This window comes from Chiloscyllium punctatum, chromosome 7 (genome assembly GCF_047496795.1).
Source record: "Chiloscyllium punctatum isolate Juve2018m chromosome 7, sChiPun1.3, whole genome shotgun sequence".
NCBI classification, from domain to species: Eukaryota; Metazoa; Chordata; class Chondrichthyes; order Orectolobiformes; family Hemiscylliidae; genus Chiloscyllium; species Chiloscyllium punctatum.
In genome coordinates, this window is record NC_092745.1 from 56735216 (window position 1) to 57222802 (window position 487587).

At 40.8% G+C, this 487587-nt stretch overlaps 5 protein-coding genes and 1 long non-coding RNA gene across 26 annotated transcripts in view; 3 read left to right on the top strand and 3 right to left on the bottom strand.

The window, feature by feature from the left end:
• lamc1 (laminin, gamma 1) overlaps positions 1–24755 on the bottom strand; it is a 481608-nt gene extending 456853 nt beyond the window's left edge. Inside the window, exon 1 of the mRNA XM_072573611.1 lies at positions 24239–24755. Coding sequence (XP_072429712.1) covers positions 24239–24683 — 445 coding nt within the window. The 5' untranslated portion in view covers positions 24684–24755. The remainder of the gene's footprint in view (positions 1–24238) is intronic.
• Positions 24756–109497: 84742 nt separating this feature from the next.
• LOC140479348 (testicular spindle-associated protein SHCBP1L-like) lies at positions 109498–177769 on the top strand. The gene is made up of 11 exons (XM_072573257.1): positions 109498–109754; positions 116948–116957; positions 124825–124974; positions 128745–128959; positions 129046–129132; positions 140000–140218; positions 142982–143087; positions 147889–148042; positions 163410–163660; positions 169851–169973; positions 177524–177769. Exons 1-11 carry the CDS (start codon positions 109498–109500, stop codon positions 177767–177769), a joined length of 1818 nt encoding a protein of 605 aa, XP_072429358.1.
• An 11586-nt stretch (positions 177770–189355) lies between these two features.
• On the bottom strand, positions 189356–258600 carry dhx9 (DEAH (Asp-Glu-Ala-His) box helicase 9). Of its 4 annotated transcripts, none has more exons than XM_072573612.1 (28): positions 258492–258600; positions 238677–238832; positions 237647–237787; positions 236983–237085; positions 233642–233748; positions 231064–231212; positions 226524–226570; positions 221720–221856; positions 220502–220591; positions 219683–219844; positions 217704–217781; positions 216487–216678; positions 215366–215507; positions 214811–214893; positions 211442–211598; positions 210598–210701; positions 209088–209301; positions 207086–207180; positions 206407–206480; positions 204587–204739; positions 204215–204375; positions 202879–202990; positions 200873–201034; positions 200624–200751; positions 195959–196188; positions 192861–192976; positions 191836–192033; positions 189356–190061 (listed from the first exon to the last, which is right to left on the bottom strand). In XM_072573612.1, the coding sequence occupies exons 2-28, from the start codon at positions 238785–238787 to the stop codon at positions 189686–189688; spliced, it is 3822 nt and encodes a 1273-aa protein (XP_072429713.1). In that variant the 5' UTR covers positions 238788–238832; positions 258492–258600; the 3' UTR covers positions 189356–189685. The 4 variants fall into 4 exon arrangements, with proteins under 4 accessions (XP_072429713.1, XP_072429714.1, XP_072429715.1 ...); XM_072573613.1 differs by lacking the exon at positions 258492–258600 and adding an exon at positions 242775–243253; XM_072573614.1 differs by lacking the exons at positions 231064–231212; positions 233642–233748; positions 236983–237085; ... (1 more) ...; positions 238677–238832; positions 258492–258600 and adding an exon at positions 228853–228990.
• Positions 258601–270698: 12098 nt separating this feature from the next.
• On the bottom strand, positions 270699–334669 carry npl (N-acetylneuraminate pyruvate lyase (dihydrodipicolinate synthase)). Of its 13 annotated transcripts, none has more exons than XM_072573631.1 (14): positions 334514–334669; positions 325780–325818; positions 322371–322401; positions 310207–310274; positions 310037–310110; positions 290003–290090; positions 287625–287682; positions 282758–282833; positions 281893–281985; positions 281667–281812; positions 278911–278957; positions 277558–277642; positions 274945–274984; positions 270699–271317 (listed from the first exon to the last, which is right to left on the bottom strand). In XM_072573631.1, exons 4-14 carry the CDS (start codon positions 310272–310274, stop codon positions 271172–271174), a joined length of 921 nt encoding a protein of 306 aa, XP_072429732.1. In that variant the 5' UTR covers positions 322371–322401; positions 325780–325818; positions 334514–334669; the 3' UTR covers positions 270699–271171. The 13 variants fall into 13 exon arrangements, with proteins under 13 accessions (XP_072429732.1, XP_072429728.1, XP_072429731.1 ...); XM_072573627.1 differs by having other exon boundaries at positions 325770–325818; XM_072573630.1 differs by having other exon boundaries at positions 325770–325818; positions 334524–334644.
• LOC140479672 (uncharacterized) lies at positions 320833–321553 on the top strand. Its single transcript, XR_011961093.1, has 2 exons — positions 320833–320941; positions 321049–321553. It is a non-coding gene; the product is annotated as an uncharacterized lncRNA (long non-coding RNA).
• Positions 334670–334722: 53 nt separating the features above from the next.
• Positions 334723–487379, top strand: LOC140479668 (nucleoprotein TPR-like). 6 transcript variants are annotated; one of them, XM_072573618.1, is made up of 51 exons: positions 334723–334929; positions 342404–342508; positions 342763–342836; positions 345240–345336; positions 346955–347058; positions 350698–350862; positions 351320–351412; positions 353726–353806; positions 357699–357786; positions 357880–358020; positions 358110–358204; positions 358655–358852; positions 361191–361298; positions 361875–362101; positions 362895–363058; positions 368866–369005; positions 374141–374289; positions 374943–375105; positions 375521–375655; positions 378146–378274; positions 379242–379404; positions 380068–380234; positions 384707–384859; positions 389544–389660; positions 392636–392839; positions 394836–395020; positions 397340–397487; positions 397858–397995; positions 399142–399273; positions 399784–399914; positions 407996–408206; positions 409233–409379; positions 415814–416012; positions 421657–421880; positions 423455–423534; positions 423868–424076; positions 424198–424467; positions 426190–426314; positions 428480–428575; positions 433978–434169; positions 453827–453934; positions 461511–461601; positions 463918–464102; positions 470080–470151; positions 471885–471979; positions 473379–473485; positions 476768–476869; positions 483328–483487; positions 483913–484025; positions 484890–484988; positions 487183–487379. In XM_072573618.1, the coding sequence occupies exons 1-51, from the start codon at positions 334776–334778 to the stop codon at positions 487233–487235; spliced, it is 7086 nt and encodes a 2361-aa protein (XP_072429719.1). In that variant the 5' UTR covers positions 334723–334775; the 3' UTR covers positions 487236–487379. The 6 variants fall into 6 exon arrangements, with proteins under 6 accessions (XP_072429719.1, XP_072429721.1, XP_072429720.1 ...); XM_072573620.1 differs by having other exon boundaries at positions 471888–471979; XM_072573619.1 differs by having other exon boundaries at positions 463921–464102.
• The last annotated feature ends 208 nt before the right edge of the window (positions 487380–487587 follow it).

Sequence of the window (487587 nt, forward strand, 5' to 3'; positions counted from 1 at the left end):
AGATGCGGAAGCAGCAGGAGTTTTTATTTAAAACTGCGAATCAAACTTTGAAGTTATGACCAAAATAAAATGTAATAACCTGACAATAACCGGATAACTGCAGTTAGCACCACTGTGAAATAACAGCTTTTAAAGTCCAAACTTTATCAGACCATATTAAGTATGTCTCATGCAATTTGCAACAGCTGGAAAGCAGCAAGGTGTCACAAGTGGCTTCTTTGAAGTATGGTTGGAAAAGGTTGCACCTAACAACTGCCCTTAACACTATCACACAGAAAATGTCTGGTAATTACCACATTAGTGATGTGATATACAGTAAAAGTTCCCACACTCTTGCATCAACTGAGGACAGACAGTAGACATTGTCTGCGAGCTTCCCAAACATGTTAAAAGCTCTCAAATATTTTCAAGCCATATATACACTTTCCAAGTTAGTAATGCAAGAGCTGAAAGTCCCAGTGGTTTTAACAGATTTAAAATAACTAAATTTTTAAACCTAATTTGTAGGTTATGCTTTAGAACGTTTGAATATCAATCATAAACAGATGGAGTTGCATCAGTGGCAGGAAGGAACATCAGTATGCAAATGCCAAATTTTTAACATTAAGTGAATTTTGCACACAAGCATATTTAAGAGGATGACATTATAATTTTGAACATTAGCCAATAATTAGCAAAACATTTATCTACATCACAAACTGGAAATTAATTTTGTGCTCTACCCTTTCAAAAAGACGCAAATTAAAAAAAGCAAACAATCTATAAGTTTACCTGATTATGAAAGCAGAGGACTTCAAATGTTTTTAAATGGATTTTTTTTTTTAAGAAGTACCTTTAGAAGCCCACAAACCTGCAGAGTTTAAATAATTTATGTATGCTGACAAAAAAAAGAGACATATCAAAGCTTTTCATCAGGACATATGCAAGAATGCCAAAATTCAAAGGAAGGAGGAATCAAAACATTTGAGACACTTCATAATATAAATACAAGAAACTATCAACTTTGGATAAAATAAACTAGCTAGCAGGTCATTAAAACAATCAATTAACAAAATACCAGGAAATGATTTAGGTAAATGTGATGAATGGAAGACTGAAAGGATTGGAGTGTATATAAACTATTATACAATTGACACTGTGGGGTCATGAATATGGGTAGTTTATATGTAGAAGGAAGTTCATGGAGCATTATGGCAGAATTAAATTTGATTCTGTTTGATGCCTCTTCCCAAATTGAATAGATACTCATTGTCTATATTAGCATATCAAAGAATAGTTATTTCCACCAGGTCATACTTATCCATTGTTATCCTTCGTGGAATACAGTTCCAGCATAAGCTAGGGCCTTTAGAAGGAAAACAAAAGAAAAATGCATAAAGGGAACAAGTCTGTTGAATGCTTTAACTGAAGGGCTGGATAGAGAAAGTGATTTTTTTCTAAACTATGATGCATTTATTACATTAAATGTTATAGCTTAAAAAGATGAGTTCTGATAAGACAATTTTACCAAGATAAAATGAATAGTTTCCCCCTCCCCATTCCTCCATCCAACTTCCCAACCCATTGACTAAAATCTCAAGTTTGTAACAGGATCAGAAAAGATAACTGAAGAATTTCATAATTCTAGTTTTAAAAACTTCAGCACTAAAGAAAGAAAAGTTTACTGGACAGGGTAGTGCATTTTCCCCAAATACAATACAGTTAACATAAAGTAAGTAAGTGAGCTGCAGTCATATATACCCCCAAATTGCAAATCAAAAATTTAGTTCAAAAATCTTCTTCCCTCCCCACCCAAGCTCAAAATTCTTCTGATGTTGCAGTTCTGAAACTAGAACTCCTGGGGATCACACCCTACACTGAAATTAGCTGAGCACAACCTGCTGCTAAAGTTCTTTGAATTGTCCAATAGAACAGGATAATCATACAACAGCTACCACACAGTAAGTATTCAGAAATAGGTCAAATTAGGATTTATTTTCTTGTCCTGCTTCCTACTGGATACTGACACAATTAAGCCTGTTGTGCAAAAGGGTTGCCTAAAGGCATGCATTCAAAAGCATGCTACAGCAAACTGTCCTTTGTAGAAAACATGAACCATTCCCAGAATATTTCTGATGATGCACTACCAGACTGAAAATATTAACTCTGCTTCCAACTCTGCAGATGCTAACAGACTTGATGAGTTTTTCCAGCACTTTGCTTATATCCCAGATGATTTTTAGAAATAGTATAATGAAGTACAATTTCATCCTGAATTACAAGCACTTCTCTTTATTTGGCTTGCTTTATTATTGTCATATGTACAAGAGACAGTGGAAAGTATTTTATTGCATGCTAACCAAACAAATCATACCTTACATAAAGCACATCAGGGTACAAGAACAGATTATAATGTCATAGCGACAAAGATGGTGCAGAGGAAGATCAACTCTAATTATTAAAGAGGTCTGTTCCTAAGTGTGATAACAGCAGAGAAGCTGTTCTTAAAACTCAAATAGAATTCAGCATATACCTCTCTATTTTGCAGTACTGTCATATAAAGCCTTTTGTATATATTTGGATCAAGTATAGAATTTCAACCACTTGACTTTAGCTATGGCAAAGTATTTTCAGCATAAAGGATTTTTTTGGCTCTCAGGCTACAGTCCACATGTGCACAACGTACTTAGCACAATTCTGTATAACTGAAGAAATAAAACCTCCTTTCAAGGACAATGAAGTGCTCAGGAATTCAATTCATCAACTAAAACACCTTATTTAGCATTCGGAGGCATGCAAGATAAGACCTACTTTGGACATTTCTTTAAAAGCTATGTCTGCTCAACAAAACATGATTTTTCGACAAAAAGAAATTGTAAAAGAATAGAAATACCACACAGAGGAAGAACAACTAACTATGCAAAGTTTACTCATACTAGAAAGAAAATCACCTCAAAAGAGAGGAACATTATTCGGAGAGGATAAAAAAGCTTGCACATACTTTAGTTAAAAATGTCAGAATTTTCACTCAAACAACTAAAAGTAGTCCTGGATGTAAGGATACTGCATTTTCATTCATTCTGATCCTTCTTTTTAAAATTATAATTGTCAGTACAATAGCCTGGATTTATGGTCTAGAAACTATTCCAGAAATAGGTACAATTGTCTCGCAATAAAGAAGTTAGAGAAAATATCTTCAAGCAACAAATCCTAGCTGGACTGTATCCACAAGTAAATAGAGCTTACCCCACCTGTTAATCAAACAAACAGTCTTATCAATTATAGAATTTTGAGTCATACACCAGGTTTATGCCGACCAACAAGTACTAAACTACACTAATCCCATTTACCTGCACTTGGACCACAGCCCACTATACTCATGTATTTTAAAAAGCATCTGGATGAGTACTTAAATGTTGTTAAGTATCTTCCTCAACCACCCTCTCAGGCAATAACACTTCGTCTGAATACCACCCTCTGGGTCAAAAAAAACTCACTCACTCTTATATCTCCTCTAAACAGTTTGCTTCTCACCTTAAACTTATGCCCTCTGTTCTTAGACATATCTGCCAAGGGGAAAATAGATCTTCACTGTCTACTCTATCAATACTTTGTTATTTTCTACACATCAAATTAGATCCTCTTCAGCCTTTTCTGCTCGAAGGAAAATGAACCCAACTGATCCAGTCTTTCCCAGATTTTCCTGCCCAGGCAACATTCTAGTAAATCTCCTTTGCACCCTCTACAAAATTCGCGTATGTGGCAACCAGAATTGCACACATAGTATTCCACTGTAGCCTAACCAATGTTTTATAAAGTTATATCAAGACTTCCTCACTCCTATATTCTATGCTACAGATAATGAAAGCAAGCTTCCCATATGCCTTCTTCACTACTGTATACTCGAGCTGACACCTTCAGGGTTCTACAGATTTGTACGTCAAGGCTGCTTTGTTTCCTAGTATTGTGTTTATCCTTCCCTCATTTAGTTATAGAATCCCCACAGACTGGAAACATGCCATTCAGCCCAACATTCACACCAACCCTCCGAACAATGGCTAATTCATCTATCCTACACATCCCTGAACACTACGGGTAATTTAGTATGGCAAATCAACCTAACCTGCACATCTTTGGACTGTGGGAGGAAACCGGAACACTGGTAAAAACCCACAAACTCCACACGGGCAGTTGCCAAAGTTGGAATTGACCTTGGGTCCCTGGCACTGCTAGCAGTGCTAACCACTGAGCCACCATGGCACCCTGCCAAAATGTATCACCTCACACTTATCGGGATTAAACTCTGCAATTGCTCTGCCCATTTTACCAGCTGATCAATCAGACTGCAGTCTTAGACCATCCTCCTTAGTAGCAACACCAATTTTCACATCATCTGCAAACTTACCAATTTTACCTTCTACATTCACATGCAAGTCATTGATGTAAACAAATAGCAAGGGTCCCAGCACAGATCTGTTACATGTCTGGTCACAGACTTCCAATTACAAAAGCATTCATCCACCATCACCTTTTGGCTCTTTATTGCAAGCAAACTTTGTTTTGAATCCCATGGGCTCTTACCTCTGGACCATCTTTCCATGTGAGACCTTGTCAAAGGTCAGCACGGTGGCTCAGTGGTTGGCACTGCGATTCCAGGTTCGATTCCAGCCTCAGGCGACTATCTGTGTGGAGTTTGCACATTCTCCCAGTGTCGGCACAAGTTTCCTCTGGGCACTCCGGTTTCCTCCCACAGTCCAAAGGAGGTGCAGGTCAGGTGAATTGGCCATGCTAAATTGCCCCTAGCATTAGTCAGAGGGAAATGGGTCTGGGTGGGTTGCTCTTCGGAAAGTTGGCGTGGACTTGTTGGGCCGAAGGGCCTGTTTCCACGCTGTAGGGAATCTAAAGTCCACATAAACCACATCAACTACACCATCTTCAATACAGTCACTGCTTCAAAAAAAAGTAATTAAATTTGTCAGAAGGATCTCCATCTAACAAACAAATGCTGACTACCCCAGGATCAATCCCGGTCTTTCCTCATGTTGATTAATCCGGTCTTTCAGAATTTGTTCCAATAACGTCCTTACCACTGATGCCAAACCAACTGGGTCTGTAATTACCTGGCCTACAGCAATCCTCCAGTCATCTGGCACATCACCTGTGACTGCAAAGTATTACAAACATCCACCACATCACTTCTGAGTTAGGAGTTTAATTGATTTGCCACCTACAACAGATTACCATCCACTTCCTTTTTCTTTCACCCTATAATTCACCAAACCGTCCAAACCTTATAGAGTACAACATATTCGGGGGGGAAAGCAAACAATTTATTTTAAGAAAACAAAATTTACAGCATAAATACACAATATACAATATTCCCAAACAGAGTTAAATTAACTTCACATCCCCAAAGTCATTGAAACATTTGTAGGCAGTTCTTTGTGGGAAACAATCTCAGTTGTTTTCTCTCCCCCCAAGCAACTGCTCGTCTCCAACCTTCTGTCCACTCTAAACCTGAATTTCCAACTTTGCAGTTTCACAACCCATCCTCAAATGCCCTCCTATATGTTCCCAACAGTGTTTCTGTACTTAAAAGTAATTCGCAAACTTAAAGTTGCTGTGGTCTTCAATTTATTTCTGGATTTCTCTTTCCTCAGCCACTCAAATCATTTCCTATTGGTGAAAATGATCAATGATTCCTTCTTATCTGGTTTCTTTTTCCTTCCCAACTTTAAAAGCATTACTATGTTCCCAAAAAACCCTCAATCCATTTTCTCTCTTCAATCTCCCTTCCTTTTCCAAGACAGTTGCTGCCCAACTCAGTATCCACCTCTTCCAGAAAGTCCTTTACAATCCATCCAATATGGCATTCACTTGTATGACTGCACTAGAATATCTCGCAAAATTGCAAATGTCCTTTGACAACAACAGTGCTGTTTATTCACCCTTCATTTCCCTGCAGCGTTGGACACAGTTAACTATACATCCACTATTTCTCCCTTACTATGCAGCTTTATAGCACTACTTTGACTGTAAATCTGAATACAAAAGAGCATCTTAAGCCATGGCTTTTCTTCTTTCTCCTCCTGACACCATACACAGTTCTTCCAGAGAACGCCGCCTTCCCCCCTCCAAAGTGTGGCTGTTGATAGATTATAATCTAAATCCGAAAAAGTTAAGAACCCAAATAGAGGGTCAAAGCTGTGGAGATTGACCATATTGTAGGAGAAAGAATAAGGGAGTGTGCATGGACGGATTTGAAAGCAAGGATGATAATCTTAAAATCTTAAGACCTGCACTCAACTTCTCATCAAAAAAAAAAACCCTCCTTTTCATCATAGCACGATCACTATTATAAATCCTATTCCAGAAATGAAGAGAAACTGGCTCAATTCCATGTTAGGCCATGGCACAGCCAGAAGACCAAGTGTAGTGTCTTACAGCGTAAAGGAAAAGTTGCAATAGTCTTACTAGACCATAAGGCTGTGCTCTCATTAGACAGAGACAACTGATGATGATTGAACAAGAGGGTCATCACACCTCAGGCACAGGGAGAGGATGAGAAAAGATGTTCTTCAGTTGATGCAGGAACTGAACCCACACTGTGGTGTTACTCTGCATCACCATCAGCTGCCCAAGCGACTGACTACATAATGTTAGGAAAGAAGTGTGTGTGTTTTTTTTTAATCTTTATTCACAAAGCAAAGAGATATGTGCTCAGTTTTCCCCAAAAAACTGTGCTTAGCACAAAGTCAAAATGATTGTGAATTCAAATCTTCTCTATTAAATGGAAAGCAAATATTAAATGTAAGATTTATTCATGATATATGAATTACATCAGGAACAAATCATTGAACATTTCCTGAAAAAGTCTTCCTGTCTTTCGGAAGTGCTGTGGTATGCTGATAAAAATCCTAAAACAATGTGACATTAATCCAGAAAACATGACATCATACTCAACCCCTAGAATGCAAATCTTTCCTACCATTCACAGCATTTAGATGTCACACAGACATCCTGTACTTCCACAACACAAAATTTCCGGTGTTAATAAGCAGAAAAATGTTTCTGGCTGGGAAACAACCAAACATATTCTCAACAGAGAAAACTAGAGTAATAGTCTAAAGTTACTCAGCAAAGAATGATTAAAGCAAAACTGTGTCAATGTAAATTATTTCTTTTTGCTTTTTTTGGAAACAAAAAAGTGGGCTGGAAGAGAACTGGGTCTCCCAATTCCCCAAGTAAATTCAGAGAATCAAAATCAACAGTTAAAACATTTGTCTTTGAATACTGAAAGAATTAACTGATAATTATTTACATAATTCATAACGATTACTTTTTTGTGACTCATCACTTTGAGTTAACCCTGTTTGTTACATAGTTTGTTTCTGCAATAAAGAGTGTAAATGAAGAATCTATACTGTTATTCTGACTCCATCCAGCACTTTCCCATTGCAATGATAAGAGTGAACAGTCAAAGGGGAACTTCAAACCAGCATCTACAGGAAACTACACAGGACCAAATACTGAACTACAGAAACAACCATCCCAATACCCACAAACTAAGCTGCATTAAAATATTATTTCAACGAACCACCACACACTGCAGCACTGAGGAACTACGAAGCACAGAAGAAAACCACCCATACAGCATATTCAAAAAGAACCCAATGAATACAGTCTGCCGATTTCTCAGCAACAAACCCAAACAAGCAGACAAAAATGTGCTCAGAAACCCTAGCCACTCTGCCCTACAGCAAAGACATCTCAGAAATGACTGCCAGACTACTCAGACCTCTTGGAGAAAGTGAGGACTGCAGATGCTGGAGATCAGAGCTGAAAATATGAGCCCTTCTTCAGGATTCCTGAAGGGCTCATTCCTGAAACGTCAATTCTCCTGCTCTTTGAATGCTGCCTGACCTGCTGCACTTTTCCAGCAACACATTTTCTACTCAGACCTCTTAGCATCATGGTAGCCCACAAACCCATCAACACATTAAAACAGCAGCTAGTGAACTTAAAAGATCCTATACAGACAACAAGCAAAACAAACGTCATTTACAAAATACCTTGCAAAAACTGTAGCAAACAGGCAGAAAACTAGCCACCAAGATACATGAACATCAACTAGCCACAAAACTAGCCACATCACTATCCTCACTACAGACAAGGAAGGACACCAGGGACAACCTTAAAAAATTTGGGAAAAGAATGTCAAAATGGTGATGGCACATAACTCTGTCTTCACTCCACGCCTAAAAAGGAATGAAAGGTGAAAATTCTCTACAGCAATGGGCATATTTTCATCATTACACATCTTAATTTAAACCAAGTCTTTTTGAGGAGAAGTCCAAACTGCATAACCCTTGCTTTATAAGATGATTATAAATGTTACGTGCACTTAGGACTTGATTTATGGCAACCAAATAAGAATTTTCAAACTTGTTCAAGTATTGACTGTTTCAGTTTTTAATTGGCTTATAGGAAACATTGACTTAGTCAGTGGAAAAATTATTAAACTAATCTTAAAAGATCTCTATGTATCAAAGTAAGGAATGGAATATATAATCTTGCAACCTCCTACACTAATTTATGCTATCCCTGGTCATTAGGTTGGTGAAACAGATCACTCCCGTTGGAACTTCAAATTTCTAAACCAAAGCTTTAGTCTATGCTTTACGTTATATATACACACCACTACTCAGTTAATTTACATTCTTACCTTATCCCCTATCGTTGCAGTATCTGCAAATTGGGTCTAAACATAAATATGTCAGAGGAGAAACATTGCTGCCCCACTTCCAGAAATGTTTAAGTAAATTAGCAGCAATTCAACTGGAGACAAAAAAAAAAGTGCCCCAGCTCTCAAATTCACAACTTGTTTTTACCACTTAGGATTTAGTTTCAATGGATTCCTCCCAACTCAAATCACCACTCGCTCACAATACCAGAGCAAATTACTGCAAATGCTGGAATCCGTATCGAAAACAAATGCTGGGTCAATGTTTCTCAAACAGCATCCATGGAGAGAGAGCAACCTAACGTCAAGTTACGATGACTCTTCTTACAAAACCATGGTTTCCCACCCACTGTGGTTGGCAAGGCCCTCAACTGCATCCAACCTATCATCTGTGCTTCTGTCCTTGTTCCTTCCCATCACTCAACAGCGTGACTAGGTCCCCCTTGTCCTCACTTTTCATCCCACCAGCCTCCACATTCAAAAGGTTCAATCTCTGACATTTCAGACAATCCAAACAGAATGCCACCAAACATCCCCTCACTCCCAGTCTACATAAATCTCTCCAGGACACCCTAGTCCATTCTATGACCACTAACACCATTCCCTTTCGCACGTAACCACAGAAGATGCAACAGCTGCCCCTTCATCTCTTCTGTGCTCATCAAAGGGCCTAAACAGTCTTTCTAGGTGAAGCAGCATTTCACCTGCACCCCCTCCAATCCTGTGAATTATATTCACGGCACCCAATGTGGCCAACTCTACAGTGGAGAAACCAAATGTAGACAGGGTGACAGCTCTGTGCAAGCATGACCCTGACCCTCTCGTAGCTGGTCAATTTGAACACAGCATCCTGCTAGCATGCCCACTGATCTGTGCTCTGCATGTTGCAGTGCTTTAATGAATCACTGCCCAAACTGGAAGAACATCCCATCTTTCAGACTAGGCACTTTACAGCCTTCTGAACTTATATTGAGTGCAACTACTTGAAATTGTGAACTAACTCCTGTTTTTTTTCCCTTTCATTTAGCTTTATTTGTTACATTCTCTGTCACCATGCCCAGTTTCCCTTCCTCCCACCCCAGTGGGACTGCATTCTCTTTCAAGTCTGGCAGTTAGACACACCATCATTCTGCCATTCCTACATTCTGACCACTTAATTTGAACTATCAACATCTTTTCTCCATTAGCAACCTAAACCAACCCCCCATCAACTCCACCAGTCCAAAAGCTGCAGCATAAGTGCTGTTTCCTCCACACTTCACTTCTGATGAAGAATCAAGGACTCAAAATGCTAGCTTTCTCACTCTCCATGTCTGACCCACTGATCTCCAGCATTTGTTGTTTTCACTTACATTACTTATTTGCTCTGGAAACAAAGAGGAAAAAAAATTGATGTGAACTCATGACTGCAGACGCAAAAGGGGAAAAAAAACTGGAGACTTTGCAAGCTTAGTCAAAAATATGGAGTTGTGAAATAAAAATAATTAGGAAGTACAATGCCAACCTGTTAAACTTAAAAATCTAATACTTCTTGTTAAACATGTCTTTCTCCCTTCAATCGAACATCTTGAAGGAAGAATAGTTTGCATTGTTATAAAGCAACTTGCTATGTACACTTAAATTTATTGAAGTTACTGCAATAATGTGAGAGGACTGGAGCACAAATGAGGGATTATTGGCCTTTCAAAAAGTTGTCTTCAACAAGATATTAAACCAAGGCCCTTCTGCTGGAATACCTGCTGTACTACAACAATGACAAGTAGGAAGTTATCCCAGAGGTTATGGCCAACATTTATCCCTCAATCAAATTTCACACTTACTCCGTTGTTGCTTATGGGAACTCAATTAGCATATATGAACTATGTTTCCTGTTTTACAATAACTACACTTGCAAAAATATGTAAACTACTGTAAAGTGCATTGAGACATCTGGTGGTCACAAAACGCAGTGTAAAAATGGAAATTTGTCTTTTTATAGCTTGGAATTTTTTAGATTAGATTTGTTACAGTAGGGAAACCGGTCCTTCGGCCCAACAAGTCCACACCGATCCTCCAAAAAGCAAACTATCCAGACCTATCCCCCTACATTTACCCATGACTAATATACCTAACACTATGGGCAATTCAGCATGGCCAATTCACCTTACCTGCACATCTTTGTATTGTGGGAGGAAACTGGAGCACCCGGAGAAAACCCACGCAGACACTGGGAGAATGTGCAAACTCCACAGAGGTGGCAATTGAACCCAGGTCCCTGGCGCTGTAGGGCAGCAGTGCTAACCACTGAGCCACCGTGCCGCCCATAGAACAATCACAGATGACAGTAAAACTCTGAATTCAGGATTTAAAATGTTTCCTCATCCACTGATTTAAAAATATATAGTTCCAAAATGCTTTCTCATTCTGGAGATGTGGTGTAAAGTTTCTTACTTACCCTTTGGCTTCTTTGACTGGTCATTGGAGCTTGGAAATAGGAGACACTCAACATCTTGAACATACTATGCTATTCAACTGGATCACAGCTATCTTCTACCTCAAAGTCATTTTGCTCTATTACCATTCTGTTTGACGCATTTAATATCCATAAAAAAAACGATCAATCTCTGTCTTGACCATACTCAATAACAGCCTCCACAGCCTCTGGGGTAGAGAGTTCCAAGGATTCACCACTTAACGAGTAAAGAAATTCTAAATAGCCTACACTTATTTTAAAATTATGTCCGTTATAACCCCCAACCAGGGGGGAAACCCTTGCCTGCATCTGACTAGTACACCTCAACAAAAATCACCCATTCTAAATTATAGAGAATACGGATCCAGTTTAATCATAGGACAATCACACTATCCCAGGGACCAGTTCTGGTGAACACCCAACGCGCACTCGCTATGCCAAGGATGTCAATCCTTAAGTAAGATGACCAAACTGTGCACAACTCTCAACTGCCAGTCTCAGCAAGGTATTATACAAATGATTTTCTAATTGTCACTCTTATATTCAAGATTTATAAAGTCACCACCCCCTTATTTTCATCCTCCCATTAACTAACTTACCCTACTCTCTACAATTGAATCACATGCTCTATCAGCCACTGAAATCTGGCATTTTTCTCCCTTTTCAATGCAATTACTTTTCTTCATGACAACCCTAGCTCAATGCCAATCTCCAAGTCAAGCTGAAGCTCTCCCTTATTGCATCCTAAAAAAAGCACTTCAACTTCATTTTGTATCATTCTACTGTTACGAAGCTTAATATTTGATATTGCTTGAAGTACCAGTGTTTTGTACAGCAGTGCAAAGAAATTTATTTCAAAGTTTTATAGAATAGCTTCAACTAAGTCATTGAAAATTCACTGTAGATACTGGCCAACTGATCACTCCAATTTTACAGTTCAGGATAAAACATATTTGTTCTTTTCAAAAAGGGTGTGAGTGAAAGAACATTTCAATATTTTATCCATAATGCTTCAGAAACGACCATGACCAAACACACCAGAATATCAAAGCAGATTTTGGAATAAACTATGATTCTTTTGCCTTGAAGAATAACCTATATGCTCGTTTTTTTTTCAGATAGCCAATCTCAGCACCCCCCCCGCCACCCCAACCCCCAATATATAAAAAAAAAGAGGTGGGGGGGGGGGTTGGAGAAAAGAGACAGAACATGCGCACACATGTGTTTTGGAGATATATGAAGGAATAACATTACTGACTGGGCACATAAGCCAATTATTGCATCATTATTGATCAAGCTTTGTTTTGAATACAAACTCACTAGTGTTTAAGAAACCTGTTAAGTAGATTACAGGCCAAGATAGATAATTAATTGGTCATCTTGCTACTGAATTTAAAAAAGTCTAGAATGACAGATAACTCTTCCAACCTCTGTTGTAACACCTAAGCCGGAGTGGTTGAAGTTATCAAAGTTTGCAGTTGAAGAAATGCTGGAAGTAGATTTTCCCCTGTAAGCTTCCAAACCCAGACATCATGCTCAAGATAGAGGTCAAAACCTGCACTCATCCGGGAAACTGTTACAACATGGTTTACCCCGAAGTAAACAATTAAATGACCAGAGGAAAAGTTCTGTTATGGATAGCAAGCTCAATCTCAAAGCGTGAATGATTTTGGAAGGACCTCTAGAGTTCAAAACAAGAGATAGTAGATGCTTTTTCCTCAGACAATAGCCTCCAAAAACTCAATGACAAGGGTGAAACATTGAAGGATCTCATTTATTTTGATTTGAAGCAGCAGTGGGTGCAGAAGATGGAATCAAAGTGGAACTGTTCCTACTTGCACAGATTCTGTCTCAAAAAAAAAAACCCCAAAAGAACTGCAGATGTTGGAAATCAGAAACAACAGCAGAATTTGCTGGAAACAGAAACTTGCAGGTCAGGCAGTTCTCAAGAAGGGTCACTGAACCTAAAACGTTAACTGATTTCTCTCCACAGTTGCTGCCATACCAGAGAGTTTTTCCAACAGACCCGGTCACTCCTATTACTTATCCATCTTCCAAAATCACAAGTCCCCTCTGCCCCACATTTCTTTTTAAGATGGTCTGAGCATTTAATCTTGTAGAGGGATGTCCAGTTTTCTTGGCAACAACACAACCCACATTACATTCTGAACAGTTACGTGAACTCATCACCATTACAGATAAGGGACTCTAGTGGGTGTGGTGCAAGTGATCTTCCTGCCTGAGGTGGCAACGCAGGCCAGCTCCAGAACCTTAAAAATTAGTCAAGGCTTTCAGCTTCAAGAGTATTAGCATAGAAACCTTCAGACATTGCACAGAAGCCAGGAGTATGTTACCAAGAGTATTTGGGAGTCCAGCTATGTAGGAATGAGTCTTGGCTTTGGCTTTGGCTTGCGCAGGTGCCAACCACTGGGGCGGCTGCCTGCCAGGAGGAACTTGCTGAGATGTTTGTATCATTGACAGGCACAGGTAGCAGAAAAATGGAGGTTGGCAAACTATACACCAGTGAGACTGCTGTCAGTGATAGGTAAGCTGTTTTTAGGTGGGCGGGGGGGGTGGGGGGGTGAAAAACAAGACTTATAATGCATTTGGAAAGGCAAAGACTTTGGAAAGGGAGTGTTGCCGAGCAGAGATCTAGGGGTGCAGGTGTGTAGTTCCTTGAAAGGAGTCACAGGTTGACAGAATAGCGAAAAAGACATTTGCCTTCATTGGTCAGTGCATTGAGTAAAGGCATTGGGAGGTCATGTTGTGGCTATACAGGACATTGGTTCGGTGACTCTTGAAATACTGCATTCAATTCTGGTCTCCTGACTAAAAATAATTCGAGTAAGTTTTAGAAGTGGAGCCAAAACAAAAACCCAAGTCATATTGCTTTTTGTCCAAGAACAGTCTTATCTGTGCTCCCCTAATTCTGATAGCAAGCATCTTCAATTATTGATGTGTGTGTTCAAGTGCTCCGGGATCCCATTTTTGTATATTCCTCTCTTTACTAGTGTCTCTCTCGGTCTCTGACTAAGACAATCCATTAAGTATCGCTCTTTGATGGGAGACGGTGGTTCAATGCACCAAGATGTCATGTGGCTCTGTACATTGTTTTACATTGGCCAGTTATATGCTTTAGATAGATGAGTTTTTGTTCAGTGTGCAGGAGGGTTTCCTGACAGTATGTAGACAGGCTAACTAGGCCACATTAGATTTGGTACTGGGTAATGAACCCTGACAGGCATTAGATTTGAAGGTAGGTGAGCACTTTGGTGATAATGACCACAATTCGATTATGTTTACTTCAGTGATTGCAAGAGATAGGTATTTATACTGACTGGCAAAATTTATAGCTGGGGTTAGGCAATTAATGTTATTAGGCAAGACTTAGGACGCACAGGATAGGGAAGGAAACTACTGAAATGTGGAGCTTATTCAAGGACCAGCTACTGCGGGTCCTTGATAGGTACATACCAGTCAGCGCAGGAGCCGTGGTTTATTAAAGAAGTTGAATCTCTTGTCAAGAGGAAGATTGCAGCTTGTTAGCTTCAGACATGATGGTTCAGTCAAGGCACTTGAGAGTTACAAATTAGCCAGGAAAGACCTAAAGAAAGAGCTAAGAAGAACCAGGAGGAGTCATGAGAAGTCGTTGGCGGATAGGATCAAGGAAAACCCCAGGGTTTCTAATAGTTATATCACGAATAAAAGAATGACTAGAATAAGATTAGGGCCAATCAATCATAGTAGTGGGAAATTGTGCATGGAGTCCATGGAGATAGGGGAAAAAGCTAAATGAGTACTTTTCATATGTATTCACACTAGAAAAAGACAAAGACAATGTGGTCAAATGGAATACAGAGTTACAGACTACTGGACTAGATGGGATTAAGGTACATAAGGAGGTGGTGTTAGCAATTCTGGGAGCGTGAAAATAAATAAATTCCCTGAGATGGATAGGATTTATCCTAGAATTCTGTGCGAAGCCAGGGAAGAGATCACCAAGTCTTTGGCTTTGATCTTTACGTCGCCATTGTCTACAGGAACAGTGCCAGAAGACTGGAGGATAGCAAATATTGGTTCCTTGTTCAAGAAGGGGAGTAGAGACAACCCTGGAAATTTTAAACCTGTGAGCCTTACTTCAGTTGTGGGTAAAAAGTATTGGAAAGGGTTAGAAGAGATAGTATTTATCATCTAGAGAGGAATAAATTGATCAGGAATAGTTAACACAGTGGTGAAGAGTAGGTCGTGCCTCACAAACCTTGAATTCTTTGAGAAGGTGACCAAACAGGTGAATGAGGGTAAAGCAGTTGATGAAATTGGCTAGCTGAAAGACAGAGGGTGGTGGTTGATGGGAAGTATTCATCCTGGAGTTGATATAGAGGGGTACCGCAAGGATCTGTTTTGGGTCCATTTGTTTGTCATTTATATAAATGACCTGGAGGAGGGTATAGAAGGATGGGTTGGTAAATTTGTGGATGACACTAAGGTCGATAGAGTTGTGGATAATGAAGGAGAGTGTTGTAGGTTACAGAGAGATATAGGTAAGCTGCAGAGCTGGGCTGAGAGTTGGCAAACGAAGACTAATGTGGGAAAATGTGAGGTGATTCACTTTGGAAGGAGTAACAGAAATGCAGAGTACTGGGCTAATGCACTAAAGATGCTTGAAAGTTACCACCCAAGTTGATAAGGTGTTTAAGACGACATAAGGTTTGTTAGCTTTTATTAGTAGAGGAATTGAGTTGAGTTTCGGAACCACGAGACCATGCTGCAGCTGTACAAAACTCTGGTGTGGCCACATTTGGAGAATTGCACACAGTTCTGGTCACCACATTATAAGAAGGGTTCAGAGGAGATTTACTTGGATGTTTCCTGGTACAGAGGGAAGGACATACGAGGAAAGGCTGAGGGACTTGAGGCTATTTTCATTAGAGAGAAGAAGGAGAGATGCAAATTAATTGAGACATAAGATAATCAGAGGGTTAGATAGGATGGACAGTGAGAGTCTTTTTGCTCAGATGGTGATGGCTAGCAAGAGGGAACATTGCTTTAAATTGAGGGATGATAGATATAGGACAGATGTCAGAGGCAGTTTCTTTACTTAGTTGGGGCGTGGAATGCACTGCCTGCCACATTAGTAGACTCGCCAAAGGGCATTTTAATGGTCATTGGATAAGCATATGGACGTGAGTAGAATAGTGTAGGTTAGACAGGCTTCAGATAGATTCCACAGGTTAGCACAACATTGAGGGCCAAAGGGTCTGTACTGCACTGTAATGCATCTGCAAAGTGAATTTTATTGTTAATAGGCACTACATAAAAACCTAGACCAAAAATGTGACATTGCTCCAATCAAAGAAAAAACAGCCTATGAAACTAATATATCAAACTGGAATTAAACTCAAACTTTTCTATTCCAGCTCTAGTTCAATAGAATTAGTACAATGATCTGGGCAAAATACTGTCTATTGACTCAGTAGCAATTAGTTAACCAATTCCCACAAACAATAACCCAACAGCCTGCCAAAAGGGCAGCAACACTAACATACTTGTATGTTAGGAGAAATTATTACTTTAAAATCCCTATGTAAAACAGGGATTCATCTAGGTTGTATCTACTTAATAGGCGATGAGTCGAAGATGAAGGGTCTTTGGTTGTCCTCAGTATTCACAATATGTTACAACACTGAATGCAATCTGCTGAAGAATATAAGGAATAACAGCATGCCTTTCCTTCTCTCCCCTAATGCAACTGTTGCCAAAGTAGAGCCAACTTGTTTACCATGCATAACTGACTCCATGAAGGAAGATTCTGTTTTTCCTGTTAATTTTCTTATCAGCGAGTTGAGATTATGAATACATGAATAGGAAGCTACTACTGAAAGGCAATCAAGCAATATTTTGGCTCAAAATTAAATCAGTTGGAGATATATGGATTAAAGAATGCCAAAGACTTAAGTTAGCTAAACACAATTGGCCCTCAAGTTCTTTTTAAAAAAAAAGAGTAACCAAGAGGGTTACTGAGAGACAAGAGACTGATGTGGTGTAAATGGAGTTTCAAAAGGCATTTGATAAAGTATCACATAACAAATGTATCAGCAAAGCTGAGCCCCACAGAATGGGTAGGTTAAAGCTTGATTAGGAAGTTAGCCCTGCGAACAGCAAGCAGCAGTGAATGAGCGTTTTTCAGATTGATAGCAACAGTTTCTTATGAGTTGATACTAGAACTATTGGTTTTCTTGATCAATATTGTTGACCTAGACTTGTTTATGTAGGGCACAATTTCAAAACTTGCATATCATCACAAAACTTGGAAGTATTGTAAATAATGTTGAGGATTGTCATAGACTTCAAGGGGATGCAGTCAGTCTGGTGAAATGACAGTTGAAATTTAATGCAGAGAAGTTTCATGCAATCAGTTTGATCAGAAGAGGCAACATAAAATAGGGCGGGGGGGGTGAAATTACATTAGCAATTCTCCAGTTCTCTGGGATCCTCCCTAACTCCAATGATACCCAAATGATCACTACTAACGTCTTCATTATCTCTTCAGCTACCTCCTTCAGAATTTTAGGCTGTCGCCCATCTGATCCAGGTCATTTATCCACTTTCAGATCTTTCAGTTTTTCCTCACACCTGCTGGTGATGGCAACCATACTCATCTGTGGCCCCCAACTCTTTAAATTTTTGGGAGGTTACTCATGTCTTCCATTGGTGAAGACAGATACAAATGTACTTATTCAGTTCCTTAGCCATTTCTTTGTCCACCATTACTACTTCCCCAGCATCATTTCCAGCAGCCCAGTAGCCACTTCTGCCCTTTATAAATTTAAAGAAACTCCTGCAATTTTTCCTAATATTGCTGGTAAGCTTACCCCCACATTTACTTTTCTCCCTCCTTATTTCTTTCTTTGTTGTCCTCTATTGGTCTTTGTAGTCCTCCAAATCCTCTGGCTTCCCACAGCCCTTTGCCACATTATATGCTTTCTCTTTTGCTCTTATCCTGTTCTCCAATCCTCATGAGTTAACTTGGACACTGCATTGGTCCTTGGACGTTAAGATGGGCTTCAATCCTCAAGAATTGGGACATTATCCTGGCAATGATGGCGGCTAGAATATGGGTGGAAATGAGATTGCAGAGGCAGCATTCCAAGCCCAGACCGCCATGGTAGGGACTGCTTCAGTGTGCTGTTGTGGCCTGAGGGACAGCTTTGGTGGCTGTGGAATAAGGTGACGCCCCATAGCCACTTATGAAATCAAGAAGCCATGATTGGAACAAAAAGTGTATTTTCCTAAATATATGTAACAATAAAGTACTAAGTGACTCTGGAATGCAGTACCTGTTAGTGTGATATAGGAGTCGATACAATTGTGACTATCAAAAAGAAATTGCACAACTATCTGAAGAGTAATGATTTGCATATGTACATAGAAAAAGTAGGCATTGAACTAGCTGGGCTGTTCTCAGAGATAATAAGCCAAATGGTCTCTTTCAGTGCTGTAACCATTCCATGATCCATAGCTCTTTGCCTTTAAGCCAACCCTTAAAGCCTATATCTTTGACTAAGTTTTTGGTCATCTGATCAAATCTTTCAAAGTGTCATTTACTTTATAACACTCACATAAAAAGGACCTTAATATGTCAAATTTTTCTTCTTGGGCAGTCCATTGGAATTGAAGATGAATTTATTCCATTCCAGTTTAAATCGGTTCCAAGATGGCTAGCATGTCCAATGAGTCACCTGCAGATCATCCCACATGTGAATTTGAAGCAGCATTAAAAAGCTTTAGTAGGTGAGTTGTATGGGGAAAATGTACGCTCTCATGTCTTCGAACCTCTGTACATTTCCCACATGCCTCTCTATGCTTCCTCTATTTTTTTTCAGGGAGTCCCATGAGTTAGTGGGATCTTTAAGGATATTCCTGAAGCATTTCCACTGTCCATATCATATTTTTTACTTTGATGGCTTTTAAATAGGTTGTTGTTACTTCACAAATTGTACTGGATAATCATACTTTCAGCAAGAAAACTTTAACTAGGACTCAATAGTAGAGTACACTTGTAATTTTCAGTATACTGCTTGTACTGAATGAACTGAGATTAGATTCCCTACAATGTGGAAACAGGCCCTTCAACCCAACAAGTCCACAATGACCCTCCGCAGAGTAACCCACCCAGGCTCAATTCTCAATGTCTACCCCTGACTAATGCACCTAACATTATGGGCAATTTAGCTTGACCTATTCACCTGACCTGCACATCATTTGGAACGTAGGAGGAAACCAGAGCACTCGAAGGAAACTCATGCAGACACGGGGAGAAAATGCAAACTCCACAGAGACAGTTGCCCAAGGCTGGAATTGAACCCAGGTCCCTGGCACTGTGGCAGCAGTGCTAACCACTGAGCCATTGTGCCACCCTACAGGGACATTAAAAATCTGTCTATCTCAAATTTTCTCAATTAGTGATGAGTTGTAGGGTTATGGAGAGTAGACTGGAAAGTGGAGGCAGAGGTGAGATCAGCCATGATGCACTGAATGGCAGAGTAGGCTCCAGGGGCTTAAATCAATTCCTAGTCTTATGTTCTAAAACAGCAATCCACCATTTTCAGTTATTATTGTCCTAGCCAGTACAAATATGTTGCATATAAATTGGTTGCCATGTTCAAAGTTTGGTAGAAGATTTGTAGCTCGGGTGCTCGTTGTTGTGGTTCTGTTCGCCGAGCTGGGAATTTGTCTTGCAGATGTTTCGTCCCCTGTCTAGGTGACATCCTCAGTGCTTGGAGCCTCCTGTGAAGCGCTTCTGTGCTGTTTTCTCCGGTATTTATAGCGGCCTGTCTCTGCCGCTTCCGGTTGTCAGTTCGAGCTGTCCACTGTAGTGGCCGGTATATTGGGTCCAGGTCGATGTGTTTATTGATAGAGTCTGTGGATGAGTGCCATGCCTCTAGGAATTCCCTGGCTGTTCTCTGTTTGGCTTGCCCTATAATGGTAGTGTTGTCCCAGTCGAATTCATGTTGCTTGTCGTCGGTGTGTGTGGCTACTAAGGATAGCTGGTCATGTCGTTTCGTGGCTAGTTGGTGTTCGTGTATACAGATCGTTAACTGTCTTCCTGTTTGTCCGATGTAGTGTTTTCTGCAGTCCTTGCATGGGATTTTGTACACTACATTAGTTTTGCTCATGTTGGGTATTGGGTCCTTTGTTCTGGTGAGTTGTCGTCTGAGCGTGGCTGTTGGTTTGTGTGCTGTTATGAGTCCAAGTGGTCGCAGTAGTCTGGCTGTCAGTTCAGAAATGCTCCCGCTGTATGTAGTGTGGCTAGTTCTTTGGGTTGCCATGTTTCCAGCATTACAACAGTGACTTCAAAAGTACTTAACTTGTTTTGATTTTCATTAAAAAAAAGTTACACAATTGTTAATCTCTTTCTTACTTTTAACTGTATTCCTATAAATCCAGCTTTTTGTGCATCCCCAATTTTAATTTGCTCCAACATTGATGATCACATGTTCAGATGTCTATTTAACCTAGTTAAAAAAAAGTCCTTTATATAGAAAGAAAACAAAGTTATTTGCCAATTTCTAGAGGTGTTCTCTGTGCTTCCAGCAATGAAGATGTCTATTTTTTGTTTAAGAGTAAATGCTTACAAATGAAATTCCATTTTTTTAAAACCAAACAATTACTTCTGATCATAACCATAATAAGTGCATAAATTTAAATCAAATGCTACAGAACCACATCAAGGAATAAATCAACTTTCAAATAGTCATGAATTTGACTAAACAACCCAGATTCCTACCAGAACTGCAAACAAAAAAGATCCACACACAGTCAGACAACACAGGAACAGACTCTTCGGTCCAACTTGTCCATGCTGAACATAATAATGTAATGGTGCATAATATGCTGTCCAAAATGGCTTGAATTAAAAGACAGTGACTTCTTAGTACTGTATTTCCCTAATATAAACTTCTGCTAAACATTATTATACCTACAGATAAACACAGCACTTAAAATTCACCAACTGCAACATCTGAAATGCTTCAAAAAGAATCCTGACTTGTGCAGTCACTGCTGGAATAAAACAAAACTGAATAAAGCACATTTATGGAACCTGAAAGAGTTTTTGAATTTCCATGACCTGTTTTGTCTGACTGTACCTTTAGTAACTTGTACTACAACAGATATATTTTATACACATAGCTCATTTGTCAAACAAACATCAGTCACCCAGTAAATCTGTTGTTACTTAACTAACCAGAAAATAGTTTAGAAATTTTAGAATCACTGCTATCTACCAACTGCAGAGCTAAGTTTGGCAGAGTGTGTGGGAGGAGGAATCAAGAAAGATTTGGCAGGAAGGGTACTGAGCTGATAACTGGGGAATGCTGACTTTCCCAAGAGCTGCAATATTTGCAAGTCCAATATGGAGGCAAAGAACTTGAGAGAATCTAGCAAATGAAATGAAGATGGTCCTCCAAAACTACAGTAACTGACCTCAAAGTAATTTAGCATCAAGGCCATTCATTTCTTGCTTACAACAGAGCAAACTAGTCAAAACATTGCAAGTAGTCAATACAGCCAATATAAATATCTAAGTTAAAGTTAAACCCCATAATCAGGCTTAATTTTCAACTGTTCATGTATAATTTTCACATTTATTAAAGCTAGTTTTTAAGCAAGAGGGTTTCTTAAGCCTCAATACTAATCATTTTTCTTAGCAAGTTTTACTCCCATCTGAATCTTAACATTATTTTCCTGCATGTTAAAAATCAGAGAGATGCCCAATTGATTCTATTCCCAATTCTCTTCAAGAATTAGGGTGGCATAGTGGCTCAGTGGTTATCACCATTGCCTCACAGCACCAGGGTCCCAGGTTCAATTCCAGCCTTGGACAACTGTGTGTGGAGTTTGCACATTCTCTTCATGTCTGCGTGGGTTTCCTCCGGAAGCTCTGGTTTTCTTCCACATTCCAAAAGATGTGCAGGTCAGGTGATTTGGCCATGCTAAATTGCCTGTAGTGTTAGGTGCATTAGTCAAAGGGAAATGGGTCTGGGTGGGTTACTCTTCAAAGGGTCAGTGTGGACTAGTTATTTCCGCACTGTAGGAAATCTTATTGAATCATGCTCTTGGGTACCCTAGCCATTACTCTTACTGTACAGTTTGCCTCACACATACCAAATTATTTCCTTCATTCCAGGTATTCATTGTCTATTTCTATATAATAAGAATCACCGTTTGCTTTCAAAGAAAACGCCAGACAAAAGATTGGAGTGGCAAATTTTTAAAATCCAGAAGCTGAAGGTACATGAAACAGGGTGGTGTGATACATGAAGCAAATCAGTCCACTTTTTAAAAAATGTGCACTAGTCACAGTATGATTACAAAGGTCAAAGTGAAATGCAACGTCTGCTTAGCAGAGCTTAATTACACAATTTTGTAATTAGTGAATTAGCTGAATTACACGATCCCTATCACCACCCCCATCAATATAGTGTATATTTAATTCTCCTAAAACATTGCACGATTGCTCATTTATCCACTATTGAACATCTTAAATTTATCCCATTTGTTTAAAGTGTTAGTTGTTTCACCACAGGAATTAAAAGTTAATTGCAAACGGTACAATAAAACCACTGCCTGAATGCAGACAGCTTCCTGTGAGCCCACTCACTGTGTTCTTAACAAGTAATTATCTCCTTTAACACATCCCACCTACTCCAGTCAGGTTAGACTGCAAACAGAACATTTTCCATTTCTCCATTTTTAAATTGCGAAATGTAAAATTATATGTTTCCGTAACAGATGTCTGCACATAAACTCAATTTAGTCCTTGTTGTAAAACTGCGAGGAAAGCGAGAAAACAAATTCACAGCTTGCGCATTTCGCAGAAATCAAATCCATGCAAAAGGAACAATCTGTCAAATCGAACTTAAGTTTGGAGTAAAGGGAGACGACTCCTGGGAAAGTGCACGACCACCAGCAAGAGGCTGGAAACTTAGCGACTGTGCTCATCTCCTGTTCAACCATACCAAGTCAAACTTCAGATATTGCGGTGCTCGCATTTACCCAAATGCAAATGCATCGCTCACTCTTCTCGGAAGGTAAAATCCCCCTCCCCTCTCGTTGCAACTTCCTCTGATCAATGCCATTCTCATTAAAATGCAAAGCGCAATCAATTGGCACTCCCATGAATAAAATGCCAGCGACCTCTCCCGTGTGTCCTGTCCCGGCTCGTCCTATCGGACGGGCTTGTGCTCCCTTCTTCCCATCCACATCCGACTACGGCTAAAACTCGCTGCCTAATGGAGTTCACGAAACTGCGCCATCTTGGAGCAGTAAAGGAATAAAAAAAACCACACAGAACCAGCATTTTTTTTCCTTGGCCACCTCATGTAGGTGTTAACCAACCCCCAAGCCACTTCTTTGCAACTGAAGACGACTGAAATTGCGAGGTTGATTAAAATGTATCCTGGGGGCACTAACTCCACTTGCTCAACTGGTCGGGAAGATAGCTCGGCCCATCGCACAGAATTGTCATTTACGGGATCTGGGAAAACGGTGTCAGCCTCAAATCACTTCGGACGTTCCAAACTAAACGTATTATACATTAATTCCTTCCGATCTTCTCATTCACTTCCAACTTCAACCCCGATCAATTAGCCACTTCACGCTACAACATTTTTTCCAAGAAAAAGCAAAAACAATATCTTAGCTTCTTTTAAAAAAGAAAACCAAAACTGGTCTAAAACGTAACGTTTAAATACCACTTCCTTGCCATTACAACGCGAAATGGACTTAAGACTTGGACGGGTGGGGAATCCAAACGTTGCCAATGATCGTTGTCGTCTGTATAGAAACTACGCTATACAGTATATTTACCGAACATTTTTAAGGTATCATCCAATCGACTGCTTAAAAAATGTAATCGACAGCTTTAAAGGAAACTGCTACAAGTTTTGTAACAAAAAAAAAATCAGCTCCAGGAGTTTAATTCACCTTTCGCCTAAGATGCAATGGAACTAAAAACTGTTGGCTACGTGAAAGATTAGGGGAAACTTTGAAGACTCACTCACCCAAGTGCAAAGTCAGGCTGATAGAATTAGGGTACTGGATCCCAGAAAGCATCGTCTGACTTTGCCACCAAGTGGTATCGGCTTGGTTATTGTAATCGGTCAGATAAACGGCGTCGTGGTGCAGCCGAGGGTCACTAGAGTCGCAAATGTGGCAAGATTTGGTGACCCCTGTCACCCCGGTTTGAACGCAGTATTCTTCTGGGGGTGAGCCACAAGTGTTGCTGGCCACCACGGTCACGTTGAAAGCGGCATTGACGAACTCGGGCATGCAGCGCTGAGCCCGTGAAGTTTCATCGTAGCATTCGTCCATGGCTGCCCGGCATTGCAGGAGCAGGCAAATAAGCAAAGCGAGCCGCAAGCTCCAGCGCATGGTGCCCGGACACGGGAAACGCTTCGATTCACTCGGCACACCTTTCTTCCGAGTTCCAGAATCTCCCAGCGCCATCAGAACTCACACATACAACACACACACAAAAAGCAAAGGGTCCACACCCTCGCAGTGCAATCTGGGACCAAGGAGTGGATCTGTAAAACCACACTCACTAAATGTGACCACTTCCGCCAATAGAGGGGGAGACTGATAGGAGCACGGGAGTTTGGAATGATACGAAACTGTCAGTAAACTGACCAAAGCTATCCCGAAAAACTTCCTGTCTCCGCTTCAACCATCCCCGCCACAGATATACACATACATATATATTCCACTGATTTATAACTTTCCTGCCTTAAATCAAGCGACTGTGCCCATCTCCTGTAAACCTATCAAGTCAAACTTCAGATATTACACTTGTGCGTTGATTTGTTCTTTTAAGATGCGCAAGCTACTTCTAAAAAAGATGTTCTATTCGTTTTATAAAAGTGTCGGGTTTTGATTAATCCTATCTGTTTGTCGTTTGGGTTATTGCAATTACTTCTTTTAGCAATTGAAGGATCGGCGTTGATGTGTTTTGCAGGAGAGTTTATAGTTAGATGCCCTATCGTCCTGTTTAATGTTACCCAACTATGAAATCAATCTGCAAGATCTTTCAGCTCCACCTACCCTGAATTTGTCTCGGTTTACAGACGGATTGTAAATTGAATAATCGCCAGCAATAAATAACTGAAAGTATGAAATTATGTTTTAGTGAGATTGAATTTTTTTAACTGCTTTTCGGAGGCCACCAACGACAATATGCAGGCGTAAAGTGCCTGGATTGGAGAAACACCCCCAGGCAATTCGCACATAAACGTCATTGGACAAACAAGATACTGGTCGAGTTGATCGAAAGCTTGAGCATATATTTAGGGAACGCCTTTAATGAAAAGAAGTGAGTGGAGGGATCGAAAGCTTGAGCACATATTTAGGGAACGCCTTAAATGAAGTGAGTGGAGGGAATTCAGGAGCGAAATCAGAATTTAAGAACACAGCCGCTAGTGTTGGAACAAAAAGAAATGGGCAAAATTGGAAGTAAAGATGATTTTGGGAGGGGTTGAAGATTTCGAGACTCCAAAAATAGGGTGTGGTCTTGAGTCTTGGACAAGAGGAGCTCAAAGAATCCATGAGGTGTGATAAGGAACTAAAAAATGACCTAATTGCATTGGAGGAAGGAGGGACTTGACAGGAATTTTGGCTGGGTGGGCAAAGGTAAGTGAGAGATGTGGCAGAGGCAATTAATTGGATGGTCTCAATGTCAAAAAATCCAGGAACTCCTCACATTAGTTGCTGAGAAGTGAAATTGGAAATTAACTGCATCAATTAACTTTAGTTCTTAACAGATTGTGTGTATAAAGCATTATATAACAGGTCAATGTGGTGTCTAGAAGACAGTTTGGTGCCAAAAGGGAATGCACTGAGTAACTAGAGCCTGGCCTTAATAGGATCAGCTGTGTGTTTGCTAGTTTTAAAATGATACCATGATGTATATGATAGTAATGTCTATTGGAAATAATATCATATTTTATGTAAATAAACTGATTTGCATGAAACAAATGGAAATTGTTGACCAGAATTAATGCTGGATTCTGGATCCAGATCAGCAATAACATCTCTACTACTTTTCTACAAGGAGATCTTGCAGCAGAAGCTTTCCAAACATTTTGGTTAAGTGTATAATTGAATCATGCTAATTATTGTACCTGACACAAAGATCTTGGAGCTCTCAGTGCATGTCAACAGCAGGGTAATGAGCGAGCGAGTGAGTGAGTGAGCGAGAAGTGACTGATGATGGTTTAACCGGAGGATCACTGCATCTCAGACCAACGGGACAAGGGGAGAGTCTTTCATGGTAATCTCAGCTGGTACAGCAATTGAACCCATGTTGTTAGTATCACTCTGCATTACTAACCAGCTGTCCAGCCAATTAAGGTAATGTACTTAAGTCAGCAATCAAAACTAAAGAAACAGTATAAATATAGATCTGGAACATTAGGCCCATTTCTGACCTAGCCAATGTGACCATCAATTGTTCCAGGCAGCATGCTGTGATTGTAACATCTGATTGTCTGCTTCTCTTCCATGGTTACGTCTGTACTCAGGTGTTCATAGAGAGAACAAAGAGTTCACTGGCACAGTACAGATCTTTAGTAATCAGTTCGCAGACGCTGGAGTGTATCACCACCCCTGCGAAATTACTTTTTAGGTACCATAGGCTTTTGTTGTCATCAGTAAGTTTCTTTTAATATTTTGGTTTCTTTTTATGGTGCCCCACTTGGGGCTGTCTAAATCATTATTTTTCAATTTAAAAGAGCTTACAGTATCTGGAATGGCAACTCCTAGTGGCCAGTTCAAGAATAGCTCCATATTTGAATTACCACAATTCATATCCTGTCTCAACCCTCTCAGAAAATAAGAAATGACATGCTGTGTGGCTGCAACTTTGTTGCTTGTCCCAAATGGACCACATAAAGCAGTATTAAATGCTGTCCTTACCTGCCAAAATGAGTTAGAATCATCTTGGAATGTAAACATAACCCTGGCACTTTTCAGCAGGTGAGAGCAGCCCCAACCAGCTGGAAGATAGTGGAGAGTCATTGGAGAAGGATGGTGTGGTCAATGTATTAACATAGATCTACCAGATTGTTCATACTTTCTCAATAAAGTGGTATATGTACATTGAAAAATAACAAGTTTACATCATAGGAGACCATTCAGTCCATTGTGGCCATGCTGGCTGATGCAAAGCAATCCAGTCTTATTCTGTTCTCCACTCCTGGTATGTAGCCTTCTTGATTAGGGCACTTCAAGCTCATATCTTTTAAGTGCAAATGGTCTATGATTCCAAAATACTTTCAAGTTGTGATAACGCATACAAGGCCCATGAGGAGTCACTGATTAAACTCCTCACGGAACTTGTTGAGTATGACATCTCTTAGTAACACGCAATGCCAAACTCTAGCTATTCACAATGATGTCTTCATTTATCCACCTCACTTTAATGTAAGAACATAACCATGGGTAATTTGGGGAAAAAGAGAACAAAAACAGAAAAAGGGAAAGAGGAGCCTCTTCTTGTGATAGTGTCCCTACCCCTGGTCTGAGAGGCCTAGGTTCAAGTCCCACCTGCTCCAGAGTTGTGTAGTAACATTTCTCAAAGAAAAAAATTAGACCCAAACTGTCTGCCCTGTGCCCAAATGTCACTAAAGATGGAGCATATAGTGTCCATTAATACCCTCAATGCCTTTACAGAGGGGTGGGCACTGCAGAGATACAGTTCTAAATTCATTTTGATTTAGCGCTTTTTGCTTTCCCGTGACCCCTTCACTTTCGATGGGCTTTGCATGCAGATTTCTAAATTTCTGCATTGGTGATTTGCTGGGGTTAGTGAATCATAGAATTGTACAGTGTGGAAGCAGGCCATTCAACCCATTGAATGGACAATGATCCTCCGAAAAGCATCCCACACAGACCCAACATCCCCACCCTATCCCTGTAATTCTGCATTTCCCATGGCTAATTCATCTAGGCTACACATCCCTGGGCACTATGGGCAATTTAGCATAGCCAATCCACCTAACCTGCACACCTTTGAACAATGGGAGGAAACTTACACGGACATGGGGAGAATGTGTAAACTCCACACACACAGTTGCCAGAGGCTGGAATCAACCTGAGTTCCTGGTGCTAATCACTAGCCACCAAGCCACCCCCTATAGTTAATAGTGACAATTAAAAAGTTATGGTAAAAGGGTGATGGGAAAACCATTGGTTCTGTGTGATAACATTTCTTGGTAGATTAATAAAAAACAAATGCAAAAGAAAAGCAGACGCCAGAGGGGTTCTTATGGTGCAGTGTTATGAGTCCCAACCCTTGCCAGGAGATCCAGGTTAAGTCCTATCTGGTCCAGGGGTGTGTGATAGCTGGACAACTTGTTTAGAAAATAATAAAACACACCCAGTGATAATTAAAACACAAAATAACTAATGCAGATTCAAACTGCCTCTCTTCTGCAGTTACATTCATGCCTAGGTATTATCAGAGAAGGAGCACACAGTGCCCACCAATGCTCTCGAAGCCTTTAGAGAGAGAAAAATAGACATTGTTAGAAAAGCTCAGCAGGTCTGGCAGGATCTGTGGAGAGAAATCAGAGTTAGCATTTCAGGTCACGTGACCCTTCCTCAGAACTGGAGATGCCTTTAGAGAGAGGTGTGTACCATTGGGGATACAGTGTTTTATTTCCCCCTCCAACACCATTTTGTTTTAAGCCCTTCTGCTCTCATTACCAACCCCCCTCCCCCCATTTTTGATGGGTCGCATTGCCCACATTGAGCTTCGCATGTAAACCTCTAATTGGCTGCAAGGATGATTACTGGTGGTGTGTTAATGTTGGAAATGAAAAGCAAATCAGGTGATTTGGTGGTGGGAATGTAATTCAGTTGCATGCAATAACACTTTCAGATATTAAAAAAGCAGACTCGGTTGCATTGCCTTCATTGCGCTTTGCATGTAAACTTCTAATTGGCTGGTTAGTGTGGTGGTTATTAGATTTTAAAAATGTGATAACATTTCTGGATACAGTAAAAAAACAAAAAGGGCACACATTCAAGTTCCACCTGCCTTAACGGTGTGTAATAAAATCTTTGAGCAGGTTGAATATGAAAATATTTAAAGCAGTCCCAAAGGGCTCTTGTAACACAGTGATAATGTCCTACCTCTGGGCCAGAAGGTGGTTTTTCAATTCCAACTTGTTCCAGAAGCGTGTCATACTATCTCTGAACAGTTTTATAAGAAAATATGAAGTATTGAGTCAAAGAGATGTATAGGACAGAAACAGATCCTTCAGTCCAACTCATCCATGCTAACCAGATATCCTAAATTAATCCAGTGGCATTTGCCAGCACTTGGCCCATCTATATTCCTCTAAACCCTTCCTATTCATATAGTCATTCAGATGCCTTTTAAATGTTGTAATTGTTCCAGCTTCCACCATTCCTCTGGCAGCTCATGCCATACACACACCACCCTTTGTATGAAAAAGTTGCTGCTTAGGTCCCTTTTAAATCTTTCCCCTCTCACCTTAAACTTATGCCCTTTAGTTCTGGACTCTCCCAACCCAGGGAAAATACCTTGTCTGTTTACCCTGTCCAATCCTCTCATGATTTTATAAACCTCTATAAGGTCACCCCTCAGCCTCCGACACTCCAGGGAAAACAGCCCCAGCCTATTCAGCCTCTCCCATAGCTCAAACCCTCCAACCCTGGCAACATCCTTTTAATTTTGTTTCTGAACCCTTTCAAGGTTCACAACATCCTTCTATAGGAGGGAGACCAGAATTGCACACAATATTCCAAAAGTGGCCTAGCCAATGTCATGTACAGCGGCAACATGACCTCCCAACTCCTATACCCAATGCACTGTCCAATTAAGGAAAGCATACTAAATACTTTCTTCACTATCCTATCTGCCCGAGACACCATTTTTAATGAACTATGAACATATACTCCAAGGTCTCTTTGTTCAGCAACACTCCACAGGACCGTACCATTAAGTGTATATTTCCTGCCCTGACTGCCTTTTTAAAATGCAGCATCTCACACTTATCTAAATTAAACTCCATCTGCCACTCCTCAGCCCACTGGTCTATCTGATCAAGATCCCATTATCACAGGCCTCCAGTCTGAAAAGCAACCTTCCACCACCACCCTCTGACTTCTACCTTCGAGCCAGTTCTGTATCAAAATGGCTAGTTCTTGTGATCTAACCTTGCTAACCAGTCTACCATGAGGACCTTGTTGAACACCTTACTGAAGTCTATATAGATCATGTCCACCCCTCTGCCCTCATCAATCCTCTTTGTTACTTCTTCAAAAAACTCAATCAAGTTAATGAGACATGATTTCCCATGCATAAAGCCATGTTGACTATCAATAATCAGTACTTACCTACCCAAATACATATAAATCGTGTCCCTCAGGATTCCATCCAACAATTTGTCCACCACCAATATCAGGCTTACCATTCTATAGTTCCCTGGCTTTTTGTGACCATCTTTCATTTCATTTTTATTTAGCCCTTCCTGCTCTCCTTACCCTCCCTCACTTCGATGGTTTGTGTTGCCAGCAATGAGCTTTGCATGTTAAATCAAATTGGCTGCACGAGTGTTTTAGTGGTGGCGGCTGATAGTCAAAAATAGAAAAAAAATGTCATGGTGATTTGGCAGTGGGAAAACTATTCAGTTGTGTGGAAGAGAACTTCTGGATATTAATATTTTAAAAAAGCAGATCCATCCCATTATAATTTAGCCCCTTCCCTCTTTCCCTATACCTCCCTGACCTTGATGGTTTGCATTGCCCATAACGGGCTTTGCATGTAAATTTCTGATTGGCTACACAGGTGATTCACTGGTGGTGGCGAATAGTTGAAAACAAAAAAAAATTAAAAAGCAGACTAATTAAAGGGTCTGATGATGTATCAGTAGTGTCTTTACCTTTCGAGCAAAGGGCTTGGGTTCAAACCCCACATGTCCTGGAGCTATATTGTAACATGTCTCATCAGGTTGTTTAAAATTAATTACAATGATAGTGAAGTGGTAGCTTAACCATAACTCAGACCCATTGTCCACCAATGCTCTCTATCTCTTTAGAGGGTAGTGGGTACCAAAGTGGGGTGTAATGCTTTATTTCTCCCTAAATCCATTTTGATTCAACCCCTTCCCCCTCCCTACTCCTTTCTTACTTTTGATCACTACCATAAAGACAGGCTTTGCATGTAAATATCCAGTTGGCTACACTGGTGATTTATTGATTGTAATTAATAATTAAAAACAAAAATGAGTCACTGTGATTTGGTAATGGGGAGAGAAAAACCCTTTCAATTGTGTGCAATATCACTTTCAGATATAAAATGTAGAACACAGGCCCATAAGGTACTTGTGGTGCAGTGGTAGCATCTCTACTTCTGAGCCTGGAGGCCTGTTTAAATCTCATGTACTCTCTGAACAGGTTGATTAGAAAATATCTAAAGGGGACTCATATTAAAAAAAGAAAGCAGATCCTTTGGTGCCTCAGGGTATGGAATACTCTATTTCTCCTTCCAATTCCATTTTGGTTTAGCCCCTTCCCCTCTCCCTACCTAACTTTGAGCAAAAATAAAGAAATAAAGCACATCCAGGAATGGGTCTGCAGAACTGACTGGCCTGGGACTAACCTTTGTATGCCTATGAATAGTGATTCTATTTTGGTGTTCAACAACAAACAATGTTCCTTTCCAGTCGTGCTCTTGAGATTTACATAAGTGGCGATTTCTAAAACGTTACCATCCCATAGGTAAAAAGAAAATCTGGAATGCTCTCCTAATCTTTCCAGCAATTATTTTAAATCTATGCCTGTAGTAATTGACCCTTCTGCTAACGGAAACTGGTCCTTTCCATCCACTCTCTCCAGGCCTTTCGTAATTCTATGCATCTCAATTAAATCTCCTTTCAGCTTTCGATGCAAAACAGCACTAACCCATCCAATCTTTCCTCTTAGCCAAAATTCTCCAATCCCCGTACCATCCTTCTGAATTTTCTTAGTATCCCCTCTGGTGTGATTCCATCCTGCCGAAAGTGCAGTGGTCTAAACTGTACACAGTAGTCTAGTTGCAGTTAAACTAATTTTTTTTAAACTATTCTGGCAAGCCTAGTTAAATTCTGTGCTTTATATAATAAAGGTATGCATTTTGCATGCCTTCTTAAAACCTTATTTACTTGCCCTGCTTTCTTCAGGGACTTGTGGACTTGTACTCTAGGATCCTTGTGTTTCTGTATACCACTTAGTATCTTATCTCAGACCTGGCCTTGTTTGTTACCCTCCATGAATTCAATACCTCACACTTATCCAGATTGAATTCCATTTGCCATTTTTCTGTCCACCAAACTAGCTCACTGACATGTTCCTACAGTCTCCAGCACTTTTCTTCATTTTTAACCACTTGACCAATTTTTACATTCGCTGCAAACTTCTTAATCATGCCCCTACTTTTAAGCCTGGTTGGCAACCTTTCACCTCTGAGAGATTACGTGAATGTAGCCTCAGAACCTTTTGTGAGTTCAGATCTCTTGATCACTGAATACAATGATTGTGGAAAAGTTGCCTGTTGTGTGGGATGACCTCTGCATATTAAATTTATTTTACCTTGTTTGGAGCATCAGTTTTTGTTTTGGAGCTTGTGAAACCACACCATCGTAATGGCAAACGTCTGCCCACAGTTCATTTTAATGGCTGCCTTTTCAATGCATATGCTGAACACTTCATCAAGGGTCTGGTTTTCTGCCAATGTAGATCCAAGGTAGTAGCATTTTCTAAAGACTTCCAGTAGTGTGTTATTGTGTCTGAATACAGGCATAGGAATATTGCCCAGTCCCATAACTATTGTTTCCTTGACATTGATGGTGAGGGAGAACATGGTATATGCATGGGCCAAACAGTCCAATAGCCTTTGAAGCTGGTCTTGTGCCCGGGCAATTACTGGAGTATGAGCAAAAAAACAGAAGTTTTCTTATTAGAATATATCATACTATTCAAAAAGTGTCATGCTAGAAAAGCACATCCGGTCAGGCAACATCTAAGGAACATCTGATGAAGAGCTTATTCTCGAAACATCACCTCTCCTGCTCTTAGGATGTTGCCTGACCGGCTGTGCTTTGCCAGCACCACACTTTTTGACTCTGATCTCCAGCATCTGCAGTTCTCACTTTCTCCTTAATCACACTATTATCTTGGTTTTCAGTCATGATATATTGAGGAACTTCACATCTGATCATGTTTGGAGGTACACTCCTTCCATGTTGGCAGGGAAAGTATAGGTCTATGGGAAAGATGAAAAGATATCCAGCAGAGGTGTTTCACCATATTCTTGATTTCAGAACTGTCCAAAGGAGATCCATTGAAGTGAATGATGCCATGCATATTATAATAGAAAGGTCATAAAATACTATGAAACTTGGCAAGATGACCAATTTTTCTAGTATACAATACAGGGCTATCCTGCACACAGAGTTAAATGTGAGATCCACAGTATGAAAAATCATCCTAGTGAATAGATTAGATTAGATTACCTACAATGTGGAAACAGGCCATTTGGCCCAACAAGTCCATACTGATCCTCTGAAGAGCAACCCACCCAAACCCATTCACCTATCCTATATTTACCCCTGACTACTGCACCTAACCTATGGGCAATTTAGCATGGCCAATTCACTGAATGTACACATCTTTGGATTGTGAGAGGAAACTGGAGTACCCAGAGGAAACCCATTTAGACACGAGGAGAATGTGCAAATTCCACACAGACAGTCACCCGAGGTGGGAATCAAACCCGGGTCCCTGGAGCTGTGAGGCAACACTGCTAACCACAGAGCCATCGTGCCACCCCTTTTCACTGAGGAATACGACATCTTCATAATTTTTGCAACCATGCTATAATCATCATTGTCATTCGATTAAATAGTAATGTTTTTGTCATGCATATCTTGTGGGATAGAGCCTTCTATCTAGCAGAAGAGGTGAAGGAGGTCGTGAAGGTAAGGCAGCAAGTGGGATTTTCCATACTTGAGAAGTTTGCATGGAATTCTGTCCCTTCTAGCTGCTTTCCTTGTTGCTGGCAAGTCAATAGCCTTTTTGAGCTCAAGTAATGAGGGGTCTGTACCAAGTCTGGCATGAAAGGTAAGCTGCAGAAGATCATCAATGACAGGTACAGATAGCCATCTCACATCAGTATAGTTTCATGTTCTATCCAGTGCATGTTCCCCTCAGCAAATACATTACTATGGATTTCAAAGGAGCAAATTGTCACTCTCAATTGTATTTCTTTGCATCAATTGTTGGCTCAGCACCTTGTCATCTTCTGCACAAATGCCTTGGTGAGTATGGGATTGCCATATGCTTTAAGATTAGAAAATTAGTTATAATCTAGGTGAGCTGTAGTCTTCACTTCAATGAGAAGAGTCACCTCTACAAGATGGGGCTCAAGTTGAATTTTGATCCAGTTTCTTCCTTTGCCAAATGTATTTAACGCAGTTCCACAGATGATTGATTGATTGATTATTCAAATTTTCATGCTTCATCAGCATTATCAGGTGAACCCCTTATGGAGAAAGGACTGTCCAAGAGGTTATGAGAACTTGAGGTTTATCTACTGTTTGTGGACTTGTGTAACTTCAGTAGTTGCATCTTCACCCTGCTAATAATAAGCAAATGATCAGTTTTGCAATCTGCACTGTGATAGTTGCAGATGTGAAGAACGCTGAACATATTAGATCTTCTTGTGGCTATTAAGAAGATTAAGCTAGTATCAAAGGCCAGATTGCAGATGGCATCATGACATTTTCCATTAATGTCTGTAACAGAATCAGGTTTTTGTATAAAAGTCCCAAACTATGCACGAAGTACGAGTAGCCAGTGTCCATTTTATCATTTTGCTAACACCACGGTGACCGAAGCATGTTTGTCATGAAATTCATGCATTAAAATCCCCGGAGGAGAAACAACTTTTCTCTATTAGCAGTCACATTCAGGGTTTCATAAAAATGATCTTTGTCTTCAGTTCTGACATACAATCTTGGTTCAAAAGCAGACTATGGTGACAATTTCTCCATCTGTTGGTAGATAAGAAAGGAAACACATGGAACCATAACAGGCATCTCATGAATTTACATCAATATGTTGGAAAAGTCCACTTCATGTTCATAGTGGTCATATGCACTTTTACCTGACAGTAGAAGATATAATGTGCCTCGCATATTGATCCAATGTCAGCAAGTCTAGTCCCTTGAAGAGTGACATTATTGATGTCGAATTTGTGTAGGTTCCAGTTGATGAATTGTTTATTGACTGCAAATTTTCATGCACGCCAGGACATGTAATCCCAATTAGCAAGTTTTGAGAACATTTGTAGCTCAGGTTGAGGTTCTGTATGTAGGTTTGCTCGCTGAGCTGAAAGGTTCATTTTCAGACCTTTCATCACCATACTAGGCTTTACCCGGAGGCTCACTGAAGATATTACCTAGTATGGTGACAAAGCATTTGAAAGTGAACCTTCCAGCTCAGCGAGCAAACCTATTTCCAATGTAATCCTAATGTTCCAGCTGCTAAGCCCAGACAATCTTCAATTTTAGTCCCTTAGGTAGCCTTTGTCAGGATCAGATCCCTAAGCTTTACGCACCTACACAGAAAGGCAGGTAACAGTGGACAGTCCCTAATTGGCTGAGGAATTTCCAGTTGAGACTGACCAATAGAATGCTGATTCTTCCCACCACTGAAAGCAACTCATGGTGTTCTGCCCTTATACCAATTCAACTGGGCTTATAACATTTCAACTACTACTTCCCATACTAGTTCCTCATGAGCTCCCTCTCTATATGTTATTATTGAGTGAACTTGAGGGGGAGGCAATAGCCCAATGGTATTATCGTGAGATTATTAATCCAAAATGTCAGCTAATTTTCTGGGGACCCATTTAAATTTGACCGCAGCAGATGATCAAATTTGACTTCAAACAAAAATCTCAAAATAAGAATCTACAGATGATGATAAAACTATTGTTGATTGTTAGAAAAATCTATCTGGCTCACTAATGTCCTTCAGGGAAGGAAATGTGCCATCCTCACCTGGTCTGGCCTTCAAGTGACTCCAAAGCCAAAGCAATGTAGTTGACTCTCAACTGCCTAGCAAGCCATTCAGCTGTATCAATCACTATGAAATCTCAACAAGAGGAGGAAACCGGATGGACCATTTGGTATCAACCTAGGAATTGGAAATGATAGAGTCAAAAATAGGCCCTATCAATCCTGCAAAGTCCTCCTAACTAACATCTGGGGGTTAGTACCAAAGTTAGGAGAGCTATCTCATGATCTAGTCAAGCTACAACGTAGCAGTCACACTCATAGACTCACACCTTACAGACAATATTCCACATCACCAACACCTGGATGCATCATGTCCCACTGTCAGACAGAATCAGCAGAGGTGGCAAAACAGTGGTACAGTCGGGAGGAGTTGTCTCAGGAGTCCTCAACACTGATTCAGGAAGTCTCATGGCTTCAGGTTAAACACGGGCAAGGAAACCTCCTGTAGATTACCATATACCATCCTTCCTTAGCTGATCAGTCAGTACTCCATGCTGAACAATACTTAGAGGATGCACTGAGGGTTGCAAGGGTGCAAAATATATTCTGGGTGGGGGCTTTCATGTCCACCACCAAGAGTATCTCAGTAGCTTCTGACTGAGCAGGTAATCTTCTAAAGGACTGCTAGACTGGGTCTGTAGCAGGTGGCAAGGTAACCAATAAGAGGGAAAAACATACTTGACCTCAACCTTATCAAGTTGCCAGTTGCAGATGCATCTGTCTTGGACAGTATCAGTCAGAGTGACCACTGCATTGCATAGTCGTGTGGAGACAAAGTCTCACCTTTACATTGAGAGTCATTGTGTGTTGAGGTACTATCATCAGGTTGAATGTGCCAAATTTTGAACTATTACGAGATGTGTATTTAAGAAGGATTTGTTCTGACATATTTCTTTTGAAAGCAAGTGTTGTAAACTCAGAACCGAGCTGTCTACTCTAAGCCCAGCAATGCTCTCGAGCCTAGCTTTGTTTATTTTAAGAGTTGGAACAATAGAAGCAGTATGAAAGGATGGGATCAAACTTCCACAGAACCAAGGTTTTAGTTTAACTTTCAGTAGTTGCTGGAGTCTTGGAGTTGGATGTGGAAGCTGTTATTCATCTCCCTGCTATAGCAGAACACTTGAGTTCTCTCTCTCTCTTCTCTGAGTTTTGTCTTGATGTTCTTTCCTCCTGGACTGGAGAACTACATGTGAGACAATCTATTTTACTGAATTTGCCTCTGCCAAGTGTGTGGTTATGAGATGTTACAATCTTGGTACAGCTAACCAGTGGCAGCTAACATATATTTTAGCTTATTAAGTATTTTGATTGAGCTACAGTTAAGCTACTTGTTAAAATTCTTATTTTGTCTGTATTTTAACTGGAGTGTGAAAATAAAGTATGTTTTGCTTTGAGCCTGTTAGTTTGACGAATCAAATTGTATACAGAATACAATGCTTTATAAGCCCCTTAAAATGAGAAGAAGTTGGAGTTTAGGCAATCTTCATAATATATTATGAGAGGGTTTGGTCAAATTGATATCAGAACAGCTCTAGCATCTCAAGACTGGGCATGCATGTGGTGATGTGGGTCATCAACAGCAGAACTGTACTCCAACATATACCCTCCACTCAACCATTATCACCAAGCCTGGGAATCAAACCTGGTTCGTGGAGAATGCAGGAGCGTATGTCAGGAGCAGCACCATGTATGCCTAAATATGAGGGGGTCAACCTGATGAAGCTACCAAACAGGACTACTCTTGTGCCAAACAGCATGAGCAGAAAGTGATACTCAGAGCTAAGCAATCCCACAACCATGGATCAGATCTAACCGTGAAGATCTGCCACATCCAATCATGAATGGTGGTGGACAATTCAACAATTCACCAGAGGAGGAGGCTCCGCAAATATTCCCATCCTCAATGTTGGAAGAACCCAACACATTGTTGCAAAATAGAAGGCTGAAGCACATTCAGCAATCTTCAGCCAGAGAAGCTGAATGGATGAACCATCTCGGCCTCCTCCAATGGTCCCCAGGATCACAGATGCCAGTCTTCAGCCAACTCGATTCACTCCACATGATATCAAGAAATGTTTGGAAGCACAGGATATGCAAAATCAATGGGCTCTGACAACATTCTGGCAATAGTATGAAGACCTGTGTTCCAGAACTTGTTGACCACTCGCCAGCTGTTCCAGTACAGTTACAACACTGGTATCTACCTGATAATGTGGAAAATTGCTCACCTATGTGCTGAACACTAAAAAATACAGGGCAAATCCAATATGGCCAATTAGTGTCCCATCAGTCTACTCTTGAGCATCAGTAAAATGGTGGAAGGCATCATCAACACTGCTATCAAGCAGCATGTATTCAGCCAAAACCTGCTCACTGATGCCCAGTTTGGGTTCCAGCAGGGCCATTCAGTCCCTGATCTCATTACAGCCTTGGTTCAAACATGGAAAAAAGAGCTGAATTGCAGGGGTGAGAGTGACAGCCCTTGACATCAAGGATGCATTTGACTGAGTATGGCATCAAGGAGCCTGAGGAAAATTGAACTAATGGGAATCGAGGGCAAAGTCTGTACTGATTGCAGTCACATCTGACACATAGGAAGATGGTTCTGGTTATTGGAGGTCAATCATCTCCGCTCCATGACATATCTGCAGAAGTTCCTCAGTGTACTGTCTGAGGCCCAACCATCTTCAGCTACTTCATCAATTAGCTTCTCTCCATCATAAGGTCAGAAGTGGGGATGTTCACCGATGATTGCACAATGTTCAGCACCATTCACAACTCCTCAGATACTGAAGCAGTCCATGTTTAAATGCAACAAGATCTGGACAATATCTTACTGTCAACATCCTGGGCATTACCATTGACCAGAAATTCAACTGGACTCACCATATAGATACAGTGGCCACAACAGCAACACAGAGGCTAGGCATGGTGTGGCAAGTAACTCACTCCTCACTCCCCAAAGCCTGTCCACCAACTACAATGTAAAAGTCAGGAGTGTTATGGAATATTCCTCAATAGCCTGGATGAGTGCAGCTTCATCAACATTCAAGAAGCTTGACTCAATCCAGGACAAATCCACTTTCATCTAGAAGAATAAGGGCTGCAGATAAATGGAAACATAACCAAGATCCTCATCAAGATACTGTGCATCCTTCACAGGTGCTGGGTCAAAATCCTGAAATTCCCTCCCGAAGGACATTGTGGGTCAACTTATAAAACACAGATTGCAGCAGTTTAAGAAGGTAGCTCGTAACCACCTTCTTAAGGGCAAGTAGAGACTGACAATAAAAATGACTAGCCAGAAATGTTCACATCGCACAACAAAATGTTTAAAAATTGTCTTTTGCATTTGAGTTTTGGCTGCACAGACTATGTCGGATTTGGACACCAAGACTTGCCCAGTATCTGCATCTACTTTTGTGCCTTATACATTAAATCTAGCAAGAGTGCAGGAGCCTCCATATCTGTGGCCTACTCAGTTGCAGAAGTTGCTGGAAGGTATTTGTTCAAAGGGGTTACCAACTATCCAGTGTTTTTGACTTTTCTGAGCTGAACTCAAAAAGCCAGAGTGCTCTATTTGACTGATTGTTACAACCTGGCTGCAGAAATGCCAGAGCATATCATACATCAATGGGCTAAGGCCTGCATATGACATTCCTGGAGGTCAGAGTTTTGCTGGCATTCCAACAGAAATGCTACTATTGTTATAGTCCTGGATGATCCAATTTACTGCTGTTTCTTCTGTTTGTGTACTCTGCACCTTTCTATCCCACTCCAGATACCATTCTCCAAATAACAGTTAACTCCTCTTGCTTTGTTAGACTTAATTTCTCCTGTCTAAAATAGCTCCCAGCCAATTGGTTTAAAGCCTGTCTATCGCCCTAGTTATTCGGTTTGCCAGGAGACTGATCCCAGGCATTGCCCCAGAGGACCATCGTGTTGCTCTCTCAATAGAAAGAGAGACTTGTACCCTGTATTGAGTTCAACCTAAGGGTCAAAATCCTGGAATTCTCTCCCTGAGGATCACATTACCTCATGCGAGGGGCAAGGTTAGTAAGGCAGGACCTACACAATAAACTCAGCCAGTGTGAGGATTGAACCCTCACTGTTGGGGTCTCTTGCACTGCAAACCAGCCATCCAGCCAACTGAGCAGCAGCACAATTTAAGTCAAAACAGCTCCCTTCTCCCTCAGTATAGCAACAACGGCCCATGAACTGAAGCCCATTCCAACCCCATCAAAGTTTGAGCCATGCATTTAACTCCTTGATTTTTCTTACCCTATGCCAGTTTGCCTATGGCTCAGGTAGTAATCCAGAGATTATTACTTTGGAGGCTCTGCTTTCTAATTTAGCTCGTAACTGTTCAAATTATTTCAGCAGAACCTCCTTTCTTGGCTGATCAATGTCATTTGTAACAACATGAATAATGATAATTAGATTCCTCCTGTACCACTCCAAATTCTTCTCCAACCCCAAGGAGATGTCTTTAACCCAGGTACTGAGTAGGCATCAAAGCAGAGAAAAGTATCTATCCCCTAATTATAATGTCCACTACCACTACTGTATTCCCATTTCCTCCTCCCACTTGAATCGCTTCCTGTACTGCCAATGGTCAGTTTGCTGAAGCCCCCTACAGTCCCTATTCTCATCTGCACAGCTTGCTAGAACCTCATAACTGTTGGACAATTGGAGGGACTGTGGCTCTTCAATTTAAACAACCTGGGTCTTTGTACCTGCCTAACGTGCAGTTATACTCACCTGTCCCTGATCATAGTCCAATTTTGTATTACCTAATCTGAGAGGTGTAACAGTTTTTAAAAAATGAAGAATTCCAAAATATTTACTGAAAGAATGTTGATTTCACAGTTTAAAACATTTTTTTTTACCATACAAGAGTCAAACAAAGCAAATAGTAAATACTATCCTAGGTAACCACCCATACTTTAAAATCCAGAATCAACATACGTTAAACATGAATTAACAGGCAAATTGTAGCTAATTATAAACCTTACACTGTGCATGAAATGACATTTTCAACTAAGATAAATCTTAGGAATTTGATCAGCAGTTCTTTCAGCACATATATATCACCTCAGTCATAAAGTCCTCCAGAACACTTTGCTCACAAAGAATTTCAAAATTTTAGAATTTAGCCAGATGAGCAGCAGCACAAAACCAACTTGAGTTCCACAGATATGGTCTTCACCAAGAATGACACATATTTGCAGAATCGCCTCAACTTTGGTTCCAATGATCTGGATAGTGCAGATCCACCGATATTATGTTCAAATAACAAAAACAGCTGTAGCTGAGTTGAGTGATGCTTCTCTGAATTGCTTTTAATGTAATCCTATTTTTTAAAATGAGGAGCTTAAAAGTGTACACAGTACTCCAGATGTGGTGTCAAAAAAGTCTGTAGTAAACTGGAACTGTAGTAAAACTTCCATATTTTTAGATCCCATTCCTGTATCAATAAACAGAAACACGCCATTTCCTTCCTAATCACTTAGCATACCTGAAAATTAACTTTGTGAGTCAGTACTAGGACGATCAGATTACTCTTTTTCAATCAGTTCTGACAAGAAAGAAAATTCTACTGAAATAATTTAAGCAGTTAGGAGCTAAATTAGAAAGCAGAACCTCCAAGGTAATAGTTACTACCTAAGCCACAGGCAAAGTGGCATAGAGTAAATAAAGTCAAGGAGTTAAATGCATGGCTCAAAGTTTGTTGTGGGTGGAATGGGCTTCAGTTCATGGGGCACTGAAGGAACTGTAGAATGGAGCTGCTGTTTTGATGGGACAGGCTTCACTGTGCTGCTCAGTTGGTGGGATGGCTGGTTGTAATACAAGTGTTGTTAACAGCAGGGGTTCAATTCCCACACTGGCTGAGTTTACCATAAAAGTCCTGACTTCCCAACCTCACTCCTCACATGTGGCATCATGATCTTTTGGTTAAACTAAATATCAGTCTCTCTCTCTCTCTCTCTATATACTATGACAGCAGCCATATGGTCATAAGGGAATAAATGGTAAAAGGTGATAGTAATGGTTTTCTACATGAATGCACATAGTATTTGGAACATAATAAATGAATTAACAACACATGCTGGTTGATGGACATTGTCTTACCAATATGGAGACACGGTTGCAAGATCAAAACTGGGAACTAAATATTAAGATGACTTTTCAAAAGGACAGACAGGAAGGAAAGAAGGGTAGGATAGCATTGTTTAATACTGAATGAAATAAATATGATAGCAAGAAATAACTAACTTTACAACCTGGGTCCTTATCTTCTGGTACACGCATAAGTTTGTACTCTCTGTTCCTTCCTGCCACTCTTGATTATCATTGCTCAAATCATTTACTTCTCCATTGCTCATTGCTTTGCTTTAATTTACCACATCTCTCACGTCACTCCTTCCTCCCATCAACTATTATAAAGTCCTCTCTACTGCCATAGCTTTACAATTCTTCAGAGCACTGGTCCCAGTATGCTTTGTGTGTGAACCCTGTTCCAGTGGCATACCTCCAATGTTCCAAATACTGGCAGCAGTGCCCCATGAATTAAAATACATTTCTCCCTCAGTCTTTGAGATAAGCATTCCCACACCTATGTGCTTATGACTCGCAATATTCTAGAGATTATCATCTTTGAGGTTCTGTTTTTTTTTAGTTTGGCCCCTAAATTCCCATACTGCCCAAGAAATACTTGTCTTCCTAATTCTACAGACATTGTTTATGCTCACATGAACCTTGACAGCTATATCTTTCCCTTCCCACTGCAAGATTATCTCAAACCTAGAGCAGGTGTCTTTACTCATGCACATTGCAAACAAAACAGCCTTCTGCCCTCATGCTCCCAGTTGCAGAGAACAATGTTCATCACCCTGACTATCTTGTTCCTCTTAGCCGGTGTAGACATAACGGGCCAAATGGCCTCTTTTTGCAATATAACAAATCTGTAGCTCCCACTATATTCCTAGTAATTTCCCCATTCAAAAGGTGTACTGTGCCAGGGTTAGTTCACTGATTCATCTTGCAGCCTCCTCTCTCAGAGAAACTGCAAGAACCTCAAACTTGTTAAGTAATTGCAACGGTTGAGGTACCTCCACTTGTAACTTCGCAGTCCCCTTACCTACTTTAATCACAGTCATACTCTTCCATCCCTGCCCTAGACCCAAATTAGAAGGGTGTGAATGCCTTCAACAACAAAATATCCAGATAATCTTTCCCTTCTCTGATGCAGCTTCAGTGTGTTCATAAGCAATTTCAACAACAGTCTTTAATTAGGAAAAGAAAATGAACAGCCTTTACCCTCAACAACTACTCACCTATCTGTGCACCCAATTAATGCTTCTAAACTTGAATGCTCATGCCCTGCACTTAAGAGGCCAGTCAATTCTCTAAAATCTCAGAAATGCATTTTCTCCTTCGCTATACTCTATTTCTTTACTCAGCAAATTCCCGAGCTGCACTCAGAAATGAGCAGCACTTTGTGTTTGTTTATTTTGTGCACTTAGCAAGACTCCTATTTTTACCTTGTGAATTTCTACAGATGTGAATGAGTATCTTACTTATTGTATTTAGAAGAATGAGAGGAGTCTTAAGGAAATATGAATAAACTTGAGGGGGCATAATTTGGTGGATGCTTGGGAGGATGCTCCTTCTTGTGAAGAAGACAAGATCTAGTGAACACAATTTAAGAATTAACTGGCTACCTCTTAAGAAAAAGTTGAGGAAAATTTTTGTTTCTTTCAGGGGGTTATTAATAATTGGAATTCTCTTCCCCAGAGAGCAATGGAGGCTGGGTCATTTGGTTTTATTTGAATAAGTTTAGTCAAAAAGAAAAATGAGGCAAATGTAAAGTTTAGGAAATTGAAGACAGAGCCTTTGAAGAATATCTTGGGGAGATGATGGCATAGTAATATTATTGCTGGATTGTTAATCCAGAAACCTAAATAATGTCCTCGAGACCTGGCTTTGAATCTTGCCATGGCAGATGGTGGAATTTGAATTCTTGAAACAACGGGAATTAAGAGTCTAATGATGACCATGAAACCATGGTCAATTGCCAGGAAAATCCCATTTGGTTCACTAAAGTTGTATGGGAAGGAAATTGCCATCCTTATCAGGTCTGGCCTACATGGAACTTCAGAACCACAGCAATGTGGTTGACTCTTAACTGCAACTGGAACTGTCAATCATATCCTGTTGGCTTGTAGCATCCAATACACTGTCATACACGAGGAGAGGTTCTTCATTCCCAATGTCCTCATTTTCCACCTCAAAAGACTCCAGCTCCCCCAGTTCATCAGCAACATTGCCTTGTTGCCTGTTCCAATCCAATCCACAGCATGCCACAATGATAGGCACAGTCTGACCGGACTATACTCTCGTCAAACTGTTCCAAGCAGTGGAACCACATCTTCATCGGTTGTCTCATTTTCTCCACCATGACCTGGTTGAACAAGAGCACCATAGTATCTGGGTGTTGAATCACTTCTGGGGGTTACACAGAGACATTAGTAATTAACCCTGTAAGGCATTAAAGCAAATTGCTGCAGATGCTGGAATTCTGAAATAAAGCGGAAAGTGCTGGAGAAATTCAGCAGCTTTGTCATGATTTATGAAGAGAGAAACAGAGTTCAGTTTGACTCTTCAGAACTGGGATGGACTGGAAAGTGACGTTTTATGCTGTTGACAAAGTGGAATGGGGGATAGTGGAATGAGTGGAACAGTTGGCGAGGGTTCACAGAAAAAAAGACAAATGGCTGATGGTAAAGGAGTTATTGAGACATAAAATAGGTGCAAAAAATAAATGTGGAAAGGAGAAAATGAGTCGACTCTGCTGAGAGCAATGCCAACATGTCACAAACAAGACATAGCTACAGGTTGATACTTGTAATTAAAATGGAAGATACAAGCTCTGAAGTTTTTGATATTAATAACTTTACAGCCTGTAAAATGCCGAAGCATAAAATGAGGTGTTGTTCCTCCAGCTTGCATTCAGTTTCACTGGAACACTGTAGCAGACCCAGGATAAAAATGTTGGCATGGGAGCAAGGTGGTTTATTGAAATGGCAAACAAATGGAAGCTGGGTCAGGCTTACAGATGGAGCATAGGTGTTCTGGAAAGCAATCTACTAGTCTGGAGTTGGACTAGACAATATAAAGGAGGCTAATTGTGATCAGCAAATGGACTAGATTGAAACAAGTACAAGTAGTTTCACCTGGAAGGTGTGGGTGCATTTGGGACCTTAGACAGTGAGAAAGGAAAAGGTGAAATGGCATCTGTTGTGCCTTCTGTGATTGCACGAGAAGGTGCTATGTTGGGGTGAGGGAGTGTTAGGAATAATGGAGGATGTAATATAGTCAATAAATGCTAACATTTTGACAGCCTATTTCCACCCAACTCCCACATGTGGTGACCCCTATATTGAACTGTGCCTCTAACTGTCTTCCCTATCCCCAAACCTTGACATTACACCTTAATGATGCCTCAATATGCTCCCTCTGTGGAGGCCACAATAGTGGTCACTACCAATAACCCATCTTTCCATATTCTACTTTCCAATGCTATTGTGCCTACCCTCCCCTCATACCTTGGATTTCCACATGACTGTCCTTGTCCTCACCTCAAATGACTCTTCTGCTTCTCCCCACACCAGCCTCAAGTGCCCACACCCTTTTGGGTTAGGCTAAGTGTCTTTAGGCTTTGCCTGAAATGCCAATGTGCCAACAGATATGGCAAGGCATTACATGGACACTGCAAGCATGCAAGTGGGTAATTTTAGCTCCAGAAGGATATTTTACTTGGTAAGACAACACAAATGTTACCCCTTATCAGAAATTATTTGTGTATATTATGGTATTGAAGAATCCAACAGATGTTTATTGCAGCTAATTATTATACACAAACATTAGAATGCAATTGAGCAGCAGAGTTTAAGTGATTCCCTTTAAAATGGACGATGAGAATTTATACTATCAGGTCACATACTATAATGCAGGAGTTATGTCATGAATATGATGCTTAAAGGTATACTGACAGACTGACCATGAAACAAAACACAATATTTAAAATTGCTTATTTTCTTTAATTATTTTTAATATACATTGAAGTTGTTTCAGTTTTAAAATGAGAAATCCTGTTGTATAGTTCTGCTGGTTAATTGCTGGCTGTTTGGATTCTTCTTTTAAATATTCGTGGTCTCTAACAGGATTGTAACGCTATCTGTACTCACAACTATCACATGATCTTATCATATAGTGGTCGCACTCATTGCACCCTAACCCTTTTAGCTTTATCACTGTAGGAGTAATATCAAGGTTGCCACCCTCGAAGAGCCTGAAGAAGAGAAAGAGCCATTTCAGCTTCCAGCAGAAGAGAAGAAAACAAGCAAGGAAGATATCAATGGATCAATCACTACCACACTTGCTGAACAAGCACATGGTGGCTCAATGGTTAGCACTGCTGCCTCACAGTACCAGGGTCCCAGGTTCGATTTCAGCCTCAGGTGACTGTCTGTGTGGAGTTTGCACATTCTCCGGGTGCTTTGGTTTCCTCCCACAGTCTAAAGATGTGCAGGTCAGGTGAATTGGCCATGCTAAATTGCCATAGTGTTAGGTGCATTAGTCAGAGGGAAATGGGTCTGGGTGGGTTACTCTTCGGACGGTCGGTGTGGACTGGTTGGGCTGTTTTCACACTGTAGGGAATCTAATCTAATCTAATCATAAACACTAGCATCCATGTAACTGAAGGGGATCCGGATAGGTGGAAAGGATGTATATTAGTTCTGCTGGAAAAGAGTCCACTCAGGATCTGGCCAAGCTTTGTTTCAGATGATTGATGCTTCACATTAGATTGATGCAACTTCTAGATGTAATTCACAGCCTACCTGAAAGCTTAAAGTTCTTGGCTCGGAGAAGCACCACTTTCCACCACGTCACAGAGATTCACATAGAGCCTGATTCTCATCTTGTAAAGTCTGACAAGGATGACCAACCCAAGCTAAAGACTTGAGAGATACAATATCATATGACACCTGATTATTGAGGTCATAGCTTCCATTATACCAAACAGCTTATGTGAAATCATAAATGCAGCAATTGAAGCTCAAGGAACTGCAACTGTTGCTGTGGGTTTCCTCAGATGAAAGGACTTGCAAGTGTCCTCAGGTACAGATGTGAAATGGAGCAGTTTCTCTCCAGCTAACATCATTTTATTGTAGTTGAATATTAGCCAGATGGCCCAGTTTGCTCAAGCAAATACTGTGATGTTGCAATCTATGGTGAAGCCATCTTGACTAACAGCCTCTTCAGAAAAGTAGAACAGGATATCTCAATCTGCTCTCCTGACTCTCATCAGTCTTTCACACTGTTACTACTCAGGATGGATTTCATACAAGCAAACTAGGAAAGAACACTTATAGCATTGCCAGTAACTGGTAAGCACCAAGGTCAATAGTTTAGTATTTTTAAGTTCCGTTGATTGAGTATTTTTTTTTGTTTTTGCTATGATAATTGGGTGGTGGTGGAATTGCTGGACTCTTTTACTGTGTTGTTTATGGAGAAGAGGTAGAAAGAATTTCTTAATGAATGTTATTCATCGAAGATCAGGCATATGATAACAGTTTTTCAAATTATATTAGTGCAGAATGTCTTGGAAAGATGGTCTTCAGCTAGACTGTGGTGAATCCAGGTGCAGGCTATTTATTTAAAAATCTCGTGATCCACCTTCTCAACCTTCACATTTCCATTTCCATCTCTTACATCATTTGAGATTATGATCATATGGCCCCAAACACCTTTCCACCATCATGCTCTGCTTCTTGCTATCAAGGATATGAGACAAATACAAGAAATTGGGATTTGCATACTTTTAGTGGTAGTTATGTAGATGCCAACTTGATCTACCAAAGGGCCGTTTCTATGCTGTATGAATTGAATTGAATTTATTGTCACATGTACTGAGGCACAATGAAAAGCTTTGTCTTGCAAGCATAATAGGCAGGTCACATAGTTAAGAAGCGTAGATAGTAAATAATAGGTAAACAGCAGCAAAAACAAAATATAGGTACAGGCGAATGTTCAGAGTTTGTGAGTCCATTCAGTATTCTAACAACAGTAGGGTAGAAACTGTTTTGAAGCTGGCTGGTGCGTATGTTCAGGCTTCTGTACCTTCTCCCCAATGGTAGAGGTTGTCGAAAAACATTGCCAGGGTGGGATGGATCTTTGAGAATGCTGGCGGCCTTTCCTTGACAGTGGGCCTGGTAGATGGATTCTATAGATGGGAGTTGGCCTTTGTGATTGTACAGGCTGAGTTCACCACTCTCTGTAACCATGTCCATACTAGGTAGTGATACATTCAGCAGAATGCTCTCGATGGCGCACCTATAAAAATTGACAAGGGTATTCATCGTCTTGCCAAATTTCCTCAGCTGCCTGAGGAAGAAGAGACCTTTGTAACCAGTGCATCCACATGAAGAGTCCAAGAAAGCTTGTTGTGGATGACTACTCCCAGGAGCTTGACACTCTCCACTTGTTCCACCTTTGTGCTGTAAATGTACAGGGGGCATGAATAACATCGCCCTGAAAGTCAATAATGGGTTCCTTGGTTTTGCTAGCATTGAGAGCTAGGATGTTCTCAGTGCACCATTTTTCCAGGTCTTCCACCTCCCATCTGTAGTCAGTTTCGTCGCCATCTGAGATTCGACTGACTGTGGTGGTATCATCAGCGAACTTTTAAATGGCATTAGTCTGGTAATTGACGACACAGTCATGGGTATACAGTGAGTACAGAAGGGAGCTGAGTACGCACCCCTGGGGGGCTCCAGTTTTGAATGTTGGTGAGGATGAAATATTGTCCCCAGTCTTCACTGATTGTGGCTTGTGGGTCAGGAAACTGAGGATCTAGTTGCAGAGAGTGGGGCTGAGTCCAAAATCACTAAATTTAGTATTTAGTCTTGAGGTAATAATAGTGTTGAAGATTGAATGAGTAGGATTCCTACGTAGCTGTTCTTAGTGTCAGATGTTCTAGGGAGAAGTGAAGGGCAAGTGATTTGGCATCTGACGAATCTATGAATTAAGCCAATTTGGATCAATTTGCCAAATTCCCCTAGATTCCATAGGTTCTCAGCTTCTTAACCAGTCTGCCATGTAAGACCTTGTCAAAAGCCTTACTGAAATTCATGTAGACTATATCAACCATACTATCCTCAGCTTCACACCTTCCTGGAAAAAAATCAATCAAATTTATTAGACATGATCTCCCCCTTATAAAGCAATACCAACTATCCTTGAATAGACCCTACCTCTCAAATTGGACATTAATTTAGCCCTTCACATTTTTTTCCAGTAGTCTCTCTACCTTTTAGACTAACTGATCTGGCTGATCACATTTTTGGAAGTATAATGTTACTCCCAATACTAAAATCATCACAACGCAGCCCGCAATCTTTTATGTTTATTTCACACAATACCACAATATCCATCAATTTCTTCCACTGCACAAAGATATCAGCTTCAGCACTAGTGTCTAGACAGTGTAATGCACTCAAGCACACAATACAAAAGGCAAAGCTACATAGTTTACACCTTTCCCATGTCAATACTTGTTAGTAAGTTTGAGCGGTAAATGCTTTCTAACAAGTACATCAAGATTGTGTTTATAGTTTTATATTTAATCTACTATATTTACTACAGAACTTAGTAAACATGTTATCAAATGCGCAAGTTTTCCATCAGACATGTTAATTCTTTGCACTATACATGAACAAATAAAGCCACGTATTAATAATATGCTAAAATTTGGTATACACTACTATAAATCAAGAAAAGATACTCTATGGCAGTATGGTATAATAGAACTTAAATGTGCAAAAATCACTAAACACAGAAAATCTTTTTTCTATTTTCTTTCTCATCTCTATCAAAGGTACTGACTCCTGCTGATGCTTGGTTCTTTGGGCATTAGCAGCTCTACTGTATCTTACCCACATGACTGATATTTTGACTGGACAGAAAGCTGACTGGATAATAATGGATAGGAATCTCAGAACCAAGCATTCATCCATAATTTTCAGCAGAAGGCACTAACAGGAATCAGTAGCAGGAATGCTTGATGATTCTTTGTTCCTTCCTAAACCAGAGGACTAAGGCCAATTTCAGCACCATAATGCTATTCTGCAAGGCTTTGGAGAAATACTGGTTTGGAGATATATTAAAAAGAAATAGGTTTCACTCACACAAATCATGGCCTTCAGTTCAGAACAGTTGGTAGCAACATGAAAACTATTGCTCATAGTTTCAGGCGATGTTTCTTCAAATGAAGCCTGTGAGGCACAACAAAATGAAAGTTGAACAAAAGCAAGAAGTATTTGTTGAAGAAACTCACATAGAAATGACTAACTACTTTTTAAATAAATATTTTTATTGAAAAAAACATTTTTGAGATTTTTTACAAAATTACAATATTAGTACAAAATAGTGTATTCCACTTTACAATATAATAACACCCATATAAAATTTAAAAACTAACTACTAATCTATAGACTACCAAAACACCAAAAAAAGAAAAAAGAAAATAAATAAGTAAATAAATAACTAGATACACATTCAAAATAAATTTATATCAAGTCATAACAAAATCCATATTTATATAGGATTCTTTCTCCCGGGAGCCCCCAAACCAGCCAACACCATCTCCACGGCTAAGCGAAGGCCGTAAACAATTTGGCCGATATATCTGCGTCAATGTAGTTCAAAAAGAGCTGCCATGTTCTATAAAATAATTCCGCTTTTTGGTGCACCACATACGTAAGGAAGTCAAGGGGAATATATTCCATAACTATCCTATGCCAATTCGAAAATCCTGGGGGACTCTCGGATACCCAATTTACTAAGATGCTTGTCTAACTACTTTTTAGTAACCAAATGAAATGTTGAATTGATGAAACTGAACAATTCTTGAAGTATTAAGACTAACGTTAGTGTTACATCATACAATTGATAAAGCACCGAAGGAAGACATTCAGCCCATTAAGACCTTGCTGGCTCTCTGGAGGTATATGTATGGTTAATAAGGTCTGTGTTTGCCCAGCAGGGGCACTGAAGAAGGGCCACTGGATCTGATATGTTAATTCTGCTTTTTGTCCACAGTCGCTACCAGACCCGCTGAGGTTTGCCAGCAATTTCTGTTTTTGTTTCTGATTTTCAGCATCTACAGTTCTTTCAGTGTTTTGTTTAATAGTCCTTCACTGTTAAGTAACCTGTTAATATTCAACATCTAGGCTCACACATACCTCAGATACTGAAAGGATGCTGGGATCAATGAAAATAAAGTGAGAAAAGTGATGGAGTGGTGGATTGGGTGCAATACCAGTATGTTTTGCAGCTTGATTTAAATCCATCTCATGAAATGAAAGTTTGTTTTATCTTGATGATTGAGGTTTACATTAATTAAAAATCTCAATTTAGCGCCCAGGAAGCACAAATCTACAGTTCAAAATCACCCATAATTCATGCCAGTTATCACTAATAGGTTTTTGTGAAAGACCAGAAGGAAGAAAAATGTGGAACATGTTACACAGATTGGTGCTGGAGGTATGCTTTGCTGAAGTTGTGCATAAAAGCATGTCATTAGATAGCTTAGTCTGTTTTCCTCCCCTCGAAAGTCTTTCAAATATCTTCCACTTCCACCATGCTGGAATGCCTAGAGTTGGATATGTGTTCCTCAACAACATTCAGCTGTATCCAAAACAATGCTTGAATGCCCAGCTACATTCATGTTATGCTTTTTTTTATCAACTGTTTTTCAAAGGTAATCATTTGTTACTCCAGGCATACAATTTCCACTGGTGCCTTTATCATATGACGAATTTGATATGATCACACTGATCATGCTGTATGTACCACCGTCCACAGTTGTGTTTGAATGAAGTATGGACCGTAAGTGCAGCACTTGGCTTGCTTGCTGACTTCCTGCCAACCATCCCCCATTTCACAGGTGTCAGTGAAACATAAAGTGGACCACTCATTTTTGGGCTCATTGATGCCCTTAAGTGCTGAAATGTCTTATTCTGACCCTGCTGATGGTCCCCATCAAGTGGGTAGCCCAGCAGGTTTGGTGTGTAAACTGGTAGCACACAAAGGATGGGGCCTCCTTTGGGCGAGATTCCCCTGTGTCCATAGTAAACATTCCCCACAAGGTCATATTTCCTTTTAACACTCCATGACTACCTACAAGCCCACCATCCCACCACCTCTCAAACCCAGCTCCCTATCTTCCTCATTCTCCCTTTTGTTGTGGGTGACCAGCCAGGTTCCCCTAATACTTCAAGCTTACCTCCAGTCCAGCATCCATGACTGTGCTACATACAATCATAAAACGAAGGAGGATTAGGCCATCGTACCACACAAATCTGCTCTGCAAACTGTCTTTCAAAGATAGTGCTAATGCAAGATGCAAGGGATTGAGTCTTTCAGTAGATATCCACTGAGAGGTATGTTGTTCTGCAAACGGCACATGATAAAGTAGAGCTAGGATCGGACACGAGTAATGCCATGGGTTAAGGTAAGTAGTTAATGAGGCAAATCTGGTAAAATACAATGAGAAATCTAACTAGGCGTTGTGATGACAATCCCTCCAAAAACTTCAATGCAACTCGTACTTAGCCAAAAAAAGTAAGATTCAGCTTAAAGTTTCTGTTCTTGTTTGTTATCTAATGATCCTCTCTAGGAAATATATATATGCTTATGTCCCATTAAAACAGGATTGAACTCTACTGTAATGCCCATCACAATTAAATAACCTCAGACTACTAACGGAATAAACTTATAAAAGTAAAAATGACATGACAGATTTTGATTTCCCGGGGAGACAGATATCTGTGAGACCCATGCAATGTTTTTCAATGATATCACAGTTATCTGTACCTCATTTTCAAAGGTTATAAATGGACAATTTGGGTGAAATTGTAGTTTGGCCACTACATAAGGAACTACATATCACATGAATCGGCATCTCCAGAAAAGCACAAAAAAGGAGATAATTAAGTCATGACAGAAACTGCAAAAATAGCCTGCCATGAATGCTGTTGTTATTATGTCACCATTGAACGTTCTGTTCAAAATTGCAGAAGTACTAAAACTCGCAAATGACTCAAGTTACTGCATTGTTATCATTGCAGAATGGTCATCCCTTCTCTTTATCAGGCACATATAAATAGAACAGTATTTCTCTTAGGTTTAATTCAAGTTCAGTGTGTGGAGAATATCTAAGGCACTATGTCATGTTTACTATTAATATTGTATCCACTGGATAAATTGCATGAGTTATTTTAAAAACAGGTATTTGCACGGTCCCTAATCCACATAATAGAAATGTTTTTCTTAAACGGGAAATCATATTCAATTGAATTGCCATATAATCCTAAAATTAGAAAGATCTAGATACCTAGACATGTTTTGCATTGCTCATTCATATCCTAAAATTGCTTATTACATTTAACTGGTGAACAATACTTATTTTAACTTTACCTCAGATCATGACAGCAAAACTTCATAGTGTGAGACAGAAAATTTTAACAGCTAGGGCCTCAACTTCAAAGGCTCCATCAGTCTTTCCCCAAGTCCAGTAAGAAGCAGTAGCTGGATGGTGGAGGGAAAAGGATATATTTAATGTTCCTGGGAAAATAAAGAAAGCAGCGCACAGATATAAGTAACTGAAAAGATAGAAGTCCAGAAATGAGATGTGAAACCTGGGCGGGGAAAGCTCACAATACAAGTATAGAAGTTTCACGTTACAACGTAGGAGGGAATATTGATGAATCTCCAGGAACTAAATGGTGCAATGGACTCAATGGGTTAGAGGTGGGACAGGTAGCTCTTTCCACTTCAGAGCATTGGGAATCTGTCCAAAGTTAATGAAATAAAATCATGCAAGTATCTATAGCAAATGGATACAGAGGTTTGAGAAAGCATAAGCAATTATGGTGAGGAATAATTGCTGACCCAACCAGCAAAGCCCACACCCACTGAATGAATTTTTTAAAATGTGGTCTCAACATACACAGAGTCATAGAGATAAACGGCACAGAAACAAACCCTTTGGTCCAACTGCCAACCAGATATCCTAAATTAATCTTCTCCCATTTGCCAGCATTTGGCCCATATCCCTCTAAACCCATACATCCATCCAGATGCCTTTTAAATTTTGTAACTGTGCCAGCCTCCACCACTTCCTCTGGCAGCTCATTTCATACACGCACCACCCTCTGCGTGAATAAGTTGCCCCTCAGATCCCTTTTAAATCTTTCCCCTCTCAGCCTAAATCTCTAGTTTTAGACTGCCCTGTCCCTGGGGAAAAAAAAACTCTTGGCTATTTAGCCTATCCAAGCCCTTCATGATTCTATAAACCTCTGTAAGGTCACCCCGCAGCTTCTGACACTCCATGGAAGAAAGCCTATACAGCCTCTCTCTATAGCTCAAACACTCCAACCCTCGTAACATCCTTGTAAATCTTTTCTGAACCCTTTCAAGTTTCACAACATCTTCCATCACAGAAAGACCACAATTGCACACAGTCTTCTAATAGTGGCCTAACCAATGTCCTGTAAAGTTGCAACATGATCTCCCAACCACTACACTGAATGCACTGACCAGTAAAGGCCAGCATATCAAATGCCTTCATCACGATTGTATCTACATGCGACTTCACTTTCAAGGAACTATGAACCTGCATTCCAAAGTCTCTTTGTTCAGCAACACTCTGCAGGACCTTATCATTAAGTGTGTAAGTCCTGCCCTGATTTGCCTTTCCAAAATGCAGCACCTCTCATTTATCTAAATTAAACTCCATCAGCCACTCCTCGGACTATTTGCCCATTTGATCAAGATCCTGTTGTACTCTGAGGTAACCTTCTTCACTGTCCACTACACATCCAATTTTAGTATCATCTGCAAACTTACTAACCATACCTCCTATGTTCACATCCAGATCATTTATATAAATGATGTAAAGCAGTGGATCCAGCCACTGTTCCTTGTGGCACACCGCTGGTCACAGGCCTCCAATATGAAAAGCAACCCTCCACCACATCCTTCTATCTTCTACTTTTGAGCCACTTCTGTATCCAAATAGCTAGTTCTCCCTTTATTTCATGTGACCTAACCTTGCTAACTAGTCTACCATGATTCTCCACTTGGAGTCATAGTCTTGTCTACCATGAGGAACATTGTCGAACACCATACAGAAGTCCACATAGATCATATCCACTGCTCTGCCCTTATCAATCCTCTTCTTTACTTCTGCAAAAAACTCAATCAAGTTAGTGAAACATGATTTCCCACGCACAAAGTCATGTTGACTAATCAGTCATTGCCTTCCCAAATACATATAAACCCTGTCCCTCATGATCCCCTCCAACAACATGTCCATTACCGATGTCAGGTTCAATGGTCTATTACTCCTTGGCTTTTCCTTACTACCGAATTTTGAGAAGATTTGCTCAGATTGAGGTTACGGATGTAGGTTTGCTCACTGAGCCAGAATATTCGTTTTCAGACATTTCGTCACCATACTAAGTAACATCTTCAGTGAGACTCAGAATGAAGCACTGGTGGTGTAGCAAGCTTTCAATGATATGTTTGAGTTTCCTTGGGTTGGTGATGCAATTTCCTGCGGTGATATCATTTCCTATGGTGATGTCATTTCCTGCTCTTTTTTTCAGGGGGTGGTAAATGGGATCCTTACTACCTTTCTTAAATAGTGGCACCATGGTAGCCAACTTGCAGTCTTCTGGCACTTCTGTAGCTATCATTGATACAAATATCTCAACAAGGGGCTGAACAATCACTTCCCTAGTTCTCCACAGAGTTCTTAGGTACACCTGATCGGGTCCCAGGGTTTTATCCACACTGATGTGTTTTAAGATGTTCAGTACCACCTCCTCTGGAACATGCACATTTTTCAAGATGTTGCTATTTATTCCCCCAAGTTCTTTAGTTTCCATATCCTTCTCCACAGTAAACATTGATGCAAAGTACTCATTTAACATCTCCCCCATCTCCTGCGGTTCTACACCTGGGTGGCCTTGCTGATCTTTCAGGAGCCTTATTCTCTCTTCAGTTACTCTTTTGTCCTTATTCTTAAAAGGTGAAGAACTCTGAAGAAGTCACACCAGATTTGAAATGCTAACTCTTTTTCTCTCCCCAGAGATGTTGCCAGTCCTGCTGAATTTCTTCAGTGTTCTCTGTGGTCGTTTGGTAGTTCTGCAGCTGATCTATTCTATTTTATTTCCCACTAGAATTATCTTCTTCAAAGTCAAAAATTATTTCTTTTCCTCAAATATTCATTGCAGCTTTTAAGATGCATTTTCATCACATGTAGGTGATACTACTCCCCAAACGTATAATTATAGATAATAATTGATGCATTGCTGAGCTAAAGAGGTCACATGGCAGAAGGTTTGATTCCTGGTGTGATGATTTAGCAGGGCTCTGCTCTGGCAATGGGTGGCAAACATTGATTGGCCTCAGTAGCTCTGCGATCAGGAAGAGTGAAAATCAGAATTAAAGCATCCAACAGTTAGTTATTGACTCTGTTAATGATCAATATTCGTTTGGTGGTTGAGGACAGGACCCATGGTGCTCCCGAAAAGCTTGTTAATACCAATGATTAGATTCATGCATGCAAAATGATGAGTTGCATAAGCTATCAAAGGAGTGCTACAAGTCATGAAAGCATTCGTCAGCAATATGTCTATAAGACAGAATTATTGGGAAAAATAAACAATCAAATTGGTCAACTGAAAACAATACTGAAAACGTGCAGACACTTTACTATATTTAGAATAAATCTATCCACTAAATGCCATAGTATGGAAATTCATTACCAGATTAATGTCCTCAGAACAAGTAAAACTTTATTTGAACATATTCCACTGTAACTTCCAATTCTTTCAATTAGAAAAGAAATACTATATGAGCAATTTAATAAAACTTGAACAGGACAATTCCTTAAAATGCCTGTCTGCTATTTGAATGATTTGAATCTGAAGTTTTCAGTGATATTTACTTTTCATCATTTATTAACAGGTTTCACGCAGCAATGCTTTTGTAAGTTAAAACAAACCAGTCTTCAATTTTTATCTGCCAAATTCATAAACAAATTTCAGACTACAGATATAATAGGACACGTCCCATAGCTTTATCCATTATTGCATATGTGAAGAGAACAGTTTTTATCTCAATTTACTCTTAAGTTTTTTAAATAGTTTTTTTATACTGTCATTTTCTTCAAGAAGGTCGTCATTTATTTCAGGTTTCCACTCACAGGCTTATGATAGGATAAATAGGCAGTCATTTCCCTGGGGTCGGGGAGTCCAGAACTAGAGGGCATAAGTTTAAGGGGAGAGGGGACAGATATAAAAGACACCTAAGGGGGCAACCTTTTCACGCAGAGGAAGTGGTGGATGCATGGAATGAGCTGCTAGAGGAAGTGGTGGAGGCTGATACAATTGCAACATTTAAGAGGCATTTGGATGGGTAAATGAATAGGAAGGGGTTGGAGGGAAGTGGGCTGTGTGCTGACAGGTGGGACTAGAATGGGTTGGGATATCTCGTCGGCATGGACGGGTTGCACCGAAGGGTCTGTTTCCGTGCTGTACATCTCTATGACTCTATGACTCATTGCAATAAGCAGCTATTCTGCATGAATGAGCTTGCACAGTGGGCATCGAGATAAAGATAGGACCATACTTATCTGTGAAAAGCCTACCATTGATTAGGTTGTTATATGTATTACACGTATATCGTCCTGGAGGATAATCAGTGAGCAGGGAACCATGCCTCATGTTGGATTTTGTTATCATCCATCTTGTGTGTATGCACCCTGTCAGTAGTCATTGAATAGCAATTAGGCAAAAGTGAGGACTGCAGATGCTGGAAATCAGAGTCTAAATTAGAGTGGTGCTGGAATAGCACAGCAGCTCAGGCAGCATCCGAGGAGCAGGAAAATTGATGTTTTGGGCAAAAGCCCTTCATCAGGACTCACTGAAACATCGATTTTCAAGCTCCTTGGATGCTGCCTGACCTGCTGTGCTTTTCCAGTATGACTCTAATCTAGACATTGAATAGTAATTACCAAGCACTTACAAATAACTGTTCTTTGTGAAAGAAACAAGTTCTATTTTACACATGGCTCACTGTTAAATCTACTGCTATTAGTAACCCTAAGGATCATGAGCCCAAGTGCATCATCCACTGGAACTCCAGTTCTATAGGCCAAACACCAAGAATGCTGGAGAAATTCAGCAGGTCTCGCAGCATCTGCAGAGAGAAATAGAGTTAACATTTCAAGTCCAGTGTGACTCTTCCTCAGAACTGAAGTTCTGCTCCAATGTAGACAACATCATGGTTAATCTCCCAGTGCAATCACATCTTTCCTATCATGTGGCAACTAGAACTGCCCACAGTAGTATAGCTTTGGCCTAACCAAATTTTATATAGCTCCAACGTAACCTCCTGTTTTATAATCTATGTCATGACTGATAAAGCCAAATGTCCTGTATGTCTTCTTAACTACCATATTAGCCTGTCCTGCCACTTCCAGGGCTCTGTGGACTCTCACTTCGTGCTCTGTCTGTTCCTCTGAGCTTCTTAGTGTCCTACCATTCATTCAGCACTCCTTTATATTGTTGCTTCTCCAAAAGTGCATTACTTCACACTTTCCAGGGTTGAATTTCACCTGCCACTGATCTGTCCATCTGTCTGATTTGTTATCCACAAACTTACTTATTATCTCGTTCTGACCCCACATTCTCATCTATATTGTTTCCATATATACCACACACGATAAGGGACTCAATACTGATCCCTGTGGTTTGCCATAGAACACCAACCACCAGTCACACAAACAGACTATTTACTTCTCTACCATTAGGATGACTTTAGATTCATCTTGCTAAGTTATCCTGGATCCCATGTGCTTTCACCTTCTTTACCAGTGGCCAAGTGGGGGCTTTGTTGAAATCTATATAAACCACCTCAAATACACTACCCTCATCTACACATCTGATCACTTCCTCGAAAAATTCAATCACATTTGTTAGGTATGACCTCCCTCTGACAATCCCTGATCAAACTTTGCCTCTACAAGTGGAAATTAATTCTCTCCTTCAGACTTTGTTGGCACATTCAGAATGAATGTATTATTTTTTGCAGGTAAATGACATTGCAGCAGATAAAGCAACGAGTAATTCTCCTGACAGCTTGTAGATCCACAGCTTTTCCAATTATTAGGAGCGGAACTTTTCCTGAGGCACCAAATACTAAAACCTTCCAAATGTTAACAGATTTATTTAAGGAATATTACGACCTAAATTCACCTCTAATTCTGAGATGCTAATGGTTTTACTCAGAAATTTGAGAACCGAGGGAAGTTCTCCAATACCTTTGAGGATGTGAATTTAGAATAATAACGGACGACAAACCCTGGTAGGTCTACTTAAAGAGGTCAAGGCAGTGCTGCTCATAGCTTCAGGACAAATTCAGCGGTCTGCTCCAATACAAAGTGTGGATACTTACAAGTTGGAACATTGATCAAATGGCCAAGTAGCAAATGCTGACGCATTGAGCCAACTCCTGCCGGCAGATACATTACAGACTCTTCCAGTGGTAATGCTATAGGTAATGGTATTAAATTTTGTGGACAGTAACAGCTGACAATATCAGACTTTGGACACAGAAAGACCTCATCCTGGCAAAACTAAAACAGTTGGTGGTGATGGAGGAAAACAAAGAGCCATCGCAACCAGAATTGAAACCTTTTTGGATCCAAAGAGACCAGATCACAGTAGAGGCAGCATATTATTATTGGGGACAACAGCAATTGCTGAGCAAAAGGTAACCACCAGGTGCTGGCTGAACTCTACCAGGGTGATCAAGAGCTATATAAAATTTGGTTAGGCCAAAGCTATACTACTGTGGGCAGTTCTAGTTGCCACATGATAGGAAAGATGTGATTGCACTGGGAGATTAACCATGATGTTGTCTACATTGGAGCAAAACTTCAGTTCTGAGGAAGAGTCACACTGGACTTGAAATGTTAACTCTATTTCTCTCTGCAGATGCTGCGAGACCTGCTGAATTTCTCCAGCATTCTTGGTGTTTGGCCTATAGAACTGGAGTTCCAGTGGATGATGCACTTGGGCTCATGATCCTTAGGGTTACTAATAGCAGTAGATTTAACAGTGAGCCATGTGTAAAATAGAACTTGTTTCTTTCACAAAGAACAGTTATTTGTAAGTGCTTGGTAATTACTATTCAATGTCTAGATTAGAGTCATACTGGAAAAGCACAGCAGGTCAGGCAGCATCCAAGGAGCTTGAAAATCGATGTTTCAGTGAGTCCTGATGAAGGGCTTTTGCCCAAAACATCAATTTTCCTGCTCCTCGGATGCTGCCTGAGCTGCTGTGCTATTCCAGCACCACTCTAATTTAGACTCTGATTTCCAGCATCTGCAGTCCTCACTTTTGCCTAATTGCTATTCAATGACTACTGACAGGGTGCATACACACAAGATGGATGATAACAAAATCCAACATGAGGCATGGTTCCCTGCTCACTGATTATCCTCCAGGACAATATACGTGTAATACATATAACAACCTAGGCTTTTCACAGATAAGTATGGTCCTATCTTTATCTCGATGCCCACTGTGCAAGCTCATTCATGCAGAATAACTGCTTATTGCAATGAGTCATAGAGATGTACAGCATGGAAACAGACCCTTCAGTCCAACCTGTCCATGCCGACCAGATATCCCAACCCAATCTAGTCCCACCTGTCAGCACAAGGCCCACATCCCTCCAACCCCTTCCTATTCATTTACCCATCCAAATGCTTCTTAAATGTTGCAATTGTATCAGCCTCCACCACTTCCTCTGGCAGCTCATTCCATGCATCCACCACTTCCTCTGTGTTAAAAAGTTGCCCCTTAGTGTCTTTTATATCTTTCCCCTCTCCCCCTAAACTTATGCCCTCTAGTTCTGGACTCCCCGACCCCAGGACTCCAGACTTCTGGATTGGCTCACATGTGCAGCTTAGAGGATATATTGCTCACTGCAGAATTGCTAGTTTCTGATCTGCTAAACCTCTTCTCATCTCTATAGTTTTCTGGCTGTTCCAAAGCAACTTCTAAAAGATGTTGAGAGGCTTAGAGGAGAACTTACAGGTAGATGTGTTCCTATGTATCTGCCACTTCTGTCCTTCTAGATGGAAGTGGTCATGAGTTTGGAAGATGCTTTCTAACAGATCTTTGGTAAATTTCTGGATGAAGTTTGTAGACAGTACACACTACTGATGCTGAGTGTTGGCGGTGGAGGCAGAGGATGCTTTGGATATGTGCCAATCAAGTGAGCTACTTGTCTTCAATGGTGTCATGATTCTTGAGAAGTATTTTCATAACTGCCATAAAACAAGGAATTCAATGAAACAATCTGGAGTTATTATATACTATTAAAATTACAAGAAAGCTAATTGAAAATTAAGAAACTGAAACATGGCATATACATCAGAATTTCTGCCAAGTATGCACACCACAATTGTCAGATCCACTTACCACATCAACAGATTTAAAAGCAGATCATCATTAATTAGATGGAAAGGCCAAAATAAATTCAGCAGATTGAGCTCTATTTCCACAAGTAGCTTGCATTGATCAGTGTTGGAGGAGATCCTTTTCCATCACCACAGGGTCATCCATAGGGAAACTTGATGAAGTTCCACTTAATGGTATTATCGAAGGGTCATTTCCCTTTTGGCTGTTTCCTCATCCATTTCCATTAAGGGTCAGCATGATACTCATTGACGTCAATTTTGCTGGACATGCCAAACTTCAGATTGTAAATATCTGCAAATTCTTGAATTTGTTTCACATCTCCAGGTTCCTGCTTACCATACTGGTTGTCGGGGAAAGCCAAAATATGTAAAAATCTTTCAACATACTTGCTATCCAGTTCAGAAAGTTGAGTATGGTTTTTGGAAGTCTTTCCTCATTTGGAGGCTACATTTATAACAATGCAGATAAGTCTCTTTATTCTTCGAAAGAAACGTTTTTGCCACCTCTGCCCTCTTCACTGTAGTGATTGGAACCAGGTGGACCTCGTTGACTCCCGAGTTGGGTTGGGTTGTTAACCTGGGCAAATCAGGAGGTACTGGCTGACCAACATTAGCAGAAGAATTAGAATCTCCTCAGTTCAGGGCACTGACTCCAGGCTGGCTTGCTGGACTCTCAGTCAGTATACTATGCACAAGTAAATAAAGGGTGAATTTGGTGATGGGATAGTGGCCTCTGTGCAATTATTTCTGTGGCATTGTGAGAAATCAGTACATGCCTGAAGAACATTCGCTCGTGACAGTCATCTTGGAGTTGGGGTAAGTATTTCTGGCATTGTGCCTTTGTTTGGAAAGCTTGACTCGATTGGATCTGCCGCTGACGTCTGGGCCCAGTATGTGGAAAGAATGCAATACTTTTTCCAGGCTAATGACATTGAGGCAGATGAAAAACAACAAGTAATCCTTCTGATGTGCAAACCGACAGTATTTTCTGTTATAAGGGGCTTAACTTTCCCAGAGGTACCAGACACTAAAACCTTCCAAAAGAGAACAGTGTTGGTTCAGGAGTATTACAACCCAAAACATCCTCTATTCCTTAGATGCTATTGGTTTTATATGGCTGTTAGAGAACCAGGGAATGCGTGTCGGGATTTTTGATGAGGTTAAGACGACTGATAGAGGTGTGTGATTTTGGGTTAACCATGAATAAGATGCTGAGAGACCATTTGGTACATGGGATTAATAATGTAACTATGGAGAAGCATCTACTATTGTACTGAAGTCCAAATGGACTTCAAACAGGCACTGCAAACGGCTTTGTCATTGGAAAATGCAGCAAGTAGAGCACGGGAACTACAGGGCATCCCAATGGAAGTTGATACCCTCTCCTGCCCAACTCAACTCAACTCACTTCAGAGTAGGTACTCGCAGAGCCTCATGGAGAGCTCACCCTGAGCAGAAAATCCTCTGATAGGCCACAGCAGAACTCCATAACAAAGCTGAGCCTCGGCCAAGTGACGGAAAAGTTCTTCAGGATCTGGGCCAGCAAGCCATTGTAATTGCTGCCAGTATATAGATTCAAGACAGCAAAGGAATCCTACAAGGCCTCACTTGAATAAGAAAATGCACAGGCCAGTACCCAGGAGAATGTTCACCCTGGAAAGTCCTCTGAAATGTGAATTGAAATAATTAAATTGCTTAGCGACCCCCACATCCAAATCGGAGCTGATTAAAATGAATGTTTGAGGAAATGGTGACCCATTTCCAATGGAGGACAATACAAGGGCAGCTGTATCGGTGGTTGAAAAATCTGCATTTAACAAGATTCACTTGTGTCTCTTATGTTCGCAGAAGACCTCAGCCAGGCTGGGAACATATACTGAGGAACCATTGCAAATTAAGGGTACGACTTCATTTCTGGTTTCCTATGAGAAATAGTTGGTGCAGGTTACCACTGATGGTAGTAAGGGGCTGGGGCCTAAGCCTATTACGGCAGAATAGGTTGAAAAAGATTCACTTAGATTGACTCAACATGTTTTGATTAGAAAGTGGCTGCCTCAGTAAAGTCCTAATGAAATACACAGGAGCTTTTCAGGAATGGCTTGTCAATATCAGAGAGGCCAAAGTCACTATTCATGCTGACAAGGAAGCAATTCCATAATTTTGCAAGGCCCACCTGGTGCCACCTGCCTTCTAGACAAAAGTAAAGGTGGAAATCAGAAGGCTGGAGAGTGTAAGAATCATCAAACCAGTGCATTTTGCGGAATGGTCAGCACCAGTTGTACCAATTATGAAGCCTAATAGTTTAGTTCGGCTTTGTAGGGATTTTAAGATAATGGTAAACCACTTCTCATAGCTGGATAGATACCCAATCCCCCACATAGAGGACTTATAGACAAAGTTGGCAGGCAAGCCTTTCTTTACAAAGCTGGAAATGAGCTATCCCTACCTTCAATTGTGACTGGATGAGGTGTCTCAGAAGTACGCCAAAATTAACACCCACAAGAGTCAATACCAATATAGAAGACTGCCATTTGGGGTATCATCAGCCTTTACCCTGCTCCTGCAGACCATGGAGAATATTTTACCTGGTCGCCTTTTACCTGGGTGACATGGTAATAACAGCGGAGAATAATACAGAGCACTTAGAGAAGTTGAACATCGTCCTTAAATGTTTCACCCAAGTGGGCATACACCTTAGAAGAGAAAAATTGTGTGTTCCAGGCACCCCAAGTAACCTACTTGAGTTACAGAGTGGAAGGTAAAGTGATGGCAATCAAAGGAGCCCTTGCTCCCAAGTCTGTACCAGAACTTTGGTCTTTCCTTGGGTTGGTAACTTATTATGGAAAATTCATATGTAATGTGGCCTCCATCTTGACACCTTTAACCTGCTATTGGAAAAGGGTCAGCCTTGGAAATGCTTATAAAGGCAAGAAGTAGCCTTCAGGGAAATGAAAAAGCAGTTATCGTCATCTAAGGTGTTGTCCCACTGTGATTTGAAGGAAGAGGTGGTGTTGACATGTGATACCTCCCTGCACATTATCAAGATAGTGGTGTCTCATCGGTGGCCTAACGATGAGGAATGTCCAGTCGCAAATGCTTCCTGCATTTTGGTTGATGTTGAACGCAAATATGCCCAGATGGAAAAAGAAGGTCTGACAGTTATCTTTAGTGTGAGGAAATTCCAACAGTACCTTTAAGGATGGGCATTTGTCATGATAACAGATCACAAATTCCTGCTCGGGCTACTGAAGGAAGACAAGGCAGTGCCACCTATAGTTTCCATTAGAATTCAATGGTGGGCATTTATTCTCAACATGTACAAGTACAAGCCAGAACACCATCCAGGAAGCCAAGTGGCTAATCCGGATGCCCTGAGACACCTCCTTCTGGCAGAGTCTGTTCTGGTTTTAAACTTCCTGGACATCCTTCCGGTCACCACTGACAATATCCAACTGTGGGCACAAGAAGATCCTGTCCCAGCAAAACTAAAACAGCTGGTGATAAAGGGGGAGACAAAAAGGCTCTAGCAACTAGAACTGACACTTTTCTGGACCTGAGGAGCCAGATCATCATAGAGGACAGCATATTACTTTGGGGAGCACTATTAATTGTCCTGAGAGAAGGCTGCCATTAGATATTGGTCGAATGCCACCAGGGTCATCCAGTGATTTCCAAGATGAAAATGCTAACAAGGAGCTATGTCTGATGGTCAGGGTTGGATCTCAACATAGTCACATTGGTGAGACAGTGTCCAGTGTGCCAACAAGGACAAACATTGCCACCAGTGGCGACCCCACGTTCATGGGAATAGACGGGTAAACCCAGGGTCGGTTACATATTGACTATGCCAGTCCTTTCCTGGGATCATTGTTCCTGGTCATTGTGGGGTGCCCAAAGTGTTGGGCATGCATAAAGTCCGTGCAACAAACTCAGGAATGACAATTGAGAAGGTGTGAGCATCTTTCGCAATATATAGACTCCCGGAAGTACTGGTCACGGACAATGGAACGTCATTTATCTGCAGGGAATTCAATATTTCTGGAAGTCAAATGGCATTTGTCACAAAAGGACAGCTCCATACCATCCATCATCCAATGGGCTGGCGGAAGGAGCGATCCAAATGTTGAAGGCAGGTTTAAAGAAGCAGCCTACAACGTCATTTGATACCAAGCTGTCCCGGTTCCAGTTCGGTTATGGAACCACCTCCAATGCAACAACAGGAATAGCTCCTGTAGAGTTGCTGATGGGGAGAAGATTCTGCTCCAGGATAAAGCTTATATTCCCAGTCCTGGAGGTGGGGGTGTGTGTGTTGCTGGCCGTATCATTCCTCTAAGTGAGGGAGACAATTTAATTCTGGGGTCGAAGATTGGTGCCGGAGCCATGGAAATGGCCTTGTATGGGTATGAAGCACGTTTGATATGAAGTCAGGTCCCATGACTTCCAAAGGTAGATTAGATTAGATTCCCTACAGAGTGGAAACAGGCCCTTTGGCCCAACAAGTCCACACCGACCCTCTGAAGAGTAACCCACCGAGATCCATTTCCTGCTGACTAATGCACCTAACACTATGGACAATTTAGCATGGCCAATTCACTTGGCCTGCCCATCTTTGGATTGTGGGAGGAAACCAGGGCACCCAGAGGAAACCCACGCAGACGCTGGGAGAATGTGCAAACTCCACACAGACAGTCGCCCAAGGCTGGAATCGAACCCAGGTACCTGACGCTATGAGGCAGCAATGCTAACCACTGAGCCACTATGCTGCCCTTGTTTGGGTAAGTGAGGCGGTGGATCACCTGAAAGCTGTCGCTTGGCAAACGGGGCAGAAGCAAAACATATATGACCCCTCAGAAAAGCTAGAAAGCCTGTCAGAAACCGTAGATTCACCCTCTTCATCCAGTGTTGAGAAAACTTTGGAGTCTGAGATGGATGCAGCTTGATACCATTTCTGCCAGAAGAAAAGGAGGTCTTGTACACACAGCGTGTGCCAAACTCCGAATCAGAGGAACCAAATCTGTGTGAAAACATTGCGGGAAAAGCTACAAGAGAATGACTGGGCCTATATCCCTGTTCTTAGGAGGGGGAGGGATGTAGTAATTGGAACCAGGTGTACCCAGAGAGCTGGACCAGTGTCGAGGAAGACGAGGAGGAGAAAGAGGAAGACGAGGAGGACGATGAGGAGGAGGAGGAGGAGAAGGACAACAAGGAGGAAGAGGACGTCGACTAGGAGGAAGAGGACGAGGAAGAGGACGACTCGGAGGAGGACGACGACTAGGAGGAGGAGAACGATGTCCTGGGCCTGCTTTCTGTGCTGCAGCCGGGGCCTTGCCCACAGCTGTCCTGCTGCTGCTGCTGTTGCCTGGGGCCTATCTCCACTGCCGCTGCCAGAGCCTCACTCAGGTCAAGGGAGTGTTGCTGCTGCCTGGGGCCCACTCCCATTGCGGGCCCCTGGGACCTCACCTGGACCGGCCGCTACTGCGACCCGAGGCCTGCCTCCCCAACACCCAGCAGCATAGCATAGCGAGCCCCAAAATAGCAGGCCCCAGCCCCTTAGGCTCAGCTGCTCCAGCCCCAGCTGCAACCCTGACCCCCTTCAGGCACCTGATTAAACGCCTGGGGGTCAAGGCCTACCCCCATCCGAACATGACCATAGAGGCCTGCAGTAAGGCCATGGCTAGTGTGGTCAGCCCACAGGCCATCGTCGCTGCAGCCAGAATGTAGGGGAAGGCTGTATTTTTCCTCAGGCGGTCCATCTGGCCGTGGAGAGGGGGCTCACTGTGGGCAGGACACATCTGCCCATTGACCCTATGGAGGTCACAGCGCAGAGGGTCGTGATTTCCAACTTCATTGCCAGTGAGCTCCTTCTCCCCCACCTTCAAACTCTGGGGGAAATCCAGTCAGGTGTCCAACCGCTCCTGCTCAGTCTGAAGGACCCTGCCCTCCGGCATATATACTCCTTCCGACGCCAGGTGTTCATTTGCCTGGTCCAGGAGGATGTCACAGAGGGCTCATTTACCCTCCTCCACGAGGGTGCAGCCTACTACACCTTCTGGACGGCGTACAATGTCACCTGTGCCACAAGGTGGGGCATATAAAGAATGCCAACGGCAGAGGATGGCGCCACTGGCCACACCCCCTGCCTTCCCCCAGCCAATAGTATCCTGGGAGAAGCTGGGGGGGGGTGGAAAGGAAACTCGGGCTCCATGACCACCGAGGGCGGGGAAGGGAAGGCCCATAAATTCCCCTGTCACCCTGGGGAAGAGGCACTGGCCTTTGGAGGAGAGGGATTTCCTGGTGGCACGCTGGTGGTGCTGTCTCTCCCCAGGGAATGAGCCCACAGCATCTCCTGCCTGTCCTGCACTGTGGTCTAACCTGCCCGAATCCCCAGAGGCTGCAAGCAGGACCTTCTGCTGCCTTCGTTCCACTAGCCCCTGGGGATGACTGTAAAACCCATATGGGCCGCGATGTGGGCTGAAATATTGAAGTGACTACTCAGTTGTTGAGTGGGGGAGGGGAGAAAGGTGTTATCCTCACTCCTGACGGTTTGGCTGGGGGAGTGCGGTGCTTCACTTAGTGAACTTCTACACTCCCCTGGCTGGGCTGAGGCAAGCGACCTTCTACAGAGAAGTGTCTGCTCATCTCGCCTCTATTGATGAGAGCCAGTGCATCCTTAAGACAGGGGCCACAGTGGTGCCTGGACCAGTTAGGCGTCAGGGAGGCAGTTAGGGGATTTGGTCAAGTCCTTCGAGCTGGTGGACGTCTGGCAGAATCTCCATCCTGACTCCATTGCCTTCACCTTCGTGAGGCCTGGAGTCAGTGTCCAGAATCGACCACCTGTACGTTTTGTGGGCATACACCTCCTGTTTTCCGACGGCCTCCATGCGGCAGATGTCGTGCACGGACCATCACCCGGTGTGGGCGGAACTCCTTCCGTTCGGCGCCTGGCTTGGGTCCGCGTACTGGAACAACCTGCTGCTGGAGGACAAGCGGTTCCGGGACTTGTTTTGTTGCTTCTGGGCCGGCTGGTGAAGGAAGCAGGGAAGCTTCCCCTCCCTGAGGCTATGGTGGGACGTGGGCAAGGCTCATGTCTGCATTTTCTTTCAGGAGTACGCGAGGGAGTCGACAAAGAGGTGGAAATCCAGGATCAAGAAGTTGGAGAAGGAGATGCTTGACCTGGAGTCACATCTCGGTCAGCCCGACACGTACCTGGTCCTGCGTGGGGTTTAGATAAAGAACAAGGCCGTGCTCCGGGACCTGCAGCTTGTTGGGTCCCAGGGCGCGTATGTGAAGTCATGGATCCAACTCCTCCAGGACCTGAATCGCGGCTCCTCCTTCTACTCGCTAGAAAAAAGGCGTGGCACCCATCAGCAGCTCCTTGTGCTACTGGCCGACGATGGGTCCCTCATCTCTAATCCGGAGGGTATCAGGGCCCACGTTCGCTGCTACAACACGGCTGTGTTCTCTCTGTATCTGTCCAGAGAGGATGCTCGCAGAGTTCTGTGGGAGGACATGCCGCAGCTCAGCCTGGAGTACACCGGAAGGCTCGACGCTCCCGTCACCTTAGAGGAGCTGACCGGCGCCCTCGACCGGCTCTCGTGGGGCAAGTCCCCGGGACTGGACGGGCTGACTGTGGAGTTTTTCCAGGGCGTTCTGAGGAGCGACTGGGGGAGTGTCTAAATGCTGGAGAGCTGCCCCTTTCTTGGCGCAGGGCGGTCATTGTCCTGCTGCCAAAGAAGGGGACCTTTGTTCTTTAAAGAACTGGCGTCCGGTCTCCCTCCTCAGCACGGACTACAAAATTTTCGCCAGGGTGATGTCTTCTTGCCTGGCTTCTGTGGTGGCCCACATGATTCACCTAGACCAGTTCTACACGGTCCCGGGGCAGAGGATACATGACAACGTCCACCTGGTCCGGGACCTGATACATTTTTGTCATGCTGAGCGACTTCCTGTCTCTAGACCAGGAGAAGGCGTTTGACAGGGTCGATCACTAGTATCTGCTCGGGACTCTGAGGGCATTCGGGTTCGGGACGCAGTTCGTCGCCCAGATCCGACTTTTGTACGCAGTCTCCGAGTGTCTGGTTAAAGTTAACGGGTCCCTGACGGCACACCTTCGCTTTGGGTGAGGGGTACGTCAAAGCTGCCCCCTGTCCAGCCAGCTTTATTCCCTGTGCGTGGAGCCTTTCCTGTGCCTCTTGCGGAGGAGGTTGTCGGGGCTGGTTCTGCGCGGCGTGGGCATAGGGGTGGTCGTCTCGGCTTGCACCGATGTCGTGTTCCTCACTTTCACCGACAAGGCTGACCTGTGGAGGATGCACGAGTGCCAGGTGGTGTACTCAGCAGCGTCTTCTGCCAGGATCAACTGGGCCAAATGTTCTGGACTACTGGTCGGTCCGTGGCGGGCAGACTCTCTGCCGGAGGAGTTACAGGGATTCAGCTGGAGTACCACCCATCTCCTCTACCTGGGGGCCTACCTCTGCCTGGCTGGCGAACTGGCAGGAGCTGGAGACCAAAGTCTCGGCTCGCCTCAGCCGCTGGACAGGACTGCGCCAAGTGCTTACAGGAGTCAAGTGCTCTTCATAAACCAACTGGTAGCCGCCATGCTGTGGTACTGGCTGGTCACTTTGGTCCCTTCTTCTGGTTTTGTCGCTGACATCCAGAGAAAGTTGGTTGACTTCTTCTGGGACAGAAAAATGTACTGGGTCACTGCGCAGATTCTGAGTCTCCCTATTGAGGAGGGCAGTCAGTCGCTGGTGTGCGTTTGCACCCAGGTCGTGATGTTTTGCCTTCAGACCTTGCAGTGATACCTTTACGTTCAGCCTCCTCTTAGGTGATGCACCCTGGCGATGTATTTTTTCCGCCAGGTGCGTAACCTCAACTACGACACGCAGCTCTTGTTCCCCGACCGTGATGGTTTAGAGGTCACCCTCAGGACGCTGCCTGTCTTTTACCAGGACCTGATCACTGTCTGGAACATGGTCGAATCTTGTTGCGCCTACCCTCCTGCAGGAGTAGCGGCTGTCGTCAGGGAGCCGTTGCTCAGGAACCTTCACCTCCGTACTCATGGGTTCGAGTGGCTGTCGGTGGGGAGGGCCATGGCTGTGAGGGTGACCAGGGTCAGGGACGTGCTGGGTGGTGGGGTCGGGGCTGGACCATGTCGTAGGACATAACAAGCCGGGCAGCGGTAGACGTCCAGTACATGGCTGCTTCAAACGATGGTGCTCAGACCCAACGTAGTGCACCAGGTGGAGGATGCTCAGGTGTGCGGTGGAATTCCGCCCATGCCTACTCCTGCCCGGTCAGAATTTCACACTGGCTCCAAGGTGCCGTACTTACCCTGGGAACCTGTGCCCCGTCACCTAAGCCACCTCCGGAATATTAGCTTTGTCCCTTTTAAGGACATAAAAAGGCGGCCCCTGTATCGACTGCTGCTGCACACTGTCCACCTCTTCTCCCTCATCCACCTTGGCGTGCCCATTTGACATTGGGCGGTGGAGATCCCCAGTGGAGGGCTCTCTACGCGGGAGTCCTCCCCCTTTCTCTCAGGGATCTGTGGTGGAGGGTGCTGCACACAGCGGTCCCCTGCAACCGCAGATTGTGGTGGTTCACAGACTCCCAGCCCAACTGCTAGTTCTGTGGTGCTGTGGCGTCTGTAGACCACGTGTATATTGGGTGTGGGTATTTGCACTCCCTTTTTTGCTTTTCTTAAAAACCTCCTTCTCTGTTTTTGGTTGCAATTCAGTCCCACATTCCTGATCTTTGGGCACCCGGTACAGAGGGGGAGGGCAGGTCTGTAGATTTGCTCCTAGAACTGGCGAAACTGGCCATAAACATTTACAGACAACAGCCCATGGAGGGGTTCGTTAGGGCCGACTGTCTGCCCCTCATCCGCGGTTACGGTAGAGCCCGGATGTCTCTGGAAAAGGAGCATACAGTGTCCACCAACGCCCTTGAGATGTTCAGGGAGAGATGGACGCTGCAGGGAGTGGAGTGCATTATTTCCCCCTCCAACTCTATTTTGATTCAATCCCTGCCCTCCCCTTCACTGTTTGATCACACATCGTTGCCCTTTGATGTGAAGGGCACTGCTTGTCCCTGGCCACTTGGGTGTTTCTTTTCTTCCTGGTGGTGGGAATTGAATAAAGATTCATGCACCTGTCTTTCACTGTGTATTCATATTTATGGTAGTGTAATTGATCATTTTCTTAGAAGACCATCAATGTTGACTTTAAAACCGTAAAATCAGAAACACTTTTCAACATTCATCTTCCATGTAAGTTTGAAGAAGCTAAGTTAAAAAATCACACAACATCAGATTATAGTCCGACAGTTTTCTTTTGGAATCACTAGCTTTTGGAGGGCTGCTCTTTCTTCAGGTGACTGTGGAGTAGGACCAAAAGAGACAGAATTTACAGCTGTGTTTTATGGTCCTACCCCACAACCACCTGAAGAAGGAGCAGCACTCCAAAATCTAGTGCTTCCAAATAAACCTGTTGAACTGTAGCCTGGTGCTGTGTGATTTTTAACTTTGTTCACCCCAGTCCAACAGAGGCTCCTCCGCATCATGAAGAAGCAAAGATTGAATCGTGTAGTTTGGCTGTGATGTAAGCAGCGTTATCTAGAGGCAACTGTATGTGCACAATTTATCAGTGTTCCACTTAGAATAAATCGCATCACATTAAGAGAATACACAGCACAGAAATAAGCCACTTTATCCGTGAATACATCCATATTATTTGCCTTAATCACTCAATGGTAGAGTCTTCTATATTCTCAATATTGTTTCTGCCGAATTCCCTGTTTGATTGTCTTAGTGACTTTTCTATCTTATATTGATGGCTTCTACTTTTGGTCTTCTATACTTGATCAAAATCTTTTATAATTTTAAAGATCTCATCATCAGCCTTCTCTTTTAAAGAAACCCCAATCTTCTTCTCCCAGATAAAACCTTGCAATTCTGGTATGATCCTTGGAAAACCATTTGGCATGCCACTGATGACTGTCTGTTGTATAAAATGCTAGCCAGAACTCAAGTGTGGTCAAAGGTTTGATATACCTTTAGCATAAATTATATTGATTTATAAAGCAAAAATAATTTCAAACTCCTATCCAGATTTACATTTTATTTAAATAAAATGACTGTGGCGGGGGGTAAATTAGAATAGATATAAGGTGTTTTGCCATTGTGGTTTGCATTTTGCATAATTCAGTCTGGTTTCCATGCTATAGATTTGAAAAAATATTTCTTTGACACTGGGATATATCCACAATGCAAAACGGTCACATGCTCTCTTCTTAATCCTTGTATCATTTTGTCAGTGGTAATATCAAAAGGTGCTCCAGCTTCCTCCCACAATCCAAAGCTGTGCAGGACAGGTGGACTGGCTATGCTAAATTGCCCAGAGTGTTAGGTGCATTAGTCAGAGGGAAATGGGTCTGGGTGGGTTAGTCTTCGGAGGGTCAGTGTAGACTTGTTGGGCCAAATGGCCTGTTTCTACACTGTAGGGAATCTAATCTAAATTTGCTACAATATCAAGTGTGCTCTGTCATAACTGAATGAGTTGTACCATCACAGAAGAATATTCAATAACAGTTCTGAGGAAGAGTCACTGGACCCAAACATTAACTCTGATTTCTCTCCCCATTTGCTGCCAGACCCGGTGAGCTTTTCCTGCAATGTTTTTGTTTCTGACTTCCAATGTCAATAGACCTTCCAGTTTTTATTCAATAACATAGCTGAAATCTGTTCTTACATATTGTGTGGTTTAGTCTAGTAATAAAGTATAATTAATTGGGCTCTTGTGGTGCACTGGTAGCATTCCTACTCTCTGCAGGATCAAGTCCCACATGCTCCAGTGCTGTGATAACAAGCCTGGATGGGTTGCTTAAAATATATATTTGGACTAGCTTTTGCAATGTCTTTCAAAGGGCCTCTTTTGGCATTGTGGTAGTATCCCAACTCTGGACCAGAAGGCCTAGAATTTAGTCCCAAATGGTCCAGAGTTATGTCGTAACATGAACAGGTTGATTAAAGTATCTATCAAAGCAGCTCTGCTGAAGGTCAATCAGTGTTTGAGTTCTTGTGGTCCACAGCAGTTCAGGCAGCATCCGAGGAGCAGGAAAAGCCCTTCATCAGGAATCTAAACAGACCCTTTGGCCCAACAAGTCCACACTGACCCTTCGAAGAGTAACCCACCCCGACCTATTCCCCTACCCTATATTTACCCCAACTAATACACCTATCACTATGGGTAATTTAGCATAGCCAATTCACCTGACCTGCACATCTTTGGATTGTGGGAGGAAACCCACGCTGACACGGGAAGAATGTGCAAACACCACACAGTCAGTCACCCGAGGAGGGAATCGAACCCGGTTCCTGGTGCTGTGGGACAGCAGTGCTAGCCACTGAGCCGCCCTAAAAAGTCCATCTTATTAAACTGGAATTTGAACATCTGCTGTGGGTAGGATTTGAACCTATGTTCCCAGAACATTAACCTGAGGATCTGGATTACTAGCCCAGTGCTATTACCACTATATCACCATCTCTCCACAAAGCAACGACCAGCCGAGACACAGCACTGCAAATATCACACCCTTGCCAACCACAGCACACTTTGTCAGTGTAGGGACTGAACCCACGATCTTGGCAATATTAGCACCACACCCTAACATTCTGAGCTAACCACTCATCACCTTACTCAGCAGCCTTTCCATGATGCACCTTATCAAAGGCCTTTTGGAAGTCTAGATAGATGACATCCACTGGGTTTCTCTGCTCTAACCTACTTGTTACCTCTTCAAAGAATTCTAACAGATTTGTCAGGCATTATCTCCCCTTACTAAATCCATGCTGATTTATTCTAATCCGACACTGCACTTTCAAGAATTTAGAAATCTCATCCTTAATGATGGAATCTAGAATTTTACCTACAACCAAGGTTAAGCTAATTGGCCTATAATTTTCCATCTTTGTCTTGATCCTTTCTTGAACAAGGGAGTTACAACAGTGATTTTCCAATTGTCTGGAACTTTCCCTGACTCCAGTGATTTTTGAAAGATCACAATCAACGCCTTCGCTATTTCCTCAGCCATCTCTCTCAGAACTCTAGGATATAGTCCACCAGGGCCAGGAGATTTATCGATTTTTAGACCTTTTTAGCTTTTCTAGCACTTTCTCTTTTGTAATGACTACCATACTCAACTCTGTCCCCAACTCTCCTTAATTGTTGGGATATTACTCATGTCTTCCACTGTGAAGACTGACACAAAGTATTTATTAAGCTCTTCAGCTATTTCCTTATCTCTCAGCACTAGCCTTCCAGCATCAGTTTGGAGCAGACCAATGTCTACTTTTGCCTCTTGTTTGTTTCTTATGAATTGAAAGAAACTTTTACTATAATTTCTATTATTACTGGCTAGCTTTACTTTCATATTTGATCCTCTCCTTCTGTATTTCTCTCTTTGTCATCTTCTTTTGTTTTTGTAGTCTTCCCAATCTTCTGATTTCCCAGTGCTCTTGGCCACTTTATACGCTCTCTCTTTTTCTTTGATACATTTCCTGACTTCTTTTGTCAGCCATGGCTGTCTAATCTTTTTTTTTCTTTGGGATGAACCTCTGCACTGTGTCCACAATTACACAGAAACTCCTGTCATTGTTGCTCTACTGTCTTCCCCACTAGGCTCTGCTTCCAGTCAATTTTCATCAGTTCCTCTCTCATGCCCATGTAATTACCTTTATTTAACCATAACACGATTACATCTTGTTTTGCCTTCTCTCTTTCAAACTGCAGACTGAACTCTACCATATTATGATTGCTGTCTCTTAAGAGTTCCCTTACTGTAAGATCTTTTATAAAGTCTGGCTCATCACATTGAACTAAGTCCAGAATAGCCTGTCCCTTCTGAGCTCTAGAAGCTGTTCCAAAAAACCACCCTGTAAGCATTCCATGAATTCTCCTTCTCTGGATCCACTGACAACATTATTCACCCAGTCCACCTGCATGTTGAAGACCCCAAGATCACCGTGACCTTGCTTTTCTAACATGCCCTATCTATTTCTGGTACATCTCGGGTCCCTGGCCCTGACCACTCATGGGGGGGTCTATACATAAGTCCCATTATGGTTTTTTTGCCTTTGTGCTTCCTCAACTCCATCCACACAGACTCCACATCATCTGACCCTATGTCATTCAGTGCCATAGATATAATCTCATTCTTAACTAACAAGGCAACCTTGCTCCCTCTGCCCATCTCCCTGAATTTTCAATAAATTGTAAATCCTTGAATGTTTAACTGCCAGTCCTGAAGCCCCTGCAACCACATCATAATCATTCATGATGATTTATGCTATTAGTTCAGCTGCTTTGTTACGAATCCTATGAGCATTCAGGTAAAGCATCTTAATGCTAATTTTCTTATCCTCACAATTTCCATCATCTCTAGTAATATGTCCTAAGTTATCCTTCCTTTCTGCTTCATTCCTTGCCTGCCTTGAACTTAAACTGTACACACATGCTAACCTGCTGCTTATCTTTCTACTTGACTCCATACCCCCTGTTGGTTTCCCTTTCCCTTCCCCCCAACTCGCAAGTTTAAAGCCCTAGTGACCACCCTATTTATCCTTCTCGCCAGAACACTGGTTCCAGTTTGGTTCAGGTGGAGACCGTCCCATCGGTACAGATCCCTCTGGCTCCAAAACCGATGCCAATGTCCCATGAAATGGAATCCCTCTTTCCCCCATACCAGTCTCTTAGCCACGTAGTTACTTCCCTAATTTCCTTATCCCTATGCCAATTAGCATGTGGCCTGGGCAGTAATCCACAGATTATGACCCTTGAGGACCTGTTCTTCAATTTCCTTCCTAGTGCTTGATAATCCCCAAGCAGGTCCTCCTTCCTAGCCTTGCCTATGTTGTTAGTGCCAACATGGACCACAACAACTGGATCCTCCCCCTCCCTTTCCAATATCCTTTCAAGCCAGTTGGAGATGTCCAGCACCCTGGCACCAGGCAGGCAACACACCATGTGGGACTTCTGATCCGCGCACAAAGGATGCTATCTGTCCGCCTAATTATAGAATCCCCTAGAACAAGTACTTGTCTTTTTGCTTTCCACTCTTGAATGGCTTTGTGCACCATGATGCCATGGTCAGCAGGCTCATCCTGTCCACAACCCTTTTCCTCATTCATACAGGGAGCAAGAATCTCATACCTGTCGGACAAGGTCAAGGGCTGAGGCTCCTCCACTCTTGAACTCAGAATTCCCTGCTATCTGCCTCACTTACAGTCACACCCTGTTGTCCCTGATCATTAACTGAGTTTTAATTACTTTATCTACTGGTGTAACTGCCTCCTGAAACAAAGCATCCAGGTAACTTTCCCCTTCCCAGATATGCCACAATGTTTGAAGCTCAGATTCCAGATCATCAATTCTGATCTGGAGTTCTTCCAGCAACCAACATTTGTTGAAGAAATGGTCACTGCCATTCACAATGTGCCGCTCCCACATCATACAGCTACAGCACATCAATATCAGATTAAAAGCACAGGTGCATGCTACATTTCATCATGAAAGACTGATCAGTCACTCTATATGCTATTCAAAACCATTATACATATTTCCTTTATTAGGCTAAAAGGTCAAATATATCCTTACTTCAAAATTAACTACTCAACATGTTACTATGAAACAGCCCCTTTGCACAACAGATTGCACAGAACTAGAGTTTGAGTATGTATGCAAGGTTGCAGTAGCTATGCCCTCTTCCTGAGCCCTTTAAATGGTTAATAAAAATATAAAAACACAAGATATTGGAGTATAGTTAGGCTATTGAGCCCTTGGCACCTACTCCACCATTTAATGAGATAATGGTTGATCTTCTATGTCAACACCATTTTATTGCCCTACCTAAGTATTTCTTGATATTTTTAAACTGTAAAAATCTATCAATATTGATCATGCTCAACAATTAAGCTTCCCCACACCGTGCACCCTCTTAATTAAGAAACTTGGCCTTCTCTTAGTCCAAAATGAACAACCCCTTATTCTGAGTCTTGTTAGTCTCAGTGGGATCACCTCTAGGACAACACTCCATGGAATAAAAACCCAGTCTAACCCTTTCATCAAAGGCAAACAATCCATTGCACAAAGTAACTTGGTGTACATTTGTTGCACTTTCTCTATGGCAAGTATACACTTTGTTAGATATGTGAAATAACTGCACAGAGGCTGGTATCCTGTCACCAAGGCACCCTTTATTTATATGTGTACTGTACATGGACTGTGGCCAGCCATCTCAAAACCAGTCCCTAGATGGAGGAGGTCTTCTGGATCTCCTGTTTATTTTTTTGTCTTTTAACATGGGGAGAGCCCTTGACACTGACCCAGCTCCGTCAGAGCTAGCTCTCAGAGTGAACAGGATGTTCAACACTCTTGTTTATTTTCTTTTTTTTTCTTCTTTCTTGCTTAATCTCCTGTTTAATTTTTTTTCTTTCTTTTTTTTCTCGTGTTTATATATTTTTTTTCTTTTTTTTTAACCCCACACTACCGCCTAACTGCGGTAGTGCTTATTTTTCCCCAGCACCCATGGTGTGTGTGTGCAGGTGTGAGACACAGTGAGAAACACAAAATGCCCGAATCTTTATTCAATTGCCACCACCAGGAAGATATGAAAAACACCCGAGTGGCCAGTGACAAGCACTGCACTTCACATCAAAGGGCAATGCTGTGTGATCAAAACAGTGAAGGGGAGAGTAGGGACTAAATCAAAATAGAGTTGGAGGGAGAAATGATGCACTCCACTCCCTGCGGCGCCCACCTCTCCCTGAACGACTCCAGGGTGTTGGTGGACACCACGTGCTCCTTCTCCAAGGACACCCAGGCTCTAACGTAACCCCGGAAGAGGGGCAGGCAGTCGGCCCTAACGACCCCCTCCACGGCTCGCTGCCTGGACCTGTTGATGGCCAGTTTGGCCAGGCCCAGGAGCAGACCCACGAGGAGGTCTTCGGACCTGCCCTCCCTCCTCCGTACCGGGTGCCCGAAGATCAGGAGCATGGGAGTGAAGTGCAGCCAAAAGCAGAGGAGAAGGTTTTTGAGAAAATCAAAAAGGGAGTGCAGACGCCCACACCCAATATATACATGGTCCACGGACTCCACAGCGCCACAGAACAAGCAGTTGGGCTGGGAGTCCGTGAACCACCGCAATCTGCGGTTGCAGGGGACTGCTGCGCACAACACCCTCCACCCCAGATCCCTGAGAGAAAGGGGGAGGACTCCCGCGTAGAGAGCCCTCCACTGGGGATCCCCACCGCCTGGTGGCAAATGGGCACGCCAAGGCGTGTCCGGGCGGTGGATGAGGGAGAAGAGGTGGACGGTGTGCAGCAGCAGACTATACAGGGTCTTTCTTTTCACATCTTTGAAGGGAACAAAATTAAAATTTCGGAGGCGGCTCAGGTTGTGGGGCACAGGCTCCCGCAGGAAGTACAGGACCTTGGGGCCAATGTGAAATTCCGTCCGGGCTGGGGTCAGCGTGGACGGGATCCCACCGCACACCTGAGCGTCCTCCAACTGGTGCACTACGTCGGGTCCGAGCACCGCCGTTTTAAGGCGTCGGATGGCGGTGGCCACGTACCGGACGTCTACCGCTGCCCTGCTCGCTATGTCCTGCGGCAGCGTCCATCCCAGGCCCCCGGCACCCAGCACATCCCCGACCCTGGTCACCCTCGCTGCCACGGCCCTCCCCTCCGACAGCCACTCGAACCCACGAATACACAGGTGCGGATTCCTGAGCAATGGCTCCCTGACGACAGTCGCTACTCCTGCCGGAGGGTAGGCGCGACGCGATTCGACCATGTTCCAGACAGTGATCAGGTCCTGGTAAAAGACAGGCAGCATCTTGAGGGTGACCTCCAAACCGTCACGGTCGACGAACAGGAGCTGCGTGTCGTAGTTGAGGTTACGCACCTGGCAGAAAAAATGTCACCAGGGCGCACCATCTAGGAGGAGGCTCAACGTAAAGGTATCGCTGCAAGGTCTGAAGGCGCAATGTCGCAACCTTGGTTCGGACGCACACCAGCGACTGACTGCCCTCCTCAATAGGGAGACACAGAACCTGCGCAGCGACCCAGTGCATCTTTTTGTCCCAGAAGAAGTCAACCAATGTTCTCTGGATGTCAGTGACAAAGCCAGGACGAGGGACCAAAGTGACCAGCCAGTACCACAGCATAGCGGCCACCAGCTGGCTTATGACCAGCGCTCGATTCCTGCAAGATAGCACTCGGAGCAGTCCTGTCCTGCGACCTAGGTGAGCAGAGACTTTGGCCTCCAGCTCCTGCCAGTTTGCCGGCCAGGATTCCTCAGCCAGGCTGAGGTAGACCCCCAGATAGAGGTGATGGGTGATACTCCAGCTGAAACACTAACTCCTCCGGCAGAGAGTCCACCCGCCATGGACCAACCAGTAGTCCAGAACACTCGGCCCAGTTGATCCTGGCAGAAGACACTGACGCGTACACTGCCTGGCACTCGCGCATCCTCCCCAGGTCAGCCAGGTCGGTGATAGTGAAGAGCACGTCGTCGGTGTAGGCCGAGAGGACCACCCCCATGCCCATGCCGCGCAGAACCAGCCCCGACAACCTCCTCCGCAAGATGTGCAGGAAAGGCTCCACGCACAGGGAATACAGCTGGCCGGACAGGGGGCAGCCTTGAGGCACTCCTCTCCCAAAGCGAAGGTGCGCCGTCAGGGACCAGTTAGCTTTAACCAGAAACATTCTGCGGCGGCATACAAAAGTCTAATCCGGGCAACGAACTGCATTCTGAACCCGAATTCCCGCAGAGTCCCGAGCAGATACTTGTGATCGACCCTGTCGAACGCCTTCCCCTGGTCAAGAGACAGGAAAGCGCTCGGTAAACCAGTCAGTCGACAGAAATGGAATAGGTCCCGGACCAGGTGGAACGTTGTCGTGTATCCTCCGGCCCGGGACCGTGTAGGACTGGTCCGGGTGAATCATGTGATTTAGCACGGAAGCCAGGTGAGAAGACAACACCCTGGTAAAGATTTTGTAGTCCGTGCTGAGGAGGGAGACCGAATGCCAGTTCTCCAAAGAACGAAGGTCCCCCTTCTTTGGCAGGAGGATGATGACCGCCCTGTGCCAAGAAAGGGGCAGCTCTCCGGCATTTAGACACTCTCCCAGGACCTGTGCGCAGTCGCTCCCCAGGATGTCCCAGAATGCCCTGAAGAACTCCACAATCAGCCCGCCCAGCCCCGGGGGACTTGTCCCTCGAGAGCCGGTCAAGGGCACAGGTCAGCTCCTCTAAGGTGACGGGAGCTTCGAGCCTTCTGGCGTCCTCTGGGCCGAGCTGCGGCAGGTCCTCCCACAGAACTCTGCGAGCATCCTCACTGGACGGATCCGGAGAGAATAGAGCCGTGTAATAGTTCCGGACGTGGGCCCTGATACCCTCCGGATCCGAGAAGAGGGACCCATCGTCGGCCAGCAGAACAAGGAGCTGCTTACCCTGGAGGAGCTGGATTCGCGACCTCACGTACGCGCCCCGACGAGCTGCAGGTCCCGGAGCGCGGCCTTCTTCTCGACAAATTCCCGAGTTCCTTGAGGGGGATGAGGGGGAGATCGGTGGGGGGCACCTGGGACTCAAAAATGTCTCTGCAGACAGAGTCCGCGTCGTCCCCGGTATCCGCCACCGATCCTGAACCCCCCCTCGGTCACCGACCCCTCCCCCACAGAGAGGATGGGGGCTGGTCCAGCACCGCCAACTGACCTCAAACCCCCGGCGACCCCACCCTCAGGGTCACCGGCGGTGCCTTCCTCGGCGCACCCCTTCTCGGAATGCCCCGGGTTCGGGTCGTTGGGCGGCAGAGGCTCGGGGCCTCTCCCGACACTGGGACGCCTGGCTCCTCAGGGAAAAGGTCCTCCCCCAGTCTGGGAGGGAGGAGCGAGGATAATACCTTCCTCCCCTCCACCGCCCCACGACCCAGCAGAGGGTCCTCCGTCATCGCCCACACCATGGCCTGTGTAGTTAGTTAAAGTCCTCCCCAGGGGCCAGAGGAGTTGAGGCAGCAGGAGGCCTTGCGGTAGCCCCGGGGGTTTGGGTAGGTCGGGCCACGGTGCAGGACAGTCGAGAGGCACCATTGGCTCGTCCCATGGAGAGGGGTCGCGCCGCCAGCACGCTGCTGGAATGTCTCTCCCCTCCAAGGGCTGGCGCCTCTTCCCCAGAGGGGCAGGGGGGAATTAATGGGCCTTCCCCTCCCCGGTTGCCTTGGTGGTCATGGGGCCCGAGGTTCCTCCCACCAGCCTTTCCCGGAATACTATTGGCTGGGGGAAGACAGGGGGTGTGGCGAGGGTCAGCCGTGTCACTTCCTGTCCCACCCCTGGTCTTCATAAGCGCCTTCTGGCCGGCTGGATGATCTCCCCCCTCCCTGCCAGAGGTTAGAGCAATGGAAGCCTCCAGTGCCGGGGCTTGTGGTGTTGACTTCGGGGGAGCGCCACCGCCACCGCCACCGCCACCATCAGCTGTTGGCATGGGCTGGGCAGCCTTCTGGGTGGGGCAGGTTTTTCTTATGTGCCCCACCTCGCGGCACAGGTAGCACTGCACGCCGTCCGCCGTCCAGAAGGCATGGTAGGCTGCGCCCTCATGGAGGAGGGTGAAAGAGCCCTCGGTGACCTCCTCCCCGGCCAGGCAAATGAACACCTGACGTCGGAAGGAGTATATGTGCCAGAGGACAGGGTCCTTAAGACTGAGCAGGAGCAGTTGGACACCTGACCGGATCTTCCCCCAAGGTGTTGAGGTGGGGAAGAAGGAGCTCACTGGCAATGAAGGGTGGGATGTTGGAGGTCACGACCCTCTGGGCCGTAACCTCCAAAGGGTCGACGGGCAGATGTGTCCCATCCACAGTGAGCCCCCTCTCCATGGCCAGGTGGACCGCCTGCTCGGTGTTCAGGAAAAAGATGGCCTACATGTACATCCGGGCCGCAGCGGCGATATCCAGTGGGCCGACCACACTAGCCATGGCCTTACTGTAGGCCTCGATGAACATGTTGGGGTGGGGATAGGCCTTTACCCCCAGGCGTTTAGTCAGGTGCCTGAAGGGGGTTGCGGTTGCAGCCGGGGTTGGGACAGCCGAGCTTAATGCAGCGGCTACCCCGGCGTAGGTGCGGCTAGGCCCTGCGACCTTCGGGCTTGCCATACTCTGCTGCTGAATGTTAGTAGGCCTCAGGCAGCAGCGGCAGAGGTAGGCCTCTGGCAGCAGCAGTGGCGGAAGTCCTGGGGAGGTGCCCAAGGCAAGGTGCCCAAGGCGAGTCCCAGGGCAGCAACGGTGGAGATCAGCCTCAGGCAACAGCAGCGGTGGAAGCAGGCCTCTGGCGAGTCCCAGGTAGGCCCACAGTCGCAGTGGTGGGGGCAGACCTATTGGGGAGGGTCCCCAAGGCAAGTCCCAGGCAGCCCCAAAAATTGAGTCCCAGGCAGCAGCAGTGGAGATGGGCCTCCAGCAGTGGTGGAGGTCCTGGGGAGGGGACAAGGTGAGTCCCAGGCAGTAGCGTTGGAGGCAGGTCTCAGGCAAGTCCTAGGCAGGCCCTTGATTGCAGCGGCAGGGGCAGGCCTGTTGGAGAGGGTCCCCAAGGCAAGTCCCAGGCAGCAGTAGTGGTGGAGGTTGTGGGGAGGGGCCCGAGGCGAGTCTCAGGCAGCGATGGTGGAGACCGGCATCAGGCAACAGCAGCAGTGGAGGCAGGCCTCGAGCGAGTCCCAGGTAGGCCCTTGGTCGCAGCTGTTGGGGGCAGACCTGTGGGGGAGGATCCCCAAGGAGAGTCCCAGGCAGCAGCAGTGGAGGTGGGCCTCTAATAACGGCGGCAGTGGTGGAGGTCCTGGGAGGGACCCCAAAGCAAATCCCAGGCAGCAGCAGTGAGGCAGGCCCCAAGCAGCAACAGCTGAGGCAGGTCACGGTGGGGTCCCAGACAGCAACAGTGGGAGTGGGCCCCAGGTCAGCAGCGACACTTCCTTGACCTGGGTGAGGCCCAGGTTGCAGCTCCAAAAGCAGGCCCAGGATTCAAAGCTCCCACCTCCTTCTGCCTCCTCTTCTTTCTTTCTCCTTCTTTCTTCTGTCTTCTCAGCTCTCTGGATGTGGGGCAGCTGGTCCAGGGACAGTCCCCTCCCCCTCTGACACCTTCAAGGAGGAGAGTCCTTGCATACATGCACACTGATGCAGCTCCCTCAGAGTGAGCAGGATGTTCAACACTCTTTGTTTTTTTTCTTTTTTTCTTCTTACCCCCCCCCCCGCCTAGTTGCAGTAGTGCTTATATTTTTCCCAGCACCCAAATCTCCTGTGAGCCGGGGCTCCCTGATTGACCCATGTTAACAACCCCAATCAAGAATCTCATAGTCAACGTGATCCACCTGGCCATGGTTCCAAGCACCACAGCCTGGGTACCAAAACTGAATACAATAATCCATCTGTACTCACGCTCTATATAATTGCAATCAGACACTTTTACTCAATAGAGGCAAAATACCATTTGTCTTCTTGACTACTTGTTGCATCTGTATGTTAACTTCAGTGATTTCTGAACAAAGGCATTCAAGTTTATTTGAAGCTACACAGTTTGCAGCCCTCTCATCATTTAAATGCTTTATATTTCTGTTCTTCCAACTGAAATGGATCTCACATTTCTCCACATTGTATTCCAAATACTAAATTTCAGCCCACTCATTTATGTAAATAAAACTTGTGTAGGCTACAGGTTTTTATACAACAAGTCAAATCTAAGCTTCTCAGTCTTGCCAAATTCAACTGTGAATATTGGTAAACAGTAAACAATTATCAGGAGGCAGCAGCTCCACAAAGAGCCCTGTCTTCAAAGATAGAAGAGCCTAGTGTATCAGTGTGAAAGCTGTAGCATTTACTGTTTTAAAAGCAGAGGATGTTATTGAGCCAAGGATCAGGATGACACCTCATCAGCAGCAGCACGGTAGTCTAAGGATGCGTACATAAGTTGTTTTGTAACAAGTTATCAGTCTGTCTGTTAAAAAAGCTATTAGACATTTTCAAGTAAATTGAGTCTAAGCTACTTGCCAGTATGCAAGAGTGGTAATTCTGTGTTAAGGAAAACAGCACAAGAATGTGGCATGGTGATTATTTTTAAGAAAAGCAAAGGCAGGGATGCAAACTTGCAATTTACAGGAAAAGGATTCAAACAAGATTTGAAGCATTGTAGAAGTTACACCGTGCCCCCAGAAGAAAGAATTACTGCATAAAAAGTTAGCTGAACAGGAAGTACTTAATTTTTGAACTGGAAATTATTGGCGCTCTGCATGGGTAGCAAGTCAGTTGCAAATTGGGATGTAAAAGCCACAGGGCTGGTGAGACAACCTTCAATGCGAGAAACAAAAACTATTATGTATGCAGTTGACTAGAACCATAAATAAAACATAAGGTTGACAGACAGTAAACTATTGAACAGGGAATACATTATTCTGCATCTTCTCAGCTTCACGGTTACGGTTACTGCCTCTCCTGCCTCCACGATGATCTGATACACACTCTTAAAAGGGCAACACACACCCAGTTGCATACAGTCAGTTCTAATATAATGCTATTGTTCCGTTCTTGGGCAATCTCGCATAAAAAGAAAATTGCATAATGGCCGTGCCATTTAAACTAACGGGACCAGAATAGTGTTACAGCCAATACTGTTTGTGTTCTACAAATAATGGTCTAAATTCTTCAATCGCATTAAAGCCAATTCGCACTGAACATGTTATAGCAGAACTGACTGTACATAACAGTTCTCTCCCTATATTTCAATACTCCCCTAAACAGTACATACACAGCCAACATTTACCAATATTGTACAGTCATTGTAGTTAACATATGTACATTAAGAATATTTACAAAACAAAAATGCAAAAATAAAACAACCTGTCCATAGTCTACACTGACATGATCAGTTTCTCGGGAGGTTGGTAAGTCTTAGAAGAATATCTCTTCACCTCAGGAAACTTTTCTAGTGTACTCTCACCCTTCCAGAAGTTCTGCAGATATGTTCCTCTCTGATTAGCTGTTGTTGCAATGTGGCAGTGCTGTTGTCATCTGATTATGGCTGATGCTGGCTTGAAGGCACATGAGTCTGTTGATCCCACTACCTCCATCTGGACCAGCTCAATATTCTGAAGTACATTCATCTGTTGGTGAGGTACAGTGACTAGCTAGTCCATGTGTCTCCTACAGTCCAGTTCATCCCTAGTCTGCACCGTATATGACAACAGACCAGTTTGTGCCACCACTGCTGTGATCTATAATCCCCAGACATCTAATTCTGGGTCAACATAGTGTCTCCTGTTTGGAATACATTGTAGCTTGAGGCTCCCACCCTTCTGACAGTTTGTCCTTCTTGATTTCACTCTACCATTTCTCTGGTCTCTTCCAGCCACAGTAATCAACAGTAGAGAAAGAGGCCATTTGGCCAATCAAATGTCCATTGATCCTTTGAAAAGCATCCCACCCAGACTCTCACATTTATCATAGCTAATCTGCCTAATCTACACATATATGAACACTATGGGGCAATTCAGCGCGGCCAATCCACCTAATCTGCACATTTTCAGAGTGAGGGAGGAAACCGGTGCATTCGATGGAAACTCATGCATATACAGTGAGAACGTGCAAACTTCACACCGTCAATCACCCAAGGCTGGAATCAAACCTAGGTTCTGGCATTGTGAGGCAGCAGTGCTGACCACTGAGCCATATGGTTCTTAGTTGGTGGCTGTACATTAATGATACCAGAGAGCACCAGGTCATCAAGTGTGACATGTTCCTGTACTTGTTGAGTTGCCTCCCTTTGTGAGGCCTTTAAGGCCTGCTTTGAAGTTTTACAAATGTTTCTGTCTGGACCTCTGTTGCAGGGTGATACAGAGCCATTCTCACATGCCCGAGTCCGTGATTTTCCAGGTACTCCTCAAACTCTTGCACAATAAACTGTGGACCATTGTCATTCAATAGTTGTGCGAGGTGCCCAAACATGGCAAATATTTCTTCCAATTGCTCTATTGTTGCTTTTGCCAATACAGACTTCATGACCACCACCTTAGGCTACTTGGAGTGGACATCCACGATCACTAGCAACATCTGTCTCTTTGCTGGTCCCAATAAAATCAATGTGAATCTATTGTCACGGTGATTGACGCCATTCCCATGGGCGAAGGACTAACAACACTGGTGCCTTCCTTGTAAATGCACAGGATTCGCCTGATCCCACTTTTTCTCCTCAATCTGGGAGTCCACCCTCAGCCACTAAAAGTAGCTCCTGACTACTTCTTTCATTTACACATGTTGGGTGCCCTTCGTACACTTACTCCAGCACCTTTCCCCTTAATGGGGAAGGGATAACAACTTTCACTCCCCGCGTTAAACACCCATCTGATACAGACAACTCCCACCTTCTGGACAGGTAAAGGCATTATTCTGGGTGTTTTTTCTCTCAGGACTAGGTCCACTATTAGGATCAAGACACGGTATCTTGTCTTCATGGGAAACCTACATACTTTTCAGGTTTCAGTTGTGAACACCCTATTTCTCAGTAGTGGTAACATTGACATAGCATTCACACTGTCATGCTTCTTCGATTGTCAGTATCTGATTTCATATGAGAAGGCTGCAAACGTGCCCATCTCTGCAAACGTGCTACCACCATTGATACGTTCCAAGAGTGGAGGTTAGTGATCTATGGCCTGTCAGCAGCACAAGTTGCCTCCTGTAAAAGAAATGGGTGAACTTTTTAACACTGAAAGCAATGCTCAATCTTTCTCTATTCACTTAGGATACTTCTCCTTTTATGTACATTGAAATTGGTCGTATACGTTGACAGTGAAGATTACCTAAGAGTATAAAGGGATCTTGATCAATTGGACTAATAGGCTGAGGAGTGGTAGATGGAGTTTAATTTCTATAAATGGAAGGTATTGTATTTTGGTAAAACAAACAATGGAAGGACTTGTACAGTTAATGGTGGGGCCCTGAGTGGTGTTGTCAAAAAGAGAGTCCTACGGGTTCAGGTAGATAGTTCTTTGAAAGTTGTCTCTCAGGTAGACAGTGGTTAAGAAGGCATTTAGCATGCTTGTCTTTATTGCTTAGACCGCTGAGTCAGGTTGAGGTTGCACAGGACACAGTTCGTGAGGCAAGTTGTTGGAGGGAATTCTGAGGGACAAGATTTACACGTATTTGGGAAGGCAAGGACTGATTAGGGATGAGTTGAAAAATGTGGTGCTGGAAAAACACAGCAGGCCAGGCAGCATCCAAGGAGCAGGAAAATCGATGTTTCGGGCATAAGCCCTTCTTCAGGAATGAGGCTGGTGTGCCAAGCAGGCTGAGATAAAAGGTAGGGGGAAGGGAATACGATAGGTGGAAGGAGGTGAGGGTGAGGGTGAGGGTGATAGGCTGGAGAGGGGGTGGGGGCAGAGAGGTCGGGAAGAAGATTGCAGGTCAAGAGGGCGGTGCTGAATCAGAGGGTTGGGACTGAGATAAGGTGGGGGGAGGGGAAATGAGGAAGCTGGAGAAGTCTACATTCATCCCGTGTGGTTGGAGGGTTCCTAGGCGGAAGATGAGGCCCTCTTCTTCCAGACGTCGTGTGGCCAGGGTCTGGCGATGGAGGAGTCCAAGGACCTGCATGTCATTGGCAGAGTGGGAGAGGGAGCTAAAGTGTTCAGCCACGGGGCGGTTGGGTTGGTTGGTGCGGGTGTCCCAGAAGTATTCCCTGAAATGTTCCGCAAGGCCACCTACTTGCGGAACGTTTCAGGGAACACCTCTGGGACACCTACACCAACCAACGCAACCGCCCCGTGGCTGAACACTTTAGCTCCCTCTCCCACTCTGCCAATGACATGCAGGTCCTTGGACTCCTCCATCGCCAGACCCTGGCCACACGACGTCTGGAGGAAGAGTGCCTCATCTTCCGCCTAGGAACCCTCCAACCACACGGGATGAATGTAGTTTCTCCAGCTTCCTCATTTCCCCTCCCCCTGCCTTATCTCAGTCCCAACCCTCAGATTCAGCACCGCCCTCTTGACCTGCAATCTTTTTCCCGACCTCTCTGCCCCCACCCCGTCTCTGGCCTATCACCCTCACCCTCACCTCCTTCCACCTATCGTATTCCCAGCGCCCCTCCCCCAAATTCCCTCCCCCCCACCTTTTATCTCATCCCGCTTGACACACCAGCCTCATTCTGAAGAAGGGCTTATGCCCGAAACGTAGATTCTCCTGCTCCTTGGATGCTGCCTGGCCTGCTGTGTTTTTCCAGCACACATTTTTCAACTCTGGTACTCCAGCGTCTGCAGTCCTCACTTTCTCCTAACTGATTAGGGATGGTCAACATGGCTTTGTATGCAGGAAATCATATCTCACAAACTTGATTGAGTTTTTGAGTAAGTAACAAAGAGGATTGATGAGGGCAGAGTGGTAGGCGTGTTCTATATGGACTTAAGTAAGGCATTTGACCAGATTCCCCATGGGAGACTGGTTAGCAAGGTTAGATCTCATGGAATACATAAACAACTAGAACTAGCCATTTGAATACAGAACTGGCTCAAAGATAGAAGACAGAGGGTGTTGGTGGAGGTTTACCTTTCAGGCTGGAGGCATGTGACCAATGCAGTGCCACAAGGATTGGTCATTTTTCGTCATTTTATATAAATGATTTGGATGTGAACATAGGAGGTATAGTTAATAAGTTTGCAGATGACACCAGAATTGGAGGTGTAGTGGACAGTGAAGAAGGTTACCTCAGATTACAAAGTGATCTTGATCAGATTGGCCAATGGGTTGAGGAGTGGCAAATGGAGTTTAATTTAGATAAATGCAAGGTGCTGTAACTTGAGAAAGCAAATCTTAACAAGACTTATACACTTAATGGTAAGGTCCTAGGGAGTGTTGCTGAAAAATAAGACCTTGGAGTGCACGTTCATAGCTCCTTGAAAGTAGAGTCGAAGGTAGATAGGATAGTGAAGAAGGTGTTTGGTATGCTTTCCTTTATTGGTCAGAGCATTGAGTGTAGGAATTAGGAGATCATGTTGTGGCTGTACAGGATGTTGGTTAGGCCAAGTTTGGAAATTTGCGGTCTCCTTCCTATCGGAAAGATGTTGTGAAACTTGAAAGGGTTCAGAAAAGATTTACAAGGATGTTGCCAGGGTTGGAGGATTTGAGCTATAGAGACAGGGTGAATAGCTAGGGCTGTTTTCCGTCAAGTGTCAAAGGCTGAGAGGTGACTTTATAGAGGTTTATAATAAAATCATAAAGGCCATGGATAGGATAAATAGACAAAGTCTTTTCCCTGGGGTGGGAGAGTCCAGAACTAGAGGGCATAGGTTTAGGGTGAGAGGGGAAAGATATAAAAGGAACCCAAAGGGCAACATTTACATGCAAAGGGCAGTGCATGTATGGAATGAGCTGCCAGAGGAAGTGGTGGAGGCTGGTACAATTGCAACATTTAAAAGGCATCTGGATGGGTATATGAATAGGAAGGGTTTGGAGGGATATGGTCTGGATGCAGGCAAGTGGGACTAGATTGGGTTGGGATATCTGGTCGGCATGGACGAGTTGGACGAAGGGTCTGTTTCTGTGTTGTACATGTCTATGACTATGACCTGTTCAAAATCTGTTGCAAACTCATTTGAGAGTCTACCAGCCTAATAACCACAGTCCAATTTAATTTTAATTACTATAATCAGGATTATCCAAATAATGCAGGGTAGTCACCTCTCATGATATACAGAGGCAATTTGGCACACTTGTTCCCTAGCTGTATGTTTACCCACACATAGCCCTCCAGTGGCACCACTTTTTCCATGTATGTCTATAGTGTAATTGTGACATGTTTCAATGTTAGTGCCTCTCAACTTTCCCTATATATTGATTTGGGAATCAGAGACCATGCTGCACCTGTATCCACTTCCATCATTACTGTTTTCCTCTATAATTTGCTAAGAACCCACAAAAGATCAGCTTCAACCCGTACCAACAGGATGTTTAACCAAACCTCTAGCTCTGGGCCTTTTGCTTTTCCTGCAGATTCAGCTGACTCCCATTTACTCTCTGGCTGATGACATGTTCCTTATGGGAGAAAGTGAGGACTGCAGATGCTGGAGATCAGAGCTGAAAATGTGTTGCTGGAAAATCGCAGTAGGTCAGGCAGCATTCAAGGACCAGGAGAATCGACGTTTCCTGAAGAAGGAATATTCCTGAAGAAGGGCTCATGCCCTTGGATGCTGCCTGACCTGCTGCACTTTTCCAGCAACACATTTTCAGACATGTTCCTTATGCCTTGTTGTCTAAACTATCTCTTAGATACCCCATCTCTTGCTTGAATTGTACAAGGTAATTTCAGGCAATATGGCCCACTTGCTTTTACCTGTGGCCCTGTGCTTCTCAAGTCCAACATGTTGTCCCCTTGAAACCACTCCTGCCACATCAGCAGTATTCTACAGTTTGAAGGTTCTATCACTTTATGCACCTGGGCATCACCATTCAATCATGTTGCTTTGCTGATGGCCAACTCCAACGAGGTAGCGGTTTTGAAAGCTGCCTTGAAATCAAGGTCTCTTCTTATTAGTAGCCTCCATTCGATGCCTTTGTGTCAGAAGCCACAAACCAAATAATCACGCAAGTTATCTTAGAAGAACCTCTGAACTTGCAATGTTCTCCTAACTTTTTTAAGGCAGCCACAAATTAGGTGATACTCCCTCATTCGTGCTGTACCTATTTATAAAAACGGAAACGTTCCACAATCATCAGTGGCTTTGATGCAAAATAACTTCTGAACACTCTGCATGTTCCTGGTATGTCTTCTTCATGGATTTTTCTGGGTGCAACAGACTCTTTAGAACTGCAAAGATCTTGGTCCCATTGGTACTCGAGAAAACCGGGACCATATGTCCTCAGCCACTTTGTTCGCCTTTCAGTAGGCATTAAAATGTTGAATGTACAGAATCCAACTTTCTGGCTCTTCATCAAACGGTCCCATTACTTCAAATTAACCTGTCATTTTATTACCTGCCATTCGAGTCTCGTATTCTTTCAGTCCGTATCACCTCGATGAACGTTCTCCACATCCACCCCTCCCTCACCAACTGTGCTAGCACACTGTTCTTCCCTGAGGTCAATCACAACCCACGTCCCCTCTCGATAGTTTTTGGTAAACTCTCAGGTGAATACTTCCCTCTTCAGCTGTCAGTTGTGCCCAGAGGCCCCTCACAACCATTGCTCTTAATCCGCCCTCCCAGTGCATACAGTTTTTTCCTGGCATTGACCATAGCCCAAATGTCTTGCAACTGCTCCCCTCGACGTTACCTCCTCCATCCTGTGCTATTTTTAAAGTCCAGGCAACATCTTTCCTACCAACAAAAATAAAAACAGTATTTGCACACGGGCTGTGGACTGGATCCCAATCTTGTCACCAGTTATTATGTTTGTGCTTCACTAGAACCACAAGTAGAACACAAGGTAGATGGTGGGTAAAAGTAATTGGGAAATACCTCATTGAGCACCACCTCAGTTTCACAGTCGAGTTTAAACTGCCTCCCCTAGTTCCTGCCTTCAGGTCACCTGACTCACAAAGGGCCAGCGCACAGCCAATTCCATTTATATATAACAAAAATACTTGAGTCACAATTGGAAATAGCACAGAGAATATGATTAAAGTCAAAAGAATACCAATTGTATCTCTGAACTTCCATGCAGAGTAGCTTTGTAATCATTCTACTATGAAATATTTACAAAAGATACAGAACATCAGAAAGGCTATCAAATTCCCTTGTGTGAATTAGAAGGCCACAACTTACTATGATAGTAAGTGTCCTGTTTCAATTTACATTTTTAAACAAAGAATGAAGCGATGCTTTTTATATTTAGCCATTGCAGAATCAGACAAGCTTGTGATAAAAACAATAGCATTTGGAAACAAGTGGTTGCACAGAGTCAAAGCTGTAGATTTGTCTGTATAGAAATCTCTCTGAGAGAAAAAAAAATCACAATATTGACACAATTCCTAAAGATGGCAGAAATTATGAAGCCTCCAATCTCCAAGTTCAGTAAGAAATTAAAGATTTGAGGTAAGAATGATATATCTCTGAGAATGAGTATCTATAAAGGATATTGTTGGGGAATAGCAGAATAAAATATTGTGTTTATGTGAAAATATTTTGAAACTATACATGTATTAGATTTGGTTTTTTGTGTAATAAGCTTAGGTTCTTTTGTCAAAGAAAATTTGTAATCTTGTGTGTGTATGTTCAGAGACTGTAACTAACTCCAAAATAAACTTGTTCAGTGGTGCCATCAGATCAGATCACATCACCACGTGTCAATCTAGAAAACGTCTCTGAATCACCTTCAATGCAATTAATCATTCAAATATTATACACCGTATTTGAGATGTGATCTAACCAATCATTGCTTCCTTACTTGGTACTTTCAAAACATTACTTTTATGTTCAATTCTACTTGTAATAAAGTATAACATCTTATTAGCCTTCTTGATTATATGCTGTAATTGCATACTAGCTATTCGCGAGTCATGCCATAGAACACCTATTTATCTCTGTACGTCAAAATTCAGCAATTATTCACTATTTAATGTACTATTTTTGTTTTTTACCTGCTAAACTGCACACTTTCCCACTTTGTATTCCATCTGCCAGATATCTGCCCACTTATTTAATCCATCCATGTCAGTTTGCAAATTGTCTTCCTTCTTTACAACATACTTCTTAAAAATAAATTTAGCTACCATGTCATTGCTCCCCACATCTACATTACTGATGTAAAATAAACATGTTTGTGACCCCAGCACAGACCTTTGCTGGATTACATTCACCATATCTTGCCAATCAGACAGAGACTCAATATATACATTCTGTTTTTTATCAGCTAACCAACTTCTATCCATTGCAAAACTTATTCTATACACCAGGGAATTTTATTTTCTAGAATAACATTTGACATAGAAGCTTATCAAATGCTTCTCAAAAATCAAAGTAAAGTACATCTAGGGGCTTCCTATCCCCTGCATTGGTACATTTACAATAAAACGAAGATATGGCAATACTTCATGGAAATCACAGGTATGCCATCTGGTAGACACATATGGACCGATATTAGCAGAACCACCATTCTGAACGGAATTCAATATTCCGACCATGTGTGAAATCACCTTGATACCAATCACAGCAGAACACATCAAGAATACTTGCATTATATTGAGCTAAACTGAGACAAATAAATATAACGACAGAATTTATGCCGGAGGAAATTTCAAAGGTGATGCTGTATTGCATGCAGAGAAAACACAATTCTGCCAATCATCCCTCCCAGAAAGTGCATTATTCACAGAGAATAGCAAACTGGAGAATATAGAATGAAATGTCATTATCTGTAATTGACATCAACACGCAGACTACTGCAGTTTATTAACGTGAATGGTAAGGAAAGGTGACACAAATGAGGTATGTGTGGATCTAAGATGTTCAATTTTTGCTGTAAAGAGAGACTAACACAAAATTGGGACAAAAGAAGAACTGAATTCTAAGTTCAGAAGAACTATGCCAAGCATGGATATTGGTTGATTCACATAGCAAAAAAATCTCAAGAACACAATTTGGAAGATATTGCCTCCAGACACTTTCTTTTGGTCTATTTGACAATTCTAGAACAGAATTCTAGAAATTATTCCAGCATGCGTGCATATGAATAATATTGCTTTGATGGACAAAACCAAAGATGAGCACAGACAAAAGCTACCACTAATGGAGCCAGTTTATCATGAAAGACTTGCCTTCAACAGCAGGAAGCTCCATGTGAATGTAGGACAGATTAACTGTTTTTGGTTCAAGGAATTCAGGTCAAAGGAAGATATACAACACATGCTAATCCCCCAAGAGAAAGAAGACATACTGATCTTTCTCCAATTTTTAGTGAACACCATACATAATAAACATTCAATGAATCACTATTATTAAGAGAGCTTTTAAGGGAAAAACATTCCGTATTTATGGTAGGAGGACCATCAGCATATGCTCCAGTAACTCAAACAAGCACTGTCAGTAGAGGCTTATTCCTACAGCACTACCATCCAAGGAAGAAGACAATCCTAGAAGTGAATGTATCTGAAAGTATCAGAAGCAAACCAATTGCATCCAAATATCTCTTGCAAGGAAATTCAATTATTTTAACCTACAATGGGAAGCACTTACTGTAGTAATGGTATCAAGATTCCATATACAGTGATGCCTCGGAATCCGACTTTAATTTGTTCCAGGAGGCTGTTCCAATTGCGAACAGTTCAGATTCCGAAACTATTTTCCCCATAAGAAATAATGGAAAGTGAATTAATCCGTTTCTGGACCCAAAAAAGAAACATTTTCAAGACACTTTTAACTGCAAATACACATGGTTAAGGTAAAATAAGATGAGTAAATGCCCTAAATATCAAGTAATAATAATAAAAACAAGAAATAAATGTACTAACATGAAAAATAACTTTATTTACGTTAGTGAGGAGTGTTAATGGTGCATGTGGAAGCTGGAGAGGAGGAAGGAGGGAGAGGGTTTACTGCTTGGAAGGTGAGTTACCTTCCATAATAACATCAGGTAACTGTGCTTCTGGTGTTTGCTCTCTTTGTCTCTTCACTCTCGTAACACTAAGACCACTTGTAGAGGGCTGGGGCTCACTGGACTGGCTTTCTTTAGAGAACCACCTTTCCAAAGTTGTCTGGTGTTGGCGACTTTTCTGAAGTGGTCAATCACATTGTCATTGAACATGTTTATGCTCCTGTTGACCACTGCCTTGTTAGAATGCCACTTTTCAACAATGACCTGTGTTTTAGACCACAGGAAGCACAGTTCCTTAATTTCAGCACTGGAAATGTTTCCACTAGCTTCCTCTTCCTCCTCTGAAGAAATTTCCTCTGCCACTTCTTGCTGCATCTTGTGGAAGTGCTGAAGTTCTTCTGTGATGTGTTCATTCTTGTGATCCTCCACTAACTCCTCCACATCCTCTTCACTCACTCCAAGCCCATGGACTTGCCCAGAGACACAATAACAGGCACAACAGGCGGTTCTTCGAAGCCTTCAAAGTCTCTCACTGCAACACATTCAGGCCAGAGTTTCTTCCAGGCAGGGTTCATTGTCCTCAGAGACATTTCCCTCCATGCTTTGTCTATGATTCTTAAGCAATGGAGGATATTATAATGATCTTTCCAAAACTCTCTGAGGGTCAGTTCGGTCTCGTTTGTCACCTCAAAGCATCTCTGGAACATAGCCTTGGTGTACAGTTTTTTGAAATTTGAGATAACTTGCTGGTCCATGGGCTGGATGAGAGGAGTGGTATTGGGGGGCAAGAACTTTACCTTGATGAAGCTTTATTTGCCCACCAAATCATCTTCCAAGCCTGGAGGATGAGCAGGAGCGTTGCCCATCACAAGATGAGCCTTCAGAGGTAGATTCTTTTCCTCAAGATAAGCCTTCACAGAAGGCACAAACTCCTCATGAATCCACTCAGTAAAGAACTGCCTGGCAACCCATGCTTTCATGTTTGCACTCCACATAACATTAAGCTTGCTCTTCATAACATTGTTCTTTTTGAACACACGTGGATTCTCTGAGTGGTACACAAGCAAAGGCTTTATCTTGCAGTCTCCACTAGCATTACCACACAACAAGAGAGTAAGCCTGTCTTTCATTGGCATATGGCCTGGTAAAGACTTCTCTTCCTTAGTTATATAGGTCCTCCTTGCATTCTTTTTCCAGAAGAGGCCTGTCTCATCACAATCGAACACCTCAATGTTCACAAACTCACTAAATTTCTTCACAAACTTTGCCACTGCATCCAAATTTGAACTAGCAGCCTCTCCATGCATAACAACACTGTGGATCCCAGTTCTTTTCTTAAAGTTTCCAAATGACCTCCTACTAGCCTTAAACTCATCACTATCAGCACTACTTCCAGGCATGTCTTTTTTAAGGTCAGCATACAGGAGCCTGGCTTTCTTTCAAATTATGCCCTCAGAGATGGGATCACCAACCAACTGTTTTTCATTTATCCACACTAAGAGGAGTTTTTCCACCTCTTCTATAAACTTCGATCTCTTAGAGGTCAGAGTCGTAATACCTTTTGCACATCGAGTCATAGAGATGTACAGCATGGAAACAGACCCTTCTGTCCAACCCGTCCATGTCGACCAGATATGCCAACCCAATCTAGTCCCACCTGCCAGCACCCGGCCCATATCCCTTTAAACTCTTCCTATTCATATACCCATCCAAATGCCTCTTAAATGTTGCAATTGTACCAGCCTCCACCACTTCCTCTGGCAGCTCATTCCATACACGTAGCACCCTCTGCATGAAAAGGTTGCCCCTTAGGTCCCTTTTATATCTTTCCCCTCTCACCCTAAACCTATGCCCTCTAGTTCTGGACTCCCTGACCCCAGGGAAAAGACTTTGTCTATTTATGCTATCCATTTCCCTCATAATTTTGTAAACCTCTATAAGGTCACCCCTCAGCCTCTGACGTTCCAGGGAAAACAGCCCCAGCCTATTTCAACCTCTCCCTTTAGCTCAAATCCTCCAACCCTGGCAACATCCTTATAAATCTTTTCTGAACCCTTTCAAGTTTCACAACATCTTTCCGATAGGAAGGAGACTAGAATTGCACACAATATTCCAACAGTGGCCTAACCAATGTCCTGTACAGCAGCAACATGACCTCCCAACTCCTGTATTCAATACTCTGACCAATAAAGGAAAGCATACCAAACGCCTTTTTCACTATCCTATCTACCTGCGACTCCACTTTCAAGGAGCTATGAACCTGCACTCCAAAGTCTCTTTGTTCAGCAACACTGAATTAAACTCCAGCTGCCACTTCTCAGCCCATTGGCCCATCTGGTCCAGATCCTGTTGTAATCTGAGGTAACCCTCTTCCCTGTCCACTACACCTCCAATTTTGGTGTCATCTGCACATCAGCTGCTTTTATCACTTCTTTATTTTTCAGAATCGTACACATGGTTGATTTCAGCATCGCAAACATGGCAGCGAGATCAGACACACGCGTACCGCTCTCATGCTTAGTGATAAGTTCTTTCTTCAACTCAATTGTCGTTCTCATGGACTTCCTCTTACTCTTATTTGTTTCACTGCTCCTCTTGGGTGCCATGGTGAATGCACAAGGGTGATAATTTTAAAACGAGGTAAAAGCTTATCTCTCCACGCTTCAGGCTCACTGCCTATATTCCTGATGAAGGGCTTTTGCCCGAAACGTCGATTTCGAAGCTACTTGGATGCTGCCTGAACTGCTGTGCTCTTCCAGCACCACTAATCCAGAAAATGATAATTTAAAAAAACCAGCACAAATCAAGGTGAAAATACGAGGTAAACTAGTGATGGACATACGAGAGATGCTTTCACGACTACTTCCCAGGACGAACTGAACAAACAAAGTGCGACCTGAATGGTACGGGGTGTTCAGATTCTGAAAAGGTGTTCGGATTTTAGGGCAAAATTTTCTCGAAGTGATTGTTCGGATTCCAATTATTTCAAACAATAGGGCGTTCAGATTCTGGGATCATCACTGTATATCTGTTTAGTAAGCAGTTCAGTGTGAAAATGAATCACAAACCACTGGAAACAGCTTGGCGCAAACCAAGTGAGTGCATCAACTAGACTACAACAAATATTAGTAAAAATACAGGATCTAAATTTGATGTCTTCTCCAAGTCTGTTGAAAGAATACCTTAGGTATATACAGCAGATTACTAAATCCAATTAAGAATACAAGAAATTCCATCTGGCTTACAAATTGATGACATAGTTGATCTGATGAATTATGGTCAACACAAATTCAAGCCACTTCAGGGAAAAAAGCAAATTATCCAAGACAGAAGGCATTAGGGAAAGATCGGTGCTTGGACCACAACTGTTTATAATTTATAGAAATTATTATTCAACAGATGTGGGCATCACTAGCGAGATCAGCATTTACTGCCCATCTCTAATTGCCAAGAGGGCAATTAAGAGTGAACCACATTGCTGGAGTCACATATAGACCAGACCAGGCAAGGAAGGAAGTTTCTGATGTGAACCAGATGGATTTTTCTGACAATAGATTCATGATAGATATTAGACTCTTAATTCCAGACTTTTATTGAATTCAAATTTCATCATTGGCACAGTGGGATTTGAACTCACGTCCTCAGAATATTACCTGGGTCTCTAGTCCACTATGCCTTCACCTCCATTTAGATGAAGGAATGGATGGTGTAGATAGGTAAGAAAGTAAAATGAAGGACTGTGGATGCTAATGATCTGAAACATACAAAAACAGAAATTGCTGGAGAAACTCAGTGTGTCTGGTGGCATCTGTGAAAAGAAAATACAGTTAATATTTTAAGTCCAATGACCCTTCCTCAGAACTGAAATTCTGGCTAGTTTTAAAGGTTTGTATTAGAGACCCAAGTTCTGCTAAGAGTGCCAACTTTTATCTCCTTGTAGACACCACCATTCATTTCTCCCACATCTTCCATCAGTGCCCACACTGTGGATTACCATTTACCATTCTTCTGGATGCATTTACACGGGCATCGTATTTGCACTCTGAAGTGGCTCCTGGCTTACAGTATCAACACAGTCACCGTCCTGCCATTCATCACACACATCATTGTTTACTCACTTTATATGTCCATTTTGCGAAAGTACTACATTTTCTTATTGTGTGCTTCTAGCATCTGATTCTGGTTTCAATTTGTTGCAGATACAGGTTTGGTATAATAATTGTAGCCTGATTAGCTTTATCACCTGCTGCCTTTTCCAACAATCCTTAGATTGTTGTAGTGGGTCACCAGGCGGCCAAATTTTTATTTTATCAATCAGGTTCCTATTCATGTTATTTCAACTGATCCCATTCCTCAGCTGCGGGACATCTAGCACAAACTTCTTCAGCTGCTTCATCAAAGACCTTCCCTCATGCCAGATGACTTGAAAAATGACGACAGGGTGGCATGGTGACTCAGTGGTTAGCACTGCTTCCTCACAACACAAGGTATCAGCGTCTGATTTCAATGTCTGTGTGGCGTTTGGACATTCGTCTCCTGTCTGGGGGATTTCCCCAGGATGCTCTGGTTTCCTTCTATAGTCCAAAGATATGCAGGTTAGGTGAATTGGCCATGCTAAACTACCCATATCATCCAAGGATGTGCAGGATAGGTGAATTAGCCATGGAAAATGCAGAGTTACAGGGATATGGTGGGGTGGAGTGGGGTCAGTCTTGGTGGGATCCTGTTGACCTGTTAGGCTGAATGGCATGTTTCCATGCTGTGGGGCTTCCACGATTCTTAAAGCAGAAGTGGAGATGCTCACTGACAATTGCACAATGTTCAGTACCATTCACAACTTATACTTTCGGTAAGATGGCAGTGGAGTTGGGCCTGTGAGCCTGGGGATCATCGGCTCTGTCTGGTTTCATTTTTTATTTCTTTTCTTTCTCTTTTGATTTACATACCTCTTGTTGAAGAGCTCGGTGCTGGGGATAGCATTGGTGGCGGCAAGTGAGCCCAACGCGGACTGTTGCAGCAGCATCAGAGGAGAGTTTGGGTTCCTGGTGGTTTCTGCATTAGCAAGGTGGTCCTAGCACCGACTCAGGACTGCTGTGGTGGAGGTGAGTTTGGATTCCCAGCAGCAACTGTGTCCAGCACAGATTCATGGAGGCAGTGACAGAGGCATGTTTGGGCCCAGTACGAGGTCCAGCGGCGTCGGCAGCAGCTGCATCGTCGAGGGCAGACCGAAGTGAACTAATGACGACAGTGAGGTCGATTTAAGGTCGATGCAATACCCAGTGGAATCAGTGGTTTCTGCATTGGAGAGATCCAGTGTGGACTCACAATGGCAAGGGCTTTGGGAGGCAAGATGGCACCAAACACTGGTGACTTTCATTCCACCAGCAGTGGCGCTATGGGACTCTTTTTGAAGGAGACTCGTGCCTCGCCACCAGGCCCATGGCCTATGGTGGTGCACCTAACAAGAAGGATTGTAAGGTTGAATACTTTTTCATAACCTTTCTTTTTGCCTTTATAGTCTTTGTTTTTGGTTTGTTTTTGTTTTGGGTTGGCGCCAGAGAAACATGACACTATACAACTTATATCATCATACTTTCTCACACCTTCCAATCACATAACCACCTACAAGAATAAAGGCAACAGATACATGGGAACACTACCACGTGCAAGTTCCCCACCAAGCTTCTCACATTCCTGGCCGGGAAATATATCAACGTTCCTTCATTGTCATTGTGTCAAAATTCTGAAATTCGCTCCTCAAGGACGTTGTGGGTCTACATACACCCCCTGGACTGCAACAGTACAAGAAGGCAGCTCATCACTACCTTTTCAGGGCAAGTAGCTACGGGCAATAAATGCTTGCCAGCCAGGTACAGTCACATCCCACAAAATACATTAAAAAACCCTCAAGTTCTGCATTATCAACTGCCTTTAACTTATTGTAAGGTATTTCATATCAAAACCATATTCTAGGGACCCTCCCAAACAAGGATGCCTATGTCCCGAACTTATTTCATTCACTTGCTCTACACCAAATTATAATTTGAGAAGTCTTTTCCTCCTCTGGAATTCATTTAAACTTAGTCCCTGAATTAAAATAGACTGCACCTGCACGCCCAAATCTTCCTGATGCAACTTGGATTTCTCGAATTGCTTTAAATATACTACTGTTGGCTTTTAACCTAGTACCATTGCACCTGGGGCTTACCTGATTTGGCTTTTACCTTGCTTCCAAAATCAAGCAGGGTCTTGGGTCTAAGATTAGAGTCTACCCTACTGAACTTCCATTCCAGCAAGTGCAACAATCTGTGAGGAAAAGTAGAAAAATATTCACTAGATTGATGCTTGTTTTCACAGAGATCTGGGGAACCCTTCTGGCTATGCCACTGAATAGGAAAAATTTTAACTCTTTGATCCTTTAAAGTCCAAACAAAACTTAGGTTGTTTAAGCATTTATTCATGCATGCATGGGATATGTATCCTTCAAAAATAGCATCCAACTATCTGATTTTTTTACAAAACAATGATTTTATACTAATTTTACAGATAATAGTTTGCCTTTAAAAAGGTTACATGAACTCACGTCTATTCAATAGTACATGTTCTGCTCTAAATTACATTTAGTACCCATAATTAAGTTATCCAATCAAATTCAAATCTGTATACATGATAATATCCAATCAAATTTTACACGTTCATGAATATATTAATCAAATTGTTACCTATTCACAAGGATATTATCCAATCGAGTCCACTCAGACAAGATTTCCAAGGATGTTACCAGGGTTGGAGGGTTTGAATAGAGAGAGGCTGAATAGGCTGGGGCTGTTTTCCCTGGAGTGTCGGAGGCTGAGAGGTGAACTCATAGAGCTTTATAAAATCATGAGGGGAATGGATAGGGTAAATAGGTAAATGTGTTGGGAGAGTCCAGAACTAGAGGGTATAGGTTTAAGGTGAGAAGGGAAAGATTTAAAAGGGACCTAAGGGGTAACTTTTTCACGCAAAACGTGGTGCGTGTATGAAATGAGCTGCCAGAGGAAGTGGTGAAGGCTGGTACAATTACAACATTTAAAAGGCATCTGGATGGGTATATGAACAGGAAGATCTGAGAGAGATATGCGTAAAGTGCTGGCAAATTGGACTAGATTCATTTAGGATATCTGGTTGGCATAGACGATATGTACTTCTCTATGACTCAATTACACGTTCAAATGTTCGAGCTGTACATACATAATTTGGGGTTATCAAAACTCTTTGTTGTCCTTTTACCCCTTAAGGTGATAAGCTCAGAGGGATCATATTATTCAAGAATGCTTTTGCTGGTAGATAAACTATTCTTGAGACTGAAAAATACATCGGTGATCTTCCTTCTTATGTGTGGAGCATTTCAAGGAAATACATTTCAATTAGAGTCATAGAGATGTTCAGCACGGAAACAGACTTCTTGGTCCAACTCGTCCATACAGACCAGATATCACAAACCAATCTAGTCCCACCTGCCAGCACCTGGCCCATATCCCTCCAAACCCTTCCTATTCATATACCCATCCAGATGCCTTTTAAATGTTGCAATTGTACTAGCCTCCACCACTTCCTCTGGCAGCTCATTCCATACACATTCCATCCTCTGAGTGAAAACGTTGCCTCATATGTCTCTATTATATCTTTCAATGCTCACCCTAAACCTATGCATTCTTCTGGACTCCCCCACCCCAGGGAAAAGACTTTGTCTATTTATCCTATCCATGCCCCTCATAATTTTGTAAACCAATATAAGGTCACCCCTTTGCCTCTGACGGTCCAGGGAAAACAGTCCTAGCCTATTCAACCTTTCTCTATAGCTCAAACCCATCAACCCTGGCAACATCCTTGTAAATCTTTTCAGAACCCTTTAAAGTTTCACAACATCTTTCTGATAGGGAGACCAGAATTGCACACAATATTCCAACAGTGGCCCTAACCAATGTCCTGTACAGCTGCAACATGACCTCCCAACTCCTATACTCAATACTTTGACCAATAAAAGAAATCATACCAAACACCTTCTTCACTATACTATCTACCTGCGACTCCATTTTCAAGGAGCTAAGAACCTGCACTCCAAGGTCTTTTTGTTCAGCAACACTTCTTAGGACCTTACCATTAAGTGTATAAGTCCTGCTAAGATTTGCTTACCCAAAATGCAGCACCTCACATTCATCCGAATTAAATTCCATCCGCCACTTCTCAGCTTATTGGTGCATCTGATCAAGATCCCATTGTAATTTGAGGTAACCTTCTTCTCTGTCCACTAGACCTCCCATTTTGGTGTCATCTGCAAACTTACTAACTATACCTCTTATGCTCACATCCAAATCATTTCTATAAATGATTAAAAGCAGTGAACCCAGCACCAATCCTTGTGACACACCGCTCGTCACTGACCTCCAGTCTGAAAAGCACCCCTCTACCACCACCCTTTTTCTACCTTTGAGCCAGTTCGGTATCCAAATGGCGAGTTTTCCCTGTATTCCGTGAGATTTAACCTTGCTCACCAGTCTCCCGTGGGGAACCTTGTCAAACCCCTTACTGAAGTCCATATAGATCACATCTACCAATCTGCCCTCATCAATCCTCTTTGTTACTTCTTCAAAAAACTTAATTAAATGTGTGAGACATGACTTCCCACGCATAAAGCCATGCTGACGATCCCTAATCAGTCCTTGCCTTTCCAAATACATTTACATCCTGTCCCTCAAGATTCCCTCCAATAACTTGCCCACCACAGACGTCAGGCTCACTGGTCTATAGTTCCCTGGCTTGTCCTTACCACCCTTTTTAAACAGTGGCATCTCGTTAGCCAACCTCCAGTCTTCCGGCACCTCACCTGTGACTATCGATGATACAAATATCTGACTAAGAGGCCCAGCAATTCCTTCTCTAGCTTCCCACAGAGTTCTAAGGTACACCTGATCAGGTCCTGGGGATTTATGCACTTTCGTGCGTTTCAAGACATTCAGCATTTCCTCCTCTGTGATATGGACATTTTTAAAGATATCACCATCGAGTTCACTACATTCTATATCTTCTATGTCCTTTTCCACAGTAAATGCTGATGCAAAAGACTCAGAATGTTCAGACAGAAGTTGAAACCAAGACACCTTTGTAAGTCATGTTTGTCATGTGGTACAGACATCTTTTGTACACCAGTTTTACTTAGATCAGAACTAATACCGTTTGAAGAATATACAGACCCAGAGAAGTTGATTCGACTCAAGTTGATTTGATATTTTTTGCTGTTGAAAATGAGAATGTTTTCTTGCCACTAATGAAGGTTTGTGTCATGGCGATATTTAGTTTCCCTGAGAACTGCAAAGTCATCTAAAAAACAGAAAGGACCAATGAGATTCTCCATAATACGATCTATATGTTGTTGGAACACATCTTCACTAACCGACAATTCAAATGGCAATCTTAGAAAATGGTACGAACTAAAAGAGGTTCCGAAAAGGTTCCTTGATGAAAAATTTATGGACCAAACACCATTCTAGGCACTAAGGTTAGAAAAATGCTGTGCCTAAAAATTTAGGATTATGTTCTTCCAGAATACAAATCTTATGAAGTCATCATTTTAGTGCAATGTTCAGTCACCTTGGATCCAAACATATGGAGACTGCCATCTTTCTTCAAATCACAAGTAATGGAACTGCACCAGTGCTTAACTTTACGAATCATGTCATTTAGTAGCATAAAATTCAACACAAGATGGGCTTACCTGAATGTAAATACTATGCGTATAAGTATAGCTGGTGTTCGGTTTGGTATCATCCTTCAGAAAATACAGACAGAATCAAACTGGTCTAGTCTGATGTTAGTTAGAACTTAGATAAATTTGGTATTGAGATCTAGAATCTTTGGTGTTGCAATTAATACACTGGCTCCGTTGAACATCTTGATATGTAGATCCATGCGTATTGGTTGACCAGAGATAGAAGGTTCACTAAATCAACAATAAGAAATGTTTGAGACGTCCATCAAAGGGATATATTGACATTTAAGATAGATAATGCCAAAGCATGGGATTTCAGGCCTGTTATAAGCAGATAGCTCATGTGTGTACCTCACTGGACTACATTCGGGCATTTTGTGTAAAATGCATAAAGGGCTGATATTTGCATGGCTGGTAGTAATCTTGGCATATATCGCATATTGGCCATTCTTTTTGAAGCATATTATTTGGATGGATATAAATGCTTCAGCTTTTTTGATGGTGTCCATGTGGTGTGTCAAATTGTATTATCTGACTGAAGACTGCAAGTTGTAACCTCTGCAGTTACCGACTTTGCTCCTTGGTCGTTCTTTCTTTCTTCACATGCAGCTGGGGAGAATTTTGAGCTGCACTTTGGGTTCCTCAGAACACTTGGACATATTGTAACTTAATTCTCTCTCATAGAACATAACTTTCAGATGCCATAAAATGTCAGACAGTGTTTTGATGGAAAAGAAAATTCACATCTTGCACAAGATTTGAATGTTTGCTGACCTTGTAATAGCCTGAAATAGTTGTTGTAGTGTAAGCACTTGCAGATCCTATTACAACTGTTTTGAAATTGTGTCCCTCGTCTGCTACTAAGTCAATAATATAGTCTTCCTGCTTGTCTGAAGTGTTTCTCAGAAAGATTTGGTTTGTATAGAGGCAATAACCATGGGCACCTATCTTATATTATATCTCCTGGTTCCCTTATATCAACTGTTACCTCCTTAAAAAGATGTAATAAGTTTGTCAGACCTGATTTCCCCTTTTATGAAGCCATGTTAACTTTTGTTTTTATTATGTATTTCTAAATACTCTATCATTATACCCTTTATAATAGACTCTAACATTTTCCTAATTACAGATGTTGAGCTAACTGGCCTATTGTATAGTTATTTATTTATCGAACATAGAACATTACACAGCAGTACAGGCCCTTCGGCCCTCGATGTTGCGCCGACCTGTCATACCAATCTGAAGCCCATCTAACCCACACTATTCCACGTACATCCATATGCTTGTCCAATGACAACTTAAATGTACTTAAAGTTGGCGAATCTACTACCATTACAGGCAAAACATTCCATACCCTTACTACTCTCTGAGTAAAGACCTCTGACATCTGTCCTATATCTATCACCCCTCAGTTTAAAGCTATACCCCTTTGTGCTTGCCGTCACCATACTTGGAAAAAGACTCTCCCTGTTCACCCTATCTAACCTTCTGATTGGTTTCATTGGTCTATAATTACCTGGGTCATCTCTGCTGTCCTTCTTGAACAAGGGCACAACATTTGCAATCCTCCAGTTCTCAGGTACTAAACCTGTAGACAATCACGACTCAAATATCAAAGCCAAAGGCTCTGCTATCTCCTCCCTAGCTTCCCAGAGAATCATTGGATAAATCCCATCCGGCCCAAGGGACTTGTCTACTTTCACTCCTTCCAGACTTGATAATACCTTCTCCTTACTAACCTCTATCCTTTTTTCTAGTCTAATCTCCCTCCCTTTTTGAATAAGGGCATTACATTGAAAGCGTTCCAATTTTTGGGGACTTTTCCAGAATCTACAGCTTCTTGGAATACTTCAACCAATACATCCACTATCTCTGTAGCAACTTCCTTTAAATTCCTAAGATGCAACTCATGAGGTCCAGGGGACTTATTGGCATTTTGTTCTGTTAGCTTTCCTTTTACGTTTTCTCTAGTGATAGTTATTGTGCTTATTACGTTCTGCCTATAGCACCTTGATTATTTAGCATTTTTGGATTGCTATTAACATCCTCTATCATTAAGACTGGTGTAAAGTATTTATTTACTTTTCTGCCACTCCATTACTCCCCCATTATTATTTCCAGCCTTGCTCTCTAAATATGTATATTTTAGCCTATTACTTTTTAAAATATATTTAAAGAAGCTCTTACTATCTGTTTTTACATGACTAGTCAGTTTGTCCACATTTATTTTCCCCCTCTATTTCAATTTGGTCATTTTTTGTTGTGTTTTAGAAGCACTTTCTTGATTCTCTGGTTTACCGCTAACCTTTAGCACACTGTATAATTTTTTTCTTTCATTTTGATATATTCATAAATTTCCTTGATTAGCCATGGTCACTTTATCCCTTTTCTGAAATCTTTCTTCCTCACACAGATATATTTTTGCACTTATCCCTACGTAATTGCCATTATTTAAATGTAGCATTGTTCTCACTCTCAAACTGAATGCTAAAATCATGGATATTGTTTCCTAGCAAATCTTTTACTGTGTGAAAATTTGATAACCCTGCTTGATTACACATGACCTGATTTACTGTCAATTTATTGTCCAATAAATGTCCCAAATACGCTCTGAATTATTCTGTATGGCTACCTTTGCCAATTTATTTTTCCTCATCTATATAAAGACTAAAGTCACTCATGATTAATCTCCTGCATTTTCTATATGCCCTCAAGCTGTTGTTCGGAGGTCGAGAGGCAACTCCCAACAATGTCTTCCTCTTGTACTCTGTACCTCCATCATATGTATTCGATAACATCCAAACCAAGATAATTTCTTGCAATTGTATTTAGTCCATTTCGTACTAACAAAGATACCTCACTGTGGATTTTTTACTCTAGTAAACTCTATAGTAATATAAGCTTCAGTAAATAAAGGATTAGAAAATGCAATCCAAGTCTGCAGAACATTTACAATCAAAATATTCTTTCCATTGTGTCCGAGAAGAAACATGGCAAAAAGTTACAATGCAGAGTCTAATATTTGTTGGATTCAAACGACCTTAGGTCGAATATAGTTAACTGAGTGGAGTAAAAGCGTCGGACGTTGGGTTGTTGATCATTGGTTGGCTCAATGTGGAGATGCCGGTGTTGGACTGGGGTGGACAAAGTTAAAAATCACAGAACACCAGGTTATAGTCCAACAGGTGGATGTCGAAGTATAAGCTTTCGGAGCGCTGCTCCTTCGTCAGGCAGCGCTCGGAAAGCGTGTACGTCCAAATAAACCTGTTGGACTATAACCTGGTGTGTGAATTTTAACATTGGTTAGCTCAGCATTGATTGGCAAGCAACAAAGACAGACACCAAGATGAAGAATACACCTGAAATAAAATCACTCGACACTCTTGAAAATCTCATAACCCCTATGTATCATAACATGAATGAGTAAGTAATACATAAATTGAATAATAATATTTAAAACTATCATCGCCTATTTCTCTTATAGTCGTCGTGAAGTCCAATGTTTCCTGCTACGTATACAGTACTCCTTTATCAAGGGTTTAAGTTGCAGCAGAATTACTTTGGTTCTGATGAGAAAGTCTGCTGACGTAGTTTAAAACAGAAAGTTCCACTGCAGTCACTGCTCGTCAGCCATATCAATAAAATACCTACCACAATTCAGCGTTGTTCTAAAATTGAATGGTTGCAAGCCGATTAACCATCAGATGAACAGAACACAAAATATTCGCACATCCAAAGTTCCCCTCAAGACGTTATATGTTATATTGTCTTGCCGTGTGTTAGGGCAGCTGAATGAACATCTCCTCGCCAAAGGATGGCAGATAAACGTTCGACAACTGAACATCTGTGCGATGAGGAAAAAAAATCAAAGAATTGAAACGCAAAGCAAAAATGCAATGCAGCAAACAGCGGACATTCACCGCTCCAAACAAGACAAAAATCATCTTCTTTGCCCACTGCCGTTTCTGGCGGTGCACGCGCCAATTGAAAACCAGCGCCAATGTTCTGGTGCAAGGCTATGTTCGCGTGGTTGGCCGTTGGTCGTGAAACGCCTCATCGGTGTTTTGCCTGTTTCAGAAGATGATCTCGCGCTGTTGCGCCCCTGTCCCCGCCCCTTTCTCCACTGTTCCCCTCCGCACATGGTCTTCGCTTGAGGTCGGATCTGCCGCGTGCTCGTGTGGGCGGTTGGAGCAACGGGTGAGCGCGGTAATGGCGTCGTGCTCTTCCGACAAGGATATCGCCTGCGAGGCCCAAGTAAGTCACTCAGAGGAGATTGAGCTGGATGATAAGAGCTCTGGAGAAAACAGCTCTGTTCGACCCCTGACTTCGTCCCCTCGGCCGGTGAGAACTGCTCAGCGGGAGATGAAGCACAAGCCGGCAGACTCAGAGGAATTGGAAGAAGCGAATGTTCTGCCGCAGGTCTACGTGTCAACTGTCAAATTCACGCCGGAGAGCAGGGTGAACCTGTACTGTGATCAGATTTTATCTTCTTGCAAGGTACAAAGTGGAGGGAAAAATGATTCAGCAACTAGGCGGTTGATGATTAGCGTTAAGACATAGGGAAGAAGTGGGCTGCCAAGATGACCAAAGACGAGGAGCAAAAGCTGCGGCCAGAATATGATACTGTTGGGATGGCGGAATAAATATAACTTTTTTTTTAATTCTAGGCTCCCATTTGTTGTGCACGCCAACCTGGAAACTTGCAAAACTTAGCGAGTTATTCTAAACACATGACAGCTATAAAACGACTTAGTCGTGCAATTTAGCCCAGCCTACTGAAGCATTGTTGTAATGCATATGAATTACACCCAAATTCTGTCACCTGTAGAAATGATTATGACATATTTTGTCGAGGTTTTATTGTAAAGCAGTTATGAATAATTTGACGATGTATTGGCACCCCCCATTGCTGCAGTGAAAAATGGGATGGAGGCACTTCACACATCATTCCCCTCCTTAATTCACACTTGTTCTCTCTTCCTGTAAAATTTCCAGTCACCCTACGTCTTCTACTGGGATGACAGTCTTGTTTACCACTTTGTCCCCGCATGTTTCAAATCACGCTGGTATTCTTTGCAACCCCAGTAGTTGTACAAGGATTTATCCTTGCTCTCTGTCTGCAATTATGGTGCAGATCTTCTAGTCAGCATTGGAGAGGATGCGTTCTAGCACAGTCAATATATCAACAATACCTTTAGATGACATATCCACGATACCATCACTGTAGCATAGTATATGATCTGAGGGTATAAAGGTCTCATTTGCCATCTCACTTGGGGATCATTTGAAGCATGAGATGCTATGAGAAGCTTGCTCTCAGCTGTAATCAAATAACTTGACTTTAGGACAGACAATGCTGTCTCTGTGAATGTAACATAACTACATAGCTAATTGTAATAAATGTTGGATTCTTCAATACCACAACTTCCGCACCTTGTTTCTTATGTCAGGATGATATCATAATTATTGCAACATCAGATAAAATACCCCACTAGAGGCAAAACCATGAGTGTCCAAAGCTAACTATGATTTAATCAGTCCACATGCCTTTGCATATTCTGACACCAGATCCAGCACAGATTCGGGGGTGAACACAGATTGAGGCTAAATGTCAAGTGTAATTCCTATGCATCTGTGCCTGCTTTTCTTAAGAATAGTTCATTATTACATTGTTTTGAATGGAGCTGTCAACCCTGACACTGCATTCTCCCCTCGTTGACAGTGCTGTCACAACCTATTGCCAACATTTAAAAATGCTCCAATCTTTCCTCATCCCCAATAACGTTTACCCACTTCCCTCAACTCTTAACAATGTTCAGTCCTGTCCTTCATCCTGAAAGTATTCACCCCTTCCTTGTCCCTGACAATATTCAGCCCATTAACCTCTCTTTACCTCATAAAAAAAACTGAAGCCACCATCCCGTATTTCCTGATTACACTGAAATTTTGGAAGTTGAGTGGCATGGGCTGACTACTCTTTGATGGGGTAGGAGGGTGAACGATGTTTGGGATATTGGACTACTATCATGTGCTAGTTGATTTACTTATGGATAAAACAAGCGTATTTCTATGAAGGTAAATCCATTTAAAAATCAAGATAAATATAATGAAAACTGCCAAAGTCTGTATGGCTCTGGCCATCTGATTCCCTGTCATTAGAATTATGAATCCTGAACAAATACCACTGATGTCTATGCTCTTTTTCAGGATTCCAGTGTGCATTAGCAATGTAATTGGAATTGGAGGCCTCTCCCATATTAGAAAATTTGAGTCTACATTCTGTACAAAATTATCCTGAAATCACAAATTCCAATTCATATCAGCTTACCCACCCGAACAGCAAGAGTAGCAGATGTGGATGAGATGAGAAACAGAGGGCAACATAATGAACAGGAAACTAAGAGAGGAATGTAAATAAGGTACAGGAATTGGACACTATGGGACCAATATTCATGCCCAAGCCCATCTGCTAAGATTCAAACTGGGATTGAATTTCTCTAGATGTTCTCCTGCTTCTCTGCTATAACTTGAGCGTATGAGTCATGCGACCACGCAACTATTGAGTAAATGTTATTTGTGTTGTGTTCTTGGTTTTTTACTGAATTACAGAGGATGAATCGGAGAACCCCACAGAAATTCAATCTGTCAAATTCGTCTTTAATCAAAACCATCTTCCAATTAAAAATAATCGAAGTATTCTCTTCCCATAATTACATGGATTATTAATTGAAAATGAAATGCATTATGTGATAGTCATTATTCCTTTGAAAATTTAAAGTCACCAATTACATGAACCATGATGGCTGCCCACCCAATAAAATAAAATTACAGATGCTGGAAATGTGAGAAAAGTCTATTCATGTTAGAAATAAACAGATCAGTCAGGAGCTGCAGAGAAGAGAATTGAAATAATTCACCAGACTCTGTGAAGGTACCTGCCATCAGATTGGAAAATAGTTTATGTAATACTATTTCACATAACATTTGAGACAGAGGTAAGGAGAATCGTTTTCCTCAGAGGGTTTTGAGCCTTTAGAACTCTTGCTCAACAAGTGGTGAAAACATAGTTCTTGGTTATTTTAAGGCAGAGGTAGATAGATTCTAGACAAGGCAATGAAAGGTTATTGGGAGTAGGTGATAATGTGGATTAATCAGATTAGCTGTGATCTTGAATGGTCCAGCAGGCTCAAAGGCACTATTGGCCTAATGCTGCTCCTATATTTATAACTCCTCCTTTATTCAAGAAAGGAGGGAGACATAAAGAAGAAAACTACTGGTCAATAAGCCTAAAATTTATCATAGGGAAATGCTGGAATCAGTTATTTAAAAAGTTATTGGAGGGCCTTGAGAAAAATTTAGGGAAAAATGGGGCTTGATTTCCAGTGCGCTATCCCAATGAATCATGACACTAACAATTCACATTGTAGTAAAAGGATCGAGAAATCGTGATGCCACACTTGGATTAAAGACTAACTAGTTGAAGAGAAGGCAAAGTTAGGAAACTGAAGTTTTATACATTAATACTAAATATATGATAAACATAAATTTACCGGGCCCTGATCTTATAGTTACACTCAATAAGTGATAATTTGTCTTTGTGTTTCTATCTGTATGCTCTCAAGACTGTCTAATTTTTGAGTTTAGTATCTAATATTAAATCTTTTAATTAGTTGTCATATGTAATGTGATCTGCTGTGGTTTAGTGTAGTGTGGTCTAACTCCACCCACACTTATTTATGTTCAGTGATTTCCAGCTCCATGACATCATCACAAGGTTTTTTTCAGGTACTGGAGCCCTTATTCAACATCCCTCCTCACACATTTCTTTCAAATAAATATTGATGAACAGTTACATATCTACTTAAATAAATAATGTTGATTGCTTACAACGTTTACTCATCATTTTCTTCCTCAGCTCTCTTAGTCGGTCAAAAAGGTCTATAACCTGGTGTAGAAATACCAGGTGTGGTAATAGTAGCGATCTTGCATTTATTCGGCTAACTTGCATTAGATTGTTCTAGCACCCTGATGACAGACCTTGCAAGGGTAGTATGATCCAAGGCATATGTCTGAGGTACTGTTGCTTTGTGGCACATCATTGGTGGGTTTCATTTTGTTCCAGTTCAGCAGGTGGGTCCCATATTAAGTTTGGAAAATGGCAAAGCAGGAACAATGAGATGAGCTGATATCATTGCAATGGATGACTTTTTCATTTGCTTCTGAAAGATCACATTGATGTTGCCCAGGCAGTTGCATTCTAACCCTTCCTTTGAAGTCCCCTTGTCCAAACTGGTTGTCCATGACGCAGTGTTGTTAACATTTTGGTGTGGTAAAATTTATTATGTGCTCAGGGGAGGATAAGACAACAATGGCTGCCAGTGGAAGTCAGGAACAGCACAAAAATGAAAGAAAGCATACAATATGGAAAAAAGTAGAGGAAGCCAGAGGATTGGGAAGCCTTTAAAAAACAGCAGAAGATAACTAAAAAGACAAAAGTAGGGAGAAGATGAAATATGAGAGTAAGCTAGCTAGAAATATAAAAGAAGAATGCAAGAGTGTTTTTAGATATCAAAAAGGTAAGAGTCAGGCAAGAGTGAACGTTGGACTGCTGGAAAATAAGTCTAGAGAAGTTGCATAGGGAACAAAGAAATGGCTGAGGAACTGAACAGGTATTTTGCATCAGTTTTCAAGTAGGAAGACACCAGCAGCATGTCAGAACTTCAACAGGGGGTTGAGATGAATGTAGTGGCCATCACTAAGGAGAAAGCTGAAAGATCTGAAGGTGGATAAATCAACTATACCTGCTGGACTACACTCTACAGTTCTAAAGGAGAAAATCAAAGCAATTATAGAGGCCATGGTGGTCATTCTTCAGGAATCACTGGAGTCAGGGAGGCTGCAAGAGGACTGGAAAATGGCTAATGTATCAACCTTGTTTAAGAAGTAAGATAGGCAGAAGATAGGAAACAATAGGTCAGTTAGCCCGACCTCAGTCGTTCACAAGACTTTAGAATCCATTATTAAGAATGAGAATGCGGAGTACTTGGAAGTGCACGGTAAAGCAAACTGAGTCAGCACGGTTACTCCTAGGGGAGACCATACCTGTCAAATCTGTTAGAAGTCTTTAATGAGGTAATGGCAAAGAAGAAACAGTGGACATGACTTACTTGGATTTCCAGACGGCCCTTATCAATGTGCCACACAAGAGGCTATTGAATATTTAAGAATCCACATGTTAGGGGCAAGGTACTGGCATGGATTGAGGTTTGGCTGACTGGCAGAGGCAGAGAGTGGGGATAAAGGGGTCTTTTTCAGGATTAGATTACTTACAGTGTGGAAACAGGCCCTTCGGCCCAACAAGTCCACACCGACCCGCTGAAGCGCACCCACCCAGACCCATTCCCCTATGTTTACCCCTGCACCTAACACTAGGGGCAATTCACCTGACCTGCACATTTTTGGATTGTGGGAGGAAACCAGAGCACCCGGAGGAAACACATGCAGACGTGGGGAGAATGCGCAAATTCCACACAGTCAGTCGCCTGAGGCGGGAATTGAACCCGGGTCTCTGGTGCTGTAAGGCAGCAGTGCTAACTACTGTGCCGCCCACAATGGATGGTAGTGGCAAAGTGGAATTCCACAGGGGTCCATGCTGGGACCACAGCTACTCATAGATTAATGTTCTGGACGAAGGAACTGAGAGCATTGTTAAGTTTGCTGAATATACAAAGACAGGTAGAGGGACAGGTGGTATTGAGGAAGCAGGCATGCTGCAGAAGGACCTGGACAGGCTGGGAGAGTGGGCAAAGAGATGGCAGATGGAATGCAGTGTGGCAAAGTGTGAGATAATGTATTTTGAATTGAATTTATTGTCACGTGTACCGACGCACAGTGAAAAGCTTTGTCTTGCGAGCAATACAGGCAGATCACATAGTTAAGTAGCATAGATAGTAAATAATAGGTAAACAGCGGCAAAAACAAAAACACAAGTACAGGTGAATGTTAAGAGTTTGTGAGTCCATTCAGTATGCTAACAATAGTAGGGTACAAACTGTTTCGAAACCTGCTGGTGCATGTGTTTAGGCTTCTGTACCTTCTCCCTGATGATAGAGGTTGTAGAAAAAACATTGCCAAGGTGGGATGGATCTTTAAGAATGCTGGCGGCCTTTCCTTGACAGCGGGCCAGGTAGATGGATTCTATAGATGGAAAGTTGGCCTTTGTGATTGTCCAGGCCGATTTCACTACTCTCTGTAACCATCTCCGATCTTGAATAGTACAGTTGCCATACCAGGTAGTGATACATTCAGACAGAATGCTCTCGATGACACACCTATAAAAGTTGGCAAATGCCAAATTTCCTCAGCTGCCTGAGGAAGAAGATACGTTATTGGGCCTTTTGTAACTAGTGCATCCACATGAAGAGTCCAAGAAAGCTTGTTGTGGATGACCACTCCCAGGACCTTGACGCTGTCCACTCATTCCACCTCTATGCTTTTAATGTGTAAGGGGGCATGAGTAACATCCCCCTGAAAGTTAATAATAAGTTCCTTGGTTTTGCTGGCATTGAGAGCTAGGATGTTCTCAGTGCACCATTTTTCCAGATCTTTTATCTCCCATCTGGAGTCTGTTTTGTCGTCATCTGAGATTCAACCGACTATGGTGGTGTCATTAGCGAGCTTGTCAATGACATTAGTCTGGTATTTGGTGATGCAGTTGTGAGTATATAGTGTGTACAATAGGGGGCTGAGTACGCATCCCTGGGGTGCTCCAGTGTTGAATGTTAGTGAAGATGAAATATTGTCCCCACTCTTCACTGATTGTGGCCTATGGGTAAGGAAACTGAGGATCCAGTTGCAGAGAGTTGGGCTTAGTCCGAGATCACAAAGTTTAGTAATCAGTCTAGAGGGGATAATAGTGTTGAAGGCTGAACTGTAGTCAATGAGTACTATTCTTATGTAGCTGTTCTTGGTATCAAGATATTTTAGGGAGGAGTGTAGGGCAAGTGATATGGCATCTGACGTGGATCTGTTGGTCCAATAGTCAAATTGGAGTGGGTCAAGAGTAGTGGAAAAGCTGGAGTTGATTTTCGTAGGAAGACTAAAAGCACAGGCTATTTTCTAAATGGGGAAAAGCTTCTGAAATCTGAAGCACAAAGGGACTTGGGAACTCTGGTTCAGGATTCTGTTAGGATTAACATGCAGATTCATTTGGCAGTTATGAAGGTAAATGGTATTCATTTCAAGAGGGCTAGAATACAACAGCTGAAATGTACTGCTGAGGCTAATATAAGGCTTTGACCGCATTTAGAATGTTGTGAGCAGTTTTGGGCCCTGTACCGAAGCAAAGATGTGCTGGCATTGGAGGGGATCCAGAGGAAGTTTATATGATCCCAGGGATGAAAGGTTTGTCATATGAGAATTGGTTGAGGGCTCTCGGTCAGTATTCAGTGACTTGGAGAAGATGTTTCTCCAAGTAGGAGAGACTGGGACCAGAGAGCACAGCCTGAGATTTATAAGACAACCCTTTAGAACTGAAATGAGCAAGGATTTTTTCAGTCACAGGGTAGTTAATCTGTGGAAATCATTTCTACAGAGGGCTGTGGAGGCCAAGTCATTTAGTACATTTAAAACAGACACAGATAGGTTCTTGATTGGTAAGAGGATCAAGGGTTAAGGGGAGAAGGCAGGAGAATGGGGTTGAGAAACATATCAGAAACACATTAGTTGGGCCATTTTTGGAATATTGTGTGCAATTCTGGTCTCCCTCCTATCGGAAGGATGTTGGTGAAACTTGAAGTAGTTCAAAAAAGATTTATAAAGATGTTGCCAGGGCTGGAGGATTTGAGCAATAGGGAGAGGCTGAATAGGCTGGGGCTGTTTTTCCTGTAGTGTCAGAGGCTGAGGGGTGATATTCTAAAGGTTTATAAAATCATGAGGAGCATGGATGGGGTAAATAGACAAGGGTGGGGGACTCCAGAGCTAGAGGGCATAGGTTCAGGGTGAGAGGGAAAAGATTTAAAAGGGACCTAAGGGGCAACTTTTTCATGCAAAGGGTTGTGCGTGTATGGAATGAGCTGCCAGAGAAAGTGGTGGAGGCTGGTATAATTACAACATCTAAAAGGTATCTGGATGGGTACATGAATATGAAGGGTTTAGAGGGATATGGGCCAAGTGCTGGCAAATGGGACTAGATTACGTTAGGATATCTGGTCAGCATGGGTGAGTTGGACCGAAGGGTCTGTTTCGATCTCTAAGGCTCTATATCAACATACCAAATGAGGAGCAGACTTGAGAGGCCAAATGGCCTAATTCTGTGCCATATTGTCTTATTTTGTGCTAGTCCACTCTGGAACTGGCATTCCTTGTGGGACGCAATCTGTATTGCCTACCATATTATTGTCCATCAGAACCAAGTTACTTCGAATGTAGAGTTGAGCTTTTAGTCTGCATCCCATCATCATCAAGTCATTGGAATGTACCACCTGGAAACAAACCCTCCAACCCTGACAACATCCTTGTAAATCTTTTCTGAACCTTTCCAAGTTTCGATTAACAATCAATTCTGAGGAGAGTGGGCTGGAGCAGCAAATGAATAAAGCAGTCAGAAAATCTGGACTTGTCTCAGATTTTTCACTGTTCTACTCATTTTATCTTCCACTGGACTCAGAATATCCAAGACAAATTTATGACATGTTGAAAGCTCAGTGTCTTTCTGATTACTTTAAACACCTCCCTCTCAAACTATGGACCATTGTCAGAAACAACAACACCTGGATACCATGAATGAAAAGTATCTCCGTCAGGGCTCTCTCAACCATTTAAGCAATCATTGATATCAGTTTTTTAATCTCAAACCATCTTGAGTAGTAATTGACCACAGTGATGTGGAAATTACCTTCACAAATGAATAGGTCTGTGCTGAAACAGATCCAGGGTCAGTCAGGCTATTCTGCAAGTATTAAAGGTTTCCATTATTCATTACTGTATATAACGCATGTATTACAATTGTTGATGAGATCTTCTGTTTTGTAATTCCTGGCTACTAAACAGCTTCATAAGCTCTTATTCTGCAATTAATTATGCCTAAGTAAATCCTCTGAAGAAAATTAAAAGTTACACAACACCAGGTTATAGTCCAACAGGTTTATTTGGAAGTATTAACTTTCTGAGCACTGCTCCTTTGTTAGGTAGCTAGTGGGGCAGGATCATATGACACAGAATCTATAGCACATATTTTTAAGGTGAAAGTAGAAAAATCTTCTAAAAAGACTTGAGGGCAGTTTTTTTTTAACAAGGAGAGTGATTCGTGTGTAGAATGACCTGCGAGAGGATGTAGTGAATGTGGGTACAGTTACAACATTTAAAAGACATTTAGGTAAGTAATGAATAAGAAATGTTTAGACGGATATGAGTCAAGTGCAGGCGGGGAGACTAGTTTAGTTTGGGATTATGGTCATCATGGACAGGTTGGACTGAAGGGCCTGTTTCTGTGCTGTATGACTATGACTGTACAGAAAAGTGCTATGTGTTCAAAGTAGACTTGGTGATGTGGTCTGCAAACCAAGCTCCAAGCCATTCTTGAATGCAATACCTGTACACATTAGTGCACTCGTGTTCCTTCTTTTGTACTTTCCTAATGACATCAAGTTTGTTTCAAGAGGCTGGCCAAGATAATATGGTTGTTTGAGTGTAAGAGTGTACTTCAGCCCCAAAAACATCATCGTCATAAGTGAGTATTTCAACCATTGTTTTGGAAAGAACATCTTCTAACAATTGATACATGCCTTGGACATATTGAGTTTCATATAAGAATTTTATAAATCTGGGCTGAAAGGCATTGTACATGAGATATTTTTGCTTACACTTTTTCATTCAATAAGGTCATGGCTGATCTTTTCAAGGACTCAGCTCCACTTACCCACCTGCCCACTATAACCCTTAATCCCTTTACTGTTAAAAATCTATCTCTCTTTGCCTTAAAGTCATTCAACGAGGTAGCCTCAACTGCTTCACTGGGTAGGAAATTCCACAGATTCACAACCCTTCCAGTGAAGAAGTTCTCCTCAACTCAGTCCTAAATCTGCTCCCTCTTATTTTGAAGCAATGCCCCCTTGTTGGAGTTTCACTCGCCAGGAGAAACAACTTCTCTGCTTGTATCTTGTCTATTCCTTTCATAATTTTATATATTTCTGTAAAATCCCTCCTCATTCTTCTAAGCTCAAATGAGTGTAGTCCCAATCTATTCTATCTGTCCTATAAGCCAACTCTCTCAAATCCGGACTCAACTTAGTGAATTTCCTGTGCAGCGCCTCCAGTGACAGTACATCCTTTCTCAAGTAAGGAGACCAAAACTGTACAGTTTTCTGAAAGGCTATCTGTTGCTGTGCAACTGAATAACATTTATAATGTTTTCAAGAGATTTTTACAAGCATTCCATAGCAAATATGATATGGTAAAAATTCAGTAAATTGATACTTGATACCCAGAAACCATCGTATATTGTGCACTGACTTAGGAGTTGGGAACTCCTTCACCAACTTGGTCTTCTGGGGATCACCTTCTGAGCTGTTGATTCGTACAAGCAATATGGCTAGGGAACAATCGGAATACTTAGAAAATTCCCATTCATCATTCACCATAAGGCCTGCTGCTTATAAATATCTAGGACATCATATTCTCCTATTATGAAGCTAGGTAGTTTCAGCATGTAGTCCAGTACACAATTTCAGATCCTGTTGCTGAAAGACATTTTCCATAGTGTGCTAGTTCATGTATCCTTGGCAGGAGGTTGAGGGCAAAACATGCTCCCGTGCTTATTAGGGAAGATTCCCAGTTATTGATAATGCACGTTTTCTCCACATAATATGTGATCTTTGACTGTCTGTTTGACACTCAATTTCACTTTAATCGTACAACATCTCTGCAAACGTCTTTAATTCAGGTGGTAAAATGTTAATCTCTGCTGATCAAGTGGGATTCATTAGAAACTTTCTTGAAGTAGTTTCGCTCAATAAGATTCAATAATTTTTTTTGACCGCAGCAAAGATGTCTACTGTGGTGTCATTCGTAATCATTATCACATCAAATTTGACAATACATGATCAGATTTGTTTCCATTGCTTTTAACCAAATTTTGGTATTTTAACTGTAAAATTAATGAAACTTTTTAGCTGTCCAAGTAAAACTTTGAATTTGTAATTCAATCTGAAGTTTACATCTAAAAACAGCACTTAGAGCAACAGAAACTTTAACAGCTTTCAGTATTCGTATTACAATATCATCTTTTTTGTTCCTTCCCTGAAGGTGTTGAAGCTGCTTACATGTTGAGTAGTCATTCACTTTTCATGGGTACTCAGCTCAGATTTTTTCCCTTAGCTGCTATTGGGTCTTTCTTGCTCTCACTGTTTCCTTAAAACTTCATTTTCCCTATTATTGATTGTGAAGGGCTTTTTGAGACTTAGTGTTTGGGGCTTACTCTGGAGGAACTTTCTGCTCTGAGGTTACCTTGACAGCAGCTGTCAAGCTCTGTGGCTTTTCTGGCTGCTGGCAGCTCTTAAAAGCTGTACCAATGGTTACATTTATAAAAATGTTTTAAGAACTTTTTTTCTTCTCCAGCCAATCTTAGGTCTGTTTCTTGATCTTCACTGCTGCTAAGATTTGCGACGTAGCAAATCCCACTAATGCTACCCTCTTTTATTGTCTGGTTTGATGCTACGTTGTGAGTTTGGGTTCAAAGAGAAGGCAAAGTCAAAAACTGTCCTCAGGCTTACAGTTCAAAGTAACACTATTTATTATACATTAATACTAAATTATGCTATACATGGTGGTCGTAGATATCAGGCTCTAAACTTGTTGTTACAGTAAAAACTAAACCACCCTTTGTAGAATAGAATTCCTACAGTGTGGAAGCAGGCCATTTAGCCCATCAAGTCCATATCAACCTACTAAAGAGCATCCTACACACACCCAAACCACTACCGTATCCCTCTCACTCTGCATTTGCCATAGATAACCTACCTAGCCTGCACATCCCTGGACAGTATGGGCAATTTAGCATTGCCAATCCACCTAACCTGCACATCTTTGGACTGTGGGAGGAAACCGGACCACCAGGAGGGGAACCATGCAGACTCGGGAAGAATATGCAAACTCCAAACAGTCGCCAAGAATAAAATCAAACTTGGGTCCCTGGCATTGTGAGGCAGCAGTGCTAACCACTGTGCTGCCTCTATTTGTATCTATGGCCATATTCTCTCAGGACACTCTGGCATTGTAGATTGTGTATTATAGTTTGTTTTAGTTTAATGTAATGTCGTCTAACTCTAATTTATGTTCAGTGTTCAGCTCCATAATATCATCACAAAGTTGCTCCAAGGTCATAGAGTCATAGAGATGGGCAGCACGGAAACAAACCCTTTGGTTTAATTTGTCCACGCTGACCAGATGTCCTAACCTAATCTAGTTCCATTTGCCAGCACTTGGCCCATATCCCTCTAAACCCTTGCGATTTATATACTCATCCAGATGCCTTTTAAATGCTGTAACTATACCAGCCTCCTACCACATCCTCTGGCAGCTCATTCCATCCACACATCACCCTCTGTGTGAAAAAGTTACCCCTTAGGTCCCTTTTATATCTTTCCCCTCTCACTTTAAACCTTTGCCCTCTAGTTCTGGACATCCCAACCCAGGGGAAAGACCTTATCTATTTATCCTATCCATGACTCTCATGATTTTGTAAACCTCTATAAGGTCATTCCTCAGCCTCCGACACTCCAGGGAAAATAGCCCCAGCCTACTCAGCCTCTCCTTTTAGCTCAAATCCTCCAACCCTGGCAACATCTTTGTAAATCTTTTCTGAACCCTTGCAAGTTTCACAACATCCTTCTGAAATGAAGGAGACCAGAATTGCACGCAATATTCAAAAAGTGGCCTAACTAATGTTGTGTACAGCCACAACTTGACGTCCCAACTCCTATACTCAATGCTCTGACCAATAAAAGAAAGTATACTAAATACCTTCACTAATCTACCTACCTGAGACTCTACTTTCCAGGAACTATGAACCTGCACTCCAAGGTCTCTTTGTTCAGTAACGCTCCCCAGGACCTAAAAAAAAGGGCGGTACAGTGGCTCACCGAACCAGGGTCCCAGGTTCGATTCCAGCCTCGGGTGACTGTCTGTGTGGAGTTTGCATATTCTCCCCTTGTCTGTGTGGGTTTCCTCCAGGTGCTCTGGTTTCCTCCCACAGTCCAAAGCTGTGCAGGTCAGGTGAATTAGCCATGCTAAATTGCCCACACTGATAGGTTCATTAGTCAGAGGGAAATGTGTCTGGGCAGGTTACTCTTCGGAGGGTCGGTGTGGACTGGTTGGGCCAAAGGGCCTCTTCCACACTGTAGGGAATCTAATCAAAATTAACAAAAAGCGTGGCTCAGTGGTTAGCACTGTTGTCTCACAGTGCCAGCGATCTGGGTTCAATTCCTGTCTCTGGCGACTATCTGTGTGGAGTTTGCACATTCTCCCTGTGTCTGCGTGGGTTTCCTTCAGGTGCTCCGGTTTCCTCCCTCAATCCAAAGATGTGCAGGTCAGGTGAATTGACCATGCTAAATTGCCCATAGTGTAAGGTGCATTAATTAGGGGTAAATAAAGGGTAGGGGAATGGGTCTGGGTGGGTTAGTGTTCGGAGGGTCAATTGGACTTCGAGTCATAGAGGTATACAGCATGGAAACAGACCCTTTGGTCCAACCTGTCCATGCCGACCAAATATCCCACCCAATCTAGTCCCACCTGCCAGCACCCGGCCCATATCCGTCCAAACTCTTCCTACTCATATACCCATCCAAATGTCTTTTAAATGTTGCAATTGTACCTCCACCACTTCCTTTGGAAGCTCATTCCATACCCGTACCACCCTCTGCATGAAAAAGTTGCCCCTTAGGTCTCTTTTACATCTTTCCCCTCTCACCCTAAACTTATGCCCACTAGTTCTGGACTCCCTGACCCCAGGGAAAAGACTTTGTCTATTTATCCTATCCATGTCCCTCATGATTTTGTAAATCTCTATAAGGTCAGCCTCCAACACTCCAGGAAAACAGCCCCAGCCTGTTCAGCCTCTCCCAATAGCTCAAATCCTCTAACCCTGGCAACATCCTTGTAAATCGTTTCTGAACCCTTTCAAGTTTCACAACATCTTTCCGATAGGTAGGAGACCAGAATTGCACGCGATATTCCAACGGTGGCCTAACCAATGTCCTGTACAGCCGCAAAATGACCTCTCAACTTCTGTACTCAGTACTCTGACCAATGAAAGAAAGCATACCAAACACTTTCCTCACTATCCTATCTACCTGCGACTCCACTTTCAAGGAGCTATGAACCTGCACTCCAAGGTGTCTTTGTTCAGTAGCACTCCCTAGGACCTTACCATTAAGTGTATACGTCCTGCTAAGATTTGCTTTCCCAAAATGCAGCACCTCACATTTATCTGAATTAAACTCCATCTGCCACGCCTCAGCCCATTGACCCATCTATTCAAGATCCTGTTGTAATCTGAGGTAACCTTCTTCTCTGTCCTCTATACCTCCAATTTTGGTGTCATCTGCAAACTACTAACTGTACCTCTTATGCTCGCAACCAAATCATTTATGTAAATGACAAAACGCGGTGGACCCAGAACCGATCCTTGTGGCACTCCACTGGTCACAGGCCTCCAGTCTGAAAAACAACCCTTCACTACCACCCTCTGTCTTCTACCTTTGAGTCAGTTTGGTATCCAAATGGCTAGTTCACCCTGTATTCCTTGAGATCTAACCTGACGAATCAATCTCCCATGGGGAACCTCATCGAATGCCTTACTGAAGTCCATATAGATCACATCTACCACTCTGCCCTCATCAATCCTCTTTGTTACTTCTTCAAAAAACTCAATCAAGTTTGTGAGACATGATTTCCCACACACAAAGCGTTGTTGACTATCCCTAATCAGTCCTTGCCTTTCGAAATACATGTCCCTCAGAATTCCCTCCAACAACATACCCACCACCAACGTCAGGCTCACCATTCTATAGTTCCCTGGCTTGTCCTTACCACCCTTCGTAAACAGTGGCACTACTTTAGCCAACCTCCAGTCTTCCGGCAACTCACCTGTGACTATCGATGATACAAATATCTCAGCAAGAGGCCCAGCACCCGGCCCATATCCCTCCAAACCTTTCCTATTCATATACCCTTCTCTAGCTTCCCGTAGGGATCCTTGTCGAGTGCCTTACTGAAGTCCATGTAGATCACGTCTACCGGTCCTGAAATCCTTGCACACAGTGTGGCACAAAAGAACTGAAGAATGCTAATATTTTAGGCTATCGAGAGCCATTGGATAAGAAAACTAGAAAGATAACATTTTGCTTTAAAGATTGTTTGGTTTGACATTTCTGTTCAATTGCAGGACTTATTTGTTGAATGATTGAATTTATTACTTGCCTGTGTGATCAATTGCATGGAAATAAACCTAAAATATTCAATTGTTTTATTCTTACAAAGGCAGAAGAAGCAGATGAAGCAATGAGCAAGTATCTCACTGAAAAGCTTCGTGCAAGAACTACATGGTTAGGCGTATGGAAAACAAATCCAGAGCTGTTCTTTGTAAAGTATGATGAAGGATCTATACCCTATGTTGGTGTCTTGGTTGAGGTAGGCTACATTATGCAAACTGACAATTTTTGTTTGCTACAAATTATAATGAAGTCTAAAGTTATTTTTGTAAACATTTTGCAATATTTTAATGAAGTTGCCTAAGAGTAAATGAGGATATATTATTGCATGCTTACCTTGCGATAAATCTCACTGACATTTCGTATTGAGAAAACCTATTAATACTTAGCAAGGAAAACAAACTAAGGACAATCACAGTTTTCCCTCTTCAACGTTCTTATGAAATTGCAAATTTTTTTTCCGTTTTACAGCTTTACTATTTTATAGTACTTGATAGTACTTTCCTGGGCAAGAAATGTGCCGAGGGTTATCAATCAATTGCCACATGATGGGATATCTCACTACGGCTGTATTTTGTCACCATTTGAGAAACAGACAAACAAACTTAGGAGAGGGGCAACTGGATAAGCAGAATTCAAGCTGTTATCACTGATTGATGTAATGGAAACTTTCTCGGTCTATGTGACTTGGTACTGGTCACTAATCTTTAGGAATCTCTGTAGTATCAAACAACTTTAACTGTCAGAGATACAATATGTAGGGAGAAAGGTGGAAACTTCTTATTTTTCCATGGAATGTGAACATCACTGACAAGAAGAGTGTTTGTTGCTGTTCACTTATTGCTTTTGAAAAGTGACTGTGAGCCACTTTCTAGAAGTACAGTCCATCTAGTGTAGGTATACCCATAATGTTGTTATGAATGGAGTTCCAGGTTTCTGATCAAGAATGGCAAATAATTCCTAGTTAAGATGGCATGCTTCTTGAAGGGGATCTTGCAGGTGGTGATGCTTCCATGTACCTTCTATATTTCTGGTTTTGAAAGGTTTTGTCAAACTAGATTTGTTGAATTGTATGTTCTTTATGATAGTCATTGCTGTCATGTGCACCAGCAATGGAAGGAGTGTTTAAGGTGTGATGAATGCCAATTGCTTCTTGAATAATTCTGGAGCTGTGCTTATCCAGGGCAAGTGAAGATTATTCTGTTCTTGTCTTTTTATTCTTGACTTTTGTGCCTCATAAATGGGGAGCATGCATTGAGCGTCAGGAGTTAAATTATGTGCTATCGAATTCTCTGTCTCTGACCTGCTCTTGTTACCACAGCATCAGTGTCAGTTAAGTTTCTGGTAACTAGTAACTATCAGAATGTTGATGATAGGGCAATTCTGCTCGTTGGATGCTGCCTGAACTGCTGTGCTCTTCCAGCACCACTAATCCAGTATTTGGTTTTCAGCATCTGCAGTCATTGTTTTTACCCAATTCAGCAATAGTCGTATTGTTGAACATCAAGGGAAATTCTTTCTTGTTAGAGATGGTCATATTTGGCATGTTACTTTTCCCTAACTGATCCATGACAAAATACCAAGTCCACATTAAGGACACCCTCCACTGTTTTGTATGGCACTACCACCATAACAAAAATTAGGTACCAGTGAAGTGACAACATAAATGAATACTAAACAGTGAAACCGAAAAGTCATCAATCTCTACTCTTCGTTCCTCCACTGATGTTGTGAGATATGCTGAGTATTACCAACATGATTTGTTTATATTGCGATATCCACAGAACTATGTGCACAGAATTAAGCAATTAAACAAATCAGATCTAAGCTTTGCAGTCACGCCACATTGAGCCATGAATGTTTGATTGACATTTAATCAACTAATATTAAGGTGAGGCGATATAAACTTCTCCATTCCCGTAAAGGCAGAATCCAGCATACCAGTAGAAAAGAAGAGGTGAAAACATCAGTTGTCTTCACTAAGAATTGCCAAATGGATGAATCATTGTGGCCATCTAAAGTCCTCAGCACCATGAATAGTTGCTGTTAACCAATTCATTCACTTGTTGAAACATCAAGAAATTGCTTGAATACACTGGGGCAACAAAAGCCATGTTCCTAATAACATTGCAGCTGTAGAACTGAAATCATGTACTTCAGAACAAGCTGTGTCAATAATCAAGCTATTCCAGTATCTGCAATCCTGGCACCATTAAGCACAGTATAAAAGTGCTGGTATGAGTCTACAAAAAAGAAAAATCTAATCTGGTCAATTGCCGCCACATCAGTCTTCTCTCAATCACCAGGATTGTGCTTGAGGGTCTTTTTGATAGTGCTGCAAGGAAGTATTTACTTACCCATGACATGACCCTCCAGGTTCAGGTTAAATTCTAGCAGAACCCTAGCTCCAAGTATCATTGCAGAGTTTAAATACTGACATAAGAGCTAAATTCAATACGTGTTTATGTTGAATGCACTTGAAACTTTTTTTATTGTACTTGAGACATTTGCACTCTGGCAAGACCATCTTAATTACCGTCACTAATTGCCTTTGAGCAGTTGATACTGGGCCATTTCCTAAATCTCTATAGTCCTTGTGATATGGATCAACTCAGTGTGTTAAGGTAGTTCAGGCCTCTAGTTCAGCAGGAATGAAGGAATGGCAATGTAGTGTTAAGTCATGATGGTATGTGACTTGGGAGGAAACTTAGAGATAGTTATGTCTAATGCATCTGTTGCCTTTGTTTTTCTAGGTAATATAGTTCATGGTTTTGAATTGTGTTGTCAAAGTAGTCTTGGCACATTGTTGCAGTGAATCTTATTGATGGTACACAGTGCTACGGCTGTGCATTGGCGATGAAAGAAATGAATATTTCAGGTGGGAACATTGAAAGCCAATCAAATGGACTGCAGTATCCTGAATGATATTGAGTTTTGTGAATGAAGGTGAAGCTGCACTTATCTGCAGTGAATGTAGAATACGTCATCATATTTCTGACTTGTACAGACAGACTTTGGGAATTCATGAATTTGTCAGAGGATCCCAGCCTTAACGATTGGAATCTTCTGCTTAGGCTGAGAGTATGAGCCTGGACCTATTCTGGGGCAAGTCTTTCCTCTGAGTGGACAATGAAAGGGCCACTCAGACTTTATCATACGCTTAAAATAACTATGATTCATTGATGCTGCAGGCCACATTAAAGACCTGCAGTTTTGGCAGGATCCTAGCTGCACCATCAAAGTCAGTCACATCCACTATCAAATGGAGAAGGTAAGGTAATGGAGAAGTGTTATGTTCTTGTGGCATTTTCTGAAGAGTTTTGAGCTTTAGTGAAGGAATGAGTGACTACAGTTATGAGGTCACACCTGTAGAGGGGAATGTTTTGAGTATTACAAATGGATTATAAACTATGACTTTTGGATATTATGGCAGTCAGTCAGTCTGATTTGTACTGGGTACTGTCAAACACGTGGGGAGAATTCCATTGCACAATTAATCTGTTTCTTGTAGTTGGTGGACAGGCCTTTGGGAGTCAGGGAGTGAATTACTTGCTGCAGATTCTGGCATGCTGTTGAAGTATTTATGTGGCGAGCCAGTTTCTGGTCAATGGTAACACCCAAGATATTGATGGTGGAGCATTCTGTGCTGGTAATAGCATTGAATGTTGAAGGTTGGATTCTATCCAGCTGCAGATGGTCATTGTCTAGAAAATGTTATTTTCCACCGAGCTTTAATGCTATCCAGGTCTTGCTGTATTTATGTTCATGTCAAAGCATTACAGACAGGAGAGGATATTATCTGATCATGCAGAATTAAAAATCTTGAAGCAATAATGTTCACTGGTATTTTACTTGTGGGCTAATGTCATATCATTTTTTTAATATATGGGGCTTGTATGTTTTAAGTTAATGATGAAGGTCCTAGTAATTGTGGGCGATTTTTTTTGTCTTCCCTTTAATGTTTTGCAGGTCAATTGTAGACCTCGACAAAGCCAATCTTCTCATTTGCGAGCTACAGTATCAATCATAGAACCATATTCTTCGAATATTGCTAATCTGCCAAGAGAACTTGTTGAGGAAGTTTTGGATGAGTTAGATCACTGTGTTCCATTGTTGGAAGTTTATCCAATAGATGATCAGGATTCAGCTGTACGTGGTATTGCTCAAGCTCTGGAAAATGTTAGGTAAACACAAAAATAAACTTTTCCAAATTTAATGATCATGTCAATTTCTACAGATTGTTAACTCCATTTTATTATGAATTTTTCAGATTCTTTTATGACTTTCTGTGGAGAGACTGGGATGATGAGGAAGGCTGTGAAAATTACACTGCACTTATAGAAGAACGTATACGTTTGTAAGCCAGTTCTATAAAACTGTTTCAAAAACTATAGCAACTAACAATGGTGTAAAATGCAAAAAAATGAGAAAAGCTCAATGTTTTATTGTTCATGCATATACAAGAATGAAGAAATTGAACTATTTTTGAAATAATTCCTGTCATGTGGTCTTATATGCAGAGAGGGCAGAAGTACTAATGTAGTTTTGCCAGGTAAACTGGTTCCTGCTGCAGTGAAGAGCCTAGCTTTGACTTTAGAAGCTGTGTTGAAGAGCATTGGAGCTGGCTTGGAAGCATCTTTATAACAGCTTGCCACAATTTTTTGGCTGTTTGTGAGGAGTGTATGAGAAACCCAACTGCCATTTAGTCAGAATACCTAGTTATGGATCAGCCAGTGTCACTTTCCCTTTCTCGTGTTTTTTTTCGCTGTCAAGGTATAGGATCAATTTCCCTTCTTGGATTGCTCAATTCTACTGGTGGAAGTAGAGTAGAATCTGAAGCTCAAACAGTCAAGATTTTTGATGAAGTGGGAACATATGCTTATTATTTTCAGCCTTGTGGAAGTGTTTTCAACTGCTGTCAGTACAAAGAAATGCATTCCAAGTCCACCAGCTATCTATTCCTTGTCTGATTTTATAATTTTTGGCACCATCAACTAATTGAGGGTTTGATTAAGAAAAAGAAAGAAGCATATGTCAGGTATAGACAGGATAGATTGAGTAAATCCTTAGAAGGTACAAAGGCAGTAGTGGTACACTTTAAGGAAATCAGGAAGGCAAAAAGGGGACATGAGATAGCTTTGGCAAATAGTGTTAAGGAGGATCCAAAGGGTTTTTATAAATACGTTAAGGACAAAAGGGTAACTAGGGAGAAAATAGGACCCCTCAAAGATCAGCAAGGCGGCCATTATATGGAGCCGCAGGAGATGGGGGAGATACTAAATGAGTATTTTGCATCAGTGCTTACTGTGGAGAAGGACATGGAAGATTAGAATATGGGAAAATAGATAGTGACATCTTGAAAATGCCCATATTACAGAAGGACATGGAATTTATAGAATATGGGAAAATAGATAGTGACATCTTGAAAATGCCCATATTACAGAGGAGGAAGTGCTGGACGTCTTGAAATATATAAAGGTGGATAATTCCCCAGAAATCTGAGAGAAGCTAGAGAAGTGATTGCTGAGATATTTGTATCATTGATAGTCGCAGGTGAGGTGCCAGATGACTGGAGGTTGGCTAATGTGGTACCACTATTTAAAAACGGTAGTAAGGACAAGCCAGGGAACTCTTGATCAGTGAGCCTGACATCAGTGGTGGTCAAGTTGTTGGAGGGAGTCCTGAGGGACAAGATTTACATGTATTTGGAAAGGCAAGGACTGATTAGGGATAGTTGACATGGCTTTTTGTGTAGAAAATCATGTCTCACGAACTTGATTAAGTTTTTTGAAGAAGTAACAAAGAGGATCGATGAGGGCAGAGTGGTGAATGTGATCTATATGGACTTCAGTAAGGCGTTCTACAAGGTTCCCATGGGAAACTGGTTAGCAAGGTTAGATCTCATGGAATACAGGGACAACTAGCCATTTGGATACTGAACTGGCTCGAAGATAGAAGACAAGAGGTGGTAGTGGAGGGTTGTCTTTCAGATTGGAGGCCTGTGACCAGTGGAGTGCCACAAGGATCGGTGCTGGGTCCACTATTTTTCGTCATTTCTAGAAATGATTTGGATATGAGCATAAGAGGCACAGTTAGTAAATTTGCAGATGACACCAAAATTGGAGGTGTAGTAGATAGCGAAGAAGGTTACCTCAGATTACAACAGGATGTTGATCAGCTGGGCCAATAGGCTGAGGAGTGGCAGATTGAGTTTAATTTAGATAAGTGCGAGGTGTTACATTTTCAGAAAGCAAATCTTAGCAGCACATATACACTTAATGGTAAGGTCCTAGGGAGTGTTGCTGAACAAAGACCTTGGAGTGCAGGTTTAAAGGTCCTTGAAAGTGGAGCCACAGATAGATAGAATAATGAAGAAGGTGTTTGATATGCTTTCCTTTATTTGGTCAGAGCATTGAGTATAGGAGTTGGGAGGTCATGTTGTGGCTGCACAGGATGTTGGGTAGGCCCCTTTTGGATTATTGCATGCAGTTCTGGTCTCCTTCCTATCGGGAGGATGTTGTGAAGTTGAAAGAGTTCAGAAACGATTTATAAGGATGTTGCCAGGGTTGGAGGATTTGAGCTATAGGGAGAGGTTGAATAGGCTGGGGCTGTTTTCCCTGGAGCATTGGATGCTGAGGAGTGACCTAATAGAGGTTTATAAAGTCATAAAGGGCATGAATAGGGTAAATAGACAAGGTGTTTTCCCTGGGGTGGGGGAGTCCATAACTAGAGGGCATAGATTTAGGATGAGAGGGGAAGGATATAAAAGAGACCTTAGGGGCAACTTTTTCACACAGAGAGTGGTGTATGTATGGACTGAGCTGCCAGAGGGAGTTGTAAAGGCTGGTACCATTACAACATTTAAAAGGTATCTGGTATATGAATATTGTATATGTATAAAAAAGGTTTGGAGGGATATGGGCCGGGTGCTGGCACGCGGGACTAGATTAGATTGGGAATATCTGGTCGGCGTGGACGAGTTGGACTGAAGGGTTTGTTTCCATGCTGTACATCTCTCTGACTCTATGTCAAGATCAAGTGAACAGTGTAGATCTTGTAACAGCTCCTGAAATTGCAGGCTTACTTACATGGTTATTATAGTTTTGTTATAGTTATTATATTTCACAAATATAAAACTTTTTTTATTTTGTTTCTTTAATATTAAAAAAACAAAAACAAGCACATTTTTTTCTCCAACAAACATCTTTCTACAAGCTTTCTGAGGCCTTCAGTGAACTGCTGAAGTTTTTTTTCCCAAATTTAGAAGCTTAAGAAAAGACTATACGTGTTTTAAAGAGAGTTTATTTTCTACATTGCAAGAAATTCTTTTGATTAGCTGAGGAATTTTTTTTTAAAACAGAGTTATGTTTTCATTTTGGGGAGTCAGCTCTGGATATTTTTTAATCTGAGGAATTTATTGAAAAGAAGTTTTTTAATTCAATAAATCAACTAAGTGTTGATTTTATTTAAGAATTTTATGCTTAATTATTAATTTTTCCGCATTTTAACATTACTTTCTCTTGGTAATGAAAGGTAGTTTATTTTATGTATAAGGTGTTGTTGAAAGTTGTTTTTTTTTAGGCTTAACGACATTGAGGGTGTATAAGAGGCACAGAGTGAGATGGCTAGTAGATGTAGAAAAGTAATTACAGCAGGATCAGTCAGATAGACGGGTGACTGTCAAGAAAGTTAAGAAGTTAGTTCAAAAGTCTCCAGTGGCTATTCCTTTTCCGAATAGATATTTAGCTTTGGGTACTCTTGAAATGGATAGTGTCTCTGAGGAAAGTAGAAGGGACAGTCAGTTATTGGATACCAGTAATGATTATTATGTTAGGCAGGGTTTGACAAAATTTAGAAGAATGCTTGTTATCGGGACTTTCATGTCAGGGGCACAGGCAAAAGATTCTGAGGCAGTGAGCATAAGTTTAGGATGGTATGCTGCTTTCCTGGTGCTAGGATTAAGGATGTCTCTAAATGTTTCATGCATATTGTTAAAGGAGATATTGAGAAGCCAGAAATTATTTTACACATTGGTAGGAATGACATTTTTAGGGAAAAGATTAAAGCTTTACTGAGTGAATATATAAGAGGTTAGTTAGAAGATTAAAAAATGGAACCTTAAAAGTAGTAATATCTGGTTTATGCTAAAGTCAAATGAGGGAAGGATCAAAGGGATAAAGGAGATGAGTCAGTGGCTGAAGACGTCCTGTTTTGTTGAGGAATTTGGGTTTTAGGACAATTGGGATCTCTTCTGAGACAGAAAAGACCAGTTCAAAAAGGATGGATTTAACCTGAACTGGACAGGGACCAATATCTTAGTGGAGAGATTTGAGTTTGATTTTACTGTCATGTGTACTTTGCAGTAAGAGTACAATAAAATACAGTGGAAAAACTTTCATTGTCGCCATGATATCGTGCCATTTTGAATAATTTAAGAACAAGGGGGAAAAAAGAAAGGTATAACTTAACAAGATTCAATCAGTCCTGAGCCAGCTTGTCATCATCAACAAAGCCTGTGCTGCCATCCCTCCCCCACTGCACCATTGCCATCTATACCAGACCCAACCAACATCAAAGTCACTGATCCTCATCATAGCCACTGGGCTGATACTCCTCCACCACTGCATTGCCACTGCCTGCACTGGACCAACCAATGTCAGAATTGTACCTCTCATCACTGAGCCTACCTGATAGAGGTTACTGTGATGCCCTTCTGCCATTGGTTCGCTACCACCTGTGCTGGATCCAGCCAACAACAAAGTCACTTATCCTCAAGTGCCATCTTTTGCTGCTGGACTTATCTCATCAACGTTACCTCTGCTGATGTAACAGCCACTGATTCTAGGTCTTGTGCCTGCTTTGGAAAAGTAGGTAGGGACCTGCTCGAAATCCAGGCCCTGGGCCCACTCACATTCAGTGGGAGGTCCACCCAAGGGCCTGCCTGAGGTCCACACCCTGGGCCTGGCTTGAGACCCCTTGAGATGTATGGTAGGCCTCCTCAAGTACATGCACTGGGTCCATTCGTGATCTCTTCACTGGGCTCTCACTGTCGCCAGTGCCATCCAAGCTCAGGACAAGGTAAGTAAGTGAAAAAAGAAGTTTCGAGGGATATGGGCCAGTACTAGGAAGGTTGGACTAGTCCAATTTGGGTTTATGTTTGGCATGAACTGATTGGACCAAAGAATCTCTTTCTGTGCTCTATGACACTATGAGTCTATGAGTTTATCAATCAATCATAGGGCTGACTCTTACCTTCCTTTGGCTAGTTTTATCTAGTTTTTTTTGGGAGGTTTTTTTGACACAAGGCCCAGTGAAATCTCTCTCAAAGCATAATTCAATACCATGCCCTTTTGGCACCCATTTTGCCCAATACTAGCCTATCTTACCATGCAGATTTCTGGAAAAAGTCTCCATTCTCCAGACATCTGTATTGCTGGTATCCGCACCAGATTTAAAAGGCTGATATGCATCTGTACAAGTACATGTATTCTGAACTTGCCTGCTTGTGACAGGCATACATCCAGAAGATGTCAGAGAAGGGTTAAATGATGCCATGTACTGGTGGGCAGGGTGGTGCAGAGGGCCAGCAGAGGAGGCCACGTTTTCTGATGGGTTTGGACACTTGTGTGAAATCCCTAAGTCATCATTAAATCTTCATGTGCTAACAGATATTTAGTTTTAAGTAGCTCATAAATGAGTAGAATTATTTCCTTCCTGTCACTTAACAAAAGTGGGACAGTTTTCCCATCACCAGGAGTCAGAGGAGCAGTACCTTGTGCAGCTGTCCTGGTCTGCACACCATCCTGCCCACTCCACCAGGCTCCATTAATTTCTGCCTGAGGTGTAACTGGATGGAAAGAGGCTGCAAGAGTATATGAACAGTTTAAGTGAGTGGAAGGAATGTGTCATGTTTAGTGTAATGTAAAATTATCCACCATGCTAGGCAGAATAAAAATAAGATTTTTTTAAAAAAGGTCGCAGATTGCTACATGTTAATATGCAGGAAATTTTGGGGTGTCCTAGCATACGAATCACATAAAGTTAACAGAAGAGCACAGCAAGCAATTAAAAATAATATGTTAGCCTACATCATAAAAGTTAGAACAAAAAGAACTGCAGATGCTGGAATCCAAAGTAGACAAGCAGGTGGCTGATAGAATACAGCTAGCCAGACAGCATCAGGAGGTGGAGAAGTCTGATGTTTCGGATATAACCGTTCTTCAGGAATGGAGATGGGGGTAGGGGGATTTTCAGATTATGAGGCGGAGGGAGGAAGGGTTATGGTTGGGGAGAGAGGCGGAATAGTGAGGTGGTGATAGGTGAATACAGGTGGCAGATAGGTCGATGAGAGGAATGAATCCAGTTGGTAGCTGAAAGGAAAGGTCTCTTGGAAGGATGAAAGGGAAGAGGCGGGACTAGAAAGTGAATTGGGGGATGGGTGGGAAGATTATTTGAAACTGGAGAACTCAATGTTGAGTCCTCTGGTCTGTAGGCTGCCCAGGCGAAAAATGAGGTGTTATTCCTCCAATTTGCAGTCTCATTCACTGTGGCAATGGAGGAGACCAAGGATGGACATGTTGGAGAGAGAGTGGGAAGAGGAATTGAAATGGACGGTGACCAGGAGGTCGAGCTTGCCATTGTGAGCCTGGCTGAGATGCTTTGCGAAATGTGCTCTTAGTTTACGTTTGATCTCACCAATGTAGAAAAGACCACATTGGGACCACTGGATATAGTAAACTAGGTTGGAGGAGATACAGATGAACCTCTGTCTCACCTGGAAGGACTGTTTAGGGCCCTGGATGGAGGTAAGGGAGGTGGTGTGCCAGCAGTTTTTGCGTCTTTTATGGTTGCAGGGGAAGATACCTGGTGTTTGTGGGGTTTGGTTGGGAGGGTGGTGCGAACCAAGGAGTGGTGAAGCGATCGGACCTTGCAGAAAGCAGAAAGGGGAAGATGTTATTGGTGGCCCTGTCTAATTGAAGTGTTTGAGAATGATACATTGGATGCATAATCAGGTGGGGTGGAAAGTGAGGACAAGGGGCACCCTGTCTTTATTATGTTTGGACAGGGCAGGGTTTACCCCAGTGGAGCAGGGAATGGAGGAGTGCATTGGAGGGCTGTCTGGATAACAGAGGTGGGAAAAGCACATTGTTTAAAATAGGGATGCTTGGAACGTCTCCCAGTCAGAGCAGATGTGACGGAGATGGAGGAATTGGGAAGACAGGATGGAGTTTTTGCAGGATACACGTTGGCAGGAGATGTAGTTCAGGTAGTTATGGGAGTCTGTGCGTATGTAGTAAATGTCAGTTCGTAAACTGATGCCGGTGATGGAAACTGAGAGGTCAAGGAAGGGGAGGGTGGTGTCCAAGATGGACCAAGTGAATTTGAGGGCAGGGTAGAAATTGTTGGCAAAGTCGATAAACTGCTCCAATTTAGCCTGGGTGCAGGATGCAACAGCGATGCAGTCATCGATGTAACTGTGGGAAGAGTTGGGCACCAGTGTCCGTTTGTGTACTGAAGAGGAACTATTTGACTTGGCCAACAAAGAGGCTCCTGCAACCATAAAAGGTGCAAAACCCAACGGCACACCACCTCCCTCACCTCCATCCAGGGTCTGGAAAGGTCCTTCCAGGTGAGACAGTGGTTCACCTACCTCTCGTCCAAGCTAATTTACTGTATCTGGTGCGCCCAATGTGGTCTTCTCTACATCGGTGAGACTAAATGTAAACTAAGGGATGTTTTGCAGAGCATCTCAGCCTGACTCGCAAGGGCAAGCCTGACCTCCTGGTCACCGCCCATTTCAATTCCTTTTTCAATTCCCTCTCCAACATGCCCATCTTCGGTTTCCTCCACTGCCACAGTGAATGAGACTGCAAATTGGAGAAATAACACCTCATTTTTCGCCTGGACCAGAGGACTCAACATTGAGTTCTCCGATTTCAAATAACTTTACCACTTATCCCCCAACTCACTTTCTAGCCTCACTTCCTCCATTTCATCCCTCCTCCTCCCTTCCACCCTTGTGTCCTACCTTTTCTTTCAGCTACCAACCGGATTCATTTCCCGCCCCCCCCTCCATTGACCTACCAGGTTGAACCTACCACCTGTATTCACCTATCATCAACTCACCATTCTGTCCCTCTCCCCACCCATAAGCATCCACCCCTCTCTTTATCTGAAACTCTCTCTACCCCCACCTCCATTCCTGAAGAAGGCTTATATCTGAAACTTTGGACTTGTCCAATTTCTGATGCTGCCTGGCTTCCTGTACCTTTCTAGCCTCCTCCTTGCATTATTAAGGTGTTAGACTATAAAAGGAAAAAAAATTCTTGTTATGATTATATGTGACTCTGATGAGATCACACCTGGTATACAGTATGTGCTCTGTGTAAATGATAAACTTGCCTTTCACAGGCTGCCATTAAAGTTCACTACATTGTTTCCTAGGTATGAAGGGAAGCTAAATAGAATGGCCTGATGTTATCTGGAATTCATAAGAATGAACAGCAAGGGTTTGATAATGTAGATACTGGGAAGCTGATTTCCTTAGCTGGAGAGTCTAGAATTAGAACAAAGAACACTACAGCACAGGAACCACCCCTTCAGCCCAGGATGTTATGCCGAACATGTCGACAAATGAAATTAATCCCTGCTGCCTGCATCTGTTCCATATTCCTACATTTCTTGCATTTTTATATACTTATTTAAAAGCCCCTTAAACACCCCTTTCTGCCTCCACCACCATCCCTGGCAGCATGTTCCAGACACATACCACTCTCCACGTTAAATAAAACCCTGCCCCTCACATGTCATTTGAACTTTCCCCCTCTCATTTTAAGTGCACGCCCTCTAGTATTAAACATTTCAACTCTAGGAAAGAGATTCTGACTGTCAACCCTACCTACGCATCTCCATTTTATCGACTTCTATAAAGTCTCCCCTCAGCTCTGCTGCTCCAGAGAAAACAACCCTAGCTTTTTTAGCCTCTCTTTAGAGCTGAATTCTTTACTTTTGTGATGGAGCTGGCAATGGTTCAGATGTAGTATGGCTAAGAATCCAGTTTCTCATTTTGTAACTCCATCAATGCTGTTTGCCAAGTATACATAGATTGTATACAGCAATTCAAATTTCAATATGCTGCATATTACCTGGATTCCACAAGCAGGTACCAAGTTGCTTGCACAAAAACTAAAGAAGCATTTAACTTTGAACATAAAGAACAAGAGTTCTTATGATATTGAGCTTAGGTTACCAAAGAACAAAAATATTACTACATACATATCAGAGTCATGCGTAAACCAACAGCTTCAAGTGCTAATTATACTTGTCATAGTGTAGTAAAGACCCAGAGGTACTTCCGTTGCAGAGAAATAGCCTGGCGTTCCATGAACTATTAACATTGCAGGTGGTAATAATTTCCTTTCTCCATAATTTTTCACAAATTGGAAGTTGTCATTTTCTATCTGGAAACAACTAGAACACCATAAGCAGCCAAGAACCGAACAAAAGATTTACTGGGAATGCATCTAACAGCTGGTATCCAAAGCAAACCTTTTTTAAAAAACACAAATGTGTCCACATGCTACTCAGGTCACATTTTCATAAATGGTCCCTTGAGAGAACTTAATTTGACAGAAGCTTACAACAGAGAACGCAACTTCTTTTTAATATTGCACAACTCAAAGAAATTCAAATGTTAAATAAAGTTAAAGCATTGTAAACTAATTAAGATATATTACCAGAACCCTCCATCTCCTTAACACCACACTCCAGCAATGTTCTGGCAACACAGTTGGTTCTGCTATGACGTTCATTTCTTCAGCGTGAATTGGCTATGACACGATTGTTGAATTTAAACCGTTATTTGTAGAATGCAAACTTTCCCTACTTGCATTGATTATAACGTGATTCCAGTCCCATTGGTTTAAATGGTGCCTTTGTTAATACGATTTTGTGGGGTCACGTGGTAACTGAACCGTCATGTCATCAGAATAGACTGTAAAGAGGAGATTTTAAAATGGCCAGCATTGTAAATCAACAAACACAGCTTCTGGGTTAAGAATTGTCAGTAAGTGCAAAACAAGAAATTTATTAAATCACTCAAGAATGCAACTTTGAAATCTTCTGCTTGATTTCCTCAAGGTTCAGGCACTAGGAGTTTTATTTTCACTTGATCATTTCTAAATCTAGGGACCCAAATTTCAGGATCAAGGGTTCAACATTCAGACGAGACAAGTCTTCTCACCAGTGATTGTGAATATTCAGACTTCTCAAGCCCAGAAATCTGTGGGTGCTCAATTCTTAAGTTTCAAGATAGATCACACTGGCATTGTATCAACTATTTCAGAAGATCAGGGAGACCACAGTAGAGTCATAGAGATGTACAACATGGAAACAGACCCTTTGGTCCAACCTGTCCATGCCAACCAGATACCCAATCTAATCTAGTCCCACCTGCCAGCATCCGCCTCATATCCCTCCAAACCCTTCCTATTCATATACCCATCCAAATGTCTCTTAAATGTTGCAATTGTACCAGCCTCCCCCACTTCCTCTGGCAGCTCATTCCATACACATACCAACCTCTGCGTGAAAATGTTGCCCCTTAGGTCTCTTTTATATCTTTCCCCTCTCACCCTAAACCTATGCCCTCTAGTTCTGGATTCCCCGAACCCAGGGAAAAGATTTTGTCTATTTACCCTATCCGTGGCCCTCATGATTTTGTAAACCTCTACAAGGTCACTCCTCAACCTCCAACGCTCCAGGGAAAACAGCCCCAGCTTGTTCTGCCTCTCCCTATAGCTCAAATCCTCCAAACCTGCAACATCCTTGTAAATCTTTTCTGAACCCTTTCAAGTTTCACAGCATCTTTCCGATAGGAAGGAGACCAGAATTGCATGCAATATTCCAACAGTGGCCTAACCAATGTCATGTACAGCCGCAACATGACCTCCCAACTCCTACTCAATACTCTGACCAATAAAAGAAAGCATACCAAACGTCGTCTTCACTATCCTATCTACCAGCGTCTCCACTTTCAAGGAGATGTGAACCTGCACTCCAAGGTCTCTTTATTCAGCTCTAGGACCTAGAAATGAGGTAGAAGTTTATTTAATATTTAGCAGTTGGGAGGAACTTTTCATAATTAAGAAGCAAACTTTACCAACTATTCTTATACTGCAATAATCTTTTTATATTCACTTCTACATGTATTTAATAATTCTCAGATTTTATGATATTCAAGATGGAACAATACCAGGCCCTATAGGTCAGCGTTTCAAAAGAACATTGGAAAAGTATAGAAACAAACGTGTGGAGCTTATTGAGTACCAAAGCAATATAAGAGAGGACCCATCAGCAGCCGAAGCAGTGGAATGTTGGAAAAAGTATTATGAAATTTTAATGATTTGTGGACTACTAAAAATCTGGGAAGATTTGCGTCTTAGGTAACAGCATCAAAGTGGATCTTCATTATGTTAAATTTAATGCAAAGTTATATCATGCAAAGATTTATTTCATTTAATGTTTTTTTCTTCCTGAGGCTTTTCAGTACTTTTAGTACATTTAGCCACCTGAAATCAAATTATCTATATTATATAAGATATCCCAAACAGCTCTCAAAGTATTTACAAGCAACAAATTCAAGTGTATTGACAAGCAACAAATTCAGATTATCTGATTGCAATTCTACGACAGTTATACACTTGAATTTGTTGCTTATAAATAATTTGACAGCTGTTTAGGATATCCTATAGATTATATTGCATTCTTTGTTTGGAATTGACCTCTTCCTGACAGCATGAACAAGAAAACTAATCATGTGGGATATTTGAATCATCAACTTTGTTCTTCAAATCTGTTTCCTGTGGGTATTTCACTCACTTTGAAATATCATTCTACATGCATTAACTCCAACTGAAATTTTAAAATGGTGGATATAAGCAATACTCACTTAGATTTTTTTCCATATCTGTACTTTTAAGGTGTTTTTACGCCAGTTGTGTCATTAATTTCAATCTGTTCTGAACATTCCGAATTTGGTTGAAAGCCCAGATGTTCATTAGAGTACTGAAACAGCCAAGCTCCAGAGAAAATATAGCATTTTTTAAAAAATCATTATTGGAATGTATGCGTTACTGGCTAGGTAGCACTTCTTACGTGTCCCTAATGGGCAATTAAGAGTCAACCACATGGTTGTGTGTCTGGAGCTGGCCAGACGAGGTAAGAGTGAACTAGATTGATTTTTACAACAATCTATAGTGTTGCATGGTCACCATTAAACTAGCTTATAATACAAGTTTTTCATTGTTTTCACATGGTGGAATTTGAATAGATATCTCCAGAGCATTAGCATGGGATTCTGGAGTTGTAGTCCAGTGGCAGTACCACTACATGACTGCCTGATGGATGACTCTCTGATCTCATGTCAATTCATGATGTTTGTTTATACAAGATAAAGATTCCAATATGAAGAGTTTCTGCTGTGTGTTGCTTTTAAAGGGCCTAGGTGATTAACATTTTTTATTGATCTGTTTGACAGGAGTTTTTATTTTAAGGAAATGTAATGTTATGATTGACGTTTTGCAAAAGATATTTTAACGCATACTATTGTATGGGGCTGCATTGCTGGAGATGATGGGCATAACGCCATAAGAAATAGGAACAGATGTAGGCAGTTTGGCCCCTCAAGCCTACTCTGCCATTCAATAGGTTCATGGCTGATCCAAAACTCCTCATGTCTACTTGCCTGCCTGCCTTTACCCCATAAGCTTAGATTCCCCTACAGATCATGAATCTATCTATCTCAGCCTTAAATATACACAAGTACCCTATCCCAGAGCTCTCTGTGGCAAGGAGTTCCAAAGACTTTCAACCCTTTGAGAGAAGAAATTTCTCCTTATCTCACTTTTAAATTGGGACCCCTTAATTCTGAGACTATGCCTTCTGGTCCGAGCCGCTCCCATGAGGGGAAATATCCTCTCAGCATTTACCCTATCCAGCCTCTTAAGAATTATATGTTTCAAAGCAATCACGTCATGGGTGACACCTTTTGAAATTAGTTTGGATAACGGACCCTTTGAAAAGCTATGGTTCAAGATACCTGAGTCCTTTAAAAGTTCAGTCTCCACTATGGAGCTGGCCAGATCAGGAATGCAGAATGCGGTTTGTAACCCAAGCTAGCTTACATCCTTAAATAGTGCTGATGTAAATCAGAAACCCCACAAATGAGGCCTGCAATCCAGAATGAGGTCCTGGTCACCATTTTCATGTGTCCATGAAAATCCAGTGATATACTTAGCAATTTTCAATAGGTTTTTTTGTTTACGCAGTTGAAGATAAACATTTCCTTGAGTAACATTATAATTTCTTCCCTTTCTATTGGACTCATGTTTACTTTCATGAATTTTTTCCTTTTTTACTACTAGCAAAAGTTAATTCCTCTGTTTTAAATTTCTTGCTAATTTATTCTTTAGTTAATTTTCTAACCCGATCAACTTCTTGTCATCCTTTGGTGATTTTAAAAATTCTCAATTCTCAGATTTTGTGGGAATATTGTTAGGAGAAAGTGAGGACTGCAGATGCTGGAGATCAGAGCTGAAAATGTGTTGCTGGAAAAGCGCAGCAGGTCAGGTAGCATCGAAGGAGCAGGAAGATCGAAATTTCGGGCATGAGCCCTTCTTCAGGAAAAGAAGGACTCGACACAATAGACACAAAAGTGGGGAACTAATGCTAAAATTATGTACAGCCTTGGCAAAACTTCAGTTGGAGTACTGCACACAGGTTTAGTCTCCACACTACAAAAATGATATTGAGAAACTAAAGAAGGTGTAAAAAGAGAGCAACAAGAACGTTACCATTTGCAAGGATGCTGCTATCAAGAAGGATTAAACATCATGGAATTCTTTCCTGAAGAAGGGCTCATGTCCGAAGCGTCGATTCTCCTGCTCCTTGGATGCTACCTGACCTGCTGCGCTTTTCCAGCAACACATTTTCAGCTGGGAATATTATTAGCTTATTTTAATCTGACACTCTGTTTAATTTACCTAATTGGCCATTGCAGTACTGCATTTCCAGTAAAGATTTTATTCATCAAGAGAATGTATATTTATTGAGAATAATGAAGTAATTTTTAAAAATATTTGCCATTGCTCACCTACTGTTATATATTGAATTCAGTTCTTTATGTTCATTATTTTCGTCAATGACAGAGCACATGGACCGTTTTTTCCACGAATATTGAGGCGTAGAAAAGGACAACGCTCTTCTGGAAAAATTGTAACACACATTGTGGCAAAAATGTTGACAGCTGACATGGTGAGTTATTCCAGTGAGTTTTATTAAGTTAACTGTTTAAATATATCTGTCCATCACTTTATAGTAATAGCTGCCCTGATTAATGTGTATTGGTAATAATACACTCATGTTATTGTCAAAACCAAAAATTAAAATTACTTGTTGGAGATATCTTAAAGGCTTTATTGTTCTTTATACCATTCTCTGTCAAACTAAGTCATACAGGACAAGCAGCTCAAAGGTTTAATCCTATTCCATAACAGGGCCAGTTAATCCTTGCAAAGTAAGAACCTAAATCATGTAGAAGAAAACATCAGAGAATTCAAACAAAAAAATCACTGAAAGTAATTTCACATGTTGATAAGGTCATTAGGAGTGCAAACACAGTGATAATAAGTTTGGAGCAATAGACACAAAAGTGGGGAACTAGTGCTAAAATTATGTACAGCCTTGGCAAAACTTCAGTTGGAGTACTGCACAGGTTTAGTCTCCACACTACAAAAATGATATTGAGAAACTAAAGAAGGTGTAAAAAGAGAGCAACAAGAACGTTACCATTTGCAAGGATGCAGCTATCATGAAGGATTAAACATCATGGAATTCTTTTCTCTGAAGGGACATCCCACTTCAAACCTCTCACTCCAGGTTACCAAATGAACACGTGCATCCTTCCCCTGATATTTTTGGAAGCACCATGTATCCACAAATTTTCTTCCTCTCCCTATCCTTAATTTGCAGGGATGAAAGTCACCCAGTTTTAGCTTCTTCCCTTTTTCTGCAGATCCACCATAGAAAAAGTGCAGCACAGTAGAAAAAAAAGTGTATAATAATAATGGTGATGATCCAAATGACAAGGACCAAAATTCACAGTTGCTTAATGTTGTGGTCTTTCAAGACAGCAGCATATGTCAGGACTACAACCATCCCTTTTATAGCACTACACCAGGAACAGCCAAGGAGTAAGATAACATGAGGCAACGCCCACCTTAATACCATGACCTTTCTATACAAGGAGCCAATCTGTAGGCCATTGATGTCATGTCACTGTGCCTTAAAATGGCTTCAGAGCTCGATTTAATGCAATAGGAAGTTGGGTGTTCAATTTATAGATGGTGCTCCCAGCCAAGTTTTTTTAGCAGAAAATTTCTATGCACTTTTTACACCATACATAGCATAGAAATGGGGAGGAGCATCAAGTCAGGATTTTCCAAACAATTTTTAATAATTTAGTTTTGTGCAGTTTTGAAGTTAAGTAAACATAGAACAATACACACAGAACAGGCCATTCGGCCCTCAGTGTTGCATCGACTTGTGAACTAATCTAAGCTCATCACCCTACACTATCCCATCATCATCCATATGCTTATCCAAGGATTGTTTAAGTGCCGCTAATGTGGCTGAGTTCACAACATTGGCAGACAGGGCATTCTACGTCTTTAACACTCTGAGTAAAGAACTTGCCTCTGACATCTATCTTAAATCTATCACCTCTCAATTTGCAGCTATGCCCCCTCGTGCAAGCAAACATCATCATCCTAGGAAAAAGACTCTCACTGTCCACCCTATCTAATCCTCTGATCATCTTGTATGTCTCTATTCAACCCCCTCTTAGCCTTCTTCTCTGCAATGAGAACAGATCCAAGTCCTGCAACCTTTCCTCATAAGACCTTCGCTCCAGACCAGGCAACATCCTGGTAAATCTCCTCTGCACCTTTTCCAATGCTTCCACATCCTTCCTGTAATAGGGCGACCAGAGCTGCATACAATACTCCAAGAGAGACCTCAATATTAAGCAACTGTGAATTTTGGTCCTTGTCATTCAGATCATCACCATTATTTGTACAGTTACAGCATGATATCATGGCTTCGGAACTCAATCCCGCTACTAATGAAACCTAACATAGCGTATGCCTTCTTAACAGCACAATCAACTTGGTTGGCAACTTTCAGAGATCTGTGTACATGGACTCCAAAATCCCTCTGCACAATCACACTACCAAGAATCTTTCCACTGACCCAGTATTCTGCCTTCCTGTTTTCTTACCAAAGTGAATCACCTTACATTTATCTGCATTGAACTCCATTTGCATCCTCTCAGCTCAATTCTGCAGTTTATCCAAGTCCCCCTGCAACATTCTTCCACACTGTCCACCACTCCACCAACTTTAGTATCATCTGCATACTTACTAACCCATCCACCTATGCATGCATCCAAGTCGTTTATAAAAATGAGAAACAGCAATGGTCCCAAAACAGATCCTTGTGGCACGCCACTAGTAACCGGGCTCCAGGCTGAATATTTTCCATCAACCACCACTCGTTGCCTTCTTACAGAAAGCCAATTTCTATTCCAAATTGACCAATCACCTTCAATCCGATGCTTCCACATTTTCTCCAATAGCCTACCATGTGTAACCTTATCAAAGGCTTTACTGAAGTCCATGTACACCACATCAACTGCCCTACCTTCATCCACATGCTTGGTCACCTTCTCAAAAAACTCATGAGGTTTGAGAGACATGACCTGCTCTTGACAAATCCATGTTCACAATTTCCAATCAAATTGGTGCTTGCTAGATGATTATAAATCCTATCCCTTATAATCCTTTCCAGAACTTTTCCTACAACAGACATAGAGCTCACTGGTCTATAATTAACTGGGTCATCTCTACTGCCCTTCTTGATCAAGGGCACAACATTTGCAATTCTCCAGTCCTCTGGTACTAAACCTGTAGACAATGACGACTCAAAGATCAAGGCCAAATGCTGTGCCATCTCTTCCCTAGATTCCCAGGGAATTCTTGGAAAAATCCCATCCAGCTCAGGGGACTTACCTACTTTCACATCTTCGAGAATTGATAACACCTCCTCTTTACTAATCTCAATTGTTTCAAGTCTAATAACCCCTATCTCAATCTTCTCCTCTACAATATTCTCCTTTTCCTGAGTGAAAACAGATGAGAAATATTTGTTTAGCACCTTTCCGATCTCCACAGGATTCACAACTTCCTACTTCTGTCTTTGACAGGCCGTATTCCTACCTTAGTGATCCTTTTATTCCTCACATACCAAGAAAGCTTTAGGGTTCTCCTTCATTCCACCTGCTAAAGACTGCTCATGTCCCCTCCTTGCTCTTCTTAACTCTCTCTTTAATTCCTTCCTAGTTGCTGTGTAACTCTCCATTGCCTCATCTGAACCAACTTGCCTCATCAACACATAAGCCTCTTTCTTCCGCTTAACAAGAGATACAATTTCTTTAGTAAACCATGGCTCCCTTACCTTATCATTTCCTCCCTGCCTAACAGGGACATACCTATCAAAGACACGCAATATCTGTTCCTTCAACCAGCTGCACATTTCAATTGTCCCCATCCCCTTCATTTTGCTGCCCCATTCCATGTCTCCGAAGTGTTTCTTAATCACATTATATTTGCCCTTTCCCCATCTGTATTTCTTGCCCTGTGGCATGTACCTATCCCTTTCCATCGCTAAGCTAAACATAACCAAATTATGGTCACTCTCTCCAAAGTGCTCACCTATCACTAAATCAAACACCTGGCCTGGTTCATTACTAAGTACCAGATCCAGTGTGGCCTCCTCTCTTGTCAGCCCTTCGACATAATGTGTCAGGAAACCCTCCTGCACACATTGGACAAAAACTGATCCATCCAATGTACTAGAGTTATAGCATTTCCAGTCAACGTTGGGGGTGTTAAAGTCTTCCATAATGACCCACTGTTCCTTTCACTCCTGCCCAGAATCGATTTGCCAATCCTCTCCTCCACATCCCTGCAACTTTGCGGAGGCTTATAAACAATTCCCAGCTGTGTGACCTTTCCTGTTTCTAACCTCAGCCCATACCACCTCAGTAAACAAGTCCTCGTCAAAAGTTCTTTCAGCCACTGTTATATTGTCCGTGACTAACAAAGTCACACCTTCCCCTCTTTATCACCTTCTCTGATCTTAATGAAAGATCTAAACCCTGGAAACTGCAACATCCATTCCTGACCTTGCTCTATCCACGTCTCAGAAATGGACACAACATCGAAGTCCCAATTAACTATCCATGCTGCAAGCTCACCTACCTATTTCTGGATATTCCTAGTATTGAAGTAGACACACTTGAAGCCAGCTTGCTGTCTGCCAGCACACTCCTGTCACCATGAAATACTGTCTATGTCCTCCCTACTCTCATCCTCCTGTGTACTGGAAGTAAAAAACAAGTTCCCATCCCCCTGCTGAGCTAGTTTAAACACCCAAATCATTGAGCTGTTTAACCATAGTTGAAGTATGCTAGCTCTGGAGGGGTGAAAATCTGCAGTGTTGTATTGTTTTCAGTAAGCATAATTGTCTGGATCTGATTCAAAACAATCAGTGTTTCACTACCACTCTTTGGTAAAAGCTTTCAAAACTGACAATGTTTAATATCACTTTAATTTGCACAAATAAAGCATGGCAAAGGCATGGAACGAGATTATAACATGAATGAGAGTTCAGAAAGTAACCTATCAGCATTATAAATGTTTTTAGAGGAAGTCCATTTGATACCATATCCTATTTATTTTTGAGGCTGATTGTCAATGTATGAGGAAGGTTGTGAACACCAAAACAGAAAATCCAGTTTTTTTTTAACATTCATTCCTCACTCACATAGGCTGCTTTTCATTTGAATTGTAGAATGCATGGAATATGTTTTCATTTAATAACTTACTTTTCCTAAATATGGGCGTGAGAATGTCATGATATTTATCACAGAGGAGCACCATCTTTCTGTTTGAATGCAATTATTTATTTGGGCTACAGTTATACTTGCTTTCTGCAGATTAAGGATTTCTCTGCTAATACACTAATTCAGCAACATGACAACTTAGATGCATCCTTAGACAGTTGCTTCAGTGGAGACACAGTGGTAATTTTTCCAGGAGAATATCATGCCTCAGGATTTGGAATGTTAACAGATGATATCGTTATTAGAGGTAAGTTGTGAAACAATATGTTTATATGCCACCATTATGATCTTTTCTTAACTGCAACTGAAAGTTGATAAATATGGAAGAATATTAGGGGGAATCTCTGAGAAATTTCAACATCTGCGTAGATGTTTTCTACTGCAATTAGTATGGTCCTTTGTTATATTCCCGCTCTAATGTTGGTTCATTTGAATTTTTGGACAATAATCCCCTTCAGTCAATGCTTCCCCTTCAGCCAATGCAAAACCTCAGTTAAGTAAAAACAAACAATAGTGAGATTGCCAGTTCAGTTGTGGAAAGTTCTTAATTGCTACCATAATCCAGATAATTTTGTCACTGAGATGGCAACCACTGTTAACGATAGATCTTGGATGCTTAAATAATTACGCACTGTTATCAGATAAGTACTCTTGTGTTCATATGTGTTCGTATTTTAATAAGTTTTATTTTAACACAAACATTAACTCATTTAAATTAAATATGCTGACATATTTGCTGAAATAATGAAGGATTGTCAGGCCATTTTAAAAACGGAGGAATGAAAACTGCACTTTCTTACTTCATTGCCCTACATTTATTGCACTAAATTATTTCCCAACCACTTGATTACTGAATTCTATTCATCTTGTTCTTAGACGTGAATCTGTTTGTTCCAATTGATCTTACAAAATAAAACAAACCACTTAGACACAATAGGAAGAACTTATTCTTGACATTATTTTGTTATGATTCCTATTTTTCTAAATTTCAGACGTTCAATTTAAATAAAATATACTCTGTGAGTTATAGGGATGACTAAAAGGGCAAAGCGCTGTTACACTAGGACTTGAATGTTACCAATTCAGTTGTGTTGACAGATTGGCAACAGGTCAACATGTCTCAACAGGCAAGCATGGCTGGCAGTGGCAGATGTCACAAGCAGTCAAGGGATCATTGCAGGAAAATGGATCTAGCGCAGGAAGAAATTTAATTATGGTCAGGAAAAATGAGTGATTTTTTAGAGTTGAAAACTCTGAAAACCTTGAATTAAAAGGCATCCATCAGTTGTGAGGTCAGGTGGTAAATCCACATATGATACAACATCAGATACCAGTGTCCACATTCAGGCTTCCACTTCTCATGCACCCAATCCCCATGCTTAGCTCTGAGTGAATGTTGTATTGACATGATGCAACTTCACAAAACTCGCTAATGATGAATGTCAATTCACCTTATCATGTGGCAGTACAGTATTGCGCATTTAAATTATCTAAGCAACATAGTTGCACCATGAAGTGACGTTGCCCATGTCTATACTTAAAAACAAATGTGCTCAGAATGTCAGGGAATGCCAGTACACCAGAGGTGGAATGCCTTTCATTGTCATTACACCAGTGGAACTGGAGGCCATAAAGATTGGGTGGGTCAAACAGAGCAACCTGTCGCTGAAGGCAAGATAGGTGTAAACGCTGGAGAGAGTGAGTAAAACTTTTGGTTGTGTCCAACATTCCCAAGATGATAGCAAAATACTACATATGCTGGAAACTTAAATACAGAACCCTAGAAACATACATCAGACTGGCAGCAGCAATGAAGAGAGAAATGCATTTAATTTTCAAGCTAAGGATTGTCCTGTTCTCGAAAATTCCCAAACCAAAATCTCAGAACTGGTCAGTAACATTTTCAATCTCTCATAAATGTTTAATGATAGACTTGAGTATGTGAGCACTACCGATGCCTTGGTTGCCGCCTCTCTGAAAAGATCACTATTGACAGTGTCACTTCAGACTTCTACAAACTATGCTCCAAGTGTTTGACAACAGATGTCCACATCTCAACAAAAACTTGTGTAGAGAAATTGTCGCCAGACTCCTGCACTGCAGTGAGCCCTGGACAGTGTATTAGCAACACATAGCATTGCGAGAAAAATATTACCAGCAGTGCCTCCACTGTATTCTCCATGTTCAGTGGGAGACTGTGCAACTAACATTAGTCTCCTTCTTGAAGCCAGCTGTATAATCATTCAGGCAAAATTCCTGAAAAGTCAACTATGCTGGATTGGAATTGTGTCTGAGTGGCTAAAAAGCCTCTCCCCGGCCAGTGACTGCTTTTTCAACTCTTAAGTGCCTCATATTCCAGGGAGAACAAAGCAAACACCACAAAGATATTCCAATTCTTTCTTTAAAAAGCAACAGCATTAACATTACAATAGCAATACATAGGACTTAGGAGCATGTTTAGGCCCTTTGGCTGTTTAAGTCATTCAGTAAGGTGGCGGTTGAACTGGCTGTACACTCGACTCTATTTCCTGTCTGAATCCCACAACCCTTGACAGATCTGTCAAAAATTTATCTAGCTCAAACTTGAATGCAATAAAAGACCTTTATCTTTCATTGTCATTATACCAGTGAGTTTCTGAGAATGATAATTCTACACTCAAATTAATCCTTTGAACAAAATGGGGGTGAATTTTCCCATTCTTCAACAAAGTTTTCTTATCCGAGGTTCATGGGTTTGCTTTGCCATGGCTATTGGTGACTCTTGTGCTTTGTTCTGCTCTTCATCTCATTAAATATGTAATCTAGGAATTCATTTTTTCACTGTGATCCTGGACTGTTATTCTGAGGAAGTGATCCAGAAAGGCAAATTGGCTCCTCACTTTGCCAACAGGTAACATGGAGGTGCTTGTGGAGAGTGGGAAAAGGCAATACATTTTCACGCTGATTGGCAAAGATGGCCACATCACTAGACTCAAACAGCCTGTAAGCCTGTACAAAAATAGCGGCTGAGTGCAGTGTCCTCAGTGAAACAGTCCAGGAAGGATAATGATCTCTGTGTTCCACAAGGGTAAGTGCCACCACTTTTTCGCTGCTACCTCACAATTGCAAGGCCACCACACACTCTAAAGCTATCACTGTATGCACTTCTTGTTGAGTGGGCATAATGCATTCCATAAACCTCAACAGCTCTTCACACACATCATTCTTGCAAACTAACTACTCTTTTATTATCCTCAGCACTTGCTGCTAATTCACTGGAGTTAACTCTGTACTTATTCTGTCCCTGCATTACCACTAAGAGCTTTCCTATCTACTTTCATCACACTCAGTCCCTCCTTTTGTATCAATGCAAAAAGAAATGTCTCACAATGGAGTGGAGACCATGAAGACCAGCAGGTACAATGACTCAGCCCATACGAATCCTCAGTCCAAAAGATGTTGGATTTCACCAGGGAAAAATGCAACAGCTTGTGAAGACACAAACACCTCCATTGACAACAACCAAATAAGTTCAGATGTGCTGTGCTGTGTCAGCCTCTGACTACTATTACCACTAAACTATTCTTAACTTGCACAAATTGCAATCCCTCTTTCCCAACTAACTAATTTCACTCTATGCAAGCACTAACAGCACCCCGTGAATCTCTGTTCACAAAAGGTCATTGCCAGAGATCTGAAGATGAAGTCACTCAACCTTCATAGGATGTACAAAGTTAAAAATCACAAAACACCAGGTTATAGTCCAACAGGTTTAATTGGAAGCACACTAGCTTTCGGAGCGACGCTCCTTCATCAGGAGATTGTCACCTGATGACGGAGCGTCGCTCCGAAAGCTAATGTGCTTCCAATTAAACCTGTTGGACCATAACCTGGTGTTGTGTGATTTTTAACTTTGTACACCCCAATCCAACACCGGCATCTCCAATTCATAGGATGTACCAGTAAGCCTTTCACCTGCAACTCCCCTATCAATTCTAAAACATTCACAGCAGGTCTGGGCCCTCGAGGCCCAAACAACTCCAGAGACAACTGCCCAAATCTTCTATACCGACAGGTACAGAGAAAGGTCCGTACACCTCAGCTGTGAATATTGGTATTGCTCTTTGATATATTGGAGTGATGGGAAGAAAATAACTTACTGAGAGTACATAGGTAGCAAAGGTGACACCACATTGTAAAGTTTCTTGCACTTTATACTTGTATATGCACTTACACTCTCGAAGTGTCTGTTCTCAATTATTTTTTCACTATTGAATCTGGTGAAATTGCACCTGTTTGAGAAATGAGTATCCTCTTTTGACCTTTCAAAGAGGAAAGAAATTGTGATGTCCAAGCTCATCTCTTGACAAGCAACTAACTCCTTTGACTGCAGATGTCAAAGATCTTTGAACCATGGTGGCAATGATTGCAGCCAAAGTGTTTCACTTTGAAGTGGATAAAACTGTGAATAAAATCAATGTGCAGGGATTTCTTCTTCTATATTTTTGGGGTGTGGACTTGGCTGCCTAAATCAATGTTTATTGCCCATTTCTAGTTGCCCTTGGGAAGGTGGTGGAAATCTGCCTTCTTGAATCGCATCAGTTTTTTGGTGCAGATAGACTCTCAATGCTTTTCGGGAGGGAGTTCCAAGATTTTAATCCAGTGATAATTAAGGAGTGGCAATATATTTGCAAGGCAAAAGTGAGGACTACAGATGCTGGAAACCAGAGTAGAGATCAGAGTGGTGCTGGAAAAGCACAGCAGGTCAGGCAGCAACCGAGGAGCAGGAAAATCGATGTTTCGGGCAAAAAATCTTCATCTGGAATGTAGGCAGGGAGCCTCCAGGCTGGAGAGATAAATGGAGCAGGGTGTGGGGCTGGGGAGAATGTAGCAAAGAGTACAATAGGTGAATGGGAGTCGGGATGGAGGTGATCGGCCAGAGGGGAGGGTGGAGCAGATAGGTGGGAAGGGAAATTGGCAAGTAGGACAGGTCATGAGGATGGTGCTGAGCTGGAAGGTTGGAACTGGGGTAAGGTAGGGGGAGAGGAAATGAGGAAACTGGTGAAGTCCACATTGATGCCCTCGAGTTGAAGTGTTCCGAGGTGGAAGATTAGGCGCTATTCCTCCAGGTGTCGAGTGGTGAGAGAGTGGCAGTGGAGGAGGCCCAGGACCTGCATGTCCTCGGCAGAGTGGGAGGGGGAGTTGAAATGTTGGGCCACGGGGAGGTGGGGTTGATTGGTGCGGGTGTCCCGGAGTTGTTCCCTGAAGCGCTCTGCGAGAAGGCATCCAGTCTCCCCAATGTAGAGGAGACTGCATCGGGAGCAATGGAGACAATAAATGACATTGGTGGATGTGCAGGTGAAACTTTGATGGATGTGGAAGTTTCCATTGGGGCCTTGGATGGAGGTGAGGGAGGAGGTGTGGGCGCAGATTTTGCAATTCCTGCAGTGGCAGGGCAGGGTGCCAGGACGGGAGGGTGGATTGTTGGGGGACATGGACCTGACCAGGTAGTCACAGAGGGAACGGTCTTTGCGGAAAGCGGAAGGGAGTGGGGAGGGAAATATATCTCTGGTGGTGGGGTCCGTTTGGAGGTGGCAGAAATGTCGGCAGATGATGCGGTTAATGTGAAGGTTACTAGGGTGGAAAGTGAGGACCAGGGGAGTTCTGTCCTTGTTACGGTTGGAGGGGTGGGGTTTGAGGGCTGAGGTGCGGGATGTGGATGAGATGTGTTGGAGGGCATCTTCAACCACGTGGGAAGGGAAATTGTGATCTCTAAAGAAGGACGCCATCTGGTGTGTTCTATGGTGGAACTGGTCCTACTGGGAGCAGATATGGCAGAGGTAGAGGAATTAGGAATATGGGATGGCATTTTTGCAGGAGGTAGGGTGGGAAGAGGTGTAATCCAAGTAGCTGTGAGAGTCAGTGTGACACCTCCCCCCACCCCATTTATTTCTCCACCCTGGAGGCTCCCTGCCTCCATTCCTGATGAAGGGCTTTTGCCCAAAACATCGATTTTCCTGCTCCTCGGATGCTGCCTGACCTGCTGTGCTTTTCCAGCACCACTTTGATCTCTACTAATATATTTGCAAGTCAGATGAGTGGCTTGGAAGGGAACTTGCTGGATATATCTATCGCCCCTTTCCTTCTAGATGGTGGTATTTGTGGATTTGGCAGGTACTGTCTAAGAAGTCTTGGTGAATTTCCACAGTGCATCTTGTACATGATGAGTGTTGCTGCTCCTGAACATTGATAGTGGAGGGAGTGTATATTAATAGATATAGTACCAATCAAGTGGTCAGCTTTGTCTTAAATGTTGTCAAACTTCTTGAGTATTGTTGGAGCTGCATTCTAGGCAAGTGAGGAATTCCTAGCCACTGACCAGCTTTTGTAGCCAATTTAGTTTCTGGTCAATGGTAACTGCCAAAGCATTGATAGTAGGGCACTGATGGTAGTGCCATTGAATGTCCAGAGGCAATGGTTAGATTCTCTCTTATTAGAGATGGCCTTTGCCTGGCACTTGAGTAGTGCACATGTTACTTGCTACTTATCAGCCAAACTCTGGTTATTGTGGAGCAAGTGCTGCTGGATGGAACTATTCATGACCCTTTCCATCACCCATCATTCTATTGATAGATGAGGGCAGACCAACTTGGCAGTAATTGGATGGGTTGGATTTGTCCTGCCTTTTCAGTAAAGGACATTCCTGCTCAATTTTCTGCACTATGGAGTAGATAACATTTTTGGAGCTGTACTATAACAACTTGGCTTGGGATCCATTTGGAGAAGATGTCTTCACTACTATTACCAGAATGTTGTCAGTATTCAGTGCCTCAAGACTTTTCTTGATATCAAATGGAATGGATTGAATTGGTATAAGACTGGCATCTGCAAAGCTGGGGATCTTTAGAGGAGTCCATTCTGGATCATAAACTCGGCAATTCTGGCTGAAGGGTATTGCAAATGCTTCAGCCTTCTCTTTTGTGCTAATATGCTGGATTCTTCAATAATTGAAGATGGAGAAGTTTATGGACCTTTCTGTCCTAGTGAATTGTTTAATTGTCCAGCACCATTCAAAACAGGATGTGGCAGGTGTGTAGAGCTGACCTGTTGTTGTAGAATCACCTCATCCTGTCACTTGATGCATGTGCTTATTGGCAGACAAATAATCTTGTTTTGTAACTTCACCATGTATCCCTGATGCTATTCCTGGCATGCTATTCTGCACTCTTCATCAAACCAAGGTTGATCCCCTGGCATGGTGGTGGTGGTAGAGGACTTTGCTGGTTACGGGTTACAGGTTGTGTTGCAGTACAACTCTGATGCCACCGTTGGCCCACAGGGCTTCATAGGTATCCAGTCATGAAATCTATTTGAAGTCTATCTCATTTAGCACAGTGATGGTGCCATACAACACAATGGAGGGTATGCTGAATGTGAAGACAGGACAATCGGACTTTATTCCTAATTGAACAAATTAAATTGCCATGGTAGGATTCAAACCCAGATCCTTAGAACATTACTTGGGTCTCTGGATTGCTAGTCCAGCAAAGATCTAGGAATAGATGTGCAGGTGTCAATAATGCAAAATGGTAGAATGCTTCAAAGAACTGTATACAGTGTCCAGCAGGTCATCTGTGACAAAAGGACAATTTGAAGACATTGCCAAAGTCAGTGTGTTATACAGTGGTATTTCAACCTTGGAATGTAGTGAGGTAGGTGTTAAGGCACAGATACAAAATTACAATGACTTGATTGACTACAGCACAGAACAAGTGAATAAGCACAATAGTCCAATAAATAAGTATTGCCTGACAATGCTCGCAAAGCTACAATATCATGATGCACTAAACGTTCTGAATTATGTTCTAATTGAACTAGCATCATTGTACTAATTCTTTCAGAGAAGCTGTTTGGCAACAATTGAACCGATGCCATTTGCAAAGGCTAAGATAAAAAAACTGGAAATTCTGTATCTGGGTGAACATCTTGATTGGAGTGATGAAGTTAAGGTTCTGGTTACTCTAGACAGTAATGTTGACACTGCTGCAATCCTACTGTGTGACCAGCTAACAGATTTCCAGAAGAGGAATCAAGAGAATGGCATCCATTGATGAGACTGCAGTAATCAAGGCAAAAGTCAAGACAGGTTCTATTCAAACGTTCAGTGAATTTGTGAACTGTGCTGTAAAAGTTAACCAGTTTTGAGAAATATTCATTTTTCTTAACTTCTGTGCAACATTTCAGACATTAAGTTCTGACTGGTAGTGTCGATTTAGTCTAATTAACTCAATTAAATCTAAACTCAGAAATTCATTAGAAATAGATCACATGGACAACTTAAGTCGCACATTTCATCTGAACAAAATATCAATCTGGATCCTTATAAAATCGTTAAGACACCAAATAAAAATAGGTGTGAAAACTAGCCATGAAGGAGTGAATAAATTATCAGATTCACCTTTTGGTAGTGTATTATGCTTAGTGTATGTAGCACCACTGCTAAACAGGTCACTGGACTTCAGAGCTGAGCAAACAATTTTGTGTACTTTAGCAGGTAGAATATATGTAACTGTGAAATAATACAAATATACACTTTTAATTGTTAACAATCACATTGTGTAAAAAGTTACCTTATGAAATATATCACTCAGACCTATTCCACACACCAGCATAAAAATTAGATGGAACATTGGATGGAAGGCTCAAAACGAGGTGCTTTGGGACTCCTCTCAATCTGCTGCAGATTCTCATCCTCAGAAGATTTCTGTTGATCACCCATTTCGACTACATCTGTGACAATCTCACCATCATTATTTTCAGTTGAGTAGGGCAGAACATACTACAACGGAGCAACTCTTTCTAGGTTATACAGCAATGTTCTGCTGGAGCAGTCCAAGCAGCAATACCTCATCTTCCAGAATACAATGGTCTGAACCAATATGGCCCTGTGGAAATGTTGGCATCATGTATCTTTATTCTGTATCACTTTGAGTGTATCATAAAGATGCCATCAGTCGTGTTTGGCAGAGTTAGTCCTTGCTTTTTTGCAGCCATCCTTGGAAAGAGGTCTGCAGTCTGCGTGCAGCAATAACTGGCAGCAGTGGTCAGAAACAAGTTGAACATTAATAGAGTGAAAGTCTTTTCTGATGATAAATTGGGAAGCTTGGTGAATTAAGCTTGGATCCACTGATTCAGTTATACCACACACCTGGAATCAAGTTGCACCTCATTGGCAAGCCACACATTTTCCAAGAACAAAAACTGTAAATCATGTTTACAAGTAATCTTGACCATTGCATTGTTTATACTTCCTGATGAAGGGCTTTTGCCCGAAACTTCAATTTTCCTGATCCTCAGATGCTGCCTGACCTGCTGTGCTTTTCCAGCACCACTCTAGCCTACCCTCTGTATCATGTCAGCGAAGCACTTGCAAGCAGTATGGTGCAGTCAATAGTGCCCTGCACCTGGAAAAAGCCCGCAGTGATGGATGGGATGTGTCTGGAATGCCTGCCTCTCCTTATCACCAGGGAAGAATATGAACAAGTATGATCTAGAGAAAATGGCTTGAGAATTCATTTTTGAATTAAGGATTAGGAGATGCTGGTGACATAAAATTCAAGGCAGCTGTAACCTTGATGGGTATCAAGATCGAATGCTTACCTAGTACTTCTGAGCGAAGTCCCGTTCCAGCAGCTAACAGTTCATTGAGGATGGTCTGGAATATCTTTTAGTCTGCACTGTATTTGTGAGAGTGGTAGAAAATGACAGCAAGGTCTGTAGATGTGGAGACTGATCATTTTTCTCTGCTTCCTTATTAGATGTTAACCTGCTGCTTCTCTCTTTGGAGACTATACAGCAGCTGTTGGAGGTTGCTGTTCTCACTGGCCTTGCTAAAGAAGTAGTAATTGCTGACTTGCTCTAGTGTATTCACCTGTAAACTAAGGCCAAAATGAGCCAGTGATCTGTGGGAAATGTCACAGAGAGAATGCATAGTGTGCCACAGATGCTAGGGATATAAGTCAATACCATGCCTTGATTAGGTGCTCTGAGGTATGTAACTTTATCCAGATGTATTTTACAGACCCAAAAGTCTCATGCTTCATTGACGGGGTGAAGTCTAGCAGTAAGCCGCTGTGATAGCCAACCCTTCCAAAAAAACCACACTTGAGCATTTCAGACCTTAATCTTGCATACTTAGTTAAATGTGTGAATATGGCAGCTCCAAAATGATGTTTTCCAGTTTTAGCTCTGAATTGCGATTCAGAAATGCAGAGATCTTTGACACTTTTATGTTAGCAGCTGTCAAAATTTAATTAGCTAAATTTAATGGAGGCATTTAGTGCAAAAAATGTAACGGTTAGGCTTAGAGTCACACTCACAGAGATGTACAGCATGGAAATAGACCCTTCAGTCCAACTCTTTCATGCCGACCAGATATCCTAAACTAATTTAGCCCCACTTGCAGCATTTAGCCCATATCCCTCTAAACCCTTCCTAATCATATACCCAGCCAGATGCCTTTTAAATATTGTGATTGTACCAGCCTCCATCACTTCCTCTGGCAGCTTATTCCATACACACACCCCCTCTCTATATGAAGAATTTGACCCTTAGGGCCCTTTTAAATCTTTCCCCACTCACCCTAAACCTATGTCGTCTAGTTCTGGATTCCCCTCACCCCTGGGAAAAGACCTTGTTTATTTGCTCTATCCATGCCCCTCATGATTTTATAAACTTCTACAAGGTCACCCCTCAGCCTCCAACACTGCAGGGAAAACAGCCCCAGCGTATTCAGTCTCTCCCTATAGCTCAAACCCTCCAACCCTGGCAACATGCTTATAAATCTTTTCTGAACCCTTCTAAGTTTCACAACATCCTTCCGATAGGAGGGAGACCAGAATTGCACACATTATTCCAAAAGTGGCCTAACCAACGTCTTAAGATTACTTAAGACCATAATTTGCAATGTCCATCCTTGGAATCTGAATGAAATGATTTGCAATGAAGTGCAATTTAATCCCACATGTGTGGCATTACTGAATCAATGTATGTATTAATAATAAAATTGCCCCTAGTGGGGTCTCAAATGCAAACACTTTTATTCTGCCCCAGAAGAAAAAGTAACTTACACTCCTTATGGTTGAATTTGGATTGTTAATTCATTTATTTTGTTCTAATGACTACATACGTTTAGTCAAAAGTCACACAACACCAGGCTACAGTCCAACAGGTTTACTTCGAAGTACTAGCTTTTGGACTCCTGCTCCTTCGTCAGGTAGCTATGGTGCAGAACCAAAAGACACAGAATTTATAGCAAAAGATGATAGCATCATGCAACTGAAACGATATATTGAACAAATGTAGATTGCTGTTTAAGTACTTCATATTTTAGAATGGGTTCCAGTTTTTGGTTCGTTAATATATGAATCCTAGACCTTTTAAGTCACATTCTTGAGAAAACTTAAGGTTTTATAAAAAAAGGTGACATCTCAGCTCAGACAATGCATTAAAAGTGTGAGGTTAGAGTCTGTCTGTTTCCCAATCTTGAGTCACACTTGATCTGTTTCCAAAGTAGGAATTTATAAAATGTAACGTGGATCGACTGCCTGGAGTTTGCATGCTTTTTGACCAAAATAGGTGTGTGTGTGTGAGAGAGAGGCCGGGGATGGGGCACGGTGCTTATTTGTGTGTGTACGCTTGGTAGAGTGTGACGGAGTATAAGCCTGTGGAGGCTGTGTGCATGGGTGTGAATGTGGGGGCTGTATGTGTGTGTCCGAGAGAGAGTTTGTGTCTGAAAGAAGGTCTTTATGAGTGTGATTATGTAAGAGTATGTGTTTATGTGTGTGTGTGTGTATGAGAGAGAGTGTAGGGTCATCTGTCGTGTGACATGAACCCAAGGTCCTGGTTGAGGCCATCCTCATGGGTACCGCACTTGGCTATCAGCCTCTGCTCAGCTATTCTGTATTATTGCATATCCCGAAGTCCGCCTTGGAGGATGGTCACCCAAAGATCCGAGGACGAATGTCCCTGACCGCTGATGTGTTCACCGACTAGAAGGGAACATCCCTGGCTGGAAATTGTTACATGATGTCCATTCATTCTTTGTAGCATCTGCTTGGTCTCACCAATGTACCATGCCTCGGGGCATTCTTACCTACAACATATGAGGTATACAACATTGAGTCACGAGTACCTGCTGCGCTCATAGACATGCTGTCTCTCATACACACATATACACACCCCAGACACTCTCACCCTCTCACAAGTAAATTCTGTGTCTTATGATCCTGCTCCACAGCTACCTGAAGAAGGAGCAGGGTTCCGAAAGCTAGTACTTCCAAATAAATCTGTTGGCCTGTAACCTGGTGTCGTGTGATTTTTAACTTTGCCCACCCCAGTCCAACATTGGCACCTCTACATCATACGTGCATTTAAATAAAGAGCCATATATTTACTCTTTTCACCATTTTTGACCCTATTTGCTGCTGTTTTATGTTTTTCCATTGAATGCCTTTCTTTCCTACTCTGGGTGTCACAATTAAAGTAATTCTGCAGTGCTGCAGTATCATTTTGCTTTGCAAGCCTATAGATCCCTCTCCTGAATCTGCCTTCCCCAATAAAAATCATATAAAATCTAGTTATTCATCAGGACACTAAGCTCAACAGATAACTTGATTATTAAGCTATTGTCCAGTAAACAACAGTACCTGATTGCTCTGATGGACACTTGATGCCACATGAGTAGTATTAATGACTCACTTGCTCTTTGGGAAATCCAGCCATTGCCTTGGACTTCTCTCTGTGCCTGACTGGCTGTTTGGCTGTGACTTTAATCGACTGGCCAGTCTAATGTACTTTGTGTCTGAGACCTCTATTGTGCAGTAATAGGTTGCTGACTGAAATATGCATATATATTTCCAGATCATCTCTGGAATAATGCACAGATAAAAAGCTTGAGTGCCACATTACCTTAAACGCTACAGTGATTTGGTGCCGATCACTGATCATTAGCATCACCCCTTTCCCCAGCATACTACACAGCTCCACTACCACCTCACTGAGAAGACAAAGTCATGTAGACATTGGGTTCATGTACTTTGATGAAGATGACCCTTTTACAGGATACCCCTTGGATGTCCTTGGGTAGTACCTTCTGGAAACATCAGGCTGCTCTCTTACTTCCACGTGCCCTCCCATTCATGTCCATTGCTTCCTCAGGACACTGGAACACCTGTGGCTGCTTCACAACCCTCCTTATAGCTGCAATCCAATTTCTAGCTAATATCCTCCTCAGTCAAATGTCTGAAAACGTTGGCTGCCATAGCCAGATGAAGCCTACACTCTGATGAGTCTCTCATCAATCTTGTTATGCCTGCAGTGAACTGAAAGATACCTGGCCCCACCCCTTTTATTACCTTAAAACTTGATAGCATCAACTTTTGAAAGCATGACTTCACAAAACAGCTACTATTTCCCTCCACAGCTCTATTGCTACTAAATTCTTGCTCATTTGAGTAGATGAGCGTTTGAACCTCTGTGCATCTATGGGGCTTCAATAAAATCAGACAAAGAGTAGAAAAATACCTGAAAATTGGCACTTTGTTGACAGTAATTACCTGACCACCACCAATCTGTCAATCTTTCCCACTGCCCATCTGATAAAATTACTTGATGACAGGCAGATGTTAAGGAGTCCATCTAAAGCAGCTACATGACATTATTCTTTTTAACCCATGCCATTCTTACCATGATGCTGTCTTCTTTTGTCCCTTCTTATGGTCAGTAAAATTCTTCACTTTTACATTATTCATGAATTTCCATGCTTTCCCTGAAAGGCAATCCATGTGCTTATGCTCTAAGTTGTCAACATCAAAAAGCATAGTGGCTCAGTGGTTAGCACTGCTGCCTCACAGTGGCAGGGACCCAGGTTCAATTCCAGCCTCGTGTGACTGTCTCTGTGGAGTTTGCACGTTCTCCCTATGTCTGCATGGGTTTCTTCTGGGTGCTCAGTTTTCCTCCCACTGTCCAAAGATGTGTAGGCCAGGTGAATTGCCCATGGTGTTAGTTGCATTAGTCAGGGAAATGGGTCTGGGTGGGTTACTTTTCGGAGGGCTGGGGTGGACTTGTTGGGCTAAAGGGCCTGTTTCTACACTAGGGGAATCTAATCAAAAGATCATGCAAATACGGCCAGCTTGCTCTCAGTGATTGGTTGATTGGGCATTTGTTGGAGAACAGCATTATAAAGCAGAATGCAGAGCTCTTGTGACACAGTGGTAGCCTTTAATCCCAGAGGCTTAGATTCAAGTCTCAACTGCTCTAGAGTTGTGTAATAATTTACAGGCTGATTGTAAATGCTGCATTCTACTTTTTATATCTTATAATGAGAGAACCCCATCACTCTCTGATCAGAGTTGTTGAGAGGGGAAGGCAGAAAGCTCTGGTAGCTGTAAAAGATAATGACACTTCTCTCCAGACTCTGAAGACAGGAAGACTTGTATGTACACAGGGTTCCTGATTTATATACATCCAACTTACAAATGCTAATGCTTACAAATGCAGTCCTATACCTGGTTTTAATTTTGAAGATCTGACATACATATAAGTTCCTTTAATTACAGTTGGCTGTTTTCCATTGTCCTGCATTGTACTGCAACTTGGCATGCCAACAGACTCCAGAATGGAACCTGTTTGCAAGCCAGGGACTGCCAGCATATGTTTATTTTATGACCGCAGGTTGTCCCAAAATATTTCACAATCAGTAAAGAACATGTGAATTGTAGACACTGACATAATACAAGAAATGTGACATCCATTTGTGTACAAAACCAGCAATATGGTTATTGCAATTAATTAGTGTTTATTGGGGAACAGATATTAGCTAGAACATACATTTCTGTAAAATAGTGCTTCAGCATTTTTAATGTCCATTTAAAAGGGCATATAGATCGTTTTAATGTCTCATGTGAAAGGTAACACCTCCAACAGTTCAGCGCTGCTTCATAGCTGAACTGGAGTGCCAGCCGAGATTTTGCACTTAACTCCCTGAAGTGGGATTTGAACTCATCAATTCTATCTCAGAGATAAGTGTACACCTACCCACAGCCTAAAATACAAAGGTTTTCAGTGATTGCTAGAAGATCCTGAAGCCATCCTGCCCCTGTTGCAGGTCAAATGGTGATTAAAGAAAGAAAACAGATCACACAGAGACCTCTGCACTATTCACTGTGGATTGAGAAGACAGAAACTAGACCAAATGTTGCTGCTGTCAAATATTTCTGTTATACATTCTTACTACTATTGCAATCATGCAGACATAAATATGATATTAAAATCCCAAATGTAACAAAGTAATTAGGTCAGTGGCAGGAGGTTATAGGATGTCTTGAGTGTTCCTAATTTTTAATTATTTAATTTTCCTGTCTCCAAAATGCGTATAGTTGTGTGATTTAGAGAATTTCAAACAATTTCTTAAACTTGTGAAAAATTGTTAGTTGGAAAACTGTGTTCATAGTGATGTCAAAATTGAGATCTTCATAAAAAACAATGTGATTGCTGTTCTAGTCAAAATTGACGTAAATAATTGCAATAATTAAACTTATAAATTCATGATAAAGATTTGTTTTCTGAATTAACAGGGGCTGGAAGTCGTGAAGAAATCGTAATCTTTTCAGATCCCACACAAGACAATTTTGTGGCTTCGAAATCCCAAAATATTAGCTTAGTTCACCTGACTTTAGTACAGCGTGGAACTACTGATGGCATTGTGGTAGTAGAATCTGGACACATGACTCTTGAAGATTGTCTGTTAAGATGTGAAGGCACTGGCATTTGTGTTCTCACAGGAGCAGCCTTAACAATGAAAAACTGTGAACTGACAGGAGCTCAAGTTAGTATAACATAAGTGCAAATTAGAAATCAATCTGTGCATAATTACTGCATCTATCTTCAAAACTATTAACTTGACTTATGCTTTCACTTTAACATGATTTGGAAAATGTCACTGCATGGTACTGTCAACTCCTGTTAAGTACAATCACTGTTAGAATTTCTTTCACCAATTCATTCAATGAACATGACACTGGAAGCCAAAACACGAGTCATCTACCTCTCTGTCCAGAATGGGTTGGATTGAGCAAGCACCAAATAAACAGGTACCAAATAAAACTTTGAAACTGATGTCCACATTTTAAGGGAGAATTCACCTGTCCTCAGTAGAGAAGATAGTAATCATTGAAATTTTGAATTTTCATGAGCAGTGTTCATTTGCTTAAAAGGCCAGACTTGAACTCAGGGTCATCACATACTCTTTTAATTGCACGTCAAAGGAAACAGGTGCCATGGGAGTATTTTATATATTTGGAGAGTCAATGGCCTAGTGGTATTTTTGCTAGACTGTTAATCTAGAGACCTAGGTAATCTTGGGGACCCTGGTTCGAATCCTGCCACCGTAGTTGGTGAGTTGTTTGAGCTCAGTAAAATCTGAAAGTAAGAGTCTAATGATGACCATGAATTCGTTGTCAATTGCTGGAAAAATCTATCTGGTTCACTAATGTCCTTTGGGGAAGGAATCTGCCATCCTTGGCTGGTCTGGCCTACATGTGACTCCAGACACAGCAGAGTGGTCGACTCTTAACTGCTCTCTGGGCAATTAAGGATGGGCAATAAACGCTGGCTTGGCCAGCAAAGCCCTCATCCCATGAATGAATAAAAAAAATTCCTATGTACAAATAGGAGTAAGGTTCCATCATAACACAAACATGAAGAACATCACATAAGGAATATTGCTCTCCTGTGAATGGCAACAAGACTTCTCAGGATTCTGTCGGAATCTGCGGGTATTCATAACATATGGAGAGGTATTGATTTCAAAATTGGGTTGAATCCATATTTATCCCAGACTGAAACATAACAGTAAAAGAGAATAGTTACAAATATGACAAATATGGTTGTTTAATGAAATACTATTGTCAGGTAGAGAACACCAGAAATAAACAATAGGGTAAAACAGAAAACAAAATGGTGACGTTTTACCAGAATTTGATTTTTAATGCTTTCTTGTGTAATGTCAAGGATTAAAGTATTCCTAAATTCCCTTTCAAGTCAATGATTAGTGACTCCTTGTCAGCACAACTCACCCTCCTTTTTGGAGAGAACTTTTCCACTCGTCTGCTCAAATATACAAGTGGGAACATCTGTTAGTAACCCTTGCACCATACAAAACATATTTTCTGTAATGGCTTTGATGGTGGAAATATTTTTGTTGTATTTTATATTGATAGTTTGTGTGTGCAATTATATCACTTTGTCCAATGATGGCTAGCATCCTAATGACATAGGTGGTGATGGACTCTCAGGGGAATGTAGCGTGAATAGCCAAGTTTCTGGTATCGAGAATGGCCGTAATGTTATGAGGGGTACATCAGGTTCCAAGCGGTTGATTGTGATAGTGGACTCTCGAGTCAGAGGCACAGACGTTTCTGTGGTCAACAGTATGAAATCAAAATGGTGTGTTGCCTCCCTGGTGTCAGGATCAAGGATGCCTCGGACAGAGTGCAGAATAATCTCAAAGGGGTGTGGGTCCAGCATGAGTTCATTGCACACTTTGGAACTTACAATATTGAAAGGAAAAAGGATGAGATTCTGAAGGGACAATACAGGAAGTTGGGTAGGAATTTAAGGAAGTCCCTGAGGGTAGTAATATCTGGATTACTCACAGTGCTATGAGCTAATAAGGATAGGGTTAGGAGGATAGAGCAGATGAATGAAGAACTGGTGCAGGGGAGAAGGGTTCATATTTTTGGATCACTGGAATCTCGTCTGGAGTAGAAGTGACCTGTGTAAGAAGAACGGATTGCACCTGAATTGGAAGGGGACTAATATTCTGGCACGAAGATTTGCTGGAGCTCGGGAGGATTTAAATTAGTAAGGTGTGTGTATGTGTGTGTGGTGGGGGTGGAGGGTGGCTTAGGGGAAGGAGGACCCAGGGCGATAGTGAGAAAAGACATCAGTCTGAGACTGATACGGGTGAGAAAGGGAGCGAGTCAAACAGTCAGGGCAGGCAGGAACAGAGAACAAGGAAAATCAAACAGCATTTATTTCAATGCAAGAGGCCTAACAGGGAAGGCAGATGAACTCAGGGCATGATAGGATCAAGGGACTGGGATATCCAAAGCAGTTACAGAGACATGGGTCAAGGATGAACAGGACTTACAGCCTTATGTTCCAGGATACAAATGCTATAGGAAGGATAGAAAGGGGGGCAAGAGAGGAGGGGGAGTGGTGTTTTTGCTAAGGGATAACGTTATGACTGTACTTAGGGAGGATATTTCTGGGAATACATTCTGGGAAGTTATTTGGGTGAAACTGAGAAATAAGAAAGGGATGATTACCTTATTGGGATTGTACTATAGACGCCCCCAGTAGTCAGCGGGAAATTGAAAATCAAATTTATAAAGAGATCGCAGTTGTCTATAGGAGTAATAGAGTGATAGTGGAAGGGGATTTTAACTTTCCAAACATGGACTGGTACTGCCACAGTGTTAAGGGTTTAGATGGAGAAGAATTTGTTAAATGTGTATAAGAACATTTTCTGATTCAGTAGTGGATGTACCTACTAGAGAAGGTGCAAAACTTGACCTACTTTTGGGAAATAGGGCAGGACAAGTGACTGTCAGTGGGAGAGCACTCTGGGGCCAGTGACCATAATTCAATTAGCTTGAAAATAGTGAAGGAAAAGGATAGACCGGATCTAAAAGTTAAAGTTCTAAATTGGAAGAAGGCCAATTTTGACGGTAGTAGGCAAGAACTTTCAAAAATTGATTGGGTGCAGATGTTCACAGGTAAAAGGACAGCTGGAAAATGGGAAACCTTCAAAAATGAGCTAACAAGAGTCCAGAGACAATATGTCCCTGTTACAGTGAAAGGCAAAACTAGTAGATGTAGGGAATGCTGGATGACTAGAGAAATTGAGGTTTTCGTCAAGAAAATGGAAGCACATGTCAGGTATAGATAGCAGGAATCTAGTGAATCCTTAATAGAATATAAAGGCAGTAAGAGTATACTTAAGAGCGAAATCAGGAGGGCAAAAAGGGCACATGAGATAGGTTTGGCAAATAAGGTTAAGGACAATACAAAGGGATTTTATAATTACATTAAGGACAAAAGGGTAACTAGGGAGAGAACAGGACCCCTCAAAGATCAGCAAGGCAGACAATGTGTGGAACTGCAGGGGATGGAGGGAATACTAAATGAGTATTTTTCATCAGTGTTTACTGTGGAAAAGAATAAGAAAGATACAGAATCGATGGTGACATCTTGAAACATGTCCATATTATAGAGGTGGTGGTGCTGGATCCCTTGAAAGCCATGAAGGTGGATAAAACCCCAGGAACTGATCACATGTATCCTAGAACTCTCTGGGAAGCTAGGGAAGTGATTGCTGGTCACCTTGCTGAGATATTTGGATTATTGATAGTCACAGGTGAGGTGCTGGAAGACTGGAGGTTGGCTAACGTGTTTAAGAAAGATGGTAAGGACAAGCCAGGGAAATATAGACCGGTGAGCCTGATATCGGTGGTGGGCAAGTTGGAGAGAATCCTGAGGGACAGGACGTACATGTGTTTAGAAAGGCAGGGCCTGATGAGGGATAGTCAACATGGCTTTGAGGGTGGTAAATCATGTCTCACTAACTTGATTGAGTTTTTGAAGTAACAAAGAGGTTTGATGAGGGCAGAGTGGTGGACATGATGTATAAGAACTTCAGTAAGGCGTTCGACAAGGTTCCTCATTGTAGACTGACTAGCAAGGTTAGATCTCATGGAATACAGGGAGAACTAGCCATTTAAATATAGGACTTGCTCGAAGGTAGAAGACAGAGGGTGGTGGAGGGTTGCTTTTCAGACTGGAAGCCTATGACCAGTGGTGTGCCACAAGGGTTGATGCTGGGTTCACTACTTTTCATCATTTTTATAAATGAATTGGATGTGAACATAGGAGGTATAAGTTTGCAGATGACACCAAAATTGGAGGCATGATGGACAGTGAAGAAGGTTACGTCTGAGTACAATGGGATCTTGATCAGGTGAGTCAATAGGACGAGGAGCGGCAGATGGAGTTTAATTTAGATAAATGCAAAGTGCTGCATTTCGGAAAGGCAAATCAGGACAGGACTCATACACTTAATGGTAAGATTCTTGGGAGTGTTGCTAAACTATGAGACCTTGGAGTGCAGGTTCATAGTTCTTTGAAAGCCAGTCTCAGATAGATAGGTTAGTGAAGAAAGCGTTTAGTATGCATTCCTTTATTGGTCAGAGCGTTTACTATAGGAGTTGGAAGGTCATGTTGCAGCTGTACAGAACATTGGTTCAACCACTTTTGGAATAGTGTGTGCAATTCTGGTCTCCCTCCTATGATGTTGCCAGGGTTCGAGGGTTGAGCTTTAGGGAGAGGCTGAATAGGCTGGGGCTGCTTCCCCTGGAGCGTCAGATGCTGAGGGGTGACCTTAGAGATTTATAAAACCATGATGGGCATGGGTAAATAGACAATGTCTTTTCCCAAGGGTCAGGGAGTCCAGAATTAGAGGGCATAGGTTTAGAGTGAGAGGGAATATATTTGAAAAGGATCTCAGGGGCAACTTTTTCACACAAAGGATAGTGCGTGTATGTTGTGAGCTGCCAGAGGAAGTGGTGGAGGCTGGTGCAATTACAACACTTAAAGGCATCTGGATGGGTATTTGAGTAGGAAGGTTTTGGAGGGATATGTGCCAAGTGCCAGCAAATGGGACCAGATTAGGCTCGGCCAGCATTGATGAGTTGGACCAAAGGGTCTGTTTCAATGCTGTATCTCTGTATGATGACCCACTGTATCAAAAGAAAATATCATAAAGCATCTGACATTCATCTTCTGGACATTAGACTGCAGTGCACAGGCAGGGTGGTGACTGCAAATTCTATCTTGACTGCTATTTCCTATTATTCTTTGCTAAAGAGCCCACAAAGAGGCATTGAGGTTAGGGAGGGTGATATTTCTACAATTATTCCTGACATATTAACCTTATGAGAGTAATGTTGTTGTTGTTCATCAATTAGTTTGAGAACCAAGTGAATCAAACACTAAATGCTGGGATCAACAGCCAATCCTTTTAGAGACATCATTCCCAGAGAAACAAAATTTTCCCAGAATATTTGTGGAGGGATGGTACAGATGTACCGTAATGAATCTTATCAGTTCAGCATTGGACTAGAGTACAAGAAATGCTTAGTAGCTTTAAGCTCAATTACCTAATTGGAGGTCAGGCTCTTTTGCAGAAATAGTGCTATAAAGGGATAGGCTTTATTTTACAGAACAAAAGGTGATTAACCTTCTATATAAAATAAAGAAACCCTTGAACAGTTTTCCTTTCTTTTTCTGCATTGAATGCCCATGTTCTTTAGTCATGGTGACCAAAGGTGAAAGCAGTACAGCCCAATATTAATTTTGTCTATTCAAAACAATTGAATTATTAAAAGGTAAACTGCACAGCTAAATTGATGTTATGATTTTTGTATATTAACTTAATTTGAATTAACTAGAAATATGACAAGTGGACTGCATCCTAAGTGTTGAACAGCCAGTGCATAACTTCACGAAGCTAGTTTTCAGTTATCTGCCCGTCAATCCTAGCATTTTAATGGAAATTGACTTTTTCACCATTTTCCACATTTAAAGATTATAAATGATAAGGCAGATTTTTGTATTCCTAACTGGGTGTGAAAATAGTGTTTCAAGTAGGAGAGTTTATTATTCAGCCTCCTGATACATCAAGGTAATTTTAAACTAAAAAGTGAATGCAAAGTCTATCCAGTAACGCAGTTGTTAATCCTAGGCAGCATTCTAACCTCCTTATGTTAGTTCACTTTATTGTCAGTCACCACTTTTCATTTAATACTTCCATGCTGCACAATAATTGTTGAAACTTGGTTGCAATAACAAGTTAACCTAATGAGATTTCACCTGAGATGGTAATTTAATCAAAAATATGCTGCACTATAATTTCATATAATGTTACACGGTCAAACTTGGAGTCTCAATTTTAACAGGGACCAGGAGTTGAGCTATACCCAGGAAGTGTTGCTTGTTTGGAAGGAAATGATATTCACAAATGCAGCAATATTAAAAGTTCCGATGTCCTCAAGAGTATGTTGGGAGGTATCAAACTGAAGGTAAGTGTAAAGTATTGATCAATTCACTTGCATGAAAAAATTTAAGAGAAATTTGAGAGCTGATTAAGTTGGAAAAGAAAGGAAAGCTTATGGGATATTTGCCTTTATGAGCTGAGGGATTGTGTGTGCAGTTCTGGAATTTACGTTATAAGAGGAATGTGATTGCACTGGACAGGATACAGAGGAGATTTACCACAATGTTGCCTAGCTGGAGATACACTTATGAAGAGAGGTTGGATCAGCTCGGGTTGTTTCCCTTCAACCAGTGGGGACTGAGGGGCACATAGAGTCATAGTCATAGAGATGTACAGCACGGAAACAGACCCTTCGCTCCAACCGATCCATGCTGACCAGATATCCCAGCCCAATCTAGTCCACCTGCCAGCATCCGGCCCATTTCCCTCTAAACCCTTCCTTTACATATACCCATCCAAATGCCTTTTAACTGTTGCAATTGTACCAATCTCCACCACTTCCTCTGGCAGTTCATTTCATACACGTACCACCCTCTGTGTGAAAAAGTTGCCCCTTAGGTCTCAGGTGTTTTTGGGCACATGATTGAAATGCATAAAATTATGACAGACACAGATTAGGAGGACAGAAAGGACCACATAACATTTTTGTAGGGATCAATGAACTAAAGGTATAGATTTAAAGTGAGGGGCGCAAGTCTCATATGGGATATGTTAAAAAGCTTTTTTACCCAGAGAGTAGTGGGAATCTGAAACTAACTGCTTGAAAGGGTGGTAGAGACAAAAACCCTAATAACTTTCAAGTAGAAGCATATGGTGAGGTCGTTGCAGGAGAGAGAGAGAAAACCTGCACCGTTACTGCCTTTGCTGTTTGAATTCATGTATTGAATGAGCTGCCAGAGGAAGTGGAGGAGGCCGGTACAATTGCACCATTTAAGAGACATTTGGATGGGTATATGAATAGGAAGGGTTTGGAGGGATACGGGCCAGGTGCTGGCAAGTGGGACTAGATTGGGTTGGGATATCTGGTCGGCATGGACAGGTTGGACTGAAGGGTCTGTTTCCGCGCTGTACGTCTCTATGACTGCAGTATTTAGATGTGCATTTGTGACACCAAAACATACAAGCCTTTGGGCTAAATGCTGGAAAATGGGGTTAGAATAGTTAGGTGCTTGTTTTTTTCAACAGCATAGATTTAATGGGACAAAGGGTCTTTTGCAGTGCTGTAAATCTCTGTGATCTTGTAAGCTGTTTAGTAATGGAAACTTTGAAGTGTTTTCTGTGTAATGCATTCAAATGAGCTTGAGAAAAGTATTTTAAAGCTATTACTTTTACCAGTTATCATAAAAATCCTGTAAATTGAGATAACTGCAGGTGAAGAAAGGCTGTTCTTTCTATTAAATAGTTCACTAAAAGATGACCTATATAAACATGTGGTTTTGAATTATTTCTTAATAATATAGTTTAAATTGATTGTAGAATTTACTTGGTTGATACATAAACCTGATGCAGTTATCGATTTTTCATCCCAAATATACTCCTCTTATCTGCATTCTTCTCCTGCAGATGCTCGCTAATGTTGATTCTTAAAAATCACACAACACCAGGTTATAGTCCAACAGATTTAATTGGAAGCACACTAGCTTTCGGAACACCGCTCCTTCAACAGGTGATAGTGGAGGACACAATTCTAAGGCACAGAATATATAGGAAAAATTTACAGTGTGATGTAACTGAAATTATACATTGAAAAATACCTTGATCGTCTGTTAAGTTTTTCATCTGTTCGAATACCATGATAGTTTCACTTCTTTCATGTGTAAATCACAAAATCTTTTTTTAAAAGTTGCGTTCTCAGGTTAGCTGTGACAATGGGTGATAGCTAGACAATATGTTGAAGGTGTTAGCCCCCTGTGTTCTCTGTCTATGACATGATGTTTAGATTGATTCTCATCTAAAAAGTGAGATAACAGAGTTTTACATGAATTCATGCAGTTTTTGAGCAAAGTACAATGTAACTCTGCAAGTACAAAATCACCCCACAAAATATATGTGTGCGTGTGGGTCTTTGTCTGTCTGTGTGTGTGTGTGTCTGTCAGTCTGGGTTGGGAGTTGTGAGTGTGAGAGAGAGTGTATGTGTGTGTGTTTAGTGAGTGTAGAGTGTCTTAAGTCTGTGAGGGGGTGCATGTGTGAATGTGGGAGTGTGTGTCCGCGTGTCTGGGGTGGGGGTTGTGAGTGTCTGTGTGAGAGAGTGTATATGTGTGTGCATGAGTGTAGAGTGGTCTAAGTCTCTGAGAGGATGCATGTGTGAGTGCCTGTGTGCGTCTGTGTATATGTGTGTCCGTGTGTATTTGTGTATAGGAGTGTCTATATGTGTATGTGTGTGTATGTGCGTGTAGGAGTGTCGGTGTGTGAGTATAGTGCAATATCGTCACCTGCAATGTGACATGAACCCAAAGTCTCTGTTGGATACCAAACTTAGCTATCAGCCCCTGCTCGGCCACGTTTCACTGCTGCATGTCCCGAAGTCCGCCTTGGGGGATGGTCACGCGAAGGTCCAAGGTCGAATGTCCTGGACCACTGAAGTGTTCCCCAACTGGGAGGGAACACTCCTGTCTGTTGATTGTTGTGCGGTGCCCATTCATCCGTTGTCATAGTCTTTGCTCAGTTTCCCCAATGTACCATGCCTCAGGGCATCCTTGCCTGCAATGTTTAAGATAGACAACATTGGCTGAGTCACATAAGTACCTGCCATGTACAAGGTGTCCCCACGTGTAGTGGTGGTGTCTGTGTCCACACTCTGACACGTCTTGCAGCACCTACCGTGACAGGGTTGTATAGAGTTGTCCTGAGAGCCAGGGTACGATGTCCAACTCATCGACAGCCAGTTCTGATGTGTGACAGCAAGGAACCGTAATGACCTCCTCAGGAGAGAGACACGGGCTGCACCCGACAGGGTACCCTTTATTGTTCAGTATTTCCCAGGAGCTAAAAAACCTTCGCCATGTTTTTCGTGACCTGCAACACAATATCAATGAGGATGAGCACCTCGTCAAGACCTTCCCCACACCTCCACTACTTGCCTTTAAACAACCGCCAAACCTCAAGCAAATCATTGTTCATAGCAAGCTGCCCAGCTCTCAGGACAATTCCATTCAACCCTGTCATGGTAGGCGCTGCAAGGCGTGTCAGAGTGTGGATATAGATACCACCATTGCACGTGGGGGCACCTCCCACCTTGTACATGGCAGGTACTCATGCGACTCAGCCAGTGTTGTCTATCTTATATGTTGCAGGCAAGTATGCCCTGAGGCATGGTACATTGGGGAAACTGAGCAATGGCTACGACAACAGATGAATGGGCACCGCACAACAATCAACAGACAGGAGGGTTCCCTCCAAGTTGGGGAACACTTCAGTGGTCCGGGACATTCGATCTTGGATTTTCAGGTGACAATCTTCCAAGGCGGACTTCGGGACAGGCAGCAGCGAAAAGTGGCCGAGCAGAGGCTGATAGCTAAGTTCCGTACCCATAGGGAGGGCCTCAACTGTGACCTTGTGTTCATGTTACATTACAGGTAACCACCATTGTACTATACACGCATAGACACTCCTACACACAGGCACTCCTATACACACAGGCACACATATACACAGACACCCACACTCCCACATTCACACAGGCATCCTCTCAGAGACTTAGACCACTCTACACTCATGCACACACATATACAGTCTCTCACAGACACTCACAACCCCCCACCCCAGACACGCACACACACTCCCACACTCATACATGCACTCCTCACAGACTTAAGACACTCTACACTCACTACACACACGCTCTCTCTCTCACACTCACAACTCCCAACCCAGACAGACAGACACACACACACAGACACAGACAAAGACCCACATGCACACATATATTTTGTGGGGTGATTTTGTACTTGCAGAGTTACATTGTACTTTGCTCAAAAACTGCATGAATTTATGTAAAACTCTGTTATCTTTCTTTTTAGATTAGAATCAATCTAAACATCATGGCATAGACAGAGAACACAGGGGGCTAACACCTTCAACATATTGTCTAGCTATCACCCATTGTTACAGCTAACCTAAGCATGCAACTTTTAAAAAAAGGTTTTGTGATTTACACATGAAAGAAGTGAAACTGTCATGGTATTCAAACAGATGAAAGACTCAACAGGCAATCAAGGTATTTTTCAACGTATAATTTCAGTTACATCATACTGTAAATTTTTCCTATATATTCTGTGCCTTAGAATTGTGTCCTCCACTATCACTTGATGAAGGAGCGGCGTTCCAAAAGCTAGTGTGCTTCCAATTAAACCTGTTGGACTATAGCCTGGTGTTGTGTGATTTTTAACTTTGTACACCCCAGTCCAACACCGGCATCTCCAAATGATGTTGATTGGTCTTTCTACAGTCAACAGTGGCCATTGGAGGGCAGCCTTGCCATGCTCAAATCTGTTCTTAGCTGATACACTCTCAAAGTATTCTACTATTGGTCATAAGGTAGTAATCAAGAGTTGGAGACCTGCTTGATTTTTGTTTCCTCCCTCGTTCATAGGCAGTGAGGTCAAGCATCATGTGCTAATTATTGCCCTAACTAAAATTAACTAACTCAACATAAACTGAATCAAACTGGGACTTTAAGTTATAGATAGTTTAGTGCCTTGGTCATCAGTGGAACTGTAACTTGCATGTAAAATATTCATTCTCTGACTTGAACTTCCCACTAGACCATATAAATTTTGCTGCATATTTTGAAGGAACATTGTGAATTTCACACTCTAATTTCCAACTTAACTTTTACCAAAACCTGTAGTTCTTCATTCCCACGAATTAACTGCATTTAATGTAAATCAGAGAGAAAAGTCATACATGCCAGCTGATCTATGCTGGTATCTATGATCTTTGTAAGCCCCTTTCCTTCCCTCTTTATCTAACTTCCTGAACCTTGTACTTTTTGCAAACTCATGAACTCATCTCTGAGGTTTGCCTCAGCTACTCCTCATTCTACATTCTAGTGCTGGCTTGTCCAACATGTGGCACAGGGACCAGAATCTAGCCTGCCACATGGCTCTACCCAGTTTTACCATAGAAATTTAAATAAGAGCAAATGATGATCTGTGAGGAGCTGCTCCTCAAATGATAGGTTGATTCCCTCCTGCAGTTGGTGTGCCTATTAGCACTATTCTGTGATTGAAGGAGCAGGAAACTGTGCAAAGAGGAGTAGCTTCTTCACCCTCAGGCTTAAAATCCAGAGACAAAATAATCAATCAATCTGTGCAGGATAGGAACCACTCCATGTTTCATGGTGTGGAAACAGTCAGCATCCATGTTTCCAGAGGAAAGGTCAAGGTTGTTGCCTTCTCACACAGGTACCAGCTCTCTAAAGAACTGTAATCAAAGTGGTGAATCATTTTGATTACAGGCCAAGAAGTGTCACTGAATGAGTGAAACAGAATGTATCTGAGAAAGAGAGAGGGAATGGCAAAGAGAGAGCAGGAGAAAGGTGTGTGAAGAAGAGAAACAGAATAAGGGAGGAAGTGAGGGAAAGTGTTCCATGAGAAACAAGGGAAGTTTACATGAGGGAGAGAGACTGCAAGTGAACTAGACAGACATCCTTCCTTCCTCCCCAAAAACTGGTCCACATACTGGACTAGATGAGGAAAGCTTAGGTTGAAAGTAAGTATGCTTCTTACTCCCACTCTTGCAGGAATTCTGCCAAGGCCAACTTGGTGTGTGTTGCAGAGGTGAACACAGGTTCAGTTAAAGAGTCACTATCCTTGAAACATTAACTTTGCTTTTGTTTCAACAGATGCTGCCAGACATGCTACATCACTCCAATGCTGTTTTTGTTTCAGGTGTTAATTAAACCCATTTGTTAAGCTAGACCTTTCCCAGTGACCAGTACTTGTCTGTCTCCCTTTCACGTTACTTCAGAAAAAAGTGGCAATAAAAGTTTAATCACTTGGCTCTTCTTGACAGGTTTTATGTTCACCCTTATTAATCCCTCACTATTTTGAAAAATGAACATTTATTGTTTTGATTTTTGCTCAGTATATTGTTTCCTTCATACTGGAACATTTGATTTGGAATTTATGTTAAATGTGCAAACTTCATTCTTTTTTGAAAGTGACTTATCAGCCCCTTGAATGAGTAAAAAATTGTTGCATTGCCTTACCGAATTTATTATTCTTATTACCTCTTGGTATTATTTCAGTGCTCTTCCATTTTTTATCTTAATAAAAAAAGAGATGAGTGAAATATGTAAAATTCCTCAGGGGTTCAACAGAGTAGGCACTGACAGAATGTTTCCCTTTGCAGTGGAATCAAGAACTATCCATCATAGTCTTATAAATGACTAACATCCTTATTCTGGGACTAAGTTGAGTAGAAATGTCTTTGCTCCATGAGAGAGGGTGTTTATAAGTCTCTAAATTCACAGACCAATGGATTCTCAAATTCTGTGTGTATGCAAGCCAGGGATTTGGGAATAGAGAAGATATGAAGAAGATAGAAGATCAACCATGCTGTTATCCAAGGGTGGAATTAGCTCCAGGAGACCAATAGCCTATTGCTGTTTTTTAAAATTTCTTGTTCTATTTACATAAACTCAAGCTCACCCAAAATCCTAATGTATTAACTTGCACTAAGGTCCTTTAACACTTCAAGTCCCAGTGACAAATGGCTCCTTTTTTGGCAGTACCTGTATTTTTAAAATTCTCTTCCTGTTTTCACATATCTCATGGCTTTCCTATCACTGTTACATCCTCCCGTCTCTGAAATTCTTCTTGTGTAGCTCCAATTTTAATCACTGAAACATTGAAGGCTATCCCTGCAGTGGCAAATCCTAAGATTTAAAATTCCTAAAACATTACCAGGATGCTGCCTGGACTGGAGGGCTTATCTTATGAGGAGAGGTTGAATGAGCTCGGACTTTTGTCATTGGAGAAAAGGAGGAGGGGGGGACCTAATTGAGGCATACAAGATAATGAGGGGCATAGATAGAGTTGATAGCCAGAGACTATTTCCCAGGGCAGAAATGACTAACACGAGGGGTCATAGTTTTAAGCTGGTTGGAGGAAAGTATAGAGGGGATGTCAGAGGCGGGTTCTTTACACAGAGAGTTGTGAGAGCATGGAATACGTTGCCAGCAGCAGTTGTGGAGGCAGGGTCATTGGGGACATTTGAGAGACTCCTGGACATGCATATGGTCACAGAAATTTGAGGGTGCATACATGAGGATCAGTGGTCGGCACAACATCGTGGGCTGAAGGGCCTGTTCAGTGCTGTACTGTTCTATGTTCTATCATCTACCTCTTTGGCCAGGTTTTTGATCATCCGTCCTAATACCTCCTTATGTAACATGGTGGCTACATAAATGAAAACTGTTTTTGAGGTGTGTTCTTAGCAGGTAAGGTTCAGATTAGAACACCGCCTGTATAATGCATTCCTATTTAAATTCTTGAATCAAAGCAAGATTGCAACTGAAGGGAATGTTGACTTATGGCTGATAATTCATTATATGAATATCACCTTTTTTAGGTTCTTCCGCCACCAAAACTGAAACTTCATAACAATTATGTTCATTCCAATAATGGCTATGGTGTTACCATAATCCAGCCTGATGACAGACATTGCCATGAAGTAGATGAGGAGGTACTGGAATGTGCTGCAGGAGGTGACAAGAGAGATGATCTTGTTAAGGCAATGCAGAACATGAGCCTTGAAATGAACAACAACAAGTTCGAAAACAATTCAATGGGAGAAATCGGCGTCATTGTTTGTTAATTACTCTGATGTGGAAAAACATTGCAGAGTTAGAAACTCTGTTTAACATTTGTGTTCAATCAAAAACAGGTATATAATTATCTGTTTAGAGATGTTTGTTTGAATTTTTTTATTCTAATAAAAATACTGATGTTTAAGATAGTACAGTGAGATGGAAATACAGACAATAAATCAAAAATAGCTAAGAAGTTATCTGTATAGTACACTATTTAAACTACCTTCTGTCAATTTGTTGGGTAATAATGGTGGTCTTCATTAATGTGCACTATAGCTGGGCTTCAAACTTATATGAGAATGCAGAAATTTGCTTCCAAAACCGATAGGAATCTACATTTAAACAATGATTAAAAACTTGGAACGTTTAAGTTCATAAATTTTCCACAACCTTGTTGAATTTTCTGTATTTAAGAAAACTACAGAAAATCTAAGCATTTTGTAAGTTTTTGACAAACTAAATGGCATGGAATATTCAAAATTCTCAGTATTATTGATTGCAACTGATTTGAAGAAAAGCAATCGTAAAGTGCCATGAGGAAATTTATCCTAAGAGCGCAAACTAAATTCTGAACATAAAAATGACATTATAAATGAGTCCCTGAAACATACAATAAAAATCTTTGAAGTCTAACATCTGAGTGTACTCATACATATGAAATAATATATTTTCACTTCAATATACAGCTATGTATTTAAAGGTGCAATACAGTATGTGCTTAAGTAAATGATGTACAATTTCACAATCAGATGCATGTCTGCAGATACTACATTATGAGCAGTCAGTACAAGTATGTGGGTGTAAAAACCTGTGCAGAATTGCAAAGTTTGTGCAGATTGACTTAAATTCTATAAGCCTTCAACTTTGAACTAAAAGAAAGGAGGATCAGATTTACTGATTTCAAATCAAATTACATCTGTTTTCAGATGTAAAAGTATGAACCAAGAACATATTGACCACTAGCAAAATGATCCTTGGATTTACAGAATATCATTTATGTTCCATCATTACTGATACACTAAGTAAAAAGTGAGTTGAACTACAAGAAAATGGATACTAAATTAAAGAAAGTGGCATATTTGTCATAGCACTTCTATAGTCTTAACCAATTTATTGGCCACATAATTTCTCTCATTCTCCTTCTTTCTGGTAAAGACAGGCTAATGGTTTCCACCAAATTGGCCAAGTAGTGCAAACACAGCTACACCCAATACCCATCAAATGAGGAGCTATTATTATAATGATACACATACTACATTCTTAAAAATGCCAGTTTCAGAAAATGATGCAGTCTCGAGAGGTCTTTCATCATCCACTTGCCCAAAGCAAAAACAAGGTAAGAAGCTTGATGTAACCTAAATTGTATAACAAAAACTGCATCCACTTAGCTTAGGTCAAGTTAGACAATCAAGAAGAGGTAGTCAATAAAACATTTTCCTTCCAATAAGGTCTCAGTTTCAGAAGTCATGGCTATCTCGAATGTCATATTGCACAAAAAAATGCTTGTGACAGAGCTTCACTACTGCCATTCCTGATGGCTCCATGTTCTTGGTGGTCTCCATTCTCTACTCAAATTATGCAAAACCTTGTTCATCCTGTTCCACATTTAATTTCACACATTTCTTATCTCATTCCTTTCAGATCCACATTGACTTGTGGTCCCCCGTTGCAGTAAATTTGAAGTTCTCGTCCATTGCATCCCTTTTCAGCCAGACTTCCCAAAGAATATTTTTATTCTAACTCTTGCTTTTTATAACCACCACCTCCACACTACCATGTCACCCCTTCATTGGCAACTTCATTCTATCAGAGGCTTGGGTTTTATTCTGTGGAATTCCTTCCCTTAACCTCACTGCTTCTTTAGTCTTTGGCTACCTCCCTAACTTTCAACTTCCTGCTTTAGTAGTCATTTTCTTTGAATACATTTGAAGCATTTTGAGTCTTTCTTTACATTAAAGGAACTGCAGGTATTGCATGTTGTTTACTGTAAAAAAAAATCTATTTTTTGACAATGTTAAACCAAGCCTCCATATTCAGAAACAATGTTGGCATCACCCTCCAAAGAAAATCATCTGATGATACTGTGTTTTATAAACTTGCGCTTCTCATACCTTAGGAAATCTTCCTTTGTTTCACTGCAAAGGTATGTTCATATTTTGATTCTGGGAGAATATTACTCAGGGGGCTTGTGGACTTAAATAGAAAACTTTTTATTTTTATCTGTGACCCTTAAGATCTGTATTCTTAGTGAAGATTTACTGTACATGCTATTTTCACAACTTGGAAGACATATACACTTAAGGCATTAAATAGCCATAAGAATGATGCAAATCATGCAATACCTAATTGCATTATTCCAGTTCCATATACACTGCAAATAGGTCTGACAGTGCAGCATCTAATGGCATTTTAAGAGTCTTAAATGCTTAGGTCTTCAATTTTATTAAAGTATTTCTCTTCATAGTAAAGAATAATTTATTGTAGGTTTATCTCAGATGCCTTGATGAAATTATTTAAATCCAAAGTGCCTCCTGTATCATATCCATAATGCTGTGTGTGGAAAAACCAGCATAGTCAAGGAAAAATCTTTATAGTTATTCATTCTGTACCACACTTTTGAGATTAGTGTGTGTCTAAACAAAGACAGAAACAATACAATCCACATGTTATGTAATAGAAAAGCAGGGAAAAAGCTGGAAAGCAGTGTTAATTTGATGCTACCTTAAGTACTGGAATTATAGTCCAAGCAATTTTATGACCAATCTTTAGAACAAAAGTGAGTTGTATTTTTAATACTTCTTTGACCAAGAGCCAATACTGTGCTATACTGCACTATATTGCCTAAAGTTTGTTCATTTATCTCATGTAAATAAAATAATTAGTTCATAAAAATACTGTCTTAATTTTGTAAGAATGTATGACAATTATTGTGATAGAATATTCAATATCCTCAAGTTCAAGTGCTCTATTTTGTAATTTTTCACATGGCAGTATTTTCCATTGACTTGGAAACTTTTGGGAAGACTTCACATTTCAAATGAACTAACTTAGTGAGGCTAAGAAACGAGTCTCCAAAAATAATTTGAATTATTATTCTAACAATTTCACTGGACACAAGATTGAGTATCCTGAAAAAAATAGGCTTTCTATTCACTATAAGGCCATTTTACAACCTCCCCTTTTATTTATTTTAAATCTGCTCAAATTCAATTGCTCCAAAGTGTCTTTAGAATTCTCGCAGTAAAGTTTGGAATCATTTAAAAGAAAAAATGCCCTGATATGGCTATAGTCATACAGTGGTCTACAATACAAACCACTGCTTCCTTTGTCTCCCTTCCCTTTAGCTACTGAACTTTATGCTAGTTTTTTGTATGACATGCATGAGGATTCCCAAAGGCCTCACTTCTACTGCTTTCTGCATTTACATTTACTCTACATTTAAATATTTAGTTCTTTTATTCCTCCTGCCAAAGTACATAACATCACACTTTTCCACATTATATTCCATTTGTTAAGTTTTTGTCCACTCAGCTAAACTCACTACCAGTTGTTTCCAATGATAGAATGGTCCTCTAGGACTATGGTGACTTTACTCTTGCATAGTAACTGATCTCCAAGGCAAACAATAAGAGATAATGGGTGTACTGAGCAAGTTCCAAGCTGAGATCTAACTTGCCTAGTATTATCGTCAGCCAGAATATAATACTGGGATAGGATATTAAGTTCTACAGAAATGCCATATTTTCACATGATCACAACTTAAATACCTGAAAGGCATCAGATGTCCATGAAACTTCACTGCCATGAAAGGTAACAAGTAAGTAGGGCAAAATTGCTAGAGGTGAGCCATATAGAATGTATAATTAGAGGATAATACAGTGGTTAAAGGTACTGTCCTAGTCTCAGGCTGATCACTTATGAATAATTAGATTTGTCGGATTAGAAGTATCAAATAAGTCTGTAGTCGTTGTGACTTGCATATTAACCATTAGCATTTCAGCACTAATTAGTCATCATAGGTTGGACTGGAAAGTGCAAAGATATTTTGCTCTTGGCCAGTTGGTTGGATGTAGATGCAGGAAGTGCCCTGATATATCTAAATACTGGAATAATCTACAATACAAACTACTGCTTAATTCATGTCATATTTGTCCATAATCCATAAATCTTTATAATTTACAACTTCAGCAAATTGCTTCATGTTAGAAAGTCTTTCATATCTGTGGATATCACAAAATGTTTCAAGCTAACAAACTATTTTTGACCTACAATCATTGATGTAAAGACATACATCAGCAAATACATGCACAATATGGTCCCAAAAATTGCAATGAAGGTTGTTGTGAAGGTGTAGGTGCATACTGTACCTTTAAGAGAGAGGAAGCTAACAAGGACTGACCAAAAGTACAGAGAGCTGAAAAAGGTAAAAATGTAACACAAGATTGAAACAAATAGCTGGAGTTGTATAGCCATGGAACAAGCATTCAAATTCGGCCAGTTTAAAGTATGCCCCAGATACCAAAATCCAACAGAGTTTGAATTTTTTTTAAATAGATATTTTTATTAGAAATTTAACATTTTTTACAAGTTTACAAAAATAAACAAACTCTCAAATACACACATTGATATACAATTAGATCAAATATACAATAGCCAAAATTTAACAAAAGAAAAAATACCGAAAAGGAAAAAAAAAACAAAACTCAACTGTCTACTAATCTAACCTACAACTAACCAGAGTGTATATTTAAATCTCTTACATACTCGGAATGTGTTAACATCAGACGTAATAAAACCCGTATTCGTGTGGGATTCCTCTCCTGAGGGGCCCCGGACCAGCCAGGATTGTAATCTCATTTAAATAAAAGCCCTTGTTAGGATAGCCGAAATATCTGTATTTATGTAATTTAAGAAGGGCTGACATATTTTATAAAATAATTCGGTCTTTCGGTGCACCATATTTGTAAGGAAGTCAAGGGGAAATACATTCCATAATTAATCTGTGCCAATTTGAAAGTCTAGGGGGCCCTCAGCCACCCAGTTCACCAAAATATTTTTCCTTGCACAGAAAGAGAGAATAGAAAATACTCTCTTCCCGTACATGTCCAGGGAGGGAAAGTTCAAAAAGCCCAAAAGGAGAGATACAGGGTCCACTTTAATTTCCGTTCCTAAAATTTCTGTCAGGGTACTTGCTACTTTAGTCCAATATCTACGGATCTTATGACTGGTCCATAGGCAATGTACAAGAGTGCCCACCTCTATTTTACATTTGGGACACATTGGAGATGCTACTTAAATTTTGCCAATCGAACCAATGCTATATGGGCCCTATGAAATATCTTTAGCTGGATAGCCTGGGTTCTGTTACAGATAGTGATTCTTCTAGCATTTTCCCAAATATCATGCCATGTTTCCATAGAGATTTCTAGTCCCAAATCCAGATCCCATGTTTTAAGCAGATTATCCATATCTCCCAATACTTCATCATGTAGTAAATGATAAATAGTACTGACAGAAGATGCCCCCACTGGTCGTAGGACACCACATTCTCTATCTGATTTATAAATACTATCTAATAATGTAGTCTTCTTCTGTATATAATCTCGAATTTGGAAGTATCAAAAGAGGTCTCCATTAGGTAATCCGAATTTCTGACGCAGCTGTTCGAAAGACATCAGGACCCCATCTTTAAATAGGTCCCCTAGACATGAGATACCCCTGGATCTCCAGAGTTTAAAAGTGGCATCTGTAAACCCCGGTTGGAATTCCCATGCTCCCACTATTAGTGCATAGGGGGATGTTTTATGTGAATTCCCCTCATTTTGCCTCATTATATTCCAAGCTTTAATGGTGTTTAGTATGATAGGGTTTTTACAGTGATCTGTAATGATTTTCCTCTTGTCTGAAAATAAAAGGTTAATAAGTGGGCATTTTACTTGAGAGGCCTCGATATCCAACCAGATTGATTGTGGATCAGACAAGACCCAATCAGCTATGTAACTTAATAGGGAACTTAACCAATATTTCCTAAAATCTGGGAAGTCCAATCCTCCCCTTGCCTGTGGGAGCTGTAGCTTCTTCAGCTGAATGAGGGGCCGTATATGATTGCAGATAAAGGAACCCAGCCAGCCATATAATCTACGTAGAGCCACCCTTGGCAGCATCACCGGAAGCATTCTCATAGGATATAGGAGACGGGGCAGGACATTCATTTTAATTAGTGCTATTCTACCCAACCAGGAAATTGGAAGGTCTCCCCATCGCTGGAGGTCCTGCCTTATCCTTTCCAGTAAATGCACAAAATTAGCCTTATACAACTGACCAAATACTGGGGTAATAAAAATGCTAAAATATAAGAAACCCTCCAGGGACCACTGAAAGGGAAAGTGGGATCCATCCACTAAGTGGGGTATCATAGCAAGGCCACCCATTGGCATAGCCTCCGATTTTGAGAAATTAATTTTATAGCCTGAGAACACGCTAAATGTATTAATAACTTGGATTAGGCGAGGTATGGACATCAGAGGATTACTGAGGAATAGAAGAACATCATCTGCATGAAGGGTAATTTTATGTTTACCTGTACCAATCCTTGGGGCCATTATATTAGGATCAGCTAGTATAGCTTCTGCTAGTGGTTCAATTATTAGCGTAAATAACAATGGCGAGAGAGGACATCCCTGACAGCAGCCCCTACCCACACTGAAGCTAATCCATTGGTAACCACAACTGCTTTGGGATCACTATACAATGTTGAGACCCATTTGGTAAACACCTGTCCAACGCCAAACCTTTCCAATGTGTATAACAAATATGACCATTCAACCCTATCAAATGTCTTTTCCGCGTCTAATGAAACTACTACTCCTGGTATCTTTCCCTGATGACAGGCTTGAATCATATTCAAAACCCTTCTAATAGTATTGGATGATCTACGGCCCTTAATAAACCCCGTCTGATCCTCCTTTATAATATGTGGCAGTACCCTTTCTAGTCTCAGTGCTAACGTTTTAGAAAGGATTTAGCGAGGATATTGGTCTGTATGACGCACAATCTTCTGGATCCTTTCCTTTTTTAAGGAAAAGAGAGATTTTTGCCTCTTTCAGCAAAAGCAGGAGACAGCCCTGACTATATGCATAGTTATACATGTCCATAAGTGGACCAGCCAATATTGCTGTAAATTCTTTATAGAATTCAGCTTGAAAACCATCTGGGCCCGGTGCCTTACCGCTCGGAAGTTGCCTAATTGCATCAAGTATTTCTTGGACTGTTAGAGAAGCATTTAGGACCAATACCTGTTCCGGAGTTAGGCCCGGAACGGTCAAATTTTTAAAAAATGACTGCATCCTCCTCGTCCTATCTTCACAATCCTGTGATTTATATAACTCAGAATAAAATTCTCTAAAGATCGCATTAATCTTTTTATGATCATGAGTCAAAATACCCGTACTTTCCTTGATAGACGTAATAGTCTGAGGGGCCTTTTTTTCTTTGCAAGAAATGCCAAGTATCTACCCGGTTTGTCGCCATATTCATATAACCTTTGTTTTGCAAATAATATTTCCTTCTTAGCCGTTTGAGTAAGCGTAGTGTTTAGAGCTGTCCTCAGAGCCGTAATCCTTTGCAATTTAATAATAGAAGGTCTATCAGTGTATGCTGTTTCAGCTGCTTTTAAGCGGGCTTCAAGCAGACGCTGTTGTTCTCCCTTCAATTTTTTCTGGGTCGCTGAGTAGGAGATGATCAAACCTCGCGTGTAAGCTTTGATGGTCTCCCACATCATTGATGGGTTGCTAGCCATACCTGAATTAATTTCTAAAAAGGTTTTCAATTCTTGAGAGAAGGACTTTACAAATTTACTATCTTTCATTAGGAAGGGGTCCATACGCCAATGCCGAGGGGATGTCCCATTGTTCCTCGCCTTAGTTTCCATATATACAGCAGCGTGGTCGGAAATTGCTATACTACCTATTTTACAGGATGATATGGAATTTTAAAAAAATCAAGGGGGCAAAAAACATATCAATTCTGGTATGACATTTATGTGGATTGGAGTAGAAAGAAAAGTCTCTGCCCTGTGGATGAAGACATCTCCATACATCTACTAATCCTAATTCTTTGTTCAGATCCACCAATTGTCTAGATCTGGGAGATACTCCTGCAGTACTCTTGGGAATCCTATCTATTTCCGGATCCATAATACAATTAAAGTCTCCCCCTATAATTGTATGACGGGCACCAAAAGCCATCAATTTTGAAAAGGCTTCCGTTATAAATTTAAAGTGGTGTGCCGGGGGGCAGTACAAATTTAAAATCCCATATTCCTCTCCATTTATAAGGGCTTTAATCAGAATATATTATCCAGATTCGTCTTCTTTCTGATTTCGGATTTTGAAAGGGAAATTCTTCCGAACAAGAATAACAACTCCCCTGCTTTTTGAGCTAAAAGAAGAAAAAAAGGCCTGATCAAATCCACCCTGTCGTAATTTCAAGTGTTCTTTATCCGGCGGGTGTGTCTCCTGTAGGAGAGCTATATCAACTCTTTCTTTCTTAAGATTTGATAATATTTTCTTCCTTTTGACTGGCGAATTACTCCCCTTGACATTCCAGGTGCAACACTTAACCGACTGATCAACCATAATCATCCGGGCAAATCAGAGACCCCTCGGGAGGGGAATCCCTATCCAGAACATCCCGAGCATAGAGCATATAAAATTCACAAAAATAAAGGCTCTCTAATACACTCACAACAGTATAATAAAAAACTATTTCTAAATAATAAAAAAAATAAAACGTATTTAAGTGGAGATTTTCCCCCTTGTTCCCAGGGGGTGTCACTTCCTCTCCAAACGTCCATCATATCCTCTCCCAACCAATGCCCCACCCTTGACCCAGGTGCTCCTCAATAAAATGAGGAGAATTCAGATATAATACAAAGCTAGAGTTAACAGTGAGCGCCCTACCCCCACCCATACCAACACCTGGATATATTTGATAATGTTAATACCATATGTAAACATATAACTATAAAATTACAACCTCAACAAATTAAATATAATAATACAAAATAACAAGGGAGAAACAACCCCCCTCCTAAAGACAGAGGTAAAAGAGAGTAAGGTAACCACCTCCCCCCCACCAACACCAACCAAACCCCCCGGCTTTTATATATATACACACACACACACACCCACATATATACATAAAATAATAAAAGAAAACAACCCAAGGGGTGGGGGGAAAGAAAATCAAATCCATCTCCCCACCCCCCATGATAATATTAAACAGTAAAGGTAAGAAAAATAGGGCGTGGGGGGAAAGGCAAACCAACATCCATTATCTCTTACAGTTTATCTAAGAGAGTCCAAGAATTCCTTAGCCTTTTCTGGCGATCCCAAGTTATACACGGATCCTTCATGGTTAAAGCATAGCGTCGCTGGGTAGTGTAAGGAGTACTGAATATTTAAGTCCCTTAAACTATTCTTCGCCTCGTCGAATGCCTTCCTCTTTCGGACCAGAACTGGGGAAAAGTCCTGGAATAACATGATCTTGGATCCTTTATAGATCATAGCTTGGGGGTCTTTTCCAAGATTTCTAGAAGCTTCTAGGAGTATCTGCCTCTCCCAATAGCTCTGCAGCCGGAACAGGACCGGGTGTGGGCGCTGGTTCAAGCCAGGCCCGCGTATTGCGACCCAGTAGGCCCATTCTACCCTTACCTGGCCTGATCCAGCTTCCAGATTTAAAAGCTGTGGCAGCCACTGCTCGAGGAATGCTGTAAGCTGGCCTTCCTCTTCCTGTTCAGGAAGGCCAGCAAACGAATATTTTTTCGACAATCGAGGTCGTCAATGTAATTTTCTAAGGTCCGGACTCGCTGTTCGAGAGTATGGACCTGATCCACGGCCGATTGCACTGTAGTTTCGGAGGTCGCGGCCTTTAACTCTGCCTCCCAACTCGCCGCTCAATTTCCTGGATGTCTCAGTCGTGCTTCTGCAGCGCGGCCAAGAGTGAGTCCCATCGATTTCAGGATTCTTCGATAAAAGCGTCGATCTTCGCATCCAGTTTGGAGATCATCTCTACAAGGCTTGTCACTGTAGGTAAGTCGCCCGGGGCGGTTGTGGACGCCTCTGCTGCAGCTGGAGAGGGTGGGGAAGGGGTTTCTGCTTGGTGAGAGCCACGGGCTCCCTTCCCTTTGGTCATTTTTACTAAATATTAGATTGTTTAAATTTAATACTAAGCAACTAATTAAACAGCTTTTATAGATGATTTGGTGAGTGTGGTGGGGGTGGGTGACCCACTTTACCTAAGTCTTGAGACTCAGACTTGCTGGGTTGTCGCCATCTTGGATCCCCCCCCCCCCCCCCCCGCAAGTTTGAATTTAATGTTCGATGACATCAAACCAATAAAATGATCCGATGTTTTGGGGTATAAAACAGAACATTTTGAACAGTTAGGGGAAGAACTGCCAAGAACACCAAGTATAGACTGCTAGCCAAAGAGCTCTCTGAAAGGTACCTGTCCGTAACAAATTTGTGCAGCAGAACACTGAAGCTGACCCAGACAAAAATGTACAGAGGAAAATCTACAAAGGAGAATCGACAAAGCTGACTGGTTTTGAAACGTGATTTTTGTTTTGTAAATCTTAAATCGGGTTTTTTTTTTAAAATTGGACCACCGTGGGCAGCACGGTGGCACAGTGGTTAGCACTGCTGCCTCACAGCGCCAGAGACCCGGGTTCAATTCCCGCCTCAGGCGACTGACTGTGTGGAGTTTGCACGTTCTCTCAGTGTCTGCGTGGGTTTCCTCTGGGTGCTCCGGTTTCCTCCCACACTCCAAAGATGTGCAGGTCAGGTGAATTGGCCAGGCTAAATTGCCCGTAGTGTTAGGTAAGGGGTAGATGTAGATGTAGGAGTATGGGTGGGTTACGCTTCGGCGGGGCGGTGTGGACTTGTTGGGCCGAAGGGACTGTTTCCACACTGTAAGTAATCTATTGTAGAGTGGGAGGTAAAAGATAGGTTTAAGAAAAAGGAGTTGTAAATAGTTGTTTAATGTTCGCTTTTGGACTTAAAGTAATAAAATTGTTAATTTTTACTTGAAAGAGTGACCTCTGGGACAGTTCTTTCCCTCTCAAAATTTAACATTACAGTGCAAGAGGACTTCTCTGCCTGTCAAGTTTAAATTAACAGAGGGGATTACCCAGTGTCGTAACAATACGAATGAATAAATTGCTTCAACGGTTGCGGAGGAATAGTCAAGGTGCATTGTGATAAGATTTTGGTTGAAATGAACGCAAGTAACATTCCCTCAAAACTATTTGTGGAGGATTCTTCATAAGTGAAGTCATTAACCTTAGTAGTACTAAGGAAAATTTCAACTACCATTCCCTTTGTAGCAATGTACTAAAAAAAAATTAAGATGACTTCTTCAAACAAATCTCAAGCAGACTGACACGGAAGGGGTTTGCTTTCAAAGTTGTCCATTCAATTTTGTCAGTCTTGGTCCTGAATATATCAGTTCAAGTGAACAATTTTTTTTAACTTGAGGCTACCCCATTTCAGTCTATATTTAAAATTGCAATAAAAGGCAAATACAAAATGTTTTCATTTACCAACAGCCCTTTTATTCCTTGTCTCAAACAGAATGAAAATCATATGGCCATTCAAAACTACTAATTTGTTAAGTAAACTTTAATATTCCTGGGGATTCTAAACTGCCATTTAAAATGTGTCACAAGTACATTTCCTTATTCTAAATTTACACTTAAGTATACACCAAGTAAAGAAAATATTTGCATAAAAAGAACTGACAAATTGATTACAACATTTGCAATGCGCATGCACTGTTTCTATTCTGAAAATAATTAAATACAAAACTATTATCAATACATATAAACAGTGCACAAATGCAACGTTTGATGTTCTGCACCTCTAGTAGCCACCTCTACGATCACCATATCCTCCTCCACCACTGCCACTCTGGTAGCTACTGTATCCTCCACTTCCTCCACCACTTTGATAGCCCCCATACCCACCACCACCACCACTTTGGTAACCCCCATATCCTCCACCACCACGACCTCCACTTTGGTAGTTGCGATATCCACCACCTTGGTAGCTTCCTCCACTACCACCTCTTCCCCCATCATAGTATCTGGAATTGAAGCTACCACGTGAGCCACCATAGCCATTGCCTCTTCCGTAACCACCTCCTCCCCTGTAACTAGATCCACGACCACTCCCTCTTCCACCAAAACCTTGGTTGTCATAACGTGCCATTTTTGGAGGACGAGGACCATCACCAAATCTGTAAAAAAATCAAGATTAATAAATGTTATGTATTTAACATGTTAAAAAGTAACCTTATAAAATATAGCTTGTATTGAAAATGAACTGATGTACTAGTAATCCATCCTATGGATTTAAATTATTTTCTAGTCTAAAAAACGTGAAGATTCAATCCAATGGTTAGTGTAAAAACACAGCCTTAAATGCATATCATGAGGCTAACAAGAATAAATTGCAATTACAATGTCTTCGTTAAAGTCAAAGTCAGAATACAAAATACAGAATAAGCGGTTAGCTCTTATTTCCTCGTTTTCAAAGTAAGTTTTCCACAAATTAATTTTCACCAAATAAACAAAATGAACACATTGATTGTGACTTCCTCTAATAAATATGAATTATCAGCAAGCAAAACAAAAGTGTGCTTAAAGTACTCATGAAAAAATGATTCTGCTCTGCTAAATGCAAAGTTAACAAGACAGAAACAGGTACAGACAGGGGACAGTTGTGGTAGTGGTGTGGAAAATGGAAAATGGAGGTCAGAGGTCATACACCAGAGGTCAACTTCAGAGTATTACCTCTTTTGCTCTGAGCATCTTAACAACTTATTCCACTTGCTCTTCCTTTCCCTCTGTCAACAGCATAAAAACACTATTTTCCAGCTCCTTTCAGTTCTGAGGAACAGTACTAACGGAGTCAAACAATTAACTGTTTCTTTGGGATTAGAACTATTAAAACAATTAGAACAAAGAACCGAACCAAGAACTGGGAACAGAACACAGAACAGAGCAGAATACTGAACAGGATAATTAGGTGTTGGTTTTGACCAGAGCAGACTCAATGGGCTTAACGACGTTTTCCTATGCTGGACATCTCTATAATTCTGACTGTCTCCACTGATGCTGCCAGGATTGCTGAACTTTTCTAGTACGTTTTGTTGTTATTTTAATTTCCAACATTGACAATATTTTGTTTTTATTATTTGAACTATCAGTTACTGTGGATCCTGATAAACAAGGGAAGATCATACGGTTTGTCTGACACAGAAAGTGTAACAAATAACAGGCGATCTTCAAATTTTACCTTCGCAGCTGAGGCAGATGCTTACCCATTTTAGTGCCTATTTATACTCCATCACTATTTCCAAGACATTTTGACCTGCGGCATCAGTACCTTCAGTTTAACTATTAATAGTTTCTTTCTCCAATGCAGTCATCCCTTTGCTACGGAAGGAGTCTTTCCTGTACAGATGTCCCTTCCTCCACTCTTCAGAAATCGTACTTCACCCATTTACTTCTCAACCTTTTCACTGGGAATTGCCAGCATTGAGAAATCTCAAAATTTATATATTCTTCTTATTCACTCTAACTTATTTCCCTCAATATATACATTAGCTGCTTGACTACTTTCCACGCTCAATAATTTCAAAACCTTCACACTGAAAAACTACGGCTCTCACTGATGTTTTAGACAGCAAGTACTGCCAATGGCTCAGCTACTTCCATTTACAGCCTGTGAAAGACGCTTTTCAATAACCTTAAAAGTTGTTTTCATGTGGGGAGTGTATAACATTTGCCTCTGTTACTCATCTTTCTCAAAAGCACAGGTTTGGTGACTCAGCAGAAAATATAAAGGTAATGAATAAATAAGGATGCTTGCAAAACTTGCCAAAGCCTCACACACAAGGTACAATAGCTGATGCATGTGAATCATTCTGATAACAGTGTGAAGTCTCTGCTGCTACATTATGACATGAATTGACCTCATTATAATCTAAAATAAAAAGTGCTATTCACCTTGAATTTGCCATAAGATTAATGCCTGCTGCCCCAGGTTTTGAAATCTGCCGGATTACTTTCAACAATCGCTCATGTGTAGGATCCATTTGTCGTATGAATTCTGGATCTTTAGCAACTTCAACAACCAGTGCCTCCATTCCTGCACGCAAAGCGACAACTGCAGCTGCTGTATAGTGAGGCATCTTCAACTTTATCCTAAAATGCATAAATGATATTTAGCGCTCAACATGAGCGATTTCAAACCGATTTGTTGCCTCACCAAGTTATTTGAGATCAAATCAGAACTAAGCTATGTAGCAACAAATAGGTTTTCTCAGATCAAATGAAAAACAATTATGGTTACAGAACACTTCAAACTGCACAATAAAAATCAATACTTGATAGTTTCTTCTAAGATGGCTAAATTACAAAGAGCATTTTTGAGAGAATAAAGTTAATGAGCCACATTATGTCGGGTCATAATTGACAAAATTAAAATTTCATCTTCAGATGTTTCACCAATAAGGTGAAAACTCTACTGCATACTTGGTAAAACTGACCATCTCTAAATTCCAGGAAGAACTGAATTATTTACAGCATTTCTGCATATACAGTTGAATACAGAATTGAATTATAGGGTTGTGGAAGCAGGTTACATGGTCTTTACCAGCTGTAGTTGTAGTTTTAAGTCAAACACAGTGAAATTTGTTACCGGAAATAACAAATTCAATATCACTTTTCTGGAATACATATGCTCCAAAGGGATGAGAAAAGCACACTGGCTTCATCACAAATCCCCGAATGTGCTCTATCACAGATTTAAAATCAAATCAGTTATCATGTTTACAGTACTACATTATTATTTATCACGACCAAATATCTTAAATTTTGTTGAATTATCACAAACGTTATTCATCATTGAGTTCCATCACAATTATTTCACGTATAAGTGACAGATTAAAATTACTTTGAAGCATCAAATATAACTGGACATCAGTATTCAACAGAAACTAAGTAAAAGGATGTTGAAACTTTAAATTTACCAGTCATCCATCAGAATAATGTCTCCATTTGAAGTCACCTTCTTTGAACCATAGAAGAGCAATTGGAGTGGACTAACTAATGTCATTGCCTTTGCAGACACAGCTCGAGTTCGTATCTGAGGAGAAACACTATTTCAGTAAATGGTCAAGTGGATGATCTTTTGCAATCCTTCCTTCAAAAGCAAAATCACAATTTCAGTAGCAAATCTGCTAAATTTAAGAAAAGATTAGGTTGCAAAGTTGATGATACAAAAGTTGAAAGCATTGTAAATGGTGAAGAGGAGACAGGTATGTTGGCGGAGTGAGCGGATAGGTTGCAGATAAAGATCAACACAGAATAGAGTGCTGATACATTTTAGTAGAAAGAACATGAACAGATAATACAAAATGATAGTTACAATTCTAAAGAGGGTGTACTTGAACACCTTTGAAGGTGGAGATATCAGTTAATAAACCATACAGTATCCTGGCTTTACAAGAGCAAGAAGTCATACTGAACTGTCACATACAAAATTTGTCCAGTTGAAGAGCTGCATACAGTTCATGCTGTAGAGGAAGGATATGAATGCATTAGAGAATCTGCAGAAGAGATTAACAAAAATGGTCTCTTTAGTGAAGAGAGACTTCAGTTAATAGCACCAACTGGAGAAAATGGGACAGTGTTCTCCTTGGCAAGAAGGCTAAGACGAGAACTTCCAAAATCATGAGGGAGCAGGATATACAAATGGGGAGAAACAGTTCCTACTCAGAAAAGGAGCAAGAGTGAGAGAAAACAAAGTTAAGGTGATTTGCAAAATAAGTAAGCGTGATGTGGGAAAAAATCTTTTTCACGCAAGTGACTCAGGTATTGACTGAAGTGTGGTGGGGGCAGTTTCAATTGTGACAAGAGAGGATTTGATGATTATTTAAGTAGACACAATGCTCAAAGGGATAAGGGAAAGGCATTATGTCATGAGGCTCATTTGGAAAGCCTCGTGTGGTCACGATGGGCCAAATGGCATCCTTCTCTGCTATAAAACTTCTGAGATTTTAAATTGCAACTTTCTTTAAAGAGTGGCTTTAGGGGTCCTTCTTAGTCCATCTCCTTAGTGACAAACATTAACATTTAGTCTGAAATTTACACCATGCTTTGCTGCAATCTCAGTTTGGTTGAGAGTTAGGACGGTACAACTGAGTTAGTGCTCCAGACAGGGGACCCATCTATTATGTATGGCTCAGTTACAAATCTCTTGCATTCTATTCCGCAAACACAAGAAAATAGATGACTGATTTTAAATCAATTTGAAAACCATCAAAGCCGAGAGTTTGGTGCTGGAAAAGCACAGCAAGTCAGGCAGTATCTAAGGAGCAGGAGAACTGACTTTTTGGGCAAAAGCCCTTCATCAGGAATGAGGTTGTGAGCAGAGGAGGTGGTGAGATAAATTGAGAGGAGAGGGTGGAGGAAGGTCTTGCTGGGGTAAGGTAGCTGAGTGTGCGATAGGAGGATGGAGGTGGGGGTAATGGTGATAGGTCAGAGAGGAAGGTGGAGCAGATAGTTGAGAAGGAAGATGGACAGGTAGGACAGGTCATGAGGGCAGTGCCGAGTTGGGCGATGGCAGAAATGGTGGAGGATGATGCGATGCATACGGAGGTTGGTGGGGTGGTGGTGAGGACCGGGGGGGGGGTTCTGTCTTTGATGCAGTTGGAGGGGTGCGGTTTGAGGGCAGAGGTGCAGGAAGTGCATGAAATGTACTGGAGGGCGTCATCAACCACATGGGAGGGGAAATTGTGGTCTTTAAAGAAGGCCACCTTTTGGTCTGTCCTGTGATGGGACTGGTCCTTCTGAGAGCAGATGCAAAGGAGGCAGAAGAATTGGGAATAAGGATAGCGTTTTTGGGAGGAGATGTAGTCCAGGTAGTCGTGGGAGTTGGTCGGTTTGTAGAAAATGTCAGTGTTGAGTCAGTCACCATTGATGGAGATGGAGGGGTCCAGGAAGGGGAGGGAGGTATCTGAGATCGTCCAGGTGAAAAGGTCAGGGTGGAATGTGTTGGTGAAGTTGATGTACTGTTCAACCTCCTTGTGGGAGACGAGGTGGCGCTGATGCAGTCAATGTAGCAGAGGCAAAGGTGGAAAATGGTGCCGGTGTAACACTTCAACTCCCCCTCCCACTCTACCAAAGACATGCAGGTCCTGGGCCTCCTCCATCACCACTCCCTAACCACCCAATGCCAGGTGAAAGAATGCATCATCTTCCACTTTGGGACCCTCCAACTGGTGGATTTCACCAGTTTCCTCATTTCCCCTCCCCCAACCTTACCCCCAGTTCCAAATTTCCAACTTGGCACCACCTCCATGACGTGTCCTACCTGTCCATCTTCCTTCCCATCTATCAGCTCCACCCTCCTCTCTGACCTATTATCATTACCCCCACCTCCAACCCCTCCATCTCATCACCCCCTCGGCTCCGAAATGTTGATTCTTCTGCTCCTTGGGTGCTTCCTGAGCTGTGTTTTTCCAGCACTACACTCTCTAATCTCCAGCATTTGCAGTTCTCACTTTCGCACAGTTGAAAACCATCAAACTTGACAGTTCAACTGTAACTGTACAACACAATATTTGCACATTTAATTAAAAGGGCAAGTCAGCCAACTATTGTGATCAAAGGGCACAACCAATTTTACCATACAACTGTGCTGGTCTTCTTAAAGGCAATAAACTATTCTGAAAGAAGAGACTGCACAATCTCAGGTTAGACACATTAATTTGTAGTCCTGAATAACAGTTCTTTGCTATAAAATACAATGTGGGGCAAAAGGATATAATAACCGTAAAAATTGTTCACATATTCTACTATGTATTTGAGTGGTTTCAAAGTTTTTGCAGAAGGAATTAGAAGAACAGTAAGCAGAAACATTAAATGGTAATCTATGATCTGCGAGTCAAGATATCCGAAGTAGGATAGTTATTTGAGTTACTGATGAAGAGCTTATGCCGGAAACATCGATTCTCCTGCTCCTTGGATGCTGCCTGACCTGCTGTGCTTTTTCAGTGCCACACATTTTGACTAGTTATTGGATTTGCCCTGAACACGAAGCAATGTGAGGCAGTACATAACTCACCTTTTCCCCAAACACAAAGAATGGGGATGGATACTTTGTATCTTGGTTGCTGAATGGACAATTGACCGAAGACTTATGGATAAGTGCATTGCGCCCCTCTGTAGTTAAGATCTTTCTTTTTTCCTTATGATAGCAGACATTGGGATAAAGTCCAAAGCAAAGCAGTGAGATAACCACATCTAGATTATTATCTGGTCCAGTGTTGTTAAATACTTGGGTCATCAAGCACTCTGTTCAGAAGGCAAAGGAAGAAATATAACTTGATACACAAAACAATTAGAAGCAGCATATATTCTGCATGATTTAGCATCTACTTCAGAAGTCTGCTTAAGACAAGCATTCTTAGTAAACACAGGTTTAAACAAAAAATCTCGCTGTAAACTTTCACAACTATTATGGAGTACATACCTCAATTTTGCAAGATGTTCAACAAGTGCAATGTAAGATCATGTTTTTTTAAACAATTTACCATCATAAATATAGAATCATAAGATCCCTACAGTAGGCAATTCAGCCCACTGAATCTAACCAACCCTCCACAGAGCATCCCATCCAGACTCTTCCCATCCCTGTAACCCTGAATTTCCCAAGGCTAATCGACCCAACTTGCACATCCTTGGACACTATGGGAAATTTAGCGCAGCAAATCCATATAACCTGCACATCTTTGGACTGTAGAGGAATTGAGTACCCAAAAGGGAATCCACGCAAAGATGGGGAGAACATGCAAACTTCATACAGACAGTTGCCCAAGATTGGAATTGAATCCAGGTTCCTGGTCCTGTGAGGCAGCAGTGCTAACCATTGAGCCACTGTGCCGCCCTACATACTCCAGTTCAAATCAAATGTTGCTTTTGTAAAGCATTGGTTAAGACTCATCTGCAGAATAATAATTTTGGGCACCACATGTAGGCAGGATGTCAAGATCTCAGACAGGATAAAGAAGAAATTTAGGAGAATGTCATCAGGGCTGAGTGACTTATGAGGAGGGTTTAAACTAGTATGGCAGGGGGGTGGGAACCTGAGCTATATACCAGTGGTGAGAGTTGATAGAAATGAGGTAATAGCAAGAGGTAGCACAGCCAGTGGGAAGGAATTTTCTGGGAAAGAACCAAGAGATCGTTTAAAGTGTGTTTGATTTAATGCAAGGAGTATCAGGAATAAAAGTGATGAGCTTAGAGCATGGATCAGTACCTGGTGTTATGACATTGTGGCCATAACAGAGATGTGGGTTTCTCAGGGGCAGGAATGGTTGTTGGATGTTCCAGGGTTTAGAACATTTATAAAGAATAGGGAGGGGGGAAAAAGAGGAGGGGGTGTAGCACTGCTGATCAGAGAGGGTATCACAGCTACAGAAGTTATCATTGTCGAGGAGGGTCTGCTTACTGAGTCAGTATGGGTGGAAATTAGGAACAGTAAGGGAGCAGTCACCTCATTAAGGGTTTACTACAGGCCCCCCAATAGCAGCAGGGAGATTGAAGAAAGCATAGGTCGGCAGATTTTGGAAAAGTGTGAATGTAGTAAGGTTGTTGTAATGGGTGACTTTAAGTTTCCCAATATTCACTGGAACCTCCTTTGAGCAGATGGTTTGGAAGGAGCTGTTTTTGTAAGGTGTGTTCAGGAGGGTTTCCTAACTCAGTACGTTGACAGGCCGTCGAGGGGAAAGGCCATTGTGGATTTGGTGCTCGGCAATGAGCCGGGGCAGGTGTCAAATCTTGCAGTGGGAGAGCATTTTGGTGATAGTGACCACAACTGCCTCACATTCTACATTGCTATGGAGAAGGAGAGAAGCAGACACAATGGGAGGATATTTAATTGGGGAAAAGGAAACTATGATGTTATCAGACGTGAGTTGGGAAGCATGGACTGGGAGCAATTGTTCCATGGAAAGGGCACTATAGACATGTGGAGACTGTTTAAGGAACAGTTGTTGCGAATGATGCATAAATGTGTTCCTCTGAGACAGGCAAGAAAGGGTAAGATAAAGGAACCTTGGATGACGAGAGCAGAGGAGTTTCTCGTCAAAGAAGGCCGCTTACGTAACGTGGAGGAAGCAAGGGTCTTGCTCAACTTTAGAGGATTATAGGCAGGCGAGGAAGGAGCTCAAAAATGGTCTGAGGACAGCCAGGAGGAGGCACGAAAAAGGTTTGGCGGGAAGGATTAGGGAGAATCCAAAGGCATTTTACACGTATGTGGGGAATAAGAGAATGATCAAAGAAAGAGTAGGGCCAATCTGGGATAGCATAGGGAACTTGTGTATAGAGTCTGAGGAGGTAGGGGAAGCCCTAAATGAGTTTTTTGCTTCTGTCTTTAGTAAAGAAAAGGACCTTGTAGTGAATGAAACTATTGAGGAGCAGGTAAGCATGCTGGAATGGATAGAGATTGAGAAAGCTGACATGCTGAAAATTTTGACAAACATTAAGATTGACAAGTCACCAGGGCCAGACCAGATTTATCCTCAGCTGCTTTGGGAAGCGAGAAATGTGATTGCTTCGCCGCTTGCGAAGATCTTTGCATCCTCGCTCTCCACCGGAGTCGTACCCGAGGACTGGAGGGAGGCAAATGTAATTCCTCTCGTCAAGAACGGAAATAGGGAAATCCCCAGCAATTATAGTCTAGTCAGTCTCACGTCTGTCGTCTGCAAGGTGTTAGAAAGGATTCTGAGGGATAGGACTTATGACCATCTGGAAGAGCATGGCATGATTAAGTGCAGTCAGCACAGCTTTGAGGGAGGCAGGTCATGCCTCACAAATCTTATTGAGTTCTTTGAGGATGTTACTAGACAAGTTGATGAGGATCGAGCGGTGAATGTGGTGTATATAGACTTCAGCAAGACATTTGATAAGGTTCCCCATGGTAGGCTCATTCAGAAGGTCAGGAGAAATGGGATACAGGGAAATTTAGCTGTCTGGATACAGAACTGACTGGTCGACAGAAGACAGCGAGTGGTAGTGATAGGAAAGCATTCTACCTGGAAGTCAGTGGTGTTCCACAGGGCTCTATTCTTAGTAATTTTTTTTAATGACTTGGAGGAGGAGATTGAAGGATGGGTTAGCAAGTTTGCAGATGACACAAAGGTTGGAGGTGTCGTTGACAGTATAGAGGACTGTTGTAGGCTGCAGCAGGACATTGACAGGATGCAGAGATGGGCTGAGAGGTGGCAGATGGAGTTAAACCTGGATAAATGCGAAGTGATGCATTTTGGACGGTCGACCTTGAAAGTTGAGTACAGGATTCTTGGCAGTGTGGAGGAACAGCAGGATCTTGGTGTGCAGGTACATAGATCCCTTAAAATTGCCACTCAAGTGGACAGGGTTGTTAAGAAAACATATGGTGTTTTGGCTTTCATTAACGGGGGATTGAGTTTAAGAGCTGTGAGATCTTGTTGCAGCTCTATAAAACTTTGGTTAGACCGCACTTGGAATAGTGTGTCCAGTTGTGGTCGCTCTATTATAGGAAAGATGTGGATGCTTTGGAGAGGGTTCAGAGGAGGTTTACCAGGATGCTGCCTGGAATGGAGGGCTTATCTTACGAAGAGAGTTGACTGAGCTCGGACTTTTTTCATTGGAATAAAAAGGAAGTGAGGGGACGTAATTGAGGTGTACAAGATAATGAGAGCCATAGATAGAGTTGATAGCCAGAGACTTTTTCCCAGGGCAGAAATTATTAACACGAGGGGTCATAGTTTTAAGCTGTTTGGTGAAATGTATAGAGGGGATGTCAGAGGCAGGTTCTTTACGCAGAGAGTTGTGGGAGCATGGAATGCGTTGCCAGCAGCAGTTGTGGAAGAGAGGTCATTGGGGATATTTAAGAGACTGCTGGACATGCATATGGTCACAGAAATTTGAGGGTTTGTACATTAGGTTTACCTTACATGAGGATAAATGGTCAGCACAACATCGTGGGCTGAAGGGCTTGTTCTGTGCTGTACTGTTCTATGTTCTATGACCTCATTTTGGAGAAGCTGGATTGTTCTCCTTACATGGAAAACAGGTAATGGGAAATGATAAGAGATTTTAAAATAGGTTTGGTTGAAGTATTTCTGCAGGCACGAATATAGATAACGAAAGGTAGTTGGCTCAAGAAACACAGAAAGGAAATAGGGAATTTCCTTTGAAGGCAATAAATTATGATAATTTAAAATGCACTCCCAGAAAGGAATAAGATTTAGTAATAACATTTAAAAGGGGAAATAAGGTGTACTATGATAAGAAAATAGCAGGAGTTGGGGCAGTTCTTCCAAAGAGAAAAATGGTCCAAACACCGTTCTGTATCATAAATTGAAGATTCATGCAGCAATGAGCATTATGGAAATCTTAACCCAGCTCCTGCCAATAGTGTTCTGTACCTGCTGTGAGCAAGATCAAAATCTAAAGCATGAAAGCGATTCTTACCACATTTGAACAAATTATGTGTCATCAGGGTGATATTTACCAAGTTCTTTTTTTTTTAAAAAAAGGTGTCATTAACAATAGCATTAAGGTAAAAATGAAAAATAAAGATGAAGTGTACACATCACTTGGAATGAAGAAGTACATACTAGATTGCATCTATTTTATTTCAGTTTGTAACATTACCAAAATACTTTTAAAACCAGCAGATTTACATTTTAGACTTCACATTATCAGAACAGCAACAAAAACAATTTCATTCATATAGTTTTACCTTCAGGGAAGCCAGAGTTGATAAGGATGTCCTTTAGCTGAACCTTAGCTTCCCATGTCATGCGCAAAGTTGCCATATTTAACCTTTTATGATCACAAAATCTCAATTCTGCATCCTCTCCTCCCATTCTACAAAAAAGAAACAACAAAATACAAATTCCTATATTTCAGAATTTACAGAATATGCTGCAAAGGAAAATAAATATAACTTGGTAAGGATGTGTTTTCTAACTTGTTACTGGAACAATACCTTGCATCATCCCAGGCCTGGAAAACCGAAAGCAGAGCAACGTGATCTGAAAATCTGGTTCCTGCAAAGTTCCTATGCACATAGCCCAGACGCTTGCCTTCATTAACAAAGGGCTCTGGAAAACAGGTAGCAGCAGATATAGTGCACACTGCGTCGCCAACACTGCAACAGATAAAAATAAAATCAGTAACATTTCCATGAATAGCTTTCCTACTCCCATTATAACTAATTTCCTGAAGTTAAAACCATAGCTGTCAAACTAGAAACAGTTGCGACCATTCAAACTAAATAAGCACTGGAAAGATCTCTTGCTTTTGCATACAACAAGTAACAGAGGAACAAGTTCCATTTCACTTCACATGAGCATTATTAAACATCTGATAGATAACTATGTAAGAACCTATTTGTTAGAAAAGGACAGCTTCGACAGAGTATCTTAAGAGCAAAAGTTGGAGGGGGTATAATCAAAATCACAACACTGGTATGAAAGGAGTAATGTCTGTCCTGGGAGGAAAAGCGTGAGAGAGAGCGCCCGCGTGAGAGAGAGAGAGAGAGAGAGAGAGAGAGAGAGAGAGAGAGAGAGAGAGAGAGAGAGGGAGGGAGAGAGAGAGAGAGAGAGAGAGAGAGAGAGAGAGAGAGAGAAAGAGAGAGAGAGAGAGAGAGAGAGAGAGAGAGAGAGAGAGAGAGAGAGAGAGAGAGAGAGAGAGAGAGAGAGAGAGAGTGTGTGTGTGTGTGTGTGTGTGTGTAATGGAAGCTAGAACTTCAACAAGCAAAGACATTATGTATCGTTACCACCCAATGTACACCATGTACTATTCTGTATGTGCACCTTATAGCATCAAGGTCAATTCATCAGCTGATGCTCTCCATTTCCCAAATCTAACAAATTTTACTGTTCTCTCGTTCAAAACAATTAGAGTCATAGAGACATACAGCATGGAAACAGACCCTTCAGTCCAACCCATCCATGCCGACCAGATATCCCAACCCAATCTAGTCCCCACCTGCCAGCATCTGGCCCATATCCCTCCAAACCCTTCCTATTCATATACCCCATCCAATTGCCTTTTAAATGTTGCAATTGTACCAGCCTCCACCACTTCCTCTGCAGCTCACTCCATACATGTACCACCCTCTCCTTTTTGCCATTCATTAACATCCAAGACTTATTCTCTAGTGTACAGCAGATTAGATTTTGTGCTATTTTCATAAATTTTTTGAATCTATACAAGATTACAACTGGAATTTTAGAGTGTGACCATGTAAAACCAAAAATCAGAAATCAATTCAAGATTTATAGGATGGTTGTAATATATGGAGCAGACTACATTACATTATTGTGTTACATCAGATGTGTACAGTATGATCCTTTCCTCAAATCAGACAAATTACAGCATTACAGAAATAAAAACTAGAGATCATAGAACAACATACAAACACAAGTATGCTTCAAAGTTAAAATGTTTGAGCCTTATATTGATACAACATTTAAATGAGAACACTCCAAGGTGCAATCCTAGTGGTTCATATTTTGCAAACAGAAAGAAGGAAATGTACAGAAAACTGATGTACTCGAACTGAATGAGGATGATTTGCGAGGGAGTGCGAACTTCAGGATCTAGATTAATGAGCTTCCAAAAATAATTCAATCATGCCAATAAATAGAGATGCTAAGAAACCTTCACTGAGGGAGGCACCGTACAGTCTTCACATCACCCTCACACACACAGTAATCAAGTGCCCTCAATGTGGAGAATAATTAAAGCAGTTTAAGGGCATGAAAAATGAGAGGTTTTTAAATGCTCTTAAAACATCTAACAGGTCACTCATTACACATTTCTTCTTCACACTTTAAATGCAACAGGTAAAGAGCATTTAACAAAGCCTACATGCATTTTGTTCCAAATTCAAATTCTGACACCAGCAATATACTACAAACACATCACTTTATTGTACAGGAACCTTTCCCAATAATTCACATTATCATTTGCTCTGCTTTGACTCACTGGAATATACAGCCCATAATCATCATCTTGCCAAGGCGTGGTTCAATAGGAAGTCTGGCCAAAATACGTCCTAAGGGAGTCAGTTCATCATTAGCATCCAAAGCATCAAGTTCTGAGAAGGAACAGAACATGTCTGAATGTCCATAGTTTATGAAACCAGAATATGCACATTATGTTATAAATAACGAAACAGCTTCTTCAGCGTGAGCAAAGCTGTTACGCTTTGAAGAGACTTGTTGTATAACATATTCAAATTAACAACTGACAATTCCAGTTTTTGGTAAACAGATACTTTAGGACCTCAATTCAGCAATTTAGCATCATTTAAACAGCTATAAAATGATTGCTTCAGCTAAATACAGGCATTTATTTATATTATTAAAAGTTAGGACTAGATTAGATTAGATTCCCTACAGTGTGGAAACAGGCCCTTAGACCCAACAAGTTCACACCAATCCTCCAAAGAGTAATGCACCCAAAATCATTTCCCTACATTTACCCCTGACTAATGCACCTAACACTCTGGGCAATTTAGCACGGCCAATCCACCCTAACTTGCACATCTTTGGATTGTGGGAAGAAACTGGAGGAAACGCAAACAGACACGGGGAGAATGTGCGAACTTCCACAGACAGTCGCCCAAGGCCAGAATTGAACCTGGGTCCCTGGCGCTGTGAGGCAGCAGTGTTAACCACTAAGCCACCATGCCGATTATGCTGCAATTAATCAGATGCACCATCTAATTCGGAACTATATTGTAATTTTCTTTAGTCACTCACGGAATGTGGGCATCTCTGGCTAGGCTAGCACTTATTGCCACCCTTAATTGCCCAGAGAGCAGTTAAGAGTGAACCACATTGCTGGAGTCACATGTAAGCCAGATGAGGCAAGGATGGCAGATTCCCTTCTTTAAAAGGCTATTAGTGAACCAGATGGGTTTGTCCAACAAACAACAATGGATTCATGATCATTACTGAATTCAAATTCCACAATCTGCCATGGCAGAATCTGAACCAAGGCTTCCAGAACATTAGCTGGGTTTCTGGATTCATAATTTAACAATAATACCAGTATGCCATTGCCTGCCTGATATCAAGGAAAAAGTATGATGGACATTATTTTAAAAAAAACTCATGGAATATCACAACTTAAACTGAGGGAATACAGAATTAAATGAATTTTTATTAAGTTTTAATCATTTTTTATTCATTATGGTATGGAAAAAAAAGTCAATCTTTTTACATAAAATTAATCAATTTACTGCATGTTTAGTTCTTAGCATTCTTACACTTTTAACTACATAGGACTATAACTAAGTAATTAGGAATCACCTCACCTCTCAAGGTGTGTTCTGCCTCAATAACCGCATCCAGAGGTGGGGGTTCAATAGCTTTGGCCAAAAATGGTCCAATGCCTCCCAGACGAAGTAGTTTGATACTCAGAGCAACTTCATGAAGAGGTGTGCGGAATATCTCTGGAGTCATATGCGTTTCAAGTCTGTGGATGGCAAAGATTTGCTGATGAAATTCAGAATTTTTTGTTTCCTGCCACACAATTTTAAAAGTAAATCTGTGAATTTTAAATCACTTTCAATAACCTTGATCTCAATTACAAAGCTATCTAAAGATGTCAGAGCAGTGACTTGCAATACAAGGAAAACTACTTTAAAACACATTTGTTTCTAAAAAAACTTGAATTGAATTCATACCTCTCAAATCGCGCCCTGCTACAGAGATGGAAGCAGAAGCCAGGAAGGACACGTCCTGCTCTCCCCCGTCGCTGTTCTAAGTTGGTCTTTGAAGCCCATACTGTGGCATAGTTAGTCATATTATTATGAGATGTGAAGAGTTTCATTTTTTGTCTGAAAAGTACATTCAAAAAAGGCATAGTCAATAAGAGTAAAACAGTTACCATCACGAAACATTCAAAGTGCAGCAAAAAAATTATATAATCTTTACTGGTCAAGAAATATAGAAGGCCCCTGATTTACAAGCATCTGACTTATGAACATGATGTCATGCAGGATGGGATTTTAAAGATCCAAAACACAAACATTTCCTGTAGTTACGAATGGCTCCTTTTCATTGACCTGCATGTGTTGCAACCTGCACACAAACTGACTTACAAGCAGACTCCAGAAAAGATCACAGGGATTGCGAACTGTAGAAATGGTAACAAATTATAATTTCTCAAGTTCTATACATTATTCACAAACTGAAAGAAAATTAGCATGATAGTTTGTATATCCTAAATATTAACCTTTAAGTAACATCATATATCAGAATAAGTGGGCCAGAGCTATTGGTGCAGAACGTCTCCTCTACATAGTTGCTTAGTAACATAGAACTTGAATATTGATCAAGAGAGAGATATGCCAAATTTCAAGTAATTTTATGGTACAGGAGAAAAGGGTTGCTGGATAAAGCAAATCTGATTGACAAATTCATTGGAGGAACCATGGTGCAGAAAGAAGTAGGCTTTAGTACTTTAGGAAATTCAAAAAAGGAGCAAGAATGAAGGTATTTATTTTGTTTACAGAGAACTGGCCTCTGCACAGGAATGCAGGCCCCCTGATTTGATCTTGCATGGGGAGAGAGGGTTCTTGAGATTAGGGGGGGTGCAATGGGTGAGAGGGAATACATGCACTTGAGAGAGGGAAGGACAGTGAATGAGAGGCAGAGTGAAGATGTGAGTACACATGAGAGAGATAGAGGGGCAATGGAGACAGAGAAGCCCAGAAATGGGAATTAGCCTGACACACACACACACACACACACACACACACACAGTCTCTTCTGCATTCTTCAGAGGCTAGTGCGAGGCAAATGCAATTATATTAGCCAGTACAATTCCTTAAATTGGCCCTGGTAATCTTACTCCAGTGACCAGGACTTAGGCCTAGTCTATCTCTCACAGCCTAGTTCTGCTAGTCTGGCATGTTTTAAGGATCAAAGTTAGGAAGCTATTGCTTTGACTGTTTTTGGCACAGCCGAATTGTTTGGTTCTCTTCATACCTCAACTGCTAGTTCAACGTTCATCTTCAATTTGTGCCAAATCTTCTTTCCAAAAATTGTTCCTTGTTTATTTGGCTAAAGGGGCCAACGTCATACAGAAAAAATGCCATTACTATGCTGGCTGAATTAACTGGACACATTCTAATCCCACTTATCAGCACTTGGTCTGTGACTGAGAGGGGAAACAAAAAATCAAAATGTGGCTACTCACAGAAAAGGGTGATCATTGTAGTTGGTGCATTAGATTGCATGATGGAGACACTTTCAACCTACACTACCAACAGAGATTGACTGGTCATGACCTCAGTATTGATTGTGGGACATGGTGGTGTAAAGATTGACTGCTTTATTTCCTTGTAAGTGACAGTTATTACATTTTAAAGATGATCCATTGCCTGTGAGACATTTGTATCATCCTCGACATAAGACACCAAACTCATTTAAGCTTATTCTTTTATGAAAAATTAAGATGTATAAACGAAAATTTCTCAAAAATGCAAAGATGATCACTCACTTGCACGAATCAATGACGTAAACTACATCATTAATCGTAATACTTGTTTCTGCAATGTTTGTGGCCAAAATAACCTGGAGGTGGTAAAGTATACTAATTAAAACAAAATGTACTGCACATGACTTCATCAAACTGACTGGATTGTCCTTTTCACAGAACTGCTCTACAGCCCTTAAACCAACATTAAAGCTTCATCTATTTTGTAGATGTCACAGGCTAATCACTGTGTTTTGGCTATACTCAAAACAAAATCTTAACTACAAATAAAGCCTTTCAACCTTCTCTTCTTGCTGTGTTGGGTAGTTAATTTCCACATCTAAAACATTTGCTTCCAAACTTACACATTTAATACCAGGAGTAGGAATATATTCTAACCCCTTATCAAACAGGTCGTAATTTAACACTTTTTAAAAAAAAGATGCATTGCATTTTGTCATTCAATCCATGAAATGTCACCACCCCCAAATTCAACAAATATTATGAAAAAGACTAGCACAACCATATTGCCAGACTAAAATTACAGCCAAATGAGGCTTTATGTTCCTCATCCCTACTATTTACAGATTATAGCATTAGGTTCAGCATACAATACATTTTCAACAAATTTAGAACTTTGAAACGTATTCCTTACACATTGAATACACAGTTGGTTCTGAATTATCATATTTTACTGTCTAACCTTTCTGACTCCTGATGGCACAGGATCAAACACTCTGCGCTGCTCTTCCCTTGGAATCTGCGAATGTAATGGTAGAATTCTGTACTTATGGCTTCCTGTTAAGTAAAAGATGATATTAGTGTACACTGTAAAATACAAATGTATACTAATCCTACAAGAATCTCAAACTATAAATGTGCATCCGTAATACTGAAAACAAATTGGATGATTTTAAGTCTTTCAAATACAGATAAGGTTTCATTGGTCTAAAAATACATTAGCTTGAAAGATCCATTCCAAAACTAAAAGTAAAGCATGAGAAACTTACTTGGTTTCAGGTTTCAATTCATTAAACAGGCATGCTTGTTAGTTATTTAATACTCCAAGTTCCTGGACACATCTTTTACTATCAGATGAAAATCATACATTGAATTGATTTAACTTAAATTTCAGGCTAATGTAACTGGTATAGTTGAATCAGTATACTCAGTGAATAAAGATCAGTAGCCCATCAGAGTGTCTAAACAACTTGGACAAAAAGTATACCACAGAATCCCACCCTATTTCACAACCCTTTAAAGTTTTGTGAACTCTCCAGACTGAACAACATATTGTTTAAATGACTGATGACATAATTTCATCTGTAAAATACAGGTATGAGAACACTGTATTTGAATGTGAAAAATGTTGTAGCTTTCATGATACTGGACTAACAGCCTACATAGGAGAAATGATTTGACTAATTGCCTTTCTACTGTGTAATCCTGTGAGATTCAGTTAAAATCAGGTCATTCATGGATTGACACCACTAAAAAAAGACCAAGCTTGTATACTCCTTCACTCAAAATGACTGGGCCTCCTCCATCACCACTCCCTTAGTACCCGAGCCCTGGAGGAAGAGCACTTCATCTTCTGCCTCGGGACTCTCCAACCCCATGGCATCAATGTGTATTTCACCAGTTTCCTCGTTCCCTTCCCCCTACATTACCCCGGTTCCAACCTTCCAGCTCAGCACTGTCCTCAGGACTGTCCCATTTGTCCTTCTTCCTTCCCACCTACCCACTCCACCCTTCTCTCCAACCTATCACCTTCACTACCACCTCCATCCACCTACTGCACTCTCAGCTACCTTCTCCCTAGCCCCACCCCCTTCCCATTTATCTCTCCACCCCCAAGGCTCCCAGCCCCATTTCTGATGAAGGGCTTTTGCCTGAAAAGTCGATTTTCCTGCTCCTGGGATGCAGCCTGACCGTCTGTGCTTTTCCAGCACTACACTCTTGGCTCTAATCTCCAGCATGTGCAGTACTCACTTTCACCCTGATAAAGATGAGGGATTGGGTGCCAATCTAGATCACAACAGCATTTCAATTCCATAACCATGTATACTTAAAATCGCAAATGTCCTTCAGTCAGACATTTAGAAGTATTTTCAACTCTCTACTAGCTAAGCAAATTTGTAAGTAGTTGAACCTTAAAAGGTTTGCCTCAGGTTTTTGTCATAATTCCTTGAGTTGCAACTGAGTCAGATCTCCTGTAATATGCCAAAGAGGAGTCAAAAATTGGTTGCAATGCTCTTGGTTAGGAAGGTGAAAATTATCCAGGGTTCCCGCTTCTTAACCATCGTAAATCTGGAAGAGTTCATGTGCATCAATGAACAATGGCTGCACAAAGCACGAATTTGGGAGTCCAGACATAAAAGGAGAAAATGGGAAGATATTAACAACTTTAAGGAAAAAAATAAGGGTCAATTGAATTGGGGGAAAAAAAAGCAGAATTCCTGAACCCTTCTCATATACTTCCTTGTGATTCAGTTGGTAGCAATAATTCACAGTCTTTTGCATTTGGATACTGTATGATCCAGGAGGAACAAAAATGGTTAAGCAAATAACCCATTCCTCCCAAGTAGCAAGTTCAAGATTCAATATAAAAAGACTAATGACATTTGATGCAAGGGTCATAGAAGGGAAGAATAATAAAAACATTTATTTCAAGATGTCAACACAGAAACAAAATAGACACATACCAAAGTATGGATTTGTTTCCAAGTGTCTTTGCATAGCAAAAATCAAGTTCCAGCCTGGTAAGAAAACAAGTACTGCCCCATCTACATCCAGTGTTTCAATATACTTGAGCAATGCCTCTATTAGTTCAAAAGGAGTCTCCTTTTCACTCATTTGAGCCATAGCACGTTTGGTTTCTATCCCATAGTCATCACCACAGATATTGTTACAGTTCACCTAGCAAGGCAAAGGTTAATTTTTATTAGTCAACAAACTTGACAGCAACTCCAAACTGACATTATTTCAAACTACAATAATAAAAGATAGAGTTGCTAGTTGCTCAAGTGACCATATGCTTTTTGTGGATTCTATTTGCTATTGCCCATTTTCCTTAATTATCATTAACTATAGCTATTCAGATTTGATTAATCTTTTTAAAATGAAAACTTCAAATTTCTTGAACTTACAATTTCTTAGCATATCCAAGTAACTAAGTGCTACTGATCTGGCTAGGAAGCTCTGTATTTCTGCTGTGGGCCTGTTTGACTGTAACATTAATCTTCAAGAGAAAACCCACACATCCGAGTACATACGAGTACTTCTACTGTTGTTCCAGCTAAAACTAAGTAACACTGAATCTGTGATCAAACAGTCAAATTAACAGATTATGCAAAATGAAGTTCCTTATCTGCATGGAATCTGAGGTGTAATTTGAGTGAAAGATAGTCCAAGTGTACTTTACAGGGAGTTCCACATTACTTGCCTCATTTCTAACTGATAACACCAGGTTTAAATTATGTACCAAAGAAGAAAATGCACTAGACACTACTACTCAATTATTTGCAATTATTCTTGATATTTACTTTTGAATCTGTCTATTCAATTTCAAAACTATGAAAATATGTGCAAACATGTAAATTCTAGTATGGGTGAACTGCCTTCGATTCAAAATGAATGGAGTTAAGTGGTAATTGATCTGGAAGAAATTCAATCATTTGTAAAAAGCCATTTGTTACAACTTGGTTCCATTAGTTTGTATAAATGCACATTGCAGTCTGTTCTGTAGACTGTACCCTACAATGCAAACTCATTTTTTTCAAATAGAATAAAAAAGTCTCGTGCAATTTGAATTTCCATACCTCTAAAGTTACTGGGCTAGTAATTCAATGACAAAAATGTAAGCACAATATAACCTACTCTGTGCATTGGTCACTTTGTTTTATTTTGATTACAATAATTCAATTCAGTTGAAGCACCCTGGTACAATTGCAACATTTAAGAGGCATTTGGATGGGTATATGAATAGGAAGGGTTTGGAGGGATATGGGCCGGGTGCAGGCAGGTGGGACTAGATTGGGTTGGGATATCTGGTCGGCATGGATGGGTTGGACTGAAGGATCTGTTTCCATGCTGTACATCTCTACGACTATGTACTAACTCTTTCAAACCAGTTCATGTTTTAGAGAATGCTGTGGATGAATGATTTTATAATAGTCTAAAGTATCGCCAATCAAAATTCAGATTTTTTTCTACCTCCTCATCATCGCCACCACCATCCTCATCTTTGTCCTTTTTTTTCTTGTCTCTCGGAGGAGGAACAAATCGAGTCATCTGAATACAGTCTTCTAAGAAATATTCTGGAAACATCAATTAAAGTATTTGAAGTACTAAAATTACTTAGTCAGCACAGCAACATTAAACAATGGTTTGGATATGAAAAATAAAAGGACAACTGTGTTCAGCATTGTTGACGTTGTACAGCTAGATTATACGGTCTTAAAAAATTCAGATTCAGAAATTTCTTGAAAATTTTCCAATCTTTTGGAGATAGTGTTCTATACTTCAAAGCTTTTCTGTTTTACAAATCTTGCAATCAAACAAAAAGAGTTAGCTTGAACAGCTATTTCATAAAACATTTCAGCACTCAAGCAACAGTGCACTACAGAGCTTGTTAAATCTACTCAGGCCAAGTGCAGAAATAAACAAACAATTTTGCTCAACAAGCAATCCAGAATGTTTTTTATAGTATACCAAAGTGATTTTTCACTTACTTATTTTGAGCAAACCAGAAAATATTAAAACCACCAAATGCAACACAGTTACTCATGCTAACTTGCCCCTTTCTTAATAAGCAGTTAAACCTTACAAGGTTTCAGATAGCTTGTATAAAGATTAGGTCAGAAGTTAGTAATGTGATGAATATTGCCTGGAAATGACTTGATTACACAACAAAAGTCTTCAGAAAGTAAATTTATCCAAACAGATCCAAACAGTAGTTTAAATTTTATCAAATCTATTATCGTCACAAAAAAGCAGCCCCACAATAATTAATTTTTGAAACAGAGTTAATGTGTATTACTTATTTTTCTTGACGCACCTTGAACAGGAAATGTTCTTCCATATACTTCGATTATTGGACAATTAAAATAATACTCTCTGAACATGGTAGTGTCAATAGTGGCAGACATGAGAATAACACGAATGTCAGGATAAGCTTGGACGACATCTCGCAAAACCACAAGGAGAAAATCAGTCTGAAAGAGAATTATGGAGAATTTTGGCTTTGCCTAAAATCAGTTTTATTTTTTAAAAAACAAAGCAATGACAACCTTAGTAGCATGCTGGTCAACCTTTGGAGCCTTCAAAAGGTCCTGCCAAACGCAGGATCAACTTAGAAGCAGAGTATAAAAAGCAGAGTATAACAGGTGGCCTTCATTTTGAAATCTAAAAAACAGTAATTCATTCTACAGGTTACTGAATTAATGTACAAACTTATCTTTAAGCACAAAGTATTTTCATAATGATTGAATTCATTGTCATTAGTATCAAATGCAAACCATCAAATTCTTTTGAGTCAATTTCACTACAGTTTCATAGCACCTGAAAACAAATAATCTTTTCCATCTGCCAAATCAGATATTTTGCATTTTTGTATGATCAAACAGTACTGGGTCCACTAATGATGTCCCATGATTTAATGACAAAAACCACACAAAATATCAAATAATAGAATACGCAGACTTCCACTCGTGAAGAAAGTTTATTCTTTGTCACCACCCAGCCATTCTATTGAATATGAACATGATCCTTTGAATGGCTTGTTGTACACATCCAAAGATCTACAGACTTTAAAGCTGCTGGTAAAACATCAAATGTGGGTACATCATTTGTTTGCTTACACCTTTTGATCTTGTATGGTTTCTGAATCATGGATGCACACAAAAAAAATTCTTGAAGGGAACTTCATTTTCCAAATAGTTTTATATGTAGAAATTAACACTTTAATTTTAATTAATTTTCTTTCAACAGCTCTGCAGATGAGAATCACAATCTTGTTTTCTTATGTCATACCAATTTTTTTATTATTAGATTCCCTACAGTGTGTAAACAGGCCCTTCGGCCCAACCAGTCCACACCAACCCTCCGAAGTGTAATCCACCCTGCCCCATTCCCCTCTGACTAATGCACCTAACACAATGGGCAATTTAGCATGGCTAATTTTCACTAGATTATTTCCAAATCTTTCACCCAATTTTCTGTTAATGTGACTTACTTTGATTTTTCCACTGACGAACCATTAGAAACCGGAAATGTTGGCATAGGGGTGCTTGCATTTTTTTTTATTTACTCATGACACATGGTGTCAGTAGCTGGACTAGCATTTATTGCCTGTCCCTTGTTACTGTCGAGAAGGTTGCACTGAGCTACATTTTGGAACTGCTGCAGTCCATGCACTGTAGGTATCCCTTCAAATGTTGTTTTGGAGGAAATTCTAAGATATTGAACCAATGGCATTGAATGAGCTGTGGCTTGGAGGGGAACTTTCAGGTGGTGATGTTCCCTTATATCTATTGTTCCTATCCTTCTAAATGGATGTGGGTTTGGAAGGTGCTGTCGAAGGATCTTTGGTAAATTTCTGCCATGCATCTCTGAGATGGTAGACACTACTGCTCCTTGGCATCAGAGACAGTGTAACTAAATGTTTGCAGATATGGTGCCTGAGATTTGTATGATATAAACGTTACTTGCCACTTTTCAGCCCAAGCCTGGATATGGCCCAAGTCTCGTCATATTTGAACATTTACTGTTACTGTCTGAGTAGCCACAAATGTTGATCTGAGCAATCTTGGTCTTCTGCAATAAAACTAGACTCCTTTTCCACTTTAGTTCCACTAAGCAGCTACAGTAACTATCTGCTGGATTCAGAGTTTAATTCATGCAACTTAAGTGAGCACATATGCACTGCAATTCTGGTGATGAAGTAATTCTTCCAAAAAATCTTTGAGACCTTCAAAATTGACAGACAGCATAGACTCAAAGTTAAAATGACCTCCATTTGTGCCATTATGCCTCTGACATATTTTTATTCTACTTCAGAATTCCTTTAGTGTGAAAGCAGGCCCATCGAGTCCACACTGACCCTCCAAAGAGCATGTAGAATTGAACCCAGGTACTGTAAGGCAGCAATGCTTACCACTGAGCCACTCTGCCTTTTCTGGCTATATCTCAAACAAAATTTGTACTTTCCTCACTTTTCCAAAGATCTCTTCTATTATATATAATAGAACATCCACACTAATGGTAGATGATCAGAAGTGATGTATATGGTTGGAAAACCTTCAGGTCACTCAAAGTCACCGTAGCAATTCAATGAATCTCCAGTACCCATTTTTATAACACTTTCTGTAATATTAGTTCATGGCTTATACTGCTGTCATGCATCATATGCTTGCATTTAAACATTGTGTTCTTTTCACCATTTGTGAAAACATAAGTTATGCCTGGCTCATGTCTCCTCTTCCCCTATTTTGTTTACGTGCTCTGACCTTCTCCCCAATTTCCTAACATAAGATGGTGATTTACTGTTAGAAGTTAGTGACATCTTTAATCTATATTAATTTTGTTGTCAGCCAAATTATCCTCCTTAGATCACGGTTTTCACTTTTGCAGTTGCGTTAATGACTGATACCCAATTATCATTGCAATTTCAGTGAAGCTTCTGTCCTATACATCTACAGAATTTGAACATTAACCCCCTATACGGTGTATTAGTGAATGTCTCCATGTTTTGATTGTTTACATACATGCATTAGAAACGTAACAGATTTCATTGTATCCCCTTCTAGTCTGACCACCTATTACCATAACATTACTCTAGAGCTACCGAACTCTCCAAATCCTTTGCAGTTTGTTTTTCTTTTCTACATTCTGGTTCTCAATACTCTTCACAGTTTTAAATCCACTTTTGTAATACTCTAAAATATTTTAAAGCAAAATCTTAAGTCTTAGACTGAAGTCAAGAACAGTACTGAAATGAACTGTATGATAATTTGCCCAAGTTAATTTATATTAAACAGTACCAGATTGATATTAATGTCACGTAATAAAGCAGGATCGCATCCAGGGTCACAGTCAGCTAAGCTTCAGTATTTGAAGCTTTATTTAAAGAGTTGCTTCTGGGGCTTTCTGCAGTTTATAACGATGTGAATGTTTGTAAACATTTTATGTAAATTGGAACTTTGTCAACAAGATGAGCATCAAAAGCAACGTATGCTGAAAGGTGCAAGATGGGACCTTATGAAATTGAATCTGCAGCCAATAAATATGTACTGGTTGAAGGAGCTCCTAAGGCATGTGGAATGCAAAAGAGAAAAAAAAGCCCAAACCTTCATTAAAAAAAAATGCTAAAGTTGAAGATAGTCATATTAGACATCCTGTTAGAAACAAGGTATGAGCAAATACTCACATTAATATCTCTTTCATGGATTTCATCTACTATTACATGGCTAATACCACGAAGACCAGCTTCCAATTTCCTCAGCAGAACACCTAATAGAATACAATCATTATTAGTTTTAACAAATATAAAAACATTTATTTGATATGTCAGGTTTTGAGGTAGATTGCATGAGTTGTATTAGGGTGCTCTCAAACCATGAGAAAAATAGGATTTTATCTTTTGTAACATGCAGAAGCTTTGCTGAGAAATGCTATAACCTACTTACAGGCAGTACTTCATGTATTTCTAATGTACTCATTAAATTTCTATGAACTTAAAAAACTCACCATGGAAACATAAAATAGATACAGCACAGATCACTTGGCCTATCATGACTGTGCTGGTTCTCTCACAGCAACTCAACTAAAGGCACTCCCCTGCCTTTTCCCCATGGCCATGAACACCATCTCTTCAGTCAAACTCCAAAGAGAAAACAAAATCTTTAAAAATGCTAATTTTGGCTTGATTTTTCTGCAAAAAGAATTTTATTACAAGATGGATGATTTGCAATGCAATACTAACCTACAGTACAGAACATTATGCTGCCATGAGGTCGTGGTAATATGGATTCAAAACGAACACTGTAACCACAACTCTTGCCTAGTTCTTCTCCACGTTCGCAACCAACACGCTCTGCAACAGATACAGCGCTAATACGTCGAGGCTGGAAAATAATTCAATAGGAAATTAAACATGTTTGTGTACATAAACATTTCCAGTAGTGAAGGGTTCAATACCCAAAAAATTCGTTCTCAAGAGATGCTATCTAATCCATTTACAGCATTTAAATAATAATTTGAAAACTGAAAATAAAATGTTTTAACAGACAAGAAGAGTAAATTAACACACCTGCCATACAAAGAGAGTTATCAAACCCAAGTTTGAAATGTGGACTGCAATAGTGAATTTTTTTCTAGTTCAGCAAACAGTCAAATATTAATGATGTAAATTCGACACTTATCTGACAAACCCAATATAGCAAAGTGGCATTCATTTGCTTGTGGAGTCAACTTCATTTTTTGTTAACAGGATATTTTAATTATCTTGCTAAAGAACCTCCGAAACCACCAATGGCTATATGCCTGGTACAGAACAAACACTATAGAGATCTACCCAAACCCAGAGGATGTAGGTAAGGTTTTGAACAGTCAAGCCTGAATCTGTAGCGCTAATTACATATGGCATCACAAGCTTTTATGTATTGAACTAGAAATACTTGCCCACAACAGGGATAATCCACAATTGAGTAGACAGGTCCATCCCTTTGGTGATGGATTTGGAGCAGGATAAGTGGCTACATAGAATCATAAGCAGGTTTAAGCCAGGCAGCCCCTTGAGCCTGTCCCACTATTTGATAAGATCACTCCATGGCTGCCAATCAGATACCCTTTCACTCCCCTGCTGATCAAGAATCTGTCGACTGCTGTTTAAAAAACATTCGAAGGTTCTGCTTCTACTGCTTTTTGAGGAAGGGAGCTCCAAAGGCTTAGACCCACAGAGAAAAGTATTTGCTGCATCAGGCCTAATTTGGCAAGCTCATTTTAAAAGAGAGTGATCCCTTAACCTCACCCCCAACCCCAGCTCCTCCCACAAAAGAAAATATTTCTTTTGGATAACATTTTAATTCAGCATTTCTCACGCACCTGTGTGACTACAATATTACACTCAGAACCTCTGCCACTTCTGATGTATTCATCAAGGATGTACTGAGGGACCTGAGTAGTTTTACCACACCCAGTTTGACCTCGAATAATGATCACTGGATTGCAGTTGACTGAGTTAAGTATTTCATCCTCGAAGTTTTTAACTGGTAATTGGCTCCTTTCATTCAGTATCTGTAGTAAAACATATAATGCAGAGTTACTCGTGCCCTACTTTTAACAAAAGTTAAAAAGGGGTTACAATCAGGCTTATAATTGCCCCCACAAATGGTGTATTACGTTAAATGTCTCAATTTACAATTCAAAACCTACTGGTACACAGTAACTTGCATTTATGAGGAGATTCTAAAGTAGCAAAACATCACAATTTTATTGCAGCATTATTAAGCAAATTTAATGCCAGGAGAGGAAAAAAAAATCGGTGGTCAAAGAGAAAACTTAAAAGGAACTTTTAGAATGGAGGCAGGGAGTGAATTTGAGCACTCATGGTCAGGCATCAGATGACACAGCTGCCAAGAATGAAATGGTTAAGTCGAAGACTCAGGAGACGAATGAACACGGACTTCAAGAGTTGTAATGTTGGAGGCAACAGAGGCAGACAGGGAGGAACGTGACAGAGAGATGTGAATTTAAAAATTTCACTTCTGCATTCATCATAACTAGATGCAGTAAACTGCAAAAGCTAATTTAGAAATGGGAATTGACTTCCACTGTTTCTCTCTTTCTGTTAATAATCCAGTGTGGAAAGAGAATTGAGAATTTAAACAGGGCAGTGAGAGGGTTCCATAGTGAATTTCTAATTGGAAAAGGTTGATACAAACACTTAAAAAAGAAAAGGGACAGTCATCCAGATGCAAGACTTTTAAGATACTTTTGGAGAAGCTTAAAGATGTCCTTGAAAGGGGTGATAGCAATTTATGAAGATAATAAAACTCTTATTCAACAGGCTGCGTGCCTGACAATACTGCATTCCACCTTACTATTGCACTGAAGTATCAAGTCTAGATTGCACAAAGATTCCTAATGGGATTTCAACTCAATTAACATCAATACAACTAACTGAGCTGAGCCATGTTACAATACACACATTATGGAAAACCATCAAATGACTCAATAGCAATTAGTACTTTAAAAAATGGCTAAAGTTGCTTTACAAAATATTTACAAAGTACTTATTAAAAAAGGAAATTGGTACCTACATGTTGTAGATTGCTATCATTCTGCATCTGATATTGAAGCTCATTCTTCAAGTCCACACTGATTTGTTCTGGTGTTGCCTATAAGAAGTACAGTTGAGTTACAACAGTCCATGTAACAAAATTTACTTGTTGAGGACAACAACATTGTTAAAGATAAATGATAAAGTCCATAAACCAGTAAAAGGAGCTTCTGTATTCACTTGGAAAATCAATGCCAAAATCCATAAGCCAATTGACAGAATTACTTAATCTAACAGTTTTATTTAGATACCCAACTCTGGCAGTGTGTCTTCAAAGCAATTTTTTTTTTGACAGATTCACTTTGTGGTACCTTGTAGCTGAACTTATGATTAAGTGGCATGAACAGGTAGAGCCAGAAGAAAACTTGATAAAGAATAATTTATTGTTACATGAAGCAAAATGTTGCTGGAGGTGAATGGAGTGAACAGGTGGTAAAAAGGTGACAGACAAACCTTTTAGCGATATACAAGCCACGGTCTCTCTTTCATTATATCAGGTAATAGAAATGTCTATGTAGTCAGAAGATGGATTGTCATTACACCAAAACAACTTTGAATTTTCAAGTACCTAATCATAATCATGACCTTATGACCTCTGTGGATGACTTTTTAAAAATTTGCTTATAAAATTCATCTGCATAACTGAACAATCCTTAGAGAACAAACCGGTGCTCCCTTTCTTACAGTGTCACCGAATTTTAGCACTGTTACAGCCCAGGAGTCCATTTTGCCCATTACGTCAACACCAATAGCATGAAATTCAAAGCGAGAGACTATGACCAGGCTGTCATAGCTTTGCAAGACTTCACTTCACCATAGCCCCACAACAGCTAGATGAACTTTACAGAGATGGAGAATCTGATGGATGTGCTCATAGGTTCAGCGTGCAGGGAATTTAATTGTCTTTTAATACATTTTGAAACAGTAACAGGTACTTCTTCAAGCCTGCAAGACTTCCAGAAGAGGTCTCCAGACTGCTCTCTACCCCAAAGGAATTGTTAATCCCAATACCATGAAGGGAGACGCTCACATCCCCCTCTCTGTGGATATTTTGGCTTCTGAAAACACTACTACAGGGGCCACATTTTAAAGCCGGTGGGATTATGGTTCCCTATATCTATGGAACATCAAGTGTCATTGTCTGCCAGATAAGAGGGAGACTTGAAGGTCTTCCCATTCAACAGTTACTCATGGTCAAAGACTCATGGTGGATAAAAATGTCCCAGAAAGGTCCCCAACATTTAAAAGATCACAAAACTGAGTGGGCATAGCCCATTATGATCGGGCAAATAGTCTAAGGTGAAGTTATAAATGGATTTGATGTTTTCTGATGGGCAGATGTATGACGCAAACCTTTAATGTATCTGTATGCACTAGCAAACCAGTCAACAGTTACCTTTAATGTTTATTCAGCCACATATACCAGTCTGGAAACTGACAAGTTAATCCAAGCTATTTAAACTAATAGATAATGAATGAGAGACCACTCACTTCATTTGAGAAGATGAATTGGTTTTCAAATGTGTATTGATCCAAGTCCAGACATTCAGGTTGTATGCATTCTACCATACTCCCTAAATATTTCATCTATTCTCTTAATTATGAGCTCATTTCAGGCATGGGGACCCAGAAGGGGGACATACAAGGAGGGTTAGAATGGGAACAGCAGGGAAAAGGTAGAATGGGTGAGCAACAATCTGAAAGCTCCTATGCGCTTAAAGACACGGACCACTCCTAAGTTGAAGATCAGTGATTGCTATAATGCAAATTACTCATGGATAAAATAAAACCTGCACAGGAATAGCTCACATAGCACAACCAAAACTTAGATTGAGCGTTGCTCCTCAAACCCAATCCTGTGTTATCAACTCAGTTTCTAAACTTGGAAGATACAAAAGTGTGGATTTTATAATCCACATGCTTACAACAAATTTTACTCTATTTTTTGGTATCACTTACATAAGCAAGAGGCCCTTCATCAATATTGCTACTGGTCCAAGGGTTCCAGTTGACTTGTGGAGGTGACCATGGCACAACTCCTGCAAAGCTCTGCCGAATTGATGGCTCAAATTGGGCAAGCTTCCCAACAGTGAGTGAAATTGGATTATTAGGGTCTTCAGGCTACAAAATCAAACGGCCGCAGTTAACAATTTACATACATATATTTATTAAAGCCTTGAAAACATCATTATGCAAACACTTGTATCAAATCTTCAATAGTACTTTGCACACCAATCACCCTCCTAGATCAATTATAAGTTTTAGATTGTATATTGCTGCTTCTTTTAAGAAATTAATTTCATTCGTGATTTGACTACAAAACAGAATTATTATACAAAATGAAAATAAAAAAAGACTGTGTATTTTTTTATTTCGATATGCATTACATATAGACCCCTCAGATTTCTTTTCAAATGCCTGTAATATAATCTATTTTCAAGTGTCTGGAATAATTGTCTTTGAAATTGGTCAGAAAGAGCTAGCCAAGGGTGATCCAATGTAAGACCACCCTGAGATACCCTCCCCTTGTGAAAAGATGCTGGTTTCCATTTATCACATGGATCTGTCAGACTCAGGAACAAGATTGGATTCCATCATGCAGTGGTCCTACAATACATGGCACGACTTTTCTTTTATTTCACCACATAGATGAAATTTTGACAACAGTGATACAATGCAAAAGACAGTAACAGAAATAGTCAAAGCCAGTCTTGTCTCCCTCATTATTTCCAATAAATTTCAGTTTACACACAATAAATTAAAATTACAAATACTTACTGATGGTACAAGCTGCAATCCAAGATCATTTACAACAGATTCAAGCTGATGTTCCAAGTCACTAGCAATATTTAACTCATATGGTTCCACCTAAGAAATAAATAAAACCGACTGAAAATCTTTATACCATTCAAGCATACTCTTCAAAATTAAAAAGACTGTCTCAGGAAAACAGGTTACAGAATATCATTCTGTAATTAATTCTATCAGAAATAGCTTCCTACTGTTATTTTGCAAGTTCGGAAATTTTGGATGGAACTAGAACCTAAAGTGATGCTCACTGGCCACTCAGATAAATCTCAAGAGCCTGCAACAGACTACTTGAGAATAATGGAGACTAGAACATCCCTCACTCTGTTTAGAAGTTATGAATTTTCAAAAAGCTTAGATTTGGTACGAGAGAAAAGCAATAATTTATATTGAATACATAATTCCACCTCCTGCTTTCCTTCTCCTTGAAGCCACTGAAGGCATATATTTCCCTTATACAGACTCATCGTTCCCTTCTTTTGGCTCTGGAGCTGGTACAATATTCCATGAGAGCTAAACATTCGTCAGTACCATCCCCATGCAGTCATTCCTCATATAACAATGATTATTACAGCTGGTCAAATACACAAGTCATCACAGCTGAATCTTTTCCAAATATCATACGGTATTCACACTTGCAATAGAGACAAGGGGATAACTGCATGAAACAGAATCATGATCCATTTTATTCTCTAATCAGAAGACAAGGAAGCACTCTAACCCAAATGGCTGTGAAAGTTCAATTGTTCAGTACATTCAAGCCAGACATTGAGAGATTTCTAGATATTAAAGAAATCAATATGGGGAGGATGCTACACGAAAAAGACATTAAAAAGGTATATAAGTCGAATGGCAGAGCAGGCTCAAATGGCCTACTTGCTTATTCCTGCTTCCATTCCCAAGTTCCTAAGCTGTGATTCTGCCACTTAGATGAAAGATTAATTTCAAATGACAAAAGAATCAAATTTGTGACCTCCCTAGTCTGTTCAAGTGTTCATTGTTAAATCTATTGAAATGCATGCGGGATAAAATAGCTATTTTGAAGGTCAGCGTATGACATAAAAAGCGGTTTAAACAGGCATTATGAAGGAAGCTACAATACAAGAAAATTTCATAAAACAATGACTTTTCCTTGCACTGCAGTAAAGTGCAGAAGTCACAAAATACTAGACCCATTAAAAGACTCACTTTTTCTGTTTCTTTCTTCTTCGTGTGCCCAGTAAAAGCTTCAAACACCCCCAGATGGTAAAGCTGTCTGACCAAAGACAGTGCACATGATTGCGCAGCCAGTTTTTTATTTGAACCATGCTCACGGGCTGTAATTCCTTAATTGCAAGAGGAAGCAAAAGGAGATCCAATTTATGTTACAGCATGAATTTCACAATGTTACTTTTGCAGCACATGCAGTTTCATGAAGTTCTCAAAATAACAACTCAATAAAGACAAATAAAAGTCACTTCTATTTCTGTAATTCCATGATAATTTCTGGGTTATAAGATTGTACATTAAATGAAAAGCAAACTGCAAACTTCAGCATTATCATTGTGTATGAATGTTCATTTCTGTCATCACCATATTTCTCCATAAACAGAAATCATTCCTGTAAATTATGCAACTTAACTTCCAATGTCAATTAGAAATAAAAACATTTATGTTAAAAGTGCGCTCATTATCCTAAAGATAGTAAACTATACTTGGAACATTACACTCCTCCGTTAACAACTCTAGTTTCTTGCTACTTAATTAAATTCTATCTGAATAAGGTTAGCTGGCTAAAAGGAACTTTTTTTAATTAAGTGAGGTTTAACCAAATTACAATGGCAACTGACCATGAGCTAGTTAGGACTGGAATGGATAATTTTTGACCTGTCACATATTCACACTATTACTACTATTATTCACTTGATTACTACTTTAAGGAGCACTTAAAAATAGTAATCAAGAAAATAATGCATCAGAAAGTTAGCGACCTAAATAGACAATTGCACAGAAACACAAGTTTCAAAATAATCTCAGGAGTGGGCATGAGGGAGAGGAGAATTATTGGAAGTGTATGATACAAATAAGACTCCAATGTGTTTTATTTTCAGTATCTCCACTTCCAAGTGAGACTTCAAATGAACTTGCTTTAATATTTCAGAACAAATTTCAGGTTTCCAAAGGAGGGTCACTGGACTCAAAACATTGTCTGTTTTGTCTTCACAGGTGCTGATAGACCTATTGCGTTTCCTTGAGCAATTTTTGCTTTTGTATATTTTCTCTTTCTTAACCACTGTAATACTCAATGATTCCTCTAAATTTCTGATACCACTTGCTCATTTTGGAAGCGAGAACAAAAGAAGAGAATATTATTTAATTGGAGAAGAACTCCAGCAAGTTGCAACACAAAAGGTATTTAGAGGTACTTGTGCAAATAATGTAGTACACAGGTGTAGTAGGTAACCAGGAAGAATAACAGAATGTTGATCCCAATAACAGATGGTTGGAGTCCAAGAGAGGAAAATCTTAATGCAACTATAAAAAGTGCTGGTGAGACCATATTTGGAATACTGAATGTAGATTTGGTCCCCTTATTTAACAAAATATATCATTTCAATGGAGGTATTCAGAGACGCTTTGCAAAGGTGACCCCTGGTATGAAGAGACTGTTGTATGCTCAACAGGTTGGGATTCTACTCACAAGAGTTTAAGATTGATAGATGATCTCATTCAAACATATAGAATTCTTAAGGGGCTGAGAGGATTTCCCTCATGCGAGAATCTAGGATCAGACAACATAGTCTCAGATAAAAGAGGCACTGACTTCAAGCTGAGATGAGGGTTGAGTCTTTGAAACCCCTTGCCACAGATAGCTGTGAGAGCAGAGTCTGTGCATATATTTAAGGCTGAGATTGATTCTTCATCAGCAGGGGAAATCAATAATTACAGGAAAAGTACAGGAAATGGACATGAGAAATGTCAAATCAGCCAAGAGCCAATCAAAAGGCACAGCTGGCTCGAGGAGTCAAGCAGCCAACTCCTGTTCCTATGTCTTATGGGCTAAAATTAATTTCATTACATTTACCTTGGTGGTATTTTCTAATTTTGCATCAGTTTGGGGAAACTTACCACAGAATTAGAAAAACAGTGGAGGAGGAGAGCAATAATCAATAGATGATAGGAACACATTGGTAGAATACTGTAGATATATTGTATTCATTTGACTTTGGCAACATTGCTTTGTTGAGAGGGAAACCAATCCTGAGAGGATTTGACCCAAGTATACAAAATACTGTCGAAAGAGTGTGGTGCTGGAAAAGCACAGCAGGTCAGGGAGCATCCGAGGAGCAGGAGAAATCGATGTTTTGGGCATAGTCCTTCACCAGGAATGAACCTCACCAAGTATAGAAAATAGTTCACCCTTTTACATTGAAATGAGGCACATAAAATGTTTAATCTTTTACACAGTAGCCAACTTCCAGGATCAAGGATGTCTCAGAGAGGGTACAGAATGTTCTCAAAGGGGAGAGGGGCCAGCAGAAGGTCACTGTACACACTGGAACCAACGACATAGGAATGGAAAAGATTGAGATTCTGAAGGGTAATTACAGAGAATTAGGCAGGCATTTAAAAAGGAGGAGAGAGAGAGAGAGAGAGAGAGAGAGAGAGAGAGAGAGTGTGTTTGTGTGTGTGTGTGTGTGTGTGTGTGGTGAAACCAGGGAGATAGTGAGGAAAGAGATCAATCGGAGACTGGTACATTTGACAACAGGAGCAAGTCAAACAGTCAGGGCAGGCAGGGACAAAGCAGAGAACAAGGTAGGACTGATAAATTAATCTGCACTTATTTCAATGCAAAGTGCTTAACAGGGAAGACAGATGAACTCAGGGCATGGTTAGGAACATGGGACTGGGATATCATAGCAACTACAGAAACATGGCTCGGGGTGGGCAGGACTGGCAGCTTAATGTTCCAGGATACAAATGCTACAGAAAGGATAGAAAGGGAGGCAAGAGAGGAGGGGGAGTGGCATTTTTGATAAGGGATAGCATTACGGCTGTACTGAGGGAGAATATTCACAGAAATACATCCAGGGAAGTTATTTGGGTGGAACTGGGAAATAAGAAAGGGATGATAACCTTATTGGATTGTATTATAGACCCCCTAATAGTCAGAGGGAAATTGAGAAACAAATTTATAAGGAGATCTGTTATCTGTAATAATAGGGTGGTTATGGCAGGGGATTTAATTTTTACAAATATAGACTGGGACTGCCATAGTGTTAAGGTTTTAGATGGAGAGGAATTTGTTAAGTGTGTACAAGAAAATTTTCTGATTCAATATGTGGATGTACCTACGAGAGAAGGTGCAAACCTTGACCTACTCTTGGGAAATAAGGTAGGGCAGGTAACTGAGGTGTCAGTGGGGGCGCAGTTTGACACCAGCGACCATAATTCTATTAATTTTAAAATGGTGATGGAAAAAGACAGACCACATCTAAAGTTGAAGTGCTAAATTAGAGAAGGCCAATTTTGATGGTATTAGGTAAGAACTTACAAAAGCTGACTGGGGGCAGATGTTCACAGGTAAAGGGATGGCTGGAAAATGGGAAGCCTTCAGAAACGAGATAACAAGAGTCCAGGGACAGAATATTCCCGTTAGGGTGAAAAGGCTGTAGGTGTAGGGAATGCTTGATGACTAAAGAGATTCAGGGTTTGGTTAAGAAAAAGAAGCAAGCTTTTGTCAGGTACTAGACAGGATAGATCGAGTGAATCCTTAGAAGAGCATAAAGGCAGTGTGAGTATACTTAAGAGGGGAATCTGGAGACAAAAAGGGGACATGAGATAGCTTTGGCAAATAGAATTAAGGAGAATCCAAAAGAGGTTTTACAAATACAAAAGGGGAACTAGGGAGAGAATAAGGCCTCTCAAAGATGAGCAAGGGGGCCTTTGTGTGGGGCCGCAGGAGATGGGGGAAGATACTAAACAACAGCGAAGAAGACTATCTCAGATTACAATAGAATCTTGATCAGATGGGCCAGTGGGCGGAGGAGTGGCAGATGGAGTTTAATTTAGATAAATGGGAGGTGCTGCGACTTGGGAAAGCAAATCTTTGCAGGACTTATACACTTAATGGTAAGGTCCTAGGGAGTGCTACTGAACAAAGAAACCTTGGAGTGCAGGTTCATAGCTCCTAGAAAAGTGGAGTCGCAGGTAGGTCAGATAGTGAAGGTGGCGTTTGGTATGCTTTCCTTTATTGGGCAGAGTATTGAGTACAGGAGTTGGGAGGTCATGTTGCAGCTGTATAGGACGTTGGTTAGGCCACTGTTGGAATATTGTATGCAATTCTGCTCTTCTTCCTATTGGATAGATGTTGTGAAACTTGAAAGGGCTCAGACAAGATTTACAAGGATGTTGCCATGGTTGGAGGATTTGAGCTATAGAGAGAGGTTGGAATAGGCTGAGGCTGTTTTCCCTGGACTGTCGGAGGCTGAGGGTGACTTTAAAGAGGTTTATAAAATCATGAGGGGCATGGATAGGCAAAATAGACAAAGTCTCTTCCCTGGTGTGGGGGAGTCCAGAACTACAGGGCATAGATTTAAGGCAAGAGGAATAAGATATAAAAGAGATCCAAGGGGTAACTTTTTCATGCAGACGGTGGCGCGTGTAGGGAATGAGCTTCCAAAGGAAGTGGTGAATGCTAGCATGATTGCAACATTTAAAAAGGCATCTGGATGGGTATATGAATAGGAAGGGTTTGGAGGGATATGGGCTGGGTGCTAGCAAGTGTGACTAGCTTGGGTTAGGATATCTGGTTGGCATTGACAAGTTGGACTGAAGGGTCTGTTTCCATGCTGTACATCTCTATGCATCTATGTGTGTGATTTGCTGGGCTGATGTTGATTTAGAGACTCTCACATGGCAGCTGAGCTGTTATTGCAGTTTGTTAAAATAACCTTGTAAGTCCTACGGTCAAGAGTAAGGCTTTCACATCAAATTTTAAGTGGGTACTTACTTCTTCCTAGCTGTCTCACGTGAATAGTCATCTCTGCAATAAAACTCCTGAAATGACATGCACAACATGAAATTAACACTGTCATTTCAGCACTTCTACCAACCCACTGATACTGAAATTTATAATAAATTTCATTAATGCCCAGCACATCGTGAATAATTGAAGAGAGTGTATGGTACTGGAAAAGCACATCCGGTTAGGCAGCATCCGAGAAGCAGGACAGTCGAAGTTTCAAGCATGAGCTTCTGCTGAAGAAGAGATCATGCTTGAAACGTTGATTTTCCTGCTCCTTGGATGCTGCCTGACCAGCTGTTCTTGTCCAGCACCACACTCTTCAACTCTAGGATCCCCAGCATCTGCAGTATTCACTTTCTCCATAGTGCAAATAATAGTAAACAAATTGGATTTGTTTACTATAGTTGTACTTGTTTAAGTGACAATACAGCATTCTGCATTAACTGCAGCAAGCACAGAAGGCAAAACTACAGAAGGCAGTAATCTATTTTAGGACAGTTTAAATGTTACCTGTGTTGAAGCTTCTGAAAGCGTCAGATGTCTAAACTATATACAAACTCATATTTCAAAGAGATTAAGAAACAAATACAACAAGCATCTGTTAAACAATGCCAATTATTATATAACTGGCACAACACTGATGGCTGAGTCATGAGTGGTGGAGGAGTCACGACTGGTGCTGAACAACGTGCAGTCATCAGCGAACAAACCCACCTCTGATCTTATGGCAGGGCAATTGGTGAAGTCGTCCTTGGATCAAGGACACTCCCCTGAGGAACTCCTACAGGTATGTCCAGGAGCTGAATTAACGGTCTTCAACTACCACAACCAGCTTTCATGTCAAATATGACTTCAAACAGCGGAGAGTCTTCCCTGAATCTCATTGACTCCAGTTTTACTAGAGCTCCTTCATGCCATAAATCAGTCAAGTACAGCCTTGATGTCAGGGGCAGTCACTTTCTCCTTACCTCTGAATTGAGCTCTTTCATCCACGTTTGAACCAAGGAGCTAAGTTGCTCTAGTGGAACACAAACTGAGCATCAGCGAGGTTATTACTGAGCAGATGCCGCTTGATAGCACTGTTGATGATACCCTCCACCACCTTACTGTTGATCAATAGGAAATGGATAGAATGATAATTGGTTAGGTTGGATTTATCCTGTTTTTTTTGTGTACAGGATATACCTGGACAATTTTCCATTGTCGGGTAGGTGCCAATGTAGTCTAAATGTTCTGGAACAGCTTGGCTAGGGTCACGGCATGTTCTGAAGCACAGATCTTCAGTACAATTGCCAGAACATTGTCAAGGCCCCTAGCCTTTGCAGTATCCAGTGCCTCCAACTGTTTTCTGATATCACATGGAGTGAATCAAACTGGCTGAAGACTGGCATCTGTGATGCTGGGGACCTCTGGAGGATGCCAAAGGCCATTCCAAAACTGGTAGGGATTACATCGTATGGAATTCATTGTTTCACAAGCCAAATTTAGTTAATTTTCATCATCTGTGTATCACAACTAAGTACAGCAGCTTAGGTGACCCATCATTTGCCATATACCAATTTTGATTTTTTTAAAGAAATATTTGCCATCCATTGGTGTGGTAGTATTTTTAAAAATTCACATTGAAATATGAATCTATTTTTTACCTGTGATACAAACAAAATAAAGGATTGACGTATAAGAAAACAATGTTCAGCAAAAGGCAGTGAATTTCCTGCTCATTAAGAACTTTGTGCTCTAGCTTAAGTATCTAATCTTTTGCATGCAGTCTTTTTAGCTTCTGGTCTTAGTCAATTGACATTAAGCTGACTACTCATCTATGCAGTAAATTCAGAAAGATATTTTCTATTAGAGATAAGCTCTATTACATGCATTGATATAAATGAAAGAAGACAGAACACAATAAAGATTTTAAGACTGCATTATATCTGAAATTTTTAAAAATGTCAGTGAAATATATTTCAGAAAACCATTCTTGCATTTAGCATAAACAAGAGCATTTGTATTCACAGCACTCTATATACATATGTATGGTAATTTTAACCATGCATTGGCATCTGAATGAAAAACTAGTGAGGCGGAACTATCTTCCTGACTGGCTAGTTCCACTTAAGAACATATAAACTCTGGTACTGTCATAGAACTTAATTTTTAAAATTAAGTTCACACATAAATCTACAAACAAGTTTGGTTGTGCATTTTGAAAGATATTGCACAAAATAAGTTACCCTGTATGACTCAGTCCTGGAATGTAGTTCTTGGTAACCAGTCTTTTTTTTCAGAACCATGCATGTTTTGAATCTGTATAACTCACTTCTGATCCTATATTGGGTCAACTGAGATCAAGCACAGCAACTTCACGATTCAGAGAAGCCTGTCAATAGGCCCAATATCCACCACTCTTGGATGCCAGTATGTTTCTCTGCCAAGCTCAGTAAAGTTCCAATCTCCATCAGCCCTAGGTCCCTAGAACACCTATAGGAAAAGTGACACCAGAAATCAACAGCTGTCTATGATTGCTTGAACCATCATTCCTACAATGGAAGGATACCATGTGATAGCTTAGTGCAGCCTAAGCAACATCACATGTTTGCAAGAGAGATTTCTGGTGTCACCTCACCCCATGACAGATTAAAGGAGTGACAAGTTCGTCACTTTTGTTTAGCTTTCTACCTAAATGCCATTCATCTCTGCTGTAAAAATATTTGCCACGCACTTGAAAGTAGACAGGTCAGATCCTTCTGCCCACTGATGTGCATCATTGCCTTTTGTTCTCCAAAGACAATTACTATCTTCTATATTCACAGTTACCATGCAAAGCTGCATAATATTTTAGGAAATAGAATGAAATCTGATAATTTAGTACTTTCCTAAAAGTAGTTTTTGTACAGTAGATTCCTGCTATTTAGCCTAGTTGTCACAAAATTTTCAAATAAACTGAAATCATTTTTGAACAATATATTGCAGCTTGAAGTCTAAAAGAATTATACAAATCCACTTATTTACTTTCCAAAATAGCAGGTGCCTACTATAACACGCTTAAATATTCTTAGCATTCATAGGGGTACTGGACAACTACCCCACAGAAAGCTCTATATAACAAAGAAAGCTGGCTGAGAAACATGCTGGTACCATACCATCACTTATGGAGTAACTCGGCTTTTAATCAAAAGAAAATCATTAGCTGTAACTGTTAAATTTTTTTTAAGAATAAAATTTAAAAACGTTTTTCCTGCAAATATCTTTTTGACAAGCTAGCACATCACGTCATTTCCCTGCTCCTTCAGTGTTGAAAGCGTTTAACAACATTCTGTCACTTCTGAGTGGAAGGATCAGAAAACCACAACTCATGTCTTAATATTGATATATTAAAAAGTAACAAAATATCTTAATGTAAACTGAACAGTAGACTACACCTTTGCTAACCTTTTTATGTTAAACAAAATTTACAATACTACAGATTAAACTTCTTAAACATTTAACAGTTACTGAACAGTTCAAACTGATCAAATGAGGAGAAATGTCTTCACAGGCAATTTAGCATTCAGCATTATAATTACATCCTACAGCATTGTTACCAAGCTCAATAAAAGTATAATGATGTTGCAGCTGGATATTGCAAAAACAATCTCGAAGTGCATTCCTGCTCATCCCCTGAACTCTATCATTTCTGGCTTTTCTTCCCTTACAGATACTAACATTCTTGCCTAAAGCATGGTGGGAGTTCAAATGCACAGAAAACACAAGTTCTTATGCACCCATTGGATTGTTCAGAATGGCACTGCCATAACCTGGAGGATTACTGGTCAGCACTTACAGTTACTGTTGATACAAAAAGGTCCAGGACAGCTAGGTTAAAAACTAGAAAAAAAAAACAAAAATTTACCGTTGAATAATTAACAAATGTTTATTTTGTGCATAATGGACCGTTGCCATCTAGGTTGTCTTATGGCAAGAAGAACTTGAAATGTACTCAACTAGTGCTCAATTCCGTAATAAAAATAATAAATTCAGCTGCTTAAGGAATAAGTAGAATTTACAATGCACCATTTAAGTCCTAAAAAAGATACATGCACTTAATCAATAAAACTGCATTTGATTTGTTAATTATTAATAACATTAACTTCCCAGGAAAAGAGCTCTGTGTGTTAATCAAGGATTAAATATTAGCCAGGATGAGCTACTCCAATGGCAATCTTTGCACTTATGACAGTAAACCAGGACAGAATTGCAAGAATATCTAATCTCAAAAAGTGCACTTACATCTTTAAATGTATGTTATTCTGTATTGTGCAGCCCCTGGAAGAATTACTGCTTTTCTATCCTGCACAGCTGTGCACTCACCACTCATGGGGGAAACCATGAAGCCAACAACTACATTGCTCCCATCACTGAAATTTAGCCTCATTTGACAATTAGGGATTGAAAGGCTACTAAATTACTATCTCAGAATTGCAAGAAATAAAAATCATAGAGTTCATGACTGTAGAATTGTTCAGCTGATTCAAATTAAAATATGCCAAACCTGTTGTGATCGGGTCCAACTTGTGAATACTTATAATCTGCCTGAATCTTCTCTTTTTGGAAAAATTGATTAAGTTGAGCTTTGGCATTTTCAAGTGTCCAGTTGCCATGAAGACCAGCATTCAAATCCAAACCTTCAGATTCCAGAGTCTAGGGAGGGGAGATTTTTTTTCTTACAAAGACATGTATACAAAGCTGTCATGACAAAGTTTTAAAAAACCTTACAGTAGGAAATATCATAAAATAATTACAGGAATAAATGCATTAAGTATCTAAGCAAGCTCAAAATGTGCTGATGCACTTAGAGTTCACCATACACCAAGAGGTACACCTAAATGTCAACCAGTATTAAAACTAGGAAAGGCAGGTGAAAATCGTGGTGGACAGCAACCCTACTCCGACTTGCCAAGGATTCATAGAGTTTTCAAGCATGGTGTACCCTTTCAGGAGTGAGAATCTTAGCTAATCTTGCTCATTACTGAACCTGAAGACATCACTGATTAAAGTACAACCACATTTGGTGAGAAGTCAAAATTCCTTGTGTAACTCAAGATCACGTCACTACGAGACCAAGAAATCTCATGTCCAATTATTTATTCTATTGGTTATGCAGGTTAACTGAAATATATGAAATTAAAAACAGGTACAAACATATTTCTGAGCTGACAATCTGAACAACTTTCTATTCAGAGGTTTCATCTCTTTAAACACTTGAATTTTCTTACATAACTTAGTACATTATCGATTCAAAACTCAAGGGATTTCACACAGAAAATGTTCTGATAAAAAGTTGCGATGATATTTCTTCCACACAGTCATAGAGACGTACAGCATGGAAATAGACGCTTCGGTCCAACTTGTCCATGCCGACCAGGTATCCTAACCTAATTTAATCCCATTTACTAGCACTTGGCCCATAATCCTCGAAACCCCTCCTATTCATATATCCATCCAGATGCCTTTTAAGTGTTGTAATTGTACCAGCCTCTGCCACTTCCTCTGGCAGCTCATTCCGTACAGACACTCTGAAAACGTTGCCCCTTAGGTCTCTATTATATCTTTTCCCTCTCACCCTATACCTATGCCCTCTAGTTCTGGACTCCCCCACCCCAAGGAAAAGACCTTGTGGTCTATTTAGCCTATTCATGCCCCTCATGATTTTATAAACCTCTATAAGGTCATTCCTCAACCTCCACCATTCTAGGGAAAACAGCCCCAGCCTATTCAGCCTCTCCCTATAGCACAAATCCTCCAACCCTGGCAACATCCTTGCAAATCTTGTCTGAGCCTTTTCAAGTTTCACAACATCTTTCCAAAAGGAAGGAGGCCAGAATTGCATGCAATATTCCAACAGTGGCAACATGCTCTCACCAATAAAGGAAAGAATACCAAACGCAGCTTTCACTATCCTATCTACCTGTGACTCCACTTTCTAGGAGCTATGAACCTGCACTCCAAAGTCTATTTGTTCAGCAACACTTCCTAGGATCTTACCATTAAGTGTATGTCCTTCTCTGATTTGCTTGCTAAAATGCAGCACCTCGCATTTATGTAAATTAAATTCCATCTGCCACTCCTCAGCCCACTGGCCCATCTGATCAAGACTCCATTGTACTTGGAGGGAACCTTCTTTGCTGTCCACTATACCTCCAATTTTGGTGTTACCTGCAGACTTACCAAATATACCTCCTATGTTCACATCCAAATCATCTACATAAATGACGAAAAGCAGTGGACTCAGCATTAATCCTTCGGACTTAACACTGGTCACAGGCCTCCAGTCTGAAAACCCTCCACCACCACCCTTGATCTTCTACCTTTGAGCCAGTTCTGTATTCAAATGGCTAGTTTTTCCTGTATTTCATGAGATCTAAACTTGCTAATCAGTCTCCCATGTGGAATCTTGTTGAACACCTTACTGAAGTCCATATGGATCACATCTACCACTCTACTCTCATCAATCCTCTTTGTTACTTTTTCAAAAATCTCAAGTTCACGAGACATGATTTCCCACACACAAAGCCATGCTGAATATCCATGACTTTCCAAATACATGCAAATCCTGTCTCTCATGATTCCCTCCAACAACTTGCCCATCATTGACATCAGGCTCATCAGTCTATAGTTACCTGGATTTTCCTTACTACCTTTCTTAAATAGCAGCACCACATTAGCCAACCTCCAGTCTTCCAGCACCTCACCTGTGTCTAGCGATCATACAAATATCTCAGCAAGTGGCCTAATCATTTCCCTAGCTCCCCACAGAGTTCTAGGGTATACAGGATCAGGCCCTGGAGATTTATCCGCCTTTATACGTTTCATGACATCCAGCACCTCTTCCTCTGTAATATGAACATTTTTCAAGAAGTCACGATCTATTTCCCCACATTGTATATCTTCCAGGTCCTTCTCAGATCTGCTGTGTACTTCCACCATTCTGTTATTATTTTGGTTTTCCAGAATTAGCAGAATCATATTTTTTAAAAGTCTCATTTATTAGCAAGTTTGCACAGAAAATATTCTTTACAAGTTTGAAGACATTTACAATACAGCTCTTAACACCATATAAATTCTCTTACTGCTTGGGCTTCCTGTTCATCTCTCCTCTCATAATATTCCTTTAAATTGGCTCCACGTTCCCAGTAACCACTGAATCCTCCTCCCTTGCCCTCTCCACTGTCAGCATCTGCAAACACAAAAGCATTTAAACAGTAATAGTTAAATAATATTTTGAAAATTCTTTCTACTAAACAGTCAGATCAAATTTAGTAGCACTCTTATAATGCTGTCAAGTTGCTGGTACCTGATATAATCATCACATCATAAACCTGAGATTTGTTTAAGACCAATACAAGAACCATTATGCCTCAGAGGTGGTTATGGCAGCATGACACAAAATAACTTGGTACACTTTTCCAGTTAGGATGTGGTACACAGAAATTCACAAAAACTTACCTAATTTAAATCCTGATCAAAATTAACACAGCTGCCTTAATTGAATCATAAAATGTTACGGCACAAGATGATCCTAGCCCTTAGCTATTTCATTGAGTTAACCAATTTATCCCATTCCCTGTTAAGTTCCTATTTCCCTGTTTTTGCCTTTTTCATCTATTTATTCAATTACCCATTAAAACTGCTTCTACCTTACTTTCATCCAGTGCATTATAGGTCATAACAACTTGCTGGCTGAAGAGAAAAATTTTAAAACTGCGATTTCCAGCTACCAATTCTTCCATCACCAGTTTCTCCTAATTTGCATCATTATCATATGCCCTCTAGACACCTACAGATAGCATCTAATTATATCTCAGAACTGACAGAAATCTGTCCAGCCTTGCCCACCTGACATCCAAGACAAAAGGTAAACAAGTTCCTCAGAATTACTCTACATCGGCGATGTTGCAGTATCATACCATATAGAGGACATCTTCGACAACAAATTGGGAGACTCTCTGCAACAAGTCTGGTTTAACTAGAAAAAGATCATTAAAGCAAGAGCTCTGGAGGATGATCGTGAGTGAACACTGAATAAATTAACAACACGTGACAACTCTGTCATTTTCATCAGTGAATGACAGGTGAATACCCAAAGATCTACCACACAGTGAATTAGCTATCAGGTCACAATCCACTGGACATCTGCATCCCCACTATAAGGATAGCAGCAAGTGAGATACAAGGATGGTGGACACAAACAACTGGGAGATGGTCAACAATGGCCATGACAATGGATGGATGTTTACTGTTTTGAAATGCACTGGAAGATAAAATCAAATCGGAAAGCTCAATTAGCCAAGAAGAAAACTAACAGAAAAGGACATTTTAGCAAAGGTGCATCAACTCAACCCATTGCCTTCATTTTCAGAAAACACAGCAGCGATTGCCATGCCAGAGAGAGGCTTGAACTTCAAAAGCAACGTTTAACAGAGAGTTGAGCATCAAGACAAACAAACATCACAACATGGATGGCTAGAGAAGTGATTGCTGGACTTCTTGCTGAGATATTTGTCTAGTCATAGGTGAGGTGCCGGAAGACTGTAGGTTGGCAAACGTGGTGCCACTGTTTAAGGGGGGGGTAAAGACAAGCCAGGGAACTATAGACCAGTGAGCCTGACCTCAGTGGTGGGCAAGTTGTTGGAGGGAATCCTGAGGGACAGGATGTACATGTATTTGGAAAGGCAAGGACTGATTTGGAAAATTTAGAAGGAATTTTCTTTCCAGCTTTGTGGACCTCCAAAGTCTATGCATGGCAATGACTTTTGGAACCCAAAGTCAATGTTGATGCTGATTGTCATGGATACAATGATGGAGGAGGTTCATATGCAGCTTTGACAGAATGTTGCTTCTAACCTTATACTGTCACTGATGAAGATGGTTGATACTAGTAGACTACCCAAAGGAAGCCCTGCAGTACTATACTGGAGTGGAAAGGATTGGACTCTAAAACAAAGCATCGTCTTATTTTATGCTCAGTCTGGCTCTAGCAGTGTTGAACATTTTTACTGATTCCCACTCTTCAACTTTACTCGGGCTCCAAGACACCAAATGCAGCCATAATGTCAATGGTAGTCATTCTTACTTCATGTTTATTGTCTAAGTACATTCCTGTACTTACAGTACAACTTCTACAAGGCTGCCAAATTTTAATAAAAGTTTTTTTTAAATTTGTTTGAGATGTGGGTGTCATTGGCCAGATCAATATTTACTGCTTATTCCAAATGCCCTAACGATGGTGGTAGTGAGCTGCGCTCATGAACTGCTGCAGTCCTTTGTGTAGGGAACACCGAGAGAGTTGTTAAAAAGGGAATTTGAAAATTTTGACCCAATAACAATGGTGTGGTAATTTAGTTCCAAGTCAGAATGTTGTGTGGCTTGGAGGGGGAGCTTGCTTCTGAGCATGTTTGCATGCATCTGCCTCCTTTGCTTTCTAGGTGGTAAACATCATGGATTTGAAAAGATGCTGTTGCAGAAGAAGGTGAGATACTGTAGCACACCTCTGTCTCCAGTATGCGTCAATGGCGAAGAAGTGAATGTTGAATGTTGTCAAAGGTTCTAATCAAGCCACATACTTTCATCTGGATGATGTCAAGCATCTTGAGTGTTGTTGGAGCTGTACGTATTCTACCACACTCCTCACTTGCACTGTGTAAATGGTGGACAGACTTTGGTGAGTTAACTATTGCAGATTTTTTGCCTCGGACGTGCTCTTATTGCCACAGCATTTATATAGTTTTTGCAATACAGTTCGGGTCAATGGCAATTCCCACAATGTTGACAGAGAGGGATTCAGCTACAGTAATGCCATTTGAATGTCAACAGGCTATGGTTAGATTCTCTCTTGCTGGAGATAGCTGTTGCTTGGCACTAATGTGGTGCGAATGTTACTTGCCCAAGCTTGAACATTGTCCAGATTTGCTACATATATATTTAAGCTGCTTCAGTAACTGATGAGTCACATTTGGTGGTACTCACTATTGTGCTATCATCAGCAAGTATGCCCATTTCAGACCTCTTGATAGAGGGGAGGTCATTGACAAAGCAAGTGAAGATGGGAAGTTTGGCCATATGTTCTCCACAGTTCAAGTGAAACAGACTATACTGTTACGTAAATAACATAAGGCACTAGCACGTAATACATAGTGAGCATTTATGTCCAACAACTACTGAGATGTAGGGAAATACAAAAATAATCCAAGCAGATGGATCATTAATCTCACTACAGACCAGATATTACTGCATGAACTCAGCTTATGTGGCACAAATGGTGAAAACATTAACTTAGGTTTCATAAAATAAAACTAGAACTTCACCATGGAAGACCTTTCATTTGCTGTTGTAACATTTCCCAAACACACAGGAATATGTTCAGAGTCCATTTTAAACATGATACAGTCCTACTTTAAAAACAATGACTTACCTTGTTCTTTTTTCAAAGTTAAGTGAGGAGCACAAGGCCCACCAAATGGCAATTCCTCCGTCACACTACTTTGACCACTATTAACACAATCGGGTTCAATTCCCTATCAAAAGTTAAAGAAAGTAACCATCAACATTTAATTAAATAGTTTACATCCACCAAGTGTATATTCATAGGTGAGTATTATGTCAATAAGTGATCAGATAGATTGCCAAAATCAAGTACATGAAGAAAGGAACTGGTGGAATTAAGCAAGCTTCCTTAATTTTGAAACCAAAAACAAACGTCATAAAATAGAGGTACATACAAGTTTTAGGTTTCTTTAATTCATATTTAAGTTCAAGCTTCTGAACATATAAAACTCCTCTTCTGTAACATTCATCTAATAGTCCACAAGCTTTCACATAAAAAAACAAAAAAGTTTCTGATAAATTCATTAGAACAGGACAGAATGCAGTTTGAAGCATTCTAAAGGTTAAAAGAGTTATTAAAGCATTGTAAGGTCATCTGTATCCGAGGGTACTATGAAACATTCACATAGAATTGATTCAATAGCAAAATATAAACTACAACACAGAAAAGATAAATTTCAAATAAAGCTTCTGTTTCACTGAAAAAAAAAGAATAATGCAAATAATGAAGAAATGATTAAACGTGCAACCACCTTCAAAGTAGGAACCTCATCAGCTTTCATCACTCCAGTCCTAACAAGGTAATTGACAAAATCCCTGGCAGCATTTGTCTGAGCATCCTTTTTGCTGGTGGAGTTTCCCATACCAGTATAATTAAATCCATCTATTCGAACCTAAATAAAACAGTGTCATGGATGAATATTTTCTCAGTTTTCTTCTTTCCAAGTCACATTTCGTTAAGCATTCTGTGCTGTAAAAGCTATGACACTATTTGTTTAAAACACTGATTCAGACACACGTTCTTATCTAAGCAAAGATTATAAGAAAGATCTGCATTTGTAAGAGGATACTTCAGATTGCTTGACCATCCCCTTCTTCTGTAAGGTTGACTCTAATGTTTCCAACAACATCACAGAAGGATACAGTCCCTTCTTACTTAGTTTTCTTTTTCCCAGGAAAGGAAAAAGCAAGAGCTAGGCACAGGTGCTTAACACAAACAATCAAGCGCTGCAGAAACAGAAGAAAATGACAACTTCGATCTGAAAGAAGGGGCCAACATAATGATAAAATGGCATTGTAGGAGGAGAATGCTTAGCTGAAAATGAGAAGGGAGCATAAACTAAACTGCCAGGATACCTTAACGGATGTTGTAGTTGCCTGTTTGGCAGACAGATTGTGTTGGTGAGCAAATATATTTTGTCGTTCTACTACTTTAATGTACATTGAATAAAACAATGACCACTCTTTTTCCTGAATAGCAAGCATTTTAAACTAACTTATTCGTTGGTGTGATTAATTGCATTTGAGCCCAAGGTGAAATCCCTACCCCTCCAAAGTTTCAAACCAGCAATTATCTAAGTCTGACCTTAGCCCCAAAGTAAACAGAACTTCAAACTTGGTCTCAAAGACAGAAAAACTTCAGAGATTTAAAACACTGAAGTCTAAATTCCCTACTCGCTATTTCTGTTGCCACTGTATAGGCAGTTATTAACACATAAGGTCTCAGGCAGTAAATTGAAGAGAGGTCAAAATTGGCAGAACATACAACTACAAATATCATACCTCACAAACAAACTTTTGCCTGTTCTTGTTACCAGCTGCACGGATATCATAACTCGGAGTGACCTTGCGTTTTCCACACCAAGCATACAAGAAGTTCTTTATGTCTGTCATGGTTTAGCTAGATTCCTGACACTTTCAATGCTAATTGTTTGCTCCCTGTGGAAACAAAATAGCAGTAAATGAGAAAAACAAGAACAAAAACATTAAAAGTTCTAGACAAGATTGATATTTAAATGGGACATTTTCTAAGTCTATTCTTGAAAATAGTGGATTTTTGTTTGAGTTTCTTAATAAATTTGCCATCTCCACCATTGTTCAGTTGGTAGCACACACACCTCCAGTCACAACATTCTGGCTTAAAGTTCCATTCCAAGATTTGGATGCAAAAATAGAAGCTGACATATCAAAGCAAAATGAGAAAGGAGAGCATTTAAAAGTGCTGATTTAGAGGCTAGACCTTAAACAATGGTCCCAACTACATCTGAAGAAGGGCCACGTGAGGTTCTGAAACACTAACTCTGCTTTCTCTCCATAGATGCTGCCAGACCCACTGAGTTATCCAGCAATTTCGGTTTTTTGTTTCAGACTTGCAGCGTCTGCAATTATTCTTTTTTTGCCAAAGTCCCATCTACCTGCTCAGCTGGATGAAAAAGATCCCATGGCACTATTCCAGGAAAATTATCTTTGGTCCTGGTCAATGTATAGCTCTCAAACAAACAAATTAACTCGTCTTTATCAATTGCTGCTTGTGGGAGTTTGATGAACACAAATTAGCTACCACATTACCTCCATTACAATGGCCACACTTTAAAATGAATTAGCAAAACACTTTTGAGATGTTGATTTTTTGAAAAATATATATTTTATATATATAAAAATAAAAATGCACACTTTTACTTTCTCTTTTGTTGAGAGCCCCATTTCTTCCTTGTTCCTCAAAAGCTATCAACTGAGCAATACAAAGCAAATTTCTCTATCAAAGTATATTGACCACATGTTACATGTTTTTGCTCTGTGTATAACCAAGTACCGTTGAGATGGAAGTATTGCACTAAATTCACTGCTTAACTAAGTAAAACACCCAATACCACAGATAATTTGTTGAGCGATACTTCTAAGTCTGTTCTGATAAATAAAGCACAACAATGACAGCAGAGCAGGTAATGTGTAGCAACTGCAGTATGAGGTTTCCACAGCAGTCATATTTGCAGCTTGAGCAATTTGGCGCACAGTTGATGAGTTGGAGTCTGAGCTTTCAACAGTGTGATGCATTACGAAAGACAAAATACCTGGACATTATGCGCCGGATGGGGGCCACAACACCTATGAGGCTAGGTACTTGGAATCTGGCTCCTGGCTAAGAATAGGAGTCTAAGAGATAGATATTTGAATCCAGGAGGTGGAGATCTTCAGCCCTTGGAATTTATCCAATAGGTTTAAAAAGGTCCTTGCAGCTCATGTGATGACACAGGGAGGATGAGCAATCTGTGGCATCATGGTGCAGGATGCAAGAAGCTTTAGTATACACCACAATTTGGGGATAGATACTATTCTCTCCCACCCACATTGTGCAGCCTTTTGGACTCAGACTGTCTGATGCTATGGTTCAAAATAGCTCCTCGGGCTGATGAGGAACTTGGGAGTGGGATGGGAAGGATCCAGATGTATTGTCCATGTGGTTACCAATGACATAGGACAAAAAGAGGTTCTGTGAAGGGAGTCTAAGCAGCAAAAGATGCAAATTAAAAACAGAACCACAAAGGTAATGTTAGGATTAATAGCTGAGCTACAAGCAAATTGGCATACAGTAATTAAGATAAAGACATAGGGTCTACTCCGCCATTCAATGAGATCATGGCCAATACATTAATCCCTAACTCTGTTTTCCTGGCTTTTTCCCATATCATTTGATTCTCTTTCTGATTAAAAGTCCATCCACCTCAGCCTTGAATGACCCAGCTTTGACAACTCTCTGCAGTAAAGAATTTGACAGATCAATACCTTCAAAAATCCTTCCTCATTTGTCTTGAAGGTGCATCCCCTGATTCTGACATTACAGCCTCTAATCCTGAATTGTCTCAAGGGGAAACCTTTCTGTATTTATGCTGTCAAGTCCCCAAAGTTGCAAAGAGGTCACTGCTCATTCTTCTAAATTGCAAGTAGTATTTGCGCAACTGATTCAACCTCCTCACAACGCAATCCCTCTATAATTGGTATCAGCCTTGGTATCAGGGACCAAAACTATTCATCTGTGGTCTGATGAGTGCCTTGTATAGTATTATCAAAACTTGCCTACTTTTATACTCCATTTTATTTGAAATAAATGCTAACATACCATTTACCTTCATAATTACCCAGTGAACTTGTGGTAAATCATGGACAATAACTCCCAAATCCCCTGATCTGTAACTTCTGCAGTCTTTTGACATTTGAATAATATTCAGTCATCTATTCTTCCTGCGAAAGTGTATAACATCACATTTTCTCACATTATGTTCCATCTGCTAAGTTTATGCCTGCTTATTTAACCTGTTTCTCTGTGAACACTGTCATCATCATCATCATCACCACTTGCATTCCCATCTATTTTTGTGTTATCCGCAAACTTGACTATCATTTACGTTCTTCATCCAAATCATTAATATATATTGCAAATAATCATGGCTCCAAACTGATCCCTATGACAACCATGAGTTATAGGCTGCTATCCTGAAAATACGCTCTCTTAGCCCAATTCGTTTTGTCTATCAATTAGCAAATCCTCAGTCTGTGTTAAGATACTAACTCTAACAGCATGGGTCTTCTTAAGTAGCCTATGTGTGGTAACTTAGCAAATGACTTCTGAAAACTCATATTAATCTACTGCTTCCCCTTTAGCTATCTTACCTGTTATCTCAAAGAATTCCAGTAAATTTGCCAAACATGATTTCTCTTTCACAAAGCCATACTGACTCTGCTTAATCATGTTATGCATTTTTAAAAGCTTTGGTATCACACGCCTTCTAATACACCCTCACACTTTCCCAATCATTAACATTAAGTGAATTGGCATGAGCTTTTACCTTTTATTGGGTCTCCTTCCCTTTTTAAATGAAATGTATTTCACTGGCAGTTTTCCAATTCTCTGAGACTTATCAGAATCTCAGGATTCCTGGAAGCTTGTTACCAATGCATCCACTATCTCCATAGCTAGTTACTTTAATGTTCCAAGATATATCCCCCATCAGGTTCAGGAGGCTTTAGCTCCATTAGTTTCTCAGCACTTTATAAAATATTTAAGGGGCAAAAGGAATGAAGGAAATAAATACAATAACTATTCTTTAATGTTGAAATGCTATTAGTGTCCTCGACCATGAATTCAAATTCAAATCCTCTATTTCCTAGTTCTCACTATTATTTCCCCAGCCACATAGTACAAGGGGCCTATGATCACTTCGACTTCTCTCTTCCTCTTTCTACTTTTAAAAAAAGGTCTTGCTGTCAGTCTTTATATTATTTACAAGTTAACTTTAAATATTCTCTTTTAATTTGATGTTATTGTTAATATACTTGGTCAACCTTGATTGGCTTTTGTCCTTATTGGACTATGGTCTTTCCTGAGCCATGAACTAATTTCTTAAACATTTGCCATTGTTCCTCAACGGTCTTTGCTGCTAAACATTTTTTCCCCCAGTCCACTCGATCCAGCTCTGCCTCATTCCTTTGTCATTACCATAACCAGATATAGTTGTGCATAGGTCGAATTTTGATGGTGGTTTTTAAAGCCTAAATTAGGGGGCCAACTAATGCATGAAATTGTGTTTTCCAGGGGATGAAATTTATGCTTGGTAGGAGTCAAAAAAAATGGACAAACAAGAGCCAGATCATTATGTAAAATAATGAACAAAAGGAAAAAGCATTTTGGCCATTATTGAATATTTATCTCCAAAATAACTCTCCATTCTGCCTGCTATGGTAGAATGGCACTGCAGTCCCCTTATACATTCCAAAATCTACCGCGGAAGCCAGAAACCGCGGATAGGTGCAAACCCATTCATTTAAATTGGAAACCAGTTCCTGGCTCTGGAACATTGCTTGTAACATGTAAACCACGGGTATCTGAAACCACGGAAACAGACTCTGTGGATAAGTGGTCGCCCTGTACTGTCATACCATTACAGTAATGCTGAAAACCTGGAGTGGAGCGTGGTGGCTGGTGGATTAGAAGACCCTGAATGGACTCATAAATGTTGATCTGTAACAGTCAAGAATTTGGGTCAACTTAAACATGATATATGGAGAATACAAGATTTTTGGCTAAGATACAGGGTCAACCTACACATGAAATCCACCTATAGGAACATATACGGTATTTAAGCTTGTGCAATTGTTTCTGATCCAAGTTCATCACTTTCAACTTAAAGGCTAAATTCAAATCATGTTACGATCACTGTTTCCTCAGACAGAGTCATAGAGATGTACAGCGCAGAAACAGACCCTTCGATCCAACCCGTTCATGCCGACCAGATATCCCAACCCAGTCTAGTTCCACCTGCCAGCACCCGGTCCATATTCCTCCAAACTCTTCCTATTCATATACCCATCCAAATGCCTCTTAAATGTTGCAATTGTACTAGCCTCCGCCACTTCCTCTGGCAGCTCATTCCATACAAGTACCACCCCCTGCGTGAAAATGTTGCCCCTTGGGTCTCTTTTTTTAAAAAATCTTTCCCCTCTCACCCTAAACCTTTGCCCTCTACTTCTGGACACCCTCACCCAGGAAAAAAAAACTTAGTCTACTTATCCTATCCATGCCCCTCATAATTTTGTAAACTTGTATACGATCACCCCTCAGCCTCTGACGCTCCAGGGAAAACAGCCCTATCTTGTTCAGCCTCTCCCTATAGCTCAAACTCTCCAACCGTAGCAACATCCTTGTCAATCTTTCCAATAGGAAGGAGACCAGAATTGCATGCAATATTCCAACAGTGGCCTAACCAATGTCCTGTACAGCCGCAATATGACCTCCCAACTCCTGTACTCAATACTCTGACCAATAAAGGAAAGCATACCAAGTGCTGCCTTCACTATCCTATCTACGTGCGACTCCACTTTCAAGGAGCTATGAACCTGCACTCCAAGGTTTCTTTGTTCAGTAGCACTCCCTAGGACCTTACCATTAAGTGTATAAGTCCTGCAAAGATTTGCTTTCCCAAATTGCAGCACCTCACATTTATCTGAATTAAACTCCGTCTGCCACTTCTCAGCCCACTGGCCCATCTGATCAAGATCCTGTTGTAGTTGGGGGTAACCCTCTTCACTGTCCACTACACCTCCAATTTTGGTGTCATCTCCAAACTTACTAACTATATCTCTTATGCATGCATCCAAATCATTTACATAAATGACAAAAAATAGTGGACATAGCACCAATCCTTGTGGCACTCCACTGGTCGGAAAAACAACCCTCCAACACCACCCTGTCTTCTACCTTTGAGGCCAGTGTATTCCGTGAGATCTAACCTGATGAATCAGTCTCCCATGGGGAACCTTGTCGAATGCCTTACTGAAGTCCATATAGATCACATCTACTGCTCTGCCCTCATCAATCCTCTTTGTTACTTCTTCAAAAAACTCAATCAAGTTTGAGAGACATGATTTCCCATGCACAAAGCCATGTTGTCTAGCCCTAATCAGTCCTTGCCTTTCCAAATACATGTATATCCTGTCCCTTAAGATTCCCTCCAACAACTTGCCCACCACCGACGTCAGGCTCACTGGTCTTTGGTTCTTTGGCTTGTCTTTACTACCCTTAAACAGTGGCACCACCTTAGCCAACCTCCAGTCTTCCAGCACCTCACCTGTGACTACCGATGATACAAATATCTCGGTAAGAGGCCCGGCAATCACTTCCCGAGCTTGCCACAGAGTTCAAGGGTACACCTGATCAGGTCCTAAAGATTTATCCACCTTTATGCATTTCAAGACATCCAGCATGTCCTCCTCTGTAATATGGACATTTTCAAAGATCTATTTCTCTACATTCTATATCTTCCATGTCCTTTTGCACAGTAAATACAGATGCAAAATACTCGCTTAGTATCTCCCCCATTTTCTGCGGTTCCACACAAAGGCCGCTTTGTTGATCTTTGAGGGGCCCTATTCTATCCCTAGTTACCCTTAATGTATTTGGAAAACCCCTTTGGATTTTCCTTAATTCTATTTGCCAAAGCTATCACATGTCCCCGTTTTGCCCTCCTGACTTCCCTCTTAAGTATACTCCTACTGCCTTTATACTCTAAGGATTCACTTCATCTATCCAATCTGGACTGGACATATCCTTCCTTCTGTTTCTTAACCAAACCCTCAATTTCTTTAGCCATCCAGCATTCTCTATATCTACCAGCCTTTCCTTTCATCCTGACAGGAATATACTTTCTCTGGATTCTCATTACCTCATTTCTGAAGGCTTCCCATTTTCCAGCTGCCTCCAGACAACTTTTGGAAGTTCTTGCCTAATACTGTCAAAATTGGCCTTTCTCCAATTTAGAACTTCAACTTTTTATCTGGTCTATCCTTTTCTATCACTATTTTAGAATAGAATTATGATCGCTGGCCCCAAAGTGCTCCCCCACTGACACCTCAGTCATCGACCCTGCCTTATTTGCCAAGAGTAGGTCAAGTTTTGCACCTAGTAGGTACATCCACATACTGAATCAGAAAATTGTCTTGTACGCACTTAAATTCCTCTCCATCTAAATCCTTAACACTATGGCAGTCCCAGTCTATGTTTGGAAAGTTAAAACCCTCTACAACAACCACCCTATTATTCTTACAGATAACAGAGATCGCCTTACAAATTTGTTTCTCAATTTCCCTCTGACTATTAGGAGGTTTACAATACAATCCCAATGAGGTGATCATCCCTTTCTTATTTCTCAGTTCCACCCAAATAACTTCCCTGGATGTATTTCCGTGAATATCCTCCCTCAGTACAGCTATAATTCTATCCCTTATCAAAAACACCATTCTCCCTCCTCTCTTACCTCCCTTTCTATCCTTCTTGTAGCATTTGTATCCTGGAACATTAAGCTGCCAGTCCTGTCTATCCCTGAGCCATGTTTCTGAAATTACTACAATATCCCGTGGGTGGCACGGTGGCACAGTGGTTAGCCCTGCTGCCTCACAGCGCCTGAGACCCGGGTTCAATTCCCGCCTCAGGCGACTGACTGTGTGGAGTTTGCACGTTCTCCCCGTGTCTGCGTGGGTTTCCTCCGGGTGCTCCGGTTTCCTCCCACAGTCCAAAGATGTGCAGGTCAGGTGAATTGGCCATGCTAAATTGCCCGTAGTGTTAGATGTAGGGGTATGGGTGGGTTACGCTTCGGCGGGGCGGTGTGGACTTGTTGGGCCAAAGGGCCTGTTTCCACACTGTAAGTAATCTAATCTAATCTAATCTAATCCCAGTCCCTTGTTCCTAACCATGCCCGGAGTTCATCTGCCTTCCCTGCATTGAAATAAAAGCAGTTTAACTTATTAGTCCTACCTTGTCCCTGCCTGTTTGACTCACTTCTGTTCTCAACTGTACCACCCCCTACCTTACTAGTTTAAATCCTCCCGAGCAGCTCTAGCAAATCTCCCTGCCAGTATATTAGTTCCCTTCCAATTCAGGTGCAATCTGTCCTTCTTGTGCAGGTCACTTCTACCCCAAAAAAGATTCCAATGATCCAAAAATGTGAATCCCTCTCCCATACATCAGCTCCTCCATATTTATCTGCTTGATCCTCCTAATCCTGCCCTCACTAGCTTGTAGCACCAGGAGTAATCCAGATATTACTACTCTCGTGGATCTCCCTTTTTAATTTCCCGCTTAACTCTAATCTCTCTTTAGAATCTCAACCTTTTCCCTTTCTATGTCATTGTCGACATTGGAACCAATGACCTCTTGCTGGACCCTCTTCCCCCCCTTGAGAACATTCTGCACCCTCTCTGAGACATCCTTGATCCTGGCACTCGGGAAGCAACATACCATTCTGATTTTTTGCTGCTCGCCACAGAAACTTCTGCCTGTACCTTGGACTAGAAAGTTCCCTAACACAGGTGATCTCTTGGAACCCAAATGTACCAGTCATTACATTAGAGCCAGGCTCAGTACCAAACCTCTATAAGGTCTGCCCTCAGCCTCTGACGCTCCAGGGAAAACAACCCCAGTCTGTTCAACCTCTCCCTATAGCTCAAATCCTCCAACCCTGGCAACATCCTTATAAATCTTTTCTGAACCCTTTCAGGTTTCACAACATCTTTCCGATAGGAAGACGACCAGAATTGCACACAATATTCCAACGGTGGCCTAACCAATGTCCTATACAGCCGCAAGATGACTTCCCAAGTGCTGTACTCAATAACCTGACCAATATAGGAAAGCATACCAAACGCCGCCTTCACTATCCTACCTACCTGCGACTCCACATTCAAGGAGCTATGAACCTGCACTCCAAGGTCTCTTTGTTCAGCAACACTCCCTAGGACCTTACCATTATGTGTTTAAGTGCTGTTTAGGTTTGCTTTCCCAAAATGCAGCATCTCACACTTATCTAGATTAAACTCCGTCTGCCACTCCTCAGCCCATTGGCCCATCTGATCAAGATCCTGTTGTAATCGGAGGTAACCTTCTTCGCTGTCCACTACACCTCTAATTTTGGTGTCATCTGCAAACTTACTAACTATAAACTTATGCTCACATCCAAATCATTTATATAAATGGGCAGCACGGTGGCACAGTGGCTATCACTGCTGCCTCACAGCACCAGAGACCCGGGTTCAATTCTCACCTCAGGCAACTGACTGTGTGGAGTTTGCACATTCTCCCCATGTTTGCGTGGGTTTCCTCCGGTTTCCTCCCACAGTCCAAAAAAAATGTGCAGGTTAGGTGGATTGGCCATGCTAAATTGCCTGTAATGTTAGGTGAAGGGGTAAAATGTAGGGGAATGGGTTTGGGTGGATTGCACTTCGGAGGGTCAGTGTGGACTTGTTGTGCCAAAGGGCCTGTTTCCACACTGTAAGTAATCTGATCTAATCTAAAAAAATGAAACGTAGTGGACCAAGCACTGATCTTTTAATCTGACATGATTTATTGAACCTGCCTCCTTAAACATTGCCGGATGCAAAACATCTTGATGCCTCTTTCAATCCACAACATATTGGTCGAAGATACAATCCTGAATACTCTGAATTCTTCTGTCAATCTGATTATCCCAATCTGCATGAAAATTCAAGTCACCAATGATTAATATACTGCCTTTATTATATGTTTACAAATTTATTCTGTCCCACTATGCAGCTGCAGTTGTGGGGCCGAAAGACTACTCCTTCCAAGTGCCTTCATTCCCTTTTTCTAAAAAAAAGCCTCCACACATCTTCTAACTCAAAATCATTTGTTATCATACTTATTCCATTCTGTACTTAACAATGCTATTTTTACCTCCTTTTTTTTCTGCCTGTCCTTTCAAAAAATTTCATATCCCTGAATATTCAGTTCCAGTTTTGACCACCTTGCAACCATGCCTCCTAAATGGAGTTAAGATCACAACCATTAACCTATATTTCTGCAGTCAATTCATCTATCTAGTACCAAATACTATGTGCATTCAAGTAAGAAATCATTAAATTTTCCTTTCCTTCTCCCTTTTGATTTTATTTATTCTGTTTCTCTACATTTGTTTACTCTGTTCTGCCTGTCTCTATGATTGATTGATTGGGTCATTGTCACATGTATCTGAGCACAGGGAAAAGCTTTGTTTGTGAACACTACACTAGACCATAGAAAGCAAGACAGATCACAGGATGAAAGAAAACTCAGACAGAGTTAAGACATACAGGATAAACGCACACAATATGCACTAGAGAAGATCAGTATTATTTGAAGTTAGACGGTACACTCATCAGTCTAATAATAGAAAGGAAGAAGCGGTTTTTGAACCTGCTGGTGTGTGTATGTGTGTGTGCGCTCAAGCTTCAGTATCTTCTGCCTCATTAAAGAGGTTGAAAGAGAGCATTGCCAGGTTTGGATGGGTCTTTGATGACGTTGGCAGCCATTCCGGAGCAGCGAGACATGTAATATGGGTATCTAAATAGTTGCCACATTTTGATTTTTAAAATCTACATTTCCCCTCACCCAAATCTTACACCTCTCCCCAAATTAGTTTAAATCTTTCTACAGCCCTACTTATTTGATTCACCAGGACAGTGATTCCAAGTGAATCCTTGGTAATCCAAGGTAGAGGACAGGAAAAATTTCTGGTTGTAACAGGCTGCTCCTTTTGAGGTATTTTAGGATTTGAAGGTGATTTCCTCGAATTCCAGGAGCAGCAATTACTGTTTTATATGCTGTTGCAATTGTTTTGGAATTTTGAAAACAAAAGTCAGAACAACAGCATTTTTCAATGGGAGAAAGACAGACAAAGGCAGCAAGCATATGGTCTCCAAGAAAGACAGAGAAAGAAACCCACACTACTAACTGACACAGCAGTAAATCTGCGCAGTCACTGCCTTTGCTGTTGGAATTCATGTATCGCTGGACATCGTAGTGAGTCTGGAGAAAATTCACAAACAGCGAAATTTGCAACTGATCTTGGAGGAACCTATTTGGGAGAGGTCACAGCACAAAAACAGGTAAGCGAATAGTTTTAAGTATAGCCTTGCTATAAATCTACAATAGTGAGTAGAGTGGGTTCTTTGTTGATTATGTGTTTTTATTGGGATCTATCGCTTGATTAAATTTTAAAAATATTAGGTTAGCCTGGAGCAGTATTTTGTAGAGCAATAAGATTGGAAGGAGCAAAATGGCCTTTAATAGAGTAACATGCTCTTCTTGTCGGATGTGGGATGTTCAGCAAAGTTTAAGGGTTACTGAGGATTATATCTGCAATAAATGTCAATGCTTGCGAATCCTATCAGATCAAATGGATTGGTTGGAGCGATAGTTAGAGGCAATGAAGAATTTACAAGTGTTCAGGGGTATGATGGATGGCAGTTATGGAAAGGGAGAAAAGCCGCAGACGCAGTCAGGTAGATGGGTTAACTCCAAGAAAGGTCGGAGGGGTGTGCGGTCTGTGGCTATCCCCATTTCAAAAAAGTATGCTGTTTTGGAAAATATAGGGGTGATTGACTTTCAAGGGAATGTAGCACAAACAGTTAATTTTCTGGTATCAAGACTGGCTCTCATGTAATGGGGGTACATCAGGTTTCAAGCAATCAATTGTTTTAGGGGAGTCCCTCGTTAAGGGCACAGGCATTTCTGTGGCCAGCAGCAAAAAATCAGAATGGTGTGTTGCCTCCCTGGTGCCAGGATCAAGAGTGCACAATGTTCTCAAGGGGGAGAGGGACCAGCAGGACGTCATTGTACACATTAGTACCAATGACAAAGGAAGGGAGAAGGATGAGATTCTGAAGGGCTAATATAGAAAGTTAGGCAGGAATTTAAAAAGGACGCCCTCGAGGGTAGTAATATCTGGATTATTCCCAGTGCTATGAGCTAATGAGGGTACAAGTAGGATGACAGAGCAGATGAATGTGTGGCTGAAGAGCTAGTGAATGAGAGAAGGAGTCACATTTTTGGATCAATGGAATCTCTTCTGGAATACAAGAACCTGTACAAGAAATATGGATTTCACATGAATTGGAAGGGGACTAATATACTGGCAGGGAGATTTGCTAGAGCTGCTCAGGAGGATTTAAACTAGTAAGGAGGGGGGTGAAGGGGAGACCCAGGGAGACAGTGAAGAAAGAGATCAATCTGAGACTGGTACAGTTGAGAACAGAAGGGAGTTAAAACAAACAGTCAGGGAAGGCAGGGAGAAAGCAGATAATAAGGTAGGATTAATCAATTAAAACTGCATTTATTTCAATGCAAGGGGCCTAATAGGGAAGGCAGATGAACTCGGTCAAGATTAGAGTGGAAAAGCACAGCAGGTCAGGCAGCATCCGAGAAGCAGGAAGATCAATGTTTCGGGCACGAACCCTTCATCAGGAATGAAGCTGGGAGCCTCTGGGGGGGTGGAGAGATAAATGGGAAGGGGGTAGGGCTGGGGAGAAGGCAACGGAGTGCAATAGGTGGATGGAGGTGGGGATGAAGGTGTTAGGTCTGAGAGGAGGGTAGAGTGGATAGGTGGGGAGGAAGATTAGCAGGTAAGACAGGTCATGAGGATGGTGCTGAGCTGGCAGGTTGGAACTGGGGTAAGGTGGGAGGAAGGGAAATGACAAAAGTGGTGAAGTACACATTGATGACCTGGGGGTGAAGTGTTCCCAGATGGGAGATGAGGCGTTCTTTCGCCAGGTGTCAGGTGATGAGGGAGTGTCAGTGAAGGAGGACCAGGACCTGCGTGTTCTCGGCTGGGGGGGTGGGAAAAGAAGAAAAAAAAGAGTTGAAATGTTCAGCCATGGGGCAGTTGGGTTGATTGGTGCAGGTGTCCCAGAGATGTTCCCTAAAGCGCTCTGTGAGAAGGCGTCCAGTGTCCCAAATGTAAAGGGGAACACGCCAGGAGCAACAAATACAATAAATGACATTGGTGGATGTGCAGGTGAAATATTGATGGATGTGGAAGGCTCCTTTGGGGCCTTGGACAGAGGTGATAGGGGAGGCATGGGCACAGGTTTTGCAATTCCTGTGGTGGCAAGGGAAGGTCCCAGGAAGAGAGGGTGGGTTGTTGGGGGGTGTGGACCTGACCAGGTAGTCAGAGGGAATAGTCTTTGCAGAAAGCAGATAGAGGTGGGGAGAGCAATATATCCCTGGTGGTGGGGTCAGTTTGTACGTGGCGGAAATGTTGGCGGATGATGCAGTCTATGCGGAGGTGGGTCGGGTGGAAAGTGAGGCCTGGGGGGGGGGGGGGGGGGGGGGGGGGGTATCTTTGTTTGGAGTTGGAGGGGTGGGGTTTCAGGGCAGAGGTGTGGAACGTGGAAAAGATGCACTGGAGGGCATCTTGAACCATGTGGGAAGGGAAATTAGGGTCTTTAAAGAAGGAGGCCATCTGGTGAGTTCAGCGTGGAACTTGTCGGAGGTGGAGGAATTAGGAATACAGGATAGCATTTTTGCAGGAGGTAGGGCGGGAAGAGGTGTAATCCAGGTAGCTGTGGGAGTCGGTCATCATTGATGGAGATGGAGAGGTCTAAGAAGGGGAGGGAGGTGTTAGAGATGGTCCAGGAGAATTTAAGGCTGGGGTGGAATGTGGTGAAGGTCATGAACTGGGAGAAAGTGAGTACTGCAGATGCTGGAGAACAGAGCTGAAAATGTGTTGTTGGAAAGGCGCAGCAGTTCAGGCAGCATCCAAGGAGCAGGAGAATCAACGTTTCGGGCATGAGCCCTTCTTCAGGAATCTTGAAGAAGGGCTCATGCCCGAAACGTCGGTTCTCCTGCAAGGTGATGAACTGCTCAACTTCCTCGCAGGAGCACGAGGTGGTGCTGATGCAGTCATCAATGTAGCAGAGGAAGAGGTGGGGAGTGGTACTGGTGTAACTATGGAAGATGGACTGTTCTACGTAGCCAACAAAGAGACTGGCATAGCTGGGGCCCATGCGGGTGACCGTGGCTACCCCTTTCGTCTGGAGGAAGTGGGAGGTCTCGAAGAACTTGTTACGGGTGAGTACCAGTTCAGTCAAACGAATGCAAGTGTCAGTGGAAGGGACTGGTGTGGACGTCGGGAGAGGAAGAAACGGAGGGCGTGGTCATGTGGATGGAGATGTAGAGATATTGGATGTCCATGCTGAAGATGAGGCATTGGGGGCCAGGAAAACAAACGTCTTGGAGGAGGTGGAGGGCATGGGTGGTGTCCTGAACGTATGTGGAGAGTTCCTAGATTTGGGGGGGGATAGGACAGTATCGAGGTAGGTGGAGATGAGTTCTGTGGGGTTGGAGCAGGCTGAGACAATGGGTCGGCCAGGGTGGTCAGGCTTGTGGATCTTGGGAAGGAGGTAGAATCGGAAGGTGGGCGGAGCAGGGATCTCGGACTATGAGGTTGGAAGCTGTGGGTAGGAGATCTCCTGAGAATGAGGTTGCGTATGGTCTGGGAGATGATGATTTGCTGATGGGGGTGGGCATGGTTAGGAACATGGGACTGGGATATCATAGCAACTACAGAAACATGGCTCAGGGATGGACAGGACTGACAGCTTAATGTTCCAGGATACAAATGCGACAAGAAGGACAGAAAGGAAGGCAAGAGAGGAGGGAGAGTGGCATTTTTGATAAGGGATGGCATTACTGCTGTACTGAGGGAGGATATTCCCAGAAATACATCCAGGGAAGTTATTTGGGTGGAACTGAGAAATAAGAAAGTGATAATCACCTCATTGTGATTGTATTATAGACCCCCCAACAGTCAGAGGGAAACTGAGAAACAAATTTGTGAGGAGGTTTCAATTATCTCTAAGAATAATAGGGTGGTTATGGTAGGGGATTTTAACTTTCCAAACATGACTGGGACTGCCACAGTGTTAAGGATTCAGATGGAGAGGAATTTGTTAAGTGTGTACAAAAAAATTTTCTGATTCAGTATATGGATGTACCTACTAGAGAAGGTGCAAAACTTGACCTACTCTTGGGAAATTAGGCAGGGCATGTGAATGAGGTGTCACTGGGGGAGCATTTTGGGGTCAGCGACCATAATTCTATTAGTTTTCAAATAGTGATGCAAAAGGATAGACCAGATCTAAAAGTTAAAGTTCTAAATTGAAGGTATTAGGTTAAGAACTTTCAAAAGCTGATTGGGGGCAGATGTTCACAGGTAAACGGATGGCTGGAAAATGGGAAGCCTTCAGAAATGAGATAACGAGAATCCAGAGACAGTGTATTCCTGTTAGGGTGAAAGGAAAGGCTGGTAGGTGTACGGAATGCTGGATGACTAGAGAATTTGAAGGTTTGTATAAGAAAAAGAAGGATTCAAATGTCAGGTATAGACATGGGAGTTCAAGTGATTCCTAAGAAGAGTTTAAAGACAGTAGGAGTATACTTAAGAGGGAAATCAGTAGGGCAAAAAGGGTCATCAGACAGCTTTGGGAAATAGGGTTAAGGAGAATCCAAAGGGTTTTTAAAAAATACATTAAGGACAAGAGGGTAACTAAAGAGAGAGAGAGAATAGAGAGGGGCCCCTCAAAGATCAGCAAGTAAAAAAAGGGTAGTAAAAATAGCATTGTTAAGTACAGAATGGAATACGTACGATAACAAGAAATGATCTTGAGTTAGAAGATGTGTGGAGGTTCTTTTTAGAAAAAGGGAATGAAGGCACTTGGAAGTAGTCGTCTTTCGGCCCCACAACTGCAGCTACATACTAGGACAGAGAATAAATTTGTAAACATATAATAAAGGCAGTATATTAATCATAGGTGACTTGAATCTTTATGCAGATTGGGATAATCAGATTGACAGAAGAATTCACAGTGTATTCAGGATTGTATCTTCAAACAAGATGTTGTGGATTGAAACAGGCATCATGATGTTTTGTTTAATAAGGCAGGTTCAATAAATCATGTCAGATTAAAAGATCAGTGCTGGTTCCACTACTTTTCATCATTTATACAAATGATTTGGGTGCATGTTTGCTGATGACACCAAAATTAGAAGTGCAGTGGACAGCGAAGGAAGTTACCTGAGATTACAAGGGTATCTCGACCAGATGGGCCAATGGACTGAGGAGTGGCAGACGGAGTTTAATTTAGATAAATGAGAGGTGCTGCATTTTGGGAAAGCAATTCTTAGCAGGCCTTATACACTTAATGATAAGATCCTCGGGAGTGTTGCTGAACAAAGAGACCTTGGCATGGAGGTTCATAGGTCCTTGAAAGAAGAATCACATAGATAGGATAGTGAAGGTGGTGTTTGGTATATTTTCCTATACTGGTCAGATTATTGAGTACAGGAGTTGGGAGGTCATGTTGCATCTGTACAGGACATTGGTTAAGCCAGTTTTGGAATATTGCATGCAATTCTGGTCACCTCTCGGAAAGATGTTGTGAAACTTGAAAAGGTTCAGAAAAGATTTACAAGGATGTTGCCAGGGTTGGAGGATTTGAGCTATAGGGAGAGTTGAATAGGCTGAGGCTGTTTTCCCTGGAGCTTCAAAGGCTCAGGGGTGACCTTATAGAGGTTTATAAAATCACGAGGGACATGATAGGATAAACAAACAAAATCTTTTCCCTGGAGTGGGGGAGTCCAAAACTAGAGGGCATAGGTTTAGGGTGAGAGGAGAAAGATATAAAAGGGACCGGAGATGCAACTTTTTCACACACAGGGTGGTGCGTGTATGGAATGAGCTTCCAGAAGAAGTGGTGGAGGCTGGTACAATTGCAACATTTAAAAAGGTATCTGGATGGGTGTATGAATAGGAAGGGTTTAGAAGGATATGGGCTGGGTCTGTTCCCGTGCTGTACGCCTCTATGACACTGGTCCCAGCACCAGTGGTGCCATTGCCCCACAAATTGAAACCCATTCCACTATAGCAACCTTTGAACTATACATTTATCAGATTTGAATGTTTCACTCAAATATCAGTGACAATAATGGTTTTGGATTCAGGCAGCACTAGAACAATACTGGGAAAATTAGGAAGCTGAACAATTGGGACAGCCTTCACCGGACCCACAATATAGTCAGTGACTAGCAAGATTGGGTACATAGAAAATCTTAAACTAAGCAGAAAATACAACTGAACATGTTTGGTCATAACACTAGACAATAGCAGAGAGACTGGGCCAGAACCCTCTTTGAGGCAATGATGGATTTCTGATTTTTTAATATTCATTTATGAGATAAGCCCAGTTCTGGTTGTCCTTGAGAAGGTGGTGGTGTGCTACTTTCTTGGACCACTTCAGTCTACCTGCTGTGGATTGACCCACAATTCCCTTGAGGGAATTCCAGGATTTTAAACCATGCCTGTCATAACTGACCTTATCCATTAGGATGTCATGGAAAGAGATTACATTGCCTTCAGTGAACTGCTAATTTTCTTGGATTTCAAAGTTGTTGGCAAGATTAGATCACATGGAATATAGGAAGAGCTAGCCATCTGGATACAAAACTGGCTCAAGATAGGAGACAGAGTGTGGTGGAGAAGGACTACTTTTCAGACTGGAGGTCTATGACCAGCAGTATGCTGCAAGGATCAGTACTGGGTCCACAGCCTTCTGTCATTTATGTAAATGATTTGGATGTGAATATATGGGATTATAGTTTGTAAGTTTGCAAATGATCCCAAAATTAGTGAAGTAGTGGAAAGCAAAGAAGATTACCTCAGTACAAGGGGACCTTGATCAGAGGGGCAAATGAGCCAAGGTGTGGCAGATAGATAAACTTACATAAATGTGAAGTACTGCATTGTGGTAGGGCAATTCAGGGTAGGACTTATACACTTCATAGTAAGTTCCTGAGGAGCGTTACTGAACAAAGAGACCTTGGCATTCAAGTTCATAATTCCTTAAAAGTAGAGTTGCAGGCTAATAGAGTGGTGAAAGCATTTGGTATGCTTGCCTTCATTAATTGTTGCATTGAGTATCGGAGTTGAGGTCATGGTTCAGCTGTACAAGACACTGGTGAGGCCACTTTTGGAATACTGTCACTTTTGTGCTCCCTGCTGTAGAAAAAATGCTGTGAAATTTGAAAGAGTTCAGATAAGATTGAAAAAGATGTTGCCAGGGTTGGTAAGTTTGAGCTGAGTAGGCTGGGGCTGAGGCTGAAGCTGAAGAGACTGGGGCTATTTTCCTTACAGCATGAAAGGCTGAGGGGTGACCTCATACAAGTTCATAAACTCATGAGGGGCATAGATAGGCGGTGAATAGTCAAGGTCTTTACCCAGGGTTGGGGGTGTCCAAAACTAGAGGACATCGGCTTAAGATGAGAGGTGAAAAATTTAAACAGGACCTAAACCACTTTTTCATACAGAGGGTGGTGATTGTATGGAATGAGCCACCAGAGCTGGTGATAGAAGTTGGTAAAATTACAATATTTAAAAGGCATTTGGATGGGTGGATGAATAGACAGTATTGACAGAAATATAGGCAAATGCCGGCAAATGGGACTAGATTCACTTAGGATTCCTGGTCAGCAAGGACAAATTGAACCAAAAGGTCTGTTTCTGTGTTGTACATCTCTATGACTACTGTAGATCTTTCAGTTCTGAAACCATACTGAGATACAGGGTAGATGCTTTCAGCCAGGATCTGATGTGACAAGGTCAACTTAGCCAAAGTATTTTCCACACGATAGTTAGCATGGAGCTACCTTGATAGTTGTTGAAATTGTTGTAGTCACACTTATTCTTGTATAGGGTCACAATCTTTGCATCGTGCTGATCCTGGACATTACCTTCTCCTTCCATCAGGACAGTTCATGCAGATACTGTAGGAGTACCCTTTTCCTACGTTTGAGGAGCTCCAAGTGGGACACGGCTTGAACTCAAGTGAATCAATAACTTCACTATTTTCCTCCACAGTGAATCACAGAACCCAGACAGTGTAGATCAAGACCCTTCTGCCCATTACATCTGCACTGACATTCTGAAGAGCATTCCACCCTATCACTGTAACTTATCACAACTCACCTATCTAGTCTGCACATCTCTGGACATTATGGGACAATTTAGAATGGCCAATTGAGCTAACCTGCTCATCGATGGGTTGGGAGGAAACCAGAACACCAGGCACAGGGAGAACGTGCAAACTCCAAACAGATAGTTGCCCAAGGTTAGAATTAAACCAGTTCTCTGGCACTGCAAAGCAGCAGTACCTCACGCAGCCACTGTGGCACTTGTTTTCCATCGTGCTGCCCACTGGATGGGAACATGCCCCAAGAAATGCAAATTTTGTTTCATTTTCTTTATATTCGGTACACCTTATTTTCCCACCAAATCACCCAGGGTATTTTTCGTCCATTATCCACCACCAATAATCACCTGTGTTTCCTGTTAATTGTATGCAATACCTGACAAGGTTAATGCAGATAACGAAAGGGGAGGGACAGCAACTTTGTAGTTATTGAAAATACGACGTTGCATGTGAAAAATGTAACAACAAATTTACATGCCTTTCTATAAACCTGCCAATCAATTTCACATTACGTTTCCCTTCGGGAGTAAAGACCAAGCGTCAATAGCACTTCTGGCTATATAAAAAAAAAGCGTCAGCCTAAAGTTAAGCAAAGGCGATGCTCGACAGAATTTCACCAGAAAAAAAATATAAATCCAGACCTAAGTTCCTCTGTACACTTATAATAATAACGACAATGTTTGGTTTAATCACATGGAGATGGGAACGAGCGTGACAAGATCGCAAAAGCAGTTTTCATTACGACCATGGGTACACGAATTTGTAAAGGTGTTTTCAAATTAGAATATTTTTATGTTACACACAGTAAAATAAGTCTTGGTTATTGAAACAAAACACTGTGTATACTGGAAATAAACAGGGAAGGTTAAAGAGGTGGTGGAGGTACTTAGCTCGCGTTTCGAGTCCAATTTGACTTGTTAGGAAAACAAGAGTCGGACATGAACTCGAAAATAAAAACTGATCCTTTCCCTCGAGGCCCAAATCTCAAACTTCAATTTCTGCAGCTGGTGCTGGGAATATAGCAGTTCCCTGAGACCATCACGGTGACAGTATGAACTGGGTAAAAGCTCCAACGACCATTCCCCGCGCAATCTGCAGCGAGGCCGGACACCGCCGCAGCTCCGGCACCAGCAGCTGGGGGGTGGGGAGGGGGGAAAAGAGAGGTATCTGCGGTCAGCAAACCCCATTCTCAGCTATCTCTCACCCATTTCCCAAACACGAGCTCTATGAAGAGCCCCAGGCCCCACTTACTGTAAGCCGCCACCTGCACTCCGCAAACCGCGGTTGGCCTTCGAACCGGGATCCGGGACAACAAAATGGCGTCCCCTTCCCACACCCCTCCTTAACCAAAAGACAGCCGCTTCCACAGGAACAGGGGGGAAATAAGTCTCCATACCTTCCTTACGTTTTACAAAAATACCAATTGTTTTGAAGACCGGAAATGTTTCCCACTTCAGCAAAACAACTCTGCTGTAGTTTTTTAAAAATTCCAATACCAAGCTCTATTAGGTTTCACCTCTTGTTTTGTTCTCCAGTTCACTCCCCCTTCTCCAGTTGGTTTGGTCAAGGACAATGTCTGATAAAAAGGCGTGTGTGAGTTGGTGCTGCATCAACAACTGCTTTTTATTTGTAACGCGCCTTTAGTTAAAGAGAAAATACATCACAACAATATTAGAACAAAATTGTACACAACCATGGAAAGTATTATTAATACAAAAACTTAACGAAGAAAATGGGGTTCTTCCTCCACCATCATCATCCATATATTTTCCACATTCCTGGTCTTGCCCCTTTCTTCTCCGACAGAGGACCACACGGATTTCCCCTTCAATCTTACCCTAATTTTCAGGTTTAACGTGGCTATAACACATCTTCCCCTTTCAATTTCCCTACAAACCATTCCAAAAACCTCCCTTTTCCTAACATTGTTCTACGTAAATACAGAAGATGGAGCCCCTGTCCTTTTACCTAATCTCTCTCCATCATTATTCAAGGCCATCAATTTCGACGAAACAGGATTGCCTGTAACAATTTTAATCTAGCGTACTCCGAAATCGAATGAGGTTAGATAACCACTTTGCAATATGTTTTGTTCAGTTCACAAGCATAAAATCAAATTAGCAATCACCAATCACTTTCAATCTGCATTTTATCAATACGTGGGGTAATTTATATTCCTCCTGCTCCTCCAATGAAGCTCGAGGAACCTTATCTTAGAGGGTTTTGCATATACGAAACGAATTGCTAGAGTGCGTACAATTACAACATTTAAAAAACATTTGGATAGGGTCGTGAATAAGAAAGAGTTGGGGGGGTGCTGTTTAGAGGGATCTAGGTCAAATTCAGGCAATGGGACTAGTTTGGGAAACATAGTCAGTAAGGACAAGTTGGAGTGAAGGATCTGCTTCCAGGCTGTGTAATTCTATGACTTTTTTTCAATTGGGCTTTTTTCCATTTAGCATTTTCTAGTATCAAAATACTTAAGCAATTTCAATCTGTTATTTCAAACTTATTTTTATATTTGTTTTATTTTTCAGTTATCTCTTAGTTGCTTTTGTTATTTTTCTAATTTTCCTGGTTTGATAAAATGTTATTTTTCCCTGGAAACCTGGCAAGTATATTCAACAATTTATTTCAGCAGATTTTCAGCAACTGCAGTAGTTTGCTTTTATATTTCTTTCTAATATGTCCCTCAAAAGAAGGAATAGAGATAGGTCACCCAGTACATTGGAGATGGATGAACAGGACTTGACAAAAGTTAAGCTAGAGCAACAGCACTTCTTGCAGTTAAATTGTGAGACTGTCCAGGAATGCACTAGTAATAACAAAGGCTAAAAGTCTGGAAGACAGTCTCAGAAACAGATGATCTAACGCAGACCACACTCAAGCAATGTTACAGAGGTAATCTTAATAATTATAGTCAATACTGTCAGCTGTGCCTCATTTTGTGGTCTGCCCAACTCTGAAGCATAAAATTCCAAACTTAAAACCAATAGACAAAGGAGGAGGAATTAGGCCATATTTCAACCTATCGAGTCTCACCATTCAATTATGGCTGTTAAGTTTCTCAACCCAATTCCCCACCTTCTACCCTTAACTCTTGATTCCCCTTGATACTCAAGGAACAATATCTATCTACCTATCTATCTCATTCTTAAATACACTTAATGACCAGACATCCACAGCATTTTGTGGTAATGAATTCCATAGATTCACCGCTGTATGGTTGAAGATGTTTCTCTTTATTGCCATTCTAAAAGGTCTTCCCTTTACTCTAAGGCTATGCCCTCTGCTCCTAGTATCTCCTACCAATGGTAACATCTACTCTGTCCAGGCCATTCAGTATTCTGTATGTTTCAATTAGATTTTCCCCTTCATCCTTCTAATCCCAAGTATAAACCAGAGTCCTCAAACATTCTTCATATATTAAGCTTTTCATTCCTGGGACCATTCTCATGAACCTCCTCTGAATATGATACAGGACCCAAAACTGCACACTATACTCCAAATGTGGTCTGATAAGAGCCCTACACAGCGTCAGAAGTACATCCCTGCTTTTATATTCAAGTTCTCTCAAGATAAATGCCATCATTGCATTTGCCTTCTGAACTACTGACTCTAACTGCAAGTTTACCTCAAGAGAATCCTGGACTAGGACTCCCAAGTCCCTTTGCACTTCAGATTTCTAAATTTTCTCCCCATTTAGAAAATAGATCACATAGATCCTACCAAGTGCAAGACCTCACACTTTCCCACATTGTACTCCATCTGCCACTTCTTTGCCCACTCTCCTAAATTGTCCAAATCCTTCTGCAGCCTCCCCATCTCTTCAATGTTACCTATCCCTCCATCTTTTTATCATCTGCAAACTTAGCCAGAATGCCCACAGTTCCTTCATCTAGATTATTAACGTATAAAGTGAAAACTTGTGGTCCCAACACTGACCCTTGTGCAACACTACTTGTTACTGGCCTGCCAGCCCGAGAAGGTTCCTTTTATCCCCACTCTCTGCTTTCTGCCAGACAGCCAAGCTTCTATCCATGATAGCACCTTGCCTCTGACCCCCATGAGCCTTATTCTACTCAGTAGCCTCTTCTGCGGCTTCTTGTCAAAGGCATTCTAATGTCCAGGGAGATATCAACTGTTGGCTCTCCTTGTCTAACCTGCTCATTACTTCCTCAAAGAATTCTAGCAGATTTGTCAGGTATGACCTTCTCTTAATTAATTCATGCTGACTTTGCCCAATCTTACCACACACTTCCAAATTCAGAAATCTCATCCTTCACAATGGATTCTAAGATTTTACCCGCAACCAAAGTCGGGCTAATCGGACTATAATTTTCCATCTTTTGCCTTACTCCCTGTTTGAACAGGGATCTTATGTTAGCAATTTTCCAGTCCTCTGGGACCCTCCCAGAGTCTAGTGATTCCTGAAAGGTCACCACTAGCACCTCCACTATCTCTTCAGCTATGTCCCTTAGAACGCTGGGATGTAGTTCATCTAGGCCAGATAATTTATCCATCTTCACTCCATTCAGTTTTCCTAGCACCTTCTCCTTGGTGATGGCTACCATACTCAGCTCTGCCCCCTAACTCACTTAATTTTTGGGATAATATTCATGTTTTCCTCAGTGAAGACTAGCATGAAGTAATTATTCAGTTCCTTAGCCATTTCCTTATTCCCCACTACTATCTCTCCAATGTCATTTTCTAGTGGTCCAATGTCCACTTGTGCCTCTCTTTTGCCCTCCACACTATATATCTAAAGAAACTCTTACAGTCTTCCTTTATATTACTGGCTAGCTTACCCTCGGATTTTCTGTTGGTTTTTGTAAGCTTCCCAATTCTCTGGTTCCTACTGCCCTTCACCACATTATATGCTTTCACTTTTGCTTTTATGCTATCCTGACTACCCTAATCAGCCATGGTTGCCTTATTCTTCCTGTACTATGTTTCTTTTTCCTTGGGATAAATCCGTGCTGTGTATCTTGAATTACTCCCCAAAATTCCTGCCATTGCTGCCTTTCCTGCTAGGCTTCTCTCCCAGTCAATTCTGGCGAGCTCCTCTCTCATGCCTCTGTAGTTGCCTTTATTCAGCTGTAATACTGTTACCTCTGATTCTATTTTCTCCTTCTCAAATTGCAGAGTAAACTTAATCACATTATGATCACTGCCTCCTAAGGGCTCCTTCACCTTATGCCCCCTTAACAAGTCTGCCTCGTTGCACAACACTAAATCCAGTATTGCCTGTTCCCTAATGGGCTCCATCCCAAGCTGCTCCAAAAAGCCATCTCATTGAACATTTCACAAATTCCTTTTCTTGCAATCCACTATCAAACTGATTTTCCCAGTCCACTCACATATTGAAATCCCCCATGATCACTGTAACTTTGCCTTTCCTACATATCTTTTCTACCTCCTAGTGTAACTTGCACCCCAGCTCCTGACGACTATTTGGATGCCTGTGCATAACTCCAACTATAGTTTTTTTTTAACCTTTGCGGTTCCTCAATTCTACTCATACAGATTCTACACCATATGGCACTACGACGTTTCTTAATATTGATTTAATTTCTTAGTAATAAGGCCACCGCACCCAATCTCCCCACCGGCTTACTTTATCGATAGGATGTATATCCTTGAATATTCGGCTCCCAATCCTGATCCTCTTGTAGCCACTTCTCTGTGATGTCATATGTCATACCTACCAATTTTGATCTGCGCCACAAGCTCATTTGCCTTATTCCTTATACTGTTTACATCCAGATATAACACCTTCAGTTCTGTATTAACAGTCCCTCTTCACATTGTCATTCATTTGTCCAACATGTTTGAAGTTTAATTATTTATTCTGTCATATTAGTGTCTGTGCTGGAGATTTTAATAGCCTCGTCTGAGTTCTGCACTCTTAGCACCTCCTTTAATTTGGGCTTTCTAATTTCCCTCTAACTGAATCCTCCCCCTCCCATTTAGTTTAAAACTATGTTTACAGCCCTAGTTATGCAATTCGCGAGAACTCTGGTCCCACCATGGTTCAGATGAAGACCATCCAATGAGAACAGGTCCCTTCTTCCCCAGTACTGGTGTCAATGTCCCATGAATTCAGACCTATTTCTCCCACACCAATCTTTGAGTATTAATGTGATCAATCTTATTGACCCTGTGCCAATTAGCTCATTGCACAAGTAATATTGCAGAGATTATTACCTTTCTGGTTCCATATTAAGTTCCATTCGAGGGCTTGAGCACAAAAATCAAGGCCAATGCTTCAATAAAAATACTGAGGGAGTGATCAGTATTCCAGGTGCAATCATTGGATGAAATGTTAAACTATTTTTCTGCCTGATCAGATGGAATTTTTAAATTCCTTCATGGTATGTGGGTGTCATTGGCTAGGATAGCATTTTCAGGTAATTCTGGGATAATGCACATTTTGGCAGCACAATTTAGCTATAGTGTTGCTGAAGAATTAGGGAATGCTATTTTGGGGAATGCTTAGCTCAGTTGGTAATGACAGTTCCAGTGAGGATCAATTCATGTGCTTCATTCTGTGCGTGTGAGGACGGCACGTCAGAATCTCTATGCCAATGCTTTTGCTGTTCTATGCATGTGCGCAAAATCGATGCCAGCATTCATGCCGGTCTGTGCATGCTTCCACGTCACTACGCCATTTCTGCGCATGTACAATGTCCACACTGAAGTCACTATGCCATTCTGTGCATGCACAATGTCAGTGCCGTTCTGTGCACTTGTTGACGTCAGCTGCCGACAGAACAGCTTTCCGTGAGAGGTATTGCACAGAGAGCAGCTTTCTTATTTTTAAATGTATTGTGTTATACTTACTTTTGTTTCATTAATAAATATGAATTCAGCCTTCATTCAGGCTGTGTTATACTTGGCATTAGACATTTGGGTCACTTGAGCGATTATATCTTTTGCTGGTCTGTCCATAATCCCACTTTTCCTATAGGGCTCATTATTTATATTAAGCATTTTTAAAAAAATGTGCGGTTTTGCTGGAACACAACTACAGTGTTATATGAGAATTACCTGTATTTCCCATTCCTGATTACCCTAGAGAAAGTGGCGGTGCAGTTGCCTTGAACTTGCTGTTCTTGGCTCTATATACACAGCTGTTAAGAAGGGAGAATCAGTGGGTGACCCAGAGAAAATGAAGGAATGCCACTTATTGCAAGTTAGGATCATGCAAGATTGTTCGAGGGAACCACTAACATTGTGGTATTCCTATTTACTAGCTGGCCTTGGCCTTCACGTTGGTACACGTAATTAGTTTTGAAGGTACTGGTGAAGGAGCCTTGATGAAGTACTGCAATGCATCGTGTAGATAGTACGCACTGCTACCACAGTGCATGAGCAGTGAAGTGGGTAAGGGTTGAACATGGTGTACGGGACAGCAGTGAAGTGGAATGTTTTGTTCTCTAATGGTGTCAAGCTTCTCAAGTGATATTGGAGCTGCAGTGAAGTAGAGAAGAGTATTCTATTACAATCTTGACTTGTAGCTTATGGATGGTGAGATAGGAGGTGAGTTCTTTGTTATGGAATTCTTAGCTTCTGACCTTGGTATCTTGTAGCTACAATATTTATATTGTGTTAGAACCCTCCTCTATTACTCATTTAGTTTTATTTTTGTTCTATTCTCAATTTTGATTTGCAGCTGTGAACTGGGAATTTTGAGCTGAAGATGACTAGTGGACTTTGTGAACCTGCTTGTGGTAAAAGGAAAAGAACAGACCTACCAAGTTTTGATTGTTTGTGAGGTTAGACCTGGAGGCTAATTGAAGGCTGACTTTTGATTTAAAGGGTTCCTACCACCACAAAGATCCAGGAGGAGCATTGTGTTGAAACAGATAGCAAAATTTGGCTAAGAGCAATGTCAGTACCTGGGAATTGATGCTGTATTCAAGCAGATAACAGATGTTGAATGGTAATTCAGGTCTCAGGAAAAGTTAGACATTCTCTCAGGGCGGGTTGAAGTTATGTTTTCTTAAAAAAAATTTCTGAGATGGGTTTTGCTGGTAGTGACACAAAGATTTGAAAGCTCCCTGCCGAGCCCCCCACACCTCATGGAAGCCAAAAGAGTAGAAAATGGAGTTATAAGAATTACTATCTTTACCTGAGTGAACTTAAAAAGGTGGTCATGATCAATGTTCCCAGAAAAGCAGTCAGACAGTCCATATTTATGCAAGTGAAATGAGAACATCAAACATTTTAAGTAATGACCAGTTTTATTATTTTATTTATCCCTTCACGGTGTTTGTTTGTTCATCGATTGTGTGGATGAGGGCTGTAAACGAATGTTTCAGGGTAAAAGCATATACATTAATTAGGTTAACCTGTTTTTTTTTGCAAATGACTGCATATTTAAGAAATTCTTAAATCTTTTGTTTGAGATACAAAACTGGTGTTGGGAATTAATTATTTGCAAAGTCAGAGGTGATTTATTCAGAAGTCTGGTTAGGAACTGTTGCAGTATCCACCAAGGGTCTTTTGAAGGGCTACATTTTACTGTTTGGTGAATTGAGACAGACTTGGTTCAGCTTTGACTCTATGCTGTAACAATCACCTTTTCAGTTCAATTTCTGGCCATTGGTAACCCTCATGATGTTCATAGTGAGACATTCAGTTTTGGTAATTCAGTTGACAAGGGGCAATAGTTTGATTTCTTTTCCTTGTTTGAGATAGTCATAGCTTGGCACTTGCGTGGTACAAATGTTACTTGCCACTTATCAGCCCAAGACTGGATACTGGCCAGATCTTGTTGGATATGGAAACAGACTGCTTCAGGACCTGAGGAAGCATGAATAACACTGATCATTGTGAAGTGGAACTGTTCATTGCTAATGGAAAAAGATGGGAGGATGTAAAATAAACTATTTTGAAAAACAGCAGGAGAGTTATCTTGGTATCTTGGCTAATATTTACACATCTGAGTATTTTTAAAAACTGGTCTGGTCTTTATCAAATTTCGGTTTTGTGCTCATCACTGAGCATATAATCAGCTGCTGCATTTAAGTTATTTCAGAAAGCACTTGAGACATCTGGGGACTGAAAGCATATGTAAATGCAAGTCCTTTTTTAAGATAGTGTCGATTAATTTTAGGGCATTTGTTAGCTTGAAAGCTTTGGAAAAATAGACTCCACCCAATAACTTATAAATGACTCTCTCCGGGAGAAGATAGGCACTTGTTCCAGTTCATAATTAATCAGTCCTACAGTCCATAGCCATGTAACATAGACCCAGTTACTACCTTGTCGGAGATATTATTACTTACTTTGTCACAGTTAACTAGTCTTAACTAATGTAATCTAGTAACCTAGAATGGGCGACACAGTGGTTAGCACTCTTGCCTCACAGCGCCAGAGACCCGAGTTCAATTCCCGCCTCAGGCGACTCTGTGTAGAGTTTGCACATTCTCCCAGTGTCTGCGTGGGTTTCCTCCAGGTGCTCCCGTTTCCTCCCACAATCCAAAAATGTGCAGGTTAGGTAAATTGGCCATGCTAAATTGCCCGTAGTGTTAGGTGAAGGGGTAAATATAGGGGAATGGGTCTGGGTGGGTTATGCTTCGGCGGGTCAGTGTGGACTTGTTAGGCCAAAGGGCCTGTTTCCACACTAAGTAATCTAATATAATCTTATGATTGTGTAATAAACTCTCAATATGTAAGTATGTTGCTCTTCAGATTTGCTCATGGTTGAACTTTAATTACTAACTCTCATAATTCCCATATTTCTGCATTTCAAGGAGGGTTGGTGATAGCAAAATCTATACAGAAAAGATCCAATCAGAACCAAGTGCCAGCTGCAGACATTTCTTCCAAAATCAGAAAGTGCTGGAGAAACTCAGTGGTTGTGGTAGCATCTGGAGTGAGAGAAGTGGAGACAAAGTCTTGAGTTCGATACAATTCTTTATCAGAACTTGACTGGAAACATTGACAAAGATATGTCAGCATGAAATACGGTTAAGGGGAAATCTTGTTGAACTAACTTATTGGAGTTCTTCAAAGAAGCAACCTGTGCTTGTGGATGTACTAGATTTCCAAAACACATTTGATAAGGTGCTATATCAAAGATTATCACATGGACAGAAGATTAGCTGCCTAATAGGAAGCAGAAAGTGGGAACAAATTGATCTTTTTCAGACTGACAGGATGTCATGAGTGATGCGCCACAAGGGTTGGTACTGGGGCCTCAACTTGCAATGTACATAAACGATCTAGTTGAAGTGACTATGGGTATGGTAGCTAAATTCCCTGATAACTCAAAAATGGCTAGGAAAGTGAATTGTGAAGAGAATATAAGGAACTTACAAAGGGATATAGATAGGTTAATAGAATGGACAAATATCTGCACTACAATTTGAGAAAGAGTGAAATTATCCATTTTGCGAGAAAGGGCAGCATTTTACCTAAACGGTGAATGGCTGCAGAGCTCTGTAATGTACAGAGATCTGGGTATCCTAGTGGAAGAATCATGGAAGATTGGCGTGTAGGAAGACAAAAACAGGTTGTTTTTTTGTGAGAGGAGTTGAATGCAAGAGTATGCTCCAGTTTTACTGTGCGTGGGTGAGACTGCAACTGGATTACATGCAGAATTTTGGTCACCATGCTTGTGTAATGACATGGAGATAGACACCTAAATCAAATCTGTTTCCCTATTCCTATATTCATAACACAGTGAAATTAAAAAAACTCAAATGACACTCAATTGACCCAATAGCTCCTAATCAGAACTTTTAAACAACTGAAACCAGACAGCAACTTTATAGTTTAAACAAAAGAATCAACAATTTATTTAGATAATAGCTTTAGCAAAGCAAAGTTAGACAAAGTAATCTAATTAAAGTCTATGATCTAAATCCATGATTTGGAGGTGTTGGTGTTGGACTGGGGTGTACAAAGTTAAAAATCACACAACACCAGGTTATAGTCCAACAGGTTTAATTGGAAGCACACTAGCTTTCACAGCGTCGCTTCTTCATCAAGTGATAATGGATGCAGGAGCGATGCTCCGAAAGCTAGTGTGCTTCCAATTAAACCTGTTGGACTATAACCTGGTGTTGTGTGATTTTTAACTATCTAAATCCAATCTTCTTTGAGACAAGCAGACAGACAGAGGGTGGTGGTGGAGGGTTGTTTTTCAGACTGGAGGCCTGTGACCAGTGGAGTGCCACAAGGATCGGTGCTGGGTCCTCTACTTTTTGTCATTTACATAAATGATTTGGATGTGAGCATAAGAGGTACAGTTAGTAAATTTGCAGATGACACCAAAATTGAAGGTGACAGTGAAGAGGGTTACCTCAGATTACAACAGGATCTGGACCAGATGGGCCAATGGGCTGAAGAGTGGCAGATGGAGTTTAATTCAGATAAATGCGAGGTGCTGCATTTTGGAAAAGCAAATCTTAGCAGGACTTATGCACTTAATGGTAAGGTCCTAGGGAGTGTTGCTGAACAAAAAGATCTGGAAGCACAGGTTCATAGCTCCTTGAAAGTGGAGTCGCAGGTAGAAAGGATAGTGAAGGTGGCGTTTGGTATGCTTTCCTTTATAGGTCAGAGTATTGAGTACAGGAGTTGGGAGGTCATGTTGCAGCTGTACAGGACATTGATTAGGCCACTGTTGAAATATTGCATGGAATTCTGGTCTCTTTCCTATCGGAAAGATGTTGTGAAACTTGAAAGGGTTCTGAAAAGATTTACAAGGATGTTGCCAGGGTTGGAGGATCTGAGCTACAGGGAGAGGCTGAACAGGCTGGGGCTGTTTTCCCTGGAGCGTCGAAGGCTGAGGCGTGACCTTATAGAGGTTTACAAAATTATGAGGGGCATGGATAGGATAAATAGACAAGGTCTTTTCCCTGGGGTTGGGGAGTCCAGAACTAGAGGGCATAGGTTTAGGGTGAAAAGGGAAAGATATAAAAGAGACCTAAGGGGCAATGTTTTCACGCAGAGGGTGGTACGTGTATGGAATGAGCTGCCAGAGGATGTGGTGGAGGCTTGTACAATTGCAACAATAAAAAGGCATTTGGATGAGTATATGAATAGGAAGGGTTTGGAGGGATATAGGCCGGGTGCTGGCAGGTGGGACTAGATTGGGTTGGGATATCTGGTTGGCATGGACGGGTTGGACCGAAGGGTCTGTTTCCATGCTGTACATCTCTATGACTCTATAAAGGATGAGAGAAGTAACTGGCCAGTTCACTTAAGCAGTCTCCATGATCTACAGTATCACAGTATATGGGATTATATCTTGTTCAGTTTCTGAAGCCACCTGTCAATGCAACAGCTTCCTGTAGGCGCTGAGGAATATTCACATAACTCTTATAACTGAGATTCTCTTCCCTATGCTTTCAACGCGTTGATAAATGGAGGATATCCAGTTAGCAGTCAAGCCTCAGTCCTGTAGCTTTGGCAGCCACTTCCTTCTGACAAAACACAGTTGAAAACCAGTGTAAACTTCAGTTTATCCTTCTGTTTTTCCAACATTTCTTTGTTAGACTGACTGGCACCATTACTCACGGTGAGGCCCCAGTTAATATCTAAACATATGCCATTTGTTTGAGCATAGTACATTTCCAGAACTAAAATGTCTACAACCTTCTTTGAATAAGAATCAAGCTGCAATTAACTTCCAGGCCTGGTATGATAAACAAGCAGTTTGTTTGCTCTCCTCCCTTTTAGAAAGAAATATATTCAAAAGTCACATTCAGATCTCAACTTAGAGTCCAGAGCTCCAAACTAAAAATGTTAAAAATAATATGAAGGTCTCCATATATGTAAGGATGTTAAGGAGTTGAAAGCAGTTCAGAGAAGCTTTCCTAGACCAATGCCTGGAATAAGTAGATTGACTTATGTGAAAAGAGTAGACCAAATAGGATTACTTTCTGTAGTTTAGAAGAACTGGAGGTAACCCGATTGAAATATGCAAGGTCCTGAAAGGACTTCATTGTGTGGATGTAAGAGGGATGTTTCCTCTCTGGGAGTACCTGGAACTAGGGATCACAGTTGAAAACTAAGAGAATGTCTATTTAATAGAAGTAAAGAAAAAAATTCTGGGAGTTGAATGTATTTAGAATTTGCAGCCTCAAAAAGCATTGCTGCAGAATCTTTGAATACTTTTAGGGCAGAAGTAGATGGATCCTTGATCATCAGGGATATGCAGTGCAGGTGACATAAAAGGCTGCCAGGAATTTTTAGTTGATATAAGATGGCAGAGAAGATTTGGAGCTGAAACAGTAGCTTGTTTAGTTTAGTATGAAAGACAGACCACAAGTTATGATAATTGTCCCTTTGTAGATAGAATATATCCAAGGTAACAAGATTAAAATAGCACACAAAGACATTTACAGTGAAAACGGAGTCCGATTGCAAGCTGCTGGATAAGGACACCCTTGAGTTAACTGATTTAAAGTCTGAGATCCATCACAAATAGATTTACTTAAGATATCCAGATAATCATAGCTATATATTTTAAATTATAGATGTTGAATAGATACATATAACATTAAAAAATGACAATAAGCATGAAGAGATTCAATTAAAAGTCCTACGGACAAGACAGCTTTAGGCAGTAAATGGGGTGCAGGGGGCACAGCCCACTACTAGCAGGCAGGACTGAATTACAGGTACAGAAGTCAGCGGTATTGGACTGTGCTTAAATACAGCATGCATTGTGAAAGCGACAATGATAGAGATAAAGCTGCCTGCTAAACATCAGACATTGTGGAAGACTGAGGGTTGTCCATCACTGGCCATACAGTCACATGATTAATTTGATTGGGTGTGATTGTAATGAATTAATTACTGATATTTAGATCTATCCTGCATCTAAGCAAAACAAAGAAGAAAAACACATTAGTGTAATAAACAGTAAATTAATCTCCCCAATAGTGAATTCCATCCATTATTACAAGCAGTGTTCATGTCAATATTCTCAACGTTTTCAGTGTGGCCAATATCTTTGCTTGCTTCTCCTCATTGCATTTTAACAATGGCAGGCGAGGGGGACCAAGTGGAATTCCCGATACAAGTGTCATTGTAGCCTTGTTTTCAGCCACTCCAAAACCTGCATAAACAATTGCTCAATGTTATCATTGCATAGTACACCTCTTTCATGCAAAATTGTTGGGTAAATGTTCACAATTATAACTGCATCACTGACCTATGTTACCAGCTGGTCAGTTTTCAGGTAAGTTGGAAGAATCATTAAATGCTCAGTATAAATCAATGGATTTAAGGGAAGTCAGAAAATGCACAGGTCATTTTGGGTATAAAGTGGAAAAATATACATACAAGGATCAGATGGGATTTCTCCAACAGCTTGGCAAAGAATTACCCAGGCAATATTAACCATATCTTTCTCTTTCAGATACTGATAGGCACATTAAGCCATTCCATTATTTTCTATTTGTAACAAAAACAAAGGCTGGAAAAATAGGTGGAATGGTATCATTTAACTTAGAATTCATTATTTACATGCTCTCAAGAATGCACGTAGACTAATTATGAGCAATTAGTTGACATAGGAGAATACACGTCAACGTAATATGTTGTCTACGTCACGCTCAGTATGTCTATCGTGCGCTCATGATGTTGACACTGTAAAGCATGTAATGTGACAGAATAAAAATCTTATGACTCCAACTTACTTCCGACCATTTGCAGCATGATATTCTGCTGGAAGCATGACCCTCTGTTATTAACTGCTAGCTTAAACATTAGCTCAGTCACTTGTGTGCTTCAGATGATGTTTGTACAGTATAAAATTTGTTGAATTCTTTAGTACCATGAAATCCACATTCAGTTTCTTTGGTCATGAGAGATCATTTAACCATTGCCACATCAAGTAAAATCATCCTATTTGGAGGCAAACTCACACTATAATGCAGTAATGTATTTTGTCTACAGGTCACTAGCAGCCAAGCCAAACACTCACATTTGGCAACAAAACTTAAGTAGGAATATTAAACTAACAAAAACTCAGGAAAATTGTTTGAATTGGATATACTGAAATGCAATACAAAACAAAATTTTGTTGACCCAAAAATTTTAAATTTAGAATTTATAGAAATTTAGCTCAACAACTTTTAATATCTTTGATCATCAGGAAAAACCTGTATGTTTGGGAGTTAGTCTCTCAAAACAACAAGTATTCAATCAACACCGTTTTCAAACCTGCCATTCTACAAGTTCCAAAATTTACACCTGACTTTAGTGTGGTTAAAACAAAAGGGCGAGTCGCTCATGTGAATCATCACATCAGGAACAAATAAGTTATCGCATCAGTTTTAGCGTTAACAAATAGTTAAATATAGACATATTTAACAAATTCTTCATCATCCAAACCTTTAACTCTATTGCAGTCCCAGTCAATGTTTGGAAAATTTAAATCACCTACTATTACAATCTTCACTTGGAAGTGCTGGTGTTGGACTGGGATAGGTCTCTTATAATTGCTCATCTTTCTTCATACATCAGTAAATTATGACGTGTCACCCCTTTGCATAATACTGTCTGAGACAAGGACTGTGCATCCATAGACAGTGCTCTCTAATGGGAGCCCATTCTTATTAGATGTCTGTGCTCCTCTGCTTTTATTCAGTTGTTGTGATGTTGCTACTTGAGTTACAGTTATAATTGCAAAGGTTGCCATCTTTTCAACAAAAACCTACATCACCTTGTTTAGGCCTCAACATGCTCTAAAATAAAGCATCAGCTTTGGTCTGCTGCTTGCCTGACATATTACTTTGACACCATTCTTAGAGTTGTATTCTTGAAGGATTGTTTGCTAATTCACTCTAAGGCGGGGAGAATTATCTGTTCTTTGAGTAACAGAGACTGAAGACCAAGAACATAAAATGCAAACTTGTGACATGCTGAAGGAACTTGTAAAGCTCTGCAACTGTCCTGTTTCTAAACATTGAATGGATGGTATACATTGTAAACTAGTTTACCATTTTAAGCTGTACATTTTTGAAACAGTACAGTTCCCAGACAGAGATTGGAGTTAGGTACGGATCACAGAGTGATAAAACATCAGCTGAGAGCAGCACCCCTTTTTTTTTGTCTTCTATTGTGCTCCTTCCCAGAACCACTGCACAACAACTTTCTACTTGGCTTATCATTTTCATGAATCTCTGTTGATCAGACATATTGAAAGGAGCTGGAAATGCCTCGGTTCATCTTGCAACCGAGAAATCAACTTTGATATCAGATGCATCCACAATATGTCCAAGATTCTTGGCAGTCAGCTGTAGAATTTGTTGTGGATCTAAATCCCACTTCCTGTGAGTATTGCAGCACAGCTCGAAGCTTCAAGTCATGTTCTGTCTGAGTAGATCCATGGATCAGGACATTGTCAATATAGATGATTCCATCCACTCCTAGGTTACTTGATATTGTCCTCCAGAAGTTTTCTGTTGCTGATGTGATGCCGAAGAATAAGAGTAGTATGCTGAAACAAAACCCTCCAAACAGAGTAATGAATGTTGTGAAAAATGCATCAAGGGCTTGTTGCCAAAAAACAATTTTCAAACTTGGAGAATTGAAGTCTTTCCCAATTTTGTTAACCAGGCAGCATGAATGAACAACATACAGCTTTGTTTGGTTGTGCAAATTCTGATAGTCAAAAAGTGTGGCACTGGAAAAGTACAGCAGGTCAGGCAGCATCTGAGGTCCAGGAGAGTTGATGTTTCAGGCATGAGCCCTTCATCAGACATTTTGATAGACATCTGTCATGGATGAAAATCTCTTGATTTAATGGAGAGTCAAATCCCCACTTTATCTTTCACAAGACTGGATAAGGAACAATTCTGAGTGAAGAGAGACATAATGGCTTCATTTCAGGGCAAAGGTTGATGTGGTGCTTTCTTCAAACTTTCCAAGTCTAGTGAACAACTATGCAAATTCAGCTCTGAAATTTTTGCCAATCTTTTCAGCATTCCAGTTCCTTAAGTTTAAAGAGCAGATTAAGTTCCTTGGGACAGTGTCCTAAGCCAAGCCATTTTGAAATAATTTCTGATAAGAAAACAAAATCTCTCATTGGCATTCACTAGTATTTCCATTGTTGAATTTCCACAGGACAAAAATTTGGGGATCGTCACTGTTCAGAAAGTCAAATGAAGTCGGTTACAGAAAGTTAAGGGTGACAAAAGCAGGTCAGAAGTTGGCTATTTTGGCAGAAGTGATTCATGTAATTCTCCAAAAATCCTTTTTGAGATGTAAAACAGAAGGTGTGAATGCAACACTTAATATTTGCCAAACAAATGAAGCTCCAACACCACTCAAGAAGCTCAATACTATCCATGACATTGCAGTCCGCTAACTCCCTCCATCACCACAGTGCATAGTATCTTCAACATATGCTGTGGCAACTGGCAATATAATCTTCCATCACACAATCTCTCCCACTTAGAAGGACAAAAGGAGCAAGCGTATGGAAACACTGCTTCCAAATCCAACAGGACTTTCATTTTAAAAGATATTAAATTTTTTTCATTCTCATTGGGTCAGAATCCTGGAAGTCCTTGCAACATGTGGGAATAACTTCTTCACATAGACTGCAGCAGTTTAAGGTGGCAGCTCATCACTCTCTTATGGGAATTTTAGCAAACAATAGTAACTGCTGATTACAGTGACATCCAGGGAATGAAAAGTCATCGGGAATGTTTAGTAACAATGCCATTCTACTCACCAAGTCTACTCATAGAGCCAATAAACTCCTGGATCACAGCCTGAAAAAGACATGAATGAAAGTGTACATGACTATGCAATCATAGATACAAATGCAAGGAAGGATAGGAATCAGAAAATAAAATTAACACTAAAATAATTCTATGCAGCTTTGAATATTCTGTTGCATTTATTCAAACACTTTACTTTCTTTCCTGTCTTAAGTATGCAGACTCTTGCTAGGCTATAAATGTGCTACCAACATAGCTGGATTTAAGTTGGTATTTACCATATGTGATTTGAAATAATAATATTTTATCTATGGGTACAAAGATGAGATCAATTGTGTTCTCATTCAATATTCACAACCCAAACTTTATAGTAAAAGGAATTAGACATAGGTCCAGCTAATTTCACTCCTCTCCCCCATCATTTCTTAAAATATGTATTCTTTGTAAAATATGTGAGCATATGAGGTATAGTTAGTGAGCTTGCAGATTACACAAAAATTGAACGTGTAATGGACAGTGAAGAAAGTTACCTCAGATTACAATGGGATTTTGATCAGATGGGCCACTGGGCTGAAGAATGGCAGATGGGCTTTCGTTTAGATAAATGCAAGGTGCTGAATTTTGGGAAAGCAAATCTTAGCATGACTTATACATTTAATGGTAAGGTCCTGGGAGTGTTGCTGAACAAAGAGACCTTGGAGTGCAGGTTCATAGCTCCCTGAAAGTGGATTCACAGGTAGATAGTATTGTGAAGAAGGTGTTTGGTGTGCTTTCCTTTATTAGTCAGCGTGTTGAGTACAGGTGTTGGGAGGTCATGTTGCAGCTGTACAGGACATTGGTTAGGCCACTGTTGGAATATGCGTGCAATTCTGGTCTCCTTCCTATTTGAAGGATGTTGTGAAACTTGAAAGGGTTCCGAAAAGATTTATAAGGATGTTGCCAGGGTTGGAGGATTTGAGCTATAGGGAGAGACTGAATAGGCTGGGACTGTTTTCCCTGGACGTCAGAGGCTGAGAGGGGACTTTATAGATGTTTAAAAAATCATGAGGGGCATTAATCGGATAAATAGACAAAGTCTTTTTCCTGGTGTGGGTGAGTCCAGAACTAGTGGGCATAGGTTTAGGGTGGCAGGGGTGATTGGGTTGGAGGTGGAGGGGGGTGATGGGGTTGGAGGCGGAGGGGGGTGATGGGGTTGGAGGCGGAGGGGGTGGGGTGGAGGTGGGGGTGGGGAGTTGTTGGACAGAGTTAGGGGTGGGTGGGGGGGCATGGGACTGGAAGGGGCGCAGCATTGGACAGGTTTAGGGGTGGGAGTGGACGGGTTTCGGGGCGGGCAGGGGGTGGGGTGAGGTGGGAGTGGATTGGGGCGGGGCGGGGCAGGGCAGGGTCTCACGCACTGTGTGCTTTTGCCCAGCCTCCTGAATGGGAAGCAGACTTCACGTAAAACTTTGAGCCCCTGAGGAAATCAATTATCCGAATGAAATAGTGTCCGCCCATCTCATTCAGATAATCGAGGTTCCTCTGTATATATTTATGGTGCCTGCAGAATGACAAAAAACATGACCGCTATTCACTGGAATATCATAAAACAAAAAGTTAATGACTGAACTGCATAGGCAATATGAAGACAGATTACAGAAAGCTTACACAAAAACTTAAGACTAGGAAGTGTTGAAAGAAGAAACAACATTGCTTGAAGGAAGATTGGGGCAGAAAAATTTAGGGAGGGAATTCCAGACTTAGTTTAGGAACACATTGGGCAAAGGATCAACTACGTTTGATGAAGACAAAGGAATAATCCAAGATCTTGAGGAGTTCTGGTAGAAAGTAGAAGGTAATTTGTTTTAAGTGGACTTATTCACTGAACTACTTGAATTAAATCTGCAAAACGTGTGGGACAAGTTTTCAGGTTATCCTGTTACAGCTTCTGTGATCACCAAAAGAGATTTTTACAAAGGGGCACTCAAAGAATATTTACATATGTTCAAAACTGGTAAGAAACTTATGCACTGTAATGTTAAAAATTAAGCGCCTTCATTATAGCTATTGTGGTGCATAGTGGTAATGCCACAAGACCAATGTTCTGTCTAAGTTTTGTGCACATACAGCTGCACCAAGGTTCTGCACAGTGATTAACATCAGTACACCAATCATGGCAATGACTTCTGGTTTTGGAAGTCTCTGCTGCATATTGACCCTGGAGACTCGTGTAGCCAGAAAGAAAATTAGAGGGTACGTTACATAACACTGCTAACCCTGAGATCCCAGCTAACATTCTGAGGTCATGGTCTCATATTTTTGGATATAGATTCAAATTCGACCATAGTCGATGTCAAAATCTGGTCATTAAAATGGTGACCTAACGGTGACCACATCAGGATTGTGAATGGCTGTAAAAATTCATCTGCTTCAGAAATATCCTTTTGCGAAGGTAACTGATGCTCCTTACCATGTCTCACTTACATCTAACTCCAGACTCATAGAAATGTGGTTGACTCGTAACTGCCCCCCCTTCCTAACAAGGTACTCAGTTCCAGGGCACCTGGGAACGGGCAATAAGTGCTGACCTTGCCACTGTCATCACAAAGATAGCAAATTGTATTCCTGGAGCTGGAAAACTAATTTACCTGGTGCTCCCTCGCCGAGTCGTAGTCTCCTCTCTCAGCATAAGTCAGCATCTTATTACACAAACTTCCCATGTAATTATATGTACTGAAGGAAAATAGATATTACACAATCATTATGAATGTTAAGAATAAAATCTAAGAGTCAAACTTTTCAATAAATAGCACTAGCTTTCCAGCCTGCATGCAGGAATCGATCTTCACAAAACCCTTTAGAAATATGTATTGCACATACATGATTACTCCCATTTAGCAAAAGAATAATGGTCTCTGGTGCCTGCTATTTTTGGATCCCTGGGCTCTCCTAGCTTACCGTCTTTCAAATACCGACTCTACTTTGTGCTAGATAAGACTTGCTGGAAAGGTTCCTGCTAATCCAGGATTACTTCACTTCTAAAGGCACTCCTTCATACCCCACACAGTCACATTCTGCCTTGGTGTCCAGGCCATCTTTCTATGTTTTTCATCAGAGTCAAGGCGTCTAATCCCAATGACAAATGCAAATTTGAACGGTTGACATGAGAACATCGTCATGATCACACTCACATTTCAGCAAACCAAGGATAAAGAAAGGAAAGAAAATGGAACATAGAAAGATGCCACAAAATGAAATAGAAAAGTAGTGAATAAACACTTCAGATTTTAAAAAAAGACAAGGAAAATAAAGTAAACAGTTGACCAGGAGAGCTCAGAGAACCAACATCATATACTTTTGGAAAAACTGCCCAAACAATTAATCCAAACAATTTAAATGAAAATTACAACAAATTGATGTTTTAATGCTGAACTGCATTTAGAACTCCAAAATAGTTTGCCATAGCAGAGAACGTGTTTCACTCACGTAATAAGAAAAGCAACAGGTTTTCCAACTTTCCAGTTTGGAATGTAGCAGGGGACTGACACAAACATTGTCATTGAAGAGACCACAAGGTAGCAAAGGTAAAGTAAATTCACCATAGTAATACCAGACCTCAGGGCTGCTCTAAGAAAGTACGAGAGTGAGAGCGAAAGACCATCATCTTAACCCCTCAGCCACTATTAAAAAGAATCATAGCAATTGCAGAGGGAAGAAAAAAAATCCCAGATATGTAACACACCTTTGTGACAGCAACAAAGTAAAAACTTCAAGATATTCTCTTCACTACTAAAGGCATGGATTTCTGGTTTTTATACCAACCTAGACAGAAACTGCAAGATTTAATCCCAGAAACATTAGTTAAATTCTCAGAATGTTGCATAATAAACATTTAAACTTACCCAGACACCTAAAACAATAGCCCTCTCAATAATACATCACAAACAATTGATGAAACTTTACATACAGTAAGCAGGAGATAGAAATCACTAAAGATTTACCTGCCAACAGCTCCACTTGCTCCTAGTACAATTGCTGACAAGAGTAGCTGTTGAAGGAAAGCTAAATTCAGAACAAGGCTATCAGCAGTCACCAGCCAATTACAACAAGTGCACAATACCTAGATAATACCGTTAGATTGCGTACTGTCTCTCTTATTCGATAGTTTTTCTTGCTTAAATTTATGGGCCTGGAAGTTTGAAATGGCTATTCTTAATGATATTGCCTTATTGGTTTATAAATGTTCAACCAGACCATCCAAGTGTACATGCGCAAGTTAACACAAACGTAAAATTGAGATCTGTTTCATGCAGTTCAAAGTAGCCCAAAGCTAAGCAGCTTCATCCCACGTTCTACCCATTTGTAATTCATATTGATGAACACTTCAGCTAAAAGATTTTGCTGTAAAATTAGATATTAACAAAGGTATTTATCATCAAGATAAAAATAAAACACAAAATAAGTGAAGATCACAAAACAAAACAACCATCTCTTGCAGGTCAGCTGGGCTATGCTGATGGCACTCTCACCTCTGAGTCAGCAAGTTCTGGATTCATTCCAGATCTTGAGCATAAAAATCAACGCTGACGCTCCAGAGCAATACTGAGAAATCCTGTACTCCTACAAGTTTGCCTTTCAGATGAGATATTAAACTAGACTAAATAGCTTGGTTTGGGTGAATGTAAAAGATACCACAGCACTTACAAGTGTCATTCAGTCCTTGCATGGGAATAGAAATGAACCTCAAGGGCAGCATCTAAATGGTTTGGAACAATTCGATATTGGTAGGTAAAACAAAACAAGCTTATGAAGGCTGAATATATGCAAATACTTACACTAACAGTATGCCAATGGATCAAAGGTATTTTACATTAGTTTGATCTTAATATTTTCAAAACAATTGACTAATGTGCAATATTCAATGTGCTTGATGATACAGAGGATGACTGTGCTGGAAAATGGGGATTAAAATAGTTAGGAGGTGGTTTTTGACTGGTGCAGATGCGATGGGTCAAAGGGCTCCTTCTCTGCTGTTCATCTCTATGATTCTATAACTAATGAAGACAATGCTGCCAAGCTACCAGTACCAATGAAGACAACAAAGAAGATCCATGTGATGTTACTCAACCAAGTTTTGGGACAAATTATTTGATGATTCAATGGTAATCAAAGTAATTTTGAAGGATTTTATTAGTGAAGTATTACAGTTATTTCACAGTGTTGAATGATTTTTCCAAATTACAAACTGAAAACTCCAGAGTAGCCAGTATTCTGTCACCAAGTCACCCGTTATTTACACGTGCATAGTACTTGACAATGGTCTGGCTTCCTCACAGCCAACTCTAAGTGAAGAGAATCTCTGATACTCCTGCTTATTTTATTTTCAAAATCTTTAAAAAAAAATTTTCTCCTGCTTCTCCTACACAGCAATAGTGCTTACTTTTCCCCACATCACCCATAATTTTGTGTGTACTGATTCAATAAAAGAGACACCATTGTGCAAGAACTTTATTCAATATCTCCATTATCAGGAAAATCACTTATTTGGTCAGTGAACACACTCGTGTTTATATCTTAGTCAGGGCTCCCTGATTTGACCAGATTAATATCCCCAGTCAGACCTCATTATAAGTTACTGAACAAACTTAAGAATTATTAGTTATTTTATGGGCACAAATCACGCATGCATAGCAATCCCTCAAAAACATTACTCAGTCAAAAAAAATTAGTCTGGAAAATTTGACTTTTTGACCAAGTATACATGATAAATGCAAGGTTTGTTTTTAAACTTTATAATGGTCAGCAACACGTTTGTACAATTTTAGACTCAAACTAAAACTTGACATAATTAAAGCATCTCATTTGATATGTTCCCAGAAAATTTATACTATATGTTCTCCATTAATTTTGCACTTGAAACTACACACAGTACTTTCATGCCATGTGCCAATTTATTGGACTCTTTATTTAAGTACTCATGACCTCTTTCTATAAAGCCTAAAAGCTATTATAGCTTTAGCTGTGCGCAAGATTACTCTTAAGGAATTACTAACTCAAATCTTTCGGTCCTTCAGTTTATCCACATTTTCAGTGCATTTCCACTGAATCTAAACTAACACTAGGTAAGCATAGAGGATCATCATCATGAAAAAAGGAGGCAATCAAATGAAAATATATGTTGCAGAAGGACATACAGGAATAAATCCAAAGATTGAGAACGTTTCAGGAAGAAAAAAAAGACACCCACATCCCCATCAAGAACACAATCCAAGAAGAACAATTCCAGCTGTATCAAACTAGAATGCTTTTGTATTTGCTCCTGACATCACACTCACTTGGAAAAGATAAAGTTCAGCATGAGCTACAAGATAGGGATCATGCCTAATAATCCATTCACACAGGCAGGTGCAACTTCATACTGAAACAGAGGAATACATTTACATCAAGCTAAAGAAATTATAGCAGATCCTGTTTCTTTTGTTTGCACATACTATATATATATATATATATATATATATATCCCTACCACATCTTTTCATTGTGCAATTTGGAATGGAGTTTCATATACCCATGCCTCTAATATTAATTTATCTTGGAAACAGTATAAATGTAGATTTTGTAACCTCCCTTTTAGAAGCTTTTCATTCCTTCAGCTTCTCAATTGATGTACACAAACCTCACCATTACTCTAATACATGCTAAACTGAAAAGTTTAAAGAATCAAATGTTAATTACACATTATCAAAAACATCCATACCTCATCTTTCCCATACAGCAATGTAAACCTATCCTTGAACTTGTGAACACATTGACCAAAGTCCAACAAGTCACTGCTGGTGAACTTCACTCCCTGGAATGTTGGAATCCTTTTCTCGATCCCATCTAGCAGTTCCACAACATTTACTGCAATGAGTCAAAATTATGTTAGATTTAACAAAGCTCTTGAGATATTTTAAAAGTCTGCTGTATGTTTTTGTACTTACAAGATACTCCAGTAAATTCAGGAATGTGATAATAGTAGAAAGGGATGCTGGGGGCAGCAGATGCGACTTCCTGTAGGCATTCTGTTAAAGCCTCTGTAACAAGAAGTTAATTTCTTTTCAATTATCAAATTTTGGCCTCAAATTTGCTAACATTGTAGGCATTATAATTCAAAAATAACTAATTGAGAGGTACACAGACATTGCAACATCAAAGGTTATGTTACAGTTGTACATTACTGGTGGATCTCCCAAGTTGCAGCTTTAACTTAGATAAAACTTACAATTCAATTGAATCATGTGGTGAAAGTCAGGTTAAGAAATTGTGGGAAATGATTCTCATTAGCTTAAAACTGAATGATATGAAACTGTTTCTGCTCGAGCCCAATGTGCCATTGTGAAAAGAAAAATAGAATAAGGGAGAAAAAGTGTAGAGAACACAAAAAGCAAACCAAAAAAGGCAGACTTGATCATATGCTAATCATAGGCATTATATTATGGAGTTATGTCCACAATTCACAAAAGCTATTTAGAAATGCCTACAGCAAATAGAATGGTGATCTGCATAAAGCAAATAAAGTTCATTCAGTCTCCTCCTCAAAGTTTGAAATAAATTATTTCTATCCTGAATGAGTGATTGAATCATTCAATGGATAAATTGTACCATGTAGTATAGTATAGTACTCATATGCAGTAGGCTTGATTCCTAGTTTATACGGAAGTGGGTACTGAAATTGGTCTCAGATCTACTGTACAAAAAAAGTCTCTAGGTCATAAAGATTAATATGCTTGGTATATTACAGACTCTGACTGCACAACTGTCAGTATTTTGTTTGAAAAACTGTGGCAAGCAACATAAATACACAACCTATACTTTGAGGCTTGAAGAAGAATGGGGAAATGACTGCAATCCCAGAAGCATTGCACTTGGCAGCATGTATTGCCTGAAACAAAATATAAACAAAAATATCTATTAGTCCATATATTCAGTGTTATCCTCACGCAAAATAGCCTCCATCTCCATCCTTATTTTTCAGGGATTGCTAATCATGGTTTATGCAATATCATCATTCTACTGCAAGGCAAGGCAGCAAGTCCAATTTCAGACAGTCCAAGGATTGAACCTTCACTGTTGGTGTTATTCTGTACCATACTGGCAAACTGGCACCTTTATGAAATCATACTACATAACTATATTTGTCAATCATGTGTGCTCTCGGACTCTGTGGGAAGCTAGGGAAGTGATTGCTGGGCCACTCATTGAGATATTTGTATCATCGATAGTCATAGGTGAGATGCCAGAAGACTGGAGGTTGGCAAACATGGTGCCACTGTTTAAGAAAGGTGGTAAGGACAAGCCAGGAAATTATAGACCAGGGAGCCTGACGTCGGTGATGGGCAAGTTGTTGGAGGGAATCCTGAGGGACAGTATGTACATGTATTTGGAAAGGCAAGGACTGATATGGGATAGTCAACATGGCTTTATGCGTGCAAAATTATGTCTCACAAACTTGACTGAGTTTTTTGAAGAAGTAACAAAGAGCTTTGAGATGAGGGCAAAGCGGTAGATATGATCTATATGGACTTCAGTAAGGCGTTTGACAAGGTTGTCCATGGGAGACTGGTTAGCAAGGTTGGATCTCATGGATACAGGAAATACTAGCCATTTGATTACATAACTGGCGCAAAGGTAGAAGACAGAGGGTGGTGGTGGAGGGTTGTTTTTCAGACTCGAGGCCTGTGGCCAGTGGAGTGCCACAAGGATCGATGCTGAGTCCTCTACTTTTATCATTTATATAAATGATTTGGATGTGTGCATAAGAGGTATAGTGAGTAAGTTTGCAGATGACACCAAAATCGGAGGTGTAGTGGACAGTGAAGAAGGTTACCTCATATTACAACAGGATCTGGACCAGATGGACCAATGGGCTGAGGAGTGGCAGATGGAGTATAATTTAGATAAATGCAAGGTGCTGCATTTTGGGAAAGAAAATCTTAGCAGGACTGATACACTTAATGGTAAGGTCCTGGGTAGTGTTGCTTAGCAAAGAGATCTTGGAGTGCAGGTTCACAGCTCCTTGAAAGTGGAGTCGCAGGATAGTGAAGGTGGCATTTGGTATGCTTTCCTTTATTGGTCAGAGTGTTGAATACAGGAGTTGGGAGGTCATGTTGCGGCTGTACAGAACATTGGTTAGGCCACTGTTGGAATACTGTGTACAATTCTAGTCTCCTTTCTATCGGAAAGATGTTGTGAAATTTGAAAGGGTTCAGAAAAGATTTACCAAGGATGTTGCCAGGGTTGGAGGATTTGAGCTATAGGGAGAGGCTGAATAGGCTAGGGCTATTTTCCCTGAAGCGTCAGAGGCTGAGGGGTGACCTTATAGAGGTTTATAAAATCATGAGGGGCATGGATAGGATCAATAGACAAAGTCTTTTCCCTGGGGTAGGGGGAATCCAGAACTAGAGGACATAGGTTTAGGGGAGAGATATAAGAGAGACCTAAGGGGCAACGTTTTCACGCAGAGGATAGTGCGTGTACAGAATGAGCTGCCAGAGGAAGTCGTGGAGGCTAGTACAGTTGCAACATTTAAAAGGCATCTGGAGGGGTATATGAATAGGAAGGGTTTGGAGGGATGTGGGCCAGGTGCTGGCAAGTGGGACTAGATTGGGTTGGGATATCTGATCAGCATGGACGAGTTGGACCGAAGGGTCAGTTTCCATGCTGTACATCTCTATGACTCTAAATAAATAATGGCATCAGTACTGAATGTTCAATCTAAATTAAAGTTAGGTGACACAGGGAAATGACACCCAACATAGTCACCAGGAAAGTATAAGCAATTCAACATTCAAACTCTTCAATTTCAGATCGTATCAAATATAAACACAGGAATCCCTTTCCCAAGTAAACCTTCAGGTTTGGGCAGTTTCGGGGACCTTTAATTATCTATGAAGAACTTAGAAAATTTACCTAATGGTGCCGGAGCAGACCATTTTACCTTTCTCATCACCTCTAACAAAAATATCAAAAAGTCTGTTAAACAAGAAAATCACTATTTCTGGAAATAGTGCTCGTGGATTTCGCCCATTAAGCTTTTGATGCTTGAAATGGATAGGTTGATATCTAAGAAGGATGCAATACATTGTGGTATTGTTAGATTATCTGAAGTTTTATCTCAGTCTAAAAGTATTCAGTTAGAGACTCAGTGCAGAGTTGCAGCATGTAGCTGAGCAGCCAGTGAAATATCGACAGGGTACATGGCCAAATATAGCATCTTTTGTATTAAATGTTAAGTTAGACAAGGCCTTCATGCTTAGTTGGATGTGCAAAATACTGCAGCCAGTTTTCTGAAGAAGAGCTTGGGATTCACTTTCCACTCTGGCTAACATATATCCAACAAAAACACTAACTTATTTCTGTCACTACTGTTCAAGATTGATACATCTAAATGTTACATCAGAACAGCAGTAAACAATTCAGTCCCTCAAATCATGGCTGATCTGTGTAGTAACTCCATATACCTGCCTTTGGCCTATATACCCTAATTCTTCGCTGAACAAAAAAGTTTACCTTCCTCAGATTTAAAATTAATAATTGCACTACTGTCATTTATGAAAGAGTGTTCAAAATATTTAGAACATAGAACATAGAACATAGAAGAATACAGCGCAGTACAGGCCCTTCAGCCCTCGATGTTGCGCCGATCAAAGCCCACCTAACCTACACTAACCCACTATCCTCCATATACCTATCCAATGCCCGCTTAAATACCCATAAAGAGGGAGAGTCCACTACTGCTACTGGCAGTATCTTTGTGTATAAAAGTGCTTCTAAACATATCTCCTAAACTAAACTGGCTGTAATTCTCAGAATATGCCCCTGAGTTCTACAATCCCCAACCAGCAGAAATAGTTAATCTTTACCAAGCCTGTTGTTTTTAACCTGTTCATCTCTTGTAAACTTCCATCAGATCACCATTAAGCTTCTAAATTCTAAAAGAAGCCGAATTGATATAATCTCTCCTCAGAACGTAATGCCTGAAATCCAGATATCACCCTTGTATACCTTCGTTGTTCTCCTTCCAAGGCCAATATATTCTTCCTCAACTGTGGTGCCCGGGCAGCACGGTGGCACAGTGGTTAGCACTGCTGCCTCACAGCACCAGAGACCTGCATTCAATTCTCGCCTCAGGCAACTGTCTGTGTGGAGTTTGCACATTCTCCCCGTTTCTGCGTGGGTTTCCTCAGGGTGCTCCGGTGTCCTCCCATAGTCTAAAGATGTGCAGGTTAGGTGAATTGGCCGTGCTAAATTGCCTGTAGTGTTAGGTGAAGGGGTAAATGTGGGGGAATGGGTCTGGGTGGGTTACTCTTCGGAGGGTCGGTGTGGACTTGCTGGGCCGAAGGGCCTGCTTCCACACTGTAAGTAATCTAATCTAATCAAGATCTGCTCATAGTACTCCAAAGTGGGATCTAAACAGGATTTTGTCTAACTGCAGCATAATTTGCGCATCCTTGTACTCCAGTCCTCTAGATATAAAGGCCAGCATTCCATAAGCTTTCTTGATTTTTTTCTAAAAATGTTCATGGCAATTTAAAGGTCTATGCACCTGAAACCCCAAGTGTCTTAACTTCATGCCATCTAGAAAGTACCCTGATCTACCCTTCTGGTCCAAAATGGATAACTTTGCTTACAGTGAATTCCATCTGCCATAGTTTTGCCTATTCACTTAATACAAAATTACGAAGGAATATTTGAAAGACTATCTAGACTGTCTACAACACTACCCAACTTCTAGATTTCAGCAGTCCATTTTTCTATTAAGTCAAGAACTGTTTAAAGAAGTAGAGATTTGTAATTAAGGTTTACCAGCAGTAAAGCTAAAGTAACTTTGAATACCTAAGAACATCTCTAAAGTTTTAAAATTGTATCAAAAACAAAACATAAGTACCACGGAAGTAGCAGGTGCCACTTGGTGGAGGAATGTTAAGTGTTTCCATAATACTGAAATAGAATTGTGTGCGTGCTTTACAAATACCTGCACAATTACAGCTTCCTATCAATATTGTGCAGAATGAGCAGATAACAGAACTATATTTAATTGCAAATAACTAAAACATATAAAGAAGCTCCATTAACAGGGAAAATCATGATGTTAATAAGAATTGCAGAGCAGTTAAAATTTTATTTTCAACAGTTAAACTTTACAGTAATAAAAGATATATTAGAAATTTGAGAAAAGTTGCAAATTGAAAAATGACATCAGTTAAGAGTCAAGGGTGAAGTATTTATGACTATCTTCAGCTAGAAATGCAGAATGAGTAAACCATCATGTTATTCTCTTGAAATCCCCAATATCACAGATGCCAATCTTTAACCAATCTGATTCACAAAGATACTGGAGTGATGCAACATGCCAACGGTTTGTCATGATGGTGTAAATCCAATATCTTCTCTTACCTAGTTACCATCAGTTCTGAAGGGTCAGTAGACCTGGAATATTAACTCTGCTTTCTCTGTACAGATGCTGCCAGACCTGCTGAGATTTTCCAGAAATGTTTTTCTTTGTGATTTCCAGCATCCAGTTCTTTTGTTTTTTCCTTCATTTTCATCACTCCCATCAGAGTCTCAGCAATCTTCTGTGCATTTGACATTTGCTGTACACATGGCTATGTACAAATAGCAAAATAAACAGCAAACTTCTACACTATGTATGTACATGAAAATTTAAGCTTACCAATTGCTTTGATTCTTCTATACTTAAGGAACCCACATGAATTATCACGTGATTTAACCTGCAGACAAAAGCAGAAAGAAAGCAATACTTTATGTGCCGAACAGAGCATAAAGGTTAACAATATTCAGCTGGTTTTCATGAGAAAGCTCCACTTGGCTAGACTTGTGTAGCAGATGGCTCTGTAAATCTAATATTGAATTAGTACACACTCTGTTAAGAGATCTGTGCATCTCCTTAATCAGTCAGACTGAAGACCTCATAAACATATGAAATAGGGGGAGCAAGCCATTTGGCCCCTCAACCCTACTCCGAAATTCGTAAAATCATGACCAATTTGGTTGTGTTCTAAATTTCACATTCCCACTCACCCTCAGAAACCACTGATTCCCTTGCTGAAGAAAAATCTCTCTCTCTTTGTCTGAAAAATATTCCATTATCCACTTCTACAGCATTTTGAGGCACAAAACCCCAAAGTCACATAACTCTCAAAGTTAATGGCACTCATTAATTTTAAAAACAAGTCTCCTCATTCTGGACTCACCCTCAAGAAAAAACATACTTTCCACATCCACTTTGGCAAGATCATTCCAAATCTTTTACACTTCAATTAGGTCATCCTTCATTCTTGTCAGTTCCAGTAAATACAAGCTCAGTCTGTCCAACCTTTCCTCATAAGACGATCCACTCATTTGAAAATCAATCCAGTAAGCTTCTGAATCTCCACGAACATATTTATATCCTTTCTTAAACATGGTGACCAAAGTTGCATACAGTTTGAGATGTGTCTTCTTAATGCCTGCAGAACTCAAGCATAACTTTTTAACAAGGTAAAAACAATGACTGCAGATGCTGGAAACCAGATTCTGGATTAGTGGTGCTGGAAGAGCACAGCAGTTCAGGCAGCATCCAAGCTACTTGGATGCTGCCTGAACTGCTGTGCTCTTCCAGCACCACTAATCCAGAATCCATAACTTTTTAACATGTATATTCAATTCCTCTTGTAATTAAGGATGCCACGCACTTGCCTTCTTAAATACTTGCTGTAAATGCGTTCTAACCTTTTTGTTACTCATCCACCAGAACACAAAAATCTCTTCAAAACTCGGAATCCCACAGTTATTACCAATTTAAGTAATAGTCTTGTTTTCCATTCTTCCTGCCAACATGAACTTCACATTTTCCCACATTCTACTCCATCTGCCTGATTGTCCCCCCAATCACTCAATTTATCTACATTAATCTACAAACTTTTCATGTTTTCTTCATAGCATTCTATCTTAACTATCCATGAATTTAGCTCCGGTGCCTCCTCTCATCCAAACCAGTGATCTAAATTATCAGTAAAAAAAAACTGAGCGTAGAGATTGAGTGAAGAAAGGCCAGGAAGAGTATTGAATTCAATGCCAATTCAGGGGCAGAAATTAGAACAGGAGAAAAGCAAGACAGGCTTTGAGAAAAAAAATGTAGGAAATAAAATGATAATTAAGAGAAGCTTGATAATACAGCATTTGCATATTGATGAAAGGAAAGCATGATGTGAAGGTTTTTTTTGCATACATCAAGACAGATAAGAATAAAACATTTTTAAAGGAAGCATCAATATATGTTGCATCAGAAAGAATGCCAATTGGCTGCCAATAGGACTTTGGTTGCATGGATCATAGCAAGCCTGCCAATGTAGTATCTACATCAACCATTAGGTTTTTCTCCCCAGTACACTGGTCAATATTTATCCTTTTATTAGTTTAACACAGTTGCCTGGTTATTACTGTTTTGGGAGCTTGTCGTACACAAATTTAAATGTAAGTTTTCCCATTTTTCAACAGTGACTATATTTCAAAAGATATCAATGTTATTTGTAAAGCACTTTGAAATGTGCAAAGATACAAAAGGTACTACAAAAATATTTTCTTTCTTCACTTCGCCATTGCAGGGAGAAGTCATGTGACGTTTCTGATTTTGTATTAAAGAAAACTATTGTCATCTAACAATGGGGTCAAACTGCAATATAAATCTTAAGCACACAGACATACTTAGATCTCTTATTTCATATCTAATCTCTACTGGGGCTTCTTGCAGAAAGTGAGGACTGCAGATGCTGTAGATCAGAATCGAATGTGTTGTGCTGGAAAAGTACAGTAGATTAGACAGCATCTGAGGAGTAGGAGAAATGATGTTTCGAGCATCACCAAGCCTAGTTAATTGAGTGATTTTAAATTTTAAGAAGGCATGGAAGCAATACTTAAAGTAAATTATTACATTGGGAAGAGGAGAGCAAGAGAACAGAACACGATGTTAAAATCAAGTTTGAAAATCAATGTCTTGTATAGATATAATTATTCATTTTATTTAGATTGAATCCAAATGTGAGCACTCACTTGCCCTTTCCTTGTTTAATCCACTCTTCAGCAAGCAATTTTCTTTCTTCAACAGTAAGGGAAATGCCCTCTGCAGTTGTGCCATTCACTAGAAAGCAACAGTTGAAACATTATGCAACTATTGGATGAAAGCAAAGTATTGCAGATGGTGGAAATCTGAAAAAAAAACAGAAAAGCGCAGAGGAACTCAGCCATTCTGTAAGCATCTGTGGAGAGAGAAATAAAATTAACATACTGAGTCTGACATGGCTCTCTTTCAACATTGAGATGGGCTGAAAAATGGTCATTCTTTATGGGGTGGGGTGTGGGTGAGCAAGTAGAACTGGTGGCAAGGGTGTCCACAGCAAAAGAGAAAGGGATGATAAAGGCACTAAAAGGAGAGATTGAGAAGAAAATGGCATGTGAAAAGGAGAAATTCGACCCGGCAAGATGGCAACGGTTCATTAGACCTGCTGTGGATGGCTCTGCCTAACAGCCAAGGCATATTGGTGTTTTTGCCATCCCTGGATGACGTCATTGGAGAGAATTGTTAATTTAAAACATTGAGAACACAAATTTGTTCATATTTTGGAGTGGGAAGGATGCCAAAAGGAAAGGGAGTGAGCAAACAGCAGCAAGGAAGACATTCCACTGCAGCACTGGGCATGCAGGAGGCCACATTAGCGGCCTCTCCCAAACCCCCAAGGGACTTCATGGACCTGCAGGAGTTGGCGGCGTTGATGGCAAGACTTACTGGGAAGGGTGAGGCTGCGTTCGAGGAGATCCGTGCCCAGATACAACCCATCATGTCCATGCTGCAAAAGCATGAACGGGAGCTCCAGGGCCTCAGGCCACAGATGGAGGAAGGTTGAAGGGTGGAGGGTTTACTTATTTATTTTTGCCGAAGGCTGGGGCACAGTCCAGGCTTGAAGGAACTGTGAAGGGGGGATGGATAGGGTGAATGTCACCTATGGGTGGGTGGTGGTGGTGGGGAGGGTAGTCTTTTGTTTAAGGTTTTCGGAAGCAGCGATCGAGTCCTTATCCGGACGGATCCAGGCCCTGGAACAGCAAATGCAAGCCTTGAGCGATCAGGTCGATGACCTCAAAAATCAAGGTCAGAGGTCGAATCCGTGGATTGTCGGGGTCCCAGAGGGTGAAGAAGGTGCGCAGCTAGTCAGCTTCTTTGAAAACCGGCTGCTGCAATTCCTATTCCAAATTGAATCTGGACAGCGGCATATTGAAAGGGGCTATAGGTGGTGGTGCGCAGGTCCGGGCCAGTACAGCGACAGCGCACCGGTCCTAGTGCACTCAAGCAAAGAGTGACAGAAGCCTCCAGATCACCGGGGAAAGATCCGCAGGCACAGCCGCCCAAAGGGCCAAAATTTATGTTCTTTCAAGATTTCTCGGCAGCTGTAATCTGAAAGAGGAAGTCCTTCGATGAAGTTAAGAAGATACAAAGGAACATGGGCATCCAGTACTCCATGAGGTACCTGGCGATGCTTCGTTTCAGCCGCAAGGGTTCCGTTTATATACTTGACTTGGCAGATAAGGCCAAGAACTTTGTGGACACTTTAAATTAGGCTGACTGATCTAAAGAGTATGGTTAATGTTTGTCTTCTTTTTCCTCTTTCCCTAACACGTTTTTTTAAAAAATCTTGGAATATATTGTTCTTTTTATAGTTTTAATAACTGGATTTTATCATAGGAAATTTTATAGGTGCCCTTTGTTGTTTTCCCCTTTTTGTTCTTTTTCTTTTAGTCATAGTTGAGGTTGACGTGAAGCCAGGGATGGGTGGAGTGCTTATCCTGATTTTGTCTTCTTCTGTTAATTTAAGGATCATCTCCTTATTTACTTATTTATTTTTGCCTAAGGCTAGGGCACAGTCTGGGCTTGAAGGAGCTATGAAGGTGGGATGGATAGAGTGAGTGTCCCCAATGGGCAGGTGGGGGTAGGAGTCTCCTGTTTAAGGTTTTACAGCTGGTTTTCTTTGTAGTTTTTTTGGGAGCAATAGTCATTTATAGTTATGTTAGAGTAGTTTTTGTATACGCAATTTTATGATTCTATGAATATCCATTTACTTGTGCTTGACGCATTGCAAGCAGGGTTCTCCCTCCCAGGGGTTCAAGAGTCTCTCAAAGGGGATATGACTAAGTGTCTTGTTAAATGGTACACTTGGAACATCAAAGGAAGTCATTCACCTGGTAAGACGGAAAGGGTTGATATCACCCTGTTGCAGGAAACCCATTTTGACGATGGGGAACACCTGATGTTATGACTGGGGTGGGGGAAGATGACTGGGTATTCTTTTCATTCTTTACTACTAAAAGTAGGGGAGTGGCTGTACTTATCCAGAAAAATCTTCGATTCACATTATTGGAGCAGATGAAAGATGAGCAAGGGTGGTTTGTGATACTTAAGGCCCTGATACATAGAGAGGAATATGGGATCTTAAATGTCTACTGCCCCCGGCACATCCCCTCAAACTTTTGATTAGCGCCTTCTCTAAGCTGAGTGCCTTTGGAACATGGCACATTATTATGGCGAGGGTGGGGATTTCAATTGCCTTTTGGATCTCTCAGTGGACAGAATGCCTAGTGGGCCCCCAACTGTGTCTTCGCAGGCTAAGCAAGTGACTGACTTATTCAAGCAGTTGGGGCTGGTGGATATTCGGCGGTGTCTTCACACTACTAGCAGGGACTTCACTTCTTTCTCTAACCCACATAAATGTCACACGAGGATTGAGCTTTTTCAGGCTCCCTTGACCTTTCTAGATAAGATTATGGGTTGTAAAATTGGGAACATAGCTATTTCTGATCACACGGCAGTATATTTGGAGGTTAAGGCCAAGAGTGAGGGGCGAAATTCATAGCACTGAGATCTGGATCCTTTTCTCCTCAAAGATTCCAAATTTTAACCACCAAACCAGGCATGGTTAGTAGTCCATCTATACTGTGGGTGCCAGAAACGACAGAAGGGGGAACAACAACGTCTACTTGAGATGCGGCTGAAAGCTGATGAGGCAGCACATTTTGCAAGACGTTCGGTGACAAAGCCACAGCAGATCATGGCCCTCCAGGCTGCGCTGAATTCAGTACATACACAAATCGCACAGAAAGAACTTGCTTTTGCTAGACAAAAGCTGTTTGAGTATGGGGATAGGCCGAATTGTATTGGTCTGAAGGTTGTGAGGATAGGTGGGCCAAATTGGAAACCTTTTTTAAGAGCCTAGTCCTCCATGGAACAGGCCTCTTTCCTTAATGCCCCCTTGACAGTTCAGGAAATACAGGAGGCAGTGAGGCAACTTCAAAGTGGGAAAGCGCCTAGCCCAGATGGTCTCCTGGGTAACTTTTACAAGGAATTTATAAGGATTCTGTCAGGGCTGATGCTGGAAATGTACAATCCTACATGCATGAGTGCCTACCACCATTTTTGAGAGAAGCTAATATTTCTCAAGAAGGGGAAGGCTACTGAGGATCGTGCTTCATACAGGCCCATCTCTCTATTAAATTGAGATTTTAAGATTCTGTCGAAGACTTTGGAGAAGGTATTGCCCTATATTGTCAAAGAGAACCAGACAGCTTTTATAAGGAGCCGGAGGTCCTCCAATAAAATTACAAAGTTGCTGATCCAGGGTTTCATGATTTCCTTAGATGCAAAGAAAGCACTTGACCTGGTGGATGGTCGTATCTCTTTTATGTCTTAGAGCAGTTTGTGCTGGGTGGGGTCTTTGCTCGGTGGGCGGAGGTTTTATATCACCACCCTTTGGCCGCGGTCATCAGTAACAGGGCGAAGAATGGGAACTTTAGGATTGGCAGGGGTAGTTGTCAAGGTTGCCTCCTCTCACCATCATTGCTTACGGTGGTGATACAGCCACTGGCAGAGGCCATTCGTTGGAACATCCACATAACTGCTCCGGACATGGGATCGAGGGTACACAAGATTACACTTTTTTTATATCATATATTTTTATTAAGAAAAAAGATTTTTAAATATTACAGCAAATACAAAACAATGCAATTCAAAACAGTACAAAACTAAATCCAAATAATAAAAAAATTCCCCAACCCACCTTCCTATACGAACGTATAAACATATACAGAAAAGTATAAAATAAAAAAAACCTAAACTAGCTATTTAACTAACTAAATAAATACCTAACAACAAACAAATAAATAGTAATAACTCAGCCCAGCCAAACAAAACACTCATACATTCACAGTTCCTCCTCCCTGGATATTGGACTCATGAAACATAATCGTTACAGCTATATAAAAGCCCTTGTTAGTGTGGCAGATAAATCTGTGTCCAGGTATTTCAAAAAGAGCTGCCATGTCTTGTAAAAATTCTCAGTTTTGTGGTGTACCATATTTGAGAGAAAATCTAGGGGAATATGCTCCATAACAATCTTCTGCCAACCCAACAGGCCTGGGGGGGTGGTTTCTGATATCCAACCTAGCAAGATATTCTTCCTTGTAAGAATATTGAAAAGTTTTGCCTTGAAGGTCTGTAGGAAATACAATAGGTAGGCCCAAAAGGAGCAAAATAGGGTCCTTCTCCACCCCTACACCCAAAATCCTCTCCATTGCACCCACCACAGCAGCGCTCCACTTTGTTTGAAGCCTGTCACAAGAACAAAGACAATGGGTAAGAGTACCCATACAGACCTTGCACTTGGGGCATGGTGAAGATACCCCTGGTTTAAATTTTGACAAACGGTCTGGGGCTAAGTGGACCCTATGGAGAATCTTCAACTGTAAAGCATGGGTCCAATTGCAAATTGATATCTTCCTTGCATTCTCCCAAATATCCTCCCATGCCTCTGAAGAAACTTCAACACCAAGCTCTCTTTCCCACATCTTGCAGAGTCAATCAGACTCATCTGAGGTGGCACTCCCCAATTGGTCATATAAAGTACTGACAGAAAGTGTACTCTTAGCCCTTAGTACCCCTCTTTCTATGTAAGATTTGTAGGGATCAGTCAAAAGCGTGGTCCTTTTTTGAATAAAATCCCTAACTTGAAAAAAACGAAAGAAGTCTCTATTAGGTAACTCGTACTTCCGTACTAACTGATCGAAGGACATCATCACATCTCCCTCAAATAAATCACCCGTGCAAGATATACCCTTAGCTGCCCAACATTTAAATCCTGAATATATCATACCTGGTTGAAAACTTGGCATACCCATTAAAGGTGTAAACAAAGATGTTTTGCCAATATTACCTTCCCTCTGCCGAATTGCCCTCCATGCTTTAACAGTATTGATGACTATTGGGTTATGGCAATATTCCCTAACTGTCCTCACCTTGTCCAAAAACAGCACACTGCTAAGGGGGCACCTTGCCTGGGAGACTTTAATATCTAGCCATATTGAAAGAGGATCTCCACAAACCCAATCACTTATGTAGGTCAAAAGTGAGTTTAATTGGTAATTTTTAATGTCCAGAAGGTCTACTCCCCCCCAATCTGTGAGGCAACTGCAGTTTGGCTAATTTAATGAGGGGCCATTTATGGTGCCAGGTAAAGGAGCTGAACCAACTGTTCAGTCTCCTGAGTGTTTGTTAATTGAAAATCAGGGGGAGCATCCGTATAGGGTATAGCAAACGATGGAAAATATTCATCTTAATAAGCGCTATTAAACCCAATCATGAGACTGAAAGTGCCTCCCATCTTTGGAGATCTTGTTTAATTTTTTCAAATTGAGTAAAATTGGCTTTGAACAGCCAATCCAGAACTGGAGTAATGAATATGCCCAAATACACAAACGCCCCTGTGACCACCTAAATGGGAATCTATAGTCACTCTCAAGAAGGTAAAAACAATGACTGCAGATGCTGAAAACCAAATACTGGATTAGTGGTGCTGGAAGAGCACAGCAGTTCAGGCAGCATCCAACGAGCAGCGAAATCAACGTTTTGGGCAAAAGCCCTTCATCAGGAATAAAGGCAGTGAGCCTGAAGCATGGAGAGATAAGCTAATCTCTCCATGCTTCAGGCTCACTGCCTTTATTCCTGATGAAGGGCTTTTGCCCAAAACGTTGATTTCGCTGCTCGTTGGATGCTGCCTGAACTGCTGTGCTCTTCCAGCACCACTAATCCAGTCACTCTCAAGAGCCAACTCTTTCGTAAGACCACCCATAGGCATAGCCTCTGATTTAGCAAAGTTAATCTTATACCCTGAAAAAGCGCCAAACACGTGAATTCACTGTATCAGGCAAGGCACTGAAACTGCTGGATTTGTCAAGAAAATTAGAACATCATCTGCATACAGCAAGATCTTATGTAATTTTGACCCCACTTCTGGAGCCGATATATCGAGATCCCCACAAATGACCTCTGCCAACGGTTCAATCACCAATGTAAAATGTAATGGTGAAAGGGGACAACCCTGCCGGCTGCCCCTAGAAATAGTAAAATTGCTTGATCGTACCCCATTGGTAATGACCGCAGCAAGAGGTACACTGTAGAGAACCTTTACCCATCTTATGGGAACTTCGCCCAGACCAAACCAGTCTAGAGTATAGAAAAGGCACGGCCACTCAACTCAGTCAAATGCCTTCTCTGCATCTAAAGAAATCACCAATCCCTGTATTGACTGCTGTTGGCATGCTTGAATTACGTTAAGCAGCCTCCTAACATTATTGGAGGATCTGCGACTCCTTATGAAGCCCGTCTGATCCTCTTTAATAATAGAAGGTAACACAATCCCCAGCCTTAACACAAGAGCCTTAGAAAGGATCTAAAAGTCCACATTTAAGAGCAAGGTAGGCCTGTATGAAGCACAGTCTTCCGAATCCTTCCCTTTTCTTAGGATAAGTGAAATATTGGCCTCTCTCAGAGATGGTGGGAGACAAACATGACTGTATGAATCATTAAACATATTCAGCATCGGGCCTGACAGTATACTTATAAATTCCTTATAGAATTCACTGGGAAGTCCATCAGGACCGGGCACCTTTCCACTCTGAAGCTGCCTCATAGCTTCCTGCAATTCTTGCTCTGATAATGGGGCATTGAGAAAGGACTGTTGTTCGGGAGTCACACCCATGAGCTTCAGATCCCTAAAAAAAAAAAGGATTCCATTTTGGCCTGCCCCTCCTCACAATTCTCAGACTGATATAATTTAGAGTAGAATCTCTGGAATGCCACATTAATCTTTTTAGAATCACGTTAGGGAAGGGTCTGGGAACCTAACTGCTGTAATGGTTTGTGGGGCACTTCTCTTTCTGGCAAGGTATGCTAAGTATTTGCCTGGCTTGTCACCATGCTCGTATAACCTTTGCTTTGCAAAAGCCAGCTCCTTCTTTGCCATCTGCATGAGCACGGAATTTAGTGCAGACCGCAGTGCCGTAATCCTCTGTAGTTTGACCAACGAGGGTCTGTCAAAATAGGCTTCTCGGCTGCCTTCAACCGTGTTTCAAGGAGACGTTGCTGCTCACCCGTCTGCCGCTTCCTACTTGTGGAATATGAAATAACTAACCCTCTGGCATAAGCTTTGGCAGTTTCCCAGAGAACAGATGAGCTATCAACTGAGCCTATGTTGATGTCTAGGAATGCCCGAAATTCCCTAGAGAAATACTGCACAAACTTGCTGTCCATGAGAATAAAGGGGTCCATTCGCCAGTACCTTGAATCCACTGTAACATCCTTAATTTTAACCATGAGGTACACTGGAGCTTGAGCAGAGATGGCAATATTACCAATCGTATAGGATGCCGCCAGATCCAGGGTTACCGCAGGGGTCATAAAAAAAAAATCAATCCTTGTGTGACATCTGTGTGGATTGGAGAAAAACGTGAAATTCCCTACCTGTAGGGTGGAGACACCTCCAGACGTCCACCAATCCTAATTCCCCACACAAACCCAATAACTGTTTAGTTTGTGCAGAGGGTATCGAGGGACCTTTAGGCAACCTGTCTACTGTGGCGTCCATGAGGCAGTTAAAATCTCCCCCTATAACAATGTGCCGAGATTTGAGACATATCAGTTTAGAAAAAGCATCTACCAAGAATTTAAGAGGATGAGCTGGGGGACAATAAACATTTGATATGCCATATTCTTCCCCATTTATCAAGGCTTTAAGAATTACAAACCTCCCGTATGTGCCTTTAACACATTCCAACAATTTAAATGAGAGATTTTTCCTAACCAATATAGCCACTCCCCTACGTTTGGTATTAAATGATGAAAAATAAACTCTGTCAAAGCCATTCTGCTGTAATTTCAGATGCTCCTTGTCATCCAAATGTGTCTCCTGTAACAAAGCAATATCCACCTTCTCCTTTCCAAGACTCTAGAGCACCTTCTTCCTTTTAATTGGTGAGTGACTTCCCTTGATATTCCAGGTACACCATTTAATCAAATCATTAGCCATAAATCTTATGGAATTACATTTAAATTCCAGAGAGGAGGAACTCGAACCACAAATCGCTGAGCCTTAGTGTCGCATGACCCACCAAATATAAAAACTACATAAACTAAAACCACTACATTTAACAAACATACAAAATTATTAAAAATGAAAAACAACAAAAACCAGAAAACAAACCAACATAAAAAGCGCCAATAGCGCTGAGTAGGGGAACTCACCCCCTGCCCGGAGGGGGAAGCTACCCGTCCCGAACTGCCCATAAATAGGCATCTAACCATCTCAACCACCTTCACTTCTCCCAGCTGGAGCCGCAGCGCAAGCACAAGCTAAAAAAAATAAACACCCCATAGAATATCAATGTGAATAAAAAAAAAACATTCTTTGTTGTGGTTCTGTTCGCCAAGCTGGGAATTTGTGTTGCAGACGTTTCGTCCCCTGTCTAGGTGACATCCTCAGTGCTTGGGAGCCTCCTGTGAAGCGCTTCTGTGATGTTTCCTCCGGCATTTATAGTGGTTTGTCTCTGCCACTTCCGGTTGTCAGTTCCAGCTGTCCGTTGCTGTGGTCAGTATATTGGGTCCAGGTCGATGTGCTTATTGACTGAATCGGTGGATGAGTGCCTTGCCTCTAGGAATTCCCTGGCTGTTCTGTTTGGCTTGTCCTATAATAGTAGTGTTGTCCCAGTCGAACTCATGTTGCTTGTCATCTGAGTGTGTGGCTACTAAGGATAGCTCGTCGTTTTGTGGCTAGTTGGTGTTCATGGATGCGGATTGTTAGCTGTCCTCCGGTTTGTCCTGTGTAGTGTTTTGTGCAGTCCTTGCATGGGATTTTGTACACTACGTTGGTTTTGCTCATGCTGGGTATCGGGTCCTTTGTTCTGGTGAGTTGTTGTCTGAGAGTGGCTGTTGGTTTGTGTGCTGTTATGAGTCCTAGTGGTCGCAGTAGTCTGGCTGTCAGTTCGGAAATGCTCTTGATGTATGGTAGTGTGGCTAGTCCTTTGGATTGCAGCATTTTTTGGCGAACACATTGTATAGGTATTCTTCTTCCTCTTTTTGCAGTTCTGGTGTACTGCAGTGTGTTGTGGCCCTTTTGAGCAGTGTCTCAATGCCACTTCTTTTGTGTGTGTTGGGGTGGTTGCTTTCGTAGTTCAGGACTTGGTCTGTGTGTGGCTTTCCTGTATACCTTTGTGGTGAATTCTCCGTTCGGTGTTCCCTGTACCATCACGTCTACCATCACCATCATGTCCTTTTCTTCCTCTCTAGTGAATCGGATTCCTGTGAATGTGGCGTTGATGATCTGGTGTGTGTTCTCTATTTCTGGGTTTTTAATGATTACAAAGATGTCATCCACATATCTGACCCAGAGTTTGGGTTGAATTTGCGGTAAGACTGTTTGTTCTAACCTTTGCATTACCACTTCTGCTATGAGTCCAGAGATGGGTGACCCGTTGATTTGTTCATATATTTGGTTGTTGAATGTGAAGTGTGTTGTGAGGCACAGGTCCAGTAGTTTGAGTATGCAGTCTTTGTTGATAGGTTTACCGTCCTGTTGTCTGTTCTGTATGTCCAGCAGGTTGGCTATTGTTTCTCTGGCTAGGGTTTTGTCGATAGAGGTGAACAGTGCCAATACATCGAATGAGACCATAGTTTCTTCCTTGTCTGTGTATATTTCTGATGATGTCCAAGAATTCCTGTGTTGACTATATAGAGTGTCTGGACCCGCTGATCAGTGTTTCAGTTTCTGCTGTAGTTCTTTAGGCAGTTTGTGTGATGGTGTCCCTGGTAGTGATACTATTGGTCTGAGTGGGATGTCTGGTTTGTGCACTTTAGGTAGTCCATAGCATCTGGGGGTGTTGTTGCTTTCAGGTTTCATTCTTTGTAGGTCAAACCTGGTTATCTGTCCATTTTTTTTGTAGATTCCTCAGTGTGTTGTTTATGCTATTGGTGAGCTGTGGGATGGAGTCAAACTGCCTTTTTTAGTAGGTGTTGTTATCCGCAAGTAGTTGTTGCGCTTTTTGGATGTACTCTGTTTTGTCTAGGATGACCGTCATTCTGCCTTTGTCTGCTGCTAGTATGATTATGTTCTTATCATTTCTTAGTGATTTTAGTGCTTCCCTCTGCTTGGTGTTGAGGTTATGTGTTTGTCTTTTCCTTGTTATCAGAGGTACGATACTTTGTCTCACTTTGTTGTGTCTCTTCTGTCAGTCCATTATTCCTGAGTATGCATTCTAGTGCTGCTAGGAAGTCTGCTGTCTTGGTGTCCCTGTGGTTGTAGTTGAGTCCCTTGGCCAGGATTGTTTTTTCCGTGTCTGGGAGCTGTCTAACCCAGCTGTGGGTTGTAGTGTCTTCTCTGTTGTGTGTTAGTTTGGCCATTTTTTCTTTTAGTGCTTTTTTTTTGTGGTGTGGTCCTGTTCTGTCCTATGGTAACGGCCTGTTCTTTTATAAAGATTCTTTTATTAAAAAAAAGGAAATAAATACCCGACCCATCCTTTCGTATGTCCTAACTTCAAAATTTAAAATGTACATCTTAACCACCGCCAGACATAATTTGAACCAAATTATTATCAATAGAGGTAAAAAAAAAGGGGAAAAAAAAACAAAGCTCCAACCAGATTTCCTCCACTTCTTTTACAGAATGATAAACGCATACCTAAGCAATGATATTTATACATAGTACAATTGTTTAACTTAGATTAGTTTGTCCACAAAGTCTGCCTTCTCTGATGTGTCAGAGATGCACAAATCCATTTAAGGTGATCCGAAGCACTGCCGGATATCTCAGGGAGTACTGAATCCCAAGCTCCTTCAATCTTCTCTTGACACCATCATACGATTTTCGTTTCTGGATCACCGCCACTGAAAAGTCCTGAAAAAACATGATCTTAGACCCCTTGTAAATTAGGGCCTTTGGATCCGAAGCCTACATGACTCTTTCCGTACCCCGGTAATAATGGAACCGCACCAGGAAAGGACGAGGGTGTTGACCCAGACCTGACCTCCGTGCTGCGACCCGGTGAGCCCTCTCTATCTTCAATCCTCTCGTGCCAGTCTCCAAGTCAAGGAATTGCGGGAGCCAATCTTCAACAAATTCCGCAGGCCGCTCACCCTCCTTACCCTCAGGCAGACCGTTGATCGGAATGTTTTTTCTTCTGCCCGTTTTCAAGATCATCCACTTGGTCACGCAAATTACGAACCTGCGTCTTCAGGGCTTGGATCTCTTCCTTGAATGAACTGGCATCATCTTCCACCACTGTGGCCCTGTGCTCCACCTCATCCGTCCTCTTCTCCAGGTCTCCCAGCTGCTGCTCATGCTTCTGCAGCATGAGGGAGACTGGAGCCAGCTTATCTTCAATTTGTTTCCCCAACATCTCGTGAGGTTTCGAGAGCTGGTTCACCAGGTCCTGGAGAGTAATCTGCTCTGAGGCTGCTGCAGGCTGAGCTGTAGGCCTGGCCTCAGATGCTCCTCCTCCCTTATTAGGCATTTCTGGACAGCTGAAAATACAGGTAAGTCAATTTTTAAATGTTTCTTGGGGCTCCACAATCTTTCCAACACCCCAAGAAATCCTGATGACCTGGGTTGGGTGTGTTAAAGGACTGTCCTTCTCCTGCTGCGATGCGAAGCTCTGCAGTGTGATCTTCTCAGATCGCCGCCATCTTAGATCCCCCAAGATTACACTTTTTGCACATGACATCCTTCTGTTTGTAATCGGACCCAATGACCTCTGCACCCAATCTGATACAATGTGTTCATTTAGTTGGGGCTATTTCAGGATATAAGATCATCTTTGCAAAGTCAGAAGTTATGCCTTTGGGGCACCTTAAGGAAGTGCCAGCGGTTTAAGGTGGCCCTAGGTTCCCCTTTAAGTGGCCACGGGCGTGTTTCCAATACCTTGGTATTTTTATTACCCCCATGTTTGATTGGTTATTTCAGACTAACTTTCTTCACCTGCTTGACAATATTGGAAGTCTCTTCCAATTTCATGCTTGGGCTGAATAGCCCTTATTAAGATGAATGTCGTCCCTCGTTTGCTTTATCTCATGCTTACGCTCCCTATAAATGTTTCCCAGGTCAATGCTGTGGAAACTTATTGGTTGGTTGGTTTAGTTCTTTCATTTGGCGTCATGGGTGGCCCCTCATCAAACTTACTAAATGGCAGTTGCCTCAAGAATGGGAAGGGTTGATTTCCCAGACACCAGGAGGTATCAATTGAGTCCCCTGCTGTCCTTTGTGTGTGATTGGGCAGGTAATGATCCAGGCTCAATATGGCTGGACATCGAAGCCTCCCAGGCAAAGTGCCCTCTTAATAACCTATTGTTCATAGATACGATGAGGACAGTTATGGATCATTGCCGGAACCCTATTGTTATTAGTACGGTCAAGGCATGGAGGGCAATGAGTCAGGGTGAGGCTTGCTAATCCAAGACTTCGCCACTTACCTCCATAGTTGGTATGCCAGTGTTCCGACCAGGGTGGACTCAGGATTCAAACTATGGACAGCAAGAGGAGTTTCCAGTTTGGGAGACTTGGTTGAGGGGGAGGTTATGATGTTTTTCAAGCAATTTAGCCGTAAATATGGCCTGCCCAATTGAGATTGCTTCCGTTTTTTGCAAGTTAGGGATTTCATCCAGAAATCTATGCTTCTCACTAAGTCCTACAAGTCCAATATAGAGAGGTTGTTGCTACGTGCCACTAGCACCCTTTCAGTTTGTGCCCTCTACCACCTACTGGACAGTAGGGCCTGGCAGAATATTAACCGGTCATGTGAAGTCTGGGAGCAAGAGCTAGCAGTGGAGATCTCTTCTGAAATGTGGGAGGACATATGGGAGAAAGTGCAAAAGATCTCAATCTGGCATCGGACATACACTGTGTAGTTAAAAGTTTTGCACAGGGCTCATTTGGCACCAGACTGTCTGGCGAAGTTTAAAAAGGGGGCATCTCCAAATGTGCTCCAAACATAAGCATAGGTACTCTTACGCATTGCTTCTTGACCTGCCACAGGCTGGAGTGTTTATTGGAGTGCTGCGGCAGGAGACAAGGAGGGTATTGAGGACTGATGTTAAAGTAGACCCAACATCTCTCCTTCCAGGTCTACCAAATGTATCATCTTTAGACAGGCATGGGAAGAAACAATTCAGTATTATTACTGTGCGTGGAAGAAAATTCTGATGAATTGGGTGTCTGAGATCTTGCCGGGCGTACTGGGATGGCAAAAATTAATTATAGAGCACATTACCTTGGATTTTTTCACAAATATGATGTACCACATGACAGACTTTTTTTTATAAGACATGGCAACCCTTTTTTTGAGTTATTTGGACACAGATTTGTCTGCTATCTTAACTATGGTGTTTACTTAACCAGCATGATTAAGTTTGCTGAGCCCTGGAAGGGGAACTCCTGAGTTAATACGGGTATATATACACAACGCTCCCATTTTTTTGTTTGGGAGCTTTGTGCCGAGCATTGTTATTTTGTGTTCTTGTATGTTCTTTTGTTTGTTTTTGTCACTTACTTATTTTATTGGTGTTGTTTTGCAGAATGTTTAGTGTTGTTTTGTAGGGTAGGGTAGGTTAGGAGTTAGTAGACAATAGTTGTATGGTAATTTGCGTTTTTTTTATTAAACTGGTATGTGTTATATTTTCTATAACCTTAAAAAAAATTTAAAAAAAAAATATATTTACAAACAAGGAGAAATTCAGTCTGCTCTATTGATAGAAAAGTCAGTAAGACACAAATAAGACAGGGATGGGGGAAGGAATGGGAAATGTTGTACAGGAAACAGAGGATGAGGACATACATTCAAAGACGTCTAGTGCACTTCAGCACTTCCTCCCCTCTCCATACAATATCAGAGGGTGTCACTTAAGCCCTTTAAATCTCCCCCCCTTTTCAGTGTCCAAGACTCCAAATATACTTTTCAGCATTTTGTTTGTACTTACTTCAATCTAGTCCTTAGTATTGACTGCTCACAATGCAGTGCTCTTTATATCAGGCAAATCAATCAAATACTAAGTGGCTGCTTGTGGAACATCTCCATTTAGTCTTTAAGAATGACCCCAACTCTCCAGGTGCTGGCCATTTCATTTAACCACCTTGCTCCCTTACCAACATTCTTGTCCTGGGCCTGTTACATTGTTCCAAAGTTGAATTCAAGTTTAATTTTCTGGTTGGATACTTTATAACCTCTGGGGCACAACACTGAGTTGAGTGCATGACTTCCATCCTCCATTTCAATGGTCAGACCCAATCCTTTCCCTGTGTTTTGTTTGCTTTGCACTCAACAAATTGAACGCATTTTGTCCTTTTCACACCTATCATTTACACTTATTTTACAACCAGTCCTTTAACATCATTAACATGCCATGTATCTTTTACTGGGCACCTTTGTACCCCTCTCCCTCTATCAACAGCATAAAATTTCTCAGTTTTCAGCCTCTTTCAGTTCTGAAGAAGAGTCATATTGAACCCAAAATATTTCCCTCCACAGAAGCTGCCAGACCTGTTGCTGTTCTACAGCATTAAGTATTCCCTTTCTCAACACCCAAGGAGTGGTCACACTCAGGCTAAACCACCATGTCATCTTTCTCTCATGAGAATGCAGCCCTATGATGTAGCAGGATATGACAACTTTACTTTCTACATTTACTTCTCTAGCATTGTTTTCAATTAAATAGTGAAGAGCAATTTATGAAAATAGGAAAAGAAAAATCTCAAGCTACGTGCAATATTAGAAATCAATATCACGTGATCAAAACCATAACAATATGCATATAATTAAGCGGAAGCACATAATTTATCAGTTATTAGTCAAAATACAGCACTACAAAAACCTTATTCCCCAGTATCACACGTTTGTCACCATGCATGCCACTTGTACAACTGTTATAATTACAAGTTTTAAAAAGACTTGTTTTGGAATTGTCATAAATTCAGATAAATTGAAGGGAGCAGGTCTACTTGACAACAAACTAATAGAAACCAAAAAGCAATAGAAGGCTCAAGTTATGTTATTAGTGCGATTGTGCAAGATGTTCACAGTTGGATACTATGGTGACAGTCTTGAGTTCATAGCACAGATTCTAAAGCACCAAAAAAAATTTAATGCATTGATTTATAAACAGTTATAGCATGTTCACTAAGATTAAGGACAATGAAAGTCAATAATAATTAATAAGCATTCCTACCATATGCAAGATTACTGTGTTTCACATGAATGGCACAGAGGAAGTTATTTTTGCTATCAGGATACAGGCTTCCCTCTATAACAATGAGTATCACAGAAGGACAAGAGCTTTGCGTGATCAGCATAAATGGGCAGACTTTTGGTTTTGCAAACTACCCAAAAAGAGATTTTTAAAATCAGAGACGCAGCCTAAAGTTATCTGAAGGATTCCATGAGATTCTTCCCTTCTGACTATACCAGGGGAAATCATAGGAGGAGGCTTTCCAACTTTTGGATTTAGGAAACTCTTAAAATAGTCTTCAATGCCTTTAAACTAACTTAAAAATTATGTAATGAAACAAAAAGGCCCAACAGATGCTGGGAACAAATGGAGGCTGTTTGCTACAAGAATATTCTGTGGAGTATGTGGTGTGGGATGAACATAAAAGAGGAACACTGTGATTTTAAGAATAAGTTGACTCCAAATGAAGTTTAATTCGTATTGATTGCAGTTATCTCTGACTGTTAAGACTTTAATATATTATATTTGGACACCCAGCCTCTGACCTCCCAGCCCAGCATGGGGCCTCTCAGTGGCTGGATGTTGCAGTCACTTGGCAGTACATGGTCTCCCATCTCAAGGTAATTCCTCAAAGTGCGGTCTCACTGTAGCTAAGCACTTGAGAAACACTGTAATGTTTTAACTTCCAGTTTTAAGTTGAAAATAAAAAAAACTAAGAAGGTCTACAATCTGTAACTTTTAACCTTATTTCATATGTTTGAAGTTTACTATAATTAATGCAATGTTTAACTTCTAACTTTGTTATTTCTTTCTACCTTGTTAATATTCTGTACTAAGGTACTTGTACCCAAATGGTACCTTTTTACATCTTTACCTATACTTTTGTACTTGCGTATATGTGACAATAAAATGAAATAAATAGAATTGGAACTTGCAAGTAGGCAGTGGTGCTCCCATACATCTAGTGCTCTGGTGCAGAATGATAAGACTATGAATTGGTGAAATGAGAGACTCAAAGAGATGAAAGATTGAATGAGGTAGCCTGGATGAGGAGTTTTTCAATGTATGGAGATAGCTTCTTAAAAGGAACAATTCTAGAATTTATCTTACATGTGGTACTGTGTAATCTGACAAGATTAATTTATGATCTCAGAGTGAAGGCACCTCAAGGCAGCAGGGATCACAATGATTTGAATTTACATTCAATTCAAAAAAGGGTGAAGAGTAGGTTTAAGACTTGTATTTTAAAACTTCAAAAAAACAAAGCAGCCAAGTTAGTATAAAAGCTGAGCTAGCTGAAGTAAACTGGCTTACGGGATAGGTCAATATAAATGGAGTGGCAGACACTGCAAGAAATATTTCAGAATACTTAGAATAAGTATGTTTATACTGTGAAGGAAAAATTTAAAACATGGACCCAAAATCATTTGTGAGACAAAAATTAAGGAAAGTATTAAACTTAAGGAAAAAAAACCTACGCAACAAAAAAAAGTACACTAGCAGGTCAACTGATTGTTTAGACTATAAAGAATAGCACAGAACATGAAACGGTTAGTCAGGAGGAAAAAAGTAACTTGCTCTCATATTCTAATATGAATGTAAAAGCAAGTGCTGCTACTGGTATTCAAAATGGAAAAGTGGAAGTAGAATGAGAATTGATTGTAGGAATATGAAACCAAAAAGATAAAATGAACTCAGTTTCTGTCTTCACTACAGAGGATATTTTTAAAAATCCATTAATAGTTGTAAATCAGGACAAAGGGAAAGAGGAGCATGGTAAAATTACAATCAGCACAGAAGAGGTAACATGCAAATTGATGGACCTGCAAACAGATAAATCCTTGGATCTTGCTGACCTTATGCTTAGAGTATAAGAGGTGGCCAATGAGATATTAGAGGCATTGGTGCTAATTTTCCAAAATTTGTTGGATTATGGAAAGGACGAAATATAATTCCTCTATTAAAAAAAAAGGATGTGACAGAAAACCAAAAAACTATAGGCCAGTTAGCTTGACATTTTTGTGGGAGTGGGGGTGGGGAGATGCTACAATCAATTATTAAGCAGGTTACAGCCACGCACTTCAAAAACTCAGGTTAGCCAGAAAAGATCAGCACGTTTTATAAGAATATTATGTTTAACCTATTTATTGGATAAAAGAGAGTCTGAAGTACTCTAATTTACAGGAGTGCATTCATTAAGCTGTCTCAAAAGGTTAACATGCAAAGTGAAATCACGTGGGTATAGTGGGTAGCATACTAGTCTGGAGAAATGGCCTGTTTGACTGGAAACAGTATGTGTATAAATGACTCTTCTGCAATTTGTATATATAAACATTTAGCAACTTACATCAACGATTTAGATAAGATCAGCAAAGACATTACTGAAACATACAAACTTCTTAAGGTGCTCAACAGGATAGATGTGGACACTTTGATTCCCGTTGTGGGAGAGTCTAGGACCAGAGGAATAGTCTCAGAATACAGGATTAGGCAAACGTGAGGACTGCAGATGCTGGAAACCAGAGTTTAGATCAGAGAAGTGCTGGAGAAGCACAGCAGGTCAGGCAGCATCCGAGGAGCAGGAAAATCGACGTTTCGGGTAAAAGCCCTTCATCAGGATTCCTGATGAAAGGCTTTTGCCTGAAACATTGATTTTCCTGCTCCTCAAATGCTGCCTGACCTGCTGTGCTTCTCCAGCACCACTCTGATCTAAACTCAGAAAATAGGATTGCCCATTTAAGAGATGAAGATGAATTTCTTTTCTCAGAGTAGTGAATCTGTGGAATTCTTTACCGCAGAATGCTTCAAGGTTGCATCAATAAGTTTATTCAAGACTAAGACGGGCAGATTTTTCATGATGAAGGGAGTCCAGGGTTATGAGGAAAAGGCAAGAAAGTGGAGTTGGGGGGGGGGGGGTATCAGATTGGCCATGAATCTCACTGAATTGCAGATATGCCTCGATAGGCTGAATAGCCTACTTCAGTTAATTCTATCTTATGGTTTTATGGAATGCCAACTAAATTTATTTATGACACAAAAATAGGCAGCCGAGTATACTTTGAAGATGACAAAAGGAGGTTGCAAACTAATATAGATTGATTCAACCAGTGGACAATAACCTGTTGGAAAACATGAATTTATTTATTTTGACAGAAAATAAAGTAGAAGACTACATTATTTAAACAGAAAAAAACTTTAGAATTCCAAGGTGAAGAGGGATCTAGGTGCTCTCAAGCACGATTTACAAAAGGTTTATAGGCAGGTACAGCAAGTAATTAAGAAAGCTAATGGAATGCTTTCCTTTATGTTCAATTTGTCTTGTTATAAAAGAATGAATGTTATTCTTCAGCTATATAGCACTTTGATGTGAACCATCTTGAACATTTGGGTGCAGTTTTGGTTTCCTCTTTTAAAGAAAGTTGCACTTACATTAGTGGAGATTCAGAGGTGTACTCGTTTGATATGTGGTGTGGAGTAGATTGCCTTATGAGCAAAGGTTAGACTTGGCTTGTTTCCAATGGAGTTTTGAAGAGCAAGTGGTGACTTGATTAAGTGTACAAGAACTTGAGCAGTCTTGACAAGGTCAATGTGGAAATGATATTTCCTCTGTTGGGGTATTGGGAACTACTCTCAATTTAAAATCAGAGTTAACCCTTTTCAGGTAGAGCTGACAAGAACTTTTTCTCAGCATGTTGTGCAACTTTGCTTCTGAACTTGGTGGAGGCAGTGTCAGTAAATACTTTGGCAGAGGTCGATATATTTTGGTTCGGCAATCAAATGGTCATTGGAGGTAAATGGTAACATGGATTCTGAAACAAAAACGTATCATGACCTTCATGGAATGGTGGAACAAATTTGAGGGCTAAGTGGTTTATTTTGGCTCCTGTTTCACGTGCAAGTTACTCAAGAGGTGGTGGACCAAAATAGAATAAAATAAATAAAACCAAGTATAAATGAATATAACTAGAAGTGATATTTTGTCATGAAAAGTATCACACCTTAAAATGCCATCAATTTGCACTGATTCAGAACATGCTCAGCAAAATGCAAATGAGGCTTATCAGGAACTAAAATATTATCCGAACAGGTACTATTTTGGGTGCTATTTGAGCACTATTAATGACATAATACAAAGTGAAAAGTAAAAACAATGAAAATAAAAATACAAAGACTTTGGAAATGTGTAGTGTCTGGGATAGCTGGGACATGAAAGGAAAGGTGAAATGAAAATCTTCATATTTTAGAATATGAATACTTTAAAATAATTTGAAAATAACAAAAATCTTACTTCTAAAAACTGTGCAAAAAGGATCAAAAATCCATTTTTTAACTCCAATTTCCAAAGTACAAATCAATAGAGAGTACAATTTGCAGTAAATGGCAGCTTTGACTTGACAATTCTCCTGACAATTAAAGCATGAGTAAATTATATAGGGTTACTGTTGGTGGGGAAGAATAAAAAAAAATGGATAACAACAATACCTGAAATTCTGGCATTAACTTACCAAAAATATTTTTAATCCCCTGGACCTTTACCAGATAATCAACATACTGACCAATTACAGAGATGTTTATTTCACTGGAAGACAAGAAAGAATTTTAGGCCAACGCAACAATTTGTGCTGCTATGTAAGCAGGTGAACATTAGGTCTTAAGTAACACCAATCATTCTTACTTCTCTTGTGTCATCGGTGTGAAGGTTGCTGCTACCAGACCACAAAGCTTGTTCATGGGTATTGCCATCTGAATGAAAAAGAAACAGTAGATTAAATATTCACAAAATCTCAAATTGAGCTCCATACTATTTGACCGATGCATCATGGCAGCTAGATCTCTCTGCCCAGATTTTTAAGAATGCCATTCTCTCCTAGGGTTGCCATGACATTGTTAAAGAACAAGTCCAAACAGCTTTCACTTCAGCAAAAATAGATTTAAGTTTATTCCAGCACATATGATCTTTGAAGGACTGTGGTAATAAACTATATTGAAGTAGACAATGTAGTTCATAAATGGACACTTCAGTTACATCAATAAGATACACAACCATAGAATGGATCTTGTACGAGGCGCAGTAATTTGGCATATCACATCTACAAACTCGCTACAAGAGAGACTCCACTTCGAAAATGTACTGAAGATACTGAGAGGTGAGGCATTAGCATTGAGAATAGGCTGGAAATAAAATCAGATCATTATGGACACATTCAGTTCGTTCAGCAATATCAGACGAGTAAGAAAAATAAAACGGAATGCAGAATAAGTTCTCTGGCACTGATTTTATTTCCAGATTTTGGCATCCATAGTATTTTCCTGTTGTATCAGAAAAACGACAACTACTTTTCATCAGACAAAGCTCAAGACTGCGGATAAGGCATTCAAAATTATTTGGTGTTATGATAAGGTATTTCAAATTGTTCATGTGCTGTAAAGTTCTATAACTTATTGTATGGAGCTACTATTTAGTCGAACCAGTTCTCTTCAACATATCACAAACAGCTTAAACTACCATGGGTTTCTCCTCACTTATTTTCATCCTAAAAGAAACAATAAAAAAAGGGCAATTGAGAGATTTAAAACCTATGGAATGTTATTTGAAATTTGTGGCAAATTTTTAGAAATATTAAAACAAAAATTCATGCTCAGGGAAGTTGCTCAGTGGTAGTTATGACCCCACCCCATTCCAAACCCCACAGTTTCAAGGTCATGAGAACAACATGGGACAGGAACAGGCCCTTTAGTCCCACACTTACTCTGATACATCATTGATCACCCACTTAACTCAACATGTCACCTTAGCCATTATTTCCTGCTATCTAGGAAAGTGACAGACTCATCTGGTGCATGCATCTGTGCTCCTAAAGATACATTATTAAAATTCCATAGAAATTGATCTTTAAGAATCACCTGAACTGACCTGAACTTCCTTTTTTTCAACTGCTAAAGTAGTTTTATCATCTTGTAGGAGTTGCATCATCTTGTAGGAGTTGCAAATGTATTTTCAAACTACGTATTCAGTCATAACTACCACTGAGCAACTTCCCTGAGCATGAATTTTTGTTTTAATATTTCGAAAAATTTGCCACAAATTCCAAATAACATTCCATAGGTTTTAAATTACTTTTAAAATTTGATATTTCAGCTTCCATCTTATTCTTATCTTGTCTGTTCTGAGCTTTACTTTGATCTCTTTTAACATTCACATAATCAATTATGTAACATTGTTTTTTGCTTTCTGGTTTGCCATCTTCAAAAATGCTTTTACGTGCTTCCCAGCTTAGCTGGTTTGTTGACACCTCTTGCAAGCTGAGAAATCCCTTCGACTTGGTGCAAGAAATCAAACAGGAAATGTAAAATTCATGCTGTTAAAAATCACTTTTTTTCTAGCTGTCTTTGAAACATGGAAACTAGTCACTTTGCTGCTGACTGTAACATTTATGCCATCCATTTCACCATTTTCAGTCTAGGTTAAATACCCAAGTCATCAGACTTTTGGAACACGCGGCCTGACTGTACAGAATGGGACAAGAAAAAAAAAAGCAAGAACGATAGTGATCGGGGATTCATTAATTAGGTGACCAGACAAACATTTCCGCAGGTGACAATCCAACTCCAGGATTTGCCTTCCTGACAAGCTCAGGAATGTCAATGAGTGAATATTTTGAACAAGAAAGGCAATAAGACAGAGGGTGTGGTATACGTTAGTAGCAATAACATAAGTAGAATGAGGGATGAGGTTTTGCATGAAAAACTCAGGGAGCTCGGTAACATATTAAGAAGCAGGACCTCAAGGTCGCAATCTCAAAATTACTGATGGTGCCACATGCTACTGAGCACAGAAAGAGGAGAACAGAGAAGATGAATGCATTGCTCGAGACCTGGTACAGAAGAGAAGGTTTTAGATTTCTGGATCACTGGGCCCTGTACAAGTGAGACAGTATAGGTACGAAGTGTTTACTGAACCAGTTGGAAAACATTTCTCTGGTTACCCAGGCTTTCTTATTGCATAATAATGCACAGGCAAATTGCGTACATTTTTAAGACATCTCAGATGTTTGCTTTTCCCAATCACTACCAATTTCACCTTGAGTGTGCCTGCGGCATTGACACACTCCAGAATATTAATCCTAGTTTCCTTAAACCTGTTGGTGCTCTCTCATTAGCCATTGTTAATGTTTTTCTCGGGACGTAGCACCAGTAGAGAGCTGTTTCATCAGCATTGTAAATTTGTTCAGGACTAAGGCTTTTGTCAGATATCAGCTTGACAAATTCACCAATATAATTTTCAGCTGTTTCATGGTCAGCAGAAGCCTTTTTGCCACAAATGTTCAGGTATTTCACACCATTACGCTCCTTGAATTTCTGCAGCCAACCTTCTGAATATTGACATTTGCCTTTTAATGTTCAGTTCTTTGATATTTTCTAGCTTGTTTCATGACCATCAAACCAGTCAGTGGCATACGTTCACTTCTTCGTTATCTAATCCACTTCATCAAATCACGGTTAAGATCTTCATTTTTTTCCCTATGCAGTGTTTTCCTATTTTTCATTAGTTGATGGTTATCACTCTCACCATAAAACTTCAGTAACCGTCTTTCTGTTTCTTCAAATCATAGACAGTGGTAGTTCTAACACCATATTCTTCAGTAAGATACCACACAGCACACCACGATCAAGCTTCTTTCTGCATTCTTGATAATGACAGATGCTTCCTTTTCTTTATATTATTGTTAGCCATAGTTGTACCTGCACCTCTTTTTGACATTTTCACTCTAAAATTAAACAAATTAGCACAGTAAATACAATACACAACTGACTCCTCTGAGTGCTGGGCCACACCGCATAATTATCCAAGAAAACCCCGTGATATTATGCAGGCGTGACTAATGCTGCATGCGCCATGAAAACCTTTGGTTTTCGGAGCTCTTTGGTTTTTGGATGCTCAGATAAAGGAATACGTGACAGTACTGCCAAAGATATACTGCTACCTACGCTTTCCTGCATCGGACCCTTAGCCTTGAATGCCAAGACACTTCAAGTGTGTATCCAAGTACTTTTACAGGATGCGTGGTTTCCTGCCTCGACTATTCTTCCAGTTACTACGTTCCAGACCCCCTTCACCACCTGGTTGAAAAAGACTTTGTTAGACCCCTTCTAAACCTCCTGCCTTTCACCTTAAATTATTCTCCCTTGTTATTTACTAAGGGGTACAGCTGCTTTCCATTCACCCTGTCTATGCCCCTCAATCTTTATACACCGATATCAGGACCCCTCTCAACTTTTTCTGCTTCAAAAGAAAACAAACTGAGCTGAAACAGCTTCTCTTCATAACTGAAATGCTCCATCACAGGTAACATCCGGGCCCATCTCCTTTGCATCCCTTCCAGCGCAAACACATTCTTCATATTGTGCAGTGACCGGAATTGCACATAGTACTTCAGCTGTGGCTTAACCAAACAGCTCCAACTTGACCTTCCAGCTGATATAATCAGTCACAGCATAGATTATAAGGTATATTATATGCTTGCCTTTATCTACCCTATTAACTTGTCTGCTACCTTCACAGATCTGTGGACTAGCACCACATGATGTCTATTCCTCTGAGCTTCCTACTATCTTGCTATTCTTTCATTACTCCCTTGTCTTGTTTCTTCCAAAGTTCATTACTTCACACTTAGCAAAGTTGAATTCCATGTGCTACTGACCTGATCATTGAATTAAATCCTCCTGTATTTCTAACACCTTCCTCCTCACTATTTAACCATTTGGCCAATCTTTGTGTCCTCCTCGAACTTACTTAACATCTCTCCAACATTCTCATCTACAACATTTAGGAATATCACAAATAATAAGGCACCCAGCACTAATCCCTTTTGGTATACCACTGTACACAAAGTTCCTGTCATACAAACTGCATTCTACTATCACCCTCTGTCTTCTGTCATTGGGTCACTTTTGGATCCCATGAGTCAGTCTCCTATGTAGGAACTTGTCAAAGAGCTTCCTGAACTTGATATAAAGGATATCCTCATCGAAACACTTAGTCAGCTCCTCAAAACTCCTCCAGATTTTTTAGGGATGACCTCCACTGTCAAAACCATGCTGACTGTCCCTAACCAAGCCTTGCCTGTCTAAACAGAGATTAATTTTCTCCTTCACTATTTTCTTTATTACGGATGTTAAACTCCCTGGTCTATATCAAACACCCTTCTTGTAAATGTGCAAACAGCTGTTCTTCAGTCCTCTGACACCTCCCTTGTGGCCAGAGATGATTTAAAAATCTGTTCCTATAATTTCCTCCCTCAGCAGCTTGGGATACAATCTGTCCAGACCTGGAGATATGTCTATTATTAAATTGGCCAAAACCTCCAATACCACCTCACTTCTTTGTATCAGCTGCTCAAGAATTTCTCAGTCCATCTTCTCATTCTTTATTGAATCCTCCTTGTCACAAGTAAAGACAAATGACAAGTATTATTTAAACAGTCTATCAATGTCTTCTGGCTTCATGCCCCTTAGTCCCTACTATTTCCCTGGTTATTCTCTTCTCTTTGATAAATATTATCTTGGGATTCTCACTAATTTTGACCCCCTGGTGTTTTCTCACCTTTGATCTAATTGTTTTCTGGAGTTTCTCCCTGTACTTTCTCTACTCCTCAGGCCTCAATTGTTTTTGCTTCCTTTTGTTCCTGTTACATGTATCTTTATTTTTGCTTTTTATCCACTCCTATTACTGGACAGCAAGGGATCTATGGGCTTGTTGTTCCTACACTTCAAACATGTGGGCCTGACACTTGCCTTCTGATTGTACCTTCTAAACTATAATTATCGTACCAGCAGCACAAGCTCATTACTGACGAGCTGGACTGGAAGAAAAGTGTAAAATTTCATTGTTCCTGGACAATTGCTCCGTACATCCCCCTGCCGAACAGCTTGTGAAAAGTAAAGTTTTCGGCATTTACTTGCTCCTGAATGTTACATCTGTATTACTGCCTTGTGACCAAGGATAATACTTCATGAAGAGCGAGTATAAAGACTATTTTTTAAACAGTATGCTTGCTGCAGTCAGCAGAGGGGTAGGAATTCAAGACTTCCTGAAAGAGTTTAGCCTTAATGATGCCATTTATGTTTGGAATGATGTTGATAAAGCAACATTAAGAAATGCTTGGCACAGACTCTGGCCTACAACGATGTTTCTTGTAAATGAACCTGCAGATGAAGAGTTTGAAGGATTTCATGTCACTGAAGAGAAAAAGCCTTGTTACTTACGCACAAAATTTAATCGGAAGAAAGTGTAAATAAATTACAATGAAGCGGACATCAAAGAAATGCTGAACATTGACAATGATATGCCTGTTGTGCATTTCTTGAGCGTTGGGAACATTGCTGAAATAGTTTTAAATACAGGCTCCTGTGATGATTATGAAGATGATAATGATAATTATAATAATAATGACGACAGGTCAGTGAACACAGTTGAAAAAGTCCCCATTGACGATATGGTGAAAATGTGCAATCATTTAATTGCGGGCCTTGAACAACATTCATTTATCAGTGAGCAAGAGATTATGGCAATTTAATTAATTAAAGAGAGATTGCTTCGACAGACACCTATGTTAATGAGACAGATGACACTTGAAGAAGCCTTTAAAACTGCCGCCTGCCATAGTGCTTAAGCTGTGTAGGTTTGAGTTTTCCAGAATATTTTTCTTGTAATGTTTTTTATGGAAATAAAATGTTGTTGAATATTTATGGTCAATGTATTTCATTTATCAGTACACTACTCCATAAATAAAGTGTGGTAGCACTTCTAGTCTTTATTTATCCTGCTTAATGTCAGTATTCATATGTTTTTGCTGCAGTACAGTATTTATGTTTGATTATGGGTTGCTGCCCTGCACCCTACGGGGGACACTACATTTGTTCCAAAAACCGCAAAATTCCAATTTCCACAAAGCAGCTGGTCCCAAGCATTTCGGATAAAGGGATACATACTTGTATAGATTTCAGGACCAAAGGGCCGCTTTGGCACTGTACGATTCTATGACGGAATGGTACATAAACTATCTGTATGGTCTAAAGCATCATTTTCCTCGGTATTGCTTCAAAATTACCCAGTATAGGAGACCACTAAATATGGACAGGGAAATCTGAAGCCTCTTGAAGGTCTTGTACATTTGTTTTGGTTCACTGGCTTTTCAATACACCCCAATTGTTCCACCACCTGACAGCGTTAATCATAAAACCCCTACAGTGTGGAAGCAGGCCAATTGACCCATTGAGTCCCACACCAAACCTCCAAAAGGAAATCCCATCCAGACCCACCCCACCCTACCCTATCCCTGTAACCCTGCATTTCTCATAGCCAATCCACCTTACCTACACATCTTTGGACCGTGGAAGGAAACTGGGGCACCCAGAAGAAACCGTGCAGATACAGAGAATGAGCAAACGCGACACAGATGGAGTCATCCGAGGTTGGATTCAAACCAGGTCTTTGGTGCTGTGAGGCAGCAGTGCTAGCTACAAAGTCTTTCCAGTTTTTCTGCTCCATGTTTTTCCGAGAACTTTAGTTTATTACATGCCAACTGTTTACAATGACTTACATGTCACCAGAGTCTAAGTAATAAATGTAAGTTTTGTTCAGTACAGAAGCCTGTTCCATATTCAAACAAACGGGGTCTGAAAATCCAGTAATTTCTGGATTGTGTATTTATTTTCAACTTTAACTTTTGTGACAAATTCAAAAGTCACAAAACACTAGGTTATGGTCCAACAGGATTCTTAGTGCTCTATCCCAGAGACAGACATGGCCATGGACAAAATGCACTAGCAAGAACAGATCTTTATTTGCCCACAGTAGAGATGTAGAGCACAGAAACAGACCCTTCGGTCCAACTTATCTATGCCAACCATATACCCGAACCTAATCTAGTCCCAATTGCCAGCAACCGGTCCATAGGCCCCCAAACCCTTCCTATTCATCGACCCATCCAGATGCCTTTTAAATATTGCAATTGTACCAGCCTCCACTACTTCCTCTGGCAGCTGATTACATACATGCACCACCTTCTGCATCAAAAAGGTTGCCCCTTAGGACTCAAACTTTTCTCCAAAGCGTACATAGTATATATCAACAAAAAACATACTAAGTATTCACATGCCCACTCTTGGTTTTAGAAATTCAACATCATTTAGCAGTTAAGTGACCATCCCATCAATGAATCTGAAATGACCTACAATATCCAGGCCTCATCTATAGTCCTGAACCCTATATGTATCTTAGCATTTGCAAACTTGCATAGCAGTTCCAAAGACTACAGCATTAAAGTTAAAAAAGTAAACAAATCTAAAAATAGATCATTTATGATAAGAGGCATGTAACACATTAAGACCCGAAAAGCCATGACTACAGAATGAAACACACAAAAATAAACTGTGGCAGAACAATATCTCTTCCACAAAACTGTAACTGAACACCACTTAGAAAATTGCATACTTTTCAGAATCTCTCTGTGAGAGAGTTCTGTTTTCTGCTGAGATTGCACAAAATCTGTTGTAGTTGCTAGTTACCACAGCAATGTGCTTAAATAACACAGAAAAACTTCAAATTTTAAAGGCGTATGTTAATAAAATCTCTCCAAATCAAAGGGTGGGAAATGCAGGTTACAAAAAGAGAAAAACATTCGACGGGCATAATGGTTTCAGTGCATTAAAAGAGATGGGAAAAAAAATCACTGAAAATCAACAGTTTACATACCTTATATATAGTTAAATTTACATCCACTGTTATAACAGAGGGACAGTAAGCTAAATTAAATCAGTCTCATTGTCACTAAATATGCAACGACAAAATTGAAATATTCGATGATCTTCAAAATCGTTCCTGACCAGTCTTTGAGTAACAGCTCTCAAATGCTAAATTGATTGCTAAATTTAATTTTTGTGTAAGCTAAGCTAAACATGATAATCTAATTATTGTCTATGACTAACTCATTCTTCTTTGATTGTAACTTCCAGTTTCACAGAAGCAGGAATAAGAAAAAAAAAGTTCACTGTATTAGCGATGAATGTCAGATCTTTATGGATTCTTGATTGATGTGCTGTATAACAGGCATGTAGATCTGTATCTTGCATGAATTCCAAAGTCCCGCACAGTGCAAACATCTTCCAGCAGGATCCGAGGAACATTCACTTATTTCCTATAAACTGGGATTCTTATTTCAGAACATTCAACAATTCACATGCTCCCCTCCCCCCACCCCAACCACCAGGCTGTGGCTTGATTGAACTGGGTCCCAACCCTTTCTTCTGGGCCATTGCCCTTCATCTCTCCTACTCCCATTGGACCAGACCATCAAGACATTGGACTAGCCTAACCCAACCCAAATCCTGACACATCCAGTTTCTCTAAAACACTCCAAGCTAGCTGAAATACTGAATCACTTTACACCCTACCTACTTGGCACTCTTTTCCTCCTCCCACCCACCTCCTAGTCACTTGTCATCCTATTGCCGAAAAAAAAGAGATTAAATTTTAATCAAAGCTTTTCATCTTTCACACATCAGGGTATTTTGCAAGAAATACCAACCACAGAACAGTACATGTCCTTCAGCCCTTGGATGTTGTACCGATCTTTTACTGGATTAGTGGTGCTGGAAGAGCACAGCAGTCCAGGCAGCATCCAACGAGCAGCGAAATCGACGCTTGGGGAATAAAGCTTTATTATTGATGAAGGGCTTTTGCCCGAAGCGTCGATTTCGCTGCTCGTTGGATGCTGCCTGGACTGCTGTGCTCTTCCAGCACCACTAATCCAGTATTTGCTTTCCAGCATCTGCAGTCATTGTTTTTACCTTACCGACCTTCTATCCTATTCTAAAACATCAAACTACCCTACATACCAAACATCATACTATCATCGATGTAAGAGTCGCTTCAATGTCCTTAATGTAACTGACTCGACTACCACTGCTGGCAGTGCATTCCATGCATCCACCACTCTCTGTGTAAAAGAACCGATCTCTGACATCACCCCAAACCTTCCTCCAATTACCTTAAAATTATGACCCCCTCATGCAAGCCATTTCTGCCCTGGGAAAAAAGCCATAGTCTCTAGCTATTCACTCTATCATCTTGTACATCTTTATCAAGTCACCTCTCATCCAATTTGCTCCAATGAGAAAACCCCTAGCTCCCCCAACCTTTCTTCATAAGACACTCTCTCCAGTAACCTGGTAAATCTTCTCTGCACCTTCTCTAATGCTTTCGCATCCTTCCTATAATGAGGCAACCAGAACTGAACACAATATTCCAGGGTGGTCGAACCAGGACGTCATAGAACTGCAGAATAACCTTGCAGCTGTTGAACTCAATCCCCCTTGCTAATGAAAGCCAACACACCACATGGCTTCTTAACAGCCCAATCAACTTGGGTGGCAACTTTGAAGGATATATGGATGCAGACCCCAAGATCTGTTTGTTCCTCCACACTGCCAAGAATTCTGCCTTTAATCATGTAATCTGCATTAAAATTCGACCTTCCAAAGTGAATCACTTCACACTTTCCAGGTTGAGCTCTATCTGCCACTTCTCAGCCGAGCTTTGCATCCTGTCGATGTCCCGTTGTAACTAAGTTCTCCACACCATCCTTCGTGTCATCGGCAAATTTATAAATAGAGAACAATCTTTTTGTCCTTCAGCAGTACTGAAGTTGTATATTAAGCAGTTACTTCTACTACTGTATTTTGACTAATAACACAATTAATCTCAAAACAAAGTTTTATTTTAAATTTCGGAACTTGGAAAATCGAGGCCTCAGCTAAAGGAATATGCAAATGAGGATCAAGCGTCATATGGGCAATGTCACGGGATTGAAATTCAGTCAACTCATCAAATCTGCAGGAATCATGTAAATTTATCAACAGCAGGAACAAACATGTCCAGATAATCGTCAAGTTAGAAAGTTTGTAAACTCATTTAAACAGAGATCGCCGTATTTTAAACACAATAGGTTGCTGAATTACCTTCACGTTATGCGATAACGGCGACAAAACAGCAAGTAACAATTTCGGACAATCGCATCCCTTTTTAGGTCCGATACGTGCTCCTCTGCTTTCCGGAGCTGACACGAGCCCAATCAACACCTCCTTCTGGACCAGCACCAACTGTCAAGTTGTTTACCTATCACAATAGCATCACACCTTAACGATGACACCACTGCGCATGTACAGTCCCGTGACCTCCTCCCGATCACATGACTGGCCCTTGTTCCCTCCCAATCAACACCGTACCGTCCAACCTCCACCAAGATCACGTGGTCGGCGTCACCTCTGTTGATAGTGATTCAGTAAGTGTTGGCCAGGAAAACTCATTTGTATGTCCAATTAATGCAGCAGCGACACATAGGCTTCTTGTAAGTAGAAAATTCTGGCTGTTTGTTGACTGGTGGATCTTCAGTCAAGAACACTGAGCCACCCAGTTGCTCTTGGCTCTAATCTAATTTTCCCATGCAATTTGCAGGAATGCCCCACAAAGCAAGAACATTTTGCTCAAGGATCCTTGGACTCCGGAGTTGCTCTTCAATCAGTAACCATGACCTCTCATGTGCCCATTGCCTAAGCACAGCAACAGCCAGTATCCACTGATTGCAACACTAAAGCACAGGAGCTGCCAACCAAAGTCCAAGAGGAATATCTGCTGGTCTGTTCAGAACAGCTTGACTGACAAAAGCTTCTGGTAGGCTCCCTTAGTAAATGCAATGCAAGTCTCTCGCTGATTCTACAGCTGGCAGGCAAGACCCTCGCCATTGGTGTAAGATTCACCTCATGCAACCACTACCACTGCAGCCACTTATTTTAATATGCAAAGATACAGGCCAGCAGGTCCAGGACTCATCAACCTACAGTCTCAGTAGTTTCCAAGTAGTTATCTTGTGACTGTGATATTTTTCAAAACTTCAAGGAATTTGGGATGAGATATTTTAACATAACTCAAGTAATTTATTTTTAATTAAACGTTTGTGAGATATTGTATTATGATTCTCTTTACCAAATCACAAGCACCCGATGTTTACTATATTGTATTTACATTCACTGAGAGCTGAAAATGTGTTGCTGGAAAAGCGCAGCAGGTCAGGCAGCATCCAAGGAGCAGGAGAATCGACATTTCGGGCATAAGCCCTTCTCCAGGAATGAGGAAAGTGTGCCAAGCAGGCTAAAATAAAAGGTAGGGAGGAGGGACTTGGGGGAGGGGCATTGGAAATGCGATAGATGGAAAGAGGTTAAGGCGAGGGTGATAGGCCGGAGTGGGGGTGGAGAGGTCAGGAAGAAGATTGCAGGTTAGGAAGGTGGTTCAGAGTTCGAGGGTTGGGACTGAGACAAGGTGGGGGGCGGGGCTCATGCCCGAAACATCGATTCCCCTGCTCCTTGGATGCTGCCTGACCTGCTGCGCTTTCCCAGCAACACATTTTCAGCTCTGATCTCCAGCATCTGCAGTCCTCACTTTCTCCTTTACATTCATTCATAAAACCACGTTTAACATTGTTTACTATATCAAATTTCTATTCATAAAACCAAGTTTAACAGTTTATTATATAGTGTTACCATTTAAAAAACACATTTAATGCTGTTTACTATACTGCATTTCCATTCATTCATAAAACCATGATTTGTAGTACATTTTACTATTACAGGATAATCTAAATTAAAACATTCCGTTCTGCTTCTTTATACCCTTCAAATCTTATCGTCTCCATGCTGCAAGCAGTGTTTCGACTGGTTTCTATATCAAAGGCTACTTCTGAATAAGAGCTAATAGTGTAACCTATTCAGAACAATGCCCACCTTCCATCATGTCTCCATAACTCACTCGAAACTATGGAAAGATTATAACATTAATTAGCCTTTAGTAATCATCTCATGGGACCTGAATAGGCTGCAGGACATCAAACATTTCCCTCCACCAGCATTTCCACACAGTCTGTGTTTTTAAAATCTCTTCAAAATTTCCTTATACAAGATATATTTCTATACCACTAATTCCTATTTCTAACTTTTATTTAAGATGATCAGCTTGTACTAACGTACGGATTTATACTTTTTAAATACATATTAAAACAGGGCTACTACCCCCTTTAAGAAACTTATTACCAAAACAGCACTTCCATGAAACTGCATGAATTAATGTCTAAGAACTGTCAAAACCAGCAATCGTAAATGAAATATCACGAGCCAGCTGTGGGAGGTCAGTTTAATATTCGCTATACTTTGATTTAGTACACATATAATTTCTAACTTACTTAGATCATACAGGTCTGGCTGTTTTACTAACATTACTACAGGTACACAACCCTTTATCCGAAACTCTCTGGGCCAGCTGGTTTTTGGAATTCTGAATTTCTCGGATCTCAGAATAAGAGAGTTTCACGGAGAAATGAAAACATCTTACCGAACAGCAGACGCACCTGTGAGTACAACAAGCCTGGAGTCAGAATTGATGCCTTGCCAGTGCTGGGCTATGCCCCCATGTCACATCTGAGTGACGTGGATCAAGTGGGTGTGGAATTACATTAACTATTTGCAAGCCTCTATAGCTTTGTTATGGAGAAAAAAACTTCATGAAAAGAACCTGGGATTTTAAAGCTTTTCGGATTTCAGATAAAGGATTGTGTACCTTTAAAGATAAAAGGACTAACACCTCTTAAATTCAGATAATTCAGACATTCTAATCCCAATAGGATTAACAGACAGCATATTAGCAAGTGCTGATATCTTCTGCTTCCCCAGGACAGATGTCACACAAACTTGTGTACAATTGATACAACTATGCGATATCAGAGTGCAAAACATTTCATGTATGAAAACTGTGTATGAAATTGTATTGTAAAACTGTACTTTGGATTCCATTACTGCCTCAAACTGTGCTCTGCAGATGCTCAATTAAGAGGCTATTTTTCACTATTCACTGATCTCGGTTATCATTGAACAAAATTCTATATGTTCAAACAAGATTTTAAACATAAATGGCAATCAGGATACTCGGGTTCAATTCCCGCCTCAGGTAACTGACTGTGTGGAGTTTGCACATTCTCCCCGTGTCTGCGTGGGTTTCCTCTGGATGCTCCAGTTTCCTCCCACAGTCCAAAAATGTGCAGGTTAGGTGAATTGGCTGTGCTAAATTGCCCGTAGGATTAGGTGCAGTGGTAAATGTAGGGGAATGGGTCTGGGTGGGGACGCTTTGGCTGATCAGTGTGGACTTGTTGGGCCAAAGGGCCTGTTTCCACACTAAGTAATCTAATCTAATCTGATACGGAGGTGGCAACTTTAAGAAGTTTTATTTGAAAGAATGCTTATCAATACAGGTTTAAAATATCAGAAATAATCAAAAGTCTGAGGAATTTGTAGGAAAAGCCCTCTTAAATAAATACAGAGAGAAACTTAATATAATGAACAATTTAATTAGATTACTTACAGTATTGGAACAAGTCCACACCGACCCTCCGAAGAGCAACCCACCCAGACCCATTCCCCTACACATACCTCTTCACATAACTCTACAGGCAAATTAGTATGGCCAATTCACCTAACTTGCACATTTTTTGGACTGTGGGAGGAAACCCACACAGACATGGGGAAAATTGCAAACTCCACACAGACAGTTGCCTGAGGTGAGAATTGAACCCAGGTCTCTGATAGAGTGAGGAAGCAGTGCTAACCACTGTGCCACTGTGCCACCCGCTTTAGCATCTCCTTTGAGTAGACATACTTGTTCGCAAATAATTCAATTAATGCAGAAGAAAAAATACATAGTTATTAAGCCAAACAGTATTTTCTGATCTTCAATGGTTGATCAGACCACAAAATTATAGCCTTGCAATCTCTTCAACAATAATTCTTAGACCAGGAACTTGTCTCTCAGGAATTGCTAGTATACTGCTTGCCACAGGCCTTGTCTTGAGTTCAGGTTTTTATCCTTGAAGTGGATATTATGCTACACCAAATCAAGTTGTTATTTCAGTCAACCTGTTCTGACATGTTCTATTACATCTCTGGGGCAGGTGGGTTCTGAACCTAGTATCCCTATCACTGTGCCAATATCTCTGTCAAGGCAAGCTATCGAGCAAAGTATTCCAGATTTTTTTTTTAATTAACATGTTCAGATGTATTATTATGCACTTCTGGAGCAGGTGGAACTTAAGACAGGCTTCCTGGTCCAAAGGTACCACTGCACAATGGCAGCCCCTGTCAAGTCAAGCTATCATCAGCTCATTGATTAGTTATCACTGTTGTTGCATCAATTAATCGAACCTTAATGACATTTTCCAAAGATAATGCCTTTGTTAATACGTACACTTTATGGAAACTTTTTAAAAATTAAATAATCTTGATTAGATTGTGAACAATAAGCCAAACCCTGAAGTCAGAACTTGGCAGACCATGATGTTTCATGGTTCATGAATATTTGTAAAGCTTCCCTTGGTCTAATCGGTTTTTTCAGCTCTGCATTTTCCAGAAACATAATTATATAGTATTAATTTAAAATAGAAATCTAGTGCTTCCATTTATTTCTCAATTATATTAACTAGAATTATAATTTAATCAAGATACTTTTTCTCAAAGAGAATTCCAGTTTAATGACTGTACATTTCCTTTTAAAAACAATCAACTTAATTGCAAAACTAACACACTTCCAGTTGAGCCCAGACCTTCTGGCAAAAAGGAAGGGGCACTGCAGGATACCCTTTTATAAATTAAGTCGTTCAGACAAGTTATGACCCATCTCCTTGGCAGGTGGGACTTGCACCTGAACCTCACTTCGAATAAAACATTATTATGGGAAGCTATAAAATTAATAATGGCCATGCAACCATTGCCAACTTCGGAAAAACCCATCTGTCTCACTTATGTCCCTCAGGGAAGGAAATCTGCCACTTCTGTCTGGTCTGGCCTACATGTGACTCCAGGCTCACAGCAATGTGGTTGACTCTCAACCGCCTTCTGAAATGACCTAGCAAGCCACCAGGTTAAGGGCAGCTAGGGACAGGCAATAAGTGCTGGCTAACCAGCAATGTCCACATAAGGGGGAACATAAAATAAAGTTAATTAACAGTGTGTAGAATACATGTCTGCTAGAAGCCACTTGTTACAATTAAAATAGCTTACAGACTTTGGCAGCTTATTTCAGTAAATATAAAATAAAATCAGTCTGCAAATGGTCAAATTGTGGGGAAACAAAATCAATACCTGAACTCACATCTTCTGCATCTTCATTTTCAACTTCATTCTACATTTTCTAAAAGAAGGAAAACAAAATACTTAATCAAAATATCTGGCATTTCATTAAATTTCTGCCATCATCAGCTGCTGACCAAGATGTTTTAACAGAAATCAGAAACTTACCACTTGTGTGGGGAGGGCCCTGGTTTACATTTGCAACCTTCGAAAGTGTGAGATTGAACTTAGTGAGATTGAATTTAGTGGGATATGAACTGAACTCTGTGATTCTCAAATGTTGAACATCAGCACACAATTAAGCTTCGACAATAAAAACTTAATTTTAAACAACTAGTGTTCAGTCAAATGTTTCGGCAACTTATGTGAAGTTCAGAAACAATTCAAAAACTATCCAATCCTCAAATTTATCGTTCATCTGAAAAAGAATACTCAATTTGTTAAAAATAACAATAATTTAAATTTCCTACATTTCAAAAGTACTTAACAGACTATAAAATGTTTTGGACAACCAGACGTCATAAAAGATGCAATGTATTTTTACTTTTTTTGTGATGAAATTTACAAAATGAGATTACGTGATACAGAAAGACCTGCAATTTTCAGATATAGTCAAGAGTGGGGTGCTGGAAAAGCACAGCAGGTCAGGCAGCATCCGAGGAACAGGAGAATTGACATTTCGGGCTCATTCCTGATGAAGGGCTCTTCTCCAAACAATCGGTTCTCTTGCTCCTCGGATGCTGCCTGACCTGCTGTGCTTTTCCAGCACCCCACTGTCAACTCTGATCACCAGCCTCTGCAGTCCTCACTTTCTCCCATTTTCAAATTATAGTCTACTTTTAATATTGCATATGGAAAGATAAACTACAGGTAAATCATACGATTCCCCCATATGACAGTAGAATGGCAGTTGGCACAAAAGGGAAACCAAGAATCTCTTACTGGTATGTAAACAGTAGGCAATGGTAAAAGGAAGGTTGAGTCCTATTAGGGAAAAAGAGGGTATTATATGCTTAGAGGACATGAGTAAGGCAGGAATGGTTAATGTTTACAAATGAAAAGAATGCTGAAAAATTATCATTATGTGTGAAGATTGTAAAGATAAATGACAGGGAGAAAATTGATGGCAGGATAAACGGAAAATGCTTTGCTTAGCATAAATAAGCCAACTGATGTAAATGGCTAATGTGTTCCAATATTTTAAAGGAAATGGTGATTGAGGTAAGGGAACTGCCTGCATCATTTGAAACCTAAAAGCGCCTGTTCTTTCTCAAAACTACCATGGAAAGACAAAGTAACTCAAAAATTTTAACAAGTTACCCAAGGTATTGACACTGTCATTACGCAAAGGCAACATGAGTGATATTTTACATTAATGGAACACAGCTGTCAATCTAAACTATTCTACCTACAATACAATTCAGCAATGTTATGAACGAGTCTCAGTGCTGGTGCAGTGGCAAGAAAGACACCATATGTTCAAAAGAATCTGGATTTGAGTGGTGCTGGAAAAGCACAGCAGTTCAGGCAGCATCCGAGGAGCAAGAAAATCAACGTTTTGGGCAAAAGCCCTTCATCAGGAATACAGGCAGAGTGCCTGAAGGATGAAGACATAAATAAGAGGAGGGTAGGGGTGGAGAGAAATCTCTCCACCCTTCATGCACTCTGCCTGTATTCCTGATGAAGTGCTTTTGACCAAAATGTCAATTTTTGTGCTCCTCGGATACTGCCTGAACTGCTGTGCTTTTCCAGCACCACTCTAATCCAGAATCTGCAGTCATTTTTCTTACCTTGTTCAAAAGAATGGTTAACTGAATCACAGTATAGACCATAACTCAATCAATCAACAAAATCCAGAATAAAATATCCACTTCTGGAGGTGATTCAGTACTTGGGCAGTGCTGGGTGCATAATCTAGAGTGTGCTAATAACCACATGAACAACCAATTTAAATAATCAGCTTGTCCATTTATCTATTCTCCCATCCTCATTTTCCAACTACTATTGTACAGACATCCATTTGATTAGTCTACACTGACAGTTAAAGTGGTCTGCCACAGCATTCTGCAGTGTTTTGCCATTGCTTTCTGCAGCATACCTAACCAGGAATCTGCCGGTCTCAACATTGAATTCAACAACTTCAGATGATTATCCCATCTCAACCCCTGTTTTCATTCTGCTCTGTAATTTTATTTCATTTATTTTGTTTATTTTTTAAATATTTTTTTCCACTGTTCTGTACCTCTTATTTCTTGATTGTCTCTCTTTCTCTCGCTCCCCACTCTCTCATCACATTTTTCCTCTCCTCCTCCCCCTTTGCTACCCTTCTCCCCTGTTTTCCATTTTGCCTCTGCTTCACCCATTCCCCACATATTTTGTCACATAGCACTGGCTTCAGCCTTGGTCATTCACAGCTCCTAATCTCCCTATTATCTCTCTATGCATTGTCATTATCACCTCTTTATTGCAACCTTTGCTTCTGCAGCCATGATTCACCTTCTCTCAGCCTAGTATAAATACCTCCCTATTTCTCATGATTTGGAGATGCCGGTGTTGGACTGGGGTGTACAAAGTTAAAAATCGCACAACAGCAGGTTATAGTCCAACAGGTACCACCTGATGAAGGAGCGTCGCTCTGAAAGCGAGTGTGCTTCCAATTAAACCTGTTGGATTATAACCTGGTGTTGTGATTTTTAACTCCCTATTTCTCCCTTTTTTAAAGCTTTGACAAAGGGTCAAATAGACTCGAAACGTCAGCTCTTTTCTCTCCTTACAGATGCTGCCAGACCTGCTGAGATTTTCCAGCATTTTCTCTTTTGGTGACCTACTTCTCCAGCTGCCTGCAATCAAACACATTTGAAGAATTTACATATTGATAATCACTCTGTTTGCCCACATTATAACAACAGCTCTCACAGTCCACTAGTTCTGGAATAGGTCCCAAACCCACGTCAACATTTCTAGTCCAGCATCGCTTTTCTACAAAGCTCTTCATCAATTTTCTCTTCATCAAGCCAGAGATATTCATTATTCTGTTTTGGGGTTGCCACGATGTGGAGGTGCTGGTATTGGACCAGGGTAGACAAAGTTAAAAATCACCAACCCCAGGTAATAGTCCATCAGGTTTATTTGAAAGAGACAAAAAAATTGCAGATACTGGAATCCAAAGTGGACAGGCAGGAGGCTGGAAGAACACAGCACACCAGGCAGCATCAGGAGGTGGAAAAGTTGATGTTTTGGGGTAACCCTTCTTCAGGACAAGGAGTACTGCTCCTTGTCAGGTAACTAGTAGGGCAGGATTACAGAACATAGAATTTATAGGAAAAGATCAAGTGACTTCGATACACAAAGACTTAGTCCTTGTTTAATGCCTTATCATGCTATGATTTACAGCTTCATTTCCTCGAGCTGTTAGCTGTGGAAACAAAATATTTCCTCATCCGATCTCTGACAGCATTCTGATAGCGAACTCTGAGAATTTAAAGAGAGAGAACTCAGTCATGGTTGGAAATTAATCTACTGGAGCTCCAGTTTGAAGTATACAAGACTGGTCAGATCAGTGTGTCTCATTGCTCCATTTGGAGGGTGTAACCATAGCACCACTCGCATTCTTGAAAGAATAAACCTTTGCAAGCCCAGTGTCAAGAATTGGGAGCCCTCTTTAACTTATGTTAACGTTACATCCCATTTTTGATATTACTTGGGAAACAAATATCCTTACCTGTGTCAAATCAGCAACTTGCCTTCTGCAAATGTAAACAATTAGAGTTATGGAGATGTGCAGTGCAGGAGCAGACCCTTTGGTCCAGCTCATCCAAACCAACCAGATATCCTGAATGGGTCTGGTCCCATTTGCCGGCACTTGGGCCGTGCCACTCTAGCCCCTTCCTGTTCATGTACCCCTCCAGATGCCTTTTGGACGTTGTGGTTGTACGAGCCTCCACTTCCTCTGGCAGCTCATTCAAACAGATTAGAGTGGTGCTGGAAAAGCATAGCCGGTCAGGCAGCATCCAAGGAACATGAAAATCGACATTTCAGGCACCAGCCCTTGATTCTGATCTTGATTCTGATCTTCAGCATCCGCAGTCGTCACTTTTGCCTAGCTGATTCGAATAGGCTGGTGCTATTTTCCCTGGGGTGTTGGTGGCTGAGGGGTGACATTTTGGAAGTTTATAAAATTACGCTGGACTTGGATAGGGTGAACAGTCAAGGTCTTTTCCCTGGGATGAGGGACTCTAAAACTGGAGGGTATAGATTTAAGGTGAAAGGGGAAAGATTTAAAGAGGCAACTTTTTCACACAGAAGATGGTACATGTATGGAATGAGCTGCCAGAGAATGTGGTAGAGGCTGGTACAATTGCGCCATGTGGGGACATCTGGATGGGTGTGTGGGCTGGGGGTCGGGTGAGGTTTGGAGGGATATGGGCCGTTTGCTGGCTAATAGGACTAAATTGGTTTGGATGGGTTGGACCAGGGGTCTGTTTCCATGCTCGACAGCTCTGACTCGATGACCCAATGTGTGAAAAAGTTTAGGGTTGGAATATAAAAGCACTGTTGTGCTACTGAGACTTTATAAAGCTCTTTTAGACCCCATTTGGAGTATTGTGTCCAGTTTTGGTCCCCACACCTCAGGAAGGACATACTGGCACTGGAGCGTGTCCAGCGGAGATTCACACGGATGATCCCTGGAATGGTAGGTCTAACATACGAGGAACGGCTGAGGATCCTAGGATGGTATTCATTGGAGTTTAGAAGATTAAGGGGAGATCTAATAGAAACTCACAAGATAATACATGGCTTGGAAAGGGTGGACGCTAGGAAATTGTTTCCGTTAGGCGAGGAGACTAGGACCCGTGGACACAGCCTTAGAATTAGAGGGGGTAAATTCAGAACAGAAATGCGAAGACATTTCTTCAGCCAGAGACTGGTGGGCCTGTGGAATTCATTGCCGTAGAGTGCAGTGGAGGCCGGGATGCTAAATGTCTTCAAGGCAGAGATTGATAAATTCTTGATGTCACAAGAAATTAAGGGCCATGGGGAGAATGCGGGTAAGTGGAGTTGAAATGCCCAGCCATGATTGAATGGCGCAGTGGACTTGATGGGCCGAATGGCCTTACTTCCACTCCTACGTCTTATGGTCAAGTTGCCCCTCAGGTCCCTTTTAAACCTTTCCCTCTCACCCTCTTAAACCTGGTGAAAGATCTTGGCTATTTACCTCATCTGTGCACCTCATTGTTTTATAAACCTCCATAAGGTCTCCCCTCAGCCTGTAATGCTCCAGAGACCTCTCCTTATCACCCAAAACCTCTAAACATGGTAACATCTAAACACCCTTTGCAGTTTAATAGCATCCTTCCTCTAGCATGGCTATCAGAATGTGTGCAGCACTCTACATGTGGCCTGCTGAAGTCCTGTATAGGTGTAACATGACATCCCAACTCCCATACTCAATGACCAAAAGAGAGAATGCTGGAAAATCTCAGCAGGTCTGGCAGCATCTGGAAGGAGAGAAAAGAGCTGACGTTTCGAGTCAAACTGACCCTTTGTCAATGCTTAAAAAAAAGGGAGAAATAGGGAGGTATTTATACTAGGCTGAGAGAAGGCGAGTCATGGCACCAGAAGCAAAGGTTGCAATAAAGAGGTGATAATGACAATGCATAGAGAGATAATAGGGAGATTAGGAGCTGTGAATGACCAAGGCTGAAGCCAGTGCTATGTGACAAAATATGTGGGGAATGGGTGAAGCAGAGGCAAAATGGAAAACAGGGGAGAAGGGTAGCAAAGGGGGAGGAGGAGAGGAAAAAGGTGATGAGAGAGTGGGGAGCGAGAGAAAGAGAGAGAGACAATCAAGAAATAAGAGGTACAGAACAGTGAAAAAAATATAAAAAAAAAAGGTAAATAAAATGAAATAAAATTACGGAGCAGAATGAAAACAGAGGGGTCGAGATGGGAGTGCACTGCCTCTACTCATCCATTCTCCAAACCAGCTCTGGGATTGGGAAAGTGTTTTCATCTATCGTGGGTTGTATTTTTCCTTTCTTTACCTCATTAAATAATGTAGCACATCAAAACTACTGCTTCTCAATAAACTGTCTAGATATGATTGCTACAAATTGCCATAATAGCTAACAGTGATCAAGAACTCACTGAAATCAACAACTGCACAATTCAACCACTCCAGACACTCTGATCAACACCAGTGTCAATAGGTTTAATGTGGAGATGAAAGACTAAGCCAGGCTCACTGTCTGATCGCTTTATCTTTGAGCTTTAGGCTGATGCTGCAGTCTCTCTCCCTCATCTCTTAATATAATTGTTGTAGCTTTGAGATCCTGCAACAGCGACATAAGATCCATGACAGCTCGGTTAGCACAGGACTTGCAATCATGGGCCATCCCATTGTACCCATCATCTGCCAATGAGGGGCTATGTGAGTGTGGAGTCATGGCTGGAGAGGGGGGCAGCACATGCTCAGTACAAACATACCATCAAGGCTGGTGGGTTAGAATCTCAAACAGTGTGGCACTCCCTCCAACTGAATGTTGTGCTCAGTTGCTCTGGTTATTCCACAGTTCTCTTTCTCTCTTTTTTTAAATAGGTGTCCGCTTGATGTTGAAGTATGGAAACACAAAGCAACATATCTTTCTCAATGCGACCCAGTCAAGACATCGGTAGGATTGTACCTCCCTGAGTTTAGTCACTCTTATTCTTGGAGATTGCAATTGACATCATCTGGCCTGTCCAGCCCTTCCTGATATAACAACCTACTTGTTCCAAGTACGAGTCTGGTAAACATTCTCTGTTGTGTAACTTTGTATTTCCCTATTCAATTCCCCTCATAATAAACCAAAACATTGTACTAGCTTTTCTGAATATTTGCTCTACCTGTATAATAACCTTCTGGATTCATGCACAATGATACACAAATCCCTCTGAATCTCTGAGCTCAGCATCCTGTTCCCATCTGGAAGTTTACTCTTCTTGTGAAAATGGACAATTTTGCATTTTCCGACTAAATCGTCCATTTGCCAGATCTTACCCATTTATGTAGTCAACAGCGAAGATGGTTACCTCAGATTACAACAGGATCTTGATCAGATGGGCCAAAGGGCCGAGAGGTGGCAGATGGAATTTAATTCAGATAAATGTGAGGTGCTGCATTTTGGGAAAGTAAATCTTAGCAGGACTTATACACTTAATGGTAAGGTCCTGGGAAGTGTTGCTGAACAAAGAGACCTTGGAGTGCAGGTTCATAGCTCCTTGAAAGTAGAGCCACAGGTAGATAGGATAGTGTAGAAAACATTTGGTATGTTTTCCTTTATTGAGCAGAGTATTGAGTACAAGAGTTGGGAGGTCATGTTACGGCTGTACAGGACATTGGTTGGGCCACTGTTGGAATATTGCTTTTCAGAGCACCTCTACTTCCCAATTGCAGGTAAAAATCTGATCAGGTGTGAGGCACTTTCTCTGTTGTTGTTGTGAGATTCAGGTCTGGCCCATTTCTCAGAACAGCTCTGCTTCAGTCAGCCGAGCCATCTTCCACTTCATTTGGAGGTCGAAGATGGACAGCGTCTGCAGAGATTCCATGTACAAAACTCTGGAGAACTGGGGAAAAGAACGTACCCAATACCATCCTCACCTAATGGCCGTCTTTATGTGCAGTGACATTAAGCTGTGCATTGACCCTCAGTACGCAAACACCAAGTGTCAATACGTACGGAGGTTCTACCTGTCCCCAGTGTTGTGAAGGATGGGACTGGCCTTGTTGCTGCAGAACACTCCAAATAATTGGATGGTTCAATATCACATATATAATCATGAGGGGCTTGGATAGGGTAAATAGACAAGGTTTTTTTCCTTGGGAGGGGGGAATCCAGAACTAGAGGGCATAGGTTTAGGGTGAAAGGGGAAAAATGTAAAAGGAACCTAAAGGGCAACTTTTTCACGCAGAGAGTGGTGTGTGTCTGGATTGAGCTGCCAGAGGATGTGGTGGTATACAGTAATTACATTTAAAAGGCATGTGGATGGGTATATGAATAGGAAGAATTTACAGGGATATGGGCCAGGTGCTGGCAAAAGGGACAAGAGTAGGTAATTATATCTGGTTGGCATGGATGAGTTGGACCGAAGGGTCTGTTTCCATACTGTACATCTCTATGACTCTAACTGATCCCAAGTATTGAACAAACCCAGATTGCTGTTAAGTCTTTCATCACTTTGAATGGGGATGCAGGTTTCGAGTGATTAATTTGTAAATCCCAGAACTCCCTTCAGAATTCCTTTGGGCAGTACGGTGGCACAGTGGTTTGCACTGCTGCCTCACAGCGACAGAGACCTGCGTTCAATTCCCACCTCAGGCAACTGTCTGTGTGGAGTTTGCACATTCTCCCTGTGTCTCCGTGGGTTTCCTCAGGGTGCTCCAGTTTCCTCCCACAGTCCAAAAGATGTGCAGGTCAGGTGAATTGGCCATGCTAAATTACCCGCAGTGTTAGGTGAAGGGGTAAATGTAGGGGAATGGGTCTGGGTGGGTTGCTCTTCGGAGGGTCGGTGTGGACTTGGTTGGCCGAAAAGGGCCCAACCTTGAGTCACGCCGGTTCTATTTCCAAAGTAGGAATTTATAAAATGGTAAACAACACATCCTCCAGATTTATGGCTCATTCGAAACGCATATCAAGATTACAGTCAAATGTACACCACACAAAAAAAAACTCCCGGAATTACTGCTCTTTCCTTTTTCCCCTCACCCCAGTACATACCGTCGCTGACCTTTTGGGTTTTCCCGCGTTCCGTGACCTGAGATGGAACAGGGAGGTCGGAGGGAAGGGGGCAGCAAATGGGTACAAGGCCAACACAGTGTCGACTGAGTTTTGTAGTTTTGATTCTGTCGGAACCGAGGGAAGCGAAGCTGAGTGGGACTATATCTCCCAGAGGGCTGGGCGCAGCGTGACATGCTCCAACGTCACACAAGCAGCTTGTTAGGTTTGCGGATCCGAGGTGGTTGCTGGCGCAGACGGTAATATGGCGGCGGATGTTTTGCAGCAGTTGTTTGATCGTAGTGAACTTGCCAAACTCCCCAGACTTACCGTGGCCAAACTCGAAAAGCTGATCACCGATAAAGAAGCGGACGTCACTAACCTGAAAGCTAAATATGAACGTTTTAAAATTGACAGCGGTAAGTGAAATGGGCGGATAGGCACGTTTGGCAAGGGGCTGGAGGGAGGTAGGCCTCACTTCGACCATCATGTTGTCTGCAACGATTATGTTTCGCGTTGCCAACACCGAAACTTGTGTGCCTCTAAAGGCGCCAGTTTTAAATAAGTTGTGTCGTCTAATAAAAGCTAAAAGAACTGCGGAAGCTGTAAATCAGCAACAAAAGCAGAAATTGCTGGAAAAGTTCAACAAATCTGGCAACATCTGTGGAGAGAAACGAGGATGAGGCGGTGTCGGGTGGAGAGGAGTGGGTAAAGTCAGAAATCACACGACACCACGTTATAGTCTCAACAGGTTTATTGGAAATCACGAGCTTTTGAAGTGTAGCCCCTTCATCAGATGAAATGCAAGGGAAGCACAGAACACAGAATCTATGGGCAGGGAGTCAAGGGCAGAGAGATCAAAAGATCATACAAATGGTGTGAATGGTGATTTGAATAATAAGTCTGTTCAGGTGACCAGGGGTGTTAGATGGTCTGAGTAAAGTGTCAAGAGCTGAATAACAGCTGAAGGAATGGCCTGTAATCTGTTAAATGAGGCAGAGAGATAATTACAAAAAAATTAACAATAAGGTGCAGGAGACAAACCAAATGACTGGAATAACATAGAACAAAATCAGAAACTGCTGGAAAAGCCCTGTAGGTTCAGCAGCATCTGTGAAGAAAAATCAGAGAAAGGGTCACCAGACCTGAAATGTTAACTCTGATTTTGCTTCACAGATACAGCTCAACTCACTGAGCCCCAGCCCTTGCTTCTGATGTGCATTTGCAGTTCTTTGAAGTTATATTTGACTCTTATACCTTTCATGTTATTTTTTCTAATAATGTGATAGGTATAAGACTTGCATGCCAAGGATCTAACGAAAGTAATAAGTAATCCACAACTGTCTGACCTAATAAAGGTAGAGACATTATAACAATTTATGAAGAAAGATTTTACAGATACATAACAGTGTGGTGGGGTCACATGTCGTGCGACATGAACCCAAGATGAAAGTTGAAGCCTTCTTCATGGGTATGAAACTTAGCTATCAGTTTCTGTTCAGTGATTCTGCATTGTTGTGTATCTCCAAAGACTGCCTTGGGCGTTTACCTGAAGAGTGGAAGATGAATGCCCTTAACTGCTGAAATGTTCACTGACTGGGAGGGAATGTTGCTGTCTGGCGATTGTTGCGTGGTGTCGATTGATCTGTTGTTGTAGCATCTGCATGGTCTCGCCAATACACCGAGCCACAGAGCATCTTTGCCTGTAATGTATACAATAGACAACATTGGCTGACTGACATGACTATCTGCCGTGTATGTGGTGGGTGCTGTTCCCATGTGTGGTGGTCGTATCCATGTCGATGATGTGACATGTAGAGGTTGCCGTGGCAGGGTTGTGTGGTGTTGTGGTCGATGTTGCCTGACGGCTGGGTAGTTTGCTGCAAACAATGGTGTGTTTAAGGTTTTGCGGTTGTTCGAAGGTGACAAGTGGCATCGGGATGATCTTGGCAAGATGCCTGCATTCATCAATGATTTAGATTAGATTAGATTCCCTACAGTGTGGAAATAGGCCCTTTGGCCCTACAAGTCCACACCGCCCCTCCGAAGAGCGACCCACCCAGACCCATTCCCCTACACCTCACACTATGGGCAATTTAGCGTGGCCAATTCACCTAACCTGCACATTTTTGGAATGTGGGAGAAAACCTCCAGAGCATCCAGAGGAAACTTACGCAGACACTGGGAGAATGTGCAAACTCAACACAGACAGTCGCCCAAGGCGGGAATTGAAACCGGGTTTCTGGTGCTGTGAGGCAGCAGCGCTAACCACTGTGCCACCGTGCCAACCATGTTGAAGGCTATGAAGGACCTAGCATAGTCTTTCCACTCTGGGCAAGTACTGGATGATGAAAGGTACTCTGTCAGTCATATCCTTTGTCTTGTCTGCTAAGGAGGGTTGAGTGACCCTTCCTCAGAAAAGTTTACCCTAACCTGAGCTTTCCAGGCAATTTCTGGTCTTCACTATTATTTAATGTTTTCTTTTAAAATGATTTCTACTAAGAATGGCTTCAATTGTCTGTGTAGCCTTATCTTGTTATAGGCAATTTTTGTTCAGTTGCTAATCCATATTTTCTCTTTCAGATCTTTCAGTGATGTTCTTCCATACAATCTCCCATAACTTAGTTTTCCTAAACCATTTTTAAAACTTTTGTATTCCTGCAATCCCATTTAGCCATGGCACTTTTGTATATTCTCTGTAAATTCTTGTATCTCATTGTCTATTTGATCTTTGTCACGGGTTGCTCAGAATATGGCACCTGCACAATGGCATTGGATATTTTCTAAACTGTAAAGAGACAATTGTTGCCTGAAATAAGTATTTTTATAAGTGAATGAGAAGGGTACACCTGGTTCTACTATGCCAGTTGAATGTTGACTGATGTAGAAAAAGCGCATGATAGAGCTTTTGAGATGTTGGCTGTGAAATGCTTATGGGGTAAATTTTCAAGTTTGATTGCTTGAGGGTGTAAAACTGAACATGTCGTTTTTGGTCAAATGTTTTTGCACTTCCTAAGCCTATAAAACAAAAAACTAGGACATTGATTCAGACATTGGGTTTGAGATGTTTGTCTGGTTTCTGATGTTGAAGTTAACTTATAGAACTTGATTTTGGGTGTGGAAGACTCATAGTCACACAGCATGGAAACAGACCCTTGGTCCACTAGATCCCAAAGTAAACTAGCCTCCCTCCTGCATTTAGGCCATATCCCTCCAAACCTTTCTTATCCTCGTATTATCCAAATGTCTTTTAAATTTGGCAATTTCCTCTGGCAGTTCAATTCTCACACTAACTACTATATGCAAAGAAGAAAAGTTGCCCTTCATGTCCTTTTATTAAATCTTTCTACTCTCGCCTTAAAAATATTCCCCCCTAGTTTTGAACTCTTCCACCTTGGGGAAAAGACCTTTGCTACTCACCTTATCTATGCCCCACGTGATCTTATAAATCTAAAAGGTTACCCCTCAACTTCATACACTCCAGTGTTCAATGAAATTCAATGGATTGAGTAGTTTAGTTGGTTAATGTGTGCATATACCAGAAGCTGCAAGTACCATCTCAAAGAATTTTCCTCTAATCCAGAAAGAATCTGGTACAGGCAGACAACCCTTCATCCAAAAAGCTCCAAAATCCGAAGGTTTTCTCGTGAAGTTTTTTTTCTCATTAACGAGATTGTTTGGCATGCAAACAGTTAACCTAGCTCTACACCCACTCGATGCATGTCACTCAGATGCGATGTGTGGGAGGCGTGGCCCAGCACTGGCAAGTCTCAATTCTGTTTCACGTCCTGTTTTACTCAGTGCATCTGCTGTTTGGTCAGATGTTTTAAAATTTCACCATCAAACTGTCACTTTTTCTGAGATTAGGAAAATTTGAATTCTGAAAATCCGCTGATCCTGAGCATTTTGGATAAAGGATTGTGCACTTGTATTATAATTTGTAGTTTCTTTAAATCATTCAACACTTTCCAAACATTAATCATATTTTACTGGATCCAGTTTGTTAATAGGGTTATTGAGGTGAAATGGGTATGTATATCTATTTCACATTACATAAAATCATGTTTAAACAGATTTAGTTTCATTTTCCTTTGCGTTATTGTCAGAGATGTATAGCACAACATGTCCATGCCAATCAGCTATCTTAAACCAATCTAGACCCATTTGCCAGCACTTGGCCCATATCCCTGTAAACTTCCTATTTGTATACCCATCTGAATATAAACACATCTCTTAAGTAGAAAGCTTGGCTTATTGAAACTGGTTGCTAATGGTTTAGGTGTTGGGTTCATTCAGTGTGTTGCCATTTTAAACTGACCAATGTAACATTTCTGTCCACAGATGCAAAAATCCTGATCTGATTCAGCTTTTCCTTTGAATTCCATTAATTTACACAGAAAAAAATAAATAGTATTAAACTTACCTGAGTTAGATATACAGATTCAACCATTCAAGATGTGACCACATAGAGTCATAGAGATATAAAGCACAGAAACAGATCCTTCAGTCCAACTCGTCCATGCCGACCAGATATCCCAACCCAATCTAGTCCCACCTGCCAGCACCCTCCAAGTCCCTCCAAACTCTTCTTATTCATGTACCCATCCAGGTGCCTTTGAAATGTTGCAACTGTACTAACCTCCACCACTTCCTCTGGCAGCTCATTCCATTCATGTAACACACTCTGCATGAAAAAGTTGCCCCTTAAGTCTCTTTTATATCTTTCCCCTCTTACCTTAAACCTATACCGCCTAGTTCTGGACTCCCCCACCCCAGGGAAGAGATTTTGTCTATTGATCCTATCCATGCCCCTCATGGTTTTATAAACTTCTATAAGGTCACCCCTCCGCCTCAGACAGGCCAGGGAAAACAGCTCTAGCCTATTCAACCTCTTCCTCATAGCTCAAATCCTCCAACCCTGGCAACATCCTTTCAAAATCTTTTCTGAGCCCTTTGAAGTTTCACAACATCTTTCCAAGAGGAAGGAAACCAAAATTACATGCAGTATTCCAAAAGTGTCTTAACCAATATCCCATACAGCCGCAACATGGCCTCCTAACTCATGCACACAATACTCTGACCAATAAAAGAAAGCATACCAAACGCCGCCTTCACTATCCTATCTATCTGCGACTCCACTTACAAGGAGATCTGAACCTGCATTCCAAGATCTCTGTTCAGCTACACTCCCGAGGACCTTACCATTAAGTGTATCAGTCCTGCTAAGATTTGCTTTCCCAAGATGCAGCACCTCGCATTTTTCTAAATTAAACTCCATCTGCCACTTCTCAGCCCATTGGCCCTTCTGATCAAAATCCTGTTGTAGTCTGAGGTAACCTTCTTTGCTGTCTACCACACCTCCAATTTTGGTGTCATCTGCAAACTTGCTAGCTATACCTCTCATGCTCACATCCAAATCATTTATACAAATGATGAAAAGTAGTGGACCCTGCACCAATTCTTGTGGCACTCCACTAGTCACAGGCCTAACTGGCTAGTTTGTGGAGGATTAGATTAGGTTCCCGACAGTGTGGAAACAGCCTTTCGATCCAACAAGTCCACACTAACCCTCTGAAGAGCAATCCACCCAGACCCATTCCCCTACATTCACCCCTGACTAATGCATCTAATTACTACGGACAAGTTAGCCTGGCCAGTTCACGTAACCTGCACAGATTTGGAGTGTGGGAGGAAACCGGAGCACCCGGAGGAAACCCGCACACATGGGGAGAATGTGCAAACCCACACAGTTGCCCAAGGCGGGAATTGAACCTGGGTCCCTGGTGCTGAGAGGCAGCATTGCTAACCACTATGCCGCCCCAATTTCTCCCTGTATTCCATGAGATCTAACCTTGCTAACCAGTCTCCCATGGGCAACCTTGTTGAACGCCTTACTGAAGTCCATATAGATCACATCTACCGCTCTGCCCTCGTCAGTCCTCTTTGTTACTTCCTCAAAAAACTCAAGTTTGTGAGACATGATTTCCCACACATAAAGCCATGTTGACTATCTATAATCGGTTCTTGCCTTTCCAAATACATGTACACCCTGTCCCTCAGGATTCCCTCCAATAATTTGCCCATCATTGACGTCGGCTCACTGCCCTGGCTTCTCCTTACCACCTTCCTTAAACAGTGGCACCACGTAAGCCAACTTCCAGTCTTCTGGCATCTCACCTGTGACAATTGATGATACAGATATCTCAGGAAGAGGCCCAGCAATCACTTCTGTAACTTCCCACAATGTTCTAGGGTACACCTGATCAAGTCCTAGGGATTTATCCACTTTTACTTTCTTGAAACATCCAGCACTTCTTCCTCTGTAATATGGACGTTTTTTTCAAGATATCACCATCTATTTCCCGACATTCTATATCTTCCATGTCCTTTTCCACAGTCAATATTGATGCAAAATACTCGTTTAGTGTCTCCCTGTCTCCTGCAGTTCCACACAAGGGCTGTGTTGTTGATCTTTGAGGGGTCCTATTCTCTCCCTAGTTACTCTTTTGTCCTTTAATGTCTTTGTAAAAACCTTTGAATTCTCTTTAACTCTATTTGCCAAAGCTATTTCATGTCCCCTTTTTGTCTTCCTGATTTCCCTCTATACTACTGCCTTTATACTCTTCTTAGGTTTCACTCGATCTATCTTGTCTAATACCTGACAGATGTTTACTTCTTTTTCTTAGCCAAACCCTCAATCTCTTTAGTCATCCAGCATTCCCTACACCTACCAGCCTTTCCTTTCACCCTAACAGGAATATTCTGTCTCTGGACTCTCGTTATCTCCTATCTGAAGGCTTCCCATTTTCCAGCCGTCTCTTTACCTGCGAACACCTGCTCTCAATCAGCTTTTGAAAGTTCTTACCTAATACCATCAAAATTACCGACAGTTGAGACTGCCACATCGCAACAATAATTAGTGTGGTAGTGCGGCATTGTGGTGATCAAAAGATTTTAATCCATTTAAACATAAATTATTTCCCTGCCCAAGGCATCATAGCATAAATCCAATCTCTCATTTTTGAACAACGGGAAGTACTGTCTGGCCAGTGTCAATTTTTGGATTTGCAGCACCAAAATATATTAACAATGTTGGGTGTAATTTTTTTTTGATGGCTTGCTGTTCATAAGTTAGCTATTATGGCAATTGTAATTGCTTTAAAAATCATTACTTGCCTGTGTGACTCTTCTAGTGTCCTGAGGAAGTATGTGTGCAGATCCATGCATGCCACCTTTTAATGTTTGAATTATTGTTTGTCAAACACTTTAGTTGAATTTAAATTGGAAAAAAAAATCTGAATGAAAAACAGATATTGGTCAAAGTGGCTGGTTCATGTCCTCGTTAGGCAAAAACATTTCTACCCAAACTGGCCTGTGAGATCCTGGTGCCACACTAATGTAATTGTGTTAAGAGTCCTTTTGCAACTTTTAGACTGCTCCTATGTATCAGACCACTGTGAATAGCTCAAGAAGGCTCTCTACCTTTTCCAGTAATTTAGAAGTAATGCCCATGTCTTGAAAATCGTTTTGGAAAGTGGAAATAATGACTACTATTGGATTCTACTTGGTTTTCAAAAAGTTATCATGCTTGCTATTTTTTTTTTTAAGTTGAATTTGCATTTACTTAAGGTTACTTTTAATAAATCATTTTCATTATTTCTAGCTTGGAACCTTGATTGATTATATTTTCTGAAGTAATTTGTTATTAATTGCTTGGATTCGTTTCAAAGTTATGATTTGTTTTGTCTAGAATTTGGTAAACATGTTGCACTCTAGAAAAATGCAACATTTATTGCATCTCACTAAATCACCCATACTAGCGAATTATCTCCTATATAATCAATGGGCTGTGACAATTGTAAAGAATGCAGTTTACTTTGTTTAATATTTCAGAGCAACAGTATTTTGAAGTGGAAAAACGACTCACCCAGGGACAAGAAAAGTTAGTCTCTGAGATGCAGGAATGTCAAAAGCTGCGTGAGGAAGTTTCTGCACTTAGTAAGTATGAGCAACTATATTAAATCTGAAAAATGGCAATTTTTTATTTCTAAACAATTTTTGACAGAAGTTTGTGACACCAGGTATGTTAAAGGCTAGTTTTAAAAGAAACAGCTTTGAGAAAAGAGCTGGTGTTTTCAATTCCAGTATTAAGTAATTGTATTTGCTTCATTATAGCTTAAAAGTTGCTGAAGATGGTTATTTGGATAATTAATGTTTGCTTGATGTTTGCAATATATTTTTCATTTTTGTAGATGAGCAATTGAAGGTAATCAAAGCAAAAAATGAGGAACTAGGATCCGCTCAGGAAAAACTGATCAGTGTAGAGGTATGTGATGTCTCCAAACAATCTCTCCTCTTTGGGAATTTGCCTCTTTACGCTTGTTGAGTTGTTATAATCACAGGTAGCCTGACTAGTGTCTTGTTCAAGTAGGTGAATTGATTTTGTAACACGTCCCAAGATTAAAGGGATGTGTCATTACAAGTTACATTAGATTACAAGTGTCATTAGGGCAAAGATCATTAATTTGCTGAAAATACATACATTATTTATCGTAATAAAGTTCACTTCTGAATAAGAAAGCACCCTTAACCTAATCAAAGTGTTGTTTGAAGATGTTATGGGTTCTAGTTGTTTGAAACTAACAGCAAGAAGATTGTTTCCAGTTTATACTTAAACAGGAGAAAGAGTAAACAAAAAGCAGTAGATCATATTCTCTTCAGCTGACATTTGTCTAAGAGCTCAGGCTGAGGCTTTGCACATCCTGTACCACGTGGGAAATTCTAGAGTTTCATAGCAGTTGGATGGCCACGTGTGCAGGAGCAACTCCAAGCTGTCAGTTCTGGACCTTGAGTGGCAACCTGAGCACAGTGGTGCATTCACAAGTCCATGCAGTTCATGGATAACACTTTGCAGGACACCTGCTGCTTAGAGAAGTGCTGGCAGAATAGAAAGGCTTACTGCGAGACAGAAGAGGAGGACTGGGTACTGAGGAAATGTACTGGGTGTATCTTGCTCAATATCATTTAGGCCATGATTTGGAGATGCCAGTGTTGGACTGGGCTGTACAAAGTTAAAAATCACACAACACCAGGTTATAGTCCAGCAGGTTTAATTGGAAGCACTAGCTTTTGGAGTGCTGCTGCTTGCTTCTTTTCCTTAACCAAACCTCAATTTCTCTAGTCATCCAGCATTACCTACACCTACCAGCCTTTCTTTTCAGCCCAACAGGAATATCCTGTTTCTGGACTCCTATTATCCTTTTGCCTGCAAACATCTGCCCACTGGTCCCAAAGTGCTCCCCCATTGACACCTCAAGTCACCTTATTTCCCAAGAATAGGTCAAGTTTTGCACCTTCTCTAGGAGGTAAATCCACATACCGAATCAGAAAATTTGCTTGTAATACTTAACAAATTCCCCTTCCTCTAACCCCTTAACACTTTGGCAGTCCCAGTCTATATTTTGAAAATTAAAATTGAGCTGCGATGTGTGAGGAGACCTGTTGTGTAAGTTGAGTTATGCGTACAGGAAAGCAGTTTTTCCATTAGTAAAGGGAGTCACTAACCCAGGGGTGTAGATTTAAGATAAGATGTATAACACTGAGAGAGAGTTAACGACCAGTGTTTTAGTTCAGAAAATGATGAGAGTCTGAAATTTGCTGCGCTAAAGTGTGGTCAAGGCAGAACACTCAACAGTTAAGCAGTATATTCTCTTGTGTAATGTAATTAGCCTGGTGGGATCTTTGTGAAAATGATGGACCAAATGACTGGCTCCTCTGTTGGAAGTGTTTGTATATTTCATGGGACTCTGACACCAATGATATTGTAAGGTGAATCAGTTGTACCAAAAGGATATGCTCATTGTGAACTGCAGCAGGTGAGAAGGGATGTACAATGAAACTAAGTAGACCAATGAAAGAATTGAGTAAGGAAGCACATTGGTAAAGGAATAAACCTTTGAAAGAATCGGAGTCTGGAAAGATGTGAAAACTTGAAATGTAAGAGCACCTATCCACAGTCCATAATAAAACAGGGGAATCCAAATGAATTGCTGGGACATAACTGACTAATTTTTAGCAAATGGTAATACTTTATATTCATGTTTTCATGCTTTTATGGGATGTTGCTAGCTCCGAATCACTTTCAAGAAGGTGAGCTGCCACCTTAAACCTATGCAGTCCATTTTGATAAAATGAACGTACAAAGCTGAGAAGGAACTTCAGGATTTTGATTCAATGACAATGTAGCAACTGTGTTTTGGTTCCAAGCCGGAATGGAACGAGGTTTGAAGGAGAGCTTGCAGCTGGTGTTTCCACTGTTTCCCCTTGTTCTGTGGTGATAGAGGTTGCATGCCTGTGTTGATGGAGTTTCGAGAGTTGCTACAGTGCATTTTGCAAAGATATATGTTGCATTCGCAGTGGAGGGACAGCAAATTTAAGCAGATGTTTGGTTTGCTTTTTCTTCCTGGATGGTGTTGGATTCTCAAATATTGGATGTGTGGTCATTTAGGTAAGTGTGGAGAGTATGCCATCACACTCTTGAATTGTGCATTGTAGATGGTGGACTGACTTTGGAGTCAAGAAGTCGAGCTAATCACCATAAAATTCCCAGTGTCAGACCCCCTCTTGGGACCATAGTATTAAATGTTTGGTCCATTCAGTTTTTGGTTCGATTTAGTCAAGATAAAAAGAAAATGGAATGCTAACTTGATGTTTTAAAATTGTAAAACAGAATCAACTTGCACGCACAAAAGATGAGTTGGATAATGAAAAACGAGAACTCGTGAGAACACTTGAGCGTCGGTCACAGGAAGTGGAACGCTTGAATGGTATGTGTTAATAAGTTGATTTTAAATTTTAGTTCGCCTTTTTGAAAAATTGCAATATGTTTGTGAAGATCTTGAGCCTTTTTAAAAATATTTTCTGAAAAATCTTTGTTTACAAAATTAGGAAGTTACAAAATATGAAAATATAGCATCATAGAAACAAAAATAACAATAAACTTTCTGCTATACTACTCTACAAAATAAATCAAAACTAAACTTCTTACAAATCAATAAACAAATAAGTAATGCCGCTCAGTGCAGCAAGACCATGGCTCTCAACCTTCGAGAGCATCAATTATTAAACACATATTTGTTTGAAATTCTTCCTGTCATTGCATTAGGTTTATCAGACCAAACCATCATAATGAAAGCCTTAATCAAAATGGCGGACATATCTGTTTCCAAATAATTCAAAAAGGGATGCCATGTCTCGTAAAGGTTGTCCGTTTTTTGGTGACCATATTTGTAAGAAAGTCTAAAGGAATGTGTTCCATAATTAACTTATGCCATCCTGACAGACCTGGGGATTCTCAGACACCCAGTACTCGCACAAAAAGTGAGAATGTTAAAAAGCTTTTTCCCATGTACATCTAAGGGAGGTAAATTTGGCAAACTCTGGAGCAATGAGACTGGGTCGACCCAACCATGATATTGGAAGGACCCCTATCTTTGAAGGTCTCGTTTAATCTTGTCAAACAAATGAGCAAACTTAGCCTTGAATAATTGATCAAAACTAGGGGTAACAGAGGCCCAAGTAAAGAAAATCTCCCTGTGCACACTTAAAGGGGAACCTTCCACATCAGGTATTCTCATAACACCCCCCCATAGGTAAAGCCTCTGACTTTGAAAAATTGATCTTTATTCTGAGAAAGAACCAAATGAATTAATACAGTGTATCAAACAAGGCACTGAGACTGCCAGGTTCAAAAGAAAAATGAGAACATCATCCACATATACTGTAATTTTATGCATGTTCAACACTACTTTTTGAGGCAGCTGTATTAGGGTTTCCACGAATGGCCTCCACCAAATGACTCAATCACCTGTGTGGTAAGCAAAGATGAGGGGGTAAACCTTGCCGACTGCCCCAACCAGTGTTAATATTGTTAGACTTTATGCCATCGGTGAGAACCTACTGCCGAAGGATCACTGTCAAGAACCCTTATCCATCTAGTAAACCCTGCACCCAGGCTGAATTGCTCCAGGGTATAAAAAAGTAACGGCCATTCTACCCAATCAAATGCCTTCTCTGCATCCAAAGAGACCACCAACCCCTGAACCGAATGCTGCTGGCACACTTGAACCAAGTTAAGCAACCTCCTAATATCATTAGAGGATCTGCGAAGATCTTGAGCCTTTAATGTGCAGGCCATTGTTACAATTTTGTAACATTGTTACATTGATCCAATATTACAATTTTTAAAATTATCAAAATATTTTCTGGAAAAAAGTTTAATTTCACACTTCCTAAAATTCAAGCTCGCATTAGGTAAGTGGATCAGGTGAAAATGTTCTTGTCTGCCTGTGATCCTGCTTCTCTTGTTTTCAATTTATCAAAAAAGTTTAAATGGAATGTTGGAGAAATCTTTTGACCTGTGAATTTAAATATTTGTTTTTGCAGAGGATTTAAAATGTCTCAATGATAAACTTGTCGAAGCAAATTCAGCAAAGATAGATCTTCAGTTAAAACTTGATGAATTTCAGGTATCAGAAGTCTCTGTTAAGGTGAGTATAATGTAAAGTTGCTTTATCTCATAGAATCATTATCGAATCCCTACAATCTGAAAGCGGGCCCTTCAGTCCAGCAAGTTCCACCCAGACCTATTCCCCTATTGCTCTATATTTACCCGTGACTATTGCACCTAACCTACACATCTTTGAATGCTGGGCAATTTAGCATGGCCAATTCACCTAACCTGCACAACTTTGGGTTGTGGGGAGGAAACTGGAGCACCCGGAGGACACCCACACAGACACTGGAAGAATGTGCAAACTCTCTGCAGACAGTCCCCCGGGGCTGGAATCGAGCCCGGGACCCTGGCACTTAGGCAGTAGTGTTAACCACTGAGCCACCGTGCCTCCCAATCTGTCAATCATTATAGCCTGAAACATCCGTTTTGTCTTCAAATTAAGTTTTAAATTCAGTGATGCATGGATTTTTAGATATGGCACTTAACCTCTAATTTTAAAGCCCTAAAATAGAAAATCATACTTTTTTTGTCATTGTCTTGCATAATGTTATGCCACTGTACCCTAACTGAACTGGATCAAGCATTCAGAATTGCATTCTAGGTTGGGCTGGCTATGTGGAGCATTGACACAATTTACAAACATGTGAAAGGATTTGCTGAAAGAAACTTGTTTCTTGGACGCAGTAATTGTGTACATTACTTGATGCAATGGGGGAGTGACAGAAACGTTGACTAAATGTTGTGTAAATTACAGAAGTAGAGTAGATGAAGTGCCAAGAAAGCAGCTTAACATAATTCATATCACTGCCATGTTTCAGAGTTGTCAGTCTCTATCCAGTAGCCTGCATCCAAAAGGTAGTTGCAGCGATGTTGGATATATTGGTTATGATTTTCCAAAATTCCTTCAAGCTTGGAGCCACCCCAGTTAATTGGACATTTCACAACTGTAATGTTCATCTTCCAGAAAGAGAGAAGGTGGAAGCCTGCAGTGCGCCAACACTGAAATTGCTAAGGTTTCAAAGCACATTTCAGCAATGCACTTACAGTATGATCAAACATAATTTTAGAACAAAAAGGTATTGACTGACAAATTAGTTTTGTGGTGGATGAAGAGTGGATGTGAATTTCAGAAAAGGTTTTTAAAAAGATGTCATGTTCAAAGTTGATATGCAAAATGAGCAGTAATGGAGTTGAACATGTATGAGCAAGAATAGAGGATTAGTCAGGATAAAAGATAAGTTTAGGTATTTTAAGCAAGTCATACTGTGAAAATAAAGAGTTCTGATCTCCATATTTAAGGAAGGATATGCTTGCCTTGTTAGGGCAGTAAAAGTCTACTGGATTAATTCCTAGCTTGACTGTGTTGTCTCATCACGACCTGAGTTCAACTGTCTCAAGTTTGAGTGATTTCATGGATGAAAACAGCAGACGAGCTTGACAGGGTAGAGACAGAGGAAACAGCCCCACTGACTAGTTCTAGATTGTACATTGTTGGGATGAGAGATTAATCATGTGTCAGTTGAGAGCTGACTAAGAGGATTATGAATGCTCAAATGTAGTTTGCACTTATGATTGAGACTTTCGGTCACCCACATTGAAGGAGTATGGGGAGAAGGTTTAAAAAGAAACAAATTGAGGCAAATTATTAGGTATGTTTATGTATTGACCGGCAGAGATCCTGTTATTGTTGAGGCCAAAGTTAGCATAGCTTAAATTCTGCATTAAGTTGAAGAATGTGCAGACTGTGGTTGGCTTTCCATGAGGTGTAGACGGATTGTGCTGTGCTTGCCACACTGTGTGTTTAAACTTTTATATTTATCAAAAAGAACTGCGAGTCGACACTTAAAAATAGTGAACATAATTTTAGAACAGTAAAGTATGCTATAAACTTAAGATAAACACTGTAACCTATCTTATGCTTTAACTTTGTATGATCATATACCACTACACCAGAACTTGGCTAGGTTCCGCATGGTGATTACTACTACTTCTGATGGTCTTGGAAATGCCTTCTCTTTTGGTGGTTATTCTCAAATTACTGTGCTGAGTGGGTTTTTGCGGCAATTGTTATTCTACTGAGTCTTCACGCCCTTTTGGGAGGGTCTTGAGGATCTGCCAATGCATTGATTAGGTTTGATTACCCTGATCAATTGGATCCGACCAGGCGTTGGCACATTGATGGCAGGGTGGCCGTTTGGTGTCCATTATGGTAGGTGCTGGGTACATGTAGCCCCTCCAAAGAAGGGTGCTAGGTGCCTCGGTATCTAGCCAATGACCCGATGCTCCCGGTTACCCAGAGGGCAGCATTCCATTGTCCCATTGACGTCCAAATTCAAGTCTGTATTGCAGGGTCTGCAGCTGTCAAGTTTGTTTACAAACTGTCTGTGGCAACTGCAATCTGTCTGGATCCTGCAGCCTGTGGATTAGCATAGTCATTTTGGTCAAGGCTGGGTTCTGTTTTCCACAATGCTCTAATCTGTGTCCATCTTTTGTAACTCCAGGGTAAATTTATTATTGTTCATCATAAGTTCATTATTTCAATTGGCCCTGTCTGGCCACAATTGCTGTGATCGTGGTTAGTTTTTATCCTGGATAAATAAGAATTAACAATGTTGCAAACTATCTGGTATTTTTCTGGCAAGTAGAAGTTCATATTCTTTGTGGCCGGGCAGCCTATCTTTCAGCATCTCTTGAAGCAACATTGACCTTATTTTGTCCTGAAAAGTCTTAATATATCTGTTAGAACATGTTGCAACACACCTTAATGACAGGTGAAACATGAATCTGAACCTCCTGTCTCAACGTAGGGTCATTGCTACTGCATCAGAATAGAGTCTGGTGACTTTTCTTGTTCTGCCCATCTCTGAAGATGGGGCGAAGTGGAAATAAATTTCCTAAGGTTAAGAGGTAGAAATAGAGTGCTATTGGGGTTATCCCAGTGAGCCTGCATTGTGTTGCAAAATTTTAAATAGGTTCTAGGATTGTCAGTAAGCTGGAACTAAGTTAGAGTATTCTTTTGATAGTTCTCACCTTCATGTTTGTGTGGTATTTCAGCTATCGAGAGATGTTGAGCAGACTATGGAAAACAATTCTATACACAAAATCATTGAACTGATTGTTGGCTGAAAGTAGATGAAATATTTTGTGATGGGGAGATGCCGTTGTTGTATAGGGTGGATAGGTAAAAATATTTTGTGACTCGTTAATGCATAATAAGCACTCATATTTGGAGCAAATCCAAGATTATGCAAAGTAACTATCAGTACAAATGTTAGGTTTGGTCTGAAACACAACTATACTTGTATGAACATTTGGGCTTGACATATAAATATTTTATGGAAGGAGGGGTGCCCCTTTTGGTTGTCTCTGCTTAGTTACATAATCCAATATATTAAAGCATTGTGGTATTTTAAGGCAGAGGTAGCTTTAGATTTGTTTAGAATTTAATGTAAATGAGGATTTGGATTGGAGACGACAGTTGAATCAACCATGATTATGTAGAATGATGGAGCGTGCCTGAGGGCCAAATGGTCACTCCTGCTCTGAATTTGTTTGTTAATGTCGTTGTTGTTTTGTCAGAGGATCTCTTCTGTATTATATCAACAATCAAATGTTGCTGTATTTCCAACAGATATTCCAAATAAGTGGTCATAAAGCTATGATTTCTTTGCAGTATCGTGAAAAACGTCTTGAACAGGAAAAGGAGTTACTGACGAACCAGAATAGTTGGTTGAATGCAGAATTAAAGACCAAAACTGATGAGCTACTTGAGCTTCGTCGTGAAAAGAGCAATGAAATTCTTGAACTCAGATGCAGTCTAGAGACCAAAAAAGATGAGGTAATGTATATCTAGTATTTTGCATAATTTATTCATATTCTTGTTTGTGAGGGGCCTCCGAAGGTTTGCTTTTGTAAATAGATGGACATTTGGATGCATCAAGGTCGCATAAATTGAAGACTTTGGCCATTCAAGTTTTTTTTTATGTTGGTGGGGGTTCGATGTTTGTTGACAGGAGTGTCCTCTCTATTCTTTGGTAAAGTCATCAAATCATATGTCCCCCAGATTGGGCTGAAAGGGTCTCAGCTTAAAATTTGTTTAAAAGAGTGCTGACCAAATACATGCTCTAGATTGTACTTAATTTAGGATGAGGCCTGATCCCATCTGGCTTAAGGCAAACATAGCACTAACTGAGCTGGGCTGACACCACAAATTTTTGTATTTATTTCAAACAATACTTGACCCGATGTCGGGGCAGGACTCTGCTCTTAAGTGTTGATTCTAATGTCGTTTGCAGATGTGCAGCATGGATGAGCAGATGCAGACTTTGAAAGTCACGAAGGAAAATTTTGAGAAGCAGATTGAGGAATTGATGAGTAAATTGAAAGAGGTTAGTTTGTTTCCAATTCTGCAATAAAGTTGAGTATTTCAAAACTGGTTAGGTTGTACCAGTTTAATAGCTATTTTCTGTTATTGATTGTTTTGCTTGTTCCAAGATAATTTGTCAAGAATTGAAATAACAACTATTCGATAGATCAAGTTTCTCCGGTCTGCTGATATTGTAAAATTTTAATTTTCTGTTTTCATGGTTTAAGCACCGAGTGTTGCAAACAATCCACTATAGTTGTGGAACTTTAACAGCAACAAAGATCAAATTATACAGCGTAGATGAAATTTGAACTGTCTTGTATTTGGTCTGTGATGGTATTTCTAAGGCTTCATGAGAATTGGGAGTTGAATTTTAAACTTATTTGTAATACCTGCACTAAAAATTATAGACTAAGATTGAGACCATTTTACGTTCACGTGGTTACAAGACCCATTTTTGGGCATAAATGCATTTTCACAAGTGGGGACAGAATTGAAGTTGTAAAGACAAGTGAAAAAGAAAACTAAATTAAGTAACAAGTGGTTTTCAGCCTCTCCATGTTGGAAAGCCAGTTTTCAACAGAGTGACAGAGCGTAGGTTTCTCATTCTGTTTTGCTAACCGGACTTCTTCTGCCTTCATCATTGATTCATTATTTTCTCCCTCCCTTCCTTATTTCAAAGACCCCCTCCTTTGGTGTATTTGTGATGCTTGCACTTTACATTTGAGCTATTAAAACTAAGCATATCCACTCAAATGATCAAATGCACCCTGCGTTCTTCTTATTTCCTTCATGCATGGGCAGTTCAGTCATTCTGAAATTGCCTAGGTAGTCTATTCTCTCTTTAAATTTTTTAATGGTCATCTTTACACTGGATGTAGGTTTGCCCGCTAAGCTGGAGGTTCACAAACGTCAGCCTGAGCTACAAATCTTGATACTATCATTCATTACTGTATTCTCACTGATTCTTTAACATGCTAATCGGTTATAGGATTACAACAGTTTGTCTCTCTTAGTTGACTGACGAGATCATTACTTAGATAAGGTAACACCAATGTACAATTGGCACCTCTGCATAGAAGATGTCATCTCCTAGTGATTTGGTATGTTTTTCAAAACCTATTAATAACATCAATTACAAAAACCAAGTTTGTCTCCGCAGTAATGATCAACGCCTAAAACAAATCAAAGCTCAACATTGCCATATGATACTGGGTCATCGGGTAGACTTTGTTATCTTTTTAAAGATAGTTGTGTTTGTATAATATAACTTAACCTCTAAGCATTCGTGCATGTCTTGACCAAAGCTTACATTAGCTTCAGCAATATTAGCCAAAAAAGCTTAAGTCAAAAATGTTTTGTTGAGCTAAGCCATCTGGATTTTTTTGTCCTAAAGAAACTAATTACAATTAAGCAAAATATGCTTATTTAGTAGAGGCAATGGCCTAGCAGTATTATTACCAGACTGTTAATCCAGAGACCCAGGAAACGTTCAGCGGTCCCAGGTTCAAATGGTGGAATTTGACTTCAATTTTAAAAATAAATCTGGAATTAAGAGTCTAATGATGACCGTGAAACCATTACCAGTTCTCTGGAAAAAAACCCACTCGTTTCACTAATATCTTTTAAACAGGAAACTGCCATCTGAACCTGGTCCGTCCGACATGTAATTCCTGACTCTTAAACTATCCTTTGGGCAGTGAGGGATGGGTAACAATGATGCCCCGCAGCAATGCCCTCATCCTGTGAATGAATAAAGAGGAAAAAAAACCTGAACTTAAGAAGACCACGTCCAGCCTGCTTGAGTGGTTACTACATCCTCTACCTCCACCACCAACACAGCAGTAGTGTGTACTATCTACAATGTGCACTGCAGAAATTCACCAAAGATTCTCAGACAACAGCAAACTCATAACCATTTCCATCTAGAAGGACAAGAGCAGCAGAGAAATGGGAGCAATGTCACCTCGAAGTTCCCCTCCAAACCACTGACTATCCTGACTTGGAAATATATCGCCATTCCTTCACTGTCACTCTGTCAAAATCCTAGACTTCACTCCTAAATGACATTGTGGGTCAACTTGCAGCGTGGAATGCAGTGGTTAAAGAAGGCAGCTCACCCCTACCTTCTCAAGAGCAACTAGTGACGGGCAATAAATGCTGACCAGGCCTCAATGCCCACACCCCACAGAGTGAATAAATTTTAAAAAACTTAATCAAATCAAAGTGATAAACAATGAAAAATATTTGAACCCAGTTCTTCAGCTCCTTTTTGAAATGATCAATTGCAAGTATATGTTTTTAAACAAAAAACTCGCATGCTTTTGTTTCCTAGTCTAAGGAGCAGTCAGCAGTCATGGACGAAAGGTTTCGAAATGAACTGAATGCCCATGTGAAGTTATCAAACTTGTACAAGGTAAACTTTCTGTTTTTGTACGGCTTATTATGCTCGTTTAAGATACACTTTTAATGCTTTGAAAGCTAATATATTATATAATTATACATTATATAATTCTCATTTACACAGTCACTGGCAAAATACCATTCTGAAATGTTTGAGGGAGGATTTTAAACCAGGAAGATGAATTATTTCACTCACGGATTATTTAGTGGTTCATTATTTCTATCTGCAGCATTATCAAGTACAAATAAAACATTAATGTGAATCAGCCTTTTGCGTCTTTTCACAAATATTTAATTTTATCCTTCTGTGCTCCCTTTTTTGCCTTTAGTGCAGCAAGTGTGAGTGTACTGTCAAATTCATCATTAAATTATATTTACATTTATGCTGAATTTGACATCTGCCCCCATTCAGCGTTTGAAAGTTCTTGCCTAATACCATCAAAATTAAGCTTCCTCCAGTTTAGAACCTGAACTTTCAGATCTGGTCTGTCTTTTTTCCATTACTATTTTAAAACTAATAGAATTATGGTTGCTGTCCCCAAAGTGCTCTCCCACTGACACCTTCACCACCTGCCCTGCCTTATTTCTCAAGAGTAGGTCAAGTTTTGCACCTTCTCTAGTAGTTATATCCACATACTGAATCAGAAAATTTTCTTGTACACATTTAACAAATTCCTCTCCATCTAAACCTTTAACACTATGGCAGTCCCAGTCTGTGTATGGAAAGTTAAAATCCCCTACCATAACCACCCTATTATTCTTACAGATAACTGAGATCCCCTTACAAGTTTGTTTCTCAATTTCCTTCTGACTATTAGGCGGACCACGATACAATCCCAATGAGGTGATCGTCTCTTTCTTATTTCTCAGTTCCACTCAAATAACTTCCTGGGATGTATTTCCATCATGCCCCTTTTGTGCACACATGCAAACAGAGGTAGGCAAAACATTGCTATGGGTGGAAGGAAAAAATATGTTTGACTCAATTGAGTCACCCCAGGTTCGCATGGCTTGCCAGGATAATCCATGTTTCCAAATTTTTCTGATCTTCATTCTCTTCTGCAGGTTCTTCTCACCTCTTAGGATGCACAAGCAGTTTGTTATGTTAACTACCAGGTCTCATAGTTAATGGTCAAAGCCCTTAGCTTGCAGCAACTGACAAGGGAAGATCAACTGATTTCATAGGAATTTTATTGGAAAGGAAGATGCACCATTTGCCCATGCACCCATCTAAATGCTTGTTTCGGTAGCATGAACACCCACAAGCTGTTCAGCCATCCAGGTGTCAAATCTGTGTTGTATGGTTGATGACCACCTGCATCCACAACTGGTCACAACTCCACAAACCAGTCAACAACCTGATGCTGAAAACAAGTTAATTATATACACTTCCTGATGCCAGCCTGTACATATGCCTCCTTCTGTGCTTGAACGCACCAACAATGTAATTGCAACTTGCAGTGACTGTCAGTAACTTTTGTTTTTATCAAAAATGCAGTAATATCTTGCACACTAAACAAGAAAACAAAGAACTGTACATGCTAAAATCAGAAACAGAAGTCACTGGAAAAAATCGGGTCTGGCTGCAACTGGAGAGAAAGCAGAATTAATGTTTTGGGTCCAGTAATCCTTCGAAACTTTACTGTCTGCCATACGCCTACTTCATAATTTTCACAACAGAAATGGGCATGATACACTTATCAAATAGAACTGTTAGAAAAGAATAATGGTAGTGCAGGAATTATTTATGATGCTCGTAACTAAATTTGATCATTATTTTCCTTGACCAATCTTAGAATATTCTGGATTAGTGGTGCTGGAAGAGCACAGCAGTTCAGGCAGCATCCAACGAGCAGCGAAATCGACGTTTCGGGCAAAAGCCCTTCATCAGGAATAAAAGCAGTGAGCCTGAAGCGTGGAGAGATAAGCTAGAGGAGGGTGGGGGTGGGGAGAGAGTAGAATAGAGTACAATGGCTGAGTGGAGGAGGAGATGAAGGTGATAGGTCAAGGAGGAGAGGGTGGAGTGGATTGGTGGAAAAGGATCTAGGCAGGTCGGACAAGTCAAGGGGACAGTGCTGAACTGGAAGTTTGAAGCTAGGATGAGGTGGGGGAAGGGGAAATGAGGAAGCTGTTGAAGTCCACATTGATGCCCTGGGGTTGAAGTGTTCCGAGGCGGAAGATGAGGTGTTCTTCCTCCAGGCGTCTGGTGGTGAGGGAGCGGCGGTGAAGGAGGCCCAGGACCTCCATGTCCTCGGCAGAGTGGGAGGGGGAGTTGAAATGTTGGGCCACGGGGCGGTTTGGTTGATTGGTGCGGGTGTCTCGGAGATGTTCCCTAAAGCACTCTGCTAGGAGGCGCCCAGTCTCCCCAATGTAGAGGAGACCACATCGGGAGCAACAGATACAGTAAATGATATCAGTGGATGTGCAGGTAAAACTTTGGATGTGGAAGGCTCCTTTAGGGCCTTGGATAGAGGTGAGGGAGGAGGTGTGGGCACAGGTATTACAGTTCCTGTGGTGGCAGGGGAAAGTGCCAGAATGGGAGGGTGGGTCGTAGGGGGGTGTGGACCTGACCACGTAGTCGCGGAGGGAACGGTCTTTGCGGAAGGCGGAAAGGGGTGGGGAGGGAAATATATCCCTGGTGGTGGGGTCTTTTTGGAGGTGGCGGAAATGTCGGCGGATGATTTGGTTTATGCGAAGGTTTGTAGGGTGGAAGGTGAGCACCAGGGGCGTTCTGTCCTTGTTACGGTTGGAGGGGTGGTGTCTGAGGGCGGAGGTGCGGGATGTGGACAAGATGCACTGGAGGGCATCTTTAACCATGTGGGAAGGGAAATTGAGGTCTCTAAAGAAGCAGGCCATCTGGTGTGTTCTATGGTGTGACTGGTCCTCCTGGGAGCAGATACGGCGGAGGCGGAGAAATTGGGAACACGGGATGGCATTTTTGCAAGAGATAGGGTGGGAAGAGGTGTAATCCAGGTAGCTGTGGGAGTTGGTGGGTTTGTAAAAAATGTCAGTGTCAAATTGGTCGTCACTAATGGAGATGGAGAGGTCCAGGAAGGGGAGGAAGGTGTTAGAGATGGTCCAAGTAAATTTAAGGTCAGGGTGGAATGTGTTGGTGAAGTTGATGAATTGCTCAACCTCCTCGCGGGAGCACGAGGTGGCGCCAATGCAGTCATCAATGTAGCGGAGGAAGAGGTGGGGAGTGGTGCCGGTGTAATTACGGAAGATCAACTGTTCTACATAGCCAACAAAGAGACAGGCATAGCTGGGGCCCATACGTGTGCCCATGGCCACCCCTTTGGTCTGGAGGAAGTGGGAGGATTCAAAGGAGAAATTGTTAAGGGTGAGGACCAGTTCAGCCAAACGAATGAGAGTGTCAGTGGAAGGGTACTGTTGGGGATGTCTGGAGAGGAAGAAACGGAGTGCTTGGAGGCCCTGGTCACCACCTGGTCACTTCCAGTTCAGCACTGTCCCCTTGACTTGTCCGGACTTGTCCGACCTGCCTAGATCCTTTTCCACCTATCCACTTCACCCTCCTCTCCCTGATCTATCTCCTCCCCCACTCACCCATTGTACTCTATGCTACTCTCTCCCCACCCGCACCCTCCTCTAGCTTATCTCTCCACGCTTCACGGTCACTGCCTTTATTCCTGATGAAGGGCTTTTGCCCGAAACGTCGGTTTCGTTGCTCGTTGGATGCTGCCTGAACTGCTGTGCTCTTCCAGCACCACTAATCCAGAATTTGGTTTCCAGCATCTGCAGTTATTGTTTTTACCTCGTCAATCTTAGAATATGTTTGTTCATCCAAAGTGTTTGATTGTGATTTTGCTATCTTTGTAAAGCAGAGATTGTCTCTCTGTATTTAAATGTATGTAGTATCTGAATACAGTCTTATTATCGAATTGCAGGGTTCTGCAGATGATGCAGAAGCAAAGGCAACTGAACTGACCAGAGCGGTTGAGGAGCTTCATAGTCTACTGAAACAAGCAAATGAAGGTTAGACTGCTACATCAAATGATGGCATTTTTTTGTTGGTGTTGTAAATTATGTGTAAAACTAAGCATCTTTTGGAATTGTTATTTGTTTTAGCCCATAAAATCACTGAAGATCAACTGATTGAGGTCGATGCCTCAAAGACCAGAATCGTTGCTGAGCTGAATGAAAAGATCAACCAACTTGAAAAAGAATTGGAAAATGCTAACCATCTCCTGTCAGCTACAAAACGTAAAGGTGCAGATATTAGTTTGATTTTGAGTGATTGTTCCATAAAACATGTTCTGTTTTTCTCTTATCTAACTGCTTGTAATTTCTGCTATAAGGAGTGGCCACCCTTTCAGAAGAAGAACTTTCAGCTATGTCACCCACTGCAGCAGCTGTTGCTAAGATTGTAAAGCCTGGAATGAAACTTACAGAGGTATGATGTTAGTGTCAGTCATCTTTTTTTTTTACCAAGTATCAAATAAATGACCCAGGCCTGTGCTTTTCTTGAGATCCATTGAAGGTCCTCTTTCATTGTCGCAGTGCCAGGAATTTTGTGGTCGCAGTCAAAGCTGAAGCCGAATAAGCGTGTTTATGATCAAATCCTCAGTCTATTGCAAACCTATTAAAATGTTAATACTGCTATTTAGTTTTGGATTTTGTGACCACTTCCATTGATGGAATGAAGTATTGTCATTGCTATATTACTTTCGTTGGAATCTGAGGATTGCTTCTTTTAGCACTTAACAACTAATATACTAAATTGTTGAGTGCTTATTGATCAAATTACATGTGGTTACGAAATTGAGAAGATTGTTATCTTGAGTGTTTTGGTCTTTAGAATGGGTGATGTATATAAATACACTTTTTTTGCTTCCATGAATAGTTATATAACGGATATGTAGAAGCCCAAGACCAATTGCTACTAGCAAAACAGGAAAATAAGAGAGTCAGCAAATATTTGGCTGAAATTGTGAAAGAAGTGGAAATGAAGGCTCCTCTTTTGAGGCGTCAGCGGGAAGAATATCAGCGGGTGCAGAAGGCTGTACCACATCTCTCTGCTAAACTAGAAGATGCTATGAAGGTAACTCTTAAAATTTCAATTTGAAGATGTGATGAACTTTCTTTTGGGTTTGGGGTCTGCAATCAAGTCTCAAACTAAGCTGAAAGCCATATGAGACTGAGGTGTTGAAGAATTTCTTCATTCACTTTAGTGAATATTTGGAATTCTTAGTGGGCATTGGATGTTCAAATCCATAGGACGGCTGCGTATGGAGGACATTTGGCCCATCAATTCCTGATGAAGGGCTTTTGCCTGAAATGTTGATTTTCTTGCTCCTTGGATGCTGCCTTACCTGCAGTGCTTTTCCAGCACCACTCTAATCTTGACATTTGGCCCGTCAAGTCAGCTCTGCCATTCAGCAAGATTATTTGTAATCTAATACCTCACTCCTGCCATATCCCCATGACCCTCAATGCTCTTTTAATTAAAAATGTGTCCAACTTGGCCTCAATAGCCCTCTGTGGTATAGAATTCAAGACTCATTACTTTCCAAAAAGAAGTGACTTCTCATCTGTGTTGAATGGGCAATCTCTTCATCTGAGATTATGCCCTCTGGTTCTGAACTCTCCCACAAGTGAAAACAATGGGCTGCATTTTTGGGGAAGTGGTATTCTGCTGCAGATTGCTACTTCTGCATTTCATTTTTGATGAAAGAAGGGATCTGAAGATGTGAGGTAGTAATAGAGTCTGTTGAACATCTCTCTGCAATTAGAAAGCATGTAGTAGTCTGGCCTTCCCTGACTAATGCTACTTCTTTGGAATATTCCAATTGAAATAGTTTTTCGAAGGGTTTCAAGTGTGTAAAGTTGATTTTCCTGGGCGATACCTTCTTTGGAGTCTGTCGCAATGAGGTGGTGTAGGATCGCCACGTGCAACTCCTGTGCACTCGGACGAAACTGTCAGTTTTGTTGTAGATTCCCTATTGAGTGCCCTTCCCTTCAAAATCCCTCTATAATTGGGGTAAGCCTCATAAAATTTTTCTCTCCACTGTTTCCATGATCAGTATTTCTTTGCTTCGTCAGGAGGACAAAATCTGGCTCTTCTCAGTATTCCTGGTCAGTTCTGACCAGTTCCTTGTGCAGTTTCAGCAAGATCTTGCTATTTTTATACTCCATTTCCTTTTGGAAGAAAAGCCAGTAGTCTGTGCCTCTCCTGTTACCTGCTGAACTTTGGTGCTAACATTTTGTGATTCATGCATGAGGACCCCCAAATCCTCTGTGCGGCCTTTCTCCTTTACATAATGTTCAGTCCCTCTATTCTTCCTGCCAAAGTGCATGACTTAATATTTTTCCACATTGTATTCAATCTTCCAAGTTTTTGCCTACTCACTTGAACTTGTCTATATCCCTCTGTACATTTAAATATATGGAAATAATTTTAGGTCCAGCACTAATCTCTGTGGCACTGCACTAGTTACAGGTTGCCATCCTGGAAATGCCTCCTTCATCACAACTTTTGTCTTCTGTAAGTTAGCCATTCCTCCCTCTTGATGCTAAAGTACTGCATCAACACCCTGGGTTCTATCTTCAGTAGCTTTTGTGTGATACTTTATTAAACCTTTTGGAAATCAAGATTGATCCATTATTCGAAACAAATGACATTAAGGAATATAAAATCCGTATAGGAAAATGGTTTTGAGGTAGATGACCAGATGTGATCTTCATTGGTGGAGCAGACTTGAAGCTGCTCCCATCCTCCTAGTGTTGTTAGTAATCAGAACTCTTGGCAGTCACTGGCTTTGATGTCCAAGTGTAAATACGTATGTGAAACTGCACCACCCACACCTGTAGGATCAAAACAATGAATGCAAGTGAAGTAATTGTACTGACAGACAGACAGTATGCAAAATATAAATGTTTATCGATGTTTATTCATTTTTCTCAGCAATCCAATTGTTTATCTAATGTGACAATAAAAGCCAACTATATTCTGTATTTTGTGGTAACCAACTTGGAAAGTTCTTTATATGATTGGTGAAGTTGTTATGCAAGTCAGTAATGTAGCACAAAGAGATTAGACACAATAAGAACAACCTCAAACCTTTTCTCTAATGTTGAATCAACAAAATCTAAAAGCAAACAAATGCTTATTGTTTTGTTAGTCAAATATCCTGTACTGCAGTTCACCTAGATTTTGACCATGTATCGACATCCATGTTAAGAGATTACAGAAGATTTTGCAGTGTCCCTTTATTGTGATAATCTTGGACTCATTATATTTTTAAAAGTGCATTTCACAATTTACTGCAAAATATTTGAACTTTAAAAATAAATGTTCCAACTGATGACTTGCTCAGCTTCTTGGGAAATATCAGTACATTGAAATTCAACGTATTGGTAAAACCTACTTTCCTCTGTAGGAAATTCGCCGTTTACAAAAAGACACAGATCAAGCAAATAAGCATTCTTCATTGCTCACCAGGGAGAACCAGAGATTAAAAATGCAAGTGGCAGACCTCTCTCAACAGGTTGGTAACTAAAACTTGTATGTTTTGCTTTCAAATGTATTATGCTTTTTCTGAGCAAGGATCATAGCCATTTTCCCAAATGGTGATAAGGGAGTGGAATATACAAACGAGATTGATACTTAGCAAGGGTTTGTGTTTCATTTCCCCAGTCTGTCACTTGGTAACAGTTAGGATCAATTATTGTGTGCCAATTTGCATAGACGTATGCATTCATCTTGCTCTATACAGAAACCTTGGGAGGAAAAAGTTAATATTTGGGATTACTGCAGTTTGTTTTGCATTGTTGCAGGTGCACAATGGACATGTCATTTTCTTGTTTGTTTACATATATTTCTCTTGCATTGTTGCTATATGTTCACTAATAGAAATGCATCTGACACAGCACATGATTATATTGACAAAGGGTCAGTTAGACTCTAAATGTCAGCTCTTTTCTCTCCTTACAGATGCTGCCAGACCTGCTGAGATTTTCCAGCATTTTCTCTTTTGGTTTCAGATTCCAATATCCGCACTAATTTGCTTTTATATGGTTATGTTGACTGCTCTGTATCTTAAGCCTATTTGTTTGTGATTCAGAATAGAACTCTTTTGATGGAACTGGAGGATGCACGTGGAAATCATATCCTGCGTGAGGATGAGGTTAGTTCTGCTGATATAAGCAGTTCCTCTGAAGTCATTACACAGCACCTTGTAACCTATCGTAATGTTGAGGAGTTGCAACAACAGAATCAACAGCTGCTGGTGGCTATTCGTGAACTTGCTGAGAAACAGGAAAAGGAGGAGCAGGAGAAAACATCAACACGGTAAGTACTCTAACATGGTGTTCATCACAACCTAGTCAAGGTATTGCTGGCTTTCTTCCTTTCCTTCCCAGTAGGTAGGCTTATATCTTGGATAAATTTGACCTCCTCTGATCATTTTCCTGGTCAAGTATGTGACTTTACCTGTCATATTCTGATGTATATCACAATGTGAGTTACCTTCTTCAGCTGATTCTATATCCATATGCTTTGGTAATGCATGTTTTCCCAGTTTTATCTCGTGGTTTTGTCTGTTCTGATTTTAAAAAACCATATATTTAGCTCTATCTTTGACCCTGCATCCAATTTGAGGCTGAGACCAAATTGTTGGCAGGTGAAATTGCATTTATACTTGCACTCAGCTGTCCCCCTTTCTCTAATTCATCCAAGCACATGGCCATCATTTCTGTGCTAAATACTTGCACTCAATCTTTGCATGTCAACAAACTTTTTACATTACTGTAACTTTCCTAGGCCATTTTTTGAACCTTATCTTTTCTCGGCTAGATTCAAGATGTTGTTCTTTCTGCTTCTCCTAGTATGGAAGAAAATAGTTTTTGCAGTGTATGGAACTTGTTTCTCCTAAAACAATATGCTTTTCTATTGAGTTATTTTCTCCCTTTTTCTGCTCTCCCCGATACCAACTGCACAAGCAATCCTTTCATCTGTTTATCTCCATCTCCTGATCCCTTTCTGAATGCTAGGTATCTATCCTATTTCATGCAGTATTAAACAGCACTAGCACTGCTTATGGTTCTGATAAAGCCATCATTGAACAAATTTCCTTCAATTTTAGAATTTCTGAACTTGAAGCGAATCTTTCGGAAGCTTTGAGTGAACTTGAACGACTGCGTAAAGCACGGACTCGACAAATGCATTTAGTAGAATCAATTGTCCGGCAGCGTGATATGTATCGAATACTACTTGCACAGATGACTGGAGTGACCATTCCAATTCAGGGTAAGGGTGGCATTTAACTGAAGACCCTTTATTGTAAATAAAATGCTGCTTTATAGAACAAATTAATATTTCAAGAATGGTTTACCCTTCTGTGGAATAGATGTGATTCTGAAAAACTGCAGTATGGCTTGGCTGTTCAACATAGTTTGAATCGTAAAATTTCATGTTCAAGAATTAAAATTTGCCACGCGACCTTGTGATCCATTATAATGGAAAGGATTATGTTATTTTGTGGTGAATCTGATGTGTTTTTTCCAACTAATTTAAAGGTAAAAAAAACTGGTGCAATGAACAGCTTGGTCAAAGTGGCTTTTTAAATATTCATTAGTTACTAGTCTCTCCTCAAGGTACAACATCCTCTCAGCATCCTGAGCAATTGTACTTTGTATATTCCATTCTCCTTGCAATTAGCAATAATGTTCAGTTTGCCTTCCCAATCACTTGCATCTGCATGTAAGTTTTGGGATTTCATGTATAGGATACTTCAATCCTTTTATCTCACAGTTTTGTGATCTTTCCTATTTAAATAATATGCACTTTTTTATTCTTGTTACCATTTTCACCATTTCCACTTTATACAGTGGTAAATTTTTGTCTACCCACATAAGGAGTCTGTAATGCGATATAGGTTGGTTATGTCTTATTCATAACTAATTTTTCTGTCTTTGTCATCAGCAAATTTGGCATCCATTCCTTCAATCCCTTCATCCAAGTCATTGATATGAATTGTAAATTCAGTGCTCGCTCACTGAACCTTGTGACACTTGTGATCCCAGACTAGACTGCAAAAGATTTACTATGATCTACCTTGGAATCAGTAATTTTTTTGAGAGTGGTGTGTGTACGGATCAAGCCACTAGAAGCAGTAGTGGAGGCAGGTACAATTAGAAAATTTAAAAGGCATGTGGATGGCTATCAGAATACGAAGAATTTAGAAGAATGTGGGCCAAATGCTGGCAGATAGGATAAGGTCAGATGGGGATGTCTAGTCGACACAGACACTTTGGACTAACGAGTCTGTTTTTATGCTGTATGACTCTGTAACTGTATGACTTTGTGATGGGAATGCTTCTGGCTAGCTAGCATTTATTGCCCACTTTTGGAATTGCTGAGTGGTATGGTATGCCATTTCATAGGACGCCTAAAAGTCGTCAACATTTCTGTGGATGTGGAATTGAGTGTAAGTCAGGTCATGTAAGAAAAGCAGGTTTCCTTTTCTGAACAATATTAATGAACCAGATGTGTTTTGCAAAAATTGGACTACTTTTTTAATTCCACATTTTATTGATTTCAATTCTACCGCTGCCATGGTAGGATTCAAACCCATTTCCCTGAATGTTAGCCTGTGTCATTGGATTACTTGTCCAGCAAAATTACCACTGTGGCCCTGCCTTCACACAAAGGCTTTGTAAAGGTGGGAAAGGGATTCATAAGGATTTCCAAGTAGTTCCAGAATACAGGACTGTGAGAATTGAAGTGGTTGTATCAGAAGATCGACCATAAAAAAAAGGAGCAGAATGAGGCTATTTGACTTATTGAGTCTGTTTTGCCATTCGATCATAGCTGCTATATTTTCAACCCCATTCTTCTTCCTTCTCCCTGTATCCCTTGATCCCTTTACCAGTCAAGAACCTATCTAACGCTACCTTTAAATGCATTCGATGACTTAGCCTCTACAATCCTCTGCTGCAATGAGTTCAACAGTTTGTCCGCACATTTTGGCTGGAGAAATTCCTCCTGTCCTCAGTTCAAAAAGGTGGTTCCTTCACTCTGAGGTTGCGCCCTTGATTCTAGTCTGTCTGATTAATGGAAGCATCTTCTCAATGTTCTCTGTATCCAAGCCTCTCAGTATTCTGTAATTTTCAATTAAATCATCCCTCATCCTCCTAAACTGAGTACAGAACCAGAGTCCTAAACGGCTTCTCAAATGACAAGCCTTTTATCCATGATATCATTTTTGCAAGCCACCTGTGAACCCCCTTCAGTGTCAGCAAACTGGGTACAGAATCCAAAATTGCTTACTGTCTTCCAAATGTGTTCTGCTTCGAACACTACACAACCTCAGCAGTAATTGCTTTTTTTGTATTCAAGCCCTCTTCAAATGAATACTAACATTGCATTTGCCCTCCTAACTGTCAAATGAAGCTGTTAACTTTCATCTAATACTGAACTTGAACCCCCAAGTCCCTTTATGCTTCAGCTTTCCAAAGCCTTTCCCCATTCAGCAAAGAGTCTATGCTTCTATTCTTCTGACCAAAGTACATAACCCTTCACTTTCCCTTGTTGTATTCCATCTGTCACTTTTGTTCACTCTGCTAGCCTGTCCAAATCCTTCTGCAGCCTCCCTACTTTCTCAACATGACCTGACCTACCACCTATCTTTTGTATCATCTGAAAGCTGAGTAAAGATGCCATCAGTTCCTTTGTCCAGGTTGTTAATTTATGACCAGAACAGTTGTGAACTCCACCAGTCACTGGCTGCCATCCTGAAAGAGACCCTTTATTACCACTCACTGCATTCTGCCAGTCAGCTCATCCTCTCTCTATGCGAGTAACTTGTCCTACACCATGGACTGTTGTAGGGAAGCCTCCTGTGCAGCTCCTGTCTAAGGCATTCTGGAAATCCAGATTGATCTTGTTTACTGGCTTTCTTTAATCTAAATTGCTGATCTAACAGACTTGTCAGGCATGACCTCCCATTGATGAAGCCATGCTGACTCAGCCCTATTTTGCCATATATTTTTATCAATACTCTGCAATCTCATTGTTAATAATGGACTTTAAAATCTTACCAATCACCTGAGGTCAGGCTAACTGGCCTACAGTTTCCTTCCTTCTGCCTCCCTCCCTTCTTAAATAGGGGTGTTACATTAGCTTTTTCTAATCCTCTGGGGACCATCCATCATTCCAGTGAAAGATAGCCACCAATGATTCCACAATCTTCTCAGCTATCTGCTTCAAAACACTGGGATGTAGTCCATCTGGTCTATGTGTGATTTATCCATTTTCAGGCTTTTGAGCTTCCCTAGCACCTTCACCTTGTTGATGGCCCCTATAGTGATCTCTGCTCACCCACCTTTCTTGAGGTCTGGTGTGCTGCTGTGGAAGCTGATGCAAAGTATCTAATCAGTTCCTCTGCCATTTTGATCCCCATTACTACTTCTCAGGCCTCTGACTTCCCACTTCATCACATCATCATTCTCCCCTTAGTATGTTTCTTCTTCCATGGGATGAATTTCGGCTGTGCCTCCTGATTTGATCCCAGAAATTCCTGCCAGAGCTGCTCAACTGTCTTCCCTGTGAGTCTCCCCTTCCGAACAGTTCTGGCCAACTTCTCCCTCATGGCATATTTGTACTCAATTCTCATATTATTTACACCTGAATACAGCTTCTCAAACTGCGGGGTGAATTTCAACATATTATGGTCACTGCCCTGAGGGGTTCCTTCACCTTAAGCTTCCTAATCACCTGCCTTGTTATACATCACCAAATCCAGAATTGCCTATTCTCTAGTAAGCTCAACCACAACTTGGTCCAGAATACTATCTTGTAGACATTCCACAAATTCCTTTTCTTGAGATCTGCTACCAATCTGATTTTTTTCTAGTCTATGGCATAGTGAAGTCCCCCATGATTTATCGTAACAGTGCATTTTTTTTTACCTTTTCTTCCTCAATTCCTGACTACTGAGAGACGGCCTGTACCCAACTCTCATCAGGATCTTGACCTTTTTTGTGGTCCCTCAATTCTGTCAACAAATGCTATGACACCTTCTGACTCTATCTAACTTTTGCGATTAATTTAATTTCTTGCTAATGAGACAATTTCCCCCGCCACCCCGATTTCAAAAAATAATTAGTTAATCAAAAGCCCTATCCACAGCCCTAGTTATGCATTTTGCCAGCACTCTGATGCCAGGATGATTCAAGTGGGGATCGTCCCTTTGGAATTTTGCCAATACTGGTGTCCGTGTCCCATGAATGGGAATCTGTTTGTCCCACACCAATCTGTCAGCCACGCGTTTACCTCTTCAATCTTGTTCACCCTGTGCCAATTAGCTCTCGCATCAGGTTCTAAACCAGAGATTATTACATTTTTGGACCTAGTTCCTAATTTAGACCCTAACTGTTCCCTCAGCAGAACTTCTTTCCTCTTTGCACCTAAATTGTTGGTACTTATGTGAACCATGACAACTAGACCTTTCCCCTCCCACTCCAAGTTCCTTTGCAGCCCACATGAGCAATCCTGAATCCAAGCATCAGGCAAGTGACACAGCCTTCAGGACTCTTGATCCTGTCCACAGAGAACAGTGTTTATTCCCCTGACTATAACTATGGCTGAATACAACTACATTTCTCTTTTCTACCCCTTTTTTAATGTACTGTGGTGCTATAGTCAGTTTGCTCATTTTCCCTATAATTCCCAATTAGAGCAAGAATCTCAAACCTGATCAGCTCAAGGGCTGAGGTTCTTTCAGCACTGCCTATTTGGATCCCTCTACCTGTCTCACTTTTAGTCATACCCTCCTGTCTTTGACCACTGTCTGAATTTGAGGTCACACCCCTTAGACACCGTCTGAGTGAGTATATAGTTTGGGCAATTTGGTGCAGAGGGGAAAGAGGTGATTTTTGCTTGCGAGTTGTTTTTGTGGGTCGTAGTTAGAAAAAAAATCTTTAGAAACAGAATAGATTGAAGCCCCAAGAGCAGGGGCCCAGCACGAGAGTAACATCACAGGTAAACCTTAAATTAGTAGTTATCTCCTAATTTGACAATTTATTAATCGAAGGGCTGTGACTCCTCAAGAAACACAATATCCATGTAATTCTTATCCTCCCTGGTGTCATGATTTGGAGATCCTGGTGTTGGACTGGGGTGGACAAAGTTTAAAAATCGCACAACACCAGGTTATAGTCCAACACGTTTAATTGGAAGCCCACTAGCTTTCGGAGTGCCGTGTCCTCCCTGGTGTATTAGTGTTTGCAGCTCAGACTCCAGTTCATCAATTCTGTGCCATTGATCCTCAAACAACCAACACTTGCTGCAGATATGGTCACTATGAACTGCAATAGGGTCCACCAGCTCCCACATCATCATACAGTTATAATATCTCACCTGGCTCAGCATTTCTATTTTAATTACTTAGTTCATTTTTTTCAAATTGTAATGATCGTTTAGTATGTAGTCTGTAAATATTTTTCCTATTTGCCTTCAATCTGAAAGTAAACTGTATTAGTCAAATTACTAGCTACTACCAGCCAGTGAACTTGCGATTTATATGTAATGTCACTATTGTGCTGACCCCCAATACCCTGGATGTGAGTCTGCCTGTTTAAAAAGACTTGTAATCTATATAAGCCAAAGGAAAAAAACAAGCTGGAAGCACCTGTTTTCCCACTTCATCAAATTCCCTCATTCCCTGATCTGTATATGTACTGATTTGGTCTGTGCCTCACTCTGGATGTCACCTCTCCTTCCTGACCTTTCGAAGCTTTCTGAAAGACTGGGAGGTAGTGTCATTCAGCTCACAAATGTTGGTGATCGTCATGTAGCTTCTGGTGCGAGAGAGGATGCTGCTGAGAATATGACATGAGATAGAATTGTTCGAGGATGGAAAACTAGAGAACAGGATTGCAACAACTGGATGTAGAGACCTGGATAAGTTAGCTGCTGAAAATTGACTAACTTTGCACAATCAGGGTGCTGCGAACTATTAATAATTTTTTTTTAAAAAACATTGAAACTTTTTTAAAAGCAACAGCACAATAAATGTCCAAGTGTGATATATTTTTGTCCTCAATCTTGTGTAGAAACAGAAAGCACATCTTTGATTTCAACAACTCCAAAATCATCTCCAAGGAGATCCGAACAAATGCCACAAATGACGTCCACACCAGCTCCCACACCAGAGTCGACAGAGCTTGTGCAAGCAAAGACAGCATTGAAACAGGTAGGAAAGATATATCAAATGTAAGGCTTCCTATCGAAAAGTACATTGAATTATCATAAATCTTCATGCTGAATAGATCCAGCAACAGTGAAATATCAATTGGTAAAATGTCTAGGCACTAATTTGTTGCAAACCTTCAATTCATTTAGGAGACTGTATAATATTCTCTCATTTCTTTAGAGGCTGTATGTATGGGACAATTTTTGTTAGATTATACATAATACAATCATATGGAGTCATTTTAATATTGCTATTGGAAAACATTGTGTAAATATACTGTATAAACATTGGGACAATTGAATATATAAATATTAATTTGTACTATTGGCAATAATGCAAATGGAGTTGTTCTGTTGATTTTTGAAGATAACTTCACTTTTTTGTGCAGTTGCACAGTGTATTTAGTAATAAATATTTACATTTTTTTGAAGTCTTGGATGGGACATTAATAGTTGGTGTGCTGTCACGTGGATGCAAAATGTCCCAAGCTCGTCTTCTGAATTTTTTTTGATTTTGTCCATATTTTGAAAATTTGTTTCTTTTATTAAGCTTTGTTTCAAATGTGCCAATTAATGCTATTTACAGGTAACACATGGAAAAAAAAGAGTTTGGGCTCCTTTGATTAGAAAAGAAAACTTGACTTTTTCATTGCGGGTTGAATGCAGGTTGAAATTGTTCAAACTAATTTTTTCTGATTTGAAGCTTTTAAGCCACAGCCCTCTTTAGACTGAAAATCAAGTTTATTTTAATAAAAAGTTGTTTGAGATGGCTGAGTTTGTGGGAGACTTAGAATCAATGCATGTAAACTGTCTTAAGACACAAATGTTTTAATCGGCACTCAACAAGGTTCCCCATGGGAGACTGATTAGCAAGGTTAGATCTCATGGAATACAGCACTGGCTCAAAGGTAGAAGACAGAGGGTGGTGGTGGAGGATTGTTTTTCAGACTGGAGGCCTGTGACCAGTGGAGTGCCACAAGGATCGGTGCTGGGCCCTCTACTTTTTGTCATCTACATAAATGATTTGGATGCGAGCATAAGAGGTACAATTAGTAAGTTTGCAGATGACACCAGCATTGGAGGTGTCGTGGACAGCGATTACAACAGGATCTGGACCAGATGGGCCACTGGGCTGAGAAGTGGCAGATGGAATTTAATTCCGATAAATGGGAGGTGCTGCATTTTGGGAAAGCAAATCTTAACAGGACTTATACACTTAATGGTAAGGTCCTAGGGAGTGTTGCTGAACAAAGAGACCTTGGAGTGCAGGTTCATAGCTCCTTGAAAGTGGAATCGCAGGTAGATAGGATAGTGAAGAAGGCATTTGGTATGCTTTCCTTTATTGGTCAGAGTATTGAGTACAGGTGTTGGGAGGTCATGTTGCGGCTGTACAGGACATTGGTTAGGCCACTGTTGGAATATTGCATGCAATTCTGGTCTCCTTCCTATCAGAAAGATGTTGTGAAACTTGAAAGGGTTCAGAAAAGATTTACAAGGATGTTGCCAGGGTTGGAGGATCTGAACAGGCTGGGGCTGTTTTCCCTGGAGCGTCGGAGGCTGAGGGGTGAACTTATAGAGGGTTTCAAAATTATGAGGGGTATGGATAGGATAAATAGACAAAGTCTTTTCCCTGGTGTCGGGGAGTCCAGAACTAAAGGGCATAGGTTTAGAGTGAGAAGGGAAAGATATAAAAGAGATCTAAAGGGGCAATGTTTTCACGCAGAGGGTAGTACGTGTATGGAATGAGCTGCCAGAGGAAGTAATGGAGGCATTTGGATGGGTATATGAATAGGAAGGGTTTGGAGGGATATGGGCCAGGTGCTGCCAGGTAGGGCTAGATTGGGTTGGGATATCTGATCGGCATGGGCAGGTTGGACCGAAGGGTCTGTTTCCATGCTGTACATCTCTGACTCTATGACTCATGTAAATTTTTTCAGTCTTAAAGTTGTTACATTAATGGCGTAATGAATATTTTAAGCTAGATAGAAATAAATGAACCAGCAAACAGTGAGGAAAATCAGTGTTGAATATTACTGTATGCAGGACAGCTGATTTCTTTGACAGAAGTTTCTTTTTTACTACTTGCACATTTGCTGCATTTTAGTATTGAGAGACTATGTATCATGACAATTTTGTAGAATTTGCAACTTTGGTCAATTTTCTTTATCTGTCCCTATGTCTTCCCAGCCACTTCTGTCAAATTGTACTTTGTATAACCTCCAACATTTCCCAATAATTTAGATTTCTTTTGAGTGCTGTAAAATGCCAGGGTTTTCATGCATCGTGCTGCAATATTAAAAAATAGTAACTCCTTTGTAACTGCTATCTTTTACATCTTATAAACTGACAGTTTTCCTGTAACTTAGTGTTTTCCAAGGACTAAGAACTAAGTTGGAAGTCAAATTAAGTGTATTTGATTTTATTTTTAAAAATTAGTGTATTAAATGCATTAATTCAATTGTAAGATATGATGGCATAACACTGACTCATCTTTTAGGCATTGGAAAATCAGGAAGGTGACTTTGCAGTGGTGCATTTATTTCTCTCACAGACTCAGTACTGTATAATATTGTGCATTTCCTTAAATGTCCTTAACTCAGTAAAACTTGGCAAAACATTTCAAGAGTATGATGATGAAAAAAACTGATAGTGAGCTGAAGGATCAGTAAGGCAAGTGACCAAAGGCTTGGTCAATTATGTTTTTAAGAAGCATCTTGAAGCAATGAGTTAGTGAGGGTGGCTTGTGGTGTCAAGGTTGAAATCGTGGCGACCAGTTATCCGATAATGAAACTGGGCGAGACCAGAATTGAATGAACGCGTTCAGGGTGGATTGGAAGTTTTGAAGGAGGCTTGTCTGTTCTGGCTACATGGTTGAGAAGTTTGTACATTTGCACTATAATTAGGAATAACAATGCAATAAATAGGTACAGGTGCAGACGAAATGGTCCCTCTGTTATTTTGAGCTGACTTCCCTATTTAGTAGAGTTACTCCACTGCCTGAAATAACTACATATGTTTTGATATATCCAAGGGCTGAATATCCATAGGTCTCTGGGGTAGAGTGTTCAAAAGATTTTCTTGAATGAAAGAAATCTCTCAACTTAATCCTTTTCTGGCTAACCGTCTGATTATTAGACCATAAGACCATAAGACATAGGAGTGGAAGTAAGGCCATTCGGCCCATCGAGTCCACTCCGCCATTCAATCATGGCTGATGCGCATTTCAGCTCCACTTGCCAGCGTTCTCCCCGTAGCCCTTAATTCCTCTAGACAACAAGAACCTATCAATCTCGGCCTTGAAGACATTTAGCGTCCCGGCTTCCACTGCACTCCGTGGCAATGAATTCCACAGGCCCACCACTCTCTGGCTGAAGAAATGTCTCCGCATTTCCGTTCTGAAATGACCCCCTCTAATTCTAAGGCTGTGTCCACGGGTCCTAGTCTCCTCGCCTAACAGAAACAATTTTCTAGCATCCACCTTTTCAAAGCCATGTATTATTTTGTACGTCTCTATTAGATCTCCCCTTAATCTTCTAAACTCCAACGAATACAACCCCAGTATCCTCAGCCGTTCCTCATATGCTAGACCTGTCATTCCAGGGATCATCCGTGTGAATCTCCGCTGGACACGTTCCAGTGCCAGTATGTCCTTCCTGAGGTGTGGGGACCAAAACTGGACACAGTACTCCAAATGGGGCCTAACCAGAGCTTTATAAAGTCTTAGTAGTACATCTCTGCTTTTATATTCCAACCCTATATATTCTTTTCCTAGTATCTGTTCTGTCAAGGCACTTAATGTTTCAATGCATTCATCTTGCCCACTCACTAAACTTATCTAAATTCTTGAATCCTCAGTCATTGTTATCATAAAGAACTGAGGCCCAAGCATTGATTTTTTTTAACATGCCCTGATCATCACAGCCTGTCAACCCAAATATGAGCAGGTTGAACACCTTGATTGAAAACATCTGTCATAAGCAGGTGGAGAGTGTTGATTTAAATACCCCAAGCTCTTGAAAAGGCCTTTGGATATTTGTTCGAGAGAAGTCAGATGTTTGCAATGTTGCATTCCATAAATCGGCTTAGTATTAAGTAAAAACATTGGTGCCTGGTTTTCTACTTTAATCTAGCTATTACAAATCTAACAAGTTGATACTTCCCTGTTTTCTGCCTCCACTTGCCTTGAATAGAAGGGGCAATCCTTCCACAGAGAGAATTTTGGTAGAACAAAATCCAAGGTCAGTAAGCACAAGTTGTATTCTCAGGATAAGGATCTGCCATTTAGACATGGTGAGCAGTTAGCAAGTTGGAAACCTTTCTGAATCCTCTACCCCAGACAGTTGTAAATGTTCAACCATTTGAAAACATTAGTGAAGGAGAATTTTAAGCACAAACTGAAATGAGACAAGGAAGATGGGGCCGAATGTAGAAATTCAGCTATGGTTTTAGCAAGGGGTTAAGCAGACTCCATTGATCTACTTTTAAGTTTTTTGTTTTCGGGTGGCTAATAGTTGAGTGCCTCTTAATATGTTCTGTCAACATATTAAAAGCTGCTTTGTGGGAAAACCTATGTAGTGTTTTGTCTTGTGTTTCTACATATTTTAAGTAATGACTAGGCAATGCCACCTTTACATTGAGCTTATGTTTCCATGTGTAGTATGTCAACCTATTGGGGTTTTAAAATCAAGTTCTCATATCTTTAATTTACTACAGTGTTGGGTAGCATTCATCAGTTATTAAATTAATTTGTGGGTTCATGATGTTTAGCCAGTACTTTTAATGGTTGAGACTTGGGTGTTTCCATAAAGACCTCATGGTTCTTTGGAAGGACCACTATTTGAAGACTGGTGTTTAATGGTAAATGTTAAACATGTTATCTCGGCAGTAGGTAGATATTACTTGTGATTGGATTGAACATTTTACCTTTATTAGGATGCTGTCAATGCTTAATTTTGGCCTACTGTCCTCTGAAAGGTAGGATTTTGAATTGATCTGTAAACTCATGCTCCAAGTAAAAGATTATGAACGGGGACAGAATTTATTAAACTGACAAATGTAAACTGATTGATTGTGTAAGCCAAAGGCAGTAAAATTTTAAAGTGCAATATTTTTAGAAAATCATTCTTTCTTTCTTAGCTCCAGTTGCACTTTGAAAGCTACAAGACAGAAAAGGCAGAGAATGATAAAATGTTAAATGAACAGAATGAAAAACTTCAAGATCAACTGACACAATTGCGAAACCAACGCACAAAACTTTCTACACAGTTGGAATTTGCTTCTAAAAGGTATGTTTGGAGATTCAAGTTATAGTTGGGGGAATTGGTGATATCTATTTAAAAATTGTATGTGGTCATAGTACTCGATGAGATTAGGCAAATAAGTGTAACACATGAAGTGTCCTTTTTTGTTCCAGATTGATGGAAAGTTAATTGTAATTGGCAATGATCCTTAAATTCGTGGTTTGTTCCCAATTTATAATTGTTTCTATTCTTACACAGTTCCAAAGATCCAAAAACACATTACAGTTGCAATTTTAAGAATTATTTCTCTGGTACCATTGTGGATTGTCCTATAATGTATCCTAGAGTGCACAAGTAAAGATCAGAACTGATTTCCACATCTTTACTGCTATGTGGAACCAGCAGTACTGAGCCTGAGTCTTCAGTTTTGACCTCCCAAGAAGTGAAACTACAGTGGTTAGTGTAAATAACCAAACCAGACTGTCAACTTTGCTGTTCTCTTGATATGAGGCTATTGCCACAAGATCGTAATAATATTAGATTAGGAATATTGTTCTTCAGAGTTTGAAGTTATTAACATGTTAACATCTTATAGTCAAGACCCATACTCTAATTCTGTTTTCCAGCACTGATGTCACTTGGTGTACAACCCGAAGTAGGGTGGGCAAGCTTAAAGCAAATCTTTGTTTAAAATTTAGGTATGAGATGCTACAGAACAACGTAGATGGATTTCGCCGTGAAATAGCATCCTTGCGTGATAGATGTCAGAAACTCACCACAACTGTTCAGAAACAAGAACACATAATTAGCAATGTAACTCAAGATTTACGAGCATCAAATGAAAAATTAGCTCTGGAGGAGGTGAGAATTTACCATTAAAAAAGTATTTGGACAGAGCAAAGCTTAAACTTGAAAACATAAGGCTTAGGAGCCTGTCACACAATTTGATGCATATAATCTTGGAGGTATTCCATAGATTTTCGGATGTCAAAGGTGCTTATTATTTGTGACTTGATTGTTATTCTGGATTCCGACCCCAACATTGGGAAGCTATGAGCCAAAAGAATTTTAATGGGTTACTTTCCGTATTAACTAACATATGGATTGTGAACATCCTAAAATTTCCCTCACCAAATGTGTTTGCTAGCTCATGTCCACAAAAGCATCAATTTAACTTTTAAAAAGTTGGTGCATTGCTTTAGTTGTGGAAAGTAGAAAGATCAAACCATTTCCAATTTTTTATTCTTTTGTCTTTCTCCAAATCTCCAAATGAAAGACTCGTGGAGAAAATTTAAGAAAAGAGCAAGAGTTGTTGAAGATGATTGAAGTGCGTCTTACCCAAGAGCGAGATTCAAAGTTTGCTGCGCTCAGGGGTCAGAACTTGCTGCTAACAAATTTGCAGTCTATTCAGGTACACTGGTATTGAAACCTCTTAATTGGAACCAGGCTCTGTTTGCATCTGTGTGTGTGTGAGAGAGAGAAAGAGAGAGAGAGAGAGATCTGATTAAATGTCACTGAGTTGTTGATGTTAGCTGAGAAGATGAGCCTTTTTTGTTGTGTGCTTTGCCCACATTTTTCAAAGCAGCATTATGATGTTTAAAATATTCTCTCGTGGACCGTATGTATGGTATTTTTCATAAAATTTTCTTATGGTGCAATGGTAGTTTCCTGACTTCTGAGCCAAGAAAGCTGGATTCATGTCCCACCTATTTCAGAGGTCTGAACAGATTGATTAGAAAATGGATATATTTTTTTAAAAATGCTCTCAATTTACTATTACTTTTCACTTGCAATTTCCAAGAGGACAAGTTGTCCCCCTCGAGTTCTTCTTAATGGCGTTAGTTAATTTTGTACACTGGATGACAGATTTCAAATTTGGAAATGAACTTCATCATGGTTGTTGAAAACTTAGGCGAGATTTTACAGGTTGGGGTAAGAAAATAACAAGGACAAACTTAGCTGCTTTGACTTTGCCGGTGAATTCTTAAACATATTATATCCCAAGTAAAATAACTTGCCTACATCTAGTACAATTAGACTTTTAACCCATAATTCTATAAACATTTGAAGTGGGGCACTCAATAATGGATTTGTCTCCCATCGAGCAGTTAGGCCCTTTCTTTGATGCCAATAATTTGGACTATGGTGCTGGGCTCTTGCCCTTGTAGTAAAAATGTATTCGATCATTCTTTAGTCGATTTCCCAGGATCGGGGTACTTCAAGTCACACTGTCCAGTGAGGTTAGTTTTAATCATATACTGCTCTGTATGTTAAAATCATGATTGTCCATCCTTGTTTGTTTTTTATCCAGTAAATTTCCACGATGTGAAGGCCTCTTTATTAAAATTACTGAGGAAAAATTTGACCTGCTGCAGGGTTCAAGACATCTCCTCTGGTCTGGAGATGAACTTGACATGGGAGGAAAGAGATCCAGTCATCATCAATTTTGATACTAATGATATTGATAGGACTGGGGAGGAGGTTGTGCTGAAAGATTTTGAACACTTGAAAGCTAAATTAAAGAGCAGATCCTCCCAAAGTAATCAACTTGGGCTTACTTCTCAACAAACTGGAATTGAGTAAACCAAGTCCTGCAGTTAAATGTCTGACTTGCAGCTTGATGTAAGAGGAATGGGTTTCAGTTCACAAAGCACTTGACAGCAGAACTGGAGTGGGAATGAGCTGTTTCCATTGTACATCCTTAATTTTAACCATTCTGGGACTAGTGCGCCTGTGAATCATCTAACAGGCCAGGGCAAAAGAGAACTTTGAATTAATTGGGAGAAGGGATATTTAAGTTTACAAAGGATAGCAATATGGTGGCATTGCAAGGCAGCTATTTTGATAGTGATAGCCAGAGTAGAATAGAAAGCAACAGTGTTACAAGCATTTCTTGCAATGAAAGCAGCAAATAGGCGTAAAAAGGCAAGATTAGTGACTATTTTCATAAATGCACATAGTATTTGGAACCAAGTAAATGAATTAACCATAGTAATAAGCACATGTCTCATTAAATGAGACATTGAGAAAATAGACCAGTCATGTCTGAAGGATGTCATGGCAGAGCGTTTAGAAATACATAGTGATCAAGCAGAGTGAGGGTGTCTTTGTGAGAAGGAAATCATGTCTGACAAATGTATATTTTTTGAAGTAAACAACTGGAGGCATAAATAGGAACCAGTAGATGTAATATATTTGGTATTACAAAGGGTGATTTGATAAAGTACCAGATACAAGGCTACTTCACAAGTTAGGGGCCTCTCGTGTTGAGGGGTAATGTATTAACATGGATAGCACATTGGTGACCTAGTAGAAGATAATAGGGAGCATTTTCAAGTTCGCAGACCTGTGACCCAAAAATAGATATTGCTGGAGAAAGCTCAGGTCGAGCAGCATCTCTGGAGAGAAAACAGTCAGCATTTTGAGTCCAGTGCCCTGAGAACCATGGGCTAAATGGCTTATTTCAACTCCTGTATGTATGGACTTATTTACGAGGCACTGTTTTGCCTTACCTCGAATCAAAACCTTTACTTCATAAGATCAAATATTGTTGTCTCTGGCTAGTCTGAAACTTTTTTTCCCTTGAAAGTATGGCTGTTGTGCCTCTTGGTTTTCATTTTAAAAGGTTGGCAAACACATTTTCTTCTCTACTGTGGTAGTTTTCCAGGGCATGCTAACGTAATGTCAATCTTAAAATTGTCAAAAGCATTTTTTTGGTCCTCCTGCATGGTATAATCAGTTTGGTGCATATAGGCTAATGTTGGTCATTATGCAATATGCATAAGTTTGGAATGCAGTTTTTATATTTTTATGGTGTACGTTTTTTAAAAGCAAGCTGATGTTGAGCTTTTCTGAGGTCAGGAATTTTTGTGTTAATTTACAGTTTTTGTTTGATATGTAGTTGACTCTGGAACGTGCAGAAACTGAAACTAGGCAACGTTTAAACAGCCAAATTGAGAAACAAGAACATGAAATAGAGAAGCTGAAAAAGAAAGTGGATCAATGGCATTCACTTGGCAGAAACCAAGATGTAAGTATGTGAAAACTACGATTGGATTTATGAATGGTAGGAATCGATTAGCTTAGATGGCTGGTTCATAATGCACTGATGTCAACAGTGTGCATTTAATTCCTGCACCGGTTGAGGTTACCGTAATCGCTCCTCAACTTCTCTCCTATTAAACCACAATCAATTGTCTCTTTGTAATGAGTGAGCAGCCCTACAGTCTGGTAAAACTGTGGCAATTTTACCTCGCTGGTAATTATAATGGGTAACATTTGAAGCTCAAGGATCAAAAGATTATGTTAATGGGAAATAGAATTTGTACAGCAGGTTCTATTCCATGTGGTCATAAAAGCAGGTTAAATGGTGGGAATTGCATGGGGTATGACTCACCTATCTGACTAGTGCCCCTCACTGTGTACAAAGCACAGATGCTAGCCATATCCATTTGCCTACATGGGTCCAATCCAAAACATTGAAGAAGCTTGATGTCATCCAGGACAAAGTAACCCACTTGTTTGTACTTCATCTCACGTATTTAACATTGACACCCTAAACTACAGATGTGTAGTGGCAGCTGTCTATTATCTGCAAGACAGGCTGCAACAACATAAAGTTGCTTAAACATCACTTTGCAAACCTGTGACCACCACCACCTAAAAAGACAAGGAAAACTGATGCATGGGAACATACCTGTAATTTCCTTTCGAGGCCGCATGTCATCCTGACTTGGAACTAGATTCCTGTTAATTCGCAGTCATTAGGTAAGATTCTTTGAACTCCCTTCCTAACAACACTGCGTACCTACATCTCAAGAACTGCTGCCTTCTCGATAGATAGTAAACCTGACTGAGTCAGTGACTTCCACATCCATGAATGAATGTTTAAAAACATTATGACCTCACACATCAATTCTGCACATTTCTGAAATAGGTTATTCTACATATGCTTTCTGAAGCTGACTGTTAATTTCTTTTTTTAAACCTTTTTAAAGATTCAAATTCTGGAACTCAAGAAGCAGCTTGAAACTGAATCTAATCTCCACATGAAGACTAAGGAACTCCTGAAAAATGCAGAGAAAGAAATTAATACCTTGAAGTTATCCCTTAACAATGTTGAAACTGAACTGGCAGAGATTAAAGGAGGCGATTCTAAAGGTAAAACATATGATTATGGCAGGTATATTTGTAAGTTCATCTTGATAATTATTGTGTCCTCCTCTGCTTCAGGTTCCATTCGTAGGTTGAATCTTGCGAATTATTAACATAAGTCCATGTGTCTCTTAAAATTGGGAACTTGGCACGTGCCATTTTATGTCATGACTTCATTGTAACTGTGAACACTTTGCCCCACTAAAGTATCTTTTGTGTGCAACTTTTGGTTTTCTGTAATTTCTTAATCCGTTTCTTCTCAGGCTAGAGAAACTAATTGCAAATATTTTGAAATATTATCTAAATGAACTCCAATCATGCATTACTGGTTATCAGACATCTACCTTAGACACAAAGTTGAACAATCCGCAGATAAAAACAAAATACTCTGCTGTAGATCTGAAAGAAAAAGAAAACAAACAGAATACATTGGATTTTTTTCAACATAAAATCACATTTGCTGATCAAATTTTTTTCCTCTTGCTGTCTCCAACATAATTAAATCCTTAATCACTGTGTGGAGCACCGTTTGGAAAATCATTAGGATGTTGGGGTAATAAACACTTGAGAAGCTATTCATAGGAAGAAATTGACTCCTACTGGATGTGACCTATTCAATTAAATTTTAGATTATTTAGATTTATACTTGTAACTCTGCTCTATTTCCAGGAAAATCTAATACAGAAGATGATGTTGATGATCTCCAAACACAGCTTCGACAGGCTGAAGAGCAGGCAAATGAATTGAGAGAGCGTCTCGAGACTACTACAAGCAATGTGGAAAAATACAGAGACATGGTTATTGATCTGGAGGAGTCCCTTAGTAAGGAGAAGCAGGTTAGTGACTTACACTTCACCTCTTGAGAGCTAAAACAGTTGTGATGGATGTGAAGAGAAGTAAACTGCTATTGCTTTTAGAAAGGGTACTAGTAAAAGGTTCACTGTTCCTTCAATTGCAAGTTATGGACTTCATAGCCATTTTAAGTATGCTGCTTAAGTGACTTGACAGACCAATTATATTCTGTATTGGAAGGATCTGTAATAATGAATGCCATTCAGCCAAAGATAAATAGTCATGATTTGGAGATGCCGGTGTTGGACTGGGATGTACAAAGTTAAAAATCACAAAACACCAGGTTATAGTCCAACAGGTTTAATTGGAAGTACTAGCTTTTGGAGCGCTGCTCCTTCCACAACCACCTGATGAGGGAGCAGTGCTCTGAAAGCTAGTGCTTCCAATTAAACCTGTTGGACTGGAACCTGGTGTTGTGTTATTTTTAACTGAGGATAAATAGATTCTTTTGCCTACGGCACAGTAGAATGTGACAGCTTGGTATGTTCATGACCTTTCTGAACTGATCCCGGATATAATTGTCCTCCAGTCTTTTACAATCCCTGGATAAAGCAATAACATGCCAGGAAATCAATACCCATGGAAAGACTCTCAAGATTTCACATCTTAAGAAATTTTTGCTGGACAAAATACAGTAAACCTAACATACACTAAGTATTTGAATAATGGCAAAATACTTCAGATTCTATCATTCGATGCAAGCAAAGAGAATGCCAGAGATTCTCAAAATGTCTGGCAGTACCTGTGGAGAAAGAAATAAAATTAACATTTTGAATTCAGCAGAAGTGACTTATATAGACAGTCAATAGACAATAGGAGTAGGCCAATTCTGCCCTTCGAGCCTGCACCACCATTCAATATGATCATGGCTGATCATCCTTAATCAGTATCCTGTTCCTGCCTTATCTCCATGACCCTTGATTCCACAATCCTTGAGAGCTCTATCCAACTCTTTCTTAAATGAATCCAGAGACTGGGCCTCCACTGCCCTCTGGGGCAGAGCATTCCACACAGCCACCACTCTCTGGGTGAAGAAGTTTCTCCTCATCTCTGTCCTAAATGGTCTACCCTGTATTTTTAAGCTGTGTCCTCTGTTTCGGGACTCGCCCATCAGCGGAAACGTGTTTCCTGCCTCCAGAGTGTCCAATCCTTTAATAATCTTATACGTCTTAATCAGATCCCCTCTCAGTCTTCTAAACTCAAGGGTATACAAGCCCAGTCACTCCAGTCTTTCAGCGTAAGGTAATCTCGCCATTCCAGGAATTGCCCTCGTGAACCTACGCTGCACTCCCTCAATAGCCAGAATGTCTTTCCTCAAATTTGGAGACCGGAACTGCACACAATATTCCAGCTTAGTATCATAAGCAAATTTGCTAATGTTATTACTAATACCATCTTCTATATCATTAACATATATTGTAAAAAGCTGCGGTCCAAGTACCGATCCCTGTGGTACCCCATTCCGAAATGGAGCCATTTATCACTACTCTTTGTTTCCTATCAGCCAACCAACTTTCAATCCAAGTCAGTACTTTGCCCCCAATACCATGCACCCTAACTTTGCTCACTAACCTCCTATGTGGGACTTTATCAAAAGCTTTCTGAAAGTCCAGGTACACTACATCTACTGGATCTCCCTCGTCCATCTTCACAGTTACATGCTCAAAGAATTCCAGAAGATTAGACAAGCATGATTTCCCCTTCATAAATCCATGCTGACTCTGATCTATCCTGTTACTACTATCCAGATGTGTCGTAATTTCATCCTTTATAATAGACTCCAGCATCCTTCCCACCACTGAGGTCAGACTAACTGATCTATAATTTCCTGCTTTCTCTCTCCCACCTTTCTTAAAAAGTGGTACAACATTTGCCACCCTCCAATCCACAGGAACTCATCCTGAATCTACCGAAGTCTGGAAGATAATCACCAACGCATCCACGATTTCTCGAGCCATCTCCTTCAGTACCCTGGGATGTAGACCATCAGGCCCCGGAGACTTATCAACCTTCAGACCTAACAGTCTCTCCAACACCAATTCCTGGCAAATATAAATTCTCTTCAGTTCAGGTCCTTCAGCCACTGTTACCTCAAGGAGATTGCTTGTGTCTTCCCCAGTGAACACAGATCTGAAGTACCAATTCAATTCTTCTACCATTTCTTTGTTCCCCATAATATATTCCCCTGTTTCTGTCTTCAAGGGCCCAATTTTAGTCCATAATATAGACTATAATATGTAATATATATTATAATAAAGTAATATAGACTAAATATTATTTGGGCAACTAACACACTAGTCGAATGGGTAAGTGGGCAAAACCATTACACGTGCAGTGTAATGTTAATGACTGTGAAGCCTTCCTTTTTCAGTCTCAAAAAAAACAGGATGGCAGCAGTGATAGATTTGGAAATGATGTCCAAAGGGGCCTCTATGTCTTCGTACACTTGTCATTGAGAGCCACAGGCAGGAGCAGTAAGCAGTTAAGAAGGCATTTTATGATCAAATGATACATTGGCCTTCATTGCAAGAAGGTTTGACCCAGAGGAAATGGTGGAGGTTGGTATGATGACAACATTTAAAAGGCATCTAGATAGCTATATGAGTAGGAAGTGTTTAGAGGGATATGGGCTAAATGTTGGCAAATGGGACTAGATTAATTTAGAATCTCTGGTCAGCATGGACAAGTTAGACCGAAGGGTCTGTTTCTGTGCCGTATATCTCAATGACAATATGAGCAACAAAGTCTTGCTGCAGCTATGCTGCCTTAGTGAGAACATACACTTGGAGTATTATTGCAATTTTCTTTAACCTAAGCAAAGATCTACAGGAATAGAGAGTGCAGCGATGGTTGGAATGGGGAGTCTTCAAGGAGAGATTAAGTTGTTTGCGCTTGTAAACTCTGGAGTTTAGCAGCATTAGGGGAGATCTCATTAAATCATAAAAGCGGACATGGCTGGACAAACCACGCCAGGATATGCAGAACAAAGGGTCACAATCTTGGGATATGTGGTAGGCTATTTGGACTGGGATGAGGATGAATTTCTTCAGTAGTGAACCTGTGGAATTCTCTATCACAAAGCTGTGGAGGTGAAATTACTGAATGAGTTTTGAATTGTTTGAAATCTATAAGTGTTGAGGGGAATGGGGAGAGGGGAGTCAATATGATGTTAAGACAATGGATCAGCCATAAACGAATTAAATGTTAAACAAGGCTTGATGAGAAAAATAACTTATTTTCCACATTTCTACAGCAAAGGTATTCTTTGTGTTTTTGACACAATCTAAAACCATTGGCTGTGTTTATATTATGCTGTATTTTTAGCACAAATGCTCCCACCTGCCAGGATGAATCTTCGAGTGCACTTTTAAATCAAGACCCTTTTCACTTCATCTTCTTGAGCATTAAAAATGGACTTTCTGTAGCAAACTACCTTCCAGTAATTCCTTGTTTCCTTCTCTGCAATTCTTGTTTCACTGAGTAGGGTTTGAGCCTCATCAGTACTCTAGTTGGAGATAAATCCAAAAGCAATTCTTTCCTTTTGGGTGGGCATAGCAGTGTGGGATTTGGTGGAAATCTTTTAATGTGACTATCTTGAGTGTTTGAGTGTCTGGATGACAGCATAGCAAGCTGCTTCCTCCTTGTATCACTCACTTTGAATAAACCTCTATCTCATAACATGGAGCTCGCATTTTTTTCCCCAGTTAGATTTGGTATGAAGTCACGTGGGTGTGTGACTGGGGAGATCCTATACAAGGCCCCATTTCCTCCTCCCAGCGACTAAATTTTAGATTAAATAAGGAGATAAGTTAAAACAACTCTTGGACGGTCCATCACTTGTAACAATTTGGTTGGATGCACTTTTACGTCATAACAAAAAGTAGTGTTCAGGTTTCCACATTTTGTAAATGTTCCCTTTAGTATTCTGAATCAGGAAATGCTGATGTCAGCAGTCCCTTAAATTTGCATACCTAATTTACAACTTAACCCAGACCAAATCTCTCGTTCTAGCACTTGAGCAACTTGCCTGTTGGTTTAAGTTGAATAATAATGATTGTCCAATCAATTCTGGTGTAACACGATTGTTCTTGTACGATCTCGTATTATATGAAAATTGTGCAGTAACTGCAGCCTTTAAACTAATGGGGCCAGAATCATGTTTTAGCCAAAACAGGTAAGGAAAGTTCGCACTCTACAAATAAACATGTAAATTTCCTCAATCATATTAAAACCAATCCACGTTGAAGGAACATGTATTATAGCAGAACCAACTGTATGTCCGACCATGTAAGGCTTCAAAAAAATGATTTGACTTGGTCGTCAGCAGTCTGTTTTGTGGAAAGCAACTGGTATTTGAGTTGCATACTGCTGGTTTTGAAAGTAAATTTAATTGTTCACACCATTTGTGGTAAATTGAAATACTGTCTTGATCTGTTCATTCATAATCAATTCTCAGGTTACCGAAGAAGTACGCGATGCTGTAGAAACACGCTTCAAAGAGGCAGCAGCGTACCAAACGCAATTAGAAAAGCGCATGTTGGAAGCAGAGAATGAGAAACAAGCTCTCACTGATGAAAAACTGAAAGCTATAGAAAACCTGGAACAGCAGGTAATGGTTATTTATTGGAAATAGTTAGTTATAGATTGCAGTTAAAGTATGATGAATCTATTCATAGGTTAATATGTTTTTAAAACAGGAAGGCTGTTGATCTCACTGAATTTGTTAGTAAAACATTCACTTGTGCATTTAAGTTGCTAACTTGCTGTTGATTCAGTATCAGTGGGTGCGTCAGTCTTCACCATTTAAATGTAGACTAAAATTCAGATTCATCTAAATTAGGTTTAAGAAATTGTATTGCAGTAAATGTTCTGTCTAGGTATGATTTAGAATACTCAACTTCAGACATTTTAAGTGACTTTGTTTACAATCCTGTGTTGTTCTGTCAGGACCATTAGGGGATTTTGCTGGAATCACGAATTCAGTTAGATTTATCCAAGATGTGTGAAATGTTGCACGTAAACTTCTTATTTAGTATTACTAACAAAGAGAAATTTGCAAATTACTCAAAGTGCACAGGAATTTAGTTCAACAACTAAAACACCTTATTTAGAGGTGGGAGGCATGCAAGATAAGATCTGCCTTGGACATTTATTTAAAAGCTACATCAGTTCAGTAAAACAAGATCTTTTCTTTCTAAAAAAAATTATAAAAAGAAATACCACCATTTTAAAAAAAAAAGTAACATATACGAAGTTTATCTGGATTGGAAAGAGAATATGAGTATTAAAAGAATCACCTCAAATAAAAATTTGCTTTCTCTGTTTGAAAGCAGTCAGCCCAGCAAAAATATAAACTGGAGTTTCAGCCCCTACTTTAAGACTTCATTATTAAAACAGGATTTAAAAGTTTGCACATAGATAAAAAGGGTCAAAATTTTCACTCGAACAACTAACAAAGTCAAGTCTTGGATCAACTGAGACTCCAGCATTTTCAACTTTATTCTGATTCATCTTTTTAAGACCCTAATTATCTGTGCAACAACCTGGATTCATGGTCGGCAAAACCGGTCCAGAAATAACTGCAATTGTCTAGCAATAACGGAGTTAGATGAGCTGTCTAACTATCTAGGATGGCATGGTGGCTCAGTGGTTAGTACTGCTGCCTCACAGGTGACTGTTTATGTGGACTTTGCATGTTCTCCCTGTCTTCATGGGTGTTCACTGGGTGCTACGATTTGCTCCCACAATCCAAAGATATGCAAGGGAGGTGGATGAGCCATAAGCTTCAGCCATAGGTTAGGTGCTAGCCATGATGTGGAGGTGGATAAGGTTAGATGTTACACTGCATCAAGTTATCGTCTGACCGGTTTATTCTTAGCACAAGCTTTCAGAGTGCTGTTCCTTTGTCATGTACACCAGGTATCGTGTAAGTTCTGACCTAGTTTAGGTGTGCTAACCAAGGGAATTGCAGGGTTACAGGGATAGGGTGAGGTGATTGGTCTGGGTAAGATGGCCTGGGGAGGGTTGGTATGAAGTTGTTATGCCTAATGGCCTGTTTGCGCACTAGGGATTCTATCAAAATTAGTTATTTAGCTGTTTCATTTCACCTGGTTAATCTACCATTTGAATTGTTTTTACTAGGCCTAACCAATAGCAACAGGCTCAGTTTCTGATAAGGCCATACGTGTTCAATGTTTGTTTTTGCAGAACAAAAGCAGACTATTTGTGTCCGATCTTGTTTGTGGAATGAGTCACGTGATTATTCACTAACAAACTGGTGGCAGTGGAGTAGACTGTATGAGCTCTTGTTCCGTGCTTGTCCTCTTCATCTGCACTCTTTGCTTTTTACTCCTTTTTCTCAGACTTACCTGGTAAAGAGAGCTGTTTGGCAGGAAGTGGCTTTGATGGGCTGCAGAATGGCAGTGGTGTCTTCAGAGGCTGCGTAGCTACAGTATGGGTCAGTTGGCCTGTCAAGCCTGGAGCGGGACTCACACTTGTGCATGGAGTGGGCCTCTGGCGGCAGCATGGCATGGGCTGGGAAGCCTCATGTGGGGCCCTCAGCATGGCATGGGCCACAAAGCCCAGAACAAAGCCCTCTTTGTGGCATGGGATGGGATGGGAAGGCCAGAGTAGGACTCTGACAGCAGCATGCTGGAGCAGCGGAGAAGGAAATGTTGGAATCTTGTTAAGTTATCGTCTTTATTTTATTACAAATTAATGTGCATGGTGCTTATGTATGGCGATGATGCACACTTTTCACTGTATGTTGTGTTGAATACATGTGGCAGTAAAGGATATTCTATTCCATTTCATTTTATAGACAAATGAGTTTTTATTTCCTTGTAAGGTCATGTAATTAATTATTGATTTACTCGAAGTTGCACTCACTCCATTTGCAAATGGTCAGAATAAAAATCCTGTAGGATGTAACTCACTTTTTGACTGCACAAAGCCTGTTCATTGTCAACAAGGCTCAAGTCAGGAGTAAGATACAATACTCCCCAGTTGTCTGGATAAGTGTAGCTCCAGCAACACTCAAGAAGCTTGACACCGTCCAGGATGAAGCAGCCTGCTTGATTGGCACTACATCCTCAAGCATCCACTCCCTCTACTACTAGTGCTCAGGAGCAGCAGTGTGCATTATCTACAAGATCCACTGCGGAAATTCACCAAAGATTCTAAGACTGAAAAATGTGTTGCTGGAAAAGCGCAGCAGGTCAGACAGCATCCAAGGAGCAGGCGAATCGATGTTTCTGGCATAAGCTTATGCCCGAAACGTCGATTTTCCTGCTCCTTGGATGCTGCCTGACCTGCTGCACTTTTCCAGCAACACATTTTTTCAGCTCTGACCTCCAGCATCTGCAGTCCTCACTTTCTCCTAAAGATTCTAAGACGACAGCTTCTAAACCCATGACCATTTTCATGTGAAAGAACAAGGGCGGCAGACACATGGGAACACCACCTTTGTGTTGCCCTTCAGGCCACTCACCATCTTGACTTGGAAATATGTCACCATTCCTTCAGTGCCACTGGGTCAATGTGCTGGAATTCCCTTCCTAATGATATGGAGATGCTAGTGTTGGACTAGGGTGTACAAAGTTAAAAATCACACAATACCAGGTTATAGTCCAACAGGTGTAATTGGAAGCACTCTAGCTTTTGGAGTGTCGCTCCTTCATCAAGTGGTAGTGGTAGGTCCTACCACTACTACCTGATGAAGGAGCGATGTTCCGAAAGCTAATGTGCTTCCAGTTAAAACTGTTGGACTATAACCTGGTGTTGTGTGATTTTTAAAATCTCCCTTCCTAATGGCATTGCAGGTCAATCCACAGTAGATGGAATGCAGCAGTTCAAGACAGCTCGCCACCACCTTCTTGGAGGCAGCTAGGAACAGGCAATAAATGCTGATCAGCCAGTGATACTTGTATCCCACACATTGAATTTATTTTAAAAAGTGCTTTTTAATCCGAGTACCCTTGTCATCAGAAGATACTCTTGAGGAGCTGCACTCATCCAGGCAAGTGGGGAATATGCCAACTTAGTCCTGACTTGCGTCTTGTAGAGGATAGACAAGCTTTGAGGAGTCAGGAGATGAGTTACTTCCTGCAGGATTTCTATTCTCTGACCATTTGCAAATGGATATGTTGCCAGTGAGTGCAACTTCCAGTGATTTAATATTCAAGTATATGACCTCACAATTAAATAAAAATTCATTGGTATACAAAATGAAGTAATCGTTCATGTGATCCCACAAACAAGATCTTGGACAAATAGTCTGCTTTTGTTTTGCAAAAAAGCAAACATTGAATATGTGCAGAAATTGCTAGAAATGCTCAGCAGGTCTGGCAATGTCTGTCAAGAGAAATCAGAGTTAACATTTCTGGTTTGGTGACTCTTCCTCAGAACTGGATTTACAGTATCCACAGTTCTTTTGGTTTTTACCTGGTATTTAATTCACTGCCACTTCTAAGCATGCCCACCTTGAAGTTCTGCTCCTCTCTACAATGGGATTTCCATTCCAATTTTTTTTGTCCATGTACATTAATTTCACTGTTGCTCATAGTGTTTGAACAGGTATGTGCTAAAACTCGTTTCCACAGCCACATCACATTTGTAAGTGACTGCCTCTGCCTCTGGCTCAGCCTCTCCCCATGTGGATTCCAACTCATGTTTTATCCCTTATGCTTTGAATCTGTCACCGGTATCTCCATGATGATCAACATTCCACAGACTGTTGCTATCACCACATCCTGAGATCTACGTTCAGTGCCATGCGTTGTCATCTCAACCTCCCTGTCCAACAGCATTGCTTCACGCTGGCTCAGGGCTGCACCACTTTGCAGTTCTTTGCAAGTAACCCTTCCTTTTCCCCCCCCCCCCCCGCCAACTTTCAGGCATCAAGGCACACAAGATGGACCAACTCAGGGATGCCCATGGCCCTCAGGAACCTTCCTCCCCTCCCCTTTCCTCTAACCCCATCCCCTCCCACACCCTCACCTTCTGTTGTATGTTCACCATCGCTCCCACATTTCTTTTAAAAAAAACAATTATGAGGAAGAGTCACTGGACTTGAAATGTTAACTCTGATTTCTCTTCACAGATGGTACCAGACATGCTGAGCGTTTACAGCAATTTCTGTTTTTATTTCTGATTTACAGCATCTGCAGTTCTTTCAGTTTTTCTTAACCATGTATAACATTTTGAGAAACCGAGCGTGTTTGTGCCCAGTTATTGGTTTTGGACGCTTATGTATCTTTTGTTCTAATGCAATGTTGGTTTTCCAAAAATTGCAGATTTGTGAACTAAGGAGGAATTTGAAAAGTCTCCAGACTGAACTTTACGATGCTGTTCAGCAAGCAACAGCTGCTGCAACCAATGAACAGCAAGCCAGGGCTGACTGTCAAGAACAGGTTTGTGCAACTATATTGCTATTTCTATTTTATTAGTGGACAATTAAGTGGTAACCAAGGATCCACTTGTAAGGGACAAAATTATCACAAGTAGAGCATGCAAAGCAAGATTTTAAAAGCTCAAGGGTCAGTGGGAGGTTGTGACATGTTGGATTCAGACATGGTTTGGCAAGAAACAAAGATTATGCATGGTAGATAAAAATGTTAATTGTGTTTCCAGAGGCTTGAGTATTGGATCTTTTATTTATAGTATGTATTAATTATTTAGTCTTAAAGTCAAGCAGCATGTTGAAGAATTTTGCACTTTGACTAAAAATTGTCAATGTGAGAAATCTGTAGATTGCAAAAGATTTCAATGGACTGAACTCTTAAGGAGAAAAGAATCAAATTAAATACATTTCTAGAACCTGAAGATAGTGTTTGGGAGGCTAAATATTGCAATGAATAGATAATAGCAAAAGGATTCTGAAGTGTGGAGAAATGGGGGGGACCTTGTTCACAGAACGCTGAAGGTAGCAAGGCTTGTGGAAAAAGTGATTAAGGCATGCACCTGGCCAGTCAAAGGAATTGGCAAAATCTGCTAGAACATACAAAATACCAGATTGCAACTAGTGCAGAGCGCATTTCTAGTTGCTGCATTACAGGAGTGATCTGATTACATTAGGGACGATGAAAAGGAAACTTGAGTTTGCCAGGAAAAGTAAGTTTGGACTACATGGTAAGATCAGATCAGAATGGAGGATCTTTATTTAGAACAACAGATGCTGAGGAGAGATTTGGTTGAAGTATGAAATGACAGGGCCTAAACAGAGTGCACAGGATGGACCTATTTTCATCGAGATCAACAAGTTGCAACGTGGTGCTAAGAGGATTGCGGAGAAGTTGATTCATGGATGTAAGTTTGCTCACCGAGCTGGAAGTTTCATTTCTGACATTCGTCAGTGTACTAGGTAACATCAGTGAGCCTCCAGTGAAGCGCTGGTATTATGGCCAGCTTTCTGTGTTTGTGTTTAGGTTTCTTTGGTTGATGTCATTTCCAGTTCTTTGCACCTCCACCCTCGAGGCCCCACCTCTCTAACTGCAACAAGGACAGAACCCCCCCCCCCGGTCTTCACCTCCCACCAACCTCTGTATACATGGCATCATCCCCCACCCTTTTTGCCACCTGCAAACAGACCCCACTACAAGAGATATATTTCCCTCCCCACCCCTATCTGCTTTCTTCTGTGACTACCTCATCAGGTCCACGCCCACTAACAACCCACCCTTTCCTCCTGGCACCTTCCCCTGCCACCGCAGCCATTGCAAAGCTTGCACCCCACCTCACCTCCATCCAAGGCCCCAAATGAGCCTTCCACATCCACCAAAGTTCCAACTGCACTTCCACACATCATTTACTGTATCTGTTGCTCCCAATGCGATCTCCTCTACATTGGGGAGACAGGGCGCTTACTTGCATAGCACTTCAGAGAATATCTCTGAGACATTCGCACCAATCAACCCCACCACCCCACAGCCAAACACTTTAACTCCCCCTCATGCTCTGCGGAGGACATGCAGATCCTGGGCTGTCTCCATTGCCACTCCCTTAACACCTGATGCCTGGAGGAAGAACGCCTCATTTTCCGCCTCCGGACCCTCCAACCGCGTGGTATCAATGTGGATTTCACCAGTTTCCTCACTTCCCTTCCCCTCCTCCCACCTTACCTCAGTTCCAACCTTCCAGCTCAGCACTATAATGACCCGTCCCATCTGTCCATCTTCTTTCTCTATCCACTCCACCCTCCCCTCCAATCTATCACTTTTACCGCCACCTCCATCCATCCATTGCACTCACAGCTACTCCCCCAGCCCCATCCCTCTCCCATTTATCTCTCCACCCCCAAGGCTCTCAGCTTCATTGCTGATGAAGGGCTTTTTCCCGCCCCTCAGATGCTCCCGGACCTGCTGTGCTTATCCAGCACCACATTCTTGGCTCCAAGTTTGTGTGTGTTTTGATAGAGGTTCCGGTTGGAATGCCATGCTTCGAGGAATTCTCATGCATGTCTATTCCTCAACTGTATGTAAGGATACTGGTGATAGTGGGTCATGTCTTTTTGTGGCAAGTTGATGTTCATGTATCCTGGTGGCTAGTATTCTGCCTGTTTGTCCATTATAGTATTTGTTACAATTCTTGCAAGGTATTTTGTAAATGACATTAGTTTTGATTGTTGTCTGTATAGAGTCGTTCAAGTTCATTAGCTGCTGATTTAGTGTGTTACTGGGTTTGTGGACTACCATGGTGCCAAGAGGCTGAGTAGTCTGGCAGTAACTTCTGAGATGTCTTTGATGTAGGGGAGAGTGGCTAGGAATTCTGGGCATGTTTTGTCTACTTGTTTGGGATTGTTGCTGAGAAATCAGCTGACTGTGTTCATTGGGTACCCATTCTTTTTGAAAATGCTGTACAGGTGATTTTCTTTGCTCTTCATAGTTCCTCTGTGCTGCAGTATGTAGTGGCTTGTTGAAATAATGTTGTAATGCAGCTTTGTTTGTGAGCGTTGGGATGATTGCTTCTGTGATTCAGTATGTGGTCCGTATGTGGTGTTTTTCTGAAGCTGTTACCTCCAGAACCTCCACCCGAGCTACAAATCTTATCAAAACCCACTCAGTTGAGTAATGTTCATCCCATTTTGGGGAGGGCCTGGATTTTTGCTGTCTGGAAAGATGGTGGCTGCAGAAAGCCTTACCGTATTTGAAATATCTGAGTTTTTGAGGGGATGTAACATACAAGTGATACAAAAAGCAGACAGGAGAGATTGCTATCTTTCTGCACTGTATATCCTTTTATTTCCAGAGGGAAAAAACAAACGCAACACAGTATTTGTATGTTTATGTCATACAAATTTGGTGTTTGTAAATTGTTTTAAGTGAAATTAATAAATGTTTACCAATTTCATGGAAATTTTAACCATATGACCGTCCTTTGGCTTTCCTAGGCAAGGATAGCCTCTGAAGCACAGAATAAATATGAGCGTGAACTGATGCTGCATGCTGCTGATGTGGAAGCACTGCAGATTGCCAAAGAGCAAGTAGCCATGAACACTCAAGTAAGGCAGAAGTTGGAAGATGCTGCTCAGAAGGCTGAAACACAGATGTTGGAGTGTAAGACTGCTAAAGATGATATTGAAAGAATTATGAAGGTAACTTAGTTTTAAGCAGTTATGATCAAATTAGATTTCCAATCTCTACATCTGTAATTTGAAGAATGTGTTTGAAGATCTCTCCTTAACCTCACCTCCACTCTTCTGCCTTTTGTTTTGAAAATGAATGGCCATAAACATTGCTGACATACCTTGCATAATCCCAGGTCAATTTAGCTCAACCCTTTGTCATAGGAGTTCAAGTCCTTTTCCTTTTTATTATGTTTAGACTCTCCACGTGCAGGTTAGTGCAATTTGATGACTGCTGAAGGTTTCCTCCATTTGTTATAATCATTCTTTTCTTTGTCACTTAGTCTAGTGTTACAAAAATGTGATTTCTTCCTTTCCACATGAGGCCTCCAGCCACTTTTGGAATGGCTAAATCCAATAGTGTGACACAGGAAGCAATGTGCATAGCAATCTCTGATAGCCCTGACTATTTTAGTTGTACTATAGAATTAGGAACACCTGGCTAAGCCAGTTCAGTATAATGATAGCACTGATATATGCAGAACAGTTGAGACGAAGGTGTTTTCCATTTAAGATCAAATATAACTCGAGTAATCGTTATATCAGCACCCATCAGCAAATTGAGAGTCAGCAGTGCCACTGGGGAAGACACTGTGTCATTTAAGCAAGTTTATGGTGATTTTGACTTGTGTACTACTCGCACAGTAGTTATGTCACTGGGTTGGTATTACAGAACTCGAGACGAAAGTTCTTTGACTTTGGATCTGAATCTCACTATGCAGATGAAGTTTGAATTCAATAAAGTTTGGAATTAAAAGCCACTCTCATGAAAGCCATGTCACCTTCGTTCATATTGCTTAAAAAAAATCTTAATTTGCTGTCATTGCCTGATCTGGCGTACATGTAACTCTAGATCCCGATGATGTGGTGAACTATTCGCTTATCTCTGAAATGAACGCGTAAGTCCCTCTGTTCATGGGCAATTTGGCATGGGTAGCAATGGACTGGCATTGCCAGTGATGTACACATCCCATGTGAGAATGTTTTTTTTAAAACAAAATTGGTTTAAGCTCTAAATTATTGCCTTGGTTCTACTTTGGATATCCAGGCTTGAGCTGCAACATTACACACAATGCTTGTTCCAGATGTCTGGAATCATCATTATTTCAAATGGAAATAATCTCCTTCAATCACCCATTGACGTTCAAAGGCGTTACAGATGTCCTTTCTGAAGCTCACTGATGGCTTAAAAGTGAGACGAAGTAGTTGTGTTTTCCATTATTATCACAGGGCCAGGCCTTCAAGAGTTCTTAAATAGGTATAAAACAATTTGATATGATACTTAAATGTGTATGCTCCTTCACCCTAAAGTGGCAACTTTAGTATATCCCTTATATGGAGGAGATTCTGCAGTACCTCTGAAGTTTCAGAAACCCATGTCCTCAATCATCCTCACCTTGAAGAACAAGAGCAAGAGGTACAAGAAATGCAATCCCTTCCAACACTTATACAATATAAATGGCTCTTTCTTCATTGTCACCAGGTCTCTGAGAACACCTTATTAGCATTGCTCACAATGTAGATTCAAGCAGTTTGACAGGCACTACTATGACTAAGGACAACTAAGGATAGGCAGTAAGTACTCGCCTTGCTGTGAGGTCCACTTTCTGAGAATGAAGTTCTATTAACATCTATGATACAAAACATGATTGCCCTAGCTTTTTTTTTAAACTTCAGAGCTAAATATTCTTAACACTCATTCACTAATTGGACCAGAAAACAAAACTTAAGCCTGCCTGTTATTTTCAGAATTATACTTCGATCATTCAGTGGAGAAAATATTCCATTACTCATTAAATAAGGTTAGCCCATCAGGGCTAGTCCACTTGTAGTAAATGCAGCATGTCTCATTTTATTGAAGAATAATATTGAATGCACCATGTGTTAAGTTGACTGAAACTGGTAAAATAAGTTTTTTTTGTTGTAAGCTGTCTTTCATGTTTTGTTTAAAAACAATTTTGAATAGGATGAAATTTCTCAGCTGATAACACGTAATGAGGATCTGCAGAAACAGAACAAACTGTTGCTTGAGCAGGTGGAGAGCCTTAGTAATAAGATGGTAACCACAGTGCAAGAAGCAAATCAGAGTTCCCTAAATATTTCTTTTAATGAAGAGGGCAAGTCCCAGGAACAGCTACTTGAAATTTTGAGGTAATCATTTTGCAATAATGATGTGTAATAGTAGAAGTCAACAATATCCACGTTCTTTGCATGGTTCATCGTTTTCAGTTTGCCATTTGATCTATTTTTGTTCAATTTATTGATATTCTATTTGGAGATGTTTTCCGAACAGAAGCAATCGGTGCAAAAGGAGAGCTGCGAGAAATGTGGATAGTTTGCACAATTTCTGGAACGTGACTAAAATTTTTAGCGTTTTTATAATTTTTAAAATCTATTTCTGTTTGCTGTTTAAAAATGACAGTTCTCTCCAGATAATGTGGGTGAATCTGGTTGTTTCACACTAATTATTTTTAGTTTTGTTTTGGGAATTTATTGGATGGCAGATGCGTTTATTTTTCAGGTTGCTGTGTATAACAAAAGTAACTAGCCAATCACTATCTCTGAAACTCCCACTAAGATTCAATTCCCCCCCCCTCACCCTAAACCTATGCAATATAGTTCTGGACTTGTCCCACCCCAGGAAGAAGACATTGACTATTTATCCTATCCATGCCCCTCCTGATTTTGTAAACCTCTACAAGGTCACCCCTCAACCTTCGCTCCAGGGAAAATCCCCCCAGCCTGTTCAGCCTCACCCTATAGCTCAAATCCTCCAACCCTGGCAACATCCTTGTAAATATTTTCTGAACCCTTTCAAGTTTCGCAACATCTTTCCAATAGGAAGGAGACCAGAATTGCACACAGTATTCCAACAGTGGCCTAACCAATGTCCTGGACAGCCGCAACATGACCTCCCAACTCCTGTACTCAATACTCTGACCGATAAAGGAAAGCATATCAAATGTCGCCTTCACTATCCTATCTACCTGCGACTCCACTTTCAAGGAGCTATGAACGTGCACTCCCAGGTCTTTTTGTTCAGCAACACTCCCTAGGAACTTACCATTAAGTGTATAAGTCCTGCTCTGATTTGCTTTCCCAAAATGCAGCACCTCACATTTATCTGAATTAAACTCTATCTGCTACTTCTCAGCCCATTGGTCGATCTGATCAAGATCCCATTTTAATCTGAGGTGACCTTCTTCACTGTCCACTACACCTCCAATTTTGGTGTCATCTGCAAACTTACTGAATGTACCTCTTATGCTCACATCCAAATCATTTATATACATGATGAAAAGTAGTGGAGCCAGCAGTGATCCTGTGGCACTCTACTGGTCACAGGCCTCCAGTCTGAAAAACAACCCTCTACCACCACCACCCTCTGTCTTCCAACTTCTAGCTAGTTCTGTATCCGAATAGCTAATTCTCCCAGACTTCCATGGGGAACTTTGTCGAATGCCTCACTGAAATCCATATAGATCACATCTACCGTTCTGCCCTCAATGGTCCTCTTTGTTACTTCTTCAAAAAACTCAATCAAGTTCATGGGAATGAATTCCCATGCACAAAGCCATGTTGACTATCCCTAATCGGTCCTTACTTTTCCAAATACATGTACATTCTGTCCCTCAGGATTCCCTCCAACAACTTGCCCACCACTGTTCTACCCTGAACTCAGTTTATATTTCCTTTCCGAAGGTAACGTCATCTGTATTATCCCCTCCCACTCAAATGCCTATCTTCAGCTACCAAAGTTTTATTCCTTTGTCATTTCCAGACTTAACTATTCCATTGTTTTTCTAGCTGACCTGTCACTATTGTCAAGTATCTTTCATGAATATGTCATCCTAAACTAGCTAATTATGTCTCCATATGAAGTATTGTAACAAAAAGTGCTATATAATTGAAAGATGCTTTTGTACATCATAGGTTTATTTTGATAAATATTGTTACTACAGTCTATCTCTGTAATTGAAGTTTCACATGTGGATAATGGAGAATTGTGAAGTTAATAAAATTGTAGTTTGAGGTTTTCTGCTTCCTTCAAGAATGAAACACCTAACCAGTTCAGTTGAGCTTGGTTTCAATGAGGCTTCTAAGCCTTAGTATTCTTGACTTGTCAATAGAGTTTCATATGACTTTATCTGCTCCCAAGTTTTCCATGGACCTAAAAAGTCCCTCACGGTTGCATGTTATTCCTGTCAACATTCCTGCATGCATTCCTCCCCAGGTGTTTGTCAGCTCTCACCTATACGATCTTCTAATTCTGCAACAGATTTCCTTAAATGGCACTAAACATTTTGTGGGAACGATTAACTCTGGTGGACCTTCAAGATAATTCAGAATACATATTGCTGTTTATAAATCATTTGGTATAATTAATATGCACTTTTAACTGAGCTCAAACAATGCAAAAATTGTAATGGGTTAAATAGTGAATGTTTTTTCCAATTGTGTATAATATAGATTTGTGCGACGAGAAAGAGAAATTGCTGAAACCAGGTTTGAAGTTGCCCAAGTTGAGTCACTGAGGTACCGCCAGCAAGTCGAGAATTTGGAGAGAGAATTGAAGGAGATGCAAGAAAACCTAAATTCTGAAAGGGAGAAGATGCAGGTAAGTAAAGAATCTTGAATTGCTTTAATGAACTACTTGTTGGAAAGCTCTTGACCGAAATTTGGAGATGGGATTTGTTTGTTTGGCCAAAATTATGAAAATACTTCAAACCTTGCTTCTTAGCCAGTAATTGAGATTTTCCTTTGTGACATTGATAAATCTGGCTCCTTTGCATCAAATACACTTAACTGAAAATTAAGTTGTACATCCATATAAATGTAATGCTTGCGTTCCATCAGATTTAAGGCAGTTAAATGTGTTTCAAGTTATTCATTGACCGTGCAATTAAATAATTTTGGTGTTTTTCATTTTTAACAATAGTAGCAACTTGTTGATCAAATATTTACTTACTGGTTTGAGTTCCTTTCAGGTAACTGCCAAAACACTGGCACAACATGATGAGCTAATGAAGAAGACTGAAACTATGAATGTTCTCATTGAAACCAATAAGATGCTGAGAGATGAGAAAGAAAGGTTGGAGCAAGAACTCCAGCAGTCACGGGCAAAGGTCTTTATTCTTCCTTGTTTAAAGCACATTTTATCATGCAGAGTTGTGGGGGGTTTCCAATAGATAATTTTGAAATTAAGAGTTTAAAAAGCCCTCTAAAATGTAAAATAATCGCCATATTTATCTTTCAACATCATTCGTTGTTTTTTTTCTTTTTCTCTCCCTCCTGTTAGAGACCAGACCTGACTCCCTCAAAATATTTTAAGAAGTTAGCCTGGACCCTAACTTTTTTTATTTTAAAGGTAGATGTGAGGTGCCGTTACTCAGATGCAATACAACTGGTCCAACTTGATTAGATTAGATTACTTAGTGTGGAAACAGGCCCTTTGACACAACAGGTCCACATCGACCCTCCGAAGACTGACCCACCCAGACCCATTCCCATTCCCCTACATTTACCTCTTCACCTAACACTACGGGCAATTCAGCATGGCCAATTCACCTAACCTGCACATTTTTGGACTGTGGGAGGAAACCGGAGCACCCGGAGGAAACCCACGCAGACACAGGGAGAATGTGCAAACTCCACACAGACAGTTGCCTGAGGCGGGAATTGAACCCGGGTTCTGGTGCTGTGAGGCAGCAGTGCTAACCACTCTGAACACCAGTTAAAATACAAACAAATGGAAAAGGAAGTTAGAAAAACGTAACCATTGGAAATCCTAACCAAGTAATAGGCACAATACCTATTACTAGTTATTTGTGCTGATACAGCACCATCCCATGAACTCATGCCTTGACACAAAGGCAAATTCAGGCACAGATTCTTATTTGCACTTCTCCATTCCAGGAGGAGAAGCCATCCAGAGAAGGTTGAGAGAATACCAGCGACAAATCATTCACTGAAATTGAAAACATTCATCATTTGACTTTTAATTCCATATTTTTTTTGCATTGAAATTTATTCTGGGAATCAAAACTGGAATCCCAGAACATTATCTAGTCTCTGATTTTGGCACTGGATTAGTTATTCAACCTGTGGCATACAGCTAACTGAAGTCTTCATCATATGATTGAAACATTTCATTTCAGTATACTGAAATTGATAATTTTTTAAAGAAATGTATTTTTAAATTGAGATGTGGATTTTGAATTTTCAATCTGTAATTTGGCTGATATTTCTTTCTAACATTCTTCAATTCTTAGATTTATAAGATGGAGTCTGATATCCTGCCTCTTCAAGAATCTAATACTGAACTTAGTGAGAAAAGTGGCATGTTGCAAGCTGAGAAGAAGTTGCTTGACGAGGATCTCAAACGTTGGAAAGCCCGTGCTCAGGTATGAAGGGAGGGCTGTTTTCTTAAGTTTTTTGTTTTATGTACTCAGTAAATTTCTAATCTCAAACTTCCAGTTGTTACTGTTCATTTATCCCTAGAACAAAGGCCGTCAATTTAGTTGCAGTGGTTGATGCAAAATGTTTTCTAATTCTGTGAACCTGAACTGATACTAACCACTTTTTTTTTTAATTTAAGGTTTGTATTTGTCATAGAAAGGCCTCGGTGCTAAAAATAATTGGCTTTATCCATTTTGTTTTGTCAGTATTTGTCCTTTTCTTTCCATCTGTTTATTGACTTTCCGGTCAATGTTTATGGGAATTAAACTATGCTATTTAACTGCTTACTTCTCCTCTTCAATTTAACAGTATGGATTAGCCATATGTTTTACATAATTATTTACTCAAATTTCATATCAGAAACACTTCCTTTAAAAATTGAAGCTTTATATACAGTATAAGCTAGCATAAGCAAATGTACCAACAGCCATTTTGTGATTGTCTTTACATTTTAGCAATTAATAAGCCTGCAGAAAGAGACTGATCCTGATGAGTATAAGAAGCTAGTATCAGAAAAGGATACAAATACCAAACGCATTCAACAATTGACCGAAGAGACTGGGAAGCTGAAGACTGAACTTGCTCGGTAAGGAAATACATATGGTGTTGAAACAGTACTGGCAATATTGTACAGATGAAATATAGAATATTGGCTGCTTTATTTATTTAAAAGTGATTAAACATTTGGAATTTAGGGGGAATACTGAATAATACTCGATGCAAGGAGGGAAATAAGTTGAGGATAGAAACAAAAGACAGTAAGGAGAAAACATGGAAAGCAGAGAAACCAAAGACAAATCAAAAAGGGCAACATTACACCATGGTTCTAAAAGGGCAATCAATGTATGTTTTTAAAAAAGTCTGAAGGCTCTGTGTCTCAATGGGAGGAGCATTTGTAATATGTTGGATGAACTAATTACAGATAGTTATTAATGGATATGATATAATTGGGATCACACAGACCTGCCTCCAGGGTGACCAAGGATAACATCCACGGTCATTCACTTTTCAGAAAAGATAGATGGAAAGAAAAGGGAGATGGGGTAGCATTGCTGATAAAGGAGGCGATAAATACATTAGTAAGAGAAGATGTTAGCCTGGACAATGTTGAATCTGTATGGGTGGAGCTGCGGAACACCCAAGGGAAAAAAGATGTTAATGGGATTTGTGTACAGACCACTAAATAGTAGTAATGCAACAAGGGGTATGTCGGCTTCCAAGAGATCAATCGTGTTAGGGGATTCTGTAGTCCGCGGTACAGACAGACGTTTCTGTGGCCAGCAACAAAAAAGCAGAATGGTGTGTTGCTTCCCTGGTGCCAGGATCAAGGATGCCTCAGAGAGGGTGCAGAATGTTCTCACGGGGGAGAGGGGCCAGCAAGAGGTCATTGTCCACGTTGGAACCAACGACATTGGATGGGAAAAGGTTGAGATGCTGAAGGGAGATTACAGAGAGTTAGGCAGAAATTTAAAAAAGGAGATCCTTGAGAGTAGTAATATCTGGATTACTTCTGGTGCTACGAGCTAGTGAGGGCAGGAATAGGAGGATAGAGCAGATGAATGTATGGCTGAGGAGCTGATGTATGGGAGAAGGATTCACATTTTTGGATCATTGGAATCTCCTTTGGGGTAGAACAAGCGGGACGGATTGCATCAAAATTGGACGGGCATTAATATACTGGCAGAGAAATTTGCTAGAGCTGCTCGGGAGGCTTTAAACTAGTAAGGTGGGGGGGTGGGACCCAGGGAGATAGTGAGGAAAGAGATCAATCTGAGACTGGTGCAGTTGAGAACAGAAGCGAGTCAAACAGTCAGGGCAGGCAGGGACAAAGCAGAGAACAAGGTAGGACTGATAAATTAAGCTGCATTTGTTTCAATGTAAAGGGCCTAACAGGGAAGACAGATGAAATCAGGGCATGGTTAGGAACATGGGACTGGGATATCATAGCAATTACAGAAACATGGCTCAGGGATGGACAAGACTGGCAGTTTAATGTTCAGGATACAAATGCTACAGGAAGGATAGAAAAGGAGGCAAGCAAGGAGGGGGAGTGGCATTTTTGATAAGGGATAGCATTACAGCTGTGCTGAAGGAGGATATTCCCAGAAATACATCCAGGGAAGTTATTCGGGTGGAACTGAAACAAGAAAGGGATGATCACCTTATTGGGATTGTATTGTAGACCTCCTAATAGTCAGAGGGATATTGAGAAACAAACTTGTAAGGAGATCTCAGCTATCTGTAAGAATAATAGGGTGGTTATGGTAGGGGATTTTAACTTTCTAAACATAGACTGGGACTGCCATAGTGTTAAAGGTTTCGATGGAGAGGAATTTTAAGTGCGTACAAGACTATTTTCTGATTCAGTATGTGGATGTACCTACCAGAGAAGATGCAAAACTTGACCTACTCTTGGGAAATAAGGCAAAGCAAGTGACTGAGGTGTCAATGGAGAGCACTTTGGTGCCAGTGACCATAATTCTATTAGTTTTAAAATAATGATGTAAAAGGATAGACTAGATCTAAAAGTTGAAGTTCTAAATTGGAGAAGGGCCAATTTTGATGGTATTAGGCAAGAACTTTCGAAAGCTGATTGGAGGCACATGTTCACAGGCAAAGGGTTGGCTGGAAAATGGGAAGCCTTCAGGAATGAGGTAATGAGAATGCAGAGAAAGTATATTCCTATTAGGGTGAAAGGAAAGGCTGGTAAGAATAGGGAATGCTGGATGACTAAAGAAATTGAGGGTTTGGTTAAGAAAAAGAAGGAAGCATATGTCAGGTATAGACAGGATAGAGAGAATGAATCCTTAGAAGAGTATAAAGGCAGTAGGAGTATACTTAAAAGGGAAATCAGGAAGGCAAAAAGGGGACATGAGATAGCTTTGGCAAATAGAGCTAAGGAGAACCCAAAGGGTTTTTACAAATACATTAAGGACAAAAAGATAACTAGGGAGAGAATATGGCCCCTCAAAGATCAGCAAGGCAGCCTTTGTGTGGAGCTGCAGAAAATGGGGTGATACTACATGAATATTTTGCATCAGTGTTTACTGTGGAAAAGGACATTGAAGATATAGAATGTAGGGAAATAGATGGTGACATCTTGCAAAATGTCCAGATTATAGAGGAGGAACTGCTGGATGTCTTGAAATGGTTAAAGGTGGATAACTTCCCAGGGCCTGATCAGGTGTACCTGAGAACTCCATGGGAAGCTTGAGAAGTGATTGCTGGGCCTCTTGCCAACATATTTGTATCATCGATAGTCACAGGTGAGGTGCCGGGAGACTGGAGGTTGGCAAACGTGGTGCCACTGTTTAAGAAGGGTGGTAAGGACAAGCCAGGGAAGTATAGACCAGTGAGCCTGGCGTTGGTGGTGGGCAAGTTGTTGGAGGGAATCCTGAGGGACAGGATGTACATGTATTTGGAAAGGCAAGGACTAATTAGGGATAGTCAATCAACATGGCTTTGTGCGTGGGAAATCATATCTCTCAAACTCCATTTGAGGTTTTAAGAAGTAACAAAGAGGATTGATGAGGGCAGAGTGGTAGACGTGATCTATATGGACTTCAGTAAGGCGTTCGACAAGGTTCCCCATGGGAAACTGATTAGCAAGGCTGGATCTCATGGAATACACAGGGAGAACTGGCCATTTGGATACAAAACTGGCTCAAAGGTAGAAGACAGAGGGTGGTGGTGGAGGGTTGTTTTTCAGACTGGTAGCCTGTGACCAATGGAGTGCCACAAGGATCGGTGTTGGGCCCTCTACCTTTTGTCATGTATATAAATGATTTGGATGCGAGCATAAGAGGTACAGATGGAAAGTTTGAAGATCACACCAAAATTGGAGGTGTAGTGGACAGCAAAGAGGGTTACTTCAGGTTACAACAGGCTCTGGACCAGATGGGCCAATGGGCTGAGAAGTGGCAGATGGAGTTTAATTCAGGTAAATGTGAGGTGCTGCATTTTGGGAAAGCAAATCAGAGCAGGACTTATACACTTAATGATAAGGTCCTAGGGATTGTGCTGAACAAAGAGACCTTGGAGTGCAGGTTCATAGCTCCTTGAAAGTGGAGTCGCAGGTCGATAGGATAGTGAAGGCGGCGTTTGGTATGCTTTCTTTTATTGGTCAGAGTATTGAGTACAGGAGTTGGGAGGTCATGTTGCGACTGTACAGGACATTGGTTAGGCCACTGTTGGAATACTGTGTGCAATTCTGGTCTCCTTCCTATCAGAAGGATGTTATGAAACTTGAAAGGGTTCAGAAAAGATTCAATAGGGTGTTGCCAGGGTGAGAGGGTTTGAGCTACAGCTAAATAGGATGGGACTGTTTGCCCTGGAGTGTCGGAAGCTGAGGAATGACCTTCTCGAGGTTTACAAAATTCATGAGGGACATGGATTGGTTAAATAGACAAGGTGTTTTCCCTTGGGTGGGGGAGTCCAGAAGTAGAGGCCATAGGTTATGGTGTGGGGGGAAAGATTTAAAAGGGCCCTAAGGGGCAACTTCTTCACGCATAAGGTAGTGTGTGTGTGGAATTAGCTGCCAGAGAGAATGGTGAACACTGGTAGAAATACAACATTTTAAAAAGCACCTAGATGGGTCCATGAATAGGAAGGGCTTAGAGGGGTATGGGCGAAATGCTTGCAGTTGAGACTAGATTAATTAAGGCTATCTGGTCGACATGGACATGTTGGACCAAAGGGTCTGTTTCCATGCTGGACATCTCTATGACTCTGAATACAAGGGGACAGAGGGTCAAGTGTAAAGGAGGAACTGAAGGAAATCCTTATTAGTCAGGAAATGGTATTGGGGAAATTGGGATTAAAACCCAATTAAGTCCCTCTGACCTGATGCTCTGCATCCCAGATTACCTATGAAGGTGACCCCAACAAACAGCAGACACGTTGGTGATCATTTCCGTGCATTCTGTAGACTCTGGAAGAGTTCCAATAGACTGGGAGGTAGCCAGTGTAACCCCACCTTTTTTTTAAAATAGGAGGGAGAAAGAAAATAACGAATTATAGGCTGTTTAGCCTGACATCGCTGATGGAGAAAATGCTGGAGTTATTTATTAAGAATTTAAGAAAAGTACATTTGGAAAGCGGTGAAAGAATCAGTCGTAGTCAACATGGTTCACTAAAGGGAAATCGTGCTTGATGAATCTTGTGGAGTTTTTTGAGGGTGCGACCAGTAGAGTGGACAAAGGTGAATCAGTAGATCTTGTCTATCTGGACTTTGAAAGGCTTTTGAGAAGTTTAGAAAGCAAAATTAAAGCTAATAGTATTGAAGATAATTGATCTGCAGACAGAAAGCAGAGAGTTGAAATAAACTTGTCCTTTTCAGAGAGGCAGGCAGTGATGAGTAGGTTGCCGCAGGGTTAAGTGCTGGTACCCCAGCTATTCACAATATACATATATTAACAATTTGGATGAAGGAGTTGAATGTCATACCTGCAAACTTGCAGCTGACATTTAAGTTGGGTGGCCGTGTACTCTGCGGGGAGGCCATGAAGTGGCTGCAGGGTGACTTAGTCTGGTTGAGTGGGAAAATACTTGCCAATACAATATCATGTGGATAAATGTGAGATTGGTTGCCAAAACAAGCAGGCAGATTATTATCTGAATCATGATAGTTTAGGAAAAGGTAAGGTATGAGACCTGGGTGGCATGGTGGAACAATCACTGAAAGTTGGCATGCAGGTGCAGCAGACAGTGAGGAAAGCTGATGGCATGCTGGCATTCACAGCAAGAGGATTCGAGTATCAGAGTAATAATGTCTTGCTGCAATGAAATAGGGCCTTAGTGAGGCCACACCTTGAGTATTTTATGCAATTTTCGCCTCCTGGTCTGGGGAAGGACATGGCTTGCTGTTGAGGGAGTCCAGTGAAGCTTCATCAGACTGGTTCCCAGGATGGCAAGGCTAACGTATAAGGAAAGACTGGATTGACTGAACTTGTACTTGCTGGAATTTAAAAGAGTGATGGGGGATCTTATAGAAACATATAAAATCCTGATGTGACTGGACAGGCTAGATGTGGAATTAATGTTCCTGCTGTGGGGACATCCAGAACTAAGGGATCACAGTGTAAGAATAAGGAGTAAGCCATTCAGGAATGGGATAAGGAAGGGAGTGTCTTCATACAGACTTTTGAACCTGTGGAATTCTCTCCTTCAGCAAGCTGTTGGGGCCAGTTCATTAGATATATTCAGGACAGAGCTGGATGTGGCCCTTGCAGCTAAAGAGGTCAACTGATGGAGAGAAAGTTTGTTTTGAGATGCTGAGATTACACGATTGCCACCATCATATTGAATGTGCTGTATGCTTGAAGGGTCAAATGGCCTGTTCCTGCACCTATTTTCGATGTTTCTCTGAAAGTACCACATACAAGAAATGAAAAGAAATGGACAATTCGTTGTTCAGTAGTTCAAGCAATATGTGCGGCAAAGTAGAGGTCAGGCAGTCAACATTTCCTGCCTTGACTACTATTTTTTGCTTCTATGAATGTTGATCCTTTTGATATAGTCAGCTTGTCAGCTACACCAGTGGGCTGGCTTGATGGGCATTTGTATTTGTTAAATTGTTAACTATTCTATCTGTCATTCAGATATTTTAGTAGTTGTAGTCTAAGTGATTGAACAACTCACAACAAATGGAATTATTTTTATGCACAGGTTTCTCATTTCAGTTGGTATTGACTACTCGCACTTCGTTTCTTTGTTAAACTCGAGACCAAGTTCTCAGATTCAGGATTCAAAATTACTCCTGTGTAGTAGTTAGATTTGTTGGGTTTCTTGCACTTAATACTGAGTAATCTCTTACTGTTATAGTGAACATTGGTACAGAATTTAAAAATCATTGTGTTTGTTAATGTGCCACAATATAGTCTGTACTCAGTTTTGTATGATTGCTGAAAATATTCTTTACTATTCTTGCATGTATGTATTTTGCTTTCTTCCTCTGTCCACTGAGGCGCTTTTAGCTTGTTTTGATTTTAATTATCTTCTTTCTCCTCTCTAATACCCATCCAATTTGGAAACTAGAAATTTTTGAGACTTTATTATGAGTATTCTCCATAACTTTAAGTTGATACTACGCTTTCAGTCCTTAATCCTCAGAGTAAAATGATAAAAGCAATCTTTGCATTTATTGAGTATTTTCAAAATACTGGAGTAGAGTAATATGGTAAAGATCAAAACTCTGACTCATTTAAGGATTTGTTTGTTTGTTTTGTTCTGCTGAGGAGATTGATCTGTATGTTAGCTGTGCTGGATAGGCTAAGGTTGTTTTCCTTAGAGTACAGAAGGGTGAGGAGGTGACCTGTTTGAAATGTAGAAAATTATGAGGGGCTTGGATCAGAAAAAAAAATTCCCCTTCTTAAAGCAGTTAACAACTTGGGGCCGCAGATTTAAGCTGAGGGGCAAGGGATTGAGAGAGGATTCGAGGTATCTTTTTTTTTCTCCCAGAGGGTGTTGGGCATCTGGAACTCACTGCTTGAAAGGTTGGAGAGATGAGGCTGTTGCAATATTAGCATGTTTAGATGGTTACTTGAAATGCCATAGCGACTGCAACAATGAGCCAAGTGTTGGAAAATTGGACAAGAATAGTATGATAATTAATGACTGTCATGAGCACGATGGGCTGAAGGATCTCTTTGTCCTGTGAAACTCAGACTCAACCACTTGCTCATAGCCGGAAACAGCAAGAAGATACTTTATTGAAGGCAGATTTAGGAATTGTCTTGCAATGCTTATGAAATTAAATAAAACCCTCTGCCGCAAATGCTTTTTGAAGTTGTAACATGAATTGCAAAATCAAACTTTATTATCTTCGTGCATGACCATCTCTCTCTCTCTCTAAAAGAAATTGACTATGCAATTTGTAGTCATGTGTTGGGAATCATTATTTTTCACTTCGCTAACAACTTCTTTATCTCAGCTTTTATGAAGTTCAACATGAAAAGGAAATAAACCGGCCATTCGCATCCATGTCTTGCTGATCCAGATAGCTCTCTTGTTAGAACACTGTTTCCATAGTTTAGCTAATCTTGTATTTTTTCAGTCCTTTGTGACGCACCCATATCTTTTAGGACTATTGTCTCATATTGTCCATCTCTTCAATGAGAGTGCAGCTGTGTCATGGAGGAATATTGCTTTGGATTTTGCATAAGTAGTATCTGTTGATAGATTCAACTATTTTTTAAAAATCGCGCCAGTATTCATGTCAGGACTTTTTTGCCATAGAAGAATAAATCCCAATGAAAAAAATGAACTACACTGCAAAAGATTTGAAACAAACAAAAACAAATTGTTGGAAGAACTTAGCACGTCTGACAGCATCCGTGAAGAAAAAGCAGAGTTAGTGTATTGAGGATCACTGGATTCAAGTGTTAACTCTGTTTCAATCCCTATGAAAGTTGAACCACAGAAATTAGATTTTGGATTCTTATGCTATTTGTCAATTGTCATAATGCATCTCTTAATTATTGTTTGGGATTCCGTATTAAACTTGACTTTTGGATATGCGACTTTGACATATACATAATTAAGTTAATAATTACCACATGCGCGTTTTCTTTATGCTTGCTTGAATCTTATTTAAGACAATTTTTAAGCTGCTGTTATTGTAATGCAGCTAAATTTTAACATTATTCTTTAATGCTGTCTTGTTTATAGACTGAATGCATCATCCTCTGTATCACAACGGGATGTACAGACTTTGAAGACTGAACTCAGTAAAGTGACCAATGAACGGGATAAGTTAAAACAAGAGATGTTGGCAAGGGTGTCAGATATTCAGGAAAAGAATAAAACAATCACTCAGGTTAAAAAAATTGGTCGAAGGTATAAGACTCAATATGAGGAGTTGAAGGCCCAACATGATAAGGTAATGTGTACCTAATGCAGCTACTAGACTTTTCAATGTTAAGTAAAATGCTGCAGATATTCTGGTCAGAACAAATTTAAATCATCATCAATTTGAAGCCTTAACTCTTTGTGACCTGCTTAATTTTTGCAGCCTTTCCTGTTCTCTGACTTCTACTTGATTAAAGCAAGTGTCCTTCTGAACTGAAGATCATAAAATTTTGGATTTTTAATATCCTATGTTACAGTCATGTTTTGATTATGTTGACCACATCACTTTCTGAGCGTACCAGCATGATGGACAGCTGTAGTGACTTTCTTTTTAAGAATCTTTAGGGACATTAAAGGGACATTAAAAAATAAGACATGAAAAAAGAATTTGGTTAAATTACCTAACTTTACAACTGTCACAACCTGTATTTTACCATCCAGATTAATTATTGGACAATTCCGAATTTCAGCAAACTAAAAAGCCATCGTGTACCAGCATAATCTCAACCTATTCCATTGTTCTTGGCTGGTTGCTGATACTGAATCTGAGATTGTGCAGCTTTTAGTTTGATGCTACACTGAGTTTCACATCCTTTTATAGTCTATCCATCACCAAGATAACTTTTTTTTCAATGCTACTGCATTATTTGATTTGTCCTTGTCTTAAGTAAAACATCCCTGCCCCAAACCACTTTTGCCTCCATATTTAATTTTTCTGCTGCTATCTTTTAGACCTTTCTCAAGCAGCACTCCGTGTGGACTTCAACTTTGCCAAAATTCATGCGACACTCATTTCCTGATAGAGGCTACGTTGTCATCTTTTGTCTTGAATGGCCAGAATTGTAACATTTCGTATTAATCTTTTTCTGGAATTTCCAACTTTGCATGTCAGTTGGTGTACTGTTCAGTACAGGATTGTGTTAATCTCTCATCCTGCATCAAATCTTAATGTTTACATCTCCCAACTTTGCTACTGTTTGGCCAGGTTGGTTTCATTAAAAGCATAATTGCTGGTTCCTATTTTATGTGGAGCATAATTCAAGCTCTTCCTTTGCAGATGGTTGCTGAGACATCCTCTCAACTTACAGCAGAGCAGCAAGCAGAGCAGTCCTCTTCTCAAGCCACTCAGGAGTTGCAAGAAACACTGGCCCAGTCTGAATCTCGAGCTAAGGCACTTGAGTCTCAGGCTGAAGCCTTGCAGAAGGTGAGGTCAATAGAAATGAAATTTCCAACCCCACCACCCCCCCACCCCTACTCCTAAAACAAACAGAAATTATAGTAAATGTAAATGTTCTCCTTTACAATTCTCTCTCTCCTTTCATGTAACTTAGAACCTGTTTCAGTAACTAGAATTTTTATGCAACTTGCTAAACTTTGATTATTCCTCTTGAACCCTGCAACTAGAATGCTTTTTGATCATTCAGGCCTGTTTTACTTTAGTCATATATAATGTAGGAGTGCTGGAGTACCTACTTTGCAAACATCAACAGCCAACGCAGCCAATATGAATTTGAAAATACGTATCAAATATAAATTGTGTGGAATTTTCCACACATTTATAATTGCATTGTAAATTGGAAAAGACTTGATTGCTTGGAGAACAATGTCAAAGCAACACTCCTGTCACCAGTTTATTTTCATTGCTTCAGCAGTCAGATTTGATAAATCTGTTTGGTATAGTAAGTACTGTTTTGCAAGAGTCTTTACCCCATGAATGTCATTCAGTCCAGAATTTCAATTCCCCATTCTCAATGATGTGGGAGCCTAAACATGATTGCAGAAACTCAGATTGTGAAGGCTTTACTGTAATCTTTAATCAGAGCTGCTTACTAGATGATTCATCTTGATTATCTCCTGAAATTCCTTCAGTCACATGTTAATCCTCAGCCAATTTTATTAATTCTGCACTAGATTTATTGTCATGTGTACATAAGTACAGTGAAAAGCTTTGTGACCCACAACCACAATCTGCCGAGTACAGGCAGATCATAGTAAGCAAAAACATTTGAGATCATTGGATAGAGGCATACAGGTTACATTGCATGGGCCATGCACCCGGCAAGATCAGTAGTGAGATATTGTGTGGTGAAAAATATAGGAAGCAGGTGCTTCAGAGGCAAAGGAAACTCCAATTTTATTAAAACAAGCAAAATTGAGAATATATGTAATCCCTGACAAGAAAATGAATACTTAAAAAAAAAATGTTATGTATCAAGTGAAATGAGACTTGTCTGACAGCTACTAACATCCCAGTTAATCCTGCAGCCCTGACTTGGTAGAGTTAGTTTTGAATTGCGGAGGGCAGTTAATTATTCGATGACAGGGAAAAGTGAGAGAGAGAACGCGAATCTTGGGCTAATATCCTATTTCCTTTTCCTGGGGATTGCCCTGTCCCAAAACCCAAGGCCCTAAAGGAGCTTTCCACATGCATCAAAGTTTCACCTGCACATCCACCAATATCATTTATTGTATCCGTTGCTCCCGATGTGGTCTCCTCTACATTGGGGAGACTGGGCGCCTCCTAGCAGAGCGCTTTAGGGAACATCTCCGAGACACCCGCACCAATCAACCAAACCGCCCCGTGGCCCAACATTTCAACTCCCCCTCCCACTCTGCCGAGGACATGCAGGTCCTGGGCCTACTTCACCGGCGCTCCCTCACCACCAGACGCCTGGAGGAAGAACGCCTCATCTTCCGCCTCGGAACACTTCAACCCCAAGGCATCAATGTGGACTTCAACAGCTTCTTCATTTCCCCTTCCCCCACCTCATCCTAGTTTCAAACTTCCAGCTCAGTAACTGTTTCCTTGACTTGTCCGGACTTGTCCGACCTGCCTATCTTCTTTTCCACCTATCCACTCCACCCTCTCCTCCTTGACCTATCACCTTCATCTCCTCCCCCACTCACCCATTGTACTCTATGCTACTCTCTCCCCACCCCCACCCTCCTCTAGCTTATCTCTCCACGCTTCAGGCTCACTGCCTTTATTCCTGATGAAGGGCTTTTGCCCGAAACGTCAATTTCGCTGCTCGTTGGATGCTGCCTGAACTGCTGTGCTCTTCCAGCACCACTAATCCAGTATTTGGTTTTCAGCATCTGCAGTCATTGTTTTTACCAAAACCCATCCTTCCTACTCTACCTTACTGAGCTGGGTCAGAGGGTCTTGATGACCCAAAGTGGCTTCTGTTGGCTTAGACAACTGGTGGATGTCACTGGCATTGCCCCCAGTCAATCTCTTGGCTCTCCAGTCACAAATATGTTGAAGTTCATAGGTGAGAAGGTTGCTCGCTCCCTTTTTCCTGAGTCTGCAACTAGCTGTGGTTGATTCTGTTGATGCTGGCTGGACCTTTTGCAGAAACTGATGTCAGGGTTCCCCTATTAAGCTGTCGGTTTCCTTATCTCCCACTAAATCTGGACTTGATCACTGAGCTGTTGTTCCTCCTCTCCGGGCTCAATGAGCTTCCTGACTACAACATGAGGTGTGAATGCTTCTTCAATTAAAGTGAGTGGGTTTCCAATAGCATTAAATGCCCATTATTACTCTTAGATGGGTGTAGGTTAAGGTGGTGCTGATAGTGTGAAGACCTTTCCCATTCAAGGCAGACAAGTTTGCATGTCATAAAATTGTGTCGGATATTTAGTATCTCTGCATTGGAGTAAACTATTAAAGTTGAATGGCTTTGCATTTTGTCAGCTCCAGAATGTCTCTGTTGTTTGCTGTGCTGGCTGGCATACATTGGCTTTTAAAAGAATGTGAATACTGCAGATGTTGGAGTTTAAAGTCAAGAGTGTGGTGCTGGAAAAGCACAGCAGGTCAGGCAGGCAAATCGACATATCGGACAAAAGTCCTTCATCAGGAATTAAGCTGAGGCATTTGGAGGGAGGTCTTCCTTTAGCTTTGCAAGTTAAACCCCCGTTCCAGAGAGCTGCCCCTAATCTATCTCAACCAGAACTCTTAGATCAAATGTGAATTCCATAAACTCATGTCCCAAGTTCAGAGGGTTTTACTGCAGGGTATCTGATGGGAATTTTTGTGCCACCTTACATAATAGTAGGGAAGAAGCTGTTTTTGAACCTGCTGGTGCATGTGTTCAAGCTTCTGTATCTTCTGCCTGATGGAAGAGTGCATTCCTGAGATGGGAAAGGTCTTTGGTGATCTTGGCAACTTCTTTGTGGCAACAAGTTGTGTAAATGGAGTCCATGAATGGAATGTTGGTGTCCATGATGAGCTGTGCACACAACTTTCTGTAGTTTCTAACAGTCCTTGGTACAGCAGTTGCTGTAGCAGGCAGTTGTGCACCTGTGTTGACCTGTTGCGCCCCCCCCACCCCCCCCCACACATACACACACACGCACACACAATGCTCGGAGATACTGTAGTTTTACCCCCTTCATCTTTTTTTTGGGTCCTGGAGGGAAAGAGAATGATCACCCGTGTGCACAGAGACATGAGTTCATGGTCTTTTCTGGAACAGCGGTTTCTCAATGAATTATATAATCATTTTACAGGGAGGAGCATCCAGATAAGGCAACTTAGGTATTAATAGGGTGACTGTTACAATCAATGAGTATAGATTACAGAGGCCAACCCCTTTACTGTGATACAATAGGTGTTCTGAACTTTGTTCACTGGAGTCATACAATGGATACCTTTCCCCTTGTTAGCTGATGATTTAACAATATTGTTAAAAGACTCTACATAATGACTGCTTTTGCACCTTGTTAACCCATTACCCTGGCATCCAGCACCCTATTGTTAAGTGTAAGTTCTTAACTGATCTGAGTCCTGCTCAGCTGAAACTCTCAGAACTTGGCACTTTGCCTGCCTGCGCTCAGCTGAACCTCTTGATTAACAAAACTCAGAAGTTAACCTTTGCCATGCCTGCTTATACGCATTCTCACCTTGACAGTATCTTTTCAGTGGCTTACCTGTAAAGGTTGGTGAGGGTCCTTGTGGGCATGTTAAATTTCCTCAGTTGCCTGAGGAAGAAGGGGCATTGTTGAGAGTTCTTGGCTGTCACATCTTAGTGGGATATCCAGGACAGGTGGTCAGTTGTCGTCAGTCTGAGGAACATGAAGCACCCAACCACTGTAAGGGGGCGTATTCTTTTTCTTCTCAATTAATGATCAGTTATTTAGTTTTGGTGCCGTTGACAGAGAACTTGTTATTATTGCATCACATCACCAAGTCCTCTCTCTTCTTTCAGTCTTCTTCCTCATTGTTGTTTTATATCTGTCTTACAATGGTGCTGTCATCAGCAAACTTGTAGATGCAGTTTATTTGGAATTAGGCAACACAGTCATGGGTGTATAGGGAGTGTCATAGAGGGCTGAGATCAAATCCTTGGAGGGTTCCAGGGTTGAGTGTTATTGAGCAGAATGTGCAGTTGTCTGCCTTCATTACTTGCGGTCTGTGGGTCAGAATGCTGAAGATGCAGTTGCAGAGGGCAGACCCAAGACCTGGGTCTTTGAGTTTTGAGATCATACTGGAGGGTATAATGGTGTTGAAGGTGGAGCTGTAGTTGATGAGCTGGAATCTAACATAGGTGTACTTGTCCACATCTTCTAGGAATGAGTGCAGGACTAAGGAAATGGCATCCACTGTGGACCTGTTACTTTGGCACATTGTAGAGGATCAAGGCAGGCTGGGAGACTGGAGTTGATGTGGGCTATGTCTAGCCTATTGAAACACTTAAAAAGTGTGGAGGTCAGAGCCACTGGGCGGTAGTCATTAGGCACATTGTGTGTACTTTCTTTGGTACTGGAATGATGGTGGCCTTCTTGAAGTAGCTGGGGACTACGGCTTGTAGGAGAAAGAGGTTGAAGATGTGACTGAATATCTTCACCCTAACTGGTCCACTTTGCTGGGTACAGTAAAGATCATGGACACTGCAACATGTGTAGCTATGGTGTTGTAAATGTGAGTTCCAAAAGTGTCTACAACACGGCTATCTACTGAAGAGACTTTGCCCACGGAAGCCAATCCAATACCTGCCACCCCATTAATCCATTCGCACTACCAAAGTGATGGAAGATGATATGGCAGTGTTATCAATAACTCACCAATAATATCATTGATTATGCTTTGGTTCTGCCAGGACTGCCCCTGGCCTTAACCTCACTTCAGTGCAACTCTCAACCTGTGATCTGTCCTGGAAAGAGGACCTCAGCAAGAGGATTGGATTGCCACCACTTCCAATTTACCCTTCTAGTCACATGTTGTGACTTGGAACAATATTGTTGTTTTCCACTTGTGCTGTGTCCAAGTTCTGGAGCTCCCTTCCTGATGGCACTAGATGTATCTATATCACATTGACTGAGTACTTCAAGGATTTGGCTCATCATCATCTCATACACTTGAGGATGTGCATTAAATGCCTACCTTGTCAGTAATGCCCATCTCGGATTCATAAAGTTTTTGAGACTGTTTGTACTTTATTTGAACAGGATAGTTTCCAGGAAAAAGCCCATTTCAGAATTGACAACATATAATTTTTTTAAAAAATCAAGGGACTCTTTGATTAATGCAAGAAACGGTATGTAGAAAACTAAGACTTTGGATCCATAAATTAAAACCACTGAAACAATGCTCAGTTACAGTGAGTAAAGTAAGTCTGATGGGATCCATTCAAAACACTAGTATTGAGGTAGAATTGTTTATAAATCCTTAAACTTCAGTTGGAATATGTGATAATTCTAGTTTCTGTTTGTCATTGGAAGAGTTCATAGAGTTACCCAATTAAGTGAATTGAGCATGTACTCGCTGTTAAGCTGATGCTGCAGAGTGATATTCTATTTTGAATTCTAAAGGAACCCTGCGATAGACCATAGCCAGTATTTCTGTCTTGTTCAGAGCAATGCAACCTGCCCTTGAAAGAGGTTAAATTCAAAACTGATCTGCAAACGTGATCCATCACCCACTCACTGAAATTTAGTTGGAACTCTGGAGCAGATACTATTAACATTTTTAAAATTAAATTAGCATTCTTAGAATGAGTAATTTATTGTTTGATTTGAGTAGTGCAGGCTATTTCAGAGCAAATGACTTTGAACCTTTGATTGCCAAAGCTTTACACCGTTTAACGGTTTCCTTGCTGCATATCTAAGTCCATTATATTTATTTTCCAAAAACCTGTTCAGAGATTTTTTACATACCTCTGAGGCAGGTGAGATTTGGTCCCAGGCCTCCTCTCTCTGAGGTCTGGACCCAGCACTGCATCACAAGAGGCTCTAGTCATAGTAATAATATCAAACCATTTGCAGATATATATCTAATCGTGTTATTCAGTGCTGTAATAATGTACTTCTGGAGCATTTGGGACTTGAATTGGGCCTTCTGGCTCAGAAGCAAGGACACTACCAAACGAACCTCAAAATATTTTAATTGACATTATTACCTATGTCTGGATTAGAGGCAGGGGCACTACCACTGATCTGCTAGTCCTTCTAGACTAATTGACAACATTGATTAAGATGATTCATCACTGACTCCATTACCATTTGAGACCTAATAAATATATGAAATAAATACTACAGTTTTGATGTAGCTGCATTTTAACCATTCAACCCAGAACTTTGGAAGGCAACCTGTGATTAAGTTCAACTTCTGCTTTCAGTAATTATTTGTTTTTTAATTAGTCTGTTACTGAAAAGGAATCTGAAGTGACAAAATTGCAAGATGAAGTTTCCCAATTGCATGGTGAACTTTCCCGCTTGAGGCAGGAGCTGCAGGATAAAGGAAGTCTTGAAGAGCAGCTTCGACAGCAGATTGTGGAAAAGGAAGAGAAGACGAAGAAAGCAATTTTGGTAGCCAAGCAGAAGATAACACAGTTGGCTGGTCAGCTATTTTTATTTTCACAAATCTATTGCATAATGACAAAGTATTCAGGAGAAACTAGAATTTAAAGTTGTATCCATGATTTTTTTTTTTTTTGCAATTCACTTCTGTGTTTCACACCATTGCAGAAAATGAGAGGGGTGCTGGAAAAGCACAGCAGGTCAGGCAACATCCGAGCAGCAGGAGAATCGATGTTACAGGCATAAGCTTTTCATCTGCTCATCAGATGCACTTCAGCACCACCTACTCGACTCAGATCTTCAGCATCTGTAGTCCTCACTTTGTCCCCATTGCAGAAAATCTCCACACTGAGACCATAAAATGTAGATGTTTAAGAAGGCCATTCAGCCCATTGAATCTGTCTCCCATTCAGTGAGATCATGGCTGATCTGTTTCTCAACTCCACTTTCCTGCTTCATCCCCACAACCGTTGATTTCCGTACTGATTAAAAATCTGTCTGTCTTAAATGTACTAAATGATCCAGCCTTACTAGTCCTCTGTGATATATAATTCCATGGATTAATTGATCACCCTCTGAAAAGCGGGGGGGGGGGTCGTTTGAAATTCTCTTCTCTAATGGACAAGCTGTTCCTGAGAAAAAGAATAAAGGAGATTTACAGCCCAAGAACAGGCCCTTCGGCCCTCCAAGCCTGAGCCGATTCAAATGTACTGTCTAAAACTGTCAGTCAATTCCTAAGCATCTGTTTCCCTCTGCTCCCCACCTACTTGTGCATCTGTCCAGATGCATCTTAAATGAATCTACCGTGCCTGCCTCAACCACCTCTGATGGCAACACATTCCAAATGCCCAACACCCTCTGTGTGAAGTATTTGCCGCATGTATCCAACTTAAACTTTCCACCTCACATCCCACCTTGAAAGCATGACCTCTCGTTATTGACTCCTTCACCCTGGGAAAAAGTTTCACTCTGTCCACCCTGATTATACCCTTCATGATTTTGTAAACCTCAATCAGGTCCCCCCTCAATCTCTCTTTCCAGTGAAAATAAACCTAATGTACTCAGCCTCTCTTCACAGCTAGCACCTTCCATACCAGGCAACATCCTCGTAAACCTTCTCTGCACCCTCTCCAAAGCGTCCACATCCTTTTGGTAATGTGGCGACCAGAACTGTACACAGTATTCTAAATGCGGCCGAACCAATGTCTTGTACAATTTTAACATGACTTGCCAGCTCTTATACTCAATACCCTGTCCAATGAAGGCAAGCATACTATATGCCTTCTTGGCCATTCTATCCACCTGTGCAGCAACCTTCAGAGTACAATGGGCCTGCACTCCCAGATCTCTCTGCCCATCAGCTTTTCCCAAGGCTCTTCGTTCATTGTATAATTTGCTCTGGGAATTAGTCTTGCCTAAATTTGTCTGGATTGAAATCCATCTGCCACTTTTCCACTCAACTCTCCAGCCTGTCTATATCCTCCTGTATTCTCTGACAGTCCCTTATGCTTTCTGCTACTCCACCAATCTTCATGTCATCCGCAAACTTGCTCGTCATACCAACAGTGCCCTCTTCCAGATCATTTATGTATATTACAAACAGCAGTGGCCCCAATACTGATCCCTGTGGAACACCACTGGTCACCTTTCTCCATTTCGAGAAACTCCCTTCAACAACTACCAGTCTGTCTCCTGCTGCTCAACCAGTTCTTTATCCACCTAGCTAGAACACCCTGCACACCATGTGACTTTGCTTTCTCCATTAGTCTACAATGGGGAACCTTATCAAATGCCTGACTAAAGTCCATGTATATGACATCAACAGCCCTTCCTTCATCTATCAACTTGGTCACTTCCTTGAAGAACTCTATTAAGAACTCTGGTCAGGCACGATCTCCCCTGCACAAAACCATGTTGCCCATCACTGATAAGCTCATTCTTTTCTAAATAGATCCTATCCCTCAGTACCCTCTCCAGCAACTTCCCCACCACCGACGTCAGGCTCACTGGTCTGTAGTTACCCGGAATATCCCTACTACCCTTGTACAAGGGACAACGTAAGCAACCTTCCAGTCCTCCGGCACCTCACCTGTATTTAAGGATGCCACAAGGATATCTGTCAGGGCCCCAGCTATTTCCACTCTCTCCTCCCTCAGCAACCTGGGATAGATCCCATCCGGTCCTCGGGGTTTGTCCACCGTAATAACCTCTAGCCTACCCAACACATCTTCCCTACTCATGCCATCGTGATCCAGACTAATCAAACTTCTATCTCTATGTCAAGATTCATCAAGTTCCTCTCCTCAGTGAACACTGATGCAAAGTAATAATTCAGAATCTCACCTATTCTCTCAGGTTCGCCACACAGGCTTCCTTCAATATCTTTTAGTGGACCAATCCTTTCTCTAGTTACCTGCTTGCTTCTTATATAAGAATAGAATGCTTTGGGATTTTCCTTAATTCTGCTTGCTAAAGCTATTTCATGACCCCTTTTAGACCACTTGATTCCTTGTTTAAGACTTTTCCTACTCTTACAATATTCCTCCTGTTCTGTTCTGTTCTTAGCTGCCTAGACCTTATGTACGCTTCCCTTTTCCTCGTGGCTAGTCTTACAATTTCTCCTGTCATCCACAGTTCACGAATCTTGCCCTTCCTATCCTTTGCCTTCAATGGGACATGCCTATCCTGCACTACCGTTAACCTAGCTTTGAAAGTCTCCCACATCTAAAATGTGGACTTCCCTTCAAATAGCTGTGTCCAATCCACATTTCTCAGCTCCTGCCTAATTTTGATATAATTGGCCTTGGCACAGTTTAGTACTCTTCCCTTAGGACCACTCTCTTCTTTATCTACAAGTATTCTAAAACTTACAGAATTGTGGTCACTGTTCCCAAAGAAATCTCCCACTGCAACTTCTACCACTTGTCCTGGCTTGTTACCCGTACCAGGTCCAGTATGGTCCCTTCCCTTGTCGGACTACTGACATACTGCTCTAGAAAACTCTCCTGGACGCTTCTTACAAATTCTACTCCATCCAGACCTCTGACACTTAGTGTATCCCAGTCAATATTGGGAAAATTAAAATCTCCCATCACCATTACCTTATTATCTCTACATCAATTCATAATCTGTTTACCTATTTGTTCTTCTACCTCACGCTCACTGTTGGGAGACCTGTAATACAGCCCCAACAATCTAACTGCATCCTTCTTATTTCTCAGCTCCACCCATAATGCCTCACTACCCAAGACAGCCATAGTGTCCTCCTTTAGCACAGCCATGATGTCGTCCCTGACTGGCAATGCAACTCCACCCCTCTTTTATTTCCCTCCCTGTCCCATCTGAAGCGTCTGTATCCTGGAACATTTAGTTGCCAATCATCATGCCCTTCCTTCAACCAAGTCTCTGTGATGGCAATAATATCATACTCCCAGGCACCAATCCAAGCCCTAAGTTCTTCTGCCTTACACACAATGCTCCTTGCATTAAAGTAGATGCATTTCAGGCCACCAGTTCTTTTGCGCTCACCTGCTCTCTGCCTATTCTTCCCTTTATTAATGCTATCTTCATAATTCTTACAGTCTCCAGTCTCCACTTTGCTGCCTACTTGTTTTCTCTTCTGGTTCCCAGACCCCTGCCACATTAGTTTAAAACCTCCCCAACAGTAGTAGCAAAAACTCCCCAAGGACATTGGTTCTGGTCTGGTTCAGATGTAGACTGTCCCTTTTTATAATAGTCCCACCTTCCCCAGAACCGGTCCCAATGTCCAACAAATATGAGCCCTTCACTCCTACACCATCCCTCAAGCCATGTGTTCATCCTGCCTATGTTTTTTCCATTTTTATGCTGGCTAGCACGTGGCACTGGTAGTAATCCTGAGATCACTATCTTTGAGGTCCTCCCCTTTAACATCTTTCCTCGCTCCCTGAATTCTTCTTTCAGGACCTCCTCTCGCGATCTACTTATGACCTCTGTCCCTAGACTCTCCCACAAAGGGGAAAATAAAACGCTCTGCGTCTACTTTGCTAAGCCCCTCAAGAATTTAATGTTTCAGTAATAATATAATGTCCTCACTCATTCTTGTAAATTGCAGTGAGTGTAATCCCAGCCTCCTCATAAGAAAACCCCACCCTACCCAGAATCCACGTAATGAGTCTCTTCAGGACTGCCGACATTGCAGTATTTTTGTCTTTGGACAAAAGAGCAAAAGTAGTTGGTGGTATTCCAGATGTGGTCTGACAATTGCTGTCTTTGTTCAAGAATTCCATAGATTTACTGTCCTCTGAGAGAAGAAATTTTTCCTCCTCTCTTGTTTTAAATGGGCAACCCCTTATTCTGAGATGATTCCCTCTGGTCCTAGACACTGCCATAAAGGGAAGTAACCTTCTGCATTTAACATGTCAAGTTTTCTGTACCCATAAAACAGTCTGTCCAGACCTGTGATCAGCTTCACGAATCTTTTCTCGACTGCTTCCCATAACTTGCCTTCGGTAAGAGGGCCAAAACTGTTCATTATTCTAGGTTTGGCCTGACTAGGGCTAGGAATAGTTTTAGTGAAGCCTTTCTGTTTTATGTCATTTTCTATTTGAAATAAAGACCAACTTTCTATCTGCATTTCCTATTACCTGCTGAACTTGTAAGTTAGTCTTCCATGACTCCTCAACTTCCTGTGCTATAGCTTTCTGCTGTCTTTTTTTTTTCATTTTAGTATTATTCAGCTCCTTTCTTTCTGCCACAGTATAATGTCATATTTTCCCACATTATATTCCATGTGCAATGTTTTTGGCTACTTGTCTATGGCCTTCTGCATTCTCATTATGTCACCCTCTCCACTTGCTTCCCACCTATTTTTTGTTGTCTGCAAAATTGGCTGCAAAAGATTCACTTTCCTCATCCAAGTCAATAATATATATTGCAAATAATTGTGCCCCTAGCACTGGTCCCTGTGGCACCCCATTAGTTACAGGTTGCCATCCTGAGAAAGCCCTCTACCTCCCAACTCTGTCTTCTAATAGTTAGTCAGTCCTTTGTCCTTACTAATATAATACACCTAACAGCATGGGCTCTGAAGCAGTCTTATATGCAGCATTTCATTCAATGCCTTTTGATCATTCAGATATTTTACACTTATTATTCTCCCTTGATATGTTCTGCTTGTTACCTACTTGAAGAATTCTAATAGATTTCTCAGCGTGATTTCCCCTTTGTGCAGTTATGTTGACTCTGCTTGATTATTTTAAATATGCAACACACTATGGTGTGGAATTATGGATCTTAAATTGAGGCAACATACAAAATTTGAAAATGTAATTATTAGATGCAAAATTGATATATTAAATTCAGCTTTTCTTTTCCAAAAGCAAAGGACTGAACACCAACATATTTTGTTTCTCAAGTGAGTTTTTTACGTCCAGTTTGTATTGTTGGTGCACACTTGAGGTTCTCTGCACATGCAGATTAAGACTGACCAGATTTAATTCAGTAAAGCACAGAGCATTTGAATTAGCAATGATTAATTTTGATAATTAGTGTATTGCTATAAAAAGTCTATTTTTAATAAGATTAGTTTTTAAAAGTTGCTTCCTAATGACTATGTATTTAACCTGAGTCGTCCTTAGATTAAAAGAAATGCGATGATGAGAGTCATAGATTTTATTGCTAATCTAAGGTGGTTATTATTTTAGGATTGAAGGAGCAGTTGGCACAAGAAAATGAGCAATTGAAGCAGCACAATGAAGAATTTCAACAACGTATCACTAGTTTAGATCAGCAGAGAGAAGAATTGGAGGTGCGTATGAGTGCACTAAAATCACAGTATGATGGTCACATCGCTCGACTTAAGCGGGAGCTGAAGGAGCATCAGGATCGACAACATGAACAGCGTGAAGAACCACAAGAAATAACCAAAGTATGTAATTAAATTTTATAGCAAATGAAAATTGATACATTAGAAAAGTAGATAATTATGACTGTTTAGCTTTTTAGTAAAGTTTTAAATTTGGCATGTAAATTTGCTTTTATTACATGGTATATTCTGATTGCTACATAATTGTTCAGAATATTATTGCAAGGAAATCATTAAGTTCCATGTATAAAATCAAGCTTTGTTTAAAACTTTTTATTCATTCATGCGATGTGGTTATCACCAATCAGGAAACATTTTTTGCTCGTCCTGTATTGCCCAGACAGCTTTTAAATGTCAGTCACATTGTATGTATGGAGATGCATGTAGAACAGATCAGGCAAGGATAGTATCTTCCTTGCTAAAAGGACATGAGTAAGCCAGATGTTGGATTGTTATGACAAATGGCACTGGCTTTATAGTCAGCAACAGATTACTAACTCGAGTTTTTAAAAAAAAGTTGAGTAAAATTCCGCCAACTTCAGTCACTAGGCCATCCCCTCCACATTTTGATTCTGCAATTTTTTCTGAGCTATCATTAGAGCTGAAATCTGCTTATGCGAGCATTTTGGTTTTTGGTAGCTTGAGTATATTTCTTGCCTTTTGACCTTCCAGTTTTCAAAGAGAACTGATTTCTCTGTTGCACCATCTACCACCTCTATTGGCATATTGTCGCAAATTTTTGATTTTTACAATTAATGCAGACACTACCTTGGGAAAGAGTTTTCTTAAACTGAAATTAAATCGAGAAAATAAAGAAGGTCTGAATGTGTCACTTTTGAGCTTGGTATTTGCATGTGAGAAACTGATTTGAGGAAATAGAGTTTGAATATGCATGCTTAATTATTGTGCTTTAGGCAAATGAGACCTTAATTTAATATCCTAGCCAAAGGGAAGCACCTATAAGAATGTGTTTCAGTCCAAATGATTTGTTTAAACATCAATTTACATGGACCCTAAAAATAAAAAGAATAAAATGAATGGCCACTAATGCAGCCGGGCAAGCTGGTGTGGAAATTCAAGGGGTTGAATGAGGCTGATTTTCTTTCTTTTGTCCTGTACAGCACGTACGTAATTTGTGAATGCTTGGGTTGCTGGCTGTTGAGATTTGATGTTTTACTTGTGCAAGTTTGTAAGTGTTAATTTCATTAAGTGAAAATTTTGAAGGCTGTGAAAATGTATAGCAAGTGAATAAAAGTTTTGCAGATTGGAGCAAAGTTGCATTTCTAACAGTTTGAAGAAATTCTTCAGGGATTGAAGAGGAATTAAACCATCCTAATGGTGATGCACTTAGTTTAGTTGCTTGTTACATATTTTCTGCCTAAGATTGCTTCAAATGGTGAGTACTGTGCAGAAAATGAATTGCTTTCTGCATTTTTATTGGGCCTATTTATGATTCATATAGATATCTAATTGTTGGTTTCATGAAATGTTTCAAACAAAAATTGATTTATGTGACTCATCTGATTCATTAATAAAATCTTTGAAATTTAAATAATTTTTAAAATAACCAAAATAGCATTAGCAATATCAAGCAATGGAAAAATGTAGCTTCAAATTCATTTTCTCCTATGTATCAGACTTCTGAACCACAGAGACAACTGGATCAACAGCGACAGATAACCCTCAAACAGACTCCAGCATCCGTGGACAGAGGAAGGTAAGCACTAACTAGCGTAATTTTTGTTTATGTTATGCATGTCACCAAGTTTTAAAGTTTAACCAGTTAAAGGTTAAAGGTTTAACCAGTTAAAAGAGGCAGGTTATTAACTTGCCTGCTCAAGAGAAAAATATCGATTTTTCAAACTTAAATCCAATGGAGACCACAATGTTCACAATATCAAAACATTCGATTTAAGTTGTTTATTTCCTGCATGTTTGTCCACGATATTGTTTGTTAGCCTGCTGCACATTTTTCATGAATGAATGAATTCTTTCGGATCTCTGGACTTGAAACCTATATTACATCAATCTATCTTTAAATTCTACATAGTTTGAGTACATCCGATCCTCCAACAGCCAATATAAAGCCAACTCCTCTTGTGGCAACACCCAGTAAGGTAGCTGCTGGGCCAGTAGCAGGCAGTAAATCTACACCAAGAGCCAGTATTCGGCCAATGGTTACCCCTGCAACCGTCACTGGACCAGCTACAACGCCAACAGCTACAGTAATGCCAACAACACAGGTAGAAACCCAAGAAGGTAAGAAACCATTTGTATTAGATATTTTTTATTTGACTTAAATTGATGTTTTGTTTGATATTGATAAGCATTGTCCACTGTGTTTGTTGTATTGAATAATTTTCTTATGTTTATTGAACAGCCATGCAGTCAGAAGGACCAGTTGAGCATGTAACTGTTTTTGGTAGCACAAGTGGAACAGTACGTTCAACAAGTCCAAATATCCCAAACTTGTCACAGCCTATTTTAACTGTGCAACAGCAACAGACACAAGCAACTGCCTTTGTGCAACCCACTCAACAGACTCTTCAAGTAGAACCTGCAAATCAGGAGCCATCCTCTAGCATGGTAGATGTCATACAGAGCTCCCAGGTAGAAAGACCTTCGACCTCTACAGCAGTGTTTGGAACAGGTTAGTTTATTTTGAAAGTTAAACTGAATTTTCAATTGAATATCAATTTTAATTTCAGCCTTTACTTAGTGGCTTGAGATTTAGGTCTAAGAGTTAACTGTTCATCTCCTCAACTGTGGTTTTTGTTCAGTCAGCTCATGGATGATCTGTGTTTCAGCCCCCCTTTTTCCCTTTCGCTCCACATGTCTTGACCTCCTTAACTTAAAAAAAATGGATCAATCTCTGACTTCAAAGCAGAATTTACTGCCCTTTGTGGAAATAATTTCATATATATTAAATTCTGTTTATAACGTCCTTAACAAACTGGCTGTCAATGCTTTCTCATTCTTAATTTTCACCACTAAAGGAGCTATGTTCCCTTTAATGTATACCACTTAATTTAAACACCTCTATTAGTTTTAGCTTTATCATCTTAATCATAAATTGGTGAAAAACTGAAGCTATTGGATTTTCATTTGCATCGATCATCAAAGACTTATTAAGCTTCAGTACTGAATGTTTATTCAGTTGGAAGATTTTAACTAGTTTTGATTCTTTGAAACACTGAGGTCATGTATATTTTTGTTATAAACACATTTGAAAAGTTCGAAAAATGGAAGTGTTTCGACTTGTGATGATTCAAAACTAGAGGTCACATCAACATTTTTGCTGATAGGGAAGTTGTGTTGGGAAAAGGACTTCACGGCACTAAACAGTCAGCACAGACTAAATGGGTTGATTGAACTGTTGCTGTGCAGTTAATTCTATGTACACTTGACCACTGATATCAGTCTACTACCTTCAAACCAATTGTTACCTCCAGTTCTTTGGATTTTCCTCCAGCCTCAAAAGCTGGCATTTGTAGATGACATTCATCATTGTGATCGCCAAGAAAATTCAGTTAACTCAGTCTCTGATCAGTTCAATTGAATAAATTTTAAGCCATTTTGCAACTCATTCGAGTTGTCTCACTATTATTTGTGATACTGACAAGTCTGTGGCAATTTTGTTCCTTTCTCTTGTCTTTTAGATAATTGTGAAGGAGTTAAAATTCATATGTCCATCCAGATGCCTTTTCTAATTAACGTGTTTTATTTTCAGTTTTCCATCTACCTTTGGAATTTTACTGTTTACTTTATGACCATCTTAGCAATAATTCCAAAGTTTTGATTAGGTTAAACGTTTTGAAATCTGACTATCATTGAAGTCCTGCAATCTTTTATGTGACAACCTAGAACAATGCTGCAGTATTTCAAATAATCTAGTGGTTATTTGTAGATGCCTCCATTTCTTCACCCTTTATTTGATGTATGATGCTACAATCTGTAAAAACTTGCATTGTGTACTTTTGGCGGCTGCTTGTTTTACACTGATGTAAAACAATGCATTCCTATGTTTTGTGCATTAGTTTTTTAAAAATTGATATGGTAGAGCTTATTTAATTAGGAGAGTGTCTGACTTCAACCTTGACTGTAATTAGAAGTTCTGTGCTCCATGAAACAATTGATAGTTTACTGGAAAGTGAGTCCTGAACTAAAGATTAAGGTTAATTTTACATAAAAAAAATTAAATGACAATTTTTGTGAAGCACTTTCGTCCGAAGTTACTGAATTTATGTCTTGCTAAATCTGGCTAACGTCTCTGTTGCTCAGTTTTCATGCAACAATTGTATCAGTTATAGCTGCTAATGTACTGAATTGTCTTCAACTTTTGAAGTTGAAGTATTTGTGTAATGTTTTTCAGTTTCAGCCACCACCATGTCCAAGCGTCAGCGGGAAGATGATGATGAGATGAATGCAGAAAACATAGGTCATAGTCAGGATGAATCTCTGGAACATCAGTCGAAGAAATTGAGAGTAGTTCGAGTGGTACGTGAAGCATTCTTTTTCCGAACATGCCAGTGATCTTTGTTGGATAGCAGGCTAAAGGGGAGGTGCTCTGAACTGCTGCATATGATCAATGATGTTCCCAGCCTTCAACAACCTGGGCTTTGAACTGCAGATATGAATCATTTATATAAACCAAGAGAAAACTGTAGATCTAAGTTTGAAGATAAGCAAATTTTATGCAGAGAAATCATCCATACGGGATGAGAGGCAGATTTTAGGAAAGGTGAGAAACTGAAGGATATTTAGATGACATCGTACACCATTCCAGTGCTTAAAAATCCAAGGTTTAGATGCAAAAAGCAATCAGTCAGAAGGGTTCTCTGATTGGGATTTTGCAAGAATGAGAGATGATCGTTTTGGGGTAAGATTATGAAGGTACTTGCGAAGGTACATGTCAGGAAGAGGTTTATTCTTTTGAGGGAGACTAGAACTACGGAAGATGATGGATAAGAGGTCTTTGAAAACTGAAATGGGAATTTTTTTATTTTCCACCCAAGAAATGAATGAAACTTGAAATTTATTCAAAGCAGCATTACATTTTTGGTCAACTGGGGAGCCAGAAGGATGGAGTTAGAGTGGAGACCTAGACCAGATCATCTTCATTGAATGGGAGATGAAGTTTGAAGGGCTGAGTAACTGAGTCCTATGCTCCTAAATTGCATTGTCCTTCACCTCGGAAGATGGAAAAGTGACAATCTGGTACTTCAGTTATACCAGACTTGAGAGCCAAACACATCTTCAGGAAATATTTATTGTCCTTGAATTAAGTACAACACAGATTCACCACAATGGCTCAGGGCTTAAAGGAATTAAATGCAAAAATATTGCAAAAACTTGTGGCCACATTGAGGTGTTTAAAAGGAAGATAGCATGTAAATTTTTATTATACTTCCTGTTTGTGGGACAGAGGGGCAAGAGCAAGGTCGTTTGGAATTTCAGTCATCGCACTTGTATTCTTCCATCTCTCTCAAAAGGGAATTGATGTTGAATCAATTTAAAATTTCCAAGGCACAATATTTTTTAGTTACATGAGAATTTCAAGGGACTTGGAGCAGAGGTGGGTAAATAGATTTGAGGTGCTAATTGGCAGTGATCTGGTTTAATTATATGCTAGAATATGTTCAGGTGGGCTATCTTTGTTCTGAAATTGACATCTTGCACTTTAATGGACAGCTTGTAGCTGTGAGAAGTTCCCAAGTTCCCTCCATAATCAACGGTGAATAAATGTCTATAATTGAAAGGGATAAGTTAAGTGTTCCTTACCTCCCAAGCCAGGAGGCCTGAGTTCCACAAGTGTGTAATCCTATCTCTGAACAGGTTGTTTTGAAAATACCTGATCAAATTCATGTTGACATGTATATAACGGCTCAAAGTTTGGATGGAAAATAGCACCCCCAGTGCTTATGGCTACTGTAAACAGGATTTCAATAGTAACCCTTTCTGGATCAATGTATAATTTCTTTCTTCCTTAATTTATTGTTGTATTTCGTTCTCTGGATCAGTTTGACTATTTAAAGCATGCTGTCCCACACTTAGGCTATTCAGTTCATCTAAAGCAAATTTCCCTCTAGCATTTTATCAGTTTGCAGTTCAGCTAGATTTCAAATATTTCCTCTGTGTTACATAAATAGGATAATTATGTGTGCCCATTTTTGCCCTGCGTTCTCATCTTGGCTGCATTTTGTACAGCTTTGGATAAGTGGAGGACAAAGGAGAAACTTCTGTATCAGTTCAGTATGGTTGTTTTCACGATGTGTATTCAGTCACAAGAGTCATGTCATGCTTGCGTGGAAACCTGTACTCTACGTTTTTTTCAAACTTAATACTGCAAATAAGAAAGATGTAAAAGACAGAAGTGAGATGAATTCTAAATCCTCCTGATAATTGTCTGGCAACACCATACCAGACGGATGACAGTTATCACAGAAGGCTTGTTGCCACCTTCACAGGATAGTGAGCCACAGAATAAATTGATGCCCTTGCCATTGTTGCCTATGCTCCAAGACCATCTGTTTCCTGAAGTTCCTGCTCCAGACTTGTTCAGTGGGAATATTTTCTGCATTACATTGCACTTGGTAGAACTAATTTTCATTCAATTTTCACTATTGAAAGCAGTAGGACTAACATGCGTCTTGTAACTTTAGGAAGAACATTTGCAGGAGGTGGAAGAAAGTGCTGAAACAGACACAGACATGCAGGTCCAGCCAGAGAACCTAGATTCACAAGACTCTATCTCTCAGGTGAGTTGATTATTAATGGTTGGCATTGTGATATTTAACTTGTGTGTACACATATACCTTATCCCTACATCCATGAGTTGCCACTTAGTAGTACCTTGAAGTCAAAGAAGATGAGTGTAGAATTGCCTTGGGGCTGAAATGGGGTACTACAGAAAGAGAGCAAGGACTGAACAAAATACCATGTGTCAGAGCAAATGGGGTGGTGGAGGGGTGGCAAATGCTCCATATGAGTAGCCAGTCACCCCCTTGAACCTGCTCCACCACTCAGGAAGGGTGTGGCTGATCTGATGACTTGATGTTCTTGCCTTCCCCTGATGATGACCTTTCACTCCCTTGCTTGATAAAAATCTGTGTTTCTGCCCAGAAGGTTTCTGCTGCCACCATCTTTTGGCTAAGCATTCCAAAGATTGTCAGCTCTCTCTTTCTAAAAAAAAACAGATATCCCCTTATCTCGGTCTTAGATTCTCCCACCTATCCTTTCCAAGTGGGTCCTGTTAGACCTTTTGTTTTTGTAATTCAGATGGGGCATGTTGGAGGATGGTGGGAAATAGAAGTGAGTTGACAAAATTGGAGACTGGGATTGACATGTTAAATTGAGAGGCCACACTGTCATCTTAGCATGCAAGTACTTAACAAAAGAAAAATGCTACACCTCCTGAAAATCTGAAAGAACTAAAAGGGCTGGAAAAGTTCAGGATGGGCAGACTTTGGAGAGGTAACATTCAATTTTAAGGTCACGTTTTCAAATTCTTATGTTTATATAAGATCTTATTGGATCTGTTATTTCACTGAAAAATTCAAGCGCAATTCACAAGGCAAATTAGAAATTTATGCTGGTTGTTGTTAGCAATATTTGTTGACAAAGTCCATGTTGAAATATAGTGTGCAGCACTGGTAGTGATCAGAAGGTTGTCAGTGCATAAATGGCAGACAACAACCATTACTGTCATATGACAGACTAACCCAATAACTAACCAGCCTTTTAAAAAATGTTGGTGAGGAAAAAGTATAGGAGTTGGCAGGTCATGTTGCCGCTGCCGAGCCATTGGTTAGACCGGTTTTGGAATATTGTATGCAATTCTGGTCTCTCTCCTATCTGTTGTGAAACTTGAAAGAGTTCAGAAAAGAATTACAGCGATGTTGCCGGGGTTGAGCTATAAAGAGAGGCTGAAGAGGCTGGGGCTGTTTTCCTTGGAGCATTGGAGATTGAGGAGTGACCTGATGGAGGTTTATAAATTCATGAGGGGCATGGGGAAGGTAAATACGCAGCTTTTCCCAGGTGTGTATGTGGCAAGGAGGGGAGAGGAATCCAGAACTAGAGGTCTACATAGATTTAGGGTGAGAGGAGTAAGATTTATAAGGTACCTTAGGGGCACCTTTTTCATGCAGCGGGTGGCGCATGTATGGAATGAGCTGCCAGAGGAAGTGGTGGAGGCAGGTACAGTTACAACATTTAAAAGACATCTGGATGAGTATATGAATAGGAAGTGCTTAAAGGGATTTGGGCCAAGTGCTGGCAAACGGGACTAGATTAGGTTGGGATATCTGGTTGGCACAGATGAGTTGGACCAAAGAGTCTTGTTTCCATTCTGTACCTTTCTATTGCTCTGTTGCAGCAACAGTTAGGTAGCAAGAGCTTGTATATGATGGGAGCCCAGTATTTCAGGACTGAGGCCCTGGCTGAACATGACTGAGCAGCAGTGAACAGTACTTGACTTTAGGAGTACTGCTGTTTTTGTGAAAAGTTTTCATATTGTACCATCCTTTGGTGACTTGTAAGTACTGCCAATATGTTTGACAAAGTTGTAGGTCACTGCTTCAGGTGGCAATAATGTTAGGTGTGCAAGATCATATCATTAGAATCTTTAGATCATTTTTTGATAGGAAGTATCTAACCACATTAAAAGTAGTTTTCTCATCTAAAAAGGGATTGAATAAGATGGTGTGGAAGGGATTTATGTGGGAAATTAGGTTCAAGTTACTTAGTGCCTTCCTTATCTGGTACTTTTATTGCCTGTCACATGAAGCTGATCTTGGTAACTGCTCAAAATTTAATTTTTCACAGGTATGAACACTCAGGTTTTATTATCCTGACTTCATTCAGGATTTAGCGAACGTTTACATGATATTCGATTTATATGCTCCCTTGATAGCTGTCTCTAAAAAGCATATTTTTAAAACAATCCAACCTAGTCACTAGTGCTGTTGACAAGTTTCACAATTGCTGTTTCTTATCTAGTGTTCTGAAAAATAGTGGACTTCTTATATAGAACTATTGAAAAAACTTCATGAACGGAACTCTACATCTCTGAATACAGTCCATCATATCGTCGTAAATATTTAAGAAAGGGATGTAATGCACACAAGCAATAATATAAAACTAAAAGCCTTTTACTGAGCTAAGTTCCTTGCAACTTAACTGTTAAATACTTTATAGCTTGAAGTGATATTTCTGTTGTTTGGATCTGCCGTGGGAATGTACCACTGAAAGAATGGAAGAAGCATTGCCATCTCTTGCGCTTTAGATACCTTGTCATTTCTTGACCGATTTAACATCCTTTTGATTCCCACCAATACATGACACAGCCATTTGAAGCTGCATTCCTTCCTAATTTGGGGCGAGACAGGGAGAGTTAGAGTCATAGAGTTATGCAGCATGGAAACAGACTGTTTGGTCCAATTTGTCTGCATCGTCCAGACATCCCACTCTGACCTAGTTCCATTTGCCAACATTTGACCCATATCCCTCTAAACCCTTCCTATTCATATACCCATCCTGATGCCTTTTAAATAACATAATTGTACGAGCCTCCGCCACTTCCTCTGGCAGCTCACTTCTTGCACACACGACCCTCTGCATGAAAAAGTTGCCCCTTAGGTCCCTTTAAATGTTTCCCCTCTCACCTTAAACCTATGCCCTCTAGCTCTGGACTCCCCACCCCCACCCCAAGGAAAAGACTTGGTCTATTTATCCTATCCATGTCCCCCATGATTTTATAAACCTCTGTAAGGTCACCCATCAACCTGCAAGCTAGGTGGAAAACAGCCCCAGCCTAATTAGTCTCCACCTTGAGCTCAAATCCTCCAACCCTGGCAACATCCTTGTGAAACCTTTCTGAATTCTTTCAAGTTTTACAATATCCTTCCTCGAGCAGGGAGACCAGAATTGCCCACAGCATTCTGCTGTGGCCTAACCAATGTTGTGTACAGCCACAACTTGACATCCCAATTCATATACTCAATACTCTGACCAAGAAAGGCAAGCATACCAGATAATGCCTTCATTATCCTATCTCCTGCGACTCCACTTTCAAGGAACAATGGACCTGTACTCCAAGCTAATTGTGACATGACTTGTCATTTTCTCTTGTTAAGACAAAAAAGCATGGCATGGCTCGTTAACCATGAAGTCTTAGGACTGTAAGTCCTGAAGAGTCCTATGACTGAGGAGTCACCAGCTTAATTCAGCTTCATTGACTGACTAATTCTTTGGAAAGCAACACATTGGGAAACAAGACATGACTTCCTTTCTGCAAGAATGAGCAGTAAGAAAGGGAAAATATCTGATTGTGAAATGAGCTTTGAGAGGCAGATCTTGACACAGCTGAATTCTAGTTGGACGAGGTTCAGTAGTGTCAAATTATGAATCTTTTTTGTGGAAGAGTTAAGGAAAATATTACACTCTTGAACCATTTTAATGTCTAGTTTGTGTGTTCTGAGCATAGAAATTCTACATTGTCCTAATCTCTCTCGTAGCAAAGAGATGGCGATGTAACTATAATGACGCAGCTTTGCAATTGGATAGAGCTTTGGTCAGCTCATATCTCAAATTGGATGTATTTGTGCCTTTCCTATGAAAGGGCATGGAAGCAATTCAGTCAAGTTTCAATAAGTCTTAAAACCCCTTTACCAGGCCTTTGTAGTAAGGGGCTGAGTAAATTGAGCCTACACTCTGGTGTTTGGAGAAAATGAGACATGATCCCATTGTAAAGACTTTGAACCGTGATTAACAGGTTAGACATTGAGGTCAAATTAAGCAGGAAAGTGGGTTTGAGGCAGAACATCAGTCTTGCGCATTTTAACTTCATGAGCAGACTGGGGGCACCACGTAAACTACACTTTTATTTCTAGTTACATCATTTTCATGAAATATTTTGCCTATAAGGTATGCATGCAAACAATCCTATCAGTGAATTGGGTAACATTTGTTACATTCCCTCACCTTTTTCTTTTTATATTGAAATTTTTCGCCAGTGATTTTGTGACACAATCTGCTTACATGGATCACTGGTTCCACTGTGTCTGAGAAACATTCCCTCTAACTTTTCCTTGCATGCAGCCTGTTGCTTGCTTGGTATATCCCAGATGATTGTGTGACAATACAACATGTAGTGAATACGTCATGAGTGTTGACAGTGCAATAGAAATTTGTAGCCATTGCTTTATTTCATTGAACAATATTTGTCAGATGGATTGCAAATACAAGCACCTTGCTCCAGCCTTCATTATCTTACCTTCATATCATTGATGAAGACATTTTGAAGAAAACTATTTATTGCCCATCTGTAATTGTCCTTGATGGAGTGACCCATCACCTTGAATAGTTACAATTCATGAGATGAAGTGGTTCTCCAGTTGACTAAAGGTTTTCCAAGACTTTGATCAGTGGCAATGAAGACATGAAGATATATTTCAAGTCAGGATGATGTATGTTTTGGATCTTTGAATTGTCAATGATGGGTTGATTTTTAGATAGTCATGAAATTAGATATTTGAAGAATTCTCTTGACTGGAGCCACATAATTTACATGGCTGATTCGGTTCTGCTGGTGGTCAGTTCTGAAGGATATTTTTGGAGGATTCAGTGATAGAAATCACGTTAGTTGTCAAATGTAATGGTTGGGTGCTTTTGTAACAGCTGGTCGTTACCTAGCATCTGTGTGATGCAGATGTTTTTTTTCGCCAATTATCAGCAGAAGTCTGAACGTTATTTAGCATTTGCAACATGTAGGTATGGACCACTTCAGTGTACAGAGTTGTGACTCAAACCAAAGGCTCTGCAGTCCTTCTCACTTCTTAAAAATGGGAGGTTTTTGAAGCGACTAAAATGATTGGACATTGAAATCCACCCTAACTCCTATGTAGCAGTGTACTTGGGCTGATATTGTTGACAACTGCAACCAATCTTCTTGCTTGCTAGTAATGACTCCCACCAGATGAATTACGCTCAATTTCTATTGTTTTAAATTTTACGAAGGCTCTGTAATCTTCTCAATTAAATGTTGCCTTCTCAGTCAAGACCACTTAAAATATTTTAACAAGCTAACAGATGAGTTCACCAGTCAAATTTGAGTAGCAGTTTGCATGATGATAAGCAGATTGTAATCTGTGATACTTTGTAGGTGGTCATTGAAGATTACCCCCCTTCTCAACTGATGGAAGACAATGAGGAAACATCTCATTCTTTGGATTTGGTTCCCCAACCACCTGAACACCAACAGAACACCCAATCATCACAAAATTCTCAGACACAAACTGAATATATTATAATAGAGAGTGACGAAGATCCAGAAAATGAAGAGGACCAAGAGCAGGTAAAAATTCAGAACTGTTGGGATCCAAATGGTGCTGAATCCACACTTGTCAACAGTAATGCTGAATGTCACTAAGCAGTTTGTTGCTAAATGGTTGGATGTTTTTGTGAGAAACATAAGAATTGGAGATTTGTGTGGAAAAATGTACACAAACAGGCATTCAGTACACATCAACGTTTATGCTCCATTTTTGTCTCTTTCGCTATCAGTCAGCATAATTTTTTTTGTTCACTTCTCCATCATGTTTGTCTTCCTTACCATCACAGCATTAATGATTTTACATTCATTATTACTTCTGTAGCAAACTCCATGCTGTCACCGATCATCGTAAAAAATGTTTATTCTGTATTTAATTTGCTGATTTATCTGGACTTATCTTCACTTCATGTGTTCTGCCAAAAGGTTTCAAACCCTGTTAGGTCAACCTTCTATACCTTTCCTGATGGAAATGACCTCTTGTGATGTCGTCCTTTGTTTTTGCTGTATTTTCTAATGGGTCTTTGGATTTTGTTTGTAATGTGGAAATCAAGCTTGGAGCCTTTAGAATTTTTATTAAGTTATTAATTTAAATACAGCAGGTGAGGGAAGCAAACAAGATAGCAATAAAGGAAATGATAGTGATGTGGCAGGAAGAGACGGTGAGGAAATCTTGACGTCATCCGATAACATGACAAATAACAAATTGGTAAAAAGACATGATTGAAGGCTGTGTATCTGAATTCACATAGCATTCATAACAACAGATAAATTGAGAGCACAGATATATATTTATTTCTATGATCTTGTGGCTAATGCAAAGCAAGAGTTGCAACACAGAGTCATCGAAATGTACAGCATGGAAACAGGCCGATCGGTCCAACCCGTCCATGCCGACCAGATATCCCAACCCAATCTAGTCCCACCTGCCAGCACTCAGCCCATATTTCTCCAACCCTTCCTCGTCATATACCCATCCAAATGCCATTTAAATCTTGCAGTTGGACCAGCCTCCACCACTTCATCTGGAAGCTCATTCCATACATGTACCACCCTCTGTGTGAAAAGGTTGCCCCATAAGTCTCTTTTATATCTTTCCCCTTTCACCCTAAACCTATACCCTCTACTTCTGGACTCCCCCCACCCCAGGGAAAAAACTTTGTCTATTTATCTTATCCATGCCCCTCATAATTTTGTAAACCTCCCTCAGCCTCCAACACCCCAGGGTAAACAGCCCTAGTCTGTTCAGCCTTTTCCGATAGCTCAAATCAGCCAACTATGGCAACATCCTTGTAAATCTTTTCTGAATGCTTTCAAGTTTCACAAAATCTTTCCAATAGGAAGGAGAACAGAATTGCACACAATGTTCCAACAGTCGTGTAACCAATGTGCTGTACAACCACAACATGACCTCCCAACTCCTGTACTAAATACTCTGTCCAGTAAAGGAAAGCATACTAAACGCCTTCTTCACTATCCTATGTACCTGCGACTTCACTTTCTGGGAGCTACGAACGTGCACTCCAAGGTCTCTTTGTTCAGCACAATCCCTAGGACCTTACCATTAAGTGTATAAGTCCTGCTCTGATTTGCTTTCCCAAAATGCAGCACCTCACAGTTACCTGAATTAAACTCCATCTGCCACTTCTCAGCCCATTGGCCCATCGGGTCAAGATGCTGTTGTAATCTGAAGTAACCCTCTTCGCTGTCCACTACACCTCCCATTTTGGTGTCATCTGCAAACTTACAAACTGTACCTCTTATGCTCACATCCAAATCATTTATATACATGACAAAAGGTAGAGGGCACAGCACCGATCCTTGTGGCATTCCATTGGTCACAGGCCACCAGTCTGAAAAACAACCCTCCGCCACCACCCTCTGTCTTCTACCTTTGAGCCAGTTTTGTATCCAAATGGCCAGTTTTTCCTATGTATTCCATGAGATCCAACCTTGCTAATCTGTTTCCCATGGGGAACCTTGTCGAACGCCTTACTGAAGTCCATATAGATCACGTCTACCACTCTGCCCTCATCAATCCTCTTTGTTACTTCTTAAAAACTCAAATGGAGTTTGAGAGATGGTTTCCCATGCACAAAGCCATGTTGACTATCCCGAATCAGTCCTTGACTTTCCAAATACATGTATATCCTGTCCCTCAGGATTCTCTCCAACGACATCAGGCTCACTGGTCTACATTTCCCTGGCTTGTCTTTACTACGCTTCTTAAACAGTGGCACCACATTTACCAACCTCCAGTCTTCTGGCACCTCACCCGTGACTATCGATGATACAAATATCTCAGCAAGAGGCCCAACAATCACTTCCCTCCTTCCCAAAGAGTTCTAGAGTGCACCTGATCAGGCCCTGGGCATTTATCCACCGTTATGCGTTTCAAGAGATCCAGCAACACCACCTCTGTAATATAAACACTTTTCAAGATGTCACCATCTATTTCCCGACATTCTATATCTTCCATGTCCTTTTCCACAGTAAATACTGATGCAAAATACTCGTTTAGTATCCCCCCCATTCCGCCTTGCTGATCTTTGAGGGGCCCTATTCTCTCCCTAGTTACCCTTTTGTCCTTAATGTATTTGTCAAAACCCTTTGGATTCTCCTTCATTCCATTTGCCAATGCTATCTCATGTCCCCTTTTTGCCCTCCTGATTTCCCTTTTAAGGATACTCCTACAGCCTTTATACTCTTCTAAGGATTCACTCAATCTCTCCTGTCTATACCTGATGTATGCTTCCTTTTTTTCTTCATGAAACCCTTAATTTCTTTAGTCATCCAGCATTCCCTATACCTACCAGCCTTCCCTTTCACCCTCACAGAAATATACTTTCTCTGGATTGTCGTTACCTCATTGCTGAAAGCTTCCAGTTTTCCAGCCGTCCCTTTGCCTGTGAACATCTGCCCCCATTCAGCTTTTGAACATTCTTGCCTAATACCAACACAATTGGCTTCCTCCAATTTAGAACTTCAACTTTTAGATCTGATCTATCCTTTTCCATCAGTATTTTAAATTTAAGAGAATTATGGTCGCTGGCCCCAAAGTGCTCCCCCACTGACACCTCACTGCCCTGCCTTATTTCCCAAGAGTAGGTCAAGTCTTGCACCTTCTCTCGTGGACCCATCCACATACTGAATCAGAAAATCTTACTGTGCACACTTAACAAATTCCTCAAAGTATATTCCTGTCAGGGTGAAAGGGAAGGCTGGTAGGTATAGGCAATGTTGGTTGACTAAAGAAATTGAGGGTTTGGTTAAGAAAAAGAAGGAAGCATATGTCAGGTATAGACAGGATAGATCGAGTGAATCCTTAGAAGAGTATAAAGGAAGTAGGAGTATACTTAAGGGAAATCAGGAGGGCAAAAAGGGGACATGAGAAAGCGTTGGCACATAGAATTAAGGAGAATCCAAAGGGTTTTTACAAATATATTAAGGACAAAAGAATAACTAGGGAGAGAATAGGGCCCCTCAAAGATCAGCAAGGCAGCTTTTGTCTGGAGCCACAGAAATTGGGGTAGATACGAAATGAATATCTTGCATCAGTATTTCCTGTGGAAAAGGATATGGAAGATATAGACTGTCGGGAAATAGATGGTGACATCTTGCAAAATGTACAGATTGCAAGGAGGAAGTGCTGGATGTCTTGAAACGGTTAAAGGTGGATAAATGCCCAGGGCCTGATCACGTGTACCCGAGAACTCTATGGGAATCTAGAGAAGTGATTGTTGGGCCTCTTGCTGAGATATTTGTATCATCGATAGTCACAGGTGAGGTGCCAGAAGACCGGAGGTTGGCGAACGTGGTGCCACTATTTAAGAAGGGCAGTAAAGACAAGCTAGGGAACTATAGACCGGTGAGCCTGACCTCAGTGGTGGGCAAGTTGTTGGAGGGAATCCTGAGGGACAGGATGTACATGTATTTGGAAAGGCAAGGACTGAGTCAACATGGCTTTTTGTGTGGAAAATCATGTCTCACAAACTTGATTGAGGTTTTTTGAAGAAGTAACAAAGATGATTGAGGGCAGAGCGGTAGATGTGATCTATATGGACTTCAGTAAGGCGTTCAAGAAGGTTCCTTATGGGAGACTGATTAGCAAGGTTAGATCTCATTCAATAAAGGGAGAACTAGCCATTTGGATACAGAACTGGCTCAAAGGTAGAAGACAGAGGGTGGTAGTGGAGGATTGGTTTTCAGGCGGGAGGCCTGTGACTAGTGGAGTGCCACAAGGATCGGTGCTGGGTCCTCTCCTTTTTGTCATTTATATAAATGATTTGGATGCAAGCATGAGAGGTACAGTTAGTAAGTTTGTAGATGACACCAAAATTGGAGGTGTAGTGGACAATGAAGAGGGTTATCTCAGATTACAACAGGCTCTGGACCAGATGGGCCAATGGGCTGAGAAGTGGCAAATGGAGTTTAATTCTGATAAATGCGAGGTGCTGCATTTTGGGAAAGCAAATCAGAGCAGGACCTAAACACTTAATGGTAAGGTCCTAGGGAGTGTTGCTGAACAAAGAGACCTTGGAGTGCAGGTTCATAGCTCCTTGAATGTGGAGTCACAGGTAGATAGGATAGTGAAGGCGGCGTTTTGTATGCTTTCCTTTATTGGTCAGAGTATTGAGTACAGGAGTTGGGAGGTCATGTTGCGGCTGTACAGGACATTGGTCAGGCCACTGTTGGAATATTGCGTGCAATTCTGTTCTCCTTCCTATCGGAAAGATGTTGTGAAACTTGAAAGGGTTCAGAAAAGATTAACAAGGATGTTGCCAGGGTTGGAGGATTTGAGCTGTAGGGAGAGGGTGAAAAGGCTGGGGCTGTTTTCCCTGGAGCGTTGGAGGCTAAGGGGTGACCTTATAGATGTTTACTGTATTATGAGGGGCATGGATAGGATAAATAGACAAGGTCTTTTCCCTGGGATCGTGGAGTCCAGAAGTAGAGAGCATAGGTTTGGGTGAAAGGGGAAAGATATAAAAGAGACCTAAGGGGCAACTTTTTCACGCAGAGGGTGGTACATGTATGGAATGAGCTGCCAGAGGAAGTGGTGGAGGCTGGTACAATTCCAACATTTAAGAGGCATTTGGATGGGTAAATGAATAGGAAGGGTTTGGAAGTATATGGGCTGGGTGCTGGCAGGTGGGACTAGATTGGGTTGGGATATCTGGTCGACATGGACATGTTGGACCAAAGGGTCTGTTTCCATGCTGTCCATCTCCATGACCCTATGAGAAGCAGGAGCAGCTAATTTAACGCTTGTGTCTGCTCCACTATTCAATACAGTTTTGGCTGATCTTATCATGATCTTGACTCCACTTTCCTGCCTGTTCCCAATATCCCTTTGACCCATTATAAATTAAAAATCTTGACCATTTCCTGTGTACTCAATGTCTCGCCACATTCTGGGGTAGTGAATTCCATTGATTCACACCCTTTGACAGAAGTAATTTCTCCTCATCTCCGTTTTAAATTTGCTATCCCATCCTAAAACTGACCACTTATTCGAGATGAAAAAGAAAATGACAATGATTCGAGATTGCCCCAAATGAGGAAACATCCTTTCTGCATCTACTTTGTCAATTTCTTTTAGCACCTTAGATACCTTGATTAGATCCCCTCTGATTCTTCTAAATTCCAAGAAGTATAGACCTAGACTGCTCAATCTCCCTTCATAAGGTAAACCCCTCACCCTAGAATTAATTTCAAGAGCAGAAGCATTTTAATCGAATCAAGTTGGTAAAGCTAGTCCGGATGAGTTCATGGAGTGTTTTGGGGATTGTTACTTAGTGGCGCGTTTAAGAGCCAACCAAAGAACCAGCTGTGATTAATCTCGTGATGTGCAAGGAGACAGGATTAATTAATGACCTTTTAACAAAGGCACCCCTAGATCACAATGACCATAATATAATTGAATTTTGCATTAAGTTTGAGGGAAAAAGAAATAGATCCAAGACTAGTATGTTGAACTTGGATAAAACCATGTGGAAATGAAGACACAGCTGCTAAAATGAACTGGAAAATTAGGTTAGGTCACTGGAGGTACAATAGCAGATGTTTGGGATATCTCAGAATACTTCAGTGATGCCTTCCAGTGAGTAAGAAAACATAAGAACAGGATGCAGCACCCATGGTTAACAAAGGAAATTCAATGAAGAATGAAATTTGAAACAACAGGTATATAATTTGTTAATGGTGAAGAGTCAATCAGAAGATTGGATAGCATCAAGAACAGCAAAGTGACTGAAAGATTAATAAGGACAGGAAAAAAATAGAGAAAGCTGTTTTGAAATGTACTAATATTAAATGTCTGCATGTATTTTAAAAAAATACACTAGTAAATAAAATCTGTTGATTTGAGAGAGAGAGAGGAGGGAGAGAGAGAAACTGGAGAGCTAATCGCAGATAAGAATATGGTGGATACGTGGAATAGAAATTTTGCAACTGCCATTGCTCTAGAGGATTCAAATAGCATCCTAGAAATAGTTGGGAATCAGCAGCTGAAACGAAAGGAAGAACTTCTCTCAATTGTTTTGCGAAACTGGTAAGAACCAAAAGGTAACAAGGCCTCCAGTCCTGCGGGATTTCATCCTTGAGTCTTAAAAGAAATCGATGAGAGTATCAGTGTATTTTTAATTCTCAAATTCCCTAGATTCTGGGAAGAGCCTATCAAGTTAGAAAATCGGATTATGTAACTCTTGTATTTGAAAAAGAAGGGCACCAGAGCAGCAAATTCATATTTAAAGATTTAAAATGGTGTTAAAGAATTGTTGGATATTGGGACGAAAACATTCAGCCTAAGACTCGCTCGTATTCATCCAAATTAAAGAAAATAACTTGCGCCACACAAGCCTTGAGTTATCGACTGTTTTATTTGGGAGCTCACGTGGAGAGACAAGTCGACCTAATGGTCACAAGTCACTCCCAATATACAGAGAGTTGTGTAGTTATATAGGTTACAATCATTTAACAATTAACAAACTGGTAATTGTACTATAATAAGTAAGTGGGCAATCACCCCTGTCACTAGTCCCAGTCACTTTGCTTATTAAGTACTAACCAGCAGTGTCTAGACAGCTATGTTAGTAGAACAATATATTCTTGTAAAAGAAGAACATTCCCATGCTGGGAAAGAGTTCACTATCAGGTGCTGGTACAGCTATAAGGTCAGACACATCACTGAGTCTGGGAATGTACAAGCAGATACTAACATGAAAATTAAAATGGATTCCAGGCTTTAATATGTGACAAAATGGCTGCTTGGGTTACAACAAATCTCCCACAAGAATCAATCAAACATTAATCACAGTCTATCACATCACATCACATGCTGACATTCGATTATAGGAATGTTGGTCTGCCTAGCATCAAGCTTGGACAGCAATATTTTTCCTCAGTGATGTCATCAGTTAATCTCTTAAAGTTATGCTGATATACTGATTATGAGACAACATAGCTGAGTCAACATGGTTTTTCGGAAGAGAAATCTTGTTTGAGTTCTCCCAGCAATGTAGAAAAAAGGGACTGTTTGTGCTGCATTTAGATCTCCAGCAGGGATTTAACAATGCCTGTGCGCAATCTCAAAGTGCCAGTGGTAATGTACTATAATGGATAAACTGTTGTTCAGTTAATAGAAAGCAAGAGGCTTCCGTGGATGACTATTGAGTGATAAGATGTGATGAGCGCAGTGCCATACTGTTTAATGCTGGGGTCTTAACCTTTTATAACTTGTTTCAATGACTTGGACTATAGGACAACCAATATGATTGCTATGTTTACTGATGACACAAAGATAAGTAGGTAAGTAAGATAAGATTCATGCATCGGGACACAGAGATCCCTCTACTTCAAGGCTCTACAATCTTTGTGCATTTAAGTAATACGGTGTTTTTGTTTTTTCCTGCCAGAGTGAACATTGTCTTGCATTACACTTCACCTGCCAATTTTTAGCCCACTCATGTTCCTTTGTGGGCATAAGCTGGAGGCTAAACTACAGACACTGTGACACATCAGTGAAGAGGTTAATTAACTATTAAAGGACCCTTTATTCTCTGGGTGGTCACAACATTTAGGGAAAGGTTATATAATTTGGTCACTGGTCAAGCAAGGGAGAATCAGTGCGCAAGTGAGGTAGGTAAGAGAGGACAGGAGTGTCAGTATCTTGTCTTTTTGAGTGTCTTTCAACATGGGAGGTGTTGGCATAATGGTAATATCACTCGACAAACAATCCAGAGGCTCAAGTAAATGTTCTGGGGTGGAAATGCCACCATGCCTGATGGTGAAATTGGAATGGAATAAAATCTGGAATTAAAACTGATCTAATTGTCAATTATTGTAAAACACATTGGGTTCAGTAACATCTTTTAGAGAAGGAAACGTGTAGATCTGGTTTGACCTATATTTGACCCCTCACCCACAGCAATATGGTTAACTCTTGACTGCCGTCTGAAGTGCCCCACCAAACCACTTAGTTTGAGGGACAGGCAACAAATGCTGGCCTTACTCACAATGGCGTCTGTCCCAAGCAAGTGTTCTTTTTAAAATAAAAATTTGGGTGAGTATGGGGACTGCAGTATGGATAAGCTTACTGCAAATGGCACCGATGTACCGAAAGCTATTCAAATGCAGAGAGCATATCAGAATGTAATGGAAGTCAGGAAAAATGTAGTGAGGGGGATTGACATTATTCTTTGCAGCAAAGGGTGAGGGTTCAAAAGACTGTTACCTGCTTCATACGAAAGTTTGGAACATTTGCTCAAGGCTAAAGGGGAGCTTCAGGTGGGAGGGGTGGAATTTGTTTGTAGTCTATGTAGGTAGTAATGACTTTGGCAGGGCAAGAAATGAAGACCTAGGTGCTATATTAAACAAAACCTCTCATTTAATTATTTCTGGATTATTATCAAGACCATGCTGACATTGACATATAGCAGGTCAGATTAGTGAACTGATAGTGTGTCACATGTGGATTGTGTCTTGTGGATACTGGCACCAGTACTGGTGAAATTGAAGGCTGTCCGTTGGTCTGGTCTAGAACAGAACCATGCTGGTGTCAGAGATCCTGAGAGCTACACAACTGAAAGTAGAGAGTTTTAAACGTAAATAGTAGGTGCAAGAAATCAAAGTTGGAAAGACATGGTAAATCAAAGATTTCAGCCGAGAGGAGAGGGACAAATACTTGTATGAAAAAGAAAAACGGAGCGGGTTGATTTTTAAAAAAATCTCAGCATAAAATGACCATCAAGGCCACTGGTTACAAAAATAATAGGATAAAATAAAGGCTTTGGACCTGCCATGTACTATGTGAAACAAAGCAGCAAACATGAGTGTAAATAGCACTGAGTATGATCTGATGGTTATTAGAGACACGGCTGCAGAGCAATGTAGTTTGGCATCTGCTATTGAAGGTTGCATGACATTTAAGTGGGATAGAAATCCAGGAAAGGGTGGAGGAATAGCTTATTAATTAATGACATGAGCTCAATGGAAAGGGGGTGTCCCAAGTACAGGAAACCAGGCTGTGTAAATGGTTTTAATATAAATTAGAAATGGAAAAGATAAGAAATAGTTACTTGAGGAAGTTGTGTAGAGGCCCACAAGTGTAACCATGCATAGGATAGAGTTTAAGGGAAGAAACCAAAGTTGTGTTGCTCTCAGGATCACTGGCACTAGCATGGTTCAGATCTAGAGCTTGTTGGAAATGTATGATAATCCTAGAAACTTTCATTCTCTGTGAGCTGAAACTCAACTTGGTCAAGGTAACCCAAATGAATTTATAACATGTTCAGATTTTCTTTCTTGCATGTTCTGTAGCCAACCAGACTGCAGGGTGTAATCAACCTAACATGGTATGATGTGTTAGGATTAATTAATAATTTCAGTGAAGGTACTCCTTAGTAGCACTGGTCGTCATCTTGGATTCAGTTTGAGGGAATGAAGAGTGATTTGAAGATTATATTTTAAACTAGGATAAGAGCAATTGAGGGCACAAAATCAGAGCTAGTTGAAATGAGTTGGCAAAGTATGTTGAGGAATTGATCAGGGAGGAGAAAGTGAGGACTGCAGATCCTGGAGATCAGAGCTGAAAATGTGCTGCTGGAAAAGCGCAGCAGGTCTGGCAGCATCCAGGAATTCCTGAAGAAGGGCTGATGCCCGAAACGTCGATTCTCCTGTTCCTTGGATGCTGCCTGACCTGCGCTTTTCCAGCAACACATTTTCAGCTCTAAGGAATTGATCAACTAAGATGCAGTATCAGATGTTTAAAATGATATTTTAGATTACACATAATAGTTACATTCCAATGATGAACATTTCCAAAGGGCGGACACACCATCCGTTAACTGAAACTTGAAGAAAGCATCAAACTTGAAGGAAAAAAATATATAATGTGGATATCAAAAGTAGATTTTAAGTCAGAAGACTGGACAGTATGTAGAAAATGAGCCAGAATGACTAAAAGATTAGGGAAAATTTGGAGTACGAGAGAAAGCTAACTGGCAACAGAACAGTTTCTACAGATGTTTTGTTTACTTGAATTCCCCAGGCTCACTTCCTAACTGGCCGGATAAGTTAATAATGTGAAAATGAACAGCGGTGTTGTGTTGCTGCACGTCATGGATGAAACAAGTAGTTCGCAGATAGCTGCAAGTCAACAGGGAGCAAAGAACTTGAAAATTTGTTATCACCAGGGAAATGATGGTGAAAAAAATGTTGGAGTTTCAGGCTCAGAATTTCCTGGGTCTTGATGGACTTAGAATCTTACAGCATGGAAATAAACTCTTCAGTCCAACCTGTCAATGCTGACCAAGTTTCCCAAACTAAACTAGTCCCAGTTACCTGCACTTGGCCCATATCCTTTAAATGTCTTTGGACAGGTACATGAATAGGAAAGGTTTAGAAGGATATGGCCTTTGAAATGTTATAACTGTACCCGCCTCTATGACTTCCTCTGGCTGTTCATTCCACAGATGAGGCAAACTCAGTGAAAAATTAGCCCATCGGGTCTGTTTTAAATCTTACTCCTGTCACCTTAAAAATATGTCCCCTCATTTTGAACTACCCTAACCTAAGGAAAAGATCTTCTATTCACCTTACATAATTTTATAAACCTCGATATGGTCAACCTTCTACGCTTTAGTGGGAAAAGAAGTCCCAGATTATCCAGCCTCTCTCAATAACTGAAACCATCCATTTCTGGCAGCATCCTGGTAAATCTTTTCTGAACCTTTCTAATTTAGTAACGTCCTTTCTATAATAGAGTGACCAGAACTGTGCACAGTACTCCAAAAATAGCATCACCAATGTCCTGTACAACCTGAACATGACATCCCAACTCATCTGCTCAAAGGTCTGAGCAATGAAGGCAAGCATGCTAAATATCACCTTAAACACCCAATCAAAATGTGATGCAACTTTCAAAGAATGACTCTATAACTGTGAATCTGAACATCTACATATCTCTGTTTGCGAACAGAGGTCCTACCATTAACTGTATAACTCCTGCCCATGTTTGTATTACCAAAAGGCAATACCTTGCATTTACCAAATTAAACACCACCTGCTGTTTCTCAGTCCATTGATCAAGATCTCTTTGTAATCTTAGATACCTTCTTCACTGTTCACAATACCTAATTTTGGTGTCATCCACAAACTTAACCATGCCTGCAACGATCTCATGCATATTGTTTATATAAATGACAAGCAAAAGTGGACTCAGCACCATTCCCTGTGGAACACTGCTGGCCATAGGCGTCCAATTCGAAAAACAACTCTCCACCTCCACCACTCCCTTGTGTCTCCTGTCATGAAACCAATTTATATTCAGTTGGCAAACTCTCCCCAAATCCCATGTGTTATAACTTTACTAAATAGACTACTGTGCGGAAAGGCTTTACTAAAATTCAAGTAAATAATGTCTACCACTCTGTCGTCGTCAATCTTTTTTGTTCTGTCCTGAAGAAAAAATCTCCGTCAAGAATGAGACACTAGTTCCCATGCACAGTCATGCTGACTACCTCTAATCAGCCCTTTCCTCTCCAAATGCATTTAAATCCTATCTTTCCGAATCCTCTCCCAACAACTTATCCGCCAGACTAACTGGTCTAGGTTTCTCCTTGCAGCTCTTCTTAAATACAGGCACAACTTTAGCCACCCTCCAGTCCTCCAGTACCTCACCCATTGCTGTAAATGATAAAAGTAGCTTTGCAAAGGGCTCTGCAATTTCTTTCCTAATGTTGCACAATATCCTAGGATGCACTTGATCAGGTCCCCGAGATTTATCCACCTTTTTATGTATTTTTAAGACTTCCAGCAGCACCTTTTCGAAATGTGGACTCTTCTCACGATGTCTGTATTTATTTCCCCAAGCTCCCTAGCTTCTAAATCATTCACCACAATAAAAACTGATGCGAAATATTTGTTTGGTATCTCTTCCATCTCGTTTGGTTCAACACTTTAATGACCTTGTTTATCTTTAGGGAGCCCTATTGTCTCTCTAGTTGCTATTTTGCTCTTAATGTTCTGGTAGATTCTCTTAGCTTTGACAGATAGGATCAAGAATAATCCTATCTTCTATCCCCTTTTTGCCCTCTTGATTTCCATATTAAAGGGTGCAGCAGCATTTTTATACCCTTCAAGGTATTCACTTGATATATGACCTAATATGTGACTCCTGTTTTGACCAGATCCTCATATCTTTATTCATCCATTGTTCCTTAATCTTACCAGCCTTACCCTTCACTCTAACAGAAACACAATTTCTCTGAACACTTGTTATTCTCATTTTTGAAAGCCTCCCACTTTTTAGTCACCCCTTTACCTGTGAGCAGTCTACTCCAGTCAACTTTTGAAAGTTATCTCATGCCATCAAAATTTGCCTTGCTTCACTTAAAAACTATAACTTTTATACAAGGTCTATCCTTCTCCATTTATATTTTAAAACTAATGGAATTATGGTCATGGGTCAGAGTGTTTCCCCACTAACACATCAATTATTTGTCCTACCTTATTTCCTAAGTCAAGTAAAGTTTTGCTCCTTGTCTAATAGGAACATCTACATATTCATAAAGAAAATTTTCTGGAACGCGCCTAACAAATTTCTCACCATCCAAGACCTCTCTACGTATTTGCTGCTAAATTTCCAGCCCACTTTTGGGAGAGCCAATAGTACAATACCAACAATTCCCATCTTATTTCTGTGTTTCACCCATATAGCTTCAGTGGACAATTCCTCAGAAATATCCTAAGTACAGCAGCGATATTTTCCTTTACCAAAAATGCCACTTCCCTCCTGTCTTTCCTCCCTTTCTATCCTTGCTATAGCCTCTATACTTTGGAACATTGAGCTGCCAGTCCTGTCCCTTCGTCAGTGTTTCTGTAATGGCTATGATATCCTATGTTCCCATGCAGACTACAAGTTCACCAACTTTACCTGTCAAACCCTTTACATCGAAATAAGTGCAGTTAGACCTTTCTCCTACTTGCACTTTTCTAATTAACTGCTCTTTTTAAATTCAGAACCATCCTCCTCTATCTTTTTATTTGAAGTACAACTTAGGATCTGTGTCCCCCACCGCGGCTAGCCAAAAGACTCCTGACTACGAATAGAAAACTTTCCCATCAAGACATTGATCCTCCCTCAGTTCAGGTGAAACCCATCCCTTTTGAGCAGGTCCTTCCTGCCCTCATCCTCTGGTCTTAATAGAAGCAGCTAGGAAGTTGGTTCATGATATGGTTATAACTTTGCAAAATTCCACAGAGTTTGGGAATGTTCCAATAGATTCGGAAGTAGTTAATGTCACTGCTTTACTCAAAACAAAGTGGAGGCGATAGCATGATTCTGTAAGTTAATTAGATTAACATTTGTCACGGGAACACATGAGGAGTGCTGTTTATTGGGTCATGAATCAGAATAACCTGTATTTGTGACTATACTTAATTTCAATCATTTGTATGATAAATTTGCACAGGGAGACAACCCCTTGGACTGTCTAAAGGCAAGCCTATATTTGAGCAACTATTGGTTTGCGTATCTTTTACTCCTTACAGTTAGGATTTGTCCTTGGTGCACAGGGTAACAAACATGAGTCAATTAAGTAGTTGTTGCCAAAAAACAGGATTCTGGGTGTGACGCTGCTGCCCCTTTTAATGAGGTTGTTTTGTCCTTCATTTTTCTTCCCCAAGAAGTCATTAAAGGTAAAGGTGCTGATATGTCTCCTTTAACAATGGCAGGGGTGTGGCCACTTCTCCCAGTTGAGGCTTTTTTATTTTGGTTTCGTTAAAACAGGCAGTCAGAAGTTGCTGCAGGGCAGAAAGTTCCAAGCTTCAGCAGATAGTGCCTCACTGGCTTTTTCTCTGACATCTCTGCTTGTAAGAACCTAAGATTGAATTTACCTTTTGCGAAGGGGTGAGTTTATGGGATGTTGTTGGAATAGCTCCTTTTTGGAATAGCTCCTTAGTTGCTGAATTAAGTCAGTTAAGTTTTCAAATAGTTAAGTTCTTCTAAATCCTGTTTTCGTTTGTTCGTGTTTCAACAATAGAGTTTAAATGAATTCTGTTTTACTTAAAGCCAAATGGGCAAAAGTGAGGACTGCAGATGCTGGAGTACCAGAGTTGAAGAATGTGAGGCTGGAAAAACAGCAGGCCAGGCAGCATCCGAGGAGCAGGAGAATCGACGTTTCGGGCATAAGCCCTTCTTCAGGAGGGCTTATGACCGAAACGTCAATTCTCCTGCTCCTCGGATGCTGCCTGGCCTGCTGTGTTTTTCCAGCACCACATTTTTCAACTTTAAGCCAAATGGTTTAACCAATTGCATCACACGTGGAATATCCACTTCCCACTGCTTTGATAAGAAGATAAAGTTAGGGTCTAGGTTACCTCCTTGAAATATTTTGAGTGGGTCTGGCCTGGTCAATAACACTGAGTAATTCAAGATGGAGGACAGGAAAACATTGTGGCTCTAAGACCTGTTCCTTGTTTGAGTTATTTTCAGTGTTGGAGTTGATTTCCTCAAACTCTGCAGTAATTACTGTTTTATAAGCTGTTGCGTTGTTTTGCAACTTTGGGAGAGGGAGATCAAAACAACGGCATTTCAAAAAGGGAAGAAAGGTGTCAAAGATCGTAACCATATGGTAGGAAGTGAATCAATGGAGAAGGAAGTCTGCACTGCTGTCTTGAGTTTGATTTCAAGTATCTCTAGACATTGGAGTTCATCCAAGAAAGATAAATAGCGAAATTCATAGCTGACACTGAATGAATCTGTGTGGTGAGGTCACAGCAGGGGAGCAGCAAAGTGGCAAGTTTTTTTTAGTAAATCTACTATAGTGAGTAGACTCTGTTCTTTTTGGTTATGTTTTTATTGAGATTTGTCTCTTGATTAAACTTTAAAAATATGAAAAACAGATACTAAGTTAGCCTGGAGCATGGTTTTTCAAGCAGTAGGACTGCTACTTTCTGGGTCCATAGATTAAGGTGTAAAGATGACCTTAAATATGGTGCTGTGCTATTTCTGTCAGATGTGGGAGCTTAGGGAGAGTTTCCGTGTTAGTGATGATTATGTCTGCAGAAAGTGTGCTTGGTTGCGATTCCTATTGGATCACCTAATCAGTTGGAACAACAGTTGAAGGCAATGAGAAATTAACAGGGGCTAGTGGATGTGATGGATGGCAGTTACAGAAAGAGGGATGAACCAAAAATAGAGTCCGATAAATGGGTGATCTCCAGGAAGGGTAGCACAGGGAGACAGCTAGTGCAGGAGTCTCTGGTGGCTATCCCCATCTATGCTATTTTGGAAAATGTAGGGGGTGATGGACTCTCAGGGGAATGTGGCACTGACAGCCACATTTTTGATACTGAAACTGGCTGTAATATAATGAGGGATACGCCAGGTTCCAAGCAGTTGTACCCTAGAATGCTGTGGGAAGTGAGGGAAGAGATAGTTGGACTCCTTGCTAAGATATCTATATCATCTATAGTCACAGGTGAGATGCTGGAAGACTGGAGGTTGGTTAACGTTGTGCCAGTATTAAAGAAAGGTGATAAGGAAATGTTGGGGAATTATAGACCAGTGAGCCTGACATCAGTTATTGGCACGTTGTTGGCAGAAATCCTGACGGACAGGATTAACACTAATTTGGAAAGGAAAGAGCTGATTAGGGACAGTGAACATGACATGGGAAATCATATCTCACTAGCTTGATTGAGTTTTTGTTTGAAGAAGTAACTAAGAGGATTAATGAAGGCAGAATGGTGGGCGTGATCTATAACGACTTGAGTAAGGCATTCAACAAGGTTCCTCATGGTAGACTAGTTAGCAAGGTTCGATCTCGCAGAATATAGAGAGAAATATGCAAACTGGATTTTAAAAATGCCACAAGGATCACTGCTTTTCATCATTTATGTAAACAGTTTGGATGTGAATATAGGAGCTGTGGTTAGTAATTTGCAGGTAACACTAAAGTTGCAGGGTTAGTGGACAGCTAAGAAGGGTACCTGAGAATACAACTGGACTTTGATCACATAGCCTGAGGAGTGGCAGATAGAGTTTAATTTAGATAAATGTGAGGTGCTGCATTTTGGACAGGCAAATCCAGTCAGAACTAATCCACTTCATGGTAAGGTCCTTGGGAGTGTTGCTGAACAAAGACCTTGGAATGCAGGTTCATATTTCCTTGGAAGTAGAGTCACAGGTGGATTGGATAGTGAAGAAGGTGTTTGGTCTGCTTGTCTTTATTGGTCAGTGCCTTAAGTATAGGAGTTGGGAGATCATGTTGCGAATGTACAGGACATTGCTCAGGCCACGTTTGAATACTGCATTCAATTCTGATCTTACAACTCAAGGAGGGATGTTGTGGAACTTGATAGGGTTCAGGAAAGTGTACAAGGGTGTTGCCAGGGTTAGAGGGTTTGAACTGTGTGGGGAGAGGCTGAATAGATAGTTCTGCTTACTCTAGAGTGTTGGAGGTTGAGGGGTGACTTTAAGAAGTTTGTAAAATCATGAGGGGCATGGTTTCTCTGGGGTGGGGGAATCCAAAAGTAGGGGGCATAGGTTTCAGGTGAGAAAGGAAAGATTTAAAAAGGATCTAAGCAGTTCCGTGCCTAATTTTTTCATGCAGCTGGTGGTGCATGTATGGAATTACCAGCCAGCCAAAGTGGTGGAGGCTGGGACAAATACAGCAGTTAAAAGACATCTGAATGAGTATATCAATGGGAATGGCTTAAGAGGGGGATGGGCCAAGTGCTGGCAAATGGGAATACATTTATTTAGGATGTCTGGTCAGACTAGACATGTTGGACCAAATATAAAGCATTATAGTGCAGTACATGCCTTTCGGCTCCTGATGGTTTCACAGGTCGGTGCAACAATCTGAAACTCATCTAACTGACACTATTCGATGATCATCAATATATTTATCCAATGACCATTTTGATGCCGTTAATGACGGCAAGTCCATTACTGTTGCAGGTAAGGCATCCATGCCCTGACTGAGTAAAGAACGTATCTCTGACATTTGTCCTATAATCTGTCACCCCTCAGTTTAAAGCTATGTCCCCTCGTGTTAGCCATCACCGTCCAGGAAAAAGGCTCTCACTGACCACACTATCTAACTCTGATCATTTAGTATGCCTATAATAAGTCACCTCTGAACTACCTTCTGTAAGGAAAACAGCCTCAAGTCCCTCAGCCTTTCCTCCTAAGACCTTCCTTCCATACCAGGCAATATCCTGGTAAATCTCTCTCACACCCTTTCCAATGCTTCCACGTCCTTCCGATAATGCGGCAACCAGAACTATATGTACAGCCACACCAGAGTTTTGTGCAGCTGCAACCCCATGGTCCTGAAACTCAATCTCTCTACCGATAAAAGTTAACACACTGTACGCCTTGTTAACAACCTTAACAAACTGGGTGGCAACTTTGAGGGATCTATGCACATGGACACCAAGATCTCTCTGCTCATCCACACTACCATGAATCTTACCATTCGCCCAGTACTGTGTATTCCTATTACTCCTTCCAAAATGAACCACCTCACACTTTTCCGCATTAAACTCCAGCTCTGCAGCTTATCTATGTTCCTCTATAAACTGCAACCTCCTTCCACTTTGTCCATAATTCCACTGATTTTAGTGTCATCTGCAAATTTACTAACTTATCCTTGTACACCATCATCCAGGTCATTTACAAAAAGGACAAACAGCAGTCACCTCAAATCAGATGCATGTGGTACACCACTAGTAACTGAACTTCATGGTGAACATTTCCTATCAACCACCACCCCTCTGCCCCCTTACAGCTAGCCAATTTCTGATCCAAGCCACTAAATTACCCTCAATCCCATGCCTCCGTTTTTTTTCTGTAAAAGCCTATCATGGAGAACTTTATCAAATGCTTTACTGAAGGGTCTGTTTCCAAGCTCTACAAATCTATGAATCTATAACTGCTTAAGTATTGGCTTCATGTTGGTTTCTGATTATCTCCCGCTGTCACTCCTTTTTAATTGATTAATCTTCTGAAGAGTCATTTTAGACTCAAACTGTTAACTCTGTTTCCCACTTCACGGAGGCTGTCTGTCCTGCTGAGCTTTTCAGCACTTTTCTATTTCTGCAGTATTTTGCTTTTGAAATAATTCTATAATAGTGTTTTTGCTGTCTTTTTCTCAGGATTCTTTTAGAATGCACAGATGAAATGTACCTGGGCAAGGAACCTTGCCTCAAGTTTTACTAGTTTACTGTTTGTCTCTTTATTTCAGATGTCATTGTGTCATTTCTAGCCGCATCTTTTGATGTCATCTCTGTTTGCCATTTGATCTGTTTTCCTGTTTAAATACTGAAGTAAATAACAGTAATTATTTGAAGTGTTGCTTAATTTTAATGAATTGGGTGAAATTTATCTAGTTAATGATTGGGAACCCAAGAATCAAGGCTACGATCTTTTAAAGTCTTTGTGTTTTTCAGAACTTTTGGTCTCTGAATAATAGCAATAGTGTCTCCATTGGAGTATGTTCTCATTTTCAAAATATTCCTCCTCAAATCTTTTATATTATAGCCATCTATTTAGTTAGAATGTAGCACTTGACTTGGCCAAGATGATCCCTAATGCTTATGCAGGCGTTGCACCTTTCTCAAGCTTCTGTCCCAAATTGCTTCTTAGCCAATGAAGTATTTTTACAGAATTTACTTTTGTGTGCAGGGAATGTGGATGGTCGCAGTGATCACCTGCCAGTCTCATACTGGCAAATGATTTACAAACTAATTCATCTGTTTTAACCATTAATTGTTCAAATACTTCCATATTAAAATTAAGAACGCTTACTTTGAAGGACACACTTTCAGTTTTGGGCATTATGTTGAATTCAAAACATAGCTATTAGTAGCTGATTGAAGTCTTGGAGGACTGAGAAATTAATATAATCATTCCTGGTTGATAATCTAACTTTCCTCATGTATTGAATCCTAGTTTCTTTGTAAAACAGGAAACCTTGCTTGTTTGTAACATTCTTTCCCAGTTTCCACCACCAAACTAATATTTTGCATATGTGGGAATTTTGCAGGATGACAAAAAGAAAGCATATGAAGAATAGGATATTATGGAGGAAGTCTACTTAGTAATTTTTATTTTAGTTTTCCAGAGGTGCAAACTGAAGTTTCTGACCCCATTAACTGTTTTTGATCCTTGTAGGAGGAATATGATGAGGATGATGATACTGGAATTGAGGATGGTGATGGTGAAGATAGTAATGGGGGTAGTCCTGATGGAGAAGATAATTATGATGGTGGCGATGCAGAGGTATGCAAAAATTGAGATTTGGGAATATTGATGTGGCTGAAGTGACAAAAATGCTGTGATCAGCATTTTGCATTGAAAGTGCCTCTGAAACTCACCTTCAAAAAACATTTGATTTCCTCATTGTGTAATTATGAGACCGAGTGAACAGGCACCAAATGCACTGTAACAGTTCTGTTGAATCAAATTGTGAAAATACAGTTTGAGGCTATGTGCATGATTTAACTAAGTCAGTGCTAATGTATAGGATACTCCTGAGCTTTTTGTCTGTGACTGTTATGGTATTCACGATAATGGGTACAGGAGTGGACCACTTGTGCACGTTCAACCGTTCTTTTGCATCATTGTTGAACTGTACTATAATTATTTATCTGCTCATGCTCCACATCTTATGACACCTTGTGCAGTAAACATCTGTTGACTTGTAAGAAAATTATTTGACTCAGACTCTGCATTTTGTCAGGATGGCGTTTCGTGTTTTCACTAATCTTTGGAAATATCAGTTCCTCCTGTCATAGTCATACAGCATAGAAACATACCCTTTGTTCCAACCAATCCATGTCAATTGTAATCTCAAATCAAACTAGGCCCACCTGCCTGCGCTTGGCCAATACCTTCCAAACATTTGTTATTGTATACTTATTCAAATGTCTTTTAAATGTTTAAATTGTATCCGAATCCACCACTTTCTCTGGAAGTTCATTTCACACATGAACCATGCTCCTGATTTTGAAAAAATAAACAAGTTGCCTGACATATCTTTTTTAAAATCTTTCTCCTCTCAACTTATAAATATAAGTACTCTTGCAATCCCCCACCCTAAGTAAAAGTCACCTGCCATTCATATCTGTACCTTTGATGATTTTATAAACCTCTATAAGGTCATCCTTCAACCTCTTATGCTTCTGTGAAAAATACCTCAACCTATCCAGCCTCCTCTTATCACTCAAACCCTCCATTTTGGGCAACATCCTGGCAAATCTTTTCTGAACCCTCTGAACTATCTTTTCCTTATTAATATCCTTCCTATAACTGGGCCACCAGAATTTCACACAGTACACGAGAGGAGGCCTCACCAATGTCCTGTACAACCTCAATATTACGACCTAACTCCTATACTCAAAAGGTCTGAACAATGAAGGCAAGCATGCTAAATGCCGCCTTAACTACCCATTCAAAATGCAATGAAAACTTCAAAGACTTATGTACCTGAATCCCTAAGTCCCTCTGTTCTATGACACTACCCATGGCCCTACTTTGAATTTTATGAGTCCTGTCCTTGTTTGTTTTAACAAAATGCAATACTTTGCATTTATCCAAATTTAAATTCCATCTGTCACTCCTCAGCCCATTGACCCAGCTGATCAATATCTCTTTTTAATATTAGATACCCTTCTTCACTGTCTGCTATACCACCAATTTGGTGTCATCCACAAACTTAGTAACCATTTATACAAATGACAAGCAAAAGTGGATCCAGCGTTGATTCCTGTTGAACACCATTGGTAACAGGCCTCCAAATCCTCAGCCTGTCTCCTGACGTTAAGCCAATTTTGTGTCCAGTTGGCAAAATCATCCTGAATCCCATGAGATGTAACTTTATTAATTAGTCTATCTTTTTCTTTTACTCCCTGGACATGAGCATCACTTGCTAGGCTAGCATTCACTGCCCATCCCTAATTCCCCAGAGGCCAGTTAAGAGTCAACACATTGCTGTTGCTCTGGAGTCACATGTGGGTAAGACCAAGTAAGGATGGCAGATTTTCTTCCCTAAAGGACATTACTGACCAAGATGGGTTTTTCCAACAATCAACAATGGAGTTACGGTCATCAGTAGACCCTTAATTCTAGATTTTTATTGAATTCAAATTTGATAATCTGCCATGGTAGGATTCTAGCACAGGTCCCAAGAACATTAGCCATGTTTCTGGATTAATAATCTTATGATAATATCACTAAACCATTGCCTTCCCTAAATTTCTGTGAATTTATCTAACAAGTTCTTCTACCACTTTAACATTGTGGTGCTCCCAGTCAATGTTTGAAAAATTAAAAATCACTCATTATTACAACATTTTATTCTTACATATATCTGAGAGCTCTCTACATATTTGTTCCTCAATTTCCCTCTGACTGTTGGGTTGGTCTTGTAATAAAATCCCGTCAAGGTGATCATTCCTTTCTGATTTCTAATTTCAACTTCTATATTTTGACTGGACAATTTTAAAAAATATCTTCTCAAGTGACAACAGGAATGTTTTCCTTAATCAAAAACACCACTCCTCCTCCATTTTTGCCTCCCTTTCTATCCTTCCTGTGACATCTGAAACCCAGAAGATTGAGTTTCCAGTCCTGTCCATCCTTCAGCAAAGCTTCTCTAATAACTCTGTCCCAATCCCATATTCCCAAACACGCCCTGAGTTTATCAGCCTTACATGTAAGACCTGTTGCTTTGAAATAAATGCAGTTTAATTATTCAGATTAACTTTGTTCTTTGACTTGCTCTTGTCTGACTTTTCTAATTAACTTGGAGAAAGTGCTGACTGCAAATGCTGGAGATCAGAGTCGAAAAGTGTGGTGCTGGAAAAGTATAGCCGGTCAGGCAGCATCAGAGTAGCAGGAGAGTTGATGTTTTGAGCAGAAGCTCTTTGTTAGGAAGGGTGCTGAGAGGTAAATGGGAGAGGGCTGGGACTGGGGGGGGCAAATGCAATACATAAATGAAGGTGGGGGTTGATGGTGATGAGTCAGAATGGAGGGTGGAGCAGATAGGTAGGAAGGAAAATGGACAGTTCAAGAGGGTGGTGCCGAGTTGGAGGGTTGGATCTGGGATAAGGTGGGGCAGGGGAGATGGGGAAACTGGTGAAATCGACATTGATCCCGTGTGCTTGGAGGGTCCCAAGGCGGAAGATGAGGTGCTCTTCCTGCAGGCGTTGGGTGGTTAGAATTTGGCAGTGGAGGAGGCCCATGACTTGCATGTCCTTGGCAGAGTGGGAGGGGGCTTTGGACCATAGGACGGTGGGATTGATTGTTGCGTCTGTCCTGGAGATGTTCTCTGAAACGTTCTGCAAGTTGGCGTCCTGTCTCCCCAATGTAGAGGAGAGTATTGAGAGCAACGGACACAGTGGACAGGGTGTTTGGGTGTGCAAAATAATCTCTGCTGGATGTGGAAGGATCCTTTAGGGCTTGGAAGGAGGTGAGGGGTGATGTATGGGTGCAGGTTTTACACCTCTTGCGCTGGCAAGCAAGGCACTGGGAATGGAGGGTAGGTTGGTGGGGGCATGGACCAATGTCGTGGAGGGAATGGCATCTACAGAATGCAGATAAGGGTGGGGTGGGAAACTTATCTCTGGTGGTGGGGTCTGTTTGTCAGTGGCGGAAATGGTGGAGGATTGTGTGTTGTATCTGGAGGTTGGTGGGGTGGAAGGGGAGGACTGTGGGGTTCTATCTTTGTTGTGATTGAAGGGGTGGGGTTCAAGACTGTAGGTGGGGAATGTGGAGGAAATGTGCTGGAGGGCATTGTTGACCATGTAGGAGGGAAAATTGCGGTCCTTGAAGTAGGAGGCCATCTGGGTTGTCCTGCAGGGGAATTGTTCCTCTTGGGAGTAGATTCCCTCTCCCACTCCACCAAGGATGTGCAAGTCTTGGACCGCCTCCACTGCTACATTCCAGTCACCGAACACCTCATCTTCCACCTTCGGACCCTCCCCCCACTTTATCCCAGATCCAATCCTCCAACTCTGCACTGCCCTGTTGAACTGACCTACCTTCCATCTTCCTTCCCACCGATCCGCTCCATCCTTTACTTCGACCTGTCACCATTACCCCTGCACCTTCATCTACCTATTGCATTCCCAGCTGCCTTCCCCCTCAGCCCCGCCCCACCCCCCCTCCCATTTATCTCAGCCCCCTTGGGGCACCCCCACCACATTCCTGGTGAAGACCTTAGTCTTGCAGTGTCGACTCTCCCGCTCCTCTGACGCAGATTGACCAGCTGTGTTTTGCCAGCGCCACACTTTTTTTTCCCCCAATTAACGTGTTCTTCTCAGATTCAGAATCATCCATCTCACACCACACTCACATTCCCAGGCTCCCTTAATAGAAATAGCACTTCTTCCCCCTAGGACCGTGGTCTCTTGCCAGTTTGGGTGAAAGTCATACCATCTGCCCCAGAAGAGCTCCTGGTGATCCAAGAATCTGAATCTCTGAACACTACACTACGTCTTCAGCTATTTATTTATCTCCTTTAATCCTTTTATTCCTTCCCTCATTCAAGGTTGGCACTGGGAGTAAACTGGAGATTATTACTTTTAAAGGTTTTTTTTATCATCTTCTTCAACCTCTTATATTCACTCTGGAAAGCCTTAATCTCTGCCCTAACTTTGTTATTCCTATCAATGTGTCCAATAACTTCCGGCTTCTCGCTCTCCCTTTGGCAGTATGCTACAAACATTTTGAGGTGTCCTTCACCCTAGCACCAGGAAAGCAACACCATATCCTAGATTCATGCTCACTGCCACAGAATCTGCTATTTGTACCCTGACAGGAGAGTCCTCTATAAAAATTATTCTTTTAAATTTTGTCCAACCCTGCCTAATACAAGTTTAAGTTTTAGTGCCCAAGATCTAACTGCCTCTTCTATTTTCTTCTGAGAGACTATCCCTTTCAGCAGTACTCAGAAATGAATATGTTTGAGAGGAATCACCACAGAATACTTCTGAATTATCTTCTTGCTTTTCCTGACAGTCATCCACTTATGTGACCGATCCTGCTGTGTAATCACTTCTCTAAATCTGCTAGCCATTTAACTGTGTCTCTTGTATGCCCTCAATGACATCAATCCTAAGAAAAAACAGCTTTCAGTGGCTCCCTGGATATAAAGTAAGTTACCTTTCTTTACCCAAAGAATTAATATTAAACATAAAGTATATAAGTATTAAATCAACCACTTAGCTGAACATAAAAACAACCACCCTTCACAAAGTCCAGAAGACAGCTTTCAGTCCTCTGATCTTGGGGAAAAAAAAATCTCATTCCAGAGCCATCCACATGTCAGCCTCTCCAAAAACTCCATTAATACAACTGTGTTTTTAAAAAATATCCCTCTTTCCACAATTTAAAAAAAAGATCTCGAGCAATATTTTGTAAAAACTCTCCTCTTCAACGCATTTAATTTTTTGAAGTCAAATTTAAAAAAAACTCTTAATAACCATTATTGGCCTCGCCAAAAGCTCAGTAAGTGCAAGCCCATTTGAAAAAAAAGCATGCTTTTTTTGGGGGGGGCGGCGCTTTGTGGGGTTTGTACTTTTGACTATAAAAGAACCAAAAAGAAACCAAATAACCAACTTAGACATTTTGTACTTATTATCTTTTGAGTCGTATAAGCAAGCTTGAAATCTCAGGAGGAGCTGCAAGATCCACACTTTTCTCAATCCACCATTTTTAAAATTCAACTTTTTGTCCTCAGTCCAGAAACATTCTCTCTGATTCTACTGTGAGGTTATTTGTTTTGGGCCAAAAAAGGATTGACCAGGGTGCTTCATAGATGGTATGAAGTTAAATACAATGACTATCCAAAGGCACTTGGCAGTTCAGGTGCAAGATCTACAAAATGTTACGAATAGGTACAGAAAATAAAAAAGCTAATTGTTTGCTGGCCTTTATACGTCGAGGACTGGAGTACAAGGGTGAACCTCTAGTTAGATCCCACTTTGGAGTGCTATGAGCAGATGCAGGTACTATACATGAGGAAAGAAGATATATTGGCTTTGGAAGGAGGACAACATAGATTTATAAGAATGACATCTGGACTTCCTTGGTTAAGTTTGAGGAGAGATTATACAAATTAGGCCTGTTTTCTCTAGCAATTTAAGAAAGTTGAAGGGTGATCTGACGAAAATCTTCTAGCTATTAACAGGAAAAGACAGGGTAGATGATAAAATGAAATCCTTTTTCTTCTGGCTGAAGATTGCAGAACTAGGGTGAGTATTCTGAAAATTGGAGCCAGGTTGTTCAGTAGAGACATTAGGAAGCACTTGTTCACACAGGTTAGTAGAAATTTCAAATATTGTTCCACAAATAGCAGTCAGTGCTAGATCAGTTGTTAATTTTAATTCTATCCGTTAATACATATGGTTAACAAAACTTTACCTATCTCAGCTTTAAAATTAAGCAACAAAATTAAGGGATATGGGCTGAATGCAGGTGGAAAGAGTTGGGCCATGATCTCATTTGAATGGTGGAAGAGGCTTGAGGGGCTCAATGACCACCTCCTGTTCTTATGTTCCTGTATTGAATGCTATTCAAGTTTCATTTATGCCACCACTCAGTCTTCCAAAACGAGATTAATACAAGTCGGCTTTCTGTAACCCGTCTTTCATGATTTAATCCCCGTGTCCTGATATCATTGTGGTGAATTGTGTTGTACCTCCTTTTGTTAAATTTGGTGATTAACCTAATTGCTGCTTGCTTGTTATTGAGCAAGTCTCTGTACAACAGAGGTATCACTTCATTTCGTTGAGTCTTTTTGAAATCATTTTTGTGCCTACTCCCAAATTTTGATTCATGCAGCTGACTACCAAATTTGTTTGATCCTTCACATCACTTTGTCTCAACAGTAGTTACGTGGAACCATATTTTTCAGTTGACGTGATGATTGAACATAGCTTCAAGTTGAAATCTTTCTGACAAGTTTTTATCCAAACTTATTTAATTTATCTGCTTTCTGTTCCCATCTGTACAGCTCACTGTGGCTCCAACTTTTATCATTGATAATTCTTGAATATACAATCACATCCTCATTTGAAATTAGTTCAACTTCTGATTAATATTGAGCAAGTAATGACTCTCTACCTTTTTATAGAGTTTATAAGCTCTTTCATGTCCAGCTGACCTATAGTTGTAACATTAGAACACTTCAGCCCTTTGTGGTAGGCTTGGTAATCCAAGACTTAAGCTGATTTGTCTTCAGTCAGTGACTTGATTTGAGTAGCCAGTCTTGGCTCATTGACACTGCAGAATTTAACTTATGGAAGGAAAGTATTATTTTAGAAATGATGTTTTAGTATAATTGCAGCAATCCTCTGCAGTCCCAGTCTCTTGAATAAATTTTACCTGCATTTCTATTGAGAACACAATCAATGCTATGTGATAGCTGTCTTTCTGTAGTCAAATCTGTTGAACATGTTTGTTTTCCTGCAGGAGACATGTCATAAAGGGACAGAAAGCTTTCACACATTAATTTTAGAAATTTTGTCAGTGAAACTATCTGATTTTGAGAGTCTGAAGTGAATCCTTCTAGTTTGGATTAATCCTTTCGAATTTGTTTCTGCAATAATTTTTAAAAATATTTTGCAAATTAAGTGCAAACAGTTTTGATTATTCAAAGAAATCCTAAAATCTGTAGTGTTTAATTTTTGGTTCAGTAACTTTCCTTGAGTTGGTCTTAATGTCACCTGGGTTTTGAGGAATGTGACAGAGGTAGAATTAGAGACTGCTTAAGTTTTTTAAATTTTGTGAGGAATGAGGCTGTGACGTTGAAAGACTACTTCCTTTTCTAAATTTGAGCCTACTTTTCGCATAGGGTGCTGACGGGACAGAACAGAGTGCAGAAAATGAACAAAGTGGTAGCATTTGTAAAGAAGGAGAAAGTACTCAAATACCAGAAGATAATTGTAAGTATGATTAAACTGAAAGATGTAGTATAACCAAGTTAGTTAAGGTTAAAAATGCACTCGACAATTTTGGGAACAGTGGTCCCTGTGAAATTCCGTTCTCAACTGTTTTGCAAAGGATCCAACCCATTACAGAAGTATTTATTGATTTGGTTTTGTTACAGAATTGTTAACATGTGCCATGAACATGACTGAAGGCTGCCCCGATGATGCCAGTAAAATATATCTTTTAACTGAAGACAACCCAATTTTAACAAAACAGGCTTTACTGAGGAGTACCAATTTCTAAAGGCATCATTTACCTCATTTATGCATTTATTTAGCTTTGAAAATCCCATCTGTGTTTGGTTCCTCATTTGAAGGATGAAAGAAACACATGACTCTTAAGCTTTTCTCTCTGTAGGAATATGGTTTCTATTCGCAATCATATGTTGTCAACAAAGCCAAGTCATAGTTCAAAGTTGCTTTTCCTGTTGATGAATGGACCTTTGCATCTCTGCAAAACCTCATGCTGCTAGCTTTGCTAAACCTCGAGTCCCAACAGAGGACACTATTTTTCAGTGCTTCTACCCTTGTAATTGGGGCTGGTTGTCTCCTATCTGGCACTTCTCCATCTTTTTAATTCTTGTTCTTTGACACCTTTTTATTATCTTGTCTATTAATTGTTTATAGCCACTATGACAACCCACCCACATGGGTTTCTCCTCCTCTTGGTATTCCTCAGTTGTACTGTATCTCTTGTCTTTATTCAACTATGCCCTCTACCTTGTCAATGGTGTCTTTTTGGACTACTACTTTCATCCTCCCTCTCCTATTAATGGGATTTATTTCAATGGTTTCTGATGTCGTTCTAGAGGCAAAATTAAAATTGTCCATATTTTAGCATAATGCATTAACTTAAATGCCAGATCAGTTCTGGGAACTTCCAAATGATACTTCTGTGATCTTATATGCAAGATTTAATTAGGACAAGAAATACAGTATAATACAAAAAAAACCAACAGAACACGATGCCTGTGTGGCATATAGTCATAGTGGCTACAATAGATGAGAAGACATGATAATAAAAAGGTGTCAAAGAATAAGAAAGCTGGAGAGAATTTGAATTTCATTAGACCACCTCCACGAGTAGTGCTGTACTCAGTCTTCATAAAATTTCACAATCTAACAATGCCTCAAACATAGGAACCTTTTTTTAAAAACCTCAATTGACTATGAGAGTTAACGATCAGTTCAGATCATCATTTATGTTCCAAACATCAGGATCCAATTCTGAAGAACCTTGACTTGCTTCTGTATGGTAACAAAGTTAAAGCCACACCTTGCTTCCTGTTTGCCAACAAAATAACCCCAGGTCCACATACAATTTCATCCTTCTACTTGTCTCATTTTCAGAAAACAAGTGGGCAATAATGCCGCAAAATGTTACATTTTGTGTCAATCATTCTCTGCCACCAACGTCCAAAACAGAACTATTTAAACAGAATTCAAGTTTAAACTTTTGTGAAACTTTATTTCAGTTAACTATAAGACTTTGAAAGTGTTCCCACACTTATGAGTAGTTCCAAAGTTTATTAAACCAATTCAAACACAATTAACTCATAATTAATGTTACCTGTTCCTCATCCCATTCCATCTCTGGCATTCCTTCAAGCTAATTAGATAACACGCAGAACAAAATTGGTCACTACTGTTAAAAGATTAAGTTTGCAGCTTTGTGTGAGGAGGGACTCTGAAAAGATACCTGATGTCAAGGTGACATTGAAAGACTTCTTTTAATACAGCCTACTATTAATTTAGTAACATTACTGCTCTGTGTTATGTGCATTTCATTAATTAAATGGTAAAAATACAGCTTTGTAAGAGGGGAGTTTCTTCACAACATCTCCATACTCCTCCTCATTTTATTGACGTATATGTACTTAACTGAGTAGAGAAATTGCTTAGAATTGTATGTCCTTCTTGACTACAACCTGAATGATGATATGGCATTGGAGATTTCAACAGTTTTTTGAAACTTGAGGGGAAGAACTTTGGCATTAAGAGAAAACTTGGGCAATTCGATCAAACTAGAAAACAAGTGACACAGGTCAATCTTGTGATCAGTAGAAAATTATTTTATCCAAAAGTCTATTTCCTTGGCACAGATGCTATCCATGACATTACGCATGAAATTTCAGTTTATAACGTTTGCAAGTTAGGTGTAAAATTGGATCAGTTATGCTTAATATGCTAATTGTCCTATTGGTTATGGAACAGGGTGTTGAATTAGGACAAGGCTGCTGACGGACAAAAATAATTTTTCTTTTTTGTCAGCAGCTGGCGGTGAAGGTAATGTCCCCACCACAGATTCTTACACTTCAGAAGCTTCTCGAGAACAGCAGGCCATATCTGAAAGACAGGCCCCACGACTACTACGGTCACCACGGAGACCACCTCATCCTCTTCCTCCACGATTAACAATTCAACCGCCAGCTCAAGAACTGGGACCACCAGCACAGGTAGTTCCTTTTAACCAACTTGTTCAAGCACCTCATAACACCCCTCAAGTCGTATTGTTGCAAATCTTTTTTGAACCCAGATCTTTTGGACCTGGATCATATGAATCCAGTCTTCTTTGACCTGCATAGGCAAATATTTTCTAAAATATGTATTCAGATCATCATGTTAAGCCCTGGAGTAGATGGAAGTTTAGCAGTTAAGTCTCCTAGTTTACTGGTAGGAATACTACCATTACAACCCGGGTTCATTTCCCGCCTCAGGCTGTGTGGAGTTTGCACGTTCTCCCCGTGTCTGCGTGGGTTTCCTCCGGGTGCTCCGGTTTCCTCCCACAGTCCAAAGATGTGCAGGTCAGGTGAATTGGCCATGCTAAATTGCCCGTAGTGTTAGGTAAGGGGTAGATGTAGGGGTATGGGTGGGTTACGCTTCGGCGGGGCGGTGTGGACTTGTTGGGCCGAAGGGCCTGTTTCCACACTGTAAGTAATCTAAAAAAAACACCAGAGCCCTCCCATCTGCACAGGTAAGTATTTGATCGACCTATTCAGACTGATTGCAATGCACTTCAGGGTGTGAATCTTGCACCTGGACCTTCTCGCCCTAAGTTAGGGACACTGTGCTACAAGGCCTTCCCATCTGAACAGGTACTCTGAGCTTAATTGTGAAATAATGCTGCTTATTCTACCCTCTTAAGTGTAGCCCAGAGCTTTAAAAGGAACAATTTGTCATCCAAGCCAAGTAGGCTAGATGTTGTCCACAAACTGAAGTAGTAATCAACAACATATGTTTATAGCTTTGAGTACCTGATTAAATTTACACTGCATCCAGAGATTCCCAACCTGGTTGAATTTTGGCAGGACAACACAATGTGCGCAAGTGTGTTACTCAGACTTTCTTCTCTGATATTCCTCAAACAAAAGGTTGCAAATTTTGTCAGGTCTTGTGATGTGTCATATCCCAGTATGCAAGTTTGAGTTAATGATTCAAAAGTAAATTTGGATTGTTCATCTCCCTTTTCTTTCCATACCATGTCATTTTTCTGTTACTGTCCCAGATCTGAGTTCTCCTTGAATGAGTTAACTTCTGTTTGCTTCAAAAGATCCCTTGGGGTATCTTTCACTTGGTTATCTCATTCTGAGCAGACACTGTCCTCTTGTGAAGGCATTCACATCCAGTATGTTTTTACAGGGCTAATTTTATTCAAGTTCCTTTCTGCCCTAGTCACCCTACTTATATTTTCTTTGACAGTGACTAATGATTGTAAAATTAATGATCATTGCTCATCACTCTGAGTCATGAGCAAATCCCATTTATCTCTGATCTTGCTTTGCATGATTGCTTTGGCATTATAGTTTTAATTGTTGAATGTAGAGCATAGAATTTTCAATCTCCCCTAATTGAGTTTTGTAGGCGAAGCCTAATTGTATCTCACTTAGTTGCTCTGCTACTTGAGTCATCATTTCAGTCCCTTTATGCTGTTCCATCCTTCTGTCCTCCTCTTATGCTCTGCCTCCCATGTTTCATGCGAATTTCTTCTATTGATGAAACTGAATCAACATGTGAAAAATAAAGCACCAGTGAAATAATTGCTAGCCACAGAAAAGATCTGAGCGATTTGCCCCTGTGCAGACTGGAATATTTTTCCTAAAAGATGCAATACGCACGTTTCAGCACATCCTTGTAAGGGAAGAAAGTTTTTCTTCACTTGTGAGGATATCGATGTCAAAATTTGCTTGTACCAGCGATCTTAAATTGCACTTGACAAATAGATTTATGCTGGGTTTAGAGTAAGTATATTGTGTTGTTGATTGGCTCAACTAAAACTTCTGTATGTTGTTAACAGTGGTGGCCTGGGAGAGTTAGGACATCTGTCAGTGTGCAACCATGTTACCCTTGTGCTTGCTGTCCTCTACTGTAATGAGGTGAAGGTCAATCTGTGAATTTCTGTCAGTGCCTTAACTGTTAAGTGGTTGTCAAATCAGGTTTCAAAACAAAATAATTTGTAATTGTCTTCAAATAAATGCTTTTTGGATGGACAATTGTATGTGGGAGGATGAATTAACAAATGGCTGTGGTAACTGAGAAGTTCTCTGGTTCCAAGTTTTTTAGTGGTAATGATTTCTCATAGTGGTGCTCGCCAGTTGAGGTGGCTGAGTGGTGACTTGGGTGAATCCAATTGGAGATAAGTTATAGTGAATGGAGGCATACTGTAAATTGGAGTTTTAGGGCTGTAGTCTAGATTGATGTGCCAAAGAAATGTACATGTAATGACCCAGTTAGAGTCATAGGAAAATGCAATCTTGACAAACAAATGCTATTTAGACTTCCCACGTGCAAGTTCTTTTTTAATGAAAATGTATTTGTATTACCTTTTTTTAACATGTTCAACCTTTAGAATATCTGGTCATACTATTAATTGATTACTGAGTTGGAGTCTAAGCTATTTTGAGAGTTTGAAAAACTGTATTAGTAAAGAAATATTATGGACACATTGATATTTACAGCATAAGGAGGAAATTCAGCCCTCTGGTCAATAAATATCTTAGCACACTAATCCCATTTTCCAGCTCTTGGCCTATATCCTGTGGCAGCACAGGTAAGAATCTAAATCATGTTTAAATGTTACCAGCATGTGTGACTAAGCCACCATTTCAGGCCAAGAATTCCAGACTCCGATCACAATCTGATCATAGAATCATAGTGTACAGAGGAAGTCCTTTTGCTCGTCAGGTCTGTACTGCCAAAGTTACACGAGATCTGCACTAGTCCCAAGTTCCCATTTAAGGGGGGAGATAAACCACCCCGTGTTTACTGTGGAGCAAGGCCCACATCGGGAGAGCCAGCAGTATCCATTTTAAAGCAAACAGTATTCATTTTAAGACAGCAGCTGCCAGCCCGACCACGTGATCGGGAGAAGGGGGCCCAAAGACAGATCCGAATACATACCGGACCAGACACTAGTCAGGACTCCAGACAATGGTCATGACTCACAGATCGAAAAGGTAAAAACAATGACTGCAGATGCTGAAAATCAAATACTGGATGAGTGGTGCTGGAAGAGCACAGCAGTTCAGGCAGCATCCAACGAGCAGCGAAATCAACGTTTCGGAAACGTTGATTTCGCTGCTCGTTGGATGCTGCCTGAACTGCTGTGCTCTTCCAGCACCACTAATCCAGTCACAGATCGAAACCCACCTTATAATCTTGTCAAGGTTCCAACTGACACACACCCATAACCTGATCATGCAAAACAGTCCTACACAAAAGGCAAACACCAAACAAACAGGATGAACCTAACAGACCCTTTGGGAGTAACAAACGGGGTGCTAGCCTCCAGCCCTCACGGAGAGACAAGCAGATAGCACCCAGACCCATTTACATAAAGATAAACAGCACACCTTTTGTGTATGCTGCCGACCCTCCGAGGACGGCAGGAAGCCTGACATTCACACATACTCCAGCCATGATTGCCACCATTCACACTCATTCATACCCAATCTCCTACATCCTGACTCATGAAGTATATAACTTGTAACATCGTGCGGGAAATGGGAGAGCGATCGAGATTCGGACCTCGGTTGGTCTCCGCCAACTTTAATACTTTAATAAAATTACCGATTGTCGAACCACACTCTGGGCTCGGACTGAGATCATTTCATCCGCGCTAACACCATGCACATCAACTTGCATGCTATGACATTTCAAGTGTTCATCCAAGTTTTAAAGGTTCAATTTACCTGCCTCAACTACCCTCCCAAACAGTGCATTCTAGACTCTCACCAGCTTTTTATTGAAAAATCTTTTCTTTAAATCTCCTCAACTGCCTGCCTTTCATTTTAAAATTATGCCCCCTTGTTACTGACCCTTTGGCTAAGGGGGACAGCTGCTTTCCATTCACCCTCTCCATGTCCCTCATAATTTTATATACCTCTAAGATGTCCCCCTCTGTGTGAAAACATTTTTGTTGTTGCTGTCCTCTCACGACAGAGTGCCATCCTATCTGCTCTATGTCTGTTCCTCAATCCTCTGACCCATATCAGGTCCTGTCTCAACCTTCGCTGCTCTGGGGAAAAAGCTCCAGCCTCTCTGGTTTTCCCTCTTAGCTCAGACTTCAGAGTCCATGTGGTGTCGTGGTCAATCTTTTCTGCACAACCAAGTGCAATCCTATCCAAGTTGAGGCGTAACCAGTATTTTATACAGTTCCAACATAACGTCCCAGCTCTTGCCTTTATTAGCTCAGGTGTGTAATACAAATATCTCATATGCTGCCTTAACCATCTGATCTACCTGTCCTGCTATTCTTGGGCATCTGTCGATATGCACATTAAGGTGCCTTTGACCTTTAGTGCTTTTCAGGTTATTACCATTCAATGTAATCTCGTCTTGTTAGCCGATCTCTCCCTCCCCTTTCTCCAGCTTGAATTCTGCTTGATAGTGCTATGCCCAAATGACTAGTTAGTTGATATCCTCCTTCAAATTATGGCTATCCTCACTGTGCACCACCCTACCAATTTTTGTTATCCATGAATCTCGTGATTCTTACCACTATATTTTATTCCAGCTCATTAAATGTCTACCGCAGCAGTGTAGAGTAGGTACAGTCATTTCTCCAGCTTTGCGTTTATCAGCTGTATTATTCTAGTCCTGTACCCATTAGCCTATGTCAGTAGGAGTAATACAAAGATTTTGTAAGTAATTTAGCCAACTGGAAGATGCCCCCTGCGCCCCTCGGTGCCCTGCATTGAGACATCCTCGACACTGCCATTTCAAAGACAAGGTAATTCCAACTATTATTGCCGTTTCACACTACTTGATCTCTCTCGCTCGCTCTCTCGCGCTCTCTCTCTCTCTCTCATTCTCTCTCTCTCTCTCATTCTCTCTCTCTCTCTCATTCTCTCTCTCTCTCTCATTCTCTCTCTCTCTCTCATTCTCTCTCTCTCTCTCATTCTCTCTCTCTCTCTCATTCTCTCTCTCTCTCTCATTCTCTCTCTCTCTCTTTTTCTCTCTCTCTCATTCTCTCTCTCTCTCTCTCATTCTCTCTCTCTCTCTCTCATTCTCTGTCTCTCTCTCTCTCTCTCATTCTCATTCTCTCTCATTCTCTGTCTCTCTCTCTCTCTCTCATTCTCTCTCTCTCTCATTCTCTCTCTCTCTCTCATTCTCTCTCTCTCTCTCTCATTCTCTCTCTCTCTCTCTCATTCTCTCTCTCTCTCTCTCATTCTCTCTCTCTGACTCCTGCGCTCTCTCACGCTCTCTCTCTCTCTCTCACGTTGGTTATGCCTGGTCTCCATTCATTCCTAACGTTTTCCAAGCCATTAAATGGTTTGCAAGCAAGATGAGCTGTCGGGGGTCCCCTTCTGTCTGACAGTTAGCTTTGCATCTCAGCTTGCAATTCCTTAAACTGTCCTGTGAAAATACCATAGCTGCAGCTGCACAAGGTTCAAAATATGGTGCTCAAGTTGTTTCAACTGGAAGTACCTCCTCCACACTTGATCATCCAGACTGTATGAGTGACTGGGATCCCCACATGATGCAGAATGTGCAAGTCCTTCACTTGAGGTTCCAGATACTTGAACTAAATAGAATATAGACCCATGCTTTTCTCCTTATGCCATGAGCTGAAAATGTGTTGCTGGAAAAGCGCAGCAGGTCAGGCAGCATCCAAGGAACAGGAGAATTGACGTTTCGGGCATCAGTCCTTCTTCAGGAAGGGCTCCTTATGCCATTAATCAATTACTCCCATGCAAGGAGTCGCTAAAGCCGCTTCAGAGTTAAAACAATGTTTTTCTTCTCAGCAAGAAAGTTGAAGGAAAAATGAACATTGTTAAGAAGTATTCAGTACAACATCGTTTTCTTGCATTTACGAAGGATATACAGTCTGGCTTGTCTCATTTTTCAATGGTAGATGTCTCTCTGATTTTGATATTTGGGCATTTTTGTTTGAGGTTTGTAGTTTTTCTGTAAGAATATTTTTCTGTTCTTCAGCGATTTCCACCTGCACGACGTCCTTCATCAAGCCGAGGAGGAATTCAGCTTACTCCAGGTGTTGGAGGTGTGGTAAGTAATGGAATGACCAAAATGTGCACTTAAGATTTTTCAGGTCATAAATGTTGTTTGTCATTTCAATGCATTTCCTTCAGTTCTATTCACTGGTTAGTTTTCTGAAATCAAAATTGCTAGTGTAAATGCTTTAGTTTACTTAAAGTTGGCAATAGAGCAAATTTGCATTTACCTGATGCCAACTTGAATTATTCTCATACTTTTTTAGTTGAATAACTTTTTAAATTAATTAAGGATTGTAAATCTCAAAGCCAAATATTGTAAATTACTCAATCGTGAAGTCCTGAGTGCATAATGTTTTAATGCATTTGAGAAAATAGACAAAACTATTTCTGGAAGTCATGGCAAACCAGGTGTTTGAACTGTAAAGAACTACAAACATTTGGAAACTCTACAAATGAACATGTTTTCAGCCAGTTTTGCAAATTTTGGACTGAAATGAGGAAAGATTGGTTTTGAAACCAGTAATTACAGAAATTGTTGCATGGTTGGAAAGAATGTAACTTGATATTCACAGTTAGGATCCTTTGCAAAGCAGTGGTTGCAAACAAACTGAAGGATTGTGTACAGATGGGACTTTGGTTGACAAAGTTGTGTGGATTAGTAATCCATTATGAATGACAAAAGTCTTCTACCTGCCCACAACTATGTAATTGGTTCTCAGGTAGCTGAGTGGTTTAGACTGTGAACAAGATACAAAGGAGGTTATGGCAGCTGAGGAGCTGTCTCTATTCTCTGCAGTAAGCCACTTTACGCCATTTAAAAGTTTATCTCACCTTCAGTTTCTTTAACATGTGACATTTAGTTGATAAGACAGAGATCTTTTTATGTGAACTAACTGCCCTGTGCCTCTTATAAATCAATGGAAACATCCAGTGAAGAATGACAGTGGAAAAATTGCACAGTGGCTCAGTGGTTAGCACCACTGCTTCACAGTGCCAGCAACCTGGAATCAATTCCAGCCTGAGGTGACTGTGTTGGAGTTGCCATATTCTCCCCTTGTCTGCTTGAGTTTCTCCTGGGTGCTCTGATTTTCTCCTACAGTCCAAAGATGTTCAGATTAGATGGATTGGGCATTCTGAACAACCCGTAGTGTCAAAGGATGTGAAGTTTAGATTTGCCTTGGAAAATGTAGGGATAGCTTGAGGGGCCTGAGTAGGATACTCTTTAGAGGGTTGATGGGAACTTGATGGGCCAAATTGCCTGTTTCCCACTGTTAGGCTTCTATAATTCTGACTACTTAAGTGTTCTTAACAGCATAAGATTAATCTCAGCATCTTTTGTGAACAGGATCAAGTTAACTGATTTCCCAGATTTTCCCTCCATCCATAATCTATGTTTTTTCTTCTGTCTTGTATTATGTGTATAATTCCATTTATGCAGGAGATTAGGGTTATTTGTCAATGATTGATAACCGTTTATGCATAGCGGAAGTCAATTTGCACTTTTTGTTAAATACAGAAAACTAGTCTGTGCTTTGTCAACCTGTGTCTAGAAGATGGATGAATTGGGTAATTTTTCATGCTTTTTAGTTACGTTTTTGCACAACTTTTGAGAATAAAGATGCTTAATTTCCAGTGTGCTACCTGAGTGAGATAGTAACCTCAAGTGATATCAAAATGTAGCTAAGAATGAGGCCCTCGTCAAATGGTGCAATAATTTTAAATTGATATCCGTTTGTCTTTTTGTTTTCTGCCCATACTGATCTCTGATCTATCTTGTTTGTTTAGCAGCAGCATTTCTTTGATGAAGATGACAGGATGGTGCCAAGTACACCAACTCTTGTTGTGCCTCATCGATCAGATGGCTTTGCAGAAGCCATTCAGTAAGTTAAATTCTGAATTATACAGGTTTTTTTTTTGAAGAAGTGATGAATAAGATTCATGAAGGCTGAGTGGTGGGCATTGTGAGAATGTGAGATGCTGAATTTTAGAAAGGTAGCTCAAGGCAGTACTTATACACTTAAAGGACCTGGGAGTGTTGCTGAACAAAGAGACATTGGGGTGCAGGTTTATAGTTCCTAGAAAGTGGATTCGCAGGTAGGCAAGATGGTGAAGAAAGCATTGAAATGCTTACCTTTATTAGTTAGTGCATCGATAATAGGAATTGGGCTGTCATGTTGCTGCTGTACAGACATTGGTTAGACCACTTTTGGAAAACTGCTTTCATTTCTGGTCTCCTTGCTATAGGAAAGATATTGTGAAACTTTAAAGGGTTCAGGAAAGATTTCCATGGGTATTGCTCGGGGTTCGAGGGTTTGAGCTATCTGGAGAGGCTGAATAGGTTGGGGCTGTTTTCATTGGCGTGCCGGAAGCTGAGGAGTGTCCTTATAGAAGTTTGTAAAATCATGAGGGTCATAGAAACGGAAAAAACCAAGGTTTTTTCCACAGAGTAGGCAAGTCTAAAAGTAGAGAGCATAGGTTTAAAGTGAGAGGGGAAAGATTTAAAAGGGACCTAAGGAACAACCTTTTCCTGCAGATGGCGTGTATGAAACTACTAGAGAATATGGTGGAGGCTGGTACAATTACATTATTTAAAAGACGGTTGAGTGTATGAATAGGATGGCTTTAAAGGGATATGGGCCAAATGCTGGCAAATGGGACTAAATTAATTTAGGATAACTGACTGATTTGGACAAGTTGGATGAAAAGGTCTGCTTCTATGCTGTGCATCTCTATTTCTCTATGACTATGACCATATCTTAGAGGATGTCAGAGGTTAATAAAATATGAAAATAACAAGTGTTAAGTTTCAAATTGGATACCCTTTGTCGAGTAAACAAATTCTTTCTTTAGGTAAGAAATGAATTCGTAAATTTCAAATGTAGGTCTAAAACATGTTCAGTGAAAGTTTGTGATTTCACAGTAAAATAGAGTGAAATCTTCAAACTGAAAGTTGTGAATTTTGAGTTCTGATTGAAACCAGGTTATGAATTTGCATGGAGGTTAGGCAAACGTATTTTGATACCAGATGGTCTTTGAGACTTACTGAATTTTCTTCAACTTGAAATTGGTATCAAGGAAGCAGACACTTCATGTACTATTTTTGTGATCATATACTTAATGATTTCTTTTCAAAAATAAGAAACTGGTGGTAGCATGAGTTAATCCACAGGAGGAAATGAATAAGTTAAGATGGCGCATAGGGAACTTGGTATAAAACTCGATCTGCTATGTATTTTTCTTTATGATCTAAGCTCGAAATTCATGTTGGAAACTGGTTAGTTCTCCCCAGGTTATTGGAGTTCCTCGATTCAGGTTTGGACCCCCAGAAGATATGTCTCAAACCAGTTCAAGTCAGTCAGACCTTGGACAGTTGGCATCACAAGGAGGTAATTCTCTTACAAAGGTTTCAAAACGGTGACATAATTTGAAATGGGGCAAGTAAATGTGATAATTTGTTCTAAATTTCGCTTGCAGTTGATATTGCATGAATCAGTATTTTCCACTTATATTTGGTAGATCATTGAGTATCAATAATAATGGTTCCAATTTTACAGAATAACACTTCAAGCCTATTCTACAGGATAGAGAATAAATTAAGATAATGAAAGCCTTTTTTTTAAAAAAAGCAGAATGTTAATCATGGGTTACTTAATCTTAAAAGATTTTCCAATCTAAATTGGAAAAGTTCCCAGGAGGAAAAATTGTGTTTGAGACGGTTTCCTAGAACAACATTTTGTGATCCAACCAGAGATCAGGCTATTTCTTTTGACGAGTAATAAAGCGGATTTTAAATAATCTGAGTAAATGATCCCTGAGGGAGCAGTGACTGTAGCAGTAGAGCCTTATAGTTGGTTTGAGTGTGAGAAAGTTGGATCAGAATCAGCTGTGCTGAAGTTAAACAAGGATAATTACATCGGGATGAAGAAAAGATTTTAACAGAAAAGAGATTTGAAGAACAGCAGCAGTCATTTAAGAAAATAGTTCATTACTCAGTAAAAATATGTCTCCATGAGGAAGGAGGGATCAAGTAAGATGATAAACTGGCCATTGTTAACTGGCAGTGTTGAAGGATCTGGTCAGATTTACTAAAGAAAAATGTGGCAAAGTTTAAGGAAGTTTTAAAATCCAACAAAAAGGTGACCAAAAGAATAATCAAGGTGAGGGAAAACGGACAGAAAGAGCTTTTTAAATATTTTAAAAAAACCATTGTGGCCAAAGTTAAACCTTAGAAAATGAGTCAGGAGAAGTAATAATGGAAAACCAGGCAATGGCAGACAAGGATAATAAATATCTTGCTTCAGTCTTCACGATAGAGCATAATAGATGCACTGCACAAATCCTAAGTTAAGGCAGAGGGAGGAAATAAGCGCAATAAGTATCATAACAGAAAAGTACCTGGATAACAAATGTGCTTAAAAATGCAAGACAGTTAAGTCCTCTGGATCGGTGGGGTGTATCCTAGGATATTAGAGAAAGTACTAGATCCTTTATCCAAAATGCTCAGGACCAGCTGTTGTTCGGAATTCGGTTTTCAGAATATGACAGTTTAATGATGAAATTTTTAAAAATCTTACCGGAGAAGCAGACTTCTAACAAAGAATGTGCTTGGCCACTTCCCCGCCCGCCCACCCCACCCCCATGTCACATCTGAGTGACACACATCAAGCGTGTGTCGACTTGGTGGCGTTCATTGAAAAACCCCAGGCCTGTCAATGCTCATCTTGGATTAACTATTTGCTTGCCAAGCAATCTTGTTAATGAGAAAAACTTCACAAAAAAGCCTTTGGATTTCAGAGCTTTTCGGCTTTTGGATGTTTGGATAAAGGATCTTGTACCGGTTGACAGACTGTGATGGACTAGTCATCATCTTTCAGGAATCCTTGGATGATGGAAAAGTCCCACAGAGGATTGGAAAATTGCCAATGTAACACCCATATTCAAAAAGGTTGTTGACAATAAGTCAAAGAAAAAGGTAACTACAGGACAGTTAGCTTACTGTCTGTTATTGAGAAGATGTTAGAGTTTAGGATAAAGGATGAAAGCAGAACATTTAGGAAAACATAATATAATCAGGCTAAGTCAGCATGGCTTCATGAGGAGGAACTCATGCTTAACAAATGTATTAGCGTTCTTTGAGGAGACAATAAATAAAATAGATGAAGGGAACCCATAGATGCAATATTTTGGTTTTCCAAATGGCATTTGATAAGGTACTACATGTTAGTGACTTAATAAGAAAACTGCACATAGTGTTGAGGGTGCTGTTATTAACATGGATCAATGGAGTTGGGGAAAGGGGGACATTTTCAGGATGGCAACCTGTAACTATTGACACACATTTACAAAAGATAAATTACTTTGGAAGTTGATGTACTATTGCCAAAGCTAAGAATGCAAGTTGCAGATGACAGCCTATCTAAGGATATCTCTTAAGTTAAGTTAGTGGGCAAAAGATTTGGAAAAATTAGCTTGTGCACTTTTTCAGCAAAAGTAGAGGACCTGAATATTATTTAAATAGGGAAAGATTACAGAAAGCTGTAGCACTGGAACGTGGGGTCCTTGTGCATAAATCACAAAATAAGTTAACATGCAGGTTTAGTAGGTAAAAGTGAAAGCAATGGTTTCCTGTCCTTTATATCAAAGGGAGTGGAATCTAGAAATAGCCAAGTCTTCATAAAACTATACAAGCACTAAACAGACCACAGCCAGAATACTGCGCAGTTTTGGGAGCCTTACCTAAAGAATGATGTCCTGTCATTGGAGGCAGTCGAGAGTAGGTTCACTAGATTGGCCCTGCTTATTGAGGAACTGTCTTATGAGAACAGATCGAGTAGGTTGGGCCTGTACTCTCCGGAGTTTAGCAGAATCAGAGGAGGTCTCATTGAAACATATAGTACCCTTAGGCAGCCTGGCAGAGTTGATGTGGAGAGGTTGTTTCTCCCTCTATCCTCCCTTGGGTGAATCTTCGACCAGAGGCATAATCTGACCAGTTTAAGACCAGTGTGACTTTTTTCTTTCTGAAGTGGTCAGTGTGCAAAAACCTTTATCACAGAAGGCTGTAGAAACTAAGCCATTGAGTATATTCAGGGTAGAGAGATTTTTAATCAGTAAGGGAGCCATTGATTATGGGGAAATGGCAGGAAACTGGAGTTCAGGATTATCAGATTCAACCATGATCTCATTCAGTGACAGAACAGACTTGTTGAGCTAAGTGCATGCTTCTGTTCCTACACCTGTCTGTTTTTATAGTTATTCATCATCCAGTTGTGTCTTTTACTGGTTTGTAAAACCAGTACTTAATTGAAATCTTGCATTTCACAAGTGACTCTGAAAACTGTTTAATTAAGAAGTGAATGCATAAACAGCCTAGGTTACTTGCATCATTTCTGCTGTTCAGAAATGCTAGTAACATTCAACTTGAAGCAAAATTCTGTGCCACAAGTCAAATCTTTTAATCTAAAATGAAACGTCAAGTGTTAAATCACCATGTCTGCATTTAAATGCTGCTGTTACTAATACTTTAATTACATGAAATAAACTATGCAGCTTCAGTAAGAAAGTATCCAGTCTACTCTGACTTACTACTTGAGAACAGGTGATGTGTGGAATGTTTGTTTATTCTGATTTTATTCTGTAATTTATTGTGACTCATCTCCTTATTCCTACAGGACTAGGAATGTATGAAACTCCCATTTATCTTGCTGCTGTTCATGAAGACGAATCTGGAGGCCGCAGTGTCCCAACTACACCTCTGCAAGTTCATGCACCAGGTATGGATTTATTTTAATGAGAATAAAAGTGGCTGCATTTTTGGGAGAGTGCTCATCATGTAATTGTGTAATGGCACTAAAGCCTAAGATAAGCTTCTCATGCTTTTTTTGATCAAAGTTCCATCCAGCTTTTGTTCTGTAGTGCATAAGACCTAGGAGTGGAAGTAAGGCCATTTGGCCCATCAAGTCCACTCACCATTTAATCATGGCTGATGGGCATTTCAACACCACTTACTCACACTCTCCCCATATCCCTTAATTCCTTGTGAGATTTAAGAATTCATCAATCTCAGCCTTGAAGATATTTAACCTCCGAGCCTCCACTGCGCTCCATGGTAATGAATTCCACAGGCACACCATTCTCTGGCTGAAGAAATTTCTCCTCATTTCCATTCTAAATTGACCCCCTCTAATCCGAAGGCTGTGCCCACAGGTCCTAGTAACTCTGCCTGACGGAAACAAATTCCCAGTGTCCACTCTTTCTAAGGCATGCTTTATCTTGTAAGTTTCTCTTAGATCTCCCCTCAACCTTCTAACCTCTAATGAATACAATCCCAGGATTCTCAGCCATTCATCATATGTTAGGCCTACCATTCCAAGGATCATCTGTGTGAATCTCTACTGGACACGCTCCAGTGCCAATATGTCCTTCCTGAGGTATGGGGCCCAAAATTGGACACAGTATTCTAAATGGGGCCTAACTAGAGCTTTATAAAGTCTCAGAAGCATGTCACTGCTTTTATATTCCAACCCTCTTGAGATAAATACAATATTACATTTGCTTTCTTAACCACGGACTCAACCTGCAAGTCAACCTTTATAGAATCCTGGACTAGCACTCCCAGATCCCTTTGTAATTTGGCTTAATGAATTTTCTCACCATTTAGAAACTAGTCCGTCCCTGTATTCTTTTTTGTTCCAAAGTGCAAGGCCTTGCATTTGCTCACATTTGAATTTCATCAGCCACTTCTTGGATCACACTCCTAAATTGTCTAAATCTTTCTGCAGCCTCCCCACCACCTCAGAACTACCTACCTGTCCACCTAACTTCGTATCATCGGCGAACTTCGCCAGAATGGAAGCAATATTGCGTGGTTTTGTGCCAGTTAGTTTCTGTAGCATAATGTCTGTAACATATAATTTCTGGGATATAAGAATTGCCATTCTCCCATATACTATTGCATTATTTAGCCATTTGACTTGCCACAGTTGACCTCTTTGAAAGGTCATCTGCAATACTAAGCTCATTAAATGTTCTTTAATGAAAAGGTGCAACATGATGGCAATTACAACAAACCCTTTTTAAAATTCTGGATCTACCATGGATCCCCGAGAGGAGGAAACACTGATGGACTGACTTGTGTCCTGTGACCAATTGATATGGGCTGTTAATTACATTTGCTCAAATTGCTGAACTTTTTACACTTAAACCCTGTTCAGCAAAGTTGAAGATGCTGAGTAAGAATAACAAGATTGCCATGGGCTGCTTGTGAATGACATCGCACCACTGTGCCAGAGCCTTGTGACTGCGCCTTGGTGTCCTAATGGTTTCAAACCCTCCTAGAAAAGTGATGGCTGCCTACATGGCTTACCATTGTTTAAGTGGACATAATTAAGTTTAGCCTGCTAAATTTGCACCATTTCATGTATTTTCATCGAGTCCATGGATGCAGTTTTGTTACATCATGGCTTCTTAAAGGACTGGCACTTCAGATGGCAACTTACTTTACTTCCTTGCATTTCTAGAACATTGCTCATCTCACTAGCATCAACTCATACCACAGCAGATCTCTTGATGCCTTTCTTACATTTATACGCTACTTTCCTTACTCTACTCTAATTTAGCTTAGTCGTGAACTTGTCTAAAATTTTGCCTGTATCCTCACTTGTGTCAGATCCCCTTTATTCATCATCTCTATGCACGTTGACCTTCACTAGTTTTCTTGTTCTTCAATTCTGATTTTTAATATTTTCCCCTCCTAGCCATATCTTTACCTCTGTCGCTTACCCTCCAGTTGTTAGAATGCTGCTTTTCTCCCACTCATGCACATTTCCTCCACTCGTCGTCAAACTGTTGGATTTCTAAGCTCTTACTTATGGAATTCCTTCCTTCAAACCATCTCTCTCTAAGACTCCTTCAGCCATATCTAACCAAGACTTGTTTAGTTCTGAAATCTCTATAGTTTAGGTGCCACTGTTTAAGAAAGGTGGTAAGGACAAGCCAGGGAACAATAGACCAGTGAGCCTGATGTTGGTGGTGGGCAAGGTGTTGGAGGGAATCCTGAGGGACAGGATGTACGTGTATTTGGAAAGGCAAGGACTGATTAGGGATAGTCAGCATGGCTTTGTGCATGGGAAATCATGTCTCTCAAACTTGATTGATGAAATAGCAGAGAGGATTGATGAAGGCAGAGCAGTAGATGTGGTCTATATGGACTTCATTAAGGCATTCGCCCAGGTGCTCCATGGGAGGCTGGTTAGCAAGGTTAGATCTCATGGAATACAGAATTGGCTCAAAGGTTGATGACAGAGGGTGGTGGCTGAGGGTTGTTTTTCAGACTGGAGGACTGTGAGCAGTGGAGTGCCACAAGGATCGGTGCTGGGTCCACTACTTTTCATCATTTATGTAAAACATTTGGATGTGAGCATAAGAGGCATAGTTAGTAAGTTTGCAAATGACACCAAAATTGGAGGTGTAGTGGACAGTGAAGAGGGTTACCTCAGATTACAACAGGATCTCGATCACATGGGCCAAATGGCTGAGAAGTGGCAGATGGAGTTTAATTCAGATAAATGCGAGGTGCTGCATTTTGGGAAAGCAAATCAGAGCAGGACTTATACACTTAATGGTAAGATCCTGGGGAGTGTTGCTGAACAAAGAGACCTTGGAGAGCAGGTTCATAGCTCCTTGAAAGTGGAGTCACAGCTGGATAGGGTGCTGAAGAAAGCGTTTGGTATGCTTTATTGGTCAGAGTATTGAGTACAGGAGTTGGGAGGTCATGTTGCAGTTGTATAGGACATTGGTTAGGCTACTATTGGAATATTGCGTGCAGTTCTGGTCTCCTTCCTATCGGAAAGATGTTGTGAAACTCTGAAGGGTTCAGAAAAGATTAACAAGGATGTTGCCAGAGTTGGAGGATTTGAGCTATAGGGAGAGGTTGAATAGGCTAGGGCTGTTTTCCCTGGAGCATCGGAAGCTGAGGGGTGACCTTATAGAGGTTTATAAAATCATGATGGGCATAGATAGGGTAAATAGGCAAAGTCGTTTCCCTGGTTGGGGGAGTCCAGTACTAGAGAGCACAGGTTTAGGGTGAGAGCGGAAAGATATAAAAGAGACCTAAGAGGCAATGTTTTCACGCAGAGGGTTGTGTGTGTGTGGAATGAGCTGCCAGCGGAAGTGGTGGAGGCTAGTACAATTGCAGCATTTAAAAGCTTCTGGATGGGTGTATGAATAGGAAGGGTTTGGAGGGATATGAGCTGGGTGCTGGCAGGTGGGACTAGATTGGGTTGAGATATCTGGTTGACATAGACGGTTGTTCTGAAGGGTTTGTTTCCATCCTGTATATCTTTATGACTCTAGTGTCAAATATTGTCCAATAATGCAAAGCACAAAATAGATTATTAAAACCACAGAAGACAAGAGTAGGCCAGTCAGCCCCTCGAGCCTGCTCTTCCATTCAGTATGATCGTGGCGGATCATCAAGCTCAATAACCTAATCCCAATTCCCATCCAATATCCCTAGAAAGCTTTTGACACAAGAGCTTCATCTACCAAGTGAGTTTTGAGAAGATTTGTAGCTCAAGTTGAAGTTCTGGATATAGATTGCAGCTCAGCGAGCAAACCTACATCTAGCTTTATTTACCTCATTGAGAACTTAGTTTTGTCATCAACGTCTTCCGTGGTAGTGAATTCCACAGGCTTGCTACTCTGGGTGAAGAAATTTCTCCTCAGTCCTAAAAAGTCTAAATTATGACACCTGGTTCCCCACTCCCCTGCCATCAGAAACATTTTTCTTGCATCTAACATGATGACTAGTCCTGTTAGAATTTTTTCCTGTTAGAATTTAGTCCTGTTAGAATCTGAGATCCCCCATCCCATCAGTCTTCTAATCTTCAGTGAATATAATCCCAAAAATCTCTATCTCTTCTGCCAGGCAAGCAATCAATTTGGTAAACCTTTGCTGTACAGCAAGGAAAACCTTCCTCCAGGAAGGAGACCAAAACTGCACAGTCTTCTAGTTGTGGCCTCACCAATCCCTCTACAGGTGCAGCAACACATCCTTGTTCTTGTACTCAAATCCTGTCATTATGAGGCCAACATATGGTTTGTCTTCTATGCTGCCTGCTGCAAATGCAGGCTTACTTGCAGTGATTAGTACACAGACACCTGGGTCTCATTGAAATTTTACCCTCTCAATTTACAGCCATTCAAATATTAATCTGCCTCTCTATTTTTGCACCCAGAGTGGATAATCCAACAGTTGTCCACAATGTTCTGCATTTGCCCACTCACTCAGCCTGTTCAAATCTCTCCGCAACATCTGTGTACTCCTCAGTCACACTTTCATCCAGCTTTGTGTCATCTGCATATTTTGAGAGAATGAAGTACCATACTGTTAGACTTTTAATTCTTTTAGTGCAGAGTGATGTATCTTGGAAAAATTCAAGAAATTCAAATTCAATGACAAAACAATACTAAATGCAAAAGTTTACATTTCAGTCACCATATTTTGTTTGTAAAATGTGTTCAGGACAATTAATGCAGCAATGTTGTATAAAGCTCTTCTGTTTTCTTTATTATTTGTTCATGGGTATGGATGGAATTTATTACCCACGCTTAATTGCCCACCTGACATTAAGACTCTCATTGCCATGGGTCTGATGTCAGATAAGGGAGAGTGACATTGGTGAATCTGATGTGTTTTTTATGACAATTGATGATGGTTACATAATGACCATTAGATGAGCTTTCTATTTCAGGTTACTGAGTTCAAATTTCACCATCTGTCATGGTGCCATCTCCAAGCAATAGTCTGTGATTCGGATTGCTATTCTAGTGACATACCACTACGTGATAGTTCACATTGTGTTATGAATGGAATGTATAACTTAATGGGCAGTTGTTTGCACAATGGTTAGCACTGCTGTCTCGTGGCACCAGGGACCTGGGTTTGATTCCACCCTCTTGTCATTATGTCTCTGTGAAGTTTGCGTGTTCTCCCCATGTCTGTGTGGGTTTCCTCTGGGTGCTCCCGTTTCCTCGCACAGACCAAAGATGTGCAGATTAAGTGGATTGGCCATGCTAAATTTCCTGTAATGTGCTAGGGATGTGCAAGCTCGATGGATTAGCCATGGTAAATGTGGCGTTATGGGAATGGGGTGGGTATTTGTGGGGTGCTGTTCAAGGAGTAGTTGTAGGCTAAATATCCTCTTTCTGCACTTCAGGGATTCTATTATTAACAGTTGCAGATGTCTCCCTTCTTTAATATCGAGCTTTGAAAATGAACAAATTATTTTTGAGACGTTTTACCTCTTTGTGGGAAAATTTCAAATCATTTCCTCTTCAGGATGTTTTGATCATTTCTGTAATTCAATGCAAAAATGCAGGTAAATGTGCAATGCCTGTAATTTAAACAAACCAGTTAAAAGAAGGCAAATTGGAGGAAGCTGAAGTTAAGCAGAAGCACCAATGTGGGTCTGTTGAAATCAATGACCTGTTTTGTGTACCAAATTCTTTTTGCTGGCCACTTTATAAAATGCAATTTGTGCTACAAAGTACTTAAAAAAAAAAGTCATTGAACAAATCACAACATTTGAAGTTTTACAGAATCCTATGTTAGTATAATGTCGGTTAAATCTTATTCTTTTAAAATTGAGTGACTAATTTTCCTTCACTTTCAGATCTATCCAAATAAGTTGCATAAAAATTACACTACCTCATTGCCTGTGTGTGTGTGAAGTGAGTGAAAAAGTAAGGGCTACTTCTGAGTCAACTGTTTGCTAATTCATTTCAAGGCACCTCTTGGATGGATGTTTTAGTGGTACAGTTTTAAGAGTTTAATATGAAGTGCACATTGATAAGTTATTTCTATCACAATGTAATATCTGTTGATTGCAGCAAGTTGGCACTCATGAGCTTGATTGCAGAGCTGTTTCCACAGACCGTTACTTTACCATCTAGTGGTGGCATGTGCAGTAAACAGTCATAGTGAAAGCGTTGCAGTGAAAAATCAATGATTGTTTTGTTATTGTGCAATATTATGTTTTAACTATAATTTATTGAGTGGAGTGCTGGATATAGTTCTATGTAAACATATGAGGGAGCTTCACTATTTCTTGTACAAAACACAGTCTTTTCTTTTTAATGTGCAGAGAAGATGTCTTGGACTTGTGACACTTAACTGTTATGCTGAAATTTCAGCTTGCTCGGGAACTCAGGCTACTTCGTTTTCTTTCAGTCACAGTTTTCAATGAGGGTGCACAATCTGATGTAACTGAACACGCTTCTCAATCTGTTCCCATGGTTACAACATCCACGGGAGGCCTGTCTAGCACTGCAGATTCTGGAGGTGGTGATGATGGGGATGAAGTGTTTATGGAAGGAGCAGACCAAGAGGGGTAAGATAAGCCAAGTGTCCCTAAATCTATAGTCCTCTGCTAAAGAAACCATTTAATTATATTGTTAATTCTCTTTTACAGCTTTTATTGATTATACTTATTGCCTGACCTACTGTGCTTTTCCAGCACCACACCCTCGATTCTTGCTTAGTTTTATCATTCCATCTACTTTGTCTGTAGAGGGTGTAAATGCGTGCATCAGGCATCATTCCATTGCTATGTTGAAAATTAGTAGCAGTTTTTTAAAAAAATTCTTAATTTAATGGCAGAGTTTGGCACTTCAGTTTTCTATTTTTGTTATGAGACATGGAGGTTTTCATAATTATGAAAACATAATTGCTTTACCTGATTATTTATTTGATTGAAAAGCTTTTCAGACCCATGAGGTTATTATTTGACAAATTAAATGCACCCTATTTGTTCAGTCTTAGTTCGGATGTGATGGAAATTGAAGGGCATCAGGAGGAGGAATCTGTTCAGCCATCTGAAGAGGCAGATCTGCCATCCACTAGCCAGGATCCTCCTTCCAGTTCAGCAGGTATGTAATTTGAAAGTGCACCAGAGATTTTGTCACTTGTGTTTTACTCTGCAAGCATATGCACTCTCAGTGTAGCAAGCCCTGTTTTTAATTAGTACCAACAGTGAAGCTTTAATGCAGTGAACTATTGCAAAATGCTTTACCAAATAAATGAGAGAGAGCAACATCTTTAACATGTAATAGAAAGCTTCACTATATATTTAGACTTATAAAATTGCCTCTGCTCATGAATGCTCAAATACAGGCTGCCTTAGACCATTTTTATATAATGAAGTTTCAAGCACATTTGCATTAAAGGTAATTTCTTTGTTGCTTATATTTAAGTTCCCCTTTTCTTTGCATAATCCAATTCTTTTGAGAGACAATACAAAATTGGAGTATGTATCACACCATTTGATTGTTCCGCTATAATGTGACAGTTGTATTTCTCTGCAACCTCATGCTCTAGATAATCTCACTATGAGAAATTGCTTTAGAAATCTGGCTGTAGATGATTGCGCTTTGAAAAACCCAATACTCAGCAGAAAGTTTGTGTTTTACAAACAACATCTGCAATTTGCGCTGATGAAACATGCATTATAGAAGAACTCCCTGTAGTAATTTTGAGTGTTGTGTGTCATAATACCACATCAGTATATGACCACCTACTTTTCTGTAATAACTTAAGTTTTCATTTCCTAAAACAAGATAGTATCCAATCAAACAGGAGAGTAGCTATCGTTGAAAGTAGTGACGTGTTCTAACCATCATAAAGCAGTGATGGAGCTTTGATAGCCAACCATAACAGCTTTAATTCTTGGACATCTGTGCACTTTTCACTAGTATTATGATATGTTTATTTTTCTCAATTACATCTTCTGGTAGATGCCAGTGTCAGTCAGCCAAAGCCATTGAGAAGAGTACGACTTTATCCACAGATGGGGAGAACTGTTGCTCGGGGTCGACAGTTTATTAGCCGAAGAGGTAAGGCCCTCTTTGACTTTCATTATGTGCAAGTATGGAAAAAGTCTTATAATGCCTTACAAGGCAAATGGTCAATATAACCGGAACCTTACAAAAGGAAAAGGTCAACATGAAACAAAAGGGGGCTGGAGGCACGGTGCAAGCAACAGATTTGAAACTGTTCAGGTTGGAGTAAAGCAGTGATTTTCCATTGTCCGAGATGGGGTGGAGGACAGTAATGTGGGAGGAAAGGAAGAGTGAAAATGTCCTTGCCATGCAACATCATCATTCACTAAATCTCAAAATCTACTGTCTCTATGATTCTTATATGCACCCCATCAGGTCCAGGAGACTTATCAGTCTTCAGTTGTATTCGTTTCCCTAACACTTTTCATTCTAGTGATATTTATTAAATTTATTTTCTCTCTTCCTTTTTGCCCCTTAATTATTTAGTAATTTCAGAATGCTGCATTAGTATGTTCTTATGTGAAGACTGATCAAAGTACATATTCAACTCCTCCAGTTGTTGGCTCTTCACTGTTTCAACAGCTTCATTCTCAAAGGTGCTTATGTTAAATTTGGACTTTCTCTACATTTTTTACATTTATAAAGAGGCTCTTGCTATCAGTCTTGATATTTCTTGCAAGTTTACACTCAAAGTTTGTTTTCTCCATTTTTTTTTGGTCATCTTTTATTGGTTCATAAAACATTTCCAATCTTCTGACTTACCACTAATCTTTCCCATATTGTATGATTTGTTTTTCAAATTATTGCTATGCTTAACTTCCTTAATTACTCATAATAGCTGATCATTTTTTCTAGAATCCTCCTTTCTCATTGGGATATATGGTTGTTGTGAGCCATGAACTGTCTTCTGAAACATTTGCCATTGTTCATCAGTAGTCTTTGCTTCTGAATTCTTTCCCCAGTCCTCTAACTGATGCTAAATTCTACCGCATTATGGTCATCACATCCTCGGTAATCTTTACTCTGACAATTTATTAAACTGGCCTCATTCAACCTTATCAGAAGCAAAATATCCTGATCGCAAGTTGGATCCATAGTGTCTTGTCCTCTGATATGGTTCCAAATAAGCACTGAATTCATTGTTAGGACAACATCTGCCAAACTAACTACCTCAACCTACATAAAGATTAAAATCATGTATGATTAATGTATTGCCTTTTGTATATGTCCTAATTTCCTGATTTATTGTCTGTCCCACTATATAGTTACTGTTTCAGGGTCTGAAAGACAACCTGTTTCAGTCTCGTCTTCCCCCTTTTTATTTATTACTTACCTCAATACACATGGACTCTATAGCCTCCAATTGAGATTATTTCTTACTAACATACTTGTTCCATCCTATACTAAGAATGCTGCTTTGCTTGTGTGTCCTTTCAAAAAGTTTTTCATTCCTGAATATTTAGTTTCCTGTTGTGATGTCCTTGTGACTGTCTCTGTCTTTGTAATGGCTGATGGATCATATCCATGAACCTTTTTTTGTGGCATTTAATTCACTCATTTTGTTCTGAACACTATTTGCATTCAAGGTAAGAGCCAATAATTTTATCTTTTCACTGTTTTCTTTCCCCTTTGCCTATGTTAACTGCTGTTTTTCTATGTCTGTTCACTCTGACCCACTTTGAGTATCATTAATCAAATAGCTGCCCTGTCTTGCTGCTATATCCTCCTGCTTTGTAAGCCTAATTTCTCCTCTTTCTGCAACCTACCTCCAAACATTACTTTAAAGTCCTTTGAATTGATATGTGCTTGCTATTTCATCAAGTTGGTAACATTTATGAACATAAAAGGAGGCTTGAACCAAATTAATTCTGACATAAATTTGGCAACTTCCAGGACTGGGTTTTGGATTTTTGTTGTCGTCTTATTATGTTTTCTTTGTTTCTTTGAACATCCTAAGGCAGAATTTGAATTAAAATAAGTATATGTTTCCATTCCTATCTAAATCCTAACTTTTAGTTTTACAGAATGAATTGATTTTATTTGGGTAGTAAAATCTGCTTATTCCATTGCATTTTTTTGCAGTCAAGTGCAGGAACAGCAACCCAGACTTTGGAAGAACATTGCACGCTCTCTAAATTTACATTAATCTCTTGATACCAGTATTTCAAATTTGGGAAAGCATGTATATAGTTTAAGGTTGACTGTTTCGCATATTCCATTCATTACTTTCATGTTTTTTTATTTATAGGTATGAGTCATTCAATGTCAGGCAGAGGAATAAACAGAGGAAATCATAATTGAAAAAGTATACCCATGAAGCGTATTGGCCACTGGCTTGTTACAGTAGATCTAAAATTTCTCAACTTCATACATTTATGGGTACTTGTCACAATGTAACCTTCTCATTGAAAAATAAAATGATTTCCTTTTGTGCTGAGTTGAAAACGTGACTTTTTCTTGGATTGTTAATCACATCCATACAAGTCCTTTGTTACACTTCTTCTTGTATCAGTGACTTTCTGGTTAGCAGGATCAACGGTGTAGTACTTATCTAAATTGAAAAGAATCAAATGAGTGGAAGATATCAAACAGCATCTTATTTAAAATTGAATTGAGGTGTTCCCTTTAATTTGAACAAAAAGAACTATTATAA

Excerpts from the sequence above, each read along its gene's own strand:
- LOC140479348 (XM_072573257.1), top strand. The coding sequence starts at position 109,498 with ATGGCGTCGTGCTCTTCCGACAAGGATATCGCCTGCGAGGCCCAAGTA. Across the intron at positions 124,975-128,744 it reads ATGTTGGTGTCTTGGTTGAG|GTCAATTGTAGACCTCGACA; the intron begins GTAGGCTACATT and ends AATGTTTTGCAG. Across the intron at positions 163,661-169,850 it reads GTGAACTGACAGGAGCTCAA|GGACCAGGAGTTGAGCTATA; the intron begins GTTAGTATAACA and ends CAATTTTAACAG.
- dhx9 (XM_072573612.1), bottom strand. The coding sequence starts at position 238,787 with ATGACAGACATAAAGAACTTCTTGTATGCTTGGTGTGGAAAACGCAAG. Across the intron at positions 214,894-215,365 it reads CATAATGTTCTGTACTGTAG|GTGTTCTGCTGAGGAAATTG; the intron begins GTTAGTATTGCA and ends GTATTCTATTAG. Across the intron at positions 192,977-195,958 it reads TCTTTGTGTTTGGGGAAAAG|ATACGAACTCGAGCTGTGTC; the intron begins GTGAGTTATGTA and ends GTTTCTCCTCAG.
- LOC140479668 (XM_072573618.1), top strand. The coding sequence starts at position 334,776 with ATGGCGGCGGATGTTTTGCAGCAGTTGTTTGATCGTAGTGAACTTGCC. Across the intron at positions 375,656-378,145 it reads CAAATTTGCAGTCTATTCAG|TTGACTCTGGAACGTGCAGA; the intron begins GTACACTGGTAT and ends TTTGATATGTAG. Across the intron at positions 399,915-407,995 it reads CTGAAGACTGAACTTGCTCG|ACTGAATGCATCATCCTCTG; the intron begins GTAAGGAAATAC and ends TCTTGTTTATAG.
- npl (XM_072573629.1), bottom strand. The coding sequence starts at position 310,274 with ATGGCAATACCCATGAACAAGCTTTGTGGTCTGGTAGCAGCAACCTTC. Across the intron at positions 310,111-310,206 it reads ACACCGATGACACAAGAGAA|TGAAATAAACATCTCTGTAA; the intron begins GTAAGAATGATT and ends CTTGTCTTCCAG. Across the intron at positions 274,985-277,557 it reads ACTCGGCGAGGGAGCACCAG|GCTGTGATCCAGGAGTTTAT; the intron begins GTAAATTAGTTT and ends TGTCTTTTTCAG.